Below are 576,716 nucleotides of genomic sequence, written 5' to 3'. Positions count from 1 at the left end.
GCCCCTCCACCATCTTTAAAGCCAGCAGCAAAGCATCTTCACAGTTAGTGTCTCTAACTCTGACCCTCCTGCCTCCCTCTTATAAGATAAGGACCCTTGTGACTACAATGGACACCCTGGATAATCCAGAATACTATTCCCATCTCATGATCCTTAAATTAATCACATCTGCAAAGTCTCTTTTCCCATATAAGGCAACATATTCATAGGATTTGGAGATTAGCATGTGAATGTATTTGAGGTGGGGGCATTATTCTCCCTATAAGTTATGCATATATACATCTTTCTAGAGATACATCAAAACTGGTAATATTGGATTCCTCTGGGGAGAGAGGCTATGGCACTGGTGGTCTAAGATAGGAAAGAGATTTACTACTTACTCTATGTCATTTTGCACTTTGACCTTGAGAGCTTGTTTGGAGGTTCTAGGAGGGGAGTGCAGCTACTTGTATACTCTTGACCAGAGAACGGTCCTCCTCTATCAGAAAAGGTCATCCTCTTCGACTGAGTGTGCAACTTCAGGAGGGATGCACATGGAGCGGTGAGGGAGGATGGGGACAAGCACCTAGCCAGTCAGATCAGCTGAATCAACCCTGGCAATCCAAGGGGTGACAGATGTCTCAGCCAGATCATCCTCACATCCTGTCATTTTGCACTTTGAATCTTTCCCTTGTGTATGCCTTATTTTAAAGTATTATGTTTAAAAGGTCATCATTTAGACCATGTTTTAGGAAGCTATAATTGTACCTTTCAAAGAAACTCAAGAGTAAAAAGTTACGATTAAAAAAAATGACTTCAATACAAAAAAGACCCTTGGGAGGTTGGATATTAATTTTAAATATTCCTTAAATTCTAAATTTTTTGTAGCATTTGTTTCCATTTATTTTTAAGATGACCAGAGTCTGCTTTAAGCCTGAATGTGCATATAGAAAATCTAGCCACAAGCTTAAAAATAATCACCCTGAGTTTAAGATGTACTTCTGAAGAAGTACATCCCACTAAATTATTTATTGTTTAATTAATTCAAATGAGTATCTTGTTCTTGGAAACATGAAAAAGGAAAAGTTGAGTAACAATAGAAAGGAATTTATTATGGGTTATCCCAGATATCAGCCCCACACTCAGGTACCTGAAGTGGTAGGTGCCATGATTAGGAGAGCAGAAATATGCTCTCATGTGCAGTTAAGAGAATGAAGTGGAGCTAACAGCTACTCTGGTCCATGAAGATGGATAGCATATGTGGAAGTAATCAGGGCAGTTGAGGACAGAACTTTAAAGGCTCAAAATTATAGAGAGAAGAGTCAGAACCATGAGCAGTAGTGTAATGTATGGACGGATGGCAATACAAACATATGGCATATGCACAAGCATTGTTTGCCAAGTCCTAATAGAAAAGTGACCAGAAGTCACAGACCTTATTTACCTTCCTTTAGTTCTTAGTACGTTTATTTTTAACAATGGCCAGTGAATTGCAACAACCAAATCCCTTTTCCATTGTTTTACTCCCATTTCCCTAGACGTTGAATGTTGCAATGAAAACATCAAGTTTTAAAGGCTGTTCTCTTTTTGTTTTTGATCATTAACATTCTACACAGCATGTCTTAGGAAGCGTAAAATGAGATGTTCAGATTCTAATTTGTATGAATGAGTTAATGCGGGAGCCAGAAAAGGGTGGTAGCTTAGATACCAGATTCAGGAATGAATGATATCACATCTCAGTGTGAGATTGATATCTCAGCTGCAATTCCTCCTGCTAACTTCATTCTTAAGTCTTATTCAAATCTTTCCCATGTTTGAGAAAAAGATAAAAATTCATTCATGGATTTAAGTCGTTTGTACGTATGCCAATTTTGTATTCTATCCCAAAGGTGGAGATAAGCAAATCTTGCTCACATTTAAAAAAAATATATCATCCAACATTTATGAGATTTTATAATATAGCATGTACATAAATCTAAGTAATCAACTGAAAATATTTTCATATTAAGTGTTTCATCCTATAAAATACATACGGGCAGATGGGCTATTTTTCAGTGGCACAAAAGTTATTTTTAATTGCTACACTCTTTTCCCACCCCATATTAGTAAATTCAGGCTATAAGGGATTTTGTCCTAGAGAAGGAAATAGGAAATAATATTTTGAGCCCTTGTTTGATGGCAGCACTATGCCCTTCTATGTATGTCATTTAATTCTCATGAACACCTTGGGAGGATGGTGTCATCCTCAATTTACAGATGAGCAATACAGAGCACAGGGATTAACTAGTTTGTTTGAGAGTGCTCAGCTGGTGATTTAAACCCAATCTAAAGAATTCCAAATCCTCACATGCCATGTCCATGCACAACATAATTATTCCCATAATATTTTTCATGTGGAACTAGGAGTATATCTACTAAGAATTATTTTGTTTATTTATTCAAAATTAAAGCACACACCAACATACCTATACAGGTAGTCAAGATCATTCTGTCCTATTGAAATTTTAGAATCTTAAATACCTTTAAAGTTTTTATTAATAAAAAGAATCAGAAGACAGTAACAACTATTCCATCCTGATATCACTTTGATACATTACAATTACAACCATAATTTATATCTAGAGTGAGCATGATAGTACAGACAACCTAAAGAGACTAAAATTTGATGGCACTTGGCTAAGGTTGAAAAGTTCAGTAAACTGATATATTTTCTAGAGCTTTTTGGTTGAAGGGGCAGAAATTGCTGACTTCCACTAAGATAAGCACACTGTCAGAGGAGGCCCTCTTATCTCCACAGAGACTATTTGGGCTTATTCCTGTGTGGGCGATTCTAAACCAAACAAGAACCCCCCAGGCAGCACTTTTCTTAAAGAGTGAGCAAGTACCATTGTAAGATGAGTCCCAACCTAACAAAAACTTGCTTCAATTTACAGTTCCTTGCTATTTCTATTGTGTTTGGATTATTAGCTTTTACTTCTCCCTTTCCTATTGGTTTCCTATAGCCTTTGAGACGACTTGCACTCAAAGCCTGCTGAGAGAGGAAGGCTGGGAAAACCACAGGCATTTCCCACAATCACTACTCCTAGAGAGCAGCGAATCTTCCAGCTGAGATCCGAGCGGAAGGGCCTAATGTGTCTGCTGGCAAACAGGCTTCAGTGTTTTACCCTTTCTCATCCCTTCTGTCCTGGCCCCAGCCACGCGGTGGCATTCCAAAAGTGTCTCATCATACTTTTCAATTCTAAATCAGTCTTCATAAATCTCTTTCACAGCTTCATCTACTTTCATCAGCAATTTGGACCTGCCCTTTCAAGACCTTTTGACACAGTTCTTTCTCATCGCTGGCCTTGTAGAGCAGTTGTCACTGACAACGAGATCAAGTCTAGTGAACCACTGAATGCCAGCCCTTCCACCAAGTTCTGGCGTCATTATAGTTAGAAACTCATCTATCCAGTACACATTCTCAGTGGGCAGGCAAAGGAAACTATGATTTCCAAGTGGTGTCTAGGAGTTGTATGTGAAAATGATATGCATGCCATTATTTGAGCTGTATTTTTGTCCAAGCAAGCTTTCCATGAAAACCATGGTCTGCATTACATTTGGAGGAGGTGGTCAACACTTAGGTAATCACACTAACCAGTGTGTGAATAACAGTAGTAAGAACTCGCAAGAATTCATCTTCCAAGCATTATCTAACAAGTACAGTAAGTCCCCTATATATGAACCTTCAAGTTACGAACTTTCAAAGATGTGAACATGCGTGCGCATATCCAATCACGTAAGTTAGTTCACGTGTTTGGTGTACATTGTCACGTGCATGCAGCCTCTACAAGTGGTTGTACTTTTGTGTACTTTACTGTGCAGTACTGTATATAGTACAGTAGTACAGTATCTTTGTTTCAAGCCCAGGATGTCCAGAAGCAAGCATAAAAGCAGCGGTCATGTAGCTGGTACAGTACTGCCCAGACATTACTGGATCGGTTTTTCAAGATGGTAGATAGAATTGAATCCAGCAAGGAACCAGAACCTGTGCCCTCAACGTCAGGTGTGAGTGAAATTGCAGCTTGTCCTCCATTTCCTACTGCTGACAATCCTTCAGCTGTACCACCCATCTCTATACTATCCCACCTCCTCTCCCTCCTCCAGTCAGTAACTCTTTTTGCCTGTTCACTCAGTGCCAGCCCCTGTATGCCAGCTGTTGTACTGTACTACTGTACTTTTCAAGGTACTGTACTGTAAGATTTAAAATGTTTTCTTTAGTTTTTGTATTTGATTTTTATGTATTATTTGTGTGAAAAGTATTATAAACCTGTTGCAGTACAGTACCATATAGCCGATTTTGTTAGCAGGTACCTAGGCTAACTTCATTGGACTTACAAGCAAAATTGATTTATGAACGTGCTCTCAGAACAGAACTCGTTCGTATGTAGGGGACTTACTGTAGGGGCTAGTTCGCACTGATTGTCATCACCTAAGCAGCCTGCAATGTTCTGAACCATCCCTCCAGATGCTCTTGTAAAAGCGACATGGGGAGGAGGAGATGAATTGAGAAGAGGTTCTTCTGCTCTCTCCCCATCAGCCCAGCCCCAAGGCTTGGTTCTTCTCACCATCAATGTGAATCAGTGCTAATCGGCTTTATTACTCAGTCAATTTCTCACACCAGGGATGAAGATATAGAACCCAAGATGACAGAGAGTTGACTTTTATTTTAAAATCCATCTTGGATTAACTCTCACATTTCCCCTCCATCCTACTGGTTGCCACCATTACATTGGTTCATCAAGATTCATGATATTTTGCTCTTTGGGATGATTATAATGATAATATTAAACTTTTCTACATAAATGCTTTTTTATTTATTTGAACCTCACAGTAACCTAGTTGGAATAGATGATAAACCAAGGCTTACAGAAGGGTAGGCATCTAAACTAAAGGCACTCAACTATTAATTATGGAGCCAACTCAAGCCCAGGTTTTTTATTTCAAAACTCTCTGCTGCTTCCTCTATGTTATACTACTTTTCCTTGATGGAAGAACGTGTGACCCACTCAGGGAGATCATTATTTAACACAGAATCCATTTTAATTCTGAATGTGAATCTCTATTTGAAATATACCTAGCTCAATAGCTCCTAAATATGGTAATAATGTTTTACCATATTCTAATATCCTTAATTAATGTTGATTTTTAAATTCTGTTCAAAATGTTTAAATGACCTGTCTGTGGATGAGCAAGCTAGGTTTTCCTGTGTCTGTAATATCTGCAACAAAATCTGCTAAATTTGTTCTGAAGGCTCATAACTCCTAAGGAGAATATGTATAGCAGATAAACAGCTTCATTTTCTCAAAGAACTTGGATATCACTCTTGGACTTTTTCACTGAGACATTTGGAAAATTTCCCATAAAAGCCAAGGGAATAAAATAAATTTGGAACTTAATTGTGGAGCCTTTATAAAACCTTGGTGACTCAAAGCTAACATTAAAAAAATATATACTCTAGGAAACAAAACAAGGACTTATGACACTACTGTGTTGTTAATGAAATGGAACAGACATTTACTGAAAGCATATTATATAAACACTCATAAAATTAGTACAAAGATTCACATCCCTAACAGATGGAGTTGTCCCAATTTCAAAGGAGATGAAGAGTTTTCCGATGGTCCTATAAATTGTTAATGGCAAATCTCTAATTAACACATAGGTTTAACAAGATTAAAAACTCTATGCTCTTTTACTGAGTGTATTCAGCCATTGTGCTGACACTGTTTTCCTCAAATATTAAGTGTTTTACACTCTGCAAGTGAAAATAAACAATTTCCACGAAGCGGTAGACAAAGTTTTTCTTTAGTGGGTCACCCTTTTCTCCTGGTATGCCTCTGGCTACCGTCACCACCTCCACACCTTAGCCTTTCCTTTCTGATGTTTACTGACATCATCAGCTCAGTGACTCTTAGATATGGTCTCTTCAGTTTATTATTAGAGTTCAAGATAAATTTTATCTTCCCAGTACCTTAGCCCATTAAAAACTTGCTCAAGATAAGTGACAGTTGAATGGTGAATATTTTATGTACTGCAGCAGTCTAAGTGGACAATTTGTTTACTCTAAATTGGCTTATAACCAGAAATTTTTCTGGAGAAGGAATGGAGCTATTTCAGCCTCTCCTTCACAAATACAGGCATCCTGAGTACAAAAGCCAGGGGAACAGGACCTGAGTTAGTGGGTTTCACAGACTACCATTTTCCAAAATCATTACTGGGTCATAGTCATGTTGGAAGGTAAGTGATGTTTTTACTTCTCTGGTTCTCTCAAGAGAGGCAAGATGGAGGTACACATATTTGGGGTTAAATCCCAGCTTTAGCTCTTATCAGCCAGGTGATTAAAATAAGCATTAGTTCTATCTCTGTCTCTATCTCCATCTCTCTTTATCTCTATCTCTCTGTCTCTCTTTCCCTCTTTTTGAAACTCTATTTTGTTTCACCTGTAGAAAGATGATAAGACCATCTACCTTGGGTTAAAGTTTAAACAAGGTCATGTATGTAAAGCTCCTAGTACAATGCCTGATCCATAGAAGATGTTTAAAAAATGGCCAGTCCTCATATCTGAGTTTGCATATAAATATTCTGGCCACTCACTGACAAAATGTGGCATATTGTCCTATTTTCATGATGCCTAACCTGCACATTGGAGGGCATTCATTTTATTTATTTTTTTAATGATTTCTCCAATACCAAGTTTATTATTATGATGATGATGATTAATAGCAACTACTTCGATTTATAAAGCACCTTTCTCCTAACAATCTCTCTCCTAGAGATTGTCTCACAGATCCCAATGGATGAGTAAGAGGCAATATTATCATTTCTACATTATGGATGGCTATAATCAAGAAGTTTTTTATTGCAGTACCTATTTTTATGTGGGACTGTGTTAGGTACTACATAAAGAGATTCCACTAATTCATCAAGTATTTTCTGAGTGTCTTTTAGGTGCCAAAATAACCACGTGATGTTGATATTATATTATCCCATGTTACAGATGCAGAAATGCAGTCTCAGAGAAGTTAAGTGACTTGCTTATCAGCATATATGGATAAATGAACAAAATGTGGTCCCTGCCCTCACCAAGAAGACTGTATTATAAATAATACATAGTCTTTGTTAAGAATTTACTGTGACAGGTGCTGTGCTGAGAAAACTACAGGATTTAACTTTGCTCATCCTTTTAACAACCCTACGAGTTTGTTATACATCAGTGATCTATGATTATCAACTCCATTTAGTAAGTGAGGCATAAAAAAAAGAAAATTACAAACTAATATCACTGATGTCCACTGTTGCCACTATTATTCAACATAGTTTTGGAAGTCCTAACCATGGCAATCAGAGAAGAAAAAGAAATAAAAGGTATACAATTTGGAAAAGAAGAAGTAAAACTGTCATTGTTTGCAGATGACATGATACTATACATAGATAATCCAAAAGACACCACCAGAAAACTACTAAAGCTAATCAGTGAATCTGGTAAATTTGCAGGATACAAAATTAATGCACAGAAATCTCTTGTGTTCCTCTACACTAACAACGAAATATCAGAAAGTGAAATTAAGGGAACAATCCCATTCACCATTGCAACAAAAAGAATAAAATACCTAGGAATAAACCTACCTAAGGAGACAAAAGACCTGTATGCAGGAAACTGTAAGGCACTGATGAAAGAAATTAAAGATGATACAAACAGATGGAGAGATTTACCATGTTCTTGGATTGGAAGAATCAATATTGTGAAAATGTCTATTCTACCCAAAGCAATCTACAGATTCAATGCAATCCCTATCAAATTATCAATGGCATTTTTTTAACAGAACTAGAACAAAAAGTATCTTAGAATTTGTATGGAGGCAGAAAAGACCCCGAATAGCCAAAGCAATCTTGAGGGAAAAACACGGAGCTGGATGAATTAGACTCCCTGACTTCAGACTACATTACAAAGCTAAATTAATCAAGACAATATGGTACTGGCACAAAAACAGAAATATAGATCAATGGAACAGGATAGAAAGGCCAGAGATAAACCCATGTACCTATGGGTGCACCTATGGCAACTAATATATGACAAAGGAGGCAAGGACGTACCATGGAGAAAAGACAGTCTCTTCAATAAGTAGTGCTGGGAAAACTGGACAGCTACATGTAAAAGAATGAAATTAGAACACTCCTTAATACCATAAATAAAAATAAACTCAGGGAAGCCGTGCCCTCGGTGCTGTGGGCGTCTGGGCAGCAGCCAGAGGCGGCGGCCGAGCTGATTCTGCTCCAGGGCATCTTCAAGATCAGGAGGGACAGCTGCGATGTGGTGCTGAGCGAGCAGGCCCTGACGTGGCAGCCCATCCAGGCCGAGCGACCCAAAGGTGATTCCAAGTATAATTTTCTACATAAAGAAGAATTTATTGAACTCAAAGACATATTCTCTGTCAAACTGAAATGGCGTTATTCAGTTAAACAGCAGAGAAGTGGTACTTTATTAGAAATCACACTCTTCATATGTTTGAAAAAGGAACAAAATAAATTAAAGGATTCTACACTTCATCTTATTAATTTAAGTGAAGACCACTGTGACGTATGGTTTAGACAGTTCAAGAAAATTTTGGCAGATGAAAGGCTCTTGGTGCTGCAGCCAGGAGTCAGTGCTGTGCCTCTGAAGTGGGAGAGCCAACGTCAGGACACGGGTCCACAAGAGACCTCCCAGCTCCACATAATATCAAGCAGCGAAAATCTCCCAGAGATCTCCATCTCAACACCAACACCCACCTTCAGTCAACGACCAGCAAGCTACAGTGCTGGTCACCCTATGCCAAGCAACTAGCAAGAAAGGAACACAACCACACCCATTAGCAGAGAGGCTGCCTAAAATCATAAAAAGTCCGCAGACACCCCAAAACACACCACCAGACGTGGACCTGCTCACCAGAAAGAAAAGATCCAGCCTCATCCACCAGAACACAGGCACTAGTCCCCCCGACCAGGAAGCCTACACAACCTACTGAAACAACCTTAGCCACTGGGGACAGACACCAAAAACAATGGGAACTACGAATCTGCAGCCTGCAAAAAGGAGACCCCAAACACAGTAACATAAGCAAAATGAGAAGACAGAAAAACACACAGCAGGTGAAGGAGCAAGATTAAAAACCTAACAAATGAAGAGGTAATAGGCAGTAATAGGCAGTCTACCTGAAAAAGAATTCAGAATAATGATAGTAAAGATGATCAAAAATCTTGGAAATAGAATAGACAAAATGCAAGAAACAGTTAACAAGGACCTAGAAGAACTAAAGATGAATCAAGAATCTATTAAAAACACAATAAATGAAATGAAAAATACTCTAGATGGGATCAATAGCAGAATAACTGAGGCAGAAGAACGGATAAGTGACCTGGAAGATAAAATAGTGGAAATAACTGATGCAGAGCAAAATAAAGAAAAAAGAATGAAAAGAACAGAGGACAGTCTCAGAGACCTCTGGGACAACATTAAACGCACCAACATTCGAATTATAGGGGTTCCAGAAGAAGAAGAGAAAAAGAAAGGGACTGAGAAAATATTTGAAGAGATTATAGTTGAAAACTTCCCTAATATGGGAAAGGAAATAGTTAATCAAGTCCAGGAGGCACAGAGAGTCCCATACAGAATAAATCCAAGGAGAAATACACCAAGACACATATTAATCAAACTGTCAAAAAATAAACACAAAGGAATCATATTAAAAGCAGCAAGGGAAAAACAACAAATAACACACAAGGGAATCCCCATCAGGTCAACAGCTGATCTCTCAGCAGAGACTCTGCAAGCCAGAAGGGAGTGGCAGGACATAATTAAAGTGATGAAGTAGAGAAACCTGCAACCAAGATTACTCTACCCAGAAAGGATCTCATTCAGATTTGATGGAGAAATTAAAACCTTTACAGACAAGCAAAAGCTGAGAGAGTTCAGCACCACCAAACCAGCTTTACAACAAATGCTAAAGGAACTTCTCTAGGCAAGAAACACAACAGAAGGAATATACCTACAATAACGAACCCAAAGCAATTAAGAAAATGGGAATAGGAACATACATATCGATAATTACCTTAAATGTAAATGGATTAAATGCTCCCACCAAAAGACACAGATTGGCTGAATGGATACAAAAACAAGACCCATATATATGCTGTCTACAAGAGACCCACTTCAGACCTAGAGACACATACAGATTGAAAGTAAGGGGATGGAAAAAGATATTCCATGCAAATGGAAATCAAAAGAAAGCTGGAGTAGCAATTCTTATATCAGACAAAATAGACTTTAAAATAAAGACTACTAGAAGAGACAAAGAAGGACACTACATAATGATAAAGGGATCGATCCAAGAAGAAGATATAACAATTGTAAATATTTATGCACCCAACATAGGAGCACCTCAATACATAAGGCAAATACTAACAGCCATAAAAGGAGAAATCGACAGTAACACAATCATAGTAGGGGACTTTAACACCCCACTTTCACCAATGGACAGATCATCAAAATGAAAATAAATAAGGAAACACAAGCTTTAAATGATACATTAAACAAGATGGACTTAATTGATATTTATAGGACATTCCATCCAAAAACAACAGAATACACGTTTTTCTCAAGTGCTCATGGAACATTCTCCAGGATAGATCATATCTTGGGTCACAAATCAAGCCTTGGTAAATTTAAGAAAATTGAAATTGTATCAAGTATCTTTTCTGACCACAATGCTATGAGACTAGATATCAAGTACAGGAAAAGAGCTGTAAAAAACACAAACACATGGAGGCTAAACAATACACTACTTAATAACGAAGTTATCAAAATCAAAAAGGAAATTAAAAAATACTTAGAAACAAATGACAGTGGAGACACAACAACCCAAAACCTATGGGATGCAGCAAAAGCAGTTCTAAGAGGGAAGTTTATAGCAATACAATCCTACCTTAAGAATCAGGAAACATCTCGAGTAAACAACCTGACCCTGCACCTAAAGCGATTAGAGAAAGAAGAACAAAAACATCACAAAGTTAGCAGAAGGAAAGAAGTCATAAAAATCAGATCAGAAATAAATGAAAAAGAAATGAAGGAAACGATAGCAAACATCAATAAAACTAAAAGGTGGTTCTTTGAGAAGATAAACAAAATTGATAAACCATTAGCCAGATTCATCAAGAAAAAAAGGGAGAAGACTCAAATCAATAGAATTAGAAATGAAAAAGGAGAAGTAACAACTGACACTGCAGAAATACAAAAGATCATGAGAGATTACTACAAGAAACTCTATGCCAATAAAATGGACAACCTGGAAGAAATGGACAAATTCTTAGAAATGCACAACCTGCCAAGACTGAATCAGGAAGAAATAGAAAATATGAATAAACCAATCACAAGCACTGAAATTGAAACTGTGATTAAAAATCTTCCAACAAACAAAAGCCCAGGACCAGATGGCTTCACAGGCAAATTCTATCAAACATTTAGAGAAGAGCTAACACCCATTCTTCTCAAACTCTTCCAAACAATTTCAGAGGAGGGAACACTCCCAAACTCATTCTACGAGGCCACCATCACCTTGATACCAAAACCAGACAAGGATGTCACAAAGAAAGAAAACTACAGGCCAATACCACTGATGAACATAGATGCAAAAATCCTCAACAAAATACTAGCAAACAGAATCCAACAGCACATTAAAAGGATCATGCACCATGATCAAGTGGGGTTTATTCCAGGAATGCAAGGATTCTTCAATATACGCAAATCAATCAATGTGATACACCATATTAACAAGTTGAAGGAGAAAAACCATATGATCATCTCAATAGATACAGAGAAAGCTTTCGACAAAATTCAACACCCATTTATGATAAAAACCCTGCAGAAAGTAGGCATAGAGGGAACTTTCCTCAACATAATAAAGGCCATATATGACAAACCCACAGCCAGCATCGTGCTCAATGGTGAAAAACTGAAACCATTTCCACTAAGATCAGGAACAAGACAAGGCTTCCCACTCTCACCACTCTTATTCAACTTAGTTTTGGAAGTTTTAGCCACAGCAATCAGAGAAGAAAAGGAAATAAAAGGAATCCAAATTGGAAAAGAAGAAGTAAAGCTGTCACTGTTTGCAGATGACATGATACTATACATAGAGAATCCTAAAGATGCTACCAGAAAACTACTAGGGCTAATCAATGAATTTGGTAAAGTTGCAGGATACAAAATTAATGCACAGAAATCTCTGGCATTCCTGTACACTAATGATGAAAAATCTGAAAATGAAATCAAGAAAACACTCCCATTTACCATTGCAACAAAAACAATAAAATATCTAGGAATAAACCTCCCTAAGGAGACAAAAGACCTGTATGCAGAAAATTATAAGACACTGATGAAAGAAATTAAAGATGATACAAATAGATGGAGAGATATACCATGCTCCTGGATTGGACGAATCAATATTGTGAAAATGACTCTACTACCCAAAGCAATCTACAGATTCAATGCAATCCCTATCAAACTACCACTGGCATTTTTCACAGAACTAGAACAAAAAATTTCAAAATTAGTTTGGAAAAACAAAAGACCCCGAATAGCCAAAGCAATCTTGAGAACGAAAAACAGAGCTGGAGGAATCAGGCTCCCTGACTTCAGACTATACTACAAAGCTACAGTAATCAAGACAGTGTGGTACTGGCACAAAAACAGAAAGATAGATCAATGGAACAGGATATAAAGCCCAGAGATAAACCCACGCATATATGGTCAACTTATCTTTGATAAAGGAGGCAGGAATGTACAGTGGAGAAAGGACAGCCTCTTCAATAAGTGGTGCTGGGAAAACTGGAGAGGGACACGTAAAAGTATGAGATTAGATCATTCCCTAACACCATACACAAAAATAAGCTCAAAATGGATTAAAGACCTAAATGTAAGGCCAGACACTATCAAACTCTTGGAGGAAAACATAGGCAGAACACTCTATGACATAAATCACAGCAAGATCCTTTTGGACCCACCTCCTAGAGAAATGGAAGTAAAAACAAAAATAAACAAATGGGACCTAATGAAACTTCAAAGCTTTTGCACAGCAAAGGAAACCATAAACAAGACCAAAAGACAACCCTCAGAATGGGAGAAAATATTTGCAAATGAAGCAACTGACAAAGGATTAATCTCCAAAATTTATAAGCAGCTCATGCAGCTCAATAGCAAAAAACCAAACAACCCAATCCAAAAATGGGCAGAAGACTTAAATAGGCATTTCTCCAAAGAAGATATACAGACTGTCAACAAACACATGAAAGAATGCTCAACATCATTAATCATTAGAGAAATGCAAATCAAAACTACAATGAGATATCATCTCACACCAGTCAGAATGGCCATCATCAAGAAATCTAGCAACAATAAATGCTGGAGAGGGTGTGGAGAAAAGGGAACACTCTTGCACTGCTGGTGGGAATGTGAATTGGTACAGCCACTATGGAGAACAGTATGGAGGTTCCTTAAGAAACTAAAAATAGAATTACCATATGACCCAGCAATCCCACTAGTAGGCATATATCCTGAGAAAACCATAATTCAAAAAGAGACATGTACCAAAATTTTCATTGCAGCTCTATTCACAATAGCCTGGAGCTGGAAACAACCTAAGTGTCCATCATCGGATGAATGGATAAAGAAGATGTGGCACATATATACAATGGAATATTACTCAGCCATAAAAAGAAATGAAACTGAGCTATTTGTAATGAGGTGGATAGAACTAGAGTCTGTCATACAGAGTGAAGTAAGTCAGAAAGAGAAAGACAAATACCGTATGCTAACACATATATATGGAATTTTTTAAAAATGTCATGAAGAACCTAGGGGTAAAACGGGAATAAAGACACAGACCTACTTGAGAATGGACTTGAGGATATGGGGAGGGGGAAGGGTAAGCTGTGACAGAGCAAAAGAGAGGCATGGACATATATACACTACCAAACATAAGGTAGATAGATTGTGGGAAGCAGCCGCAGAGCACAGGGAGATCAGCTCGGTGCTTTGTGAACGCCTGGAAGGGTGGGATGGGTAGGGTGGGAGGGTGGGAGGGAGGGAGATGCATGAATGAAGGGATGTGGGAACAGATGTATATGTCTGACTGATTCACTTTGTTATAAAGCAGAAACTAATAAAAATAAAATAAAATAAAATAAACTCAAAATGGATTAAAGACCAAAATGTAGAACTGGACACTATAAACTCTTAGAGGAAAACAGGAAAAACACTCTTTGACATAATTCACAGCAAGATCTCTTTTGACTCACTTCCTACAGTAATGGAAATAAAAACAAAAATAAACAAATGGGACCTAATGAAACTTCAAAGCTTTTGCACACCAATGGAAACCATAAACAAAACAAAAAGAGAACCCTCAGAATGAGAGAAAATATTTGTTAATGAAGCAACGGACAAAGGATTGATCTCCAAAATATATAAACAGCTCATGCAGCTCAATATTAAAAAAAACAATGCAATCAAAAAATGGGCAGAAGACCTAAATAGACATTTCTCCAAATAAAACATGCAGATGGCCAAGAAGCACATGAAAAGCTGCTCAACATCACTAATTATTAGAGAAATACAAATCAAAGCTACAATGAGGTATCACCTCACACCAGTTAGAATGTGCATCATCAGAAAATTTACAAACCACAAATGCTGGAGAGGGTGTGGTGAAAAGGAAACCCTCTTGCACTGTTAGTGGGAATGTAAATTGATACAGCCACTATGGAGAACAGTATTAAGGTTCCTTAAAAACCTAAAATGAGAATTACCATATGACCCAGCAATCCCACTACTGGCCATATACCCAGAGAAAACCATAATTCAAAAAGCCACATGCACCCGAATGTTCATTGCAGCCTTGTTTACAATAACCAGGTCATGGAAGCAACCTAAATGCCCATTGACAGACAAATGGATAAAGAACATGTGGTACATATATACAATGGAATATTACTCAGCCATAAAAAGGAATGAAATTGGGTCATTTGTAGAGACGTGGATGGACCTAGAGACTGTCATACAGAGTGAAGGAAGTTAGAAAGAGAAAAACAAATATTGTATATTAACTCATATATGTGGAATCTAGAAGAATGGTACAGATGAACCAGTTTGCAAGGCAGAAATAGAGACACAGATGGAGAGAACAAATGTACGGACCCCAAGAGGTGAAAGTGGTTGGGGGTCGGGGGGGTGGTATTGGGATGTATTGGGAAATTGGGATTGACATATATGCACTAATATTTATAAAATAGATAATAAGAGCATGCTGTATAAAAATAAATAAATAAATAAAATTCAAATTTAAAAATAATATATGAAAATCTGTTATACTAATTTTATGATGCAATATTAAAAATTAATATGTTATAGTAGTTACCAGTGAGGAGAGGGGCAACATAGGGTGGTGAAGTGGAAGGTACAAACTATTGGCATAAGATAGCTCTAAGATGTATTGTACAACATGGGGAATATGGCCAATATTTTGTTATAACTGTAAATGGAAAGTAACCTTTAAAATTGTATAAATAATTTTAAAATATTATTCTAAATTAGTATGTTATAAAAATATTATAAAATTATAAAAATTAGTACATTATACTAAGTTAATGGCTTCCATGCAAGAATGACATGGATATATTTGAGGTATGCTCTGAGACAATTCTCTATGGTTCTCTCATATAACTGCACATCTTATCAGAGAAGCACTGACTGCTAATTTGTTCCAAACTTTTATTTCAAAGAGGGGTATAGTGAACAGCCTTGGAAAATAGGAATAACCCTGTAGAAAAATTGTTCTCAACCAAGGGTGGTTTTCTCCATCAGGGAACATTTGACAATATCTAGATATATTTTTGATTGTCGTTACTAAGGGTAATACTGGCATCCAGTGGACCCAGGATGCTGCTAAATATCCTACAATGCATAGGATAAACTTCCACAACAAAGAAGAGTCTGGCCCAAAATGTCAGTGGTGACGAGGTTCAGAAACCATGCTTTAGAGCAAAGAGCAGACATGCCTGCTGCCCATTATAAAATACTAAGTTTCCCTAAGCTCAGGGTTCCCCCCCTATACTACATCCCACTGTCTATGCAAGTGTCATCTGTCCATTTCTATGTCACCTGTGAGAACTGGGGCTCAGGGAAATCACCCAAAAGTGCTGACACTTTGCTACTGCTTTTGTCCCTCATCTCTGACCGAGGAGACTCATTCTTCTACCAGCATTTATGAAACTATGGCAGTTAGATTAAAAGCAGGGTAAAATTAAAGACCCTTCACAGTTCTTGATAGACTGTTCTATATTTTAGACAATAGAAAATAAATGTAAAAGCACAGTGCTTTTAAAAAGTGTTTTTCAACCTAGATGGCATAACAAAGGATTCGTTTAATTTCTAAGCACTTTTATGAAACTATTTAAAAATAAGTAACCCAAAAGAAAAATGGTCACAGATATATGAGTTACATATTTTAAAAAAATAATAGATTTATGAACAATAAAAAAATCTGCCTTGTTTGTAATTAAAGAAATACAAATAAAAATGAAAAATCTTTTTCTCTGATTGGCAAAAATTTTTAAGATTGATTATATCCAGTTTTAAGGGGAAACACTGACTGAAACCGCCCACCCTGGTAAGGCACCACAGTAACCATTTGCATGGGTTATTGTACTACAGGGGGTCCTGGCAAGAAACATGGACTAACAAGCCACCACCAACCAGAAGAATTTGGGAAAGGTCAAAAGGAGACGCCAGTCCATATGTCCTACCAACCTCCCAGAATCCTCTTTGCTGCAATCCATCTTGGCCGAGTGATGCGTGCACCACCAAGAAGGACGCTGAGTCAGAATGATTGGCCAGAGACAACCCGGAAATTAACCCCATCACCATAAAACCCGAGACTGCGAGCCACTTGGTAGAGAGGTCCTCCTGGGTTCCCGTACCCTCCTGCTCTCCACCCAGGTGCCCCTTCCCAACAACGTCTCTTGCTTTGTTAGCACATGTCTCCTTGGACAATTCATTTCCGAGTGTTAGACAAGAGCCCACTCTCGGGCCCTGGAAGGGGTCCCCCTTCCCGCAACACAATCCTGATGAAGTTTGGGGAAAAGGCACTCTTATCTACTTCAAGTGGAAATATGATTTAGATTAAACATTTTGAAGAAAAATTTTGAATAATTAACCAAAACTTTTTATTCAGTAGTCAGATTTCTAAGACTTTATAGACATACTCTCAAAGTTCACCAAGACCCAGTACATGGATGTTCATTGTATGGTCTCTTAAAATAGAAAAAAATTGGGCTTCCCTGGTGGCGCAGTGGTTGAGAGTCCGCCTGCCAATGCAGGGGACACGGGTTCGTGCCCCGGTCTGGGAAGATCCCACATGCCGCGGAGTGGCTGGGCCCATGAGCCATGGCCGCTGAGCCTGCGCGTCCGGAGGCTGTGCTCCGCAATGGGAGAAGCCACAACAGTAAGAGGCCCACATACCGCAAAAAAAAAAAAAAATTTTAAATAGAAAAAAGTTAAAACAGTCTAAATTTATATTATTAAAGCAATGATTAAATAATGTTTGGTACATCTAATTATATAATCATATGCAGCCACTGAAAGAATGGTCCAGGTATGTATACGCTATTTTAGAAAGAACTCCAAGATGTGTTAGTAAATGAAGGAAAAAGAAAAAAAAAAAGCCAAATATAACATAGGTACCCTTTTCAGGAAATAGAAGAGAGACACAGACAGATATTGAATAGATAGATGGAGGAGACAGAGAAGATGGTGAAAAAGGGGGATGACACAGGTTAGCTCTGAATGTACTGGGTTTAGAATCAAAAGTAAAGTTTTCTATAGTCATGAACTCAAGGAATATAATAAGAATAATGGCACTGGCATAAAAGGGAAAAGGATATGAAATAAAATAGCATCTGGGAATCACCTACATTGGATCAACTTAAAGTATATCGGAAAATTATATTCTTGTGGCCCTCTCCTTGCCCTTCCACCACTGTCCCTGGCCTCCCTAATCTTCTAGTTCAGAATCTCTGGGTTCCAGGGCTCAGAAATTGGCACTTTCAGCAAGCTTCCAGATACCATTGACCTCACAGGGCCTGAAAACCAATAGAGCAGCTCTGAGTTTCATATTGTATGTTGAAACCATCTAGTCAGAATCTCTTGATTGTTTTTCCCCCTGGCTGCACCATCCAGTCTTGTTCAAAGTCCACTCAACCTCTTCTATCCCTCCTGTATAAAAGGAAAGGTATCCCCTCTTTGTCAAGGTGTTCTTAACCCCCACCTGTTCATGATCAATAGCTCCCTTTCTCCTTCCCTAGCCCATAACTTTAGTCAACATAAAGAACCACCGCATCATATTTTTGTGGTCCTGAAGTAATGGTTGAATCCATCTTGCAGGTTGTTTTAAAGTATGGGATTAAGTGGCAAGATAAAAGTTGAACGCAGGATAAAATAAGAGAAAAATAAACGGCTGTTTAACCATCAACATTTAAATGCACAGTTGGGTCCTTGATGAGTTTCAGTCTATAATGGTCCTCATACCAAAAAGAAAAAGAGAATGAACTGGCAGGGATAAGGATAAAGACTGCCTCACAAATAGGCAGCCCCTTTCAGTTTAAAATGAGAAGTTAGATAAGAAAGAAGAGTGTTTTGTGAAGAGAGCTGTGGTTCAGGCTTGTGTTGCTTTGATTCTTCAGAGTGCACACAGTTACAACTGCCAGGGAGGTTTTGTAATAATAAAAGGCCTGCTTCTAAAGCCTACCCATCTTTGCAGTACTGAGTTATTTTTACTATTACTCAATTTAGATTGATGTCACTTTACAAATCATAGAAGTAGAAGGTTCCTTTCCATTAATTTTGCTAAACATTTAAAATGTTTTTGATATCACTTATATGTGGAATCTAAAACATACAGCAAACTAGTGCATATAACAAAAAGAAAGGAGACTCGCAGATATAGAGAACAAACCAGTGGTTACCAGTGGCAGGGGGAGGGGCAATATAGGGGTAAAGGAATAAGACGTACATACTATTAGGCCCAAAATAAACTAAAAGATATAGTGTACAACATGGGAAATAGAGCCAATATTTTATGAAAACTATAAATGGAATATAACCTTTAAAACTGTGAATCACTATACTGTATACCTGTAACATATAATATTCTATAGTAACTATACTAAAATTAAAAAATTAAATAAAATAAAATGCTTTCCATTTAGATTTACTCCCATTTGGGGGTGAGTTTCTTTCACAGGCATTTTTAAGTATAACTTTTGGCACTTTTAGTACTAAAATGTTAGTCATCATATCTTTAATGTAAAGTCCTTCAAGAAATTAATTATAGGTGATGCCCATCAGACCCAAATACTTATTATGCAGAGTCCCTCCCAACTTGTAAATGTTTACTGACCTTTCCAGACAAATTTTTCTTACGACTCAGTGTAGAATAGCAGTGCTTTGCCTGAGCAACTGGTTTGTTTGCATCCTATAGACACTGAAGGAATAATTCATCATATTGTCCTCCTACCTTGATTTCCTAAAAGCTCAAAGCAGACTCCATGCCCCACCTTTAGTGCATGTAAGGGCCGCCTCAACCATGCAAACTGTGAACTAACTTCTTCCCGTACTTATTACTATTTCATCTTTGTTTTCTCTTTTGCTCAATTAGCTCACTTGCTTGTATCACATCTTCTTTCTTTTTTTTTTTTTTTTCTTCCTGTTCAGCGTCTTATAGTTTCTAAGTAAAGGTCTTTTACCTCCTTAGGTAGGTTTATTCCTAGGTATTTTATTCTTTTTGTTGCAGTGGTGAATGGGATTGTTTCCTTAATTTCTCTTTCTGATCTTTCTTTGTTAGTGTAGAGGAATGCAAGAGATTTCTGTGCATTAATTTTGTACCCTGCAACTTTACCACATTCATTGATTAGCTCTAGTAGTTTTCTGGTGGCATCTTTTGGTTTATCTATGTAGAGTATCATGTCATCTGTAAACAGTGCAAGTTTTACTTCTTCTTTTCCAATTTGCATTACTTTTATTTCTTTTTCTTCTCCAATTGCCATGGTTAGGACTTCCAAAACTATGTTCCTGATCTTAGAGGAAATGCTTTCACTTTTTCACCATTGAGAATGATATTTGCTGTGGGTTTGTTGTATACAGTCTTTATTATACTGAGGTAGGTTCCCTCTAGGCCCACTTTCTGGAGAGTTTTTATCATAAAAGGGTGTTGAATTTTGTTAAAAGCTTTTTCTGCATCTATTGAGATGATCATATGTTTTTTATTCTTCAATTTGTTAGTATGTTCTATCACATTGATTGATTTGTGTATACTGAAGAATCCTTGCACTCGTGGGATAAACCCCACTCAATCATGTCATATGATCCTTCTAATATGCTGTTGGATTCTGTTTGCTAGTAACATGTTGCAGATTTATTTTTATCTATAATCATCAGTGATATTGGTCTGTGATTTTCTTTTTTTGTAGTATCCTTGTCTGGTTTTGGTATCAGGGTGATGGTGGCCTCATAGAATGAGTTTGGGAGTGTTTCTCCCTCTGCTATATTTTGGAAGAGTTGAGAAGGATAGGTATTAGCTCTTCCCTAAATGTTTGATAGAATCCGCCTGTGAAGCCATCTGGTCCTGGGCTTTTGTTTGTTGGAAGATTTTTAATCACAGTTTCAGCTTCAGTGCTTGTGATTAGTCTATTTATATTTTCTATTTCTTCCTGGTTTAGTGTCGGAAGATTGTACTTTTCTAAGAATTTGCCCATTTCTTCCAGGTTGTCCATTTTATTGGTATATAGCTGTGTGTAGTAGTCTCTCATGATCCTTTGTGTTTCTGCAGTGTCAGTTGTTACTTCTCCTTTCTCATTTCTAATTCTGTTGATTTGAGTCTTTGCCCTCTTTTTCTTGATGAGTCTGGTTAATGGATTATCAATTTTGTTTATCTTCTCAAAGAACTAGCTCTTAGTTTTATTGATCTTTGCTATTGTTTCCTTCATTTCTTTTTCATTTTTTTCTGATCTGATCTTTGATTTCTTTCCCTCTGCTCACTTTGGGGTTTCTTTGTTCTTCTTTCTCTAATTGCTTTAGGTGTAAGGTTAGGTTGTTTATTTGAGATTTTTCCTGGTTCTTGAGGTAGGATTATATTGCTATAAACTTCCATCTAGAACTGCTTTTGCTGCATCCCATAGGTTTTAGATCCTCGTGTTTTCATTGTCATTTGTTTCTAGGTGTATTTTGATTTCCTCCTTGATTTCTTCAGTGATCTCTTGGTTACTTAGTAGTGTATCATTTAGCCTCCATGTGTTTGTACTTTTTACAGTTTTTTTCTTGTAATTGACATCTAGTCTCATAGTGTTGTGGTCAGAAAAATTACTTGATACAATTTCAATATTCTTAAATTTAACAAGGTTTGATTTGTGTCCCAAGATGATCTATCCTGGAGAATGCTCCATGAGCACTTGAGCAGAAATTGTATTCTGTTGTTTTTGGATGGAATGTCCTATAAATATGAATTAGTCCATCTTGTTTAATGTGACATTTAAAGCTTGTGTTTCCTTATTTATTTTCATTTTGGACGATCTGTCCATTGGTGAAAGTGGGGTGTTAAAGTCCCCTACTATGATAGTGTTATTGTTGATTTCCCCTTTTATGTCTGTTAGCATTTGCCTTATGTATTGAGGTGCTCCTATGTTGGGTGCATAAATATTTACAATTGTTATATCTTCTTCTTGGATTGATCCCTTGATCATTATGTAATGTCCTTCTTTGTCTCTTGTAATAGTCTTTATTTTAAAGTCTATTTTGTCTGATATGAGAATTGCTACTCCAGCTTTCTTTTGATTTCCATTTGCATGAAATATCTTTTTCCATCCCCTCACTTTCAGTCTGTATGTGTCCCTAGGTCTGAAGTGGGTCTCTTATAGACAGCATATATAGAGGTCTTGTTTTTGTATCCATTCAGCCAGTCTATATCTTTTTTTTTTTTTTGCGGTATGCGGGCCTCTCACTGTTGTGGCCTCTCCCGTTGCGGAGCACAGGCTCCGGATGCGCAGGATCGGCGGCCATGGCTCACGGGCCAAGCTGCTCCGCGGCATGTGGGATCTTCCCAGACTAGGGCACGAACCCGTGTCCCCTGCATCAGCAGGCAGACTCTCAACCCCTGCGCCACCAGGGAAGCCCCAGTCTATATCTTTTGGTTGGAGCATTTAATCCATTTACATTTAAGGTAATTATCAATATGTATGTTCCTATTACCATTTTTAAATTATTTTGCATTTGTTATTGTAGGTCTTTTCCTTCTCTTGTGTTTCCTGCCCAGAGAAGTTCCTTTAGCATTTGTTGTAAAGCTGGTTTGGTGGTGCTGACGTCTCTTAGCTTTTGCTTGTCTGTAAAGGTATTAATTTCTCCATCGAATCTGAATGAGATCCTTTTGGGGTAGAGTTATCTTGGTTGTAGGTTTTTCCCTTTCATCACTTTAAATATGTCCTACCACTCCCTTCTGGCCTATAGAGTTTCTGCTGAAAGATCAGCTGTTAACCTATGGGGATTCCCTTGTATGTTATTTGTTGTTTTTCCCTTGCTGCTTTTAATATTTTTTGTTTGTATTTAATTTTTGGTAGTTTGATTAATATGTGTCTTGGCATGTTACTCCTCGGATTTATCCTGTATGGGACTCTCTGCGCTTCCCAGAGTTGACTGACGCTTTCCTTTCCCATGTTAGAGAAGTTTTCAATTATAATCTCTTCAAATATTTTCTCAGACCCCTTCTTTTTCTCTTCTTCTTCTGGGACCCCTATTATTCGAATGTTGGTACATTTTATGTTGTCCCAGAGGTCTCTGAGACTGTCCTCAGTCTTTTCATTCTTTTTTCTTTATTCTGCTCTGCAGTAGTTATTTCCACTATTTTATCTTCCAGGTCACTTATCCATTCTTCTGCCTCAGTTATCCTGCTATTGATTCCTTCTAGAGAATTTTTAACTTCATTTATTGTGTTGTTCATCATTGTTTGTTTACTCTTTAGTTCTTCTAGATCCTTGTTAAACGTTTCTTGTATTTTCTCCATTCTAGTTCCAAGATTTTGGATCATCTTTACTATCATTACTCTGAATTCTTTTTCGGGTAGACTGCCTATTTCCTCTTCATTTGTTTGGTCTGGTGAGTTTTTACTTTGCTCCTTCAGCTGCTGCATATTCCTGTCTTCTCATTTTGTTTAACTTACTGTGTTTGGGGTCTCCTTTTAGTAGGCTACAGGTTCGTAGTTCCCATTGTTTTTGGTGTCTGTCCCCAGTGGGTAAGGTTGTTTCAGGGGCTTGTGTAGGCTTCCTGGTAGAGAAGACTGGTGCCTGTGTTCTGGTTGGTGGGGCTGGATCTTATCTTTCTGGTGGTCAGGGCCATGTCCAGTGTTGTGTTTGGGGGTGTCTGTGAACTTCGTATGATTTTAGGCAGCCTCTCTGCTAATGGGTGTGGTTGTGTTCCTGTCTTGCTAGTTGTTTGGCATGGGGTGTCCAGCACTGGAGCTTGCTGACCGTTGAGTGGAGCTGGATCTTAGCGCTAGACGGAGATCTCTGGGAGAACTCTCGCCGATTGATATTATGTGGGGCCAGTAGGTCTGTGGTGGACCAATATCCTAAACTCAGCACTCTCACCTTAGAGGCTCAGGCCTGACACCAGGCCAGAGCACCAAAACCCTGTCAGCGACACAGCTCAAAAGAAGAGGGAGAAAAATAGAAAGAAAAAAATAAATTAATTAAATAAAATAATTATTAAAATAAAAAAATTTTTAAAGTAAAAAAAAAAGAGAGAGCAACTAAACCGATAAACAAATCCATCAATGATATCAAGTGCTAAAAACTATACTAAGATAAACATAAAAATCAGAAACAAGTTAGTTGCATACAGCAAACCCCAAGTCTACAGGTGCTCCCAAAGTCCACCTCCTCAATTTTGGGATGATTTGTTGTCTATTCAGGTATTCCACAGATGCAGGGTACCTCAAGTTGACTGTTGAGATTTAATCTGCTGCTCCTGAGGCTGCTGGGAGAAATTTCTCTTTCTCTTCTTTGTTCGCACAGCTCCCGGGGTTCAGCTTTGGATTTGGCCTGGCCTCTGCGTGTAGGTCACCTGAGGGCGTCTGTTCTTTGCTCAGACAGGAGGGGGTTAAAGAAGCAGGTGATTCGGGATCTCTGGCTCGCTCAGGCTGGGGGGAGGGAGGGGTACGGAGGCGGGGCGAGCCTGCGGCAGCAGAGGGCAGCGTGACATTGCACCAGCCTGAGGCGTGCCGTGCGCTCTCCAGGTAAGTTGTCCCTGGATCCCGGGACCCCGGCAGTGGCGGGCTGCACAGGCTCCCGGGAGGGGCGGTGTGGATAGTGAGCTGTGCTCGCACACAGGCTTCTTGGTGGCGGCAGCAGCAGCCTTAGCGTCTCATGCCCGCCTCTGGGGTCCGCGCTGATAGCCGCGGCTCACGCCCATCTCTGGAGCTCCTTTAAGCAGCGCTCTGAATCCCCTCTCCTCGCGCACCAGGAAACAAAGAGGGAAGAAAAAGTCTCTTGCCTCTTCGGCAGTTCCAGAGTTTTCCCGGTCTCCCTCCCAGCCAGCCGTGACGCACTAACCCTCTGCAGGCCGTGTTCACGCCGCCAACCCCAGTCCTCTCCCTGCGCTCCGACCGAAGCCCGAGCCTCAGCTCCCAGCCCCGCCCGCCCCGGCGGGGGAGCAGACAAGCCTCTCGGGCTGATGAGTGCCGGTCGGCCCCGATCCTCTGTGCGGGAATCTCTCCCTTTGCCCTCCGCACCCCTGTTGCTGCGCTCTCCTCCGCGGCTCTGAAGCTTCCCCCCTCCGCCACCCGCAGTCTCCGCCCGCGAAGGGGCTCCTAGTGTGTGGAAACCTTTCCGCCTTCACGGCTCCCTCTCACTGGTGCAGGTCCCGTCCCTATCCTTTTGTCTCTGTTTTTTCTTTTTTCTTTTGCCCTACCCAGGTACATGGGGAGTTTCTTGCCTTTTGGGGGGTCTGAGGTCTTCTGCCAGCGTTCAGTAGGTGTTCTGTAGGGCTTGTTCCTCGTGTAGATGTATTTCTGATGTATCTGTGGGGAGGAAGGTGATCTCTGCGTCTTAGTCTTCCACCATCTTGAAGCTCCCTCCAGATCTTTCAAAGAGTGACTTAAATAATTTGGGGAGCTAAGAAGAATATAAACAAATAACTTAGACTTGAGCATTGCAAGACCTCCCACTGAATCAAAGTTTTTCCTTATGATGCCCACCTCCTCCTGGTTGATAAATATAATTCTTAAAAATAAAAATGTCCCTCAGTGAATGCTTAGCCACTCCTCAAGGCTTCAGCATCGCTTGTTCAGTAACAGAAACGTGAAATCACAATTTGTTTCCATTAGTATCCCATGGACATAAAATGCTTCACTGCCTTCCCAAAGGCTAATTAGAAATCTTTGTACCATCTGCTGTTTGTTGACTATTCAATGCTGTGAAGCTTTCCTAGGAAAGCCCTAGAGCCACAGACTTCTCCTTCCTTTCTTCCATTTGCAGCATCTGCAGTTAGGAATGCACAAAACAAATCCCACAGAGCAAGGCTTTTAAGGGGTAACATTTACTGTTTCTCTACTCTTAGCTGCCTACTGGTTCTTGGTCTTACCTGCCTCTTCATGGCATGTTTCTCTATATTTGTATAGAAAAAGCAGGCTCGGTCTCAATTCTGTATGTTTGGCTTTCTGTTCTTGATTAAACAATACCTTTTAAAATGGTCTGTTCTCTTAGCTTAATCTTATACATTGAAGAACATTTCAACCTGGATGCAAATCTCAGTATGGGGAGGTAGATGCACAAATGATTTCACGAGAACAAATCAGTGCATCCTTTTAAAGGGGCACCTTCAGATCAGCTGTCTCCCAGCAATGGACAAACACAGACCATGATTTTTGCCTGGCTGGGAAGGAACCAGTGTCAGTGGTGACGCAGGAGGCTGGGCAGGCTAAGTGTATGGGTGACTCACATCCATTTGCGCGTCAGCTTGCTTGTAGTTTGCTCATTAGCATCAGTGCTGGGGGCTAATGGATACTCAGGAGGAAGTCATTTTTCTCTGAAAATGTTTGGCGAAAAGTGGAAATGAAAACCCAATGAGGGTTCTGTTCCTGACAAAGCTTTCCAAGGCTGATAGGGATTGCGTTTGGGGAAGTCTGGTTACAAAGTTCACAGGTGAATTTTGTGTTCTTAGGACAGTCTTCCTCCTGAGATAGGCTTTGAATCACAAAAAAATTGTATGAAAAATAAGTAAAGCTAAGTCAAAGAGGGTGTGTTTATCTCAATTGTCTATCTGTTTGTTTTGTTTAAAATTATTAGAGGGAAAATTTTAACTACTGTGCATTCATTATGTATTCAAGCACCCAGTGGTGTGTTCATAAATGTTTGACAACTGTCTCTGGGGAAAAAGAAAAGGCCCTGATTTCCACTGTTCCCTGATTTCCATGGTATAAATACTCTCATCATGGCCAATTTCAAGCTACAGCACGAGTCACTGAATGCAGAATGGGAAAAATTACAAACATTCAGCACTCTTGTGAGCTGGTAAATGCCAGCTCCAACACGACTAGCCCTCTAAATGCAAATGGGGGCTCATCTTCATGTAGAATAAAAGATCACTATCCTTTTTCACAGAGGTACCCAGAAAATCACACTATGATTCTCTTTGGGTAAAAGATAAAGATACACACACACACACACACACACACACACACACAATTTTTCAAGTCTACATTTTTTATTCTCATTCCTGACTCATTCAGCTCTCTTGGGTCCCTCTAGTTGCCCTGTGAGTAATATTCGAAAGGTTATAGAAATGATCAATTCACTGAAGATAAAAACTGTGTCCTCTGATATTAGGAAGTTTTTTAAAACAATGTTTTTTTGCACAATAAAACTTATCATGGCACAAAACCATTGACACACTAACCATATAGAGTAGTTTATTGCCTGCCATTGCAAGCTTTTCTTAGATGTTTGTTTTTATATCCAAATGTTTAATGCTTTTGGGTGGTGATTATTTTCATGCAAGTTGTAAGAGGATGTGATATAATTCTGGGAATATGTAGAGACTCTATATCTTCATTTGCCTTTGGAAAATGAAGTGAAAATACTGCTACTTAAATAAATAAACTCTAACACCTGATCAATTTGACATCATGGTTGTGGATCTATTGTGCAGAAATCAAGATGAGCTGTAGGTAAAATACTATCAGAATGTTCTATGTTAAAATTCCAGAACACTGAGGATCTTAAGACAAAAGACAACTAAGAAGAAGGATTGTGAATCAGTCTGAAAGCATGTTCCTCAAGGCCTAGAATAATGGCTTAGAGCTTGGGCCCTGGAGCCAGACTGCATGGTCTGAATGCCGGCTCTCTTGCCTGCTAGCTGTGTGATCTGAACGAGTTGCTCATCCTCTCTGTGCCTCAGTTTCCTCCACTGTTAAGTGATGATCATAATAAAACCCAACTCACTGGACTCTAATAAGGATTAAATGTGTCAATATTTTAAATGGCTACATTTAAGGCATTTTATAAATGCCACAGAATGTTCACTAAACAAACATAAACACGAATTTTCAAGGACTACAAAAACAAATGGATTTGAGATCTAATTTAAATCTTTCAAGGGAGCTGATTTATAGAAGAAAGTGCACTTTAGTCTAATGAATTACATGATCACTCAGTATTGCCCCCACTCTCCTGACTGCAAATTAATGCTAATGCCGCACTCTGGGTTGCAAGTTTTTAGTAGTCTAGATGAAAGAAGTTACCTCTCTCTTTCAATCAACCTGGAGAAATGTCTTAAATGTGAACGTTCAGGCAGCCTACAGGATACCATTCTTTTTTTTTTTTTTTTTTTTTTTGGCTGTGTTGTGTCTTTGTTGCTGCATGCGGGCTTTCTCTAGTGTGGCGAGTGGGGACTACTCTTCGTTGCAGTGCACGGGCTTCTCATTGTGATGGCTTCTTTTGTTGCAGAGCACGGGCTCTAGGTGTGTGGGCTTCAGTAGTTGTGGTGCATGGGCTCAGTAGTTGTGGCTCATGGGCTCTAGAGTGCAGGCTCAGTAGTTGTGGTGCATGGGCTTAGTGGCTCCACAGCATGTGGGATCCTCCCAGACCAGGGCTCAAACCTGTGTCCCCTGCATTGACAGGTGGATTCTTAACCACTAGGCCTCCAGAGAAGTCCCCAGGGTACCATTCTGATGATCACAAAGACATTCATGGAACCATGAAATATTCCCTTCTCCACAGTGTGTAATGGCAGTGGCGGGGGTAGGGGAGGGCATGTATAAGGCTCTAAGGAGTTCTGAGGTATCGCTGATCATATCTGGAATGGCCCTCAAAGTATTTCATGGAGCAATGATTCATAGTTCCTGTCAAATATCAGAGTCCTTGAGTTGGATTTAAGTCAAGTATTCTTTCTATTCCATGAACCTAGGTGATAATAACAAAGTGCTTCAGTGTTAGTATTGCACGTGGATGTGTTGAAAGAAGAGACAAGCTTATGTCTTCTAGATGTTTGACTTTAATTCTCACCTGCCCTCTTTTGGTTCCTCCTAATCTCTTCATACTGCTGACCTCCCCCTAAGTTTCAGATCTTCCTTTACCCAACCAAAAAAATGGACTTTGTGTCCACCATGTTTCATAGCAGCCTATTCACTGTGAAACTGAGCAGGACCCTATGGGGCTCCTGGGTGTGACAGCCTTTCTGTTCAGACTCCATGACCTTCCCTGAGTTCCAAAGGGCAGTTTCAAACAGTTGAAGAGACAAGGGAGGAGCATCCAAGAAACAATAGTGCAGCCTTGGGGCAGGGTCCTGGTTCCACCTCAAGGCATACACATAACAATATCTTTAAGCTCTTTAGAGAACTAAAACCCAACAAATGGAAGATGTCTGCATTCTTCATACCAGAGAAAAGCACCTGAGGCCAGATTAAAGGAAACAGAGAAGCTCAGCAAAGGATTACCCAGACCAGATTAAAAGAGTGCAGGCCCTGCACACACCCTGATCCTTATCAGCAACACTATCATTGAATCATTGCTATAAAACTCCTCACCAAATCTTCCCGGGTTGGGACACACAGTTTTCGAGGGCAGGAGCCCGCTGTGCCCCGCTTTGTCTGGCAAAGCAATAAAGCTATTCTTTTCTACTTCACCCAAAACTCTGTCACCAAAATTTGATTCAGCACTGGTGCACAGAGGCTGAGTTAGTAATATATATATATAACTAATGTCTCAGAATTTCCTTCCAGCTAACACATTTTCAAAGGACACTGCGGAAATATATTCTAATAATCTAACCATGGGCATATCAGGAGTATGGCAGACTAACAAAAGATCTCAAGGAAATCATTTTGGTAAGGATGCATTTCCAAAGAAAATATGCTCTCCAGTTTCCTCTGAAACCACACTACACAAGGGATAACTTACTCTAACTCACAGGATTTTCTCCCATATTAAGACTCCCCAAAGTATTAAACATTTCCCCAAGTTAATATGGTTTTATTGTTCATTTAGATTTTTCACATTTACAATTATTGAATACATATTTCTGCAATTTATTTAGTTGTTTTTATTTTTAATATCTAACACATCAAATGAAAATGAGATATCTGATTCTTGAACCACATTCGATAATAAAGCAGAACTGATGGAAAAAAGCTGGGATATAGACACTTGTTACATTTTTTTAGACATATGGATTTTTAAACAGACATTTCTTACATTTTTTAGACATATGGATTTTTAAATGTAACAATAATTAAATCATTCAAGCACCATTTTCATGATCATTGCAAATAGTCACTACAGCATAAAATAGTAATAACCACAAAATAGGGAGAGGTCATTCTTTGAGGGCCCAATATGTATTCTGTATCTCACATGTGTCATTTCATATGACATCTCAACAACCAATGGAAGTTAACTTTTCCTGATTGCAGACATTGATATTGCCTACACATTATCTATTCCCACCTTCTTTCTGACTAGCCAAACTAGGATTTTATTCAGGATGTCAATATATTCAGCAAAACTATAATGTCCTAGATTCCCTCATTTCTGGGGATAACCTTGTGTCACAGCTTTGGCTAATGAAGCAGAAGTGGAAAATTCTTGGGTTATGAGGTTTGTTTTCCCCGTGAAAATTCACCTGGCATGTCCCTTTTGAACACCACCCTTCCCTTCTTCTTGCCTAGAATACAGATACTGTGCTTGGTGGTGCACTCATAAAGGTGAAAACCACAAACTAAGGATGGTGGAGCAGACCAGTAGAAGCAGCCCAAGATAATAATTACATAAAGGAGCAGGCTCACCAGCTCTGGACCACCTATGTCCAGACATCTTGATAAATAAGAAAAGTAAACCCCTTGTTTGTTCAAGCCATTGTAGTCAGTTCTGTTATATGTAGCCAAACACAAAAACATCTAGACCCCCTTTTTATGCATAAGAAAATACAAGCTTGGGGGTTCCAGTCCAAGATGGCAACCTCAGAGTCTCTTGAACTCACCTCCCCCTACAGACACACCGAATCTACAGCTACACATGGAAAAATTCTCTCTGAAAGAAGTCCAGAAACTAGCTGAGTGATTCCTACACATTGGGTGAACAAGAAAAAACCCACATGGAAATGGGTAGCAAAAAGCTGAGACACACTCTTGTCATAAACCTCACTCCTGGCACAGCAACATACAATTGAGAGGAAACCCACAATTCCCAGTTTCTCCCTGAGGACTGAAGGATGTGGACCTGACATCTAGCATCCCAACTTTTAAGACTTCCACCTCAGGGACAGGATCCCAAAACACCTAGCCCTGAAAGCCAGCAGGGTTTACATCCACAAGACCCAGAAGACTACCACAAACAAACAGATCTTAACGATTATAGAGGACTTATCATGGCTATGCCCCTGGGGCTCAGCACAGAAGGAACAGAAAAAAAAATGTGCACCTCCCAGTCTTTCCCTGAAAAGGGTCTGTTTGTTTACATTAAAAGTCGTTGCCTGAAGATGAGGCTTCTAGAGTACACATCTAGGAGCTGATTACCATCTTTCTTGGAGACCAGAGCCTGGGGAAGCCAGCAGGAACCATCTCTGTGATCTGTCTGCCCCATCTTAGGTCACCAGGATGTCCCTGAAGGGAGCTTGTGCACAGGTCTGGTGCCCCAGCTTTTGCTGCTGCCGCCCAGGAGGTGCACCCTTTGATGCACCTTCCCTGGTGGCCAATGGGCTTGTGTTTTTAAGTCCCACAGGACTGTAGCAAACAAAGAATCAGTTCTTAGCTGGCTATCTCCCCCAGGGCTCAGTGCAAAGGGAGTAAACAGTCTTCCTTTAAAAAAATCTATGTGCTATATACAATGGAATATTACTCAGCCATAAAAAGAAAAGAAATTGAGCTATTTGTAATGAGGTGGATGAACCTAGAGTCTGTCATACATAGTGAAGTAAGTCAGAAAGAGAAAGACAAATACTATATGCTAACACATATATATGAAATTTAAGAAAAAAATGTCATGAAGAACCTAAGAGTAAGACAGGAATAAAGACACAGACCTACTAGAGAATGGACTTGAGGATATGGGGAGGGGGAAGGGTAAGCTGTGACAAAGTGAGAGAGTGGCATGGAAATATATACACTACCAAAAGTAAAATAGATAGCTAGTGGGAAGAAGCCGCATAGCACAGGGAGATCAGCTCAGTGCTTTGTGACCACCTAGAGGGGTGGGATACGGAGGGTGGGAGGGAGGGATATGCAAGAGGGAAGAGATATGGGAACATATATATATGTATAACTGATTCACTTTGTTATAAAGCAGAAACGAACACACCATTGTAAAGCAATTATACTCCAATAAAGACGTAAAAAAAAAAAAAGTCTATGTGCATATTTTTGAAGCTGTTGCCTGAAGGTCCAGATTCCAACCAGCCTGCATCTACATGCTGACTGAGATCCTTCCCTTTGGAATAATGACAGTCTTAGGCACACCCTCAACTACTGGGAACCAACAAGTACAAAGAAGCCAGCTTAGACAATCACAAAGGTTTGAGAGACAACCAAAAACTAAGGTGAGGCTGAAAGATAAGGTTCTTCTTCTACACAAGACCTCTCCATCAAGACTGGGAGAGGTGGCTGTTTTATCTAAGACACAGAACTGAACAAAGAGAGTTTAAAAAAAAAAGGAAGAAGAAGAAGAAGAAGGAAGAAGAAAGAAGAAGAAAGAAGAAGAAGAAGAAGAAGAAGAAGAAGAAGAAGAAGAAGAAGAAGAAGAAGAAGAAAGAAAAAGAAGAAGAAGAAGAAGAAGAAGAAAGAAGAAGAAGAAGAAGAAGAAGAAGAAGAAGAAGAAGAAGAATACATTCCAAACAAAAGAAGAAGATGAAACCCCAAAACAGATCTTAATGAAATGGAGATAAAGGATTTACCTGATAAAGTGTTCGACATAATGGTCATAATGATGTTCAACAAGGTCAGGAGAAAAATGTATAAACAAATTGAGAATTTCAACAAAGACATAAAAAATATAAAGGAGCACCAAAGAGAAAACACATACCTGAAGAAAACAAGAACTGAACTGAAAAATTCCAAAGAGGCATTCAACAGCAGACTAGATAAAGCAAAGAAAGGATCTGCAAACTCAAAAACAAGGCAGTGGAATTCATTCAATCAGAGGAGCAAAAAGGAAAATAAATGAAAAAGAAAATGCATGTCTGAAAACAGTAAGCAGCAAAATCAAAGTCACAGAGCTCCAAGATTTGCACTCAGCTTTCTTTGATGCAAAGCCCATGCTCTTTCTATTCTTCCATACTGCTTTTTTGGACATACAGACATTCCATGTTAGGTCACGAAAAGACCAAAATCATCATTTTAATCATAAGGAACTTGAGGCCCAGAACTGTTAAACGATCTGTCCTTCTAAAGTGTGATCAAGAATGAAATACCAAACATAAAATAGATAGCTAGTGGGAAGCAGCCGCATAGCACAGGGAGATCAGCTCGGTGGTTTGTGACCACCTAGAGGATAGGGAGGGTGGGAGGGAGGGAGACGCAAAAGGGAAGAGATATGGGAACATATGTGTATGTATAACTGATTCACTTTGTTATAAAGCAGAAACTAACACACCATTGTAAAGCAATTATACTCCAATAAAGATGTTAAAAAAATAATAATAAATAAATAAATAAGAATGACATAGAACAATCCAGTGCATCGTCACTGAATATACTCAGAAATCATTAAGATAAAACAAGTGGAAAATTAACTTGAAGCCAAAATCAAACAACTTTGATTCAGGAAAAAGTGAGTGAGATTAAGAACCCTGAAAACACAAGAAAAGAAAAAAATGCAAGTTCATTACAACAGATTGTGTTGGCAATGGTGAGGTGTGGTGTTGCAAAAAGCAGATATTTTGGTATCAGAGAGGAGGATCTGAGGATTTCCAGGAAACAAAAAAGCTGTAACTGAGGAACACAGCCTCTGAATGACCCAGGATGGGTCTTGCCAGGAAGGCCCTGTGATGAATTTCACTTGTATACTCTTATGCAGGCAAGGCCAAACAAAAATTAGCATCTAAAACTTAAAAATTCAGCATTTAAGATGTATCTTTTGAATATGTCCATAGTCCCAGGCCCTTTTCTTGCTTCACAATCATATCACTATACAAATCCTGTGAATAAAAAAGCAGGTTGTTAAGTAGTGTACATAATAGTACACAAACATATGCATGTATACATGCACGTACATAGAGGTAAACACAGGGGAAAAAAAAAGCAATACATCAAAATGTCAATAGTGGTTATTTCTGGAAAGTAGAGTCATGACTTATTTCTTAATATGCCTCATTTGCTTTTCTATATTTTTAAATTTCTACACTGAATATATACTACATTTATAATAAGAAAGTGAATGAAAACATTTTAAAATCCCTTTGATGACTGTATGGTACTATAGTACAACACAAATGGACAAATAAAACTTGGGACTTTTAAATATATTTTCACATTAAATATCAATTTAATTCTTACAATGAACCAACGCATAAGATATCCCAATAAAACCATTCAACAATGAGTTTTTGTATACTTGTTCACCACCATTTTCTATAAGGAGTGAAAAAGATATCAGATGCAGTAAAAGATGCTTTATTTAAAAATCAGATCATTATTATTTTGCTTAATTTTCCAAGGCTGTGAGCTAAATTACAACCCTATGTTATATTTGAACATCTATATGCCACACCAAAATTTAATAAGCCACCTACTCTCACTTAAACTATCATCGGTGTAATTTATTAAGTATTAAAATCAGTTACTGGTAGTTGTTTGTTTTAGAAAAGAACATTTGAACTTTAAATCTCTAGCCTAATGTTGGGGAGGAAGTGATCACAGCATATCCTAAAAGGAATTTTGTCTCAAAATATTGAAAGAAATCTTTTCATATAAACAGTTCGAATGTTTATTTTGGAAAATATTCACTACTGAGAAAATAAATAACTAGGTGAATGTCAGTGCAAATACTATTCAAATACAAAAAATAACATTCAATTCATAGATTCACAGATTCAGAAGTATTTTATTTTCAAGAAAGTGGCATCAAATGTTAAAAAAAAGACAATAACAAACTTTTTTAAACTAGTTAAATATTGATGCAAGGAAAAATATGCTACAGTAGACATTTGTCATTTTGGATTGCCCAGGTGTCCTCCTATTTGAGGGGATCTCAAACCAACTAAAGAAGCTAAAGAAGGTAAAATAGTCCCTTTTTCAACTCCTAGGCTTGACAAATCAGACACTCAGTCCGTTACTCTGCTGTAAGTGACTCACAACCTTGACACAGTCTGCATTATTTGTAGTGCCTGATGCTGAATTCAAAATCCTGTGCCTTGATGGTGAGTTCCTCTGAGAAGCAGGGTCCAGATGATTCAGTAAGTGGTTATTGGTAACGGCACCAGTACTGGCATCAAACACAGCCACTCCTATGACCACATCCTTGGCTGGCTTTGTGTCTATTGGTTCCTGCCATTTTCCAAGTCTAGTTCACAATCAATTTTGTGAACTACTCAACAAATATTATTCTCCTTTTAAGAAAATGCTCATACATTTTAACTGGCCCAGTCAAGACTAAATACTTAACCATGAGCTATATAGGACCATATAATCCAAATTTTATTTAGTTAGGCAAAAACTTTGGATGGAGTGAAAGAGGTTATAAGCGAAAAATGTGTATGATGATTGGGGAAGCCAAGGCAGTGGACTGTGGTGAATATTTGTTATTTTGGAAGCCCACCAAGTAACACCCTTTCTATCTGGTGTCAATCCCAAAACAAATGGGAATCTAGGCCTCAGCCCACAATAGGGAAGTCAGAGAGACTTCTTTCAGATTCCAGATAATCAGTACATAGGCTCAGCCATTCAAGTACTTCCAGCTAGGATGTGGAATATGGAAGTCATGACCTAAAACCTCAGAAAAAGTCATAGCTTACTCATTACGAGTTTGGCAGAGTTGAATGTACATCCACAGAGCAGCAAGTATACAGGAATAACAGAGTCGACTCACGGCAGTTGCTCTTCAATGCAAGAGCACACATGGTGTTACCCTGACCATTGCTGTGGAATGATGTTGAATGCTGATAGCCTCCCTTGGTGCCTGTCCGTTTTCTAAGCTTGCTGTTCCCATGTCCCATTGCCTTCATGAGCTACCCAATTTCCTTACAACAAAATTCCTTTTTATTATTTAGACAGCAATTTCTGTTGCTTGCAATCTTTATCCTTTACTTTTCATCAGATCACTTACCGATTAGTGAGTTTTTTCTTCATTCTCTTCCTTCTACCCAGACTGCTCTTCCCTCACTTTATCCCCTGGTTAATGTTTACTTATTCTCTACTCTTAGCTCAATGTTTGCTTCTTAGGAAGACTTCCTGATTTTTCCCAGACCAGGTCAAATCTATCTATTTGTATATTAACTTATAGCAGTAAATCCTCTTAAGCATAGAGCTTGATTATTCTTCATTTAACAAGAACCTAATATATGCCAAACACTATTCTGGAGGTGTACAGGTCAACAAAAAGTAATTAGGATCTCAGCTTCCATATATCACACATTCTAGAGGGTGACTGGCCATAAGTAAGTAAATAAATTTCATCCAGGGATAAATGATATAAATACATTTAAAAGGAGATGAGATTAAGAGTGAACAGATCTTTAGCTGGTATAGTCACCACAGGCTTATCTTAGAAGTAACTTTTGAGCCCAGACATAAAGAATAGAGAGAGATAAGGGAAGTTCTAAGGGAATAGCTCTTCAGGAAAGGGAAATAAAAATATAAAGACCCTGAGGCAGGAATGAGCCTGGAAAGTTCAAGCATCTCAAGGAAACCCAGTGTGACTGGAACATAGTGAACATGGAGAACAGTTTGAGATAAAGTCAGATAGAGAGAATGTGAAACACTACTGTCTAACAGAAATATAATGGGAGCCAAAAATTCCAGCTATATTTGTAATTTTAAATGTCTTAGCAGTCATGTTTTTAAAAAGTAAAGAGAAAAAAGTGAAATTAATAGAAAGAAATACAGAGCTGGAGGAATCAGCCTCCCCAACTTCAAACTACACTACAAAGCTACAGTAATCAAGACAGAACGGTACTGGCACTAAAAAAATAAATATAGATCAGTGGTACAGGATAGAAAGCCCAGAGGTAAACCCACACACATAGAGTCACCTAATTTATGACAAAGGAGGCAAGAACATACAATGGAGAAAAGACAGTCTCTTCAATAAGTGGTGCTGGGAAAACTGGACAGCTACATGTAAATGAGTGAAATTAGAACACTACTTAACACCATACACAAAAATAAACTCCAAATGGATTAAAGACCTAAATGTAAGATGAGACACTATAAAACTCTTAGAGGAAAACATAGGAAGAACACTCTTTGACATAAATCACAGAAAGATCTTTTTTGACCCACCTCCTAGAGTAATGAAAATAAAAATAAACAAATGGGAGCTAATTAAACTTAAAATCTATTGCACAGAAAAGGAAACTGTAAACAAGACAAAAACCCTTCAGAATGGGAGAAAATATTTGCAAATGAAACAACGGACAAAGGATTAGTCTCCAAAATATACAAACAGCTCATGCAGCTCAATATCAAAAAAACAAACACCCCAATTAAAAAATGGGCAGAAGACCTAAACAGACACTTCACCAAATAAGACATACAGATGGCCAAGAGACACATGAAAAGATGGTCAGCATCACTAATTATTAGAGAAATGCAAATCAAAACTATAATGAGATATCACCTCACACTGGTCAGAATGGCCATTATCAAAAAATCTAGAAACAATAAATGCTGGAGAGGGTGTGGTGAAAAGGGAACCCTCTTGCATTGTTGGTGGAAATGTAAATTGATACAACCACTATGGAGAACAGTATGGAGGTTCCTTAAAAAACTAAAACTAGAACTACCATATGACCCAGCAATCCTACTACTGGGCATATACCCAGAGAAAAACATAATACAAAAAGAGACATGTACCACAATGTTCACTCAAGCACTATTTACAATAGTCAGGACATGGAAGCAACCTAAATATCCATCAACAGATGAATGGATAAAGAAGATGTGGCACATATACACCATGGACTATTAGCCATAAAAAGAAACAAAATTGAGTTATTTGCAGTGAGGTGGATGGACCTAGAGTCTGTCATACAGAGTGAAGTAAGTCAGAAAGAGAAAAACAAATACTGTATGCTAACATATGGAATCTAAAAAAAAAAAATGGTACTGATGAACCTAGTGGCAGGGCAGGAATAAAGACGTAGACATAGAGAATGGACTTGAGGACACGGGGTGGGAGGGAGAAGCTGAGGCGAAGTGAGAGTAGCATCGACATATATACACTACCAAATGGAAAATAGCTAGTTGGAAGCAGCAGCATAGCACAGGGAGATCAGCTCACTGCTTTGTGACGACCTAGAGCGGTGGGATAGGGAGGGTGGGAGGGAGGCTCTAGAGGGAGGGGATATGAGGGGATATGTATGCATATGGCTGATTCACTTTGTTGTACAACAGAAACTAACACAGTATTGTGAAGCAATTATACTCCAGTAAAGATGTATTAAAAATATATGTATATATTAATACTGTATTTCCACTATAATTCCAAGATATTATCCTTTCAGTCTGTAACCACTATTTGAAAAACTATTAACATATTTTATATTCTTATTTTCTTACCAAGATTTTAAATCTTTTGTAGATTTTCTATAAGCAATATGTCTCATTTTGGACTAGACTTATTCGATGTCCTCAAGAGCCACCTGTGGCTAGTAGCTACCATACTGGACAGCACAGGGGATCAGGTTGGCCTTCTAAGTCATTGTAAGGTTTGGAATTTAGTGTAAATTGAATGAGAACCCAATGGATGGTTTTTCAATGAAAAGATAATATAATGTGAACTATCCACTGGTAATTTATGGGTTCTTTTATCCTAACATTCAAACATAATAAAAAATATGTTAGAAAAGATTTTGGTATGGTATATGAACCTAATGGTTTCGGCTCAAAATATAGTCAATGATACTCTACCACTTATTGGGAATAATAGAATATATATAGAAACCAACCAGTTCTCACCTCCCCAACCACTGCCATTCTGGTCCAATCTACCCACCATCACTTCTGGTCTGGATCAGAGACTTTCCTCCCTGCTTCTGTCTTACCCTTTGTTGTCTATTCCCAACTCAGGAGCCAGAGTGATCTTATTAAAACCTAAGTGAGATCCTAAAGCCTTCAATGGCTCCCCATATCCATCCCTACCTGCCTTGGCCTCCTATTATGTTCATGACTTCATCTCATATTAGTTGCCACCTTGCTCTCTCTTCCTTGGACTTTCTGGCCTTCCTGATGTTCTGAGAATATACCAGGTATCCACCTGCCTCAAGACTTTGCCCTGTTCTTCTCTCTTTGCTGAGAGATATGACTGTTGCCCTCACTTCCTTCTGTTCTTTGCTCAAAAATCATATTTTCTGTGGAAACTTAGCAACCTCTTCATTTAAAACTGCACCCATATATCCCACCACTTTCCATATCACCCTCCTGCTTTGTTTTTCCCCATTTTCTCATTATCATCTATCTTATCTTTCTTTCTTTCTTTCTTTACTGTTCTTCATTTGTTTATAGACTCTTGCTTCTCATAAGAATATGAGCTCAATGAGGCAAGAAATTTTTTTCGTAGATCTTTTTTTTTTTTCCTTGCGGTATGCAGGCCTCTCACTGTTGTGGCCTCTCCCGTTGCGGAGCACAGGCTCCGGACGTGCAGGCTCAGTGGCCATGGCTCACGGGCCCAGCCACTCCGCGGCATGTGGGATCCTCCCAGACCGGGGCACGAACCCGTGTTTCCTGCATCAGCAGGCGGACTCTCAACCACTGCGCCACCAGGGAAGCCCTCGTAGGTCTTTTTTATCTCTACATCTTCAGTGCCTGCAAAATTACCTGGCACATAGATGTACTCAATAAATATTTGTTTAATAAATTAAGATTTCACCAATGTCTATCATCCCACTACATTCTAAGCATCCATGAGGAGAGGACCATACCCTCTTTTGCTCACAATTCTATCTCCAGGGACTAGTGCCCTATAAATATATATTTATTTTGTAGAAATTCAATAAATATGTATTAAACAAATAAATACACTCATTCTCCTATATTAGATAATATTACAAAGAAAACAATAATTCTTCCATGATAGGTGGACAGAATGACAAAAAAAAAAAAAGCAACAGGTGGTAAACAGGAATTAAACCGGCTTTCAGTTATGGCACCTCAAAGATGGTGGTGGTTCATTCATGTGGACTATTTATTACTTTGATTGGAAAGGAAGAAAACAGTCTGAAAAATATTAACCTGAGTTTCCTTTATTTTTCTCCAATTATGACAGCTCTACTTCAAGAATATGAAAATCTAGTATCACAGGTTACCATCATTCGCCTCTGATGAAAAGAATTTAAGCACCAGGAAGATGTGAACACCTCAAGTAAAAAGGCTCAAATAGCTGACTATTAACCATTCCTATCTAGATACGTGAATAAATTTTTCTTTGTAAAACTGAGCTTATCAGTATAGTTTCTACTCTATTTTCACCTAAATCTACCTCTTAAGGTTTCATTTGTTAAAATGCAGTTAAAGCAATTTTATAAAGGGGATTCAAATTTGTATATGATTCATGGCATTTTGTCAAATAATGAATTTTTCAGAAGAACTGAAAACAAAGATTTAATGACTTGCCCAGCTTCCTTGCCAGTGTCAATAGGACATGCTCGTTGAATAATTTTTTCCAAGTGTGAGGAGGGGTTTGCTCTTTTCCATTCACATTGCCCTTTGCTTTCAGCTAATAGTATGCATTAACAAGGAGGTGGGCTGAGGTCAAGGGTGCAGCGTGACTAAATAAACGGACCCACACAGGCACTGAATCCATAAACGTGACTTCATTCCTATGGTGCTTTAATCAATTGAATTAAGCAACCATACTTCATTAAAGATCTAATCCTCTCCACCACTCACATACCTCTGACCTACACGTCAATCCATGCACTGTCTCTCTGTACCATTGAAACACTTGGTTTGGGGATAGGTTTAATTAACAGTCAATACCAGAAAACAGCCATAAAAAAACATGTCACATAGTTTTCCTTTACGTTTCTACTTAGTGGAACAAGAGCATACTGAAAAAATTGCTGCCTTCCCAAATTGGCAATTTCATGAGGGACAGAAACATCAAAATGAACACAAATTGTAATACCGTCTGATTGGCTTGAAGAAACAGTGTGGTGTAGCAGTTAGAGAAGCAAATGGGGTTTCAGACGTTGAAGGTTCAGCTCTGGCTCTGCCTCTTCCTGTTGTGTGACCATTGGCAACTTGGTTTCCCTCAGCCATAATTTTCCTTATCTCACAAAATGGAGTAATGATATTACTATGAGAATCAAAAGGCCTGATGTATGTTAAGTGCCTGGAGTAGAGTAAGCAGCCCGTGCATTTTATTATTATAGACACATTTACTCTAGTAGCTGTTTCAAGAACAGATTCAATAAATCAAGAATGGAGGAAGGGGAACCAACAAGGTGTTGTTGCAACACTTCTGCAACAAGGTGTTGTTGCAACACTTCACTGTTGTTGCAACAGTGAAATTCAGGGAAGGGGTGCCAAAGAAAGAAAAGTCTAAAGGGGATTTCATGAAAAGGGTATTCTGCAGAGTTCTGGAAGCAGAAGAGGTGATAAAACCAGCAAAAGTTGCATGAAGTATTGTCTTCATGCCAAAATCCAGTCTTCCCAGGCTCTTGGCAACTAGATTCATCATAAGAGATATACTATAAATTTATAAGAACTCCAAGCTATCCTTGTAAATGAATTGAATACTATTCCCTTCATGTGTTTTACTATTATTTTTCTAATTCATGTCAATGCTGTAGTGATTAATAATTAAAATTTCTTACACATTCTTAAAAAGTAACTTTTATTCTTATTTATACTTTTTAATTCTCAAATATCATGTCATGTTTTGGTAAATGGGCCAGAATATAATTCTCTTATTTTCTTTAGTAAGAGTCCTTGCCTTGAAAATAATGATAACTATGTATAGCCAGTTCTTGGGAACCACTTTTCAATTTCAGAATTTTTTTCTGATTATTTGAAATTTGATAAATACAACCATAATGGAGAGGAATTAAGAGGGAAGTCATGGAATCTTCTGTTGTATCCAAACAGTGTCATATTTGTTTCATAATTGTTTTTCTTTGCATCAATTATTTCAGTCACTGTGACTGTTCCCATAAATACTTGTACACAGATGGACATAATTCTGCAGTGTTTATTTCCCTGTTAAAATCTCTACTCAGCCCAACGGACCTCCAACAAATACTTGAGTGGAGATCCTTCCAGGTAATTGCAAGAGAATCTGTATCTGTCTGTGAAAGGACTTAGACTGATGAGTTAAGAGGAAACTAATCTAGAAAGAGAGGGAAGTGTGAAGTAGAGAGATGAGTTGCAAACACCACCTTCCTGCCACTTTGACACACCTGGGACATTAGTCACTGGATCTGCATTTTTAGTTGGGTTGTATACAACCAAGAAAATTTAGCATTATCCAAGTCAGTGAGGACATGGGGAAATAATTGCTACCAGCTCAACTTTCACCACCAACCTATTTAATAGCTCCCTAAAAAAAGAAATTGACTAAGAAAAAATACTCAACAATTATTCAAATAAGATGACAGTTTTACTTATTTTATTTTGTTCCTGGAAGCTCAGAACAAATGTATTCTTAGTCTAGTTAAGTCAATTAGAGTGTATGTTCCCCTATCCTGCCCACCCCATCACCACCACCACCACCTACACATACACAGAGACAACACACACACAGGCAAAACACACACTTTTTTGGTTAGAAATATTTTGGTGGAATTTAATATTTGGAGAACATGTTTACTACATGGTATGCATTGTCAGCTCTATAGCTGTGCTTTTCAAAAAGAAGGACAACAGTTGTGGACTTTTGTTCTTGGTGAAAATAGCAGAGGTGAATTTGCAATAAGATCCAACTACTCCACCAGAGGTCTATGAGGCCTCAAATTTAGCAGAAAAGTTAAAGGACTAAGAGTCAGGAAACCAGGCTTAAATCCAGCTCAGCTACAACTGTAGCCTAAGCTGAGGCCAGTCACCTTGATAACCTGGGCCTCTGATTCCTGGCACAAATGGAAGATTCAGCCTAGATGGTATTTAGTTTCTTGCAGCTGTTGAGTTCATTGCTTCTCTGAGAGGCCTGTCTTGCATATTTTATATTTTACCAGAGAAGAGACAACCAGGCTCAGCACCATCCTGATCCTAAGAGAATGCCTAAGCCTCACCTAAAAAACACAAGTTTAAATTATTTCTACATTTGTCTTACCCTATGATGAAAACCCAATTCTACCTTGTCAAAGAAGGAGTGTGAAAAATACATATGAAAATGTGAGTAGAATGAGGTTAAAATTATAGGCCATGTGAAGAAGAACCAGTGAAATACCTAAAACATGTATGGAAGGGAAAATTGGAATAAATGACCCATTCAGTCCAAAGAGTTAGTCAGAGAGGTTAAAACAGAGCAATAGGGACTTCCTTGGCAGTCCAGTGGTTAAGACTTCACCTTGCAATACAGGGGGTGCAGGTTTGATCCCTGGTCGGGGAGCTAAGATCCCACATGCTTTGAGGCCAAAAGACCAAAACATAAAACAGAAGCAATATTGTAATAAATTCAGTAAAGACTTTAAAAATGGTCAACATCAAAAAAAAATCTTTATTTAAAAAAAAAAGAACAACAGAGCAATAGTTACCAAATTGTGTTCCACAAGGTGTTAAATATGTTCCTATTTAAAAAAAAAGGGGGGGGGAGAGTTTGGTTATTATGGTCAAATTAGTTTGGTACTAGATGGGTTAAATGAGTTAAGCAAATTTATTTTTGCTGCAGGACATCTGAGACTATGGTTTGAAGCCTTTCCCAAACTAACTGACCATGGAACCCTTCTTTCCAGGAATACCTCATGGGATCTCTATGAAAGAAAGACCCTTTAGGATATACTAAGATAAATTAGGGAAACTAAAATATATTGACAAAACATGTCAATCTGCTTTCTGACATATATTAATGAATTGACATATCATCTTTAAGAGATGCCTCTAAATTTGATGTCTACTGGAGATTTTATCCAGCCAGGAATAAAATCATTTGTTTCAAACTGACATTTGTTAAATGTCTGAATGGTTCTCAGAGCCCCTGCTATTATATTCCAATATAAATATGGTATGTGTACCTTTTGAAAGTGGGCTTTGATATTTATGGACTGAAGACTCAAAGAGAAATGGGAGAAAAATGATTTTTGAAGTGATCTGTGTTTGTCTTCCATGGAATTTTTTCCATCTTTTTAAAAAGGAGCTCCTTGGCAAATTCTGGCATCTCTCGGGAAACTACAAGCCAGGGTAAACCAGGAGCCTGCTATAACACTTCATTCTTATGCATCATTTAAAAGGCATGCATGCTTCATGTGAATCCAATAACACTAGGCATACGGAGAGCAGGGGTTATGTTAGGACCCCATAAATAATGCTTCATCTAGTCTTTTAGGCTCGACGAACAAAGAAACCTTGTAGAAGAGAGAGGTTACATTTTAGAATAAGGTGTCCTACTTTGTGAATACGTTGAAGAAGCCTTCAAGCCTACAACCACAAAGATAAATAAAAGTCTATAAAACAACACCCTTACTTAAAAACATTGAGATGGATATTTTTTTTGCAGCAATGATGGATGAGAGGGCTGTCCATGACCCATAAGTATATGAAGTACTAATATAAACATGAGAGTCCTCTCTAAGAATCAAACTAAGGGAAAAGGCTCAAAGCTGGCATGACCTAGAGATTTTATTGGGGTATTTGGGGCACAGTAAGTGTATCAGTTTAAGCCTAAACAATATTGACCTGTGTCTAGCAGGGTGCTACAGGGTGCCTAGGAGGGAGTATTACGTGGGAGATTAAAACCCTTCCTTGGGTAAAACTTACAGAGAAAAGGAACTGAGCACACATGTTTGGTTCACGAATGATGTGCCAGAATCAAAGGGAAGAGATGACTAGGAGGACAACTCAATGTCAATCAATCGTATTTCCCTCATCCCAGAGCTTGCAGGCTCACGGCCAAGTACCAGAATGTGGAAGCACCCACTGAGGAACAAGTGAAAACAAGAACAGCTGAGGGCTTCCCTGGTGGCGCAGTGGTTGAGAGTCTGCCTGCCGATGCAGGGGACACAGGTTCGTGCCCCGGTCCGGGAAGATGCCACATTCCTCGGAGCGGCTGGGCCCGTGAGCCATGGCCGCTGAGCCTGCACATCCGGAGCCTGTGCTCCGCAACGGGAGAGGCCACAGCAGTGAGAGGCCCACGTACCGAAAAAAAAAAAGAACAGCTGAGACAGACTTGCAGCATTCAAGCAGCAGCAGCACAGGGGCCAGTCTCACCCCCCGTAGTAGGAGACACTGGTGGCTGATGCTGTGACAGATTCATCAAGACACTCAGCGATAGGCACTGGCAGCCAGGGCACAGACACTATTGCTTCTAGAATCATCCCCTTAGGGCAGCATTGGCAACAAAGCTGCTGTTTTTAATACCAGAAGGCAATGAGCATAGTATAAGGAGTCAGGGTAAGAGAGAAAGAAAGTAGAACAGAGGATGCCACCGGGTGGTTAAAAGGATAAATTTGCTGATGGTAGATGACATACATCTGAAGAATGTCATACAACTACTTAGTAGACATATAAGTGTGGTCTACAGTTCTCACATGGGGAATAGGAGCAGTGCCAGAGAAATACCAACTGGCAACCATCATAATATTCTATTTTTATCCCCACGTGAGTATGGCCTGAGAATCAAGAATTACATAAGAAAGGACTACATAATATTGAAACTGCTTGTATTGGAATGGAGTCCTGGCTGGCTGTGGTCGTCTTGGTAAACAATGGAAAATCTCGTTTAATTGAGTTGGCTTAAACTTGGTCCATTGTGCGAGGTTATGACTTTGATAACCTATTAAGGTCATCTCCCTAACCACTATAAAAGTTCTAATGAATATTGCACTTTTTCCATCTTATTCCCAAAGACCAGAGCACTTTGGCATAGTTCTAGTCAAGTTTTATTATTTTCAAACTATAGATCCTAGAGTATAATAAAAATGCATTTTAAAAAGCCATAATGCTCATCTACTTGAGTATTTTTAATATCAACAAGTAATTTTTATAAAGATAGATTTTTTTTTTTTTTTTGTGGTACGCGGGCCTCTCACTGTCGTGGCCTCTCCCGTTGCGGAGCACAGGCTCCCGATGCGCAGGCTCAGCAGCCATGGCTCACAGACCCAGCCGCTACGCGGCACGTGGGATCTTCCTGGACCAGGGCATGAACCCGTGTCCCCTGCATCGGCAGGCGGACTCTCAACCACTGCACCACCAGGGAAGCCCCTATAGCTCATGTTTTTATAGGCATTTTCAAAGTTCCTCCATCTGATCACGTTATCCTGTAAGAAGAGGTAAGAGATTTAGCAGGTAAGGAAACAAATGTGCTGAACTGGCCAAGGACAGTCAATCACTAAGTGATAAAATTAGGTCTAGAACTGACATCTCTGGACTGCTAATCCAAGCCAACTCACTGAACCACACCAGCCCACCTTTTTTCTGGCCTTCTCCCAATCTTTAAGTCACTTCAACAAGTTCGAATATTATCCATGCCAACTTCACCAAAAAACTGAAAACAATGAGCTTCTTTAACCCACATTAACCAAGAAGTACCAGGCAGTTAAGTCTCCCTAGGGCTTTAAATTCTTTTCAAGTAAAAGATGGTTTTTGACTTTGAGTTTTCAAACTTTGCTTTATTAGTGTCTTTCATGAAAAGAATGCCATCCTTAGTTTATTTGTTTCTGTTCTGGATGTTCTTACAAAACTCTCTGTGGAGTGTTCTTCTCAAGCCTTAACGTTGTTCTTTCCATGAGTTGCACAACGCAGCTACTCAGCCAGAAGACAGACAAGGTATCCCCCATAGAGGTCCGGTTACCCTGTGATTTTATAACTCCAGCACAAGGAATGACCACATTCTAATAAAAACTAATTCACTACAGGATAGAAAAAGACAACAGGGGAAAAAAAGACTTTCACAGCAATAAGAAAGTTTATTTCTTCCTTGAGGAAGCAAATATTAAAGTTATTTCTGTTGTTGATCAGTCACACAAACACTTAAGTGCACGCACACACACATCCAATCTACTTCCTCATAAAAATAATCTCATTAGTCTCAGTCAGGGGAATCTCTGTATGACTTGTTTTTTGAAGTCCAACTCAAATAACTAAATCTAACATAATCCTATGTAAAGTAAAAAATTATTAAAATGATGAAGATGTCCAGCATGCCAGGATATCTGGAAAGTCCCAAGTTCGTGTTATATTTTGTTGCTATAAGAGTTTATACATCCCCAACACAAAAGAAACTACACAGACATTATTTATCATTATCTTCTCTTTAAAAATGAAATGCTTCCTTTTTCTGATATCCTTCAGCAGATGAATAAAATGATTTACATTAAACTCACATTAGCTTTGCATTATCACAGGTTTTTCTTCTTTTTTGCTTCTTCACTTCCCCTGTGGCTGTACTTTAATATAACTTTATTAAATTCAAGGAACAGTTTGCGGAACTAGATCTTATACATCCAAGGAGCCCTCATGTTGAGCTCATCCAAAGAATTCAAGAAATGTCATTCCTAAAGTTTTGCAAGGGATGTTGTAAGCCACACACAAGTCTTTGGCCTTCTTCATGATTATACTTGACAGAATTATGTAAACCAAAATGCTCAGGGTAATGAGAAGCTCTTTTGGCCTATAATGTTTTGATAGACATTTTAAATGGGAATGTAGACACATTATGTATAGTATAGGTACTATATGAGTATACATATATACTTAAACACATATATTTGAAAGATACTTTTCAGAAGGACCTTCTCTATTTATTTTCTTGATCAAATATAAAATACAATTTTATTGTGAATGTAGTAAAATCTCCAATGTAGAGTATGTGTGAAAATCTCTTCAAAAGTTTTAGACAACACAGATCATAGAAAAAATTTATTATCATTTATCCTAAGTAGTAGCTCAAAAGCTAATTTTTTTATTCATTCAAAATCCCTTTGATGCAGTTCCTAAGCTACCTAGGGTTTTGAACGCCTAAAATTTTAGTCCTGAGTTTTCACCTAGTAGCTTTAGAGGTTTTCATGGGACTCAAGATTGTAGAAAGAGATCCTGTAGGTAGAATCTCTTAGAACTGACTTCACAGGTGCATGGTAATTATAAAGCAGAATTTCTGCCTTGGGATTACAGGGAATATATATTAAAAACATAGCCTAGCTCTAGAGAGCAACCATCCTGGAAGGTCCGCAAGCAGAAACAAGGACACTTAAACATCTCTTTTGCTCCCTCTGCTGGTTGCTTTCGTCAATAAAACTAAAAGCTGGTTCTTTGAGAAGATAAACAAAATTGACAAACCATTAGCCAGACTCATCAAGAAAAAAAGGGAGAAGACTCAAATCAATAGAATTAGAAATGAAAAAGAAGTAACAACTGACACTGCAGAAATACAAAAGATCATGAGAGATTACTACAAGAAACTCTATGCCAATAAAATGGACAACCTGGAAGAAATGGACAAATTCTTAGAAATGCACAACCTGCCAAGACTGAATCAGGAAGAAATAGAAAATATGAATAGACCAATCACAAGCACTGAAATTGAAACTGTGATTAAAAATCTTCCAACAAACAAAAGCCCAGGACCAGATGGCTTCACAGGCAAATTCTATCAAACGTTTAGAGAAGAGCTAACACCTATCTTTCTCAAACTCTTCCAAAATATAGTAGAGGGAGGAGCACTCCCAAACTCATTCTACGAGGCCACCATCACCTTGATACGTAAAATAAAGAATGGGTACTTTGATCTCTTTCCAGAAAGGCAGATGCATTTTAATTTTTCCAGACTTTCAGAATTTGAGTGTCAAGACTTATCTATTTGGTTTGTTATAACTAAGCTTTTGTGACTGAGTTGCTATGATTGAGCTGAGTCTTTGCTTGTCTAAATTATAATGAGTGTAAAATATTACATAAAAAGAGAGCCTATGAAAATGGAAGTTCCATTAGATTAACAGTTCAGAGGTTATTGAGCATGGTACAAAAGAGAATATAAGATATCCTCATTTTAAAATAATATATCAAGCAGGGTATAAGCACTTATATATAAAATTAGTTAAGAAAAAGACAGTATATAATTAAGGACTAAATTGTGTAGTATTGACTATATGTTATAGAATTCAGAGAGTGGAAAAATTTCATAAACAAGAGACAGGAGTTGCAGTGAGACTCCAAAATGATTGATTTAGAACACAGGCTGGAGTGTGATAGGAGTGGTTGCTGACAGAGCATCAGTAGTAATTAACTACCATCAATAACCCAGTCTTTGGACTTTTCCACCCAAACACAACCTTCTTCCTATACATATAATTGCAACAATAGCATGTCCATACCTGACATAAAGAAAATATCTATATTCCAAGTTAAAGCATGTGTGTCTTCTCCCCAAAAGTGAATACCCACAATCATTCAGCCACCATCGCTATCTCTGAGGGATAGTCAGTCCTCCTCTATCAAGTCAGTCACAACTTTGATCAGCTACCTGTGGAGCAAATAAGAAAGTTAATCACCAGTAATACACACTTTATAAAATGCTAGAAGACAACTAGAAGGAAGATATACTTGAGACTACTGCAGGGTTCTTCCTCAATGAGACAGATCTTTCCCTTCATTTAAGGAGCTCTGAGTCTATGATCTGATTCAGGTCAGGCAAGTGTGGGAGAGACCGTGAATTTCCATTGTAGTGAGTCACTCAGGACACTGCCAAACCTAGAGAATTTTTTAAGTAAGACCTTAGTAAGATATCATCAATTTCAGTCCTAGAATCCCCCACAATCAGTTAGCCACTTCTAAAGTCTTCTGTGTGTCAAACTTTATTATTAACACTCTCACCCTGGTGATTATTACAGAACCACACCACCTTCGTTGGTTAATTAAGTGCTGCTAATTTGCCCTCAGTCGACCAAGGCTACCGATGTACATGGTGGTATCATCCCCTCCTAGAGATGCTAACCACTGCAGTCTTTTTCACTAATGCTACACTCCCCTCACCAATGAATTTCTTAATGTCTAGAAGTGTTTTCTATTATCCCCTTAAGGAACAAAGTTGCAAAATATCAAATCTCCCTAAATTCTTTGGATTTATCTTTCTACAAGGTATCAATTTATTGGGAGTTCCCTGGTGGTCCAGTGGTTAAGACTTGGTGCTTTCACTGCCGTGGCCCGGGTTCAATCCCTGGCCAGAGAACTCCCACAATCCACACCACGAGGCCGAAACAAAGGGTACCAATTAGTTTCTGGTATTTTAACTTCATCGGGCACATTCCATTGATGAGTCCAGGTTTGAGGCAAGTAGCCAAATAATCAATTAGAGCCATTTCCAGGTGCTCAAGCTAGTACATTGAATCTATCTCTTTATTTATTAAAGCACTTATGCATTTATTCAACAAACGTTTATTCAGTTTTCATTAGGTATCTGACAATATTCCATGTGCTGGAAAGACAGCATTGGATAAAACAAATAAAATTCCCTGGCTTCCTAGAGTCTACATTTGATGGGAGAGAGGAGAAAACAATAAACAAATAAGTATTTCTAAATACATAGTGCTTCAGAAGATAATTAGATTGGTGCTCTAGAAAGAAACAGAGCAGACTAAAGGAGATTGGGAGCACTGGGGTGTATAATTTTAAGTATAAGGATCAGAGGAGGCAACTCTGAGAAAATGACCTTGAACAAAGTCTTGAAGGATGTAAAGAAATGGGCCAATGCAAATATACGGGAGGAGAGCAGGCCAGGCAGAGGCCATAGCAAGTGCAAAGCCTCCGAGGCTTATTTAAGAACAGAGAGGAGGCCAGTGGTGCCAGAACAGAGTGAGCAGATGGAAAATAATTGTTAGCATGATACTTCAGATAAACTCATAGTTTTGGAAACTAAATTGAATACGAGTCGAAGTTTCCTCACTCTCCCAACTCAGTTTCAGGTTTGTTAAGAACATGTGCTAAAACTTATCATTTTATATTAGCAAATACTTCATAGCAACCAGTGTCTCTGGTTCTCTCAAGTATACGGGTTAAATTAAATAGAATAATTCAAAGCCATTCTTTCCATCATAGTCATCTCATAGCAAGTTTATCAATTGTCTGTTGTGATTCTCCCTAATCACCACAACTACGGGGGAATCATCAGTGTGAGCTGGGTGTGTATTACAAAGTAGGAATATAATGCTAATACTTCAGCATCCTGATCAAGGGTAATTGAAATTTCTTTTCAAATAAAGCAATAATCTTCAGAGAGCTTATAAAAAAGCCTGGCAACATCTTCCAACTTGTCAATAGATATATACTTTTTATAGTCTGGCTTTTCTATTTTTAATTGGCATGCTTTAAGGGAAACACCCAAGTCATATCTTTTGAGTGGGGAAATTAATTATTGATTTGCCTCTAGGCAAATAACTTCATTAAAGTTGTGTGCTAAATGCCTGGTTAGTTTAAGAACTTGAATGTAGAAACTCATTTCCTATTCAAAAATTTTGTGATTCACCTCAGTTATCAGAACAGATTACATGTTGGGAAAATAATAAATAGGTTTTAATATGGAAAAAGTGTGTACTAATAAGCAATAAAACCAATAGCAAAGCTTCATTGAAAAGCCAGAGCTGCAACCTCAAGTTAATGGATGATGTTACAGAGACATGACGTTTCCATTGAAGTTTTCCTCAAGTAAACTGCTGACTTAGGACTGCTCATCTGTATAGAGAGATTAAGTAAATCAAGATGGAAACAATAGAACTTCTTATAACCCCATTTCAGTGGAAAGGTTAGTTTTCACTTTATTGGTTGAATCTAGTGTGTGTACCTGTCCCTGTTATTAAATTACTTACAAATGCAATCTGATGCCATCATCATAACAGTTTTGGGGGGCAGGTATTATTATCCCCATTTTACACATAAGGAAATTGAGGCTCCAGGGTAGCTGGACCTTCCCAAGATCATACATATAGAAAGTGGCAGAACCTCTGATGCTACTTTACCACACCCTAAGCTGGCCCTGTCATTCTCTCTTGCCTCCTGTAATGCCTTTATCAAACTATCACTTATCATCTTCCTATAACATTTCCTACATTTTTTTCCATGTTACTATTTATTAAGAAATCCTAGTCATTGCAGAAAACTATCCTGGAATGTTGCAAACACTAAATTGGTCTATATTATAGTAAGGAATTTAGGAACCAAACAAGCAAACAGTCTTGAGATTTAAACAGTGAAATTTTCTTCATGGTTGTGTTTGCTTTTAACAGAACATGAAGCATACACAGATTCATACAGGTCTGTGGAAAGCAATCTTTTCCTTTAAATACTGAAGAAAATACTCATGTATATATGTTCATATACAAACTATCATGAAATATAAAATTAATGTTTTGGCTACAACAAATACCTACAAGATTCTATACAATTTTCTTGTTCTTATATATCACTTTATTGTTAATTATATTACAACTAGTGCTATTCCTAAAAAGACTATTGTTTCTTAATCTTCGAGTATTATTATTATTACTATCAATATTATTATTAAAAGTTAGACCTGTCATTTAGATATTTTATGTAATTTTTAAGTAAACAGCTTCCAAATAATATTTATATGGTTAATTATTTTTAAAATGTCCACTTTAATTAGCAAATTCTTAATTCATAATATATGTACAATATAAAAACTACTAATTCCAACAGCTCTGTGAGTGTGCTCACATTTTTTATTTTTATTATGAATCATATTTTTCTACTTCTTTTCATGTCTCAGTTTTGATTTTATATCAGCCACTGTGAATGAAACAATAGTTGAGACTGAAATTTGGTGATATTTTCCATAGAAACAGCTCCCCTTTCTCTGCCAGACATCTAGAGTAAAGTCCTGTGGTTCTAAAATTGATAAATATATTTCATCTAAAGTCCTGCTAAATGATATACAGGAATAAAGATGCAGACCTATTAGAGAATGGACTTGAGAACACGGGGAAGGGGAAGGGTAAGCTAGGACAAAGTGAGAGAGTGACATGGACATATATACTACCAAATGTAAAATAGATAGCTAGTGGGAAGCAGCTGCATAGCACAGGGAGATCAGCTTGGTGCTTTGTGACCACCTAGAGGGTTGGGATAGGGAAGGTGGGAGGGAGGGAGATGCAAGAGGAAAGAGATACGGGGATATATGTATATGTATAGCTGATTCACTTTGTTATAAAGCAGAAACTAACAAACCATTGTAAAGCAATTATAAAAACGTTGTATAATTCCAATAAAAATGTTTTATAACTCCAATAAAAATGTTAAAAAAAGATATATGAATGGGAAGAAAGAGGTGTCAAGAGAAGCAGATGAGAAAAGTGAAAGATGAGAATTACTAATTATTTTTAAATAACAGAAGAGGAAAGACAAAGGATGATAATAGTCATCATAATACAAACACTTATGAACAGTCACCATACAGAGGGAACTGTGTATGCTTTACAAACATCATATATATTTTTTTTTTCTTTTTACAAAGTAGGCAATGAAGGTTTAAGGAAACTAAGTAATGTGCCCAAAGTTACAGATAGAGAGTGACTGAATCAGAATTTGAACTGAAGGCTGTCTGATGCCAAAGTATATACTTTTACCAGTGTAATATACTGCCTTCCTAAAACTCTAATGAATCCTTGTAGATATCCTTAGCTCTAGCAGTTACAATCAGTGGTGTAGATTTAGAAGGCAATGTTACACACAATATCATTTCGGTAAAAGCAAAGATCCTGCCGATGTCTGGTACATGTATTTACACTGGCTTTACAATATTAGATTACATTTTTATACTTGGAAAAAGCTATCGAACTGTCTAAGAAACAGTAACAGTTTGTTTCATTATTTACTTTTTATTAATAACTAAACTCTTTAAAGGAAATGTTGTTCCCAAAGATTTCAAGCTTTTATAAAGAAAACATAACTAGATGATATGAATTTTCCATGCAAATGGAAGATAAATTAAAAAAAAAAAACTTCGGTCTAAATATCAGGGGGAAAAATTCCTTAAGAGGTCAGCCTTCACTATTAATAACATCAAGAACCAATTTAGGCCAATGATGGACAACTCAGGTAAGAGAAACTTGTTTTCTCTCCTTATCTTTCACCTACGTCTACTCACACACAATAATGCTTTTGCATCTCACCCTTCTTGCAATTCTCTCTTTCTCTCTGTGCATGGTAACAATATTTCTTCAATCCGATGCCTTTCCCTCTTACCCATTCTTCAAGTTCATTATTTTTGCATGACTTTATAATTTCCTAAGTCTCTTCCAAGTCATACTCACTCCTTGTTCAGACCTTCGATCTTTGAGATGTCCGTCAATCCTTGTGTTTGGCAATAGGCAGCTTCTAGATCAAACGAGGTTAGTCATCATACATACTTTGAAACCTGTGCATGTGATCAGGTGAACTTTAGAAAGAAACAGATATGTAGAAATCTGGGAGGAGGTGTAACCCTTTGGAAAATAAAATTTTCATGTGCCAATCTGTTATTCATAGCATCTTTTCCACACAACTTGTAAATTATTGCCGAAGGACTTTATTTCCCTTGGAGATAACATTTTCTAAAGTGTTTAGATGTGATTTAGGCTACTTACCATTTTTATCTGACTTCATTAACTGAAGAACTAATGAGTCAAAGCATCATTATCATTTCTTTCCACCATCATCACAGTAAGAGCTGGTAGTTTTCTGGATAAGGGGGTGGAGGGTAGGAACAAAATATCAGATAGTATTAGCCTGACCATGGTGTAGGATAAAACAAAGTAGCTTTACTATAAATAATGTTACTTAAATACAGTTTTCTTAAATCAGTCATTAGCATCATTTTTCTTCAGAGAAAAAAATGAACCTTCCCAAAACTGACTGTATAGACATCACAGACTATCCATAGCAAAGAGACAGTAGAACAAAACAACGAAGATACACAGTAGTACTTACATAAGTGACTTGTTGACACCTGAATAAGGAAAAATACAAGTATTTGTATTTTAATGTGGTAGTTACAAGTATGCATGGATAGGAAAATGTATTACCCTAAACCCCAAAGTAACATTTATCACAACTCAGATCCACCTTAGGGAGGCCTGGGGAGTGCAGGTGGTTAAAAGGTGAGAACAGCTCTTGTATGTGCTGTTAATTTAAGAGTGCAACCAGGATCTATAATTACTTCTGAAAAGAACAAGTAATGACTGAACATACTCACTGTCAACAAACATCTGCTAAAAGTGGTAATTAACACCATAAGGCTCATGGAACTCAAGACAGACATCAGATCAGCTATGTAGCACCACAGTAAATGTTTGCTGGGACATCAGACTATCTTAGCCTTGTCTGAAAATTTCCCTAGTTAAATACTCCTGGTTTATAGTCTAAAAAGTCTGCTTCATAAAAGCGTGACGTGTCAAAAGTCCACACTAGTAGGTGTTTTTAAACACTAAGTTCATTGGAACATTTGCAATGAAATACCAGGTGTCAGGTCTCCCCAAATAAACTAGTAAGAGAAAGGGAGAAATAACTGAACAGTCAGAACAGTCATTGCATAATCCATCTTCTAAAGCCCTAATGTAATCTTATCAAGGAAACCACTCAGCCTCTATTTGCTATTATTTTAAACAACTTTTCAACAGATTGTTAGAATAGAGCTTCAGGGCCCATATTTGGAAGTGGACAGCTACACTCAGAACAGAAAGAAAAGTCAGGTGACAGTCAACACCCAGTCAGGAAGAGAAGAAGGGGAAAAACTATAAAGAGAGCATAAAGAGTTATTGAATGCAGTCATCCAGTCCACTTTTTATGTCTAGGACATTTCCTGCGTTCAGTATTGAGATGTCTTCTAACAATTCTTGAAAGATCCATCTCTTTTCAGAAAGTCACTCAGGTCTGTGTCACAGTCAGCTGAGAATCCCAGACACTAAGGCCCGCTTTAATGAGACTATTTTCATATGTGTCTGTACATATATGTAATTGGAGGTCTACAGGGGATATACACATAAATGTTACAGACTAGAAATTGCAGCATGTTGAAATGATGTTTGCATCATAATGTTAATTTATATACACTGCTTGAGTTTTCTGTTCAATTACATTTGTTGCTTCATTTGCATAAAGGTGTAGATGAAAAATTAATATATACTCAACATCATTAGTTATTAGGGAAGTGCAAATCAAAACTACAATGAGATATTCTCCAGGATGGCTATAATTTAACTGAAATAAAATAAAACAGAAATAAATGTTGGGGAGATTATGGAAAAATTGGAACCTCATCCTCATACATTGCTGGTGAGGATGTAAAATGGTTTGGCCACTGTGGAATTGGACGTTTCCTCCAAAAGTTAAAGATAGAGTTTACCATATGACCCAGCAATTCTACTCCTAGGTTTATACCCAAGAGAACTGAAAACATATGTTCACACAAAAACTTGTACATGAATGTTCACAGCAATATTAACCATAATAGCAAAAAGTGGAAAAGACTCAAATGTTCATCAATTGATGAATGAATAAATGAAATGTACATACAACAGAATATTGTTCAGTCATTAAAAGTAATGAAGTAGTGATACATGCTACAACTTGGATAAATCTTGAAAATATTATATTAAGTTAAAGATGCCAGACACAAAAGGGTACATATTGTATGATTCAGTTGATATGAAATGTCCAGATTAGGCAAATCCACAGAGACAGAAAGTAAATTTGTGGTTGCCAGGGGATGGTGGTGGGAAGCATTGGGAATAGAGTTTATTTTGGGGGGTGATAGAAGTGTTTGAGAATTAGTGGCAATAGTCACACAATAGTGTGAATATATTAAAAACCACAGAAGTGTGTACTTTAAAATGGATAAAATGATGAATTTTATGTTATGTGAATTTTAGCTCAATAAAAAAAGAAGAAATCAAAATATGTACATTTTGTTTCCATGTTATCATTTTCTAAGTCCACTGTGTTTAAATGTTTCCACAGATAATTAAATGCATTCAAAAATTTAATGTTCAACTCTCTGATCTGACAAGCAGGAATGCTTCTAGGTACTTCATAATGTTTCAATTTCCAAAAGAATACACTTTACTGAACCTTATGAAATATTTAAAGGGATATAAGACTTTAATATAGAATGTGTTACCTACATAATACTCTACCATGCCATTCATATTCCTCTTGGCAGGGGGCAATCTTCTCCTCAGATATTCCATATAGTCTTAGAAACAGAGGAAAAAAAGGTTAAAATTATGGCCTATTTTCATATAGGTCTAATAGAGTTGGTCAGTATTATCTCTTCTATGGGATATACTTTAAAGGAGAACAATTCAGAATAGCCGAGAATTTTCTAAGCAGCCCACTCCAGTTCTTCTTTAGACAGGCACTTTGCTTCCTTTAAATTGTCTTCAAAAAAAAATTTTTTTTAGATATATATATTTTTAATTTTATTTATTTATTTTTTGCTGCGTTGTGTCTTCATTGCTGTGCGCGGGCTTTCTCTAGTTGCAGCGAGCGGGGGCTACTCTTCATTTCGGTGCGCAGTCTTCTCTTTGCAGTGGCTTCTCTTGTTGTGGAGCACGGGCTCTAGGCATGTGGGCTTCAGTAGTTGTGGCACACAGGCTCTAGAGCGCAGGCTCAGTAGTTGTGGTGTATGGGCTTAGTTGCTCCGCGGCATGTGGGATCTTCCCAGACCAGGGCTTGAATCTGTGTCCTCTGCATTGGCAGGCGGATTCTTAGCCACTGTGCCACCAGGGAAGTCCTCCCCACAAAAATTTTTTTATTAAAAATCGATTTATTGATATGCAAACCAACTGGACCAAACAGGACAAACAGGATAGAAGCAATATTCTAAACAAGCGTCAACTTAAGAGCTCTGATGCCAACCAGGAGGACACCTAAACACAAGTTTAGCATGGGGGTAAGAGTCTATGTCTTCTGGTGAAGGCAAAGCCATTTGGGTGGCACTTCGTAGGAATATGTTTCCACCAGGTCGTCATCGTAAGGTATGTACCACGAGTCTCCAGTTGTTTGCACCATTGTGTCAAAGATGAGAATACGTTGAAAAGTTATTTTTGATCCCGGATGCCTACAAACAATTGCCAGCTGATGTCCTTGCTGCCACTTAAAGTGCAGGTGTTTGGTCTTAGCATCAGGAACACAGGCCTTGTGGTCCCGCATCAGATCTTTTGTGATAAACTTGTAGTGGTTCCCTGAGTGCAGTGTGGCATACAGAAGGAACGGCATCCTCTGAGATGTTGTCAGCAAAAAAAAAAAAAAAAGCTGGCTTGCTTTTTCACATTTTCCATATCTTCCTTCCTCCACCAGGAATTCTGCATTAACATATGCTTCCAGCCCAGGACCAGCACTTGAAGATTCTGCTTGGCTAGTTGAGAGACCACATCCAAGAGAACTTGAGATTCACAAGCTTTAGGAAACATTTTGGCAACATTGAGCTCATCAATGACAGTATCAAAAGGAGGACAGTATTTTACAGAGTTCTGAAATCTCAAGTTCCTGAGGTGCTGTCTTTTGGTATTGGTCACCTCCATCTATCACATCCCTCATGATTTTTCCCTTGAGAAATTCATACTCTTCTGAGCTCAGGTGAATAGACTCTACAGTTTTTCCACAGCCCAAACACTGACGACTTTGCTGGACTGAGGTGAACTGTCCTTTCCATTGTACTCCAGGAACACTTTCAAACCATGCTTTTATACTGTGTGCAAATGACTCCACAGGATATAGCTGATTATTTCTTAGATACAAAAGAACGTCATGTCATTTGTTTGAATGCGATCATCTTTCATGTCTTTTCCAAAATCAAAGAAGGCTTTTAATGTTTCCAACATAGGAAAAATATCATGACCTAACAACTCTTGATACAAATTCCAAGCTACATTTACATCTTGATGAAAGAGGGCTCCCTGGATACAGTCACTTTGGTTCTTTTTTTAAGGAATCATGACTTGTTTGATGTCCTCTAACAGCAGCAAGGCCTCTCTCCATCTGTCTGTATGGATTAATCCCTGATGAGAAGAGTGTGCGCTCCAGATTCTAAATGCTTGTATCTGGCTTTCATGATTTCATGGACATCAATAATTTCTGATGTCTGCTTATGAAAAACATAGAGATACAAATACTTGACCAGCAAATCATAGCCTACAATACCAATGTTTTTTGCAGCTACCTAGGCCAGCACAGATTTGGCCACATCTACAGAAATATGGCATTTAACCATCTGTGAAATGATCCAATTTTCAAAGTTAGCCTTTTCTTTGAAATCTTCAAGTTTATCCCACTCTTCTGAATTCAAAGGTTTTGTTGGGAGTTGAATAATGTTCTTCACAGGTGGCAAGATGTGCTCTTTACTCAGAGGATTCATCTGTTATCTCTTCTTAGCTGCTCCAGCTGCAAACATGTGAGCAGAATCAGCAGAGACTTGCTTATTACTGCCCTCATCTTTTTTCCTGACATATCTGGCTTTGGCAGTCAGCAGATTCATTGCTTTGGTATTTTGTGGAGACACTGTTTTAAGAGAAAACCACTTCTCTTGGTTCCTGATGCCATAACAGTCTTTGCGAAAGAGAGAGAGAGCAGAGTGACCTGGGCCTAGCCCAAGTTATGGGTTGCTCTTCCAAAGTTTAGGAAAGCTTTGAATACCAGTGAAATAGAAAGTCATTATGCAGTTAAGTCAGCACCAGATTGTGAGAGAGATGTTCAAAAAGTCCCAACTTCTACAGCATAATTAAGGGATTTGCGGGTAGGGGGCAGAGAATCGAAACGCAACTTTCTAAAAGATGATTTTCAGCTTCTCACAGACAAATCAAATGCTTTTGGGGTTAGCAGCAACGAAGCTTGGTTCAGTTCTCTCCATTAAACAAGGATATGGGGACATCCAACCTTGGTCACAAGTTCCAGGACCAGGGGACAGAGCAGGAATCCTCTGGTGCCTGTTACATTCCAGTCCGTGAACAGCAACACCCACGTACCATGCAACGATAAACACGGCGGAAATTCCCAAAAAAAATTGTTAAAGAATTTTATTATTAGATTTTCTAAATCTTATTAAGACAAAGAATTAAGCATTAAAACATTATCTTAGAGTTACTGAATATACTATTTTTTTGAATTTTATTTCACGTTCTTACTAGTTATCTATTTTATACATATGAGTGTATATCTGTCAATCTCAATCTCCCAGTTCATCCCACCACCAACCCCCTACCGCTTTCCCCCCTTGGTGTCCATACATTTGTTCTCTACATCTGTGTCTCTATTTCTGCCTTGCAAACTGGTTCATCTGTACCATTTTTCTAGATTCCACATATATGCGTTAATATACGATATTCATTTTTCTCTTCCTGACTTACTTCACTCTGTATGACAGTCTCTAGGTCCATCCACATCTCTACAAATGACCTCATTTCATTCCTTTTTATGGCTAATATTCCATTGTATATATGTACCACATCTTCTTTATTCATGCGTCTATCAGTGGGCATCTAGGTTGCTTCCATGACCTGGCTATTGTAAATAGTGCATGAATACACTATTTTGCTAAGAGTTTAAATTTTAGTTAAACAATAATAGTGATTATTTAACAATTCATTAACAAAGGCCAAATCATTACCCTAGTTTGTGCTTTTGAAAGTCATAGATGAATAGAGTTACTCATGTCATCAAATGAATAGAAATCCAGGTTTACAGTTGTATTGCCCACCAAGCTGAAGATACAGTTGTGTTTTCAGCTTCTTCAGGGTCACTAAGCTCAGTCACCAAGGAACCCATCCCAATCATCAGAGAATAACCTGACCCACTGGTAAACTGGGGACACACTGTTCTCCCATTACCTAAGTAATGTCCCTGTTTGCCATATGTTTTCAAATCAAAATTGCTTCTCAACTCGAGTGGCAACAGAGTGACAAGACAGTACTTGGGTCTGACTCTCCATCTGCTATTCTGCAGAGCCTGGAGAGAGAAGCAGGGGAAGAGGGAGGTCATGCAAGCACTTGACAACACAGGAATCTACAGAGGCCATCCCATCACTGTGCTTTCGACTTTTAAAAGTATAATCTATACTTGCCCAGCACACACTCCCAACTCTCCTTTTCACCCACCTTCTACCAGATGCAGTAAACTGGTAATGCAGGAAGGTGAGGGGGCACCTTGCTCTTGTTGACAGAGCCTGAGAGGAGGCGTAAGGTGGAGCAGAGGGGAGAAGGAAGTGGAAGAAAGGCAAAGGAAGAAACAGAAGAGAGGGCCACTGCAGCTAGGAAGCGTCTGGGCCAGCATCCCCTCTAACCTCATCTGCGTAAGTATCAGTAGGACACAGTTCATGGTTTGGTTCCCTCCAGCGTTCCTTCCTCATCTTCGGGTACCAGCAGACACTACGTCCCTCCATCCCTCTTCTGGGCAAACTGATCCTCCCTCACGTCATGTGGTTCTGCTGGGGTTGTCAACCACAGTAAATCACCCTCCTCACCCTCACAAAATAAAAATACAAATTCTCTTTCTCTCAGATACAAACACACATGTAGAGGTGGGTACAGGAGCTGAGATCAGCTAATCAGATGCTCTCTGGACATTTCCACTCTCAAGAGGGCGCCCACAGGGTCCAAAGGCAGCACCCAGAGGTTTGGGCCTCAGATTTCTGAGGCTGAAGTCCCTGTAGCTTCTCAAGTTTTGTCTTTCCTAAGGCTTGATTTTTCAAATCTTCGTTTAATTCTCTAGCAATCCATTATATCTCCAAGATATGTCTTCTCCCTTGTTTGACTTAGTCAAAGTCATTTTCCTTTGCTTACTGCAAAGAACCCTAACTGATGTGGCAGGGCTCACATTCAGAGAGTTTTGAGGCAGTGCAGCTGGTAGAAATGGCCTTGGACTTGGTTGGAGTTGTGAGGGGAGGGGCAGGTAAAAGGCTCCCAGTCTTGGTTGAGCCCTGATTCCTTACATAACACTGAGCAATCAGGACACTTCTCTGAGGCCCATGTCTCACAGCTACTAAATAAGGAGTTGAGCTTAGAGACTTCTTTTTTTTTCCAGCTCAAAAACTGGACAGTTTTACAAATGAAAGGGAACTGAGCAGGAGGACAGGAGAGTAGGCTAGTATAGACTTGCTTTGCCAATATGACTTCAGAGGACTTGGAGGAACTTTTCTGAGGGAATTGTGGTGACTCTCAGCATTGTCGCCCTCTACCACTGAGAGGACTTGGCTATGAACTAGTCGGCTGAAAGCTGCTGCCAATGGGAGCTTTGCCAACAGGACCAGCTGACAGAGTCCGAGGCCACATCCAGGCTGCCTGAAGTTCCTGCCAATAAGGGGCTGCTTCATTGAAACCTTGCTGAGGTCTTGCCAACAGTTACCATTTCTAGAAAGGTGTCAGCCCATGGTGACCATATTCAGCCCTCACCACCTTAGTGTGAATTACTCTTAAAATGTGAGGGAGAGAAGAGACTGCCACCTTTTGCATATATTTCTTGAGGAGAATGAACAGAAGTCTCCCACCAGTAATACATTGTGGGTTTGACTCCCGGAAGATGCGTGCAAGGGAAAGCACATGGACCTGTGGAAATCTTCCCAGGCCCTAGGGTCCCAGTATGCTGTGCCCAGGTGTCGCTTCTCAGGTGGCACACAATGCACAACCACAGGACACCATGCCACGGAAGCACAAGAGGAAAAACCGGGGGTGGCAGAAGCTGTCACACTTCCTAAAGAAGAGCCTGGAGAAATGGAAAATGAAGTCTGCCCAGAAACAATGAACCAACCTTCTCTAACAAATAGTATTAGCCCCAAGGAGCTCTTAACTTGTAGAAAACATGTAACAGAATGGAAATAAATGAACAGTAATTCAGGACACCATCTTAGGTTCTGTTGACCTCGTGGTTGGAGAAACTCTGCAGAGTGAAAAAATATTTTTTGAAACTAAGGCTTTCCAAGCTAACTGAGATCCCCAAAGAGTAGGAACCGAAGAAAAGGTACATTTTGTAGTACATTTTGGAAATGTCTCCTGTACATTCCTCTCTTCTGTTGTTAAATTACACCAAAGCCCAAGCTAGGTACCACCGATGAACAGAAGGCTCATTTACAAGCCAAAGATATAAGTGTTTGTTCTCGAAGTAAACTGTGATGTTACCTATGAGACCAGGATAGTCCTACTTGAATGACTCTCGAATCAGGTAGCAAAGACCTAGCTGCACAAAGAGAGACAAGAAACAGTTAAACAGACAAAAACAAAGAAGAAGAAAATGGACATATCTTTGTCTCTTCTTTATTCCCAGCTACTGAAAATGAGTAAGAAGGAATAAAAGAGATAGATATATTTGTAAGTATAACCTACACATCAAAACTAAGGGATTTCTAAGTATTGGAGGTAAAGCTAAATGTCACTCACCCTGTATATTATATTTGACCACCTAAATTCAAGTTATAGGAGTTCCTTCAAATTGGGGCAGCACAGGAAAGAAAATATTTTGCTGTAAGCAATAACCAGAGTGCATTCTCACAGAAGCATCGTAAACCCATTGCATTGAATGCACGTGGGTAGTAGCTCATAGGAACTGAAATAGTTAAGCATCATTTCCGAAATTGTGCTCTATATAAATTAGTTCATTGAGATATTACTAGGTGTTTCACAACAGCCCCCCCCACGATAAAATAATTTGAAAACATTCACTTCCTGCAGATGTTCAATGCACGTTAGCGTTTTAAAGACTAAGAAGCTCTGCATTCAAATAGCTTATTTATCTTCACATAAACTAGTGTTTCTAAAAATTATTTGGCCATGGGACCATTTTTCATATAAAAATTATTAAAAATCTTCTTGAATAGTTTTCCAAAGAATATAATTTAGAAAAGATATACCTACAGAAATTAATGAAGTTTATGTAAAAGCTAAATTTTTAACAACTGTAGACAAAGAGATCTCTTTTTTCAGTTTGTACATGATACTAAATACAAGAAAATTACAAGTTCAATCTGAGCTTCAGTGAATTTGTTTGCAATGTGGCATCAGTTGAGAAACAAAGTTCTAATTCTATTTCAGCCACTCGCTGGCTTTGATATTGGACAACTTAACCTCGATGACTTTCAGCCTTCAAGACTGAGAAAATCAGACGCTCAATGTTGCTAATTACTAGAGAAATGCAAATCAAAACTACAATGAGGTATCACCTCACACCTGTCAGAATGACCATCATCAAAAAGTCTACAAACAGTAAATCCTGGAGAGAGTGTGGAGAAAAGGGAACCCTCCATCGCTGTTGGTGGGAATGTAAATTGGTACAACCACTATGGAGAACAGTATGAGGTTCCTTAAAAAACTAAAAATAGAAATACCATATGACCCAGCAATTCCACTCCTGGGCCTATATCCATAGCAAACCATAATTCAAAAAGATGCATGCACCCCAGTGTTCATTACAGCACTGTTTACAATAGCCAACACATGGAAGCAACCTAAATGTCCATCAACAGAGGAATGGATAAAGAAGATGTGGTACATATATACAATGGACTATTCCTCAGCCATAAAAACGAATGAAATAATGCCATTTGCAGCAACACGGATGGACCTAGAGACTATCACACTAAGTGGAGTAAGTCAGACAGAGAAAGACAAATATCATATGATATCACTTATATGTGTAATCTAAAAAATGATACAGGGGGCCTCCCTGGTGGCGCAGTGGTTGAGAGTCCGCCTGCCGATGCAGGGGATACGGGTTCGTGCCCCGGTCTGGGAGGATCCCATGTGCCGCGGAGCGGCTGGGCCCGTGAGCCATGGCTGCTAAGCCTGTGCGTCCGGAGCCTGTGCTCCGCAACGGGAGAGGCCACAACAGTGAGAGGCCCGCGTACAGCAAAAAAAAAAAAAAAAAAAAAAAAAAAAAAATGATACAAATGAACTTATTTACAAAACAGAAAGAGATTCACAGGCTTCAGGAATAAACTTATGGTTACCAAAGGGGAAAGGTGGGGGGAGGAATAGATTGGGAGCTGGGGATTAACATATACACACTACTATATATAAAATAGATAGTCAACAAGGACCTACTGTATTGCACAGGGAACTCTACTCAATATTCTGTAATAACCTATATGGGAGGAGAATCCGGAAAAAAGTGGATATATGTATATGTATAAATGAATCACTTTGATATGCACCTGAAACTAACACAGCACTGTAAATCAACTATACTCCAATATAAAATACAAATTAAAATTTTTTAAAAAATTTAAAAACAGAAATCTTGATTTCTTGGCAAAAAAAGACAGAAAATCATTAAGATATGTGTGTACATAATTTAGCACTATATTCAGCACATACTAAGTACTCAAAAACAGTTTGTATTATGGTAGGAAAATCAGTGTGTAGCAAAGAACTAGGTCCATGAATAAAGAAAAAGCCCTAAATAGAACTAGGACAGAATTTCTCTATGAAAGCCCATTTCTCAGGTGCCTTAATAAAGAAGAATGCACATTCAACAACAGACCTAGAGGCAGGCATGCGTAGGTTCTATTTATACATGTGCACTAATTTACGTAACACTCCAGCAAATTTTTTTAAACAACTATATGTTCCTAAAACAGGCCAGGTTTTTTCTTGACTTAAAGTCTTCATACTCCAGTGACACCGTGGATGGACCTTGAGAACATTATGCTAAGTAAGAAAAGTCAGACAGAGAAAGACAAATACTATGTGATATCACTTAGATATGGATTCTAAAAAAACCCAACTCTTAGAAACAGAGTAAAATGGTGGTCAGCAGGAGAGGGAAGGTGGGATATGGGACAGATGTTGTTTAAGGGCACAAACTTGCAACAAGTAGTAAATAAGTCCTAGATATCTAGTCCACAATATAGTGAATATGGACAAGAATATTGTATTATAATCACCAAGTTGCTAAGAGACTAGAACTTAATTATTACAACCACTGAAAAGAACTTATGTAATGTGATAGAGGTCCTCATTGTACACTAAAATGACAATCATCTTACAACATATAAATGTATCAACTTTTTTTAAAAGTCTTCATACTCACTTCCCTTTGTGTGGAATGGCTTCTCCCACATGTGCATATGGCTTGTGCCCTCAGCTCCTTCAGAGCCCTTATCTGTGAGGCACCTAACAGGTGTTCAGACCTCTGAGCTGAGGTTTTCCCTGATCACCTTATATAAAATGTAACAATCCCTGCCCACCCACCAACCTAAAACTGCAATGTCTGCTATTTTTCTCCACAAGTATTTTCTAACACCCTCTGACATACTACATATTGACTTGCCATTTGTTCACTGTCTGTTTCCCCTACAAAAATATAAGATGTATGGAGGCCTTGTCTGTTTTGTTCATTCCTATGTCTTCATCTCCTTGAATAGTTCCTGACCCATAGTGGGAATTCATAAAGATCTGAATAAACAGTATGAAGATAAGTATCTTCTTTTCACCTCCTCTCATTATTCTCCCAGGGACAAAAGTATACACTAGATGCCGTTTTTAAAGTCACCATTATTATTTTTATGTTGCCTTTTTTCTAAAAATGTTTTAAAGTGTCAAAATGAAATTTAAAGCCTTTAAAATTCAAACCTACAACATTAATATAATATTGATGCCTTATAAATCACAAATTTATCCTTGATGCTTTTTCTCCATACATTGCACAAAGCATACTCCATTCGTTAATTCAAAAACAATTTCCTGGATTACGTATACTTACCCTCACAAATTCCCCTACATTCCTTAAATTTTAAACAGAATAGTAACATGGAGCTTTGTCTTTAAAGTCATTAAGCTCTTCGTTATCTTATATAAACTCCTAACCCTGTGAGCTAGGCAAGTAAATATCTATAAACACACAGCCCCATGAACATGTTTTATTACCCCCTTATCTATAGAAGAGTTTGGACTTCAATCAGGCTAACATCTCATCTGAACTTCTTCCAACCCTTCTAGCCAGTCATTCTTGGCATGGATTGGATTCCACCTAACAGAGATTGCCCAAATTTTGCCGAATGTAGCAAATACCCTCCCTCTACCCAAATTAATGCATAAATATTAAATACATATCTATATTGTAAATAGATTTAAAATATATAAATAAGGTTATTTCTCTTACATACATCCACTGAGAATACTTCTACCAGGACCAAGAAGAAAATACTTCTCACAATAGCTAGTTGGACACTTCATGAAATGTCTATGAAGTGAAGTGTGAGTTCCTGCTCTCATCCCATCAAACTGTAGTTCTAGCCCTTTACCACTGGCTTCAGAAAAAAAATGGACAAGACATTTTGGAAACATTCCATGTGATAGAGAGAACTGCACACATGTGATGGTCTAGCCTGCAGTGTGTCTACCTCCTTGGTACACTGAAGCCTTAATAAAGATTAAAAAAATAAATAAGTTAATAAATATAGATTCTGGACTCTGTCAGATGAAACGAGCTGGCTTTTCTGTGGCATCAGCCTTGTGTGCCAGTGTCCGCAGGGTCCTCTTTCCTTCCGCTGCATCTCAGAGCTTGAACTTTCAAATGGCAAAGTCCAGTCCATGGAATCATTGGCTGCACATTGGAGAATATTAGAGAGACCAAGAAAGGGTCTGACTTCTAAAATGTATTACTGACATTTTTCTAACTCTTGAATAGAGACTATTCAATATCCTACCCTGGGTATAACGGGCTAATTTATAAGACATACTAGCCTGGTCCAGTAATAGAGAAGAAAGAGTAAAGACAAAATTTCATTCTTTCAGCCGTCTGAGGATTTTTCCATGCCAAGTGCAAAATATATCTTAAGTTCAGGGCATTTTACATGATGTTTCTATTTTTTATGTGCTCAATTTCAATATGTAATTTAGAAATATGAAAATCGGGCTAGGGTCTTTTGTTCTGACTCTTTTGTGTTCCGAACAATTCATGTTACTGAAATCTTATTTACCATTACTTGGTGGATGTTTCTGTTGCTAAAGGCAGGTTATTTTTCCCTTTTCTAGGATCTTCTGGTCTACAATTAATGTATTAAGGAAATAAAATATCAGGGTTTTTACTAGAAAATATTCTTGAATCCAAGTTCTAAATATGCATATTTGAAAGTGTTAGATTGAATGACAAACCGTGGTAAACAAATACTAACCACCCCAATCATAAACAGTACGCATTATAACCTGGATACGTGCCAGGCGCTTGCCAGGCCACTTCACATGAAATAAACTTACACTTTACACAGGGCCTTTATTTCCAGGCGTGGCCGCAAATATTCACTTCATTTGTATTTCCATGGGATAACTGGAAGGCAAATATTATTTTGCTTTCATTTACATGTAGAAAAATTGTGACAACGTTCATGCTTTGGTTATGCAAAAATTAAAGCAACGGCTTAATGTTTCAAGGAAGTCAGGAGGCAGAAAGAAGTCCAGTGTCTTTATATGCTTCTAATTTTTCCTCATGAAATATTTTCTATGAAATTATATTTGCCAAGCATTAGACTTCTCAAGTGCTTTTTCATACAATATCTCATTTGAACCTCACAATTGCACTTTCATGTGTGTGCTTGCATGTTTTCCACTTTAGACAGTAATATTTTGGCCCTTATTCCAAAAGTAAGCATAACCCCATTTTTTGTGTGTGTTAAACTTTTTAATCCAGTTGTGTGAAACAGTCTTTCTAAGGCCTGGGTAAGCTGTAGTTTTCATACTTACTTAGAACAAACACATTTCAAGGGCATCCTGAACTCCCATGGTCCATCACATAGAGGACAATAGCACAGACTGGGAAAACGAGCTTTGTCTTGATAAATGAACAGATTTACAGGCACATATGCAGATAAGCAGGTGTTCTTGAAAATTGTCACTCTTGAGAATCTGCTATTTATTGACACCTCCTTCTCTGTTTTTCTTGTATATGATGGTTTTGTTAGATATGACATAACATCATTAATTATGACTCCACTAATTTCAAATTTATGTTATATTGGATGAAGAAGGAGTTGGCCTTTTCTTCCACCTACCTTTCCTTCCTTCCTTTCTTCTTCCTTTTCTTCATTTTCTTTCTTCTTACTTTTTCCCTCTCTTTACTTTCCTCCCTCTCTCATTCTTCTTTCTTTTGTTGTTAATTTTTTAAATTACTTTTACTTTGACTTTAATTTTTATTTTATAATGGAGTATAGTTGATTTACAATGCTGTGTTAGTTTCAGGTGTACAGCAAAGTGATTCAGTTCTACATGTACATATATCCATTCTTTTCTCAGATTCTTTTCCCATATAGTTTATTACAGAATATTGAGTAGAGTTCCCTGTGCTGTACAGTAGGTCCTCGTTGATTATCTGTTTTATATGTAGTAGTGTGTACATATTAATCCCAAACTCCTAATTTATTCCTCTCTCCCCACCTTTCCCGTTTGTCAAAGTGACTGATCCAAGGTCACATCGCCTCATCTCTGGCCTTCTGGTAGGTATCATACTCTTTCCCATACAGCATAGCACAGCAAAAACATGACTCTTTATTTTTCTATAAAAATTTAACTATGAATTACTCCCATGTCTTAAAATCACCAAGAAATTTTCACTAGACATCACTACCCTCTACTTCTCTCTCTTTATAAGTTAAAACTATAAACACCATGATACTGGCTTTCTAGCCAGCATACTGGAACTCATTCTAAAATTAGCTTTCAAGGCAGTCATCTTGAGAATCTTTTGACCTGTTACAAACATACCTCACTGATCAAAATATGTTTAAAATGCTTTGGGAATTACTTTGAAAACCAGGTTACAAGCCACAAAAGAATATCACTTTCTTTACTTAATAGTTACACCTCAATTATTTTTTAAATTAGTAACATTTTAATCACTCACTTTCTTTACTGGATGAGACTGATTTCTTTGGATCTTTCCCAAACACAATATTTTCACTCAAAGTATGAAAATTTTTCACTGTTAAACATAATTTTTAAAGTTTGCCACGGTCTTGCGGGACGATTCCACAAGAGAAATTCCAAGAATGACTTGTCCAAAGGCAGCATCCCTGAAATGAGTATGGAGCCTGCCAAGGTGATGTCTTGGATGGGATTAATTTTCCCTTAGCTTTGAAATTGTATTCAAAAATAAGTTTTTGAAACTTCTAGTCACATATCATGTATATATGAGTCAGCCTATACCCACAGTGCTCATGGAGGAATTCTACATAAATGTCTAAAAAGGAGAGGCTATTCCCACGGCTGCCAAAATAAAGTCCTCTAGAGATAGACAGTGATTTTCTAAACTAGCAATGCTTCAACTGACAAATGGCTTCTGTTTCTTCCAATTTAGCAAGTTTCAGTTCAATCTACCAATTTTCCCATTATGCCACTTTTAAGAAAAAGGATCATTTTAACCCCAGTAAAGCATTTCAATAAATTGCTCACTATCAAAATGCAAAGAATGTGTTATAACACCTCTTTCCTGCCTCAGAAATAATACCTTTCTTTTATTTTGACAAGTAAGTGAAGCATCTCTTTCCCATCTGAAACAGTCAGTTGGCATTCCTTCATCAAGTAAGCTTCCAAGTGTTTCTTCATTTGACCCTCAAAACACTTTTTAACACTTTACTTGTGAGTGATGTCAACTGGTATGCAAGCCACTTGGTACATTCCCAGACCCTTTAAAATAATTCCATCATATTGGCTAATCCTAGGGGGTCTCTCCAGAACTAAGTGTGCTTGTAAAACTGTTCATAAAAGGGTCTCTTATTTCTGTCTCTACTTCCTTTAACACCCTGGTTTTATTTTACTTGGACCAAGAAACGCATCAAATCTCAAAGCTTAGAATATTGGTCCATTTTTCAACCACTTCAAGAAGCCTGTTCTCTACACCCTCATCCTTCTTACTAATAAATTTGATTAAAGCAAATTCCCCTTTGTGAAACCAGAAACCAAATTTTTCTGCTTTACTCCTAACGCTTGCATTTGGCTTCAGTCTTTATTAATTAACCACTTGGATCTTTAAAAGTCCTCACCTCTTTTTCCCAGCACGTATATATTCTTCAAAAGTCTTTCAGCAGTTGGTTGAAATGTTTAGTCTTGCTTGAAATTAATTTTCCACTTTTATTGTTCCAATTATTTGGCAGGTTTTATGTCTTTATAATAACTCCCCAGAAACCTTTGAACCTGTTATGCTTTTTATGTTTGTGCTTGATATGTTGCCTTAGCAACACCTCAATTCTGCCAGCTCTGTTCCATGAAATTTAAAGAGTGAACATGTCTGAGATATGAATATGAAGACGACTTTCATATGTTTTGATGTTTTGATGATCCTCAAAATAGTTTTTAAATTATGGTTGTGATCAGAACATATACCTTTTATTTCAACTCCACTTTTTTCAACCAATGTGATTCCTGTGTTTCTTTGATTCTTTTCTACTTCCTTTACTAGAACAAGTTTTTAAAACTTGGTTAGTTAATAAGGTCATGGAAATATTACAGTAGGAAGATTTTATCAATTCCAGATACCAACAGTTTCCACAAATCTCACCACTTTAGCTTTTTAAACACATAAATTAATCACACTAAATCCTCATAATATTATTGTTGGCTGCAGAAATATCATCTATTCATTCATTTAACAACTATTAATCTGGCAGTATTGAATACAGATTTTTTGAAATTACAGAGTATGCTTTACTGAAAATTTTTCAGTTTCTTGTAGGTCATTAGAGTCTGCTAGTCTTTGTGCCTCCCATTGAATGAGGTCCCCACCAAAAATAAATGGGGTCATTTTTAGTAGTTCTCTAAGGCAAGAGCAGTTAACCAACACATGGCATTCCTGTCCTATATAACTTCCTTGCTGATTCAGAGGATGACTATTACTTACATGGAGACCAAAATAATAGTTATGAAAAATATGTATATATTTCAAGCTCCCCATGTGGTGGAAACATCACGGGCTTAGTGGCAAACAGATCTGAGTTCAGATCTTGGCTATGCTCCTTACTGTGTGACCTTGGACAAGTATGTAATCCTATTGAGTCCAGGTTTTCTTACATGCAGCATGGATTACTATGCTAATTAAATAACATATATGAAGTGTTTGGTATGTAGTTGTATTTCTTGAGTAAATATTTTAATTAACACTCTTTAATGCATTAACGTTGGAAATTAGAGTTTTCACAAAAACAGTACGTGTGTTAATGTTTTAAATATTATACAGTAAATCCTTCTCATCCATGAAAAATTCCAGTAGTAAGAGAATCCCTGTTGAGGAACTTAGAAGCTTACAACAAAAAAAGCGTTCAGTTCTGTTTTTGCTGTGTTTTGAAGCTGAGTTGCCACTTACATAAACACTTAGGGTTGTTCTGTTCTTTTGGTAAATCAATCTCATTATCAATATGTAATCTCTATCTTTATTCCTGGTAATATTTCTTGTTCTAAAGTCTACTATGACATCAAAATAAAGTCTTCTGGTTTCTTTTGATGAGTGTTTTCATGATATATATTTTCCTATTCTTTTCCTTTAATTCGTCTGTGACTTTATATTTCAAGTGGAACTCATAAACAGGATATAGTTGGGTCTTGCTTTTTAGTCAATCTGCTTTTTATATGTGATAAAATGACATATAATTTATGTATTAACATACAAATATCACTATGATTTGGTTAAAAAATCACCCATCTTTCTAATAGTATTCTATGTCCCATCTGTCCTTTGTACTTGTTCCTCTTAAATATTTTTTATTCCCTTTTATCTTTTCTATTGGCTTATTAGCTATTCCTCTTTGTTTTATCCTCTGTAGTGGTTGATCAGGGGTTACAATATGCCTCTGAAACCTATCACACACTAACCTAATGTCATTTATCATTACACATACTGTAAAAAAGCTTACAGCCATACACTTGCATTTCTCCCTCTTACCTTTTATGTTGTTATTGTCATGCATTTTACTTCTACATGTGTCATAAACCCCACAGTTCATTGTTGTTATTTTGACTTTAAACAATAAATTATTTTAAAAGATTTTTAATAAGAAAAATCTTTTGTATTTACCAACATTTTACCACTTCCAGAACTCTTAATTATTTTGTCTTTCCTACAATAAGTATACAATCCTGTGAACAAAAATTAAAATTATAAAAGTTATATTCAGACTCAGTATAGGCTAAAAATCTCATCTAATAGTCAGATGTCCAAAATATAATAAGGTATACATTGATAGCTGTTAGAAATTTTCAGGCTATTTCCAACCTTTAAAATAAAATCAGACCAAAATAAGAAGTTTGCTCACTTGAAGTTTAAATTATTTTTTTTAAAACATATATTAGTGAATATTTTGTCAAATCTAGCATCATGGGACCATTAGTCTATTTTATCTCAAAAAGAGCAGTGGGAAGCAGGGTCCCTTTCATCTCCAAAGAAATCCAATTAGTTTATCAATTTCTACTATTTAGAACAGCAATATATCCCATAATTTCTGATCCTAAACTCCCAGCTTATTGATGATTTTTAAAATTATCTTCATAGAGGGACAAGGATGAGTCTGACTTTCTGCATCCATCCCCTTTTCTAAAGCTTAAGAAGTCAAAAACAAGAGAAAATCTTTTTTGTTCTTTGATTAGACAAACTATAAAATGGAAGCAGAACTTTCTAGGAAATAATATCCTATCAGCCAAATAAATTGACAAAATTAGCACCTGTTGATATGTTGATCAGAGATAATGTATATTATACACTTTCATTCAAGTCCAAATATTGTTTAAAGCATTCAGTTCCAACATTAATTTTGCTTTCCACCCAGAACTGACTGGGTATTAAAAATAGTTAGGTAGATTTTGCTAAATAATCAATGAAATAATAATGACAATTATATCCTGGTGCATTCTGATCATGTTATGGTAGAAAATAAGTTGGAGGTTGGAGCGAGGAGACTCAGTTTGATAAGTATAGAAACAGGGCACAATATTTCTAGCGCCCAATTCCACTGCAAAGATCAAGACATATGGCGAAGCTGTTTTTCAGTCAATAATTATTGACTCAGAGCCCACAGTGTTCTGGGTGCTGACATACACCAGTAAAAGACAGACAAAAATCCCTGCCCTTAAGGAGATTTTAATTCTGACTTTTATAGAACACAAACACAAATCCTTCTCTCTTTAACATCTCGCAACGCATCATGGAATGTAACCGTGTCCCAGTCTGACATTTCATCTGGTGCCACTTAGGAATCTTGACATAATGAAGAGGAATAAATCTTTTTAGATCGGTGCTTAGATACACAAACAAAACTAGATACACCCAACATAGTAACCACCTTTTAAAACCATTCACATATCACAGACCCGATTAACATATTTTTTTCCACTCCACTGTGCGTGAAAATAACAGGAAAGCTGTTTCCATTACCGAAAGCTCAGGCACATGGACTAGTTTTAGGGCCAATGGAAGTGTGGAAGTTTGTTGAGGTGTGTTGGAAGGCTGGTACGCAAACTGGTGGGCATCTAATATTTACATGTGGTGAAATGGAAACGTCATGGTACTGGAAACCAGAAGACCTGCCACATCTTAGAGAAGTCTCAAATTTTGGGGTTTGCATGAGCTCATCCCTTTCAAAAAAAAGTTCTGAACCACAGTCATATTCAGCTCTAAAACTTTGACTCCATGTTTCCCTAGGCAAAACCCAAAGCTCCAACTCCTGAATTTTACCTACAGGTCCAGAAGACAGTCTTGTACACTAAGAAAGGAGTAAACAATAAGGTAAAGGGAAATAGTCTCAGACATACTTCTCTTTCCACCACTCAGTTTCTTCCCAGTTGCTTTTCTTTCATGTATTTGGAAAGTCTGATCAAAACAGTTGTAGGATTAATATGTGCAGCGGTTAATGAAATGAGGAAGGAAGGGAATTAATTCAGGGGAGGGCATGATAGGGAATCCTTAGAATTTTTATGAGATAAGCACAAGACTGCAGGGTACAATGAGGAAGGGGGGTGGGCAATGAAACTCTGATAATGACAGATGAAGCAATGATATGAAATAAAAAATGACTGCTCTTATCGGTGCACCCTCTTCAGAATCCATAGCACCCTCTTGAGGCTCTACAGCAACCTCTTGTCACTCTTCCCAGCTCCACAGGACTTCCTCCCAGTGCCTATTCACTTGTCCTCTTCCAACTGCCGTTCATTCTAGTACCTGCCCTTTTCTAATATATCCAAATAGGGAAGAATCTAATTAGTGAATTCTCACTATGTATTACTGATTAATTTGATTATCAATCCTAAGAGGCTGTGCATTTTAACAGACATTACCTTCCCTCAAAGGGTCGTAGGAGGTGGGAAAGACCTTAACTTACAACGAACCGAAGCCAAATCCATCTTCTTCCCTCTCCACCTCACTGGCATCCTACCCCCAGCCATACTGGTGCTGATGCTGGCTGAATTAGTCCTTCTTAGACTACACTGCCTCCCATGGAGGAGTTCTCAGCACGAGGAGAGGTGTGTTAGGGATAGTTTTGAAGCAAGAAAGCCTTTCCAGTAGCCTTAAACATTCCCTCCAGGTCATCGGCTTCTTGACTCATACATTAGCCTTCTCTGAGAAAGCAGACAGCAATACCTTTAGGCCTGGGTATAAAAATGTATCTGGAAAACCAAGCCAGTCCACCATTACTTTAAATATATTTTTTAAACTTTGGATAAAAGGTTTTGGTTAAATAAGCCATCCTTACATTGCTTATTACAGTCCCAGTTTTCAAAGTGCTTCCCACTCACCAACTTCTTTGTCTCTGAAGACAGTCATGTGAGATAGTTGGAGAGTTAAGAATATCAGATTTGGGGCTTCCCTGGTGGTGCAGTGGTTGAGAATCTGTCTGCCAATGCAGGGGACACGGGTTCGAGCCCTGGTCCGGGAAGATCCCACATGCCGCAGAGCAGCTAGGCCCGTGAGCCACAACTACTGAGCCTTCACGTCTGGAGCCTGTGCTCCGCAACAAGAGAGGCCGTGACAGTGAGAGGCCCACGCACCGCGATGAAGAGTGGCCCCCGCTCGACGCAACTAGAGAAAGCCCACACACAGAAACGAAGACCCAACACAGCCATAAGTAAATAAATAAATAGAATAAAAAATAAAGAGGAAGGTAACATTTGAAGTAGGAGCATGTTGAAAAGGTGTATGAAGACTTTCTCTCTACCTGGAATTAAATATTAAAATATTTCAGGATTATAACTTAGTGTTATAGAACACCTAAAAATTTCTAAGTATCCTTATATTTGGGCTTTTATTCTTAGCTGTAATAGCCTTTATATATGCTCTTTCATACTAGAACGTGTAATATATTTGTTTTAAGGCTTCAAGTAATTGGACCCAAAAACAATAAAAAATTCACTAATGTTTATGACCCTTGGACAGTAAACTCCTATGAATAACTCACAATTAGCTCCACAACACTAATGGTACCAATAGAAATTGTCTTCATTTAACAAAGTTAGGATTCCAAAAATAAAACTGTATCAACCAGTGTTTCGCATCAGGCTTGAAAGACTTTATAGGAATTGTTTGCTTGATTTTTTGATGTTCAACACAGTTACAAAAGATACAGGTACCAAAACACATTTCTCTTATGACGGTCAGGTTAGAGAGTACATATTTGATAATATGACCTAGGGAAAATTCATTCAGTCAAACTACAGGTAAAGGCCCATAATCTAAACACCTATTATGTTCATCAAAGACACATTTCTGGTATTAGCACCTTTTCCATTCTTAACCAACTACCTTTATAAATTATTTAAGCTGTGATTATAATCTCAAGGCCAGATATATCAATATTTTGTCTGCATCTAGCAGTATTCTTTTGAAAATTGCCTCCTTAATTTAGGTGCGGAAATGCACATCCTCTCAGCTGAGGAGAAGTGATCCTGTCTTTGGACACCTGTCTTTCTTGGCTGTTTTTATTTTCATGTGACAATGTAAATTCAAAACCAGTGCCTCTTTCTGTTAATATGAATGCCTCTGATGCTTACTCTCCAGGTACTTTTCAGGAAGCCTAACCTTGGACATGGTGTCTTACAATAACTATCAAAAGCCAAGAAAAGCAATATTTATTAATGTTGTTTGAGGGATGCCAGGAGTCAGTGCCACCAGATACTCTAAAAGCTGTCCTTGGATTGAGATAAACCAGTAAGTAGTACATTGCCCACTTAGACTGAATTATTAATTTGCACATATTCTCTGTTCTCCTTCCTAACTCATTGGCTTGTATTGAGGGATAGTTTAAGAAACAACCTTGTAAGAAGGATTTTTTTTTACCATCAGAATGTTGAAGAGGTCATTGTTTAATACATGACAATAAGCCCTCATGGGGAGAAGAGCAGGGCAGAGAATTTGAGGCAAGCTGCTCAAAAAACCATAATCAGAGCAAATTCAAGATGGCAACAGTGCTTGATACAGAGGGATTCATGTAGCCAAAGTTAACACTTCTAGCTTTTCTGTGAGAGAAAAGCATGTCCATCCCAAATTTCTTCCCTGGTCTTAAGGTGCTACCAGACTGGAACCCACCCCCCATACTGGATTCATTCTCTACCTAGCCTCCAATTTGCTCCCTGGACTTTCGGCCATCCCAGAGAATTTTCTGAAGAACGTTTTCTGCTTTTGAGAATCCCACTCGCATTAATTAAAGCAGGTTCTATTTTTAGATGAAAGTGGATTTCTTACTATAATATTATAAACGTATTTCTGACTTAAATGCCAGTGTCTATGGCCCCAAGGCAAATACCACATTCCTAGAACTTTTATTGCCCTGTACATTATACTTGTAACTTTATCTAATGCTTTTTCCTAGTTTATCATCTCCTTACTTCTTCCTAGATGTCCCAAAGTAATCAAAGTGTTTTGATGAAAATAAAAGAATGTGTGTGTGTCTGTGCGTGTGTGTGTGTGTATGTATGTCTATCAGGAATGAGTTAACACAGTATATTTGAGTTTGCTATCTTTGGAAGTGTCTGCTTGCAGAGTTGGCCTTTGGCTGGTATCTGGGGACTTGGCTTTTGGCATGTCCCCTATGTTAACAAGGCTGTTTTGTTCACCTGGAGTACTGTACCCTGTTGTACCAGGCCACCTGGACTGTACAGAAAAATGTGGTTAATGGTGAATACCTACTTTCCTTTTGAAATTTTGGTACTATGGCTGGCTATGTCAGCAGAGAGTACTTATAAGACTGGCCCCAAATAGAAACTCTAGACTCTGAGTCACAAGCAAGCTTCCCGGGGCCAAAATACTGCACACATATTGCTTCACCTCACTCCTGGAGGAAGGAGTGTGTTAGGTGTGATCCCTCCTGAGGGAACATGTTGGAAGTCTGCACTGGACTCCTCCAGACCGCCTAATACATCCTTTTCTGTTGCTTATCATGGTAATAAAATATACTCACGAGTACTGCTGACTCTGAGTCCTGTGAGTATTTCTAGTGAATCACCAAACGTGTGGATGGTCTTGGGACCTCTGAGTTATATACATGAAAATTTTAAAATAGGCAAAAGAATGCAACAAACACTGCATGAAAGAAGATATATGTATGGCAAGAAGCACAGGAAAAGATGTTCAATGTTATCAGTTATTAAGGAAGTGAAATTAACACCACAATGAGACACTACCACATAGCTATCGGACTGGCTGAAATATTTAAAAACTGACCATACAAAGTGTGTCAAGTACCAGCAATGAACAAGTGGAATCTGAAATTAAAAACACAATGTCATTTACGTTAGCACCTAAAGAATGAAATCTAGGGATAAATCTAACAAAATATGTACAAGGTCCGTATGTGGAAAACTGCAAAACTCTGATGAAAGAAATCAAAGAACTAAATAAATGGAGAGAGATTCCATGTTCATGGAAAGGAAGACTCAATATTGTCAAGATATCAGTTCTTCCCAAATTGATCTATAGATTCAGTGCAATCCCTGGAGGTGAAGAGAGAAAATAGGGAAAGGCAGGAAGGAGGTATTACCGAAGGGCACAGGGCACTTTGGGCATGATGAATATGCTCTCTATCTTCATTGTAGTGATGGTTTCACAGGTGTACACATATTAAAAAACATATCAAATTTTACACTTTAACTATGTGCAGTTACTTATATGTCAACAGTACATAAATAAAGCTTTTATAAAAACGTAATCAATCCTTTCAGGCTCCAGTGACAGGCTATTAGAAACACCACCCATCCTAGGTTTCTTATGATAACATATGCAACTTTATAAATAATAATTTAAAACCAATAGGAAGGAATCTTTGGGAATTTTAGCAATAAGTGAGATATAACACCTATGAAGAAAGTGTATCTGAAAATTGACTCAGATTAAAAAGGGACTAAGGTTAGAAAGATAATGACTGGACACTTTCCAAATTTCTAGTCAAAATTCTGCAGCATAATCCTTAGTTACTATAGGTTATGTAAATTCAAAAAGTACCCTGAGTCACTGAGGTCTCAAAGCATAGAGCTTGTCTAGACATAAATCTCTAAGATTTATGATATACATTACAGTGATCATTGTAATTCTGTGACTGGGGAAAACCACACAAGTCTTAGACATATTATGAACTTCAGTGTCTCCAAAGCCTTCTGGGAAATGGTTAATTACCAGGTACGTGGAAAAATGCAACCTTAAATGAAATTCTTACTAAAATTTTTGAATTTACTTTAAAAAGTCAGAAGAGCAAAAAAAATTATTTAATTCAAAAGCATAGTTTTTATTTCTTTCATTGGTCTTACACCTATGAAGTTAGGCTATCAGAATCAACTCCACACACTGTCCACAAAACAGAATCTATTATCTTAAGTGGTCATTTCTAGAAATTGACAAGCAAAGTCCTGAAGATTCTGTGATGGATATTATTTTTTTAATTTTATTTATTCATTATTTTTGGCTGCATTGGGTCTTCGCTGCTGCACGCAGGTTTTCTCTAGCTGCGGCAAGCGGGGTTACTCTTAGTTGCAGTGCACGGGCTTCTCATTCCAGTGGCTTCTCTTGTTGCGGAACTCGGGCTCTAGGCATGTGGACTTCAATAGTTGTGGCTCACGGGCTCAGAGCACAGGCTCAGTAGTTGTGGCACACAGGCTTAGTTGTTCCGCGGCATGTGGGATCTTCCCGGACCAGGGCTCAACCCGTGTCCCCTGAATTGGCAGGTGGATTCTTAACCACTGTGCCGCCAGGGAAGTCCCTGTGATGGATATTATTGATCTTGGTAATTTCTTACTCAAAACATTAATCACTTTAAATATTTCCAATTAATTGATAGGTTATATATCTGAGCATATCAACATCTGGTAATTAATTTCTCTTCATTTAATCTAGTAAGGGGATTTTATAAAAACAGTTTACATTCCTAGCTATGAAGCTGATTCTAGTGTCAAGTAAGTGTTCCAAAATCATTTCATACATACACATAGGAAATAAAGCACACTCACTGAAATCATGGCAATCTTTGTTAAGTATAATATCTTTATCATTTTTTTTAATTTTTATTTTATATTGGAATATAGTTGATTAGCAATGTTGTGTTAGTTTCTGGTGTGCAGCAAAGTGATTCAGTTATACATATACAAGTATCTATTCTTTTTTAAATCCTTTCCTCATTTAGGTTGTTATATAATATTGAGCAGAGCCTCCTGTGCTATAGAGTATGTCCTTATTCGTTATCTATTTTAAATATAGTAGTGTGTACATGTCAATCCCAAACTCCCAATCTAACCCTCCCCATCTAACCCTCCCCCCTCCTCTCCCCACTGGTAACCATAAGTTCATTCTCTAAGTCTGTGAGTCTGTTTCTGTTTTGTAAATAAGTTCATCTGTATCATTTTTTTAGATTCCCCATATATGCGATATCATATGATATTTATCTTTCCCTGTCTGACTTATTTCATTTAGTATGATCATCTCTAGGTCCACATAGGAAATAATGCCCATTCACTGAAGTCATGGCAATCTTTGTAAGTAAAATGTTTTTATTTATTTTTTACATCTTTGTTGGAGTATAATTGCTTTACAATGGTGTATTAGTTTCTGCTTTATAACAAAGTGAATCAGTTATACATATACATATGTTCCCATGTCTCTTCCCTCTGTGTCTCCCTCCCTCCCACCCTCCCTATGCCACCCCTCCAGGTGGTCACAAAGCACCGAGCTGATCTCCCTGTGCTATGCGGCTGCATCCCACTAGCTATCCATTTCACGCTTGGTAGTGTATATATGTCCATGCCTCTCTCACGCTTTGTCACAGCTTACCCTTCCCCCTCCCCATATCCTCAAGTCCATTCTCTAGTAGGTCTGTGTCTTTATTCCTGTTTTACCCCTAGGTTCTTCATGACATTTTTTTTTCTCAAATTCCATATATATGTGTTAACATACGGTATTTGTCTTTCTCTTTCTGACTTATTTCACTCTGTATGACAGACTCTAAGTCTATCCACCTCATTACAAATAGCTCAATTTCATTTCTTTTTATGGCTGAGTAATATTCCATTGTATATATGTGCCACATCTTCTTTATCCATTCATAGTACAATATTTTTAATTAACAAAATTCAGATGTGTAAAATAACGTATCTCTCTGAGCTTAGTTGCTAGATGACTGAAACTTGGCTAACTCGATTCCAAGATTTTTTCTCAACCACTTCAGAGTTTTCTTAGTCAAGTGAGGCATAAACTCAGTCAATTTATGCCACATGGGGTGTCTAGTCATGGGAAGGGGATGAAGCTGTCTGGAGTTAAGTTGGTGGTTGGCCTCTTGCTTGATCATCCTTCCACTCCAGCATCCTCTGAGGTGTCTGCTGAGTCCACCTGCTCTGCATTCACCTCCCCCGCCCCACTTTCTCCCTGGCATCCCCTCATCACAACTGAGAGAACTCTCCAGGGACCACTGGCTTCTGAGTAAAACTTCTCTCCATTTAAGGGCTAAATATTCTGGTATCTTGATTATATGACGAGGTCGTCAGGCAGAGTTCTCGGTCATTTTCCCAGGCCCCAAGAAAGAGGCAAGGGAAGCCTTCCAGCTTTTCATGTTCCCAAACATCTTTTTATCTGGTGGGAGTATAAGGGGTTGGGGGATTTTATTGTCCCTCTGAGACTCCTAGCCTCTGAGAACTTCTAAGACTTACTTTTGCTTACTCTTGCTTTTGAAACTTCCTCCTCCCGTTCCCTTCTCCTGGCACTGAGAGTTCCAATCTAACCCATTAGATGTGATTTATAACAAAAGTTGTTTTGCTGACGTCATCCGTAAGAAAGGGATTCAACAAACAATTCTTGCAAACAAAATGGACCCAGTCTGAATGATTAAAATCTTAATCAAAATGCAGTCCAAGCAAGTATCTGATGCATTTTGCCATCAATCTTGAAAACCACTACCAAAAATAGCCAATTGCCTTTATATATTTATGAAAGTAAAAGTCATCACCTCTAGCAGAAATTAACACAACACTGTAAATCAACTATACTTCAATAAAATAAAATTTTTTAAAGTCATCAACTCTTCAGTAAATTCCACCAAATTTAACTTTCCTACATAAAAATGTAAACACTATTTTTCTCTCTTTTCATAGTGCCTCAGACATGGTAAGTCCTCCATAAAAGATTCCTAGATGAATAGCTTTCTCTTAAAGAAATCCTTTCCAAATAATTTCTCATGGTGCTCTATTCTGAACCTGAACAAATGATATATTAATTTCTGAGAGTGTTACCACCACGTCTAACTATTCTAGTTTGAGGTCATATTAGATCCAAAGCAGCTTGGTCCTCCAGGTTGACAATGCTTTTGGTGATTAGATGTGTACTCATTTTGTTTGGAGCTGGAATAAAAATGAAAGACTGGGCATTTCCAAAAGTTCCAGGTGTTTCCAAAAGAGAAGATTCTGCTGTTATCCTAAAAATATAAGTCCTTTAGGAGGCACTTTTTTTATTTTACCGTAATACAAACTATTTTGCAATGTGGCTCACATAGCCAGAAATTATACACATCATGAACTGGAATCAACTGGATACCAAATTAGGTACCTATGCCCACATTCCTATTCACAGTGGCCTTAGGAACTACAATCCTTTCATTAGCTGTTTAATTGTCCTGGGAACATCCCAAGTCAATATTTTTATTTCCTGTTTTCACCTGCCAGTGGTGAACATTTTTCTCCATTTTCTGAACATACAACTAAATTTAACATGGTAGTTATGACAAGACATGCAGGAAGCTGCCCAGGCCAAATGAACTGGAAAACCTGAGCAATTTTAAATGTGTTTTTCTATTTTGAAGGAAGTCTTGAAGTTCTGAAGATCTTTCCTCACTGTGCCCTAATTTCATTGTGATGCCACCATTTCTTTGAAAATCTTTCCAAACATCTGCAATGTTAAAAGCTAAATCATTTCAGTTCTGTACTATATGAATAAAGCAAACCATTTTAGGGATTTATTTGGATAACCTAATTATAAAACATCTGTGATACCAAACCCTTTTTACTTTAGCTTACTGAAAGCAACATATGCCAAATAAACCTTCTTTTCTCTTTTTTAAAAATTTTTACTGAAATATAGTTGATTTACAATGTTCTGTTAGTTTCAGATACACAGCAAAGTGATTCAGTTATACATATATATAAAAATATATATTCTTTTTTTATACTCTCTCCCATTATAGGTTATTACAAGATATTGAGTATAGTTCCCTGTGCTATACAGTAGGTCCTTGTTGGTTATCTATTTTATACATGGTAGTGTGTATATTTTAATCCCAAACCCCTATTTATCCCCTTCCCCTTTAGTAAGCATACCACATGCAAGCTAAACTTTAAATGAAATCATTTTGAGTTACACAATCCTGAAATTTATTTTCATACAAAGAGTCTTTGAAACATTTACAGTTTGTTTTAGCATCTTTTTATGACTTAAAACCTAATTATATTCAGGAAGGGATATTAAGCCATCATACGTATATTATCTCTTGGTAAATTATTTTTATCAATCCAACAAGTGGTTCTTTTTATCCGAAAATAAAACTTTGCTAACATAAGATGTGAAATATATTGTTTTTCATAATCCTTTTTGCATTTCTTTGTTCTTTTCAAACAGATTACATAAAATTCATGCACAGAAGTGAGCAATGCTCCTTTCATATAATCTATTAGAATATCCACCAGAGGAACCAAGATGGCACAGTAGAAGGATGTGTTCTCACTCCCTCTTATGAGAACACCAGAATCACAACTAGCTGCTGGACAATCATCGACGGGAAGACACTGGAACTCACCAAAAAAGATACCCCACATGCAAAGACAAAGGAGAAGCCATAATGAGATAGTAGGAGGGGTGCAAGCACAGTAAAATCAAATCCTATAACTGCTGGGTGGGTGACTCACATACTGGAGAACACTTATACCAGAGAAGTCCACCTACTGGACTGAAGGTTCTGAGCCCCATGTCAGGTTTCCCAACCTGGGGGTCCGGGAACGGGAGGAGGAATTCCTAGAGAATCACACTTTGAAGGCTAGTGGGATTTGATTGCAGGAGTTCAACAGGGCTGGCGGAAAGAGAGACTCCACTCTTGGAGGGCACACACAAAGTAGTGTGTGCATCAGGACAAAGGGAAAGGAGCAGTGACCCCAGAGGAGAACTGAACCAGACTTACCTGCTAGAGTTGGAGGGTCTCCTGCAGAGGCGGGGTGTGGCTGTGGCTCACCGTGGGACAAGGACACTGGCAGCAGAAGCTCTGGGAAGCACTTCATGGTGTGAGCCCTCCCAGAGTCCGCCACTGGCCCCACCAAAGAGCCCAGGTAGGCTCCAGTGTTGGGTTGCCTCAGGCCAAACAACCAACAGGGACAGAACCCAGCCCCACCCATCAGCAGTCAAGCAGATTAAAGTATTACTGAGCTCTGCCCACCAGAGCAACAGTCAGCTTTACCCACCACCAGTCCCTCCCATCAGGAAACTTGCACAAGCCTCTTAGATAGCCTCATCCTCCAGACGGCAGACAGTAGAGGAAAGAAGAACTACAATCCTGCAGCATGTGGAACAAAAACCACATTCACAGAAAGATAGACAAGATGAAAAGGCAGAGGGCTATGTACCAGATGAAGGAGCAAGATCAAACCCAACAAAAAACAAATAAATGAAGTGGAAATAAGCAACCTTCGAGAAAATGAATTCAGAATAATGATAGTGAAGATGATCCGGGACCTTGGAAAAAGAATGGAGGCAAAGATCAAGAAGATGCAAGAAATGTTTAACAAAGACCTAGGAAAATTAAAGAACAAACAAACAGAGATGAACAATACAATAACTGAAATGAAAACTACACTAGAAGGAATCAATAGCAGAATAACTGAGGCAGAAGAACGGAAAAGTGACCTGGAAGACAGAATGGTGGAATTCACTGTGGTGGAACAGAATAAAGAAAAAAGAATGAAAAGAAATGAAGACAGCCTAAGAGACTTCTGGGACAACATTAAATGTACCAACATTCGCATTACAGGTGTCCCAGAAGGAGAAGAGACAGAGAAAGGACCTGAGAAAATATTTGAAGAGATTATAGTTGAAAACATCCCTAACATGGGAAAGGAAATAGCCATCCAAGTCCTGGAAGTGCAGAGAGTCCCATACAGGATAAACTGAAGGAGAAACACACCAAGACACATAGTAATCAAATCGGCAAAAATTAAGGACAAAGAAAAATTATTGAAAGCAGCAAGGGAAAAATGACAAATAACATACAAGGGAGCTGCCATAAGGTTAACAGCTGATTTCTCAGCAGAAACTCTACAAGCCAGAAGGGAGTGGCGTGATATACTTAAAGTGATGAAAGGGAAGAACCTACAACCAAGGTTACTCTACCCAGCAAGGATCTCATTCAGATTCAATGGAGAAATCAAAAGCTTTGCAGACAAGCAAAAACTAAGAAAATTCAGCACCACCAAAGCAGCTCTACAACAAATCCTAAAGGAATTTCTCTAAGTGGGAAACACAAGAGAAGAATAGGATGTACAAAAACAAACCCAAAACAATTAAGAAAATGGTCATAAGAACATACATATCAATAATTACCTTAAACGTGAATGGATTAAATGCTCCAACCAAAAGACACAGGCTTGCTGAATGGATACAAAAACAAGACCCATGTATATGCTGTCTACAAGACACCCACTTCAGACCTAGGGACACATTCAGACTGAAAGTGAGGGAATGGAAAAAGATATTCCATGCAAATGGAAATCAAAAGAAAGCTGGAGTAGCAATACACACACCAGACAAAACATAATTTAAAATAAAGAATGTTACAAGAGACAAGGAAGGACACTACATAATGATCAAGGGATCAATCCAAGAAGAAGATATAACAATTATAAATATATATGCACCAAACTTGGGAGCACCTCAATACATAAGGCAACTGCTAACAGCTATAAAAGAGGAAATTGACAGTAACACAATAATAGTGGAGGAATTTATAACTCTTCACTTACACCAATGGTCAGATCATCCAAACAGAAAATAAATAAGGAAACAGAAGCTTTAAATGACACAATAGACCAGATAGATTTAATTGATATTTATAGGACATTCCATCCAAAAACAGCAGATTACACTTTCTTCTCAAGTGCACATGGAACATTCTCCAGGATAGACAACATCTTGGTCACAAATCAAGCTTCAGTAAATTTAAGAAAATTGAAATCATATCAAGCATCTTTTCTGACCACAACACTATGAGATTAGAAATAAATTACAGGGAAAAAAACATTAAAAACACAAACACATGGAGGCTAAATGATACATTATTAAATAACCAAGAGATCACTGAAGAAATCAAAGAAGAAATCAAAAACTACTTAGAGACAAATGACAATGAAAACACAATGAACCAAAACCTATGGGATGCAGCAAAAGCATTTCTAAGAAGGAATTTTATAGCTATACAAGCCTACCTCAAGAAAAAAGAAAAATCCCAAATAAACAATCTAATGTTATGCCTAAAGGAACTAGAGAAAGAAGAACAAACAAAACCCAAAGTTAGCAGAAGGAAAGAAATCATAAAGATCAGAGCAGAAATAAATGAAATAGAAACAAAGAAAATGATAGTAAAGATCAATAAAACTAAAAGTTGGTTCTTTGAGAAGATAAACAAAATTGATAAACCATTAACCAGACACATCAAGAAAAAGAGGGAGAGGACTCAAATCAATAAAATTAGAAATGAAAAAGGAGAAGTTACAACAGACACCGAAGAACTACAAAGCATACTAAGAGACTACTACAAGCAACTCTATGCCAATAAAATGGACAACCTGGAAGACATGGACAAATTTTTAGAAAGGTATAACCTTCCAAGACTGAACCAGGAAGAAATAGAAAATATGAACAGACCAATCACAAGTAATGAAATTGAAACTGTGATTAAAAATCTTCCAACAAACAAAAGTTCAGGACCAGATGGCTTCACAGGTGAATTCTACCAAACATTTAGAGAAGAGCTAACACCCATCCTTCTCAAACTCTACCAAAAAACTGCAGAGGAGGGAACACTCCCAAGCTCATTCTATGAGGTCACAATCACCCTGATACCAAAACCAGACAAAGACACTACAAAAAAAGAAATTTACAGACCAATAACAGTGATGAATATAGATGCAAAAATCCTCAACAAACCACTAGCAAACAGAACCCAACAACATATTAAAAGGATCATACATCATGATCAAGTGGGATTTATCCCAGGGATGCAAGGATTCTTCAATATAAGCAAATCAATCAATGTGATAAACCATATTAACAAATTGAAGATGAAAAACCATACGATCGTCTCAATAGATGCAGAAAAATCTTGTGACAGTATTCAACCACCATTTATGATAAAAACTCTCCAGAAATTGGGCATAGAGGGATCCTATCTCAACGTAATAAAGGCCATATACAACAAACCCACAGCAAGCATCATTCTCAATGGTGAAAAACTGAAAGCATTTCCTCTAAGATCAGGAACAAGATGAGGATGTCCACTCTCACCACTATTATTCAACATGGTTTTGGAAGTCCTAGCCACGGCAATCAGAGAAGAAAAAGAAATCAAAGGAATCCAAATTGGAACAGAAGAAGTAAAACTGTCACTGTTTGCAGATGACATGATACTATACATAGAGAATCCTAAAGATGCCACCAAAAACTACTAGAGCTAATCAATGAATTTGGTAAAGCTGCAGGATACAAAATTAATGCACAGAAATCTCTTGCATTCCTATACACTAATGATGTAAAATCTGAAAGAGGAGTTAAGGAAACACTTCCATTTACCATTGCAACAAAAGGAATAAAATACCTAGGAATAAACCTACCTAGGGAGACAAAAGACCTGTACTCAGAAAATTATAAGACACTGATGAAAGGAATTAAAGATGACACCAACAGATGGAGAGATATACCATGTTCTCGGATTGGAAGAATCAATATTGTGAAAATGACTCTACTACCCAAAGCAATCTACAGATTCAATGCAATCCCTATCAAATTACCAATGGCATTTTTTAAGGAACTAGAACAAAAAATCTTAAAATTTGTATGGAGACACATAAGACCCCGAATAGCCAAAGCAACCTTGAGGGAAAAAAACAGAGCTGGAGGAATCAAACTCCCTGACTTCTGACTATACTACAAAGCTATAGTAATCAAGACAATATGGTACTAGCACAAAAACAGAAACATAGATCAATGGAACAAGATAGAAACCCAGAGATAAACCCACGCACCTATGGTCAACTAATCTATGACAAAGGAGGCAAGGGTATACAGTGGAGAAAAGACACTCTCTTCAATAAGTGGTGCTGGGAAAACTGGACAGCCACATGTAAAAGAATGAAATTAGAACACTCCCTAACACCATAGACAAAAATAAACTCACAATGGATTAGAAACCTAAATGTAAGACCAGGTACTATAAAACTCTTAGAGGAAAACATAGGAGGAACACTCTTTGACATAAATCACAGCAAGATGTTTTTTGACCCACCTCCTAGAGTAATGGAAATAAAAACAAAGATAAACAAATGGGACCTAGTGAAACTTCAAAGCTTTTGCACAGCAAAGGAAACCATAAACAAGATGAAAAGACAACCCTCAGAACGGGAGAAAATATTTGCTAATGAGTCAACAGACAAAGGATTAATCTCCAAAATATATAAACAGCTCATGCAACTCAATATTAAAACAAGAAACAACCCAATCCAAAAATGGGCAGAAGACCTACATAGACATTTCTCCAAAGAAGACATACAGATGGTCAAGAAGCACATGAAAAGCTGCTCAACATCACTAATTATTAGAGAAATACAAATCAAAACTACAATGAGGTATCACCTCACACCAGTTAGAATGGGCATCAGCAGAAAATCTACAAACAACAAATGCTGGAGAGGGTATGGAGAAAAGGGAACCCTCTTGCACTATTGGTGGGAATGTAAATTGATACAGCCACTATGGAGAACAGTATGGAGGTTCCTTAAGAAAGTAAAAATAGAATTACCATATGATCCAGCAATCCCGCTACTGGGCATGTACCCAGAGAAAACCATAATTCAAAAAGACACATGCACCCCAATATTCATTGCAGCACTATTTACAATAGCCGGGTCATGGAAGCAATCTAAATGCCCATCGACAGATGAATGGATCAAGAAGATGTGGTACATATATACAATGGAATATTACTCAGCCATAAAAAGGAACGAAATGGGGTCAGTTGTTGAGACGTGGATGGATCTACAGACTGTCATACAGAGTGAAGTAAGTCAGAAAGAGAAAAACAAATATCATATATTAACACATATATGTGGAACCTAGAAAAATGGTACAGATGAACTGGTTTGCAGGGCAGAAATTGAGACACAGATGTAGAGAACAAATGTACGGACATCAAGCAGGGAAAGCGGCGGGGGGGGGCGGTGTTGGTGTGATGTATTGGGCGACTGGGATTGACATGTGTATATTGATGTGTATAAAATTGATGACTAATAAGAACCTGCTGTATAAAAAAATAAATTAAATTAAATTAAAATATTAAAGAAAATAATAATATCCACCAGAAAGTGTACCTGCAGTGTATTGAAGACCTAAACTTGTTGGAACTGAGTGCAGTATAAGAGCTAACTGGTCTTCCTTTGAAGTCTTTTTAAAACATGCATGATGTAAATGAGCTTGATGTCCTAGCCAGAGTAGTATAGAAGAAAAGAGTTGAAATGAACAGCTGGTTCCAGTGGAGCTGGAGGTTTGGGAGGGATGATGCATGGGGGGTCCTCTGGGAGTGGACAAGCACATGGCAGTGAAGGAGAAAATACAGGTGTAACCTGGTGCAGATCCAGGGGCAGGAGGGCAGAGTAGGAAGTCCCAGAGCTCACCTCTTCCCATGCGCATGCCAAAATCACAGCTCCTCACAGAGCAACTAGGTATGAGAACAACGTGAGGACTAGCGGAAAAGCTTTTCCACAGCTAAAGACATAAAGAAGGAACCACAACGAGATAGGTAGGAGGGCTGGAGACACGGTGTAGCTCAGGACCCACACCCCTGTACTGGTGACCCAAAAGTGGGAGGAATATCATAATCATAGAAGTTCTCCCCAGTGAGTGACAGGTAAAAGCCCCACACTGGGCTCCCCAGAGCAGGGGGTCCTATATCAAAAACCAGCAGGGCTTAGTTCAGGAGAGCCGGAGGGCTTTGGGAAACAGACTCCAACTCTTACAGGGTATGTGCATAAGCTCACGAGCTCCAAGTCCCAGTGCAGAGGCAGTAGTTTGAAAGGGGCCTGGGTCAGACCCACTTGCTAATCATAGAGAGGCGGGAGGAAAGTGGGAGTCCCCGTGAGGATGGAGACCCTGGCAGCAGCCATTTGGGGGAGCTCATTCTACCACAATAACAACTTACTGGCAAGTGTCACTTTGGAATCCTCTCTCCAGCCTATTAGTGCCAGCGTCTTACCTGTCCACCAGCAAGCCAGCACCAGTCCTGAGCCCCCCAGGTCATTCAGACAGCTATGTGGTGACCCGGCCCCATCCATCAGAGGGCCAGCACCAGCCCTACACCCTCAAGGCTGCTGAGACGGCCAGGCAAATACCCAGCCCCACCTACCATTGGGTCATCTCCAAACCTGAGGCCCTCCAGGCTTTGCAGACGGCTGCACTGGGACGTGGCCCTGCCCTCCAGTGGGCCCACAGACACCTAACAAAGCCAGACTTTGCAGCCAACCGATATAGGGACCAGTCCTGCCTACCAGATGGTTGCTGGAGGGAAGTGGTGTGGGGTTAAGGGCAAAGTAGGTGAAGGGGATTAAGAGGTTCAAATCTCTAATTATATAATAAATAAACTATAGGGATGTAATACACAGTTTAAGGAATATGGTCAATAATATTGTAATAATTGGAAACAGATGGCTGCTGTTGTGATTATTTCATAATGTATACAAATGTCAAATTACAATGTAGTGCTCCTGAAATCAACATAATATTGTATGTCAACTATATTGCAATTTAATTAATTCATTAATTCCAGTGTAACTTGCCAACTGTAGAGCAGATCCTTTGGAGTCATCGTGGCAAAGAGATCTTCAGTTCCCAGAGGTATCTGGAACCCAGGGTTTCTGACAGTCTTGAGAGTGACAGGTTTCCTTCAATTGCTTGATTTCATTAGACCCAATTTCCACCTACACCCATCATAAAGCATGTAGGCAAGTGTGTGTGCACACTTTTCTCAAACTTTACTCAATTCGAAGAACACTACCAAGCACAATGGTCTAGCTTTATAAGTAGCCATTTATGTATCTGAAATAACTTCTCAATATAGTGGAAAACTGAGAAATCACCCAGATCATGCAACATTTTAGGGCTTTCAAAAGAGTTTTTATGGAGTACATTTATAAATGCTATGCATGTATGGAATAAACACACACTCATAAAAAGATTTCTCTGCTTATAAAAGTATTTTCACCCTCAAAATAATCATTTAACTAATGGTCATTAAGTACTTCAAGATGCCCAACATATAGTCTCTCTCTCTTTTTATTTAATTTTATTGGAGTGCAGTTGATTTACAATGTTGTATTAGTTTCAGGTGTACAGCAAAGTGATTCAGCCTCTTAACCCTGACAACAACCCTCTAAGCAGATCCTATTATTATCTCCATAGAGCGCAGAAAGATAAAGCATTGTGTTCAAGACCAACCAGCTATCAAATGGCAGAGCCAGGGTAAATCCCAAGCAGTCTGGCTCTGGAAGACATACTCTTACCACACCACAATACAATATCTGATCTGATCTAGTTATGGAGGCACTATTCTATCCATTTTTAGATGAGGAAATTGAGACTCAGTGGGGTTAAGTAACTTGCAGGTTTATCGGCTAACATGTGATGGACACTTTCTGATTCCAAAATCTATGCTTATCACCACTTATGAGCTCATAAAACCACTACAGCCTCCAAAATAGAGGACCTCTGTGTAAAATGTGAAAGTTACCATGACCACGAACTACAACAGAAGCAAAAGTGAACAAATTATGGTAGCAGCCTGATCCACACCATCTCGCTGAGGAAATTTACCCCTCAATGGGACCAGTGTGTCTACTAATCACCTGACCATGGTCCCAGGCTAAACCTGCCACCAGGTCCAGAGCTATGAGTGTCAGCACTAGAGATGGCCTTGGCCTTCCCGATCTTTACAGGTCCACAGGGCAGTTTCTCTACCTCCAGGGGCATCCACAAGGCCAGGCAGAAGGAAATTCAACCCAAGTTGGATTCAAACTGGGAATTTCCCACCAGCCTGAGTCAGGAATTGGGAGCCCAGTGACACAAAGGAAAAGAAAAGCAGATCACAGATGAGAAGACCTTTGCAACTGAACGTGTTTTCCTTCTTGATGAACATTGTGGACTTCAGAGTGGATACTTCCTTCTAAACTCAGATGGGCCTGACCTCTGCCCCGCACAAATGAGTAGGAGAATTTTGAACTCAAACATGAATGCACAGCAACTGGCCTCAGAGTTCACAGCTCAGGCCTGCCGGGAGGCCCAGCCACCTCATATGCCATATGTGCCCTGCTTATCCATCTGGTTTAATGGAAGAGGCCAAACCAAACAGTGAAAACAAATGGCGGAGTAGAGTCTTCTGCCCTGGCCTTGAAGTGCACACTGACCTCACCTTGCAGAGTTTTTCTATAAGTCGTTTGGGTTATAAGTCGTTTGACAGAAAGTCTTAAAAGCCCAAGTGATGAAAAGCTTTAAAAGGGAAGAAAAGTTCCAACGTTACAGCTGATTAGCAGACTAATCACCTTACCTCCATCTTCCCATTTACCATATTCCTCCCTCAAGTAAAACCTGAAATTCAGAGAGACCATGGAAACATGTAGTTTAACCCCATGTGAACCCAGACCAAAATAATCACAATTTATATGACCACCACAAAAGCCTGGGGATTATTAAATTATGTCTTAGACAGAGGATCGGGCTCACTTACTTAAGCAAAACTCAAACCAGCACATTTCAGTGTAATAAGAATCCACAATCTCTGAAAGGTCATAATTCTACATCTTAATTATGCTTTATGTAATTTCTACTTTAACTTTAGTTTACTTTCTGAAACTAATATATTTCTATGGCTGATACTTTCATTGAAAAAATATATATTATATATTATATTGTATATATATGTTATATATATAAATTTATGTATATTATATCATATATATTGTATAGATTTGTATATTGTATTTTTAAATATTATATATATGTATATAAAGTCAATTTCAACAGACCAAACATTAGCCTTGGTCTATGTCCAGTTTCTCATCCTCAGCACCAATGACATTTTGGACCAGATAGGTCTTTGCTGTGGGGGAGTAGCCTGTACATTGCAGGACATTTAGCAGTACCTCTGGCCTCTACCCACTAGATGCCAGTAGCACTGCTCCCATTTGTGAAAACCCAAAACGTCTCCAGATATTGTCAGATACCCCTAAGAGGCAAGTCAAAATCTTTCCTTGTTGAGAGTCACTGATCTGTATGAAACTGAGAATAACTTCTGAATACTGAGCAACCCCTTCTCATTCATAGGCAATTACTCAGTAATTGTTATTACTCTAAATTAATGGCTCCAGGTAATGAGTAGACCTATTGTTGAACTTTTTAATAGAAGTTAATCATTTTTCTTCTAAGCTCACAAAATTGATTTTATCATGGTTTTGCCTTTCTGAATATTATGAAAATCCAATCATACACAAAAGTCTTTGTATTATATAACAGAATGAAGATACATTTGACTCATGAACATCGTGGAGGTTAGGGGCGCCAACTCTCTGTGCAGTTGAAAATCCACGTATAACATATAGTCAGCCTTCCATCTACATGGTTCCTCCATATCTGTAGTTCCACATGCACGGATTCAACCAACTAAAGATCATGTAGTGCTGTAGTATTTACTACTGAAAAATATCCACGTGTACTTGAACTGGCGTTGTTCAAACCTAGGCTGTTCAAGGGTCAACTTCACAATATACATACATATGCTATGCAACTACATTTTAAAATTCTTAAAATCTGAATTTTCCAAATTGTTTTTAAGTCTACTGATAAGACTTCAGAGTTTGCTCAAGAAGAGTATGGGGTTTTCTTCAAATCCAATAAAGTCTACAAGAACTCAAAACATGTAAATTAATGCGATTTTTTTTAGAATTTAAATATTTTATTATATAAAGTTATACCCAAAATTGTGCTTCATTTTTTCACTCTATACTTTAACTCAAGGACATTTGTAAAAGTAGTACACTTCAGAAATCCTGGAAGAAATTCCACTAGCTATAGGCTATTTAAATACTGCTTACAGAAAGTATTAAAGAAAACAACAACAGAGGAGTACAAATGAACTTATTTACAAAACAGAAGTAGAGTTACAGATGTAGAAAACAAACTTATGGTACCAGGGGATAAGGATGGGGTGGATAAACTGGGAGATTGGGACTGACATGTACACACTACCATACATAAAACAGATAACCAATAAGAACCTGCCGCATAGCACAGGGAACTCTACTCAATACTCTGTAATGGCCTATATGGGAAAAGAATCTTAAAAAAGAAAAGGAGTGCATGTGTGTAACTGATTCACTTTGCTGTATACCCAAAACTAACACAACATTGTAAATCAACCACACCCCAATAAAAAAATTTTTTAAAAAGTATTAAAGGAAAGCCAGCACCATATAAACAGCATACACTTAAATCATAGAGATGAATGCTTAACATGTAGAGTAATGTTTTTTATTCACTGATAAACTAAAGGTCCATTTCAAGAGGTTTCTCTTGTATACTTCATTTGTTTTATTAGCAAGCAAAGCCCTGAAAGGGATGGCTTCATCTAGTCCTCAGACTCGGATCCATCTTCATCTTGACTAATCTGGAAGTACTGAAGTTCATAAGTCTCCTTGTCAGATGCAACCACACGAAGCTAATCACGAAGATTGTTCTTTTTAAGGTATTTCTTGGTAATGTATTTCAAATATCTTTTAGAGAACTGTTTCTCAGAAAAAAACTGTGATTTTATTCTTGAAGCGTTCAATGTGAATGACATTCCCAAGATTTCCAGTTTTTCCATTCACTTTAACCTTCTCCCACAGAAACTGTTCAAAATTTCCAGAATCAAAAATTCCATCTTCTACTGGATGAGTAAGGTCCAAATTAAACTTCCAGGTTGACCTTTTAGGCTTCTTGTCTGTCTTCACCGCCATCTTGCACGCTGGCAGTGCGATCCAATGTGATTTTTAAAATATATGTAATGTCAAAAATATGGTCAATAAATTAGGTCTTTAGAAACCTCTGTTTTTGTCTTTCCCACTATACCGGGCTTCATGAGAAACATTAAGATGAATCACGCCAACATGAGACTTCACTTGAAAAGGCATGTCAGTGGTAGAGGTGGGGAAATAAAAAGAGAAAAAATAAATTACTGCCAACATTTGGTATTTAGGGATGGTTTCTACATAATGGGTAGATAAGAAGGAGAAAATTTTGAGAAAAGCATCAAGCCAGTAAAGTATATGGTGTGTTCAGACAAAGAAAAATATTTAACTAGTCTGGATTATAGAATTGTAGGCTCTATGCAAAGCAAGTAGGTATAGGAGCTGGGGGAAGAAGATATGATAAGGAAAAGTGAAAAAATAAATTAAATAGTTGAAACCAGATTATAGAAAGCTTACATGTCAGATTAATGAGACTGGTTTATTCTATAATCTATAGGAAACAATTGAAGAAAATGGATCAGAAAGACAAGAGTTAGGTGTTAAGAAGATGGACTTTGTCTGTACCTCAAACGTTGCATCCATCTTCTACCTACATCTAAACTACTTGACCATCATCACCTATAGGTAAAACCTGGTCCCTTAAGGAACTCTGGTTTGATTCTGAGACCTAGGATCAAGTCACTTTTCTGACTTACCTGCCTCTCAGTTTGTGCCTAAGGGTTAAAAACAGTGTGTCTTATTTTAAGACCACATCCACCCTATTCTCAACTCTAGTAATTAGGCCCTGGTTTATTCACTTTATTTATAGCCCTACTGACCTCAGGACATATGGGGTGGAGATTGATCCCTGAAACAACACTCATTTACCACAGGAAGTAAAATCCAACTTGCTATGGCTATAGCCTGGCAGACATGACTTCTCTTCTACTGTCTGGGTACATCTTCCAGTCTCGCTTGATCTGGCTTCCATGTGGTCATGTTTTTCCAGCTTCCGTTGATACCCAATGGCTGCCATCAAATGACTCCCTGTTGCCTTGCTCTGTAGACACTGAATTTTTTGACACTCTTCTCCCCACTCCCTGTACCACCCAAGTGGGCAGGTTTATTACAGGCCCAGGACCACATGTGTCTTGCCTCACTGAGGTTAACCCTCCATGCACCGCCTGGGTAGGTGATGACAGATAACTGGCAGGCATGAAGGATGTATGGGAGGAGAGAGAAAAGCACCAAAAAGGTTAGTAAGGAAGCTAGGTGCAGTACTGAGGGTGGCCCGAACCATACTAATCATGTTCCTTAAGAAAGCTAGAAAAATGTGTTTTAATGCAAAAGCAAACTATTTTTATAATATGTTTTATATGAAAAAAAAGTCTTTTCATAAATAAATATGGTACATAAAATCCCCCTTTTACTGCTCTACACTTACTGTTTTAACCTAGGACCATTTTCAGTCCAATCTCTTATAATATTGCTTTACTTTCATCATTACAGTCTCCTTTTTTCCAGATGTTGCACTTCCTTTAAATAGCTGCAAATATGTCCAGTCAAATTAGCCCTTCCATTTTGAAAGTGAAAAGCTCCAGTGAGCAAAGACAAACTTTTATGGGAAATTGGTTAATAAAGTGCTGTCTCATGAGAGCTGGACCTTCAACTAGAAAAGTGATTCTTAATGTTTAACATCTCTTTCTGCGATCTGAATTCTTCCTGCAGTCACTGAAAATTTTTTCTGGTCTAACCACAACTCATCACAGTTGTACACATTGGGATTGCTTTTTTACTCCCCTATTTAATTAAAAACTAAAACAAACAAACAAACAAATAAAAAATACAGGCTCTGCTAAAAGAATCCAGCTTAGTTGTATCATTATGTGTCATTATTTTACTTCAACCTCAGTAATTATATTTTCTTGCCATTTAGCCAGACTGGAGTGGTTCTCAATATGGGCTTTCAAAAAAAAAATGCTTATAAATTAATGTAAGTAAACAGTGCCTGAAATATTGCCTTATGTAGTAAGAGCTATGTAAGCACTTACTGTTATTATTAACAACCACTGTACTCCACTTAAAACAAACTAAATCCAAATCCATGAGATTAGGTGCAGTCAATGTCCCTGGGCTCACACACTGGAAATGTTTCCAAAGCTCTCCATGTGTTCCAATGAGCGACTAGTATTAAGAAGCACTGAGGCTTAACCAAGTGCCAATGAAACAAACCCTATGGCTGAAATCTCAAAAGAGCTGACCAGTCCCATGCTATGCCCCATCGATAAGAAAAAAACCTACCATTTGCCAGGCACTGTGCATATCAAAGAAGATATAAAAAATGAGTAGGACAATCTTTACCCTCAAGCAACACTAGCAATCAGTTAGGTGAAATAGACCATAGACAAATAAATACAGAGCAATTCTTTAAGGGTAAGAATAGTGAAATTAACTAAGAATGTGAGTCAAAGAAAGGATCAGCCAATTCTACTTAGAAGATGCAAAGAAGGCTCCCAGAGAAAGAGAAACTTGAACTGACCCTCAAGAGATGAATGGGAGGCACTTCCCTGGTGGCGCAGTGGTTAAGAATCTGCCCGCCAATGCGTGGGACACGCGTTCAAGCTCTGGTCCGGGAAGATCCCACATGCCGTGGAGCAACGAAGCTCGTGCACCACAACTACTGGGCCTGCACCCTAGACCCCGTGAGCCGCCAACTACTGAGCCCTCGTGCCACAACTACTGAAGCCCGCACACTAGAGCCCGTGCTCTGCAACAAGAGAAGCCACCACAATGGGAAGCCCGTGCACCGCAATGACGAGTAGCCCCCGCTCGACACAACTAGAGAAAGCCCGCACACAGCAACGGAGACCGAACACAGCCAAAAATAAAAAATAAATTGAAAAAAAAAGTATATGTCAAGGTTATTTAAAAAAAAAAGATGAATAGGATTGTGTTGGGTAGAAAGAAGAGAAAGACATAGGTCTAAAATGTACAGCAGGGGTGAATAGCATAAAAGGCCCAGGGACCTATGAAGAAGTAAAAGAGTTAAAGTAGAAGATGTGCTGAAGGTGATGCTGGACAGATTGGAAGGGCCTGAAAAACCTGGCCAAACAACTGTGACTTTTCCCTGTAAGTAAAAGGAATCCAAGGAGGCATTTTAAGAGAAAGAGTAACACAATTATATCTACAATGTATATCTCTCCCATCTTCATATATCAAGGGCAGCAATAAAGCTACACATTAGGCATAGGCTCTCACACATTAGACGTGGGCTCTCACGTGGTCACCCAGATATGTTCAGCTGAAAGCAGCTTCTCCATTGTGCCTTCATCCAGTTCTCTTGAGGAATAAAGACAAGATGTTTTAGAAGTTAAATTTTTAATCATAAGCCCAACTAAGCTAAGAAAGTTATTCTACAAATCTTTTTCACATTTCTTTCCATGGAAACAAATAAAGGAAATGTTTTTGTTTTCGAATGTAAGCTTCTACATTAGATCCATTCAAGATTTTATATAAAATTGTTCTGCAGAAAAAACTGAGAAGAGAAAGTGTGAATCTCACAGATGAAAGAAGTTGGCTCTAAAATTAACTATACTTGAGGAAGGATATCTTGAAGTTATATGTTTCTTAACAGAACCTTTGAACAGAAGTTTTTTCTTTCAAAATAAGACTACACATAAGAATTTAGTCATTTAAGGTAAAGGGTGAATGTATCACTTTAATAACAGTGAGAGCAAATATTTCTTGAGGGCTTAGTATATGACTAGTATAGGGCTTATCGTCCTCACTACAAATATGTCAGTACTCTTTTTAAAGTCTGTTTTACAGATGAGGAAACTGAGGATTAATACTGTTTTTAAAAGTGTCAAAAACTGTCAATGGGCTGTTATTTTGCCATACTTGAAAGCCAGCAAGTTAGCCTGCCTGTTTCATCAAAGCTTGCAGAAGACAGGAGATTTCTGGGTAAGAAACAAAGGACTTTATTACTCACAGCCTTAGCAGTAGACAGAGTATCAGCATTTTCGTTTGCCCATTTCCTGAATCCCAGTTCCTAGAGGGCAACCTGAAGAGGGTCCGGTGAGACCTGCCCACACATAGACTGAGTTACAGGAATTGTATAATGAGTTCCAGGAATTTTCATAATGGACACTAACATGCCTGCCTTTTGCTCCAGAAGGAGACACTGTCTCCTTCTTCAAAGGTGATTTACTAAACAAACATGCTTGAAACAAATTCTAAAACAAAGGTAGTCAGTGCCTCTGCCTGAAAGGTGTGAAGACACACAGAGAACCATGGAGAACTGTCTCCCAACAAGTTGCCCAGGTTTAAACAATTAGTAATGATAGAACCAGGAACCTGCACACATGTCACATGAGCGGCAGAGCTTTAGACTAAGGTATCAGAGGCAAAGCATCAAGGACACCTTGAGTTTTGTGGTACTTGAGAATCTAGATATTCTAATCATTTCAGAAGAGGATGAAGCAAAAAGACTTCCAAGGAGCCTCAACAGTCAACAATTGGTTAAGAATTTCTCCTTTTAAAGGTAGGAAAATGGAAGAAAACATATCCTCTGGAGGATCTTAGATCTCTTTAGGCAGTGAGGAGAGTCTTAGGCATAGAGGGCATAATAGTGCCAGAAAAAAAAAATAATAACCTAGGATGTTCTTGAATGCTGTCTCCAGATATTGAGTTTTAATTCTAGCCTGACTTAAAGCGTAGATGAAAGATATTTTAATACTATGACAGTAGTGGAATTGAATATGCTCTTTTCCCACCATAAGCTATTTTGGACCATTTGGTTCTCCATTCAGGAGATCTCGAAGTATGATTATGATTTCTGTCTTCCTTCAGTCTAACGACTCAGAGATTTTCTGATTTTACTCTTCAGAAGGGAAGAAAACTGTTGGCTTAAATACAACAAAAGCCCGTGTCTGCTCCTTCTGGCTGCTCCAGGCTTGTCAAGGGATGCTTGTGGCTGTGTGTGGAAAGTCACACCCTATCCTGGGTCAAACACATCTGGCATTCCTGTCAATCTCTTCCTGGTCCTCCATGGCCACTCGGTAGCTCACCGTGCAGGAGACTAGGAGACAGTGTTGCTGCGGTTTGGGATCGAAGTCAAGGAAAACACCTACCCCCTCACCAAGGTCTACGTGTATGGACACCCGGACCGCTAGATACTGATAAATGGGTCTCCATCTGTTCAATACCCATATCTTATTTTTGGGTGATTGCAACATCCATTGCTAAAGGTAAGCACTGTTGACTGACCCCTTAGAACAGCAGTGCTGACTTGGAAAAGGGAAAAAGTTTCATCTGGTCTTAACATGTAAACACTCAGCATAAGTCTCAGTAGGAACTCTGGCTTTGAGAGATTTGAATAAGGCTGTACACCAAAGCCAAAGACTCATTTCTGCACGTTGCAAAGGCCAGTTTCCTGTGCTCTGTACACAGCCATGCTCAACAAATGAAACCGGCTGGAGATCTCTTTCTGTTCCGGAGAAACAAAGTGTTAAGTCTGCCATGGGTCAGTGAAATCACTGTTTGCTCTAGAGCATGCCCAAGAAGAGGGGGAGATTGAGTCTCTCTTCCAGGATTTGAAATCTGTCCTAAATCCACGGCCCATGCAGATGCTGGTATGCTGCTTGGTATTTGGGGATTTCTCGCTGATGAATATAATATGGCCAAAGCCTTGCTTGGCTGCAAAGAGAAACCAGAGAAAAATAAAGATGTGCTTTTGTTGGTAACATATTGTGGGGTCGGGATGTTGTTCTAGTGACTCACTTGAAAAAAAAGATGTGGTAGGAAAACTAAACTCAACCCCATGACAAAGTGCTATGGCTTTTGTTTAGTAAGAATTCCAGCCAACTCACTGGCCAGGATTTTTTTATATAGGCTGGGTCTACGTGATTCCAAAATATCCAGTACATTTAATTCTAAAATTTGCTTCAGTAACCTGGCTATTTTACTCGTGAAATATTAAACCTGAACTTAACTACTTTGGACAAATAATATATACAGCATATACACTGAGTGGCTATTTGATTAATTAACAGTGTCCTGAAATTTTTGGAAGCTTTGGTGTTTTATTGACAGATTGATAGAGCTCAGAGCTCCTGGAACCCACTCCCCTATTATCATCTCTGCTTTTTGGCCTTTAGATTAGGCAATATATTTCTCAGCTAGAATAGCCCCATTGTCATTGGGATGGAGGAAATGGGGTTTCCTGCATTTCCTCCAATGGGGAGGAAATTGGGGTGGAGGGTGTAATTGACCATCTCAAATTCATGCCTTCCATCTCTGAGGCTTTCTGCCAAGCATTTAGTTTTTGTTTGTTTGTTTGTTTAACCCCTTTATTAGAGTCTTTGTTTTAGTCTGAGTCTTTTTTTAATATTAATGATTCTTCCATAACCATCATTCATGACATATGCATTCCTATCTAAGCCAGGTTACCTATCTCTCTTACCTTCATGTGGAACAGAGTTTCCTTCCATCTTCACCTTTCAAATATAGCCTATACTTTAAGGTCCAGTTCGAAGCTATCTCTTCTGTAAAAATAAGTATGAATTCCCTCCTGTACCATGCAATGATGCCAACAAAACTATGTCTGCAGTTTTATTATAGCACACTCTGCCCTGAGTTATAGCTCTGTGTGTCCATGCCTGTGTTACCACTAACTTGTTAGCTCCTCGAGTTTGGCATTTCTGTTTACCCTAAGGGACCCATTTTTCTTCCATTTCATAACTTCATACTCAGCTCAGTTATTCACCTATAGTAGGTAAGTCAACAAGTAAGTTTTGAGTTGAATCATGCCCACATCCTCCACATAAATATACCAGATGACAAAGTGATGTGAGGGGTGGGGTGATGGGGGGGGAGGGAGAAAGAAGGAAGAACAATGTCAAATTGGAAATCCAACCTGATTTAGCATCTAATACATAATTAGTCACGTTGGCAAATACCATAAGGAAAAAACTCAAACACGATTGCTCTGCATTTTAAAATGCCTTGTTTTTTCCTTTAGTATATTTATTCCTACACAAACAATATTTACTTTTCTCCTGATTGAAACATGAATGTTTCTACTTGGCTTCCTTTTGGACAAACTGCTTCAGAACAATCCAATTCTGGTAATAAAGTAAATCTTCTCACTGTCCCTGATCAACAACCCCATCCTTTGTTTTAAAACAATAATTTGATGCCTAAATAATGCCTTTCCCTCAAGGCAATGAAGAGAGAGGACAAGAGCCAGTGAAAGCTAATATAAAACAGCACCACCAACTAAAATTCAATTCGCATCAGGATGGCAATGACTCTGAGTGGCTGTTAACTGCTACAAAAGAAAAGGACATACTCAGAAATGAACTAGCTAGAACATAGGAGTGAATCTTTTCATACGTTGAAAGAGGTAAACCTATCCCAAACGCACTATTTATAAGATTCAGTATTCTTCTGGAATTCAGGAACCAGATTTTTTTCAGAGTCAGTCATTGACCCACTGGGAATTTTATTTTCAAATATGGGAATGTTCACGATTCATGCTTTTATTGATTGATGGTTGACATTCTTTCAAATGTATGACCCTGGAGATTTGATGGTCCTGGTTTTTTAATAGAGGTTTAAATGACCCCACCTTTTTGATCTGGTTTGAGTAGTAAAAACAGAGTCTAGGGATTTTACACTATGCATCACAAATTGTGAACCTCTGCACTCTGCCAACACTGTACTTGAGATTCCTGACGCTTAGCAATTTTCTAACATTGTGGTTGAGGTCATCTTAGAAAGACCTACATTTATATTTTCCCCTTGTGATGCAAAATCAATACTTCAGTGTCTGAGCAAAAGTGAGGCACCCCATTCATGTTAACCTGCTGCGTGAAAATGTACATGCATAAGCAACAAATCTCTGAGTGTTATGGGAACACAGAAGCTACAAGTCTTGCTGATTGCTGACTCTCTTGTTGGAAATATTAAATTTGTTCAGGTTTTTTTTTTTTAAATATCATCTTTCTGCACTCCTTTTTTTTTTGAGGAGTTTCAGGAAGAGCATGCAGAATGACCAGAAAAACCTATACTGTTCTTGCAACACTTCACATAAAAATTTCCATTTAACTTTCCACATGCTTTCTGCACAGTCAAATCTTTCTTTTCTTTCTCTCTTTCCTTCCTTCCTTTCTCTTTCTTTCTTTTCTTTCTTTCTTTCTTTCCCAATGTTAAGACAATCAAATAGCATTCAGTATACATCAATGAAAATACTCATGATGTGTTAGAAAATCCATTCACTGAGAAAATGTCACAAGGGAGACTAAAAATAAAGTGAAATCTCTAGACTTTAGGATTCTCTTGAAAAGTTGCCCACAAAGTCAAAACATTTAATAGTGGTTGAAGTATAGAGAAAATGAGCTACAATTTACCTAGGAGAGCTGGAAGATTTACCCCTGTGCTGGAGTATGTTTTTCATAAAGAACAGCTGCCCTCTGATCCCAAGGGACACATCCTCTTGCTGCCTGCCATGGGACACCTCATTCTTAGAGGTCTTCCTTTGCCAGCAGTGGTTCTCAAACTCAAGCAAGCACCCAAGTTCCCTAGAGGGCTTGTAAAAATGCAGACTGTGGGGTTCCACCCACAGCTTTCTGACTCACTAGGTCTAGGGTCTGGCCTGAGAATTTGCATTTCTAACAAGTCCCCAGGGGCTGCTGGCTGCTGGTCTGATGAGCACACTTTGGATGCCAGCCTCACAAGAGAGGGTCTTGAAGCAGCTAATTGGACAGCATTGTGGGAAGTGAGTGGAGGGGCCAGGAGGGAGCTGTAGAAAGGAGGTGAGCCTGTGAGGCCTGAGAATCAAGGGACAACCCTGACAGCCCATCTGTGAAGGAGAATTATGGTCTTAGAAACGTTCCATGTGGCCATGTTGAACCAAGGGATGTGAAAAAGAGGAAAACATTGCAAAAAGGGAAGAACTGCAAGAAAAACGTACAAAGGAAAAAGAGAGATCACAGACCAAGCCCTTCCTAAAATGGCAGCAACTGAGACAGATCACAAGGAAATCTACGATCAGTCTTCCAGTTCTCCCCTCCCCCACTCTCATGGAACATGGTGGAAGCTTCCTTCTACAAGAAAGCCAAACAGGTGTGAATCTCAGTCCACTGACTTAAAGGGACAGGAAACACCATCTTCCCGATTATCCGGTACTCAACTGAGCTGCCGAATCCATGTGCCATGCCAGCTGGCAAAACACACCCTCAGTTATATGTGATGTGTCCCCCTGAACTCAGGGCTGTGATGCTACAAGTTCAAGGGCCGTAGGCCAGGCCCAGGTGTGGTACAGAGTTTAGGGCTCCGTGGTCTTCAAATACTGGTCATCAATCCTTGTAAGTCATAGTCAGGATGTCATGGGCTCTGTTCCACAGCCCCATCTGCTATCCTGTGCAGAGCTATACGCAGAGGGTCTTCCGTGACTTTCCTGCACACCGGTCTGACTAACAACCCCACAGATCCATCCTCCACCACATTTCTGTTACCCTCTTCCAGGGAACAGAGCTGCCAAAGGCTGTTTCCGCCTCTCCCTCGCTCGGGCTGGAGGGGAAACTTTTCCAGTTTGTGGTTGAGAAACACATCCTTGATCTCCCCAACGTCCAGACCTACCCTTCTCTGGGGTCCAACAACCCTTTTCTCACTTTTTCTTCCTTCACAACTTTTTAACTGTTCAGGATTTAAGTCCAAATATCTGAGAGTCCAAAACCCGCAGGAGCCACAAATGTCGAATATAAAAGAGAAGCATGTCAGGCATATATGATAAAGCATGATGGACAGGGCCGTGCACTGGACAGGAAGCAAACCTTGAAAAGAATGAATATTAATCTTTTCAACTGTTGAGGCCAAACAACACTCATATTGGGGCCAGTGGTACAGCAGGCTTCTTGTTTGTGAGTATGGCTCCATTTTATGGAAAACAAAAATGTGATGTCTGTTTCTTCTTTCCTCTTGGCTATTCCTGAGGCACTGAATATCGTGCAGGCACTATTTTCTTGAAGGCAGGGATTTTGGCCTTAGTCAGTGCTGTGTCTGCAGCAGGTAGAACGGTGCCTGGCACACTGTAGATGCACTCACTAAATATCTACTGAATAACTGGTTCAACAAAGAAATAAATGCACGCATAGCAGAAACAAGTACAGTAGTATCCTAAAATATTACCCAGCTCTATTGTCCTGAGTCTATACAAGTCACACTGCTGATTAAATGCCACATTGTACAGAAAAGCAGGTGGCATGGTGATTAAGTATAAGGGACATTTACAAGTCTGTATATTTCCATGAGCACCGAGAACTTTTCTTTGCACTGCCCGCCACACCACTGCCTGGACATAGCAGGAAAATTAAAAATGTATGATGAAATGTTGAAGGTATTAGACTGAAGTTAAATTAGGTAAAAATGTTTATGTCTGATTGTGGCCTGGGTGGTGGCTAAAGTAAAACAGAAACTTGAATAATATGAAGTATTATCATAGATACCGGTGATTTCAAAGAAAGTCAAGAAATAATCTGAGGAACCCAAGTTCAGGATTTAAATGTTCAGGATTTTAGTCCAAATATCTGAGAGTCCAAAACCCCCAGCAGCCACAAATGTCGAATATATAAGAGAAGCATGTCAGGCATATACGATAAAGCCTGATGGAGAGGGACGTGCACTGGACACCTTGAAAAGAATGAATATTGAAACTTGATGAACGCTGAAAACTTGATCTGAGTGAATCTGTGCTGTGCTTCTCACATTCTCTCAAAAGCTGTCAAACTTGACTTTCCCTTGGGAAAAATCATCGCTTTATTGCTACCACCTATTTGCCTTTCCACTTCAGCCAGCCTCTGGAGCTCATGGTTTTCTGCCTGCAGCTTCGTCTTTTTTCTAAAGTCATTCTAGGAGACCCTGATCCACTGGAAAGAAGGTTAATGTCTCTGATCTGCATGGTTGCTTCCACCCATGGATTGCTTCCACTGGTGAAATATTTAGCACACGCGCTCTGATAAAACACTCCAGAGGAAGAAAAAACTTGCTATGGCAACTGTTCCTTGTTTGTGAACCTCTGCAGTGTTTGTCCTGTTAATATTGCCCAGTTTGAGGAATACTTTGGAAGAGAAAAGAATATTTTAGAGTCCACGTGTCTATCAGCGTGAATATCTGGGAACCCTTGTTCATTCCTCCTGTGTAGCAAGGGTCCTCTCCACCTATTTGGGTCCTGTGGTCTCTATTTCAATTAAGTGCACATTATACGCTACCTTCCCATGGACCCACTAATCCAGGAATTTTCATTACTTGACTGCTGCTGCTGAGAGGCAATGCATAAGAGCTGCCACTTACAGCACAGGGAGAAAGACCATGAGATGTGCTGTGAGGAGAACTGGGTGGGAGTGCCAGGTCCATCCCTTATCCATTTGGATTTGTTTAATCACTAATCTCTAAAACATATGCCTTAGTGAAGGTTTAAGAAAAAAGGTTGCAGGATAGTTGTGAGGTGCCAATGAAAGAAAAGTCTGAGGAAGCACTTTGTATGGAGTAAATAACAGTAAAAATGTTAGTCATTGCTGTTGATGACATTAAAACAATTATTAGGAATGGAGTGGGACGCAAGAAGGAAGATGTGATGGGGAATTAAATGTGGCAGTAACAGGAAAGAGGAAAGCAGGAGGTCCAGGATCCTGTGATAAGTGGTAGTGGGGGGAGGGGAGGATGTGAGATGAGGGAACCAGGGCTGACTCATCGCTGTGTGAATAATCTGCTAGTCACTGCCCCATAAAGAAGAGAATAAACAACCTGGCCTTCAAAAGGGAGGGGGGGGAAAGATGAAGCACTCACTGTGCAACCTTAACAGCTTGTGTCATCTTTCTAACATAGCTCCATGAAATCATCAGAGGTGGAGGAAGAAATAAGTTTGAACATAATGTAACGAAAATCAGTAAGTGTGACAAGAAACCCTGAATTCTGGCTTTTCTTGTAATTTATGGTGGATAGCAAGGAACACTTTTTAATCCCTTCTGTAGTCAGCTCAGACTCAGAGAGACCTAGGCTGTGACAAAGACTGCCGAGGGCCTACACAAACTTCTGTCCCCCCACATTGCCCCCCAAACCGTCCTTCTCAGGACCCTGATTTTTCTGCTGAGTATATTGTAACTCAAAGAAAAACTATATTGCCAGCTACCTTGACACCTGGGTGTGGGGATGAGACTAACTTTTGTCAATGATGTCACTTAAATGGAGCTGACCCAGCTGAGAAGTTTCCTTTCATGCCCTTGTGGCATTCTTCCTTTCTCTGGCCAGCTACACGGGCACGGCGCTGGATACCCAATCCTCTACCGTGTGTGTGCTGTTTCTTATGTCAGCCACAGTTGAGTTCCCAACATTCCATCTACATTTGCTCAAGCAGCAGCCCCCCAGAAGACAAGAGGGCAATGATGATAACTATCATACCCAAACCAAGCAATACATGGGCAGAGGGAGCCCTAATGGCAATGTGTACTCTGCAAAATAGAGCCCCTGCAAAGAATCAGGCTGGAAAGATAAGAGAAGATGGAATCTACAGAGGACAGATTACTCTAGGTGAGAGCTTCCTAGAATATAGAAATTAGAATGGACATCAGGCCCAAAAAATGTCCTCGTAGACCTAGAAAGCAATACCACAGAAAAAAGGAAATGGATCTTAAGTCTGAAAACATTGAAGAAGAGCTCACCTCTGATAGCTATCTACTATAGCACACAGAAAAATATCTGAGAAAATGAACCAAATTCATCTTTCTTTTTTTCTTTGCTATTGTATTTTACTGCTATTATCGTTGGTGCTGTTGTTTTGGAGATGGCATCCTCTATAATATACAAAGAAGGTGGGAAAGCTGTAAAGACTTCAGGATGAGACTAAAAAATAAATAAACCAAGGGAATTTCCAAAAAATTAAACCTAATCCTTAGGAAAATTTAAACCACATTGGTAGTGGTAAATAAGAGAATATATATACTAAAAACTGGAAATAATGTGGAGGACAAATATAAGAAGCAATTGCAATATGTAGAAGATGAGGAAAAGAAGAGGAAAATAATAGAGCAAAAAGAATAGATATGGAAGACAGAGACTGTGGAGTCAACATTGCAATACTAATTGCTACTCAGAAGAAAAACAAATAAATTGAACCAAAAGAATAATCAGGACTTCCCTGTTGGCACAGTGGTTAAGAATATGCCTGCCAATTCAGGGGACATGGGTGGAATGACTAAGCCCATGCACCACAACTACTGAGCCTGTGCTCTAGAGCCTATGAGCCACAACTACTGAGCCTATGTGCTGCAACTACCAAAGCCCACATGCCTAGAGCCCGTGTTCCACAACAAGAGAAGCCACCGCAATGAGAAGCACATGCACTGCAATGAAGAGTAACCCCCGCTCACCACAACTAGAGAAAGCCCACATGCAGCAAAAAAGACCAAATGCAGCCAAAAATAAATAAATAAATAAACAAAATAATAATCAAAGATATTACAGGAGAAAATTTTTCTGAACTGAAAAAAAGACCATTAAAAAAGAACCAGTATAACATAGTATTGGAAGTCCTAGCCACAGCAATCAGACAAGAAAAAGAAATTGGAAGGAAAGAAGTAAAACTGTCACTATTTGCAGATGACAAGATACCATACATAGAAAACCCTAAAGTCACCACCAAAAAACTATTAGAACTAATAAATGAATTCAATAAAGTTGTAGGATACAAGATTCATATAGAGAAGTCACTTGCTTTTCTATACACTAATAATGAACTATCAGAAAGAGAAAGCAAGAAAACAATCCCATTTAAAATTGCACCAAGAAGAATAAAATAATTGGGAATACACTTAACCAAGGAGGTAAAAGACCTATACTCTGAAAACTATAAAACACTGATGAAGTAGACTGAAGATGATAAAAGAAATGGAAAGATATCCTGTTTTCTTGGATTAGAAAAATGATTATTGTTAAATTGTCCATACTACCCAAAGCAATTTACAGATTTAATGCAATCCCTATCAAAATATCCATGATTTTTTTCACAGAACTAGAACAAATAATCCTAAAATTTATATGGAACCACAAAAGATCCTGAATTGCCAAAGCAATCTTGAGAAAAAAGAACAAAGTTGAAGGTACCATACTCCCTGACTTCAGACTATCCTACAAAGCTACAGTAATCAAAAACAACATGTATGGTACTGGCACAAAAACAGACACATAGACCAATGGAAAAGAATAGAGATCCCAGAAACAAACCCACGCACTTATGATCAATTAACCTACTACAAAGGAGGCAAGAATATACAATGAAGAAAAGACAATTTCTCTCTTCAATGAGTGATGCTGGGGGAAAAAATGGACAGCTACACTTGAAAGAATGAAATTAGAATGTTTCCTCATACCATATACAAAAATAAACACAAAATGGATTAAAGACCCAAATGTAAGACTGGAAACCATAAAACTCATAGAAGAGAACATAGGCAGAACTTTATTTGACATAAACCATAGAATATTTTTTTAGATCTGTCTCCTAAGGCGAAAGAAACAAATCAAAAGTAAACAAATGAGACCTAATTAAACTTAAAATCTTTTGCACAACAAAGGAAACCATCGACAAAACAAAAAGACAATCTACTGAATAGGAGAAAATATTTGCTAGTGATATGACTCAAAAGAGGTTAATATCCAAAATATATAAACAGCTCATATAACTCAATTTTCAAAAAAAAGTCTGATTAAAAGATGAGCAGAAGACTTGAATAGACATTTTTCCAAAGAAGATATCCAGATGGCCAACAGGCACATGAAAAGATGCTCAACATCACTGATCAGCAGAGAAATGCAAATCAAAACCACAATGAGATATCACCTCAGACCTATCAAAATGGCTATCATCAAAAAGTCTACAAATAACCAATGTTGGCAAGGATGGAGATGTTGGAGAAAAGGGAACCCTAGTACATTGTTGGTAGGATTGTAAATTGGTGCAGCCACTATGGAAAACAGTTTGGAGGTTCCTCAAAAAACTAAAAGTAAGAACTACCATATGATCCAACAATTCTACCACTGGATATACATCTGAAGAAAATAAAAAGATACATGCATCCCAGTGTTCACAGCAGCATTATTCACTATAGCCATGATGTGGAAGCAACCTAAGGGTCCATCAATAGATGAATGGATAAAGAAGATGTGGTACACACACACACACACACACACACACACACACACTTACAATAGAATATTATTCAGCCATAAAAAGAATGAAATTATGTCATTTGCAACAATGTGGATGGACCTAGAGGGTACTATGCATAGTGAAATAAGTCGGATAGAGAAAGACAAATACTCTATGTTATCACTTATATGTGGACTGTAAAAAGTAAAACAAATCAAATGTATATAACAAAACTGAAATAGGCTCACAGATATAGAGAATAAACTAGTGGTTACCAGTGGGAAGAGGGAAGGGGGAAGGGCATGATAGGGGTATGAGATTAAGAGATAGAAACTACTATGTACAGAATAAATAAGCAACAAATATATATTGCAGAGCATAGTGAAATAACTACTACAAAACATTGTTTTGTAATAAATTTAAATTGAGTAAAATCTATAAAAATATTGAATCACTATGCTGTACAGCTGAAAATAATATAATATTATAAATCAACTATACTTCAATAAAAAAGACCAGTGATGATACATCATATCCCCCCTTTTTTATTTTAGAAAAACAAGGGGATATAAAAAAATCTAGATAGAAAATATACATGTCATGTACAAAAGCACAAAAATGAGACTGGCCTTATATTTCCCTCCAAAATATCAAAAGCTAAAAGATGATGGTGAAAATCTATAGATTTGCCAGGGCGGGGGATAAAAAGAGATAATCCATAAAATATTTACCCAGCTAAAATGTGGGGAAAGATTCTGATATATACAAATTCAAATCAATAAATAAAGAAGAAAATTAATGTGTTAGAAAACAGGGAGACTAAACTTGATACAGAATCTATGCTTTTGTTTCTTGGAAAGGTCAGAAAAGAAACAAAACTCTAGAACATGTAATAATTTAAAAGACAAAATACATACATAATAATTTAAAAGACAAAAGACAAACATACACATGAGAAATGAAAAATGCCTTATAAACATAGAGAAACTACAAAAATTTGAGATGCCAAACATGGAAAACCTGCATGAAATGTGCAGTTTTCTAGGAAATGACCAAAATTCATTCAAGAATCAAAAATAGACTGATAACCATGAAAAACAATGAAATGGTTATCAAAATGTACCCCTGAAATGGCCACTAGGACCAGACAGATTCCTAAGTAAATTCAACAAAACCTTCAAGAAATAAATAATTTCCATGCTGATTATACTTCTTCAGAATGCATAAAAATATTTCAACTTCCATGTCTTTATATAAAACCAACATAATTCTGGTAGCAAAACTGACATCAGTAGCTCAAAAAGAAACTGTGGTCTAATGTGTTAGAAAGATAGGTATACAACCCTAAATAAATGATATAAAATCCATTTCAACATATTACTTTTAATTTTTAAAATAATTAACCAAAAAATATATGTCCATGGTAGAAAAAAAATTTTAATAAATAAACATATATTGGCCCACCTCATAAAAAAGGGGAGAATAAAAGAAAAAGAAGGAAAAAATGGCAAAATAGTTCAGACTTCCCAGTTAAGATGAGGACAACGAGGGAATTTGTCTACTCCAACACCTAATGAAAGGAACAAAAATACAGGACATAGATTTTGAAAAGAGATGGCCAAGCAAATAAATAAAAGATGCTTGGTTCAGGAAGTCCTTTCATCTTACCTGCATCTCTCAGAAGAGTTGGTAGGGAAAGCAGATGATTCAGCCAAGTCCTCAAAAATATTCCTAAAAATAGACAGGCTGGCGAGAAAGTCAAGGGAACACCTTTGCAAACATCCCCACAAAAGGAACTCATGGAGAAGAACATTGCCAGGGAATGCCATCTGCCCTCTCTCAGCTGGAGAGGAAAAAAGAGAGGGCATGAAAGATCTCCAGCAATAAGCTGCAGAGATGAATACAAAAGAGCAGATAAATAAGAAAAAATAAAAACTGTTTGCAAGAACCAAAAGTTGAGAGATGGGGGCTTCCCTGGTGGCGCAGTGGTTGGGAGTCCGCCTGCCAATGTAGGGGACGCGGGTTCATGCCCCAGTCCGGGAGGATCCCACATGCCGCGGAGAGGCTGGGCCCGTGAGCCATAGCTGCTGAGCCTGCGCGTCCGGAACCTGTGCTCCGCAACGGGAGAGGCCACAGCAGTGAGAGGCCCACGTACCGCAAAAAAAAAAAAAAAATGTTGAGAGATGAAGCAGAAGCTGAAACCACTCAGGGCTCCCAGTTAACATTGTAACAGGGCTAAAACCCACAAGAAACGTTATTTTTTTTCCTATTCTGACTGGGGAGGAGGGGCAAACAGAAGACTGTTGGGAGAAACGTGTAAGTGAAACAAGGAAAACGAAAAACCTAAAGGAGATCTCTTTACTGGAAGCATCAGGGCATCACACACAAACCAGAAGATTGAAGGGCTCAGCAAGAGAACACATCCCCAGTTAGATGGGATGGATTGAGAAACAGGAAACTGACTCAAATCCAAGACGAAAAAGCAGAGCCTGAGCTTTCCACCTTCCCCACTCTCATGACCTGAGGCTAGAGAAAATTGAGTGATAACATCCAGGCCTCAGACTATAGCTCAGAGAGGGAAAGACAAAGTGGAGATCTCTCGAGGAAAGAGTGTCCTGGAGGATTCACATAGACACACTTCCAGAGCAAACCGAAGGGCTATCACTGCCCTTGATAGGCATGAACAAGATTTTTTTAAATGGCATTACAGTTATGCATAAATACAACAAAGATATAGGAAGGAAAAGTGACATGGCCTATAAGGAGAGACAGAAAAATTTCGGTTGGAAAGAAAGCATATTTTAAGAACAGAACGGCTTCCCTGAACTTGATTCATAGTGTGCAAGAATATAATAGGGATATGAAGAAGCAAAGAAAGAAAGCACACAAAACCACAGGAGTCAATATAAAGGAAGCCTGCGGAGATCAATTGACAACAGCACCATTAGAACCATTACACATCTCCCAATAAATTAGAAAAAGAAAGAAAGAAGAGTTAAAAGTCATATTAATGGGATGGAGGAAAGGCTTGAGATAATATTAATATCAAAAACAAGTTAGAAAGAAGTTGACAGAGGCCGAAGCCAGTGTAATGGAAGGAAATTTTATGCCCTTGTAATTGTGATCCAAAAGAATGAAGCAGAAGAAATATTCAGAAATATTATAAAGAAAAGTCCCTGAAAGGAAAGAGAAGCACAGATGAAAGGACAGACCTTCTCTACCAGAAAAAAGATACAGAAAGATCAACAGTGTAACATATCCTGGTGTTATTAAGATTCAAGAAGAAAGAAATTCCCCCCCACCCTGCCCCAGCCATCCAGAGAGAAAAGGCAGGTCAACAAAAAGGAGGGAAATCTGGTTGGTTGCAGACTTCTCCATGGCAATATGCTAAGCCTATGACACCCTGAAGGAAAAGAAATTACAATATATCAAAATACATTACAGCCAGACACATTGGTTTTGGACTATGGGCAACAGGCAGACATTCTGAAACATGAAAGAATTTAGGAAATATAATACATGAGATCTTCTTGAGGAAAAAATTATCAAATAAATCAAGCCCACCAAGAAATGAATGGGGAAGTCATAGTAAACTAACTAGTTCAATACTCAGTGCTGTAAAGTAACAGAGCAATATACAAAAAAACAAAACAAAACAAAACAAATTCTAAGGCTGAAGTTGCAAACTCTAATGCCCTCAAGAATGGGGCAGGACATGTAAGTGTTTGGGTTTAGTGATTGGGGAGCCCACATACTATCAAAACAAGACAGCTACAGCCAATTTTGCCTTAAGAGAATAAGAAACAGTTAAAAGAATATTTTATTACCAGATCTTTGGTATGTTCAAGAAAAACCAGAAACCCAAAATTTGTCTTAATTCTCCCAACATTTGAGTTTCAGCAACAAAATCAATTTTATTAAATATTACTGAGGAGGGCCTCCCTGGTGGCGCAGTGGTTGAGAGTCCGCCTGCCGATGCAGGGGATACGGGTTCGTGCCCCGGTCTGGGAGGATCCCATATGCCGCGGAGCGGCTGGGCCCGTGAGCCATGGCCGCTGGGCCTGCGCGTCCGGAGCCTGTGCTCCGCAACGGGAGAGGCCACAGCAGTGAGAGGCCCGCATACCGCAAAAAGAAAAAAAAAAAATATTACTGAGGAAAACAGAACACGTCTGTTAGTGTCAGTTTGTAAACTGGCCCCATACCTGGAGGGCAAGGAGAGATTGAGGAAAGAGGTAGACCGCTCCACATTGGTAGGTGGCAGGTGTAATAAGCAAGGAAACTTACCTATGAGGTTTGTCTTAAGCAGTTGCAAGATGAGTAGATTTCCACACCACCCACCAGAATCTTGAAAGTTCATATGCAGGCCTTAACTGGGGTCAATCACATATTCAGTCCAGATGATCTGGCCATGCGGCATGTGGGATCTTAGTTCCCCGATAAGGGATCAAAACTGTTCCCCCTACAGTGGAAGGGCATAGTCTTAACCACTGGACCGCCAGGGAAGTCCTGAATGATCTCAACACCTTACTCACTCAAAGCTTCTTCCTTCAAAGGGCGGCTAGCACAAGGCTGGTAGGTGGAATGTACATTCCAAGGACTGGGAGGGGGTAAGGAGTCTCCAATTGCCTGGGTCCAACTCAAGGGTCCACCGGAGTCACATCCTCTCAATGATCTCCTCCAACAATTAGCCAGACCGGCCAGTAAGTAACCAGTCTATCAGCCATGGACAAGAAATAAAATAAGATCTAACAAGGTGTGCCCAGTCATTCTAATCTTGAGAAAGCCTGACAGCCTTCCCTGTGAAAGAAGTCATGAAATAGTAGTACTTATGGACCCTCCTTGAAAATTCTACTTGATGATTGAAAGTGGGCAATAGATTAAATAGAGAAACTGGGTAAGACTGGTAATGAGCACTGAACCAATTTAAATATAAAATTGATAACTGACTATAGGAATTATACTTATCGAGTAACACAATGCAAATAATATAAAACTTGACAATGTAAAAGCAATACATATATATTATATATATATAACAGGTGAAGGAAAGGAAGGTGGGAAGTAGTATAAGAAATATAATGTATAATTTTTAGAAAGATAACCCAACATTCTAATGTATCCGCATTTTTCTTACCTTTTAAGTGATTGTTTAGGAATTAAAGTATCTTTCAGTAAGTAATCTGTTATGGGCTGAATTGTGTTCCCTTGTCCCAATATTCCTATGTTGAAGTAAGTGCTAACCCCCAGTACCTCAGAATGTGACAGTATTTGGAGACAGGGACTTTGAAGAGGTAGTTAAGTTTAAACCGTGTTGTTAGGATGGGCACTAGTCCAATATAACTGGTGTCCTTATAAGAGATTAGTCCACAGAAATGCAGACAGAGGAACAACCATGCAAAGACACAGTGAGAATGTGGCCATTGGCAAGCCACGAAAAGAGGCCTTAGAAAAAACCAAACCTACTGACACCTTGATCTTGGACTTCTAGCCTCCCAAATTCTGAGAAAATAAATTTCTGTTGTATATAAGCCACCCAGTCTGTGGGATTCTGTTATGGCAGCCATAGCAGATTCATACTGACCACATTCTGATGTTGAGCAATCTATTTAGTTTCAATTTATTCTCTTTTCACAAAGCAAACAATAAAAAATATTTAAAATAGCATACAACATATGAATACAGTTTTAAAAGCATTTTTGTCCATATATTCTTCTATTTATATGCATTTATATGTATATAAGAGATATCTGGAATGATGTTCACTTATGCTAGCAATGGTTGCCTTTGTGTTGGGATATTGATTGTACTTCTTGTTCAATTGGTGTAAATCTATAGTGTCACTTTTTCTCAAAATAATAATAAGACAAAAAATATAATCTCCATTCACCTGGAGAAACATCATTGCTAAACTCCAGTCTAGATCATTCTAAGTATATACACACACACTCTTTTGGATACACACACACTCTTTTACACACAGATATACTCCCACAAAAACATACAAACTCAAACACACACACACACACACACACATAACTTTTTAATGGGCTCATTCCATACTTACTGCTTTTCACCAAATAACCTAAACATATTAGGAAATACAGTTTTATAACTTCTTTATAATGTCTGCTTAGTCTCAATTGGAGGTATATGCTTTAATTTATTTAACCAATATCCTAGTTTTGAACATCTAGGTTGTTTATAGTTCTTTGCATTCCTATATATTGCTGCAATAAATATTCTTGTAGCTACAGCTCTGTCTATATTATTTTTTGGAGAAATTTCAGGAGCATATTAAAAGAATAAAACACCAGGACCAAAGAGGTTTTATTCAGAAATATATTTATGATTTAATATAAAGAAATATTTTAATCAAATTTATCATGTAAGTGGATTTAAAGAATATGATTAAATATGATTATTTTTATATAAACCCCCAAAACATTGGTTAACCTTGATATCTAAACCCTTAGTAAACAAAAAATACACTTCCTTAAAAAATATCTATCTTAACTGAACAACTATTGTAATTAAGTCAAAATAAGTAATAATTATTAAATAAATACACAAAAATCAACAGTTTTTGTATATACCAGCAATGTGTAAACAATTCAAGAGAAAAAAGATGGTCTTTACAAGAGCAACAAAGTATGAAATACCCAGAAAAATTTTAATAAGAATGTGTCAAACATATAGAGAGAAAATGGTAAAATTTTGCTTAGACATATAAATATTACTTGAATAATAAAAAAAACAGATACCATGATCCCAAATGGCAAAACTCAATATAGTAAAAAAAAAAAATTATCCCAAAGGAATGGACACAATGGGACTGTTTTGGAACTTGAATCACAACAATCATTTTTGGACAGTGTGGTAAAACAATGTATCTCTGGTAGCAATGTTCACAGGAGTAAACTTTTTGGAAGATAATTGTGAAAATTGTATCAAAATGCCTTTTAAAATGTCCATGCCTTTGCCCATCAATGACAGAGAAGTTTATATATATGTAGAAAGATTTATCCAGAAAGCCTAATACTATATTAGAAGCAAAAATAAGCATTTCACAATTCAAAGAGCTCTGAGATCACTCCTGGAGAAGGAGGTAAATACATATAGTTACTGAATATACATGAATGTGCATATGTATATTCATACACTTAAGTGTTATAGACAAGACAGTGTAAGATAAGGTGACTGCAACTGTAAGACAGGTGCAAACAACATAACTATGAAGGTCTTTAAGACCACATCGTTGGGAGAAAAGGGTAGAAGCCAATGGGAGAAAAGCAAATTTACCATGAAGCCAATGAAACTTAAGCCTCGGGGTTCTTCACTTATACAAGACACTTCCAAGGCTCTGGGAGGGGGCTTAGCAGTGTGCTCACAGTCATATAATTTCTTGTAAATTGGAGTGGCCATGAGTATTTGTGGTTCAGCTAAGAAGAAATTAAGTTGGGGTCACATTTGTTGGGCTTAGTGGTGTGTATTTCTGTGATCTGCAGTCACCCTTGTATACTGCTGTTGCTACTCTCCTTCACAGCACAGGAACGGCTTCCAAAAATACTCCTCCCATCATCCTACCGACTCACTCTATCCCGATACAAAGGGCAGGCTTATAGAACATAAGCATGCCTACAATTCACAACCCAGGAAACATATGGATCATATAAGCAGAAACAAGACTTGAAATGTATAGATCCAGAAGCTCATCTGCAGAAAACTCTTCTGATCATCAGACCTGTAACATTGTACACAGAGGAAATGTGTATGCCTTAAATGGAAGGTCTTTCCTGACAGAAATACACTTGATGATGCAGAGCAAACAATTATATGCACACTGAACTTTTTTGTTTGGATGACAACCATGAGACATAGAATTTATTAGACCCTCTGTGTGTAGGACACAAACCTATAACACAGCTATAAGCAGGAAGTACATCTGCATATGAAATTACCTGTTTTATGCATCCCAACTCTCAATGACAAAAAACAAATTTCATTCAGCCATGTAAGAGAAAAGACTGAATTACCCTCTCCATAGAAAATGACATTAGAAAATTATTGTCATGTAAAGAAGCAATCGAATCTTTAAAAACTAAATGTACTCTTATCATACGATCCAGCAATCATGCTCCTTGGTATTTTCCAAAAAAAGTTGAAACCTTATATACATACAGAAACCTACACACAGATATTGATAGCAGCTTTATTCATAATTGCCAAATATTGGAAGCAACCAAGATGTCCTTCAGGAGGTGAATGGAAAAAAAAACTGTGGTCCATCCAGACGATGGAATACTACTAGGCACTAAAAAGAAATGAGCCATCAAGACATGGAAAGACATGGAGCAACCTAAAATGCATATTACTAAGTGAAAGAAGCCAATCTGAGGCTGGATACTGTATGATCCCAAGTACATGATTTTCTGGAAAAGGCAAAACTATGGAGATAGTGAAATGATCAGTGGTTGCCAGGGGATGGGAGGGGAGAGATGGATAGGCAGAGAACAGAGGATTTTCAGGGCAGTGAAAAGAATCTGTATGATATTAGAATTATGGATTTATGTCCTTATACTTTTGTCCAAACCAATAAAATGTACTACACCGAGATTGAACCCTAAACTAAATTATGGACTCTGGGTGATTATAATGTGTCAATGAGGTTCACCCTTGGTAAAAAATGTATAACATTACTGTGACGAGTGATGTTGATAATGGAGAAGGCTTCTATATAGGGGGGGCAGAGGTTATAGGACAAACCTCTGCACCCTTCTCTCAATTTTGTTATAAACCTAAAACTGCTCTAAAAACTTGTCTTTAAAAAAAAAAAAGGAATCAGAGATTATGGAGCCAAAAATAATAAAAGGGGAAAAAAGCATTGTAGAAATGTGTCAGGCAGTTTATCAATGCAAATATTGTGTTATTTTTCTAAATTTATTATGCTTGTGGTGATTATTAGCTTTTTAAATTTTCTGATGCACTATGCTTTCTTTCCTCGTTCTAAAGAATTAGTCACTTTTGTATTTTATTTTGTATTTGTAATTTTATATTATTTTTCTTAAAGAGGGCTCCAAAAATTATAAGCAGTGAGGTCCAGAAAACCTGCAGCTGTCTTTGTTCAGGAGAGGTCATTTTAAGCAAAAAAATGATTGTATTGGGGCTTGCCTGGTAGCGCAGTGGTTGAGAGTCCGCCTGCCGATGCAGGGGACACGGGTTCATTCCCCGGTCCGGGAAGATCCCACATGCCGCGGAGCGGCTGGGCCCGTGAGCCATGGCCGCTGAGCCTGCGCGTCCGGAGCCTGTGCTCTGCAACAGAAGAGGCCACAACAGTGAGAGGTCCCCGCCCCCCCAAAAAAGATTGTATTAAAACAATAAATAATACTATTGAGGACCATCATCAAATCACCAAGGTCTCTAAATAGCCTAGAAAGTGCTTTAAAAGTAAAAAACTTGGACTTCCGGGTAAGATGGCGGAAGAGTAAGATGCGGAGATCACCTTCCTCCCCACGGATACACCAGAAATACAGCTACACGTGGAACAACTCCTACAGAACACCTACTGAACGCTGGCAGAAGACCCCAGACCTCCCAAAAGGCAAGAAACTCCCCACATACCTGGGTAGGGCAAAGCGGAGAGATTCCCGCACAGAGGATCGGTGCCGAGCGGCACTCACCAGCCCGAGAGGCTTGTCTGCTCGCCCGCCGGGGCGCGCGGCGCTGCAAGCTGAGGCTCGGGCTTCGGTCAGAGCGCAGGGAGAGGACTGGGGCTGGCGGCGAGAACTCAGCCTGAAGGGGGCTAATGTGCCACAGCTAGCCGGGAGGGAGTCCGGGAAAACTCTGGAGCTGCCGAAGAGGCAAGAGACTTTTTCTTCCCTCTTGGTTTCCTGGTGCGCGAGGAGAGGGGATTAAGAGCGCTGCTTAAAGGGGCTCCACAGACGGGCGCGAGTCGCGCCTGAAAGCGCGGAGCCCAGTGACGGGCGTGGGACGCTGGGGCTGCTGCTGCTGCCGCCAAGAAGCCTGTGTGCGAGCGCAGGTCACTGTCCACACCACCCTTCCGGGAGCCTGTGCAGCCCGCCACTGCCGGGGTCCCGGTATCCAGGGGCGGCTTCCCTGGGAGAACGCACGGCGCACCTCGGGCTGGTGCAACGTCACGCCGGCCTCTGCAGCTGCAGGCTCGCCCCGCACTCCGTGCCCCTCCCGCCCGCCCGGCCTGAGTGAGCAAGAGTCACCGAAGTGGCTGCTCCTTTAACCCTGTCCTGCCTGAGCGAAGAACAGACGCCCTCCGGCGACCTACACGCAGAGGCGGGGCCAAATCCAAAGCTGAGACCCAGGAGCTGTGAGAACAAAGAAGAGAAAGGGAAACCTCTCCCAAAAGCCTCAGAAGCAGCGGATTAAAGCTCCACAATCAACTTGATGTACCCTGCATCTGTGGAATACATGAATAGACAACACATCATCCCAAATTGAGGAGCCCGGAGTCAGTGCTGTACCTCTGAGGTGGGAGAGCCAACGTCAGGACACTGGTCCACAAGAGACCTCCCAGCTCCACATAATATCAAACGGCGAAAATCTTCCAGAGATCTCCATCTCAACAGCAGCACCCAGCTTCACTCAACGACCAGCAAGCTACAGTGCTGGACACCCTATGCCAAACAACTAGCAAGACAGGAACACAACGCCACCCATTAGCAGAGAGGTGGCCTAAAATCATAAAAAGTCCGCAGACACCCCAAAACACACCACCAGACGTGGACCTGCCCACCAGAAAGACAAGATCCAGCCTCATCCACCAGAACACAGGCACTAGTCCCCTCCACCAGGAAGCCTACACAACCCACTAAACCAACCTTAGCCACTGGGGACAGACACCAAAAATAATGGGAACTACGAACCTGCAGCCTGCAAAAAGGAGACCACAAACACAGTAACATAAGCAAAATGAGAAGGCAGAAAAACACACAGCAGGAGAAGGAGCAAGATAAAAACCCACCCGACCTAACAAATGAAGAGGTAATAGGCAGTCTACCTGAAAAAGAATTCAGAATAATGATGGTAAAGATGATCCAAGATTCTCTTTCCCAGATCCAAAATCTTGGAAATAGAATAGACAAAATGCAAGAAACAGTTAACAAGGACCTAGAAGAACTAAAGATGAATCAAGCATCGATTAAAAACACAATAAATGAAATGAAAAATACTCTAGATGGGATCAATAGCAGAATAACTGAGGCAGAAGAACGGATAAGTGAGGTGGAAGATAAAATAGTGGAAATAACTGCTGCAGAGCAAAATAAAGAAAAAAGAATGAAAAGAACAGAGGACAGTCTCAGACACCTCTGGGACAACATTAAACGCACCAACATTCGAATTATAGGGGTTCCAGAAGAAGAAGAGAAAAAGAAAGGGACTGAGAAAATATTTGAAGAGATTATAGTTGAAAACTTCCCTAATATGGGAAAGGAAATAGTTAATCAAGTCCAGGAGGCACAGAGAGTCCCATACAGAATAAATCCAAGGAGAAATACACCAAGACACATATTAATCAAACTGTCAAAAATTAAACACAAAGAAATCATATGAAAAGCAGCAAGGCAAAAACAACAAATAACACACAAGGGAATCCCCATCAGGATAACAGCTGATCTCTCAGCAGAAACTCTACAAGCCAGAAGGGAGTGGCAGGACATAATTAAAGTGATGAAGGAGAAAAACCTGCAACCAAGATTACTCTACCCAGCAAGGATCTCATTCAGATTTGATGGAGAAATTAAAACGTTTACAGACAAGCAAAAGCTGAGAGAGTTCAGCACCACCACACCAGCTTTACAACAAATGCTAAAGGAACTTCTCTAGGCAAGAAACACAACAGAAGTAAAAGACCTACAATAACGAACCCAAAACAATTAAGAAAATGGGAATAGGAACATACATATCGATAATTACCTTAAATGTAAATGGACTAAATGCTCCCACCTAAAGATACAGATTGGCTGAATGGATACAAAAACAAGACCCATATATATGCTGTCTACAAGAGACCCACTTCAGACCTAGAGACACATACAGACTGAAAGTAAGGGGATGGAAAAAGATATTCCATGCAAATGGAAACCAAAAGAAAGCTGGAGTAGCAATTCTCACATCAGACAAAATAGACTTTAAAATAAAGACTACTAGAAGAGACAAAGAAGGACACTACCTAATGATCAAGGGATCGATCCAAGAAGAAGATATAACAATTGTAAATATTTATGCACCCAACATAGGAGCACCTCAATACATAAGGCAAATACTAACAGCCATAAAAGGAGAAATCAACAGTAACACAATCATAGTAGGGGACTTTAACACCCCACTTTCACCAATGGACAGATCATCCAAAATGAAAATAAATAAGGAAACACAAGCTTTAAATGATACATTAAACAAGATGGACTTAATTGATATTTATAGGACATTCCATCCAAAAACAACAGAATACACATTTTTCTCAAGTGCTCATGGAACATTCTCCAGGATAGATCATATCTTGGGTCACAAATCAAGCCTTGGTAAATTTAATAAAATTGAAATTGTATCAAGTATCTTTTCCGACCACAATGCTATAAGACTAGATATCAATTACAGGAAAAGAGCTGTAAAAAATACAAACACATGGAGGCTAAACAATACACTACTTAATAACGGAGTGATCACTGAAGAAATCAAAGAGGAAATTAAAAAATACCTAGAAACAAATGACAATGGAGACACGACGACACAAAACCTATGGGATGCAGCAAAAGCAGTTCTAAGAGGGAAGTTTATAGCAATACAATCCCACCTTAAGAAACAGGAAACATCTTAAATAAACAACCTAACCTTGCACCTAAAGCAATTAGAGAAAGAAGAACAAAAACATCCCAAAGTTAGCAGAAGGAAAGAAATCATAAAAATCAGATCAGAAATAAATGAAAAAGAAATGAAGGAAACGATAGCAAAGATCAATAAAACTAAAAGCTGGTTCTTTGAGAAGATAAACAAAATTGATAAACCATTAGCCAGACTCATCAAGAAAAAAAGGGAGAAGACTCAAATCAATAGAATTAGAAATGAAAAAGGAGAAGTAACAACTGACACTGCAGAAATACAAAAGATCATGAGAGATTACTATAAGCAACTCTATGCCAATAAAATGGACAACCTGGAAGAAATGGACACATTCTTAGAAATGCACAACCTGCCGAGACTGAACCAGGAAGAAATAGAAAATATGAACAGACCAATCACAAGCACTGAAATTGAAACTGTGATTAAAAATCCTCCAACAGGGCTTCCCTGGTGGCGCAGTGGTTGAGAGTCCACCTGCCGATGCGGGGGACACGGGTTCGTGCCCCGATCCCGGAGGATCCCACATGCCGCGGAGTGGCTGGGCCCGCGAGCCATGGCCGCGGAGCCTGTGTGTCCGGAGCCTGTGCTCCGCAACGGGAGAGGCCACAGCAGTGAGAGGCCCGCGTACAGCAAAAAAAAAAAAAAAAAAAAAAAAAAAAATCCTCCAACAAACAAAAGCCCAGGACCAGATGGCTTCACAGGCGAATTCTATCAAGCATTTAGAGAAGAGCTAACACCTATCCTTCTGAAACTCTTCCAAAATATAGCAGAGGGAGGAACACTCCCAAACTCATTCTACGAGGCCACCATCACCTTGATACCAAAACCAGACAAGGATGTCACAAAGAAAGAAAACTACAGGCCAATATCACTGATGAACATAGATGCAAAAATCCTCAACAAAATACTAGCAAACAGAATCCAACAGCACATTAAAAGGATCATACACCATGATCAAGTGGGGTTTATTCCAGGAATGCAAGGATTCTTCAATATACACAAATCAATCAACGTGATACACCATATTAACAAATTGAAGGAGAAAAACCATATGATCATCTCAATAGATGCAGAGAAAGCTTTCGACAAAATTCAACACCCATTTATGATAAAAACCCTGCAGAAAGTAGGCATAGAGGGAACTTTCCTCAACATAATAAAGGCCATATATGACAAACCCACAGCCAGCATCGTGCTCAATGGTGAAAAACAAACCATTTCCACTAAGATCAGGAACAAGACAAGGCTGCCCACTCTCACCACTCTTATTCAACCTAGTTTTGGAAGTTTTAGCCACAGCAATCAGAGAAGAAAAGGAAATAAAAGGAATCCAAATTGGAAAAGAAGAAGTAAAGCTGTCACTGTTTGCAGATGACATGATACTATACATAGAGAATCCTAAAGATGCTACCAGAAAACTACTAGAGCTAATCAATGAATTTGGTAAAGTAGCAGGATAGAAAATTAATGCACAGAAATCTCTGGCATTCCTATATACTAATGATGAAAAATCTGGAAGTGAAATCAAGGAAACACTCCCATTTACCATTGCAACAAAAAGAATAAAATATCTAGGAATAACCCTCCCTAAGGAGACAAAAGACCTGTATGCAGACAATTATAAGACACTGATGAAAGAAATTAAAGATGATACAAATAGATGGAGAGATATGCCATGTTCTTGGTTTGGAAGAATCAACATTGTGAAAATGACTCTACTACCCAAAGCAATCTACAGATTCAATGCAATCCCTATCAAACTACCACTGGCATTTTTCACAGAACTAGAACAAAAAATTTCACAATTTGTATGGAAACACAAAAGACCCTGAATAGCCAAAGCAATCTTGAGAACGAAAAATGGAGCTGGAGGAATCAGGCTCCCTGACTTCAGACTATCCTACAAAGCTACAGTAATCAAGACAGTATGGTACTGGCACAAAAACAGAAAGATAGATCAATGGAACAGGATAGAAAGCCCAGAGTTAAACCCACGGACATATGGTCACCTTATCTTTGATAAAGGAGGCAGGAATGTACAGTGGAGAAAGGACAGTCTCTTCAATAAGTGGTGCTGGGAAAACTGGATAGGGACATGTAAAAGTATGAGATTAGATCACTCCCTAACACCATACACAAAAATAAGCTCAAAATGGATTAAAGACCTAAATGTAAGGCCAGACACTATCAAACTCTTAGAGGAAAACATAGGCAGGACACTCTATGACATAAATCACAGCAAGATCCTTTTTGACCCACCTCCTAGAGAAATGGAAATAAAGACAAAAATAAACACATGGGACCTAATGAAACTTCAAAGCTTTTGCACAGCAAAGGAAACCATAAACAAGACCAAAAGACAACCCTCAGAATGGGAGAAAATATTTGCAAATGAAGCAACTGACAAAGGATTAATCTCCAAAATTTATAAGCAGCTCATGCAGCTCAATTACAAAAAAACAAACAACCCAATCCAAAAATGGGCAGAAGACCTAAATAGACATTTCTCCACAGAAGATATACAGACTGCCAACAAACACATGAAAGGATGCTCAACATCTTTACTCATTAGAGAAATGCAAATCAAAACTACAATGAGATATCATCTCACACCAGTCAGAATGGCCATCATCAAAAAATCTAGAAACAATAAATGCTGGAGAGGGTGTGGAAAAAAGGGAACACTCTTGCACTGCTGGTGGGAATGTGAATTGGTAGAGCCGCTATGGAGAACAGTATGGAGGTTCCTTAAAAAACTACAAATAGAACTACCATATGACCCAGCAATCCCACTACTGGGCATATACCCTGAGAAAACCATAATTCAAAAAGAGACATGTACCAAAATGTTCATAGCAGCCCTATTTACAATAGCCCGGAGATGGAAACAACCTAAGTGTCCATCACCGGATGAATGGATAAAGAAGATGTGGCACATATATACAATAGAATATTACTCAGCCATAAAAAGAAATGAAATTGAGCTATTTGTAATGAGGTGGATAGAGCTAGAGTCTGTCATACAGAGTGAAGTAAGTCAGAAAGAGAAAGACAAATACTGTATGCTAACACATATATATGGAATTTAAGAAAAAAAATGTCATGAAGAACATAGGGGTAAGACAGGAATAAAGACACAGACCTACTAGAGAATGGACTTGAGGATATGGGGAGGGGGAAGGGTAAGCTGTGACAAAGTGAAAGAGCGGCATGGACATATATACACTACCAAACCTAAGGTAGATAGCTAGTGGGATGCAGCCGCATAGCACAGGGAGATCAGCTCGGTGCTTTGTGACCGCCTGGAGGGGTGGGATAGGGAGGGTGGGAGGGAGACGCAAAAGGGAGGGGATATGGAAACATATGTATATGTATAACTGATTAAATTTGTTAAGAAAAAAAAAAAGTAAAAAACTTCAGCAACCTAGGGTTACTTGAGACCCAAGTGTCAGCAGAAGCTTGCATCTGCATAGCCTAGAGAGGGACTGAATCCCAGGTTTGGCCTTTTTCCCCAAATAGTTCATTGACTTCTCTTCTAGCTACATACTCAGCATAGACAGATCACCATCCTATGAACTACCTTCCCTTACAGTGTTTGTACAGGTTTTTCTTAAGCTCAGAACAACAGAGACATCAGGACACAACATAGCTGTTTACTGGGTCCCATGCATAATATATGAAGATGTTCTTAATCCTGTCCTCATATCCCCTTTTCCCCAAAACATAGCAGAGCAACATGGCACATGTCTTCCATATGCTACACCTGTGACTGCCTCTTTATCCCTGCTCCCCCAGTTTTACCAACCTTTAAGAAAAGCTTGGAATGTCTGGGTAGGCTCTCTGTCGTGGGAGATGTAGTCAGAGGAAATTAGAGGAGATTAGAGCGAACAGAGCAAGCCATAAACATTTGCCAGTACCCTGAAGTCTGAAGCGAATATGAATGGATCCCTGGCTTCCAAGCTTTTTCCAGATCCTTAGACAGATCTAATTTTTTCCATAACTTAGACAGATCTAACTCTAATTCCTGGTTTAGAAGCCAGTAAGCTCAACTTATGGTACCCACCCCCTAACTCTACCTCCTGAAATGACCATCCAAGGGGTAAATGATATGAGGACATCATTTTCAATCTTACATAAAATTATCCATAGACAGGAATTTTGTTTTCAATTATATTTCTTACCATTAGTCCTTTCAGCATTCAGGAAAGGATTTTGCCCAATTCATTAATTAAAGAGCAGGAATTTAAACAAAGAAACACAGTTCAACAGCAATAGAATTATGAAAAGTCTCTCACTTGTAGTTTTCACTTGTTTTTGATCTTTTAATCCAGACAGACAATCAAAAACCGGGGCAAGAAGAATGTGATAAAGGATTCAGTATGTTCAAGAACCCCAAGCCTGGTAACCTCCTCAGTGTATGCCATTATTTACATACACATTGAAAAATTAAAGAGATTTAAGATTTGAACTAATAATAGAAATAGCCAGTGATAAATAAACTTATCAAATTAAAAAAATAATTATAGCATTGTTGAAAGTTTTTTGGCTTCAACACATAACAGGAAATCATTCTAGAACTTTCTAACATAGATACTATTATAAAGCCGAACTAAATATGAGACATAAAAATGTTGCTTTGAATACTCACTGACACATGAAAGCTGGGGGCAATTACTTGAATGTTCTCCAGGATTAAAAAATCACCATTAGTGAGAAAAACGTATCTGTGTCTTTCTAAAATGTCAACACGTAATATTTCCTAAATTCTTCAAGACATTTCTAGCAAAATATTCTTAGGATTGTATTATACCAGGATATATAAATGGCTCAGCTACTCTTTGGTGTATTTTTAAAACTATCTTCTATTATCTGATTGAAAGACATGTTATTATCTAAAAGGCATATGCGGACTTCTTAAATCATTGTATCTACAACTTTAAAGACTGTTAGTGAGGAAGTCATTCAATTTTATAGGTTCCAGGACATGAAGTTTCTAGCTGGTGTTGCCTAGTCTACCACTCTACCTCCAAGATCACTGAAGCTCATTATCCAGTCCAAAGTGTAATAGGGAAGAACAAAACTGACCCCATATTATATCTGTTACTTTTGTATTCTATTGCTTTTACTACAAGAATGTTGCCGATAGCCTGAAATATACAGGATAGCCCATCCTCAAGGCTCTGACCTTTAAAGGTATACATTCATACAGAGATAAAATGTTGCAGAACAGAGAATAATATTTGTCTTGTTGCAGGCTTACGGGAACACCGTGGCCGGACCTAGGTGGACAGCTGCCAAGAACAAAGGATTCCAACACTAAGAAGTCTGCTACAAACAATGACACCCCCTCCCCTTTTACTATAAAAGGAGCCTTAATTCAAACTCCAGTAAGATGGATCTTTGGGACACTAGTCCACCATCTTCTAGGTCTGCTGGCTTTCAGAATAAACTTGCTATTCCATGCCCCAGCAACTGGTCTCTCAATTTACTGACCTGTTGTGCTGCAAAATCTGAGCTTGGACTCAGTAACAAGAGTAGAGGATGATGAATGGCAGGATGCTTGGTTAGACGCCACACCAGGAAGCTAGCTCAGTTTTGAAGGTAACTCTATCCTTCAAACAATGTTCACTAAATATTAATTGGGCATCTAGTATGCCCCTGCTTGGAGCTGAAGGTAAAGATACATAAAGGGAAGGCAGATGAGCAGTTAGTTGGACCTGGCCCTGCCCTTACAACCTGGGGCAGAGGGACAATTTGCTCAGCCCCTTAGGGTTCTGATTTACATCTCATAAAACACTGTTAATAATACCTAACAGAGAATGTTGTTGTAACAGTGAAATAAATTAGATAAGCATTAGCGAGAGAAACCCTTACAAATGGTTTCATTTATTTAAAAATTTTGCTCAATTCTGACCCTAATAAAACTCAGACTCAGCATTTATTTTAGGGTGTGCCCAAGAATCCTCCAGAACAACACATCGAGTAAGACCCAGACAAAAACGGTCTTCAAAAGTTAGGAAAAGAAAGTGACCACAGAGAAATGGAGGGAAAAATAAAAGGTGGTTGGGGAAGAGAGAGGAGAGAGAGACCGAACATTTTCTTTTGCTCTCTCCCATGTGATTTCAGGGCAGAATACACCTCCAAATATAGAACATTATTATGATGTGAAAAATCTGGAAGGGGAATTTGTAGCCACCCTCTGAAGTCTATTCACATGCTGTGGTAAAATGTATCTATCTCTGTGGAAATTACCACAAATCTTTTTAATGTGCTCAGATTTCTCCTTGGAGTAAATGTTATTAATACATAAAAACCTGTTGAAAGCTCGTGATTATCCCCATATACTGCATACACTTTGTAGACCATCCACAGCATATTTTAAATTCAAGCTGGCTTTGCCTCAGCAACTCACCACAAATATGGCTAACCAACAACTAGTGTGTTTTCAAGAAGCCCAACATAAACACAAAGCAAAAGGAGCTAAAAGAAGCCTTACAAGATCAAAGAGAAACGATTTGAGAATCATCCATCATTTTGTTTCATCTGGGCCACTGTTCTCGTCCCTTATTTGGATAACAAGAGTTGTCACTATCTGCCCTAGCTCCCTCTAATGCCACAGCACAGATGGCAAAGATTACTGCAAAGACCAAAATGGAGAGACCACCTATTGGGACGCAGAAAGCCCTGAAGTAGTTCTTTTGCCTTTGAATCTCTAGAGACTGCACGTAAGTGTGTGTGCATGCTAATGACTATTGCAGGAAGAGGGTTTCCAAGGCTCTTCTCAGAATTTCTAAGTCTATAATTCACAAAAGGATTAAAAACTGCAACTTTTTATGGATCCTGAAGTTTTATCTCCTTCTTTTTTTGTTCCTGATTACCATGACCAACTTAATGAAGCTTTTTAATTTTTACTATTTGTGTGCTGTAAGCCTATTGTATTTTCAAAACTAGATTTTTAGAAATGTAAAACAAGAACAAAAATATAATATAATTCAAAATCACGCAGGAAGTATTTCTTGCCTACAACAGAAACCAATGTAATCTTCCCTGGAAAACCTTGAGAAGTTATGAGTTTGTAGCCGTTCATGTGCCTTATTCATAGCACCAACAGCCCTCAGACTTTTATTAAAGGAGCAAAAGTTTACTTGAGTGATAGCACAGATTTGTAATAACAAGATAGCATCCAGAATTGTGGTGTTATTTCTAACCAAATTTGATTGGAAATCAGAGGACAGACCTGAAGCGATACCTCCACTTTGCTTGGGGTGAATCTTAGACATGGAAAGTTAGAAAGTATCTGAGTAGACATTATAATTTTCATCTTTGGTAAACTGAGGCCCCTACAATTTAATGAATTTTCCCCCAATTACATTATCTGTTAGTGACAAAATTATTACTATAATTCAATTTCCTTTCTTCTAGCTAAGTATTTATAATTTAAAAGATTAAAACAAAATACTGTCAAATATAGTACATCATTTATTAATGCAAAGACTAATAATGTTAAATTCACTTCTAATCAAGTTTGCCAAAAATCTATCTTTTGAAATTATACTTGTAAGTACATACTCTACTCCAAACCACCCAACTTAGAAAACATCATAGCTGAACACATAGCTGAACACCCATCTTAAGTTTTTCTAAACCAGGAAATTTAAGCCTACCAGCTACTGATTCTATTCTTGTGACCTACTGCATGGATTTTCTTTGGCAGCCCAATAAAAACCTCACATGTTGAAATAATTTATTTCTGAACCTAATATCCCCCCACAAATTCTTCCATTTTATTAATCTTTTTTCTCTTTATCATCTCATAGACATTCTAACAGAACAGGAAAATGGCTCATTTATCCAATTACGAGAATAAATCAAATGAGGGAATCTGAGAAGGAAGGGTGGTAGGAGGGAGAGAGAAATGGAGAATGAACTTTCATAAATTTCTTCGACACTATACACGAAGTAACTTAAAGATAGCTTCTTGGGGATTTTCCTTATAATCTAGTTACAATCTATTTAAGAATCTGTTAGGTTTCAAAAAGCTGTTTCTCAATCTATTTGCTTGAACTTTCAAAGTAACCTTCAACAAGCAGCCCCTGACGCCACTGGGTGTTGGGTCCTCACAGAGGTGAGTTTTTTTTTGCTGGGCTCTGTAGGGTTTTTCATACCTGTAAAGTTTGCAGGTTAAACATTTGTAAGAGAGAAGCTTTTTTACTGAGTGCAAACAAGAGACAGAGTATAGAGGCTGCTGGAGTTGAAATTAAGGGAAGTTTAACCAGGAGCAGATATGGTCATTGGCTCTCCCTCTGTCATTGACTTTTTTTTTTTTTTTTTTTTTTGTGGCCTCTCCTGTTGCGGAACACAGGCTCCAGATGCGCAGGCTCAGCAGCCATGGCTCACGGGCCCAGCCGCTCCACGGCATGTGGGATCTTCCCGGACCGGGGCACAAACCAGTGTCCCCTGCATCGGCAGGCAGACTCTCAACCACTGCGCCACCAGGGAAGCCCTGTCATTGACTTTTAGAAGCACTTTTCCACCACGGGAGAAGCTGGGAATGCCTTGAACAGGAGTTGCTGGTTTATCTTATCTTCATTGTAGCCACTCCAGGAAAAGAAGAGAAAGGAAATCTTCTGCAAACTCTGTCCCCTGTTTCTCTATCTCTCAACACCACCAATACCTGGGTAAGGACGGACTAGCCACAGAGGCATTGCTGAGACCCAAATCAGAACATCCTATCTCTCCCAGAGCACCAACAGAGGACCAGGGTACTTAGCACCAAATGACTCAGTATTGAATCGAATCAACTGACAGTTCTGAAAGGGGAGGAGGTAAGTTATAAATATTTGATGATGCTAATAGGAAACTCACAGAAAGAGAAGCAGATTCGCATGATACACTGGCAGACACATGTGCTTACTGGGGCATTTTCCACTTAGTTTTGCCTTTCAGTACCTTGGGTGCCAGGCATCCATTCTTTTTTTTTCTGATCACCACTGGTAGGAGGTCTGTTTCACTGTTTACATTCCTATCACCCACAAGCTTGCCAGTACGCTTTTGGGAGAAACCAAGACCATGAATTTTTGACCTCTCCGACCCAGGGTATATCTATGGAGATTTTTTAAATCCATGTTTACACATGAACGCACATAGTCTGCGTAGGACATCACCTAAGCAACTATCGTGTAATCTTATCCTGGAAGAGAACAGATGATGACTATTTATTCTGCCTCGTCCCACTTGCATTTTTGAAAATCCAAATAGAAAGCACTTTCAAAAACAGCACTGAACCTGAGTAGGTGGTCTAGTGGTGGTGATGACTTACTCAAGTGCTGTGCAAATTTGAGACCTTAAAGTATTTTAAAACATTTCCTCGACATAAGAGAACTTTAAACTTTATAAAGTCAGCAGCAATTATTTTATATCATTCATCTGTCCAACTACACGCATAAGAAATATTAACTCAAAACAGGGTTTAATGTCCCTGTCAAATCTAAAAACCCAGGGTCTATTCCATAGAGCACATTCAAAGGGCAAAACCAGGAGAACGTACTACATGGGAGGCCTGTTCAGACCTCCAAGTCCTGGGTAATATTGACAAGGCTTATAAATTTGGAGGGGAAACCCAGAATGTTCCCTGAAAGCTAGGAATATTCCCTGAAAGATCTGTTTGGAAATCACTGAAAATGATGTTTGTACAAACTATGATCTAATATCAAGGATTAATCAACCAAAGAAAGAAGAAATTCAGCCAAAGTAAGCAAACTAACATGGTTTGAAATTCAGACAAGCCCATTTGAGAAGCAAATAAAGAAAACAGACCTAAGTTCAGGTCCAATCTCCCTGTCCAACTTTCACTTTTTACTTATACATTGAGAGCTCTTCAATTGTAAAAGAATAAGGACCAGCAAAACAGATGAAATGGCCCCAAGAATGCTGGGAGGACTGGTCGGCAAGGGGTCTTTTGTACCAGTCATGGACAATTTGGAGTCCTACAAGTTCTGACCAAAGCTCAGCCTATGAATCGTTTCAGCGCCTTGCTGCCATTTCTTGAGGAACAAATCCAATTGTGCACACAGGGCTTTGCCAGGTGAGCCGCAGCCCTATGTTAAGATCACATCTGCAGCACTTAAGGTGTCAAGTTTCCCAGAGTTTTTATGAAGTATTTCGAATAGCCCAGAAATCACTTTCGGTTGCCACGGTCTCTGGTCGCACGGGGCTCTTTCTAAGCTACAACAAATGAAAAGGCCCAAGGGCATTTCCAACTTCTCGGAAGAAAGTTCTGAAGGGTCAAAAGAAAGTAACCCAGTCCATTGCTGATGCTTCAGCTAAGGAGTTTCAAGGTGAGAATGAAAGTGTCTACATGAAAAAATATTGGTAGTTCCAGTAGTAAGTTTATTTGGAATGATTTCAAAGCAAACAATTCATTGATAAAATAATTACAGGCATCATTATCCTCTTTTCCCATAAAGGGATGCTGAAGCCATGAAAACATGGGCAAAGGCCCTTTTCTGGAGGACCTGGTCATCCATGCTTCTTACCTGGAGGTGAACAGCCCCTAGCACATCACAAGCTTTGCTATGGGAGCCCCAAGAAGAAGATACTTGGGGAAGAACCTCAAGTGCCTGTGGACAGTTTTAAAAGAGATTTCCTCACCTTTCAGTTCCACTCCAAAAATTCATAGTTTTATATATGACTAAAAATTTTCAAATATGCGAACATCCACTGTCAGAAAAGCTATCATAGCTGCTGCCCCTTGTTGCATATCACTCTTAAGCCCCTTATTCTGCTTTATATTCCTACAGCGCTTTTATCACTTAATGTATAGATGACTTTTATACCTATTTGTTGTCACAGCAAAGACTTTCACAGTATTCAACGTGAATAAAACGTGTCTAGGACCTACATTATGTAAGATACATATCAGTTACTCAATATACTGCCTTGGAATAAACGAATACAATAAATTTATATTCTCGCTCTTATATCATAAGAAGACAAAGAAAAAAATTAAAACCTGAGGCTCAGAGAGGTGAAGTAACCTACTTAAGGACACACAGTGCTGTGGCAGAACCATATGCTTTTCCCTAATTGTGACAACTTTAGCTACTGGTAGAGAAACCTATTAATGCCCTATTCTGGGAGAACACATAGTTTAAATATCTAATATTCACTACATATTTTATATCCACTGAGCATTTCCTAATTCATATAATTTGTGCTGTAAAAGAGGGATGATTTGCAGGAAAATTCTAGAACTGATTTTTAAACTTTTATTTTGTGTGCTCCTTGAAACGAACAGTGATCTTGGGAAGCAATGCAGGTTTAATACCAAAAAGTTATGACAGGTCACCATTTGTTTGGTGATGATGATGACAATGGTGACAGCAAACACTTGGACAACACTGACTACAGACTCAGCCCTGTTCTAGGAATACACATGAATACATCTCGTTCATACACAGAGAAACCCTATGAGGAATACACTATCATCTTTACTAGTGAGGAAACTAAGGCACAGAGAAGTTAAGTAACTGGCCCAAGGACCTACAGCTAATAGTACATAGTTGAGCCCAGATTCAAACCCAGGCATGCTAGCTTGAAAGTCTGTGCTTTCACCCTGTACTCTGCTGAGTTGGAAAAATGGCAAAGTGTATTCAGCAAGTCACGCAGCAAGTCTTGGTCTCATAGGTAGCATAAGAAATGCAAGTTGAATTAAAGCAATTAGTAGGACTTATATTTTAACAACCATGTCAAAGAACACTGATTAATGGAACAGTGTCACCCCAGAGGAAGATTCCTTGACACATACCAATAGGTCCCTTTCTGTTCAATGTTTACATCACTTGAATGAATATGCGGAAGGCATGCTCATCCAGTTTGCTGATGACAAATTGAGGGACCCTGCAAAGGAGAAGGACTGGAAGGAGAGCAACAGAGCATTCAGAAAACTACACAGCCCTTTCTGAATTCTCCACCAGCATCGCTGCTTTTCTCTTCCTTTCTCTCCTCCTTGAGCCCTGCTTCTTTTCCATTATTTCAGGCTATAGCTTGCCTCATGGCCTATTAACAAACTGTCACTGTCAGTGGGCTTGCTGTAATTCAGGAATATTGATGACGGTGACCCTCATGTCCCCTGCTGCCTTCTGAATACGGAACAGGCCCCCTATTGCCCAGGTAGTTAAAAATGAAACAGCTATGGCAAAATATCTTTCTAAATCCCCACCTTCTCATGAGCCTTTTGAATCACTCTATTATAGTTCTATAATATATTTAATCATGTAATTAATGCTGGTAAGCTGCATTCTGTTCATCCTTTGAACACATTCATATGTAGTGCTCGGTCGATTTAAGTGCATGTGCACATATGAATTCTTGGCAGTACCCATTTAAAAACAGAAGATGACTCACCAGCTTTCCTGTTCCTGTAAACACTGCTTGGTGCAAAACACTTGAGCCCTGTGTGTTTTTATTGTCTCTGACTTCTAACTGTTCCTACCTGATAGGGGCAGTTTATCCGCTTAAGCCAAAGGGCATCAGGTTGAGACTAAGGCCAGCATCTGGAAGCCGAGTTGGTACATTTCTGGTGGACAGGTGGCTTTGGACTCAGGGATGTGCCCTCTGCTGGCACCAGGCCTGCTCCAGCTGCCTTCAGGGTATCCACAGTTGAAGTTGGAAGGCACATAAGTAACAAATTAAATGAATGACAGACAGCAGTTCCCTAATAGAGATCAGCCTATATCAGTGCCTTCTCCCCGCTACAGCTGCCCTGACCACCTGACCCCGAGTCCTGCATCATCAGGAAAATCACAACCTCAAATCTCCACGTGGACTGCAGAGAAATTTGCTAGAATTGGCTTTTCATTAGGTTTGACAGTGACTTGAGGGGGCGGAGCATGTAAGATACCTTAAACAAACAGCATCACTTATCCATGTTTCTCTGTGCCTCAAGCAGTTCGCCGGTGAGAGCGCCTGGGAACACTGCAGTTGAGCTCATTTCGAAAGAAAAAAGGAAGGAGGCCACTGGAAAATGATTCCTCCCCGACAGACACGCTGATGAAAAGCTGTTTGGTGACGTCCAGAGTTCTGTCTCTGGCTGAATTTTTCATCTTGTTTCTCTTGGATGAGCCCCACTTCTCTGGGTTTACCATTGATCCATGCGCACGGCTCACTCTATTCCAAAACTGTAGGTTTTGTTTGAGAGGAGCAGACGTTGCACCTGGAAAAACTGCCTAGGGAAACAGCGGCATTGCTATATTAACTCCCTGAGTGCAGTGTCTATTCTTTACAGCTTGCTTGAGAGACTGTGCTAATCATCAAACATGTTTGCAGTGAGCAGTTATAGTTCACAGACTTTTCCTTGCTTTGCTACAGAGGCGTTACTTTCTAATAGATGCCAAACAGCGATGCCATGCATTCAACTGGGGAAAGGGAGTTAGGAGTTTTACGGCTACCTCGGTCACTCCTGTACTTTGCAATGTCCAGGAGGGAGTAAATGCCCTCCTGCAAAATTCAAAAGAAGCATCTTCCACGGCAGCAGCTGTTTCAGACGTTCCTGCACGTCTGTTTCATCTTTTCCTTTGTTTAAAAGCAGACCACAGCCTGCTCAATCTGCAGGTCAAAAGGCAGAAGACTGTCGATAAAGAAAAATGTGATCGCTATAGATATGTTTTATTCTTCTGATGAGTGACTTGCCATATTATTCATCAGCTAACCATGATGAAATGAAGAAGATGATTGTTATAGAGAGTTAGAAAATTTGAGCAAAATCAAGATGCTCTATCTTCATGACTATTGACATCAACTCAGTGACCAGAATAAATGTCAATGTAGTAATAGCTGCTAGAACTTACTGTCAGTATGCAATTGCAATCAAGACATTGACTTCTGGGCAGATTTCACAGCTTGAGTTTCCCAGGCAGCACCCTCTGAGATGGAGGGTTCCTTTGGGCATGCTCTTGGCATCAACACCTATGGAAGTGAGGAGTAGGTAGCAGAGAAATTGACCTGTGCTGCAATCCCAACCCCCCAACAGCCTCGGCTGATCCCACAGGAGCTCCAGAGCCAGACGGCGCTGCAGAGACCACCTGGGCCTTCATACCCATGGCACTTAGCCATTGGCTATGGGCTGCTCAGGGCAGGGAGTTTGATACAGTTCCCAAAAAGGGCTGCTAGCTGATGGCCTTCTTCCAACATCACTCCTGTAATCCAGAAGAGGGAACTGGGTGGCACCTTACATAGTCTACCAAGCAGATATGCATAAAATGTAACACTCATGATCTTGTCAACAGAGACACAGAAATTAAAGAACGTAACACCCAAACCAAGCCCAGTCCACCAATATAATACCAAACATGATTAAATATGTCTCAGCTGGGAATAAATACAGCTCAGAGTTACAGTATCTACTAGCTCCTTAATATATCTGGAAAAAGAACAAATTTAAATATATTGAATTCTCATAAAAAATAAATGAAGTAACTACTTCTCAGAAGAAAAAGATATTAAAATACAATTACTCAAAGCATATGGAAATGAAAATATATCCCTGTGTCAATTTCTAAAGTCAACTCTTATGCAAAATTTATTTTAATTATCCAGCATCCACATGTGCTATAATTGTGCTTAACTTGATAAAAGTATCTTCTGTAAATGTCCTTTGTTGATGCAAATACCAGCTACATTAATTATCTTTTTTTTTTTTTTTCAATAACAAAGTGTTTATTCCTTGCAGCGCTAATGCTATCAAACCACAATCTCTGAAGCAAGGTCTTGGCTTTTCCTTTTGGTTGAATATAGTCTTCCAAAGTTCAGGACAATTCACTACCCTTCACACTAATTTCCCTTATCTTCCAAAGATAGTGACATAACTTTTTTTTCCACTTCCAAGCAAGAGTAAGTACCTACAAATATAAATGAGCCACAGCTTGCAGATGAAGGGCTTGACTGTCTTTTTGGACACTGACATGAATTAAAGCCAAAAGGGGAGGAAAGTATTGCCAGCCCAGCATGATTCTATCAACAAAACTTGAAGAAAATTTAATTATGTTTTTAAAATGCTATTAACTCTGAAAATAATTTAACTGTCATGCAAAAAACCAAAAAAACAAAAAACAAATTCTAAAAGTTTTACCCAATACCCATTCTAATAGTTTAGCCTTGCCACTTCAGTATACAGAGCAATACAGAGCTGAAGCTGGTTTTGTTTTGTTTTGTTTTTTACATCTTTATTGGACTATAATTGCTTTACAATGGTGTGTTAGTTTCTGCTTTATAATAAAGTGAATCAGTTATACATATACATATGTTCCCATATCTCTTCCCTCTTGCTAATTATCATTTTAGAGTCTGCTTCTGATTAAAGTGTATGTATTTAAAATACAGTTTGGATATACATTCTGTCTTGTCATGAATATTTATAGACAGCATTATTTAGCAATTATTTGTATCTTTATTTGACAGCAATAAAGTGTAAACATTCAAAAACACTGAGAATTAATATAGAGATTTCTTTTCTATAAAGAACATTTCATAAAATCTAAGCATAATATTTTGAATCACTACATGCTTGAATCAGTCATCATTTTATGTGATATAATTAAGAACATACATATACACATATTATATGGAAAAGTCAATTATATGTAATTAGCATGTAAATTGCTTTGCAAAAGGAAAAAAGACATGAAGAAAATGTGTGACTCTCTTTTGTAAGCTCCAGGAGTCCAGAGTAGGGTCTGCATCTCTTCTGCTCACCACTAAGTCTCTGGGTCTTAACAAAGCATCTGGCACATAGCAGGCTCTCAGTATAGATTTGATAAATGTTGAAAAGATTATAAATCTCGGTTTTTAAAAAAGGTAAGTTGGTTTTCCTTTGCAAACATGAAGGAAGCTGGTTATTGGCTGTTACAAATTTAGATTAAAAGGTGAAATAAACACTTTTCTTTTTTTTTGCGGTACGCGGGCCTGTCACCACTGTGGCCTCTCCCGTTGCGGAGCACAGGCTCCGGACGCGCAGGCTCAGCAGCCATGGCTCACGGGCCCAGCCGCTCCGCGGCACGTGGGATCTTCCCGGACCGGGGCATGAACCCGCGTCTCTTGCATCGGCAGGTGCACTCTCAACCACTGCGCCACCAGGGAAGCCCAAAATAAACTCTTTTAAGTGACAAGTTTAAACTTACATATTCAGGTTGATGTAGTCTTTTTTTTTTTTTTTTTTTTTTGTCTGTATTACTTCACAGACTGGGACAGATCCTTCTCTCCCTTAAATACAAAAGATTTATTTCCATTGCAAGAATATCAAAATGCAGTCTAGTTCCTACTTTAATACCATGTTACCCAGTGAACATCTAGACAGCAAGGGCTCAATGTTTTAGAGAAAGAGTTTTGAAAATGTTGTCAACAAGTTGAACAAAAACAATATCTAGAAGTTTTACATGTTTGCTCTAGACCTGTTCATTCTCAACTTTCCCAGAATGTTTTTAGAACACAAATGAATCTCTCCAAAAAAAGTAGGAAAAATTTAAAGGAAAAAATATAAAATGTATATGTAAACAGAGTTGCCAAAGTCCAGCCATGTTCTGACAAATCACCAAGATAAACACAGAACAAACATGACCCTAAAAAGTTTCAAATGAGTATGTTTTGCCAATCTGGAAGTACCAAAATCCAACCACCCCCAGGACCCCAGTACTATAGTTACTCTACTCTTCTCTAGAAATAGAAACATAGCCACTCTGTATTTATGTTCTATTAGTGGCTGAGTTTTGGAAGTCATGCCAAGAGGATTCCAGAAATGAAAGAAAAAAAAAAGATTTTGTATGAATCATCTGTTATAATCCTCCATAAATCTACATCATTACCAAAATATGACCAAAATTGCTATATAAATACCCAGGAATTGGAACAGAAGAGAAGAATGGAGTATTATGTCAGAATTCAATTAGCTTTAATATGGTAGGAAAGCCACATTCATCTGAAAGTCCATGAAAAATGAAAAGGGTTTTTGTTTTTCTTTTTGTTTGTTTGTTTGTTTAATGGTATGCAGACTTGAGCATAAGGCTGATTTAGGAAGAGATCCATGGCACAGGTTTGCACCCTGTACTGTGACCACATCAGTGTGTGGAAATGTGCTTCTTCTTTCCCTCAACCTACATCTTAAGGCTCAATATAAAATGGTCAGTACTTTAAGAATATACATAGGCAAGAATAAGATTCATTTCCATTATAATCCTCAAAAGAAGAATTGCATTAATTTTTAATATATGCTAGTCTAATTTTCCTCTAGAAAATGTTCAGCCAAATTGTATACTCATTACTATAGTTTTGGATACAAATAAATATCTCATTTCCTTGAGTTTGAAAGTACTTAAAAGTCACTCGGAAAAACACATAGTTTGAAATTTTTTTCTGATATTTTACTTCTAATTTTATTAGTTTCAAAGATTTTACTGAAAAAAAAAGCCTTTTAGAAAAAACGACTCTACATATTTGGATACTGATATTTTATATCATACCCATTAAGTTGTTACCCAGGACCTAGGTCATCTACTAAAAAACTAATACTACACGAACACACCTATCACAGCATTCAACTTCTAGGAGCCCAGGTAATGCTACATCAGAATGTAAGCAATTCCTGCTAGGAGCATGGATTAAAACCAACATATGGGGGCCTAAGTGGGAAAGAAAATTATTTCTTTCACTGATCATCTAAAAGGTGTCACTCTGAAACAATTTTCTGAGGGACAAGCATTTAAACACAATTCACTAGTTCAATCCTACAACCAGAACTTTTAGATAAAATGTGATAGGACAACATATAAAGGATGGTTTTCCAATAACTAAGACTGAATAAGATTGAAAATCCTAGTCCAGACAAAAAATGCTGAGCACTTTATATACATGTGTAAATGCTGCCATGGACTCCATTTTAAGGATGGTAAAATCAAGACTTAATAATTGCTCATGAGCCCACTGCTTGTAGAAGGTCGCCCCAACCTATTCTCAGGCTATCTGACCCCAGAGCCTATGTTCTGAAACAGTGGTTATGTTTCACTGAGAGAAAAACATACATACATGCATAGGGTCAGTCTTTTTTTTTTTTTTTTTTTGCGGTACACGGGCCTCTCACTGTTGTGGCCTCTCCCGTTGCAGAGCACAGGCTCCGGATGCACAGGCTCAGCGGCCATGGCTCACGGGCCCAGCCACTCCGTGGCGTGTGGGATCTTCCCGGACCGGTCTCCTGCATTGGCAGATGGACTCTCAACCACTGCGCCACCAGGGAAGCCCGGGTCACTCATTTTTATTCAGTGGTATTTACATTATTCTGGGATTTTAAAAAGTAACAGATCAATCTGTCTTTTCATTGGCACATGCAATTTTTTAGAAAGAAGATACTACGAATATGTGGAACAGTTAAATAATTTGAAGTACTGTATGATTAATGTCCTTGCTAAGTATTATAGCCCAAGAACTACATGGAGGTCGGAAAACAAGGCAATAATATGACTGGAATAGTTATGAAAAGGCTCCACAGAGACAGTGAACTTGAACTGGATCCTGATATTGAGTGAAAATTGGACAGTCCTATTTGAGAAGGGAGGATATTCTCACTTGGAAGAAAATTAACCAAGTAGTTTTCAGCAAGATAAATAAAATTATAGGAACCACCTTTGCATAAAACACAAAGACCACATAAAGTTGCATAACACCACACCACTATTTCGAATAACACTATTTTTTTAAATATTTATTTATTTATTTTGGCTGCTCCAAGTCTTAGTTGTGGCACATGGGATCTTCATCACAGTGTGTGGACTCTTAGTTGAGGCATGCAGACTCTTAGTTGCAGCATGCATGCGGGATCTAATTCCTCGACCAGGGGTTGAACCCGGGCCCCCTGCATTGGGAGCGTGGAGTCTTACCCACTGGACCACCAGGGAAGTCCCTGAAAGACACTATTAACTAAGTTAAATAATAATATATTGAATACTGTATGATTCCATGTTGATGAGATTCAATAACAGGCAAATCAAATCTACTAGAAGAGATGTCAGATTAGATGACTACCTTTAAGAAGAGGGCATTGACTGGGAATGGGCACAAGGAAACCTCTGGGGTGATGGAAATGTTCTATGTCTTGATTTGGTGGTGATTTCAGATGCACATGGGGCTTTACACGTAAGATTTGTGCATGTACAAACTCACTATTTGTGAGTTACACCTCATTAAATAAATAAGGGTAGTATCTAGGTAGTCTACAGGGTTACTTAGAATAACGTCAATTTAGCATTAGAAAAATCTTTCAAGGTTACCTATCTCATCTCTGTCCTTCACAGATGAGGGAACCAGTACCAAACAGATTCAGAGACTTGCCCTGAGTCACCAGGACATTCAGGGGCTGCGATGGTACCTATTGTACCATCAAGAATGGAAAGCTTTTCCATTCTTTGCTAATGCCTCCAAAATGTATTACATGTGCCACATATTCCTAAAGAGAAGATCCAGATGTACCATTGAATTCTTAATAATATTTATTTACTATTTTCCATATTATTTCTCAAATTGGTCACATTTATTTTTCCCCATTATCCTTGACTTCTCTAAACTGGATTATTCAAATCTTTTCTTTATTCTTCCTCTGCTATTTTACACATACAATTCTAATCTTATCCATTTCATAAAAATACAATAACTGTACCTGTTCTCACACTTCAAAGAAATTTCCGAGGAAGACCCTTTGTTTGGAGTCCTTCTATATTTCTTATATCACCACTTTTTTTAGATATTTAAAAAAATTTTTATAAGAGTATAGTAGCTTTAAAATGTTGTGTTAGTTTCTACTGTACAGCAAAGTGAATCAGCTATACATACACACATATTCCCCTCCTTCTTGGATTTCTTTCCCATCTAGGTCACCACAGAGCATTGAGTAGAGCTCCCCGTGCTGTACAGCATGTTCTCATAAGTTATCTATTTTATACATAGCATCAATAGTGTATATGTGTCAAGCTCCATCTGCCAATTCATCCCACCTCCCTTCTCCTTGGTACCCATATGTTTGTTCTGTACATCTGTGTCTCTATTTCTGCTTTGCAAATAAGATCATCTATACCATTGTTTTAGATTCCACATATATGCATTAATATACGATATTTGTTTTTCTCTTTCTGACTTACATCACTCTGTATGACAGTCTCTATGTCCATCCATATCTCTACAAATGACCCAACTTCATTCCTTTTTATGGCTGAGTAATATTCCACTATATACATGTACCACATCTTCTTTATCCATTCATCTGTCAATGGACATTTAGGTTGCTTCCATGTCCTGGCTATTGTAAATAGTGCTGCAATGAACAGTGGGGTGCATGTATCTTTTTGAATTATGCTTTTCTCAGGGTATATGCCCAGTAGTGGGATTGCTGGGCCATACAGTAGTTCTATTTTTAGTTTTTTGTGGAACCTCCATACTGTTCTCCACAGTGGCTGTATCAACTTACATTCCCACTAACAGTGCAAGAGGGTTCCCTTTTCTCCACAACCTCTCCAGCATTTATTGTTTGTAGATTTTTTGATGATGGCCATTCTGACTGCTGTGAGGTAACACCTCACTGTAGTTTTGATTTGCATTTCTCAAATAATTAGTGATGTTGAGCATCCTTTCATGTGTTTTTTGGCAATCTGTATATCTTCTTTGGAGAAGTGTCTATTTAGGTCTTCCGCCCATTTTTGGATTGGGTTGTTTTGTTTTTTGATATTGATCTGCATGAGCTACTTGTATATTTTGGAGATTAATCCTTTGCCAGTTGCTTCATTTGAAAATATTTTCTCCCATTCTGAGGGTTGTCTTTTCATCTTGTTTATGGTTTCCTTTGCTGTGCAAAAGCTTTGAAGTTTCATTCGGTCCCACTTGTTTACTTTGCTTTTATTTCCATCTCTCTAGGAGGTGGGTCAAAAAGAATCTTGCTGTGATTTATGTCATAGACTGTCTGCTTATGTTTTCCTCTAAGAGTTGTATAGTGTCCAGTCTTACATTTAGGTCTTTAATCCATTTTGAGTTTATTTTTGTGTATGGTGTTAGGGAGTAATCTAATCTCATACTTTCACATGTCCCTATCCAGTTTTCCCAGCTCCACTTATTGAAGAGGCTGTCTTTTCTCCATTGTATATTCTTGCCTCCTTTATCAAAGATAAGGTGACCATATGTGCCTGGGTTTATCTCTGGGCTTTCTATCCTGTTCCATTTATCTATATTTCTGTTTTGTGCCAGTACCATACTGTCTTGATTACTGTAGCTTTGTAGTATAGTCTGAAGTCAAGGAGCCTGATTCCTCCAACTCCACTTTCCTTTCTCAAGATTGCTTTGGCTATTCAGGGTCTTTTGTGTTTCCATACAAATTGTGAAATTATTTGTTCTAGGTCTGTGATAAATGCCATTGGTAGTTTGACAAGGATTACATTGAATTTGTAGATTGCTTTGGTTAGCATAGTCATTTTCACAATGTTGATCTTCCAATACAAGAACATGATATATCTCTCCATCTGTTTGTATCATCTTTAATTTCTTCCATCAGTGTCTTATAGTTTTCTGCATATAGGTCTTTTGTCTCCTTAGGTAAGTTTATTCCTAGATATTTTATTCTTTTTGTTGCAATGGTAAATGGGAGTGTTTCCTTAATTTCTCTTTCAGATTTTTCATCATTAGTGTATAGGAATACAAGAGATTTCTGTGCATCAATTTTGTATCCTGCAACTTTACCAAATTCACTGATTAGCTCTAGTAGTTTTCTGGTAGCATCTTTAGGATTCTCTGTGTATAGTATCATGTCATCTGCAAGCAGTGACAGTTTTACTTCTTCTTTTCCAATTTGGATTCCTTTTATTTCTTTTTCTTCTCTGATTGCTGTGGCTAAAACTTCCAAAACTATGTTGAATAATAATGGTGAGAGTGGACAACCTTGTCTTGTTCCTGATCTTCGTGGAAATGGTTTCAGTTTTTCACCATCGAGGACGATGTTGGCTGTGGGTTTGTCAAATATGGCCTTTATTATGTTGAGGTAAGTTCCCACTATGCCTGCTTTCTGGAGGGTTTTTATCATAAACGGGTGTTGAATTTTGTCGAAAGCTTTTTCTGCATCTCTTGAGATGATCATATGGTTTTTCTCCTTCAGTTTGTTAATATGGTTATCACTTTGATTGATTTGCATATATTGAAGAATCCTTGCATTCCTGGGATAAACCCCACTTGATCATGGTGTATGATCATTTTAATGTGCTGTTGGATTCTGTTTGCTAGTATTTTGTTGAGTATTTTTGCGTCTATGTTCATCAGTGATATTGGCCTATAGTTTTCTTTCTTTGTGACGTCTTTGGTTTTGGTATCAGGGTGATGGTGGTCTTGTAGAATGAGTTTAGGAGTGTTCCTCCCTCTGTTGTATTTTGGATGAGTTTGAGAAGGATAGGTGTTAGCTCTTCTCTAAATGTTTGATAGAATTTGCCTGTCATATCACTATTTTTTAATAGTTAAAATCTTTGCTCTTTTACTCGAAAGATAGAGAAGGAGGTGATGTAGGTAGTAATATCAATGACTTTTCTTTAGGTAGGAGTGTGCTCTCCAGTCCTTTCACCTAATTGACTTGCCACTGGTCTTTTCCTGAAAAGCTGTTCACATCGGTATTCGTCACTCTACCCCCAACAAACACCCTCCCCCTATTCTCGATGACTTCTGAGACCTTGACAATGAAGCCTGCCAATGAGAAAACTGCTAGGTATTTTTTCTTTGGTTGTTTTTCCATTCAAATAGCTCTCAATTCAAAACTTCATTCTCTAAGTTCTACACATTATGCACAAGTGTATTTTTTACAAGGGTCTTGATTCTATCTAGATATGTTAAGGTTTACTGAAAATCTTTAGATAAATCCACATGCCATGATACAAGTGAATTACTTCAAAACAACCCTTTGGAATATTCATAAACAAGTATAAAATGCCCCAAATACATATATTCCCGAGATAACTAGATGGGGGGATGCGTGGGTACACTTGTGGTCACATTCACAGATGACTACAATCTCAGTTTCTGTTTTTAACATAGTCTATTATTTTACCTGTAGTTGGAGACATCATAATCTGGTAAAAGCCATTTCAGTAATCTTCAGAAGGATAGTTTATGGTCAAAAGCAGCAGGTGCTAGAATATTGCTACCCACTGCAAACATTTCCCTGGGCCAATTTGGTTCATATTCTTCTGTGTTGACATAAGTATGACAATTCGGATAAAAGCAAATTCAGACCTCTTAATGGTCTTTGCCAGATTCCTGCCATCTGCCCCTTGCAATCTACTTTCTATCAGACCCACCCTGCTCTTTGTCTCACAAGGTTGACTTGAGTGGACCTTATCAAAGAGCTCCCTTGCCCTCTGCCTTCCAGATGGGTTTATCAATGGGAACACCAGTAAGATACTGGAGATGAAAGAAGAATGATGTCTGAGCAATTTTCCCCCAACCCTGTCAGAGGAAGATCACCCCAGCTTGCTGAATACCTTGGACGAACATCACTTTCTTAAATTGCCCTTTCCACACAGTCTTCTGTGTCTCTAGATTCTACCAACATGCTTTGCCTGGAGTCCTTCAGGCCCAGGAAGCATTACAAAATCTCCACCAGCCCTGGGTCCTCGACTATCCATATATTTCCTCGTATCCTACCCACATTTTATTTTATTTATTTATTTTGGGGGGCCTGCAGTCCAGCTTGCAGGATCTTAGTTCCCTGACCTGGGGTTGACCCGCGCCCTCAGCAGTATATGTATAAATGAATCACTTTGCTGTACACCTGGGAAACTAACTATACTCCAATATAAAGTAAAAATTAAAAAAAAAGAATATGAAGTGACAGACTCTTAAAAAATAACCTCTTTATTATCTTTTCTTGAAATTACCCAATTTGAGTGCAAGTGCATTATCTTCTTTGTGCAGGAACCCTGACTGATCATTGAGTTCCATTTAGTGAGTAAAAGTCACTTTGGACATTTGGCCATCCTGAGAAGAAACATTTGTTTGCTCCCTCTCCCTCCTTCCCATGCTCCAAGCATGCAGAGTAGTAGTGTGTTAAGTGAGTACCTAGCTGTTGCATCAACCAGGCTGTCAATCCCAACCCTATGTACCAAATCTCTTGATAGTAACCACCAAATACAAATTGGAGTGTTTTATCTGGACCCAATAAAGTGACTAACATATTACAAGCTTGTCTATAACTCTGTTTTAGGGGAAATTAAACCACAAACCCCTGAAATTAAGTACCAATATGCTAGTTATTCAATCTTCCCTATGTAGCAGGATTTATGGACTAACTCGTGATAGTGATGATTAGTGAGAAAGTAAAAATTGACCCTGCTGATAATTAAACTGTGATGTTTCTAACAGAATATCAACAGTGTTTCCATTTAGACAGGGACAAGGTCAAGAGAGATCCATTATCTTCCTTACATGGCTGGAGCGTCAAGTATGGAGAGTGAGTGTCCAGTCTGTGCCAGATCATGAAAGGCTTTGTGTGTTACCTTAAGGGTTTGGACTTTATCCCATGTCTGGAAGAAAACTGATCAGATTTACATTTCAGACCCACTACTCTGGTGACTACGTGGAAGATAGACCTAGTTAGATGTGTACTTCAAAAACTGCACATACAAAAAATAAATGACAATAATAATAACAGTAATAATAATACAATGCAGTGAAGTAGGATACAGATTGAAAGAGACAGATTCAAGAAATAGTAAAATTGTCAGATTTCGGTGGATGTGGGTGCTGAGGGAAGGAAGGACTGACTCACAGATGACTCCCGTTTCTCAGCCAGGTAATAGGTGGACAGTAATAAGACAGAGACTCTACCAGCAACAGGGAGAGAAGCTGGCTGAGTTGGTCCCACAAATGTTTTACTTTGACGTGAACTGAGAGTGAGTAGCCCACGAAATTCACAAGCAAATATCCAACAGAGAGTTGGAACTCAGAATATGAGCATCAGATGAAATGTCTGAAAGGGAGAGATATAAGTGGTGATAAGATCCCAAGCATAACTGTATGACCCAGAAGTTCTACTCCTGGGTGTATGTCTGGAAAAAACAGAGGCACTAATTCAAAAAAATACAGGCACCCCAATGTTCATAGCAACATTATTTGCAATAGTCAAGATATGGAAGCAACCTAAGTGCCCACCAACAGACGAATGAATAAAGAAGGTGTGGTGTATATATCCAATGGAATACTACTCAGCCATAAAAAAGAACGAAATTTTGCCATTTGCAGCAACATGGATGGACTTGGAGGACATTATACTAAGTGAAGTAAGTCAGACAGGGAAAGACAAATTGTGTATGATATCACTTATATGTGGAATCTAAAAAATACGACAAACTAGTGAATATAACAAAAAAGAAGCAGACTCACAGATATAGAGAACAAACTAGTGATTAACAGTACAGAGGTGGGGACAATATAGGGGAGAGAGAGGTACAAACTATTGGGTGTTAAGATAGGCTCAAGCATGTATTGTACAACACAGGGAATACAGCCTAAATTTTCTAATAACTGAAAAGTGACCTTTAAAATTGTATAAAAATAAAAATAAATAAAAATAAATTTTAAAATTAAATAAATAAATTGATTAAAAGATCCCAAGCATAGGTGAGATCACTCCAGTGTGTGCAGTGAGAACAGCACTGGTGTGAGGAAGGAACCCTGGAAACCCCAGTGTCTGAGGTACAAGGACCAGAACAGGCTTGTAAAGGAGATGGAACCCTAAGACCCAGAGAGGTTTGAAGAGAACCAGGAAAGAACTTCTCTCTACTTTTCCAGTCACCAGTCTGCCCTTTATTCCCCCTCACTCACTGTCCAGAAATTTATGGGACATTGGCTCAGGATAATGGCAAAGGTCGTTAATATCTTTGTGCCCTGAAATTTTCTCATGACCTGTAAATTAAGTTTCCCTCAATTGGACAAAGTGCAGCCCTCTGCTCAAAGAGTAGCTGGGTCAACCAATTGGGAGAACTGCCCAACGATTTCTATATACATGTATCCTAACCAGTGCGAGGATAAGTAATGTCATTTACATTCCAGTATTCAGGCACTACAGCTAATTCACCTTCTAAAATTCTCATGCTTAGTTGTCAAACCCAGCTTTCCCTTTAGTATCCCTTTAAAACTAAGGGGGGGGGCGTCCCTGGTGATGCAGTGGTTAAGAATCCACCTGCCAATGCAGGGGACACAGGTTCGACCACTGGTGTGGGAAGATCCCACATGCCACGGAGCAACTAAATCCGTGCACCACAACTATGGAGCCTGTGCTCTAGAGACCGTGAGCCACAACTACTGAGCCTGCGTGCCACAACTACTGAAGCCCACACACCTAGAGCCCGTGCTCCACAACAAGAGAAGAAGCCACCGCAAGGAGAAGCCCATGCACTGCAACAAAGAGTAGCCCCCACTCACCGCAACTAGAGAAAGCCCGCGCACAGCAACGAAGACCCAACGCAGCCAAAAATAAATAAAATAAATTTATTAAAAAACAAAAAAGTAAGTAGGGATCAATTCTGCAGAAGACCCATGTATTCTGGAAGAACTTAGAATCTGCCTTCCTCCACAGCCATCACCAAATTAGTTCCTTGTCATATTAAGTCATGGAAGAAGTACATCAGAAGCCTGGAGAAATGAATTTAGAAAGGGAGAAGGAGGGCAGCTCTAGAATGATTCTGACCACAACAGATGTCAATAATATAAATTAAAATAATACTGCCATTGAACCAGGTAACTTATACATGACCGAGGGCTACTCTATATGGAGTGCTTTCTCTAAGACAGGCATTATTCCTGATGTTTTACCCATATTTTCTTGCTTAATAATCCAAAGAATACTTTGAGTAGGAAATTGTATAATGCCACTTGTAAAAATAAGACAACCAGGGGTAAATAAGTAGTCAAGAGTCACATACCTAAGGAGCAAAAGAACATGGATTTGAACCAATGGTTTGCCCGGCACTACAACCTATGCCCTTAACCACCAAGCTACACTGTGCTCTCCCCTTTTCCACCCCACGGGCCTCAATGCCAGGAGAAGGTTGGAGATTGAGACAAAGAGCACAGGTCCCAACACTAGAGCACTCAAGAGGAACCTTTGCTTTAGTCTTGCACAAGCCCAGGTAATGATTACAAAGCACCAGAAGGGTATATGGGGAAGCCTGCTGTCTAGTTTTATTTTTTGTGTTGCTGGAACAGATATACTCACCTCTACATCTCTACCATAGCTCTGTGGTACAACTTATTAAAAGGCAGACATTTTTTTAAATGGATGTAAAAACTTTAAATAGATGATGAATTGTCAAGTTAAATCAACAAATGACTATTGCATCAAGAAGAAAATCTGGGACTTCCCTCGGGGTGCAGTGGTTAAGAATTGCCTGCCAATGAAGGGGACACGGGTTCTATCCCTGGTCCGAGAAAATCCCACATGCCACGGAGCAACTAAGCCCGTGCACCACAACTACTGAAGCCCGTGTGCCTAGAGCCCGTGCTCTGCAGCAAGAGAAGCCACCACAATGAGAAGCCCGTGCACCGCAATGAAGAGTAGCCCCTGCTTGCAGCAACTAGAGAAAGCCCACGTGCAGCAACGAAGACCCAATGCAGCCAATAAATAAATAAAATATATTTATTAAAAAAAAGAAAATCTGGATTTATATTAAAGTTAATGGAGACAAGGAAATTTCAACTTTAAGCTTCAGTATGATGATGATGAAAAAAATGTAATAATGTGAACTATACACAAAGGAGGTGTTTAATGAAAAGTTATCAGAAGAGTAAAGAGGAAAAATTGTCATGGGCATAGAAAAGGTGATTTTTTTTAAAGCAACTAATCATGAGATTTGGACAAACAAATGATGAAAGAAAAAGAAACCAACACACTTGTTGCCCCATCAGACCAAACGGAGAATAAATTAATCCATTTGGAGACTAAAGTTCCAGCTTTCATAGTGAGCCCTGTGCTTTCAGTGTCTTTGTCCAAACTACAAGCCTTTGCAAGACAAACAGAGACCTTGCATAGAAAGAACAATCATACTTTTATACTCCAGGAAGATCCTTCGAGTGAGAAAACATGCTATACCTTCATTACCCTGGAGAGACTTCTGTTCTCATAAAACTTGAGGATGCCATTTTACAGCCTAAAATCCAAGCACTCATGGGAAGAGAAGTGTTTTTAAAGGAACACATCAGCAGTCTGTTGTTTTCCTCTTACATGCTGACCCTTCTTGGGTTTAAGATGACCATTTTCCGAGAATAGAAAACTTGGTCTAAATGAGAAATACTCTTTAAAATTGCTTTATTGCTATGTGGGTTTTTCTTTGTAATTATGGTTAAGTTATTCCATAAAATTTACTGCTACGATAGTCCTGTAATGGCAATACAGTCCAACCAATTTTTTATTCACTGGAGAAGTTGGTAAATGGGACACAGAATCTAAAACTTCTTGTGCTGAAGACACTGGTTAGGTTTTCCAGAAGATTTTGGTTGGGTTTTCCGTAGAAATTGGCCTAAAGGCAAAGCTGAATTTGAGGTGTCCTAGAAATAGCATGAGAAAATGCCTTTCTAGCCTTATTTCCATCTTAAATAGTGAGAAGAACCGTGTGTTGAAAGGGAACCGTTTTCGTTGGACTCAAGCAGTGAAGGAGGGAAAACGGGAAAAAAATGAAATGACCAGAACAAAAGTAGGCACAGTGCCTGCAGATAAATATGAATATATATATAATATTTTTAAAACTTTAAAACTATAGACCTGGAAAGTACAGAGCTCCCAAACTCTGAAAACAGGTATAATTTTGCCTCTCTAGGTGATATTGCAGAAAGCATGGTTCATTGCTACTTAATTTGAATCTGAATTGTAATATATTAGCATATTAAGCATTCTAAAATTCTTCTTAGTTCATTAAGGAGTTCATTCTTCATGAAGAATAACTTTGCCTGCATAGCTGTACCTTACTATAGTCTCCTGATTTCCCTCCGCCCTCCTTATTGAAAGCAAGTGAAATAGTGGATTTAATAAAGTGTCCAGCTGAAGTTATTTAGTTAACATTAAATAAGTATTAATTCACTTCCATCTTTTCCATTCTTTCGCTTCAGCCTCTGAAATTCAAGTCCGTAGCTGGTAAGAAAGAGAGTGCCGTAACAACTGAGCAGGTGACACCAGGCCAAATACCACTGTGTCTAAAATAAGTATTAAAAATGTTATCCACACCCTCTCTGAAACTTGGATCCTGTCTTTTATTATATACTTAAGACTTTTTCAACTCATAGACAGTGTTTCATTCATGAGGGGAGAATGAAAACGCCTGGCTCAGACATAAATATAGCACCTGCAGTAAATAATGGAAGAAATGCTATGTAGACCAGAGCTCCTCCTTCAGAAGGAAAGCACGATCAAATGCAGTAGTAGGAGGGCTTCCCTGGTGGCGCAGTGGTTGAGAATCCACCTGCTGATGCAGGGGACACGGGTTCGAGCCCTGGTCTGGGAGGATCCCACATGCCCTGGAGCAACTAGGCCCGTGAGCCACAACTACTGAGCCTGCACATCTGGAGCCTGTGTTCCGCAACAAGAGAGGCCACGATAGTGAGAGGCCCACGTACCGCAATGAAGAGGGGTCCCCGCTTGCCACAACTAGAGAAATCCCTCGCACAGAAACGAAGACCCAGCACAGCAAAAATAAATGAATAAACTCCTACCCCCAACATCTTCTTAAAAAAAAAAAATGCAGTAGTAGGATAATACCAAACAGGAAAGAAAGGATTCCAGAAAACTGGTACCAAGACAGAACTCCGTTTTGTTCTTTCTTGTCATATCATATGGGTGAGCTTAGCTAACCTCTTTAATTCTCTGAGCTTCAGTGTCTAACAGTGTAAGATGAGAATAATCATACCTATGGGTCAGGGCTGTGGTGAAGTGTAAATAACATCGTGGATGGGGAATCACTACATTTACAGATCCAAGTGGGGTCCTGCACCAGCAGTTTCGGCAACATCTTGTTACAAATGCAGATTCTCAGGCCCCACCCCAGACGTATTGAATCAGAAACACTGGGGGTGGAACCGAGCAGTCTGTGTTTGAGAAAGTCCTCCAGGTGTAAAAACCACTGCTTTCTTTTTTTTTAAAATAAATATGATCCTGTGTTTTCCATCACAGTGAATTCATATGTGGAACATATCCCCATGGGTATCCATATAATTCAGTTATAAAACTATTCAAATACGTGAAGATTTACATTATTTTATAAATGGGAGAACTAAAATGTTCAAGTGAGTTACCCAAGCTTACACAACTTTTAAAAAATATCTCATACTATAAAATTACACACATAGGAACACACACGTATGTAATTTTAGCATTGCCTTGCTTTGTAAATTTAGAGCTTCAGGCTCAAAAGAAGTAAACAATTCTTCAGTGTACTAGGTTGAAAAACTTTGGGCCATTGTCATAGCCTGCTGGGCAGCAGGATCTCTACGCTCACGGGTGTCATCTGGAAGACGTAGGAATTTCTAGTTGACATTTTGTTTTGCTGGAGTTTCCAAATCCTAGATTCCTTCCTCTTTCAACTGTTCCCCTTCCCCTTTGATATGATTTTTTTTCTTGTTTTCAGTGATCTCTGTGTTTTACTTCCTAAACTCTATCTGCATGTCCTATAAAAAGAAACTAGAGAACCACACTAAAGGTGTCACCGTTTAATCCAGGCTGAATAGTATTGAAAAGAAAGCTTCAGGTAAACTAAGTAACACCTGCACCAGTCAGTACTGTAGGTTTATCAAACTAAGTTCTCACTCAGAAAAGATTTATTCACTGAATATTGAATAGGTAAGTTATTTCCATATACTGACCTTTGTCACCTACTTTTTCTCATTCTTTTTCAAAAAGTATATAACAGATGTTAATGTAATTGAGCAATTATAACACAGACTTGAAAATAGTCATCTGAGTTTTAAATACAAGTATTGAAATTACATAGAGTGAATTCTATTTCCAAAATTGGGGAAGGAGCAGGGAGAATGTGAATAGTAAGGGGAAAAATCAGAATCTGGATTCACTGTCAAGCTTATGCTTTATTGTCTAATGTCATAACAGAGAGAACCACCAAATCCCTATAGAAACAAGTGAAGAAGAAGGTGAGAAAATAGGTGAATTGAGAATCACTCCGGGTTTCTCGACCTCAGCACCATTGACATTTTGAGTCAGATAATTATTTGCTGCAGGGGTTATTCTGTGCATTGTAGGATGTTTAGTAGTACCCTTGATGCCGCTAGCATCCTCTTCAGTTGTGAGAACCAGAAATGTCCCCAGGCTTTGCCAAATGCCCCCTCAGGGAACAAAACTGCCCCCAATTGAAGACCACCCTGTTATAGTAAATGATTTTTTCTTCTCTTAGAAAATAAAGGTCAAGAAGTTAGAGAGAGTTTACAAAAAGGTAACGTGGAAAACATACCACACATTTTCGCCTTTCTTCTATTCAACATAAAACGCAGATTTTATGAACTGTGTAAAAAACAGACAGTTGAATATAAATCTGTTATTTGTTTCAAGGGACTACTTGTAACCCAAGTGGATGAAAAATGTGGTTTTGGTGCTTTTTCTATAATCAGGAGCTCAGAAGCACAGCTGAGGAATGTTTTAACCATATCTTTCTATTTTCTGTATTCTGATGCTTTGACATTTGGGACCTTACTGACCCTAGAGGGACTGTCCCATCCAGGGTTGGCCAATTCCTAGAGATAGTAAACAACTCGCCCATGAGTGTGCTTTTCGAATACAAACCAATCCAGAGCTCACACTTACACCATCTCTTTTATTGGGTTTTTGCACTGTGGGCCATTATCCATCTTCCCTAATCACCAGGGTCAGGTACCAGACACCTCGGACAGCCCCTATATAGCAGAGCCTGCTGGAATTGGTCAGACTAGCCAACCCTAAGCCTGCTTACTGTGCCTTGCCCATTCTTCCCAAAGAAACCACAGTAAAGATACTTGCCCACAGTTTCTCTCCCTGCTGCTGCCTTGTAGTCAGCCCAGTACTTCCCTGCGTGGGTCCCACTGGGATAGCACGCCTACTCCTCTTGGGAACTGTGAGTAAACAGCTATCATCCCATAGGAGTCATCTCCTGACCTATTGGTCTTACTATATCTCCGATTTTCTATGAATATACTCTATTTCTGAAACAAGGATCATAAGCCACAAGAAGATGGTGTCAATCACTGGTTTTGACAGGTGCAAAGCAGCAAGACTAATCTGACACCCAAATAGAAATGACACTTTTTTTTAAAGTATCTTGTTCCTTTCTGCTCTCTCCACGTTTTAACTGATTCTTAACTTTTTGGTTTGATCCTCCTTACTTGCTAGTATTGTATTTTATCAGCTTAGCTTCAAGGGTGTTTCTGGGAAGAAGCTGTTAGTGTGGATACAGGATAGTGAATGAGCTTTGGGTAAAAATAAATCTAGCTTTGAATCCAAAGTTTATAGGGTGTCTTTGGATCTTCTGTTTTCACCCACCTGTTTCAGTGTTCCTATTTGTACGAAGAAAATAATACTAAAGTAATAATTATGATATAGGATTATTTTAAGGATTTTATGAAGTAGTATTAAATGTTTATCCATTTAAGGGCTTCCCTGGTGGCACAGTGGTTGAGAGTCCGCCTGCTGATGCAGGGGACACGGGTTCGCGCCCCGGTCCGGGAAGATCCCACATGCCGCGGAGCGGCTAGGCCCGTGAGCCATGGCCGCTGAGCCTGCGCGTCCAGAGCCTGTGCTCCGCAATGGGAGAGGCCACAACGGTGAGAGGCCCGCGTACCGCAAAAAAAAAAAAAAAAAAAGTTTATTCATTTAATAAAATGTCATCTTTTGGGTACCAGGCACTGCCCTGCTCTTTTGTGATGTACAGGATCATATCAGGGAGACGAAAGTAAATAAGCAAATGAATAAATAAATGAGAATTTCAAATGGAGAATACAGAACAAGGCAAAGTGTCATAGAGGGACGGGCCTGATTGGGATGTACTTTAGATATGGTGTCAGGTAGACCTCTCTGAGGACTTGGACAGGCCATCTGACCCCAAACAAATTCCTTCTCCTTTCTAAGTTTCAATTTGATAGTTGTAAAATGAATAAACTTAGAGAATTGTTGTTAGCACACAACAATCACATTTATCACAAAATAAAGTATTAGCTATTGCGATGGCACTATTAAAGTTTATATCATTCCCAGTGCAGAATTTGGGGTTTATCTTTCTCAGCAACTTCTTTTGTAGACTTCATAAAGTCCTAATCTGAAGAACTCCTCTCTGGACTGAACCAAGAATTCTATCTTTAATTCTATCTTTAGCAAGACTTATGTCTGATAGAATGTGCTAGATGCCACAGCAACATTTTACCACAATGACACCTTGAGGACAGGACAGGACGTAGTGTTTGCAACTCATTTCCTAAGCAACATTTTAAAAAGCACTGGTTGGATGAACAAAGAAGGAAGTACTGATGGAGAGTTTGTCATCTCTGTTTTCTGTTAAGACCCACCTCCATCCCTTTCCAAATTTCTCTTTCTCTCTTACTTATTTCACTTTGCTAGTTCTTGCAGGTGAAAATAGTCTCTATCCTTAAGTAGATTAAATAACTCTTAAATTTAAAAAATACTTTAGTAACAAAAGACTTATTTGTTAAGAGTTTCCAGATACTTCCAGCTAAGGTACTATGTAATCAAAATAGGAAAATGGAATTTAGACAGTGTAGAAATTATTAAATAGATATATGTTTGGGGTAGGCGGTTTAATTTTTAATATCATCCTTATGAAAGAAAGAAGAGTAGTCCTCTAGGTAAACCATTCTATGCATCTGTATATAGGATGACAGGCACTCTAGAAAAACCCTAATTTTAAAAATAATAACTTGGAAATTAATAATACTGAGCACATATAACTTACCAAGTAACAAGAAGTCTTCAATACTTTACATTAATTAACCATGAAGTGTATACTATTATTATCTTCATTTTATTAACTTAGAAAACAAACAGAATAGTAAATAACTGGTTCAAATTCAGGCAGCTAGAAAGTGGCAGAGAAGAGATTGATTCAAAGCCAAGCAATTTGGCTCCCGAGCCCATGAATTTATCTCCTATACTGTTCTGCCTCCTAAAAGCAAATAGCTTCAATATTCATTTCAAGTCTCAGGGTTATACAGATCACAGGACTTCTACAACTGGTAATAATATTTAGGATTTGGGTCTGAAAAAACTCCAAAAACAACTGCTATCACTTTATTACTTTCATGGACAATAAAACAAGCACTTAAAAATAAATGCTTCTAGTCTCTCAAAAAGACCTTTATATGTGGCTTTAATTTTGCTTTTTGTTTTGTCTTAACATGTCATATGTATAAACAAATTACATCACACCATAAATAAATTGCCTCGGAATTGTTTGAAGGTGGGCTTTATTAAAAGCATCAGGTAACAGTGTTTCTGTTATGCTGTTTGTACTTGGAATTACTGGGCTGGGGAGGGAAGGAACAATGATGTGAGGTCAAGAGAAATACAACAGAGGAGAAAATTAACATTTACCCATGAAGTACAAAACTAGACTTCAAGACACATAAAAAGGAGAAAAAGCTATTCATGGCAAAGATAGGATGAGGGAAGAAATATAGAGAAAGAGTTCACAGAAATATAAGAAACTGAGCTATTATTGAAAAAAGGTTCAGAAACTACAGTTTGTTTTTTATTCCAGAATTTGCTATGCTTAATCGTATATAGCTTTGAGGCACTATAATCTGCATAAAGGACTAAGCAACGCTGCAGACCTCCACTCAGTCATTATGTTTTACAAATCTTTGGGATTGGAATGACAATTCATCGTTTTAACAAATCCTTTTCAGCATTTCTGGGGAAAGCAGATATGCTGGCATACTCTATTAAAATGATAAATTCTTTATATAAGTATTTTAGGAAAAGGAATAAAAACTGGTCCATTTGAAAAATACTTCTGCATAAAACAGCAAATTTTATGTTGTGTAAATATCACTGAAAGGAAAGATTTCTGCTGCAAGGAGAGCAGTTCTGATGACTTCGGAGAAATTACCTTTGAGAAAGTTACTCTGAAGTTAACTATTGGGGATCCTCCTGTTATTTGAGATGTTAGCATCCAAATGGTTTGAAGAAATTGCAAAGTTGAAAGAAACTACAGAGAAAGTTCCAATTCAGTTAGAAAAAGAAAAAAATGAAGCACGGAAGGGGAGAATAGCAAATATTCCAAAAGAAGAACATTTTCTTCCAAGCTTAGTGGCCAAAGCTAACTTGGCTCCCAAGACCACTCAGGTATGTGACCTGTGGCCTGTGGCACCCCTATAGTACTTATACTTTTACAGGATGATCCAAGCAGTTTCAATGCTATGACCATCCTGGACAATCTACAGATGTCTGGTTGCCTAAAATTAACCCCAAATTAAGTTTGAAGGTTTCAGTCCCTACTATTTTTCCATTGTTGCCAAATTCTTATATGTTTATTGCAAAATGTTTGTATGTAAAGAATGGAAAATATATGACAAACCAGACAAATATCTATCCTCCTCTCTCCTGAGACATAAATAAAATAAACTATTTTGCTCCGAAAAATGCACAATGCATTTGTCTTACATAACTGAGATCACACAAAACGAAAACAGTGAAATGATTTTTCTACATCATTTAATTCCTTTTTATTGATCATTTTAATGACTGAATGACATCTCATGGTCTTCTAATAGGAAACCTTTGATTATTTCCAGTTTTTGACTATAACATATAATATAGTGTAGAACATATTTTCACGTACATTATTTTCTGCATTGATTTATTTCCTTTGAATAGATTTCTAAAAGGGAGAAAAAAATGCCTATTCATTAACTTCATGACTTCACCCCTTTTAAAATCTTATATTGATGAGTTAATGTATGCCTTCGAATACCTTTTCAAGAGGGTGTAGCTAGTGTATTTCTGGAGCCTATGAGTATCTGACAATGTTTCTTTGTTGCCTTCACACATGAATGACTCTGTAGATTGTTACACAGTTCTCTGATATTTACTGTTGGAGTGGTGAATTTTGATGTCAGCCTGAGTTTTACATCAAGATGCCTGTAGAAGCTTTTTTTTTTTTTTCTTTTAATCTTTGTCAACTCAAAATGTTACAAGGCTGGGATAGGTCTACCTCCATTGTTTCTCCCCATGACCCCCGCCCCTGAAATTCAGCAAGCCCCTTTGATTTGCATCTCTAGGGCTTTTACACTTAAAAAAAAAAAAAACATCTGCTTCAAGCAAATCTTTCGTGATGCTCTCTCTCTCTCTCTCTCTCTCTCTCTCTCTCTCTCTCGCCCAAACATGACTACTTCCTCAGAAGTACATATAATTCTCAGGCTGGATTTCCATTCTCTGTCCTCTGCATCTACATCATGTCCCTTAATATTTTATCTTTTTGTTTTGTGGTAATAGTTTCAAGGAGTCTCCGCATCACTGATTCAGATTTTTAACATTATCAATTTTGCCTTTATTACCTCCATTGCAAGTGTTAATTCATATAAATTAATTCCACTCTTGCTTTTTTTTTTTTTTTTTTTTTTAGTTTTCTTGGACTCTTCCCTATATCATAAATTTCACTGTAACGTAGTAGATAGGCATGTAGGTTCTGTAATCACACTATATGTTTTGTAATCTAAGATCTACCACTTTCTTGTTATATGACCATGGGAAAAGCTTTTTATATTTCTAAAATTCATTGAAAAGAGAACAATAATGGTAACTTCCTAACAAATTTGTTGTGAAGATTAAATGAAATAACCTAGAGAGAGTGCTTAATCTAATGTCTGGCACATAACAAATAAGCAGTTAGCAAATACTAGGTCCTATCATGGTCATTATCATTATCATCATCTCATGGTGCCTTTCCATCTCAGAAGTTTCTCTTCTTAAGGACTTCTTCTGTTTCTCCTCAAGAGTACGGATCACAACACAGTGATTCTACAATGCTCTTATCCTCTTGTTTCAAGTCTATTCCGGTTGCAAAATCCAAACAAAGAGATGGGTTTATAGCCTTTAAACCTGAAGTGTCTCCACCTCTCCATCTCAATTTGCCTGGTTTTGAGTAAAATGAGTCCACCTGACTTTTTTCACTTCTCAGGAGTTTATTATGGAGAAAACACGTTCCTGGGGGTACCACCACAAATAAACACCAAGATTCGAATAAATTATAATCACACTCCTCTACAAAAATGTATTCAATAGAGTCACAAGCAATATATAGAATTTTTTAAAGTTCACCTTGACACTTTTTATCAGAGAGCAGATTTTTTAAATGTACATAGTCTGTTATTTCATTCAGCTAGTACTTACTGAGCATTCACTATGTGCCAACCTGTTAAATGAGCTTTTTGCTTTCACTAATCTTTTTTGTTCTCAACACTTCCTGGGCTATAAACTTCCTGAGAGGCTTTAAATCATGTGGCTAGCCACCACAATACGAAGTGAGTCACTTATGTTTTTCTAAACTTTGCTTCACCTGATTCAATCAGCAATATGTACTATTTTTTTGAGAGAGAAGAATCCCACCCTTCAATTGATTTATCAATGATAACACTTCAAAGAGAAGCAATAACCAGAGACTAATAAAACAAACTATACTTCTGAAGCTAAGCAAGTGTATATATCCTTACTTTTGAATGACAGAGAAACAGACTTGAAAAGTGATGAGGTAAAGGAGAAATAGAGCACAAAGAGTACAGTCTTCAAATGAAATTTAAGGAGTTGACAAAATGATGACTGCTCCAACAGTCATCATTAGATGATAAAAACTAAAATCAACTAGAAGATAATACTTATTTTCAAGACCTCAAAGTCTAAAATCCCTCTAAAATTAATGTCTAGGTTCCAAAAATAAGTTAAGTTTGCAATAATTCTGCTTTAAATGTTGTCAACAACAAGGCAGAAAAATCTCATGAGCACCTTATGAAATATTCTAAGGTCATTTCAGCATCCTTGTTTCCCTCGGTCCAGAGTCAAATTTATAAATCAGTTTTCTCAATGAGAGAAGTCCTCTGAGTAGAGTACATGAAGAAGAACCATTTCTAACAAGAGCAAAGAAAATTCTTATGGGAAATCTCCTGGCAGTATGTTCACAATTTAAACTGTTCCACCTAGGAATGAAGGCAAATGTCATATAATCATGGAATGTGAGAACCTAAAGTTTCCTTTTTAAAGCCTAATCTTTTAACTTTGTACATGGAGAGCCTGAAATATCCAGGTATAATAATGTTCCTTACTTAAGGTTCCTCACATTTTGAATGGACCAGAGCACTGCACAGTGTTTTCAAGACTGTAAAATCCAGACTACAACTCAAGCCACAACACAAGCATACACGATCAACACAAGCCCATACATCTACATGGCCTGTGGTAAAAGCCCTCAATTAAATTATTAGAACCAGTTCTAGAACAGATGCTGTTAGAGAGAGGGCTTCAGGATAAACTGAAAATTTTATATTGTTCCAGGATCTTCTGTAAATAAATATGATCCTTAAAAACAGAGAATACTCTAAATAAGTTTATCTAAACATATTTATGTCAGTTATCTCCAACACAGGCTTCTCCCCAGTAATTCACACTTGCAAATCCCAATTCCTCCTCAACTGTACTTCATATGTCCTCCCCTCCTTCAGGTGTTTGCTCTCTTGGTACCTCCTCAGGCCTTCCCTGACCATCCTTCCAAAAATCTCAGCACACTACTTAACTCTCCATCTTCCTCTTCAAATTTATTTTCCGCCAAATTACTCATCATGAGGTAACACACTGTATATTTTACTTACTTAATTTATATATTATCTCTTCTCCAAACTGTATTCCTGCACCTAGTATCAGTTCTGCTATCAATATGAAATAAATATTTCTGAATAAGCATATGAATATTTTTAATAAACTCATGAATGAATGAATGAATGAATGAATGAATTTCCAAGAATCTCATACATTTACAAGTAAAGAGTCTTTTCTGCCACTATCTTTTGAAAGATTCTTCATGAATATTAGTTGATCTGATTCTCTGAAGTATGATTGAAGCATTTTTTCTTGATTAACCTCATTACATAAAGTGATATCACTGTGTAAATTGAACTGTAGTACATAGCTACACTATATGATCACATCATGAATTGAGCCCTTAAAGGAAAGGAAAAGAATCTTCTCTTGATATAGAATACATCATTTAAGAGATGGTTCTAGTCCTTTCCCTATTTGATGTCAGTCTAGAGTTAAACAATCTGTCTTTAAATTAAGACAATATTACCCAACCCATGACTTTATTCTTTTTTTTTTTTTTTTTTTTTTTTGCGGTACGTGGGCCTCTCACTGTTGTGGCCTCTCCCATTGCAGAGCACAGGCTCCAGACACGTGGGCTCAGTGGCCATGGCTTAAGTGCCCAGCCGCTCCGCGGCATGTGGCATCTTCCCGGACCGGGGCACGAACCCGCGCCCCCTGCATCGGCAGGCAGACTCCCAACCACTGCGCCACCAGGGAAGCCCAGATGTATGCAGTTTTAAAAAATATGGGAAACCCTTAAGAGGTTCATAGCTGGGATCATATGGGAAGACTGGAATGAGGTCTGAGTGAAGAGAATTAGAATCAGCCCTATGTGAATACATATGATGTGTATATGCAGATATTGGATGTGTGTGCTTTGTATATGTATGCATGTGTGCGTGCTAAAGAAAAAGATCCAAGACCGGCACAGAGAAGTGCTGTTCGAAAATCCAATCCTAAAAGATATCATTTAGTGAGCGCTTATTCTGGACTAGACAAGGCAAATTACTTTATATACACGATCTCATTCAAGGCTCACTATATCTTTAAGTGGGTTGATACTATCCATTTTACACGTGAGATTTGTGTTCGGTTCCTAGGGCTTCTGTAACAAAGTATCACAAGCTTGGCAGCTTAAAATAACAGTAATTTTTTCTTTCACAGTTCTGGAGGCTACAAGTCTGAATCATGGAGTCTGTAGGGTCATGTCTCTCTCCAGGCTCTTGGGGAGGGTCTGTTCCATGACTCTCTTCTAGCTTCTGGTGATTGCTAGAAATCCTTAGCTTTCCTTGTCTTGTAGATGCATCATGTGTGTCTGTCTGTCTTCGCATATTCTTCTCTCTTTGCATGTGTCTCTGTGTCTCTTCTGTTCTAATAAGGACACCCGTCACATTGTATTTAGAGTCCACTCTACCCCAGGATGACTTCCTCTCAAGTAATTACATCTGCAAAGACCTTATTTCCAAATAAGATCACATTCTGAGTTTCCAGGAAGCACATGAATTTTGCGGGGAGGGGACACGATTCAGCCCATTACAAGATTACTGAGACCCATAAAGACCTCATGTACTAGCACAATCTGTTTTAAAATATAACATAAATATGCTTAATACTTAAAGCATAAAAATGTGGGGTTTATTTATGACTTGAACAAAAGAGATTACTAAAAATGGAAGGGCTTATCTTGAAAAATAAAACAAAAACTTCTTTAGAAATAGAAACTATAATAGCTTATATAAAATACCCAGGGCTTCCCTGGTGGCGCAGTGGTTGAGAGTCCACCTGCCGATACAGGGGACATGGGTTCGTGCCCCGGTCCGGGAAGATCCCACATGCCACGGAGCGGCTGGGCCTGTGAGCCATGGCCACTGGGCCTGCACGTCTGGAGCCTGTGCTCCGCAACGGGAGAGGCCACAGCAGTGAGAGGCCAGCGTACAGCAAAAAAATAAAATAAAACAAAATACTCAATGTATAACACAGACATAGACAAAAATGAAGTTAATTTACTAAAATGTTTATCTTGAAACTTTCTAGATGGTAGCACATATAAACAGACAAATGTAAAATATGATAATGTGGCTAAGAGACATGGGGCACATAGTAAGAAGATCCAACATCTATTTACGTATAAACGGAAAAGGAGAAAGAAAATTAAATGCAAGAAACATTTGAGGGGCTTCCCTAGTGGCGCAGTGGTTGAGATTCCGCCTGCCGATGCAGGGGACACGGGTTCATGCCCCAGTCTGGGAAGATCCCACATGCCATGGAGCGGCTGGGCCCGTGAGCCATGGCCGCTGGGCCTGCGCGTCCGGAGCGTGTGCTCCACAACGGGAGAGGCCACAACAGTGAGAGGCCCGTGTACCGCAAAAAAAAAAAAAAAAAAAAAAAAAAAAGAAACATTTGAAAGGATAACAGGTAAGAAATTCACACAACTAATAATTAGTTAATAGCTATAGGAAGGTTAATGAATCTCAAGTAAGATAAATAGAGAGAGGGTCTAAATCAATAAAATCAGAAATGAAAAAAGAGAAGTTACAACTGACACCACAGAAATATACAGGATCTTAAGAGGTTACTATGGACAAGTATATGCCAACAAATTAGACAAACTAGAAGAAATGGATAAATTCCTAGAAACATACAATCTCCCATAAACAGACAAATTACTAGTAGTGAAATTAAATCAGTAATCAAAAAACTACCAATAATCAAGTGAATTCTACCAAACATTTAAAGAAGAATTAATACTTATCCTCCCCAAACTATTTTGAAAAATTGAAGCAAAGGAACACTCCCAAGTTTGTTCTATAAGGCCAGCATTGCCCTAATACCAAAATCAGACAAAGACACTAAGAAGAAAGATAATTACAGGCCAATAACCATGATGAATACAGATGAAAAACTGTCAACAAAATACTAGCAAACTAAATAAAACAAAGCATTAAAAGGGTCATACACCATGATCAAGTGAGATTTATCCCAGAGATGCAAGGATGGTTCAATATCCACAAATCAATCAGTGTGATATACCATATTAACAAGACGAAAGATAAAGATTGTATGAACACCTCAATAGATACAGAAAAAAGCATTAGACAAAATCCAGCATCCATTTATAATAAAAATTCTCAACAAAGTGGGTATACAGGGAACATGACTTAATTTAATAAAGGTCATATATGACAAACCCACAGGTAACACCATACTCAATGGAGAAAAGCTGAAAGTTTTTCTCTAAGATAACAACAAGACATGGATGCCCACTCTCACCACTTTTATTCAACACAGTATTGGAAGTCCTAGCCATAACAATTAGAGAAGAAAAAGAGATAAAATTCATCCAAATTGGAAAGGAAGAAGTAAAACTGTCATATTTGCAGATGACATGATACTATATATAGAAAACACTAAAGATTCCACAAGAAAAAAACTCTTAGAAATAATTCAGTAAAGTTGCAATATACAAAATTAATGTACAGAAATCTGTTGTATTTCTATACATTAATAACAAACTAGAAGAAAGTGAAATTAAGAAAACAATCCCATTTTCAATTATATCAAAAAGAATTAAATGTCTAGGAATAAATTTAACTGAAGAAGTGAAAGACCTGTACTTTGAGAACTATGACATTGATGAAAGAAACTGAGGACAATACAAATAAATGGAAAGATATACTGTGCTCATGGATTGGAAGAATTAATATTGTTAAAATGTCCATACTCCCAAAGCAATCTACAAATTCAATGTAATCCCTGTCAAAATACCAATGGCGTTTTTCATATAGCTAGAACAAAGGCTTCTAAAATTTGTGTGGAAACACAAAAGACTCCAAATAGCTAAGCAAACTTGAGAAAGAAGAACAAAGCTGGAGGTATCACACTTCCTGACTTCAAACTATACTATAAATTTATAGTGATCAAAACTGTATGGTACTGGCACAAAAATAGACCCATTGATTAATGGAAGAGAATAGAGAGCTTAGAAATAAGCTCTCTGCTTGAAAACCATTTTCATTTTAACTTTTATAGTGAGAAAACTTTAAAATGTACTAGCAATTTTTATCTGCCTCTGCGTAAGTCATGAAATCTTTGACAGGAACCTTCAGTATGAGGGCATGGGCATCCAGTCAGTCAGAATTTGAGCTAAGTCTATATGACATAGTTTACTTCCTTTATCATAAAAATAAATTCATGAAAAATACTGAAAAAAAGAAAAAGAAATAAGTTCTCCATGCTTATACTATCAATTAGTCTATGACAAAGGAAGCAAGAATATAAAATGGGGAAAAGAGAGCCTCTTCAATAAATGGTGTTAGGGAAACCTGGACAGATACAGGCAAAAGAAACTAGACTACTTTCTCACACCATATACAAAGATAAATTCAAAATAGATTAAAGACTTACATGTGCGACCTGAAACCACATAACCCCTAGAAGAAAACATAGGCAGTAAAGTCTTTGTCATTAATCTTAGCAATATCTTTTTGGATCTGTCTCCTCAGGCAAGGGAAACAGAGCAAAAATAAACAAATGTGACTACATCAAACTAAAAAGCCTTTGCACAGCAAGGGAAACTATCAATAAAAAGAAAAGACAGCCTACTGAATGGGAGAAAATATTTTCAAATGATATACCCAGTAAGGGGTTAATATCCAAAATATACAAGAACTGATACAATTTAATATCAGTAAAACAAACAATCCAATTAAAAAAGGGCAGAAGACCTGAATAAACATTTTTCCAAAGACACATGAAAAGATAACACAGACACATGAAAAAATGCTCAATATCACTAGTTATCCACAAAATGCAAATTAAAACCATAAGGAGTTATCACCTCACACATGTCAGAATGGTTGTTATCAAAAAGACAACAAATAACAAGTGTGATGAGGCTATGGAGAAAAAGGAATCCTCATACACTGTTGGTGGGAATGTAAATTGGTACAGCCACTATGGAAAATGGTTTGGAAGTTCCTCAAAAAATTAAAAATAAAACTATCATATGATCCAACAATTCCACTTCTGAGTATTTTCCCAGAGAAAACAAAAACACTAATTCAGAAAGCTATGTACCCCTATGTTCATCACAACATTATTTACAATAGCCAAGATATGGAAGCAGCCTAAGTTCCCATCAATAGATGAATGGAAAAAGAAGGTGTGAGATACATACACACACACACACGCACGCACACACACACACATATGCACACATAATGGAATATTACTCAACTACAACAAAAAAAAGAATAAAATCTTGCCATTCGCAGCAACATGGATGGATCTAGAGGGAATTATGTTACGTTAAATAAGTCAGACAGAGAAAGACAAACATGGTATGATCTCACTTATGTGTGGAATCTAAAAAACAAAACAAATGAATAAACACAACAAAACAGAACTGATTCACAGATGCAGAGAACAAACTGGTGTTTGCCAGAGGGGAAAGGGGGTTAGGGTTGGACTAAATACATGAAGATGATTAAGGGGTGCAAACTCCTGTCGTATAATAAATAAGGCATGGAAGTAATGTACAGCATAGGAAATACAGTCAACAATATTAAAGTAACTTTGTGTGGTGACCAATGTTTACTAGACTTATCCTGGAAATCATTTCCTAATGTAAATAAATGTCAAGCCACCATGTGGTATGCCTGAAATGAGTATTGTATGTCAATTACACTTCAATTAAAAAAAGAAAAAGAAAAATGATCAAGATACATTTTAAAGCATATAAAGATTTCAATTGCATTATGTTATGCCATTTAGATTCTTTATAATATGAAACAATAAAGCAATCAACTTCCAAATTTAACAAGATGGTGGTAATTTTGTATGGAGGGCCAAGGATAAGAAGAAAGGTATCCATTCATTGCAGGATTAATGTATCCTTGATTTCTATACTGTCTCAAGTACACAAATTAATCATGATCCTCAAAAGAGACACTGGGCAAGACTAAGCAGGATTTGTCAATTCCTCCTGGCAGATTCCCATTGGCCTAACTGAAAATAAGAGGAAAAATAAATACATAAACTACCTCTTTTGTCTGAGCCTTGGGGGAGCATTTATTCTCTGAACCTATTCTCTGAAATTTGAGCCTTTAGAGAAAAATCTTCAGATCTGCGCTACCTCTGCTCAATGTCAGCCAACATCTGTGCTCTCCCTACCTACATAGAGGTAGGTATGGTTCTATTAAAAAAAAATTAGATAACATGTATTGGCCTCAAGGAAGGGACAGTCTAGCTGGGGAGGCAATGTTGATTCAAATTTAACTCTGCACAATGTGATGCATCTGAATTAGGGAACTGCAGGTTACTTTGTATCTTAGTTGATTAAAGTACCTAGATAGTAAATTAGGACAGCTGAAAACAGAATTGAAGGCAAATGGAGAACATCAACAAAAAATATCATTGTCAGCTGCTGAGTTAAGTGTCCCATTTCAGATTCTCTCTCAGAACTTTCTGATAATGGAGACTAACCTGCTTCCTATACAATATGTGCAGTTAGAAGTAGCTTTCATTTTATCCAGTTCTCTGTAAAAGGCTTCCAGCATTTTTCTCAAGCCTCTGAACACAGAATATAAGTCCATGAGTATTTAGCTGGTGAGTGGGTAGAAATTTTGTTGAGAAAACATCGCCAAACATGACATGGTACCTTATGACTTAGACTCTCGTGGGGGCTGATCTTCTCTGAGGTTCTTCTGAGGGCAGAACCTACACCACTGATCTCAGTTCTCCACAATTCTCAGGAGCCATATTGGTTCACTTGTACTTGGAATCATGTAAATAGAGAACATTAGAGTTTGAGGGGTCCTCAGCTAGGATGTTTCATGTTTCCTCCATTGGGGACAATCTCTCCTAGCATCCTTATATTTCCTGCCCATCATTCAAGGCCCATAGCAAATGCTGCCTTCTTCATGAAGGCTAATCCCCATGCACGTGCATGAAGGTACCGTATCTTGTGAACACCCACTACTCATTATCTGCTCCTCATTCACAGCCTATTACTTTATACCAGGGCTTATACTCAGCATTTGCAGGGATACGTGCCATGTACCATTGCAACTCCAGAGACTACCTCAGGAGACAAAACATGCTTAGGAAGTGTTTGTTGAATGGATAGATAAACCATGGGCATGTCTTAGCATCCCTGAGAGCAAAATCCATGGCACAGTTATCTTTGGAACTGTAGAGTTCATGAACTTGACTCAAGTGTTGAATAAATGGAATCCAACTGCTTTCATTTTGATTTTGAAGAAACTACTTGGCTTACCCTAAAATCTCAGCTTCAGATGTTGTTGGAATGGTTGTACTCAGGTCTAAGGTCTACAACTGCCATATGATTTTTTATTCCCCCCTAATTTTACTAACAAGCCCTGCATAAGTAACCAGTTAAGCATCTTGCTACAAAAGGAAAAAATGAAGGCCTCAAGTCCACTTGATGACAGGTTCACTGGGAACATACATTTGGGTGAGGTAATGCTCATGCAAAGTACAATTTCCATGAGAAATCAGAAGCCTAACGCCTTCTAGACAGAAAAAAATTAGATTTTAATGGGAAGTGAATACATTGCATAAAAAAATTAGAGAGCAAATCTGACCCTAAAATGCCCTGATCTTTAAAGTTTGAGCAAGAAATATTTAAACACGGCCAAAAAAAAAAAAATCATTTCTTGGTTCGTTAGTTGATAAGTCCATTTGAAGCACATAAGTAAGCACATTTCTGAAGCTGACCCAAGATAGGAAATTAGAATTTCCATAGCTACAGTGAGTCCATCAGGGAGATGAAAAGGTCACTAGAGATGTTGCTGGCAAAATATCACTTCTGGATTCTAATTTCCTTTTTACTAAAGGGAGTTTTCTATAGAGGGAAAATTGAGCAACAGCGTGAAGGAATGGCGACTCCCTCAAACTGGGTCCCTGATAAGTAGGTTCTGACAGTAGGAATGGAGAACCCTTTTTACTATTTTCAAGAAGACAGCTTTCACTCACCATTTTTCTCAACATGTCCAAAACTGCCAAACTCCCAAATCTGACAAGCTCTTTCTCATAAAACTCCAGATGTCTATACATCTTATTCCTCCAATCTTCCAAAATTTCTTCATTAATAATATATGTAAAGAGGAGAACAAGATGAGCCTTGTTAGAAACATACTTGACTTCTTCCTAGAACTTGTCTCCTGCTTTATTGGAGAAAGCAGAAATTACCCAGCAAGAACTTAAGAAATTTTGCAAGACCTCAGCACTGGACGGAAGGTCTGAGGTCATCAAGTCAAGTACCTTTGAGATTCATCCACCAAAAGCAGCTAATTATGACAAGTAATATATGGGCTTCCCTGGTGGCACAGTGGTTGAGACTCCGCCTGCCAATGCAGGGGACACGGGTTCGAGCCCTGGTCTGGGAGGATCCCACATGCCGTGGAGCAACTGGGCCTGTGAGCCACAAATACTGAGCCTGCGAGCCACAACTACTGAGCCTGCGCATCTGGAGCCTGTGTTCCGCAACAAGAGAGGCCACGATAGTGAAAGGCCCGCGCACCGCGATAAGGAGTGGCCCCCGCTCACCGCACCTAGAGAAAGCCCTCGCACAGAAACACAGCAAAAATAAATAAATAAATAAATAATTGTTTTTAAAAAAGAAGCTAATTATGACAAGTAATATATCTAGTAAATTTTTTTTTTTTTTTTTTTTTTTTTTTTTCCGTATGCGGGCCTCTCACTGCTGTGGCCTCTCCCGTTGTGGAGCACAGGTTCTGGACGCGCAGGCTCAGTGGCCATGGCTCACGGGCCCAGCCGCTCTGCGGCATGTGGGATCTTCCCGGACCGGGGCACGAACCTGTGTCCCCTGCATCGGCAGGCGGACTCTCAACCACTGCACCACCAGGGAAGCCCCTAGTAACATTTAAAAAAAAAAGAAAAAAAAACCACCCTTTTTATGTCCTCCTGGTTCATTTCCAAATATGCCTATAGTTCCAATCACAGTGACTGGTGATGGCATGATGATATCAGAAAGCAACGGAGACCTGAAGTACCCAGCCTCCCAACCTCCCAGCAAAAGCTTCTAACTGTGTTGGATGTGCTGGTTTGTTGCAAAACCATGTCTGGTTTACCGATTTCTCTATTACCTCTCCTCTTTCCCCATCAGTAAACAGCATTTCCTGCACAAATACCGCAGCAAACTGAAAAGCAAAGACATCCATTTATTTTCTTCAAGCACTTGCTGAATGTGTAATCTGTGCCTTAAAGTGTCCTTGTCACACTGCTGGGGAATTGCTGATATGTTTAATGGACGTTGCCTAGACCAGGAAGGTGGAATGGAATCAGAGGTAACTGAAGTTTCAACCTGAGTGACTATAAGTGTTAGTGTTTCCATGAAGAGAAATAGGGAAAATCAGGAAAGGGAAATGTCTTGATAGAAGAGTATTACATTAATTTGATTTTAGACATGTTGTGCTGTGCCTGACTTGCCAGCATATCGTCCAGGTAGAAGACATTTGGACCAGCTAAACCATAGTTTGGGAAGGTGGTAGAATTCATGACAGAAAACAGTGCAGAGAGAGAAATGAATTGGATGCACAAGGTGGCAATGCACTGTATACATGTCTCTTCTGAGTCTCTCGTCCTTACAGGTTCTGAGACCTCCAGCTGTTTACCCAACTTACATCACTAATGCAGCATCTGTATCCATGCGGCCCTTGAAGTCAGTCTTTTCAAAGCTACGACTCCATGCCTGCTCCTTCCATCTCTTCTACATTTGGGGAAAAGCCACCACAGGGATGCCCAAGAATCTGCCAGAGGAACTCAACGACCCAACTTGGCATGCAAGGGATTTACCTCCACATACTGCCATCTTGGCTAACACGTGGCAGCAGCAAACTGGACAGATCAATATCATCTCCCTTTCTCCCCCCAGTCAGCCTGCCTGAAGATGTCCTCTGTGACCCAGTGTAGGCACTGGCCAAACAGGAAGGGTCTCTTGCCAGCTCCCTGTGAAGAGGTAACTGGAGCGGTGATGCTTCACCTTTCCTGCCTGCCAGTTCTTCCCGGCATTGCTTCCCTTTCCTGTAACTCTCACTGTCCTACTAAACCCTTCTCTGAGGCTCTATTTTCTCTGTCCTAGAATATGGAACCCAGACATAATGCAGATGTGGAGGAACAGCATGATAAATAGCATCACCTTTCCTCTGAAGTGAAATTTCGTGATTATTTTGGAAGAACTGTATGAAAGCAGTGTGGGGAGCAAAGAACAAGTGGTCTCCTTTTACTCTTTTTTTTTTTTAAAGATTTTTTTTGACGTGGACCACTTTTAAAGTCTTTATTGAATTTGTTACAATATTGTTTGTGTTTTGGTGGGTTTTTTTGTTTGTTTGTTTTTTTTAGTGGAGAGGCATATGGGATCTTAGCTCCCCAATCAGGGATCAAACCTGCACCCCCTGCATTGGAAGGTGAAGTCTTAACCGCTGGACTGCCAGGGAAGTCCTTCCTTTTACTCTTTCAATGAATGGCCTTCATTGGGCAGGGCTGGGAGATAAATTTTTATTACATTTTGAGATTTTTTTAAAGGTAAGGCAATGGAGTGATTATTTTTAGAAATCATAAGGCAGTTCCCAACTTATTTATTTTTAGATTCCACAAATGCAAATTTTTTATTAGGGGCTAAGTGAATCACTGAAGATCTGCAGATGACATAGTTCCACTTGTGAACTGGAGTTGACATCCCAGATGCTGAGACTGGCCATAGAGATACTCAATATACTTGTCATAAATGCTTGACGGAGGCAAGCTCACAGAGCAGTAGAACCCAGGAGGGCAGCAATCTAAGGCTGAGGTGGTGGATAGCAAACCAGAGAAAGTTCCTGAAAGAGCTGAGCTTTGAAAGACATAGGAGTTGTCCAGGTAAAATAGGGAAGGTAGGACATATCTAAGAGGGAGTGAACATGAGGAAGTACTGAGCAGAGCCTTCCAGGTATAGACAATAACAGCCAGAAAGGACCTGAGACTTACTGGGGAGCAGGGGCACATCACTTTACCTGTCTAGCCTCATTGTTCTCATCTGTAAAGTGGGGGAAATAGTACTGTTTTGCAGGGAAGATGTGAACTTTAAATAAAACATTATTTGTTAAAGTCATGGCATATAATAAGTGCTTATAGGTAGTAGTTGTTTTTCTTTTAAGCCTTGAAAATAGCCAAGTCACTTTCTTTCTATTATTTATGGAGAGGAGCCTGACAACGAACAGCAAGGGCCAAGAAAATCCAGTAAATTTCAGAATTTAAAAAAATATTCAAAACCAAACTATAAGAAGCTCCAAATCTCAAAGCTTTTGATTGAAAATAATTTCTCTCCTTGAAACTCTTCATTTGTTTGCTTCATTTTGAGGCAAATTTTGCCCTCATCTATTGATTCCCTCCACATCTATCTACATCATAAGGACTACAGCTTGCATGGGAGCCTGTTTGAGGTCTACCAAGTCATAAGAATCAAACAGCCTTTTCCTTGCCAAAGAAAAAAATATGTTGCCAAACCCAAACACAGCTTGAATTCAGATGGAGTATTCTTTAAATTCTGAGCAATTTTTCAATTTGGCTAAAAAGACTCATATCCCCTCAAAATTTGATACTTACCAAAGACAAATATCCAGAAAAGTAAGTCTCTTTTTACCTCGCACATAAGGACAAAGCAAAATGGGCTAAACTATAATTCATACCAGATCATTCAAAATATGTTTGCACATATTTAAGTCTTACAGATAAATCTAATTTAGAAAAACATGTGATTCTCAGTTCCTCACTTACTCATCCTTCTTTTCTGTTTTAATTGTGGGTGTGTGTTATTCCAAACTGTCTGAACAGTCATGTAGAATTCAGAGAGTTCAGCTCTGCTACTTGTTTGATAAGTTCCATTTCCCATGAAGTGGTAGCATGATGGAGACCTGAGAATATGTTCGTGGTGGCTTGTCCCCAACGAATCACAGTCTGGAGAGGCCCCTGGCAGAACTATAGACAAATAAGCCCAAGGTTCATTTGGAAGAAGAAAAGTTGATGGAAATATCAAGCCCTCTTGGCAGTCTGTAGCCACTGACAACCTTTATTTGATTCCACAAAGTCATGGAGCATCAGATCCAACATTCTGGATTCCACATGAGTTCCCAAAAGCCATGAATGTGGAGTTAAATATTTCCCTGGTTTCATAAACCATGGGGCAGATAATGGTTTCAAGAACAGTGAAATATCTCTCTTTTGTTTCCTTAGAAGACTCCTGGAATTCTGGTTGTGGACCCTTACTACCCAGTTTGGAGCTACTACAGCCTCAGTTCAGTTGCCAATTATCTCTTTATTGCTCTCATGCCTAGAATGTGAGTGGAGGGGACACCAGTTATGGAAAGCTGCCCAGAGAGTCTTAACTCATGCTTGGTGATTCCAAAGTAAGGCAAGATCTTTGAATCACATTCTTCTCCTTGAATTGTAATTTGACAATTAAGTAGTTAATTCTAAAACATATGTATTGAGTGCCTACTATGTACCAAGTACTGAGGAGAGCATTAGAGATACAATGTAGAAAAGACGTATCTCCTGACCTCAGATAGTTCTCGGAGGAGACAGATAAGTAAATAGGTATTGACAATATTTTTTGGTAAGCACGATGAAATATGAATGCATCAGTTATCATAAGAGGTAACACATATAAGAGGTAACACGTATAAGAGGTAACACGGAGAAACATGCAACTCAGATCTGGAATTGGAAAGAGGATCAGAGAAGGTTTCCCAGATGAAATGCCCTCTCAGCTGAAAGGATGGTGTGTGTAAGCCAGACAAACAAGGAGAGATTGTTCCAGGCAGAGAGGAAAACATAGTAAAGGCCCAGAGGAAAGGCAGAAAATGGCCCATTCAGTAACTTCAAGTACTTCAGTATGGCTGGAGTGCAGAGTTCAAGAAGAGAAATATCAAAAGCTGAAGTTAAAGAGGTTTAAAAAAAAGGGGAGTCAGAGCATGCGTGATATTTTATGCTCATGCTTACAAGTTTGAACTTTATCATAAGGATGATGGTAAGGTTTAGAAAGGTTTTAATCAGGCAAGAGGAATGATCAAATGTCTACTTTGTAATGCTTTATAGAACTCTGTAGCATGGAGGAAGGAGTCAGGGAAAACCAGATAGGCATCCAAGGCAGTGATCAAAGAGCCAATGATGGGAACCTGGTATGAGACACTGGCAGTGAATATGGACAGATATGGACAAACATGAGAGAGGAAAAGAAATGGATACAGCAGGTTTTGGAGGTCAATTATTTGTGGGAAACAATGGAGGCAGAGAAGTCAAAGATGACACCTACGATTTTGAATTAGGCAGCTAGGTGAAAGTGTTTGTTGAGAAAGAAAGAATAGGAGAAGCAGGGCAGAAAATAATGAATTCTGTTGGGACATATTAAGTTTGGGGTCCCAGAAGAACAGTCAAGGAAAAAAGTTCTAATAAGAAGGTGGAAATATAGATTTTTGATCCTTCACCGCCATGTGTAGTAGGTAATGCCATAAATGAATGACATCACCAGGGTCTGTGTGTCGGGGGTGAGATGTAACAAGATCATAAAAAAAAATATCGCAGGAAGACTAATGATTAAGGGATCAGCCGAGAAAGAAGAGCCATTGCTGGGCAGAGTGGAGAATCTCCCTGAGAGTGGAGAATCACAGAAGCCAAGGAAGTGTGTTTCACAGAGGAGAGTCCAAACTAACAATGTCAAATGTTATAGAGCGGTCAAGTGAGATAAAGCCGAAAATTGTCCATTTGACTCAGTGTAATTTTAAGCCTAGAAGATAAGTCTTGGTCAAAAGTAGTATCTCAGCAGAGTTTTGATTCACGCTGGACTAGAGCTCGCCAGCTTTTAACAACAGCAACCAATTCTTCATATTTCTTATTATTCACAGCTGAAATATACCACCACCAAGCCACAGAGCTCCAAGTCCCTTCAGCTTCAATGTATTGAGGATAAACCTAAAAACGGAACTTTTCCTAAACAAAAGGGGCTTGGAGTATTTTTATCTTTCTTCCTCTATCAAGTAGTGAGCCAATACTTGTGTAGTCTTTATTTGGGATGTAATACATTCATCATCTGTTTAGGGTGGGGTATTCCAGACTGCTTTCCTGCTGTGTATCCTTGAAGTGAAGTTCAAATAGAGTTCATGGGAAATATAAATTAAGCAAGTGCTTCTACATTAGTATTTGTTTTGTTCCAGAAATATCCATTTCTAATGAAGAAACTTCTCTCCAAGAGTGCTTTTAAGGGATATTGTGAGCAATTTTATTATTCATTAAAGTATGCGATCTTTGATTTAGAGTTGATTAAGACATATTCAGTATTATTTCTAATAGCTCAGTTGGAAAAATAAACTGTGATTTTCCCAGAAAGTTCAAAGCTTCTTGCTATAAATGTCTTCCCATCATTTAGCTAATTTTGAAGACTTAAAATGTATAAGCAGTTCGCGTTATTTCTTGCATCTATTTTCATTTGGAAGCCATTGGAGTAAAATCAATACTCAGATAACTCAGTATGGACAGCCCTCAAAAACTGAGGGACCACATGAAAAATATATCTTCTGCCAATTTTTTAAAACCTAAATTCTAGTTGTATTGACAGTAGATGATCTTTATCTATTTGGGATGGTGAGGGAAATGGCTTATGGATCCAAGTTGTCACAATGAATTGGAATCTCTCAAATCACCAAATAATTCCGTGCAGTTACATAAGCTTGAAATTCAATCTTTGAAAGAGTCCATAAGAACACTAGTTACATACTTGGGAATAAAAGTGGTGGAACAATTCTGTCTTCCACCAAGTCTTCACGTAGCCAGCTTTCTAAAAGGTAAAGCAGTAACAATAGGCCAAGGAAGAGTGCAGTAGGCACTTCTGTTTAATTTAGTGCAGTTTTGCTTTTCATGAGGGTTTGGTGATTTTTCCCTTTTCTCTCAGAGTGAACTGTTCAGAAATTCAGGTTAACATTAGGAACAAACCCAAACCTGGATCTCAGCCTTCCTGTCCCATCCTTCAAATCCTGCATTTAGTCAAACACCATTAACAATAACAGCTATTATTGATTGGGTGTTTATTGATTATATCAGCTACCTGGCTAGGCACTTGGTGTTAATAATCTCACTGAATTCTAATCACAACTCTATGAGGGGATTTCTATTACACACATTTGATAAACGAAGCACCCAACATCTAAAGAATATAAGTGAGGTCACACATTCACTCAGCTAGCACGTGGCCTAGCCAAGATTCGATCTCTGACTCACTCTCAACCACTGTGCACACTGCCTGTATTCACAGAGGCCCTGCCTCCTCTCCCATCTACTGAACAATAACTGGAAAGTCCAGGCATTCACACCCGTGTGCGAATTCACAAAAAATACCCAGCTTCTGTCGTGTGCCCAGATGCCTACAAACGCTTTTTCTTCAAAACTTCATTCTGGCTATTGGCTTGACCCATGAGGTGAAATTAGGTTACTGCAGACTGATTTATTATGCATTTTGTGCTATCCATGAATAAGAAATATTTTCCTTTGATGGTGTAGAAAGTGTGTGGAAAAAATTAATATGACTGGCAAGCCAGCCCTTCCTTCAACACGCTTGGCTTTTCCATGGGAGTTTGCCCCATTCATTCCTTCAGCAAGCCTTGCTTCTAAGGCTGCATTGAACTCAACCCTAAACTAGGCTCTGGGGCAGTCACAAAAGACATTGGAGACTGGATCCTTGCTCTTGATGAAGATAGGAGCTTAGCTGGGATGATCAGTAATTTACAAGAGATCTAGGTCCACATACAAGTTTCGGTTAATGCACTCCAAACTACACATAAGTGCCGAGGACAGCAGAGAAGGGAGGAAGGTTGCCCATATTTCCAGACACACAAGCCCTTTACTTCTCATTTTCAGACACAGATGAAAGGGGGCACATTTGCCTTTGATTTCCTGACCACTGGCACTCTCGTGTCTTTGCCGTTGGTGAAGTTTCTGTGTGCTGGGAAATCCTAAGAGGGCCACAAAGAGGCTTAGTAAGTAGCAACATGTAGAAAGAAGGAAGGATCCATGTCTGATGTTCCCATAGATGTGACAGTTCCCAGCCTTCCTCCTTGTGGTAAAGAGAGTCTTATGCTTTTCTGCAGGACTCTGTACAATTGCACATCAGTTCGAGCCACTGCATTAACACAGGAGTGCTGAGTCGTTCCAAAGAGAGAGTGAGGGAGCCAATAGCTACAGCTGGCAGCCAGAGAAGGGAAAATGTGCTCTGAACCCGCAGTGAGTCACCCCAACAGACAGGAGGGAGTGTGTGCCAACTTAGCCTGGATGCCAAGGCAGAGCTCACACACTCAGCTGGGTCAGGATTTGCCTCGGAGGTGAGTCCTCCTGAGTCAGGACGTAGCTGCAGGTGACTGGGTGGGTGGGATAATTAGAGCTGGTGGTACTAGCACTAAATTCCCATGGTTCTGAGGGTCCACGGACTAGCTTCCAAAAAAGGCATAAAGCTGAAGTCCAGCAGAGGTGGCTGGCCATTGGGGGCCCCCCCGCCCCACATGTCCCAAGCTCACATCAGGTGGACCATAGTCTGTACTTCTGGTTGCAAGCCACATTCCAGCTGAGGTTCCTTCCCCGGGCTCATTTCCTCCTGTGGTTTCAAATACCACCAAATTTATCCATACGCTTCATGTTCGCTCTCAAGCTACTTATTTGAAAGAAGAGTATGTTGGATACATTTGTCATACAAGAGGTTGTGTCCCGTAATCTGTTTATTATGAATAAGTCTAATTGGATAATTCTCAAGGAAAAATAAAGCAGTTGATTGTGGCCAACTCGGAAACAACATAGGAAAGTGTATGGCTGTCAACACAGCATAAAGAACTTATCCTTTCCCCCATGAGAAGGCAGGTAGTACATGACAGAAAATGCACTTGTCCTAAGAAGGGAAGAATTCGTTTGTCTCCAACACAGAGCTGATAAAAGAATGCATGGGCCTCCCTGGTGGCGCAGTGGTTGAGAGTCCGCCTGCCGATGCAGGGGATACGGGTTCGTGCCCCGGTCTGGGAGGATCCCATATGCCGCAGAGCGGCTGGGCCCGTGAGCCACGGCCGCTGGGCCTGCGCATCCGGAGCCTGTGCTCCGCAACGGGAGAGGCCACAACAGTGAGAGGCCCGCATACCGCAAAAAGAAAAAAAAAAAAGAATGCATTTACACAATGCACACTTTTAAGCATAAAAATCCCCCAGGGAATTTATTGAGAAAGCAATAAGAACCTTCAAAGATTCTGATTCCATAAGAGTCTGTATTTTTAACAAGCACCTAAAGTGATTTTGATACAGGTCTAAGAACCCACTTGGAAAAACATGGTCTTACCATATATATATGGGGTCACTACGGAAGTGGCATTTAAGGGACCTTTGGCAGGGCCTTCTGCCCAACTATTATCTTCAGAGTTAAGTGTTTAGCTGCTTTGCTTTGGATCTTGAAGACTTTTCTGGTGGGTGACAGAGAAGTGGAAGGGAGTGGTGGACATGCCTTCAGCCCTTATAAGAAGGACTTTTATATCTTAAATATAAAAGATTATATTTCACAAATTCTTTTAAATTAAAAGATTAAAATGGCAACCAGTGAACAGGCTGCAGACAGGAATCTGGAGGCTGGGAAAGGAAGTGGGGATGATGAGGCAAGTGAGAGAAACCGGAACCTGTCAGAGCCACAGCCTTTACTGGAGCAGGGAAGTACCATAGCTTTATTGTTGTTTCAGTCTTTTTTTTTTTTTTTTTTTTTTTAATTAGAGTCGGTTTATGATGTTGTGTTAGTGTCTGGTATTTAGCAAAGTGATTTAATTTATATATATATATATATATATATATATATATATATATATATATATATACACACACACACACATATAGATGTCTGTATATATATATATTTTTTTCAGATTCTTTTTCATTGTAGGCTATTACAAGATATTGAATATAGTTCCCCATGCTATACAGTAAGACCTTATTGTTTATTAGCCCTTCTTTCATTCAATATATAGATGTTGATTATTTGCTTTGTGAAAAGCACTATGCTTAGTGCTCTAAAAAGATACCAAAACCAAAAAAAAAAAAAAGGATACCAACATATCAGAATGAATAGGAAACTTGCTATTTAAAATACCAACTTGACAATCCCAAACTCCCAATATATCCCACGGGATTGACATGTACATACTGCTATATTTAAAATAGACAACCAACAAGGACCTACTGTAAAAATAAATAAATTCTAAAAAATATAAATAAAGATAAATAAAATTTCCCAGTATTGAGATATATTATATGGAGCCAACATTGAATTAGAATTAATAATGGTTAGCCATTGTGCAGTCTGCAAATAAAAGCAATATTTTAAAACAACAAAACAATATAAAGTAGCAACTTGAGCTGTGTGAGGAGCAGACGGTCTTCTCCTTAGCATGACACCTTGACCCCTACTTTGCTTTGGGTGTGACAGATGAGGTAGCCAGTCTGTGGTTGGAGGTGTGTTGGTAAAAAAAAGAAACAGCTAAATTCGTTTGAAAAGAAATTAAGGAGAATGTGGGGAATGGGGATTTATGTGCCATTGGAGATGTGGACAGGAAACGGGTGTAGGTGTGTAGGGTCCATCCCATGGCACAGGGCAGATCTTATGGAGAAAGGTTAGCTCGTGAGAAATTCCTCAGTTGAAGGTGCTGAAATGACCCTGAAGAAAAGCTGTAACAAATATCCCATTTTTACCTTGTGCTAACAAAAGGAGTCTAAGTGCTACTTCAATATAGTCTATTACTGCAAATGCTCTCTGTGAGCAACATTATGAGGGAAATCCAAGAAAAGGAGCCGTTTCTATGTTTAGTTGGCACACAACTGCGATCAGGTAAACTCTCTAGGAGATGTGTGAGATTCTGACAAACAGGAAAAGGAAATGAAGGTAACTAATTATGGAAATGAGGCCATAAACCTCTCAGAATTTGTAAAAATCTTAGAGGAGACCCTGAACTTCCCAGAGGATGTAAGACAATTTCATTTACGTTCAGTATGCAAACTAACCTCAGCTGGCAGCCAAGGTACATTAGGTACACAAAAGAATGTGTCTTTGCATGTCTACATTTCCCCCTCACTTCCCACACATATAACCTTGGTCTTTAAGGATGTTACTCTTGAGAGTATGAGATACATTCGTAATGTTAAGTGTAAGACGGTTCCATGTGCAAGAGATGAATGGGGTGTGAGGGGATGAGACTTCTGGTCTATATGTAAAATAGGAAATAAGTGGCAAGATGTCTTCCAGCAGGAGTGATTAAAGAGGACTCATGGGGGAAGTGAGGTCTGAGCTCAATCCTAAAGAACATTTAGAATCAGGATGAAATTGAAATTGAAATTAAAAGGATAATGTATGAGCAAAGCAGGAAAGCTCAAACCACAATGGAAGGTCATTAGGAAGGGCAAACTGGGCCCAAATGAGGAAGCACAAGCCAGGGCCAGACTACAGAATAGACTGCAAATGCCTCTGAAAAGCATGCAAAGGTCTCTGTCAACCTTGGAGGAAGTGGCTGGGCAGGGCTGGAGATGTGCAGGCGGGACTGCTGACGCTGTGTGTGGTCTTGCAGACAGATCCATGTACACACTCCAAGGGTCTTCTGGGCCTTCATCTCCTGAGGACACATCTGGAAAGAGAGTTATGCATCCAGTGCCTTGCAAACAATACTCACCCCCGTCCAAGTCTCTATGGGAGAGCAGAGGCCGTGAGGTCAGCGGTCCTGACTTCTATTATTTAAGAGACTTACCAACACGTAGCCCATTCTCCCACAAGCATTTCACGCTGGAGATTCCCACAGCCTTGTTGCCTCTTTAAACAGAAAGCGTACGTCCTCAGGAGTGGAGCGAGCTGTGCGTGTGAGCAGCGGTGTCTCTCAGCTCTGCAAGTTCACATACCGCAGTTGCGTGCAGCCAACACTTCTGTCAGGCCACCAAGGAAAAAAGTGTGACTAATTGCAGTTGGAAAGAACAATCATCCAGAAACACGCTTTGCAGGAGGACCAGAGCTGATGGTGAGGTTCTGTTCTCAGGAGACGGAGCACATTTGCAGTCTCCTCACTGTGTGACGCTCCCGGAGAGCCACGGACTTCTTACCACGGGCTCTGCGTCTTGAATTCTCATCTGCACTTGCAGAACTGTTCCTTCCCTTTCTGTGTTCACAGTCTTGGCCTCCTGGACACCCCTTGAACCCAATTCTGATTTCAAAGTCACTCTTGCCAAAGTTAAAGAGAAATTGGTCAGGTGGAGTGGAGGAAGCTGATTCTTTAAGGAGTCTAGGCCACGTAAATTCATGCTCATCTAAAAGGAGCCTAAATCCTCACATCACCCAGCTCAACAGAAAGAAAAGATGAAAGGCTAAGCAGAGCGTCACTCAGACTTGTGCTCACGGGAAAACAAGACAGTGGCCTGCAGCAGAGGATAAGGAGCCAGCTGACCCAGATGGTATTGAAGGAGGAGAATGGAAATGGGGGGGAGGGGGCTCACTGAGTACCTAGCTTGCTAGGTAAAGCAGGAAGAGATTGAGAAAAGGTTGTAATACACTAAAATCTTTGAAGCTTTGGGGACCTGCTCCCTCCCTGAAGCTGAGGATGTCTTTGTGTCATAGAGAAGAACAAATCTGACTCCATATTGGGTATTTCTTTTACTTTAACCTTTGTATTCTAATGCTTTGACTACAAGTTAAGAATGTTGCCCATAGCCTGAAATATACAGGAGAGCCCATTCTCAAGGCTCTGACCTTTAAAGGTATAACACTTTTCCATTCATGTGGAGATAAGAAGCTGCAGAACAGAGAATAACATCTGTCTTGTTGGAGGTTTACAGGAACATTGTGACCTGACCTTTGTCTTGCAAGAACAAAGGATTCTGACACCAGAAGTTTGCAACAACCAAACACACCCCCCCCCTTTTAGTATAAAAGAAGCCTGAATTATAACTTGGGTAGGATGGTTCTTTGGGACACTAGTCCACCATCTTCTCGGTCTGATGGCTTTCCCAATAAAGTTGTTATTCCTTGACCTTCTCCTTTCGATTTATTGCCCTGTCGTGCAGCGAGCAGAATGAGCTTGGACTCAGTAACATTTGGGCTTCCTCTTTGCACCACTTCATGCCACTCCTTTTTTCCTGCCATGTCCCATCAAACCTCACCAACCCAGTGTCCCAGGTCGTCGGGGCCTTGCATCTTTCTGGCTGGCTGTTCGGCTAAGTTGTTCTGTGTTTCCAGGAGGCCCAGACACATAGGATCTCATTGTGTTGGTCATTAACACCATTCGCTACATATTTCTAATTCTTCCCCCTGGGTGTATGGTGGAATCGTAGCTCCCTGCCCTCTAAGAGTTCTGTGTTTTCACCTTGTTTTTTCCTCTGTCCCTTGAAGTGGCCCTGTGATTTACTTCCACCACAAAATGTGAAGTGACATGTGGTACTTCCAGACAGAAGCTTTCACGCCTGTACATGACTCACCATCTGCCACTTTGCTTCTTCAGTCACGGTAAAGCCTGTGTTCAGATGCAGCCTTCACCAGCCAGAGGCCCTGGGTAACTATGATGAGCAGAGTCTCCCCTCCTACCCTCACCCCACCACACACACACACACACACACACACACACACACACATTTAACCACGTTGGAGATGAAGCAGGAAAAAGAAATAAACCTCTGTTATTTTTATCCACCAATATTTTGGGAGTTGTTACTGCAGCACAACTTGGTCTATCCAAACTGATGTACACGTGTACTCTAACAGTGATTTTTCTGAAAATAGGAGTTAAATGCATGTGATTTTCGTGTATCGGGGTCTATGGGTGCATGTTTGTGTATATGTCTGTGTATGTGTCTTGTGGAGAAGGGAAGGTACTTTGAGCCAAAATAAGAAGGTGGAACATTGACAGTAAAAGAGAGAGTTTCTTGTATGCTAAGCGGTATTAAGTTGTACAAAACTGTTTGTCTCCAAGTCATCCCAAATAGCTCTGGTTCCTGACATTTCATTTATACTTGATTTAGTTATTCTTATGATATCCTTTGCTGTCAACTGTCCCTCCTTCCTTTTGTCACTGTTTGCCTTCTGAGTGCTCCCTGCCCACACAATCTACAACTTTCTACTTCTAATGTGCTTCTTAGAATTGTGGGTAAATTAAGAGCAATTAGATTTTGAATTAGGGACTAAAGGGTACCTCTGTGAGTAAAGAAGTTAAGGTGTCACACGTAGACATTCCAAAATAATAAAATTAACTTTTCATAATCCTTTATGGCATATAAAGGATTGCATTTATTTTACATTTGTGACCACTTTTAATTCTTATATCCCTTCATCTATTTTGACCATTTAGAAAATATGTTTTTATAAAGCCATACTATGTCTCTATTCCTATTTTGAATGATACCAGATAATGAGGGTCTATGATAGATTGCAATCTTTTTCTCAAGTATTTTCACCAAGCCCCTTCCCTGTAATAAAATTTTAATTCCCTGCCTTTACCATGTGATTTGCAGTGTCTCCTGTCAGAGAAATATACATCCCTACTCCGTGAAATGGCACTTGGACATATGACATGGTTTCGCCAAGGGAATGTGAGCAAATGTGGTATAAACACCCCCGAAAGATTTAAGAGACTTTCTCCAGCTCTCTCGGGTTTTCAGCTCTACCACCAGACTGTACCAAATAGTGACCACTCCTGCAGCCTGAATCCCAGCAAGGTAAGACCCTTGGAGTGCAGCTGAGCAGGTGTCCAGCAGCCGTAGCCAACTCATAGCCAAAGACCATATTATGAGAAGGAATAAATTGTTGTTTTGATCCAATGAGATTTGGAGATTGTTTGTTATCACAGCACAAGCTGATTAATATCCATGCTAAGCAGGATATTACTAAAGAGTAATGTGTTAACTTTTAAAGTACTTTTACATTTCACTTTAGAAAGAGCTGGGCTATAACCGAAGGAGCATGAGCTTTGGTATCAAGTCGACCCACCACTTTATCAACTGCTTCATCTTGGCAAATATGAAACATTTTATTTTTCTGCAACTCTTTCTATCAGAGGCAATTTTCCACTTCCACTCCACTCGCTCAACCAATTCAAACTCAGAAAGACTACTTGACCGCAATAGTTTGAAATACATTATTATATTAAAATCCATGAGTTTATTTGTAATACTCAAAAAAAGGAAAAGCCAAAAATAAACTTATTAGTCACCACTGAGATAGCCTGGGAACCAACTCTTTATTGGAAACTAATGGGAAAAATTACACACTTAAGTATTTCAAAATGGACTGTATGAATAGCTCTCCAGTAAAACAAATAGTAGTGGTTGATGAGGGAAAGTTGTTCTTGACAGAAAAATTCCAGGTAATGCATATGCAATAGATGATTATTTATTAATATTATACAATCATAATTTTACAACCCCTAATAAAATAATGTTTTCAGGAAATGATTATTAACAAATTCTAAAGCCATTTGGTAAAAGATTGATGGAGAGCTGCATATTTGCAGCGTGACAAGTTATTACTTTATGGGTTGATGCCTGGTTAATAAAGAGGAAATAGAACTTTACACTTGAAGGGGTCAGGCTGTCCCTATCATCATCTCTAAAAGTGGGACACCCGGATATGGTGTGCCCCCTGATGTGATGTAATACGAAGTTCACAGAACATCTATGAAAGATTTTTGTCAGAAAAGATAAACCTGAGTCTAATCAACCCTTTAGCTCTAACTTTAAGCTTATAGATAATATAAGTAGAGAACAAATCCATTTGATATAGCCTTTTCTTATTTTTCTGTATTAATAATATATATTAAGTTTGACTTGTTTATTTTTACTATCCACCGGCCCTCATGGAATATAAACTCCACTGGCACAGGGACCTGGTACAGCTGATCCACCACTCTATTCCCAGGGTCTATTACCATGTTGGGCACGTCTTATGTGTTCAATACAAAGTGTTAAACTCACAAATGAATGGACAAGTAATTTTAACCTTGTCAGACTTGTTTCCACATCTGTAAAATGGAGATGACAATACTTGCCTTAGAGGGTTCATGCAAGGGTTAAATGAAGTAATAAACAGTGTCTGGTCCAGTTAGTAGTGCATTATAGGTGTTCAATAAATGGCATCTATTTCTTTCCCATATATTATACATCCGATCCTCACAGTAACAGTACATTGTCGGGCACGAGTTATTGTCCGCATTTGGCAGATGAGAAAGTTGAGGCACAGAAAGACAGGTCAGAAAGAGGACTCTTACCTGGACTTGAATCTGGACCACACAGCCAACCATGCCGAGAAAAACCTGACTTTTATTCTCCGACACCTGCTACGAACCTCACCCACGTTTGCAAGCTTCTTTACTCCCATCCTTCCCTCCCACCCTGGACCTGCTCATTCCCGGGGTAGGAGGTGCTGGGCCTGCTGCTTCTCTGTACGGAGCTGGTGCTCCACGTTCCAGGGGCCCAGCTGAGCACTGCATACCGGGCCACACAGCTCTCTCCTCAGCAGAGCAGGCCTGTTGTCCTGTGCCAATATGCTGTTGTACAAACACAGGAAACCATGTACCACGTGTTCTGGACCTTCTCCAGAAGGACTGTGGTGGAGCAGCCCAATTATTCCCACCACATCAGACAATGCCCAGGGGCTGGCGCCCTCACACACACACAGTGTCAAAGCTAAGCCACCAAGTCAATGTCTCATGCCGTTGTGCAGCCAATAATCTATCTAAGATGCCTTAATCTATAGAGACAGTGGTCCTTTAACTTACACTGGATTTGGGGGGCATTGAGTCGATGTTTACTTGCTTTGACAGAGTCACACTTTACGCCACTAATTCCAGAGATCATTTTCACCCCAGCGCCTCCTTGACTCTCTGGTGCAACCACAGCCAATAAGCCTTGCAGCCACTGAAATTCTCCATACTCCATCTTTCCAAACAAATTGCATTCTTCAGCTCTCTGTGCACCTTACATTCCACTCAGTTTCCTGAACATTCTTTGGAGCATTCCCTTTTCAAAACCCTTTCTCTGTTGAATAGTACAGCACGGAGATGGCCCATGGTATGTATTTATTCACTTACCTGCTCCACCTAGGACCTGAAGTTTGGATGAGGCTGGTTTGCATAAACATATGCCAAATTTCAAAGAGTGTATATTGTCAAAGGCAGCTGAAATGGGATGTTTCTCTTTGTGGGCCATGTCTCCAAGTTGCAGAAAATGGGATCCATGGGCTGATGCTATGGTCTCTGCTATCAAGACATGTCTGCCACAAGCCCTTATGGTCTTTTTATACGTCAGATGTGGGCTCCTTAAAATCAGCCACACCAGGTCCTTGCATTCCATGGAGTGTTGAAATATCCTTTGTTGACCTGAAACAAATAGACTACCAAATATTTCTCCAGCAAAGATGAGTTTGTTTGGGATCAGCAGAGAATTGCAGTTTGGGGTCTGCAACCCTGGTGAGCTACGTGCAAGTCCCCACACGGCAAGGGAAGGAGAACGCTTTTATAGCAGGGGAAAAGGACGCTGGGAGGGCTGTAGGAAACATGAGTCCGTAGCTTTCTAGTGGCTGAGTCCTTCTTCCTGTTGGGCTCTGCTATTACCTCAGGGCATGAGAACTCCCCCTTCTGGTCTCCCAACTCTATTTAGTTGAGGTTTCTGTTTATTGGGGTTTTTTTTTTACACTTAAATTTTTTTTATTATTTTAATTAAAAAAATTTTTTTACAGTAGGTCCTTGTTATTTATCCATTTCAAATATAGCAGTGTGTGCATGTCAATACCAAAATCCCAATCTACCCTTCCCCCACCGGTAAACATAAGTTCATTCTCTAAGTCTGCGAGTCTGTTTCTGTTTTGTAAATAAGTTTATTTGCATCATTTTTTTTAGATTCCACATATAAGCGATATCATATGGTATTTGTCTTTCTCTGTCCAACTTACTTAGTGTGATAATCTCCAGGTCCATCCATTTTGCTGCAAATGGCATCACTTCATTCTTTTCAATGGCTAATATTCCATTGTGTATATCTACCACATCTTCTCTATCCATTCTTCTGCTGATGGTCATTGAGGTTACTTCCGTGTCTTGGCTACTGTAAACAGTGCCGCAATGAACACTGGGGTGCATGTATCCTTTCGAACCATGTTTTTCTCCAGATATATGCCCAGGAGTGGGATTGCTGGATCATATGGCAGCTCTATTTTACACTATAACATAACTATAGATGCAGATATGTTTACAGCCATGCTGCTTCCTCTCTCCCCTGCTTCCTTCACATGCAGCTCACTCCACCATGGGAAGGAGCACTCACCAACAGTCTTACCAGCTCTGTGAATGAATCCTCATGGGTCTTGTCCTTTAGAAAAAAATAAAAATAAAGCGCAACAACAAACACAGACCTATTTTAGGCAATGGTTTGATAAATTTTTTATAAACTACAGGTAGTTAAATGTTTAATCTTGGCAGTTAGAGGAGATCTAAACAAGAGGCAAGGGGGCACTTGTCTCACACTGAAGGTAGTTACTGCTTGAAAATAGAAGCTTAGAGTTTAAAAGGACTCAGAGGATTGTTTTAGGATATTCATTTCTATATACATAACTGAGACATTGAGAATTGGGGGTCATTTTGTTTCATTTGTTTCTATAGCAAAAAGGCAAAGAAAATGTAAGCAACGTGATCATTTGTGACATTTCTTAGGTTTATTAAAGTATAAGAATACAGACTAACATTTCTGAAACAAAAATTGAAACCTATGATTTGACAAGGAAAAGTATGTTTATGAGATTAGAACACAAAATTGGAAACTATATTTGCTTCAGAAAAGCTGGGTGTCATAGTGGCCATATCCACAGGCAAGATGTTCGAAAAACTGTTTGAAAATGCAATGAATACAGTAAAAAGTTGTTGAATTCAATTCAGCCTGTCAGTCATTAAGCAGTTCTTGTGCACCTGCTGAGATGAAGCTAATACATGCAAGTTCACATAAACTGCAATTTAAAAATCTAACAGTTGCTTGCTTTTATTTAGTCATGAAAAAGAAGTGTTATTAGCAAATATTTTGATTATATTAAAATAATTTAAAACAAGAATCTCAAGATTTTGTCATCTAGATCTGATATTTAATATGTTGACACTTTTAGGCAAATCCAGAACTAAAGGTTAAATTCTTTCAACAAGTATCAATAACCATATTCCAGGCATGAAGTTAACATGTAACTACATTAGCTTCTTTATAATTCTCACTGTCCCTGTTCTATGTCCCCTCCAATCTTCCTTCTACATAGTTACCAAAACAATCCTCCTAAAATACTAATTTGGTATTAATCTCCTATTTTAAACATTTCCATGATTCCCAATGACCTACAAGTCAGAGTCCATTTTTTTTAATTTTAATTTTTAATTATTTTTCAAAAATTTTTATTGAAATAGTTATTTACAATGTTGTGTCAGTTTCAGGTATACAGCAAAGTTATTCAGTTATATATATATTCTTTTCAAAATCCGTGTTTCAATTGCAGCATACAAGTTTCTTCACAATCTGGCTGCCACTTAAACCTTCCTATCTCATCCTCCTCCAGTTCAACTCCTGACACTAAAAAAAAATATTTTTCCAGCTCACTGAATCTCATATTTTCTAAACATTTTGTGATAGGGCTAGCAACTTACCCATAGTACAATTTGTAGAGTAGTGGAAAATATGATTTCTTTATTTTGGACAGAAAAATTGTTGAAATCTTCAGCTTGCTTCAGTCACTCTTAGATGACCGAGTCTTGGCTTAGATGAGAGAGCAGCAGAGACAGCTGTCTTCTAGACATCTATATATATGAGATTAAGGTAGGATCTGGCCCACCATTCATTAGATAGACTCTCAATAAACTTACATGACTATCAGACAGTAAAATTTTTGATAAACTTTTGATGAAAAGGCTGAAAATTGTAGATCAGATGATTAACTGTGGCCTAAATAAATAGGAGTTTGTTTTTACATGACAAAAAAATCCAAAGATAAGTAAGTGCTATTGTTAGTTTATCTGTTCTGTGATAACATGGATGAGAAGCTCTTTCTGGTTTTCACTCCACATGCTTAGCATAGTGGCTTTTTCCTCAGATTTCTAGCTTCGTGGACAAAGAAAGGAAGCTTCAGGAGCATGCTCCCAGCCATATCCCTGTCTTATTCAGATAAAAAATCATTATACAAAAGCCACCCCCCAGCAAATTCCACTTATAGCTCATTGATCAATACTTGGTCAAATATTCACCCCAGTCGGTAAGCGACGAATCGAAAGTGATTATCCGGCTTTTTCAACCTCACTAATGGCAAGGGAAAAAGGGGTTGGCCCTGGATGTTGGTGTCTTTCTCAGTGCTTTTCAGGAGTTGGGAAAGGTGGTCCTTAGACCCCTAGAGTGTCCTTGTCAATGATCTGTCGGCCTGGTCTCTGCTGACTTTATAAAATTTCCTGGACGACTCAGGCTCCTCTGACCACTCTTTGGACCCTGACCATACACTGAGGTCTGACTACATTAGTCACTTGGTCCCTTACCAGATGGCACAACCCAGTGCATTTGCCGTAGAGTTCCTTATTCCCACCACAACAGCTTCCTTATCCACATTACACAGGAATCAAGAATGTTCTATAAAGAATAATACAGTCCCCTTCTGCTTACTCACACTCTGCTACCATGTTTATTTGTAATACGGAAATGTCCCTCAACTGACTTGGAGGCAGCCTACAAGTTGTTTCCTTCTGGAACAAAACCAAAGCTCCCCAGTTCTTGGAGTTCCATACCTTCTCCAGTGTTTCAAAACCATTCTCTCCCCACCAGCTCAGCCTTGAGTGTGTACTGGGGAGCATGGTGGAGGGACTCTAGTATCTTCCAACCTTTGTCTTTGTTCTCAGTCCTCCGACTCTCACAGTGCCTCCCAGTAATCCAAACAATTAAGATACCTTTTACTTTCCTCCAGGCCATATCTTTCATCTTCCAAACTCCATTCTCATGGCTAAGCTGAAACAACGATTAATGTTACCTATTCTATACAATCAGAAAAGCAGCTACAGTAGCCATCAGGCTCAATCTTTAATGTTAAATAAGAACTAAAATAATTTTTCAAGTCCTTATTCTCTCAACCTATTGCCTGTTGGCAAAATCCTATTTTGAATGTAACAATCTAATTTTTCAAAATGCTACCCTGTTATAATTTCAAGTTCTTACATACAGTCTGTATTTAAGACGTGCTATATGCACATTCCTCTACTTCACCTGTCTCTTTCTATATTTGGTGATAATCCTAGGTATCCTGAAAGACTCTTTTAAATGTCACCTACTCTGTGAAACAATTAACAACTTAGAGGGGGTTTTCTACCCTTACTTAAGATCCCAAAGAATTTTAATAGCATTATTTATAGTGCTTTCACCTTATAAGTATTTGATTAATACTCTCTTTCCCTTTGGGGGAAACCTACAGCTTATTTAAACTTTCTTTCCCTAAACCCATATGGGGATTCATGAATATGTGTTGAATGAATGCCTGACAGCATGCTTGCTTTTCCCGAGAATATATTTTACTTTTATACTAGGACAATCCAAACTGGAGGTTGATTGTCACTACTCTACTGAATGCTCTGGCAGAACAGTCTAGAACCATTCATGCCAAGCTCTGGTATTTTCCAGAGTAGCCTTTGGAAATAACCTTTGGATGTGAGCTTCCTTTTAACTTATTTAAATGATTTTAACATACCCACTCATAATATTACTAGATGAGAAAAGGAAGTTTTGGGTATGGTTTTATTTTCCTTAGCAGTTAAGAACATTTAAAATAATATTTGATTTTATATGAGTTTGAATTTCTAAACTTCTGAAAATCCTACTGTCTCAGAAGTTGAGACCTATCCCATGTTCATATTATAGTTGGCCCTGAATAAAATGTTTAAAACCACCACAAAGTTCAGTTAAAAAATATATATATATATGATGTGATATATATACATTATATATATATATATATATAATGTATATATAGATATATCACTAAGCAGTTAAAATAATAGTTCAAGGTGTTGTTCCCTTTTTTTTTTTCTTTTTTTTTTGTGGTATGCGGGCCTCTCACTGTTGTGGCCTCTCCTGTTGCGGAGCACAGGCTCCAGACGCGCAGGCTCAGAGGCCATGGCTCACGGGCCCAGCCGCTCCACGGCATGCGGGATCTTCCCGGACCGGGGCACGAACCCGCATCCCCTGCATCGGCAGGCGGACTCTCAACCACTGCGCCACCAGGGAAGCCCTCCCTTTAATTTTTGTTTCTGAAAAGGAAGCTTCAAAGCATTATTATTAATCCTAAAGCATACTCATTTATTCACTTTGCTGTACAGCAGAAATTAACACAACATTGTAAAGCAACCATACTTCAATAAAATTTTACAAAAATAATACTACTCATTTATCTCTTCTTTGAAAACTTAACAAGGGATGGGATGTGTATCCACCTCCCTTTTTGCAAAGGGCCTGGCTTTTAACTGTTTAACATTTAACAGTCTTGTCTGCTTGTTAACCTGGTGTTGTCTTCAACTCTCTTTGGAACAGCTATCTCCCAGCTGCAGTTAAACATTCAGCCTAGAAGCTCCCAGCCCACAAGACTTTCTCCATTATTCCCAAGTTTACCAACAGGGAAGCTGCAGTGTTCTCACAGAAAAAGCCAAAAGTTGCTTGAAGAGTTCCAGTATAAGTCATATTTTCCATTTTTATTTTATTTCTGATCCGGAGGCTTAGATCAAGTCTAACTTCTTTGAAGCCCATGGTTTTGAGATATTAAATTCCATCACAGCATTAATATCTGACACTCTTAAAAAGTTCCTACAGTGCATACATTTTCACCAAACACTTTAAATATTTTGTGGTTCTAAATATTATGCTCTACTTGAGTTGGGGAGCCACGGGACATATCTTAAAAGTCAAAGGACAGAGGAGGATATAGAATGGAAAAGTGATAGTCCCCCTTTGTGTTCCAATCTATGCCACAAATCCCCTTCACCTTGATGGAAGTAACTCTGATGCACTATCTTCCTATGCTTTTCCAGGTCAGGTCACAAATGTATTGATTCAGGCGAATGCAGCTTTTCACACTTTGGATGATGGGATGGATGAAGCTCCTTATATCTGGGTCAACATCTGGCTTCCATTATATGTTATATACTGCAGAAAATGAAGGAGCACAAAAGCATATTATCGCAGCCTCGATTTCTTCCTCTGATCATATACACTCTCAGAAACACACATATACACACACACCCATAGGCATTTTTACTTAATAGTGTCATAATATGCACACTGATGCATTTATTTTACTACTTCCTAGTCATCTTTCTATGTCCGAATATGTGACCATGTCTCATCTTTCTTAATGAGGATCCCATAGCATGGATTTCCCTATAATCCATGTAATCATTTCTGTATCGTTAGATGCTTGGGTTGTCTACAGTTTTTCCTGTTACAAAAAAATATCTGCAATTTTTGTCTTTTCACATATGCAAACTTTCTGGAAGGCAGGTTTCAAGAAGTAAAACCCGAAGGTGATTCAGGTTTTGTTTCTGATGGATAACCACCAAAGAGCTTCAAAAAGACTAATAATTACACCCCACGCCGTATAAAAGTCCAAGATTCCTCACACTCTCATCAACACTGGATAATAAAGGAGAAAACTTTTTATTATATATGTATGAAAAAATAAATTATGAAAAATATACAGTGGTGTTTGTATCTCCAATTAGAGAAGAAACATTTTTTTGAGATTTTTACATTTTATTTTTTCAATTTAAGTATAGTTGCTTTACTTTACAGTGTTGTATTAGTTTCTAGTGTACAGCAAAGTGAGTCAGCTATATGTATACATAAATCCCCTCTTTTGTGGATTTTCTTCCCATTTAAGTCACAGCAGAACACTGAGTAGAGTTCCCTGTGCTGTACAGTAGGTTCTCATTAGTTGTCTATTTAGACATAGTATCCACAGCGTATATATGTCAGAAACATTTTCAAAGTCTATTTGTTTCTTAAGTTTTAAAACCACACATAAACCTGGACATAAGCAGCACACATCACTTCCCGATTAAATGGGGTTATAACTGTGTTTGTTATATTAAAGGATGAGCTCCTCCAACAAAGAGAACCCAACATACAGTGGCTTACAGAATATAGAAATTTCTTTCTCATGTAACAGAACTGTAATGAGCAGTTCTGATGGACAAGACAGATCCGCTAGGTGTAGTCATTCAAGACCCAGGTTCTTGCCACCTTATTGTTCCTTCATCTTCTAGAACACAAAAGAAGCTAGATACCTACCATACCCAGAAAGAGTCTAGAGGAGGCTTGTTCAATGTTTTAATTTCCAGACCCAGACACATCACTTCTGCTCACATTCTGTTGACAAGAACTTGGCCATCTAACTGCAGGGGGACTGGGAAATGCAGTCCAGCTAAGAGGCCTGGACTCAACCACAACTCCATTTTCATGACAGAAGGGGAGAACAGATTTGGTCAAATTATCAGTCTTGCCACACTTACTAAACTTCCAGATATCATAGTAGTGATTCAAGTAACTAAACTAAATTAAGGAGAAAGCATTTCCTAAAGTCAAATCCAGGAGAAGATAGAATTGCTATATTCAAAAGACAATGTTTTTACATACATGTGCTGTAAATTACACACAAACTTTGATATAAACAGAGCACATCATTCAAATTACATAGAAATTTTCTCCCAATGATTTTTTGTTTAAGTATTTACTACTATGTGGTCCATCCTATGCCATCTAAAGGAACTGATCATTTCTCCTTATCTGCAGAAATGACCTCTAAATATTGCAATGACTTAGAATGAAGTCCCAGGACACCCCACTTGTCACACTTTTTTCTTCAATTTGTGGCAGTTTCTTCTCATGTTTGTTCAATTCTGTGCCATTTTTCAAAAACAAATTTGTAATAACTTAACATTTTGAAAGTATACACAAATAAGCCTAAAAAGAATTTAGTGTCTAGAAGAAAAGTCACCAAATGTATGCTCTATATTCAGTGAGATGTCAATTCCAAAGCTGGGCCTGAGATAGAAGAGAATAGAGGAAGCCGTAAACCCTTCTAGTTGGACTCAAGCCTGTGCTGGAATACAGGCCTAACTCCAGTCTTGCTGGCACATTGAACACATTTCACTAAAGGCATACAAAAGGTCCTTTATTGTTTTCGGGAAAATGATAAGACCAGCTGAAGAGTTTAATGCCTTTTTTGGCAGTGAGAGATGGAGTCAGGGAACTTTGGAAACTCAAAGGGAGCAATAAAATGGCCATGTGAAAAGGGCACTTTGGAAATATAGCAATGACGGCACCATAAGATGCATAAATGCGATCAAGGTTTACTGCTGGAGATGTCACCAGAGCTTCTGATGTGCTGTCACTCTCTACTGAGCCTGGCAGCTCATTTTTAGAGGAGCAGGGAGTCACAAATAAGCACCAATGAAGGTAACTCCAGGACTGCAGCCTGATGCATTCTGACCTCATAAACAAGGTATTCTGTAGAATGTATGCACGAGCCAAGGACCGTGTAAAAGGTGATATAAAAGTCTCAGTTCTCAACAGAGAACAGAGGAGTAGGTAGTCTACCATTAACTTTACCAGATGGCTTCTTTAAGCACGGTCATAAATAATAAGTGAATGTAACGTAAAAAGAATCGAAGAGAATGAATGGACAATTACTTCAGCCTGTCCATTATACAAGACTTCTAATGTTTTAAAGAAACTTGGCACGTTTTTTTCTGGAGAAGCTTACACCTCCATCCTCTGTCCCATATAGATTACACTGACTAATCTCTTTCATGCTCATAGACATCTCACATGCCCATGTTTGTTACCTGAAGATATATTGTACTCCTGTGTTTAGCTTGGTACATTTTCCTTTCCAAAAATGTCTCTGGGACTTCCCTTCATCAGGAATCATTCTCTTTTCAGTTGAATGTCACTCACCTGTGACAAAGACTCATTAGCTGCTTAATGGGAAGCACGACATAGCAGGAAAAATATGCCCAGGCCAACTGCCTGCTCAAGAGCCTGGCTTTAATTTTCTCAGCATCCCAACCCAATCTTTCTCTAGGAGGCCGATGATAGGGTTGAGAGTGAATTATTTGTCTGATGGCTTTCTAATAGGGAGATGGTTCCGAGAGAGTCAGGATGGAGGTGGCCAATCTTCTGCACACGTGTGAGCCAAGTCAAATTACAGTCCAGAGGGCCGGTGGTGAAAGACAACACATTAACCTGCACTGACACCTGTTCATCTGACACACCCTTTCCTGAACTCAAAAGGTCTGTTTCTTTTGAAATATTTATGTCACTGAAAGTAAAGGTCATTCCATTCTGGTGTTTCACTTTACAGGATGATTAAAACTGACACTTAAAACAATGAAATCAGTTTCCAAGGCAGAGAGTAAACAAACGAAGATGCATCCTTTCTGCCACAAGAGAAGTAAAGGAAATGTACATATCAGGTCCTGAAAGGTAAATCTTCAATCGATTTTAAATGGGATTTTTTTTTTTCTTTTTTTTTGCGGTATGCGGGCCTCTCACTGCTGTGGCCTCTCCCGCTGCGGAGCACAGGCTCCGGACGCGCAGGCCCAGCGGCCATGGCTCACGGGCCCAGCCGCTCCGCGGCATATGGGATCCTCCCAGACCGGGGCACGAACCCGTATCCCCTGCATCGGCAGGCGGACTCCCAACCACTGCGCCACCAGGGAGGCCCCTTAAATGGGATTTTTATTCAAATATCCAAATGACTGTTTCTCTGGAGCCTCTTCAATGAGTCCATAGTAACCAAATTGAACATATTGCCTTATTCTATTATGCTGTGTCCTCTTGACTGTCAAATTCTGGAGAACTCAAAACAAGTGTGCAAGTGAAACTGAGAGAGGTTAATATCACAAGGGCATTTGTTGCTTATTAAGATTCTCTATGTGCTGATTCTCAGAGGCATGTTAATGATTAAATTAATAAAAATCATATTTTTACCTGACACTTTAGATTTAATTTTTGTAATTTAAAAGAAAAACATAATCAAGCATAAAAGGAATTTGCATTTTGAAATAAAGTTAGTAACTTGGACTTGGGCTTCTTTTCAGTTTGCTCAATGCTTTTTGCAATATTCATGCACCTGTGGTCTCATGTCTTTTCCCATCAATCCACTGAAATTGCTGTCAACGTGTGTGATAATGACTTCTTTGTTATTAAATCCAGGTGACATTTCTCAGTCCTTAACCTACTTTACCTCTTACTCATACACCTAAACAATATTTACCAAATATCTACTAAGTTTCAGGCACTGCATTAAATGTCAGGCATAAATGTTGAAGCAGAGTTTATTGTGGAATAGAGGAGTTGGACATTAATGAGTTACAGAAATAAGTATTCAATTGTTGACTCATAAAGAATAAACATAGCATGCACTAAGAGAATATAGTTGGGAAATATAATTTAGCCAGAGACGTCAGCAAAATTTCCCAGAGGAAATGACTTCTAAGCTGAAATTTAAAACTTATTTACTCTAAAATACCTATGTACAACTATGTAACTTATTTATCTTCCATTCAGTCAGTCAAAAACATCAACTAACCAGTATGTTCACAGATACCACATAATACTGCTCAATAGGTCTTAGCTGGGCTCACTTAAACTGATAAATTGAGGCTAGAATACAGTACAGTGCCTGATACATAATAGACTAGTGGGTAGGCTGGGGGTGACTGGTTTACAATAACTTAACTAGCATAGCTAGGATAACCAATGCATCTTTCCACTTCATCATTCTTTGGCATGCCAACTCAGACCTAATCACTTGGCAGGCACAAGGTTTTAAGACAGAGAGAAGAAACCTGCAAAGTCTCCTCAGGTCGAGGCTCAGAAATCACACACATCAATTCCACCACAGTATACAGACCCAAGCAAGTCACAGGCCATCCCAGATTTAATGAGTAAAGGAAATTGATAGGAGAAGCTTCAAGGTCATAATGCAAGATCAGAAAGAAAACTTGGAATAATTTGTGGCCATTTTTGCAATCTACCACAACAATGAGGTAGGTGTTATTTCTCCCTATTTTATAGATGATGAACTAAAGCTGGAATATAGCACAATGCCTAGCACAAAGTAATATTCACTAAGTATTATAAAAATAAAAGAATACAGTCATGAATAAATTGAATAATTAAATTAATTCATACTTAAATAGAGCTATGGTTGAGGCCTGGATTGTCTGTTTCCATGGCCTGATTCTTTCTTGTTACTCTATACTGGCTCCTGAATATAAAAAATTAAATGAAATATAACAGTTGAGGAATAACATGGCTGTCTCCAGCTGGAGACTCCCACTGCTAGCCATGAGACAGCTACATAGGAAGCAGGGGTTTTAAAACATTGGACAATAAACAGCACAGAACTATGATCCCTGAGAGGAGGGAAACACATGAGAAAAACTCTAAAAGTGCTCCAACTTACAGCCTAGAAGTTTCCAGGTTGAAGTACAGAGTGGGGAAATCCAAACAGAACCTGGCATTCTTCCTAAATTTGAGATTAGTGGTCAAGAAGCTCAAGATAGCTAGAATTTGTAGAACAGAGTACTGGAGAGGATAAAGCTGCACAGAGAGAAAGCTCCAAAGAGCTATGGAAAAATACCATTGAGTCTATGACTGAGCACAGTTCTGTGAATGCAAAAGAAGAAACTACTCAAAGCCAGGGAAAGAACCACTGAAAAGCAGAAGGTGAACAAGTTGTAGAGCTCAAATAGGGCTGGGAATAGTTCATGTTCCCCTCAGCCAGAGTAGAGAGTTGTTTTTTTTTTTTTTTTTTTTTTGTGGTACGCGGGCCTCTCACTGTTGTGGCCTCTCCCGTTGTGGAGCACAGGCTCTGGACGCGCAGGCTCAGCGTCCAGGGCTCACGGGCCCAGCTGCTCCACAGCATGTGGGATCTTCCCGGACTAGGGCACGAACCCGTGTCCCCTGCATCGGCAGGCGGACTCTCAACCACTGCGCCACCAGGGAAGCCCTGAGAGATTTTATAATATACAGGAAAATGAGTAGAATGGCCAGGAGGGTACTGCCTTAGTAGTGGGGCTAAGTTAGCTTGAGACAAAAGGCTTCTCTGGATTCAGGAAAGCCTCAGAAGGATCAAACTAGTTCCAAATAACTTAACTGTACATCAGAACAAAATCAACACTCTTTAAAGAAATTAAAAACCAAAACAAAACAAGATTTAACAATGATATTCAACAGCCAGTGAAAAATTACCAGCATGTAAGAATCAGGAAAATATTTGCCCCATAATCAAGAGAAAAATCAATCAACAGAAACAGATCCATATATGACAGAAGTAATGAAACTACAAAGACTTTAGAACAGCTATTATGAATATTATAAATGCTTCATAAATTCAAGGATTAGAAAAACACATTAAAATGATGAAGAGAAAAATGGAAGATATAAAAAAGACCCAAATAGAAGTTTATGAGATGAAAATAGCAATATTTGAAATTGAAAAAATTATATTGTATGTGATTAACAATAGATTATGCAAAAGATCAGTGAATCCAAAACATAGGAATATAAACGATTCAAAAGGAAGCAAAAGAGGTAAAAAGACTAAAAAAGACACTTCCCCCACCAAAAAAATAAATAAATAAATAGAGCATCAGTGACCTGTGAAACAATAACAAATGGTCTAGAGTATGTGCAATTGGAATCACAGATATGGGAATGTAGGGGGAAGGGAGAAAATATTTAAAGAAATAATGGTGTGACGGATTGGAGATTGGGATTGACATATATACACTAATATGTATAAAATGGGTAACTAGTAAAGAAATAATGGCTGACGTTTTTCCAAATTTGATAAAACCAATTAACCCAGATATCCAAGAAGTTTAACAAATCCAAAGAAAAGAAAGTAAAAGAAATTCACACAACCACACATCTTACAAAATTACTGAAAACCAGTGATAAAGGAAAAAAAATCCTAAAATCAGCCATGTTGGAGAAAATATATTTTTCCAAACAAAGATATGAATTACAGCAGAATTTTTGTCAAGAAGTACAGAAGCCAGAACACAGTGGTATAACATCTTTGAAGAACTTAATAATTCTATAAAGAGCAAAAACATCTGGGAAAAATGAATGTATAAAAAAAGACTGTTTTTCAGATGAAAAGGAAGAAAGAAAGAAAGAAAGCTGAGAAAATTCATTGCCATCAAACATGCACGAAAACAAATATTAAAGGAAGTGCTTGGGCAGAGGAAAATGGTAACAGGTGGAAACTAAAATCTACAGAAAAGAATAAAGAATGCTGAAAATAGCAAACATACGGGTAAATGTAAAACCCTTTAAAAATTGTTTTTCTCATTTATAAATATCTTTAAAAGATAATTATTCAAAGCAAAAATAATAATGTATTTGGGGATTTAGAGCATGTAGAAGCATAGATCACTGCAATAGCAGAAAGGTCAGGAGGAAGAAAATGAAAGTATACTACAGTAAGATTCTTACACTGTATGTAGTGGTGTAACGTTATTATTTGAAAGTAGACTATGATAAGTTAAAGGTGTGTACTCTAAACCTTAAAGCAACTGCTGAGAAAAATAAAAGCCAATAAAGAAGATAAAATGAATCATAAAAGTACTTAATTTAAATGAAGGCAGAAAATAGGAATAAAGTATCAAGGAATAGATAGGACAAATAGAAAATAAGAAAAAACCCTATGCAAATGGCTAAATGTTCCATTTAAAAGTCAGAGGTCATCAAACTGAACTTAAAAGAGCTACCCAATTTTATTCTGTCTACAAGAAAGCCACTTAAAATCTGAAGACACAAATTCCATTTAAAAGAATGGAATAAAATATACTATGCAAATACTAAGCATAATAAAGTTGGAATGGCTATATTAATTTCAGATGAAGTAGATTTTAGAATAAGAAATGTTAACAGGAGTAAAAGGGGACACTTCATAATTAATGTGGGATCAATTCATCTAAAGGATGTAATAATTCTAAATGTTTGTGCACCTAATATGTATACAAATACATTTTGAACTTTAAAATACATGAACCAAATACTGATAAAATTGAAAAGAGAAATAGACAATCCTAAATTACAGCTGAAAGATTTCAAAAACTTTCTTGCAATAACAGAGCAATTAGACAAAAAATCAATAGGATATAGAAAACATGAACAACACTATCAACTAACTTGACCTAATTGATATTTATAGAATATTCTCCCCAACAACAGTAGAATACACATTTTTTTTCTTCCAAATGCACACAAAACATTTACAAAATAGAGTATATTCTGGGACATAAAAAAGACTCAATAAATTTTTATAAAGTAGAATCCTTATAAAGTATGTTTTGTGACCACAAGATAATTAAACTAGAAATTAAAAATAGAAAGATGTTTGAAAAATCCCCCAAAGATTTGGAAAAATTTCAAAACATGCTTCTAAATAACCCAGGAGTCAAAGAAGATATCTCATGGAATATTTTCAAACACTTTTAATTTAATGAAAATTAAAATACAACATACTGAATGGTAGAGAGCAGCTAAAGCAATGCTTAGAGGAAAATGTATAGCATTACATGATTTATATAGAAAAGACATTCTCAAATCAGTGATCTAAATTTTCATTTTAATAAGCGAATTAAACCCAAATTAAACAGAAGGAAGCAAGTAATAAAGGTAAAATAGGAGGAAAACAGTAAAACAATGAAGAAAATAAATGAAGCTAAACTCTAGTTTCTAGAAATGATTGTGCCCAGCCAAGGAGGCAAAATGGATTCAACAGATTATAGGATGCAGTATCAAATCACCTCATACAAACATTATCATTAATTACAAAGAAATCTTCAGTCCCTGACAGACACATTCTTACTATTTTTCCTTGTTACTGTTCTAGAAAACATTTTTCTTCCTGTTTCCAGAAAATCTAGCACAGATATAAGTAGTCCATCTTTACCTTGCCTGGTTGCAAAGTAGCATGATGATGCATGTGGGAGCTGAATTCATAATACAACTCTGCTAAAGTATAACCCAGGAGGAAAATACCAGCCTGGTCCAGACCCATGTCAGCAGTAAGTCTTTGCCAGGAAGGTCCGAAATGAAACAGAAAAGTAGGTTCTTGTTTCTTACATACACAGTTGAAGGAAACATTCCCATCAGCCTCTGAACAGGAAAATAAATCCTATTGCTTTGAAAACAACAATATTATATTTGTCTCATTTGATTTTTCAAACCAAGAGAAAGAGGTTTCAACTCACAACACTGTCTTACCCTTTTCCACTTATAACAAACAGTACTGTTGAAACCAAGCAGGACCCTGCGGGGCCCTCTTGGGGTACAAAATCCTTTCTGTGTCTCCTCCTTCTTGTTTGTAGGGAAAAGGCTTTAGCCTTCTAGACCTTCCCTCCAAAGGGAAGATTCAAACAGTTACTAATTAGGGGAGTGAGGGAATGCAGAAACAAAGGAAAAGCAGTCAAGAAACAATAGTGCAGGCATAAAGCAGAGTCCTAGCTCCTCTTCATGGGATATACATAACAATCTGATGCATATCTCTGAGTTCTTCTGTAAGAACAGAGACCCCCACCCAGGTGGAGGTTGGTAACTTCGGGGCGAGCACAAGTACGTGGACCCCAGACTGGTTGGAACAAGAAGCCTGAAGATTGAGACACCTGGAAGCCACCTTGTTACCTCCCCACCAACCAATCAGAAGAAAGTCACACCCTGCAATGCTCACCCCAAATTTTGCCTTTAAAAACTCTTCCCTGAAAACCACAGGGGAATTCAAATCTTTTGAGCAACAGCTGCCCATTCTCTTTGCTTGGCCCTTGCAATAAACCTTCCTCTGCTCCAAACTCCATCATTTTGGTTTGTTGGGCACATGAAATTGGGTTCAATAATACTGCAGACATTAAGAAATGAAAAATTCACTAGAACGTGAATTAATGAGATGGTAGTTTTAAGACCCTTGTAGAAGATCATGTTAAAGTGATCAGGTTTCTTAGGTTTCAGTGTCATCACCTGCTGTGCTAACTAAGTGTCCAAAACTGTCATGCCTTCTTGGGAATAAAATAACCTATCCCTACACATGCTATTTTAAGTCCTTCCATTTCATTCTGCTTTTGAAATGACTTTATTTTCAGACACCCCAGATGTAATCCCTTAGCTGACCACAAAGTGGTTTGTTCTGAAAAATGCTGTAAAGAGCAAATTCTTTGAATCCATATTTCCTCAGTTGACATGACCAAGCTGTTACGATTTCTCAGTGACATGTGGCAATTGCATCTGTAGCAAGTCATAACCAGAGGAAACTCTGGCAGCATAGTGGTTGCACAATTTAGACTCAACCATTGAAGGAGTTAAGTATCTTGGTCTTGAATTCCAGTGTGGCTTAAGGAATGTTAGCAGTCTCTTTTTCCAAAGTTGTGGTGTACATACAACCCAGTTAATTCCCTTACACAAGGCTTAGTCATTATCCCCTGTATATTTTGAGAATGTTTTGTGTGTGGCAAATTAATGTAAACTCATCTTTGTTTGGCTTCTTCCAAACTGTAATTCATTAAATTCTCTATTGGTGAGTTGTTCCACTTCTTTAGTCTGGGAAAAGTCTTTTCCAGATAGTCATCTGTAATGTTGGCCATTCCTCTTCTTTGCATAAGTACAATTTAACTAGTCATAAAACACCACAGGGGGTCCATCCAAGTTCCCTTGGAAGCTTCAAAGCCAGGAAGACACAAGGACAAGTTTTTCTTGAATTCCTTTCCACTCCCCACTCCAGAGCCCATGGTTCTCCATGCTGGAGACCCAACCATGATATCAACTCCTGAGTTCCCAGATATACCTGTTCCTAAAAATCCTAATTGCTTCCAATAGCCCAAGATCTTTACTGACTTAACTAGAAATAAGGACAGGCATACTTCTTCCAACTCAAGATACTTCCCTGTCTCAAGAAGGAGACTGATGGAAGTAGCAATAAAGTTTCTAGAACAAACCTTTCATACCAGCAATCAGGAAAAAAGAAATGCTCAATACTTAAAATATGGTATTCTGGTAAATACAACCAAGAGTTATAGCTTGTAGTTCTCTCTCTGTTTCTCACTTACTTGTTGGTCTTATGTAAATCTCCCCATCTCTCGGGGCCTCTCATCTCTAATGTCTTTCTAGATTTCAAAGTCTATGATTCTAATGATATAAAAATTCAAGGTGTATAGTAAGGAGATCATTTAATTATTTTTATTTATTTTATTTTTTTAAATGTGGTAAAAACTACATAACACAAAATTTTCCAGTTGAATCGTTTCAAGTGCACATTTCAATGGTATGAACTACATCTACACTGTGCAATCATCACCATCAGCCATCTCCAGAACACTTTTCATCTTCCAAAACTAAAATTTTTCACTCATTAAATAATAACTCCATTTCTCCCTGCCTTCAGCCCCTTGCAAACACAATTCTACTTTCTGTCTCCATGATTTTGACTACTCTATGTATCTCATATATGCAAAATAACATGGTATTTGTCCTTTTTCTGACTGGTTTATTTTACTAGCATAATATCCTCAAGGTTCATCCATGTTGTAGCATGTATTATTAAAGCTGAATAACATTTTATTTTATATAAACACCACTTATCTGTCAATGGAAACTTAGGTTGTGAGAAAATTGATTTTTTAAATTATCTACTATAGTGTTAATGTCCTTCCAGATCATGTTCTTAGCTACATGTCAAAATCACCTAGGAGTTTTTAAAAATACAGATTACTGGGCTTAATCCTAGATTTACTAAATCAGAATTTCCATAGAAGGGGCCTAGAAATCTGTATTTTAAGAAAACTGAAGGCCTATGTTCTTATCAAAAAGTAATTGTGTATCTGTCCCCTCCTAAAAAAAATTGTTTGTTGGATGATCTGAGTACCAGTCTCTATACCACATACAATATAGAACTGGTAAGTTGTAGTTACAATTTAAACATGAAACAAGTCAAGAAAAAACGCATGTGTGTGGAGGGAGTGGATGAGTCCCTAGTTCTTCTGCCTGGAGGTAAAGCATTGGAGCTGGGCCAGAAACAAGAAAACCCTGGCAGCAATGCATGCTGGGAGACTGTGATTTTCACTGAACTTTTTTGGTTCACAGATTTAAGGACCAAATCATGGAAGTAGTATAGAATTGCACCTTGATGTATCAAGCAGCTCTATATGGATGCTAATCAAATACTGAAAACCTTCCAATAGGTAAAGATCCTAGAAAGAGATTCCTCCATAAAAATAAGTGTAAAGTTAGCAGAGCCGTGTAAAAATCACAGAGACTGTCTGCTGACAATCTCCATTTGGCAAAAATCATTACATTTAAAGAATGAGTAAAGAGACAAAAATTAACATGGAATTTATAGACATGACAACACGAGGGAAAGAGAACAGCACATTAGGACTCAGATGATAAAAAATTAGGGGAAGCTGGTCATTCTCAAAAGGGTGTCGGGCTTCCCTGGTGGTGCAGTGGTTGAGAGTCCACCTGCCGATGCAGGGGGCATGGGTTCGTGCCCTGGTCCGGGAAGATCCCACGTGCCACAGAGTGGCTGGGCCCATGAACCATGGCCACTGAGCCTGCATGTCCGGAGCCTGTGCTCCACAACGGGAGAGGCCACAGCAGTGAGAGGCCCACGTACCACACACACACACAAAAAGAATGTCAAAGATATGGCTTTTACAAGAGAGGCAAAAAATTAAAAAGTCATGCATAATGAAAAAACAGGCTATGAATATGAGTTAAGATGATACTTACTGCTATGACAAATGAAGCTCCACATTTCAGTGGAACAAGAAATAAAACTTTATTGCTCTGGTATGTGAAATCCAAAACAGATGTTCCTGATTAGCAGACAGCTCTCCTCCAATTGGCAATTCAGGGAACTAGGCTCTTTCTACCATGTGGCTGCACCATCTTCAACACATGGCTTTTAAGATTGCCATGGAATGGGAAATAGCATGGGAGACCACACGTGGGAGACTTTTATGGGCCAGGTGTGGAAGTGATTTGTATCTGTTCTTCATATACTCCATTGGTAAATTATGCTCACATAACTTCAAGAGGGGCTGAGAAATTGTTGTCTAGTGGGTGCCCAGGAAAAAGGAGAAGCAGGTTACATGAACAGTCTCTAGAACCCTGACTAAAAAATGTCTACAGAATGAAATGCACATACAACAACCTGGGGAGAATAGAGGGCTGGGGGAGATGAAGTGGAAATAAAAGAGCAATAACAAATGAAAGCCAATGCAGGAAGCAAAGAGGAAAACTGAAATGGCAGGATATGGAACAAACTTATGAAGCCTTTCCAGAACACAGAAGAAGGAGAAAAAGATCTGAAAATAGTAAAAGAAAATGATAGACATGGAAAGCAGAGAGGTGAGAACAGAGATTTTAATTTCAGCCTTGGAGATGCCCTAAAACAAGAAACCAGAACAAAGAACAGAAAGGAAGTAACAAAGATGCAGCTGAAGAAAAAGTTTTAAAACAGGAGACCCAAATATGCAGACATGAATAGCCAACCACAGTTCAGGTAAATGTATTGAAAGAGATCCATGCAAAATGCGCAGTGGAAGAATTTTGGAATTAGAAAGATAAGGAAAAAGAAATCCTACAAGCATACATGCAAGCAAACAAACCAACAAGAGATTATAAACAAAGCAACAAAATCAGATTGGCAAACATTTTCCTCTGCTACTTGAGATGCCAGGAGACAATGTTGCAACATCTTTTGATTCCAGCGGAAGGACTTTTGATGGAAAAAAAAAAAGAATTTTATATGAAGAGTCAATGTATCACTCACTACTGAGACAGCAGAATAAAGTCCTCAGAAAACCTAGAATTAAGAAATATTTGACTCAAGTAATCCTTTACAAAGAAAAGAAAGGAAACACAGAACAAAAACAATGTTTTTTTTTGCTGAATAGCATACTCTAAATGACAGCCAATCAAATTAAATGCCTCAAGAATGGGAGTCTTGTACATAAAAACTAGTATTGAAAGTAAACATTAAAACACATGAAACAGGAAAAATCAGAATGGTTCAAGATTGCAGAGTAGAAGGACATGTGCTCATTCCCTCTTGTGAGAGCACCAGAATCACAACTAATTGCTCAACAATCATCAACAGTAAGACACTGCAAATCACCAAAAAAGATACCCCACACCCAAAGACAAAGGAGTAGCCACAATGAGATGGTAGGAGGGGTGCAATCACAATAAAATCAATCCCATAACCACTCGTTGGGTGACTCCCAAACTGGAGAACAATTATACCACAGAAGCCCACCCACTGGAGTGAAGGTTCTGAGCCCCATGTCAGGCTTCCCAACCTGGGGGGTCCAGCAACAGGAGGAGGAACTCCCAGAGAATCAGACTTTGAAGTCTAGCGGATTTGACAAGACTGGGGGAAACAGAGACTCCACTCTTGGAGGGCAAACACAAAGTAATGTGTGCATCAGGACCCAGGGGAAGGAGAAGTGACCCCATAGGAGACTGAATAAGATGTACCTACTAGTGTTAGAAGGTCTCCTGCAGAAGCGGGGGGGGGGGAGGGGTGGCTGTGGCTCACTACGGGGACAAGGACCCTGGCAGCAGAAGTTCTGGGACACACTCCTTGGTATGAGCCCTCCTAGAGTCCACCATTAGCCCCACCAAAGAGCTCTTAGGCTCCAGTGCTGGGTTGTGCCTCAGGCCAAACAACCAGCAGGCAGGGAACTCAACCCCACCTATCAGCAGACGAGTGAATTAAACTTTTACTGAGCTCTGACCACCAGGGCAACACCCAGCTCTACCCACCACCAGTCTTTCCTATCAGGAAGCTTGCACAACCCTCTTAGATAGCCTCATCCACCAGAGGGCAGACAGCAGAAGCAAGAAAAACTACAATCCTGCAGCCTGGAACAAAAACCACACTCACAGAAAGGCAAGATGAAAAGGCAGAGGGCTAAGTACCAGATGAAGGAATAAGATAAAACCCCAGAAAACCAACTAAATGAAGTGGAGATAGGCAACTTTCTGGAAAAAGAATTCAGAATAATGATAGTGAAGATGATCCAGGATCTCGGAAAAAGAATGGAGGCAAAGATCAAGAAGATGCAAGAAACGTTTAACCAAGACCTAGAAGAATTAAAGAAAAAAATACCCAGAAGAGTTAAAGAACAAACAAACAGAGATGAACAATACAATAACTGAAATGAAAACTACACTAGAAGGAATCAATAGCAGAATAACTGAGGCAGAAGAATGGATAAGTGACCTGGAAGACAGAATGGTAGAAATCACTTACACAAGACAGAATAAAGAAAAAAGAATGAAAAGAAATGAAGACAGCCTAAGAGGCCTCTGGGACAACATTAAATGCACCAACATTCGCATTGTAGGGGTCCCATAAGAAGAAAGAGAGAAAGGACCCAAGAAAATGATTGAAGAGATAATAGTTGAAAACTTCCCTAACATGGGAAAGGAAATAGCCACCCAAGTCCAGGAAGCAAGAGAGTCCCATACAGGAGAAACCCAAGGAGAAACACACCGAGACACATAGTAATCAAATTGACAAAAATTAAAGACAGAGAAAAATTGTTAAAAGCAACAAGGGAAAAATGACAAATAACATATAAGAGAACTCCCATAAGATTAACAGCGGATTTCTCAGCAGAAACTCTACAAGCCAGAAGGGAGTGGCACAATATATTTAAAGTGATGGAAGGGAAGAAACTATGACCAAGATTACTCTACCTGGCAAGGATTTTATTCAGATTTGACGGAGAAACTAAAAGCTTTACAGACAAGCAAAAGCGAACAGAATTCAGCATCACCAAACCAGCTCTACAACAAATGCTAAAGGAACTTCTCTAAGGGGGAGACACAGGGAAGAAAAGGACCTACAAAAACAAGCCCAAAACAATTAAGAAAATGGTAATAGGAACACACATATAGATAATTACCTTAAATGTGAATGGATTAAATGCTCCAACCAAAAGAAACAGGCTCATTGAATGGATACAAAAACAAGATCCACATATGCTGTCTACAAGAGACCCACTTCAGACCTAGGGACACATACAGACTGAAAGTGAGGGGATAGAAAAAGATAATACAAGCAAATGGAAATCAAAACAAACCTGGAGTAGCGATACCCATATCAGATAAAATAGACTTTAAAATAAAGAATGTTACAAGAGACAAGGAAGGACACTACATAATTATCAAGGGATCAATCCAAGAAGAGATAACAATTATAAATATATATGCACCCAACATAGGAGCACCTCAGTATATAAGGCAAATGCTAACAGCTCTAAAAGAGGAAATCGACAGTAACACAATAATAGTGGGGACTTTAACACCTCACTTACACCAATGGACAGATCATCCAAACAGAAAATTAATAATGAAAGGCAAGCTTTAAATGACACAATAGACCAGATAGATTTAATTGGTATTTACAGGACATTCCATCCAAAAACAGCAGATTACACTTTCTTCTCAAGTGCACATGGAACATTCTCCTGGATAGATCACATCTTGTGTCACATATCAAGCCTCAGTAAATTTAAGAAAATTGAAATCATATCAAGCATCTTTTCCGACCATGACGCTATGAGATTAGAAATCAATTATAGGGGAAAAATGTAAAGAAACACAAACACATGTAGGCTAAACAATACGTTACTAAATAACCAAGAGATCACTGAAGAAATCAAAGAGGAAATAAAAAAATACCTAGAGACAAATGACAACAAAATCATGATGATCCAAAACCTGTGGGATGCAGCAAAAGCAGTTCTAAGAGGGAAGTTTATAGCAATACAAGCCTACCTCAAGAAACAAGAAAAATCTCAAATAAACAATCTAACCTTACACCTAAAGGAACTAAAGAAAGAAGAACAAACAAAACCCACAGTTAGTAGAAGGAAAGAAATCATAAAGATCACAGCAGAAATAAATGAAATAGAAACAAAGAAAACAATAGCAAAGCTCAATAAAACTAAAAGCTGGTTCTTTGAGAAGATAAACAAAATTGATAAACCTTTAGCCAGATTCACCAAGAGAAAGAGGGAGAGGACTCAAATCAATAAAATTAGAAATGAAAAAGGAGAAGTTGCAACAGACACTGCAGAAATACAAAGCATCCTAAGAGACTACTGCAAGCAACTCTATGCCAATAAAATGAACAACCTGGAAGAAATGGACAAATGCTTAGAAAAGTATAACCTTCCAAGACTGAACCAGGAAGAAATAGAAAATATGAACAGATCAATCACAAGTACTAAAATTGAAACTGTGATTAAAAATCTGCCAACAAACCAAAGTCCAGGACAAGATGGTTTCTCAGGTGAATTCTATCAAACACTTAGAGAAGAGCTAACATCCATCCTTCTCAAACTCTTCCAAAAAATTGCAGAGGAAGGAACACTCCCAAACTCATTGTACAAGGCTACCATCACCTTGATATCAAAACCCAACAAAGGTAATACAAAAAAAAGAAAATTACAGACCAATATCACTGATGAATATAGATGCAAACATCCTCAACAAAATACCAGTAAACACAATCCAACAATGCATTAAAAGGATCATACACCATGCTCAAGTGGGATTTATCCCAGGGATGCAAGTATTCTTCAATATATGCAAATCAATCAATGTGATACACCATATAAACAAACTGAAGAATAAAAACCATATGATCATCTCAATAGATGCAGAAAAAGCTTTTGACAAAGTTCAACACCGATTTATGATAAAAACTCTCCAGAAAGTGGGCATAGAGGGAACCTACCTCAACATAATAAAGGCCATAAATGACAAACCCACAGCAAACATCATTCTCAATGGTAAAAAACTAAAAGCATTTCCTCTAAGATCAGAAACAAGACAAGGATGTCCATTCTCACCACTATTATTCAACATGGTTTTGGAAGTCCTAGCCACGGCAATCAGAGAAGAAAAAGAAATAAAAGGAATATAAATTGGACAAAAAGAAGTAACTGTCACTGTTTGCAGATGACATGATACTATACGTAAATAATCCTAAAGATGTCACCAGAAAACTACTAGAGCTAATCAATGAATTTGGTAAAGTTCCAGGATACAAATTAATGCACAGAAATGTCTTTCATTCGTATACACTCACAACGAAAGATCAGAAAGAGAAATTAAGGAAGCAATCCCATTCACTACTACAACAAAAAGAATAAAATACCTAAGAATAAACCTACCCAAGGAGACAAAAGACCTCTATGCAGAAAACTATAAGACACTGATGAAAGGAATTAAAGATGACACAAACAGATGGAGAGATATACCATGTTCTTGGATTGGAAGAATCAATATTGTGAAAATGACTATACTACCCAAAGCAATCTACAGATTCAATGCAATCCCTATCAAATTACCAATGGCATTTTTTTTACAGAACTAGAATAAAAAATCTTAAAATTTGTATGGAGACACAAAAGACCCTGAATAGCCAAGGAAATCTTGAGGGGAAAAAAAAAGGAGCTGGAGCAATCAGGCTCCCTGACTTCAGACTATACTACAAAGCTACAGTAATCAAGACGCTATGGTACTGGCGCTATGGTACAAGACGATACAAAAACAGAAATATAGACCAATGGATCAGGATAGAAAGCCCAAAGATAAACCCACGCATCTATGGTCAACTAATCTATGACAAAGGAGGCAAGGATATACAATGGAGAAAAGACAGTCTCTTCAATAAGCGATGCTTGGAAAACTGGGCAGCTACATGTAAAAGAATGAGATTAGCACACTTCCTAACACCATACACAAAAATAAACTCAAAACGGATTAAAGACATAAATGTGAGGCCGGACACCATAAAAGTCTTGGAGGAAAACATAGGAAGAACCCTCTTTGACATAAATCACAGCAAGATCTTTTTTGACCCACCTCCTACAGTAATAAAAATAAAAACAAAAATAAACAAATGGGACCTAATGAAACTTAAAAGCTTTTTCACAGCAAAGGAAACTATAAATTTGATGAAAATTCTCAATAACAATGAAAACAAAGACTAAAAGACATTGAGAATCTGGGAGGAATTAGCACTAGCTAAAAGACGGTAGAGCTGTAGTTCCTGACACACACTCTACCTGGCTTCATGGAACAACATTCCAAAGAATGAGCTTCCTGCCTCTGCCTCTAGCCATCCATGTACTCAGAGTGGGATGAATTGGAAGATTGGGATTGACATATATACACTAATATGTATAAAATAGATAAGTAATAAGAACCTGCTCTACAAAAAATAATAAATAAAATTCAATAAAATAAGCATGAAAAATCAAAAAATAAAATAAAATTTTTAAAAAACACATGAAACATAGCTCAGAATTTTTAAAATGTTTGCTTATAAAGTTGAATGCAAATGTCCAAAATAATTAAAGGAAATATATAATATAAAACAATGTAGTTACACTAATCTAGCTTACATTACCAGAAACTAGGAAGTGATTATAGGGATGAGAGGTGGGTTGGGGAAAGAGTGAAAATATGCACTAGTCTTTAAAATGCACTTTTCAGTCTTGATGTTAGAAAGAATATTAGGGAACTTTGGGTTAAAAGGATGCTTTTAAAGTTTAAAGTTAATGACAAGTATAATTTCAAATAGGATAGGAATTCTGGCTTAGAGAGAATCTGGGTGACAATCCCCAATCATCCTCTTTCAATTTCTAACTAAATAGCTGTTGAAAACAAAATTTGATGAAAATTCTCAATAACAATGAAAACAAAGACTGAAAGACAATTAGAATCTGGGAGGAATTAGCACTAGGTAAAAGACAGTTGGTGGAGCTGTAGTTTCTGACACACACTCTACCTTGGCTTCATGGAACAAAATTCCAAAGAATGAGCTTCCTCCCTCTACCACCATCCATCCATTTACTCAGAGTCCCAGGACCTATAACCACCAGGACACTGCAAATACCCCTCTCTACCCATTGAGAGATGTTCTCTAAAGCAAAGTAACCTCTGTCTAATTCCAGATACTGCAAACTCCTGAAAAACAATCAGGCACAAAGTAAAAGACAATTTCTGGGTGCAGTGCATTTTCTGAGACAAGTAGTCCTGATAGACACAGTACTTGGGTAGGAAAGGATGGAGACACAGTGTATGCCTATAATATAATTTTTCAGACACTGTTATCAGTTTAAATGAACAATAAGCTAATTAGTGGGGGCAGAAGGAAGAAAGGAAAAAAAAAAGGAAAAAGAAAACCCACCTAGAACAGAGCAGAGATATACTCCATAGAAACGGACAAATTCACAAATTGTGGAGATGAACCTGCCATAAAGCTAGAGATCTGAACAAGGATGAGAAGAGTGAGATGACTGTGTAACCCACCTGGTTCCGCCAAGTTATAAAATATGGAAGGAGGGAAACTAAGAAGAAAGTGACAACAAAGAACCTATAAAAAAGTATTGCAGAAGGAAAAGGATAAAGACATCATGGTTGGGACTTCAAGGTAGATTGAAAACATAGTTACCTCTGCTTTCTCTTGATATCTCAGTCAAATTATTTAAAGGAATTTGAAACACACATGCACATACACACGCACACACACACACGGCATTAACTTAAATTCAAAAGGACAAAGGGAAAAAAGATAAGAGTAGACGAGAAATAGGAACAAAAATTTGAAAACTGAAAAGCAGAGAAAAGAGAAGTATCTAAGCCTGCAAGGGTGCTGACGGTGAGGAACAGGTAAATATACAAGCCAGTTGGCGCCACAGGAACCCAGAAAGCCTTCAGGCTTTTATAGGTTAGAATTTAGAGCAGAAGTGTTGCTTAAAAGTATATGAAGGAAGCAGATATACCCCGAACTCTGTGAAGCCTGGCAAACACTCACCCCTAACTGGCCAAGGTAAACGCTTTGGACAAGCTGAACCAGAAATTCTGGACTTAGGAATTCTAAGAGCAGAGCTAGAGTTCTGTAATATAAGAACTGAAAGATCAAACCAAGAGGTCCAACATATACAACTGTGACACTCAGGCCCCTTCCCTTCTACTTGGCTCTAAAACATGGCAGTGATTTATGTCAAAGAGTGTTCTCCCTATATTTTCCTCTAAGAGTTTTATAGTGTCTGGCCTTACATTTAGGCCTTTAATCCATTTTGAATTTATTTTTGTGTATGGTGTTAGGAAGTGGTCTAATTTCGTTCTTTTACATGTAGCTGTCCAGTTTTCCCAGCACCATTTATAGAAGAGGCTGCCTTTTCTCCATTGTATATTTTTGCCTCCTTTGTCAAAGATAAGGTGACCATACATGCGTGAGTTTGTACAATGGAATATTAGCTACAAAAAGGAACGAAACTGAGTCATTAGTAGTGATGTGGATGGACCTAGAATCTGTCATACAGAGTGAAGTAAGTCAGAAAGAGAAAAACAAATACTGTATATTACCGCATATACATGGAATTTAGAAAAATGGTACTGATGAACTTAGTGGCAGGGCAGGAATAGAGACACAGACAAAGAGAACCGACTTGTGGACAAAGGAGGGGAAGGGGAGGCTGGGGCGAACTGAGAGAGTAGCATGGACATATATACACTACCAAATGTAAAATAGATAGCTAGTGGGAAACTGCTGCATAGCACACGGAGATCAACTCGGTGCTTTGTGATGACCTAGAGGGGTGGGATGGGGAGGGTGGGAGGGAGGCTCAAGAGGGAGGGGATATGGGGATATATGTATACATATAGCCAATTCACTTTGTTGTACAGCAGAAACTAACACAACATTGTAAAGCAATTATAATTCAATACAGATGTTAAAAAAAATTTTTTTTTTTAAATGGCAGCCACACTTATGCCCTATAGGCAAGGATTGGAGCCCTCACTGGGGAAACACACCTGCCCAAGAGATAAGACGTACAGGTACTGACAGTTGGGGATCCTCCTAGAAAAATGTCTGAATCTCTGTCCACTCAAACTTTAGTTTGAAGCTGTTACTTGAAAACCCTCTCTCACACTGCACACAGCTACAATCAGCTTTAAGTGGCCAATCAATGGAGGTTGAGGAGAATCCCAAATATTGAGACTAAGATACACAAACAGAAACAAAGAAACTCAGGGGAGCTAGAGACAACAGAAGTAAATTTTTTGAAAAAATAAAAATTAATATCCTCAAAAAGTGAGAGAAATATTGACTCCAAAAGGAAAAAAACACAGGAATCTATTTTAAAAAGATATGTTCAGGGAAACACAAAGAAGCTTCTGGATATTAAGGATTTGATAAGATAAATGCAAAATTCAATTAAAATGTCAAAAAAAAAAAAGTTGAGAAAATCTGCCAGGAAGGAACAAAAGGACAAAAGATGGAAAATAGGGAAAACATAAGAATATTAGAGATAAAAAACAGGATGGTCAATATCCAAGTAAAGAAAGGACAAGAAAGATGAGAGAAAATGTAAAAGAGAAAAATATCATATTAAAATATAAATTTCTAGACCCAGATAGCATGATCTCCCTTATCTAAGGTCTACTTCACACAACAAAATGAATGAACAGACACTTCCCAAGTTACTTGGTTGTGACATTCAAGAACCTCAGAGATGAAGATCCTAAAAGCCTCCCAAAAGTAACACTAGACTCCACAAATAAATATAGTGAGGACGCCAAATTATAAAAGAAAAATATTTGGAAACTGCAATTCTATATCCTGCCAAAGGAGCAAAAAAGTGTGAGGGTAGAATAACAAAAAAATTTTTTTGACCTGTGAATTCTCAAAATGTTACTTCACTTACAACCTTTCTTAGAAGTTCCTGGAAAATAAGCTCTACTGAAGCAAGGAAAGAAACTAAGAAAGAGGTATACAAGAGTCCAGGAAAGAAAGGGTTCAAAACAGTAAAGTGAATTCTGATGAAGGGGGTGATGATGGTGATGACGGTGAAGGGGAACTTAACATAGGGGGAAGCAAAGTCTCAAGATGATAGCTGTGCTGCTGCTCCAGAGAGCACACAGTCCCAATCAAAGTAGGAGGGATTCCAGAAAGGACATCTCCAGGAGATAAATAAGACTGATAAATTGAGAGGAGATTAATCTTCAGTGAAAATATTTAGGTATGAATTAATGATAAAAATGAAAATTAATCAAATAATAAGCATTAGGGGGAGCAAAACAATTGTATTTATGCGATATTACATGGCTAATGAGGGAAATATACATAGTCATGATAATGTAAACATTAAATACTGATTGACAGAAAAATTATGAAAATACTCTTTTGGGATACGTGGAGAGAGGTATATTAGAGAGATAATATTAAGGAGATAATCCTCATATTCCATAGTATGACGATAAAGACAAAACAATAAATTAAAGAGATAGCAATATAAGCATGTTATTTAAACCAAGAAGGTAATTACCAGAAGAAACTAAATGAAAGAGTTCAGAAGTGTTGTCCTTGGATAGCAGAAATTAGATGGTCAGAGTTAAGCCAAAATGAGGCAAAGAATTACTTTCCTTTGCTGTAAACTTCTTTAGGCTATCTGTCATTTTAATGAGAATATTAAATATAATTTAATAAGAAAAAGGATGTAATTGTATGAGAAAATATCTGAATGATACAGAAGAAGAGTGTATCTCTGAAACTATCTAATACAGGATTCAAAAGAACTTTTCAGGAAAATGCTCAGCATCTTCAACTAAGAACAAGATAAAACCTCTATAAACAAGATTAGAAAAATCATAAGTAAAAAAAAAAACAAGATAGAAAAGACAACTTGAAATTAGAAAGGACTGAAACAGAGCTAACAACATGAGAGCTGAATAAAAATCAACATTGGAAACATTATGTAAGGAACATAAGAACTGTTGCAGAAAATGGAAACAATATTATGGAGAACAAAGAGCCATCCAAGAAGATGGAGAAAATGGACAATAGGATGAAAATGATAGAAGGATCATGTAGATTAAGGTCAGAGAAGGGGACCAATATAAGACACAGTGTTCATAAAGAAAAGCTCAAAATAAATAAAAATAATAACCAGAGCCTGCAATGGGATGAATGTTTATTTCCCCCCAAAATTCACATGCTGAACAAGCCCCCAATGTGATGGTATTTGGAGGTGAGGGCCTTTGGGAAGTGATTAGATTTGGGAAAGGGATTAGTGCCCTTATAAAAGAGGTCTGGGAGTACTCTGGACCCTTCTGCTGTGCGAGGTTATAGCAATGCCACAGCTGTCTATGAACAAGAAAGCATACAACCAGAAAGACGTCTTTCCTCACCAGATACTGAATCTGCCAGCACCTTGATCTTGGACTTCCCAGCCTCCAGAACTGTGAGAAATAAATTTATGTTGTTTATAAGCCACTCAGCCTGTGGTGTTGTGTTACAGCAGCCTGGACAGACTAATACAAAGCCTTTATAGAACAAAATATTCTCAGCTGAAGGAAATAACCTCTGTATGTATATAAAAAGGCTCACTCTATTGTAGAAAGTTATCAATAAAAAGCACACCCTTGAAAAAGTTTTAACAAAAAAAGGAGGAAGAAAAAAGATCCTATAAATAATCAGGAAGAAAATATATGTTCCCTTAAAAAGAATGATGGTCAAGGATAATAGTCAATAAAGCAATGTCCAGAGAATATTAAAAAAATAAGGGTGTAACCCTCCAATTTTATACCTTGCCAATTTGTAGCTCATACGTTAGGGCAGAAAAACACGTTCTCTCTCTCTCTCTCTCTCTTTTTTTTTTTGATTTAAGTATAGTTGGTTTACAATGTTGTGTTAGTTTCTAGTGTACAGCAAAGTGATTCAGTTATACATATATATACATATTCTTTTTCATATTCTTTTCCATTATGGTTTATTACAGGATATTGAATATAGTTCCCTGTGCTATACAGTAGGACCCTGTTGTTTACCTATTTTATGCATAATAGTTTGCATCTGCTAACCCCAAACTCCTAACTTATCCCTCCTCCACCCCCTTTCCCCTTTGGTAACCATAAGTTTGTTTTCTAAAGACATTCTCATTTATTATATCAGTGTTCATCTTATTAGTTTCCTGGGACTTCTGGAACAAATTACCACAATGTTCATGGCTTAAAACACCAGAAATTTATTTTCTCACAGTTCTGAAAGCCAAAAGTTCAAAATCAAGCTGTCAGCTAGGCCACGTGCCCTCGGGAGGCTCAGAGGAAGAACTACTCCTTGCCTCTCCCAGCTTCTGATGGCTGCCAGCCATCCTTGGGGTTCCTTGGCTTATAGCGCCATCAGTCTAATCTCTGCCTCTTTCTTCCTACTGTCTTATCCTCTTCATGTCTGTCCAAACTCCCTCAGCCTCCCTGTAATAAGGAGACATGTGATTGCACTGGGTTCACCTAGATAATCCAGGATCCCTCCTTCCTCAGCTTCATCACATCTTTTGCCATACAAGGCAATATTTGATCTTTTGCCATATAAGGTAATGATCACAGGTTCTGGGGGTTAGGATGTGGATATATCTTTGGGGCCACCGTTCAGCCCACTACACCACCTATGTTAACTTCTTGAAAAAAACATTACTTGTAAATATCTGCCGACTGATTAAGAGAGTAAAATCAAGAGCTCATGAATAAGAAAATTGTGGTATAAAAGTATTGGTAAATAAAATATGATTTTCTAAATAATTGTTCAAAATCTATCTTCCTATTCAACAAAATACAGAAAAATAATTCTCAAGATAGAATGTCTATAAAGAAAAAAATAACTGTCTATACATTAAGCCCACGTTATTTTACATGTTAGGAATTTTGAACCCTACGTGCTCCTATCCAAAAATTATTTTAGGGACTTTCCTGGTGGCACAGTGGCTAAAAATCCACCTGCCAATGCAGAGGACATGGGTTCGAGCCCTGGTCTGGGAAGATCCCATATGCCACAGAGCAATTAAGCCCGTGTGCCACGACTACTGAGCCTGCGCTCTAGAGCCTGCGAGCCACAACTACTGAGCCCACATGCCACAACTACTGAAGCCTGCACGCCTAGAGCCTGTGCTCTGCGACAAGAAAAGCCACCACGATGGGAAGCGCACGTACCACAATGAAGAGTAGCCCCACTCGCCACAAATAGAGAAAGCCCGTGCGTGGCAACAAGACCCAATGCAGCCAAAAATAACTAACTAAATAAATAAATTTATATTAAAAAATTATTTTAAAAGAGATGAGTATTTTGGAAAAAAAGCTTAAATTCTCACCTCATACTATAAACACAAATTTTAAGTTAATTGAATATTTAAATGCAAAATTTGAAACTATGGCACCCTTGAAAATTGTTAATGAACTTAATTTTATTATGCACAAGAGCATTTAAACTATATAGTCATTTGAAGAATGAAGTTTTGATATAATTGGTTACATAAAAAATTGTTTTCTATGCACTTAAAACCAAATTGTTTGCAAACTGAAAAACAAATAGGAAAATGTTTATAAAAATGATGAAACAGTGCAAATATTCTTATTACATGTCAGGAACTCTTTACCTATGAGAGAAATACCTAACATTCTTTTAGAAGACTTGGTAAAAGACAAGAAAAAACAATTCACTAAGTTTAAGAACAAAATAGTCTAATAATAATTCAATTTTATTAGTAAGAATCCTTTGATTTTTACATTTCACTCATTGGCACATTGGTTCTTTCAATTTTTTTAAAAAAAGTAAACAGCCATTTCAAATTGAAGTGGGTTTTGTTCTTGTTTTCTATCATTTTCAAGACAGAGAAGACTTCCAGGGCTGTGGTAGAGAGAAGAGAGAACTGAGGAAGATATAATCCCCTAGAGAGTGGGATGGACATTTGGATAGATGGGAGGTACAGGTCAGGGCAGTAGTTAGGGTGCTTGACTGAAGCACCTACAGAGATTCTATGTAAACGCAAGGCGTTACTACCTCACTGATGGCACTTGAAAGTATTTTATATAGGGATTTTCAGTGAAACGCATGCATAGAGTAGACGTTACTAACACCAAAAATATGTATTTCAAATCTAATGAAGATAAGCCTTGGCTCCATAGAATTAGAATCATAGGCTCTCTAGATGAGAAGGGACTTCAAATGCCATTTATTATCTATTTCAATAACTTTCTTACAACTTTCCTTCCTACACAACCTTATCAGAACCAAAACTGACAAGCCACAATTTATGTCTTGCTTTTCCAGAAGGATGAGTATTATAAATTAATATTATATCTTCAAAATCTTATTAAATAGATTTGAAGGTTTAAAGGAATAAAAAAGAGGTACTTTTTAGTCTGGAGCCCATGATTGTCAAAAATGCATCAAGGATGATGGTCAACATTTTCAACGTCTGCTTCTTCTTCCTGGAATGTGTCATCATTATCATAATAAATCTTTTGACCATTAAATAGGCTCTTTACTGCATGCGTTGCAAATTACCATAAGTTAGACTGAATTTAATAAAAACAGAGCAAATAACATGTAGAAAACATATGACATGTTTACCTTATTTAATCAGGTGTTAGGAATTTCCTCAAGCCTCAGAGGATTACATTGAATATGCAAAATATGAAACACCTTTTCCAAGAACATAGCCACTATCAATAAAATAGATGCTTTGGGAATTACAGGGCCCACCAGTTTGCAACTCTGGAAAATGAAGAATAAACCATATTGCTGGTGGTTAGAAATGTTCTTAACAGAGAAGTTAGTTATGCAAAATTTATTTTAAACTTTTAGTTATCAAAAGTAACCACAAAAGCAAAATTCAGTGGAATGTTTTCAGACATTAAAGCTGGTAACATGCTACTGAAAGAATGAGACACAAAACATATCTCAGTGAAGATTAAGGAAAACATTTTTGTTAGAAAACCTGTTGACCTCATCGAGTGGGTTTAATATTTAAATGTGATGGACTCAGAGGAAAATGAACTACAGACACTGTGTAACTGTTAAAAATAACAGATGGTGAGAAAAATCATGCATAAAATTTTCCTCTGCTAGTGGCTGTATAGATTGTGAATGAAAGGCAAACTATATTTAGGGAATTCCCTGGTGGTCCAGTGGTTAGGACTCTGCACTTCCACTGCAGGGGGCCCGGGTTCAACCCCTGGTCAGGGAACTAATCCTGCAAGCCACATGGCGTGGCCAAAAAACCCCATAAAACAACAACACAAAAAAACTATTATGTATTGAATTGCAACGTAAAGAGGAAGGGACCTAATATATTGAACACCTGGAATCATCTGTAATCTGGGCCCAGGGTTATAGATATATATTAACATTTGGTAGTTTTATTCTCGGAGGTGTCATTGACCTTGATGAGATGGGGCTTATCCAGTGTAGGAAGTTATACCTTATTCAAAAGGGATGTAAGAATAACAGTGAATGTCACAAACGCAGGCATCTTTATAACAGGCCATACAAATAAGGTGAAATGAGATTAGAAAGCACCTAAGAGAGACAGAAAAAAACACCTGATCATTTTCTATTCCTGGACTATATACCTACCCTCCAGAACTAAGATAACAATAATATTTTTCTGATACAGATTGAAAAAGGAAAAAGTAAAACTCTATTAGCAGATGACACAATTCTGTATGTAGAAAATCCTAAGGAATCCACTAAACAACTATTAGAACTAATAAATGAGCTTAGCAAAGTTGCAAGATATAAGATCAATTCCAAAAATCACTTGTACTTCTATACAATAAACAGTCCAGAATCACTTTGCTGTACACATCAAATTAACACAACATTGTAAATCAGCTATATGCCAGTATAAAATAAAAGTTTTTAAAAATAGTCCAAAAATGAAATTAAGGAAACAATTTTGTTCACACTAGCATCAAAAAGAATAAAAGAGGAACAAGTTATCAAAAGAAGTATGAAATGTATACTCTGAAAACTACAAAACATTGTCAAAAAAAATTAAAAATCTAACTAAATGGAAAAACATCTTAGGTTCATGGATCTAAAGGCCTAATGTTGTTAAGATGGCAAAAAAAAAAAAAAAAAAAAAAAAAGATGACAATACCCCCCAAACTAATCTACAATCCTTATGAGAATCCCACCTGACTTCTGTGTAGAAATGGACGGATTCTAAAATTCACATGTATTGCAAGTGACTTGAAATAACCAAAACAATCCTGAAAAAGAACAACAAAGTAGGAGGAATCACACTTCTCCATTTCAAAACTTACTACAAAGCATGAGTAATCAAAACAGTGTGGTGTTCGAATAAGGACAGACATAGAGATCAATGGAATAGAATTGAGTGTCCAGAAATAAACCCATGCATCTAAGGTCAACTGGTTTTTGACAAGGGTGTCAGGGCCATCCAATGATGAAACAATAATCTTCTCAACAAATGGCGCTGGGACACATGGATAACCACATGCAAAAATATACAACCTCACACCACATACAAAAATAATCTCAAAATTGATTAAAGTCTTAAATGTAAGAAACTGTAAAACTCTTAAGAAAAACACATAGGCGTAAAACTTCATGGCCTTAGGTTTGGTAAATGACTATTAGATATGATACCAAAAGCACGAGCAACACGAGAAACAAACAGATAAACTGGACTTCAAAATTTAAAACTTTCATGCTTCAAAGTACACTATGAAAAAAAAGTGAAAAGATAATCCACAGAATGGGAGAAATGTGATATGGAAATCATATATCTGATAAAGGACTTGTATCTAGAATATATAAAGGACTCCTCCAACTCAATATTAAAAAGAGAATCCAATTAAAGATAGAGTCTCAATAGACCCTTCTCATGTCCCTCTGTCACCCCACTCCCATTAAGAAGTAATTTTTTACTATATCAAGACAAGCTACTCTTCAAATTCTTAAATTCCTCTATAATCCATGTCACATCCCAATTCTTCACTATTCCACACTGCTCAGTCTTTGAAAATGTCTTGTCCTTTTACAGCTAAAGAAATGCCAAAATATCATGCAACATCTATCAATGTCTAAATCCCCTTAGGAATTTTTGTGTTTCACAAGTCCTCTGAGGATGCCCTCTCTGGTCTTTATACCAACTTTCCAAGAAGTAAGACTGTTTAAGACTCACTTTCTCCTCCCTACAGGGACCTGGCTTCTTCCTCTTCTGACCTCATTTTAAATACTATATTATTCTGTATTTTATACAATATAGAACTATATACTATACTGTATTCTCCTTTAATTATTCATATGCCTATGTTATTTTAACCTCAAAGAGGATTCATTTTTTATAGTAGGAGTTATTCTTTTTACTGCTGTTTTATAACAGTGCTAGATGCATCAAAAATTTCATCAAGTTTTTTGAACTGATTAGCATCTTACCTTATTGGCTTTGATGCTGCATAATGAAATGTCACAGAACTGTTAAGACTGCTTAAAGGAATAGTGTAAAATAGTTTGGGGTACCCTCAGATTAGAAGATTACCATGAATGAAATATATCTTAGAACAGCCTAGAAGTAAGACTTATTTGAAATCTGACTTTCAAATTTCACAAATAACTAGGACTTTTATTTCTGCCAGAATGCATATTTGGATGAAGAGGTTGATACTGGATTCAAAGTTGGCTTCCTATTTCTTGTGCCTAATAGCTCTCTGGGCAACCTTTGGAAGCCACATGTTATTTTGGCATTTCTTTGGATTTATTATACAAGTAGCACATTATTTCCAGTGCCTGGGCCATCTGAAATAAGTAAAAATTCTACCTCCGTGTTGCAGGCAGTTAATGACTGGATGAGCCCCAGTTAAGCAAGAAGGCAGTTTAGTCTTTCCACTTGCCAAACCTAGAGCAAAGATGGCTAGCAACTGGCTTGGAGGGTCCCATAAAAACAGAAACTGACTTGAATCTCACTTAAATAGAAACTAAATACCAGAATAAGGTTTGAAATAATCTAAACCCCTATATTTCTTTATTAGTTCTGTTTGTCTTTTTGTTGTTTTTAATACTCTTGAACCTTTCTTGGGTTCTAGTCTGAACTGGAAGTGCCAGAAAAACAACACAAAATACTGCCATTGCTTTTATGTTCTAACCAGAAGTGGGAAGCACTGAAAATATCGGTACCATAATTAAAGTCCATCCAATTACAATTCTTGCAACAAAGAATACAAATAGCAAGACAGTAGCCAGTGTGGCTTTGAAAGGGATTAAGTCTGAGGCCCACTGGCAGAGTTTTTTTTAAGTACATATATATAAAAATCTGGAAATAGAAAAGAAGAAATGAAACTGCTTCTTCAAGAATGATTGAAAGGCAAAGTTGTGAGCATATGTAAGTGAAAGCTACTCCAAGCCCCAGTATCCATTTTAACTATTAATATCAATGCTTTTTCTGTTAAAAGCTTTCAGTGAGTGTTAAGTAGAAATGGATGGTTAAATTTTATATTAATTCATTGCTTCTGTACAATGTCTTGAAGATATACTGTAAGAATAATTTTTAAAGTGGAAGAGAATAGAAATAGAGACATGGGTATCTTCCAGCAGAACAGCCAGCTTTTGAATGGTTGAGATTGAAGGCTGCAAATCTGTAACTGGGAGCAGATTTTCAGAATGAACAATAAAGTGGTGTGTATTGAGCAGCTACTACATTATCAGCACTGTGCACACTGAGGACCAACTGACTGAGAATTTTGGTTTTAGTAGCAGAAACAGGAAGGAACAGCTTTAGGAGGAAAATGATGGCTTTTGTTTTAGATATGTTGTGTGTTGAGATGGGTTCGGCAGGCACTTGGATATTCAGAGCCTGGGGAAAACCTGGGAGCTAGAGATAGAGGTATAAATTGAATCTCTAAGGGTGAATAGAATCTAGAAAGAGAAGAAGATAACAGAATTAGACATGACACCGATAGCTGGATGGATGAAAGAGAGAAACCAGAAAGAGTCTAGGGGCCAGCTTCATGGGTGTGACCCGTGCTGTCTCAAGGGCTCCAAGTCCAGTGAAATGCTCTACTACTACAGTCTCAAAATTCTTACAATTTGATCTCTGAATTTGTGTCTGTAACAAAAGTTGGATGGGACCATGGAGCACGTGAGTAAGGAAAGGAACTATGCACCCTATACAGGTTCACACTTCCTCGCCTTCCCATCGCATGTCATGCTGACTCTCGACACAGAGTTCCAGTGCCCACGATGTGTAGGAGTTGTGCAAGACTCAAAGTGAATACCAGGTGATCTTTGACTGAGGAAGAGAGACGGGAGGAACACTGAAAGCCCCAAGAGGCCATGATTTCTGTTCAAACAAGAATTTGCTGGTTTGAAAGAAATCGATGCCATTCTAAGAAACACGAATAACCATGAAACCTTCTCATATCCTGTCTTACTTGTGTTACTTCCTTGTATTAGCCAAAAATAACGACATAGAAGGAAAGGGAGCGCTAAGGCGACCCACATTTCCTCTTTCTTTCAGTCCTTCCTTACTCGCCAATGGTAGGGTGTTGGTAGCATGTGTGTATATCAAAAAGTGAATTTTAAAAACGGCAGTTTGTTTTGTGTGGTGATTCCACTGTTCTGGTGAGAATGAAATACATATGGCCTGTAACAGCTAAAAAATCCTAATTGCGTAAGTTCAATGATTCTACATGTAAACCAAATGCTCTTAAATTTGCATTTAAAAATTGGTGTAGGATATAAAGATAAATGGTAAAATTCATGCTAAAATTTTAAATTTTAATTTTTCTTTATTTAGAATGACATTAAATAGCAATAGCAAATTAAAAGATACCATCACAAGTGAAGAGAGAAACTGCATGAGAAAGGAAAAAGCTTTATATTTGAGTGTCTTTTGTGGTACTTTTTCCTGCTTTCTGAAGAAGGGAACCCATATTTCCATTTTGCATTGACCCCAACAAATTTTGCATCCAACTCTGAAAGGGCCTTTAGCTTGAAGAGGAGCCAGGATCATCAGTCATGGGAGGAAAAGGAAACGTATTTGGAAGAGAGAGCATTTGCTTATTTGCTCACATACAGCCCTGCAACAGCTCTCTTGCTGGGGGTGGGTAGGGACAAGATTTGTCATGCCTGCCTTCCTGCCAACAGAGGGCCAGGGCACCCAGGTGATGGCTCACCTCTGAAGTCTGCCTTCCTTCCTTTCTGTCTTCAGGCTGGGGATTGAGAATAGACATTGCACATGAAGGTTAACCTGGTAATCTTTGAGAGAGCAATATGGGGAGAATAGCTGGATTGGAAGCCAGATTTCAAAAAACTAAGGAGTCAGCAAAGAGAACAACAGGAACACAGCAAGGATAAATTACACCCTCAGGAAGTGTATTAGAAGTCTGGACGGATGGATGGATGGATGGATGGATGGATGGACGAATGTAGGGATGCATAAATTGACTTAAGTACTTTCTACTCTTTATAGATTAGACAGTAATATATTATGAAATGGGAAAATGGGAGATTTTTATGACACCATATTTGAAAACCAAGAACAACACTGAAAATACTGTGTAAAAAACATTCTATGCAGAACGAAATATCACTTTTAGGTCAATAGGACGCTGGTTTTTAAGTGAAAACTGGACTTTCATACATAGGTAACTTTACTTTTTGTTTTTTAGATTTTCCTCTTACCATGAAAGGGAAATGCGGCTGACTACACCTATGGACAGATGCCAGGGCTGTTCTAGACAGCAGGCCATATTTGGCATTTTTTTGTCCAGTTATAGGGATGGGCTACAGTAAACTCAGCATCAATACTCTTCCTCAGGATCAAATTGCGTCCCATGATAGGCATCTGTCTGATGTTTACCTAGAGATGGGCATTCGATCCGTGCCTTTGAAAGATGGTTCTCTCCACATAAAGCCAACCGGCCAGCACGGGACCTGGCTCTACAACTTCTGCCTCATTAACGGCTAATGAGTAGAGCTCAATGCCAAACAACAGGGAAATTTCTGCTTTGAGTATTCCAGGTTCAAGTTTATGGCATTGGCCTCCGGGCTGAAATTGCTTGCAGAAAACTGAAACACACTCTGTACTAATAAAAACACAAACTGCATATGCCATAAGGCGTCTTTGAGTGATTACACCTGAAGGACTAATACGAGTTGCAGTGAGGTCATTTGCTTTTCAAATACTTCCAAGGGTGTCATATTATAGCCTCCCATTCAGAACGAATTCCTGACCCCAACTTTGCTTTCAACAGGTTCACTGATTATACAGGGAAAGCCACAGTAGGAGCAAATCTATCTTTCTCTGAATTGCCAACTCTTGTTCCTGTTATCGTGTGTCTGTTTTTACAGCGTGAACAAGTTTGGGTTTTAATCTCAGCCAAGAGCCACAGAGTTTGAGGCTCCTGACAAATGACTGGGTTCGCTCACTGCAGTGTAAGTGGCTGTAACAAAGAGGATTGAAGGAAAAAAAGTGAAGGAAAAGAGGTTCTACTTACCTCTGAAATAGATACATTTTACTTGTAGAATAATACTTGTCTGAAAATTATTTTGAACAATCAGAGAGCAGGGCTGTCCTTTGTCCACCGTTTCATGACTCAGGACTTCCCCACCCCACATCAAGACAGAAAGGACCTGGATCTCCTTCCTCCCTCTAGCCATCAAATACCCGTTTCAGACTCAACAGCGATGCCTCATTCAATTATCTGTGCATCTTTATAAGCCAGTAGTCCATTTCAGAGCCCTGCTTAGTTGTGGTGTGTTTTGAGGATGCTGGCTAGCTGTTCTTTCTTTCCTCAGTTGGTCCTGTTAGTTTCAGGTCTGGGGTCACTGCATGTTTCATTTCACAGCAAAAATACAAATATGTAAGTGATAAACACTGTCTAGATCTGAGTGCACATGACTTATACACACTTGGATTTAAAAAGAAAAAAAGAAGCTGCAGAACATAACTGTAGGACGGTCATTAGTCATTTCAAACGTCATAAGGGAGGTTGGGCATATTGGTGAATTCCTTATAACTTTCACCTCACTTCCTCCGTGTGTGTCAATAACAGAAAATAACAGCCATTCTGGGGTCCTCAGAAGTAGCCCCAGTGCTCACTGTGAAGCTGTAGGACTCCATCAAGCACAGGGTCACCCATATGTTTGTCACCTCCAAGCCACCTACAAAATTTTTGCCATATTAACAACTCTTCATACTCTTAATCTCGATATATTTACGTAGACCTCCTCAGACTTTTAGAGAGTCAAGTTCATCTATTTTAGAAGAAAAGTTTTTTTGTTACTTACTTAAATTTTATTAGATTAGACTATATTAGATTTTTCTTTATTCTCAGATGGAACTTTAAAAAAAATTTTATTGAAGTATAGTTGATTTACAAATGTTGTGTTAGTTTCAGGTATAGAGCAAAGTGATTCAGATATATGTTCTTTTTAAAAGAAAACTTTAAGAGACTGCTGTACTCCTTCTGCTGAACTGGATTGTATGTTCTGAAAGGCATGGACTTGATCCTACATTTCTTTTGTAACCACCTTGGCCACAGCCCTGTGCTAGGCTTACAATAATACAGTTTGCGCAACAATGCTTATAGAATGAGGTCAGCTTTTCTAACTTCAGGGAAATTAGTCCATGAAGAATATTCTACACCCAAAGCATAGAAAATTCAAAATATTAATTATCATATGCGATGGAAAGGGAATGAGAAAAAAAATTGCATCCAAGACTCTGAGGACTTCAGACTTTCACATTCTGCACGATCTTTTATTTGAAGAGACAAGAAAATAAATATTTCCTAAAGATAGGCTCTTGAAAACATATTTTTTGGTAATCAAAACCATATTAGCCCTTGACATTGTATAGTAGTCTCAGCCTTTTTAGAAATGCTCGTGTCAATATGCTCAGTCAATTTCTCACCCAGGAAAAGCCTGGAGAGTGGGAAAGGTAGAACAGAGGCGGAAATAAAAGTGACCTTTTGAAACTCCTTTTGCCTTCACTGTTTATGTCCAGACTTGAAGAGCATTCATTATTTTCTTGGCTAAAAATTTTCCAAGTGTCATCAAACTGAAAACTTGGTGCATCTTGTCTGGTTTTAGGTAGAGAGTAATTACCATCTGCACCCTACAAATGTGGCCAAGCTTGCACTGAAATAAACCATCCAAATCCCTGACGAACATCAAAATTGTAGACAGAAGGGGCAAAGCAGAAAATTGTAGTATGACAAAATAGCTACAGTTAATTATGTAAAATTACATAGAATTTTAGTCTTCTTTAGAGGTCCTTTATTTAAACTTACATCTAAATGCACATCTTTGGTTAATGCAACTTTCATTTCAAGTCACGGAGTTGACAGAACAACATTTATTAAGTTTAAAATTAAAGCAGATTTTGCAATTTTGGAAAGTTTTAGGGTCTTTTTTTTTTGAGAAAAGTGTCTAACACTGTGAGGCCAACCTGATCTCCTTTTCTCACATCAATTGTTGCGTGTGCTCCTACCTGTAAAGGCTTTTCGGCTCTCTCCCATTGTATAAATACACGTTATAGGTTTCAGAGTCTACTCAAAACTTTGTCTCCTAGGGAGCATTCCAAGAGATGATGTCCCCCTGTACAAGGCTTGCCAGGTCCCGTGACAGCCCTCTGTTACCCTTATTCCCAGAGAAGCTATGATAGTGACCCAGTGCTATTCTGGTCCCAGGAGGGGCACTCTGGGTGGCTTACTGGCTGGCTGAAGGATGGAAAAATCAATGGTATCAACCTCTGATTACACAGGGAAGTCATTAAGCATCATCATGCCCATCATTTACCCTGACCTCTATGGCTCCTTTCAGAGGAAGGCATTGATGTACCTTCTATAAAACTACTTGTATCCTGAGTATGGGAAACTGAACAGCATGGGGGGCTCAAGAGTTCACTTTGAGTCAAAATGAGATCAGATTCTCCTGATCTGGGGGATTGAAGGTAAGAGAGGAAATAACCAAAGAGAGCATGAAAGCAAGAATTAAGCTGACCACCACGAAGAAGAAATGGAAAGTCAGTTTCCTAGTGCTGCTTCCCGTCTCAGTCCATGCCTATCCTTGCAATTAATCATCGTTTTTCAGACAGCCTAGCACAAAGTTAGTACATCTAAGTAGTTATATAAGAAATAACTGCTTTGTAATGCCACCATACAAAGATATTACATAGTTATTGACTATATTCTTCACACTGTACATCGTCTTAATTATGCAATTCTCAGGAGCACTGTTTCTATACAAACTGTGACCTTTACTCCTTGGGCCAGCTCTCTAGATCTCTGCTGTGCAAGTTCCCTGACTCTCAGAATCTACCTCCTCTTCCAGTCCCTTTTTCAACCTACATCATGTGCACCTCACACCGGTCAGAATGGCCATCATTAAAAAGTCTACAAACAATAAATGCTGGAGAGGATGTGGAGAAAAAGAAGCCCTCCTACACTGTTGGTGGGAATGTAAATTGGTGCAGTCACTATGGAGAACAGTATGGAGGTTCCTGCAGAAACTAAAAATAGAGCTACCATACGATCCTGCAGTCCCACTCCTGCCTGGGAATATATCCAGAGAAATAATTCAAAAAGATACATGCACCCCAATGTTCATAGCAGCACTATTCACAATAGCCAAGACATGGAAGCAACCTAAGTGTCCAATGACAGACGAATGGATAAAGAAGATGTGGTAAATATATATATATATACACACAATGGAATATTACTCAGCCATAAAACAGAATGAAATAATGCCATTTGCAGCAACATGGATGGACCTAGAGATTATCATATTAAGTGAAGTCAGTCAGACAAAGACAAATATCATACAGTATCACTTCTATGTGGAATCTAAAAAAATGATATTATTTACAAAACAGAAATAGACTCACAGACATAGAAAACAAACTTATGGTTACCAAAAGGGATGGGGGAGAGATAATTCAGGAGTTTGGGATTAACAAGTACACATACTATATATAAAATAAATAAACAACAACGACCTACTGAATAGCACAGGGAACTGTATTCAATATCCTGTAATAACCTGTAATGGAAAATAATCAGAAAAATATATATGTATACTATATGTATACATATGTATATATGTATAACTGAATCACTTTGCTGTACACCTGAAACTAACACAACATTGTAAATTAACTGTACTTCAATTTTAAAAAAATGATTTCAATTTCAAAACAAAAATCTACAACGTGTGACCTCTGTATGCAAAGACAGCATTTAGAGAATCATGGAGACAGAAACTTGGTAACCCCTCTGTCCATGTGGGACTCCCAAGGCTTGGCGCAACAGAGGCTCCATTTTCCCAAACTCTATTTGCCAATTCCTTATTAGCTGCCAGCATTTGAATGACCAGTTAAGAAATGTGGCTGAAGCAGAGAACAAGTACTATTTCTTGTGGGGGGGGGTGTGTGTGCTCCTATTTGATCACAGGAAGAGCAGCACCAGACAGGCTACCTGAAAAGACCCTCACCCTTACCCCCATCCCCGGTGCGCCTCTAAAGGAGAACATGTCCATTCACCCTTCACCTAATCTTCATCTACCGAGTTCTGGATAAAATACCTTACTTATGAAGAAATAGTAACAACGACATCAATAACAATCAACTGCTTCAGGGAGAGGGACCTGTCAAGTGCACTTTAGTAGAGACACCATCTTTCCCCACCTCTGTATGCAGCACACCTGCACATCTGTCCTCACTGTGGACCAGGAGAAGACACCTGGCTCAAGCTGGGCCAAGTCTTCCTACTCCTGGGGACCTGGAATTGGAATGAACAAATATCGAGTTCGTTAATTATGTGAAGCCAAGCTAGAGAGCAAGGTAGAGGCTGCCATTTTAAGGCAGCCAAGCATAAGGTGCTGAGTGAATTGAGGAGGTCAGCAGAGAGAGAAAAAAAATGAAACTGGCACAGGGCAGAGAGGAGATACCAAGAAGCCCCAGGGAGAGATGGAGAGAGAAGAGGGGAATTATTTTAAAAACTTGTATAACTTTCTAATTCTTCTATAACTTTCTAATTCTTCTAAGTCCTAGAGTTCTTCCTGCAATTAGATTCGTTAGTACAAATTCCACCTTGCATAAGCATACGAGTAGATCTCTGGTCCTTGCGATGAAATGTACACGTACCAGTGGGTTTCTTAAGTGTAAAAATAGGGCCACTACATAGTGACCTGTGAACTTAGGGCTCTTAAGTTTTCATCACAGCTTGATATTGAATTCTAAGACCACTCTACATTTACCAACTTATTTTCTTCCACTTAAATTGTTCCTGTAGGGTCTTCCCTGGCAGTCCAGTGGATAGGACTCTGCGCTGCCACTGCAGGGGCACGGGTTCGATCCCTGGTCAGGGAATTAAAATCCAGCATGCAGCATGCTGTGGCCAAAAAAAAAAGAAATACTAAATTGTTCCTATAGCAGGAGTGCCGTGTATATTGTATGATTATTCATTGAGCTGCGCACGATTCCTTCCTGCTGGAGGCTGGGGCTCAAAGGTGTAAACAAATAATGAGAGTGGCAGGTGAGAAGTCTGTCCTAGAGGCACAGGTTGAGGTCCCAGGGCTCCGGGGATGCTACCTTATTTCATTTTCACCTACGTCAAAGAGACTTACAAGAATTGATATTTCACAAAAACAATCACACAAGACAGGTAAACAGTGTAATCTCAGTACTTTTCACTCGAAGGCTGAGGAGGTACAAGGTTGTCCTCTTGACACGAAACCGGCATTTAATAAACGTGGGCCATTCCACGTCCTGCCACGTCGTGCCACCTCCTGGGACCATTTTAACGGTAAAAAATCGGGCACAAGAAAAGATCAGGCAATTCATTAACTTGCCTGAGAACACAGCTTACTTCAGGGCTGACCATTCTTTTCATTCTCAGGTAAATGTCCCCTGAGAAGTTTTGCCCCCCCCCCAAAAAATGTACAAGCTAAACCAGCCTATTGAACGACACACAGGTTTTCCTCCTCTCCTTCCTCAGAGGGCATTAAAACGATAATGAAGGAAACGTTTTTAAAAAGTATAAACCCCAAGGACAAAGAAAACAGGAGAGGGGACATGAGTACAAGGTCAGAAAAACGAAATAAGAGGTGCCGTGCCCCAAGAGGAAGCCCCAAGCCAGGACTAGAAAGACAGTGGAGTGCGGGAATGGCCACCAGGAAGAGGCTGACCTCAGAGAGTCTCGGTGTGGCCCACAGCAGGGCTGAAGCCAGGCGAGGACCCGGGGGCACTGCCTTCCCTCCCCCTCACAAGGACAGAACTGGGTGTCTGCCTGCCCCATGGAGACTCGGGGGATTATCCTCCAGAGAGATTGAGAGGGACAGCCTTTGGGATCAGGAAAACCTGGTCCAGAGCAAGAACGGAACAATGTCCAAGGTAGAAGACATGGAATTGAATGTGACATCCAGACCCCGGGTCCAAGTGGCACTTAATGAACTAGGCTGCCACCCTTTAGGCGAGAGATTAGGACATTTTTCTTGGGAAAAACCCTCAGACGACAGCCTTTCCTGTGCCAGCAATGTTGGGGTGCTCTCAAGGTGGGGGGGCCTTCATCTGGAAATGAAGGCCACTGCTTGTCACGCCACACACACATCCACAGCTCTCCCAGCTTTAAAAAAGTAATGTATTGGGATGATATTCACATGACAAAGTGAACCATGTTAAAGTGGACAATCTGGTGGCATTTAGTACATTTGCAATGTTGTGAAGCCTCTTCCTCTATTTCAGCGGTCCCCAACCTTTCTGGCACCAGGGACTGGTTTAGTGGAAGACAATTTTTCCACGGACGGGGGTGGGGGGTGGGGGGGGATGGCTCAGGTGATAATGTGAGCAATGGGGAGCGGCAGATGAAGCTTCACTCGCTTGCCCACCGTTCACCTCCTGCTGTGTGGACCATTCCTGGTCTGGGGCCTGGGGGTTGGGGACCCCTGCTCTATTTAATTCCACAACATGTCCATCACTCCAAAGTAAACCCCCTTACCGGTACCCATTAAGCACTTTCTTCCCATTCTCCCCTTCCCCCAGCCCCGGGAAACCACTGATCTACATTCTGTCTCCATGGGTTTATCTATTCTGGATCTTGCATATACACAGAATCACACGTGATTATTTGTGTCTGCCATCTCTCATTCACCATGTTTTGGAGGTTCATCCCTTTTGCCGTGTGTATCAGGATTTCACTCATTTTTATGGTTGAATAATATTCCATTGCAGGTATATGTCACAATCCAGGTCAGCTTTTGATGCTCAGTCTTGAATAAAACCAACTGGTAATCAGCATACATAAGACAAAAAAGAGAAGCCAAAAGGAATAGAAAAATGGAAACCAGAGGGAATGATATAATTCAGAGAACATGATAAAACTCCTAAAAAAGCAATAACTCAAATATATATCTTGAGATATATACACACACACACACACGTATATATATTTGTATATATATGTATGTACACATATATATACAGGTACACACACATATACAGGCTGATATGGCAGTCTTAAAATAAGAGGATGCTCTGAGAGAGATTAGAAAAAAAAAGTTGGCCAAAATAAAACTAACGAGTAGAAAATTAGACGACAAGATTAAGGAAGTATCCCAAGAAGTCTGATAAAGAGGTAAATTTTGAGAGAAAAAATAAGAGACTTAAGACAAGTTGAGAAGAATTAAGCAATGCCTTAACTATCCTGAGACAATAATGTGTCTTAGCCTAAAATTTTATACTCAGCCAAACTATGAGTCAAGAGTTAGAGGAAGGCCATTTTCTGACAAGAAAGGAATCAAGAAATTAGCTTCTCCTGAAGATGTTCTAAGGAATCTACTGCAGGATGCACTCCAACAAAATGAAAGAGAAAAGCGTCAGCCCAGGGAACAGTAGGTGTGAGCTGGCAAACAGCATGGAAGCTCTCCTCCAGAGTGGCAGTCATGCCAGACTGAGGGCTCAAACAGTCCAGGTTTTTGCAGGAAGACTGAGGGCTCCCATGGTATCGTTGCAAAGACAGGGCATAGATGCTCCACCAGAAATTTCCAGCGGCAGAACACATAGCCATCAAAAGCCCAGGCTCGCCCAGGAAAAGGTGGCATGACTAAAAAGGATCTACATTTTTCATCAGATTCAAAAACAGTCAGCTTGCAGTTCAACAGGCATCTCCCTGGGTGGGTGCGTCCTGTGATACAGAATAGCTGGGGGCTCCTCATGCGGGTTAGTCTCCATTCACCCCTCTGCATCCACTCCCCACGGCTCTGCCCTGCTCTGTTTCTGGAGAGGCTACGCCGGGGATGGCACCACCAAGCTCGTCAGCCTCTTCGCCTGCAATTGGATTTGGCCAAAGGGAAGCACTGACAGGCTATCGGGGGTAGAAGGAGAGAGAGAGACCAGGATATGTGCCCTCCTCTCTCCCACGCCCATGCTGTTTCAGCAGCTGTCCTGTTTCTCTGTGGCCACAGCTCCTGTCAGGCAGCCCCTCTTCCAGGGCAACCGCTCTCACGGGGCTCCAGGACCATTCCTACCCACCTCCTTCAGGCTCCACGGTGATGACTTCCCAGAGAGAGCTGTGAGCTCGTGGGTGCTTCACCTTTCCTTCCTGGTTCCCTACATCTGCCCAGAACTTTGTAAATAGTCCCTTTATTAAACTCTATTCAATTAAAACCTTTGAATGTGACATCTTTTTTTCTGCTATAACACTAATAAACTTATAAATCATAATAGAAAGGGTCAAAATGTTACAAAGGCATTAGTAGAGTACTGTAGAAGATGAATTATTTCTTTTTTTAGTCTTCGTTTCTGAGTTTATCTAATGAATCATTCTCATTCGAATAATTCATAGTGTGTGTGTGTGTGTGTGTGTGTGTGTGTGTGTGTCAGGGGGAGGGAGGGAGTTTGAGAGAGAAAGGAAAAAATTGTATTTTGTTTATTTCAGGTTCTTGCAGTAATCAGATGGACTAAAAGACTCTTTAGTACCGGTGCTTAGAAACCATGTTTTAAATAGGAAGGTAACGCAATGTTTAATACTTGCTAACAGTTTAGTAAAGTATATATTTGGTACTTTTATTAGTTTGCATAATTAACATGCTAAAAACTACCCTTTTATTATGACATAACTCATGGTCCTCACTCTAACAGTGCTGCTACATTCTCTATTCCTACGCAAGAAAAATCTTAAGTAATAATGGTTGTAATCATAAGTAATAATAGTCATAATCATAATATATGTATAATTGTGCACCATGACTTTTCCACTTAGAAGTATATAATGAGCATCTTTTCATGTTGCTACATAATTTTCGTAATCATTACTTGCAAATTCTATAGAGTACCTAATCATATGGATGTACCATAAATCACACACCACTGCCATTCCATTTTCTCCTAAGCAATTTTCTCATGATCTATATGAAAATTATTACTGTGCACATAATAACATCAAATAAATCTGATAGACATGAGGTCTTTCTTGGAAGAGTAAACCTAGTTAGGACTAAAGTACGCTGCTCTAACACTTAGACTGACCTGCAGGATGGGCAGGCAGTTTGGCCAATGGTCTCTATGTACAGAGAGACAGAGGAGCCCTGCGGAGGAGCCTGGTCTCAAAGAGGGAGCTGGGGACCCAGACTAGACCACTAACAATGCTTGAGCCCCAGAGAGGGACAGAGCTTCTAAGTACAAGAGTTGGTCTGTCACCAGTGAATAGCACATGGTCTGTGTCACCAAATATCCATGAGATTCTGGGGGCACACAGCCATGCTCTCTTGGGATCCATGTACCACAATGGGAGATGACTTTCCTGCTTCCGGGAAGAACACAGAGCACTGTCTCCGCTCCAGAGACCCAATGAGGAATAGCATCACCGGCATCCGCACCTACGCCTCATCCCTGCGGGGGAGCTTCGGGGCAGGGAGCACCAGCTGCAGGTGGCCCTTGTCGCAGCGGCAGCCCTGTGGTGTCTTCTGTAGCTGCTGGCAGCAGGCACTTCTGCAGGGATGTGAAGCCAGAGCCAGAGAACTGTGGACTCCTCATGGTTGTCCAAGCAGCCCTCCAGCAACTCTCCCAAATAATTAGGGAAAACTTGATGAGGCTGTCTAGCAGTTGGGACAGAACTAAAAACCAAAAAACCCCTAAAACTCTACTTGTTGCTAGTAGAGTTAATTTAATTTTTCCTCTGGGTTAGGGTAACCTAGGGAAGATGAATTGTAATTTGCAATTTTTACATTTGGTGAAAGGCGCACAGTCACGACACATACATTCTCTGACCTCGAAATATTTCACATAAAAGATGAAATAGGGTGAAAGTAAATGTATGCTTCAATGGAAAGAGGAAAATATGGGGAATTTACACAAAGTATCCTCAAAGAAACATTTGCTATTAGACTGACCACAGGCATATTAAACTTCTTTAAAAAAGAAAATTCCCAAGGGCTGTTTGGGGCTATATGGGTAAGTTTAAAAACAGTTCTAAGGTCTCATGACTTCAGTAAAGCACTTTATGTGAATAAGCCTCCAAAGAGTAAGACTTCCAAAAGACAGATGCTGTGGAACTGCTCATTTTCTTGGCCTAAGGGAAGGTCGCCAGCATTCAACTTTCAGGCTGAAAGTCTGAATTCATTTATTTTATGGCTAAGATACTTGATATTAACACAATATCTCCATCTAGTTTGCATGGCGTAGATAAGAAAACAATCAAGCACAATACATAGACTAGTCCCAAGGGTGGAGGGTTTTCACCAAGTATATTTTAGTTAAAACATGCGGACTTTCTTCTTTCAAGAAGAATATATTCCAAAGCATTGGAAGGACTGAATTAGGATGTTTCTGTTTGCAAGCAACAGAAATCCAATTTAGAACAAAGTGGAAGGAGGATCCTGGGGTGACTGCTCACAGAGTGAAAGGAAGTTGAGGTTGCACATGGCAGCAGTGGAGCTGGCCAGCTGGCCGTGGGGGGGCCGACCCAGCTTGTACAACATCTTTCCTTAGTACATCGGTTCCTTTCTTTCTCGGATGAAGATGCTTCCTCTACAGGGAAGGTAGCAGTAGGTCCTTCTAGAATAACATCACCCCAGATCTGTTTGTTTGAAAAATCCTGAAAATGGCTTTGATTGGCTGGTTTGGGTCACCTCCCATCCCTTGACTAGTCACTGGGGCCAAGGGCATGGTGTCCTACCTCTGGCCCAGTCCCAAGTCTGCAGACCAAACAGAAGATGGGACCATTGGTAGGACAGCTCTGAGCCAGGCTGGCTCTCCGTTTGTGACTTACAAGAACAGAGATGAAGAAAATAAAGGAAAATTACTGACAGTCTCATCACTCTCAAATAAACAGTTTTGAATGAGCATTCTATTCTGGTTTGTCCATTTGCAGACACATTTTAATGTACAATATTGTCTTAGAGCCCCTTAAAAAATACATGGTTTTGAAATCTATCTGAAGAAATAGGCCTAAAAATATAGAAACGATGCTCATCTCTTGGGGACTTTTTTTGAGGTCTTGTCCTACCAGAAGGACTGTTTCTGTTCCTGAAATTCCTGAAGAAATGAAATACAACCCCCTGTCTCTGATGGTCTAGAATATCAACTGTTATAAAATATCAAATACTATCAATATATTACTTTAAATGTCTACACTACTCAAAGAGGGCTCTGCCTAAGTGTTTTTCAAGTACAAAGTCTGATTCAAGTATAGGCCTGCATTTCCTTTCATGGGTTTGTTCAGCAGCATATTGAGAGCCTCTGTAGACCAGGACTTTTCTAGGCTCTGCAGAATTGTAATAAACAGACCAAAGCTCCCTGCCTTTGTGGAACCAGTAAAACATGTGGAATCTAAAATATGATACAAATGAACCTATCTACGAAACAGAAACAGACTCATGGACATAGAGCAGACTTGTGGTTGCCAAGGGGGAGGGTGTTGGGGGAGAAATAGAGTGGGAGGCTGGGATTAGCAGATGTAAGCTGTTATATACAGGATAGATAAACAACAGGGTTCTACTGTATAGCACAGGGAACTATATTCAATATCCTATGAAAGCCATAATGGAAAAGAACATAAAAAAGATTGTATATATATGTATAACTGAATCATTTTGCTGTACAGCAGAAATTAACACAACATTGTATATCAACTATACTTCAATTAAAAAAATATTAGGACTGAAGGGGGAAAAAATCCCAGTGTAATAAGTAGGCAGACATTCCAAATCATCAAGAAAATATTTTCTAAAAATTATTCTAATTCTTTATAGTGTGAAATAAAATTCATATTTTATGGCAAGACAAGAAAAATTTAAACATAAAAAATTTTCTCTGCCCTTTGGCCTCCTCTCTCCCCACACTGTGCATTGTGTGTCTGCATTATGAATCCACCAAACCCTCCCCATCAGCAGAAATACCAGCTCGACCATCAACAGCAACATTCTCGTAGCATCAACAAGATAACTCCGTAAAGATAACATTCCTTCTTGATTTTGTAACGGACCACGATGACACTTAGATCTGGATTCTGTAAACTGTCAATAATACGTCATTTAACGTACAGCCCTCTATCTCAAAAAACTTATACAACTGTGCCTTGACTTCTAACGAGTGGAACAGTTCTCAGAGCTTTCTGAGATGCTCTTCCTGGGTTATAATCCTCAAATTTGGCTTGAATAAAATTTTCCATTTCTTTCTTAGATCGACTGATTAATATTTCTTCGACAACAGTCATTGTATCTTATGAAAATTCATAGAAATAAGATATTTATGGTAGCCAAGTAGGCCTCGGCAAGAAACTGAAGGACTTAGCAAAACAAGACCTTAGTAATTATTTTCTTAAAATGATGGAACAAAATATTCTAAAAACAAAGAACTTTGTTTATCAATACATTGGATAAACAATTAGGTTTGGCTAAATTATTTCCTCTCCTCAAATGAAGGACCTTGAAAGTGTTACCCAATATAGGAACAACAATTATGTAGCCTTTATTTGCTGATATCATGATTACATAAAAACCTCCACCTTCATAGGGAACAGACAGTATAAAATGAAAGAAAAACTTTCATTTTTACCAAAAAAAATAACTTCGATTTTACAATTTTATTTTTCTCATTTGGAATGTTCTGCTATTAACTTGATTATTCTTCTCATTCTTCTTGTGCTTCTTCCTCCTTTATTCTTGCATCCTTGTATTTTCAGTTTTTCTTTTTAAAAGATTTAAAGTCTATGAATTTATCTGTGCGTAAGATTTTGGCTGAAGCGCATCAGTGATCTTATCTTCTAATTACGTTGTAGTTGTTTCCTCCTTGCTTCCACGGTTACTTATCTGGGTGCCTTTTTATTTCTAAGTGGGATGTGGTACCTTTGAATCCTCTTTTCTTTGGGGAATGTACTGCTATTTTTCTTTGTGCCTTAGTACACTATACGGTCAATTTTTTAAACTGCCTGTGTATAGGCTAAAAGGCGACATACTCTCTGTTTATGAAGACACAAAGTATAAAATATATTCCTATTGACCTAAACCTATTGCTTATTCCTGTCTACTTCATGTGTCAAATTGAAAGTGGGGTGACAAAGCCTTCTACAACTGTTCTGTTCATATCTTTTGCATTTATAAGTTTTTGCTTACATTTTAATACTACGCATTTAGAATGTAAAGAATTTAACTGTTATATTTTCACTGTGATATATTCCTTTTGTCAAATGTAGAACATTTGTTTCACATAAAAAGAGTATTTATGGGAATTCCCTGGTGGTGCAGTGGTTAGGATCTGTGTTCTCGCTGCTGAGGGCCTGGGTTCAATCCCTGGTCGGGGAACTAAAATCCCACAAGCCTCACGGCACGACAACAACAAAAAGTGTACTTATGACCATTATTGATGTACATCTTTTCACCTAACTTGTTTTCAGTTTTACTTCTAGTCCTTTCCACCTATGATTTCCTCATTCTTGTTCTAATTTTATTTCTCATTTTCCTGGCAAATATCTTTAAATATTTGGGAGGTATCCAGGGAGGTATCAGGTGTCAGGGTTTCCAAATCTTTGCCCATATATGAATGTTTCCTATTTCTTTCCAAGTTCAATGGCCTAGGAAAACACATCAGAGTCTCCAAACCTCATGTCTCTCTGAAAATTCCAACATGAGGCTTTGGGGTCATGTTCCTCGCCCCTCAGCTGAGCATCTCTGCTAAGGCAGGGCTGTGTGCCTACATGGTGTACACTCATCAGTGCTATCCCTGGTGTGCCTGGAACTGGTAAAAATTTGAGAACCAGTCTTTTAGAATTTAGTGTCCCTGACAAGTCTGAGGCTTATTACTAAGTTGTGCTTCTGCATGAGCAACCCGACTGTGGTACCCGGAGGGCCTGGGCCACGGCCATCCCTGTGGCTGGTGCCGGATGGCAATGGGATTGGCAGCCCCTCCAGAGAGAGCCACACGAGCTGGGAGAGGGAGTTCTCTAAACAAACAGCAGTGCTGTTTCTAGAAGTGGGGGCAGGGAGGCCAAGCAGCCAGAAGCCACATGAGTCCACCTCAGGCAAGCTGACAGGAAGGAGATTTCACGAAACCGAGTGTGGGCCCTCTGTGGGATGTCTTCTCAGGATCCCAGCAAGAGTTTCTAGCTTCTGTGACTTAAATTTCATGGGCTAAAATGAGGTAATTGTCTTGCTCTTGTGCCTCATTTCTCTTTCTAATGTATACGGTTTACTTAGCTTGGATAATATCTAGCAGTTGTATGGAACATGGATGTGATATTTTTTTGCGAAAGGACTTGGGTAATTGGAACCGTAGAAGATTATATTCACTTATACATTCATGTTGTCACATGGAGCAGACTTTATCCTGAGGCTGGGTGTAGTGAGGAATTTGGAATTCCTTTAACATCTCCTGAGTGTCTTCTCATTGCTATTTTTGTCGTGGTCTGAGCACAGGTTGGAAAAGAATTTCCAGACACAAGGCAGAATGTAAGGAAGATAGAGTTTATTAAAGAGTTGCTGCAAGAACAGCGGGCCGACTTCCTGGTAGCCAGGGAGAGTCGACACTGGGCATGGGTTGCTTGTCTGTTTTTATAGCCAGGGAACCTGCGAGTCATCTGCTAACTGGGCAGAGTATGTATACTTTCAGTGTGCTGAGCGGGAGAAAAATGGGGAAAATGTCTTTCTTTATATGGGATGGGAAAGGGGCATGGCATGCTGCTTGGGAGGGCTCTGGGACATGGCAATGGTCACATTGTGACAGAGTGATAGAAGTCCTGTAACTCTTTGTTCAGGCAGTATTGGCCCTTTGAGTTTATCTTGTTCTTTGTCCTTGGAGCACATCACAATTTTCTTATTTTCACAATATGGAACAATTCATTTCATGTAAAAAAAACTTTTATTTAAGACAATTATTTAGATGTATATGTACGTCTTGCACCATAGACCGAGTTTAGCATGAACTGTAACTTCTTTATTTTGGAAGGGAAGGGGGCATTTACTGGTGGGCGTTGCAGGGCTAACTGGAGAAGGGAAACAGAGTTAAAGAAAATAAAATTAAAATAACTAAGGGGAAATTCTTACAACAACAAATGAATTTTTAAAATAGTATTAAAAAGATACCAATGGCAATAAAACAAGTAACTTCAACTGAAATCATAAATAATATCAACTAAAAAAATAAGTCCAACTAAACCAAATATGTTCACATAGAACCCATTATCGGCCCAGACGTGGATGACCAGCACATATTCCCTGCTCTGCTGGACTGACCATGTGAGCACAGGGTTCCCTGCAAGGATGCCTAGAGCCTCAGCAGAGAGGGAAGGCCAAAGCCAAGGTCCATACTGAGTTTTGGCGTCTTCAACTCAGAATGTTCTGAATCATAAGCCAGAGGGATTCCCTATATCTTTTCCAAACTTATTGCTGACAAGTACATCTTTTCCCATCCTATACTGTTCAGGTGTTTCTCTTTATAAACCAAGGACAGGGCTTTATTTTTACCCCTAAGGAAAGCTTTGTTTATTTTAGCCACTGCTCTCCAGAATCTGTTACAAAGTGCCTTCTTTACTTTACTCCAAGTCTCTGGCAATCTACAAATGTCACTTTCCATATCCTCCTCCAAACATCTGATAAAAATAAACAGGACACAACTTTTTAAACTGTAGTTTTAAAGTAATATATACATTTGCAATCATAAAAAAATGTCCATTTTTTCCAGTGTTTATAGAGAAAGGAAAACACTACATGACCCTATTTCTCTGATTTTTATCGGGGTGTGTGTGGGGAGGAATCTTTCAGCTGGAACTGGTGAGAAGAGCTCTTCTTGGGTGTATGGGAGGGAAGGCAGGGATGAGAGCAGCCCCTCTGAGGGCAGGGCCGGAGGGTGAGGGCTTCTGCAAAGGGGTCCCTGAGGCCGTTGTCTACACTATGGTGAAGGGCGGGAAAGGCCTAGTCAGATACAAGAGGCCCTGACAAAGTCCCCAGCAAGGAGGCTTCCTCCTTATGTTGTTATTCATGCTGTTTTTCTTTTTAGCTACATATTAATATACAGGACATGGGAAAAAAATATTTGTTTTGCAACATCGTGGCCAAAAAAAACAAAACACTGCAGCAAAAGCTTGATGATTTTATAACAAAAGACAGGCTCAGGCTGTCCACTTCCCAGAAAAAGAAGGAGCGGAAGCAAAGATGATCCTTCCTGCCTCACCACGCTCTGGAGAAAAAGTGAGCATGCCCCTCAGTAGACCACCTTGTTGGGACCAGTGGGAAGAACAAGGAAAAGCCTTCCAGAAGTTTCATCAACATACAACTGTCTTAGCCATAAAGAATGAAACCAAATACAATAAAGTTGAAAAATCAGCATTCCTAAACATTTCCCTTTCATTCAGATGGAATTAACAAGTTACATCACTCTTTTACTCTGCGACAAGAATTCTTTTTACTAAGGGCAAAAACAAAAAAGAGACGCAAGCTGGAGACAGTCTCGTTTTTGCTTTATTGAATAGTATCCCACATCCAATATTTACTGACGTAATTAAATGGAATTTATAAGCCTACCATGCAGAATAGTTTTAAAAATTAATCTGAAATAACTCTTAATGGAAATTATCAATTCATATGTGTGAATACAATAATTAAATCATCATTTTTCGGTCAATATCCAAGTCGGTTCATTTCATAAAAACTCTATTTTCAAGAAGAGGAAATATAAAAAAATTCAGAAAAATATTCCCATATCTAGTCCTAATCTTCCGGTTTTTCTGTAAAAGAAGTCAATAACGATTATAGACACTCTGGCCACCGTGAATTAAATACAGATTTTCTCAACTGCATGACTACTTTCTTTAGTGCCGTATGTAACTTTTAGCAGAGGAGCTACTCTTCTTCTATCGTATTTTCATGAGGGGTCTAAATTTGTTTTTTTTAGGTTCAAAAAGAAATACATATCCAAATTTAAAACCAGCACCTAAAGATTACTTTAAAAATAACAACAAGGACATGGCCACAGAGTACTACCTTGACTTTCCATTATGGATGGTCCATGCAAGGAACAAGATGGACATAAAAGTGAGGAAGTCCTCTAACCAGGCTTAAGTGAGACTGTAGAAGCTAGCTGCTCTCACAGACATTAAGAGGACATCAGAAATACAGTGTCTACCTCTGCATGTCTGAGAGAATACTGGGGCATGTAGACTAACGGCCCTACTAATGCCTATGACAATATCCTCAGAATAGAGGATAGAATAGAACTACAAAAAGGTGGGGATCATAGTGGTGGATGGAGGGCAATATTTCCTCTACGTGCCCAAATGTAAAGGTATCTCTCTCTTTGGTTTGAGGTGAGCTGCCTTTACTACCCATACACAGAATTCAAGAATCATAGTATTTCCTAATCTTTAAAAAGTATGGGCTATGTTATTATATAAGGCCTATTCTTCCCTTTCCTTTCAAAGATCATGGTTCTTCAAAATGTATTATTATTATTTGGACAACCTAGATATTAAAATGTACAGTACTTAATCCCTATCTACGCATTTTGAACCATTTCACAAATGCCAAAGGTAAAATAAATCAGTGTATTGGCGATAGCATCTTCTATATTAAAGCCCTGAAAACTAACTTAACAGTCTTTAAATGGTATTCATTTTTGCTAGAATAACACTGCGAGAGGGACAGAAAAGCATGACCTAGAAAATCACAATGAATAAATGTCACTTATTAGCCATGATTTTAAAACATTCACCTGCCAAGAAAGGTTCTGGGAATGGTAATGGTGCTGGATTTTTTTTTTTTTTAAGTAACAATTTCCCTTATACATAATAAATAGGTTTCCTGTTCAACAAACATGTTTCAAGATAACGTGAAGGCAAATTTCAGAATGCTATGGATCATCATATAGTTTAACTCACTGGAGTCCAATTTAATGGTGCCTGAGGGCCATCTTTAAATAACAGAAATTAACCCTATTCATGAACAGTTTAAATTGCCGATAAAAATATATAGACATGAGGATAAAGTTGGAACAACAGGGTAAGGTATATTTGCAATCATGGCAGACGGCATCATCATCTAGTGATTATTCAATGTTAACATGTGCATGTATTTGTTTTATAGAAATCAGATAATGAATATGCTTGATATATTTCTATTAAATGTAAACATACTACTATAAATTCACATTTTTTTTTCTGAAATCCACACTTCGTTTAGGAAGTTGCCATTTATGAAAAGACAACACAATGATGACGGTTGTTCCTTGATCAACAGGACGTCAATGTGAGGAACACTCACCAGCTTTCTCGAAACGCAGGGCAGACTTACCTGTGGTCAATAGTTGATCATTCTTCGAAGGGCGTCATAGCACTTCCATTTGTCTGGGATGTAGAACGGCTCAAAAATGTGAGGGAACGGCGTGTCGTACCCACATACCCTCGATATAGGAGCCTCCAGGTTCAGGAAACATTCTTCCTGCAGAGAAGAATCCAGATGGTTAGCTTCAAAAATATTTTATTCACAGAAATGAAACATTTCACTTTCAAATACAATGGCATCCAGGGGCATTATAATTTTTTTACATTATAATAATATTATAATGTGAAAAAAGCAGGTAACAAATAGCATGTTTGGCCTGATCTGAGTTTTACTTAAGATATGTTTTCATATATGTATATGCATTTTATGCCTACATACGTACCTGTTGCTTAAGACAAAGTGGAATTATACCAAACAGGCTGTTGTACACGTATAAATGTAAGGTATGACAAAATCATGACAAATGTTCACAGTAAACTCTGTAGCTTGAAATTAGTGTTTTCTCTTGTTTCTTAAATTTTTCAAATTTTATATAGGACAAACATGTATTACTTTCACAATAAATATTTATAATTACTCTATGCAACCAGACTGAACTACCAGTTACTTGCCTATGTTCAGGTCTCTCTCACAGCCAGGTTTTGCAGACACTGACAGTCCCCAAGCCCACTACCTCTCTTTGCCCAACTGATGTGCGAACATCTCTCAGCTATCACCTTGGGAATCACCTCCACCAGGAAGCCTTCCTTGACAGCACCTCCCCAACTCTGCACCACTGATGAGGGAGAGGCTTCTGCCCTGAACTCCCACAGCACTGAACTCAGCACAATCCACTGTTTTTGCCCAATTATCTATCTTCCCTGAGAGACTATGAACTCCAGGAGGCTAGAGATCTGGTTCAAAAAAATGTAAGATCCCTAAGAATATATACATATGTATAACTGAATCACTTTGCTGTAACCTAAAACTAACACTACATAGTAAATCAACTGTACTTCAATAAAAAATTAATTAATTTTTTAAAAATGTAAGATCCTGACCACAGGAGACCCTGTAGAAAGTTATCTTCAGGGAAAAAAAAATGTTATTCAAGTGACAAATTCAAATTTGAAAATAAAATTTTTAGAGTTAAAAGAAATCTGAAAAGAGATATGTGATTCAACTATTCTTAGGAAAATGATATTACCATTCACAGCTATTACCTGAAATCACATCTTTGAGTTTACACATCCACTTTCTCCATTGCTTTGTGTCACAAATGCTTTGGAAAGGTCCACATTTTCTTACATATTTTACTAACTGTATTTTTTTACATTTCATTTGAGCAGAAATTTTTAAAGGAATGCTGATGCTCAGTCCCTATCTTCTGTATATATTTCTCCCAGTGACAAGTGTACCAGGGCAGAAAGGGCCTGGGAACAGAACAGTCAGCTCCAAAGGGAAGCAGCTGGCCATTTACACACCCTCCCTGCCCCCAAAATAACTACTGCGACTTACAGTATCCAACGGCAAATAGTGCTGGTTTTCCCAGCAACAGGAAATCTTCATCAATAACTTGAGAACCTTGCAGACATAAAGTTTAAAGAGTCACCTGAGAAATTCCACTACTAATAAGCTCAAAAGAGATGACAGATTGGGTAGACTGTTTCTTGATTGAAACAAGTTATTTTAAAGGGATTTAAATTGTCAATTTAGGATTAACTGTTTATTACTTTAGTTGACACAAGCTGTTTTTCCGCCTCCCCTGAATACTGCATTCTTCATACACAAACAGGCACTGCAAAATACAGAAAAGCCAGGGGAAAATATTTCCCTTAAATACCTTTGATTTTACACCTGTTATAAAATATTATTCTTTCTAACTAGTTCCCTGGAGAGCTGGCCTATGACAAAATGATGTTTCAGTGTTTGTGAAAATCACTCCTTTTAGCAGAATGACCAACATCACCAAACTAAAGTTTATTTTTAAACAGCAATGCTTCTAATTTCTCAAGAATGTGAGAATCACTCTACAGGAATACATCTACATGTTTGCAGGAGCATAGAAAAAGGTCTGTGAGGTCACACTTGAACTGTCAACAGAGGCCACCCTTGGAGGCTGGGAGTGACAAGGAAGTGACAAAGGACTCTACTTGTACCTTATATGTATTTTTTTTTTTTTTCTTTTTGCGGTATGCGGGCCTCTCACTGCTGTGGCCTCTCCCGCCGCGGAGCACAGGCTCCGGATGCGCAGGCCCAGCGGCCATGGCCCACGGGCCCAGCCGCTCCGCGGCATATGGGATCCTCCCAGACCGGGGCACGAACCCGTATCCCCTGCATCGGCAGGCGGACTCTCAACCACTGCGCCACCAGGGAGGCCCCCTTATATGTATTGTTGGAGCTTTTGTGACACAGTATTACTTTTGTAATTAATTGGCACTGATATAGAAGTAAAGAGTAAAAAGAAGAATCATCTTATGTGGATAAAAGTTCCTATTTTGTGTTAACACAAATTTGTGATTTTATATATAGCATTTTCTTAATTTGGAAACAATTACTGTAAGGTATATGGAATTAAATTATTATAAATTACTATATATAAATATATTAAAAGTAATTATAAAAATCATGGAAGATAATTCAAGAATATATGATTCAGTTTTATAAGGATATACCCTAACCTATGGAAACAGTATGAAATTTTAATGCTTTGCTATCTAAAGCATATCAAAGAGACAAGTTATTCTTTCCATGGACTTGGTTAAAACTTCTTTTAAAGCAACTGGAAATAAGATGTTTGGGTCAAGCAGCTGTACAGAGTTACTTCCCACTGAACTGGTTCACATATGAATGATTTATGTGTGACCACATGTTTCTTTGGGCAACCATTAAAACTGGCATCCTTGATCAAGCTCAGTTTTTTTCATATAGAAGCTGTACATACACACACACACACACACACACACACAGAAAAAGGCATATTTGAAACTCATTGGCAGATTTATAGATCAATGTACCAGATTAATCCTGCACAAAGTCTCTCTCTTCATTATATACCACATTTTGACACCATAACTGTAGCAACCATATGCCCTGAATTTTCAAAACAATCCAGATTCATCATATTCTTTTTTTCCATTGGTCACATAAGTACACTTATATTTTTTAAACTGTGACGATTTTTGATTCAGAAATATTAATCTGCATAAAATGCAGAATAAATAGTTACCTAACCCACAGGGTTGTCATGAGGATTGCAGGTAGGTCTCCAGCATAGGGGCTAAGATGAGAAGTACCAGTTTCTGGCCTCTCTCTGGGGAGCTTGTATGTGGACGGGCTCAATCCACACAGAACAATGACAGATGGGACGGTGAGGTTACAGAGCAAATCACAGTGGAGCATGTAACCAGGGGCAACAGAAGAGAACCCAGCCAGGTGCCAGGAGAAACTTCCTTCCAGCTATTCATGGTCCAAAGTTTCACCTTGGATCCAATGAGAAGAACTGAAAGTAAACCCTAAATCAATCAGGTAGTAACACCTACATATACTGTGCTTGTGGTATAAATAATCAGATGCTTTGAGAAAAACAGATATTCCTTCCAAAAGACCCTTGCATGAAACTCTAATATATAGGGTATTTGAATTTACTTCTGAATATGTCTTTTTGTAAGTATGAGAAGTTTCTTTCCAAAATATGTTAATAATAGTAACCCGTACTTATGATGTAGCAAGTGTGGTGCTAAATGAGTTGTATTTTATCTCATTTAAACATTTTAACAAATCTCTGAGGTAGGTATTATACTCCATTTCACAGATGAAGAAACCAAGGTGAAGGAACTTGCCCAAGGTTGACAAGCTACGTACAGAGCCAAGTTAAGGCTCAAACCTGACTACATTCGTTCTGCAAATTTTGAAGCACAACTACTGAGAACAGCAATAACAAGAAAAAATAAAAATAAAATAGAAGGCAAGCTGGGATTAAGGTTTTACAACAGAGTCTCAAAAGGGTTAAATTCGGTCTAAGAAGCCTTTCCCACGTATATAAGGAAGGTAGACTTTAAGACGTGAAAAAGCTGAAAGCACACACTTAAGCATGAAGGTAACACATAGAGCAATAAACAGATGGTCCTGGGTATCAGGAAACTCCTAGGCTATCCTAAATAATTTAAAGAAGCATAACTCAACTTGTTTATGTATTAGCCATCTGGGTTGCTATGTATGTTATAACCAGAAAAGGAAGCAAACAATGTGAAATAACAATTTCAAATAAAAAAATCATAGACCCAGGCAAAAGAAAAATTCTCTATTTGCCGATTTTCTGTAACAAACAAAATAAAATTTTAAGTATCTTGGAGAAATTGCGGACGACAGAGATCCTGTAAATTTTCTAGCAGATGAAAATAAAAATAAATAAAAATTAATAAAATAGGATCCATGATTAAGACAAAATATTACTGATAGGCTTTAAAAATTAAGTGTACTTAATATCAACTGAAGTTAATAACACTGAATTGAAAATTTGCAAGCTGCTAAGAGAGTAGATCTTAACAGTCCTCATCACACAAAAAATTAAGTATTGCATTTATCCGTATGTTTTGGTGAATGTAACACAGGTTATATGTTATTACATGTATATGTAAATGTATCTAAGTTAAGGCTTTCATGGGATCGCTCAAGACGTCTCAACACTTAGCCTCATTTCCCCATGAAAGTTTTAAGGACGTCAGCCATAAATTCTCCTGTCACCGTGTCACAGGAGTCACATCACTGAAATCAGCCTCCAGCATTCCGCAGTGTGGCTACGGTCACTCTCAACAAATCTTTTTCTTGTTTTTATGGCAAGGCTGTATAATATAATTGATACAGCATGGAATTTGGAATTCTATCTGAAAGGAATCTTTGTTCTACTAGGATTTAACCTCTCCAAGGCTCTGTTTAGTCAACAGCAAAAGAGAAGTATTACAAATTCTGTCCTTGTGCCTTTTCTTACCTTCTGAGATGGCCCACACTCTGTCTGTGGAGTGTTTTTCTCTCTAAATAAATCCACTTCTAACCCATCTGTCCTTGTGATATTCTATTGCTTCGTGACTCTGTTGTTACCTTGCCTTTTTGCATCTCTAGCTTGGGCAGCAGCAGCCCATGAGAAGTACCTGCTTTCATGCCTGACATACCGTAGTGCTCAATAATTGCAAGGGTTTTTTCCTTCCAGTTTTACTGAGATGTAATTGACATACAGCACTGTATAAGTTTAAGGTGTCCAGCATAATGATTTGACTCACATACATCATGAAATGATTATCACCATAAGTTTAGTGAACATCTATCATCTCATATAGATACAAAATTAACAAAATAGAAAAAAAATTTTCCTTGTGAAGAGAACTTTCATATATAACAAATAGCAGTGTTAATTATATTTATCATGTTGTACAGCGAATCCCTAGTACTATTTATTTTATAACTGGAAGTTTGTATATTTTGACCACCTTCATCCAATTCCCCCTCCCCCCAACCCCTGTCTCTGGTAACCACAAATCTGATCTCATTTTCTATGAGTTTGTTTGTTTGTTTGTTTGTTTTTGAAGTATAATTGACCTAATAATTGCTAGGTCTTTGTTTCCCTCTTAAGATTTTTCAAGTTCTAATAAACACAAGGTATCTGAAATGATAGCTCAAATCATCATTGAAGACACGATTCTGGTATATAGAACAGTCAACACTGAGAAGTAATATCCATTGTGACACAGTGCCTGACAGCTACCATTTACTGGACACTTACTGAGCCTTACAAAATGCAAGAAAATACCAAAACAAGTTTAAGTGCTATATGAGGAAGGAGGGTGGAGACCACTGAAGTTACTGAAGGAGCCAGGCTGCATCCAGTGAAAGGCAGGATCTGGTGCTGCCCCCTGGTGCGGAGCAGGGAGCCTACACACTTACTGCCAGTTCCTGGGCCTAGAATGACAGGTTAATAAGTGTGGCCAGATCAGGAAGTCAGAAGCTCCAGAAATGGTTAAAAAATCCACCCCACCCCCCCATTCCCATGGAAAGAACTTAATTTCCAAGCATTGCTACTATAGAAAAGTAGCCTGTCAGTCAGTTACAGGAAGCTTCCAAGTAAAAGAGCCCAAAAGATAACTGAATATAATCGAGGCACACACACTTCAAAAAGGTCAAGAATAAAGCCCATAAAATATCATTTGATTTATTTTTAAAGCAGTCGTTTGTTTTCTGTTTTTTAATTCAAGGCAATTTCAGACTCAGATTTCTTTCTAAGAACAATTTTGGAATAATTTTTTTCACTCCTTCTAATGACGGAAAGTTGGATACAGCCCATTGCATAAGACTACATAGCGTCTCGAGTTGGAAAATTGTGAAGTTGAAAGTGAGATAAGAAAATTTAGGTCTTTCATATATGTTTCTACTTTCTTACAGTTGATACAGGATGATGAATCCCTTTCACTTTCCTGAAAAACTATTCAACTAATTTTCCTAAACATTTAATGGAAAGTCAGAAATGCAGGTCACTGCAATGAGAAACACATCAAAGTCAAAATACATTGCCTATAAGATTATCTGACAAATCCAAATTTTATGTTCCTTCTTGGAATAATGAGAAACATCAATCCACAACTTAATTTCAAAGTAATAACTCAGAAAACTGATTTTTAAATTACTTGGCAAACAAAAAGGTCCAGGTTATATCACATAATAATTATTACACCACCATAATGCATTTAAACTAGGAGAATACATTTTGTTTCTAAGAGGGCATTGGGAGTGAGGGTAAATTAAACTATAAACGTAACAAGCACTGAACAAGACACATAGATCATAGAGTTATCATTTCTTCTCTAGGAAAAACATTAAGAAATAGCTTTAAGTGATTTGTGAAGTTTTAAACCAATACCATTTAGTCCTTGTTATTATTTAACAATAAACAACAGGTTTTGCTTCTAAATGCAATTCTTTGTCTAGGAATCATAATGAGCAGAGCAAGAGTTAAACCAAAATATTATGAGAAAAACTAAATTAATATACCAAAATGATGCATGTTTGATAGCTTTAAAGTCCATGAACTTAGAGACTTACATTTTGATTTTAAGTTGATTAGTCCTAGTTATTTACGCAAGGTTAGACATCACCCAGTTTCCAAATATTATCAGAGAAAATTTGTACTAAATCTACCATGAACACTTGCCCACGGCCAAAACATGTTTCAGCAGATGAGGAAAAAATGATGCTGGTGTCTTGAATGACAAATGAGTCACAGAAACCTGTGAAGGCACTGTGCCAGCACCTCCAAATTAATTTCATTGCTGAATTAAATAAATACAACTTTACTAATGTAAAATAAAATGTTTCGTTTAAGCTAATGGTTTAAACAGAAGGTATCGTGTTTTTAAAACAGAGCTTAAAATATACATTTTACGTATGTACCAATTTTGTATATAGCACAGACCTATGAAATTTATTCTTCAGACAGCAGAGTCCCTAATTTACCTCCAGACTAACAGGATACTTCCCCCATCATTACAGCTATGTTTATTTTATTTTTCTAACACCATGCACATGAGATGCAAACACTTGTTGATATGAGGCCTCTTACTTTTAAGACACAGTTGAAACAATAAAACTAAATAAGACAGTATATGAATAATATAATTTCATCCAGATTTGTATAGCACCTAAAACATTATAGTCAATCCCAATTATTTCAGCAAAGCTTTCATTTATAATCATAATCTTGACTAAATTAAAAGCTAAGATCTCTATTACTTAACTTCGCTAGAATATCTTCAATGGCTGACTTAAAAAAAAAAAGTCCAATTCTTCCTCTTTAATGCAAATTCCTGGCAATTTGGTACAATTTTTGTTTTCCAAGATTTCTTTCAGCTAGTTAAAGAATGGAACTGAATTCTCAGTTAGGATAGTCATTTAAATTCAAACTCCATTTTTAAAATGGAAGCCTCTTTTCTGAAGTTAGACAGAAATATTATTTCTGATCTAAATGGGTTTCCCTGGATACAGTCTAGCTACCTAACACAAAGTTGGAGAATGATATTAAAACATAAATAGAAATGATTCATGGTTCAAATTCAACAGCTGTGTCAGAATATACAAAATCTTAATATAAAATTATCTATGAATCTCTATACATTAATTGTATATTACTGTAGAAACTGAGGTGGAACAAATTTTAAAATCAAAATTTAACACTAAAGTTAATAATTTATTATGTAAATAAATTTCACTATTTTAAAATCAGAAATAAGTGAAAGCAAGTGACAACTTCTTTCTATAATTTATAATCTTATCAGAAATCACTTTTTAAAAAAGTACATAGTGCTCATTTTGGCCCAGGGACTGTACTAAATATTTTACGAATATTAACTCACTTTAATTTTTCATAAACAATAAATTAGCAATCATAAAGTTAAAACTAGCACCTCATCCAAACCATTTTGGTTTGGTTCTGTTTTCAAACTTTCCCCTAGATACAGTCTTGGGCTATGACCTGAAGCAGCCTCACCATTTTCAACTGAAAGCTAAAAAAAAAATCATTTCTTCATTAAATCTTCCTATAACACATTTTAAAAAGTTAAAAGTCTAAATTCTTTTGAGATACACTATGTGCAGATTTGGACATTTAATATGTACTGTGGCTACAATGCTTTTGTTAAAACACTTTGCATTCAATAGAGAGGAAAAAAAAAAAGGCAATGCTCTCAAATTTCCACAGATGCCGAAGCTGGTCAAATTTTATAGTTCAAAATTCTTTCTATAGAAGAAAGCATCCACACGGCAGCAAAGTTTGAAAGTGGAATTTCCCTAGAATGTGAATGCATAATGATAAACATAAGCGAGTAGCAGCACTGGGTCGTCTCATGAACAAATCGCTCTCTGTAAGGTAGGATTTTTGCTTTGCTTGGCACTAGGAAATTTTAAATGCTCCTGTAAAGCAACTTTTGATGATCCTACAAAGCATTCAATTTTTCTGCTTGTTCTGCAACAAAATTCTTTGTATAGTATTCTCGCAACACCAAATGGTGCTCAGAAGGCAGAAATCAATTCTAGCTAAAGCGACCTGATGATTCCTTTGTTTCATGGCATAGAAAATATATTCTTTTAGAGTCTGGGGGATTGAACCTGCACTCAGAAAACTTCTAGTGGGATTTGTCACTGTTCCAATTTTGCAACCTATTTTTTTAAGTCTCAAGACTAATTATAAAACGAAACTACTGGAATAGAGTGATTTCCCCCATCTGGCACCATCTTTCTAAAAAGTTTAAGAAGCGGGATAAAAAGAAAAACAAAAAAAGAGGGCTAAAATATTTGCTATTTTACAAATGATTCTCTTTTGCTACAGTATAATGGGTTTTTCTTTACTGTTTTCTCTTACTCTTTAAATATGTTAAATTTCTAGTTTATGTTTAAAAGAATGCTAAAACAACTTTCTAAATGTAAAAAAAATCAAGGAAAAATCAACTCTATTTTATCTACATAATGCCAAAAGAGATGTGTCAATGTTTTTACTGAAATTAAGCATACTTTTTTTTTTAAGTTAATCTTGGGTGCCATAGCAACACAGCCTTTAAGCTCGGTTTTGCTGAATGAATAAATCAGACCAAGTTATTTTTCAGCAGTTTAATTCTGTTCACCAGATCACTGCAATTTTAATAAGAAAAGCACAGAAATAAATGTTTTAGGCTACCATCAGTTATTAGGGAGGTTTATTCCCAAACTTGTTAAGTAGATATCAGTAGTAGTAACAGCATTCTCAAAGTGTAATAATTGAACAAATTAACAAAGCAAACAAGCTTCTGGCAGGAACCTCTGACCGAGTAAAGAAAAGACCTATAAGAGCTCTCATTATTTATTTGCAGATAACTTTTGCTAATATGATGAGTTTAACCTATTCCTTAAAACAAATCTAGCCATTGTAATTATGGTCTGCATCCAATAAAAAAATAATACAGAATCCAAAATATATTTTCTTCTTTACTGTATTTACATACGTATGTTTCTACCTTTACAGTTGGTTAATATTTCTTGCAAAGAAGCTTTTCAGGTTGAATGTCTATACATTTGCATACACACATTTTCATGTTGAAATTTCAAGAATCCAGATATTTGAGAATTAGGGGGATAATGCACATCCCCTTTTCTACTTCCAACTTTGTATAAATTGTAGGCTGATGAGATGAACCCAATTCTGCACATATTCTCACAAAGTCTGTACTGTATGCTCAGTGTGGACAAATTTCTAACAAGCCTGATTAAACCATAGATACATTAATGAAGGCGTAGTTAGTAACTGAGACCTGGTTCTGGTTACTTTTATAGTTAAGTGCAAAAATTTAATATTAGAAATGCCCAGAGATACTGCTCATTAGTACATTTTGATGAACTACATTTATATAGTTTCTATAAATAGGTGATGTTCACATATTTTATTTGAATGGACCAGAGCATTTACTTACTATTTTTTATCTCCTTACTTGGAGCTGAGCTATATAAAAATTTAATCAGGTCCCTCAATTAGGCACCAGGCTAAGACACATAGCACTGATCCCCCAAAGAGATCACATGAGATTCTCTATTTGTCATATATCACAGGTAATGATGTGCACAAGCACACATGGACACAGAAAAATAATTTTGTCTTTAAGCAACGCGTGACGAATATCCTAAGAAACAACGCAGAAGCTACAGGAAAAAAAAATGTGTGTGTCCTTATGCCTATAGGTTCAGGAAAAGGAGTATGTACATGTAGACAGAGAACAGAAAAGCCAGAGATTCACTAAATAGTAACCAAGAGATGTTCTTTTTTAATAATAAACAAGTATAATTATGTGTATCATCTCACTTAATCCTTTCAACTAGCCTAGGTGGTGGCAGCAAGTGAGGCGCCAAGGCTGATGAAGGTTAAATGAGGTGACCGAGGTCACACAGGTAGATGCAGCCCTGGCGGTATTTGAACCAGCTGGCCTGGTTACCCTTGAGTGCACTGCAAGACTTTAAAAGTGGGCAAAAGAGTCTTGTTTGGATACAAGGTAAAATTTGTATCCTGGGCTACCATTATACCCGGGAAAGAGAAACTGGTGAAATTGTCTGCTCATTTATGTCAATTCCAATCAAGATTTTGTTTTTTCAGTTTTAATAAAAAGCTTAGCAGTTTAGTGCCTTGGAGGGGGCGGGGAGGAATAGAAGGGTCTGTTTAATTAGAGTTACTGGAGGTTAAAGCTCGGATGGATATGTTTTGCGTCTTTTATGTACTCACTGGGGAGACACTGAGGGGAAGGTGTAGGGGACAAGACTGGAACTTGTTTCTAGTTAATTACCAGCAACTTGCTTGAGTGCAGAGCAGGAGCTGCCACTTTGGGGTTCTGAAGCTGATCCTGAATTTTCAGGAAAAACTGTATGTTCAATCTATGGTAGGCTGTACGTTTAAAGTTTCTTCTTCTAAAAGTTAAAAAAAAATCATTCAAGTGCTTCACCAGGAAATTAAATTTGCTTGCTTTCATTTACTTCCCTATCGCTGATAACATCTAGATGAACTTAGGTGGCTAAGTCATTTGGTAAAGAATGTGACGGCTTTTTGATAGATTAGAAAAATGGTTTCGATAAACATAGACTACAGGTTGTATCCTAGCCTTAACTGAAATTGGAATACAAAATGCAATCCTCTCCTCACAGTAAATATTTTATGGCTCTTCTCCACGAGTAAGTCACTTTGCAGGATCCAAAGTACAGAAGAAAATTTCTGGAGCATTTAAAGAAATGCCTTTTGGGAAGAAAATTAAGTTCTTTTCCTGCAATGAAAACAACAGACAATACATTGCAATGAAGTTCACCTTAAAGTTAAAATGTAGATTTAAGTGTGGTATGAGGTCTGCCAACTTCAATTAGTGGTTACCGGCACAGCCTGCCCAGCTGGCCCTGGGGTGTCTATTAAATAGCCGTGAGCTCTCACTCTAGGTGTAAAGCTCGTTGTCCACACACACATGCCATCAAGTGGACTTGGCCGTGTGCAGAGGAGTCCATCCCTGTGCCTGGAAGCAGAGAGGTCCCAGTGGTCTGAGACAAGCATTTCGGTCATTCCCTGGGAAAGTATCACTTTGACAGCTGGATTAAAAAATGATTTATGTAGAGAATATATCTGGGTTATGAGGCATTAGAATTTCATCTTTTTCAATTTCCAGCCCCCTCAATAAGCGTGCTTCTATTTGACCTAACCAATCACCAACGCACAAGAATTTTCCTTAGGTTTCCTCAAATGCTAATGATGTAGCAAATCTAATTAAGTTCATATGATTCACTTCAGCAGTAGGTACTTCAGTGACTCCAGAATTGCCAAAAGGAAATCTGAAGCGTCTATTCTCTCTCCAAAATAATCATGCCATGTGCCAAACTGATAACCATTAAACACAGCCGCAGAGCAAATGTAGTGGGGTTTTGGTCCTGTAAATATAGTGTTCACACATCAATCTGCCCTGCGAGCAATTCTGGAGGCAGACCCACCGATTGCCGGTTTCTGTTCCTGTTACATGAGGGTTAGATGAGAGTATTAAGTCACTTGTTTCACTCAGCACAGCTTGAGCAGATTTCTACATGCCATGAGTTTCCTCCACCTAAGAACACTCACTGAGTGCCCCAAATGTTGATAAAAACTTTCCATCAGCATCTTGTTGAAATGGCTTTCAAGCTCTGTAGCTCACGTGAAAAAAGAGTAAAGGTGGCTTTGGGTGTTTGAGAGCCTATTTAGGGAATAATGGACATGCAATAGATTGAACCTCATTCCTGAAGAAAATCCCATATACTGTGTTCATTATAAATGCTTTTTTCTTAAGGTTTGTAAAATAACATTTATTTCTTAAAAGTTAACATGTGCAAAACAAAAGAAGCAAAACACAAAGTCATCCATAGTCACAAGCAGTTTACTGTTTGATGTGTCCTCCTAGGTCTCATTTGTGTATGTACACAACTAATGAATGCTTTGCTTTTCATTACAGTAAGTGTGCAACATGAACCTACGGACACATCTGAGCTACAGAAATTCAACTCTTTTTATTTCAGTAATTCCATTTCCATGAAAGGAAATTCTTTTCAGAGGGGCTCTCCAAACTGGGTGGGTTGCCGGATGCTTAAGGCCATGACCACATTCCCTCCAGAGGCTGTTAGGCTGCTATGGCAACTGCCCTTCCCCTATCAATAAGCAACAGCTCTGAACCCGACTATTCTGAAAAACAAACAAACAAACAAAAAAAACCGGTTTCCTTTTCTGTGGTGATAACAACATGAACTAGTTTCAAGACTGAAATGACCACTTTTTGTGCAAAACAAATATCTTTGCTGACTGAATTATTTCCCTAGAATGCAGCTTTGTAAATAAATGCAAAAAATAGTGAAATCAGCCATTGTACTCCAGTTCAGTTTCAAAACACAGTAAAACTCTGTGGCATAAGTAATCTAAGGATGTTACAGCTGGAACACGTTATAGTGGGGGGGTCCAGGCAGAAGAAGAAAGTCAGGTTTCCAGAGACCAAATGACATGTCGAAAGCAAAACTGACAGCAAGAACACAACAGAGGCTTCCATGCAGCTCTTGGAAGGTTCTTAAAAGAAGCACATATTTCAATAGTTCTATTTTTTATCTGTGGCTGTCTCCAGATACGTAATTATTACTGTGCAAGGTAATGCACATATTGATTACATTTATTAAGTTACATACATCTCCCTCTTATTTAAGGAGGTATGAAGTTGTCTTCACTGGCTCAGCCATCAATAGCTAAATCTTTAAGATGTGTCTCATTTTACCTTGGGAAAACCACCATTGAAAAGTATCCTGTATGCTGTTTTTCACAGCCCATGGTATTAGAGGTACAATGCCTGACACAGAGTAGGCATCTGTAAATATCTGCTAACACAACCATTCCAGTTTTTACTTCTATTCTGTATCACTCTGGGGTATCAAGGAGCTTAGTCACTGATGAGGCAAAAAAAAATCAACAAGACAGGAAGTGGGGTGCAGAGATTTTTACTCCTTGGAGATTAAAACTGAGCCCTCTTACTCGTGTACCAGACCCCACACTGCTGCCATTGTGATGAGGTTCCTCCTCTGGTTAGAAGCTTTTCCTGGCTCCCCAGAGCTTATACTTTATCACCATTTCCCTCCCAGCCCAGGAGAGACACACACAGGCCCACCTCCATTCCAAAACTTACTATTTTTTTTCCCCCTTTTGGCTGCGCTGGGCAGCATGCAGGATGTGGGATCTTAGTTCCCGGCACAGGGATGGAACTCATGCCCCCTGCAGTGGAAGTGCAGAGTCCTAGCCACTGGACAGTAGGAGGTCCCCAAACTTACTATTTTATAACACCACCTTCACACAAACCTCTCTCTTCGAAAACGCTCTGATTTACCTATCCCTTGCTATCTTCACATAGATCACTTTTTTTAAAAATTAATTTTTATTGGAGTATAGATGCTTTACAATGTAGTGTTAGTTTCTACTGTACATATACCTAGAGAAAACCATAATTCAAAAAGACATGCACCCCAATGTTCATAGCAGCACTATTTACAATAGCCAGGACATGGAAGCAACCTAAATGCCCATTGACAGATGAATGGAAGAAGATACGGTACAGATATACAATGTAATATTACTCAGCCATAAAAAGGAATAAAACTGGGTCAGTTGTAGGGACGTGGATGGACCTAGAGATTGTCATACAGGGTGAAGTAAGTCAGAAAGAGAAAAACAAATATCATATATTAACATATATATGTGGAATCTAGAAAAATGGTATAGATGATCTTATTTGCAAAGATCACTTTTCAAATTCAGTTCAAGTACCCATTTCCGAGAAGCCTTTGGAACCTAGAGATTGTCATAATGAGTGAAGTAAGTCAAACAGAGAAAAACAAATATCATATTGTATCGCTTATATGTGGAATCTAAAAAAAGGCTACAAATGAACTTATCTACAAAACAGAAATAGAGTCACAGATGTAGAAAATAAACTTATGGTTACTAGGGGCAAGGGGGTGGATAAACTGGGAGATTGGGACTGACACATACACACTATTATATACAAAAAAGATAACTAATAAGGGCCTACCGTTATGGCACAGGGAACTCAATACTCTGTAATGGTCTATATGGGAAAAGAATCTAAAGAGTGGCTATATGTACATGTATAACTGATTCACTTTGCTGTATGCCTGAAACTAATACAACATTGTAAATCAACTATATTCCAACAAAAATTTTAAAAATTCATGTATTCCATCATTCATCAATCAAGTATTTCAGAGCCCAGTGTGTCCCCACCTCCAGAGAGTTTTATATTCTAGTGGGAGAAACAGGTATGAGGAAGTGTTAGAAAGGGAACAGGCAGAGGTCTGTGATAGACAGTAAGTTTCATGTGCTCAGGGAGGGGTTCCCTAAGGAGGCAGTATCTGAAAACCATGAGGGACCAGGAGCATCCCTGGCAGGTCATACAACAAGCATGGAGGCAGGAAAGAGCTCGTGTGACCCAGAGACGGAGAGAAGGCCCATGGGACCACAGCATGGGGGTGGGGGAGTACACACTCAAAGAGGGACAACAGAGAAATGAGGAGGGAAGGGGGCACCAGATGGCCAATAGACCAGCCCTGGCAGGAAGACAGTGACAGATGGTTCTGATATTTTACATATATGTAGCCTTCAGAGAACATACAAGAGTAGCCATGTAGAGTTATAAGGTTCTCCAGGTAAACTCAGGGCTCATTTACAGGAAACCAGAAATAGCATTAGAGATGAATGCTAGAGCTGCTGATAATCTGAGTGAGACACAAAACACTACAGGGATGAGGGCAGTGATTCAAAGTACACAAAAGGAACAGATCAATTTTTGTGTGTAATTTGGAGGAAACTGCCATTTCATTCGGTAGGAAAACTTTTTAAGGATCCACACAGAAATGCCCACTTCTGAGGAAGTTAGGAAAATAAAAATAGGAGATTTTAGAATTGAAAATATTTGACTGGAGTTTGTGGCTAAACGGAACCCTGTCTTGGCTAGGATTCAAATGTCTTTTCTAGTCACACATTTATTACCATATCCAGTGTCTTAATGACAATATCAATTTCCCATTTATTCACACTACTGATTTCCTCTCCCTATCTCTGTATCTCTCTCAGCGGCTTTTTATGATTATGTATTGTAAAGAAAAGGGCTCCAAATTGAGTAACCTAGCAACGTGTAGAGAGATCATATTTTAGACACAGTATCTACTGTTCCTTTGGCGAGAGAAGTAGGAATCCACTGCAGATAGAAACAGATTTTCATACACTTTATCTGGGAGCAGTAGAGAGAAACCTTTCCCCCTCATTCATGTCCCCTCTGGGTTTTCTGTCACCAAAGCTGATTACAATATAGCAAATTCTGAGCTAGCCCCATAATAATTTTGCTAACTAGCAGCTTGTGGTGATTGTGAGATAATCTAAAAATGAAGGCAAAATATAACTAGAAAGTTTTCTGGGTATCCAATTAGCCAATGTTTAGAAGGGTATATTTGTTTTTCCTTAGCATTTATTTTAATTGATTGTTTTAAAATTCTATTATTTGGAATCTCTTAGAAAGCTTAGTAAATTCTAATTAGCTATCTTTTTGTGTTGTGAAGAAAAGGTTTTCCAATGACAAAACATCATGACTTCTTTGGGCTTTAGACTAATACTGTTCTAAACAGTAGAAGACTTGGGTCCTTGGCCTGAATCTGGTACCAACTAGGTAAGTGGCAAGCCAGTGTGGCTCTCGCTTTTCTCCTCCATCATTCACACTGCGGGTAGACACTGATCAGCAAGCTGATAAAGGAAATCAAACTCCAGTTGCTGAAAGAACAAATGCCTTTCTGGAATCTTTTGAATAGAAATCATCCTAGCATGCAATGTCTGGCACACGGCAGGTACGCACTAATTAGAGGTTCACCTGAAAAATTCCGGTTTTCACTTATCTTCACATCTCTCCAGCTGGAGAAAGGCAAGGGTTTCAGAGCTGTTAGACCTGTAATACTGATAACAGAGGTAGCATATTCTGAGCAAAAATGACTTCACCCTGAATTCTTGACAAAGCTTAGACTCAGTTGATTGTCTCCGATGACAATTTTGACACTTAAATAGCAAAAAGTGACAGTAAAATATAGATGGCCACACAGCCAAAACAAAACAAAGAAGACAAAAGAAACCCCTAGGACCTTACGAAGTTACAACATGTTTTTGTTTAAGGTATTATTCTGAATAAATACTGAAAGGAGCTAGCTTCACAGTAACAAGATCAAAAAGCACATGAGTGCTGGCCATACTGGTGAAAATAATCTTATCACCATAAACAAAATGGGTGAGGGGTTTCCCTGGTGGCGCAGTGGCTGAGAGTCCGCCTGCCGATGCAGGGGACACGGGTTCGTGCCCCGGTCCGGGAAGATCCCACGTGCCGCGGAGCGGCTGGGCCCGTGAGCCATGGCCGCTGAGCCTGTGCGTCCGGAGCCTGTGCTCCGCAACGGGAGAGGCCACAACAGTGAGAGGCCCGCGTACCACACACAAAAAAAAAAAGGGTGAGGAAAGACTTCCCCTGAGGGAAGCGGAGGAATTCCTTGAATAAGGAGTGCAGAGAAGGGGGGTGAAACACTATTTCTTTTGTAATAAAACCCCAGAAAGTTTGACAAAATGTTAATGGTGAAATGCAAAAAATAGTTCCCTGGGTTAAAAGGTAGGAGCCATCTCCTCAAGTGAAGATCAGAACCTCTAGAAAATGGTAAAAATGGTACAGATTTAGTAAATGTAGGCACAGGACAGGCTAAAAGCAAATATCTGCAAAGCACAATATCTGACAGAGGTCCTACATCACAGGATATGTAAGCAACACTCAAAACTCAACAGTAAAAAAAGAAATGATCCAATTAGAAAGTGGGCAAGAGACAGGAACAGCAGACACTTCATTAAAGAGGTAGATAGGTAAATAAGTACATTAAAAGATGTTCAGCATATTAGCTATTGGGGAAATGAAAATTATAACCACAATGATATGTCACTACACACCTATGTGAACAGAAAAATAAAGACAGTGATAACGCAAAACACTAGTGAGGATGTGGAGATCTCGAATACATGGGTAGTGGGAATATAAAATGGTACAGCCACTCTGGAAGACAGTTTGGCAGTTTCTTATGAAACTAAACTTACCATCTAACTCAGCAATTGTACTCTTGAGCCTTTATCCCAAAGAAGTTAAAACTTATATCCACATGAAAAATGTGTACACAAATATTCACAACAGCTTTTCCACAGTAGCAAAAACTGAAAACAACTCAAGTGTCCTTCAATGGAGGAATGGTTACAAAACTGTGGTATAGTCAAACCTACCATGAAAAACTAATCAGTAATAAATAGGAATGAACTATTGACATATACAACAACAGGGATGGAGTTCAAGGGCATGATGCTAAACAAAAAAAGTCAGGTCTCAAAAAATTCCATTTTTTATAAACCTTCTTGCAATGACAAAACTATAGAGATGGAGAAAAGGTTGGTGGTTGCCAGTAAACTGGAGATGGGGGAGAGTGTAAATATAAAAGGGTATCATGATGGTGGTGTCTATCCAAGTCTATATATGGGGTAAAACTGCACAGAACTACATACACACACAGACACACAGACACAGACACAAATATCGATATTTGTGTGGACAAATGGTGAAAAGTTCTAGTTAACACTATAATAGTATTTTCTGTATGCCATTCAAAATGTCCCCATAAAAAAGTATCAATAATGTACATACATAAATTCATTCATCATACTGAATCCCTGTGACTTCTATGTATGCAGTGGGCAGTACTGGCTGTCTACCAGCACCCATTCCCATCTTTTCCTCTTCTCATAGTATCCATATTCCCCTTACGGTTCCATTCTTCTTCCTCTAGTCTCCCATGAATTTGGAGGGAAGCTGACACTTCCCCCAGCTCAGGGGTGGGCCTCCACCGACTTAGCAAATGGGCATATTCTATTCCTCTGACTTCAGTCACTGGTTCAGGAAGGATGACCTCTATGGTCTAATCGGGCTGAATCTAGAACTCTTGCTTGGAACTGTTATAAACCTATGGCCACCATGAGGGAAGTCAGCTCTGAGATCAAGCATCTGATACTCAGACCCCTCCCACTTGATTTCCAAGGAAAAGGACAAGGTAGCCACATGTGGGAGGCGGGGAGAGAAGGATGGGGAGGAAAAGGAGGGGAATGCACAAAGTACAGGTGTATTAAAATTACCTAGAAGGTTTTGCAGACTACAGGTTCATCCCCAACCCCTAAATGGTTGATTCCCCACCCTAAGGGAGTGGCTGAGCCCCACTGCTATATATGCAAACACACACAGGCTAGTGGGTTGTTCCTGATACGTGGATGCTGTATTTATTGCTGGAGTTCCTTGAGGTACAGGCTCATCTCTCTTTTTCCCTTTCCCACTGAAACATATCACCATGACAGTCCACATTTCCTGTCTGATTTCCTCCCCACCACTCGTTCCTGCAATGACTCCAATCTACTCGGGCCTTACAGAACCCTCTCCTAGAGTAGGACTCACTTGGCTGCACATTAAAATCACTTGAAGAGCTTTATTTTTTTATTTATTTTATTTTTTAAAAATACTTATTTTTTATTTTTGGCTGTGTCGGGTCTTAGTTGCCACGTGCGGGCTCTTTGTTGTGGTGCGCGGGCTTGTCTGTAGTTGTGGCGTGCAGGCTCCAGAGCGTGTGGGCTCTGTAGCTTGCGGCACGTGGGCTCTCTAGTTGAGGGAGGCGGACTCAGTAGTTGCCCTGCAGCGTTTGGGGTCTCAGTTCCCCAACCAGGGATCAAACTCGCATCCCCTGCACTAGAAGGCAGATTCTTTACCACTGGACCACCAGGGAAGTCCCTGAGAGCTTTAAAAATAGATGTCTCCATCCCAATCCTGCCCCCAAAGCTCTGATTTAATTATTCTGGGATCAGGATTTTTTAAAACCCTAGGAGATTCCAATGTACAGCCAGGATTTAGAAACAGTACACTGCTAAACGGCTGCTACAAACGACCTCTGAATCATTGAAGTCAAGGCTTTTTTCTCTGCTGTCTCTACCTTAAGCTGAACAAGTGGGGGAAACAGTCACCAAATAGGAGAAATCGTATTTTTCTTAATAACAATTCCAGAGTTGGAAAAAGAGGATTAGCAAAATCAATGTGCAGGAAAGAACTCTAGGAATGTAGAAGTGAGCATGATGGCTAAAGTGTGAGAATTTAAAGGGAAAACAGTACCATTTGAGAAAGTACACTTTAGGGGAATACTGACAGGGAGAGAGGAGAACTCACTGCAGACAAAATTGTCGACAAATTTCTCTCTACTGCAAAACAGTGTGAAATGGGTCTCTATACTCGAGTGTAAACCCACTCGTTAAACTCTGATTAAGAAAAGCTCCTTAAGGTGTTTTAGTGTCTTAAAATTTGTTTGTGTTGGGAGGTAGTGTGTGTGTTAAAAGAAAATGTGGGAATACAGAATTATCATTTTTTTGTGCAGAGATAAAAATGATCACTCTAAAAAAAAATAAAGGTCAATTTGTATCATGTGTTCACAAGTCATATGATAACTCAATAGGCATTACTAGCAGAAAACAAATTAAGAAGCTGTTTTGCTGTAGCTGAAATAACACTAGTAATATTATTACAAATATTATGAGCACATACCAGGAGCTGATTAAGCATGTGACCTGCATTACCTCATTAATCCTCCTGAACCCTATGAGTGGGAAGAAGCTTCATTATCCCCATTTTAGAGATGAGGAAACTGAGGTTTAGAAAGGCAGGTGAGTGGTCCAAGTTCGCATGTGGCAGAAACAATATTTGAAATCAGCTCTGTCCAATTCCAGAGCCTGCGTTCTGTTTTTTAATTTAATTTATTTTTTTATACAGCAGGTTCTTATTAGTCATCCATTTTATACACATCAGTGTATCTATGTCAATCCCAATCTCCCAGTTCATCCCACCACCACCACCCCCGACCCCGGCTGCTTTCCCCCCCTTGGTGTCCATACGTTTTTTTCCCTACTTCTGTGTCTCAATTTCTGCTCTGCAAACCGGTTCAGCTGTACCATTTTGTAGGTTCCACATATATGCGTTAATATACGATATTTGTTTTTCTCTTTCTGACTTACTTCACTCTGTATGACAGTCTCTAGATGCATCCATGTCAGAGCCAAAATTAGTTTAAAAAAATTTTTTTTAAACCCACAGACACACTAGGCTATATTTTTAAAAAGTCACTGACAAATTAACGAAGAATATTTTGGGCAATTACGGGACAGCAAGAACAGAAGGCAAAGGCGAGTTTAACCTAAGATATAAAATCCGGAACCAGTCACTCTGGGGAGTCTCCATAAATGTTTACTGGTAATGATGGAGAAATTATGATTTTATACTATTCATGGGCTTCCCTGGTGGCACAGTGGTTGAGAGTCCGCCTGCCGATGCAGGGGACACGGGTTCGTGCCCCGGTCCGGGAAGATCCCACATGCCGTGGGGCGGCTGGGCCCGTGAGCCATGGCTGCTGAGCCTGCGCGTCCGGAGCCTGTGCTCCGCAACGGGAGAGGCCACGACAGTGAGAGGCCCGTGTACCGCAAAAAAAAAAAAGTATTATACTATTCATGATTCATGCTATTTTTGCAATTTTAAAGTCCTCCGTTTGTGAATATACTTCCCAATAACTCTTCTTTTCATTTCCACACAACCACAAGTCACTAAGCCAAAGTCTTCTCTAGCTAAAGGTGGCTAGGCAGATCCCAATTCCTAATGGATCTGTTTCTTTTTAGAATACACACACCATGGACTGCCTTCCATGGACTTGAAAATGGTAGCTTTGTAGTAAATAAAGGAAAAATGATGGCAGTATTTTTCCTAAGTACTCACCTCACAGCTGCTAAATAATGTACATATACCTGCTTTCGATAGTGGTGATCCAAATTGGAGCACCTCTTCTCTTAAATGAATGCTCCTCCAAGGCAGCTACCCTGTTCTATCCACCACTGCTTCTCTACTGCCCACCACACGTGGTCCACTTCATGTAAATATCTGCTGAGCTTATTTAAAGTTTGATGTTCACCAAAGTGCTACAATACATATATGAGGTGAGAAGCCACATTTGATTTCACGATTGTACTTTTCCTACTGGAACTTCCAGGTGTAATTGTTTATATTTTACAAACTGTGATCGGTAGGAGAGAGGAACAGAAAATCAGGAGAGGAACGTTTGATGTTTTGATTACTAATGAATACTTTACAGCTCTCAGGGATATTAGACATTAGTTTCCTATTTCACATCAGTTGAGATACATTAAAGATGATAATCCATCAGGGTAAAGAACTATTCTTCATTTCAGTATAATTCCTTCTTTAAAATTTAGGCAAGCCGACTTCTCTGAAAGTTTCTCAGGATTCAGTAAATTATGGTCATGTTAATGAAAAATATAAACATTTTTAGGTTTGAAAAGAGCATATTAGGATTCTAACATCATTCTCATGACCACATGGATGGCCACTCATTTATTTCCAGGTGGATTAAATTACCATGACCATTCATTCCCCAGGCGTCCTGTTCAGAGCATCTTCCTTGAGGGATGATGTGACTACAGAAGCAGGGTTTTCCAGGAAAGGTTATCCAACAGAATTGGGGAAAGATCCCAAGATACAAATCAGAAGATTAGAGGGCAACGGTTCTCCACGGCCCTTCCCACCCAGTCATTCAAAGGTGGAAAACATGAGCCACTCCTCCTCCAGGGCCGACAGTCCACACCCGCAGTGCATGTCACTAATGGATGCTGGTGCCCATCTTCTCTGAGCCCAGGAGCCTTCTCAGCACACACTCTAGGAAGCTCCTACCAAGAGTGATGGGGATTGCACGAGCGGTGAAAGCTGCCTGACCTAGACTAACTATAGCTGACCCTTGAACAACAGGGGTGTGAACTGCGCGGGTCCACTTATAAGCACATCGTTTTAAATAACAAATACGAGGTACTACACATACCCAGATGTGGACCCACAGATACAGTTATGTGTGGAGGGTCAGCGCCCCTAAACCCCACATCATTCAAGGGTCAATTGTATACTGTCTAATTTTTTATCTGTTAAAAATGTCACCACTTTCATAATGTAAACTTGCTTTAGGTCAGGATATTTGTGTGTGTGCCTCGGTATTTTATTAGATTTTTATTCATTATATACTTTTTTCGGGGGCCATATCCCAGATACAGTGAGAAAATATTTCATTTTTGTGAGAGTATGGAAGGTTTAATTGAATCAGTAGCCAAAAAAAAACTGTCTCTGAGAAGGTATTATGTTTCTACTAACATTTCAAAAATATGGTCATTGTTGCATATGTATAAATGTTATAAGAAAACATTTATTTATGGATATTATAAAGCAAGAAGGTGGAAGAAAATGATAGAAGGACATATTTGTCACTATTCACAATATGATACTGTAGTAAAACAAATTTTAAAAGGTAAATGGACTCTATCAAATTTGGAAGAAAAAGGACTAACTCATTTATAATAGCTTTCAAAAAGTTGAATTCATGCTTTCTCTATTAAAAAAATAAACATGTTCACTTTGATATGACAGATTTCTTTTTGCTCATTTGAAATTAAGGAGAAAGGGTTCATATTTAGTACATCTTAAATTTGGCAACATATACACTCAGCAACATTTACACAATGTCTCCTATTTCATTAAAGATTTACAAACAAATACAACATACGTCTGATAACCCAACCCCAAAAAAACCTGATTCTACAACTTTATCTATTAATATTTTAAAAGAAGCTACTGCAAAGGTCACCTTTAAGATGATAATTATATAGCTTAGAATAAAAAGCAGTTTCTTTTAAATGATCTTTCGCCATATTATCACCAGACTTAAAAACAATAATTACAGGGCTTCCCCGGTGGTGCAGTGGTTGGGAGTCAGCCTGCCGATGCAGGGGACACGGGTTCGTGCTCCGGTCCAGGAAGATCCCACATGCTGCGGAGCGGCTGGGCCCGTGAGCCATGGCTGCTGAGCCTGCGCGTCTGGAGCCTGTGCTCCGCAACGGGAGGGACCACAGCGGTGAGAGGCCCGCGTACCGCAAAAACAAAAACAAAAAACAAAAAAACAATAATTACATAATTTAAAAAAATGTGAGGTCAACTTTCTAATATAAATTAAGCATTACAAATTATTTTGTAGAAACCTGACAATTCCTATAACTAAATAAACACATCCCCTCATCTGGAAGTGGTATCCACATGGCTTCAGTACACACCCACTTATGTAATATAACCAAAGGATTACAAGTTTTCATAGATATCTAGAGGAATCTCCTGAACCATAAATAAGAGAAAGGCTGGCCCAAATCAAGACATTTCTTTCATACGATTATGGCAGGAAAGTGATGAGTAATTCAAGAGAGATCATGATGATAAATGGTGACATCAGTACATTACAATGACATTATTGAATGTTTTCTGTGTGCTATATGCCATTCTGAAAGCTTAACATTATTAACTCATTCAAATATGGCAATGTGGTGAGCTGGGTACCACAAGGGGGAAAACAGAAAAAAAAATTGCGCAAGTCCACACTCTTGGCAAGGTGTCAGCCAGTATTCTGGTTCCTACTGGTTCCCTTTAAAAACAAGGGGTGAGAAAGAGAAGAAAAATGCAGGTTGCAGCTTATAATTTTTTTCCACATCGACAATTCCACAAGCATAGCTCTTTCCATAAAGACTGAGGAAAAGCAGAAGACTTCTCTGGTCAGGATGGTCCTGCTATCGGCTACCCAAACCCAGCCTCCCCTGAACAACGTTCCCTGAATCCCCCAGGGAGACCTGAGGTATTACGTTTCCTGAGCTCCTGTTATAATACACACACAAACACGTGTTACATATATATACACAAATGTACACACGTCCATCCCATACACAGCACATCTCACTATTAGACTATTAGCTTCTTGAGGTCAGGGACCACACCTCTTACCCGATTATCCTTACACCCTGCACATTTGAATGATTAACTGATTAAATTTCTCATCTGGTCTTAGGAACCCCGAACTGCTCTTTAAAGAGCAAAGCTGCAGTGAGAAGGAGTAGGGGTTGGTTGAAAACCTGATGTAAAATGAGAAAAAAATACCAGTTCATGTCTGAGTTTCATTGAACACTTTGTCTCTTAAGGATACAGAACTAGCATTACTTTTATAAACAAATTAAATTATTATGATTCAAGGAAAATCTAAGACAAGTATAGCTTAAGTTCTTAAGATGACTGGACTCAATTAAAAAAGAGCTCACTGAGGTTTGTAAATGTTTTAACACCTGTTTTATGATTTAACTGTCAAACTAAATTATCCTCAACTCAAGAGTGTACTACCTAGAGAAGCCTACCAGTTACTTTCACAGTTTCAGAACCTTGAAATTACAGAATATGTATGAAACCTTAGAAGTCACTCTAGCCCAGCAACTTGCCTGATGGGAGCAACATCCCTGACAGATAATTTCACTTTTTATAAGGCTCCAATTACACTGTAAAGCAATTATACTCCAATAAAGATGTAAAAACTTAAAAAACAAAAAACATTAGCAGACTGTTGAGTCCAGATTGTAAGAAGCTTGGAAGCTGCCACTCCATTATAACAATAACTAAAAAGCTGAACAATTTTAATTATTGAGATATAATTGACATATAGTATTACATTAGTTTCAGGTGTACAACATAATGATTCAATATTTCTATGTATTGTGAATTATCACCACATTAAATCTAGTTAACATCCATCCCCACACGTAGTTATAATTTTTTTCTCTTGTAATGGGTGGAGCTATGTCTTTATGTTACCACATTTTTTCTTTTACACCTTTAATCTTTCAATAACTATCTAATCAATCACCTTCGTTAAATAATCATCATTAAAATAAAAAAAAAACAAAAACAAAAATAAAAGGCTCCAATTGATAGAGGATTTTTCCATATAGAATCTTTTACAGACCAGTTGACAGTCAAACTTATGGTACAGATAGAAAGGAAAGAGAATGAAGTGGTCATTTCTTCTGGGCCTATGACATGTCAGATATTGTGGTGGGTACTTTACACATTTTTAAAGAATTTACTCTTCACATCATCCCAATGAAACACTATGAGCTACATCTTATAAATGAAAAAATGACAAGCTAAAATACAGGATAACTTCCTCTCTAACTTCCTCTCTAACTAAAAATAACTAAAAGTCAATGCTATACAACAAGTAAATATTTCAAAGCAAATAATTTCATAAAATTAATGAGGCTACAGAATGTACACGACAAAAATAATAGGTAAAATGCATTCTTGCTTTTCAAATTCAATGATCCATATTTTTAAGAGTAGACCAGAAAATAACCAATAGGTTAATTATAAGGGAATATTTTAACAAGTAATAAAATAATATTATAACAAATAACAGCAAGTACACAACAGATTATATTATTTACTTTGAGGAAAACTATAAAAGTCATGTGAGTGTATATGTGCATATATAATAAATATATGAATGGCAAGCTAAATTAGTAAATAACAAAATCTACCTATTTTTCTCATTTCATCTGAAGAGTACTGTTTAACAATTATATTATAAGGTGTTTAACCTTATTATTGAAATATAATGTAACGATCAAATTTAGTAAACTCTGGTGTATATAGTAGAAAATATATTTGAATACACTCTATGTTCAAAATCAACATTAGTGAAATTTTGCTCTTTCACATTTCTGCTGAGGCTTGAAGTGGTGAATAGACAAACTAAATGGTCAACAATAGAAGGTTTAAACTATCTTACATAATGGAACACTTGATAGCCATTAAATTATATTTTTGAACATAATTAAGGATATAGGACATCATGATATATTGCCAAATGAAAACAAAACAGGAAACAAAAGACACACACACATGAAAATGCCAACAGTGTAAAAACAAAACAATATACACGTATATTTAGGTACACAGAGACAAATATGATAAGGAATAGTCACTGCTTCGTGGACCTTAAGTGTGTAATCTTTTCTGTTTTTCCAAGTTTGCTCATTTTATTCTATTCTATATTACAATTAACTTGTATGTTTTATTTCTCATTAGACTGTAAGCTTTTGGGGGCCAAGGACCATCCCTTAATTGCAATTGTAGAGACCTTTGCAGTATTTTGTATTCACAACATTTTGCTGAATTAAATTGAATGAAGAGTAAGGTAGTCTATGATTTTACTTTAAGAAGAGTTTCTATATCTTTTAAAGTTTCTTTTATTTGAAGACACATTTACAGCAGTAAGTAGTCCAAAGTACATCTGGACACAATTCCATCTGAATGGATTATCTTCTGAATGGATTATCTACAATCTCAGTAAATTTTTTAATTTACTGAGTGGAGTCGTGCCACTGTGGATTGACACAGACCCCCTTTGCCTTCCTCCTGACGCCAGCTTCCTCCTGGGAGTTGGCTCCCTGCCTCCGGGAGATTCTTCTGGAGACCGGCTCCAGGTTGGCCTGCTAACCGAGATGGGTTTATATGGGTTTATATCTTAATTAAAAAAAAATTTCTACTTCATTGGGGTGTGTGAAATTCACATTCTGCTAAAAACAATGAGACAAGAACTAATCAATGTCAATTTCAGACATTTACGTCATGCTCCATATTAAAATTAAATATGACTAAAGTGAACACAAATAATTTATACATTTTCTAAAGTGTCTATATATCTTGTAGTTTGTTACCCTTTTAGTGTGATATTAATATTTTTCACTATATGGTATTCTTGTAGTCATTACTAGACACCTCTGGAGACTTTTAAAAGTTTCAAATTACTGAAATTTTTTTTTTTTTTTTTTTTTTTGTGGTACGCGGGCCTCTCACTGCTGTGGCCTCTCCCGTTGTGGGGCACAGGCTCCGGAGGCGCAGGCTCAGCGGCCATGGCTCGCAGGCCCAGCCGCTCCGCAGCATGTGGGATCTTCCCAGACCGGGGCACAAACCCATGTCTCCTGCATCGGCAGGCGGACTCCCAACCACTGTGCCACCAGGGAAGCCCAACTTATTGAATTTTTAAAAGCGAGGCATACTTTCACAGGGCATGTGTGTGCAAAAAATGTAATAGAAAATCACTAGTGCTGCAAAGCACAGAAAACTGACAGGGGCTGGGGGAGACATTTCAAAGTGGTTACAGTCCAATTTTAGAATATGGAAAAAAGAGAAAGCACAAACAACTTACTGTGTTCCCATGATGTACTTGGCAATGCACTTTGCATACATTATCTCATGTCATCCCTGTATGTTGGATTGATCATCCCCATTTCTCAGATAAGAAAACTGAGATTTAGAAAAGAAAGTAACTTTCTATTGTGAGGTAGATTCTAACCCGAGTCAGTCTAATTAAATAAAGCCTTTTTCTCTGATGTCATTATACCTCTCGGGAAGGATAAGTTGGTGATGAAGACCAGCTGAAGGGATGAGGAGCCAGTTGCAGATAAGCTGCTAGTTACATCACTTAAATGACAGGCGAGGCCTGAGGACCAAGGTTCTGCTTCAAGGGTAGAGAAGGAGTTTCATGAACAGATCTAGATGGACTGGCGCTTGGCCTGATGAGGAACGCTTCTTGGAAGTGACCTTCACCTCACTCAGCCTCACAGTAAACAGGCAGAAACGTGTTGTGGTTGACCTGTGCCAGCCACTAGCTCTCGGGTAGCAGGCCAACCTGGAGCCGGTCTCCAGAAGAATCTCCCGGAGGCAGGGAGCCAACTCCCAGGAGGAAGCTGGGGTCAGGAGGAAGGCAAAGGGGGTCTGTGTCAATCCACAGTGGCACGACTCCAGGGGGAAATGCAAAGCCATACCTCCAAGTGAGAGCATGTCATGTCATCACCTGGCTTATTCGTTTCCATAAGTACCTCTATCATTTTCCATTAATGAAACTAAATTCTTTACCTGCGTCTGATGGTGTCTTTCCATCAACACACATCCTGTTGCCGCAACCTTGTAAAGGTCATTAAACACCTACTTCCTATGAATGGAATTCTGGTCATATCCATCCCAGCTTATCTGCTTACATGCCCAGGACAATTTTCCTCATTGTTCAAATCTCAGAGAAAATCCTACATTCTTCAGGACTGATTTTCTTAGGTTCCTTCAGGCACCTTTTCTCTGTATTTAGGTTGTATTGTGTACACATTCCCATTGTCCTGGTGTCTCACTGACAAATGTCTCTCCCCACTAAACTGATCTTTGGCCTGACAGTTTTTTAAACCCCAGCTTTTAAAGAAGGTTCTGTATTCATTTGTTAAACCCGCTAGTCATTGTTTTTAATCGCTTAAGGAACATATTGTTTGAACACCAGCAATTTAACATTGAATTAAACCTAGCAAAATAGTGCCAAAAGATGACAAACTGATGAAAGCATTTTGAGAAAAAGAATAACAGTGTAAAGAAATAAACACAGTAAGAGCTAATACTTCCTGAGCACTGTGGGCCAGATAACGTTCTGCTAGCTTTACCGCATTCGTTCATCTACTCTTTACAATGACATTATGCAAAAAGTTCTGTTATTCCCCCATTTTCCAGATGAGGAAACTGAAGCAGAGGAAGATTAAATAACCATCAGATCATACAGCAAATAGGGGGTGGAGCTGGGATTTGAATCCAGGCAGTCTGGCTCTAGAGTCCTTGCTCTGAACCACTGACAGTCGAAGTCCTCCCTGTTGGTGATTTATATATTCCTTTCCATTTAATCCCTGGAAGCAGTCTGTAAGATAGGAGGAACATGCTAGAAGGAGAAGTCAACTAACCTACTTGATAGAGTCCCATGGCTCTGCAGGTGAGTGGCAGGGAAGGTGCTATCAGGCCTGTGTGTCTGAGTGCCTTGTGAGCAACAGAGACATGAATGGTGCCAACATTATCCACACATGGGCTGTTCCTCCACATGAATAGGTAGCAGATACTACCCCTCGCCTAGTTCTACCTGTTTGGAGTATTTGGGGCTCTAATTCTTCCATGATATTTTTTTTTTATTTTATTTTATATTTTTTTAATTTTTTGCCTTATAACAAATTTAATCAGTTATACATATACATATGTTTCCATATCCCCTCCCTTTTGCGTCTCCCTCCCACCCTCCCTATCCCACCCCTCCAGGTGGTCACAAAGCACCGAGCTGATCTCCCTGTGCTATGCGGCTGCTTCCCACTAGCTATCTACCTTACGTTTGGTAGTGTATATATGTCCATGCCGCTCTTTCACTTTGTCACAGCTTACCCTTCCCCCTCCCCATATCCTCAAGTCCATTCTCTAGTAGGTCTGTGTCTTTATTCCTGTCTTACCCCTATGTTCTTCATGACATTTTTTTTGCTTAAATTCCATATATATGTGTTAGCATACAGTATTTGTCTTTCTCTTTCTGACTTACTTCACTCTGTATGACAGATTCTAGGTCTATCCACCTCATTACAAATAGCTCAATTTCATTTCTTTTTATGGCTGAGTAATATTCCATTGTATATATGTGCCACATCTTCTTTATCCATTCATCTGTCGATGGACACTTAGGTTGTTTCCATCTCCGGGCTATTGTAAATAGGGCTGCTATGAACATTTTGGTACATGTCTCTTTTTGAATTATGGTTTTCTCAGGGTATATGCCCAGTAGTGGGATTGCTGGGTCATATGGTAGTTCTATTTGTAGTTTTTTAAGGAACCTCCATACCGTTCTCCATAGCGGCTGTACCAATTCACATTCCCACCAGCAGTGCAAGAGTGTTCCCTTTTTTCCACACCCTCTCCAGCATTTATTGTTTCTAGATTTTTTGATGATGGCCATTCTGACTGGTGTGAGATGATATCTCATTGTAGTTTTGATTTGCATTTCTCTAATGAGTAAAGATGTTGAGCATCCTTTCATGTGTGTGTTGGCAGTCTGTATATCTTCTGTGGAGAGATGTCTATTTAGGTCTTCTGCCCATTTTTGGATTGGGTTGTTTTTTTTTTTGTTATTGAGCTGCATGAGCTGCTTATAAATTTTGGAGATTAATCCTTTGTCAGTTGCTTCATTTGCAAATATTTTCTCCCATTCTGAGGGTTGTCTTTTGGTCTTGTTTATGGTTTCCTTTGCTGTGCAAAAGCTTTGAAGTTTCATTAGGTCCCATGTGTTTATTTTTGTCTTTATTTCCATTTCTCTAGGAGGTGGGTCAAAAAGGATCTTGCTGTGATTTATGTCATAGAGTGTTCTGCCTATGTTTTCCTCTAAGAGTTTGATAGTGTCTGGCCTTACATTTAGGTCTTTAATCCATTTTGAGCTTATTTTTGTGTATGGTGTTAGGGAGTGATCAAATCTCATACTTTTACATGTCCTTGTCCAGTTTTCCCAGCACCACTTATTGAAGAGACTGTCCTTTCTCCACTGTACATTCCTGCCTCCTTTATCAAAGATAAGGTGACCATATGTCCGTGGGTTTAACTCTGGGCTTTCTATCCTGTTCCATTGATCTATCTTTCTGTTTTTGTGCCAGTACCATACTGTCTTAATTACTGTAGCTTTGTAGTATAGTCTGAAGTCAGGGAGCCTGATTCCTCCAGCTCCATTTTTCGATCTCAAGATTGCTTTGGCTATTCGGGGTCTTTTGTGTTTCCATACAAATTGTGAAATTTTTTGTTCTAGTTCTGTGAAAAATGCCAGTGGTAGTTTGATAGGGATTGCATTGAATCTGTAGATTGCTTTGGGTAGTAGAGTCATTTTCACAATGTTGATTCTTCCAATCCAAGAACATGGTACATCTCTCCATCTATTTGTATCATCTTTAATTTCTTTCATCAGTGTCTTATAATTTTCTGCATACAGGTCTTTTGTCTCCTTAGGGAGGGTTATTCCTAGATATTTTATTCTTTTTGTTGCAATGGTAAATGGGAGTGTTTCCTTGATTTCACTTTCAGATTTTTCATCATTAGTATATAGGAATGCCAGAGATTTCTGTGCATTAATTTTGTATCCTGCAACTTTACCAAATTCATTGATTAGCTCTAGTAGTTTTCTGGTAGCATCTTTAGGATTCTCTATGTATAGTATCATGTCATCTGCAAACAGTGACAGCTTTACTTCTTCTTTTCCGATTTGGATTCCTTTTATTTCCTTTTCTTCTCTGATTGCTGTGGCTAAAACTTCCAAAACTAGGTTGAATAAGAGTGGTGAGAGTGGGCAACCTTGTCTTGTTCCTGATCTTAGTGGAAATGGTTTCAGTGTTTCACCATTGAGGACGATGCTGGCTGTGGGTTTGTCATATATGGCCTTTATTATGTTGAGGAAAGTTCCCTCTATGCCTACTTTCTGCAGGGTTTTTATCATAAATGGGTGTTGAATTTTGTCGAAAGCTTTCTCTGCATCTATTGAGATGATCATATGGTTTTTCTCCTTCAATTTGTTAATATGGTGTATCACGTTGATTGATTTGCGTATATTGAAGAATCCTTGCATTCCTGGAATAAACCCCACTTGATCATGGTGTATGATCCTTTTAATGTGCTGTTGGATTCTGTTTGCTAGTATTTTGTTGAGGATTTTTGCATCTATGCTCATCAGTGATATTGGCCTGTAGTTTTCTTTCTTTGTGACATCCTTGTCTGGTTTTGGTATCAAGGTGATGATGGCCTCGTAGAATGAGTTTGGGAGTGTTCCTCCCTCTGCTATATTTTGGAAGAGTTTCAGAAGGATAGGTGTTAGCTCTTCTCTAAATGCTTGATAGAATTCACCTGTGAAGCCATCTGGTCCTGGGCTTTTGTTTGTTGGAAGATTTTTTATCACAGTTTCAATTTCAGTGCTTGTGATTGGTCTATTCATATTTTCTATTTCTTCCTGATTCAGTCTTGGCAGGTTGTGCATTTCTAAGAATTTGTCCATTTCTTCCAGGTTGTCCATTTTATTGGCATAGAGTTGCTTATAGTAATCTCTCATGATCTTTTGTATTTCTGCAGTGTCAGTTGTTACTTCTCCTTTTTCATTTCTAATTCTATTGATTTGAGTCTTCTCCCTTTTTTTCTTGATGAGTCTGGCTAATGGTTTATCAATTTTGTTTATCTTCTCAAAGAACCAGCTTTTAGTTTTATTGATCTTTGCTATCGTTTCCTTCATTTCTTTTTCATTTATTTCTGATCTGATTTTTATGATTTCTTTCCTTCTGCTAACTTTGGGATGTTTTTGTTCTTCTTTCTCTAATTGCTTTAGGTGCAAGGTTAGGTTGTTTATTCGAGATGTTTCCTGTTTCTTAAGGTGGGATTGTATTGCTATAAATTTCCCTCTTAGAACTGCTTTTGCTGCATCCCATAGGTTTTGGGTCGTCGTGTCTCCATTGTCATTTGTTTCTAGGTATTTTTTAATTTCCTCTTTGATTTCTTCAGTGATCACTTCGTTATTGAGTAGTGTATTGTTTAGCCTCCATGTGTTTGTATTTTTTACAGATCTTTTCCTGTAATTGATACCTAGTCTCATAGCATTGTGGTCGGAAAAGATACTTGATACAATTTCAATTTTCTTAAATTTACCAAGGCTTGATTTGTGACCCAAGATATGATCTATCCTGGAGAATGTTCCATGAGCACTTGAGAAAAATGTGTATTCTGTTGTTTTTGGATGGAATGTCCTATAAATATCAATTAAGTCCATCTTGTTTAATGTATCATTTAAAGCTTGTGTTTCCTTATTGATTTTCATTTTGGATGATCTGTCCATTGGTGAAAGTGGGGTGTTAAAGTCCCCTACTATGAGTGTGTTACTGTCGATTTCTCCTTTTATGGCTGTTAGTATTTGCCTTATGTATTGCAGTGCTCCTATGTTGGGTGCATAAATATTTACAATTGTTATATCTTCTTCTTGGATCGATCCCTTGATCATTATGTAGTGTCCTTCTTTGTCTCTTCTAGTAGTCTTTATTTTAAAGTCTATTTTGTCTGATATGAGAATTGCTACTCCAGCTTTCTTTTGGTTTCCATTTGCATGGAATATCTTTTTCCAACCCCTTACTTTCAGTCTGTATGTGTCTCTAGGTCTGAAGTGGGTCTCTTGTAGACAGCATATATATGGGTCTTGTTTTTGTATCCATTCAGCCAATCTGTGTCTTTTGGTGGGGGCATTTAGTCCATTTACATTTAAGGTAATTATTGATATGTATGTTCCTGTTCCCATTTTCTTAATTGTTTTGGGTTCGTTATTGTAGGTCTTTTACTTCTGTTGTGTTTCTTGCCTAGAGAAGATCCTTTAGCATTTGTTGTAAAGCTGGTTTGGTGGTGCTGAACTCTCTCAGCTTTTGCTTGTCTGTAAACGTTTTAATTTCTCCATCAAATCTGAATGAGATCCTTGCTGGGTAGAGTAACCTTGGTTGAAGGTTTTTCTCCTTCATCACTTTAATTATGTCCTGCCACTCCCTTCTGGCTTGTAGAGTTTCTGCTGAGAGATCAGCTGTTATCCTGATGGGGATTCCCTTGTGTGTTATTTGTTGTTTTTCCCTTGCTGCTTTTAATATGATTTCTTTGTGTTTAATTTTTGACAGTTTGATTAATATGTGTCTTGGCGTATTTCTCCTTGGATTTATTCTGTATGGGACTCTCTGTGCCTCCTGGACTTGATTAACTATTTCCTTTCCCATATTAGGGAAGTTTTCAACTATAATCTCTTCAAATATTTTCTCAGTCCCTTTCTTTTTCTCTTCTTCTTCTGGAACCCCTATAATTCGAATGTTGGTGCGTTTAATGTTGTCCCAGAGGTCTCTGAGACTGTCCTCTGTTCTTTTCATTCTTTTTTCTTTATTTTGCTCTGCAGCAGTTATTTCCACTATTTTATCTTCCACCTCACTTATCCGTTCTTCTCCCTCAGTTATTCTGCTATTGATCCCATCTAGAGTATTTTTTATTTCATGTATTGTGTTTTTAATCGATGCTTGATTCATCTTTAGTTCTTCTAGGTCCTTGTTAACTGTTTCTTGCATTTTGTCTATTCTATTTCCAAGGTTTTGGATCTGGGAAATAGAATCTTGGATCATCTTTACCATCATTATTCTGAATTCTTTTTCAGGTAGACTGCCTATTACCTCTTCATTTGTTAGGTCGGGTGGGTTTTTATCTTGCTCCTTCTCCTGCTGTGTGTTTTTCTGTCTTCTCATTTTGCTTATGTTACTGTGTTTGGGGTCTCCTTTTGGCAGGCTGCAGGTTCGTAGTTCCCGTTGTTTTTGGTGTCTGTCCCCAGTGGCTAAGGTTGGTTTAGTGGGTTGTGTAGGCTTCCGGGTGGAGGGGACTAGTGCCTGTGTTCTGGTGGATGAGGCTGGATCTTGTCTTTCTGGTGGGCAGGTCCACGTCTGGTGGTGTGTTTTGGGGTGTCTGCAGACTTTTTATGAGTTTAGGCCACCTCTCTGCTAATGGGTGGCGTTGTGTTCCTGTCTTGCTAGTTGTTTGGCTTAGGGTGTCCAGCACTGTAGCTTGCTGGTCGTTGAGTGAAGCTGGGTGCTGCTGTTGAGATGGAGATCTCTGGAAGATTTTCGCCGTTTGATATTATGTGGAGCTGGGAGGTCTCTTGTGGACCAGTGTCCTGAAGTTGGCTCTCCCACCTCAGAGGCACAGCACTGACTCCGGGCTCCTCAATTTGGGATGATGTGTTGTCTATTCATGTATTCCACAGATGCAGGGTACATCAAGTTGATTGTGGAGCTTTAATCCGCTGCTTCTGAGGCTGCTGGGAGAGGTTTCCCTTTCTCTTCTTTGTTCTCACAGCTCCTGGGTCTCAGCTTTGGATTTGGCCCCGCCTCTGCGTGTAGGTCGCCGGAGGGCGTCTGTTCTTCGCTCAGGCAGGAAAGGGTTAAAGGAGCAGCCTCTTCGGGGACTCTGGCTCACTCAGGCCGGGCGGGAGGGAGGGGCACGGAGTGCGGGGCGAGCCTGCAGCGGCAAAGGTCGGCGTGACGTTGCACCAGCCCGAGGCGCGCCGTGTGTTCTCCCAGGGAAGCCGCCCCTGGATCCCGGGACCCCGGCAGTGGCGGGCTGCACAGGCTCCCGGAAGGGCGGTGTGGGCAGTGACCTGCGCTCGCACACAGGCTTCTTGGCGGCGGCAGCAGCAGCCCCAGCGTCCCACGCCCGTCACTGGGCTCCGCGCTTTCAGTCGCGACTCGCGCCCGTCCGTGGAGCCCCTTTAAGCAGCGCTCTTAATCCCCTCTCCTCGCGCACCAGGAAACCAAGAGGGAAGAAAAAGTCTCTTGCCTCTTCAGCAGCTCCAGAGTTTTCCCGGACTCCCTCCCGGCTAGCTGTGGCACATTAGCCCCCTTCAGGCTGAGTTCTCGCTGCCAGCCCCAGTCCTCTCCCTGCGCTCTGACCAAAGCCCGGGCCTCAGCTTCCAGCGCTGCGCGCCCCGGCGGGCGAGCAGACAAGCCTCTCGGGCTGGTGAGTGCCACTCGGCACCGATCCTCTGTGCGGGAATCTCTCCGCTTTGCCCTACCCAGGTATGTGGGGAGTTTCTTGCCTTTTGGGAGGTCTGGGGTCTTCTGCCAGCGTTCAGTAGGTGTTCTGTAGGAGTTGTTCCACGTGTAGCTGTATTTCTGGTTTATCCGTGGGGAGGAAGGTGATCTCCACGTCTTACTCTTCCGCCATCTTACCCGGAAGTCTTCCATGATATTTTAGAATCAACTTGTCAAGTTTCAAGGAAAAAACCTACTTGGATTTTGTTTGAAGTTGGACTGAATCTATAGATCAATTAGACAATAACTTACTATAATGAATCTCCCTATCTGTGAACACAATCTTTTTAAAAAAATCATTTAAAATTGTTCTTCTGAGTTTAAGTTTTATAATTATTCCATAAAGGTCTCAAATGATTTTTTAAAGATTATTCCTACACATCTATAATTACTACTGTAGATACTGATGTTTGTGTTTGATGTTTACCTATAACAACATGTTCAACTCTCCAATTCATTCTAATAAGCGATATACAGATTAAATTGGGTTTTCTATGTAGAAAATCATACCCTTTGTTAATAAATGACATTTTTCTTTCTCTTCTCCTCTTCTTATACATTTTTAATTCTTATTCTCATCTTACTGCACTGGCTCGGACATCCAGTACAACAATAAACGTAATTAGTCACAGTGGGTTTCCTGGTTTCTGATTTTAAAAGTAATGCTTCCAACACTTAGCATTAAGTACAATGTTTGTGATAGGTTTTTTTGGTAGATAACCCTTATCAGGTAAAGGAAGTTATTAATTTGCTAGGAATTTTATTTTCTTCTTTCCATTATTATCAGGTGTTAAAAATTTTTGAAGATGAGATTCACTGAGATGATTATGTAGTTTTTCTTCTTTTAGTCAGCTAGTGTAATGAATTATATTAATAAATTGTGTACTGTTAAACCAATCTGCCATTCCTGGAATAAATTCAACTTGGTCTTGAATATTTCTGGCTTCAGTTTGCTATAAAAACTTTTCATCTAAGTTTATGAGTAAGAATGGTCTACAGTTTTCTCCTGTTGAATTGTCCTTGTCTGGCTTTAAAGTTATACTAACTTCATAAGATGAGAGGGATCAGGTTCTTTCCTCTATTGAATATTTTCTCAGAGTTTGTCTATAAAACTGAACTCTGGTAGAACTTACCTATAAAATCAATTGGGCCTGATGCTATCTTTAAGGGAAGATGAACTATGGGCTCAATCTCTTTCATACTACAAGAATGTGAGTTTTCTTTTTCTTCTTACATCATTTTTGATAATTTCTACTTTTCTAGGAAAATCAGAAGTATACAATTAATTGACATTCACAAACATCAAATTCAGAAGTTTTGGGGGACATTAGAGAACAAATTAAAATGTATAGCAAATTCACTAAATCAGATCCCAAAATCCAAAATCCGAAATGCAGCGATGGTGAAAGATGATCAACTGACCTCTACCCCACCAAAAATAACAGTGACAACCAGATCTGCCAAAAGCCCCTCATAAGTAAAGAACCAATGAAAGTACCATAACATTGATAACATGTCTATTTTCTTATACTTTTTTGACATTTTCACAAATGTATTTAGAGTGCTTGATCTTTGGAGGGTAACGACTTTTGAATTAATCACTTATTGTTACCATAGCCTTCCTTATCTTCAGCAAATTATAGATTAATTTCTAAACTTTGTTTTTTTTCAACATTCCTTTCTGTTTAGAGGAAACAATCTTTAGTTTGGTTCCATTTTTTTACTTTTGTCCCATTAAATTAGTAGCCCAACTTCAGGAAGGTGTCGGTCAAATTGCATAAAACTATGACAGTAAGTAAAGTCATGCCTCACTCTCCACTAAAATTGAACATTAGGTTTTCATGTATGTCAATCAGAAAAAAAGATTATAAATCCATATATGTATGTGACAGATGTGCTTCGGCAACCTATCTTTTCTTCCTTTGAATTTCTGAAAAGAGAGGTGGGGCAGAGCAAATAGATTAAGGAACTTGTAAGTTAAAAATGTACACAGGGGACTTCCCTGTGGTCCAGTGGGTAGGATTCCACACTCCCAATGCAGGGGGCCTGGGTTCGATCCCTGGTCGGGGAACTAGATCCCGCATGCATGCTGCAACTAAGGGTCCACATGCCGCAACTAAGAGTCTGCATGGTGCAACTAAGACCCGGCACAGCCTAAATAAATAAATATTTTTTAAAAATGTACACAGCATCGCTTCATGACACCTCCAATTAACTCCCCCTCCAGTCAAAGCCTCACACTAGAGAACTGTTGTTACTTTAAGGAGTACTTTAGAATCTTGGAAGAAAAAAATTACTGCCTGCTACATTTTCTAAAACACCATAAGGGATTTGGAATATAAAAGTTATATTTTCTACAAGCCTTCTAAAAAGTACTCAAGTTAACATTTTCAGACAACAATAGCTGTCTTAAAAGAAGTGACACCTGTTTATCTTCAAGACCAAGATAAATTCAATCAGTGGTCACACTGAGCTCCCAAACTGCTACCAAGCAACTCAATAATCAACTTCACAACTGAAAGGAATTTTCAACATCAACTAAGAAGCCCCCAGAAGGACACTTAAATGGCCTATAAAATATTTTTTAAGGCATATGAAAGAAACAGGACATGTCAAGAAGGTGTAATGTGAGGAAAGTACTGTTTAGAAAGAGAGTGAGAAAGGAAGTGGGGGAGGAATTCATTAATTGAGAAGAACAAGGAAGAATACTAAAGAAAGAATATGTGGCAGTCTCAAAAGCATTCACAGATGGTTTTCAACTGCATCCAATTTTCCCTGAGCTGTTAAGAGGTCATGTCCAATTTTTTCACTCTGACATTTCACAAGTTCCTGCAACCTCCATCATCATGGCGTAGGTAGAAACAGAGTTAGCCAATTCCCCTAAAATATCAGCCCAGGCAAACAAACTAATCTAAGAACCACTATGTCTACCATTTCTTCTCCCCACTGAAATAGACACATTTAATAGAAAATATAAAGATGGTACAATAACGAGAAGGTTAGGACAACGGGAAGTTGAAAACAAAGCTGAGAGTAAAAACAGACCTGAAATAAGGAGCTCACTCCCTTCTCCCTCGCCTAGAGGGAAACTTATAGCTTAAGGATGTAACAGCATCTGCTCCTGAGGCCTGAGTTATAAGCTCTGCTTAACCAGCAAACAACGTACCATCTCAAAGTGCTCCGAATACAGTAAGATACAATTTTCCTAAAGGTTTTGTGAATACTTCAAATGTTCAAATACTTCAAATCACATAATGAATCCAGGGAAACCAGTTAGTGGGGATTTCCCTGGTGGTCCAGTGGTAAAGAATCCGCCTTCCAATGCAGGGGACGTGGGTTCGATCCCTGGTGGGGCACTAAGATCCCACATGCCACAGAGCAGCGTGCCACAACTACTGAGCTCGCGTGCCTCAACAAGAGAGCCCGAGTGCCACAAACTACAGAGCCCACGTGCTCTGGAGCCTGTGCACCACAACTACACAGCCCATGTGCCCTGGAGCCTGCACGCCACAACTAGAGAGAAGCCCAAACACCACAACGAAGAGCCTGAGCAGCAATGAAAGATCCTGCATGCTTCAACAAAGATCCCGCATGCCACAACTAAGACCCGATGCAGCCAAATAAATAAATAAATAAAATAAAGAAAGAAACCAGTTAGGGACTAGAAAGTACTTGGCACAGAAGAGTCAGTTGTGCTTTCTTGATGCTGTTATTTTTAACTGAGTACTTTTAATTGAGTCAACTACGTAACAAAAATAAAAAAACCTATACTCTCTTCCAAAGTATATCATCACAATGAATCTTAATTATCTAGTAGCTTCCTGTTCACATTTGTTGAGAATGTAAAAGCAATTAAAAAAAAGAGAGACAGTATACAATGAACTTGCTATATATTTCACTTCTTTTATAGTTAGTGTTAATTTAAAAATTATTGCTTTTCCATTCTTCCAGAACATAGCAAAATAAAGGATTTAAAGGATATTAAAAATAGAAAAGATTCCTTGAGTTTTGTTTCTGTTTTAGGTGAGGATCTTACAGAAGAAGATTATTAACCAATGCTAAGAAATAAAATTACAAGGTGAACATGAAATTAATGATCAAACTCTTCATATTCAGAACTCACAGCACACAGATATACCATCTAACAATTAGTTATCTATACTGCCTTTGAAGAACTGTAAACTAGGCCTGAAAGTCTGCTAGCCAAATTTCTCCTATCAGTAATATGGAAGTTTATTGGTATTTGAAAACTTAGATTACCTACAACCTTTTAAAAAGATAGAGAATGAAATCTTCTAGTTCTTAAAGGAAAAAATATATATATATCACAAACATGATGCTATAAATAATGCCTACTTGTGTAAAAAAAAACTGGCCAAAATTTATGATGATATCAACTGTTGTATAATTTGATAATTTTATAATGCTTACCCACAAAAAGGATTATTAAACTAGGAATTCTTTATAATATTTTTTCTATCAATAAAACTTGTATCAGTCACATATTAAAACAGACTAAAAAGCCATTGTAAAACTAATTCCAGGGGTCCAAATTCTTCATAAACATGCTCACAAATATTTAATATAAGTGCTTTTCAACTTTTACCAAAGATACAGCACCTGGTTTTCTGTCAGAGACAGATTTTAGGGAAGTTTAGCAATATGGAATCAGGTGGCCAAAGTTCAACGCTACCCACTCGCTGTTTGATCTTGATCAAGCAGCTAAACTTCTCTGTGTCTCAGTCCCTTTATCTGTAAAAATGGAAACGACAGTGGTTCCTATTTTATAGTGTTGGTTTTTGTTATAGTTTTGGGTTAATAGTATTGTAAATGAAATAACCCAGGTGAAGAGTTTAGAATGGTGCCTGGCAGAATAAATGTTGGCCAAACATCCTTTGCTACATTTTCACTTTTCATGGTTCCCATTTTCCCTAAACAGACTACCAGCAAATCAACAATAAATGGTTTAAAATGAACTACAGGAAAAAAAAAAAAAAAAAATCACCTTTAGAAAAAAAGTGTATCTCTTTCAAATTAATTACCTAGTTTGGACTTCAATGGCCCAATATTACCTACAATTGAATTCTTATGACTTAGCTCCAACATTTTAAAAAACTTGAAAGGTGTAAGATTTTTAAAAAATTACTAAAAATCTTGAACATTCCTAGAACACTCCTTTTAGGACAGGCTGTTCCCGTTAATTATTTTCTTGGAGAGTCACCTAAGTGGACCTTTTAGTTGTGTAATAAAAAGCAAAGACAAAATAGAGACATAGCTATAATGAGCTAAAATATCTGCATGATAATGAAAAAATTGGTCTATAGCACTATTTTATGAATTGACACAATTTCCTAAACAAAAACAAAGAAAGAAATGGGCAGTGGACATCTCATTGAATTGTTGACAAAGACATTAAAACAAAAGCCAAATTACAAGGGGATCACTGAATTGTTGACAGACATTAAAACAAAAGCCAATTACCATCATCAACTGATAAGAGAAAAATGTATGTAACACAAATAAAAGATGAATGAAACTACAGGATGAAGAATTGACCTTCCAAAGAAAGGATGTGGATATCTGAAGAGTTTTTATTTCCATAAGAGAGAGGAGGTGGCACGGGGCGGGGTGGGGGGCGGTGGCCCAGAAGGAGGGGGAAGGGGAGACAGAGACAACACTCTGATTGTTCTCGTTTATCATGGACTAGTTTTTTGAAAAAGAGATCTTGGCACAGGCAGAGTTGACTCTCTGTAGATTCTCTTCCTAACTTGCTCTAGACCTAAAGACCCTTCCTGATTTTTATGCAGATGCCTGTCTGTCCCACATGTAGTTTTCTGGGGGCAGACTTATGGGCATGCAAAGAAATTACAAGGGGATCAAGAGAGATCAGAGCAGAAGTGGGAAGTTGAGTTGGACATTCTCTAAGATTTTTTTTTAAATTTCATATGTTCTACCCTAATTATGAGTTTCTTTTGTCTCTCATCTATTACTGCCACACATACTCAGTTACAACTCATAAGTGGATTTAGCCAGTTTTGAAAAATACTTTCTTTTCTCCACGATTTATTATAGTAGCCCTGCCTCAACACTAGAGGATCTTGACATAGGATTATGTAAATCCACTAACTGAAGCCATAAGATACAAGAGAATTATCCTTTGACAAGAGAATTATCCTTTGAGTTCAGGTAATAGCATAGTGAAGACTTTTCCCTGTATGATTTTATTTTACTTCCTAGTTTTAGTAAAATAAAGTCCTATCCCCACTGGAAATTCTGCCCTCTTTTTTTTTTCTTCCAATTTTATTTAGATGTAATTGACATATATCACTGTATAAGTTTAAGGTGTACAGCATAATGATTTGACTTACATACATCATGAAATGATTATCATCATAAGTTTAGTGAACATCATCTTAAATAAATACAAAATTAATGAAATGGAAAAAAGTGTTTTCCTTGTGATAAGAACTCTTAGGATTTACTCTCTTAACTTTCATATATATAACATACAGCACTGTTAATTATATTTATCATGCTGTACATTACATCCCTAGTACTTATCTTTTTTTTTTTTTTCTTTTTTTGCGGTACGCTGGCCTCTCACTGCTGTGGCCTCTCCCGTTGCGGAGCACAGACTCCAGACGCGTAGGCTCAGTGGCCATGGCTCACGGGCCCAGCCGCTCCGCGGCATGTGGGATCTTCCCGGACCGGGGCGTGAACCCGTGTCCCCTGCATTGGCAGGCAGACTCTCAACCACAGCGCCACCAGGGAAACCCCCTAGTACTTATCTTTTAACTGGAAGTTTGTACCTTTTGACTGCCTTCATCCAATTCCCCTCCCCCCACCCTCTGTCTCTAGTAACCACCAACATGATCTCTTTTTCTATATTTGTTTGTTTTTGAAGTATACTTGACCTACAACACAATGTTAGTTCCTGTTACACAACACAGTGATTTTATACTTCTATACATTTCAAAATAATCACCATGATAAATCCAGTTAATGATAGGTCACCATACAGATATTATATAGTTATTGACTATATTCCCCACACTGTATATTTCGTACCTGTGACTCATTTATTTTGCACCTGGAAGTTTATACCTCTTAATCTCTTTCACCCATTTCTTTCTTCCACCCATACCCCTCCCCTCCGGCAACTGCCTGCTTGTTCTCTGTATCTCTAACTCTGTTTCTGTTTTATATTTGTTTTGTTTTTTTAGATTCCACATATAAGTGAAACCATACAGTATTTGCATTTCTCTGTCTGACTTATTTCACTTAGCCTAATACCCTCTAGGGCCATCCATGTTGTCGCAGATGGCAAGATTTCATTCTTTGTTATGGCTGGGTAATATTTCATTGTATATATGTACCACATCTTCTTAATCCATTCATCTATTGATAGGCACTTGGGTTACTTCCATATCTTAACTATTGTGAATAATGCTGCAATAAACATAGGGTGCATATATCTTTTCTAATTAGTATTTTTGTTTTCGTCGGATAAATACCTGGGAGTGGAATTGCAGAATCACAGTTCTATTTTTAATTTTTTGAGGAACCTCCATACTGTTTTTTTATAGTGGCTGCACCAATATATATTCCCACCAGCAGTGCTTGAAGGTTCCTTTTTCTCCACATTCTGCCCTCTTTTTCTTTTAAAGCATCATCATCTCATTTAAGCTAGCACTGCTATTTGTGAATCTCAAACATAAGTAGAGCTGTCACACCACAGATCTGGGTTTTCCAATAAATGCTGCTTCATTCCATATGTTCACACTGCAATGTTTGTTTCACAGCAGAGCTCATATTTCACTTTATTTCAGAATTTTGTTTCAGCACAACTGCATATAATATTTTTCCTTTTCCCTTTAAAATGTAACAAGAAAACACGAATCCAAAATATAGTTTAGAGCGAAACAAAAATAAAAGTGCAGTTAACGGTAGAACTGGTGGTTGTTTTCAAAGGCTGACCAGCTAGAAAATTCAAATTCCTTTGGATTACACTGACACATAACAAGCATACCTTGAGCTAGCTGTATCAGAAAATGCTTCTATCACCTACTTGACAACATATGGCTTTGCCAGAAGAGTTGGCATTTCACACACCCAGTCCTCCAATATGTTTCACACTGATTATATCAAGATTACAGAACTATACATTTTGCAAAATAAAAAGGTGTGTAATAAGCTTTTGGCATTCACAAGAGATCATTTACAAAACTCGTAAGAAAAATTCTATGGTTTGTTCTTAAAAATAATTTGGTATAATAGTTTTAATTATGTAATTAACATGAAATATATTTCAATACATGCAAAGATACTTTTCTCCTAGAGTTTTCAACATGAGCTTCACATGCATTTCTGAGATGGATCACTGAACCACTATTAATTCATCTCCTAATAAATGCTTCAATACTATAAGCTTAATCAGACCGTAAAAGAATACCTACAAAAATGTGTTCCATTTTACCTTTCATTACTTTAAAATATGCCCCAAAATATTTTGCTTTCTACTTGTCAGATTCAATGGGGGAAACAGCCATTAAAAAAGAGCCTCCTTTTTCTAATATATCAGAAAAAAAGAGTTGCAAACAGCTTAATTGCCATTTTCTGATGACAGTTTTTAGAAGAAAACAAAATAAAATCTATTTTTCAGAGTGCTATTACTCCTCCTTTATAAGGTGAACATTTAAATTACTAAAATGATGATCATGTCCATGCTGCGGGGTGAGGGCTGAGGGGGCACTTTCACTTTTATGGCAAAAGAAAGGTTTTCCTAACGTTCAATTTATTTTGTAACAACCTTCAGCTTAATTTAAATGGATTTCATTGCACAAATAGAGAAAATGGGTGTTGAGAATACTAAACTTGACCAATTATATTTTGGATTAAATAAATAAACAAGAAGAAACAACATGGTCATCAGAAATCTGAGTAACACCCCACACAGGAAATCCAGTTTCATGTGCCCCCTTAGCTTTGTACTTTGTTTCCTGAGATTAACTATTGCTATATTCACAACACATTAAAAGAGTCAAGGGAGCATATGGGCCCTGGAGATAGATGTGCTGTGGTTTCTTGTTCCTTTGCTTGCCTGCTATCTAGCCTTCGGCAAAATAATTCACCTTCTTGAGCCTAAATCTATCTAATCTGTAAAAAAGAGGATAACAGATACTTCATTAAGAGGGTGAGAGGATTAAATAAAAGAAGGTGTGTAAATTCCCCACAGAGCAATGAGCACATAGTAGGTGCTGGAAGAGTTATCTCTCCTTCCCCACCCCTCCCAAGGCCTGCTCCTTGGCCTTCCACCACTGTTAGAGGACCCAGGCAAAGGAATGTCCAGTACATAAAGTCATCTGGATTTTGGATTCCCTTACATCTCCTAGATGTTTATTAGGTCTGTAATGATACTCCTACTTTCATTCCTGATACTGGTGATTTTTGTTTTCTCTCTCCTTTTGTTGATCAGTCTTGCTACGGGGTTATCAACTTTATTAACCTTTCCTAAAAACCAACTTTCTCTTTCTTTTTTCTTTGGTTTTTTAATTCTTCTGTTGTCTTTTTTCTATTTTATTGATTTCTGTTCTTATCTTTATTATTTTCTTCCTTCTACTTACTATAGGTACATTTTGCTTTCCTTTCCTTACCTGAAGGTGGAAACTTTGCACATTGCTTTAAGGTTTTTTTTTCTTCTTTCTAATATTAGCATTTATAGTTATGCATCTTCCTCTAAGCACTGTTTTAGCTGCTCTGCACAAATTTTATTTTGTGTGTTGACTATTATTCATTTCACAAGATTCTATAATTTCTCTTGTTATTTCTTCTTTGACCTATCATTACTTAGAATTGTATTTTTAATTTCCAAATATTTGTTTATTTTCTAGGTCTTTCATGCTATTAATGTCTAATTTAATTTCGCTGTGGTCAGACAACATATTATGAACAATTTGAAATGCTTAAATCTTATTAAAAGCTGTTTAGGGCACAACATATGGTCTATCTTGGCAAACATTCTATGTGCACTAAAAGAATGTATGTTCGACAGTTTTTAGTTATAGATTTGAGTTACCATCTGGTAGTGTTCCTTTCAACCTGAAGAATTTCCTTTAGTATTTCTTGTAGAACAGATCTGATAGCAGTGAATTCTCTCATTTTTAGTTTATCTGAAAATTTTTTATTTTTCCTCTATTTTGAAGGATAGTTTGACTGAATACAGATTTACAGGCTATTAGCTTTTTTTTTTTAACATAATGTACTCCTTTTTATTTTATTTTATTTATTTTTGGCTGTGTTGGGTCTTCATTGCTGCATGTGGGCTTTCTTTGGTTGCAGGGAGCAGGGGCTACTCTTCGTTGCAGTGCATGCGCTTCTCACTGTGGTGGCTTCTCTTGTTGTGGAGCATGGGGTCTAGGCGTGCAGGCTTCAGTAGTTGTAGCATGCGGGCTCAGTAGTTGTGGCTCACAGGCTCTAGAGCACAGGCTCAGCAGTTGAGGGCACATGGGAGTAGTTGAGGGCACACGGGCTTAGTTGCTCCATGGCATGTGGGATCTTCCCAGACCAGGGATCAAACCCATGTCCCCTGCACTGGCAGGTGGATTCTCAACAACTGCACCACCAGGGAAGCCCTGTTAGGTTTTTTTTTAATTCCAGCCCTTTAAAAATGTCATTCATTGGCTTTCATTGTTTCTGATTAGAAATAAGCCACAATTTGTAGTGTAATTCCCTGTATGTGATGTTTTAGTTTTTTCTCTGGCTGCACTGTCTTTATCTATAGATTGTATCTATGTCTTTGGATTTCCTAGTTTTCTCCTCTCCTTCAATTACAACATAACCTTTGCAATAGTATTAATATAATGTAATTGAGGACTACTCTCATCATCATTTGAAAGAGATAAAAGCCAATATAGAACAACTAAAAAGAAAAAGAAAACCATATACTGAATTTCTGTTGAATGATTACTGAGTTAGTGATTAAAATTACAGGAAAATTTTAATCATATGCCACCAAATGTAATATTTATCTATGAAACTAAAAGAGAATTTTTTCCTAGCTACTTTCATAATTACATAAATCAGCATAGCTATATTTATATCACAAGTTCTAAATGTTATTCAAATATGATATTAAGAGAAAGATAAAAAAATAACACCACCACCATAAGAAACTGCAGTCACTTATCCAGGGCATTTTTGTCCTATCTGGACCAATTTTTCTATTTTTGTTTGCTCTGTAAGATATTCTGAAGCTATGGTCAGAAGTACATGATTTTAGCCTCATGTTTTTTTGACCACAATTACATTCATTCAAGGAACAAGAAGGTCCCTGAGGATAGAGAAGAATGAAGGGGGCAAAGAGGGTTAGAAAATAAGGAGTTAGGGTTTCACTGTAAGGATGACGGGACACCATGGGGACAAGGAATTGCCATGATCTCATCTGCACTTTGAAAAGGCCATTCCAGCTACTCTGTAGGAAGCACTTATGAAAAGAAAGTGATAGTTCAGAGAAGAAAGGTGGTGGTTTTGACTGAGGTAGCAGAGGTACTAAGTTAAATGGTCAGGTCAGAGACTTGTTTTTAGAGTCATGCTCCTCCTGGTGTAATGAATACAGGGTATAAGAGAAAGTCAGGCATTTATGAGGCTTCCCAGGCTTTTGTCCTGAGGTAGGGAACACTGAGAAAACAGTAGTGGGTTTGAACTTTTTTTTTTCCCTTTGAGACACTTACTCGACAGCCTGATTGAGATAGGAAGTAAGCAGTTGGAAATTTTGGAAAATGGAGAAAAGGATAAAGGAGAAAATGAAGATCATTCATAATATATTCCCTCTACCTAGAAATTAAAAAAATCTGCTAATATTTTAGAATATTTCTTTTGAAACTTACTAAATGGATTTGAAAAGTAACCTTCTTTAAATGATTTTACCAAAGAGTGACTATAAAAAGCAAATATATATACACTACTATGTATAAAATAGATAACTAATGAGAACCTACCGTTCTGCCTTGAGTAGCACAAGGAAGTCTACTCAATGCTCTGTGGTGACCTAAATGGGAAGGAAATCCAAAAAGGAGGGGATATATGTATACATATAGCTGATTCATTTTGCTGTACAGTATAAACTAACACAATATTGTAAAGCAACTATACTCCAATTAAAAAAAAAGGCAAATATAACTCCAGTGTACAGCAGAAGTCCCCTTTGATGATAGTTATTTAGCATCCAATGGTTTCCCTGAAAAATCCCAGAAGAATTATCCATCAATAAAAGTACTAATATGTGGAATAGTATGTCATCCCTAAAAATAGTCAAGTAATTTTTCTACTATAGCAAAACAAGATGCTGTATGAACTGACCAACTATACCAAGTGACAAATTATTTGTTAGCTATTTATCACTTAAGATTACAAACAATCACTATTTGATAAAACTTATTATCATCACTATATTTTGTTCACTCCTTGATCTTTCTTGCAATTAATCAGCGCAATTTGATGATTACTTCACCTGCTGATATAATGGCAGGCTTACCTTTATAATGAAGGGACAAATTCAACATTGTATTGTATACAACCCTTAAAGGGCTCATGGAATCAATGACAAGATGACTGTTTTTAGCTAATATTTTAGACTACACAATGAAATTTAAAATGCAACCATATTATTTTAAATGCCTTACTAGAATAATTAAAAAAAAAAACACTCCAAGAAACTCCCCTCCCTCACAAAAAAAGGGGGGGCGTTGAAAATTTTAGAAATATACATATCGGCCATTCAATAATTCCTTAGCAATGAGGATTTATGCCTAGTTTATGCCTTCTGTCCAAGTTAGGAAGATAAAGTGTATGACTATCTTTTTTCCACTACCACCTCAAGTCTTCTCTGTTTCTATGACAAGCTTCCTATCCAGACAATAGGAAATGAGAATTGGTGGAAATGAGAACAACTATTTTAACAGTTGGGCTATTAGACCAACAGGCGTGGGTCTAATTTCCCATCTCCCTACCAGCTCACCTCTCCTTAGCCTGACATGGAAGCTGGAACTCTATGGTCACTTACTGGACATACTGAACATTTCTTTAGAGAAATGTACCCTAATACAAACATCTGCTCTATTTGATATACAGGTGACCAAGGGCTTCATGAAAACCAATAGAAATATGAAATTGCTCTTAAAATGCTTGACTTGCGTACAGTATGAAAAGATCAATATTATTACGGGTGATCATACTCCACTCCTGTGACATCAAAAAACACAATAAACTTTCACTAATAAAAGCCTTCGCTAATAACAAAGGACTTTAGATTTTTATCTATGAAACAGGTATCAATTTCAATTGTTATAGACAACAGAAAGACTGTTGGCTTCACATTTGTTATGCAAAGGACTTTCAACAAACTAGTCCTCACCTGATAAGCCCACCGAGCCTTCCCAGTATCTCAAGGGAAGCATCTCTATTTGTATAACCTGGAACTCTATCCTCTCAGAAAACATTGTTTTAAGGCTGTTTGTCCCCGAGGAAAACAAATTCATTAGCCAGGTAGCAAGTGAGCCAAGCCTTCCTTCTAAAAGAACATTTTTAATAGCAGTAACACAATGATGATGTTAGTAATGACTCTGTTTTACATTCTTAGCTAAAAGGTGCTTTGCCAGTGAACAGCAATATTTTGTCCTAATTTTGAGCAACAAGGCAAGCAGCAAGAAAAGTCATACTAAATGAACTTTTCAAGTACTTAGCAAATTTCTTCAAATGGCATAATCAACATTTCAAAATGGGATTCTTTTTTTCCTCAGGACATTTGTTCTGAAGGAAAAAATGAAAACCCGGCTTACTCTTAGGAGAAATCATTTCAAAATGTTTTATGGACCCCATTGTTTTTTTTCTTTACTTGATATTTGGAAGAGAATGTCTTTTAATTATGTGTCAGAACGATCCCCCTCATTTCAACTTTAGCAAATTATCCTCTAACAGCATCATTAAAACTACTGTTAGTTATGCTATCCTTGGAGGAAATTAACATAGGCAGAAGTTCCATATATTACACCCTATTCCATGATACCATTTTAAAAAACCATTGGTAAAAAAGTTAATTCATATATCCTTTGGTAGGAAGCCCGCACACACTTTGTACTGATAGATGATCCACTTTAAAAATGCTTTTCAAATGGTATTAAGTAATTCCATAATTTTTTAAAATATCACTTTTGATCAACCATGTGAAAAGAAAATATATGCCTACATCCAACCTTATTCTTTCACCTTCTTCCAGTATTACAGGGTACTTCTGATTCTTGTTGACTAGGATGGAGAAGGCTTTCATAAGCACACACTACCTAGAATGATGCTTAGTTAGCCCATGGTGAGAGCAGAATCATAGCTTTGCTGCAAAGATCGAGGGGCTTGGCGAGACCAGCATGGAGAATACTATCAGGAAAAGCAAATAGAAAGAAAGAAAGGGAGGGAGGCAGGCAAGAAGGAAGGAAAGGAGAGAAAAAAGATTCTGTGGTTCTCTGAAGGGCTGAGAAGGCATCCAGGTGGCATCCTCACCAACAGGAGGATTTAGCTTCCCCTGTGGCTTCCATGACTCAATGTGAATCAACATCCTAGTTTTGTAAAGTACATGGGTTTTATTAAAATGAATACTGTATTTAACTTATTAGGTAAATTGACAGCTGCACACATTATAAAACATTCCATCATATTAAAAGACTATTTTATCAACATTTGTATAGTACTTCATTATTTCTAAGGTGCCTGAACTATGTTTTTGGAACTGCCACAGGAAAGCTGGTTTTAATAAAGTATAGGACTGTGTGATGTTGGAATATTATTCACAAAATGCATTCAGCTGGGTCTGCTGCGCACACTTCGGTAGAAATCTATGCCCAGAAAAGTTCATGGTTAAAAAAATAAAGCATAAATTTATTATCAGAGTGCAGAGGCTGGAGATTCTTCCATAATGAGCTGTAAAGGTAAGACTAAATTTCAATTTTCTTAACTGCTAATATAGAAATAACCATTGGTACTATTTTTAAAAGACAAGCAGAATAAAGGGGGAAAATGGTGCTAGAACATTTAAAAATACAAGCCATCTCAGGGAAAACTGAGATTGACTGGTCCAGAAAGCATTCAATAATACAGGCATAGCAAGTATTTTATACTATCTGTATTCTAAGCTCTGAATTTAAAATTGGACCAGGACAGAAACACAGAAATGTAGTTATTATGAGGTTAAACTAATCCTATCAAAAGAGAAAATAATCAGAACTTGTTTTAAACAATGGTACATTGTGGATGTTATAAACGTGAATTATGAAATGTTAGTCATGTCAACGCACTTCTTAAAACACAAATATTTAGATGCTCCTAAAAGTATACTCATGAATTATCATTTTCGCCTAATAATTTTGATAAAGACAAATTGATTCTTGGTGCCATCTGCAATATAAAACTATGATCCTTTCACGGATTAAAAACAGAAAGGTGCCTCTTCAAACGGATCAAGAATTAAAAATAAAGTCCCTTCTTCAACATGACTTTAAAGAAAATAATCAAATATTCAACACTTCCCCAATCAAATGCAGTTTTTTCAGACATTTCTGCAAATTCAAACAACCTCTGGAACACTTTCATTAACAATGATAGATTTTTAAAATCAAAACAGTTTTAAACTGGATGATTTCTGCTTATAGCTTTCATTTTCAACTGCTTGTTTGGGTGGTTAAGTGCTGATTGTAACTTGTCTTAATTTTCACAAGTGTTTAGATTCAAATTAGGCAGAAAATTCATTAGCAGTAGTTAATTTCTATTTTCATGTGTATTTTCAACTCAACTGTGTTTGGGCGAGCTATGAACTCATTCATGGAAAGAGATGATGGGCCTTGCAACAACACGTACACTAATTGGAGCTATAAATTTAATTACTTGAAATTACCAAAATAAAATGAGCTTTCAACAACAGCAACTTTACTGCACACCAAGAGGCATGACAAAGTAGCTGAGAAATTTAGTTCTATCTCCAGGAGGCCAACCAGCACAATGCTGATAAAACCTGCCTAAGATTTCTTGCCTGACTTAATATGCTTCTCCATATTTGCCTAGAACGTTGTACAAGGTGGCCAAAAGGATTGGCCCCATCATGGATACAGGCTCTGCTGTCTCTCATTTACAAAATTTTAAATAACCTTATTGTAGCTTGAAAAATATTGACAAGGTCGTACATTACAAAATGATTTTTTTAAATACGAGAAACTGTTTCACACCAAATAAGGAAATGAAATATTTTAAATCACTTATAATTTTCTTTGGGAATACAACCAGATATTCAAGAATTACTGCTTCAAAAGGCAACTACAACTCTTTAGGTGCTGAAATACAATTTAAAGGTACCATATCATAGAAATCACTAACTTTAAAAAAAAATTTTTTATTTTACATTGGAGTATAGTTGAGTAACAATGTTATGTTAGTTTCGGGTGTACAGCAAAGTGTTTCAGCTATACATATACATGTATCTATTCTTTTTCAAATTCTTTTCCCATTTAGGTTATTATGGAGTATTGAGCAGAGTTCCCTGTGCTATACAGTAGGTCCTTGTTGGTTATCTATTTTAAATATAGTAGTGTGTACATGTCAATCTCAAAACTAACTTTTAAAAGAAAGTAATACTTTCCTTCTGAGAACCTATTTTACTGGTTGAACAGTCTGTTCATGCTGTGAAACTTCATTGGTAACTATTTAAATGTAAATGTCTTCTTTAGCCTCACTAGACAATTACGAGGAGGAGAAAAGCAACACTAGATTATTCAAAAGAAATAACACTTTGCCGAAAGGACGGGAAATAGAAATTTGAAAGACAACGGCACATAATATCAGTGCTCCTTTCTCGGAGGTTAACTCAACAAATACAAAGCAAACCATTCTGGTAGGGTTAGGGGACAACAAATTGGAGTGGTGATATACAAAAGGCCAACAGTCCAGTCTAGCAGGTTTTTGTAACTAGGAATTTCTATATACAACGTAAGGCAGCAAGAAGGTCACTCTTCAAAGAAACTGCTAACAACAGTGATGCCTGGGGGCAAACAATTCATTTAAATTATTGCTCAAGTGCCTGCTTTCTATCGAGGGAAGAAGGACACTAAATAAATCAGCAAGAAACCTGCAGACATTTCAAGGGCTATGAGGACAGGAAGACAAAATAATGTGATGGAGGAAACCTCTGCGTTATGGAGCTACTGTAGACGCAGCATCGGGGACCCTCGGTGGAGGGGCTATTTCCAAACAGAGGTTACTGGAGAACCCACATACTCCTTTAAATAACTTCCACCTCGTGACTTAGGACTCCACTTTTATAACATAACCTTTCAGTTGAGCACATTTACTTTTAAACATTCCAGCAGAGTTAATTTTTTCCATCCAACTGGCAGATCAGTTGGTCTTAAGAGGGATGGACAGGAGTGATCTTGGGACACCACCAAAAGGACACAATAAAATACTAACCGGAGGTTACAAAAAAAAAGGGAGAAAAAAGTGCAGGAGGTCTGGTATGAATGCACCTTTGAATTCAAAGGGGAACTACTTCTGACTGGAAAAATAATAAGAACTGTATGAGAGAAACTGAGCACTTTATCATTACCCAGAGAGATGGAATGCGGTTGATCTTTTTTCTGACTGGCTTACGTCCAGACAGATTTCAAAAAGAATGATAGCGATCCATCGTAAAGCTAATACCAAAAGGAGGGAAGAAAAATAAGCAGGGGACCCAATGTTAGTATCATTACATACTAGTAACGTTAGTCTCATTGACTGTTTAACACAGGAAAATGAAATAATCTGAATATACCAACATTATGGTGCTTTCACTTTTATAATGAGAGCAATGAATCAAATATACCATGCATGTGGGGATAGAACTAACCTGCAGAATGGCCAGATCTAGGCAGTGGGGTTTCTCTGGTTTTAAAACTACCCCACATCACAAACCTGAGTTAAGTATTACCATTATGAATGACAATTCCCAAAACTCCAACGTCCATGATTAAGAAACACGCCAACGTGAAATATGAAATTTAAAAAACCAACTCAATGAGCAAAACGAGCTTTCTTATTTAAAACAATTTAGGAAGAACTCAAAGACTTACCATGCCATGTGGGAGAGACATCTAATTATAAGAAAGCTCTTAATTACTATAAAGTATGATACATGTACATAGAAAATAAATTATGAGGAAGAAAATAAAAATCAACAGAAGTCTTATTTTGAAGATTTTTTTCCTACGCCTATATCAATGTATAATTTTTTTTTTCTTTTCACACAATTGGGCAAGTAAAACACCTGCAGGCTTGCCTAGTGAGTTTTTCATTTAGTATTACATCCATACAAATGTTACAATGTTGTTAACTATTCTTTTAATTTTAACAAATCCACAATGTTCACTATAATTTATTCAACTATATTCCTGTTGTAACTGATATTGCTTCCAATATTTTATTAATCAATTTAAAGGCATGGAGAAGAATGCCCTTATCCATTCTCGTAACTCCAAAGTGAGGACGCCTAGAATTCCTAGGTCAAAAGCAGAGTTTTGATACACATTACCAAACTGATTTCCTGGGAAGATGAATCAATTTCCACATTTATCCTGCATCATCTCAACACTGAAATTTTTAAGCAGTGCCACTCTTATGGGTAACAAAGAAGACTGATATCCCGTTCTGAAATTTGCGTTTTTAGTCATAGTAAGTGGTATATCGTTTTATGTTTACTAGCCATTAATAGTTCTAAAAACAATCTGCCTCTGACCTTTAAATACAGGGGCTACTAATTTCCTTATTGATATTTAGGAATGTCTAATACAGGGCACATATCAATTTTTTGTCACATGTTCCAACACTTTCCCAGTTGTCATTCTCCTTTCAGTTGTGCCTGTTTCTTGTCACACAAATATTTTTCACTTTATGCAAATACATTAATCTGTGATAATATGATTGATCCTATTGCTTTATAATTTTTTGCTCAAAAATTGCTTGCCCATCTCAATATCAGTTATTGTGTACATTTTTTCCTTTAGATTTTGTGGTTTGGTTTTCTTTTTCTTTTCTTCTTTTTTTTTTTTCTGGTTCATTTAGAGTTTATTAGGGAAATAGAAAGAAAAGGGCAGATTTGAGAGAGACTAAAAACCTGATTGCTAGATAGGCTGGAGGTGGAAGGGGGAGGATGGGGATGGGGTTGGGGGGAGGTGGAGGGAGCGGGGGAGTTAAGGAGACTGCCAGAGAGGGCTTCAAACTGAGAAAGTGGCATTCCAAGCTGAGCAAATAACACTGAGAGATTGAGCCCATTTCTAACTACTTTATTCCCCTCTCCCTTTCGTTAAAAGTCACGTTTCTTGAAATAGTGGTCTACATTTCTTGCTTTAATTCTTCGCCATTCGTTCACCAGCCCAAATATAATGGGGGCCACATTTGCTTTCACCAAAGTCACCAATGTCTTCTGGTTGCTATACTCAAGGTACAACCATCAGTCTAGCTGACAAACGTGGATGCATTTAATATTGTTGGCCATCTATTCAATGGTAAAAGTCCCCCTGCTAGTCTTCTGTAATGGCTCTCTCTTCCTCCCTTCCTTCTCTCTGGACATTCCAACTCACCCTCCTTTATAGCTCTTCCTCTCTTGCTTGTAAATGTGGGTGAGGACTCCTTCTTCAGCAAGTTCCCTTCTTAAGACTATCCTTTTCCTGTGTGATCACACCCATATCCATGACCTCAGCCATCACTATAAGATGATGATTCCTTAATCTTTTTCTATACCTTAGAATCTCTCCAGAGCTGCAGAGACACATTTTCCATCCCCACCTCAAATTCTACAAGTCTAAAATTAATTCATCATCTTCCATAGACAATGTGCTTAAACCCATTTTCCAATGATAGTCCCCAACTCGGTGAAAGGGTATCTCCATTCAAAATTCACCCAACCTAGAAATCAAACTAAGCCTTCCCTGCCCGACTCCTACTTAATCAGTCAGCAAGTCTTTCTTTCATACTCTTCCTTCTCCTCCTCTCTCTAAAATTCACCTTTCTCTCCAACCCCACTCCTGTGTCCTTGGTTCAGAAGACCCTTAAATCGCTCATCTAAATTACTCAAATAGTTTCTTAATTAATCTCTGTGACTTCCTGCCTCACCCCTCCCAATGCATCCTTAACGTAAATGCCAGTGGTCTTTCTAAATTGTAAATCTTTCTATGTTAATCTCCTGCTTAAAATCCTTTAGTTACACCCCTTTGCCTTAAATAATGATAATTGTGACCATTGTTTTTTGAGTTCATATTACTTCCTTTTTACTAGAAAGTTTATAAGGTGTATTTTAAATACATAAATATTGTATTTAAACTGGAATTTATATCTATGTGAGCTGGCTTTACTCTGTCCTGTCAGTTTCCTCTACACAAAAACGAATTACTTGCTATTAACATGTAAGATTCTTTAGAATCGAATTCTCACCTACCTGTTGATACTTACCTCATGCTACAAACCTCACATACTACTCTTCAACCATACCAAAACCATTGTAACCCCTAGAATATCATATTTTTTTTTCTGCCTCCTTATTTATATTGTTCCTTCTGCCTGAATCCTCACCCACCTTCACTCCTCCAAGAGTTAACTCAACCATCACATCTGAGTTAGGTGATCGAGTATTTAATAATCCCGTAGTCTTCTGAATATTTCTCTATCCTAGTATGTACCACAGTATAGTTATCTGTTTAGCATCTATTTCTTCTACTGAACTCTTAAGTGTCTATGAAACAAGAACTATATTTCTTGAATGAAACGCCCAAATTAAGGCTATGCCCAGAGTATTCAATAAAGGCTGGTTGTACAAATTAATTATCATTCAGGAAATGTCTAGTAGGCCAGTGTGATCACTGTGATACTAGAATCATAAAAGGATATGAAAAATAACATTGGAAACATCGGTTTGGGCAGCTGAGGATCTTGACCTAAAGATCTTATTACTCCAGAGAAGATCTATTGGAGGTTTTCGAACAGATGATGGACAACATTTGATGTGTCCTGTAAGAAAATAATGGATAGTAAAGGGATAAGACGTTAGAGGTCGAGATAAGAAGACAATTTAAGAGGCCCAGAAAGATTTGAGGAGAAATAGAATTCATTTTGAGATAAGCTGATTTCCAGAAACTGGCAGATATCCAGGTGCTGATGTCTACCTCTTCTCCCTGTTTCATGTTAAAATCCTTCCACATAAACCATTTTATCATACAAATTTCTTTTTTTTAAGGATATACAGTTTTATTATTTTTATTTATATACTTATTTATTTATTTATTTATGGCTGCGTTGGGTCTTCATTGTTGCATGTGGGCTTTCTCTAGTTGTGGCGAGTGGGGGCTACTCTTTGTTGTGGTGCGCGGGCTTAGTTGCTCTGCGGCATGTGGGATCTTCCCGAACCAGGGCTTGAACCTGTGTCCCTTGCATTGGCAGGTAGATTCTTAACCACTGTGCCCCCAGCGAAGTCCACATATTTCTTATCCTTACCAAAATTAACATGAAACTGGAATTCTGAGTCGAAGGCCCAACAGGCAGAGCCAATCTTGAAGGTTTCAGATTTGAAGGTTTTAAGACTAGCCAGGCAAATGGTTGAGACTGCCCAGGAAAGAATGGGGAGAGGAAGAAGAGGGCTGATGGGAGAAGCCTGGCCACCTGTACACTAATGAGCAAAGGAGAAAGAGACATTGAGGGAGACAACGTGGGGTCAGGGCAAGGGGGAGGACCAACAGAGTGAAACATGGGCTTAACCATAAACAGTGATACAGCAGATCTATCCATGATGCATCCCCGGAAAGATTTAGTCTTCGGTTCATATTTATGGCCATGGAAGCTGTTTACTGAACACCTGACAGGCTTCAGGGCAAAATTCCATTTTAAAAAGGTCATCGTATATCTGAATACTCTATGTTAAACTGCTTTTCTGATGCTTTGGCTCCATCTAGATAGATGATAGTATACAAGTATGCATTTCCTGATTGCTATTTTCGTTGTTGGCAAATGCTTTGAATCACTAGTAAAATAAAAAAAATTTAGGGCTTCCCTGGTGGCGCAGTGGTTGAGAGTCCGCCTGCCGATGCAAGGGACATGGGTTCGTGCCCCGATCCAGGAAGATCCCACATGCCGCGGAGCGGCTGGGCCCGTGAGCCATGGCCGCTGAGCCTGCGCGTCCGGAGCCTGTGCTCCGCAACGGGAGAGGTCACAACAGTGAGAGGCCCGTGTACCGCAAAAAAAATAAAACTATAAAAATAAAAAAATAGTAATAATATTATTAAATTGCAGTAAACTATTCATCAAATTACTGCCCTGATAGCTTCCTCTGATGACTCTTACTTTATCAACATGGTAATTTTATTTAAACATATTTTCCACAATGTAAAAATCTCAAGACCATTTAGGACCTTATTCCTCTTCTTCAGATTGACGTTTGTAAACAGAGTGCTGGTAAATTTGGTGGTAATAATAAGTTTATAAGAAAAAATCCTTCTGCATAGTCCTTTCTACCATGAAAGAGTGAGAAAAGCAAAATCCCTTTACTTGAAAATTAGGAAAGTTTCCTTTTACGCGATGATTAACGTAAACCCTATAAAACCCTCTCAAACTTTTAGAATATGATTACCTTAAAAATATATGTCTGTATGCACAATTTCTGAGTTCTTATCCTAAGAATAGAGACTGCACAGAAAGGATGGAACAATGATATGGAAATTTACCATACTCTCCAATTGGACTCTTTATTGCAGACTTATTGCTTCCATGTGTTAAAAAAAAAAAATTCAAACCTTTAAGCCAACCCCAATCCCTAAAATTTTTGGCATTCTTATTAAGCACTGAATCCAGAAAGGAAAAAAAAAAACAACAAACATTTTTTGTATTATTATCCCAAGCTTATCAGAGTCAAGATTTAGTTCATAATTATGGGAATGTATTAGAAATTAACAATAAAGATTGGTTTCTACAAGGCTTAAAGAAAGTACACTGTTTAAAGCTACTAAAATGCCAGGAATTATTTGGTCTTAATATTCATAAATAACACTTATTTTGAATATTTCATTGGAGAATATATAATATAAATTAATTTAGGCAAAATATTTAAATGGATGAGGTTAACATATTCTTTTTTTGCACAGTAAAATTTTTGTTTTTTTTTAAGCTATGGTTACATAAAGCTGAGGAATATAAACATCACATCAAACTAAGTCATATAATTTTCCAAAACAACGAAATCTTTGCTCAAACTCCACAATGAGGTCAATGAATTAGCTAAACTCTGTTGTCTCTGCACTTTTCCACAAATCAAGTTCTTCTCCAAGTTTTGGTATGTGTCAAAGGAAAGAAGGAAAAAGTTCCCTCACCCCAAAGTGAGAACAGATGGGAATGTAAAATTAGATGGGAAGAGACAAGTGAAGCTTTGGATGACTGACCAAGAAATCTTCCCCAGAGGACAGCCAGATATAACAGACCTCACTCAGCTTGTTCCACCTCCCAGTTTGCTTCCAAATTAATCCAATAGGAATGCAAAGTAGTTCTCAGATTCAATGGATTGATTTTGATTTTTCTAAGCATTTATATAAATTTTATGAAGAAGCTATTGATCAATATAAGTTTACAATGTTATTTTTAATTAATATAAAATAGTCTCCTAATCACTTTTGTGATTTTCACTTACTTCAAACTGAGACTAACAAAAAATATTTTTTGAAATAATAAAATAAATGGCTTTATGAAAAAGAGGCAACGGGCATGAAAAAACTTGTGTACACTGAACTCCTTTTATGATAGAAGAGCCATCTGCTACAAATTGAAAAGTTATATAAATAAAATATGAACATATTTTATATTCATTCTTCTCATATTTTATCTAACTAAAAATAAATAGTAAAGCCAGCAATACTTCCCATAGCTAGAAAAAAAAAGTTCCTTTACTTGATATTCATTTTATAGAGCATGATATAATTTTTCTACCTAAAAATATCAATTATAAACTTAAAGAAATACTGTCTAAAATGCTGTATTCTCTTCAGGATTCTTAATTTTTAATATGGGAAATAATTTAAAATTTGAGCAAAACAGAAAATGGCACTCTCCGTTTTTAATGTATTAAAACAGTAGTTTATTGTTAATAATCATTCTCTTAAAATATTGTAATATTAAGAGCAATTTTGTAAGATTAACCATGAACTTTTAAAGAGCTATCAAATACCTTCCACAAAACGATGGTTTTGGAGCACGTTGTTTTTGCATGTGCTTACTTTCACATAAAATTTACATTTGTTGATACAATGAGAATAACTCAGCATTTCAATCCATAGTGCTCAAACGTATAGATCATTCTCACCCCTAATTTCAAACTTCTTTAGGACAACAATGAAAAGTTCTCTATGTACCATTTCCCTGCCATTCCAAAAAATTGCTTTCAAAATCTTAACCCTGCTTTATCTTTTTCAATGTTACAAAGTATACACAACCAAAAAGAAATACAGAAACATGAACCGTTCCAAGTGGTGAAAGCAGCTGCACCTCACACTTAAGTGATTTCAGTTTAAAGAAGCCCAGGCACTTGAATAATTTGATACAGGCTTCACTTATAATAGGGAATGAGGCCTTCCGTAAAGAAGGTGCTCAATACAGTATGCTGCATTTATTGGAATATGTGCATGAAACAATTACTGAAAAGTAGATTGAATTATTCAGATTACCCTATATTGTATGCAAACATTATTACCAAAAAAGCAAACAAACAAACCAAACCAAACAAAACAAAACAAAACACAAACAAGGTGTCTAGCTTTTTTTTCCTTCCTGGTCAATACATAAAAGCCACACAGGCAAACATTTGGAAATCCAATGTTGATTATATTTTGTTAAAATTCATTTTCTGCACTTTCCATTTGTACAAGTAAAATCTGAATTAAGCAAAATCAACTGTGAGCATTTTGTAATTCTTCCTCATATTAATAAATCCAAATTCTAATTCCTCAAAATATCAAACTAAGAACTCTCTACAAATTTTACATTATTTCCTTAATTTATTTTGTGGTTAGTTGGTTGAAAGATTTTAACATGGAAAACAGAGAACATCTTATAATGAATCCAAAACTTCTATCTTCCTCATGGGGTGGGGGTACTTTGAATAAAGAATGCATATGTACATACTCAACATTTACTCAAGACTCCTGTCCTAGTCCCAATCTTCCACTTAATTTTAAAATCGGGTCAATCACAAGCACTTTGAATGAGAAACACTCATCCGTTAAAGGAATCCAGTTGGTTTGGGTCAGGATTTCTCAGACCTCAGACACCCAGGATCAGTGGGCATATTTTGGGAGTCTGAGTATTATAAGGTGTGGTCTTTGTTTTGGTGTCTTCATATTATGATAAAAAATATGACCATATTCTATATAATCTCTTTCACAACCTTAACCACTGATTACTATCATATAATTTCAGGATCTGCTTTTGATACAGTGTTTATGATCTTGATGGTGTAAGCTTTTTATTGTGACTATATTTAACTCATAATATGATGTTCCTCAAACTGGAATTCACAAATGTATTCTTGGAGCCTGAGAGACAATTTTCCTTTGACACGAATCCACATATTATTCAAGACCAGTAGACACTAGGCTAGATAATCTTTCTAATTCTTTTCCAAGCCGAAAAATATGTTACATTCTATGCAGCTTATAGTAATCAATGGAATTCAAATTTAAAAAGCACATCTAGAGAAAGTGGACTTTAGTTATAATTTCTAATTCTATGTTCTATTTATTTTCCTTTTACATTTAAATGCAAGTGAAAGTTTTGAGATAACAATAAAATGACATTCAGTGGGCAAAATGAAACAAAGCTGTCAGATAAAGTTCCATTAGCAACAGCCAAATGGGTTTAGTGGACCACATATTAACTAGGAATCAGAAAATCCCAGTTTCTTTTTACAGTTTGCCTTTGACTTGAAATACCAGCTTGGTGTTAGTGATTCATACTTGCAAGCCCCCCCTTTTTTTTCTTTACAGGGATACTACATTACGCTACTCAATGAATAAAATGCACAGTAAAATACCAGGTATTTATGTTACACAATGATAAGCAATATGTTTCAAATTGTAGTCTCTATAATAAGGAAGACAACAAATCTACAAAACTCAAGTATTTTCTTAATTTTGTTAGTGAAAAATATATACCACATGTAAAAATAACAGCATAATTTTTTATCATAATTATGAATTCTTTTGATCTAGTTTTTAAAATATTTGTTTAAATTTGATTCATCTAATTTTAAAATGTTTATAACATTGTCAGTTCATACTTAAAGATATTTTATTGGTAGAAATCATTAGTGCTCATATATCATAATTTTATATCAAGTTTTTAACCATATACTCTTAAAGGAATTTTCAATTTATATGTATCTTAACAATAAAATCATCTTACCACCAGTAAACAGAAGTAAAATGTTTGCTAGCTGCAAAGATACTCTGAATTTAAAATGCATACAAACTTTCCATTTAAAGTACAGTTACTTAATTTTTAATTTAAAAAGTTAGGAAAAATGAAACATTTAAGTCATCTTATTCCCATCTATGATATAAATGTGAATGAAAGTTTTAAGTAAAAATTCTCCATAAAGAGGTTTGTAGAATTTTTTCCTGATATGCAGCATCTTAACTGAACCCTTTTTTAAAAGAAATGTTTTTAAACCATTCCTAAAGTGTCACCAATAGTATATGATTAATCAAATTAATGAATTAAATTATTGATTGTGAAATTAGTTACTGAATTTAAATTATTGACTTTTGACAGATTCATTTTTTCTAAGGTGAAGGCTGTTAAAATCAATTTTATAAATAAAACGTTTCATGATAAGATTCATCATGATAAGTTTTATTAAAAGAGAAATATCCCATTCAAATTTAAGAGTTTTCTTTTCCTCTTAACCTAGCAAATATAACTGACATTAGTTTACTAAGATTATTTCAAACTTCCTTCTTCCTATTAAGGAATTTTCAGCTTTTAAGATTTCTTTTCTAGAAGATGTAATTAGACCATTATCTAAAGGACAGTGATTGGAGTCAGACGGAAAAATGTACTTTTCTAAACAGTGCATGCTTTTATATATTGTGATAAGTAATTTTATTCTTGGATTAGACACATGCAAATGCACAAACGCTCACATCAGTGCCAAAAAGTTACTCTACCTGAACCGTCGAGCTGATCTCAGAGGCAAAGCCGCCCGTCAAGGGAGCCTCGTGACTAACTAGCAGTCGCCCTGTTTTGATCACAGACTGAAAGAGAAAAGGAAAGTCTGATGTTGAAGAGAATACATATTTTCAAGTATATGATGGTAGTTTTGATTAAGTAATAAAAATAAATTATTTAAATCCAATAAATAATTTAAAATTAGCAATTCAATTTTATGCCAAATAAGTTGTAACTCCCTTTCAGCTGGACTGTTCTTTGATTTTTGCACTGTTAAAAAAGTTTTCAGTAGATAATCCTAGTGCAAAAGAAAAATGAGATTTGTAATTCTATGTATGTCATTAAAAATGCCTTCTATTATATTTTTGTGTTATAAACTGAATGTATTTCACATTTTTGTATCTGAATATCATTTTTTTCCTCATATAGCTCTAAGAATGAAAGTGCCTTTTTGTTCCTTTGGGAGTATATTTGCATATAAATAAATAGTCTTAGGACATTTTTTGTGTGGAGAAGGAAAACATAAAAATATCGTGTAAAAACTGTAGCAAAGGAAAAGCTCAAGCCACTAGACATTCAAGGAAACCGAGCACGAAGAAATCACCGGGAAAGTAAAAGGGTTACAACTCTCTTCGTTCAAGTGTATTGAAATATGGTTAACGACCACAACTCCATTTTAAACTAGAAAATGTCACAGAAAATAAGGATGTATTCTCGACACTGGCTTGGTGTGGTTGTTCCCACTGTGCATGACACACTCTGTACAATAATAAATCAAAAAGTATAGCTATGATATCATAGCAGGATGCCAGTGTGAAGGAAGGTAAAAAATATTAAAACCAACAGCAAGTTACTGCTTAAAATATGTTACACAATTACCATATTACAAAGGAGAAGTCGTAATTTCTCCTCTACATTTCTAATAATTTTGTATCACCTTCTTTAAATTCTACATTACTCTTTTAGGAACATGAAATAAAAATCTTCCAAACAGAAAACTTACAGGCAGACCTGGTTTTATTGCCCTTCACTTTACTGTGCTTTGCACATAACTGCAGTTTTTACAAACTGAACCCTGCATTGTAAGATGATGGTTAGCATTTTTTTTAGCAATAAAGTATTTTTTAAATTAAGATATGTACTTTTTTTAGACATAATGCTATTACACAGACTACAGTAATAGTGTAAGCATAACTGTCATATGCACTCGGAAGCCAAAAAATTTGTGTGACTCACTTCATTGCAATATTCACTTTATTTTGGAGGTCTGGAGCCAAACCCTCAATATTTCCAAGGTATGCCTGTATATAAATTAAAATATTGCCTTCATTCTAGGCAATTAGGGTTTAGAATTTCAAAAGTGTGTAGCAGTTTCAGCCAGCAGATGTTAAACTCCAAGATATGGCCAGTAGCCATGACAAAAATAAGTTACCGTATCTACTAAGTAAATAGTGACTTAAGAATATGAAATTTTATGAACACCTTAATGAATGCCATCCCCGCCAATGAAATATTAACCTTGGAATATGTTGGTATTTGAATTTATGACTGTGGTTAATTATGCCAAAGTGAAAGTCACAAATTAAATTTCAGTGCCCCTGGTTAGAAATATAAAGAGACAAAAATATTCTACAATCATGAAAAAAACAAATGTATTCTTAAAGTATTCCCTAAAAAGATGTCCTGACTTTAAGGATTGCCGATTAAAGGAACAGATTTGACAATCAGAACTTTCTTATAGCTCTGAATACCAGAACTCTGCCAACATAAGAGCATCTAGGAATGATATAGCCCAAATCCATCCCAGCTAGACGGTACAACCCAGCTAGAGGGTAGAAAAGAGAAACAGCTATAAAAATGTTGCTGTTCCCCTCAAACCCCACACAACAGAGTTGGTGCTTTTTATCTGAACTGAGGCCAATCCAAGATCAATGACAACCCAATAAGCAACCAAGGCAAATGTTCTAGGCTTCCTCTAGCCTGCAGAATGTAGTGGGGAAACTAAGCACAGATGTACCCAGGACAAAAGCTACTAACCCTTGGAGTCCATGCAACATGATGTGTAAGCGGATAAAATCAGCAGGAGAAAAGCTAAATAAACCAAGATACATCAATACAGCAGAGTATTATACAGCCATGAAAAAGACCGAGGCCATGGAACAGTGCCCATGACAAGTTAATTGGTAAAATAAGCAAATTGCAGAATAATATGATCTCATTTTTGTGAAAAATGGACACCAGTAAACATGGCTATATATATTGAGCCAACATGTGTAAATAGTCTGGAAGGATTCATTCCAAACTATCAAAACTTGTTTCTCCTGAAGATTGACAGTGAAGGAATTGTAGGGAAAGAACTTTTGGTTTTGTTTTACTTTAAATGAAAATATTTTTATATTACTGAAAATATTCTCAATAAGTCTAAAATAAAGGGAAAGCCCTTTTAAATTAATGCTGAAGATAACAAATACATGGGACACTGCAGTCATAATCTCAAAAAACGTAATTTTTTTATGGTATCTTAGGACTAGCTTCAGGTACAAGGGAACCCTGAGGTCCCAAACCCCAGCAGCAAAGAGGCACAGTGAAAACACAGGGAATCAGCCACCCCCCCATGCCAGGCTCTGTATGATAGCTGTATGTCGAGATCATATCCAGCTCATCTCTTGACCTTCAAGCTTTTGGATCCCAGACAAAATGGGAAATCAGCTATTGGTATCAAAGAAGGGGAAGTTCTTCAACAGCTCTGCAAGTGTGTTAGGTAAACATGCGAGTTCTTGGATCAGGAACCGTATGCTGACAGTTCTGGAAGGAATTCCGGAAATTTCTAAAACACCAAGAGCTGAAGGGCAGACACAAGATGAGAAGTAATAATGCTATGAGGCTCTAGAAACTGTCAAAGCAAGCAAACCAGTGAGAGAGAGAGGGGACAGCAACACAAGAGGAGACAGAAATAATGATCAAAATCATAAACAACTGATTGTCACAGGAGCTGCTGTGTGTTAGGCTCTGAGCTGAGTATTTTACTTTACTTCATTGAATTGTGAAAGCACCTAAATTTCACTTCTGCTTCTTAAAATCATCTAGTACCTGAAAAGTATTAAAATATATATAATAAAATTACTGCAAAATTCTGAAAAATGCCTAAATATAGACATAACACTGACAATTTCAAAGAATTAGCATACATCATGAAAGGCTGAGACTATAATAGAATCCCATGATTTTGTAAGGTATAAGACAAATTCAACTTGGTATGTGCTTTTTATCATTCACAATTTCAGTTTACTAAAATTTCTGAAGATAGCTTCTTTTCTATTTTGGAAATTGTTCACACTTTGTTAATATTATGATAATGAGATCATTGCAAATATACACAGTTGAAGAGAGTGTTACTCTTTCCATGCTTTGTGATTCAACTAGACATTCTGATTAACCTAGGTCTTTTGTCAACTTTAACAAGCATTTCATTTTCATACGTTTAGGCACAATGACATCCAACTGCCGGGAAATTTTTCTAGCCAAATTTAGCATTTTGACCTACTTAGAGAGTAAAAATATGGTGCCTTTCAATGGAGATAGCCATTAACCTTTTAAAAATAAATCACTATAGATATAAACGCTAATAAGCGTTTAAAATTCCTTTTCTTTAGAGAAAAAGTGATATTTCAAGTTTCAAGTTTTCTTCTGAGATAAATGTAATTCACCACTTGAAAAAAATGTTTAAGAGTTTAAACAACTTTTCAATATGAAAGCTAAACCTATCATAGCCAGGAAAGATCACATAAGGCTGGATTTTCCAGTATCTGCCTTTTCAACTTCTTGCCACTAAGATCTGCTCCAGGATTCTGGACTTACCCAGAGGGAGTAGCAGTGAGTTAGAGCAGCTAATGGCACCAGGGAAAGCTGAACCAGTTCAAGATGAGGACCCATCTCTGTGTCCCCTACCATGAAACAAAACAGCTTTGTTCCCTACAAGGCCTTGAGAAATTTGTCAAGAAAACTTAAAAAACAATTCTGAAAGGCAAGGAGTGAAACAGCCTACAGCAGTTAAGTTGGTGAGCACTGGTCTGCCCTGGATTTCTCCCAGAGATTCTCACTCTTTCTGTCATCCCCTCCCCAAGGGCATCAGCAACACCTGATTCAAGAGGAGCCAACAAAATCTTAATGCTGAACACATAATGACATTGCCAACAACCAACAGACTGCGACACCCCTGTTCTGATGGAAACTTTAAGACACCTTACTCCTGGTCTGGCCACTTCATGACTTTTCCCCATTGTCCATCTTCTGCCCAGACATCATTACTAATGGCCATAACATCAAGTTATCTATGAGGGATACCTAGCCCAATGCTCAGACCATGCCACTCAAGAAAAGTTAACTAGTTAAAAATCTATTAAAATTATTTAACTATATTAAACACGCCCTTCTTTAATGTCCTGAAGCTACTGCTTTCTTAGCAAAGTCCTTTTTTTAATTGAAGTATAGTTGATTTACAATGTTGTGTTAGTTTCAGGTGTACAGCAGAGTGGTTCAGTTATATATATGTATGTATGTGTGTGTGTGTGTGTGTGTGTGTGTGTGTGTGTGTGTGTATATATATATATTCTTTTTCAGATTCTTTTCCCTTAGATGTTATTACAAAACACTGTGCAAAATCCATTTTTAAGATAGTGCAAAAGCGTACTTCAGCACATCCCAGAACAATGTAAATATGAAATAACAGACTCCAAATTAAGGACATTTTAATGGAGCTTTAGCAATAAGATAGCTGCGGTAATAGCGGAGTTGCTAAGTTAAACTCCATTAAAATGATTGCACAGATTTTGGCTGCCCAAACATGGGACACATGTTTTAGTGAATGTAGCCTCTAAAGATTTTAACACAATCCAACCAGGAAAACTGTTAAGCTGTCATTCCAGGAGAAAATGATACAGAAAGGCAGACCATTAAGCTGGCATATGCCTGAAAGTGCAACACACATTCAAAAAGCAGAAGTGTAGTTTTAACCTCTTACTCAAAACCTATGGCAAGATTTTCTTCCTACAAAGTAATTCAACCTGACCAACATCAAGTTCAGCGGCTTATTCTGATAGTTGATAAGATAAAGTAGGAAAGGCAACACTTTGGGTAGGCAATTTACAGCCCTTTTAATATTTTCTATCTGAATAAAAGCTAATGAAAAGCAAAAGAAACATCAAAGCTGGCCTTTACCAATTCCTTTTGAAATCAAATCTTCTTATAAATACATATGAGCGGAAGTAATAGTAAAGTCGTACACCTTTGTTTCATCAATCAAGAGCATGTTCATAACAATTATATAATGTAGAAGCATTAAGGACATGATTTTAATTAGCCTCAAATATTTTTGCAGATAAATTAAGTTTCTGAAATGTTCTCTTGTTTAGTAGCCAAATGCATTTGACACGTTAGCTAGAAAAACTTCACAATTAATCACAAGCTAACAATGTGTTAGAATATGCCTAGCAACTATGATTAGTCAGCATGAGCATCACACTCGATCAGACCACTGGCTGATATTCCTCTGGAGAAATACCAACGCTAAAAGAGAAAGAAGTCATGAACCCCAGAGATGGTTCGGGAAAGTCCATTTTGGCAAGGCTCTTAGTGATGGGGTTACAAAGAGTTTGGTATCGTAGGAAATTGGTGTAAATGGAGAAAAAGTAAATCCTCAGAGCTTTCTCACCCATGTGGAAAAAGTAGGTAAGGGAGCAAGCAGAACATAAAGAGAACTGAATAAAGTCAACAGAAGAAGAACGAGCATCACTCTAACAAAGGCATGAAGTGTCTGGGAAAATTTCAGACATCCTCCCTGGTTCTCTCTTGCCTGAATTATTGGTATAATCAGAGCTGACGAGCCTAGGAAAAACCGCTTTTGCAAAAACTAGAAGCAGACATCTTTCTGAAAGCTATTTCAAAACATGTCAGACAAACGAGCTTCTGTCAATCAACCTTACCTTCCCAGTTTGTCTCTTCACAGTCCCTGCAGGCTCCTGTCATGTCAGGCTACTCCCTACTCCACGACTGTGACCCAAGCTTACCTGCCTCTGACTTCCTTCCCCAAATTCTGGAGGTTAACCCTAACCCTAACCTTAACCCTCTCAAGACCCATCTTACACAACTCCTCCCTCCCTCGTCTCCCCAGCTAGGTGGGTTTTCTCCTATTTTAAACCCCATGTTACCCTCTTCCTTCATTTTCTTATCATATTATACACCTCCTAGCAATCAATTCCTAATAGAATCTGAGGTGGCTGACAAGGCAAGGATATTCTATGAGTCCTAAAACCAGGGTTCAAAGGCAAGAATCAGGCACCAGGTCAAGGCAGCACTCACTGCTATACCTCTTAGGAACACTAGCAATTTACCTTGTAGAAGAGCCCTGAGTACATCTGTCCCATTAGCCCTTTCAACCACACTCAAAACTACATATTCAAAGATGGGGACTCTGTTATTCATATCTGTGTCTACCACAGAACATAGCATACCACAAATATGCATTAAATTGAGCAAATTATGCTCATTTTATTACTTGGGGACAAATGCATACATTATTAAAATTAAAAGTTTGGAAAAGTACCTAAGCATCTTTTCGTTTCTTTGTTTGGGGGAGTATTCTTTTTTATGGAGGGTGTGGATCTCTATCTCTATACTGTTTCCTCCAGCAAACTCTGAATCATTCAAGAGCACAAAATTCAGCAAGTATCGAGTATTCTATTCCTAACCATAATACCTAATATAGGGTTATAAATGTGGATGCTTAATAAATGTTCTTAATATAGATTTCTGTAAAAAGCATATAGACACAGTGATTTAAATGAATCACTAACCAGCTTCCAATTTTCTGATGCCTTGAAGCTGTTAGGAGGGGCCAAACATGCTATAAAAAGGGAGTCCTAAAAACTAAGCTCTAATCATCATTTTGTTCTAATAGAGGACCACCCTGGGCCAGCTCTTTTCATCTATTTTTCCTACTCTAGATTGATTTTGGAATAAGAAGTTAGCAGTACTAAACATGTTTCTGTTTTTATGTAGATCTTTTGTAAATGCATGACTGTAATAAACACACAGAACATTTCCTTTCCTTGGTACTGAACATAAATTTCCTTTCCTTTTGACAAGAGTTCATGTTACCATGGTAATAAAGGTATTGTACTGGTAGATGTTTATTAGATATGTAGTGAAACATGGGAAAATATGTAAATAAATATGTCTTAAAAGTTTTTTTTCATTTTCCGCATTAGCTTAAACATCATGCAAAGCATAACCACCTACAGGAATCAACATGATTTTTTTGTGTGCCAAAGCAAATTCTCAAAGATTGAGGTAGCCATTTCCCAAGTTGTTTTCTGATCTTCTTTTTTATCACTGCCCTATCAGTTCTCAGCAGGACTTAAAGTATTTCCATAGACTTGTCTCCACTCAACTTTTATCCATTTCTTTTTATGAAAAGGAGAAATTATAACATGTCATTTGGAGATTAATATTATTGATTTCCATGCTGTAGAATTTTATAAAATTGTTGACAAGGACAATTAAAAAGCCAAGCTGTACTTTTGACAGACAATCAGGGTGTTGTATCTCCTACAGCTTCTATTCTTAGAACCATCCTGAGCTCTTCCAGGCTTCTTCTCTGAAGTTGGCAACAGCAGGAAACATTCAGAAGTACCACGTAATTTAACCTTACTATAAATATGCTTATATTTTTATAATAAATGAAAAAAGTGGTAGTACAATTGCTATACACACTACTTGGCAAATCTAGAACCTGACCTAGTAGTAAAGACCCTTGGCAGGGCCATTTCACTACATTTATTATTTATTAATTTAGGCAGCTTACCTTCATTCAAGTAATATTCTTTTGTTACCATGATACTATATATATATATATATTGCATGTTGTGGGAAGAGGCTGATAATTCACAGACAACTCATGTACCTAGTTTAGCACCTAGGTTATGATTATGGGCTGAATGAAAATGCCATATACAGAATTTTAGTTGTTTCACCATTTTAATCATTTTTAACTACAGTTCTGTGGCATTAAGCACATTGACATGGTAGTACGACCATCACCACCATACAACGCCAGCACTTTTTCATCTTCCCCAACTGAAACTCTGGACCCATCCAACAATAACTCCCCATTCTTCCCCTCCCCCAGGGCCTGGCAATCACTATTCTACTTCTGTCTCCATGAATTTGTCTCTATCCTAGGAACCTCATCTAAGTGCAATCACACAATACTCTCCTTTTGTGACTGGCTTATTTCACTTAGCATAATGCCTGCAACGGTCGTCCATGTTATAACATGTGTTAAAATTTCCCTCCTTAAAGCTGAATACTATCCCACTGTATTTATAAACCACACTTTGTTTATCTATTCAGGCTCTCGGGCACTTGGATTATTTCTGTCTTTTTGCTATCGTAAATAATGCTCCTATGAACATGGGTGCACAAATATCTGTTGGAGTCACTGCTTTCATTTATTTTAGGTGTATATATATATATATATATATATATATATATATACACCCAGAAGTGGAATTGCTGATCACACTGTAATACTATGTTTAATTTTTTAAGGAATGGCCATACTAGTTTTCATAGCAGTTGTACCATTTTACATTCCCACAACCAATGCACAGGGGTTCCAATTTCTCTACATCTTCATCAACACTTTTTTTTTTTTTTTGATAGTAGCCATCCTAATGGGTATGAGGTGTTATCTTACTGTGGTTTTGATTTACATTTCCCTAATGATTAGTGGTGTTTATCACTAGTTTTTAAAATCTTTTCCTTTTTAATTTTTTAATCAGGCTGTTTGATTTTTATTGTTGATACAGATAGTGTTTTCAAAGTGCTTAATGCATCAAATTCCTTAAATTGGTCCCTCTGGGGACCGGAAATAAAATCTTCTCAGAATATGATATATCCTATGAAAAAATATATCAAACTCAACTGTTCACTATGTCTTCTTTTCTGAAAAAGCATTACATCAGGTTTCCTCACCATCCTCCATTTTAAAACAGACATAATGACATTTTTTCCTAAGATGACTTATGTCACATAGATCCTTTGCCCAACTGATTATGCAAGACAGCACTCCTCTATCGAAAAATCTTCAATGGTAAATCAGCTAATTGGAATCACAAAGATAACTTGTAATCAGTAACAGCACCAGTAATCCACCGTCCAAAGGAACAACTGAATCTACTTACATACTATAGAACCTTGGAGTCATCTCTTTGCTCCATACTCTGCCAATAACTAGAAGATAGACTAATGCCAACTAAGACAATTTGAAACACTGGTACAAACCAGACAATCACCATCATCATCTTATTTGAATATTACATGCAATTTCCCAATTAGCTTTTAATCTTGTATAAGTTCCAAAGGTCACTGGTTCATGTCAAAAACGATTTACTGAGCCACTCACATGTGCCAATACTGCGGAAACACAGATGAGTTAACCAGGTCCCTAAAGGACTGTAATATGGGTTGCCACAATGTCCTAGGGCAAGGCATACTCAAGAAAGAAAGAAATTAATTTAAAGATTGTTAAGGCAGAATACAGGAATTAAAAATCAAGTTATATTTGGTAAAAACATTTTTTTTAATTTTAAATTTCAACGTCTAAGGTCTTTTTAAAAAGAACATTGAAAAAATGAATTTTTATATCTTAAAACAAACAATTACTAATACTCTTTCCCATTCTATTCATAAGTCTCCATTTGGCAAATTTTTCTCAAGTGTTGACGACAGAGGGAAATACTATGTTTGGCCATCATAAGAGTCTTAAGGGTAGAAACTGACATCATCCCCTGTGTTCCCAGCATACCGTGAATAAAAAAGTGACCCCAACCAAAACCAAGATTGTCAGCCAGTTACATTTTAAACTGCTGTTTTAAGCATGTATCTGGGGTACAATTTTCTCTGAAGCCAGCTGGTTGTCTACCAAGGCAACACTTCTCTAAGGAATGATCAAAAGCATAAACACTGCTACACTTCTGCATCACCATGGATAAATGCTTTTATTTTCTAAAACCTGGTCCAAATCTGTTGGAGTTAATGGATTTTTAGTCCATTACAAAACAAAAATCATGTGTAGTTCATAATACATGTAGTTCATAATAACCAAAGCTTAAAATCTTTTGGTTCTTTTTTATGACTCAAAAAAGTGGTAGAGTAAAACTCATAGGACATTTCAGCAAAAGTTATACATATATTTTTCAGTATATATAACTAAGATGGTGCAGACAGAAATAAAGTACATAAAGGTTATACTTCCATTAAAACCAAGATGATGGGGAGAAATTGTTTATATGACAGGTGGATTCAGGAAAAGAATTCCTTTAGCCGAAATAATATTTGTCTACAAAACATTCATTGATTACTTGATAGAATAGGTGAGGGGCAGAGAGGCGTAGAAATCTCTGGGTCAAGAATTATAGTATCAAACTTCATTACTAATGGAATTTTCATGAGAAGTTAAGATGCAATAATAATAATTACCCAGAAATATAATTCAATATTTAAAAATTAATTTACACTTAGACTTAAGCTTTATTTTTTTTCAGGGAAAAAACTTTGGAAGTTTCTTTACTTGTAAACTACAAAAATATTAATAATCCACTCCTGTTTGATTTACAATTTTCTATTCTGCAACTTTTTTATTGACAAGAACTCATAAAACAGAGTAAGATGATCATGGCCATTATACCACAGATAGTGAGACATACCTATAATAACTTAGGCTGTAAATGATAAGAGCATTTTTTTGAAGAGTAATCCAAGAAGGTTTTATGCTTGTTGACTTACTTTATCATAAGTTGGTCATTTTGCTATATCCTCCAACATCGCTAATCACCAGGGAAATGTAAATCAAAACCACAATGAGATATCACCCACACCTGTCAGAATGACTATCATCAAAAAGAACACAAATAACAAATGCTGACGAGGATGTGGGAATGTAAAGTGGTACAGTCACTGTGGAAAACAGTACTCAGGTTTCTCAAAAAGCTAAAAATAGAACTATCATATGACCCTGCAACTTCACTCTTGGATATATATCCAAAAAACACTAATTTGAAAAGATACATGCACCCCAATGTTCATAGCAGCATTATTTACAATTGCCAAGGTATGGAAGCAACCTAAGTGTCCATGAACAGATAAATGGATTTTAAAAAGCTGTTTTATACATACATACACACACACACACACACATACATACACATACATATACATACTATGGAATACTACTCAGCCATAAAAAAGAACAAAATTTTGTCGTTTGCAGCAACATGGATGAACTTGGAGAGCATTATGTTAAGTGAAATAAGTCAGACAAAGACAAACACTGTATGATATCACTTATATATGGAATCTAAAACTGGTGAATATAACAAAAAAGAAGAAGACTTGCATATATAGAGAGCAAATTAGTGGTTAGCAAGCAGGAGGGGGGCAATATAGGGATAGGGGAATGGGAGGTACAAACTATTGGTTGTAAGAAAGGCTACAAGGATGTATTGCACAACATGGGGAATATAGCTAATATTTTGTAATAACTGTATATGGACTGCAACCTTTAAAAATTATATATAAAAAATAGCAAATAAAGGATAAAAAGAAAAAAGAAAAATATTGAAACACTATGTTGTACACCTGAAACTAATACTGTAAATCAACTATACTTCAATTAAAAAAAACTGTAGTATACCCATATAATTAAATACTACTCTACAATAAAAAAGAACTATTGAGTTACACAATAACTTGACTGAATCTCAAAGGCAAACTAGTCTCAAAATATTACATAATGTATGATTCCTTTTATATGACATTCTCAGGAACTCAAAGTTACAGTGACCATGAACAGGCTGATGGTTTCCACAGATTAGTAGTAGATGTGGCTACAAATTGATAGCCCAAGAACATTTTTTGAAGTGATGGAACTGTTCTGTAACATAAAAATATTGGTGATTACAGGAATCAATACATGTGCTAAAATTCATAAAACTATGCACTAAGACTATATTCACAAAATGGTTACATAAGTAAAAATAAAAGTAAAAATGAACCAAAGACAACAAAGATTATTATAAAAGAGAAAATCATTACTAACCAATGAAAATGTTCCAGTGTTCTAATAATTTTTTAAAATAAGTTTAAAAATAAGAATAAAATGGCACATCATCCATTAAAGTCACAAAATAATTTAAATTTTAATTCTGGCAAGGCTATAGTAAAATCTTTCTTACATTGCCTGGCATAAATCTTTTGAGGGACATTTTGGGAATACATTTATCAAAAGCTAATGATTATTCAGATTCCTAGAATAAGCAATGTCAGTTCTAGATTTATCTTCAAAAAAGAATACAAAAGATGTAAAATATGGGGCATCTGGTTTAAAATGATCATGTGTACAGCCAGTAGACAAGAAAAAGAAATAAAAGAAATCCAATCTGCAAAGAAAGTAGTAAAACTGTTGCAATTTGCAGATGATGTGGCACTGTATATGGAAAATCCCAAAGATGCCACCAAAAGACTATTAGAACCAAAAAAAAAAAAAACCTATTAGAACTAATAAATGAATTCAGTAAAATTGTAGGATACAAAATTAAAATATAGAAATCTGTTGTGTTTTTATACACTAATAATAAACTACCAGAAAGAGAAACTAAGAAAACAATCTGATTTACAATTGCATCAAAAAGAGTAAAATATCTAGGAATAAATCTAACCAAGGAGGTGAAAGAACTGTACTCAGAAAACTATAAGAACTGATGAAGGAAACTGAAGACAGCACAAACAAAGGGAAAGATATACCATGCTCATAGACTGGAAGAAGTAATATTGTTAAAATGACCATACTACCCAGGGCAATCTACAGAGTCAATGCAATCCCTATCAAAATACCAATAGCATTTTTCACAGACCTGAAACAAATAATTTTAAATTTGTATAGAAACACAAATGACCCTGAATAGACAAAACAATCTTGAGAAAAAAGAACAAAGCCAGAAATATCACAATCCCTGATTTCAAATTATACCACAAAACTCCACTAATCAAAACGGCATGGTACTGGCACAAAAACAGACACACAGAAAAATGAAACAGAATAGAGAGCCCAGAAATAACCCGCACTTATATAGTCAATTAATCTATGAAAAAGGAGGCAAGAATATTCAATGGAGAAAAGACAGTCTCTTCAGTAAGTGGTGCTGGGAAAACTGGACAGCTACATGTAAAAGAAACTGGACTACTCTCTCATGCCATATACAAAAATAAACTCAAAATGGATTAAAGACTTAAATACATAAAACTCCTAGAAGAAAATATAGGTAGTATGCTCTTTGACATTGGTCCTAGCAATACTTTTTTGGATATGTCTTCTCAGGCAAGAGAAACAAAAGCAAAAATCAACAAAATGGTACTACCTCAAACTAAAAAGCTTTTGCACAGCAAAGGAAACTATCAACAGAACAAAAATGTAGCCTACTGAATAGAAGAAGAAATTGGCAAACAATATATCTGATAAGGAGTTGATATTTAAAATAGACAAAGAAAACATATACAATTCAAAATAAAAACAAACAAACAACCCAATTTAAGAATGGAACTTGAATAGACATTTTTCCAAACAAGACATACAGATGACCAACAGGCACATGAAAAGAGGCTTAACATCACTAATCATCAGAGAAATCCAAATCAAAATCACAATGATATCACTTCACACCTGTCAGAATGACTGTTATGTCAAAAAGACAAGAAATAAGTGTTGGCAAGGGTGTGGAGGAAAGGTAATTCTCTTGCAGTGTTGGTGGGAATATAAATCTGTACAGCCACTATGGAAAACAATATGGAGGTTCCTCAAAAAATTAAAAATGTCAATATCATATGACCCAGTAATTCCACTTCTGGGCATTTTTCCAAAGAAAACAAAAACATTAAGTCAAAAATGTATATGCCTTCCTACATCTGTTGCAGCATTATTTACAATAGCCAAGATATAGAAGCAACCCAAGTGTCCATCAATAGATGAATGGATAAAGAAGACATGATTAGATAGATAGATAGATAAAATGAAATATTATGCTGCCATAAGAAAAGAACAAAATCTTGCCATCTGTGACAACATGGGTGGACCTAGAGATATTATGCTAAGTGAAAAAGTCAGACAGAGAAAGAGCACGATTTCACTTATATGTGGAATCTATAAAGCAAAACAAATGAACAAACATAACAACACAGAATCAGACTCATAGATACAGAGAATAAACAAGTGGCTGCCAGAGAGGAGGGGGTGGGGGCAGGTGAGTGAAATAGGTGAGGGAGATTAAGATGTGCAAACTTCCAGTTACAAAATAAATGAGTCATGAGGATTTGAAATGTACACCATGGGGAATATAGTCAACAATATTGTAATAACTTTGTATGGTGACAGATGGTAACTAGAGTTATGGTGATTATTTTGAAAAGTACAGAAATATCAAATCACCATGTTGTATACCTGGAACTAACATAGTGTTGTAGGTCAATTGTACTTTGATAAAAAATAAACAAATAGATAGATACATACATAAATAAATAAAAATTTTAAATAAACCTAAAAAAAGCTGGAAACAGGGCTTCCCTGGTGGTGCAGTGGTTGAGAGTCCGCCTGCCGATGCAGGGGACACGGGTTCGTGCCCCAGTCCGGGAAGATCCCACATGCCGCGGAGCGGCTGAGCCCGTGAGCCATGGCTGCTGAGCCTGCGCGTCCGGAGCCTGTGCTTCGCAACGGGAGAGACCACAACAATGAGAGGCCCACATACCGCAAAAAAAATAAAAATAAAAAAAATTAAAAAATAAAACTGGAAACAACTCAAATGTCCATCAACAGGTGAATGAGTTAGCAACTTACAGTCTATCCATATAATGGACTGCTACTCAGCAATAAAGAGGAATGAAGTGTATGTTGATACATAAAATAAAATGAATATCTAAATAGTTATATTGAGTTTAAAAAGCCAGAAAAAAAAAAAGAGAGTACCTGGTGCATGATTTCATTTATATAAAATTCTAGAAAATGCAAACTCATCTATAGTGGCACAAACAGGTTGCCTGGAGATTGGGGGGTGAAAGGGAAGAGTGATGGATATGCTCACTGTCTTGATTGTGGTGATGGTTTCACAGATGTCTACCTGTCAAAACTTATCAGACTGCACACCTTAACACATGCCATTCCTTGTATGCCAATTATCCTTCAGTGAAGCTGTGAGTAAAAAAGAAAACCAAAATATGAAATAAAATTAAATTTTAAAATATTAAGTAAATACAAACTAAACTAAAATAAAATAAAAGATAATCTTGTGTATTGTTTGTATGTACTGGATCAAAAAAGTTAATTCTGTTTAAAAGGGCAAAGCACTTTAGAAATATTCCATTTAAATGCCTTCCACAACTATTATATGTTGCATACTGTCTAAAACCAGGGGCTTCAATAATTTTGTTTCATCGGCCTAACTTCTTCAGGCCCCTGAGTTGATGGCCCCTAGTTCGGAGCGGCAGGGAAGCAGATAGAGGGCTGACAGCGTAGGAGAAGCTCTTCCCCGTAAGCAGAGCTCCGGTCCTGAAAGACCAGGCTGGGAGCTGCCACGGCCTGCCCTTCGGCCTGGAAATTTGAGAAAGGGAATCTCCCAGGGACAGAGAACAGAATCATCGGAGTGAAGCCCCACATTCTGCTTATTGGCAAAGGAGTCTGGACAAAATGAATATCACCCTATTCAAAGATGAATAAAGGAAGCAAAACATAGAGTAAACCATAGAGCCTATTGGAAAAATTTAAAAAAAACGTTGGAAATTATCCTGATCACTCAAAGGAAAAGCATGCCTCTGAAAATGATCTACTTGAGATCCAGAAAAACATATTAACTATTGTGCGTTCAAGAGAACACAAGACCTAAAAAAAAGTGGATACATGTATATGTATAACCGATTCATTCTTCTGTATGCCTGAAACTAACACAACATTGTAAATCACCTATGTTCCAATTAAAAAGAGAGAGAATACCAGATCTAACCTCCAAGACACAGGAATAAAAATTCTGAGATCGTAAGGCTACAGATGGGACCTGAATGTCTCACATGGGAACTAAAACCACACTAGTAAAACTAAAGCCTGCAGGGGTGGTAGATCTGGGTACCTGGGTATCTGCCCTCTGCTAGCCCGATATAGTGCCCCCCCACTCAGTGGAATTCAAAACTACGTGTGGAATGAATGAGTATGGATAAACTGGCCTCCTGAAAGTGTCAAAAAAAAAAAAAATACAGTGGCAAGAGGTAAGCAGACAGGATGGCAAGGTAACAGGGGTTGTCTATGTCTCCTTTCCTGGCCTCAGCACAGCAGTGAGGAACCTTCCCTGGGCTCCCCGCATCCCCTCGAACACATGAGGAGCACAGCTGGAGAAACCAGGACAGGCCTTCCTCCCCTCCTCCCTCCATTCCCCAGTTCCCCGAAGAGTCTCCTTTTGCCTGAACTGGAGCCAAGAGGAGCAAGGAACAGGAGGTGGAAGGGAGGATCCTCTTCCCAGTCTGACAGCAACTTAAAGGGTAAGGCACAGAAGTCAGAGGCTGACTACAAAGAGCTTTCCTTTAGCAAGTGACACAGAACCAGCGTCTCAGGACCCCGGGAAGCGAGGTGAATATCGGAGTCAGTAACAAGTAGGGGGTAGTGTGGACAACCAGAGAACACCATCTCTGGCTTAGGTGGTCAAGCTCTTTTTTTTCTTTTTTTTTCCAACACGTGAAAGCCAAGCAAAATATATCTCCAGGCCAGATTCTGCCCCAAGTGTTTGCAACCTATACTTAAAGGAAACATCTTTCTGGCGAAACGACCCTTCTTTTCAAACGCCAGGATGTACTCTCTGCCATGTTATCTTTACCCACAAAATTATACACTGAATTAGGCAGCCTTCCATTCTGGCCTTCCCAAACATTTTGCGGATATTGACCCATGTAAACATCCATTTCGCTGAACGTGACGTTTAGCAGAGCAGAACCAGTGTTTCAAAAGAAGGTCATTTGAGCCCTTTCTTCATCACGTGTTTCTAAAACCCAGAAAAACAATAAGCTCTCCAAGATAATGTGTAAGTTTAAGCTTTCAGGAGTCCTCCTGTATGTTCCAAAATGACATCGTAAGTGGACAATTACAGCATCTGAAATTTTCAATCTGCAGGAAAAAAGTACCTACAGCTCTGAAGCTCTTCCCCACAATGCACTTGGTAACCTTGCACCTGAAGCATTTATACCATCCTTCAAGGCCTTATCAGGGGACCTCCAGTGTGTGCACATGCTAGTGAAAGAATAAAGTCAGTTTGCTCACTAATTTTAGTCCTTAAAGGACTAATTTTAGTCCTTTTAGGAGAAATACTGCACCAAGAATGTCTACAACAGATTAGATGCATTTTTATTAAGTTTTAATAATTCTATCAAAATATAATTTTCTAGAAAATTTTCTTACAGAAAAGGGAATCTATAGAATTCTTTTGTATTACCCCCACCCACACACATACCCACCACCACCACCTGAACAGGTCTTTTAAAACGTAAATTGCTAAACTTGGCCATCAGTATTGGGAGCTGGGCCAGGTTAACAGCAATGAGATGAAGACCGGAGCTGGTGTGGGTGTCTCAGCCACAAGGAACAGGTAGTAAGAGGAAGCACAGACGCCATGGCCAACATTTTAAAGCAATGGAAGAGAATGAAGGGGCCACCATGAAAATAATCAGATTTATTCAAGACCCACACAGAAAAAGGACTGGAAAATCCAAAGATCAAAATGATGAGGATAAGATTATGGGTTCTCCTCAGAGGGTCATGATGTGGGCTCAGGATCACAGGTTTTTATCACTTCAGCATCACTGCCGCCCACTATTCTCCCGGAGGTTACCAACCCCCTACCTGGCACATCTTAACTAGACTCAATGCTCAGATTGGATCTTGGCCTTTACTAATCATAAATTCATTTCTTAAGTAGCTAAACTGATGTTTCTGAATCTGTGATACACTGCTCCTTCCGTTCTGACAGTGATTCACGTTATGATTACTTCCAATAAATTAAGGGAAACATACGAGCGTTTTCTTATTCTTGTGACTATCCACAGTCCTAAAGAACTTAAATCACTTCTAAATCTGTCTTAAAGAAAAATAATCATTTCTCACATCTGCTGTAGAAAAAAAATGTATGACATATAAAATATGTGTGTTTGTATTTACATATGCACACCTTTTTTCACATTTTTTTATCTACACGATTTGAAGTTCACATATTTTAAACCTCAGCCCCAGTGGAACCAGGAAAACTCCATGAAGATGGCATATTAGTGTAACGTTCTGCTCCCTGATCCTACAGTTTCATGATGCTGGAGTGGATCACCTTACACCAGGACAGACAACCATAATTCTGAAATCAGAACATAGCTGGCTGTGAATGACTGACACTGAAACCGTAATATTGAAGCTGGCCTGCAGCAGTGAGTTATCCCTGCTCATTGAGCAAGGCAGTGGGGCTGGGAAAAGACATTCGAGACATAAATCTGCAAATTCTCAATAAGCTGCATTGATTAAGAGCCAGTATCCAATCTGAAAAAAATGTCAAAGGCCGTTTCTCTGAATCAAATTAAGTGGTGAGATTGGTAATATTAATAAACATGTCTGTACTACCTTCGATACTGAACTGTTTCAGCACTACTTTTTCAAACCACAAGATAACAAGGCAACCAGAAAACAAGAAAAGGGAGCTGGCATCTAGTCTGAATTCATCATTTTTATTTTTAATTAATTTATTTTATTTTTGGCTGCTTTGGGTCTTTGTTGCTGCATGCAGGCTTTCTCTAGTTGCAGCGAGCTGGGGCCACTCTTCCTTGCGGTGCACGGGTCTCTCATTGAAGTGGCTTCTCTTGTTGCTCTAGGTGTGCAGGTTTCAGTAGTTGTGGTGCACGGGTTTCAGTAGTTGTGGCATGCAGGCTCAGTAGTTGTGGCTCGCAGGCTCTAGAACGCAGGCTCAGTAGCTGTGGCGCACGGGCTTCGTTGCTCTGTGGCATATGGGATCTTCCCAGACCAGGGCTTGAACCCGCATCCCCTGCATTGGCAGGCGGATTCTTAACCACTGGGCCACCAGAGAAGTCCCTGAAATCATCATTTTTAAACAAAGAACTCTAAAGAGAGGTGCCATTCTCAAATAGCAGTCCCTAGCATACATCCCCAACTTTTAAAAAACGTACATTTAGTTTTGAAATATAGACAATAAAAACAGTGAAATGTACATCGGCAGGGAGGGATGGGGGCAGAAAGACTGGATTTACAAATAAAATCTAGCTTCTCTATTTACTAACTGTGTGGCTTAAGGTAAGTAGGTTCACTTCTATGAGCCTCAGTTTTCATCTGTAAAATGGGGATGGTACTGCCTACTTCCAAGAGTGCTGTGAAACCAATAATTCCATACATGACATGCCTGGCATGCAGAAGACACTCACTATATGGTAGCTGTTGACATTATTATCATCATTATGATCATCATCACCACCAAATTATCCTATTATAAACTTAAAGATTGGGAAATTGGTCTTAAAAGGAAGGATGGACTTAGCAATACAAACGTTGAGACTCAAATAAAAATTATTACGCCAAATCAAATTTGAACCTCATTTGAATTAAGTGATTTCTTTTTTTTTTTTGCGGTACGCGGGCCTCTCACTGTTGTGGCCTCTCCCGTTGCGGAGCACAGGCTCCAGACGCGCAGGCTCAGCGGCCATGGCTCACGGGCCCAGCCGCTCCACAGCATGTGGGATCCTCCTGGACCGGGGCACGAACCCGTGTCCCCTGCATCTGCAGGCGGACTCTCAACCACTGCGCCTGAATTAAGTGATTTCTAAGGTGACCTTTGGGCTCTAGTAGGTTCCAAGCCCTCACTGAATGCAGAGGGTATAACTGCAGAACCCAATTCACAATTGTCTCTATCCTAGGAATCTCATCTAAGTGCAATCACACAATACTGTCCTTTTGTGACTGGCTTATTTCACTTAGCATAATGCCTGCAACGGTCTACCAGAGAGAGGAGAGTTTGCTTCCCCAGGGCCCATCCTCCAAGCCAATACTGTGCAAGCTGCACTCACAGAGGCCCTGGTCCAACATTTCTCAACTTGAATAATGTTCTGATAAAACACCCCTCTAGAAGAAAACTTTTCAAAACTAATTTATAAATTTAAATTACTCTTACAAAACATAAATGTGCACAAAATAAAAATATAAGGGCTTCCCTGGTGGCGCAGTGGTTGAGAGTCCGCCTGCCGATGCAAGGGACACAGGTTCATGCCCCGGTCCGGGAAGATCCCACATGCCACGGAGCAGCTGGGCCCATGAGCCATGGCCGCTGAGCCTGTGCGTCCAGAGCCTGTGCTCCGCAACGGGAGAGGCCACAACAGTGAGAGGCCCACAACAGTGAGAGGCCCACGTACCACAAAATATATATATATATATATATATATATATATATATATGAACTCCTTATGCCAATAGCTCTTATAAACCCTAAAGGAAATTTCAAACAACATATTTTAAAAAGCAATAAAATGTATAACAATAATATTAACTTAATGTCACATCCTGAGTCTTAGTCCCTGAGGTACACTCAAAACAAGGGAGATAATGGCAGAACGACATTGCTTTGGGACCTCCCTGGTGGTACAGTGGTTAAGAATCTGCCTGCCAATGCAGGGTACACAGCTCGAGCCCTGGTCCAGGAAGATCCCACATGCCGCGGAACAACTAAGCCCATGTGCCACAACACTGAGGCTGCGCTCTAGAGCCTGCAAGCCACAGCTACTGAGCCCGAGTGCCACAACGACTGAAGCCTGCGTGCCAAGAGCCCATGCTCTGCAACAAGAGAAGACACTGCAATGAGAAGCCCATGCCCCGCAATGAACAGTAGCCCCCACTCGGAGCAACTCGAGAAAGCCTGTGTGCAGCAATGAAGACCCAATGCAGCCAAAAATAAATACATAAATAAATTATTTTTAAAAAAAGAACTACATTGTTTTAACTACTGTGTTTTCATATACACGGTATATTAATCATATTCTTTATGCTCAAGAGGCCACGAGAGAAAGGTTGTCAAGAACATGGACAGGATCTGACCTAAAAGAAGTTAAAGATCTTGGTCCACGTAATAACACAAGGCATTCTCCATTCCTAGAGCCCCAGTCATAGGATACCACCCACTAGGACTTCTTATAGTAATGGCCCTATGTTGAGAAAAAAACACATGAAAATAACGTAAACCATCATTAGAAGCATAAAGACATCCACTCTAGTTAGCTCCAGCTTGGAAGAAAGTTCTAGGGAGGAGTTTGGGAGAGAATTACAACCCAAAGACTTACAACATAAATGTGAAGAGCATGGCTTATGTTTTCGTGTGTTAACTTGAGCTTCAGTCATAGAAATATACTGTGGCTGCTAAACTGTTGCTTTTTCTGCTAATTTTTATCTTCATGGAATACATGCTCACACTACCCTGCATTGTCTATTCTTGTCAGGATCACTGTGGAGGAGATAGCCTCCAGACCAGGAACCTTGGGTTGGGAAAAGGCAGATCCTTACTCTCCTGGTGCTTGGGTGAGACTCAGAGCCATATAGGCAGCTATCCTTTTTTTTTTTAACTTTTTATTATTATTATATAAGTCTCAGGTGTGCAGTATTATCATTCAACATCTGTACACACTACAGAGTGATCACGACCAAGAGTTGATGCCCTTCACCCACCACCCCCCATCCCCTCCCCTCTAGTAACTACTAAACTGTTCTCTGCATCTCTGAGGGTTTTTTTGCTTTAGATTCCACACATGAGTGAAATCATAAGGTATTTGTCTTTCTCCATCTGATTTATTTCACTTACCATAATACATTCAAGGTCCATCCATATTGTTCCAAATGGCAGGATTTCATTCTTTTTTAAATTATTTTTATTTATTTATTTATTTATTTTTACTTTTTTATTTAAAATTTTTTTTTTGAATTTTATTTTATTTATTTTTCTACACAGCAGGTTCTTATTCGTCATCAATTTTATACACATCAGTGTATACATGTCAATCCCAATCTCCCAATTCATCACACACACACCCACCCTCCACCACTTTCCCCCCTTGGTGTCCATATGTTTGTTCTCTACATCTGTGTCTCAATTTCTGCCCTGCAAACCAGTTCATCTGTACCATTTTTCTAGGTTCCACATATATGCATTAATATACAATATTTGTTTTTCTCTCTCTGACTTAACTTCACTCTGTGTGACAGTCTCTAGATCCATCCACGCCTCTACAAATGACCCAATTTTGTTCCATTTTATGGCTGAGTAATATTCCATTGTATATATGTACCACATCATCTTGATCCATTCATCTGTCAATGGGCATTTAGGTTGCCTCCATGACCTAGCTATTGTAAATAGAGCTGCAATGAACATTGGGGTGCATGTGTCTTTTTGAATTATGGTTTTCTCTGGGTATATGCCCAGTAGTGGGATTGCTGGGTCATGTGGTAATTCTATTTTTAGTTTTTTAAGGAACCTCCATACTGTTCTCCATAGTGACTGTATCAATTTACATTCCCACCAACAGTGCATGAGGGTTCTCTTTTCTCCATACCCTCTCCAGCATTTGTTTATAGATTTTCTGATGATGCCCATTCTAACTGGTGTGAGGTGATACCTCATTATAGTTTTGATTTGCATTTCTCTAATAATTAGTGATGTTGAACAGATTTTCATGTGCTTCTTGGCCATCTGTATGTCTTCTTTGGAGAAATGTCTATTTAGGTCTTCTGCCCACTTTTGGATTGGGTTTTTTTTTTTAATATTGAGCTGCATCAGCTGTTTATATACTTTGGAGATTAATCCTTTGTCCACTGATGCGTTTGAAAATATTTTCTCCCATTCTGAGGGTTGTCTTTTAATCTTGTTTATGGTTTCTTTTGCTGTGCAAAAGCTTTGAAGTTTCATTAGGTCCCATTTGTTTATTTTTGTTTTTATTTCCATTACTCTAGGAGGTGGATCAAAAAAGATCTTGCGGTGATTTATGTCAAAGAGTGTTCTTCCTATGTTTTCCTCTAAGAGTTTTATAGTACCTGGTCTTACATTTAGGTCTCTAATCCATTTTGAGTTTATTTTTGTGTATGGTGTTAGGGAGTGTTCTAATTTCACTCTTTTACATGTAGCTGTCCAGTTTTCCCAGCACCACTTATTGAAGAGACTGTCTTTTCTCCATAGTATATCCTTAACTACTTTGTCACAGATTAGTTGACCATAGGTGTGTGGGTTTATCTCTGGGCTCTCTATCTTGTTCCATTAAACTATATTTCTGTTTTTGTGCCAGTACCATATTGTCTTGATTACTGTAGCTTTGTAGTATAGTCTGAAGTCAGGAAGTCTGATTCCTCCAGCTCCGTTTTCTTCCCTCAAGACTGCTTTGGTTATTCGGGGTCCTTTTGTGTGGTCTTTTGTGTGGCTATTTGTGTCTCCATACAGATTGTACCATTTTTTGTTCTACTTCTGTAAAAAATGCAGTTGGTAATTTGATACGGATTGCATTGAATCTGTAGATTGCTTTGGGTAGTATAGTCATTTTCACAATATTGATTCTTCCAGTCCAAGAACATGGTATATCTCTCCATCTGTTGGTATCATCTTTAATTTCTTTCATCAGTGTCTTATAGCTTTCTGAATACAGGTCTTTTGTCTCGCTAGATAGGTTTATTCCTAGGTATTTTATTCTTTTTGTTGCAATCGTAAATGGGAGTGTTTCCTTAATTTCTCTTTCAGATTTTTCATCATTAGTGTATAGGAATGCAAGAGATTTCTGTGCATTAATTTTGTATCCTCCAACTTTACCAAATTCATTGATTAGCTCTAGTAGCTTTCTGCTGGCATCTTTAGGATTCTCTATGTATAGTATTATGTCATCTGCAAACAGTGACAGTCTTACTTCTTTTCCAATTTGTGCTCCTTTTATTTCTTTTCCTTCTATGACTGCTGTGGCTAGGACTTCAAATACTATGTTGAATAATAGTGGCGAGAGTGGACATCCTTGTTTTTTCCCGACCTTAGAGGAAATGCTTTCAGTTTTTCACCACTGAGAATGATGTTTGTTGTGCATTTGTCATATATGGCCTTTATTATGTTGAGGTAGGTTCCCTCTATGCCCGCTTTCAGGAAAATTTTAATCATAAATGGGTGTTGAATTTTGTCAAAAGCTTTTTCTGCATCTATTGAGATGATCATATGGTTTCTATTCTTCATTTTGTCAATACAGTGTACCACACTGCTTGATTTGCATATATTGAAGAATCTTTGCATCTCTGGGATAAATCCCATTTGCTAATGGTGTATGATCCTTTTAATGTGTTGTTGGATTCTGTTTGCTAGTATTTTGTTGAGGATTTTTGCATCTATATTCATCACTGTTATTGGGCTGTAAATTTCTTTTTTTTGTAGTATCTTGGCCTGGTTTTGGTATCAGGGTGATGGTGGCCTCGTAGCATGATTTTGGGAGTGTTCCTTCCTCTGCAATTTTTTGGAAGAGTTTGAGAAGGATGGGGGTGAGCTCTTCCCTAAATCTTTGATATAATTCACCTGTGAAGCCATCTGGTCCTGAACTTTTGTTTATTGGAAGATTTTTAACCACAGTTTTAATTTCATTACTTCTGATTGGTCTGTTCATATTTTCTATTTCTTCCTGGTTCAGTCTTGGATAGGTTATACTTTTCTAAGCATTTGTCCATTTCTTCCAGGTTGTCCATTTTATTGGCATAGAGTTGCTTGTAGTAGTCTCTTAGGATGCTTTGTATTTCTGCAGTGTGTGTTGTAACTTCTCCTTTTTCATTTCTCATTTTATTGATTGGAGTCCTCTCCCTCTTTTTCTTGATGAGTCTGGCTAATGGTTTATCAATTTTGTTTATTTCTCAAAGAACCAGCTTTTAGTTTTATTGAGCTTTGCTATTGTTTTCTTTGTTTCTATTTCATTTATTTCTGCTCTGATCTTTATGATTTCTTTCCTTCTTCTAACTTTGGGTTTTGTTTGTTCTTCTTTCTCTAGTTCCTTTAGGTGTAAAGTTAGATTGTTTATTTGAGATTTTTCTTGTCTCTTGAGGTAGGCTTGTATAGCTATAAACTTCCCTCTTAGAACCACTTTTGCTGCATCCCATAGGTTTGGGATCGTGGTGTTTTCACTGTCATTTGTCTCTAGGTATTCTCTGATTTCCTCTTTGATTTCTTCAGTGATCTCTTGGTTATGTAGTAACATATTGTTTAGTCTCCATGTGTTTGTGCTTTTTTCCCTGCAATTGATTTCTAATCTTATAGCATTGTGGTCAGAAATGATGCTTGATGATTTCAATTTTCTTAAATTTACAGAGGCTTGATTTATGACCCAGGATGTGATCTATCGTGGAGAATGTTCCGTGTGTACTTGAGAAGAAAGTGTAATCTTCTGTTTTCAGATGCAATGTCCTATAAATATCAATTAAATCTATCTGGTCTGTTGCGTCATTTAAAGCTTGTTTTTCCTTATTAATTTTCTGTTTGGATGATCTATCCATTGGTGTAAGTGAGGTGTTAAAGTCCCCCACTATTATTGTGTTACTGTCCATTTCCTCTTTTAGAGATGTTAGCAGTTGCCTTATGTATTGAGGTGCTCCTATGTTGGGTGCATATATATTTATAATTGTTATATCTTCTTCTTGGATTGATCCCTTGAACATTATGTAGTGTCCTTCCTTGTCTCTTGTAACATTCTTTATTTTTAAGTCTATTTTATCTGATATGAGTATTGCTACTCCAGCTTTCTTTTGATTTCCATTTGCATGGAATATCTTTTTCCATCCCCTCACTTTCAGTCTGTATGTGTCCCTAGGTCTGAAGTGGGTGTCTTGTAGACAGCACGTATATGGGTCTTGTTTTTGTATCCATTCAGCAAGCCTATGTCTTTTGGTTGGAGCATTTAATCCATTCACTTTTAAGGTAATCATCAGTATGTATGTTCCTATGACCATTTTCTTAATTGTTTTGGCTTTGTTTTTGTAGGTCCTTTTCTTCTCTTGTGTTTCCCCCCTTAGAGAAGTTCCTTTAGCATTTTTTGTAAAGCTGGTTTGGTGGTGCTGAATTCTCTTAGCTTTTGCTTGTCTGTAAAGCTTTTGATCTCTCCATCGAATCTGAATGAGATCCTTGCTGGGTAGAGTAATCTTGGTTGTACGTTCTGGCTTGTAGAGTTTCTGATGAGAAATCAGCTGTTAACCTTATGGCAGTTCCCTTGTATGTTATTTGTCATTTTTCCCTTGCTGCTTTCAATAATTTTTCTCTGTCTTTAATTTTTGCCAGTTTGATTACTATGTGTCTCGGCATGCTTCTCCTTGGGTTTATCCTGTATGGGACTTTCTGCGCTTCTTGGACCTGGGTGGCTATTTCCCTTCCTATGTTAGGGAAGTTTTCGACTATAATCTCTTCTAATATTTTCTCCAGTCATTTCTCTTTCTGGGACCCTTATAATGTGAATGTTGTTGTGCTTAATGTTGTCCCAGAGGTCTCTTAGGCTGTTTTCTCTTCTTTTCATTCTTTTTTCTTTATTCGCTTCCACAGCAGTGAATTCCACCATTCTGTCTTCCAGGTCACTTATCCGTTCTTCTGCCTCAGCTATTCTATTGATTCCATGTAGTGTAGTTTTCATTTCAGTTATTGTATTGTTCATCTCTGTTTGTTTGTTCTTTAATTCTTCTAGGTCTTTGTTAAACATTTCTTGCATCTTCTCGATCTTTGCCTCCATTCTTTTTCCGAGGTCCTGGATCATCTTCACTATCATTATTCTGAATTCTTTTTCTAGAAGGTTGCCTATCTCCACTTCATTTAGTTGTTTTTCTGGGGTTTTATCTTATTCCTTTATCTGGTACATAGCACTCTGCCTTTTCATGTTGTCTGTCTTTCTGTGAATGTGTTTTTTGGCACATTCTGCTGTCTGCCCTCTGGTGGATGAGGCTATCAAGAGGCTTGTGTAAGTTCCCTGATGGGAGGGACTGGGGGTGGGTAGAGCTGGCTGTTGCTCTGGTGGGCAGAGCTCAGTAAAACGTTGATCCACTTGTCTGCTGATGGGTGGGGCTGGGTTCTCTCCCTGTTGGTTGTTTGGCCTGAGTTGACCCAACACTGGAGCCTGCCTGGGCTCTTTGGTGGGGCTAATGGTGGAGTCTGGGAGGGCTCATGCCAAGGAGTACTTCCCAGAACTTCTGCTGCCAGTGTCCTTGTCCTCATGGTGAGACAGAGCCACACCCTGCCTCTGCAGGAGACCCTCCAACACTAGCAGGTAGGTCTGGTTCAGTCTCCCCTGGGGTCACTGCTTCTTCCCCTGGGTCCCGATGTGCACACTACTTTGTGTGTGCCCTCCAAGAGTGGAGTCTCTGTTTCCGCCAGTCCTGTTGAAGTCCTGCAATCAAATCCCGCTAGCCTTCAAAGTCTGATTCTCTAGGAATTCCTCCTCCCGTTGCTGGTCCCCCAGGTTGGGAAGCCTGACGTGGGGCTCAGAACCTTCACTCCAGTGGGTGGCCTTCTGTGGTATAATTGTTCTCCAGTCTGTGAGTCACCCACCCAGCAGTTATGGGATTTGATTTTACTGTGCTTGCGCCCCTCCTACCATTTCATTATGGCTTCTCCTTTGTCTTTGGATGTGGGGTATCTTTTTTGGTGAGTTCCAGTGTCTTCCCGTCGATGACTGTTCAGCAGTTAGTTGCGATTCCGGTGTTCTCGTAAGAGGGAGTGAGAGCACGTCCTTCTACTCCACCATCTTGAACCAAGCCTCATTCTTTTTTAAGGCGGAGTAATAATCCATTGTGTGCGTGTGTCTGTGTGTGCATGTGTCTGTGTGTGTGTGTGTGTGTATACACCATGTCTTGTTTATCCATTCATCCATCAATGGACACAGGTTGCTTTCCTATCTTGGCTATTGTAGATAAAGCTGCAATGAACATATGGGTGCATATTTTTTTTTAATCTTTATTGGAGTATAGTTGATTTATGATATTGTGTTAGTTTCAGGTGTACAACAAAGCAATCTGCTATACATATACATGTAACCACTCATTTCTAGATTTTTTTCCCATATAGGCTATCACAGAGTATTGAGTGGATTTCCCTGTGACACATATCTTTTTGAATTAGCGTTTTCATGTTCCTCACATAAATACCCAGAAGTAGAATACATGGATCATATGGTAGTTCTATTTTTTAATTTTTCAAGGAACCTCCATACTGTTCTCCATAGTTGCTGCATCAATTTACGTTCCCACCAACAGTGTACGAGGGTTTCCTTTTCTCCACATCCTCAGCAACAACTTATTATTTCTTGGCTTTTCAGTAACAGCCATTCTAACAGGTGTGAAGTGATATCTGATTGTGGTTTTGCTTTGCATTTCCCTAGTAATTAGTGATGCTGAACATCTTTTCACATGCCTGTTGGCTACGTGTATGTCTTCTTTGGAAAACTGTCTATTCAGATCCTCTGCCCATTTTTTAATCAGTTGTCTGGTTTTTTGTTGTTGAGTTGTAGGAGTTCTTTATATCTTGGATATTAACCCCTTATCAGATATATCATTTGCAAATATGTTCTCCCATTTAATAGGCTGCCTTTTTGTTTTGATGATGGTTTCCTTCATTGTGCAGAAGCTTTTTAGTTTGATGTAGTCCTATTTGTTCATTTTTGCTTTTGTTTCCCCTTGCCTTTGGAGTCATATCCACAAAAACATCACTAAGACCGATGTCACTGAGGTTACCGCCTGTGCTTAGCCTGCCCCTTCTTTTTAAGCCCAATGCATCAATCCTACCACAAGAGCAAAGTAGAACAAGTTACAACATGCACAAAAGGCAGGAAAGGGAGGGTCAGCAGTCATTGTTTGCGGTTTCAGAATTCCATAGAACTATAGGCTAGTGATGAAAAGGTAAAAGACGTTTACAAGGTTGAATTTTTTAAGTAAAGATAAAATTTGTTGAAGATTTTCTCTGGTATCCTTCTAAACAAAGAAAGGGGTATCTTAATCCACTGCCATGTCCTCTATTTATAATCAGAGTTCTACCTGATTTTTCTGAGTGAGATTAAACAAGTGTCAAAGTCCCTTCAAGCTCCAAAAGCCCCTGAAAACATGAATCCTTAGCTCAGTTTGGTGACTTTTTCTCCTTATGCACATACACTATGATAAACTGACCAGAAGCTGGGGAAAACAGAACCTGTCCCTGATCTTTGAACATTCTGGACTTTTAGGCAGAAACAGTACAACCTCACCAGTCACTATGTTTTGCTTTGTTTCAGTCAAACAAGGAAAAGGACAAAGTCTGCAAACAAATTCATGTGGAAGACAGACATATTATAGAGCCAGAACATTAAGTGGAAAATTTGGGATACATAACAGGGAATATTTAAAGGCAGAATTCAAATTCTTAAAGTATGCATTATAGTTATACATAATTAATTCCCTGATTTATAGGTTTTAACACAAAACCAGAAAAATATATGTATGGGTTGCCCCACACAGGATATTTATACTGTTATATTATATTCTGTCACATGTAATGTAATAGTATATATATATATGTATATAGATAGTATCATATGTATAATGCATGCATATGTATGTATATATTGGGGGGATGGGTATGCAGGTGTGGGTGGACAGAGAGGGAGTGACATTAAGACAAGAGAAACTAGGATTTTACATCAAAAGGAGTCAACCAGCCCAATGTAAGCATATAAGCCCCATGACGGAAGGGACTTTGTTTTCTTACTGCAGGCCTTGATGCCTCAGTACATAGTAGCTGCTCAATAAACTCATTTGTTAAAGGACTAAACATTATGATTTTTTTCCTTTTTAAAAGTTGCCTCATAAATAACATTAAAGAAATTATAACTATAACCCTCCTACACTGTTGGTGGGAGTGTAAATTGGTGCAGCCACTATGAAAAACAGTACGGAAGTTCCTTAAATAACTAAAGTTTGAGCTACCGTATGATCCAGCAATCCCACTCCTGGGCATATATCTGAAAAAGATGAAAACTCTAATTCAGAAAGACACATGTACCACAATGTTCACAGCAGCACTATGTACAATAGCCAAGATATGGAAGCAACCCAAGTGTCCATCAACAGATGATTGGTTTAAGAAATGTGAGTGTGTGTGTGTGTGTGTGTAATGGAATATTACTCAGCCATAAAATAAATAAATAAATAAATAATTATTGCCATTTGCAGCAACATGGATGGACCTAGAGAATACCATACTAAGTAAGTCAGACAAAGACAAATATTATATGATATCACTTATATGTGGAATCTAAAAAATAATACAAATGAATCTACTACAAAACAGAACAGACTCACAGACATAGAAAACAAACTTATGGTTACTGAAGTGGAAAGGGAGAAGGAAGGGATAAATTAGGAGCTTAGAATTAACAGATACACACTACTATATATAAAATAGATAACCAACAAGTATGTATACACAGGAAACTATATTCAGTAACTTGTAATAACCTATAGTGGAAAATAATCTGAAAAAAAAAATATATATATGTAATACTGAATCACTATTCTATATACCAGAAACTCATACAATATTGTAAATCAACTATTCTTCAATTTAAAGAAAAAAAAAGAAACTATAACACTAATGGATAGACATTATTTTTCCCCCAGCTTTCTTGAGATATAGTTGATATATAACACTGTTTAAGATGTGCAAAATCATGATTTGAGATATATATGTCAAAATGTTGCAAAGCAATTACCACAATTAGTTTTAGTTAACACATCCATCACCTCACATAGTTACAATTGTGTGTGTGTGTGTGTGTGTGTGTGTGGTGAGAACCTTGAAGATCTACTCTCTTAGCAACTTTCAAGTATACAATACGTTTTATTAACTATAGTCACCATGCTGCACACTACATCCCTAGAATTTATTCATCTTTTAACTAGAGGTTTATACCCTTTGACCGCCTTCACCTATTTCCCCAAACCCCTACTTCCTTCCACCCCAACAATCATCCGTCTGTTCTCTTTCCATGAGTTTGGGCTTTTTTAGATTCCCATACAAGTAAGATCATATGGTATTTGTCTTTCTCTGTATGAAATTTATTCTTAATAATGTAGGTATTCACATTTGTAAGCAACTTTAGAAACTATAAAATTACATCAGGAAACTACTAGATTTTAGAGTAAAACCATCCACCACCAGGACACAAATTTGAAAACATCCTCTCCTGTTACCCAATAATTGTCTAATTACAAGTCTCTGTTTTGAATCATATTGTTGTCCCCAAAAAAATGTACTATGAGAAAACTACATTTATCATGACTAAATATTATTAACAATTTAATCTCTTGCCTGAAAAGTTAAGCCATCAGAAGGTGTCAATCACAGTGTATTTAATTTATAAAGTATGGCTGAAGCCTAAAATAAGGGGCTAGTTGATTTCACCAGCACAGAGGAAAGTGCTATTCAGCTGAACCTAGGAAGAACTACCATGAAACTGTTTTCTTTCCAAATAAAAACTAAACTGTAAAAAGCTTTATAAAAGTTGATGCCTTGCAGCACTATTTACAATAGCCAGGTCATGGAAGCAACCTAAATGCCCATCGACAGATGAATGGATAAAGCAGATGTGGTACATATATACAATGGAATGTTACTCAGCCATAAAAAGGAATGAAATTGGGTCATTTGTAGAGATGTGGATGGACCTAGAGACTGTCATACAGAGTGAAGTAAGTCAGAAAGAGAAAAACAAATATCATATATTAACGCATATGTGTGGAATCTAGAAAAATGGTACAGATGAACCGGTTTGCAAGGCAGAAACAGAGACACAGATGTAGAGAACAAACATATGGACACCACGGGGGGAAAGTGGTGGGGGGGGATGAACTGGGAGATTGGGACTGACATGTATACACTAATTTGTATAAAATAACTAATAAGAACCTGCTGTATAAAAAATAAATTAATTTAAATAAAATGGTGCCTTTGTGAATTTAAATCAAAGTTTCCTTAGATAATCAAACATCTTTACATATATACAACTCATACATATAAGTACATATACACACATATATACATACACACATGCATATACATAGATTATATTAAAACATAAAAATGTGACATTAAAGGAAGAGGAAGTTAAATAATGGGCCGTTTTTGCCAATTTTGAATTTTCTTAACTTAAACGTATTATTTGTTGCCAACCTAGAGACCCAGAGAGAAATGAAAGGCTTCTCAATTTAAAGACAAGAATATCATAGAACTTCCAACCTTTGGGGGTGTGAATTTTTAGCATTTCTACAGACAATAGAAAATATATATTGGTCTCTGCCCCCAATTCCTGGCACAGAGCTCCTGAAACCCTGTAATTTTCTGGGGGATAGGAGTGTCTTTTTTTCTAATGAGGCAACTCTGGGTGGCCTCTATTTGGTTACTGGATAGGGGCTGGTCACCTCAAAAACCAGGACATGATTAGAAGCTTGGAATTTTCAACCCCGGCTGCCCACTCTCTTGAGAAGGGAGAAGGGCTGAAAATGGAGTTAATGATCGATCATGCCAATGTGGTGAAGCCTACATAAGAATCCCCAGAGTATGGGGTTCTGAGAGCCTCCAGGTGGGAGAACACATCCGTGTACTAGGAGGGTGACACTCCAACTCCACAGAGACAGAAGCTCCTGAGCTCAGGACACCCCCAGACCTCTCCCTATGTATGTCTTCATCTGGCTCTTTGTTCATCTGCATCCTTCATCACATCCTTTAATAAACTGGTATACCTAAGTGAGTGTTTCTCTGAGTTCTGTGAGCTGCTCTAGCAAATTAATCAAACCCAAGGAAGGGGTTGTGGGAACCTCCTATTTATAGCCAAGCCAGACAAAAGCTGTAGGTAACCTGGAGATCTGCTACTTGCAGTTGGCATCTGAAGTGGGGTGAAAGCAGTCATGTGGGACTGGGCCCTGAATCTACGGGATCTTACACTATTTCCAGGTAGATAGTATCAGAATTGAGTTAAATTTTAGGACACCCATCTGGTGTCAAGGAATTGCTTGGTGTCAGGAAATAACCCCACACATTCGGCGACCAGAGGTGTCAGAAGGGTTGTGAATGTGGTAGTAGTGAGAAAGTAAAGGAGGCACCCAGGGAAAGGAAAGACTGAGGCTTTTCTAATATGGGGGAAATGAACAAAGGCACATAGCATCAGGGCACAGATACACTTCCCTGATGGCAGAGTCATGCTACCAAAACCCGAAAGTCAAATGTCTGCATCTGGCTTATTGTCTTATTAGTTGCCCATAAATAAATTTAGTGACTAGGATAATATATTTAAGACTTTTATATCCTTTACATTTTCTCTAATAAGAATAAGAAACGTCACACACAGTACATGAGGCATATCCTTTATGCTCTGGAGGCTAAGACATGTTCCATGGAAAATTACACAACACAATTCGATTTGGAAAACTAAATTTCCATTGTTCTCTAATCACATGGAGCCAAACCCATTCCTTGCATCACTATACACTGAAAGACGGTGGTAAAATCCCTCTAGCTTTATGATCCTATAACATGGAAAACTGTTTTCTCCATATTTGGTTTCTCCCTGCTACATGCTATACAGTAATGTCAGGTTCCTTAGTGATAAACTGTGGTGATCTGAATTTTTATCCTTCTATTTTTTGTAAATCAAAGTATTTGAGAAATTAATACCATAGCAGTTTTTAAATACAGAAAAACAGAGGCCACTATTAGTGGAGAGAAAGGAACGGTATATGAAAACTCTCATGTGGAAGATTCACGTTGGGAAAACTGTAGAAGGATGGCTATTTTTAATTGAACTTGAAAAAAATTATAATGATTACTGTGTTATAATTCTCACAAAGGATTAAATATGGCACTTATCTATTTTCCATACTGCAGTTTATAGAGTGTAATGTACAATCAACAAAAATCAATAAAGTACAAAATCAAAGCAAATAACCCTTGGGCTTGGCCTTCAAGGAGCTAGAAGTTTGTTGAATACATTTTTTAAAGTATATAGAAAAAGCAAATATAACCTGTAATGATAATATAATCAGACACATTTTTAAATAAATAATGAATATTGTTCTTCAAAATACTTACCCAAAGATACTGTTATTCTAACCATAAAGCTTTTGCAGAATATTTTGGAACTTTTCTTTCAGAATTATCTTTAAAATTTGTTTATGAACAATTAAAAAGATCACTAACATTACTTTACAATCATACTTCATAATGCAGAAGTTGGAGAGGAAAACCACATCTCAAAAAGAATCCGATTAAAAAAATATGACATGTGAGGAAAAAACAACAGGTACACTAAAAGAGAGGGGGACAGAGTTAGGATAAAACAGTAGTTTTATAGTAGTATAGTACTAGGATACTAAGAAATCATAGGAGAAACTATTGCTTTTTTAGATTTGATTATGAAAAGGGAAAAGGCGGTTCTATGGCTCATCCTGCTGACCCTACATGCACAGTGCATAAGCCTGAATCAAACGTAGATACTATCATTGATACAACATCCCAGGCAGTTATTTTGTAATAATAAAGTAATGACCATGATTATTTCAGCAAAGAAATAATTACTTATGAAATGTTGCCTAAAGACAATTTAAGTCAAATTCTGAACATTTTTTTAAAACATAGTTCCATTTTCATAATAATTAAATTTTAGAACCTTGACAGGAATTAGTGATCTATAAAAGCTAAAATGACCTCTACCTTCTCTTTTAGAATTAAAAACAAGTTATGGGGCTTCCCTGGTGGCGCAGTGGTTGAGAATCTGCCTGCTAATGCAGGGGACACGGGTTCGAGCCCTGGGCTGGGAGGATCCCACATGCCGCGGAGCAACTAGGCCCGTGAGCCACAACGACTGAGCCTGCGCGTCTGGAGCCTGTGCTCCGCAACAAGAGAAGCCGCGATAGTGAGAGGCCCGCGCACTGCGATGAAGAGTGGCCCCCGCTTGCCACAACTAGAGAAAGCCCTAGCACAGAAACGAAGACCCAACACAGCAAAAAAATAAATAAATTAATTAACTAATAAAATAAATAAATAAATAAATAAAATTAAAAAAAAAAAAAGTTATGGTTGAAAATCTTCCTTCTCCAAGATTTACTGTGAAAACCACATAATATTCAGAAAACACTATATATGTTGCCATGAATTTTGGGCCAAATATCATCTGTGATTAACATATTAAGAGAAATATTATTTTTACACAAAATAAAGTGATATGGCACAACATGACATGTTACTATTTTCCCTGACTACCACTCATGTCCTCTCTCCTTTAGGTGATGTTCCTTTTGGAAGTTTATCCCCCTCCATAAGATGACATATTGGAAGGGCTATCAACCAAAGCACTCAACATTCTCTGGACCAAGGAGTGGACACATGGCCCCAAAGTAAGGTTCTTTCCTGGAAGCCGATTGTATGAGTAAACAGTATGTTTGCACAAGGATCAAAATCTCATTGACCCCAAAGGTCAAAACCTGAAAAGACCATCCACTACTTCCTGAAATCTTCCTTCATTTCTAGATCTGCTCTGTCTTCTGTTCTAAGATACTTTCCAGCAATTTTTAAGTCTTACCATACGTAAAAATTTAACATCTACATGGCACACTGGGGTGAGAGGGCTAGACTGCTCACAGGCTAGAAGTAACGGCCCCAGGACCCAGCCAGCTGACCTTAGACTGAGGAATCAATATCTACTCTCACCTGTAGCCCATTCCAAGCACATCCGTGTGCCCTGGCACAGCTCCAAGGGACTGGATTCTTCAGATTGTACTCAAACTACAAATTACAAGATATCCTTCCAAATAGACTGCTCCTTTGATTAATTAAGTCTGAGTGGGATTCTGCTGCTTGCAATTTAAGTACTGATTATAGATATTAGGAGGCAGTTGATGGAGAGGATGGTGATGGAGATGATGGCAATGATCAAGATCATGATACTGATAAGAGGAAAGGGTGGAGAAAGAGAAGGAAGAGGAAGAGGAAGAAAGCTGACAACGTAAGGGACTTTACAAACAAGTGTATTTAAATGGCTTTGGTTTAAATTGTGCGACAATAGGCTTTAGTTGTCTAATTACATTTTTAATGCCTAACATATATCTGTTACTTTTAGTATCTGTTATTCTTTCAGTATCTCTTAGATTTATATATAATCATTCTTTGCAGAAATTTCAATGTTAAGAAATTAGATTTAGATTGCTTTAAATATTAGACATTATATTTTCATGGATAAGTAACCATCTAAGAGGGTGGCCACAGAGCGCCCTAGTTTTATACAAAGTACATCACTTTATTGGCTTCAGTTCATTTGATGCTTTTGAAAAACAATTTTAGGAAATTCCCTGGCAGTCCAGTGGTTAAGACTCAGCGCTTTCACTACCGTGGGCCCAGTTCAATCTCTGGTCGGGGAATGAAGATCCCACAAGCTGCACACTGTGGCCAGAAAAAAAAACTATTTTAAAAGTTTCTCAGTTTCTATTAACTTCAGAAAATCTAAGTTTGGAAAGTCTGTTAAAATAACTTGCGACCAATAATCTTGTCAAATTGTGGTTTTACAACTGAGATGCCAGTGAGTGGAGGACTAAGGTACTTTCCTAATTCGTCTATAACCACGACACAATCTTATTTATCAAATGCTAGTGACAAAAATAATCTGAATGACCTCAGCAATGACATTGTTTGGACTTGAATTTCTCCAGAAATCACTCAATTTGCCACCTCATTTGATATAAACAAAAATGAGTCTCAGGGTTGGATGAAGGAAATTTGGGAAGTTGGATCTTAAAAACAACTTCATCACGGGCTTTGGACTTGGACAGCTTGGATCAACCCTCAGCCCTATTGCTCACTAGCTGTGTGGACATGGGCAAGTTTCTTAACCCAAGCCTCCATAAAATGGTCTATAAAACGGATGGGATATTAACACCTACCTAGAAGCACTGTTGGGATGTTTAAAGCTCTTAACGCAATGCCTTCAACCACAGTAATCATTCTATAATGTGAGCTATTGTGAGGGCGTAAAATTGAGTTTTTGTTCCGTGTCAATTCATATTCTCTTTGTCTATGTTAGGTTTTAAATATGTACATGATAGAGTCCCCACTTTTATTTAGTAGCAGTAAAGTCCAATAAGTTAATACCTCAATCAAAAATCTGCATACAGCTAACGCTGAAAGTATTTCTGTGGGTTGGATTTGAGGCTTAATAACTCCCTATCATTAGCTTTAAAAATATTATATATGAGGGACTCCACCATCTGTGGATGTTGCTTGCTGCACACACTATAACAAACAGAAATACATAAAAGAAAAAGTTGGTCTTTAAGACCCTAAGAGTAGTTTTCCGTGAGAAGAGAGAGTATGAGAGAGACTTGAAAATTGAGGCCTGGAGCGAGAGTTGTTGTCTCCTAATGATCCGTACTCTCCTTGGTTTACACAATAAATATATGTCAGACAGAGAAAAAAATCTAAACGCAGAAAAAGGACACATAACCCCCTACCCCACCCCTGCTGCAGCAACAGATTGCTTGGAAATTAAAAGCATTTGGTTGCAAATATCACTTAATAGAATTTTGCCTTTGTCACATATTCCTGTGATAGGCTGAGTGTCTGGAGACATTTTAAATAAGTTTATATCATCCTCTAACCTTAAAAAGGATCCTTTAATACATATTTAAGTGGTAAAATACCAGTTAAGCAATTTGTTCTGTTCGTGCATACTTATCTAGAAAAATGATAAGTTTATTTGTAAAAGGCTTAACCATTGCCATGGCTACTTAACCTAGCAGATGAGTCAAACTCCAATTAGCTAATAGATGTATTTTTTAACAAAAAGAGGTCTAGGTTTTTAAATAGCAAAACAAAATAAAATTTCAGAGCTTAGAAAATGAAAGGTCATCAATTTATTTATTTTATTTTTTTTTGGCCTTGCCGCACAGCTTGCGGGATCTTAGTTCCCCCCGAAGATGGATGGATCCCAGGTCCCCTCCCGCAGTGACAGCGCCGAGTCCTAACCACTGGACTGGAAAGGTCATCAATTTTAACAGTTTTGAATACTACAAGAAATGCAGGGTCCACAAAGTTAAACGATTTAGCCAAGGATACTATCTAGTTAGTGGTGAAGCCAAAATAGGAATCCAAATCTTAACCATCAGAGAACAATTCTTAAACAGTTATCACATAACTCCTGAGCAAATAAACTAAATATTCACCATTTAAACTATAAAAACTGCTGCTACAACTACTAAGTGCTTTACACAATGACTACATTAAATCCTCCCAACCCTGAGTGGGCTTTACAGATGAGGAGTCAGGACCAGAGACATTAAGTCACTTGACCAAGTACACACAGGGAGTTAGGATAAGCATGCTCTCTCCACTGCACCACGTAGCCTCTCCTGCGATAAGACTCTTGGTCACCATACTATCCTCACTCCATCTTCCTTGTACTGTATAAGACTAGATGAGCCCAAATCCAATTCCACCTTAAACGATAAAATATAGCTGCTGGTTCCAAAGTGGCCTTAGTCATTCCAAACAAATGACAGCAGAAGTAGCACAGAGAAAAAGCCCTCACCTTCCCCAGCTGTCCAGATCCTACTCTTCCCATCTTTAAGATGAAAAGCAGTAGGAAGACCTCCAAATTCTGGTATTCCCTCCCTTTGCCCCCTTCCCACCTATTTCTACCAATCAAGGGATGTGATCAAATGTTGAGAGGGTAGGCATGGGTCTCTGAGTGTGGGCTCAGTACGTGATGCAAAGGCTAGAATCCATTTTATTCTTTCTTCCTCCATTTGGTAGAAGAAGATTAAGATGGGAGTTAGAAGTCTATAGCCACAATCCTATGAGGCATATAAGATGCTCAGCAGCTACCATTTTATGTGAGCTTAGGAAGAAATGCTGGAAGATCTGTGAGAAGAGGTGATGTACCATGATCTAAACCCCTTCCCTCAGCTCCTTCCCCAAACAGAGTGTCAGGAACACCAGGCTGTGAGGCAGGGGTCAGGGGTCAGGGAAGAAACAGAGCCACACAAGATGCTAACCGTTCTCAGAGGCTGCCAAGCAGTACCATTTCCGAGCAACACGTATACAGGCACGTGCTCGCAATCAATGTACCCTATCAATGTTTCTGTAAACTTGAGTAGCTTTAAGAGGAGGGCTTCAAGCTATAAGTTAATTCAGCTACCAAGACAGGTAATTTATTCAGTGACTTTCTTATATTCTTCTTCTTGATGAACTACAAAAGAACGTAAGTTTCAAAATATTAAGTTCTAGTCCTTGTGTTTAAATTTTTTTACATTCAAATGATTAGAACAAGGTTTGCTTCACTTGAAGCCCAAACCCTCTTACCTCCATCCCCAAGGGAACTCTCAGGTAACCCTTTTAGACAGTCTGCCTTAAAATGTTTGACAATAAGGCACTGACAGCAAGTCCTGTGAAATGGCTGCGTCATCACCACAAGCTACTTCACTGTTTAGAATACAGCGTCTCCTTCATTTATATATTGATTCACACACAGAAAAACAGGATTTGACTGGAAACTAACACTATCAGTACGTTTCTGTGCAGTAGATGCTTTAAAAACAAACACAAACCTATAAAATGACTTCATTGATCCTCCAGGGTGAGTGAGCTGTCTCCCAATGAGGTCAGAAGAAGTACGGAAGTGAACTCCTTTTTCAGCTTTTTTGGAACGGAAGAGCTAATGGAGCTTCTCCCAGAAGTCTTGAGTAAACTCAGAGAAGAGCCCGCTTAGGTGGCATCATCTAGCCCGTGGGACGGTTAGCAATGTCTGCAGACAGTTCTGGCTGTCCCAACGGGGGGTGGGAGGGGCAGGAAATGGAATGCCACCACCTCCCAGGGGGTCGAGACCAGGCATGCCGCTAGGCGCCCTACAGTGTACACCACAGCCCCGCACAACAAGGAATTATCTGAAACACCACGCAAACAGTGCCCAGGCTGAGAAGCTCTGTCCTAAGGTTGTCATGGATTTTCAAAACTGGAGTTTCCAGGAAGTCTGTCAATGACACTCAGAACATAAATACCTCAACATCGCTCTAGCTATTTGAGGGCTTCTCCCTTACCAGGATATCTGCTTATGGAAGAATAACCACGGCAAGTCTGGTAGTCCTTCAACAGGGAAGTCATCTTCATTTTCTTTCATTCGTTCCCTTGGCTTCAATCACAGTCTTGACGCTAATAACTCCCAGCTCTGCCACTTGGAGTCAAAGCCTTTCCCACGTTTCCCACACTGGACACCTCCAGCTTCCCCCATATCCAAAGCTAACAGCGCTGTCTCTCTACTCCCACCACCCTCCCCCCGACTGTGCCCCAAGCCTCCCCTCCTTCTCCGCTTCACCTCTGTATTCCCAGGCTTAGCGAGCAGCACCACCCCTGGGCCCCCAGGCTCATCCCCTCCCCAGAGCAATCACAACGCTTTGCACATAATTGGCATTTGACCCACATGTTGAATATGAATTCATCTTTCAAACCAGTTGGTAAGTGATAAGCCCAAAGAAGACTGGAGAAAAAATAAGTAAAACAAAACCAGGCAGCAGAGAACGGAGTTCAGCATAAAAATGCAGCACATTTGGCAATGTATCCCATGCTCAAAAAAAACAGCATCACAGACCCGAAAAGAACCAAAGAAGTCCCAGGGCGTGGCTCAAAAGGTGGAAAAGATACAGATGACACTGACCAGCTAGGGTGCTGACTCTGAAGAAAGGCGACTTTCTTTAAAATTCAAGCTTAATAGGCATGACTATCCCAAAGCATTGAAAAGAAAGAGAAATAGATGAAGGGAAAAGAGAATACAGTAGTAGAGTTAGTAAAAATAATAACAATCACCTAACACTTGCACAAAGTTGAAGTCTGCAATGTTCACATATATTATGTTATTCTTTGAAAAACTCTGAGGCAAGCAGGTCTTATAATGACTGGGCAATGATACTTAAACTCCCACTGATAAGACCCTGAGGTTTTGAATAGCAATTTAGAAAGAACCATGGATCATTCTGAATGTTAAGTAGCAGAAAGCATCAAACCACCCTGACACAGTCAGTGTTCAAGTGGTCCTCGTCACCCCAGAGACTTCCGGTAAAAGCCATCAGCAGCAATTCACAGTGGTGATTATCCAAGGAGCTGCTATTTCAGGAACTCCACAGGGGTCATTTCAAGAACCACTTCTATTCATTTTACATCTCTGATAATAGAATTTGGTTGGCTGTTGACACCCTTCCATCATCTCCAGAAGTACCAACAGTATGCTTTATCATTGTGAGTCATTATGTCTCTTTTAGAGATAAGATTCCAGAAGGTTTCAATAAATTGTAAAGACATCCAAGTGAATCAGAGAGGAGAATTTAAACTTTGACCAACAGTTTCCCCTCTGTATCTAACATTAGCTCACCTGTAACACATCATGGCAAACTAACACTTGGGTTTATAAATATGCATGCATTGCAGCCTGACTCATCATCACAAAGTCAGGGCTATAAATGATTGAGTATTCCCCTCGTGTGGTATGACAATTCAGATGGAGGCAATAAGATTTAACAGGTGAGGTGGGTTTGGTTTTTTGGCTTTTTTTTAATATCATCTGATTTGTTTTTCATTCTTACTGATTTTGTTGTTCTACCCAGTAAAGCTGAGACAGCTTCAGCTTAGAGGGACAGGCACATACAGCCAAGAACAAAGACATAGTTGTTCAATTCTAACTTTCAAGATAGCATTATTTAAATGAGATCAGCAAAAGCAAGTGTCTTGAGCCCACACTTTCTACTGTGAGAGCCTGAAAGAAAAGTGGTACGTCTGATGTTCCAAAAGCATTTGGCTTGGAACATGTAGAACTGCCAGTTTATATGAAAGATACCGGAAGAGCATGGAGGTAGCACAACACGATATTAGGGCGGTTTTCCTGGCTCTAGGAAAAGGGACCAAAGTATGATGGGCTGGCAGAAAGAGGTAAGGACCGAAGTCTCTAACTGAAGTTTAAACACCATCAAGGTCCTCAAAGGTGTGTGTATGCAAGTGTGTGTCTTGCAGGGGGCTGAACAGGAGATGGGGTGGTAAGATGGTGAAAAAAAATTCAGATTGACTGAGGGTATCCACAAACATCAGAGGCTTTGCCCAGCTTCCTATCTGAATCCCTTTGGGGGGACAATTTTGATGCGTCCTCCCAGTCAGTGTTGGCAGATACCTCACAGCAGCAATGGTGGCCAAGTATGGCCGGGCAGGATGGGATTGAGAGCTCTGAGTTTGCCTGTCTTCCTGGCTGCAGTGGACTGTCAGAGATACAGAATCATTCCCAAGGCCCCTTCAAGGGAGGCCTGGCAGAGCTTTTGCTGCAGCACTCGGGGTAGGGAGTGAGGATTCTGAGCATGGAGAACCATGGAGTCAACCAATGAATCAGCAAGCAGTCATCATGGTTTTATCTTAACCTAAAAATCAACCGGAAGATGCCCCAGCTTCTGACATAGCAACAGGGAATAACATGAAGACAAAGGCCAAAGTCTCCCAGTGCTTCCCTGCCACTGAGACTCCATCTGGAGTTTGCTGCAGTTGGGGTGAAGGCGGGGCTGGGAGAAGAACTACAGAATGGGAACAGCAGCCCTAAGAATGACTGAGAATTTTGCAGACTGCATCACATCGTAAATTTGCCTGAATAGTTACCCCCAAGTGCATTATAAAGAGATACTAACTTGAAGCAGCAATATTACATGTTTTCCCACTAATGGCAGAAATAAAAGTTTCCAGAACTAAATTGGGTTCAGTTACAGAGAAATAAAGTCACATTTCTGCACATCCACAAATGTATAAAAACTTTATATTGACGAACAGTTTACAGTTTTCACAGGTTAGAGAATCACAAATTATTACAACATCCAGATTATCCTAAAGCATCACTCCCACACATCGGCCTTAAAAACGTCTTCCTCTCTCTCTTTTCTTTTTAACAATACTCACCTCTCTTCCTCTTCATTCATTAGAGCTGACAGAGAGTAGAAGAGAAGATCTATGACATTAAAATGCTGATCATTCTTCACGGCGTTATTCTAACCCAACCCAGAAGTCGGTAATTACCCAGCAGTCCAGAGAACTAGGCTGAGGATGGTCACGTGTTATTCCGGTTCTCATAGTGCCATTACACTCAAGGAGACTCTAAGAGCACAAATGAACTTAGAACTTAAAACCATCTCCGTCATGGTTTTACCAAGTGTCTAAACAGTGGCCAGAGGCAGCGATGGGCCCAACAAGGAAGGAAGCTCAAAAAGCTGCAAATGAACAATGCCCAGCCTACGGCTTTGTCTACTTTTTGTTTCTGGGACTTTTCAGAGGAATTTTTTTTTTCCTTTCCTACAGAAAATCTGTCTTGAGTTTCACTTCAGAAAACTATTGCCCTAAGATTGCTGTTTGTTCCACCACAGGGCCCACAGCAACTTTTTTTTTTTTTTTTTTTTTTTTTTTTTGCGTTACATGGGCCTCTCACTGTTGTGGCCTCTCCCGTTGCGGAGCACAGGCTCCGGACGCGCAGGCTCAGCGGCCATGGCTCACGGGCCCAGCCGCTCCGCGGCATGTGGGATCTTCCCAGACCGGGGCACGAACCCGTGTCCCCTGCATCGGCAGGCGGACTCTCAACCACTGCGCCACCAGGGAAGCCCCCACAGCAACTTTTGACAAAGTTTTTTTTTGTCTCCATCAGAAAATACTGAAATTGTGGGGTCGCTTACCTGGCTTACCTGTCTCTCTCACAAAGACAGTGCGAGTATCTTTAAATTCCCAGTCTCTAATTCAGTTGACTTCGTGTGTCAAAGCGGCAAGCACAGGTCTGAATACTTTATACATAACCAAAATTCAGTTCCTCGTCAAAATAATTATAGAGGGTAAGTACTACTGTTATCCTCTCGATTTTACAGATGAGGAAATGGCTGCACAGAGAGGTAGAATAATAAAGTCGAGAATCAAACTCAGGCTGTCTGGTTCCAGAGTGGATGCTCAATAAAAGTTTGTTGAAGTCTATTAAACCCAAACTGGAAAAACTGATTTAGAAATCCAAAGTTCCTTTCTTCCAGATAGTGCCTTTGGTCAGCATATTTTAAACCAATAGGCCATGAGAATCCAATTAAAGAAACACTGTATCTTTTGTTTAAATAATTTGTCTGTTGCATTACAGATGTCTTTCTTTCATTGCCACACTCCTTCACTTTTTCCAAGATATCATTATTTTCTTGAGCCAGAAATCATAATAATGACTTTTGTCAGCCTCCACAAGGCTAGCGTTTTGGTAGAGAAGAAAGTAAGTCTTCCCATGAGTTGTAAAAAGACATTATCTGCTAATCTGTGGTAGACGCACACATACGAAAGTACAAACCACACAAACAAAACACCTGTTACCCATTTTTCCCTCGAAACAAAGACATTTCTCTTCTCTATCTAGATAATAACAACAAAACAAAAAGATGTATGCATAATTCTTTCAATGGTAATTTTAACAGAGCTGATTTTTTTTTATAATTATCTTGGAACCCTTCAAGATTTGACTTAGGAGTGATGCCTTTCAGCATTTCGATGGGATATTACCTCAAAAGGACACTTAATTTTCCAACAGTTTCTTTAAACCACCCTTTGCCTAGCTATTAGTTCTACCACAACACATACCTCTAGTTATGCTATTTTATGGTTCCAGAAACACACACAGAATAATCTCAAAACTTCCCTCTCCACACCTCGCCAGCCCTCACCTCCGTCTGTCATCAGACACTTCAGCCCTCTCCAAATATCACTACTTAACATGTGTTTCCCAATTACAGTTTCCCAGCATAAAAGCCCAGTAGCTTCTGTCATTTTATAAACTCATGTTTACAGGACGAGGCATCAGGAAATAGTGTTGTTGTTTCTTCTCATAGACACTTTGCTTATATTTAGAGCTTGTGACGCTCTCAGAGTTGACTGAAAGAAAAAGTGAGGTTCATTCATCTTTATATAAATTTATTAAAATAGGCAAATATAAACATAGCCTCCATAATTCTAAGGCCCTATACTTACACTGAAACCGATCTAAAGTGGGATTCTTTTAAATACAGATAACTTGAGGACTTTTCTCAGTAATTCTTAGCTGCTGTCAAACAATGTTTAATTGAATTTGGTTTTATCCAGATATGAGTTTAGAATTCCATCCACCCAGAATCTTCCTACACCAGATATATATTTATTTCTGCTCACCAAGGAGCAAAGTTTATCAAAAAGCATGGGGCTCCCTACTCCCTACTCTTTTCCCCAGATTGGGATACTCCTACCTTTGGATTTATACTCACTGACATTCCAGCCTTCACGTTGGTGCTGAAGAATAAATCATAATAAGTAAGCTCTTATGTATGGAATGGATAAACAACAAGGTCCTACTGTATAGCAGAGAACTGTATTTAGTATCCAATGATAAACCATAATGGAAAAGAATATTAAAAAAATTGTGCCTGTGTGTGTATGAAACTGAATCACTTTGCTGTACAGGAGAAATTAACACAACATTTTAAATCAACTATACTTCAAATAAATAAATTAATTAATTAATTATTCCAGCATAATAAGCTTTTGCCTGGGAATACGCCAGCTCAGTATAATTTTCCTAATATACCTGTACTTGAGTCTCACTGCTAGGTCATGCTCCCTTTTGCTTTGTCACTTCATAGCTAAATTTGATCCTGTTGTCCAGTCTTTTAGTGACTAGATCCTGCCCAGTCAGTCTGTGACTGGAATATGGTACCAGAGCCGTGATGTTCCATGACTGAGTCCTGTCCCCTTAACCCTTGATCCAGAGAAAAAACCCTCTGCCTGATAAAGACGTGCCAATTTCAACCACCTGTCAAACCATTCTCTCCTCTGACCCTTATCTGAATACTCAGACGATGGATCTACCTTTACCCCTGCTAGATTTAGGTCTCTGGACACCTATCTACATGCCATACTCTATCTGTTCCCTTCCATTAGCATGAGACCCTATCCCCAGTGGAGTATCTCTGGACACCTCACAGATTCTTCAAGGCTACATTACTATACCCTACACGGAGCAGAGATGTTACTCAGTACCACCCTCCCCAGCCTAGTTACCAATCAGCAACACACTCTTGTCCCACAATTCCTGCTTTCGGAATAAGTAGTCATGTTGTACAGCTCCAGAGACTAATGGGTAGTATAACTAAATAATGTACTGTCCAAACCAAGATAGTTTTGAAGGTATTATGAATAACTGTTCTGTATATAAAATAGATAACCAACAAGGACCTACTCTACAGCACAAGGAACTATATATTTTGTAATAACCTATAAGGGAAAAGAATCTGAAAAAAATAGATATATATGTATGTAGAACTGCATCACAGAAGCTAACACAACATTGTAAATCAACTATACTTCAATTTTAAAACACTGAGAAAAAAATAATAATTGCTCTGGAACAATAATTATGCTGGGCAAACTGGGATGTGCAGTCATCCTACAAAGGACTAAACCAATGGTGAGCACTAGACCAACAACAAACAAACAAACAAAAAGGAAAAACAGCCAATCTGTGGGCTAGCCAGCAACCTGGGAGGCTGGTTAAAAAGATGATTGGGCCAACATCACAGTTTGCAATTTAAAATACGGTGAGTAGGAAAATTGCCAGTTGGTAGTGGGTGCTGGCATTGAAAGGTTGAATCGGAGCTGAAGAAGCCAGGATGATGAAGAAGCTGGTACATGGTAAGTGCAGAATCAAATGAACATCAGTAAGAATCAAAACCCACCTGACAAAGAGACCTAAGATCCAGATGGATTGCCAGTTCCTGCAGCTGGACTCAACCCAGGCACCCCTTTGATCCACACAGTGCTGTCCGTACTGTTCCTAAACTAACACTCATGAATTCTAGTTTTTACAATCAAAGGGGCTTGACTGAAATGCAGTCCTCAAATGAACTTTCAACTATCCCTCTTCAACACTTCCTCTTATGCACCCAATCTCATTCAGCATTCGCTTATTATCATGTCCCCCAGTCTCTATTCCTTCACTTTCCCCAGTCACCCAGCTTGCCTGCCTCAGACAGCTATGCAACCCTCTTCTCCATTCTCACTGATGCTATGTGGTTCATACCTCAGTATGGTCTCTCCATTCTAGGAGCCACTGCCTCCTCCAAATCGCCCTTTCCAAAACTAATCCACTCAAGTCCCATATAACTCAGGATTCAATGATAAATAATGTTCCTCTGGACCAGTAGTAGGAAAAGAGAATGTAATAGGAAAAATAGATCATATTCATCACAACAATTAAATCTCTAAGGTATCTAGAAATAAATCTAACCAAACATGAGCAAGAAGTGTGTGGGGAAATATACAAAAGGTTAAAAGGCTTGAATGAATGGAGAAATAAAACATATTCATAGAAAGGAAGAATCAATATGATCAAAATGTCATATTCCCCAAATTATCTATAAATTAAATGTAATTCCCATCAAAATTCCAACAGGTTGTGGGGGTGGGGGGGGGGAGCTTGACAAATTAATCTTCAAATTTCTATTAAAAACACAAGGACCAAAACTAGCCAAGAAAAAGTAGGAAGAGCAGGTTGGAGAAACTTGCTCTACCAGACATCTAGATTTATTACAAAGCTATATTATTAAGACAGTGATGTGTTGGTGGAAGGCTCTAAAAAGAAGCAAAGAAACACGCCAGAGATCCCACAAACAAACCCATGCATACATGACAATTAGTTACTGGCAGAAGATGCATCACATATCATGGAAAAGGACAGACTAGTCAATAAATAGGGGGAGTCCAAAACAAAACAGGATTCCTACCTTAAACCACACTAAAAACATCAAGTGTGATTAAAAGTGATCAAAGACCTAAGTTTGAAAGGTAAAACTTTACAACTATTCAAAGAAATATAAAAGAATATTTTTATAATCTTGGGATGAAGAAGGATTTAAGTGAGACAGAAGCTCAAACTATAAATGGAAAGATAATAAATGTGACTACAACAAAACATAAAACTTCTGTACATCAAAAGATACCATTAAAAGAGCAAAAATGCAAGCCACAGACTGAAAAAAAGTACATAGGGATAGACAGATAGATAGGTAGATAGACAGATACATAGATAGAGATATGGATACAGATATAGATATATATCATCCCATGTAGAAAATATAAAGAACTCCACAAATCATTAAGAAAAAATTTTCCCCAGTAGAAAAATAGGACAGAATTTATATTGAGGAACCAGAATGGCCAATATACTTAAAAAAAGACAATCAACCTCATAGTAGTTACGGAAATGCAGAACTGAGCCCAGAAGGTTACCATTCTCACACAACTGGATTTATCACAGCAAAACATCTAATATACTGCTGGTGAGCACGTAAATGGTGCAACCACACTGTAGAACACTTTGACAACATCTACTAAAGTTGAAAATACAGATAAAGTAGGACCTAGAAGTTTCATTTTCAGGTATTTACAAGAGAGAAATATTGCATACAGACACAAGAAAACATAAAAATATTCCCTAAAGCATTATATATAATAGAGAAAACCAGAAAACAACTTAAATCTCCATTAAGGAGAGAAGAGATAAATCAATGTTAAGATATTCATACAATAGAACACTAGCAGTTAGAATAAATTAGAAAAAATGTAGGCATATATATAAGCAAATAACTCAAAATTGTGCTCTGACTGGATCATTCCCATCATGTTCTTATTTATCCCACCTCTTTAACATAAAGAAAATAACAACATTCTCTTGAGCCTACTTCCACCATCCTAGACCATCCTCCTTTGCTTCCCCTTCTGCCAAAAAACTCCTTGACAATTTTCTGCATTAGCAGTTTTCAATTCCTCTCCTTTTATTTCTCTTAAACACACAGCAGTTAGATTTTTTTCCCTAACAGTTCACCAAAATTTTTCTCAACCACTGGATTGAATGAGCATGAGTTCCACTAGCAATCACTTACATAGAACTTTTCTAGGTGGTGAGGTGTGTAATAAGAGTAAAGTAATAAAGTAGAATCCCTTCTGTCTAGGTTGTTAGAATCACTGAATTTCAGATTTAGAAGGAACTTCATATCTGGTCACCTAGTTCAATTACTCAATCAGCCAAATGCTTGATTATTCTCAGTGGAGTCCCTGTTTCCATCCTATTTTTGATCATTCTGGTAAGACAAAGCTCATTATTTTCTAAGTCAGCCCATCCATGCAGAAGGTTCCACCTTATACTGAGCAAAAAGCTGTTTCTCTAAAGCATCTACCAAGTGGTCCTAAATTTATCTGCCCAAACTATAAAGAACTGAGCTAAACTCTCCCCCAACTGCTACCTTTACATATTTGAAAGACACTTTCAATTCCTTTATAAAACAGTCTTAAAATGAAATCTCGACGTTTCCTATAATAACGTGACTTGAATTTCCTTACTCTTCTGTTGGTTCCCTTCCAAACTCATTCCAAGTCATCTAAATTCCTCTTAAAGAAAATCTATATGAAAAACAATTATTTTACTTCCTGTTAAAAGTTGACCTTAGGAAAACAGAGTTTTTTCTGCAAAATATTATATATTTTCTAAAAAGTGATAATACAGTCCATTACAAAATATCAAAGAACATCTCTTTCAATCTCTTTCTCTTTCTGGATATAGACTCACACACACACATGCACCATATACAAATCAATGAGGCAGCATAGAGCATTGGTTAAGAGCACAGACTCTGGAGCTGTAATGCCCAGGTTCAAATCCTAGCTCAAGCCTTGTTGGTATGTGGCTTGGGGTAAAGTCACTTGACTTCTCCATACCTCAGTATTTTCACTGCAGCTACCTCATGCTGAGGTGGTAAGAAATAAATGAGTTACTATATGTAAATGCTTGAAACAACCATAGAGTGAGGGCTTTAACCTTTTTTCCATATAAATAATAGAGAGCCTGGGGCTATATATGGAAATATATGACCATAAGACCTAAAATTACATTTATACTCATAGATAAAATTTTCATTTTTCCAGCTAAACTGACACCTGTAGTTTGGGTTAAATTTAAGCAAATGCGTACGTACATTCTGAACAACAAAGAAAAAACACTGGCATTGACTTTACCATTCAAATCAGTTCAACACTAACTGATCACCTAAAAGTCTGTCACCTGTTAGAGCACAAAACTGTATAAGACAGCCCTTTTTCAAACAGTCCGTGGCAAAGCTGGGAATATGCATGTAAACAAATTACCATAATATGGATAATGCATTAGTTGTATGGATAAAGTACTTGGGGAACACAACAAGACAACAATAAAAGTATGAGACAACAATTAATTCATGGCCTTATATTCTATTTAAAAATAATAGAACATCTAAATGGCTGGAGAAGAACAAGTGTTTTTGAATCATATTTTGAATAAACTAGTATTAATAAATTAGTTTTATATTTCACATCTAAACCTGAAGGGGTACAAAACCAACCCGTCCACATGATTACTTGCCTGGCTGACAACAGCAGCCTCATCTTACTGGCAATTGGCCACTGACGCTCATGTTCCATAGCTAAACAGTCATTCCCATCAACATGGCATGACTAAGCAGTGGTTCCCAATGCCAGGGCTCAGAGAAGCATCAATTTCCAACACTGTTTCTCTGTGCCTTAGAGGAATCAGACTGACTATTGTTCTGTTGCCATCTGATGCTATATTAAGCTCAAAGGTAACATGATAAGACTTTCCAAGAAGCAGGATGTGACCTTAAGTTATCCTATCCCCTACTCTACAAGGAACTAAAAGGAGAACTGACAGGACCCAACTTTTTTATTCCATATAATTATTTCAAGAGAATCTACTAACTGCCGTTGGCCTTTGGGCAGAATTAATGTGGCAATCAAATGAGAAGAAATAGACCTTGAAGATCAACAACATACACAGGCTTTGGTATCAAATCTCAGCTCAGACACTAATTCAAAAATATGTCTTCTACTTGGCAGAAGAAATAGCTTTTGTATTTTCAACAATTAACCAAAGGTCAGTTACTCAACTTGTCTAAGCATCTGTTCCACAAAAGTAAAAAGGAAATGAGGAAACGATATATATATACATATATAAACCATATACATATATATATAAAGGAATCACTGTGCTGTACACCTGAAACTAATACAATATTGTAAATCAACTCTACTTCAATAAATAAATTAATAAATACATTGTCTTCAAAAAGGACATGATAACAGCATCCACCATCCCTTTAAGGTTGGAAGGATTAAAAGAGTGAGTGTAACGTGCTGAGCTCAGGCCCAACACTGGAAGTATTAGCTACTGTTATTGCTGCTGCCAAAATCTGTTCTGAAAGCTGAAGAACAATAAAAGTTTAATATATCATTTATTATCAAGCTACTAATCTACTGAAAACCTTCCCCGGAGCACTGACTTTACGTACAGATGTAAACTCCTGCCCCTCCAGCTGAAGCACACGATTCCATCTCTGATCACAGCCAACAAAAAGTTAGGTTCCCAACTAACAATATCCAACTAAATAGCCACAGTGCTTTTTTTTTTTTTTGCGGTACGCGGGCCTCTCACTGTTGTGGCCTCTCCCGTTGCGGAGCACAGGCTCCGGACGCACAGGCTCAGCGGCCACGGCTCAGGGGCCCAGCCGCTCCGTGGCATGTGGGATCTTCCCGGACCGGGGCACGAACCCACGTCCCCTGAATCGGCAGGCGGACTCTCAACCACTGCGCCACCAGGGAAGCCCCAAAATAGTGATTCTTAAATGTAGAATGTTTCAGCATCACATAAAAACACATCAAAGGATTTTTGCCCTACAATTTTACAAAACTGAAGTCATACTTTCTATATTTCTCTAAAACCCGCATTTCTCCTAAACAATACATCATAAAACACTTTCTAAACCTATATGGATATCATTTAAAATAGTTATTTTAAATAACTTCATAAAATTCCATAGTAAGGATACATAATTTATTGTAAAAATCTATAATGGAACAGAATCTGAAATCTGAATCACTTTGCGGTACACCTGAAGCTAACACAATATTGTAAATTAACTATACTTCAGTTAATTTCCATTAGTTTGTTTCCAGCTATTCCCAACTACAAACAACACAGCATAACTATCCTTTACCAGCAATCCTTGCCTACTTGTGCTTTTATTTCTACAGGGTAACACACTAACATTTGTGGAGCACATCCTATGTGCCAAGCACTTTAATACCTTATTTGTATTATTTGATTGAATCCTTCAAACAATACTGTAAGGCAGGTACTATAATTATCCCATTTTACAGTTTCTAGTAATGCTGAGCATCTTTTCCTGTAGCCACTGGCCACTAGTTTTCTTTTCAAGAACTGCCCCCTTTGCACTTTTTTTTTTTTTTTTACTGAGTTAATTGTAGAGGCACTTTGCACGTTATGGACATTAGCCCTTTTCTTCACATATGTTACAAATATTTTTCATAGGCTGCCATATTATTTCTTTGTTTATAGATTATATGTTATCATATTTTGTTTATAAGTCATCAAATTTTGTAACTTTGCCACAAACAAAATTTCATTTAGACGTAGTCAAATGTTTCTCTCCTTTCTTTACAGCTTCTCTATTTGCTGACTTGTTTAAAAATACAACATCCAGTCCCAGATTATACAATATTCTCTTACATTTTCTTATATTCTTTTATTGTTTAGTTTTTATATTTAAATCTTTATATACCAAGAAATTATTTTTACATTTTAGGAATTTAATTTTAGTTTTTTCAGATTTATATAAACTTTGTCAGCACCACTTACTAAACAAACTCTCTTTTCCAAATGACTTGTAAATATCACCTTTGTCACATATTTTGCTATCTGCTTGTGAGCACTATTTTGTTGTAAGATCTATATCACGAGTTGGCAAACCGCAGTTTGAAAACTAAATCCAGTCACACCCGTATAACTGCTTTCATGCTATAAAGGCAGAGTTGAGTCAGACAAGAGACTACATGGCCCACAAAGTTAAAAATATTTGCTATCTGGCCCTTTACAGAAAAAGTTTGCTAACCCCTGACCTATCTGTTAATTACTAGCCATAGATTGTTCACATGGCTCTGGAGTTAGTTTTAATTTCAGCTAATAGAAAATCCCCTTCACTCTTCTTTCTTAGCTATTTTGGGGCATTTATTCTTCTATATAAAGTGTCATATATTTTTAGGCAGTTTTTTAAAAAAACTAAAAAATTCCATTAGGATTGGAATTGGGGTTGTATTAAATGGTGCTTGTTAATTTGCCATCCAAGAACACAGTATGTTCAAGTCTTGTTTTAAGACCTTTCCTAAGATTTTATTATTATCTTGTACATACATTCACCAGCTCTTCTGTAAAATGTATTCGCACTATAGTTTGTTTTTGTTATGAATAGGGTCTTTTGGCCATTTTTCCGTTTCTGGCTATTTATCCCAAATTTTCCTGTAGAAGGTCACTTTAAATTTATTCCTCTCCTATTGAAGATTACATCTGGCTGGGGAAAACGTCTTACATACTTCCTTTATTATAAGTTATTTGGAAGGCTTTTGCTGTTTGTTCAGAGAGTACCCCAACGTCATTCCGAACAGCCTAATCACCACATATGGTGGTTGGAAAAAGCAACCGCTCTGTCATGCCACAACCCCAAGAAAGAACATTTCCAACCCCCTACAGTGGGTTCTTTCTATGCTTCACGGAAAAGAAAAAGCCAGGGAACTACAGTGAGTCACAGACTGACTCTTATTAGTTGACAGTTCTACCGTTTGTAGAGTGCTTATAACTTTCAAAACCTTCTCACCTCAGACTTTAGCCTCAGTGTTACCTCAAGTACAACAGTTTTAGATCCACAAACAGAGGAGTCTCATTAAGGAGCTTTATGATCATAAACCTCAGAGCAGACTGCATCGTTAAACTGCAGATTGCAGCTTAGGTTACTGAAGTCTATAGGTCCACAGGGCACCCAATTATAAGAAATGGAGTGTTAATGAGCTAATAGGACCATAAAGGCAAAATAGACTTCTGGGATACAAAAACTGGAATTAAGTTTATCCTTTTCCAGGCTAAGCATAAGTCATTTTTTTTTAAACAGATCAAAATTAAATTAAAAAGTGAGAGCCCTAAAGAGATACAATAATCCTGATGCAATTTTAAAATTTGGTTAACTAGGTGATTTTGGAGGGTCCACATGAATCAACTAGACTCCCTGAGGGGACTTTAAGGCTTTAAGTGACTAAACAATTCTTCAGTGTCCCCTGAACTTCTTCAATGTTCTAATATAATTTACATGGACAACATAAATAACTACATTGCTTTTCCTTGAAAGAGACTGAAATGGTTTCTACAAATTAGACCAGACTCACACTTTTTATTTAACATAGACAATCTGGAATACATATTGAACCCATTTGGGGCATTTTGTTTAATTTATTCTAGTAATCTGAAAAGTCACACTCTCTATATATAGTTAAAGTATCCAGATAGATGTTAACTCACTCAAGAAACTTATCTTTTATTTAGTTATTGTAAACATTTTTTTTAAGAGTAGGAGAAAAAGAAAGTCTTAATTTTATAAATTAGGAGAGAAAATAGAGCAGAGGTTGACTCACTTGCCCAAGGTCATCAGCAACCAGGGCCTGAATTCCTTCTTCCCTGAGGAGAGCCCAAAGCTCTGTGAACTACCCAGACAGTGAAGCCAGCCTTACAGCTTGGGGGACCTACAGAAACCAAGATAGGATACTTTACGGTAGCCAAAAAAGAAAAAAGAAAAGAAAAGGAGGAGGGTATCAGATTATCCTCACAAAAGGCTAAAGCAGGTGCCTGCTGTAGAAAAATACTGATAGATCAAGCTGGAAGCCCCTTCTCACCCATTCTCCAAAACAAGTTAAGTGATCCAAGCAAATTCAACTTCTTACTGTACATTTCTGGGGACCGACTTTGAGGATACTGTTGGTAAAACCAAGAAATGGGAAATCTTCATGACACACACCCTGCACTTACTTGTCAAAGGACCCAATATGCCATCCATGTACTCCTACCATCTTCACTTTGATTAATGGGCCCAAAAGGGATGCAAATTAACCTACTTTCATAGCCCTGGCTTGGTAAGATGGCTAGAGGATTCAGTCCAACCAGACCATGTGTGCTCTCTCTCCAGATTAGTAGTCATGGAAGTTTCAAGGAGCCTCCCTTTCCTGAGGGTGGAACTGTTATAGACCACAGTTTGCTTGAGACATTTGGGGTTTTCAACATCCTTTCCTTGTAACACAAGAGCCCTCTCACTGAGTGCCCTTATATGCAACATTATTGGACTAAATATCTCACAACAGCCACATATTTAAAAAATTACATGGAAAAAAGATAAGACCCTATACACTACAGGGTAACGTTGTTAACAGAGTCACTAAAGAATTACTTACCTCAAAAGAGACACCACAAAAACTCTCATTGCAATAAGTTGGCAAAATCTATCAGCTACACAGTCACGAATTTATAGTAAGGTCAATACGTGTTTCAATAATTTGACTTCAGAATTAAGAGTAAACAATATTCCATTCACAAAAATGTCACTGATAAATGGTTCAGATCATCTAACAAAGCACAGTTAACATTAACCTCGTAAAAGAAATGGGTGAATAGTTAGTAATAAACAAAACAATGCTAATAACAATGCTGATTAAGGTTTTTTTTAAAGATTGTAACAACCTATTTGTTTTGCCCTAAATGCTGACTCTATAAAGAACTAAGTAAAACAATGTGGGCAAATGTGGACAAAACTAAAGCGCTATATGTTGACGTGAAGGGAAAATATCAATGAAATTTTTGTGAACTAAAGGTTTTTGACAAAAGATGCTGTCTTTCACAGGTGCAAAATATCCCTCCAAGTTGATTCGGTGATTGGTCAAAGAACAAAAGCATCTAAGTGATATAATATTATCACTTCTAAGAGAAGAATATTTCCAAGTATTATTCCCAATATTATGCACTCTAATATGCCCCTTTTTTTTTTTTTTGGTGGAAAAAGAAAAGTGCTTTATTCAGGAAGGCTGCAACCTGGGAAGATGGTAGACTAGCAACCCCCAAACCATCTCCTAACATGCCCTATATTTTAGAGTTGGTATTTCATAAAGGTGTTTTTTAAAATAGACATTTAAAATTATTTTTGCAAGGACACTACACTCCCAACATGCTTTCTCTTTGTTCTTATCTATAACTTCCCTGACATCACATATATCTGCTTAACATATCCAATGACATGGAACTCACTTCTTTTCAGGTATTCCAAAACAGAAACATAAAAATCATAAGTCTCCCTCTAGGTTATGATAGAGATCAGGTCTCAGGAGAAAATAAGTCCTTCTAGGCATTCAGCTAGACAGACAACATCTCAAGTATCATCTGTAAGCCACCTGAAGTTAAAAGGGTCATAGGACATTGAGAGTATGTCCAGAGAAGAGCAGTCAGTTCTGTGAGGAATCTGGAAACCAAAAGGTGGAAATAACAGTGGACTGGGATGGACAGAACATTTAGTCTAGAGATGAGAAGACTATGAGGAGGCTTGGAAGTTGCCCAAATATTCGAAGACAAGTCGTGTAGAAGTAGGTGCACACATGGTCTCATGAGAGAGATGAATAAGAGTCAATAGGTGAGGGCCTCCCTGGTGGCGCAGTGGTTGAGAGTCCGCCTGCCGATGCAGGGGATACGGGTTCGTGCCCCGGTCTGGGAGGATCCCATATGCCGCGGAGCGGCTGGGCCCGTGAGCCATGGCCGCTGGGCCTGCGCATCCGGAGCCTGTGCTCCGCAACGGGAGAGGCCACAACAGTGAGAGGCCCGCATACCGCAAAAAGAAAAAAAAAAAAAAAAAAAAAGTATCAATAGGTGATACAATGGAATATGACTCAGCCATAAAAAGAAATGAAATGGAGTTATTTGTAGTGAGGTGGATGGACCTAGAGACTGTCATACAGAGTGAAGTAAGTCAGAAAGAGAAAAACAATTACCGTATGCTAACACCTATGTATGGAATCTAAAAAAAAAAAAAAAAAATTGGTTCTGAAGAACCTAGGGGCAGGACAGGAATAAAGACGCAGATGTAGAGAGTGGACTTGAGGACACGGGGAGGGGGAAGGGTAAGCTGGGACGAAGTGAAAGAGTGGCATGGACATATATACACTACCAAATGTAAGGTAGATAGCTAGTGGGAAGCAGCCGCATAGCACAGGGAGATCAGCTCGGTGTTTTGTGACCACCTAGAGGGGTGGGATAGGGAGAGTGGGAGGGAGGGAGACGCAAGAGGGAAGAGATATGGGAACATATGTATATGTATAACTGATTCACTTCGTTATAAAGCAGAAACTAACACACCATTGTAAAGCAATTATACTCCAATAAAGATGCTTAAAAAAAGTCAATAGGTGGAAGTTAGAGAAAAGCAAATTTCAGCTGAAGTCTTTCTAACAAATAGAGCTGCAGGACAGGAAAACTGGTCGCCTCATTTTTATGGGAAGAGTCTAGAAGGAGCTTGAGGACCGTCATCAGGGTGTTAAGTTTGCACAGGGAGCCAGGCTGTTCACTTTTGGCTACTTCTCTATTTTCCTCCAGCATCTTAGGCAAAACAACCAATGTCTCTACCTCTCAGGTTGTAAAACTGTGGTAATGTAAAAGATCATTTTATGGTGGTATATATAAGAGAGGAGGAAAATACCTTTCTCGTAGAGATGATGAAGCACTAGACAGCTCTGTGCCTGTGGGATATATCAGCTGACCTGCTTAAGACGCATAAATACGGGATGGAGTAGTGAAGACCTTTATAATGCACGTGATGAGAGCACTGTGAGAGTCTTCGGAGTCATTAGGGGGGCAGGAGCATGAAAGTCCCAAGGGATTGACATACACACACCACTATATATAGAATAGATCACCAACAAGGACCTACTGTACAGCACAGGGAACTCTACTCAATACTCTGTAATAACCTATATGGGTAAAGAATCTGAAAAAGAATGAATCTATGTATATGTATAATGAATCACTGTGCTGAACACCTGAAACTAACACAACACTGTAAGTCAACTGTACTCCAATAAAAATTTTGGTTTAAATGTCCCAAGGGAACCGCTGTAAACCCAGAGCAGAGGGACAGGTTCTGCGTGAGTCTCACTCCCAGTGGAAAGTCGGGCTCTTACTCCTACTTGTGAAAGCTTTTTCAGCTGCCAAAATGTTTCAGTCACATGGAAATTGGGGTTGTCAGGCTTCCTTAAAATTCCAGTCTTCAAAAATAAGCCTCTCATCCCTAGAGAGACTAATTAAAAACAAAATAAAATCCATATTTCCAACCATCAACCCTTTTGGTCAGAAATACTAATGAGAAACTAGACTCTCAGATAAAAGGCTACTTAACTGATTAGCCAACCTGCCTCCGCCCTTTGGCACCACCAGCCCAGCCTCCCCTGGAGGAGTTTAACCACACCAGGAGACAGAAGAGTCATGCCTCAAGTGAGTCACGCCAAGGAGGTCAATAGCCCCAACACAGGGACCTGTAGTACTGTTACTACACATGGTACCTGTCACACGTCAGTATCTCAACCTACAAACATGGAGACGTAATCTCCCCCTTCTTTCTTCCCCACCAATCCAATCAAAGCAAAGTTTGGAAAATGCTGGAGGAAATTAATACAAATAGTATCAAAATTAATAACATACTGAGGTTTCTGCCATCAAAAATTCATAAGCAGTTCCATGACTGAAAGAACTAAAAAAAAAAAAAGAAAAGAAAAGAAAAGAAGAGCCAAGAGAAAGGGGTCATTTTATTATTTTCCAAGTGTGACATGAGAAATCAGAAATTGATAGAAAAATGCCCTAACAGAAGATCGCTACATAACATTACCAGTAATGTGATTATAACCAAAGGGAAATGAATGATTAGAAGCAAAGCACCAGTCACCCTGCAGCGTTTAGAAGGAAACTCAGCAAGAACTCATTTATCCTGCGCTGTAGGGAGCTGAGTTATTCAACATATTTGAGAGTTCACCCCACTCATACCTTTAAGCCATAAGATTGTATTTCAAACAAAGTGTGGAGAACAGCAATTAATCTCTTCATCATGGCAGGTAGAATTTGGGACATCAAATATAATACACTGCAATCAAGGTAGACGTCTACCTTGTTTCTACATTAAGTAACTACAAACTACTATGGCTCTTTTTTTCAATATTCTATGCACTTTTTATTGTTTTTTTTCTTTTCCCATAGAGTGCCTTGTTCCAGGCTATGAGTATGTGGGCTTTAGTCTTGTCAACATCCTTACCTTTGTCAACATATCTCTTCCCCACCTCCGAGTGTGTTGCTGCTACATCTTCTAATATGTCGCTTCTAATCTAATGTGAGCTATGACACTAAGTAAACAAGTTTGTCTGAATTCTATGTAAAGTAAAAGTTGAAGGGATATGATGAAGGATCTCATAGAATCAGTGTGTGTGTGCTTTTACGCATAGGTTTTATGGCAACCGACCATAAGCTACTTAGAATTCTTTTTCTACCTACTTAGCCACATCATGGAAAAAAGATTCTAAGAAACCTAACCTCTGGATAAGTGGAGAGTTCATATATCATGGGACAAGAGATGAACTTTGATTTCACACCTGCTATATGATGCCACTGATACTAATAGCTGTGAAAGATAGATAAGAGGCAGAGTCTAATGGGAATGAGATGAGGACATTAAAAACAACACAAAGGGAAACCTGCTCTCAGAGATGGAAGGAAAGACTTAAAGGACAATGAGAAAACAGGTCCAGAAAAGCTTCCTGGGGGAGAAAGCATGTAAAGTGAGTAAAGTGTAAAGTGAAAACATGTAAAGTGAGTGCTGAAAGGCTCATCAGCCCTCAGACCATCTAGGGAAGGAGATGCAGAGGACACAACAGGTACTAACGGGCTGCAGCAACCAAGAGCAGGACATTTTCAGGGAACTAGAGTCAACTTGGTAGAGCTAGGCTATCGCACGTGTATGGAGAAAACAGCAGAAGCTGATGTAAGACAGCACACCAGGGGCAGAGAATGGAGGACCCATATGTCTTGAAGGCGACCCAAAACCACTGACAGAACTGAACTACAGGAGTAGGGATTCATGCGGTTTTTCAGTTTAGAAAAATTACCCTGGCCAAAAGTGTGGGCTTTAAATGAGCAAGAGGACACTATGTCCTAGAGAAAAATCATGATGGCTTGAGTAAGGCACTGAGAACGGAAGGAACAAACAGTTCAAGAGATACTGCAGGTGGGCTTCCCTGGTGGCGCAGTGGTTGAGAGTCCGCCTGCCAATGCAGGGGACACGGGTTTGAGCACTGGTACGGGAAGACCCCACACGTCGCGGAGCAACTAAGCCCGTGCGCCACAACTACTGAGCCTGTGCTCTAGAGCCCGCGAGCCACAACTACTGAGGCCCGTGTGCCACAACTACTGAGGCCCGTGTGCCTAGCGCCCGTGCTCCGCAACAAGAGAAGCCACCGCAATGAGAAGCCCGTGCGCCGCAACAAAGAGTAGCCCCTGCTCTCAGCAACTAGAGAAAACCCGCGTGCAGCAGTGAAGACCCAACGCAGCCAAAAATTAAATACATTAATAAAGAAATAAATTTATTTTTAAAAAAAGAGATACTGCAGGTGATCCAGTCTAAGTCAAAGTGGGTTACCCTGGGGGGTGAGGGGGAGTGAGGTGGTGGAGGGAAAGCAGTTGTGGAAAGTTAAAAGGGCAACTGCCAGAGATTTATAATAAAATCACTATAAAACTTGGTTAGTGGATCTCAGTTCTACTCAGAACTGGAGAAATAAATGACCACTCGATTATGGTAAAAAGACGATAAAGTTAGCAAAAGAAAAGTCTAAGAGGGACTTCCCTGGCGGTCCAGTGGTTATGACTCCACGCTTCCACTGCAGGCGGCACTGGTTTGATCCCTGGTTGGGGAACTAAGATCCCGCAAGCCACACAGTGCGGCCAAAACAAATTAATTAATTAATTAATTAATTAAAATAAAATAACATGAAATCATTTTTTTTAAAAAGGAAAGTCTAAGGACACAAGGCATTTTACTAGAAATGAGAGAAATCCTGTGTAAAACATAAAAGGTAAATGGAGAACTTCTTATAATATCTGTATTATTTTATTGCATTACTTAATACTGAGATATTGGGCTGGCCAAAAAGTTCGTTCATTTTTTCTGTCTGCTGTTACAGACAAACCTGAATGAACTTTTTGGCCAACCCAATATTTTTTATATTCAAAAATGCTAAAGGATGGTTCTCCTTCATTTCACACAACATTCCCCAATTCTTCTCTTAACATCTCTACCAGATGATCATCAAGTTTCTCCCATCAATGAGGGTCTCACAACCACAAGGGGCACTCATTTTGACAGTTCCAAATGATTTATAGTCCCTTTATGGATAAAACTGATACACAGTCTCTTCTACATAAAACTGCTTCCCCACAACTTCCTCCTGGCATTTCCAAATACTATACTCTGGATTTTCACATCATGAATCGGTTTTAATATCTACAAGGCAATTCCTAAAGCACCTCTAAAAAATAAAAATAAATCAAGCAGTTAATTTCTTCTACATGATAACCAAAAACCAGATCTTTCTGTCCTTGCGATGACCCGCTGTTTAGCTGTCAATCAGGGAGGCCATACTTATTACATGTCGGCATCTCTCCAGTTATGGTTGTTTCACTAGGTCTTTATTGGCTTTAGGGGAGAAGATCCATTATGGCTGCTAGTTAATCTTATTTTGCTTGATTTACTGTCAAGAAATAATATTCATTTTGCTGCCCCATGATGATTTACCACCTTTGTCATCTAAAATTTGCTAAACTCTATCGGAAGGATTCATTATTTTAGAAAGCTAACTTTCCCTTCTTTCCCATCGCCAATTTTGCAATTGGGGTTATTGGCAAAAGAAGTATAAGAGGTACTCAGGCTGTAAATGCCAAATCCATTAAATGCCAAATCCATTCACTCAAAAACACTACCTGTGCGGGAGATTTCTGATACCTTCTCAGTAAGCCAGAAATCTATATAATGAAGATACTCTTCATGGTCTACTTAACAACTCAATCCATTCATGTCAGGCTTTAGAAACATCACATTCAATGTGCGCCATCATGGCTGACATTCCACATTGTTCAGCAGTTCTGGCCAAATGAGAAAAAAATAAGTATATAGATTAAAAAAGAGGAGACAAAATTGGTCTCACTTGCAGGATAAGATTACCAACCAAGAAAATCAGACAAAATCAACTAAGAAACTATTGAAATGAGTAAGATTTTGGTGAAATCATATATAGACTAAGACACAAATCATCAGGGTTTCTGTTAAAAAATGGAAAAAAAAAACGTAATAGAGAAGCTTTCCAACTCAAGATGACTGACTGAATGTACGCTTTTGTCTTCCTTCTCTCCTAAGGCAGGAAATGAATACAAAGGGGGAAAAAACCTGTAACAGCCAAAACAACAAAGTTGGGGAGGGGTAGTGATAATTAGGCAAAAGAGACTGAAACAAGTCTCTGGTGGATGTGGGATGGAATGTAGACTAAGGGCAGAGGAAGCTAAAGCCCAGACCCATGGGGGTGCAGAGGGGGTGGACAGGGGCAGAGGAAGTTAAGGTCCCCAGAGACCCCAGATGGGCTCATGAGCAGGTCGGGAAGGTGGGTTTAAGAACTGGGAATGCAAACAGGGGAATTATATAAAGCAGCTGTACCAGCTGCCCCACATCCCCAGTAAAAACACATCTCTCCAACCCTGGCCCCAGACACAATCCCGGCAAAGAAGCCAGTCTCTGACAAAACCATTCAAATTGCCTGCAAAGACAGGCCTCTAATGGAGGGGTTGATGTCCAAGAGTTAATCCTAGCTCTACTGGACATCTAGAGGCACCCCGTCCTGCCCATTCACTCACCCTAAATAGCAAAGTCTCACCCTTGTGCACTCTCTGGGAAAACTGTACCAGTCTGCTCTCCAGAACAATCGACAGGGAGAAAAAAATACATATTACCAGAAAAACCAAAACTACTGAAGAAACAGAGATAATGTATAGGACAGAACTGTAAAAAACTATTGTTATTTTAAAATATATATAAATGGAATTTATATTATATTAGTATACCCAGAACAAGAGAAGAAGATATGGCATAAAACAACACAAAGAGCATGCTTCAAACAGAACCGAGCATAAGAAACAAATTTCTGATTGCTGAAATTAAAATAGGCAAAGTAAGAATTAAAAGGTAAATAGAGGAAATGTCCCAAATACTGCAAGAACATAATGGGACAAAAACTAGGATAGAAAAGACGAGAGACACAGAGAATCAACTGAGAAGGTCTACTCACCAACTGGTAAGAAATTTTTGAAAAGCAAATATACGAAAGAGAAAAGATATAATTATTTTTAAATAAGTAATAAATCCCCAGAGGAAAGTCATGAGAGGCAAAACAAGATGAGCAAAACAGACATGCATTTAGAAACAGACCTATGGCATTTCAGTATAAAAGTACAAAAAAAAAAAATCATAAACGTTTCCAGAAAAACAAACACACAGAGAGATCACTTACAAAAGAATGAGAATCAGGCAGGCATGAAACTTTTTTACCCCAATATGATACAAGTATATAATGAAGCATCCTCTTCAAAGTCCTAAGTGAAAGTTACTGTGAACACAGAATTCTACACACACAATTTGCACAGTCAAGTATCAATCAAGTGTGAGTCCAAAATAAATACAAGTCTCCCTTGTCCATACACTTTTTGCTTGAAGAAGTTAATTATGTACTTCCCTCAGCAAAATGAGGGAGAAAACCATGGAAGAGGAAAGACCCATAAAACAAAGTCTGTAAGAGTGAAATGGATAAACATCTCCAAAGACTGTCGTGCAGCAGATTTAGAGAATGGTAGTCAAGCCTAGAACTGGAGACCAGAGGACTCCCTGGAGAAGCAGAAAGTAAAGTAGACTCCAAGACACAGTATTGCTCTGCAAGATACAGGCTGGTTACGCCTTCTCAAGGAGAAAAGGAAAGGTAATTCAGAACTCTAAAAAATCCAAAATGATCTTAAAGAATGCCAATGGCCCAAATACGAAGCATCTAAAATGTAGCAAGATTTTGTATAATTTATGCACTCTAAGAAAAGGCAAACCATTTGATCTGGATGCCAAGAACATCTCCTTTGAGGGGCCCGAGGGCAGAGAACACTTGGCCTGATGTAAAAACACAGAATATTATTCCCTTGGTCAACTCAGTGGTGAAAAATATTTATGTTACCATAATAATATCAAGAGTATTATTTACTGGTTTTTAACTTTTAGAATCAATGTATAGACAAAAATTGGAAGATTTAATTGCAGTTACAGAACAGAATTTAATGTTATCAGTCTTGGCAACATAAAAATAAATAGCTGATAGGAAGTGGAAACTGGAAGGGAAGACAGAGGTGGAGAGGTGAGACAGAGGACATTAATGTCACCTTCTTACACAGTAAAAGGTCAACAGATAATGAGAAGAGTTAATAGAACACAGAAATAGAGATTTAAAGAAATAATTGAAAATCAAAAGGCAAATAGTAGAAGAAATAAAATGCTATAACTCAAAACTGCAGAAATGATGAGGTGAAGCTAGAGGTAATGCAAGCACACTGAATCTTCATGTGTCAGAGTGGGGAAGAAATAACGTTTAAAACTGATGAATGAAGATCTAAGTTCATGGATATACGTGTGCGAATATACATATGCACATATGTGTGTGTTGGACCTTATACCTGATAACCCAAAACGTTTGAACATACTCTCCACTTTTGACAGTTTCCCTAACTATTACTCCCACTTTCTCAAGGTAGAATGTAAGAAACTCATTTCCAGTCTCCATCACAGCTAAGATAAAGATGTGACCTAGGCTCTGTTAATCAAGCCTAATTCATCAGTGAGCCATATGAGGGACTGGGCCAGGGGAGTCCAATTTTCGGGCACAAGGTGTGGAACATGTTTTGGGGCCAGAGGCAACAGCAACTAACCTAGGCATGCTGGCACACATGCAATTTGCCCCAGCACATTACTGTTTCATGCCACTAAGAGACACAGTAAAAGGCAAAGCATAACCACAGAGCTGAGAGCCTCAGAGAAAGACAGTTCCATACACAATGGCTCTTAGCTCAGGCTGGCCCATCTGCTCTGTTTTAGAAGTGTTTACCACATGGTTCTCCCCGACTTTAATGCATTTTGCCCTTAACTCCATAACTCAGCAGGTTTCCTGCCTCTAGTTACAAACCTTTCCTTGCTCCAGTTACAAAGTGACAAGTTTTAAATGGTCTGCCCAACCTATTTTTTCCATTAATCCTGTTATTTTTAGTGAGTATTTCTGTAGAAATGTACAATGTATTACTTAGAGATATGGAAGGAGCCATCAGAAGAACAAAAGAGAGAAATGGTTAAAAGTGGCTGTGTTTACAATCCCACTCCAGGGCATATACCCAGACAAAACTCTAATTCAAAAAGATACATGCACCTCTATGTTCATAGCAGCACTATTCACAACAGCCAAAGCATGGAAACGACCTGAATCTCCGTCAACAGATGAATGGATAAAGAAGATGTGGTGCATATATATAAATGGAATATTACTACACAAAGAAGAATGAAATAATGCCATTTACAGCAACATGGATGTAACTTGAGATTATCATACTAAGTGAAATAAGCCAGACAGAAAAAGACAAATACCATATGATATCACTTATATGTGGAATCTAAAATATGACACAAACGAATGTATCTACAAAACAGAAACAGACCCATAGACATAGAGAACAGACTTGTGCTTGCCAAGGGGCAGGGGCTTGGGGGAGAGTTGGAGTGGGAGGCTGGGATTAGCAGATGTAATGTATATGGAATGGATAAACTATAAGGTCCTACTGTACAGCACAGAGAACTATATTCAGTAGCCTATGATAAACCATAATGGAAAAGAATATAGAAAAAGAATGTATATATATATATATATATATATATATATATATATATATATATGTGTGTGTATGTATAACTGAATCACTTTGCTGTACAGTAGAAATTAAACCATTGTAAATCCACTATACTTCAATAATAAACAAAATAAAGTGGCTGTGTTTAGGGGGTGGGCCTAGGGACAGGGATGGAAACACTGTTCTGCATTACAAGCTCCGCTGTACTGTATGCTTGGTTACCATGTTCATGTATTACTTTACCTTAATCTCTTCCACTGTCACACTCAAAACAAAAAGGAAGGGTGACAAAGGGAAAACCGTAATAACAATGATACTATTCACAACATCAACAAAAATAAAATACTAAAAAATAAGCTTAAGGGACTTCCCTGGCAGTCCAGTGGTTAAGACTCCACGTTTCCTCTGCAGGGGGCGTGGGTTCGATACCTGGTCAGGGAACTAAGATCCTACATGCTGCGTAGCATGGTCAAAAAATAAATAAATAAACAAATTTTTAAAATAAAATAATAAACAAAATGTAACAGCTATGTATGAAACTATATAGCTTAATTAAAGATATAAAAGAAAATATAAACAAGTAGAGAGAAAAACCAAACTCCTGGAAGAAAAATCAAGAGAAGTGTAGGACAGGAAGTGTAGGTGTTTGGAAGGGTTGACTGCCCATGATTGATAGTAGCAGCTTCCATTCTGGAGTAGATAAATTAAACAGGGAAGTGGCATACATCCTAATTTTATTTTTTAAAACCTTTATAGACCATAGTTTCAATAATTTTTAAGTTAAATTTTAACTGCAAAACTGGGGTGTTTAGAAAGGCAAGAAAATCTTACAGATTATAGCATAAATACTACAATTTCATCAAGTGTAAGTACCAGTTTAATGGGAAAGTAAGTTAAACGGCCATCAAAGAGAAACACAGAAAGTCAACAAATGTAGATTTTTTTTTTTTTTTTTTACGTTACACCTCAAATGTTAAAACTCAGAACACAGGGGCTTCCCTGGTGGCACAGTGGTTGAGAGTCCGCCTGCCGATGCAGGGGACACGGGTTCATGACCCGGTCTGGGAAGATCCCACATGCCAGGGAGCGGCTGAGCCCATGAGCCATGGCCACTGAGCCTGCGCATCCGGAGCCTGTGCTCTGCAACGGGAGAGGCCACAACGGTGAGAGGCCCGCGTACCACAAAAAAAAAAAGAAAAAAAACTCAGAGCACAATGTACCTATGATCTTTGTTCACCAGGAAATGAGGTGATGAATTTCTTTCTTTTCATGCTGTTCCTAAAAGCAAAAGCAGATAGTTTAAATGAAATGAAAATCTTGAGTGGAACTCAAATAATTTAACTGTACAGGCATACCTCGGAGATATTGTGGGTTGGGTTCCAGACCACTGCAATAAAGTGAGTCACAAGAAAGTGATTCACAAGAAAGTGTTTGGTTTCCCAGTGCATATAAAAGTTATGCTTATAATATACTGTAGTCTACTAAGTGTACAATAGCATTATGTCTAAAGAAACAATGTAAAGAAACAATGTACATGGGCTTCCCTGGTGGTGCAGTGGTTAAGAACCCGCTTGCCAATGCAGGGGACACGGGTTCAAGCCCCGGTCTGGGAAGATCCCACATGCCGTGGAGCAACTAACCCCGTGTGCCACAACTACTGAGCCTGCACTCTAGAGCCTGCGAGCCACAACTACTGAAGCCCACGTGCCTAGAGCCCGTGCTCCGCAACAAGAGAAGCCACCGCAATGAGAAGCCCGCGCACCGCAACAAAGAGTAGCCCCTGCTCGCCGCAACTAGAGAAAGCCCACACGCAGCTACAAAGACTCAATGCAGCCAAAAATAATAAATTAAAATAATAAATTTTAAAAAATGTACAGACCTTAATTTAAAAAGACTTTATTGTTCAAAAAATGTTAACAATCATCTGAGCCTTCATCAAGTCATAATCTTTTTGCTGGTGGAGGGTCTTGCCTCAGTGCTGATGGCTGCTGACTTGATCAGGGGGGTGTTTGCTGAAGGCTGGGCTGGTTGCGGCAGTTTCTTAAAATAAAACAAGGAAGTTTGCCAATTCAATTGACTCTTCCTTTTACAAATGATCTCTCTGTAGCATACAGTGCTGTTTGATAGCATCTTACCCAGAGAACTTCTTTCAAAATTGGAGTCAACCTTCTCAAACCCTGCTGCTGCTTTATCAAGTAAGTTTATCCCATATTCTAAATCTTTTGTTGTCATGTCAACAATCTTCACAGCATCCTCACCAGGAGTAGATTCCCTCTCAAGAAACCACTTTCTTTGCTCAGCCATAACAGCAATTCCTCATCCATTTAAGTTTCATCATCAAGTTGCAGCAATTCAGTCACATCTTCAGGCTCCATTTTGAATTCTAGTTCTCTTGCTAAGTCCACCACATATGCAATGACTTCCTCCACTGAAGTCTTGAACCCCTCAAAGTCATCCATGAGGGTTGAAATCAACTTCTTCCAAACTCGTGTTAGTGTTAATATTCTGACCTCTTCCCATGAATCACAAATGCTCCTAATGGCATCTAGAATGGTGAAACCTTTCTAGAAGGCTTTCAATTGACTTTGCCCAGATCCATAAGAGGAATCACCATCTATGGCAGCTGTAGCCTTATGAACTGCATTTCTTAAAGATTTAAAAGTCAAAATTACTCCTTGGTCCGTGGGCTGCAGAATGGATGTCATATTAGCAGGCATGAATACATCATTAACCTCGTTGTCCATCTCCAGCAGAGCTCTTGGGTGACCAGGTGCATTGTCAATGAGCAGTAATATTTTGAAGAAAATCTCTTTTTTTCTTTTGAGCAGTATATCTGAACAGTGGGCTAAAATTAGTAAACCATGTTGTCAACAGATGTGCTGTCATCCAGGCTTTATTGTTCCATTTACAGAGCACAGGCAGAGTAGATTTAGCATAATTCTTAAGGGCCCTGGGATTTTCAGAATGATAGATGAGCACTGTCTTCCACTTCAAGTCACCAGCTGCACTGGCCCCTAACAAGAGAGTCAATCTCTCCTTTTAAGCTTTGAAGCCAGGTGTTGACGTCTCCTCTCTAGCTATAGAAGCCCTAAAAGCATCTTCTTACAACAGAAGGCTGTTTTGTCTACATTGAAAATCTGTCATTTGGTGTGGCCACCTTCGTTAATTTTCTCAGCTAGATCTTCTGGATGACCTGCTGTAGCTCCTACAGCAGGACTTGCTGCTTTATCTTCCACTTTGATGTTATGGAAACAGCTTTTTTTAAAACCTCACACACCAACCTCTGCTAGATTTGAACTTTTCTCTGCAGCTTCCCCGCCTCTCTCAGCCTTCACAGAATTGAAGAGAGTTAGGGTCTTGCTCTGGATTAGGCTTCGGCTTCAGGGAATGTTGTGGCTGGTTTGATCTTCTATCCAGAACACAAAAACTTTCTCCATATCAGCAGTAAGGCTGCTTTGCTTTCTTATCACTCCTGTGTTTACTGGACTAGCTCTTTTAATCTCCTTCGAGAACTTCTCTTCCTCGGGAATTCCCTGGCGGTCCAGTGGTTAGGTCTCTGTGCTTTCACTGACGAGGGCCCGGGTTTGGGGAACTAAGATCCCGCAAGCCGTGCAGCCAAGGAAAAAATTTAAAAAGGACTCCTCTGCATTCGCAGCTTGGCTAACTGTTTGGCCCAGGAGGGCTAGCTTTCCTGTCTCAGCTTTGGACGTGCCCTCCTCACTAAGCCACATCATTCCTAGCATTTCTGAAGTGAGAGACGTGTGACCCTTCCTCTCACTTGAACACTCAGAGGTCACTGTAAGGTTATTAATTGGCCTAATTTCAATATTGCTGTGTCTCAGGGAAGAGAGAGGCCTGAGGAGAGGGTGAGAGACAGGAAGAGCTGGTCAGTGGAGCAGTCAGGACACGCACGTTTGTGGATTAGGTTCACCAGCTATATGGGCTCAGGTCCTTGTATCCCAAAACAATCATAATAATAGCATCAGAGGTCACTGGTCACAGACCATCATATCAAACATAACAATAATGAAAAGGTTTGAAATACTGCAAGAATTACCAAACTGTGACAAAGAGACACAAAGTGAGCAAATGTTGGAAAAATGGCACCAAGAGACTTGGCTGATGAAGGGTTGCCACAAACCTTCAATTTTTAAAAACACCATATAGTGGGAGGCACAATAACATGAGGTATGCCTGTATAAGGGGACACATCAAAGGGGATTAGAAATAGAAAAACATAATTATGTAGTTTAATCTTGCTCTCTCTCCAGTTCCATATAGAAGGAAAAAAACAATGCCAAATGAAATAAAATATGATAGTATGATTCACAAGGTTTATACGGTATATAAGAATGTTTTATATATATATATATATATATATATATATATATTTTTTTTTTTTTTTTTTTTTTTTTTTTTTCTGTATGTGGGCCTCGCGCTGTTGTGGCCTCTCCCGTTGCGGAGCACAGGCTCCGGACGCGCAGGCTCAACGGCCATGGCTCACGGGTCCAGCCGCTCCGCGGCATGTGGGATCTTCCCGGACCGGGGCACGAACCCGTGTCCCCTGCATCGGCAGGCAGGCTCTCAACCACTGCGCCACCAGGGAAGCCCCGAATGTTATATTTTTAAAAGCATTATACAGGTGGGCAAATGTAAAAGAAAATTACAGAGATGTTGCAAGCTCAGATTTAGAAGCATTTCATCAGCAAAACTCAAACGATAAATTTGAAAGCATGAAGTTAGTTAACTGTAAAATAACTACTCTAACAGAAGGCACTGTTTTACTACAAAACAGGGTTCAAGAATTTAAGACCTCTGGGAATTCCCTGGCAGTCCAGTGGTTAGGACTCCACGCTTTCACTGCCGAGGGTGTGGATTCAATCCCACATCGGGGAACTAAGATCCCACAAGCCACGCAGCACGGCCAAAAAAAAAAAAAAAAAAAAAAAAATCCCTGTTTTGTGGAGTAAAGGGAACCCTCCTACACTGTTAGTGGGAATGTAAGTTAGTGCAGCCACTATGGAGAACAGTATGGAGGTTCCTCAGAAAACTAAAAATAGAATTCCCATAGGATCCAGCAATCCTACTCCTGGGAATATACCCAGACAAAACTGTAATTCAAAAAGATACATGCATTCCTATGTTCAGAGCAGCACTATTCACAATAGCCAAAACATGGAAACAATTAAATGTCCATCGACAGATGAATGGATAAAGAAGATGTGGTGTATATATATATATACACACACACACACACATATATATATATATAATGGAATACTACTCAGCCATAAAAAAGAACAAAATAATGCCATTTGCAGCAACAGGGATGCAGCTAGAGATTATCATATAAGTGAAGCAAGTCAGAAAGTGACAAATACCATATGATATCACTATATGTGGAATCTGAAAGGCAAAAATGAACCTATCTACAAAACAGAAACAGACTCATAGACATAGAGAACAGACCTGGGGTTGCCAAAGGGAAGAAGGGAGGGAGAGGGATGGACTGGAACTTTGGGGTTGGTAGATGCAAACTGTTATCTATAGAATGGATAAACAACACGATCCTACTGTATAGCACAGGGAACTATGTTCAATATCCTGGGATAAACCATAATAGAAAAGAATATAAAAAAGAATGTCTGTATGACATAACTGAGTCACTTTGCTGTACAGCAGAGATTGCCACAACATTGTAAATCAACTATATTTCAATTAAAAAAAAAAAGAATTTAAGACCTGAGATTGAACTGTAGTTCTGCCACTTATTAGCAGAAAAGCTTAGGGTCGTTTCTAATCTTTCTGAGATTCAGTTTTCTCATCTCTAAAATGGGAGTGATAATTCTTAGCATATAGGACAACTGAAAGGATTAAATCAGATTATAGAGAGTCCTGACAGAAAGCCCACATGAAATAAACATGGACGAAAAAGTACTACCCCTCTCCGGAAATACTTTTCTATTGCCAGTATCTTTTATACTTTCAAGTTATGTCACAAATCACAGTTATTTCATCACATCTTGAAAAATATTTATAAAATTCTGTTCAAACTCTGTTTGAGAAGCTGCATGCTGTTAAAAAAAAAACAAGAAAAGAAAAAAAGGGAAAGGCCCTTGAGTCCAGCAATGTGGGTGGAGCCCAGCTCTGCCCCTCATCAGCTGTGTTGGCTGGAGCAGGTTCCTCTACCTTTCTGAACCTCAGTTTCCTCACCTGTAAAATAATGACCCTAATGCCTAATTAGAAGAACTGTCATGAATACCAAAGGAGACATGGTAAAACACATCATTTTAACTTCCTTTATTTACCAATTACCAGACACTATGTTAAGCCTCATTATATAAACTATATAACACAAAATTAGATCAGAGCTCATTTTTTATTTTAATCTTCTTCAAAACATAAGTCATACCAAAAATTTGCCAGGTGGCAGGAGTGATACTCTCCACGTATCTTTTCCTACAGGAACTACAAGTTTCTCCTTTAACTGCTTTCACTGAATAACCGAATTATTATTACATATTACATGTCATTTTTGCAATTCAATATGATCATTCAAGAAAAACTGACTGCAGATCTTTTATATACTAGACACTCTTCAAGACCCTTAGGGATACAGCAATAAGCAAAATACACAAAACTCCCTGCCCTCACGGAACTCAGAGTAATTGGCCAAAGGCCACCACACAGGGAGATAAATGTATTAGTCACATCCCAAATATAGCATCCAACCACCTAGAACTTGTTCTGTTCAATATAACAACTAACTAGTTGTGGTCACAACAAAGAAAATCCAACAGGAACAAGAACTCAGAAGGTGGAACTAAGTTCCAAATTGTCAGCCTTTCTATTTTGGAACAGAACAACCATTCTCATCAGACAGGATGACCTTGCCCTGCCTGCCTGCTTTCTCGGTGAGGTCAACCTACATCCAAAATAATTCCAAACTAAAAGCTGAGAATATTTTTATTACTCTTAAAGGAAAGCATTTAATTTTACCACAGATAATATTAAGTCTAAAAAAGATTTCTGAATCATTTCTTTAGTAGGTTTTTGATATTAGAAGCTGCTTATACTCACAAAAGAAATACATGTAATATTTAGCATATAACTTAAAATAACCTTATAGTCTACCAACAGAAAAATATAAATGCTCTCATTGATTAAACGCATGTTAATTAAATCAGTAATAATCTTAAACCTAAATATCCTTGCACTGCCGGGGAGACATATAATTTTCATCTGGCCATATTCTTTGATTACATGTTTTCACTAAAAGCTTATTTAGAGACTGAAAGTGAAGAGCAGAGAAAGATTCCTAATTTGTTTCCAATCTAATAGATCATAGTTGTTCTAATATATACTTTATAGAAACCACTTGGGTTGCATTATAATATATGCTCTAGAATAAAAGTACTGTCATACTACTTATGTGGAACTATAACATAAAATATGCTTAATTTACAATGACGGAGACAGGCCCCACTATGAAAACCTGGTGATATTAACCATGAAATTTGGTTTAAGAGGGGCCTCTAGTGGTGATGGAAGGTACTAGCTCCCCTTCCCCCCCAACCCCACCCTTGGTAACGTCTTGTTCTCATTCATTCTCATATTCTCCCCTCTCCCTCACAAATGTAAAGCCTCAAGCAAAATAGCTAGTATTCAATCACTGAACCACTCAATTAAGTCCAAGAAATCAACTAAAAAGAGGTACATAACTGGTAGTACCGCACCATTGTGGATTCCCTAAGGGCAAATTCTCCAACTTTCCCATAAAACCAATTTAGAGCCATTCAGTGCAGAGTATAGACCTTAACATTACCTTGCTCATGTTAGCCGTCTTAATAAAAATGAAATCTATGGTAGTCTAAACCAACCTCATGACGACGAAAACAAACTTAAACACAGAATTAAGTAAGAATTAAAGTCATAAAATATAAGACATACATTTTATGTTTATCTTCAGTGGTACTATGGATCTTCTAAACGTTTTGCACTGTTCAGTTACACTAATTAACGCCAGGCGCAAATACAAAGACTAAGCAAACTTGGTTCTTTATAAATAAATTACTCATGTCCAGATGACCAACATTTAACTCCTTCCCAGTTGCACTCCTACAACATCCCTTTCCTTTTTTATGGAAGGACCCTTTGCTCCCAAAACCTCTCCACACCCACTCCTCCCTGCCAGCCTTCCTACTGCCTTACCTTAATGAAGGGTCCCAGTGAAGTCTTTTGAAGTAAGAATGGAAACAATTAGGGTGAAAGGATAGGAGGAAAGGATGGTAAATCTAGGGACCCTGGGCCCTCCCTCCTAGCTATGGTCCCTCCCTCGTGCCCCAGCTGAATTACTTCTAGCTTCTGTCTCACACTGAGACCCTGCCCTGCTCCTATGATAGCCTAACCCCCAAATACTCTGAGACTACAACTGCCTCAATATGTAGCCTAAGAACAACCATTTGTATCTATGGGCACATCATCATCTTTTGCTACGTAATTTAGGTTTAAAAGAGAAAGGAGGGGGCTTCCCTGGTGGCGCAGTGGCTGAGAGTCCGCCTGCCGATGCAGGGGACACGGGTTCATGCCCCGGTCCGGGAGGATCCCACATGCCGCGGAGCGGCTGGGCCCGTGAGCCATGGCCGCTGAGCCTGAGCGTCCGGAGCCTGTGCTCCGCAACGGGAGAGGCCACAACAGTGAGAGGCCCGCGTACCACAAAAAAAAAAAAAAAAAAAAAAAAAAGAGAGAAAGGAGGGGGGAAAGCAAAAGAGAGCGAGGTGGAGAGAAGAGTGGAAGGGGTAGAGAAGAAGATTCTTTTTATATCAGGTCCTAACTTTGTTTAAAAAAATTTTTTTTAATTAAAAAAGAACACCTCCCAAATAGATTATACTCAAAAAATTAGATTATACTTGGGGGTGAGGGGAAGGCTTTGAGACACTTTCTTGTACCACAATACATTTGAACAGAGAAAACTCCTGATCAGAAGCAGTGCCTAAGAGCTGTGCTGGATGCAGAAGTCACAGGTCACTCCTGGGACCAGCAGGAAGGCCAAAGGGAACAGGCCCAGAATGACCTCTTCTGGCTCTAAATTCCATGACCATAACCCACCTGCAATGCAGACAAGGAAATGAGAAGAGAAGGTTTCTGGAAGAGCCCAAATTGATATCATAAGGTTTGAAGAGTGAAGCATGTGTTCTCAATTCATGAGAAAACTTTACAGGCCTTCCCTGGCCAATGTACATGTCTCGGTTACAAAGTTTGGTCATCTGGATCCCATGCACAGCTGCTGATAATGTGACAGCAAAAAATAGGATAAAAGAAAACTTAAGTTTAAAAATGCCTAAAACCATAAAAATTAAGCACAAAAACATCAATGAAATAAATAGCTAAATACCTCAATAAATGTAAGTGTCAATACAGTATGACATCCAAGTTAAACTGGACTAAGTTTTTGTTTTGCTTTGTTTTCGTTTTCAGTTTTAATATTTTTTTAATTGAAATATAGTTGATTTACAATGTTGTGTTAATTTCTGCTGTACAGCGAAGTGATTCAGTTATACATATATATACATTCTTTTTTTATATTCTTTTCCATTATGGTTTATTACAGGGTATTGAATGTAGTTCCCTGTGCTATACAGTAGGACCTTGTTGTTTATCCATTCTATATATAATAGCTTGCATCTGCTGACCCCAAACTCCCACTCCATCCCTCCCCCACTCCCTCCCCCTTGGCCACCACCGTCTGTTCTCTATTGGCCTAAGTTATTTTTAAAAGATGAAATTATATACATTGTATTTTCCTTGAGAAAATATAAGTGAAAGGCTTTAGAAATTTTGACATCCAAAAGGTTAAGTAGTTTTAAAAATGGCTACACAGAATAGTTTTCATCTATGTAGAAAAATTAATTACCGTAGGACTCATTTCTCAGAAACTACAGACGGCTGACGTTTACTGTAGTCAATTTCACTTTGATTTTTAGAATAGGTATATTGGTCCTATTTTAATAGAATTCAAATGAGTAATTTCTGTACACCATCAGGAAAAAAATTTATTAAAAAAATAAAACACAAGGTCAAACGAAAACTTAAGACTTAAAAAAATGTTTCAACTTAGAATAAATTTGTGGATTTATTCATAGAGCAATACTCTAGGGTCACTTTTGAACTTTCATATAAAACATCAAGAGTAAGAAAAGGCGGGCTTCCCTGGTGGCGCAGTGGTTGGGAGTCCGCCTGCCGACGTGGGGGAGGCGGATTCGTGCCCCAGTCCGAGAGGATCCCACATGCAGTGGAGCGGCTGGGCCCGTGAGCCATGGCTGCTGGGCCTGCGCGTCCGGAGCCTGTGCTCCACGGCGGGGGAGGCCACGGCAGTGAGAGGCCCGTGTACCGCAAAAAAAAAAAAAAAAACAAGAGTAAGAAAAGGCACCAAATTCAAAATATTTCAATATTACAACCGTTTTCACAGCATACTGTCAAACTTTCTCTTGCTGATATTCCTAATAATTTTTCAACAAATTTTTATCGAACACCAAGCCTCCAGCTAGGCATTGTTTCAGGGACTAAGAATTCAACAGATAAAATCCCTGCCCTCACAAAATTTACCTTCTAATGGGGGAAGATCAACAATACAAAAATTACATAATATGTTAGATCGTGTTCATCCTTGTAGAGAAAAAGAAAGAAGAGGTGAAAAGGAGTCTTGGCAGGAAGGATGGGACTCAGTATTTATTATATAAGCTGGTCAGGGGAAGCCTTCAGGAGAAAATGATATTGAGTGGTGACCTAGCAGAATCACTTGGTTGAGAGTCAGCCAGGAGCATTTCCTGAAGGCTGGATGGGCAGAGGGGTGTGGAATGTGGTGAGATCAGGTGAATGCCTGTAGACCTTGGTTAGAAATTTGACTTTTCCGCTGAGTTGAATGGGAAGCCATTGAGGCCTTTTGAGACTAGAAGGGATATTATATGACTCATGTTTCAAAGGATCACCTCTGCCTATGGCAAGGATAGGACAGAATCAGAGACAGTGGTTGGGAGGCTACAGCCAAAACCCAGGTGAGAAAGGCTAGTGGTTTGGACCAGGATCAAGGGTAATAGCAGTAGAAGTGGTGGTCAAATTTTGGACATATTGTGTAGACAAAGCCAGGAGGATCTGCTTTGGAATTGAATGTGGGAAAGCAGAGCAGGAGAGAGAGAGAAATCAAAGCCGCCAGGATGTAAAGGCAAACCCTTACTTATTTCAATAATTAGCATAATTTAATCTTCAATTAAAGTGTAAGAATGTCAAAATTAGGTGTCAATTTTCTCTTCCCTATCACCCACACCTTGTAAATGGTCGTTTCTTTCTTTTTTGCAGTGCTGAACGTAGCGTTCTAAGTTGAATGACAATATGATTCTTGAAATCTCGAGTTTCCTTCAAAGCCTGTCATTCTCTTGCCAAAATCAAGTTTTGTTTTGTTTTTTGTGGGCAGCTTCTCTGAATTTCCACTCATTAAAAAAGAATCTTCATCTCAAGCTGGACAGCAGCTCAAGGACTGTGCCTGGCCACTGCTTGTTAGCTTACAGTTCACTTCTAAATACATTTTGAATGTGGTCTTTATCTCAGCAGGAAAGACCGTTCAAACCCACAACACTTAACCACAGTTCTTATCCCTGGGAAGGCTTGGGAAGAGCAGCTCTACCGCTCTTGGGATGAGAGGTCCTGCTTCTCATCAGTGTGACAGCTGAGCTTTGTTAGGACAGCCCTGAATAACAAAAGAAACTCCCCCCTGGCCAGAGCTCACCAAGGTTCTCCCTGAGTCTACAGATAGGTCCACTACAATACAAATTCAAGAAACTAATCAATGGGAACACAATGCATTTTTTTGTTATTTCATTCTTTTCTTTTTTTACTTTCTGTTGAAGGATAACATACACAATAAAAGCACACAAAATGAGTGTTCTGTTCAGTTTTCAAAAACTGAACCTGTATAACCAGCACTCAGAATAAGAAACTGTTACCAGCATCCCATACCCTTCAGGCCCCCTTCCAATTTATTAACCACCATATGACAATCACTCACCTGACTCCTAACACCATAGATGGGTTTTGTCTATCTTTGCACGTGATATAAATAGAATCATACAGTATGTACTCGTTCGGGCCTAGCATTTTTTTTTTTTTTTTTTTTTTTTGCGGTAAGCGGGCCTCTCACTGTTGTGGCCTCTCCCATTGCGGAGCACAGGCTCTGGATGCGCAGGCTCAGCGGCCATGCCTCACGGGCCCAGCCGCTCCCGGACCGGGGCACAAACCCGTGTCCCCTGCATCGGCAGGCGGACTCTCAACCACTGCGCCACCAGGGAAGCCCCGGGCCTAGCTTTTTTAAGTCACATTGTTTGTGAGGTGAATACACAGTGCTCCATTCAATTTGTAAGTCATTTATTTTCATTGCTGAAAATATCCTATTATAATGTTTCATCCTCTGGCTGGTGTACATTTAGGTAGTTTACAGTGTGAGGCTATTAGAAATAGTGCTTCTATGAACATTCTTGAACTTATCTTTTGTACATTTCTGTTGGGTATATACACAGGAGTGATTGCTGGGTCATAGGATTCAGCCAGATAATGCCAAACAATTTTTTTAAATGGTTGTACCAATTTATATTCCCAATAGTAGTATATGAGAGATGGATTGTTCCATATCCTTGGCAACACTTGGTTCTGAGGGATATTTTTCATTTTAGCCAGAATGCTGTGTCTTTAGTGGTATCTCATTGTGGGTTTTTTGGGGGTTTTTTTGCATGTCCTGATGTCTAAAGAAATTGAATAATTTGCCATATGTTTATCAGCCATTTGGATATATTCTTTCATGAAGTGCCTTTTCAGGACTTCTGCCCATATTTCTATTGGATGTCTGTTTTTTCCTTTTGATTGTAACAGTACTTTATATTTCTGAATACAAATTTCCATGAGTTTCTCCAAATGTGTCGATTTATTCTCTTACTGAGGCATTTTGTTGAGTAAATTCTTAATTTTAATGAAGTCCAGTTTTATCAGCCTTTTTTTAATGTTAACATTTCTGAGTTTTTGTTTTGTTTTTTCTAATTAAGAAATCTTTGACTGCACAGGATCATAAAGATAGTCACCTATTCTCCTAAGAGCTTTTTCATTTTCTCTCTCACAAGTAGATCCACAATCCTCCTGGAACTGACATGTGTTTTACGGGTTAACATTATTTTCTGTGGTACCCAACTAAAACAGCATCATTTACGGAAAAGTCCATCTTGTCGTCTCTGAATTGCAAAGTCACCTTTGTCCTGAATCAAATGACCAACAGATATATTTCTGTACTTTTTATTCTGCTCCATTGGTCTATATGTCCATCTTTATACCAATACAATGTTCTAATTCCTACAGCCCTGTGACACATCTTGCCTACAACACATTTGATAATTAAGTCCTCTAGCTTTATTCATCTTCAAGATTGTAAGGCCAAGAAGAGCCAAGGCAATCACTTAACATGGTATGTGCTTCTATTTGTTTGGATCTTCTTTAATTTCTCTACATATTTTGTTATTTTTCTGAATAAAGTTTTTCCACACACATCACTCCATTTCTTCCTAGGTGTTTGGGTTTTTTTGATGCTTTTAAAAATATTATCAATTTCTGAATTAATAATATTTCAAATTAATTTCAAATATTATTTCCATTATTATCAATTTCAATTATTATCAATTTCTGTGGCTGGTATATAAAAATACAGTTGATTATTGTATATTGACCTTATTTCCAGGGGCCTTGGTAAACTCATTTAATTCTAATAATCTGCCTGTAGATTCTACTGATCTTTCTTATATACAAGTCATGCTATCTACGGATAAGTTCTATTTCTTCCTTTTGAATCCATATGATTGTCATGTCTCTTGCCTTTAAGTATGAGCATCCTGGGGACTTCCCTGGTGGTCCAGTGGTTAAGACTCTGCACTTCAAAGGCAGGGGGCAGGGGTTCCATCCCTGGTTGGGGAACTAAGATCCCACATGCCGCGCAGCACGGCCCCAAAAATTTAAAAAAAAAAAAAAAAGTATAAGCATCCTGTTGCAGTCCTGATCTCAAGGGGAAAACTGTCAAAATTTCACTGGGAGGGCTTCCCTGGTGGCGCAGTGGTTGAGAGTCTGCCTGCCTATGCAGGGGACACGGGTTCGTGCCCCGGTCTGGGAGGATCCCACATGCCGCAGAGCGGCTGGGCCCGTGAGCCATGGCCGCTGAGCCTGCGCGTGTCTGGAGCCTGTGCTCTGCGAAGGGAGAGGCCACAACAGTGAGAGGCCCGCATACCGCAAAAAAAAAAAAAAAAAAAATTTCACTGGGAAATATTTTAGCCACAGGCTTTCTGTAGCTACTCAGAACTACAAGATAACCAATTCCTTATCAGATTAAATCTTGTTTATAAAACAAGATAAAGGTACTCTTTATCAAGTTAATAGAATTCCCTTTCATTTCTAGCTTGCTAAGAAATTTTAACCATGAATGGATATTGACTTTTAACAAACGTTTTTATTAAAATAATAAGATAATAAGATTGTTTTTGCCGTTTTCTGTCCAAGTAGGGAATTGTAGCAACCCCTTTGTGAATGTTTGTGATCATCGAACACCCCTTGCATATTTGGAATAAACCCTCATGTTGGCCTTTTCATATTGCTGGGTTTGACTTTCCAATATTTTGTTTCTGATTCTCCCATCCTTGCTCATGTGAAAAATGTGTCTGTAATTTTGCTTTATGTACAATCCTAAACAAGTATGATATGAAGATTATGCTAAAGAGAATTTAGAAGTTTTCCCTCTGGTTCTACTGTCTGTGAAAGTTTGCTTAAGAATTGTGTTTTACAACATTGTAAATCAACTATACTTCAATTAAAAAACAAAAACAAAGAAAACTGTGTTTAAAGAATTCATTAGTAAAGCCATATGGGCCTAGGGCTTGCCCCATATATGCTTGATAAAAATGGATTAAATTTCTTTGATCCCTGACTATTCTGGTTTCCTAATTCCTCTTTTATTATTTTGAAAAATTTGTGTTTTCCCAGGAATTTGTCCATTTCACCCAAAACTTATCTGTAAAATTATTCATAATACCCTCTTATTATCTTTCTAATGTCTGTAGACTCAGCTGTGATTTCCCCTTCTTTAGGGGGATATTTTTCATTTGTGTTTGACCTATTTTTTTCATTAGTCTTGTTAAAGATTTACCAAATGTATTACTCAAATAGTCTTGTTAAAAGTTTATCAAGTATGTTAATCTTTTCAAAGATCTAAAATTTACTTTATTAAGTATCTCTATTGTATATTTCCTGTTTCACTGATTTCCACTCTTTATTACTGCATTTCTTTTATTTTTCTCTAGGTTTGATCTTCTTTCTGGAGATGGAAACTCAGATTGTTAATTTTTTTGTTATTATTTTTGTTTCCTAAATAAACGTATTTATAGTTATAAAGTTCCCTCTAAGCATGACTTTAGCTAAATCCTTACACTTTATTTTTTTTTAATCCTTACACTTTTGATAGGTAGTATCTTCATAACTATTCAGTTCAGTATCTTCTCTAATTTCTGTTGCAATTTCTTTTATAACCCATGGTTATTTAAACACAAATTATTTGATTTGTAGGAAGTTGGGGCTTTTCTGGGTTTTTTTTTTCTCTCAATTTCTAAGTGAATTTTACTGTTGTCAGAGAACACTCTCTAAATGATTTCAAACTCTGAAATTTGTTAAGGTTATATTTATGTCCCAGCATCTGGTCAATTTTGACAAATGTTCTATATTCAAATGAAAAGAATGATTTCTTGAATAGTTGGGTGTACAATCAGCACAAGGTTACTAACTCTTCAGATGTTGTCTCCTTGCTTGATCAGTCTTTAAGAGGGGTGTCAAAGTCTCCCACTCTGATTGTGGATATGTCTATCTCCTTTAAGTTTTGTGTTTTGCTTGTTTTGCTTTATGCATTTTGAAGATATGCTATTAAGGACATATAGATTTAAGACTGTGACATCTTCATGATAGACTAATCCCTTTAGCATTATGAAATGTTTCCTTTATTTCTAGTAATGCTCCTTGCCTTAAAGCTGTATTTGAAATTATTGATAGTATAACTATACCAACTTTATTTTTCCACCCCTTTCTAACTTTTCTGTGTCCTTATATTTAAAGTGTGTCTCTTTTACTCTGCATGTTTGTCGGTATCATTTTTTTAATGAAGTCTGACAATCTTAGGCTTTTACTAGGATTATTTAATTAATCTGTATTCAATCTAATTATTTATATACCTGGGTTTTTATCTGTCATCTCACTATCTGTTTTCTATTGACACACCTATTTTTTGTACATATTTTTCTTTCTTTCTTTTGGTCTAACCAAATATTTCTATTAATCTATAGTTCCCTTTTTAACTTGCTAGATATATACTTTCACTGTTATTTCAGTTGTCACTCTAGAGATTACAACATGCATCCTTGACTTATTATAATCTCATACAAATTTTACACTAACAATCCTAGAACAACAGAATGTTTTAACTCCATGTAAGCCTATCCTGACTTTCTTCTAGGATCATTTTCCCCTCTGCCTAAAGAATTCCCTTGTAGTATTTCTTTTAGTGAAAATACACTGGTGGTAAATTCTCTCAATTTCTATTTGCCTAGAGTATTTACTTCACTTTAATTTTAAAAGGATGTTTTCTCTGGGTATAGAATTCTAGGCTGGCATCTCTGGCAATTTAAGATGCCATTCCATTGTGTACGTAGGTGTGGTTTTCTTTGAATATATCCTTCTTAGAGGTCCACAAGCATTCTGAATATATGAGTTGGTTCTGAAAATTTCATGAGAAATATTTTTAGATATTGTTTCTGACCAATTCTTTCTTTCTCCTCCTTCTATATTCAAATTGTATATAGGACAGATCCTTTGACCAGATCCCAAATGTTTTTCATGCTCTTTTCTGTTTTAGTCTATTTTTTTCTTCCCTGTGCTTCAGTTTGGACATAGTAACTTGCCTTCTAGTTCATTAATCATATCATCTACTAAGGCTAATATGTTTTTAAAAACATCCATTGAGTTCTTATTGTCAAAAAAATTTTTGCTTCCACAATGTTTGATACACACACACACACACACACACACACACACACACTCCAATTCTCTAGAATAATTCTCCACCTTCTTACCACTTTTGTCCCTTTTTTCTCTATGTTCCTAAACATAATAATCTTAAAGTCCTTGTCTGCTAACTCCGATATCTGGATCACCTGAGTTTCTGCTTTCATTGGTTTGTTTTCTCTTGGTTTTTGGTCAAATGGTCCTGTCTCTTTATATACCTAGTAATTTTTTTACTGAATGCTAATTGATAAGAGGTTCCACATGATGAGAGGATGCCTCCTTGCTCTGCTGGGTGGATAGAGCAGAAGGTAAATTACATTAATTCAATAAGGAACTGAGAGGGGTAGAGGCTGCATGTGGGTTTGGGAAGATGTAATCTATTTCTGATTTGCCTCTAATCAAAGACCTGACTCCACAGCTCTCAACTGAGAGTATGATTGGGCTTTGTCACTTCAGCCTCAAGTGATGGCTTGGCTTTTCAGATATGTTCTGCTTAGCTCCCATCATACACAGCTTTAGAATTTGACAAATATTGATATTTTGAGAGAGAGAGACCAACTGTGTGTTTAAGACCCTTCAAGTTTCCAATTCTGTGCTTCCAGCCCCATGAAACAAGGGTTCTATACACCTGGATTCTCAGCTTCTAGTGGAGACTCACTGGTGTCCCCAAGTAAAGAGCAGCTGCAGGTAAGTGTCAATTTACCACTCATTTCAGGCCTTTCCACTCTCATCACTGGTGTTCTTAAGCCACTCCGCCCCTGCCCACGCCCCCAGGCCCCAGGGTAGGTCTCTGTCTCCTAAGCACCTCAAAACTCGAGAATTTCTGTTCTACCTTCCAGTGGCTTCCAGCTAGATTAGGTCTTTAATATTGGGTTCAGAACTGAGTACATAAACTGACTACGGGTTTTAGGCCTACTCAGGTCTCCAATTTTGTAGCTCCCCTGAACAACGATCAAAAACCCTGCTGTTTATATGGACATGGATGGTATTATGCTTAGTGAAATAAATCAGATAGAGAAAGACAAATACCGTATGGTATCACTTACATTTGGAATCTAAAAAATACAACAAACTAGTGAATATAACAAAAAAGAAACAGATTCACAGATATAGAGAACAAACTGGTGGTTACCAATGGGGAGAGGGAAGGAGGGAAGGGCAAGACAGGGGTGAAGGATTAAGAGGTACAAACTACTATGTATAAAATAAATAAGCTACAAGGATATATTGTACAGCACAGGGAATACAGCCAATATTTTATAACTTTAAATGGTATATGAACAACAAAAATTTTGAATCACTGTGTTGTATACCTGCAACTAATATAATATTGTAAATCAACTATACCTCAATAAAAAAATAATTGGAATAAAAACCACTGCTATTCTCTCTGTCCCCAAGCAACTGTTCAGGCTTGTATCTTTCAAAAAATGCTTCAAAGCTTAAGCAAAAGTATGACTATATTCCACAGTCCTTTTACTACGCACAGTATGCTAATGCATATGTTCAATAAATTATTTTTACCTTTTTTTTTTAAGAAGATGTTGGGAGTAGGTGTTTATTTATTTATGTAAATTTATTTATTTATGCTGTGTTGGGTCTTCGTTTCTGTGCGAGGGCTTTCTCTAGTTGTGGCAAGCGGGGGCCACTCTTCATTGTGGTGCGCGGGCCTCTCACTATTGCGGCCTCTCTTGTTGCGGAGTACAGGCTCCAGACGTGCAGGCTCAGTAGTTGTGGCTCACGGGCCTAGTTGCTCCGCGGCATGTGGGATCCTCCCAGACCAGGGCTCAAACCCGTGTCCCCTGAATTAGCAGGCAGATTCTCAACCGCTGCACCACCAGGGAAGCCCTATTTTTACCTTTAATAGGCTTTTCATGATTAGGTATTCCAAAAGATGCATTTTGGTGTTGAGTTTAACATGTAATGAATAAAGCTGAGGGATCTAATTTTGTCATAAGACAAAAATAACCGATAAAACACAGCACTAACTGAAAGAGATAATAACATAAATCTTGAATACTATAGAATTCAAGAAGATAAAGAAAAGCTGAATCATAGTTAAACAAACAAACAAAAAAATCCCATTTTTAATATCTGTTTGGCTATAGGGCCCTCTTGCTTAAAATCATCTTAAATTCCTAGAAGATGCCAAGTATCAAAAATGTTCTCTTTTGATACATGAAAAGAAAACCAAAGATGTACCATGATCAACAATGAAGAGAGGCACAAATATACCCAAAGTAATCAAGAAATGACAAACTGGCTTTCACTGACATAATTGGAGGGTCATCAGCTAGAAAAATAGCATGATGAAAGCACCCCAACAGGAAACTAAACTAGTGATGCGAACAAGTCAGAGGTTTGCTGCATCACTTTCTCATTCAGTAGAGGCTTTTGGTCTCCTCTTTCATCTTCTCCAGTCGTACAGAGCCCTAAGGAACAGGGTCTACATTCCAGGATCATACAAAGATGTTACCAGTAGATTTAATAAAGGGTGGGGGGAGGGGGTGCCCATAGAAACAAACTGATATAAATACAAGTAATTTCCCACTTCCTTCTTCCTCTACTTCTCCTCACTTTACTTTCATGGTTACCAACTGCAGTATTATTATATTTGTGTTTTACCATAAGCTGCTACAAAGTTTTTTGAATGTATAATGTATATAAATACGAGTACTTGTCCTGACCATACATCAGTACCCTCCACTGCACCATGACAAAGCATCATATCCTCATGCAAAAGCACAATTCACATTATGAATACGAACCCCAAGTAGGGGAGACATGGCGCAAACAAGAATCCTGCTCTGGGGCAAAGGCTATCAGTCCCAGTTTAACCATAATTTGGAACATCAGGCTATTTGAAAGGAAACGCAATGTCTGACTTGATTGGAAAATGCCTGCAAAAAGCGTTATTTCATGCAGGTATAAATAGTTCAACCTAAAACACTGCTCTTAATTATGGAAACTACGAACATAAGGACTTAGAATATTGTTGAAACCATTTGTAACCATCTCAAGTGTTTAGACAGTATCCAGTAAGTCTACAGAACATTTACTATAACAAATCTTAAATCTTCCTCTAAATTATGAAATGATCTTTACCTAAAACACCCTATGCTATACTTTTACAGCAGCAGTAACTGCAGATTATTTTTATGTAATAACCTAAGAAACAGCCTGTAAAAGCTACAAAAATGCCAAAGCTCTTGAAAATAATAAATGTGTAATACTCTAGGTCTTACGGCTCATTTGCTATAAAAATAGATCAAGAAAAAGTACATACAATGTTACCTAAACTTTAGTAGATAAGGCCATCGCATACACAAAAAAGAACTTAAATTTCCTTATGTACCAATTTGGTAATAGATGCACTTCAATTTACCTAGATATTAATATGAAAGGTATCAGCTATAGCCAAGTAAATGAGAACTAAACTATATTCTTGAGAGGGGACTATGTGAATCCTATTAATAGTAAGAAAAGGACCGATCTAAACAGGCCAAAGTTCAAGAGACAATTTAGATAGAAAACTGTAAATCAGAGCAGCCAGAATCCCACAATGTAACATGAAACTGGGATTCACAGTACTTTTTTAAAATAATCCATCTCCATCTCTTTTGGAGAAGGGACAAGTGAGAATTCAGCCAAATTATTTAGCTGGCTATATTCAACCTAGCTTATTGAACCATAACCAATAAGAAGTTTAAAAACACAGGTGATTTCAACATCCCTGATATACTCTCATTTCCACTGGTGCATTATTCACACAAGTCAACACGAGCTGGCTGCATGAAGGACAGAGAGTTGTAATATTTTAAACAGAAAACTATGGGAGGAAAAAAAACCTGAAATGATTTGTTTCCTTGAGCATTAAGCTCATACATTTCTTTCAGGGTGTAAATTTTAAAGTTTTAATATCAGTAGAAAAGCCTCATGAAGCTCACAATCTTATAACAATACTTTGCAAAGAGCCAACAAATTTGGCCCCAGATTTTGAGGAAATGACACTATCAACACTATATTCATACCTTGCAAACTGTATCCACATCCCAAGGTATTATAGTCCTCAGATCAATGACCTCACAAGACACTCCAAGCTTCTCATGAGCCATGGAAGCCACCTCTCGGATCACATGAACCTGAAATAACAAGGGAAATATGTAGAGGATGACTAAAGAAAAAAAGTTAGTTGAATTCTGACATCCTTAATAGAGATAGTGTTTAAAGTTAGAGGAACTGATTTGCAAGAAGAATTTCTTTTAGACATGTTGAACCCCATATTCCAACCAAATAATCAAATATAGATGTCTAGAAAACAGCTGGAAAGAGGTTCTTTGAGAAAAGGAGAGCAGTCATTGCCAGAGATACTGATTCCAAAGATATCAACAAATAGAAGGTTAATAAAGTCACAGGAGTAGGTTGAGTTTCTAGAAAAAGTATACAGAAGGAGAAGTAAAGGGCAAAAATCATGGGACCCTGTACATGACCAACATTTAAGAGGAAAGTAGAGGAAGAGGAGCTGAAGAAGAAGAGGAAGAGGGAGAGAAGGAAGAGGAAGAGAGAGAAGGAGAAAGAGTGGGAGGGAGGGGGAGGCGGGAGGGGGAGAAGGAGGAGGACAAGAAGAAGGGGAAGGGGAAGGAGAAGAAGGAGAAGAAGAAAGGAGAAGGAGAAGGAGAAGAAGAAGAAGAAGAAGAAGAAGAAGAAGAAGAAGAAGAAGAAGGAGAAGGAGAAGGAGAAAATGAAGAAGAAGAGGAAGAAGAAGAGGAAGAGGAAGAAGAAGGAGAAGGAGAAGAAGAAGGGGGAAGAGGAAGAGGAAGAAGAAGGAGAAGAAGAGGAAGAGGAAGAAGAAGAGGAAGACAAAGAGGAAGAAGGAGAAGGAGAAGAGGAAGAGGAAGAAGAAGAAGAAGAAAAAGAAGAAGAAGAAGGGGAAGAGGAAGAATGAGAAGGAGAAGAAGAGGAAGAAGAAGAAGAAGGGGAAGGGGAAGAGGAAGAAGGAGAAGGAGAAGAAGGAGAAGAAGAAGAAGAAGAAGGGGAAGGGGAAGAGGAAGAAGAAGAAGAAGAGAGAAGAAGAAGGAGGAGAAGGAGAACAGTTAAAAGAAACAGAAAGAAAATCGGAAGACAATATATCCAGAAGCTAAAGAAAGGTTTCATACAGATAGTAGCCAGCCAGTGTCACATACCATAACAATATGAGGTAAGGGTTGGATTTAGCAATTAGAAGATTAGCAATGTTAGCAGAAATAGTTTTAACTACTGGGAACAGAACTCATAAGGTAAATGAGTCTGAAAAAAAAAGAACATAAGGAAGTGAAGGAATTAAATACAGGTAGTAGAAAATAGTTGTTTAAGTTTAGTGATAAAAGAAAGGAGGGGGATACACTGTTATTTAAGGGGAAAGTAGGATAGAGAAAAGGTATTTTTAAAATAGAGAAGAGAGACACATTTTTAATTTTATTTTTTATTTTTTAACATCTTTATTGGAGTATAATTGCTTTACAATGTTGTGTTAGTTTCTGCTGTATAACAAAGTGAATCAGCTATATGTATACATACATTGCCATATCCCCTCCCTCTTGTGTCTCCCTCCCACCCTCCCTATCCCACCCCTCTAGGTGGTCACAAAGCACCGAGCTGATCTCCCTGTGCAAAGCAGCTGCTTCCCACTAGCTATCTATTTTACATTTGGTAGGACACACTTTTTTTAATAAGAGAGACATGGAAAGGAGCAACTGAAGATGCAGGAGAGAGGGACCAGTTAATGAATCACAGTCCTGGAGAAGAAGAAATGGAATACATTCTGAAACAGATTTGGAGAAGTAGCTGTGAAAACCAGACACTTCTTGGAAGACAAAGGGCTAGAGGCAAGGATTGGCAGCAGAAGTGGTAAGTGTGAAGGAAAAGTGAGCTGGGGGAATTAGTGTCTAATACGCTCTAACTTCCCTATTAAAAAGAAAGACAAGGACACGTGCTGAGAGTGGGACACATGCTGAGCCTTTTTTTCCTTTTTTTAAAAATTTTTATTGGAATATAGTTGATTTGAGAGTGGGCTTTTTAAAAGGAACTCAAGGAGAGCAGAAAAGTTTTGCAAAAACCACTGTGGGCACCATCATCGGATGTGACTCTCCAGGCAGTATGATTATCCCACTGGAGGTGAGAAACCGCAAAGACTACAACTCTCCAAGCCAAAAATCAAATGGAGAAGAGTGTAGGAGGTTGTAGGATTGCAAATGATTTTCATTATCTTCTTTATATTATGTGGTATTAAATTTTCTAAAATAAGCAAGTATTTCTTTTACACAGAAAAAAGAAAAACTGATCATTTCTTTAAAAGAAGGAGAGATAGAAGTCTATGGCTAGAGAAGGAATCCTGAGCTTAAAAGTTTGGAAGCAGAGTGATATGATAATAAGCTCTGGGGAAAACTGAAATAGATCATCAGTTCAATTGAAAAGAGAAAGGTATGGAATAATGAGGCTGGACCACTGGCGGGTCCATGCAGCCAGCAAAGTAATCACGAGAGATGGCAGCAGAGGGGATGAAAACCACCATTAATCATTGGGGAAATGCAAATCAAAACCACAGTGAGATACTACCTCACACCTGTCAGCACGGCTATCACCAAAAAGAACACAAATAACAAATGTTGGCAAGGATGTGGAGAAAAGGAATCCTCCTACACTGTTGGTGGGAGTGTAAGTAGGTGCAGCCACTGTGGAAAACAGTATGGAGGTTTTGTAAAAGACTAAAAATAGAGCTACCATATGACCCAGCAATTCCACTCCTGGGTATACGTCCAAAAACAGAAACAAAAACACTAACTGGAAAAGATACATGCGCCCCAACGTTCACAGCAGCATTATTTACAAGTGCCAAGGTATGGAAGCAAACTAAGTGTCCATCAACAGATGAATGGATAAAGAAGATGTGGTATATATATACAATGGACTACCACTCAGCCATAAAAAAGAATGAAACTTTGCCATTTGCAGCAAAATGGATAGACTTGGAGGGCATTATGCAAAGTGAAATAAGTCAGAAAGAAAAAGACAAATACTGTAGGATATCACTTATATGTGGAATCTAAAAAATACAACAAACCAGTGAATAAAACAAAAAGGAAGGAGACTCACAGATACATAGAACAAACCAGTGGTTACCAGTGGGGAAAGGGAAGGGGAGAGGGGTAATAAAAGGATGGGGGATAAAAAAAGGAGGGGTTATAATGGGATTATATGAAATCATGTGTGTGAAACTTCTGAAAACTGTAAAAGCACTACAGAATGTAAAGAATCTTTCATTCAGTAAAATAATAATAATGGCAAGAAAAAAAGAAGATGGTATGTCAAAAGCAGCAACAAGTAGTGAGGATATGTAATGTGTGCTTCAAAAGAATGTGTCCGGGCTTCCCTGGTGGCGCAGTGGTTGAGAGTCTGCCTGCTGGTGCAGGGGACACGGGTTCGAGCCCTGGTCTGGGGAGGTCCCACATGCCGCGGAGCAACTGGGCCCGTGGGCCACAACTGCTGAGCTTGCACGTCTGGAGCCTGTGTGCCGCAGCGAGAGAGGCCGCGGCAGTGAGAGGCCTGCACACCGCGATGAAGAGTGGCCCCCGCTTGCCACAACTAGAGAAAGTCCTTGCACAGAAACGAAGACCCAACAAAGCCAAAAAATAAATTAAAAAAAAAAAAAAAAAAAAGAATGTGTCCTTAATACGTTTTTGTAAACTCTCAACATATTTTTAATGGTTCACCATATGCATGTAAATTTTAATACGACTGAAAAGGCATCTCACCTTCAGTCAGAAATCAGTACCAGACATAGATGTAGCATCAAACAAGACTTAAATTCGAGATATAAGGAAGACATTTTCTATGCTTCATAGAATTAGAATTAAAAATGAGGGTTTCCAAACACAAGATGGACATTACCAGTTGCTATAACGGTTACTGACCTGAGTGCCCCAGGCAACTAGAGTGACATCACTCCCTTCTTGGATGACTTCGGCCTGGGACAGGGGGATGTTGTATGGTTCTATGGGAACCTGTTCCACTGAATACAAAACAAGGAAAAAAATGCAAGGTTAATTATTTTTTCACGTGACATTTGTGCATAACAATATAAGAACCTCATTGTGGCAAAGTTTTATTGTGTTTATTCTTCCCCCAAATTCCATAAGTTATTTTTAAAAGAAATAGCATTTATTACATGACATTACTACACAGATGAAAAACTACCATCAAATCAGCTATCTTGGAACAGAAGAAGGACTTCAGGGAAAAACTAAGAAACTCTTAATACTCTTGGGCATTAGACAATAATAATGTGACAACACTGGTTCATTAACTGTAACAAGTGTACCATGCTAACAGAAGACGTTAATAAAAGGGGTTCGTATAGTACCGTAGTAGTTACTATCGAAAAACATTGGGGTATAATGGACCTGTGCAGTTCAAACACAGACATATGTAAATCTTGTTTTCTTTCCACAAATATAATCACGCTGCACACATTATTTAGACCCCTTCTATAACCTCCTTTTTCCACTTAGCAGTATATCTTGGTCATGTTTTTACATCAAAAGTATAGTTTTTTTAATCATATCTGTAAGTAAACACTATCACATTTAATGGTGCTGTTATCAGTGATATGGTAGAAAATTTTATTCCTTGTATTTTTGTGTATTTCCAATCCAATGACCTTTCTATAACCAGTGCCAGAGAGAGATGAATAAGCTTTAAGTCATGTATATATTTAAATAAAATAAAATTAATTAAGTAACAAAATGGTAAAACCTATAAAACTACTTTTGTGGGTAAACCTAAACACAGATGACAATTAAGCCAAGAAACCTGACACATAGCTGTTAGAAAACATATAAGGGACTTCCCTAGTGGTCCAGTGGAAAAAGAACAACAAAAACAAAAATGCAGAGTCTAACCTCAAGAAAACTATAAGCATTAAAAGCATTATTTTTTTAAGTTTTTTTGTGTAGCACAAAAACTATGTTGAGTCAGATACTTCCAACTATCTAAACCAGGAGTGGGCAAGTCAAGTTTTGTAAACAACGTTTTATTGGCATACAACCTCATCCATTCATTTACATATTATCTGTGGCTGTTCTGGCCCTTCAACAGCAGAGCTGAGTAGTTGTAAGAGAGAGCATAGCCTATAAGCCTAAAGTATTTACTATCTGTCCCTTTACAGAAAATGCTTCCCAACCTCAATTCTAAACAGTGCATTCAGAGGTTAATTCCAGCCCATTCACTGATGGCTGAAATCCAGTATTGGATGGATGGATGGACCAATGGATATATGGATGGATGCACAAAGGAACTGACAAATAGGAAGACAGACATATTCAACTGGAATAACACATTTTACTTAGCAGTTCTCAGCTGCTAAACCAAAGTGATGGTCAAGAACAAAGCTGATAACCTCTGGTAAGCATGCCAAAGGTAGCACGCATGCTCTTTGCCATCATCAAGTCTTCTTTCTCCAAGCAGCAAGATCTGCACACTAAAAGACAAGGCTTGAAGCCAGTATACACTCCGCCTTGCTTGTGAGTCAGTGGCCACCATTCAGGAGGCTTGTCGTTCCGGCCTTGTGTTATAAATCAGTTGCCAGCTGGTAATTAGCAAATCCCTGGAACACATCACTCTAAGGGCTGGCGCACCAAAAGAAATGGGTTGGCATTTGGCCCACCTCCTTTGAAAAACTGTCAGTGAGTGACTGTTTCATTGTATTCAATAAATTACCCAGAATAATAAGACCTCATTACTTTAATAATTAATTAAGGGACAACATGGCAAACAAAGCTTAGTCCTCCACCAAAAAAAAAAAAAAAGCATGCCAAGAACGAGATTCAAGAAGAGTCTTATATTTAAACAAACCCAAAAAATCACTCCTTAGCTTTGCATAAATTTAATCCTGAGAGGAGGAAAATAAAAGTACAATTTTATGGATTAAAGACCTAAACGTAAGACTGGAAACCATAAAACTTCCAGAAGAGAACATAAGCCAAACACTCTTTGACATAAATCAGAATATTTTCCTGGATCTGTCTCCTCAAGCAAAAGAAACAAAAGCAAAAATAAACAGATGAGACCTAATTAAATTAAAAGCTTTTGCACAGCAGAGGAAACCACTGACATAATGGAAAGAAAATTTACTAAATGGAAGAAAATATTTGCAAATAATATGACCAATAAGGGGTTAATATCCAAAATATATAAACAGCTCATACAACTCAATAACAACAACAACAAAAAACTGATTAAAAAATGGGCAGAAGACCTGAATAGACATTTTTCCAAAGAAGATATACAGATGGGCAACAGGCACATGAAAAGATGCCCAACACTGCTAACATTAGGGATATGCAAGTCAAAACCACAATGAGATATCACCACACACCTGACAGAATGGCTATCGTCAAAAAGAACACAAATAACAAATACTGGCAAGGGTGTGGAGAGAAGAGAACCCTTCTACACTGTTGGTGGGAATGTAAACTGGTGCAGCCACTATGGAAAACAGTATGGAGGTTTTGCAAAAGACTAAAAGTAGAACTACCATATGACCCAACAATTCCACTCCTGGGTCTATATCCAAAAAAACCCAAACAAACAAAAACACTAATTTGAAAAGACAGAAGAGATACATGCACCCCGATGTTCATAGCAGAATTATTTATAATTGCCAAGAGATGGAAGCAACCTAAGACTTCATCAACAGATGAATTGATAAAAAATACTATGGTGTATATATATATACAATGGAATACTACTCAGCCATAAAAAATAATGAAATTTTGCCGTTTGTAGCAATATGGATAGACTTGGAGGGCATTGTGCTAAGTGAAATAAGTCAGACAGAGAAAAGCAAATACTGTAGGATATCACTTATATATGGAATCTAAAAAATACAATAAACTAGTGGATAAAAAAAAAGAAGCAGACTCACCGATAGAGGACAAACTAGTGGTTATCAGTGGGGAGAGGGGCAATACGGGGGAAGGGGAAAACGGGTTATTATGGGATTATATGAAATCGTGTGTGTGAAACTTTTGAAATGTGTAAAGCACTATAGAATTTAAAATAACTTTCATTCAGTTAAAAAATTTTAAATAAAAGTCTACAAATAACAAATGCTGGTGAGGACGTGGAGAAAAGGGAACCCTCGTACACTGTTGGTGGGAATGTAAATTAGTGCAGCCACTATGGAAAACAGTACAGAGGTTCCTCTAAAAACTAAAAACAGAACTACCATATAATCCAGCAGTTCCATTCCTGGGTATATATTCGAAGAAAATGAAAAGACTAATTTGAAAAAATACATGCACCCCTATGTTCAGAGCAGCATTTTAATATATGTATTTATTTAAACTTGGCAAACAGGTCACCTAGGAAGCAAGCTATAATTCCCAGGTACATTTTTGTTTTGTTAACTTAAAAGATATTTATTCCAAGAGCAGCTTATTATCAAATAGTCATTCCTACATCATGTATAATGTTTTATGAAAGAGAGCAGGTAAAAGGAGTTACAGCATGAAACTTCAGGAGCTGAAGGGCCTCTGTGCAGTCATAGTACGGATTCCTGTTTTCACAGCAGTGGGGCTCACTGAGCCACTCCATTTTACCACATGCTGATTACATTCTAATCTTAGCACTAATGAGCATCCCACAGAGAAACCCTTCAGCATCAGAGACGCTGAAAAAAATGTGTGGCTTTAAAGAGAGAGCTTTCCAAGGACAAAATAAAAAAGATGTAATTTTTTGCTCAAAAATCAGAGAAGATAGATTTTTAAATATATATTGTAAGTTCCACAGATATGCTTCCTTTGTAATTGCAAATGCACATATATTCATATTACAGAGACACTGACAGAGTCATGGCATGAATTAGCTCATGCTTGGCCCCTTTTATTTCCCATTCTCTTCCTTTTTTTCCTTCCAATTCCCTTCTAATTTGTTGTATTGCTTACAAGTCTTCTGAAACATATTTTGACAATACAGCAGAGTGTATAAATTATATATATTTATAATATCAATATATATGTATAATATGTACTATGTATAATATATACTTATTCATTTAATAGTCACTGTGTACCCAGTATATGCAGACATCATGCAAGAGGCTAGACTATGAAGTGAAAAAGGCAGTTCCTGGCCTTAAGAAGGACACACTCAACTGGGAGTTAAAAAGATGGAAAGAGATGATCAGCAAACAAATAAAAACATGATGTAGCAGTGAGGAAAAACCGTTCTAGGAAAGACAGAGGGAAGCAACAACCTGACTGTAAGATCGAGGTGTCTTCACCACCAACAAGGGAACAAATGGTAGGGGTCTTAGAGATGAAGAAGTACTTAACACAAGAGAAAATAAAGGAGGTCTTTCATGTAGAAAGAAGAGGTGTGTACAAAGAAATGGGGGTGTGAAATTTGTGTGTGTGTATGTATCTCTGTGTACACATCTATAAACATGTGTAAACACAGATTTACATGATGTTTCAGGTCAAGGTGAATACTGAAACCTTTGAATTATATTCCCAAACCCCTTGAAAGAACTTTCCAATGCCTTCTGATTTAATACACTAGAAACTGGTGTAGAAAGATTCAGCTAGAGAATAACAACTCACTCTTGACGATGTAAGTTTCCCTGTGAGGCACAGTATTACCGTTACAGAGATAATAGGGTCATTTCTCTGCCCTGGCACTAATCCAAAGCAATGCTCGTTTCCTCACAGATGTCAAGCTCAGTAGGGCTTTATCATGTTTCATTCTACATGATGCTGTGATAAAGCATAAATGTTCTTTTTAAGAAGAAAGTGTATTTCTAAATTACTTCATGCTGCTTGATTACTAACAGCAGATTCAGTCTCCACACCTGAGGAAGCCTCGCTCATTGGCCAGAATTTACAGTCTAATGGGGCAGGGTGGGCAAATTCGCCCACCGAAGAGCCCAGTCCCAGCCCCGTCTCTGCATCTAATTTGCTGATCTCTGACATCATATTACTTCTGTGCCCAAGGCTCCCACTTGTAAACTGTGGAAAGCAGCCTGTGTCTACCTGCCAAATCCCAGGAGCAGACAGAGGACACATTAAGTTCATTGCTATAGATATTCTTTCAGTCCTTAGGAAGAAAACAGGCTTACAGTTTAAAATAATTCAATGGTATAGTCATTAAGACTATAAATGTTCACTTCAGGAACATTCTTATTCGTATTACCATTTGCTGTATTTAACCATAAATTAATCTCTATGTTACAATGGTTATTTTACTGAATACTCCTTTCAACTTTGAAGGTACTAACTATGGTCATACTTTTGGGTACTTTTCACTTCTATGCTAACAATTACTTTTAACACTGATGTTAGAGATAAGAATATATGAACAAGAAAACTTAATGCAGTTTCTTCTATCAATCACTAAAATTACTCGCCAAGGAGAGCTTCAAGATGGCGGAAGAGTAAGACGCGGAGATCACCTTCCTCCCCACAGATACATCAGAAATACATCTACACGTGCAACAACTCCTACAGAACACCTACTGAACGCTGACAGAAGACCTCAGACACCCCAAAAGGCAAGAAAGTCCCCACGTCCCTGGGTAGGGCAAAAGAAAAAAGAAAAAACAGAGACAAAAGGATAGGGACGGGACCTGCACCAGTGGGAGGGAGCCGTGAAGGAGGAAAGGTTTCCACACACTAGGAGCCCCTTCGCGGGCGGAGACTGCGGGTGGCGGAGGGGGAGCTTCGGAGCCGCAGAGGAGAGCACAGCAACAGGGGTGCAGAGGGCAAAGCGGAGAGATTCCCGCACAGAGGATCGGTGCCCTCAGGCACACACCAGCCCGAGGGGCTTGTCTGCTCCCCCGCCGGGGCGGGCGGGGCTGGGAGCTGAGCCTCGGGCTTCGGTCGGAGCGCAGGGAGAGGACTGGGGCTGGCAGCGTGAACACAGCCTGAAGGGGTTAGTGCACCACGGCTGGCCGGGAGGGAGTCCGGGAAAGAGTCTGGAGCTGCCGAAGAGGCAAGAGACTTTTTCTTCCCTCTTTGTTTCCTGGTGCTCGAGGAGAGGGGATTCAGAGCACTGCTTAAAGGAGCTCCAAAGACGGGCGCGAGCCACGGCTAACAGCGCGGACCCCAGAGGCGGGCATGAGACGCTAAGGCTGCTGCTGCCGCCACCAAGAAGCCTGTGTGAGAGCACAGGTCACTCTCCACACCTCCCCTTCCGGGAGCCTGTGCAGCCCGCCACTGCCAGGGTCCCGTGATCCAGGGACAACTTACCCCGGGAGAATGCACGGCGCGCCTCAGGCTGGTGCAACGTCATGCCAGCCTCTGCCACCACAGGCTCGTCCCGCCTCCGTGCCCCTCCCTCCCCCAGGACTGACTGAGCCAGAGCCCCCCAATCAGCTGCTCCTTTAACCCCGTCCTGTCTGAGCGAAGAACAGACGCCCTCAGGCGACCTACAGGGAGAGGCGGGGCCAAAAGCAAAGCTGAACTCCAGGAGCTGTGCGGACAAAGAAGAGAAAGGGAAATCTCTCCCAGCAGCCTCAGAAGCAGCGGATAAAAGCTCCACAATCAACTTCATGTACCCTGCATCTGTCGAACACCTGAAGAGACAACGAATCATCCCAAATTGAGGAGTGGACTTTGGGAGCAATGATATATTTTTTCCCCTTTTTCTCTTTTTCTGAGTGTGTATGTGTATGCTTCTGTGTGTGATTTTGTCTGTATAGCTTTGCTTTTACCATTTGTCCTAGGGTTCTCTCTGTCCGTTTTTTTTTTAATTTTTTCTTAATAATTATTTTTTATTTTAATAACTTTATTTTCTTTTCTTTTACTTTGTTTTATTTTATTTTATCTTTTTCTTTCTTTCTTTCTCTTTTTCTCCCTTTTATTCTGAGCCGTGTGGAGGACAGGCTCTTGGTGCTCCAGCCAGGCATCACGGCTGTGCCTCTGAGGCGGGAGCGCCAAGTTCAGGACACTGGTCCATAAGACACCTGCCAGCTCCAGGTAATATCAAATGGCGAAAATCTCCCAGAGATCTCCATCTCAACACCAAGACCCAGCTTCACTCAACAACCAGCAAGCTACAGTGCTGGACACCCTGTGCCAAACAACTAGTAAGACAGGAACAAAACCCCATCCATTAGCACAGAGGATACCTAAAATCATAAGGCCACAGACAACCCAAAACAGACCGCCAGACATGGACCTGCCAAACAGAAAGACAAGATCCAGCCTCATCCACCAGAACACAGGCACTAGCCCCCTCCACCAGGAAGCCTACACAACCCACTGAACCAACCATAGCCACTGGGGGCAGCCACCAAAAACAACGGAAACTACGAACCTGCAGCCTGCGAAAAGGAGACCCAAACGCAGTAAGTTAAGCAAAATGAGAAGACAAACACACAGCAGATGAAGGAGCAAGGCAAAAGCCCACCAGACCTAACAAGCAAAGAGGAAATAGGCAGTCTACCTGAAAAAGAATTCAAAATAATGATAGTAAAGGTGGTCCAAAATCTTGGAAATAGAATGGAGAAAATACAAGAAACGTTTAACAAGGACCTAGAAGAACTAAAGAGCAAACAAACAATGATGAACAACACAATAAATGAAATTTAAAATTCTCTAGAAGGGATCAATAGGAGAATAACTGAGGCATAAGAACGGATAAGTGACCTGGAAGATAAAATAGTGGAAATAACTACTGCAGAGCAGAATAAAGAAAAAAAATGCAAAGAATTGAGGACAGTCTCAGAGACATCTGGGACAATATTAATCACACCAACATTCGAATTATAGGGATACCAGAAAAAGAAGAGAAAAAGATAGGGACTGAGAAAATATTTGAAGAGATTATAATAGTTAATCAAGTCCAGGAAGCACAGAGAGTCCCATACAGGATAAATCCAAGGAGAAACATGCCAAGACACATATTAATCAAACTATCAAAAATTAAATACAAAGAAAACATATTAAAAGCAGCAAGGGAAAAACAACAAATAACACATAAGGGAATCCCCAAAAGGTTAACAGCTGATCTTTCAGCAGAAACTCTGCAAGCCAGAAGGGAGTGGGAGGACATATTTAAAGTGATGAAGGAGAAAAACCTACAACCAAGCTTACTCTACCCAGCAAGGATCTCATTCAGATTTGACAGAGAAATTAAAATCTTTACAGACAAGCAAAAGCTAAGAGAATTCAGCACCACCAAACCAGCTTTGCAACAAATGCTAAAGGAACTTCTCTAGGCAGGAAACACAAGAGAAGGAAAAGACCTACAATAATAAACCCAACAAAATTAAGAAAATGGTAATAGGAACATACATATCGATAATTACCTTAAATGTAAATGGATTAAATGCTCCAACCAAAAGACATAGATTGGCTGAATGGATACAAAAACAAGACCTGTATATATGCTATCTACAAGCGACCCACTTCAGACCTAGGGACACATACAGATTGAAAGTGAGGGTATGGAAAAAGATATTCCATGCAAATGGAAATCAAAAGAAAGGTGGAGGGGCTTCCCTGGTGGCGCAGTGGTTGAGAGTCCGCCTGCCGATGCAGGGGATGTGGGCTCGAGCCCCGGTCCGGGAAGATCCCACATGCTGCGGAGCAGCTGGGCCCCTGAGCCATGGCCGCTGAGCCTGAGCGTCCAGAGTCTGCGCGTCCGGAGCCTGTGCTCCGAAACGGGAGAAGCCACAACAGTGAGAGGCCCGCATACCACAAAAAAAAAAAAAAAAAGAAAGGTGGAGTAGCAATTCTCATATCAGACAAAATAGACTTTAAAACAAAGACTATTACAAGAGACAAAGAAGGACACTACATAATGATCAAAGTATCAATCCAAGAAGAAGATACAACAATTGTAAATGTTTATGCACCCAACATAGGAGAACCTCAATACATAAGGCAAATACTAACAGCCATAAAAGGGGAAATTGACAGTAACACAACCATGGTAGGGGGCTTTAACAGCCCACTTTCACCAATGGACAGATCATCCAAAATGAAAATGAATAAAGAAACACAAGCTTTAAATGATACATTAAACAAGATGGACTTAATTGATATTTATAGGACATTCCATCCAAAAACAACAGAATACACATTCTTCTCAAGTGCTCATGAAACATTCTCCAGGATAAATCGTATCTTGGGTCACAAATCAAGCCTTGGTAAATTTAAGAAAATTGAAATCATATCAAGTATCTTTTCTGATCACAGCGCTATGAGACTAGATATCAATTACAGGAAAAAATCTGTAAGAAATACAAACACATGGAGGCTAAACAACACACTAATTAATAACCAAGAGATCACGGAAGACATCAAAGAGGAAATCAAAAAATACCTAGAAACAGGGCTTCCCTGGTGGTGCAGTGGTTGGGAGTCTGCCTGCTGGTGCAGGAGACATGGGTTCGAGCCCTGGTCTGGGAGGATCCCACATGCCACGGAGCAACAAGCCCCATGAGCCACAATTACTGAGCCTGCGCGTCTGGAGCATGTGCTCCACAACAAGAGAGGCCGCGATGGTGAGAGGCCCGCACACCGCGATGAGGAGTGGCCCCCAGTTGCCGCGACTGGAGAAAGCCCTCGCATGGAAACGAAGACCCAACACAGCCATAAATAAATAAATTAAAATTTTTAAAAAAAATACCTAGAAACAAATGACAATGAAAACACGACAATCCAAAACCTATGGGATGCAGCAAAAGCAGTTCTAAGAGAGAAGTTTATAGCAATACAATCCTACCTTAAGAAAGAAGAAACATCTCAAATAAACAACCAAACCTTACACCTAAAGCAATTGGAGAAAGAAGAACCAAAAACAACCCAAAGTTAGCAGAAGGAAAGAAATCATAAATATCAGATCAGAAATAAATGAAAAAGAGATAAAGGAAACTATAGCAAAGATCAATAAAACTAAAACCTGGTTCTTTGAGAGGATACACAAAATTGATAAACCATTAGCCAGAGTTATCAAGAAAAAAAGGCAGAAGACTCAAATCAATAGAATTAGAAATGAAAAAGGAAAAGTAACAACTAACACTGCAAAGGATCATGAGAAATTACTACAAGCAACTGTATGCCAATAAAATGGACAACCTGGAAGAAATGGACAAATTCTTAGAAATGCACAACCTTCTGCGACTGAACCAGGAAGAAATAGAAAATATGAACAGATCAATCACAAGCACTGAAATTGAAACTGTGATTAAAAATCTTCCAACAGGGCTTCCCTGGTGGCGCAGTGGTTGAGAGTCCGCCTGCCGATGCAGGGGACGTGGGTTCGTGCCCCGATCCCGGAAGATCCCACATGCCGCGGAGCGGCTGGGCCCGCGAGCCATGGCCGCGGAGCCTGTGTGTCCGGAGCCTGTGCTCCGCAACGGGAGAGGCCACAGCAGTGAGAGGCCCGCGTACAGCAAAAAAAAAAAAAAAAAAGTATATATAAAAATCTTCCAACAAACAAAAGCCCAGGACCAGACAGCTTCACAGGCAAACTCTACCAAACATTTAGAGAAGAGCCAACACCTATCCTTCTCAAACTCTTCCAAAACATAGCAGAGGGAGGAACACTCCCAAACTCATTCTACGAGACCACCATCACTGTGATACCAAAACCAGACAAAGATGTCACAAAGAAAGAAAACCACAGGCCAATATTACTGGTGAACATAGATGCAAAAATCCTCAACAAACTACTAGCAAACAGAATCCAACGGCACATTAAAAGGATCATACACTATGATCAAGTGGGGTTTATCCTAGGAATGCAAGGATTCTTCAATATATGCAAATCAATCAACGTGATACACCATATTAACAAATTGAAGGAGAAAAACCATATGATCATCTCAATAGATGCAGAGAAAGCTTTCGACAAAATTCAACACCCATTTATAGTAAAAACCCTACAGAAAGTAGGCATAGAAGGAACTTTCCTCAACATAATAAAGGCCATATATGACAAACCCACAGCCAACATTGTCCTTAATGGTGAAAAACTGAAACTACTTCCACTAAGATCAGGAACAAGACAAGGTTGCCCACTCTCACCACTATTATTCAACATAGTTTTGGAAGTTTTAGCCACAGCAATCAGAGAAGAAAAAGAAATAAAAGGAATCCAAATTGGAAAAGAAGAAGTAAAGCTGTCACTGTTTGCAGATGACATGATACTATACATAGAGAATCCTAAAGATGCTACCAGAAAACTACTAGGGGTACTCAATGAATTTGGTAATGTAGCAGGATACAAAATTAATGCATAGAAATCTCTTGCATTCCTATACACTAATGATGAAAAATCTGGAAGTGAAATTAAGAAAACACTCCCATTTACCACTGCAACAAAAAGAATAAAATACCTAGGAATAAACCTACCTAAGGAGACAAAAGACCTGTATGCAGAAAACTGTAAGGCACTGATGAAAGAAATTAAAGATGATACAAACAGATGGAGAGATATACCAAGTTCTTGGATTGGAAGAATCAACACTGTGAAAATGACTCTACTACCCAAAGCAATCTACAGATTCAGTGCAATCCCTATCAAACTACCAATGGAATTTTTCACAGAACTAGAAAAAATAATTTCACAGTTTGTATGGAAACACAAAAGACCCTGAATAGCCAAAGCAATCTTGAGAAAGAAAAACAAAGCTGGAGGAATCAGACTCCCTGACTTCAGACTATACTATAAAGCTACAGTAATCAAGACAGTATGGTACTGACACAGAAACAGAAATACAGATCAATGGAACAGGATATAAAGCCCGGAGATAAACCCATGCACATATGGTCACCTTATCTTTGATAAAGGAGGCAAGAATATACACTGGAGAAAAAACAGCCTCTTCAATAAGTGGAGCTGGGAAAACTGGACAGCTACATATAAAAGAATGAAATTAGAACACTCCCTAACACCATACACAAAAATAAACTCAAAATGGATTAAAGACCTAAATGTAAGGCCAGACAGCATCAAACTCATAGAGGAAAACATAGGCAGAACAGTCTGTGACATAAATCACAGCAAGATCCTTTTTGACCCGCCTCCTAGAGAAATAGAAATAAAAACAAAAAATGAATAAATGGGACCTAATGAACTTAAAAGCTTTTTCACAGCAAAGGAAACCATAAACAAGGAAAAAAGACAACCTTCAGAATTGGAGAAAATATTTGCAAATGAAGCAACTGACAAAGGATTAATCTCCAAAATTTACAAGCAGCTCATGCAGCTCAACATTAAAAAAACAAACAACCCAATCCAAAAATGGGCAGAAGACCTAAATAGACATTTCTCCAAAGAAGATATACAGATTGCTAACAGATACATGAAAGAATGCTCAACATCATTAATCATTAGAGAAATGCAAATCAAAACTACAATAAGGTATCATCTCACACCAGTCAGAATGGCCATCATCAAAAAATCTAGAAACAATAAATGCTGGAGAGGGTGTGGAGAAAAGGGAACCCTCTTGCACTGTTGGTGGGAATATAAATTGATACAGACACTATGGAGAACAGTATGGATGTTCCTTGAAAAACTAAAAATAGAACTACCATACAACCCAGCAATCCCACTACTGGGCATATACCCTGAGAAAAGCATAATTCAAAAAGAGTCATGTACCAAAATGTTCATTGCAGCTCTATTTACAATAGCCAGGACATGGAAGCAACCAAAGTGTCCATCAACAGATGAATGGATAAAGAAGATGTGGCACATATATACAATGGAATATTACTCAGCCATAAAAGGGAATGAAACTGAGTTATTTGTAGTGAGGTAGATGGACCTAGAGACTGTCATACAGAGTGAAGTAAGTCAGAAAGAGAAAAACAAATACCATATGCTAACACATATATATGGAATCTAAAAAAAAAAAAGTGGTCATGAAGAACCTAGGGGCAAGATGGGAATAAAGATGCAGACCTACTAGAGAATAGACTTGAGGATATGGGGAGGGGGAAGGGTACACTGTGACAAAGTAAGAGAGTGGCATGGACATATATACACTACCAAATGTAAAATAGATAGCTAGTGGGAAGCAGCCGCATAGCACAGGGAGATCAGCTCGACTCTTTGTGACCACCTAGAGGGGTGGGATATGGAGGGTGGGAGGGAGGGATATGCAAGAGGAAGAGAAATGGGGACATATGTATATGTATAACTGATTCACTTTGTTATAAAGCAGAAACTAACACACCATTGTAAAACAATTATATTCCAATAAGATGTTAAAAATTAAATAAATAAAATTACTCAGCAAATATTGTTGTACCCAACCTTCCCCTGACCTCTGCCCCTCAAATTACTGAAGATCTAAAGATTAACAGTGTACATTAGAAAATCAATATACTATTATAATACTGGTTTATAATATTTGTCAATATATTTGTTATAATATTAATATAATATTACTATCTAAGTAGAAGATAAAATTAACTTTCCATAAATAAAATTAGGTGCTAAACTTTGATATTATTGAAGCCATGGTTATTATTGGGAGCATGTGTGGACAGCATAAATGGGTATAATAAGTCCCAATACCACAAGGGAGTAATCAGAGAGGTGTCCTGGGAGCCACAGTGGTTGAAGGTCACAGCCAGATGATAACCTCGGCCTTAAGGCAAAAAGGATTGCAGAAAAGTGAGAAAGCAGATGAACTGGAGCAAATAGAGAAAACCACAAGAAAAGGTAGGTCCTGAAAAATGAATATAATTAGACGCACAGAGGCAAAAAGTTGGCATTCTAAGCAGTGGTGTACCATGTATGACTGATGGAAAAGTCAAAACAAGTAAGCAGAGAACAACACCAAGTGTCATCCTACAGGATGCACTGAGAGGACACAGCATCACTTGTATGGATTCCTGACAAAATACAGGAATAACCTGAATTTAATCATGAAGAAAGACACTCTACAAGAGAGTGAACTAAATATAGAGATCATGACAGACAAAAAGAGAAAGTATCTGTCCCAAAATAAAGGAGACTAGGGAAAGGTAACAATAAGTGTAGATTCTGTATGGGTCCCTGATCCATAAAAGAACATAAGTGGGGACTTCCCTGGCGGTCCAGTGGTTAAGACTCTACGCTTCCACTGCAGGGGGCACGGATTTGATCCCTGGTCGGGGAACTAAGGTCCCGCATGCCAGGTGGTGAGACCAGACCAAAAAAAAAAAACAATGTAAGTGGGACTATTAATGAAATTTGAATTATGTGTGTAGCAGAGCTAACAGTATTGTATCTGCTAATTTCCTAGTTTTGATCATTACTGCTGTGGTTACGCATGAGGTTAACAACCAGGGAAGCTGAGAGAGGGGTACATAGGAATTCTTTGTACAATTTCTGCAACCTTTCCACCTGGACATATTTCAAAATGAAACATTTAATGAAATTTTTAATATTAAATTTTTTATGTAAGTGTGTTCTATACATTCACATATATATAAAGATAAACGCATAGAAAAAGGTCTGAGGAAAGGAGTTGGGTAGGAGTTGGGTAGTTGGGTAGGGAAAAAGGAACTTTCACTTTTTATTCTATACACATTCTATAGCTTTGTGATAATTGAACTTTTTACAAAGAGTGCATGATTCATGATATTAAATTTTATTAAACACAACCAAAAAAAGACATCACTCTTTATCATGTAGTATAAACTCAGGCATTAAGAATATATCCAGTTGGATTAAGCCAATGATGAAAAACAGACATCTGTTTAATGTCCAAAATTATCCTGAAAAGTGAATGAACAGGTCTTCCCTAGTGGTGCAGTGGTTAAGAATCTGCCTGTCAATTCAGGGGACACGGGTTCAAGCCCTGGTCTGGGAAGATCCCACATGCCACGGAGCAACTAAGCCTGTGCGCCGCAACTACTGAGCCTGTGCTCTAGAGCCCGCGAGCCACAACTACTGAAGCCCACGTGCCTAGAGCTCATGCTCCGCAACAAGAGAAGCCACCGCAATGATAAGCCTGTGTACCTCAATGAAGAGTAGCCCCCGCTCGCTGCAATTAGAGAAAGCCCACGCGCAACAACGAAGCCCCAACACAGCCAAAAATAAATAAATAAAATAAATAAATTTTAAAAAAAGAAGTGAATTAACAATATAAAGAATGTGCCAGAGTATAAGGAAATTCCATAGGGTTCTATTCCATGAATATTTCAACTTATCAGGACAATCACAGAAGATATATAAACAAATTCAAAGGTAATTTTGCACTTCAAGTTGCAAACCTTCTGATTCTTCTTGCTACTCAATACTAGATCAAGGCCTTCTCACCACAAAATAGAATAATAATCTATTCACTACATTCCATGCTCATTTTAAATTTACAATAAGTGCTACTCCACAAGGTTAAGAATGAAGTCTATGTGAACAATTCATACAGTATAAACAAATATGAAATTAAAAAACATGAAAGGTAAAAGGTCACTTGTAATCAAATAAATGAAAACTGAAATAAATTGACAGTAATAAAATGTTTAAACTTGTACATAAAAGTCTAGCAATATGTACAACAAAAAGTCAACAGTAGTCAGGGGATGCATTTATGAGCTCCTTTTATCGTCGCTTTTGTACTTTTCAGGAGTTTCAACAAACACATATGAAAGCTTGAAAAATAGCCATAATCCTTTAACCTGTATCCACACCCTTTGCACTTGTGACTTTGTAGTTGTTCCCATGAAGAGATGGAATCTCTTTGCCCTCCTTCTGAACTTGGGCTGAGCGTTGTGACTTGCTTCAGTCAACACACTCTAGCAGAAGAGACTGTGTGCCAGCTCCTAGCCTATGACTCAAGAGCCTTGCATGCTTGTGCTTGGTCCCTTGTGACATCTGCTTCTACCGTGTGAACAAGTCCAAGCTAACCTGCTGGAGGATGAGAGACAGGAAGACCAAAGATCACCAACCACAGCTCCAGATACATGAGATAGCCCAACTAAGATCAGCAAATCCAACCCACACTTGACTTGCAACTCATGGCAGACCTATGATGGAGCCCAGGTGAAACCTGAACTATCCAGGTGAGTTCAGCCTGTATCACTGGCCTGTACATGAGCTGTACAGAAAGTTGATTTAAGCCAATAAGTGGCTTGTTAAGCATCAAAGCTTGCTAGTAGAGCATGCAATACCTTTATAATGAGAAAAATTAATCTTTTTAAGAAAGTAATGTGAGGAATTGCTAACCACTTAACTATAATATTGTTTACACTGAAATATTAAAATATCTTATTTTCAATAGGTGTATATCTTTTTAACTGAAAAAAAAAAAAGAAGAAAACTAAAGTACCTCAACAGGGTAATTAAATTCCTTTGGAGTTCCAAGTTGCATTTAGCAAACCTTAACGCTGCCCTCATATATACAGTTAAATAGCTGAAATAAAAATAGATATTTTCATCACATATTAAAGAAGTGATAGAACTAAGTTATCCTTGGAAGTCACATCAACCACCAGCAGCACTCACTGAGAACTTTCACCATGCCAGTATCGTTACATCTACTCATTTCATTTTTAAATCAATTTGATAAGATAGGTATTATCATTGTCCTCATTGTACAGCTGCGAAAACTAAAACAGAGAGGTTAAGCAGCTTGCCAAAAGTCACCTAACTAGTAAGTAGTGGAGTCAGTACTTCAAACTCAGTCAGACTGGTTCCAAAATCTACAACCTTAACCACTTTAATTGACGGCCCCAAGAACTGACAGTCTGGGAAAAAGAGAAACCAGACTGACCACCTAATGTGTCTGAACATAAAGAAAAAACGAGATTATGTGGCGGATATTAAGAACTATATTAGTAATAGAAACATGAGAAATCAAGCAAATGAAAAGAGAAGGAAGAGAAAAAAGCATTTCAAAGAAAACAGAGTTGTATACCAAAGTGGAAATAAACGAATGCATTTTTTTTTTGGCTCAGTTGTGAATCGCACCAATATAGTCATAGCAATGGAACCGCTAAGTAATGATCTGACCCAAAATTACACTATAACTCTATAGAGATAGTTTTTAAAGTTTGGATATTGTGAGAAGGAGGAATGGCACATGCTGGGGGAAAGAAGTTTAATTAAAAATAGCTAAATTCTAGTGAGAAGTTAAAATAATAATGCCTAAAATTGTAAAAAGCAGTGTAAGCAAATTAGTTATAAATATGATGATATATTACAAGAAACGACTAGAAATGATTGCCTGTGGGGAGAGAAGCATGGATCTGGTAAAGGCTGAGGTATGGAACTACTATTTTTGGTTACATTATTTGCTTTTTTAAGTTCTGTGTATCATTTTAATTTAAAAGCTAGCAAATCTAACAAATGAATTTTCCCCCCTTACTGGATGGAACTTAATTCTTGTCAGTGAGCATGCCATTCTAGCTCACACAAAAATAATGTGTTAATGATGCCAACCAAAAAAAATTTTAAAAAGAAAATACAAATTCGTTTTCTGTGTACACTGATATTTGGTAAAAATATTTTTAAAGTCTTCTACCATTCAAAAACTACTTAAAGCAATTTTCTTCTCTTCAGAATGTATGAATTCATATATAATTCATGTATTTGCTAAAAAAAATAAAACAAAATGAAAAAACCCTCAATATCCTTATGACCTATTTTTGCCTGAAAGAGAAGAGTAAATTCAGGAAATAAGGCAGCACAGGCTTTTAGTCTTACTTCTCACTAGAAGAACCACAGATGAAAGCCATATTTACTTCAGTATCACTGATGTCCTGAATCATTCAATTATAAAATCAAAAAGTTCAAAAGACATACAAGAACAGCTTCTCCACAAGACGCCTACATCTGATAATGTCACTGACTCATTCTTTTTGAATCATAACTATTTTGTACATTTCTGACACTGTCTAGATTGCTCTTCCTTATCTACCTTTTCTGAATATCCCTCTGCCATTTTTAAAAAGTTTAATTGCATTTATTTATTTACTTAATTTTTTATTTTATTTATTTTTGGCTGCATTGGGTCTTCACCGCTGTGCGGGCTTTCTCTAGTTGCAGCTAGCAGGGGCTACTCTTCGCTGCTGTGCGCAGGCCTCTCACTGCAGTGGCATCTCCCGTTGCAGAGCACGGGCTCTAGGCACGCGGGCCTCAATAGTTGTGGCATGCAGGCTTGGTAGTTGTGGCTCGCGGGTTCCAGAGCGCAGGCTCAGCAGCTGTGGCACACAGGCCCAGTCGCTCCGCAGCATGTGGGATCCTCCTGGACCAGGGCTCGAACCCGTGTCCTCTGCATTGGCAGGCGGGTTCCCAACCACTGAGCCACCAGGGAAGTCCCTAATTGCATTTAAATGTCATCATTAGAATAAGCGATCCAGAAGTACTATTTAGTTACTTTTTCCTTCTAAATTTAGAAGGTACAAGTTTTATATCTATTGTATATTTGAGGTAAGCAGAAACAAAATTTGAGAAAATTGCTATGTTACTTTCATCTTTGTAGTTTGTAAAGTGAATGGCTGAACTGAAGAAATCCTTTCTAAATGTTGTAGACTAGACATAGAGGAGAGTGACCACAGCACAGATATTTGAACATAGAACAGTATATGGGGACCAGGTCCAAAAATGAGGGGTCAGATAGGTCGAGAAGAGCTGTGACAGGGACAAATGGTTTCACCCCCTCTCTCTGAAATGCAGATAGACTACATTTCTCAGCTGCCGTTGCCTCTAGCTGGGGACATAAGACTAAGTCCCTTAATGATAGCACAGAGCAAAGGCTCCCAAACCCCACCTGTGACCACAATGTACTGTGTCATGTACTTTTTATACCTTTCAAAGAAGCAAATTAACCCTATGCCAATGGAGAAGTTAACGCAGTCAGTACATAGTCAGACTTTGGACTATATACTACACGAGGGATTCACTGCCTTAATGAATGGCTATTGATAGCATATATTTCCATTCAATTACAAAATGGATCATTTTAATTCTGCAGGAATTTTTTTTTAAGTAGCATATTTCTTGGCATGAAACTAAGACACTGGATCAAATTGTTTCATTGATGCCCTCCACTCAACAGTGTTTAAATAGGATGCAAAACAGGGTAACCTTAGAAAGAAGGCTGCCTCTGGGGTCAGAACATCTTGGTTTAAAACCTAACTCTATCACTCATTCCTCTGTGAGCAAGTTTCTTAAACTCTCTCAACTTCAGTTTCAGGATAATACCACCTGGCAGAGGTTTTGTGACAATTAAATGGAACCATCTGTGCCATATGTACCCAATACCTTACTCTAGACTGTCTGGGTTTGAATCCTGTTTGTGTGGATTTGGGCAAGTCGTTTAACTTCTCTAATCCTCAGGTTCCTCATGGATAAAATAGTGATAGTAACAGTATTTCTGGCAAGGCTGTTGTATTAAATGAAATAGTCCATTGGCCTATACAACATAGCGCTGTGTCTAGTACAGAAGTGTTAAAAAAAAAAGTGCATAAACACTAGGCAACTACACACATGGATTATCTCACTTAATCCTCTCAACTTTATGAAGTAATAAGTACTATTATAAACAGATGGGCATCCTGCTTTAGCATTAGGACAAAAGTAGCATTTATATCAAGCTACAAAGGCCGCCATTTATTTTGCTAATCCAACAGGGGATATTTTCATCTTGAAAGAGAACATCTTTTCTCTAACCAAGATGACAGATTAGATTAGTCAAGGTTACCTGTTTTATCAGTGAAATCTACAGAAGACTGAAACACAAAGGAGGTTCAATTTATAATGAGATTAAATAGAAGGACCTGGGGGAAACTCCTTAGTCAAATTAAGATTCAAGAAATAAGGAACCGGGCTTCCCTGGTGGCCCAGTGGTTAAGAATCCACCTGCTAATGCAGGGGACACGGGTTTGAGACCTGGTCTGGGAAGATCCCACATGCCACGGAGCAACTAAGCCCGCGCGCCACAACTACTGAGCCTGCATGACACAACTACTGAAGCCCATGTGCCTAGAGCCTGTGCTCCCCAACAAGAGAAGCCACCGCAATGAGAAGCCTGACCACCACAAGGAAGAGTAGCCCCTGCTTGCCGCAACTAGAGAAAGCCCACGCGCAGCAACAAAGACCCAACACAGCCAAAAATAAATAAATTAATTAATTAAATTTTTTAAAAAAAGAAAGAAGGAACCCAGAGAACCTTAGGAACTAACCTAAAGAATGGGAATGGAGAGGATTCTCACTTTGGGTGTCTATTTCTCTCCCTTCCTCTCACCCACAGTGAACATGTATGCTTGACCTCATAGTCTTCTACTAGAGACCATCGTTTACCAAGTGGCAGGGGACGTGGCTGCAGTCCCATGTCACCCCAGACAAACTGCCCACAGAAAGTGCAGCTTTGTCTCCACACAGAAACTCCCAGAAAAGAAGTCAGAATAGCTGGGCTGGAGCCACATAGCCATTCCCCGAGATGATGGAGGTGAGATAAGACAGCTGGCAGCCCCTTCAGAACCAAATGGAGTGGACTAAGAACAGTGCCCATGGGAGGACTGTGCCCCACAAAGAAAATAAAGGACTTATAATAGATGCTGAAAAATTAACTACTGGGAGAGAGCTGTGCACACAACCTCAAGCTAAAAAGCCTTGGGTAACTGTGACTCTCTATAACGGAACCAGTCTTGAACAGGATTTAGTGATATAAACGATATAGGTAAAAATTATACGTTAGGAGAAAATTCACCTTTGAGTTAGCAAGTTACCTTTTTTTGGATGCCTAATACTTTAGCTTCCTAAGGAACTCTTTACCTAGTATCCTTTAAATACTTTACTGCAGGAATTAAGGAGAGAATACAATTTCAGACTTGGGAAAATAACATCTTAATGAGGTTGCTGGAGGGGAAAATGGGTAATAGCTGAGACTTCCCTGAAATATTTCCAACTGCATCAACCTAGTTCTGATTGTAAAGAGTGGCAAATGCTAGGGAATTACTTTTCTGTCAGTAAAATTCTATTAATGAGCACTATGAGAAATCGCGCTCAACTCTGTTCCTTAGATATATTTACACCTTCTCATCGTCCCTTCATACGCAACATCTTTCCTATTTTCCTACTCTTCGTTTCTCTAGACTACATTCTGGTAAATTTTTTTGACCTTGTCTTCTAGTTTACCAATTCTTCCTTTCTCTGTTTATAATTTCTGGTTAAACCAGAGATTTTTTTTCTTTCATTTATTATTTCTCTTTACTAGACACTCCATTCTGTTCTTCAAATTTGCTTGTCTACTGCTTATATTCTCAAGGGCCTCCTTTTTTTAATGTGATGCCTACTTTTTTGCAGTGTCTATATGCTAGTTCTAATATCCGAAGTCTTGAGGGGCCTGTATCTTCCTTTTCTTGCTCCTGCTCAAAGGGACTCTATCTTCTTTTTGGAACTCTACCTGTAGGACTATTCTGAGGCCTGACTTGAAGTGACTCCAGAGAGGATTTTGTTACCTCCTGACAGCTCTCTTGGGCACCAACAACCTGGAACCACTTAAATTAAATTAGCTGCTTAAGAGTTTTCACACCACACTTATGGGCACATATTGAAATTATAATCCTGTGTAAGGGCCATATTGTGATCAAAATTCTTGGAGATTTCTTCTTTTCTCTCCACCAGCATAAAGTCAAGACAGGCAATATTTCTTCCTGCCATTTCTGTACTTCACACCGTGGATGTGGCACGTGGAGTCCCACCTTTAAGCAAGGGCTCCTAGTACATTCTCTACCTAAAGTAGGTCCTGGACTTTGTCTCCTGTCCCCACTGTTCCATGGAGTCATCAGAGCAAAAGCTCAATGTTTCCAGGACTAGGCAAATACCTTCTGGAAGATTTTGGCATTCGCTTCTATACCAGGGTTCTGAGGTTCACTTATTTCAAGACTCCAGAGTCCTAACTTCCAAGCCAGCTCCGTACACATTTAAAATAAACAAACAAACAGGGGTGGGATGAATTGGGAGATGGGGATTGACATATATACACTAGTATGTATAAAATAGATAACTAATGAGAACCTGCTGTATAGCACAGAGAACTCTACTCAGTGCTCTGTGGTGACCTAAATGGGAAGGAAACACGAAAAAGAGGGGATATATGTATATGTAGAGCTGATTCACTTTGCTGTATAACTGAAACTAACACAACATTGGAGTAAAGCAACTATACTCCAATAAAAATTAATAAAAACAAACACACACACACACACACCTTTTTTTTTTTTTTTTTTTTTTTGTGGTACGCGGGCCTCTCACTGCCGTGGCCTCTCCCGTTGCGGAGCACAGGCTCCGGACGCACAGGCTCAGCGGCCATGGCTCACGGGCCCAGCCGCTCTGCGGCATGTGGGATCCCCCCAGACAGGGGCACGAACTCGTGTCCCCTGCATCGGCAGGCAGACTCTCAACCACTGCGCCACCAGGGAAGCCCTAACAGTAAAATTTTTAGTCTTTAGCCTAGTACCCAACTACTTTTTCAGCCTCCCTTGTGCCGAGGTGTGGCACTGTGATTAAGTTCTGGCTGATGGGATGTAAGTAGATTTAATATGCGCAACTTCCGAGTCATTCTTTAAAGAGAAGATGACTGCCTTTCCCCTTCCACCTCCCTTTCCCCTTCCACCTCCCTTTCCCCTTCCACCTCCCTTTCCCATTCCACCTCCCTTTCCCCTTCCACCTCCCTTTCCCCTTCCACCTCCCTTTCCTCTTCCACCTCCCTTTCCCCTCCCTGGTGGCTGGAATGTATATGCGATGCTGGGAGTGGAGCACCCATCTGGGACCACGTTGAAGATAATGAAGAAACCAGACAGAAGGTCCCTGGTACCTTGACGACTAAGGCACCACTGCACTGCCAACCAGGATGTTTATGTGAGAGAAAGATAAATTTCCATTGTACTTGAGCTCTTATAATGGGTTTTATTGTTAGCCTAGGTTTTTGAAATTGGATAACTCATGACTATATCTATGTATTTAAGACACTATTCCATAAATAAAATGAGGACTTAAATGCATAGATTTTATAAACATTGCCTTAGGCTACTTAAAAGTTAGCTTTTGTGGCCTTCCTTACACTTGACCATGTCGCATTTAGTTAAGATTACTGGATAATTAACCTAAATGAGCTATTATGTAATAAACACAACTCCCATTTTTACAAGGAATTATCAGCATCGTGTTTATAATATAAGAATATACATCTATATTTATTACTCTGTGAATTTTCCCAACATGAACTTTAAAAAAAAAATTTTAATGTAAAGGTTCACATCTTTAGTCCCCTCTGTTTTGACTATTTCCAAATGTATGCTAGAAATTCAAGACGAATGAATGTCAGAAAAAAAGTCAGTCTATTTGAACGGATAGAGAAAATGTGGTACATACACACAATGGAATATTACTCAGCCGTAAAAAGGAACGAAATTGGGTCATTTGTAGAGACGTGGATGGACCTAGAGACTGTTACACAGAGTGAAGTAAGTCACAAAGAGAAAAAGCAAATAACGTTCATTAACGCATATATGTGGAATCTAGAAAAATGATAGAGATGAACCGGTCTGCAAGGCAGAAATAGAGACACAGATGTAGAGAACAAACGTATGGACACCAAGGGGGGGGGCCATGGGATGAATTGGGAGATTGGGATTGACATATATACACTAATATGTATAAAATAGATAACTAATGAGAACCTGCTGTATGGCACAGGGAACTCCACTTCACTGTGCAACAGAAACTAACACAACATTGTAAAACAACCTTACCCCAATTAAAAAAATAATAAAGTCAGTCTGTTAAGTTAGTGTTTATGGATACTACAAGTCTTCCTATTATTACCACTTAGAAATTATCAGGTTACTCTGATCTTTTAAATGAATCTAAAGCACCTTCTTTTACTTATTGGACTCTGTCAATACAGAAATGTCTTCCACAAAGCAAAATAATCCAGATTATTGAATCAAAATACGCCATTCCTTTTTACGTCATTCCAAACAACTTTAATTTCGGAGTTTGCTCCACCAGTGCAAAGCAGATCTGAGAGATGAACAGACAGAGCTAGAGAAAAGGGGGCTGCATGTAGGCAGCAACTGAAGAATCAGTGTGAGAACAGTCAGAGCCCCTGTTCACATCCCCGTCCCCACAAAAGAGCAGAAACCAAAATATGGTCAGCTGCAAGATACGGATTTGAACCGGAGGCCAAGGCTAAGAAAACTATGGGTGAAAAGCATCCTGGGGCTTCCCTGGTGGCGCAGTGGTTGAGAGTCCGCCTGCCGATGCAGGGGACACAGGTTCGTGGCCCGGTCCGGGAGGATCCCACATGCCGCGGAGCGGCTGGGCCCGTGAGCCATGGCCGCTGAGCCTGCGCGTCCGGAGCCTGTGCTCCGCAACGGGAGAGGCCACAACAGTGAGAGGCCCGCGTACTGCCAAAAAAAAAAAAAAAAAAAAAAAAAAAAGCATCCTGAATTCTACATAAGAATCAAGAATTATAAAAAATAAATGGAGATAGTTATTGCTTTAGAACTGACGTTATGCACTGGTTCTCAAAAGTTAGTATGAGTCAGAAGCACCTGGAAGGCTGTGAAGACAGAATGAGCTGGGCCGTCCCCAGGGGTTCTGATTCAGTAGGTCTTGAACTGACTGAGGCCTGACAGCCTGCATTTCTCATAAGCTCCCACAGTGCTTCTGCTGCTGGCCCAGGGATCAAGCTTGATAACCACCTGGAAAACACTCCTATAAAGATTTCAGTGGCTAACTCTTTTCCAAGCCTACTTTCCTCAGCAGAGAAATTCTCTAGCTATGAAATAACTCTTTTTTAGTCTTTACTGGGACAAGAAAAGATTCAGTTAAGAATCCCTGAAATGACACATAAACGATCACAGGGAAACTGCTGAAAAACTTTTGAGCCTCGATCCTCATCAGCGTCTTTCATAATCTCTCCCAGGGCCAAACCTACAACAAATTTCTCAAGCTCATTCTCTTAGCTGGAATCCTATAACATTAAACATTTCCCACACCAATCCTGATATCAAAATCCGTAGCAAAGTGAATATTACTTTTCCAAATGTTACTTAGTCTCCATTTATTAAAAACTGGGAAAAAAACAACAACCTGTATTAATTGATTAGCTTGAATTGGTTGGCCTTACAAATATAATACTCATAGGGTATTCATAGTAATTAGAAATCAAATAGCTACTCAGTATATAACATTGGTGTTTTCCTTTTCACCTCAAGATTATAAATTCTTTTGTTATTTTTTATTCCATAATGGGATATAGATAACTATAGAGTTCCCCCAAAATGTAGAGATTCAATTTAAAGTATGCTTAAATTAAGAGCAACTGGAACTCTGATAAATTTCCAGCAGAAATGCAAAATGGCATAACCACTTAGAAAAAGTCTTCAGTAGATTCTTATAACATTCAATCTACTCTGACACATCATTTCTATTCCTGGATGTTTATTGCCAAAAAAAAAAAAAAAAAGAAAGAAAGAAAGAAACAGTATGTTCACAAAAACACTTGTGTAATAATGTCTCTAGCAGCCTTGTACAAAGTAGGCAAAAACTGAAAACAATGATGATCATTTGTCCATCAACAGGGGAAGGTTGATAAACTGTGATATATTCATACAATGGAAATGCTACTCAGCAATGAAAAAGGAATAAACCACTGATACAAGCAACAACATGAATGAATCTCAAAACCAGTAGGCTGAGCAAAAGAAGGCAAACACAAAAGAATATATACAGCACTGTATGACTTACTTATATGAGGGCCCAAAGCATATGCAACTAATCTATGCTGAAAGCAATCAGAAAGTGGCTAAGTTTGGGGTAGGAAGAATGGATTGGCAGAGAAGAGGCAGGAAAGAGCTTCCTGGAGCAATGAAAGTTTTCCAGCCTTGTTTTACACAGTAGTTACATGGATGTAGAGGACTGTCAAATCTATCCAACTGAACACTTACAATCTCTGCATATGTATTTAAATGTATGTAATTCACATCACAATAAAACAAAATGTTTTAAGCCTAACTATTCGAGGAAAAGAATGGTTTGCCAAAGGAATGTTCCCTGAATTTGAAATAAAATACACGTTAGGCAGAATAAACAGTTTGATGTTTAAAAGTCCATTATGGCTAATAAAGAAGCAATGATAGATGAGTGTTTACAGAATTATGATTCTGAGCTAGAAAGAGGGTGATCAAACATTTCAATTTGCCTTAGACACTCATCCCAGTGTAGACCTGATGTTACAAAACTAATAGTGCCCCCTGCACTCTCAAAGGAATCCTCGTTTAGATGAAGACCTACAAGGACACTTTAGCTAAAAGGACATTTGATATTATTTAGTGCACTGAGCTCATTCACCTCTTCCACTCAGCCCACATCTACTTAGCATCTACTATGTAGCCAAACAGAATCCCTACTTTCTTGCTACCACTTCACATTGCTTCCCTGTTTCCAAAATTAAAATTTAAATACCTAGATGGATTTTCTCTAAAGTTAACTTAAAATATACAGCTGAGGACAAACTAAATATAGAAGACATCAGAATTTTTTGTTTCTACAGGGAAATATAGATCAAGCTTATGAAAGAAAAATTATAATTTTGAGCTATTCAAAACAAAATGCATAAAGATGTTCATAAATATAAAATAAAGGAAAAATTTACCTGCTGCCCTGTAAAGTATTTTAGGTTCAAAAAATATACAAGGATTTTTATCCTCTATGCATGACAAAAGAAGTCCCTTGGCCTGGAAAGGGCTTCTGGGTATAACCACCTGCAAAAACAGATTTTTTTTTAAGACAAGTTCAGTCAAAATGAATCCCAGTAAACTCACATATAAGGGTTGATATTTAAATAACCAATTGTTACTAATTAAATATAGAAATCTTGTATTTTTAGACTAATTACCATTTGTCATAAAATTCACATATTGTCCAAAATGATCCCATTTGTTCCACAAATATTTATCAGATGCCCACCATATTCTGGTAATTAAGATACTGCTATTCTCTCAAGGAGTTAAACATGCATATACATAAAAAATAAAAGGAAACCACAAAGAGCACTCATCAAAACAAAAAAGTAAATTTGTCAATATCTTCCTGTATTTACTTATAAAGAAATCTTTTCTACTAATGTCCAACTGGTACTTTTCAAAGGCATGTAACTCTCTTCTCCAATTTTAAGATGTCAAAATCTCCTCCTTTCCCATGAAAAATCTGGCCTTCATTTCCTAAGTGGAAAAATAATCCACTGAACTTTATGATCCAGGTAATATAATGTGCAGTTACTGCAAAGCTAAAAGAAAAGTGTGGATGCTGCACATTTCCAGTTGGGGAAAGGGCTCAGGACCTTCTTGAGAATGAGACTGATAATGAGGAAGATGATGGTAATAACAGCAGGTAGCATACGTGTTAACTGCTGATTAATCCACTATGTGGATTAATTCATGTTCATAGCAACCCCATGAAGTAGCAATTATTATTTTCCCCAATTTAGAAATAGAGACTGAGGCTTAAAGAGAGACAAGTAGCCCGCCCAAGGTTACCTCGATTGCTAAAGCAAGGATTCTTGCCTGTTCTGACTGACCAAGCTCTTAATTTCTACACCATTTTGCCTCAAATCACAAACTCTTGTCCAGTTTAATGATTGTTAAATAACTACATGAAGATGTTATTACATAGGAAGAGTTATCATTAAAATAAACCTGAATTTATCACAAAGATTCAAATAAGATTCCTTGAAGCAAACTATATTTGGCTTTCAAAATCATTTTTATCCCATTTTATTGAAGAATTTTTATTTAAAAAATAAAATAACACAAACCTCACTATTTTCTGAAAAGAGACTGTTAAATACATTGCTCATCATAGCACACAATGTCTTCATCTTATGTTCCTATTTTAGTTTTTATTCAACTGCTTTCTTCATGTGTTTATTTTCAGCCTTTTGTACTATATGTATATTCTCATTTGGGATAAAATAAAAGAGAAAGCATGGGGGGAGAGAGGTAGGGGTGAGAGAAAAGAACTGCTCTTAAAAATACTGGGTAACATCATAAACATTAAACGTGAATCAACCTTTAGCTCAAGCACAAAAATAACTGTTGCCTCAAATGTGGTTTTTGTCCCAACCTACCATTTCTAGCTTACATTGAAAAATTATGCAACCCCTACTTAACTACAAAACTTTACAACTTTGATCTGGTAGAAAAAACAATAAAACATAGACATATTCACAAATGACTCATGTTATCAAAAACCAGACATAAAGCTCTGGGTATACATATCTATGAGTTTTTATATTGATTCCCTGGAAAGCTCTTCAGAAAATAGAAAAGAAGATAATGTAAAAAATTAAGACATAAAATAAGCAAAATATATATATTTTTTTAATCAAAAGACCCAAGCTGTTGTGGAAGACCTAAGATTATTGTGAAAGGCTGTAAAAGGCAGATGCTTCAAAATTAATTGCTTGAGCAAGTATTACGTTACCCTGGGCTGGAAAACATACCTAGGTAACCAAGTCTTCTGTCAGTCTATTTAAAAGTAAGAAATAGACTAAAAGCAAAATTTTACTCCTGTGACTTTAAGGTAAATATGCACTAAGCAGTAGATTTATTAAAATTACTCCAGAATCAACTGTTAAGTGAGAAAGCCCCATTAGAAAGAAACCGAGGGCTTCCCTGGTGGCGCAGTGGTTGAGAGTCCACCTGCCGATGCAGGGGACACGGGTTCGTGCCCCGGTCCGGGAAGATCCCACGTGCCGCGGAGCGGCTGGGCCCGTGAGCCATGGCCGCTGAGCCTGCGCGTCTGGAGCCTGTGCTCCGCAACGGGAGAGGCCACGGCAGTGAGAGGCCCGCGTGCCGCAAAAAAAAAAAAAAAAAAAAAAAGAAACCGAGCTTTCTGCTCAAATGGAATTTGCAAGTAAGGCCTTTTTGCTGAACAAATCTGTGAAACGTGCCAAAGATTGATAGGAATGTATAACTTACTTTGTCAGTTTCATTTTTCATGTCTTGGTAATATATGTTATTTTGATCAATAAAGATGATTTCTATCGCAAAAAAAAAAAACAAAAAGAAAGAAAGAAGGAGAGCTTTGAAAGAGATGGAAGATAAACTATGTTCTCGGTTTTATTATTTGAAGTCTATGAAATTCACATCGGGGTCAAGCCAGTGCTGCTTCAGGGAAAATATTCTATAAACCTGGATGTTGGCTGCTTAATCTAAATAAAATAAAAGCTCTCTTTCTTAAAAACAATTAAGTGCACATAAATTCCAAAAATCCTGATTGCTTATCTCTAGATAATAACCATATTAGTTAATATTAATCGAATGAACCAAAACAGAAACATCAAATGGAGAGCAAACAAAGTACATAAGTGAGAATACCTTGATTCCTGGGCAGTGGGCAAAAAAAGCTTCAGGACTCTGGGAATGGTAGAGAGCCCCATGGCCGACACAGCCCCAAGGGGACCGGATGGTGAGGCTTCCACAATTAAAAAGATCCCCAGAGCGATAGCGATACTTGGCAGCTTCATTAACAATCTGAGGGGGAAAGAGAGAAGGGACATGTCACAATGAGTCCCTTTTCCCATCCATTTTCATAAGCCATTTTATTTGATCTTTAAATATATGTCCATAACAAACTAGCTCAAAGGTAACAAAAAGTTCCTAACATAGGGGTTGGGAGAGTGGAGATAATTCTTTAATACTTCATGGACTTCCCTTAGGAAGTCTCGATTATGGTAACATGACATCTTCTTACCTGATCAAAAGCAGGGAAAATATAATCTGCAAACTGAATTTCTGCAATGGCGGTAGCACCAGTGACGGCTATTCCAATTCCAAACCCAACGATTCCTTGTTCACACAATGGGGTGTTAAACACCCTGTCTTTACCTACAACAGAAATGAGAGTCATCCGAACGTGACAGAAGAGAGTAATGTAATGCACAAGACGACGGGAAAGTCACTGAGTCAACAATGGTGAGATAGAGGAAAAAAGCATAGAGTATGTGGAGGAAACAGAAAAGAAATCGTACAATGGGTGGTTTCAGTGCAAACAGTAATTATATTAACTCGAAGCAATCTAAATATCCTAATGAAAAGAAAGATTGTAACACGGGGATACAAGAAACCAAAACCTAACCACTGGAAAAAAAAAAAAAAAAACACTCAAACGATAAAGATAAATGTAAAGAAAAGGAAGGAAAAAACACACAATGGAAAACCTAACCAAAAGAAGCTGATGTCACTACGTTAATAGCAGACAAAGTAGACTTTAAGGGAAAAGGCATTACCAGAGATAAAGAGGGAAAATCCATACTGTTAAAGGTTTCAATTCATAAGGAGGACATAATTCCAAATTTATAGTCATCTAATAACACAAGCTCCAAATAAACAGAAAAAATTAACAGAATTAAAAGGATAAATAGATAAAATTCCCAATATAGTAGGAGATTTTCATGTACCAGTCTCACTGACAGAAAAAGCACACCAAAATAAAAAGTTAAGGGCTTCCCTGGTGGCGCAGTGGTTGAGAGTCCACCTGCCGATGCAGGGGACACAGGTTCATGCCCCAGTCCAGGAAGATCCCACATGCTGCGGAGCGGCTGGGCCCGTGAGCCATGGCCGCTGAGCCTGCGTGTCCGGAGCCTGCGTGTCCAGAGCCTGTGCTCCGCAACAGGAGAGGCCACAACAGTGAGAGGCCCGCGTACCGCCAAAAAATATAATAATAGTAATAATAATAATCTGTTTCTTAAAAAAAAAATGAAAAGAAGAAAAGCAAGTATAAAATTTTAAAAAATCTGTTTCGATTTTCTCCCAAACAGGTCATGATTGAGGGTAAGAGTACAAATAAAATGCACAATACTGATAACTTCCTTTACTTTAGAATGCAATTACCTAACATAAAGTTCATACACATAGTATCCCAATGGGTGGATTAATACATACAGGGATTACGCTGTGAGTTAAGACAGATCTGGGTTTAAGTGCTATCACCACAAGTTACTAAACTCCCTATGGCTCAGTTTCATATCTGTAACAGAGCAATCATGATACTGAAAAGACAAAAATAATTCATACATGTATTCAAATGTTTACAAAGTACCTAATATTCTCTAGATGCTATTCTAGATGCAGAGGATACAGCAGCAAAGAAAACCAAAAAAAAATCCTATCCTCATGGGACTTAGATTCTGGTCAGGGAAAACAGACAATAAAAACAAAATAAAAGAGTAAAATACATAGCGTATTAGATGATGACAAGAGCTGCAGAGAACAGTAACGCAGGGAGTAAGTGATCAGGGGAGAGGAAGTGGAACTCCTGTGGTTTTAAACAGGTAGATAGGGGAGGCACTACTGAGAGGTGACATTTAAAGGAAGAGTTGAAGGAAGTGAGAAAATGTACCGTGAGTACATCCCAGGGCATCAGTGTTCTGGACAGAGGGACCAGCAAGTGCAAAAGTCCTGGGGTATAAATATGTTCAGCACTTCAGAGGAAAGGTACGAAGACCAGAGCGCCTGGTATGGAGTAAGAGAAACAGTGGTAAGAGATGAAGCTGAAGAGTTAAAAGGATGGCCTGGGGCAGTGGCACAGGTCAGACGGGGCCTTGGCGGCGGGGGGGTGGGGTGGGGGTGGGGGGGGGTGTCACTGTAAACAGTCTGACTTTGTGAGAACGAGTGAGTCAGTAAGTAGGTGAGTGAGACAGGAAGCCATGGAGCAAAGTCACGCCATCCTCCAAGTTGCATTTCAGCAGGATCCCTCTGGCTGGTATTTGGTGAACAGCCTGTAAATAGGCAAACGTGGACACAGCAAGACTGATGACAGGATGCTGCAATCATCCCAGTAAGAGATGATGATATGGAACAGCAGAAAGGGTGTGAGCCTCCAGATATAGTCTAAAGATAGCGTCAGAAGGATTTACTGAGGAAAGGGACGTGGAGTATGAGTCAGAGGAACGCTAAGGATGATTCAGTGGCTTGTGGCTTGAGTAGCCTGAGGAGAGAGTTACCACTGCCCAAGGAAGGGAAAACTAGGAAGCATCATGTTGGGATGAGAAACCAGGAGCCCGGTTGTGGAGATGTTACATTTGAGACACCTTCAGACATTAAAGTAAAGCCACTCATTAGACTGTTGGATATATGAGTTGAAAGTCTTCAGCATGAAGATTGCACTAAAAAAACATGTGATTGGATGAGATTCCCAAGTACATTTAAATGGGTACCTAGAGAAAGGAGAGACCCAGTGTTAAAAAGACATGAAAAATAATCAGCAAAGTTGAGAACGAAAAAAAGCCAGAGTTTGGAGGAAAAATAGTAGAACGTGCTGGCCTAGAAGTCAAATGAAGCAAGTGATTCTAAGACCAACCTGTTCCAGCTGAAAGTGAGATGAGGGCTGAGGATTTTCTAACCGGTGACCCAGACATAACAGTGTCTGCCAAGCGGGAGGGAGGGAGAAAACAAATGCGTAATTCAAGAGGGATGGGAGAAGAGAAATTGGAGACAAGAAATAATGACAATTACTTGGAGAAATTTAGCTGTAAAGGAAAGAAGAGAAAAGGAACAACAACTGTCTGGAGAGGAATATGGAATCAATAGAGGGATTATTTTAAGATGGAAGAAATAACAGGATATTTGCAGGCTGATAGAAATGATCAATAGAGAGGGGGACATTGATGATTGAGAAGATTCGTGAAATGGAGAGAAGGAAGAACGATTGGAACCATGTGACAGAGGCAGGGGTCTGGTATGGAGAGGTGACAAGAACCCTGACGTTCATTCAGAGTGCAGGAGGAAAGCATTTGTGGGCACTGATGCTGGTACACAGAAAGATGCAGTGGAAAGAGCCTGCCAAAGTTCTATGTTCACTGCATCTGTCTTCTTCGTAAAATGTGAACTAGGTTATTAGCTAAGAGTAAGGACAGGGGAGGCAGCGTTGAGAAAAGAGTGTATGAAATAGTCATCCGGGAAAATGGAAGAGTGAATGGAACAGGAATATGCAGCATGAGTGGGCTGTGGAGATCACTAGTCTTGAACGGAAAGTGAGGTCACTTGGCAAGATGACATGTTTTGTTCCAGCAATATTCAGCCCAGGATTTAGGATTTAGACGGAGATGGATTTAACTAGCATTGGATTTTGCCAAGCAAATCATGGCATGGAATTTAAACTGGGTATAAAGAGAAGAAAAGTCGCCGGGGGATTAAGAGTCAGTGACAGGGTGGTGGGATTCGTGGATTTTAAGAATCAATAAGGTCAAAGGACTGTTGGAGTCAAAGCGCTAGAGGCAGTGAGCTGGGCAGGTTCAAGGTAGACATCAGAGCTGGGGAGGCTTCCAGCTGAGATGATGGTGGGACTGCAGTTACTAAAAGTTCTTCAATGACCAACAGCGTTGACTGGGTCAGAAAAGAATAAATAATACCTGAATTACTTCTTTCTGAATTTAAGACAACTGAGTACGATTAACATTTCAGATAAACTTATGGTTATTGATAATACAGATAATAAGTATAGGAGACATTCATTTGCAGCAACATGGATGGACCTAGAAATTATCATACTAAGTGAGGTAAGTCAGAAAGAGAAAGACAAACACCATATAATATCACTTATATGTGCAATCTAGACTAAGACACAAATGAACTTAACTACAACACAGAAACAGACTCACAGATATAGAGAACAGACTTGTGGTTGCCAAGTGGGGGGAGGGGGGGTTGGATTCAGAATTTGGGGTTAGCAGATACAAACTATTATATAGAGAATGGATAAACAACAAGGTCCTACTGTATAGCACAGGGAACTATATTCAATATCCTGTAATAAACCATAATGGAAAAGAATGTGAAAAAGAATATATATATACATGTAACTGAATCACTTTGATGTACACTAGAAGCCAACACAACTTTGTAAATCAACTACAATTCAATTTAAAAAATAAAAAAAATTTTTAAATAAAAATTAAAGATATTCATACAAGATGCCACTTTCTTATATTTTGGTACCTTTCCTTAAGTTTTGGGCTAATATCTTTGTGTAACTCCATGATCCCGAGTCAATAAAAGTATGTGTAGAATGCACAAGTGTAGATGGTTGATCATTTAAATAACTGACTCCAACTTCTCATTTGCTGAAGATTAAGTATAAAGTCATACCACCACTTTCTAGCAGCTTTTCTTTTGTAAAGGGAACGTGATAAGAAGTTTGACACCATGGGCAGTGTACTATCTGTTAAAGACATCACCCACTAAATGACGCCAAACATCACCAGCAGTTGACTTCTCTGGCCAAAGAATCACAGGTGGTGGGCTTCCCTGGTGGCGCAGTGGTTGAGAGTCCGCCTGCTGATGCAGGGGACACGGGTTCGTGCCCTGGTCCAGGAAGATCCCACATGCCGTGGAGCGGCTGGGCCCGTGAGCCATGGCCGCTGAGCCTGCATGTCCGGAGCCTGTGCTCCGCAACGGGAGAGGCCACAACAGTGAGAGGTCCACGTACCAAAAAAAAAAAAAAAAAAAATCACAGATGGGCAAACTGAATCCACCAGTGAACCCCGTTCCCTATGACAACGTGTAGGCCACAACTGTGGACCAGAAACAGTAAAAAGAGTGCAAAGAAACAACACTTAGGAAAAAGCGGCAGCGTGGTTTAAGGTGACAACAAATTACCTCCTGGTAGGTTAAGAAAATTGAAGATCTCAGTATCTTCAATGCCTAGACATTTTTTGGAACGCATAGCTAGTTTTAAATTAGAGTTTTTCTTGTGAATAAAGTGGTCCTGTAAGTTATTAAATCCACCTAGGGTAAAATTAAATTTTTCCCATTAAAAATTTCTGAAAAGGCAGCTCTAAAACTGCCCATCTCTATCTAAGGAACTAGGACTTCCTTAGGACACAAATCTGAATAGGTCAGAACATCCTTCCAGAAAAAAGATCAACTCCATCAGAGAAAGCGCTCAAGTCCCAGATTCCTGGAGCAGAAAGATAAACAAGGACGTAAACATTTGTGACTAAGATACAAAACACGGGAAATAAATGTCATTATAGACACAATTTTAACAGGACAGGTAATATATCCCAGTAATTTTAGTCACACACTTTCTGGAATATGTTGTGATATAAAGTTTGCTGGTGAAGAATTTAATAAAGATGAAAAGCATTTGTCTGAGGGTCAAATAAAGCAAAAATACAAAGTTAATCCAGTTCACTTCTATTCTTAAAATAAGAGGTAGAAAAGAACAGAACATTGCATTCATTAGATAAACAGGCCAGATAGACATTTAGAAGATAAATACGCAAATAAAGGTTTCTAAACATACTAGGTAAGACAAGCATACAAGTTATCTTCCAAACTGAAATATGTCTGGGAGTATTGAGATACCAAAAACAATTAACAGATGTTAGTTGATCAACAGGTCTAAACTGAGCAGTCCCAGGAAAACAGGATTGTCCTCAGTAAACCAAGACTTATTATTGGAGGTAAGGAATATTAACACTTAGGTGGAAAGTATATAAAGTGTATAAAGTAATAGGGGAAATATAAACCACCTTGGCCATAACTAATCTGCCATATGTTAGCATACTAAATTTGGAGACTCACGATCCATAACTAGAAAAACAAAAGAGTGAGTTGAATAGGCACTCCTACCATCAAGGTAGCGGTCATGGTCTACTGCCTGGGGTGGGCACTGATGCATGCAGCCCAGCTCCCCAGTCCATGAAGAACTTGCAGCCCCGGTTGCTGAGAGTGCTCTCAGCCTCAACTACACTGACCTCCAAGCTCGAGGTCATGCTTGGCGGCCAACATCCAATGATTAGTCAGTGTGAGAGTATAAAGGCCTGGTCATTTCAGCCCACCTACGGACAACTCAAAAGGGTCATTACGACTCCAGACATCCCACAGGTTGGCCAAGGCCATCCTTGGACCTGCATCACTCTGGACAGTCTGATTAATTAATCCTGTAAATTAACAGTAAAATGGGAATATAGATGATTAATAATCAGCCCCTATCTTCTGATTAACCCTGCTTTCCCTGGAAAGCAGCACTATATTTATGGTTCCAGAAGATGCCAATTCCAAGGCCTCCAGATTTAGTAAGTTTACCTCTACTTACAATGATCTTACAGTAACATTCTCCAAACTGTAGCCTCCAGGCAACAATAGCTAGAAAGTGCTATTTGTGAGTTTTGTTCTATAGATTCTACATTTATTATTCCGAATACTCCTAGGAAAGAGATCTGGGTTATTAAAATAGATAAGACAGAAAAATTAAAGAGGATAAAAATCAACCAGGAGCAAAAGTGTTTAGTAAATGTTTATTGAATGAATGGATCGATGACATGCAGAAGGTCCCACTGTAACCAGTGAGTCTACAGCTCTAGGTGCAGAACCAACAATGTCCAGATCCAGCAAAGCCCAAATCAGTTCCGAGGATTCAATGACCGGATTAGAATTTGTGAGCTCCTCTACTGAGAATACAGATTACATCTCACTCACTCAATAGTACCTAGCACAATGTCTTGAATTTAGTAGTCATTCAGTAGTTTTACTTGAATGAACAGGCTTAAAAGGCCCATCAAGCGTGGGCTGAAAAGGCACTTAGTCTATGACAATCAGGATGTAGTAACGTCCCACCAAGTCCTCAAAACATATAGATATGACAGCAAGGCAGACAGTAGTTTACTTGAAAATGTAGTAATACATACATGACATTTTTCGTTTAAATAATGGGAAAATGTGACAGTGAAGAGAGACCATAGACTCACCCAGACATAAAGAGGAGAGCTATCTTCAATCATCTTTAGTGCCTTAAACAGTCCTTGACATACAACATTTTTAAAATATCTGTTCAACAGATGAATGAATGAAAAAACCAAATGACCAAAATAACATTAAAATAAGAAATGATAGCCAAAATCAGGGGAAATTATAAAATCATCTAATAGGAACTGAAATAGGAAACATCTGGTTGGGGTTAGCCACTATAATTATGATACAATAATGTTCAATATCATAGACCAGGACTTCTCAAACCAAGTATTAGATGGACAACTTTTTTTCCCCCCCCGGTATGCGGGCCTCTCACGGTTGTGGCCTCTCCCATTGCGGAGCACAGGTTCCGGACGCGCAGGCTCAGCGGCCATGGCTCACGGGCCCAGCCGCTCCGCGGCATGTGGGATCCTCCCAGACCGGGGCACGAACCCGTGTCCCCTGCAGTGGCAGGTGGACTCTCAACCACTGTGCCACCAGGGAAGCCCCTAGATGGACAACTTTTAAAGGAAAAATATACTCTGCATTCCTAATGTCAACTTAAATCAATTTTAATATATTTTAATTTATACAAAATTAAACTTGGCATTTATTACCCTGATAAAAAGATAAAGGCAAAGCAAACTTTTAAATATGAAAAAAAATACTGCATAACCAATTAAATTCAAGTTAACAGCAAAAATGGAGTATAACAAATAATGGTTTTCTGCTGTAGCAATGTAGCTTCAGATAGGACTCTATCTATAATCTTTCCGATTTTTTTTACTTAATCATTCTAATGAAAAAAAATGCCTTTTCACTTAAATTCACTGTACAAAATAGCATACGTAACCTCATGGCTTTCTTTGACAATTGAGGATAATCAGACCTCATACTAAAACAATATCCACAGCATTCCTTGAATGCTAATTTTAAGGAAGTTACTTCCAAATAAAGTTGGTATCACAACCATGTTGAAATCCTCATTAAATGCGTATCTATTCAATTATTGCTGGAATCAGGTATAGAGAATTCTTCAGTGTATACTTACGGATATACTGACTATTAATGAATGGTTGAAAGTTAAATGGAATCTATTAAATTCATCTGTCTGTAACTTGAACATGTTATTGCTATAATGCTGGTTCCTCTGGGTATGGCATGCAGGGGTGCTATTAGAACAGTTTGTTATTTGAAGTTCAGTGAATGCTTCATATACTTCAGACACTGTGAAGTAGCTGGCCTTCACACAGCACAAACACCAATTTATCACACGGCAATATTTGATTACATGGCAAGTGATCCAGATGATATGCTTATACTATTTTTTAAAGATTATCACTGATATTAAAACCCTCAAATTTTAAACCTCATTGAAAATGTGAAAACTCCCAGAATAGTTAGCTCACACAAGTTAGAGAAAAAATATCCTAGGAAGGGTCTTCCCTGGTGGTCCAGTGGTAAAGAATCTACCTTACAGTGCAGGGGATGCGGATTTGATCCCTGGTCAGGGAACTAAGATCCCACATGCCGTGGGGCAGCTGGGACCATGTGCCACGACTACTGAGTTTGCATGCCTCAATTAGAGCCCGCCTGCCGCAAACTACACGCTCTGGAACCCACGCACCACAACTGCAGAAGCCATGTGCCCTGGAGCCTGTACACCACAACTAGAGAGAGAAAACCCACATGCTGCAACTAGAGAGAAGCCCGCACACCACGACGAAGAGGCAGCGTGCCTCAGCGAAGATCCCCCATGTGCCGCAACTAAGACCCGATGCAGCCAAAAATAAAAATAAAATAGATAAATAAATAATTTTAAAATCTTAAAAAAAAAATCTTAGGAAAATATCAAATAAAATAATTCCACTGTTCAATTTTAGAAGAAAAATTCTACTTAGGAATACATTGAAAACAAAAAGGTTTTTAAAATAAATTACCCAAGGAGAGTACGGCAATTGTTTAAAAGCACTATCATTAGAAAAAAAACTTATCATGGGGTAACTTAATCTTTAACTTAGAAATCTTCATTTAAATGGAAGGGCATATAGAAACACTCCTATTATCTACTGGAGGGAAAAAGTTCAAAGTTATACCTATAAGGGATTCCACAGGGGGAAAATACGTTCTTTAAATCAAAAGGGAAAACTAGATAGAGAATCTATGAAATAACTTAAGGATCATGTAAAAATTATGGTTGGGTATGAAAGGACAGCAAGCAGAAAAACAAATTACAGAAGCACAAAATCCTAGTACTATTGAAGATCTTCCCACCAGCCCCACATCTTCAAATAAGGAAACTGAGCTTTGATTTGAGTGTGGCCTTGTTTCCTTTATCAAGACTTGCTCCATTCTATTGGAGAAGTTTCTTTTCTAAATTGGCTACTGCAAACTACTCAACTCAACAATGCTAAAATATATCAAATTAGACCTTAATTATCTGGCACCACAGTCACGGATGCAAAATAATTCTGAACATTTAATCTGAATGTAAAAATTCTTTATGAACAGTGTCCTGAAATTCCCTCAAATGTTTCTCCAAAAACTAAAGCAAATAAGATGGTTGGTTTAAGCCTTCACAGTACGTAATCTACTTACCAACAACAAAGTAACATTAAAAGCATCTTTAAAACAGTGATTTTAAAAATGGTCAAGAAAACATTTGAGAATTTCCTTAAAAAAACTTTTAAAAGAGGTGCTTCAGGGACTTCCCTGGCAGTCCAGTGGTTAAGACTTAGCCTTCCAATGCAGGAGGCGAGGGTTCGATCCCTGGTCGGGGAGGTAAGATCCCACATGCCTCTCCACCAAAAAACCAAAACATAAAACAGAAGCAATATTGTAACTAATTCAATAAAGACTTTAAAAAATGGTTCACATCAAAAAAAATCTTTAAAAAAAAAAGAAGTGCTTCAAACTTTGATTCAATAATTAATTGCACTGCAATATAGTACTATTACTCTGCATAAATGTATACGTTTCTATCCAGAAAAGGCAGTATAAAATCTCCAAACTTGTGCATAAAACTAAGATGTTACTAACAGTAAAGTGTCAAGTAGTCTTTACATCATCCATCTTATAGGAAAAGGGGTGGAGAGAAAGGGAAGCTATTAGATATAAGGGAAATTTCAGGTAAAGTCCTCACATCAGTTCAGATTCAACCAAGTATCTCCAAATCACTATGTCAACTTCACAGTTCACATGATCATAATTATGATAGTTATTCAAAAAAATTAAGTTCAATATTTCCTGCTTGCTACACTCTTAGAAGTTGGGCATAAATTTTAAAGAGATTTTTTTTTACTTTTAATGAATTATAAAGAAATCTTAAAGGGTAAAATAAAATTATTTGGGGACTTAGAAGCTGGATCTTCTTTTGTTTGCCAAGAAATGCAATTACTCTTAGCAATTATCAGATTGGAGGTTACTAAAAATATGGAACATTGGAATGAAATGTTAAGATAAACCATAATGGAAAAGAATATTTTAAAAAAGAATATATATATATATGTGTGTAACAATCACTTTGCTGTACAACAGTAATTAACACAACATTGTAAACCAACTATACTTCAATTAAAAAAAAATTTTTAAAGATGAACGAAGTGCTCAATTTGTTGCAAGTTAGATAAGATCTTTAACAAATGAGTTGTATCCTAAGACGTAGGATAAACTGAGGATATATTAAGAGAGTGAGATATCTCAAGTATACCTTTCTTTTTTTTTTAACATCTTCGTTGGAGTATAATTGCTTTACAATGGTGTGTTTCTCCTGTATAACAAAGTGAATCAACTATACATATACTTATATCCCCATATACCCTCCCTCTTGCGTCTCCCTCCCACCCTCCCTTTCTCACCCCTCTAAGCTTATTAGATGGATGTAGCAAGAAATAATATCAAGCCCTGCATCCTTCTGACACCATCAGAGCTTTAACTCTGACCCAGTGAAAAATATTGTTTGATATAATGTTTTTTACCCAGTGGAATAAATATTTACCCAATATGTACCTGACCATATACAAGGCACTGTAATTGGATGCTACAAATGACAGAGATAATATACCATTTAAACAATGTTACACTTTTAAATATTCCAACAACTTACAATGTAATAAGGAGATAAGTCAAATATAAATAACTATGATACAAGAAAGTGATGTAAAAATAAAATGCTATTAGACGAGGGGGAAGGAGAGATTCTTTCAGGCTTGGAGGAATTACACAAAGTTTCATGAAGGAGAACACACTGGAACTGGACCCTGAAAAAATGGGCAGAATTTCAATAGGCACAGATAGAAGAAGGAACAGTGTGAGCAAAGGCACAGAGGCAAGAAATAAAGTGCAAATTCAGAGTTGGGAAGTGAATCAAGGCAGCTGAAGTACAAATGGATTAGAAAGAGTAGTGGGAGATAAAGATGGAAAGTCTGGGGTATATAGACTAGTTAGCATGATGGTTAAAACTGTGGACTCCAAGTCAGAACTCATGGGTTTAGATGTGGTTCCACCACTTTCCATCTGTGTGATCTTGGATTGGGCTTCAGTTTCTTCATTCATAAAATTAGGATAAAAATAACTAACCTGGACTTCCCTGGTGGTGCAGTGGTTAAGAATCTGCCTGTCAATGCAGTGGACCAGGGTTCGATCCCTGGTCCGGGAAGATCCCACATGCCACAAAGCAACTAAGCCGATGCGCCACAACTACTGAGCCTGTGCTCTAGAGCCTGCGAGCCACAACTACTGAGCCTGCAAGCCACAACTACTAAGCCCGCGTGCCACAACTACTGAAGCCCACGCATCCTAGGGACCGCACGCCGCAACTACTGAGCCCATGTGCCGCAACTCCTGAAGCCCGTGCGCTCTAGGGCCCACATGCCACAACTACTGAGCCCGTGTGCTGCAACTATTGAAGCCCACACGCCTAGAGCCCGTGCTCTGCAACAGGAGAAGCCACCAAAATGAGAAGCCCGCGCACCGCAATGAAGAGTAGCGCCCGCTCACCGCAAATAGAGAAAGCCCGCAGACAACAACGAAGACCCAACGCAGCCAAAAGAGTAAATAAAATTATTAAAAAAAAAAAAACAAAACTAACCTGCCTACCAACCAGGATCAAATAAGGCATATATAAGTGCTTTGCAAATCATAAGGTATTATAAGAATGTAAAGTGTTATCAGGATAGTGGTAATGAAAATAAAATGAAGAAAGGGTTTGAGCGACACTACAGAATCAAAGGGATTTAAGTGCTGTTAGTTGAGAAGCCCTGAGGGTTGGCACTGAGTGGTACTGGGGACCATAAGCAGTCTTCAAGGCCCCCGACCATCTGGAGGAGCCCACGCAGCGCAGCAGCCCAGCTAGCAGATGTCAAGGGCAGGCTGAGTCACTCCACAATGAGTACTCTCTCCACCTGGGGTGAAGGCTGGTGGGAGGAGAGGGAAGCAAGGTCAGTCATGGTGGCAGGGTCGTGACAAGCAATTCTCAACAATGAACCAAAATCTTGTTGCATTAGTAGGACCACGGACAGGCACAGCAGGAGGCCAGCACACACCTTCATCCAAAGATCGAGGTTTACCACTGGGTGGAGGAGGGCTACACATGCCCGGCCACTGCTAACCTTCCATAAGAGACAGCCCAGGAGTACAGATGGTCACTAGACCTGTCGTGGTGATCGTCGCATAACGCATGCAAATGTCAAATCGCTATGTAGTACAACTGAAACTAACATAATATCGTATTATATCAACAATATTTCAATTAAAAAATAATAGCAACAACACAAAAGATATCCCAGGAGTGAGAATGAAGGGCTGACAATCAAGGGCCACTCCTGCATTGGGAACAAATGCTCTACGGCTGCAGCTGTGTATGTGCAGAGGCCTGGAGATGGTGCAGGGCAGGGACTGAGCCCGAGGGGCCCAGAGCCTTCCAACGCGCTGCTTGGGAACGAGGGCCAGTTGATTCTAACAGATGGGGCAGTGCTATTAAAGCAGACCTCCACTTGGAAGCCGTGGCTCCACGCCACCCCACGGACGGGATGTGAGCAAACCGATGTCTGGTCCTGAACTATGGGCTGTTCACCAGGCATCTGAGTAAGACCCTTACACACAATGATCCACAAAGGTAACTGTATGACCCTGGCAGAACGGGACCAGCTCAGCACCACAGAGCCCCGGGCATCTGCAGGAATCGCCCAGCACTGACTCTGATGGGGGCTACAGGCCCACAGGAGACCAAGTATAACTAGTAATATATCAACCACTGGTATTTTAACACCTGTGCATAAGCTGAAAGTTTGTCTCTGGGCATGATCAATGCAAGTTAAGGAGACAGAATTCCCACTTACAAAATCACCTTGTCTTATACAAAACTGAATTTAAACAAATGTAATCTGAATGCTTGGGTTTTAGGGGATATGTACTATACAACTATCTAAGTTTAAGTAAGACTGTCCTTTCAGTGACACTTGGAAAGAAAAACACAAAAACTCATTTCAGTCAAACTGATATTTTACTATGTCTCAAAAGAAGAACCACAGTTTCATCATGTAAGAAAGAAGATGACCTATTTGGTTCTACCTTTTATTATAATCAAATCGACACATTTACTGATGAAACTATACAAATTTATTAAGTGAAGCTACTTAAAAGTTATTGAGAGTCTAGAGTGTTATTTAGAGAAATACACACTAAAAACGTTTTTTCAAATAAACATACACATAGCCGATGCTGGAATAAACAGATTCTAATAAATGAATATAATAAGTATTTCGGAATAAACCTGTGATGACTTCACTGCGCTTGAATACAACCAAAGCTGTTTTTCCAGATCGTCAAAAGAAATATTTTCATCATCCTTGTGATACCAGCTGGAATTTCAGGGCAAGCCATCTAAAAAAAATTTTTTTTAATCTTCTTTCATTTATATGGAAATGAGATGTTTCCTAAAACATATCCATACCCAGCACCTACGTCAACACCAGAGCTCAAAGCACACAAATTCCTCCAGCTGATTCCTGCCTAGAAGGGCACACAGCACGCGACATCATCCATGTGCGTCATTCACCGGGGAGGACATTACCGAGCTTTCAATTTCAATTAACCTGCCTTGCTTTATAAATAGCCTAAAGGTCCCTATCTAAATAGGTTGGTGCCCTTTTCTCAGAAGCAAAGGGAACAGCATGACAAAGAAGCACAAAATAATAAATGAACTTTCCCCTTTGTAAATAGGAGAAAGTCGACATTAAACCAATTCTAAGTCCGAACTGAAGAGCTATTAATAAAATAAAGCTCAAGAGAATGAAGGACCAGTTTTAACCAGAAAATAAACAACATTCACTAACTCTATCAGCTCTTTTTAAAGTATCTGTGAGTCACAGGGCTAGAGAAATAATTCAAGGTCCACATACACGCAGAGCTAAACACAGATCCCATAATTACAATCCTTAATACGGTCTCCAAAATAATATAGTTTAAAAGTCCCAGATGATTGATGTTCAGCCAGAAAGAAGTTAGTTTTGAAGATTCAATGATATCATTCTCTTCTAAATCTGAAATGTTTAATAATTTTTATAACCCATAGCGTTATCATTTCTTTTGCTAGCTCTATTTTTTCCTCTAAAATAAATGATTATGAAGAAAACCTGCACATCACTTCTACAATCTAAGTACTTGTGTACAGCACTTTTCTAGTTCATACTTCAACGATAATAAAGCAGAATCAGTAAACATCAGTGGAATTTATCAAAAAGTAGAAAATAACTGGTATAGATCATTAAGCAGAGTAGTGAACCCATGAATCCATCTAATAACCACTGTGTGGGAAAACACAGATGTTGACCATCTTGATCTCAGGTAAAATAGACATTCATGTATATGTGCCACACATATACGTACACACGTGTCATCCGGGCAATACTTTATAAGCTTGCCATAGTGACATCCCACATGCAATCAGAGTAGTGGCCGGCTCACTGAAATATCTAGGACACAATCAAAAACTAAGAATTAAGTTAAATAAAAAAGATTTCTGATTGAAAAGAGATCTGACAGACATCCTTAAAGAGGTCCCTAAGCCCTCACTCAGAGCAGCTTTAAAAAAGAATCCCATCAGAAGTCTTTCCTGATATGTAATACTTTTTTTTAAATTTTAATTAATTAATTTTTATTTTTTGTCTGTGTCGGGTCTTCGTTTCTGTGCGAGGGCTTTCTCTAGTTGCGGCAAGCGGGGGCCACTCTTCATCGCGGTGCGCGGGCCTCTCACTGTCGCGGCCTCTCTTGTTGCGGAGCACAGGCTCCAGACGCACAGGCTCAGTAGCTGTGGCTCACGGGCCTAGTTGCTCCGTGGCATGTGGAATCCTCCCAGACCAGGGCTCGAACCCGTGTCCCCTGCATCGGCAGGCAGATTCTCAACCACTGCGCCACCAGGGTAGCCCTGTAATACTCTTGCTGAGGCAGTTCAGTGAATCATCACTTTATCTGCACTAAGTCATGACAACCGGCTGCCCACTCCTCCAGTCATTCGACCAATTTCCATGCTTAGATTATCATACTAAGTGAAGTAAGTCAGACAGAGAAAGACAAATACCATGTATCACTTATATGTGGAATCTAAAATATGACACAAATGAACTTATCTACAAAACAGAAGATGAACTGTAAATATAAGTAAAACATGGGACAAAGTAACTCAAAGTATATGAGTTACCGATGCAGTGCTAGATGGAAACAGACAGAGAAATTACTTCTAGGTGGTAAAGGCTGAGGAACAGGAGCTGGGCGGGGGGGGTACAGGTCAGATTTGAAGCAAAGGAGGAGTTTCTGAGGGGCAGAAACAGCATCACACAGGCAGAGAGGCAACTGGGAGCAGTGTGGATGCAGCCAGTAGTATGGGGGGAAAAACTAAAGTTGGGAAGAAAATTCAAAGCCAGACCATTTATGATCTTAAACACAAGCTAAGGAAACTGGATTTTACCATTCAACATGGGGAAGATTTTAAGCAAAACAGTATTGTGATCAGAGCTGTATTCTGGAAAAGCTCATCTCACAGATGTATATAACACGAACTAGAGGAGGGGGAAGAGAGTTAGAACAGACTCATGACAAAGATTATAATCACTCAGATAAGAAGTGAGGAGAGCATATAAAAAAGAAGGAAATCAGGCCATTTGCAGCAGCATGGATGGATCTAGAGAATATCATACTAAGTGAAGTAAGTCAGACAGACAAAGACAAATACCATATATCACTTATATGTGGAATCTAAAATATGACACAAATGAACTTATCTACAAAACAGAAACAGACTCACAGACATAGAGAACAGACTTATGGTTGCCAAGGGAGAGGGTGGGGATGGGAGGGATGGGCTGGGAGTTTGGGATGAGCAGATGCAAACTATTATATAGAGAACGGATAAACAACGAGGCCCTACTGTATAGCACAGGGAACTACATTCAGTATCCTGTGATAAACTATAATGGAAAAGAATATAAAAAAGAATGTGTATTTTTATATAACTGAATCACCTTGTTGTATGCCAGAAACTAACACATGATAAGTCAACTATACTTCAATTTAAAATTTTTTTTTAAAAAAAGAAGTAAGGAGGGAGTGAACTCTGCCAATCACAGTAGAAACAGTAGTGAGAGAAACCCCAAGATAGAACCGTCAGAACTTGATAGCTCTGAAGTTTTCAATCTGGCTTGTTTCGAGAATCCATAAGCAGGATCCAAGAGGCAGCTTGAAAGTCACCATACATAATGAAATGAAAGGGAAATAGTCGCTCCCTGATTTAAAACCAATATGCATACATTCAGAAGGATGAGTTTCACTTGAAATAAACTGGATTAATACTTTTTAAATGGCAGATCCATTTTTAAACAAAAGGTCAGGGGAAAGCCAGAAAGTATCACAATGTGTAACACGATGAAGCCTTTAGTTTGGTCCAAACCAGCTGGCCAGCTAAAACAAGCAGTGGTACAGAGTACAATCCAATGTTTCAGAATTAAAGAAATCTATATTCTACACGCTCTTACAGGATAATCATACCTCCTCAAAGCTTTAGTCATCTAATCTATTTCTTACCTCACTTTTCCATGAAAATTGCTTTTATTTTTTTAGGTCACAAGTCACCGATGGCCTTCTGGTTGCATACCCAATGGAAACTTTGCAGTCAATATTTCAATACTTAACCCCTGACCCTCTAAATCCTTTACTCTCCATCTGCCTCTACCTGCAAAGAATCACAAGTCCTATCAAGTGTCCCTGATTAATTCTTCACTGACCCCTTCCTGACTCCATCTTTCCTCCACTGCCACGGTTTAGGCTCTCATTACCCCTCAGATAGATGCAGTGGTTCTCAAACTGTGGTCCTCAGGCCAGAAGCAGCAGCATCTGGAAGCTCACTAGAAGTAAAATTGCTTGGGCCCCACCTGAGAACTACTGAATCAGAAACTCTGGGGACAGCAGCTGGTAACCTGTGATGGGGCAAGCCTTCTAGGTGACTCTGATGTGTACTAAAATTTAAGAACCTCTGTAATCAACAATCATCCCACTCCTGGTCTCCCTGCCTTTAGTCTCCCAGCTCCCCAAGGCTGTGGCCACAGTTAGGTCCTAAATGACCAATTTGATTATGTCATTTACCTGCTTCTACAACAGGATTCAAAATATGTGAACCCTTTTTAAACAAAAAATAGACTTCGAATGTTAACTTAAATTTGCATTCTATTGAATTTGTATACACATGGAAGTTTCATAAAACTAGCAATCTCCCTTCTACTTCTCAAGTATAGATATTAGAATAATTTCTTTCACAGAGAACACAAAACCAGTACATTCAACAACATTAATCTGAAATCAAATTTTCCTGAAGCTTTATCACAATGTCAACTTTCTTCATGGGAAGATGAGGTCTCAGGCCTGGTTCTTCAAGGTTCTGGAACCTTGAAGAAGTGACTTAACCTCTCCAAGCCTCAGTGTCTACATCTGCAAAATGGGATAATAGCAGAACGAATTGCACGGAATTGTGAGGACTAAGTGAACTAATATATATAAAGTTCCTAGAACAGGGTTAGGCACATAGAAAACATGGTTAATTAAGAGTTTGTAGCTACTGTTATCACCATCATCATTATCATTACTAATAATATTAAACTTACAGAGCAAATACCTGTATGTATAGGCATAGTACTGACCACAGGTTATTCCCCAATATTCATTCTCTCTTTCTTCTACAGTAACAGAACCCCGGAGTTTTAGCCAAGCACATATCCACACACCTTAAAGACTACATTTCCCAGCCTCCCTACATCTAGCTGGTCAACATCTACCCTCTCCACGGAGCATTAACCTCCAGGATTCTGCCAGGTGGTGAAGGGATGCTGGAGATCTGAGAGCTTCTTTAAAAGAGTTTCAACCAATTCTCCTTATTCTGGAGCACCACCTCCCTTCACTCTTCTTCCCAGACGTGTTGGTGTTGCCAATTCCCGAGCCTTTGCGTAACTCTGTGACGTAAGCGAGGCTGGTTCTTAGCTGCCCCGCTGCCCATTCTGGATTCTGTTTTTCCAAGCTTATTACACCCTTGACCTTCCAGCTTCCAACACTTTGTTCATGTTGTCGTCTCCAATCCCATTCTCCCCATCCTTACGGATTTAGGCCTTTACAAAAGAAGATCCTTAGACATTTTAGTGGGAGTTTGAAAGGAAACAAATATCGCTATCTGCGTCCAATTGTCTCTTTTTCCAGAGGTCTCAGCCACCATTTTCCACCAAAATTTTCAGCACACAGTTTCATTCACCCTGTCATTTACATTCTGGACTAAATAGAAGAAAGTTGCTGGGCACGTCTTCCATCATTTCACATTTTTATTTCACTTTTAAACTGTTATTTTACTCCCCATGGGATGATGCTTTGGTCTACCACGTGTACTGGATGTTCTTAAAGGCAGGAACTATATGTTAAAAATGTTACTACCTTCTAGAACAGTAGTTCTCAAACTTGACTGCACATTTGAATCACCTGGGGACCTTTGAAAACTCCAACACCCCGGCCACACCCCAGACCAGTAACTCAGAATCTCTGGGGTGAAACGGAAGCATCAGTATTGTAACCTACAGGCACGGCTGAGCAGCAGTGCTGGGCAGTGAATAGTGTTGTCTGGAGACCTATGTCAGACACTTATCCCACATACGTACACAAACAACTGAAAGGCACCAGCCCTCCTAAGATGGCGTCTTCAACAAACTCTGGGGCCTAATACATTGGTCTCTGAACCCAGGAAAATAACCTGAGTAATCTGAGGAAATACTAAAGAAGTGCCTCAGCCTAAGACAAAGTTGGGGGATGCTTTTTCTACTTGTCGGATGACACATTAATATTAACCATCTGCTTTCCGTGTCCATTGGTCAATGTGGCAATGGTAACAGTCAATGCCAGCCTTTCTCCATTGAGTGTAATTCAGCCCATCGCTGCCTTCATTATTCATTACTTGCGAACGGCTGGCCTAGCAATCATATCACATGCCTGAGCTGCCCCGGGGCTATTTTGAGTGGCAACCTTCCATTTCTGCAGAAACCATGAAACTGATGAAGTTGACAGGCAACAGAGGCTCCAGAATATCTATATAGGAGGAGCATAAGAGAAGCATTCTAGTTAGAGACTAAAGGCAGATGACTTGTCTTGATCGTTCACTTTCATAGCTAGCCCATCATTTTTACTTAGATTGTATGTACGCATGAGGTGGTTGGGAGAACTGGTAAAGATTAAAGTTGCCTCAAGCACCACTGATACCACCATGTTAGCAAAGTCAGGGACCACAGATCCATGTCACTGCACCATCAACAGAACCTCTTCATTTCCTTCCTTTGGCTGTTCTCCAGAGCCTGGGCACCAGTCCACTTATGGCTGCACACAGAGAAGAGGACAGGCAAGGCAATACAGTTACTAACTGCTAAATAAAGCCTCCACCAGAGGGACCCACAAGAGGAAAAAAGAAAATACACCAAAGCCTAACAACTGGGCCTGATCCCTTAGCGGTCCTGCAGAAATTAGGGACGAAAGGGTCCTGCTGTTGAACAAAGACCTCCCAACGTGAGTCCACAAATAGACACAAATCATACCAGAAGGGGACCTGCAGCAATAAAACTGGGCAAGGAAGTCCTGGTATGTTAGACTCGTCTCCCACTGAAAGCCAAGTACCTATCTACAGCTCTTCCAAAGAACCATGTCTATTCTCTGATCCTATAATTCCCTGGACCACAGAGATTTTTCTGAGAGAAAGGGAAGTGGGGTGGAAATAAGTAACAGCAGTAACGCTCCATGGCCACCAGGAAATTTAAACCAGGAAAGATTTTTCAGTAACTTGGCCGTTGCCCCCTTAGTAAAATGAATCACCTAAGGATCGCCCGGCCTGGAAACGTTGGGAAGAAATTTTACTGACATTTTCCTTTACCGAAATCCTTAAGTATAATGGGAGCTACAGCTGAGTGGTGAGCTGCCTTCTGCCTGCAGAAAGAAATAGCAGGAAGTAGGTAAGAAAGCGAATAAAGGTAATTTGGCAAGAACTGAGTGAGGGCAACGCTTCATTGAGACTATTTGGCTCACATTCTGCGTCTAAGTATCTGAGAGAAATCAGGAGAGACTGTGTAGGTTAGAGGCTCCTGGTCCCCCACCTGAGTCACTATCAACAGGCTGTGGGATGAAGGAAGCCATTTAAAGGAACACAACTCGTGCGATAATTGGATGCCACGATATCTGTTTCCTCTTTCTGTATAAAGGCTAAATACTGCGAGCAGAGCCGTAACCTTGATATATATGTACAGAATAATTAAAAGCTAGAAGGTCCTTGGGCAGAAACTCTGTAGAATATTTAACAAAGGAAAAGTTGCCTTCTTCAGGCAAATGACTCAGCTGGACTTAGGAATTTGTTCAGAACGCTGTGGAACTTTTTAATGCCTATCGGTGCTTAATTTAGATTTGAACTGATATAATGGGTTTATGCCAGTTCGTATGTTCCTTTCTCCATCTGATTAATGAACTAACACGTTCCTAAAGTGATATAAAGGGTTCCTTTTGAGTTTTGAGGAACCTTCCCTTTTTAAAGAACAAAATGCTCAAGTTCAGAGTCTACAGATTCTTGATTAATTAAGAATGTAATACTGTGTTTGTGTGTGTTCCCTTCTGGCTTAGAAACAAGTTTCTTTGTTTCTGCTGGACTCCAAGCTGGCAGCAACCAGAGGAGAAAAAGATGAGGATTAAAATGAACAGCCTGCCCAGAAACAGAGATAAGGAGAAATCTCTTATTACCAACTTTGCTTAAGTGTCCAGAAGCCAAAACTACAGAAAAAGAATCTTTTGGCTAATTTTGAGGCTGGCCCCATGCCACCACTTCTGGCTGGTGTCCAGAGGCCCTCAGGGGGAGAGGGCTGACAGGATGCCCCTAGAGAAGGTCAGGCATTTCATTGCTGAAGCTGCCTTTGGGTGTAGCTGCTCAGTCGGAAACCAAAAATTTTTTGTCCAACAGGTTTCCCAAGTGATTCTTTAGCGCATGACACTCACCAACATTTACCTAACTGACCCCCCATCCCCTCTGCCAATCTAAGCAACTGAGAGCCCTCCACTCAACGGGAACAGAAAACAAAGCACTGGGCTCCCACCTCTATGGCTTGACATAGAAAGCCTCGCTCCACAAGGAACTCGCAAAGGACAACAAATGCTGTCCTCCACGCGGGGCTGTTTTTACTGGCTACTCCCAACTTGACTAGAAAATCATTGTTCCTCGTGAACTTAATTATTCTGTGACTGTATAACTGCATGCAAGGTGCTAACCAGTGGAATTCCAAGTTAGAATTGAAGCACAGACTGCCTAGCTATGTAATAACCTACACATTTAGCCTCAAACCTCCTGAGACAGGTAAGCGACCACAATAGCTCGATATCCAAGCCTGTAAAAGTTAAGCTGCCATATAGCTGCCGTGCCACCAGCCATGCTACTTTTAGAAGAAAGAGCAGTTCTTTCTCAGTTGTAATTTAATGGGTGTGTGATCTGTTTCCTTAAGATAAACAAAAGAGAGTGGGAGAATCCAGGGATTCCCAGATATTGAGCAATCTGAACTGCCCATGTAAAAATGGTGATACTGGGGCCTCCCTGGTGGCGCAGTGGTTGAGAGTCCGCCTGCCGATGCAGGGGACACGGGTTCGTGCCCCGGTCTGGGAGGATCCCAACTGCCGCGGAGCAGCTGGGCCCGTGAGCCATGGCCGCTGGGCCTGCGCGTCCGGAGCCTGTGCTCCGCAACGGGAGAGGCCACAACAGTGAGAGACCCGCGTACCGCAAAAAAAAAAAAAAAAAAATGGTGATACTGGTCCCTTTCTGCCCCTGATCATTTCTGGGATCTAAAAAGAAAAGCCTTACAATTCAAAAATTAGACTTGAATCAAATGAGCAACAATTCCGAAACCATGAAAAGCAAAGTTAAAAAAAAAATTGCTTGCTTCAATGTGTAAATATTAGAAAGGGAGCTGTCCCAACTAAAACAATTAAAAATGTCCAGTGCATCCAAATACAGGAAATACTAAATGCTGAAGAAAAAAGTTAGTGTTTTTCCCTCTGTTAAAAGTACCGGTCTAGAAGAGGATTTTTTAATGACCCAGAACCAGATTTTGGATGCTAACATAGAGATAACACCCCTAATATCAAGTGGACAGATGAGATATGTCATACTTGACAGGGAAAATATAAAATAAGAGACCTTTTACTCTCTCTTAATCTATGTTGCTCTTGATATAGTTTCATTTTTCAAATTCTTAATTATGATGTTTAAAAAGATACATGAATCAATTTTATACTTTCTGACAAGAATGGTCTATATTCCCATTTCTCCTGGTCTAATTTAGCCCAGGCCCATCTCCTAAGCCCCAGTTGGTGCTCACATCTGATCATTTTAAATGCCTGCCATTGCTAAATAAGGTGGAGAAAAACTGGCTTAAGGTCATTACATTATGCTTAAAATGTCAAAGAGAACACCTGTTGGCAGCTCTAACATTTATTATTTAATCAACTAAGGAAAAAAAAAAGTCAAAGCACCAGCTGCCACCTCAGAACAACTTAATGCACTAATCAAAAAACTTGTTCACAAGAGTCACAAAAAGAATCGTTAAAAACTTTTTAATATGGATTATCGATGACTAGCTGCTTCTTACCTCATGAATAATCAAAACCCCTGAGCTTTGTTTATTAAAATTCCTTATACATTCCTTATATTTCTCATGTTTTTATATCAATGAGTTGCTCATTTATAAATAAGAAGGAAAAACAATGTAGTACCAAAAGCTTGGAATTGGCTTCTGGGTCTGGCTCACCTACTTGCCGCCGGGCAACTTGATAACATCTAACGTCTCAGAACTTCAGTTTCTGCATTATGTGGAGAAGAACTAGATCAAGGTTTCTCAACCTCAGAGCTATTGACCTTTGGGGTCAGATCATTCTTTGTTTGGAGGGCTGCCCTCTGTACCAAAGGGTAGTTAGCAGCATCTCTGACCTCTACCCACTGCGTACCAGTGGCAACCCCCCGTAGTGACAACCAAAAATGGCTCTGGACATGGCCAAATGCCCCCAGAAGAGCAAAACCACCCCCAGTTGAGAACTGCTGGACTAGATACATACTCAATTTCTCTCCAGCCCTGATACCCTACAAAATAAATACCTTACTCTCTTAAATGTTATTTGTTAAGCCACTGGTCAACATGCCTACTGTGAGGCTACTCAGTTTGATTTTAAAGAAATTGAAATACAATTTCTTGACTGTCTGTACCAATTCTAATTTTAGCAGATTCTAAAACCATTTTTTTTTGCAATGAAAATTCACAAAAGGACACTAAAGCAACATATAAGGGAAACTAATATAAAGTATTATATTAGTACTAGATATTATTGTACTAGTTTGTACTAGTACTAACTAGTACTAGCATTAATACTAGTATTAGTACTAGATATTACTGTACTAGTTTGTACTAGTACTAACTAGTGCTAGCATTAATACTAGTATTAGTACTAGATATTACTGTACTAGTTTGTACTAGTACTAACTGGTACTAGCATTAATACTAGTATTAGTACTAGATATTATTGTACTAGTATTAGTACTAGATATTATTGTACTAGTTTGTACTAGTACTAACTGGTACTAGCATTAATACTAGTATTAGTACTAGATATTATTGTACTAGTATTAGTACTAGATATTATTGTACTAGCATTAGTACTAGATATTACTGTACTAGTTTGTACTAGTACTAACTGGTACTAGCATTAATACTAGTATTAGTACTAGATATTATTGTACTAGCATTAGTACTAGATATTACTGTACTAGCATTAGTACTAGATATGACTGTACTAGTTTGTACTAGTACTAACTGGTACTAGCATTAATACTAGTATTAGTACTAGATATTATTGTACTAGCATTAGTACTAGATATTACTGTACTAGTTTGTACTAGTACTAACTGGTACTAGCATTAATACTAGTATTAGTACTAGATATTATTGTACTAGTATTAGTACTAGATATGACTGTACTAGTTTGTACTAGTACTAACTGGTACTAGCATTAATACTAGTATTAGTACTAGATATTATTGTACTAGCATTAGTACTAGATATGACTGTACTAGTTTGTACTAGTACTAACTGGTACTAGCATTAATACTAGTATTAGTACTAGATATTATTGTACTAGTATTAGTACTAGATATTATTGTACTAGTTTGTACTAGTACTAACTGGTACTAGCATTAATACTAGTATTAGTACTAGATATTATTGTACTAGTATTAGTACTAGATATTATTGTACTAGTATTAGTACTAGATATTACTGTACTAGTTTGTACTAGTACTAACTGGTACTAGCATTAATACTAGTATTAGTACTAGATATTATTGTACTAGCATTAGTACTAGTACTAACTAGTACTAGCATTAATACTAGTATTAGTACTAGATATTATTGTACTGGTATTAGTACAGTAATACCGTCATCCCATTTTTGAGGGTAACTCCTTCAACTGGATGAAAAGAAAGGCATTTTAACAGGTTCTTTAACTAGTTTTCCCACATGTGTACTTTCAGTAAACAAAGGGGCCTTATAAAAACAGGAGCAATTTAAAGTGACTGACATTTAAGAAGAAAGAAAAACACAGCTACTCTCAAGCCTTTTAAAATATTTTTTAAGCATATTAGAAAAAAAGTTTACACCATCTTATGAATTCCTGTTTTTATTCCAAATTCATGGAAGATTAGGTATCTTACAATCTATATCTGGTATTCAATTTGCCCTGAAGTCATAAATGTATATACTTCCATAGGGGAAATATAAACCTATTCCTGAAGAACTATCATTAGTTTACCAAGTTTTTTGGGGGTTTTTTTTTCACTAAAATTAGTTTCAACTGCTCAGAGGCCAAACCCTATCTCACAGGTTACCATTATTCAGTGGAACCTGACACAAAATACAAGAGTATGATTATTACTCAAGTAACCCTTTTTTTGTTGGAGGAACATATAATGCAAGGTCACTTTTTCTGTTGAAGATGTTCATTTCCTAATTCTGGTGAAAGTATAAGACTTGTCAAAAGATTTTGCCTTCAGCCTCCACATTTAAAACTTATCATACTGGAAAACGGGTTTCTTAAGAGAAAATTAAGAAACACACTACTATATATTAAAATAGATAGCCAATAAGGACCTACTGTATAGCACAGGGAACTCTACTCAGTATTAGTAGAGTAATAACCTATATGGGAAAAGAATCTGAAAAACAATGAATATATGTATATGTATAACTGAATCACTGTATACCTGAAATCAACACAACATTGTAAATCAACTATACTCCAATAAAATTGAAAAAAAAAGAGAGAGAGAGAGAGAAAATTAAGTGCCTAATGTAGCCCATGGTTCTAAGATGACATAACAATTGTTATATTCATAAAACCTCTAAATATAAAGGAAATCAAAGCATAAAGCAAATGTGTTCCTCTTTTTAAAAAAGGTAAAAGTATAAAGAATACCTAAACGTGTACTTTCACTTTACTGATGAGGATACTGGGGCCCAAAGTCAACTCCCAAATACTGGCAGATTACAGACAAAACCTCGCCTTCTCCACACGCCTGTCCTAGTTTCCTTCCGGAATTCAGTGTCTTAAAGTATCTGGTTTTACAATTTCTATGATGTTTACATAAGAAAACAAGTAAGTGGTTATATTCGTTTTCCCAAGCTGCTACGACAGGCCCCAGTCGTGGTGGACAGGAATGAAGAGAGTAATGGGAAAACATCAAATCCCATGAAAAGGCAGACATTTAGGCCTGTAGATTAATTCAGCAAAGCCTCTGCTGTTCCTTTTCTCACCTGAGTTTCCTCCAATACGTGGAACAAAATACAGCCTTGGGGACCACAGCCCAGCCACATTCACTGCAGTACAGGATAGTGTTAAATAAAAACGTGCCCTGAACCTGACACACCAAAGTCTTATTTGAATAAAACATACACAAACACTGTCTCATACAGAGAATGACAATAATGAGGGCAGATTTTGTACATGACGTGCAGACTCCGTCTCAGTGACTTACGTAAATGAAAGGATGCGTGGAATTCAACATAAAATCACACCCTACCCTAAAAATCAACTGCCGTTAATGGCCCTCCCCCATCCCCTGCTTCCCTAGAACTACCCCCAGTCCCCACCACTGCTCCTGATCAAGGGATCCCCTCTCATAAAAAGGTTAAAAATGCCATGTGTTTATGAGGTTACGCTCTTCGACTTTCAATTTCTGAGCACTCTCTTTATTTTGTTCTGTCAAAGGACAAGGAAGGAGAAACGCAGTTCGGTGATGCTAAACTCACACTCATCTGTGTTACCTGGGGTACAAAACAGCTCTATCTCCCTTCCTTTTTTTTTAATAGCATTGTCCCTAGTGAGTCAGTTCCTTCTTTTTAATATTAAGTAGTATTCAGCGTCACAATATTATGTCAGTAACCTGCAATCCTTCAAATTCTCCCTTCTGGTGGAATTTAAAACCCTTCTCTGCAGTTCCAGAGTATTGATACAAGGCCAACCGAGACAGTCTCATTTCAAAGTGTAGGCTGCCACCTACTGGCTGAGCCCTTCTCAACATCCAGCTCTCCCCAGAAAGTGAATCAATCCCCCACAAGAGGTTTGCTTGCTGTGTCATTCAATGCGATGTATTCAACTATATCAGCATAATCTTTTTCATTCTTTTCAATACAAAGTCTTTAAAAAACAAGGATTTACTGTATAGCACAGGGAACTATACTGAATATCTTGTAATAAACTATAATGAAAAAGAATCAAAAAATATAGATTTGTACATATAAATATGTACAACGGAACCACTCTGCTGTACACCTAAAACTAACACAGTATTGTAAATCAGCTATACTTCAAAAATTTTTTAAGTTAAGTAAATACAAATTTTTTTAATTTCAAAAAGAGACTACCAAGCCAAGCATGCTTGTGTATAGCTTAAAATTCCCAGCCTATACTCAAAAGAGCAGAGTGTTATTTTTAAAAGATGTGCTATTTCTTAACTATACAAAAAGTTCTGCTTGGATAGATTTCTCTTCACCATTTCCTTTGTTCCTCACTCCTGAAAACGGAAGCTCGTTCCCTCTTAGAGAAAGTGGTGGTGATTTCATTGTTCGTATTGATCAACCTGGAATTATTCAAAATTTGAATTCATAGTCCTAAAGCTAGTGTAAAAATTCACAACAGCTGCTGACAATAAAGCTAAGAATTAATTAGCTGTTAATTAGCCCAACCCCTTGTCATGCAGACATAAATCTTCCAGCGCCTTCTATGAGCAGTGGACTTTTTCTAGTGAGAGCTAGTTTCTCCCTGTTTTAAGCTATTTTTAAAGAAAATCAGACCAACTAAAAATCACTAAAGGGAGACAGGGAAACTCCCTTTCAGAGGCAGAAGCCACTGTCTTGGTGACAGAGTAAGGGGTAAATACATTCAACAACATTCACTCAATAAGTACTGCATGATGCTATATTAGGAGCCAGGGATGAACCCACGATTTAAATGTCTATTTCCTTTGAGAAGCTGTCTGGTACAGCGATCTCGTGGGAAGACAATTACAACATAATCTGCAATATGTAAAAGATGTAAAATCTGGACAGTGATAAAGTAGTGACTGAAGGTGAAATAGGAGTTTCCCAGGGAATCAGATGGGGAAGAGAGATCCAAATAGCATGTGCAAAGGAAGAGAGATGAAAAACACAAGGGCTTAGGGAAAACGTCCCATAATTCAATATTAATGAATAAAGTGAACAAGGCCAGGTAGATAGGGAGGGAGCAGACCTCAAAGTCTTTTGCATATTCTGCCAAGAAATGTGCATTTCAGCATGATCACACTGGCAACAGACAGTGACTGAAGGGAGGGCGATTACTAAGAAAGGCAGGGAAACTGTCCGAGCAGGGATGATTAGGGACCCGAAGAGAAACTCCAGGGCAGTGAGAACGGAAAGGAGAGGCCATATTAAAGACAAACTCTACACAGGGAACTATACTCAATGTTTTGTAATAACTTGTAAGGGAAAAGAATCTGAAAAAGAATATATGTATATGTATGTGTAACTGAATCAGTTTGCTGTACACCTGAAACTAACACAACATTGTAAGTCAACTATACTTCAATACAAAAATAATAAAATAAAAATAAATTTTTAAAAGTAACATTCTAGGGACTTCCCTGGTGGTGCAGTGTTTAAGAATCCACCTGCCAATGCAGGGGACACGGGTTCGAGCCCTGGTCCGGGAAGATCCCACATGCTGTGCAGCAACTAAGCCCGTGTGCCACAACTACTGAGCTTGCGCTCTAGAGCCAGCGAGCCACAACTACTGAGCCCGCATGCCACAACTACGGAAGCCCGCGCACCTAGAGCCCACGTTCCACAACAAGAGAAGCCACTGCAATGAGAAGCCCACGCAACGAAGAGTAGCCCCCGCTCGCCGCAACTGGAGAAAGCCTGTGGGCAGCAATGAAGACCCAAGGCAGCCAAAATTAATTAATTAATTAATTAATTTTTTAAAAAGTGTAAAAATCCAACTTTTGGTTTCCAGTCCTACATGTAAGGAGCTTGGCAGTCGCCACTCCATCCTAACAAGTAAAAAGCTCAATAGACTAAAATCGACAACTCTTCTTGGATCCTCAGAGAGGTGAGGACATAGGGCAAACCGCTGCCCCCAAGACTGGAGAGGCGGGTGGGTGAGTACAGGGAATCCCAACTTTCCAGAGCTGCGGCAGGAAACCTGGGCTGTACTTGATGAATTGCTGGAGGTTCTGTGTGGACAAGTCTGAGAGTTAAAACCTCCAGGGACCAAGTCGCAGGGGGCTCCCCACAATTTTGTGAGGTTTACCCCCAGGAGCTCAATCAGGTTTCCACGGTAAATGTCGGAGAAAATCCCCTCGTGCTTCCAGCAAGGGAAGTGAACAAGCAACCATTCTGAAATATGCCAGAGCACTCCCTCCTTAACTAAAAGTCATATAAAACTAGTTACCCAGGGCTTCCCTGGTGGCGCAGTGGTTGAGAGTCCGCCTGCCGATGCAGGGGACACGGGTTCGAGCCCTGGTCCGGGAAGATCCCACATGCCGCGGAGCGGCTGGGCCCGTGAGCCATGGCCGCTGAGCCTGCGCGTCCGGAGCCTGTGCTCCGCAACGGGAGAGGCCACAACAGTGAGAGGCCCGCGTACAGCAAAAAAAAAAAAAAAAAACTAGTTAACCAGAGCCCAACCTACTGGGTATCATCAGAACCTAACTGACCTGGGGGAAGGGAAATAGTCAACTCCAGCTCACTCTAGCCACCCTGTCCCACCTGAGGCAGGGAGAAAAAACTGAGAAATGTTCGTGAAGTTCACAGTCCAGGGGCACAGGCTCACTAGAGACAAACCTCATCATAGGATTATAGAACACTTCCCCTCTCCCCACACCTCCCCACCACATCCCTGAAGGCCTATTTACAGCAGTTCATTTTACCCAGTGCATCACGTCTGGCTATCAAGAAAAAAATTACAAGGCACACCAAAAGGCAAAAGACACATTTGAAGAGACAGCGCAAGCATCATTACCAGACGTGGCAGGGATGCTGGAATTATCAGACTGGGAATTTAAATGATTAATATGCTAAGGTCTCTAATGGATAAAGTAGACAGCATGCAAGAACAGATGGGCAATGTAAACAGAGATGAAAATTCTAAGGAAAAACAAAAGCATAGTTCTATGTTTTAAATATTAGTTAATATATAAAATATATTCAAATATATTCAAATATGGTCTAGAAGTGTATACAGTACCAAGATACATACAGTGGTTTTCTCTAGGTTATCTCTGGTAGTTTGGGCAATTTTTATTTTCTTCTTTATGCTTTTCTACATCTTCCAAATTTTCTACGATGCATATGCATTTTGAAATCGAATGTATAAAGGTTTTTAATTTCTTTTTTACGATCTAAAATCTCCAGGAGTCAGAATTAGCTGGAGAGAACTGAGATAGTTTGAGATAGCTGAGATTGGTCCAAGTATCTCAAACTCTAAAGAGCTGTTAAAATAGCAGCTAGGAGAAAGCAGAGGGACAGGACCCAGAAAAATGAAACTGCTGTAAAGGAAGGGAAAAGAACAACCTGAGAGTTCCTGCTAAGTGCGATGGGACACTTGATTTCCTGGATTCAACTATGGTTTCCTAGATGCAAGCATAACCTCAGAGAAGGGTGGAACAAGAAGGAACAGCAATTAGAAAAAAAAAAATCTTAAGGCCCCTCACTCCTTACTGCACACAGGAGATTTACAGGGGCAAAGGTAAGACAGCAGGCAGATGTCAACTCCACCCCTAACTTAACTGCTTTGATTTCCACATTAGATAAAGCTGAGGAAAAAAAAGAAAGGTCAAAGCACCTCAAAGTCAGCCGTAAGAGTAAGAGGTTGAAACACATTCCTTACAGAGGAATATGCATTCTATGATGGTTTTAAGTCTGAGGCAAATGAAATGAGTGAAAGCAATAGGCAGGAGTCGATCACACGCCAGGCAAAAGGCACAGATTGGTGGGATGAAACATGTGGAAGGGTAATGTGATGGCTAATGACAGGTGTCCACTTGGCCAGGTGATGGTGCCCGGCTGTCAGATCCTAGTCTAAGATATCGCTGTGATGGTATTTTTAGATGTGATTAACATCTACATCAGTAGACTTGAAGTAAAGCAGATCATCCTTCTTAATGTGCATGGGCTTCATCCAATCACTTGAAGGCCTTAGAAGAAAAGATGAAGGTTTCCCAAACAAGAAAACATTTGTCCTGAAGCCTGCCTGGTTTTCCAGTCTGCTGGCTTGCCCTACAGATTTCAGACTTGCAAGCCCCACAATGGTGTGAGCCAGCTCCTTAAAATATAAATCTCTCTTTTTCATTTTCTCTCTCACTTTCTCTCAATATAGATATAAGTATAGGTATAAATATAGATATAAGTATAAATATAGATACAGATACAGATATATAATACATATACACACACATATCTATACACACATAGATATATCCTAATGGTTCGATTTCTCTGGAGAATCCTATTGCAGATAATAAAAGATGAAATCTATTAACAGAGACCGATAGGGCAGAACCTTGAACTAGAGGCAATGGGACTGAAATGGGCTAAGGTAGGGGACTTCCCTGGCGGTCCAGTGGTTAAGACTCTGTGCTCCCACTGCAGAGGGCGTGGGTTCAATCCCTGGTCGAGGAACTAAGGTCCTCCATGTCCCACAGCGTGGCCAAAACAAAAAACAGCTAAAAAGAGTAATCCATGTTCTTGGGGTTGGGGCTTCCCTGGTGGTCCAGTGGTTAAGAATCTGCCTTCCAATGCAGGGGACGTGGGTTTGATCCCCAATCGGGTAACTAAGATTCCACATGCTGTGGGGCAACTAAGCCCATGGGCCACAACTACTGAGCCCACGCCACAACTAGAGAGAACCCCGCGTGCTGCAATGAAAGATCCCACGTGCCGCAACTAAGACCTGATGCAGCCAACTAAATTTAATTCATTAATTAATTTTAAAAAAACAGAAGAAATCCGCTAAGGTAGACAGCAATAAGAGGTCAAAGGTTCCCAGAGCATGAAGGACATGACAAACAGCGTATTTAATGAAGACTATTCTGGAATCTATAATATGTATAATATGAACTAGATCAGAGGGAAGCTACAGTTAGAACACGCTTGGAGAAAGGAGTCTGTGGGTGGCCGTGGAAACGAAAGGAACCCATCTGTACAATAAGGATACGGCAAACATTTTAAGAGGCAAACTTTGTATTTTCAAGATCTTTAAGTAAACGTTCTACAGGAATACTGCTCATATATAAAGATACTAACTTACCATACTTGTCTCGCAAGCCAACAGTACATCGAAAGACTCCACCAAAGGCAACATCTTCACCAAATATTACTGAAAAACAATGTTCAAAAAACACATTGTATTTAATAATCCCTAAATGATACTAACAATGAGAAATAAGTAATTTAAATGTTTACATTTTCAATTAGAAAACAGGAATGGACCACAGATCTAAATCGAGGTTTCCCAATTTCGACGTTAGGGACACTTTGGACTGGATAATTCTTTTGTCGTAGTGGCCTGTCCTGTGCATTGCAGACACAGAGCAGCACCCCGGGTCTCTATCCAGTGGATGACAGTGACCCCACACAGAGCTGTAACAGCCTGAAGTCTGTCTCCAGACATTGTTAACTGTGAGGGGAGGAGGGGGGATTAAAATCCCCAGTTGAGGAAGAAGTACAGATCTGGAATCTCATCTTGTGTTACCCACGAAGGAAACAAGGCCAGAAGAGTGGTAACATAACTTAACAAGTCAGAAGGCAAGAGGCAGAACTGTGACTCACACGCCAGGCTCCTGAGTCCCTGGGCAGTGTTTTCGGTTTTGTCGTTGTTGCTGTTTTTGTGTTAAATACACAACATACAATGAGAGTCAGCAATCGGAGAGCTGAAGAAACAGCATTTCAAGCTGAGAGAACAGTCACAAATAGGAAAGTGACAGACTGCGTGAAAGAGAAAGGAGGCAAGTATGGCGGATGTAAGGAACGAGGCCAAGAGCAGTACAGGTGAGAGCTGAGGGGCGCCTTGTAGTGAGGCAGAGAGACCCAAACAACGGGCGCTCACAAAGCTGAGTTCTAGTCCCACGAAGGCACCTCATCGGCTTCGTGGACCTCAAGAAAATAACTCACCCTTCTCTACGGGGCTACCTCAGTCATTCTCATTCAAAACAAAGGAAGGTCTAACCGTCTACTAGTCCAGCTCTCACTTCCTCCTAAAAATTAACCTGTTTTTCACTTGACCTTAAAACCAGAGATTCCCAAGTGGAAACCCAAGGTACACTAAATATACATATGAAGTCAAGTCAATCTAATGTAGAAAATACACAGCGGGACAACTGGCTTTATATCAATAATTTAATTTAATAAGATAAAGTTACTTATAAAGTTAATTATAAATATTACAGTTATTGCCCCAAAAATCTTACAAGTTGAATGACAACGTATCCCAAAGGAAAGCACAGAATCAAACCTTCATTTTATAAATAGATAGCTGAACGAAGTGGTATTTTCCATTTTTTTCTACATGCTAGAGAAACAGCAGTACATATTCAAAAAATCCAGAAGGTATTAATGTAATATAAGGACCACACATACTATGGGAGAAAGTTAACTTAATGATGCCAGATATACGTGCGAACTAATTCATAATAAGAGGATTAAAAAATGTGTTTAATATCATAATTTGATTATTTAGCCTTAAGCATTTTTTCAGGTCTTTTAAAAATTTCAAGTAGATATAATGTTACCCATTGAGCTCCAGACAAATATTTCTAGCAAATCTTCAATTCTGAATTAACACAACTACCACAGTCAAGCACAAAAGAAGTTTACCTGCAGTAGGATCTTTGGCCAATGAGTTATCTAAGGCACTTGTTACTGCCTGGAAGAGATTCATTTTCTGAGTTTGCCCTGTGGGGGAAAAAAAAAAATTATGAATTGTAACATATATAAAAAATAACCAGTTTCTTAACTGTTGATCAAAATTTAATTAAAGTCAAGGTAGATGGGAATTCCCTAGTGGCACAGTGGTTAAGAATCTGCCTGCCAATGCAGGGGACACAGGTTCAAGCCCTGGTCCAGGAAGATCCCACATGCCGCGGAGCAACTAAGCCCGTGCGCCACAACTACTGAGCCTGCACTCTAAGAGCCCTCGAGCCACAACTACTGAGACCATGTGCCACAACTACTGAAGCCCACACGCTCTAGGACCCACATGCCACAACTACTGAGCCCGCATGCTGCAATTACTGAAGCCCATGCACCTAGAGCCCATGCTGCACAACAAGAGAAGCCACCGCAATGAGAAGCCCACACACTGCAACGAACAGCAGACCCCGCTCGCTGTAACTAGAGAAAGCCCACACACAGCGAGACCCAGTGCAGCCAAAAAAATTTAATTTAATTTAATTTAATTTAACAAAATAAATAAAATTTAAAAAAATAAAGTCAAGGTAGAAAGAAAGGTATAGAATATATTACGCAAATTTACTGAATTATTTACAATGATGCAGGCTCTGTAGAGGATACAAAAGCAATACAAAGTTTAAGACACTTGTTGAGGAGGCAAAATTTAAACATATTAAACAATTTAAAAACGAGTATAAAAAAAAGGAGGAAGGAGGGCTTCCCTGGTGGCGCAGTGGTTGAGAGTCCGCCTGCCGATGAAGGGTTCGTGCCCTGGTCCGGGAAGATCCCACATGCCGTGGAGCGGCTGGGCCCGTGGGCCATGGCCGCTGAGCCTGCGCGTCCGGAGCCTGTGCTCCGCAACGGGAGAGGCCACAACAGTGAGAGGCCCGCATACCACCAAAAAAAAAAAAAAAAAAAAAAAAAGGAGGAAGGAACATAACAAAGTTGAACGAATGTGTGTAGACAATAAATAAAAGCTATGGAAAGTCAGAAAAGGGAAGCAGCCAGAGTGGTAGTGGTCTGGGAAGACGCCCTGGATGAATCTTAGGAACATAAGCCATAACAAACACACGTGACCAATGTCATGTGTTAAATGTGCCAATAAGAACAAATGGTCATGGGCCACAGAACAGTGAGGAAGGCTAAAAACACTTCAGTGCCCAGAACTGCTGGTGTGTGGAGAATCCTATAACCCCATGCCTAAACACACCAGCTTGGCCCTTCCTATTATCTTATTGCTCAAGCAGAATCTCTATGAGCCCATCTCTATCTCCCTAAATGGGTTGCTGAGAGGACTAAATGGAACCATACATGTAAAGCACTTAGAACAGTGCGTGAGACAGTGAGTGCTGAATAGATATTAGCTATTAATTGTCAGATTCTGGTCTGTGAATGTGTCCTTCAGCTGTACCTTGGCATTATTCTGAATGGTATAAAGCTTCATTTGATAAAGTTCCAAATGCTGGAATTCAGAAATACCGTGATTTTAGAACTTTGGTTTAAGCCTCGGCACTGCCCAGTGCCCACGATTGTCCCAGAACTGTAGAGTCAGATCATCCACAAAAGCACTCCTCAGAGAAGAAAAGGCTTCTGTCTGAATCTTCTCTGATACACAGGACCCGTCTTCATGTTACTGCCTGAGCCATGCACCTTAACTCATAGCCATGCTGATATGAAATCACTCCAACACCTGCTGCCCACCCTGACTGCTGGCCCATCTAACCTCGGTGAACCCCAGTAGCCTGTGCGTCCCAAAAGCCAAGGTCTAATTCCCAGGGTGGGTCACAACCATGACTGCTGTTGCCTTCAACCCTGCAGCCAAGAGACACTGGTCACCCATCCTTTTCCCGGAGGCCCATCCCTGGAGTGCCCTGGCTCCACAGCAGGCCCTGACCTAGGACACCTGCAACCTTCCATCTTCCCGGCCTTCTGATTCTCTCTCCAGCTCTGGGCTCCCCCACTTGTCTCTGATCCCTTCCACGCTGTTTAATACCCAGGCTACAGGTCTCGGCGATACCCAATCAGATCTGCCCTGCTGCCCTCTGAGCCCAGGATAAAGCCTGGTTCTACTCTTATTTCTGGGGTAGAGAATAGGAATTTATTCAAGAAATCATTGTCATATCACCATCACACCCCATGTCCATAATTACTTCATAATTTATTTTTCTTAAAGGCTAAGCCATGTAACAGATACTTTCCTTAAATCCTTCTCCATTCTATAAAAACTCTTAGAAGTGTTGACGGGTGCCCAGCATCAGACGATAATCGTTTAGGGTAAACTATTTTCCCAACCACCATGACATTCCCACTCCTTCTCCTCTTTCATACATTTCCTAAAGTAAGATTATTATCTATGAAAATCTAATGAGGATTTTCATAGCTAAGACTCTAGGGAGGATGAAACTGCCTAAACATCTAAGCTGGTATTTATTTCAAGTCTGCTGACCATTTGAATTAATACTGAATGCCTCTAAGACATCTCATCACACTGCTGCTTGGCAAGTTTCCAGTAAGGAGAAAGCAAAGACTTTAATAATAAAAATCACACAGAGTGAATCTGAAAAGTATTGCTTGATAACCACAATTTGTTCATCTTGTATGAAAATAATTTACAAGTAAGGGTACCTAAAGGTTATATTTCCATGTGAACACATAATCTTTCCCTCCTGAATACTTTTTTTTCAAATAAAGTCAGAATTTTGGGGTTTTGGATTAACTGCTGTTCTACTAGATGCTTTTAAAAGCTTTAAGTGACAATTTTTAGTAGAACAACATCTACTTTTGATTCTTTTTTAATTTGCAGTGTGATTTATGGGTGGGTCAGGAAGAAATCACAAGTTATTCAGAGGTAACATCATTTAAATATTTATTTTCCTTAGAGTTACTTATTTTCCTGGGGGTTACACAAAAAACTATTGATAAAGTATGCCTAAAGTTCCCTCATGATAAGATAAGCACACCTGGAGCATGTCTAACCAAAGCTGTGCCACTGGTAAGACCTTAAAAAGGAAAAAAGAAAAAGGTCTATGAACACCACTACAAAATTATTAAACCCAGTTGCCAAATCACACAATTACCAGTATCAATAACTGGCTACAAAATTTCAAAACCAGACTGACGACTCTTCTTTTCCAAGATAAAAAGTTATAACAAAATAAACATAAATATACACAGCGTGCAATTTCCCAAGCCAAGGATGCAAGCTAAAGGGTACCCATTGGTAAAATGGGGTTTTATGGTTGGAACTGAGCTGCTTACTCAAAACTGTCCTAAGTAGAACACTGTGAAAAACCGGGTCACCATCTGGCCAGTAGGCACATGAAAAGATCTCAACTTCGCTAATTATTAGAGAAATGCAAATCAAAACTACAATGCGGTATCACCTCACACCGGTCAGAATGGCCATCATTAAAAAGTCTACAAATAATAAATGCTGGAGAGGGCGTGGAGAAGAGGGAACCTCCTATACTGTTGGTGGAAATGTAAATTGGTGCAGCTACTATGGAGAACAGTACAGCGGTTCCTTAAAAAACTAAAAATAGAACTACCATGTGATCCTACTCCTGGGCATATATCCAGAGAAAACCCTAATTCAAAAAGACACATGCTCCCCAATGTTCATAGCAGCACTATTTACAATAACCAATACATGGAAGCAACCTAAATGCCCATCAACAGAGGAAAGGATAAAGAAGATGTGGTGCATATATACAATGGAATAGTACTCCGCCTTAAGAAAGAATGAAGTAATGTCATTTTCAGCAACATGGATCAACCTAGAGATTACCATACTAAGTGAAGTCAGTCAGAAAGAGAAAGACAAATATCACATGTTATCAGTTATATGTGGAATCTAAAATATGCTACAAATGAACTTATTTACAAAACAGAAATAGACTCACAAAGAAAACAAACTTATGGTTACCAAAGTGGAGGGGGGGATAAATTAGGAGTAGACAGCAGATACAAACTACTATATATAAAATAGATAAACAACAAGGTCCTACTGTATAGCACAGGGAACAATATTCAATATCCTGTAATCAACCATAATGGAAAAGAATAAATTTTTGTCTTAATTTTAAAGTAAAAATTTTAAAAACCAGGTCATCATCATTGCTGCAAAGACAAAGTGACATGTTGCTGGGATGTAAGGGACACAGTAGAACATAAGGGGGCAGGCGTTCTTAACTGCCATGTGCTCAGCCCTTACAACAGTATCTGACATGCAATAGGTGCTCAATAAATGTTTGTTGAGTGAATAGCTCAACAAATAAACCTATGAGGCTGTTTCTTAAAAATTAAAAAACAGACAAAGCAAATTGTTCAGCAACCGCTTAAAAACAAAGGAATGGGATAGAAAAAATCTACCCATGTCACAATTCAAGGACAAATTCCAGGCCAAGGGGAGTGGGGGAGAGGTAGTACTGCAGTACCAGTCTGATGAGCCGTACTCAGTTATTTTGAGTAACTATTCCATATGCAGCATGGGGTAGCACTGAAGGGAGAGAGAGGCCATCAGCAGAGCTAGAGCCCCTGAGATTTAATGGGTCACACGGGTGCCCCAGGAGCAGTGTCCAGAAATAACCCAGGTCAACAGCAGCCCACGTTGACAGTAAGTGTATCTACAGTTAGACCCCGAACAAATACAAATAAATACACAGCTAAGACGTGGACTAGGGTCTACTTCAGAAAACGAAGCTCCCACGAACACATCCAGCACTGGTCCTGCTCTGAGCTGCCTGGTCCCCGGTGTAGACCTGTGTATCACAGCCCCTCCTCGTGTGTTCATGGTAGAAACCTCCGCGTTGAGCACAGTGCCTGACACATACATGACAAGCAGTACACGCCTGCTGAAGCATGAATGTGCGGTTTCCATGGCATGAACCACACTGCACAATGGGAGGATGCCTAAGAAGCTACCTGTTTTCCCCCAACAAAACCTCTTCCGCCCCTCCAGATACCCTATTCTCCAGGAATCTTTTGCTAGGAGCCACGTATATACCTCTACCCCATTCTACCCTATTAAAGGGTGTCCCGACCTCTACCCCATAAAGTAAGTTTCAGGGAGAATCCAAGTAACAGGGACAGAACATTTTATACTGAAATGTAAATGAAGGGTCTCTGAACGCAAATGCCTTTTTAAGGTGCCCGTGTTACTGCATATCCACGAAAAGGAAGAAATTAACAGTTCGGGGTGAGGTGGGCTCATGCGAACATCTGCCAAGGCATGACGCCCATGGTATGACAACCTGCAGCGCTTCCCTTACCTTTGCTGGCCCTAATCTACTCAGTCTCTATATGATTTTTAAATCCATCTATATGCCGGTTACTCACAAACGGGTCTCTCCAATCCAGACCTCTCCTCTGTGCTCTTGGCTTTTATATCCAACAGCCATGCGTTCTCCACTTGGGTGTCTTGGGCTTTTCTAACTCAACCAGCACAGAAATGAACTCTTGATGTCCACTCCCAAAACCAGTCTTTCCCACTTTAACAACTGCACTAGATGGCACCCAGGTGCTCAAGCCAGAAACCAAGGAGGCATCCTTGAATGTCTTCCTTTTATCCATTCTTCGTATCTCATTCCCTAAATCCTACTTCCAAATATATGACTTCCAAAGGAAAGCTTAAAATCCAGCACGACTGTGTCCTATTTCCAGAACTTACCAACATTTTCCTGTTCAGGAAACCACCTCCTGGTGGCCTGTCTTAGCTCTGGCTGCTGTACCAAAATGCCATAAAACTACAGTTTGGATGGTTTAAACAACAGAAATTGATTTCCCACCATTCTGGAGGTTGGGAAGTTGAAGGTCAAGGTGAGTTCCCACTGAGGACCCTCTTCCTGGTTTGCATCTTCTGGCTATATCCTCACATGGTGGACAGAGAGAGAGAATCTCTCTGCATCTCTTTTTATAAAGGCTCTAATCCTATTCGTGAAGGCTCCGCCCTCATGACCTAATCACCTCCCAGTGGCCCCACCTACAAATACCATCACATTGGGGATTTGGGCTTCGACACATGAATTTAGGGTGTGTGTAAACATTCAGGCCACAGTACCGCTTCATTTCTACTCTTCACGCCTCCACATCATTCATCAGAGAGCTCTATAACGAGTCCCAAAAAACAAAGCAAGTCACATTATTCCTCTGCTCAGAATCCTTCAGAGGCCTCCGATCGCTCCTGGAATAAAGCCCCCCTCCTCCCCACGTCCACCAGGTCCTGCTCGATCTCATCCCTGCCCACCGTGAGTCCCATTCTGCACCACTGTCCCCAAAGCTCAGTGCCACCAAAGCGGGCTCCCTGCCCCCTCAGGACCTTCACTGTTGATCCCTCTGCCCAGCACCCTCTTCACACCTCCTTGGATGCTCCCTTCTGACCCCTTAGTGCTTCATTAAATGTTACCTCTTCTTAGGACCCTTGCCACATCTCTGTTTTTCTCTTCCCAGCACCTGAACATTTCCTTCGGGCCGTTTATTACAATGGGGGTTGATTTAAGTGTGCATTTTATTTGCTTGTTATTTTTTGTCCATCTCCTCCATGAGACTTCAGATTCCACGAGGACAAGCTCAGACTCATATCTTTAAGCACCTACCACAGAGTTTGGCATCTGGGAGAAAATGTAAATGCATAGAATAAACGAATAAACAAACCCACACATATACACAATGCCCGAAATCAGGGTCAGGGAGAGGCCCGGATGTGAAGTTCGGGGAGCAACAGTGTAATGAAGGGAGCGAACACGCTGCCATAAGGCAGGCCTGGCCTGGAATCTGATAAGCCACTTACTCCCTCTGTGACTTTGAGAAAGTTACTTAACCACCGACATTCAGCTTCCTCCGCTACAAAACAGGGATAATAATATTTAATGGGTAGGGCTATTGTGAGAATTCAGTGAGATAACTACTATCAAGTGTCCCAATATTTAGGGAGCGTCTACTCTGCACCGGTTACCTTCCCTCTCCCCTAATTAGGGAGACCTTTCTAGCACAGTGGGTGCCAGGCACCAGTAATTGTATGGATTATCTTATTGAGTGCCCCCAGCGACCCACTGAAGCAGTACAAATGAGGAAAGAAAAGCTTATGAAGACTAATAAACATGGCCCATGTCACAGTGCTACGTTGTAAAGTGCGGCTCAAATTCTCTATCACAGCACTATTACTTGAGGATTAAATGAATCGGTACATGCAAGGCACCCAGCATAGCATCCGGCACACGGTGAGCACCGATCAAAGTGTCTGCTGTCATCATTATCTTCATTCTGTGGGGTACCATGAGAGGTTTGGATGAGCAGTGATACAGTCAGTCAGAACAGGAAACACAGAGGAAGAGGAGAAAAGAGGAAGGACATTCACTGGGGGCAATTCTAAAAAAGATGAGGAAAAGAGACATGGAGAGAATTCTCTGGCCCCAGGGGTTTCTACCTGTGACATAGTTGTTTGGGTGCCAGATCAGAACTCAGACCGCCCTACCTCACTCATAGTGTTCTATTCCGTCAACACTGCCAATGCCAGAGACTGAACGTTTGTGTCCCCCCAAATGCAGATGTTGAAACTTAATTCCCAATGTGATGGTATTTGGAGGTGGGGCCTTTGGGAGGTATGTCATGAGGGTGGAGTCCTCATGAACAGGATTAGTGCCCTTACAAAAGAGACCCCAGAAAGCTCTCTCACCCCTTCCACTATGTGAGGACACAGTAAGAAGATGGCTAAGAACCAAGAAGCAGACCCTCACCAGACACTGAATCATCTGCCAGTGCTTTGACCTTGGACTTCCAGAACTATAATAAATAAATATCTGTTGTTTATAAGCCACCCAGTCTACTGGTTTTTTTTTTTTTAATAAATTTGTTTATTTATTTATTTATTCTTGGCCGTGTTGGATCTTCGTTTCTGTGCACAGGCTTTCTCTAGTTGCGGCGAGTGGGGGCCACTCTTCATCACGGTGCACGGGCTTCTCATTATCGTGGCTTCTCTTGTTGTGGAGCACAGGCTCTAGACGCACAGGCTCAGTAGTTGTGGTTCACGGGCTTAGTTGCTCCACAGCATGTGGAATCTTCCCAGACCAGGGCTCGAACCCGTGTCCTCTGCATTGGCAGGCAGATTCTTAACCACTGCACCACCAGGGAAGCCCTATTGGCATTTTTGTTACAGCAGCCCAAACGGACTAAGACATCTCAACACATCTAAACTTTAAGTCACCCTCTCCGTCTCTGAAAACGTGCTTCTCCTCTGCCATCCCTCATTTCTATCAGTGCGACCACCACTCGACCATCCTTTCAGCCTCCCAGGTGGAAAATGTCAAGTCACCTTCGATACACCTTCCCCTGACTGAGCCCCCACAGGCAAAGCAGTGCCAGATCCTCCCAAACATGCAACCATTTCCACGGACACTCTCGAAGTTCAAGCTTCTCGTGTGGACCATGACAGTACCTCTCTGCCTCTTCACCTTCCCTTCACCAATCCATTCTATAAACGTGCCCAGTAATATAACACGAGGACATCTCAGGTCACTTTCCTGCCTAAAAACAGTCAACGGCCCTCCACCGCCCACAGAACCACATTTGAATCTATACATAACGCACGGGCGCAGTGAAAGGCACGTTAGAGATATTCAATCTTTTCTCCTCCCCGACCTTTATTCTAGCTTTAGAGGCCTCCATTTACTTTTCCTAACTTGTTTCCCACTCATTTTCGTTCTCCTCCAAATAAACTCACTACTTCCTGTTCCTCATATAAACTCCATGCTTTCTACCCTCTCTTTGCTTACACTGTTCCCAACCCTAAAAATTCTAATACAGGCAAGAAGGCTGCCATCACATAACACAAAGATTCTCCATTATGCTGTTGACCTCTGAAAGCCGCCTACTGTCCCCTACACAGGACATCCCCAACCACAGTGGCCTTCTCGACTCCTACAGCACGTCTCACCCCGCCCCTGGGCCTTCACCCTTGCTTGTCCTTGTTTCTTCCTGGAAAACAAACTTCCACTCTGGTCCTTGCAGAGGTGATTCTTTTATCCATCCTCACCGTGCAGCTTCAATGTCACCTTCTCAGAGGTGACCATGACCACCACTCTATTTAACGAGTCACTTTCATATGTGAGAATAACCGAAATAAAAGAATAAAAGTCATCTGTAGCACATATGAAAGGCAGACAGACAGTAATATAGAAAGACAGAGAGAGAATACGTATCTTCATTAGTATCTTTAATACACAAAACGTTAGTACAGGGCTTCCCTGGTGGCACAGTGGTTAAGAATCCGCCTGCCAAGGCAGGGGACACGGGTTCAAGCCCTGGTCGGGGAAGATCCCACATGCCGCAGAGCAACTAAGCCCGGGAGCCACAACTACTGAAGCCCGCGCGCCTGGAGCCCGTGCTCCGCAACAAGAGAAGCCACCGCGATGAGAAGCCCGTGCACTGCAACGAAGAGTAGCCCCCACTCGCCGCAACTAGAGAAAGCCCACGTGCAACAAGGAAGACCCAACGCAGCCAAAAGTAAAAATAATAAATAAATTTATTTTTTTAAAAAAAGCACAACAGTAGTGTGGGAGACTTTGGCGTTAGACACATCTGGGTTCAAATTCTTGTGCCGCTTATCGGACTCGGGCAGGCCACCAACATCTCTACGCCTCAATTTTCTCATCTGTAAAATGGGCATAATATTCTCCAGCTCACAAGGTTACTGTGAGAATTACAGACTGATGTCTAACACAACACCTGGAACAGAGCAGCTGCTCAAGAATGGCAGACAGTATTAGCACTGAGAGAAGAAATAACCCCGTGTACAATTTTTAAAATACACAAAGCCAAGGACCATTCAATTCACAAAACAGCAAATAAATCTAGCAAACAAATATATGGGAAAACATGCCTCAATAGAAATGAAACAAATGCATATGAAAACAAAGTGCAGTTAGCACAAAACACCTGAGTGTGTGTGTGTGTGTGTGTGCGCACGCACATGCACTGCAGTCACACTCACACACATGAGCACATACGATTCTGACACCAATTCCAAGGTGCGTGTGTCTTTTTAACACATCACCAAGCAAGTTTGCAACACCAGCTGGGTGTCCTATAATTCATCTCAACTCCTACAGATCAAGGGCTCAGCCCTACAAGACCGCCCCTCCCCCAATTCGGATGCCAACACCAAGTGAGGTTGTCACCTGTGCTTCTGACTGACCAGCTTAAGATGGGAGGTTCCCCCAGCTCCTCCTTGGGTTTGATTAATTTGCTAGAGCAGTGCACAGAACCCAGAAACATTTTACTTACTAGATCGCTGGTTTATTGTAACTATAATAAACTATATATAACTCAGGAGCAGCCAGATGGAAGAGCTGCATGGAGCAAGCTGTGTGGGAAAAGGTGAGGCACTTCCCTGCTCTCTGAGAATGCCACTCTCTCAGAAGCTCTCTGTTTGGGGGGAGGGGCAGGGTTAATTTTTAATTTTTATTGTTTTTGGCCACACCGCGCGGCTTGCGGGATCTTAGTTCCCCAACCAGGGATCAAACCAGGGCCCTTGGCAGTGAAAGCAAGAGTCCTAACCATTGGACCACCAGGGATTTCCCTCTCCGAAGCTATCTGAACCCTGTCCTTTGAAGTTTTAGGGAGACTTCCCTAGGCGTGATTGATTAAATCATTGGCCATTGGCAATCCACTGACCTGGAGGTCCCCCTACCCTCCCCAGAGGTCAGAAGGGTGGGACTGAAAGTTCCAAACCTCTGAGCACATGGGTCACCAGCCCCCATCCTTAGGTGACTTAGGGGCTTACCAAAAGTCAACAGTAACATAACTAAAGACACCTTTATTGCTCTCATCATGGGAATTTTCAAGAGTTCTGTGCCAGGAACAGAACAAAGACCAAATATGTATTTCTTACTAGAAATCACAGTACCACAGTACACCTGTGATTTTAGCACGACACCCAGTACTCACACTCTCACACTGCAAATAGAAGTATGAACTGGTAATTTGAACTATGCATTAAAAATCCATTAAAGTGTTCATATCTTCGAATCAGAAATCTCATCCCTGGGACTTTATCCTAAAGAAATAATCTCAGATACAGTAAAAGATACCTGAAATGTTTCTATCTGCATTATTTACAACACAGCAAAACTGTAACAACAAAAGCATAAAGGTAATTATTAAAAGTTTCCATTTACTTACCGAGTGCTTCTTAGCAGTCAGGGACTGTGTTAAGTACATTATGCACGTTACCCTTATGTAGTCCTCAAAGCAACCTTCCAAATTAGATATTATTAACTCCTTATAAAGAAATTGAGGCTCATAGAGGCTAAGTGATGAGTTTAAAGTTATAGGTAACAGTGTGAAGATGGAACGTAGCCCAATCTGATTTTAGAGCCAAGATTTTAACCACTGAATTATACAGTGTTTCTGCTCGACGGAACACGTCTTTTTTTTTTTTTTTCCTTTGGCCATGCCACATGGCTTGTGGGATCTTAGTCTCCCAACCAGGGATAGAACCTGGGCACTCGGCAGTGAAAACACGGAGTCCTAACCACTGGACCGCCCAGGGAATTCCCAGCGCATGTCTTCTTCCAAAGAAGGTTATAAAAACTATATAACGATATGGGAAAATGCTTCTGATAAAATACTGCAAATTGTACCTGTATTAAAACGACAGTTAGGGGAAACTTTTATTCCACTCATTTTATTAGTGGAATACGTTAATTCCACTAAACTGAAAGGGGATACTTAAAGGATACACCCCAAAATATTAGCAATATTTACAGTGGTGGGTGGTGAGATTACTTTCTTTTTTTGCTTTTTTCTATTATCCAAAATATCTGTGATATGCTTTTATTATTGTTATAATAAGAACAAACATTTTATTATCATTTTACTCAAGTTTTAGTAATTTCATAATTATGGAAGGAGGTTAAGAAGACCTATGCTCTATTTCTCAAGTATCGGGCTAAAGTTTCTTTGAAGACAGAATTCGAGGTCCATCTTGTTGATTAGAAAAAGTTGCTATTCGCCTTTATGGTGTCTACTAACTATTTCACAAAACCGGAACACCTCTTAGTAAATAGTTTCCACATGCAGTTTAGCACATTGTTTAGAATGGAAGCTCGGGAATCTGAACAATTAGATTGCAAAGCTGATGGTACCACTAACTTATCTGTGTAATCCAGGACAAACCTTCTCAAGACCTCATTTAACTTAACTGAAAAATGGGAATAACAACATTACCTACCTCTTAAGGTGGTCCTAAGCATCAAATGAGAGGATGAATGTAAACTTCTCAGCCCATGCCTGCCTGTGGTAAGTGCTCAATAAATGTTCATTTTTATTACTCACAAGCAAATACTGGCACACTTCCCAAACTGTCAGCTCCAGCATGTGAGAAGTTATTAGCCAAGGAAAAGGTAGCTGTTTTCTCATTGTTTCCAATGTTCTGATGACAGACACTGGATCTTTTGGAGATTACAGAAAACTCGCAGAAGAAACCGTAAATGTCATGCAACTCTCATACCGTGAAGCGTGAGAGGTGCCACGTGTCTGCTGCCGTTGGAAGCACTTGAAGGCTTCCTCTGCCCGTCACCTACATCGTCGCCTACATAGCTTACCCCTCCTTGGCTAAGTGGCAGCCTAGCCCAGCACAAGCTTAGTACTAGGCTCAGATAGGAAGCTGGATGTTTCTCATCTCTAGGAAGAAGCTGTTCTGTGACCTTGGGGAAATCAATTCAGTTACTTTAGTCCCTCCGTTTTCTCTTACCTACTAAAGCAAAAAGGGGGGGGCGCTTTTTTTTTTTTTTTTTTAACATACCGATGCCTGTAGTTTGTGGCCCAGCAATGGGCAAGCTGGGACAACTGTGGGGGGCGGGGGGCACTTGGGAAAGCAAGGATAGAGAGCGGAGAAAGGGAGGCTGTCCCTGGCACCACCCCTCCACCCCCAGGCCCCTGCACACCTGGTGTGCCTTGTCACCCATCTCGAGGGTGCCGAGGGGCTGCCTCTCGAGGGTTGAGCAGTCACAAAAATGGAGCAAGGAGGAAATCACAGTCAGACCCTAAGGTAGAACAAGGCTCCGGAGGGCAGGGCAGGGATTATGCCGGGATGCAAGGAGGTCAGCCCGCCGGACCCCGCCCAGAACAGGCAGGGCGGCACCCGTTATGACCTCCCGCGGGCCTGGGAGTCTGGGTTGCGCGGGAGCGGACAGGGCAGCCCCTAGCTCACCGTACTCCAGTGGCTCCGGGTCAGGCTGGAAAGTGAAGTGAGCCACCTGCCGCCTCTGGGCCGCATCCCCGTCGGCCGAGGCGGGCTGCAGGAAGCCCCGCGGCAGCCCCGCGCCACGCAGCCGACGCCAGTGTCCCTCGGCCCCGGCCGCGCGGAGCCGCAGTAACCTGCCCGCCGTCGCCGCCGTCGCCGCCATCCCTATTCGCCGCCGGGGTTTGCAGGCTGCGCCGCGGCCCGCTGCCGGCAGGGAGGGCGGAGCGCCGAGGCGGCTTCCACACTGGGTGGACCGAAGGGGCGGCCCCGTGAAGCGAACCAATCGGAGCTCGGAATTCGGGGGTGGGAAAGGCGAGGAGAAGAGCCAGCAGTGTTTGCCCGTTGTGCGCATGCGGAAAAGGGGCAGGTGCGCTCCAATGAGATTGTTCCTGGAGGCGGAGTCCTCCCAGGGTCTGCTGTCAGGGCCCGGGAGCAGAACGCGGTTCTGCAAAGTTCCACGCTCTACCTGGGTTTGTTCTTTTCCAATGTCGTCTGCGTTGTGAGGTTCCGATGGCTTTTCCATTTTAAGATTTATATTTTATTTTGAAATGTAACCCTTTTTTATCCTCTCCTGTTCTTCACCTTTATTATCCTGTAAGTAAGGGATGGAAAGGGTTACCGATTGGCATTGGTTACTGGTTTTGAGTTTCAGAACACTGCGGGAATCGCTGCTCTAAACCTCCGCTCTTTAGTCAAACCCTCCCTGAGTGTTTAATAATTTGTATAGATTTTTACTGATTTTGTTTTTCTGGATTTAAATGAGAGTGAAAGAGGTAAATTTAGATTTCATCCTGCAAATCCACTTAATACGAATTCGGATGCATTTTTGCCCAGGTACAGTGAAAATACCTGATTAGCTTAGAAACCTGGAGAATTTGAGAATTCATTAATTTACGTTTAAAATAATCAACTTTGTAAATTTTCCTTTTAAAAGTTCAGATGTTTAAAAGGATACCTACTCTGCCCATGAATTTACAAATTATAGCAAAATATGATAGAAACAAGAGTGAAAGTGTTTCCATCAGATGAAAGTGGGAAAGGACAGGCCCAAAACAATATGAAGAAGGAAGAGGGGGAAAGAGTGTCCCGCTTCTGCTATTCCTGGCCTCCCAATCCACCCTTGGTTTTGCAAGGAGGCAAAGGACAAGAGAGAAGAAATGGGGTGAAAGGAGAGACAAAGAGATGAACCAGCTGCCTGTTTTCTGATTGGGATTAAGCGACAGGAATTTAAAACTGCCCAAAGGAGAATCAGAATTCTGTCTCCATTATTCCTACTCCCATGTAAGCCCCCAAATTTAACATTTCGGGGATTTTTAATCTTGTCTTTTGTTATGTTCACCTCTTCTGTTTCATGGTGTGTGTGTGCACGTGTACACATGCGTGTGCATGCGTGCTGTATTATGTCTTTCATTTTTATGTGAGTGAGGGTTTTTTAATTTTATTTTAATGAAGGAGGGGGTAAAAAAAATTAAATTACATTTACGTAGTCAAATTTTAATTTTTAAAAAAGAGGATAAAGGGCTTCCCTGGTGGCGCAGTGGTTAAGAATCCTCCTGCCAATACAGGGGACACGGGTTCAAGCCCTGGTTCAGGAAGATCCCACATGCTGCGGAGCAACCAAGCCCGTGCACCACAACTACTAAGCCTGTGCTCTAGAGCCCACAAGCCACAACTACTGAACCCACGTGCCACAGCTACTGAAGCCTGTGCGCCTAGAGCCTGTGCTCTGCAACAAGAGAAGCCACTGCAATGAGAAGCCTGTGCACCTCAACAAAGAGTATACCCCGCTCGCTGCAACTAGAGAAAGCCCGTGCACAGCAACGAAGACCCAACAGAGCCAAAAATAAATTAAATAAATAAATAAATAAATTTTTTAAAGAGGGTAAAAAGCAAGGATAAAAACCAATCAATCTACATTTTCTCAGTTTGCTGATAGTCTGGGGAGCTGGGGTGCTGAGATGATTTAGGCCTGGGGAAAAAAAAGAAAAATAATAAAAGGACTGGTGAGAATTTATTGAACCCCTGCTATGTATACCAGCTGGAAACAAGCTGCCATTGAGACAAATATGTTCAAGATATAGTCTTGCCTTTAAGAATGTCCCAGGTGGCAAAGAAAGGAGACAGATTACATGACAAGTATAATCCAATGTGATAGGGGCCCTAGGACAATGTAAATAAAATGAAACATACAAAGAGCAATAAACTCTGCTTTTGTTAAGTCAAGAATGCTTCCAGAAGTAACACTGAGCTGCACCCAAAAGATGGGTAGAAGTTACCAGGCAAACTAGGGAGGAAAAGGCATTCCAAACCAAGAAAAAAATGTGAACAGGCAAAAGAAACATAGTGCCTTCCAGGAAGAGAAAACAACTTGGTACTATCAGACTCAGGGTATAGGGAAAGATACAGGAATTGACAGAAGCAGGGAAAAAGGATTAGAGGGAGATTTTGGAGGTCTTCATATGCTGGTCTAAGAAGTTTGCATTTCCAGCTGTATTCAGTCAGGAACAACAAAGAGAGCACCTAACAGATGTGTCCGCCAGCAAATCACTTTTTGCGGGGTGGGGGGTGGAATTTCTCCTACCCTCCACCACACTACCTACCCAGTAACCATGGAAATGTCTATGTTATTAAAGTGGGACCCACCCTGGCCACATTTCATTGATACTAATTTGGGAAACAGACTTATTTTCTGGGAATTTTGGAAAAGTACTTGAGAAAGAAAGATAGGCTATCTTTCAATGCCACTGGGAGATGCAAAAATAGTTTTCAGCAATCTCGTGGACCAGAAAAGGTGAAGAATGTGACTGCGGGCTTCCCTGGTGGCGCAGTGGTTGAGAGTCCGCCTGCCGATGCAGGGGACACGGGTTCGTGCCCTGGTCTGGGAAGATCCCACATGCCGCGGAGTGGCTGGGCCCGTGAGCCATGGCCGCTGAGCCTGCGCGTCCGGAGCCTGTGCTCTGCAACGGGAGAGGCCACAACAGTGAGAGGCCCGCGTACCACAAAAACAAACAAACAAACAAAAAAGAATGTGACTGCATTTGAGTTCCTAACTCTTTGTTCTTGAAGCCTAAACACGTTCTGGTCCTGAAGTTCTGTGAGATGCCATGATATTCTCAAAATAGATTCTTCTCTTTGCTTAAGCTACTTCCAGTTGCATTTCTGACACCTTAACCTCCCTGGACACATACAGAGCCCTGTGGAGCCAGAGTTCAAAGTTGCTGGCCGTTCTTCAGAATGACTCTTGACTTAATTTCTGTCCCTGAGCTGAACTACTTTGCAGCCTGTACCTGTTTGAACTCAGCGTGCTTTTGGACACCCATCATTTATAGCAACATAATATTTCGTAGTGATACATCCTTATATCCTGGCCCCTGCTCCCATTCAAACTCAACCAGAGGCATCAGGGAGGCAAGTAGCCAAGGACTCAAACTCTTGCTTTAGAATTTTAAAATAGATTGTAATGCTGATGGCCAAAATAATCATTTGAGAAAAGAGTGTGAGTTTTAAAGACTGGTTTCTGAGTATTAAACCTCAAGAACCTGAATGACTTAGGGAACAAAATTTATGACCTAAACAAAAGATTATAAGTAGCCTGCTAATTTAAGAGCCAGTCTTTCCCACCTTCCATGGAGGTAGAGCCATAGAACATGAAGAACTGTAGATGGGCCTGGAGGAGTATCACACGGTCCTCAAACGCTCCTCCATGGCATGGCATTTGGAATAGCAGAATGTTTCTTCTATATGGCCAACCCAGATGCAGATATGGTCTAGGGAACTTGAGGAGGCCCAGCAATCAGAATGATAAGGAACTTATATCCGGAATATACTTTTTAAAAACTCTTAACAGTAAACTGATAAATTACCCAGCTCAAAAAATAGGCAAAGAATTCTCATTCATTGATAGTGGGAATGCAAAATGGTTTGGAAGACAATTGGACAGTTTTGGGTTTTTTTTTAACTAGACATATTCTTACTATATAATCCAGTAATCACACTCTTTGGTATTTTCCCAAAGGAATTGGAAAATTATGCCCAACAAAAACCTGTCCACAAATTTTCATTGCAGCTTTATTCATAATTGCCAAAATTTGGATGCAACCAAGGTGTCCTTCAGTAGCTTATTGGATAAATAAACTCTGGTACATCCACACAGTGGAATACTATGTAGCACTGAAAATAAATGAGCTATCAAGTCATGAAAAGATATGGAGGAAACTTAACTGCATATTACTAAGTGAAAGAAGCCAATCTGAAAAGGCTACGTACTGTATAATTCCAACCATATGACATTCTGGAAAAGGCAAAACTATGGAGGCAGTAAAAAGATCTGTGATTGCCAGGGGTTGGGAGGGGCCGAGGGATGAACAGGCAGAGCTCGGAGGATTTTCAGGGCAGTGAAACTATTCTGTATGATACTATAATGGGGGTAAGTGTCATTATACATTTGTCAAAACCCATTGTACCTACCAAGAGTGAACCTTAATGCGAACTATGGACTTTGGGTGAGGATGACGTGTGTAGGTTCATCAGTCATAACAAAAGCACGACTCTGGTGTGAAGTGTTGATAGTGGGGGCATCTGTGTGAGGGCCAGGGGTCTATAGAAATTCTCTGTACTTTCCACTCAATATTGCTGTGAACTTAAACTGCTCTAAAAATAAAGTCTATTTTTTTTAAACAGGCGACGGTTTTGAATAGACATTTCTCCAAAGAAGATATACAAATGGCCAATAAACACATCAAAAGATGGTCAACATCATTACTCATTACGGAAATGCAGACAAAACCATGAGGTTTCACTTCACATCCACTAGAATGGCTAAAATAAGACATCTATAGCAAGTATTGGTTAGGATATGGAGCAATTGGAACCCTTTTACATTGATGGAGAGAATGTAAAATGTGTAAAATGGTTCAGCTGTTATGGAAAATCGCTTAACCATCCCTCCAAATGTTAAACATAGTTTTATTATATGACCTGGCAATTCCGCTCCTAACAGAAATGAAAACATATGTACACACAAAAACCTGTACACAAATGTTCATAGCCTCATTGTTCATAATGGCCAAACAGGGGCTTCCCTGGTGGCGCAGTGGTTGAGAGTCCTCCTGCCGATGCAGGGGACACGGGCTCACGCCCCGGTCCAGGAAGGTCCCACATGCCGCAGAGCAGCTGGGCCCGTGAGCCATGGCCGCTGAGCCTGCGTGTCCAGAGCCTGTGCTCCGCAACGGGAGAGGCCACAGCAGTGAGAGGCCCGCGTACCGCAAAAAAAAAATAAAAAAATAAAAAAATAAATGAAGTACTGTTACATGGATGAAACTTGAAAACATTATGCTCAGTGAAAGAAGCCAGGCACGGAAGACCACATACTATACAATTTCATTTGTATGAAATGTCGAGAATAGACAAATCAATGGAAAGAGAAAGTTGTGGTTCCAGGGACTGGGGTAAAGGAGTAGTGGGGAAGGGCTGCTACTGAGTATGGAGTTTTTTTGGGGGGAGATGAAAATGTTCTAAAAGTAAATAACAGTGATAGTTTTAAATTATATCTCAGCAAAGCTGTTGCTTAAAAATCGAGTCATAGAAAAATACATTTGTACACCAAAATATGTGGGTTAGGAGATCCATTCCCCTACAGCACGTGTTTGATAACATGTATGTTAGTTCACAGACTGTTTGAAATTTGTTTCAACTCAGGACTGGGCATGCTTAGACGGAAGAGCTCCATGATTTTTCTTGCTTTGCTGATTACCACAAGGAATGATCCTATTGGGATCAATCTGAAAAGAAAGTCCAAAATATAAAGTCAATGTATTATTTTCCTAAGGCTTCTGTAACAAAGTACCACTAACGGTACAGAATTTTTTTGTGCCACAGTTCTGAGGCTAGAAGTCCAAGATAAAAGTGTTGGCAGAATCATGCTCCCTCTGAACCCTGAAGGGGAATCCTTCCTTCCCTCTTCTTAGCTTCTGGCAGTTTGCTGGCAATCTTTGGTATTCCTTGATTTGCAGCGGCATAAATCCTGTCTCTGCCTTCATGGTCACGTGGTGTTCTCACTGCGCTTCCTTTTTTTTTTTTCCTAAGAATTGTTTCCTTGATGCGGACCATTTTTAAAATCTTTATTGAATTTGTTACAATATTGCTTCTGTTTTATGTTTTGGGTTTTTTGGCCCCGAGGCATGTGTGATCTTAGCTCCCCAACCAGGGATCGAACCCACGCCCCGTCCTGCACTGGAAGGCAAAGTCTTAACCACTGGACCACCAGGGTAGTCCCATGATGTTCCTTTCTTGTCTCTAGTATGTTCACATGGCCATCTTCTTATAAGGACAGCGGTTTTATTGGATTAGAAGCCCACCCTGCTCTCGTATTATCTCATCTTAATTTAACTATTTCTGCAACAACTCTATTTCCAAGTAAGGTCACATTCTGAGATACTAGGAGCTAGGTATTGGGGGTTAGGTTCAACATATCATTTGGGGGATGGACACAATTCAACCCATAATAGCCAGAGATTTGGTGGCAAAACAAAATTCGAACAGATGGATGCTTTTGATGAAATTTCTGGAGATGATTGCATTGTTAAAGAGTTATAGATTTCATCCAGCAAAATATTCTATGATTTGGGGGAGCGTTAAAGAAACTGGAGATATTTGGTCTACATAAGATTTTTAAAGTGATATGTTAATTCTCCTTAAATGTTTGATGGGCTCCCTTGTAGAAAAAAGGATTAAATTTGCTGTTTGGTTTCAGAGGAAAGAACAAGAAACAGAAGAAGCGGGCTTCCCTGGTGGCGCAGTGGTTGAGAGTCCGCCTGCCGATGCAGGGGACGCGGGTTCGTGCCCTGATCCGGGAAGATCCCACATGTCGTGGGGCGGCTGGGCCCGTGAGCCATGGCCGCTGAGCCTGCACGTCCAGAGCCTGTGCTCCGCAACGGGAGAGGCCACAACAGTGAGAGGCCCGCGAACCTCAAAAAAAAGAAAAAAAAAAAAGAAAGAAAGAAACAGAAGAAGCAAATTCCAGCTCAATAAAAAGAACTTCTTATTAAGTACTCTGTCTTGGGAAGTACAGTTGTCTCTCGGTGCCCACGGGGGATTGGTTCCAGAACCCTCGAAGGATACCCAAACCTGAGGATGCTCAAGTCCCTTGTATAAAATGGTGCACTATTTGCATATAACCTGTGCACATCCTCTCATACACTTTGTCATCTCTGGATTACTTATACTACCCAATACATTGTAAATGTTTTGCTTTTTGGAACTTTCTGGAATTTTTTTCCAAATATTTTTGATCTGCATTTGGTTGCATCCATGGATGTGGAGCTCACAGACGTGGAGGACCGACTGTAATGAATTCCATATCACTGGAGATAATCAAGTACAGGATGGACGAACACCATTGGAGGAGCCTCTTGAGAGGATTTATGCTCCATTCAGAAGCTGTTTAGGGTCTTTCTAATTTTTAAGAATCTGATTCTACTGTTCACGAGTGTGTATTGAGAGCCTTCCATGTGCCAGGTTCTGTGTTTTTTTTTGCTGTTGTTGTTTGGTTTTTTTGCAGTCGCGGGCCTCTCAGTGTTGTGGCCTCTCCCGTTGCGGAGCACAGGCTCTGGATGCACAGGCTCAGCGTCCATGGCTCACGGGCCCAGCCGCTCCACGGCATGTGGGATCTTCCCGGACCGGGGCACGAACCCGTGTCCCCTGCATCGGCAGGCGGACTCTCAACCACTGCGCCACCAGGGAAGCCCAACAAGAAGGTTTTCAGCAGGTGAGTCTGGTTGAGGTTCATCAGCGGCTCAATGGTTCTCACCTGGAGGGTTTGTTAAAGCCCAAAGTTAAGCCCCACCCCCAAAGATCCAGGAGGTCTGGGATGAAGCCCAAGAATTTGCATTTCTAACAAGTTCCCAAGCGATACTGTAATAAGATAGGGTGGGGGGGGGGCGGTCCCTGGAGAAAGAGAACCACACATGGCTTTCCTGACATAAGAGAAGCCATTTTGGCCTAAGCCATTTTGTGATCTAAGCCTGGCCACAGTGCTTGCCCTTGAACAGGTCTTAGTAAGTAATGATCTTAAGGGAAGTGAGGGAATGCAGGAACAAAGGAAAAGCAGTCAAGAAGCAATAGTTCAGCAATAAAACAAGACCTACTTCCTCCGCAAGGGATACGCACGTCTTTGAGTTCTGCAGGAAGGCTCCCACCCTTACTGCGTGGAGGATGGAATGATGGTGTTGACCCTCCTGACTTCGGTCAACTAAAGCTTGGACTCTGTCGACCTTTGCCCCAATTCTATGCTGAATTCTCCTCTGCTCAAGCACTTTCATGAATATGCATGTACCATTAGTTTAAAACTTCCCCAGTTTTGCTGTTCAGGGATACACAGCTTTGGGAAAGATCTAAAGGTGTTCTCCTTACTTGCTGCAAGTAATAAATCCTTCCTTCTCCCTACCTTTGGCTTGGTTGTATCTTTTGGCGAACCCGGGTTTCAGGTGAACCATACTGATGCTGCTAGTCCAGGAACCACGCTTTGGGAACCACCGTTGTATGCGATGGATTGGAGGACACAGGAGTACCAGGGCAAGGAGGTGGTTTTAAAGATGGGAGTGAAAAAATAGGAGGGAATCAGGAAAGAAATCGGCACGTGGTTGGGATAGGTATGGGAAAAGCAGGGGAAAAGGGAGACAAAATTGTTTAGACTTTCAATCTGTGGACTGAAATGGCAAGGAAAAAAAAAGGGAGAATGTTGGACTAGAGCTGTCCTGATTATCAGAAGATAAAAAAATCAGTCTTTGTTATAAGGCGTGGCTGCTTGAATTGATCCCTTCCTGCCTTGTTCCCTGTTGCCCCCAGTCATAGAAGATTAAGCAGCACGGACCAGCTGGTGAGGACAAAATAAACGCAAAGATTTGCAAGAATGCAAGGAAAGTGGTCTGGGCAGTGACCCGGACAGATTGGGTAACCTGTGATTGCCAGTGTCTTTCAACCTGACCTGACCCACTTAGCACGCCAGTTCCTGGCTGAGCCCTACAGCATTGTTTCAAGTGAGTCATTTGTGCACTCACACCCAAACTAGAAATTCCTGCCCAGGACCAGAACCACAACTGCTGTCCCGGCTACGCCACACAGGCCTGGGGGCTGTGAACTTTGACTCACTAAGCCTGGCCTCCAAACTTCTGGGGTGAGCGGCATCCCCGCTCCTACCACAAGGGGGCCCTCTCCAGCCAGCCAAGCGCGTGGAGCAGAGAGAGCCTCAGCCTGGGGTGGGGAGAGCACCTGGGGGTGCCAAGCAGTCAGCTCTGGGGAGTGTGCATGCGAGAGGGAGCCAGGGAGCCCCTGGGGGAAGGAGGGCCCCCGCCCTCACCTGCTTCCCAGAGCTGTGGGCACACACAGGCTCACTGCTTGCCCCTTGTTCCTGTCAAACTTCCAAGCGTTTGCTCTCCTGTGGCGTCAGCGCGGACTAGAAAGTCAATGCCAGGGCATCTGGGCTACAGCAAAAAAACAAAACAAAACAAAATTCCCTTCATATCTTAGGAAGAGGAGAAACACAGAAATAAGCACCCAGGGGCAGAGACTTCAGTTTACTTCATTTATTTGAACACAGAAATACTGCATCTGGGACCACGTCCTGAAACGCCTCTGTGGAAGGGCAGATCCTGATTCTGTGTGCAGTCCTATCAGTCAAGGGCACGCCTGGAAGAAGGGTCTGCCCCTGGGAACATCCTTTGCTCCTCGAATACCAGTGTCGCAAACCAGGTCACGTTGAATAGGTGATCGCCATCAAGGACATCTCATCTTGTCTAGCACTCTAGGGGTTATTACAGCAGTCTGCTGGGCTGGCCACGGTTTGCTAAAATGGCTCCTATTGTATATCCTCCATAAGAAATGTCTTATAATTCTCTCTTTCCAGGAAGAAAAGCTTTTATTCATGTTTCCAACCAGGATGTATCAAGTGGCAACTACAGGTCAGACACTGTGTTCAGCGCTGGGGATACAGGAGTGAACAAAACCAATAAAAAGGTTTGCATTCTGGGACTGGTATTACAATGGAGGGAGATGAACAGTAAAAAATCAATTATAGAGAATGTTAGAAGGATAAATACTATTATAAGTAATAAAGAAAGTAAGGGGATTATGGAGTACAGGGAACAGGGGGATTATAATTTTAAATATGCTGTTTAAGGAGGGTCTCATTAGCAAAATGACATTTGAACAAAGACGGTGTCACGATGTTTATTTATTTGTGGATTTATATTATTAGTTATGTTTTCGGACAAACATTAACTTCCATTCTTTAAAAAGAAAACAGATTTGTTGAGGTTTATTCTGAATTATTTCACACAAAATAAAAAATAAGGAAATATGTTTGTATATTCACGTGATGGGATATTTCATAGGAATCAAAATTATATTTATGAAAGGTTTAAATGACTTAGGAAAATGCTTATGAGAAGGTAGGTGAAAAAACAGGAGTATAAAGTTATTAACATATTATCTCAATTGTGCAAACAGGCCAAATGTTATCAGTAACTAACTCAGGGTGATGGGATTAGGCGTAATTTATGCTTCTTTCTACTTTACTTTTCAACTAGATTAAGATGAGACTATTTTCTTTTTTTTTTTTTTGGTACGCAGGCCTCTCACTGTTGTGGCCTCTCCCATTGCGAAGCACAGGCTCCAGAAGCGCAGGCTCAGCGGACACGGCTCACGGGCCCAGCCGCTCCGCGGCATGTGGGATCCTCCCGGACCGGGGCACGAACCCGTGTCCCCTGCATCGGCAGGTGGACTGTCAACCACTGCGCCACCAGGGAAGCCCAGATGAGACTATTTTCAAGGGAAAAAAAAAAAAAGAAAAGGAATTCCCTGGCGGTCCAGTGGTTAGGACTCCACGCCCTCAGTGCTGAGGGCCTGGGTTCAATCCCTGGTCGGGGACCTAAAATCCCACAAACTGTGTGGTACAGCCAAAAAAAGAAAAAAAAAGACCTTTTTCCTTTTATAATAACATTAAAAAACACACTAAATGAATAAACTAGATAATCCACAAGGACCTACTGTAGAGCACAGGGAACTCTACTCAATACTCTATAATAACCTATATGGGAAAGGAATCTGAAAAAGAATAGATGCATGTATATGTATAACTGAGTCACTGTGCTGTACACCTGAAACGAACACAGCATTGTAAATCAACTAGACTCCACTATAAAATAAAAATTAAAAAGAAAAACCAACCCACTAAATGACAGATGCACAAGGAAGAGCCTCCATCTATGACTGCTTTCCATTTATCAAAAGAAATGAACAGGAGGAGGCAACGTACCTTATTTGGGACCATCGGTCCCACGGAAGAGACGAGAGGCAGCATGCTCGAGCCTCCCCAGATATGGCTCCTAACCCTTCTCCAAAGAATCTCACTCCTTTCCCTGCTTTCAATACCCCCCACCCAGCCCCACCATCACCACAGACTCCACTAGACTTTTCTCCTGGCTAGAGTTAGCTAGCCCACCATTGCTCCGTGACTAGTTATCATTTTTCCTCATTGGCATATGCTTTGAAAAAAGCATATTATACCTCCTACATATTAGATATCCTATAAGGACATAATATATGGTATCCTTAAACTAAGTGGAGACTTTGTAACAGAGTGTGGGCTGGGCCCTGCGCTTCACTTGCTTGAGTGCCAAGGAGACTTTGTAACAGAGTGTGGGCTGCACCCTGCGCTTCACTTGCTTGAGTGCCGACTGTGTTCTTGCCTTACTTCACTAGTGAAGTTGCAGCCAGAATGTGAACAGCCATCCACAATCACCTCCTCCTTACCCTATCTGTGCCTATAGGGGCCTTTCTGACCTTATTTTCTCAAATGCACTGATTCAGTATATTTCTAATAACATAGCATACAAATTATGTATATATTATACATATTCTATACATAATTTTTACATTATTATAGCTCTACAAACATTGTAACCCAATAAAGGTTATTTCTTACCTTAACTATTAAGCAACTAAGTAGTGTAATTACTAATACATTTTCCTCTTCGGTACAATACACTTTCTCCAAAGGTAAAAGGAGAAGTAGAGGAGAGAGGAAGGAAGGAAGAAAGAAAAGAAGGAAGAGAAAGGAGAAGAATCATGGAGAGCATCCCAAAGTTGTTTGTAACTACTTCGGGAAAGTAGCATAAAATAAAATAAAACCCCTCCAAAGTGACATTAAAAAATAGGATACTTCTATCCTGTTCTATCCTCAATACCCAGTAGTCCTGGGAGGCCCTGAACTACTGGGTAGGAACCCTTGACTGAAGCAAAATAAAAAAAGAGTATTGCTATATCTTCTGATAAATTTTAATTGGTGCTGTTCATCATATATTTCTAGCTCTTTTTATTTTTTTTTCTTTTGAACACATGGTTATTACATTTAACCATGTAAATTCTTTAGCCAATGAATTGTGAGTGGAAGTAAAGGGTGTCACTTTCAAGGGGTAATTTTAAGAGAGAATGTATAAAAAAATGATAAACCACAACCAAGTGGGATTTATCCCAGATATGCAAGACTGGTTCAACATTCAAGAATCAATTAATGTAATTGCTAGAGGACGGAAGAAATGAAAAGTGCCTACTGAACTGGAAAGGCATCTTGAGACGGACAAACTGATCCATATAATCAGTGGATCAGTTTATTTTATGGTAATTTAATCATAGGGTGGGATTGGGATCGGGCAGATAATGACCTGGAAGCATTCACAGCTGCACTCGGCAAGCCAGGGGCCACCGGGACAATTTTATAGTTAACTTAGGGTATGGGGGGTAGGTGCTTGGAAACAAGACACAGTACAATCCTGCGCAGGGTCAGCAGAAGGACAGGAGAAACTAGAAGGGCCCAAGATGGTGTCAGTTATAATAACACACAATAATCCATCACATCAACAGGCTAAAGAAAGAAAAATCACATGACCATTATTGATCGATGCAGAAAAAGCATTTGACAAAATCCAACACCCATTCACAATAAAAACTTTCAGCAAGCTAGAAACAGAGAACTTTCTTAATTTGATAAAGAATATCTATTAAAAAAACATACAGCAAACATCATATTTAACAGAAACTTGAAGTTTTCCCACTAAGACCAAACACAAGGCAAAGAAGTCCCCTCATCACTCCTTCCAACATCATACCGGAAGTACTACCTACTGCAATAAGAAGAAATAAAAGGTATACAGATTGGGGAGGAAGAAATAAAACTGTCCTGTTTGCAGATGACATTATCATGTATGTAGAAAATCCAAAAGAATCCATAAAACCACTCCTGGAACAAACAGGCCACTATAGCAACGCTGCAGGATACAAGGTTAATATATAAATGGCAATCATTTTCCTATATGACAGCAAAGAAGAAGTGGAATTTGAAATGAAAAACACAATGCCATTTACATTAGCAGCCCCCAAAATGAAGTACTCATGTACACATCTAACAATGTATGTACAAGGTCTATGTGAGGAAAACTACAAAACTCTGAAGAATGAAATCAAGGAAGAGCTAAATAAATGGAGAAATAGTCCATGTTCTTGGACAGGAAGACTCAATACTGTCAAGACGTCAGTTCTTCCCAATTTGATCTACATTTGGGATTCAATATAATCCCAATCAAAATTCCAGCAAGTTACTTACGGATATTGACAAACAGATTTTAACTCTATGTGAAATGGCAAAAACCCCCAGAACAGCCAACACACTACTGAAGGAGAAGAACAAAGTTGGAGGATTGATACCACCTGACTTCAAGACTTATTGTAGAGTGACAGTAATCAAGACAGTGTGGTATTGGTGAAGGAAAAACTAAACTGATCAATGGAACAGAATGGACGGCCCAGAAATAGACCCCCCATAAATAGAGTTAACAGATCTTTGACAAAGAAGCAAAGATCTCACTAAAGAAGGTATCAGATGGATGGCACATAGTATATGAAAAGATGCTCCACACATCAGCTGTCATCAGGGAAATGCAAATTAAAACAACAATGAGGGGGCTTCCCTGGTGGCACAGTGGTTGAGGGTCCGCCTGCCAATGCAGGGGACACGGGTTTGTGTCCTAGTCCAGGAGGATCCCACATGCCGCGGAGCGGCTGGGCCCGTGAGCCATGGCCGCTGAGCCTGCGCGTCCGGAGCCTGTGCTCTGCAACGGGAGAGGCCACAACAGTGAGAGGCCTGTGTACCGCCAAAACAAACAAAAAAAAACAATGAGGCACCACAACAAATCTACTAGAGTGACCAAAATCTGGAACACTGACAACACCAAATGCTGGCGAGGATATGGAGCAACAAGAACTCTCATTCACTGCTGGAGAGAATGCAAAACGGTACAGCCACTATGAAAGACCGTTTGGCAGCTTCTTACAGAACTAGACAGACTCTTCCCATATAATCCATCAGTCATGCTCCTTGGTAGTCAACTTCTCTGAAGCTGAACACCACACAAAGCCCTGCACACAGATGTTTACAGCAGCTTTATTCATAATTGCCAAAAATTGGAAGCAACCAAGATGTCCTTCAGGAGGTGAATGGATAAACTGTGGTACATCCAGATGATGGAATACTACTAGGCACTAAAGAGAAATGAGCTCTCAAGCCATGAAAAGACATGGAGGTGCATGTTACTAAGTGCACATTGCTAAATGAAAGAAGCTAATCTGAAAGGCTACGTACTGTATAATTCCAGCTATATGACACTCTAGAAAGGGCAAAACTATGGAAACAGTAAAAACATCAGTGGTTCCCAGGGGTTGGGGGTAGGGGAGGGATGAATAGGTGGAGCACAGTGAATTTTTCAGGCACTGAAAATATTTTTCTATTAGTATAATGATGGATACATGTTATTATACATTTGTCCAAATCCCTGGAACATGCACCACCAAGAGTGAACTAGGTATATGTATACTATAGACTTCGGGTGATTATTACAGTGCGTCTATGTAGGTTCATTAAATGTAACAAAAGTACCACTCTGGTGGGGATGTTGGTAACGGGGGAGGCTGTGCATGTGTGGGGCAGGGGTGAAATGGGAAATCTCTGCACCCTCCCCTCAATTTTGCTGTGACTCTAAAACTGTTTTAAAAGCTAAAGAAAAATTTGGGGAAAAGAATACTATATGGTAATATCCTTAAGTAATCTGTTCGATTCAGACTCAGAAATTCTGGGACCACGTTTGTAATTACTCATTACCAAGCAAGTCGTACAATTGAGGTCATGCCCTATACAGCCTACATCTTATAATCCAGCATGATACTCTGAACACCCAAAACAACAGATATTATGAAGAATTAAACGGAGAATTAAAAGAGCCAAGTGAAGCCCTAAAATGCTGGAGTATTATCAGTGCCATAAAATAACTGGAAATCTATTTTAGAATTTGAACACTTTGGAATTTTTTTCCCCCAAAGTTAATTTACTAAAGTCTACTCTCATGTTTTCCCTTAATCCATTTTTATTAAGAATTCTGTTGCCTCACCAACAATATATTTGCTTGAAGAAAACAGTTCTACAACTTTGACCTTTTAGTGTCATTTTATACTATACAAAGCCTATTTACATAGTTCTTCAGAAAATATTTCCACTTTTCACCCACTATTCCAAGTGTGAAAATGATATCAAATAGATTAGATTTACAGGGAAGCACAAAAGAGAAAACAATTCTACAATTTAATACATACAGTGTCATTAGTGGTTTTTTACAGTTTTCTTTTGAGGATAATCCACTGAATTTTTCTGCCAATGACATTTAGGAGTGAAGTTGTCTTCAGGAGTAGATTTCCACAGAGAATCAAGAGTATAACAGTCCAATATATTTTACAGGTGACACCTGACAGTTTATGAGTAGCTGCAAATCATTTTTTTCCCCATTTTTTTTCCGAAGTCTTGGATGATGAACAGGAATCATGACTTTCACCACCACTATAGTGCTCATATAAAGTCTGAAATTAAAAACACACATTCGATTTATAACTTTTAAAATTCAATGTATTACCATAACAGATTAACAAAGGTTTAACTCCACATCTTCTAATATGTAACAAATGTCTCCCTTGTTCTTATAATTAGGAAATTATTTTATACACTATTGGAGATAATGAAAAATTTTTAAACAGCTAGCTTGGCCTAAGAATCAGCTATCATGCGATGCAGATCAATCTTTCTGTAAGAAAAATGTAACATAGCTATTTATAAGCATATATATGTATCCTCAAGGCCTTCTTAATCTCCCTTACTTTTTCTTTTTCTTTTCTGTTTCAACAAACCTCTTTTTAAATTGTTTATTTTTATTGAAGTACAGTTGATGTACAATATTACATATCAAAACTTTTTTTTTTGAATTGAAGTATAGCTGATTTATAATATTGTGTTAGTGTCTGGTGTACAGCAAAGTGATTCAGATTATATCTATATCTATATCTGTATCTGTATCTATCTCTCTATATATATATTGTTTCTCATATGCTTTTTCATTATAGGTTATTATAAGATACCTTACTTTTTCTTAAATAAAGCCAGTCTTAGATAAATTTCTATACTGTAAAATACACTCATCAGGAAATATACTTTCAGCTGATATTTAAACTAAAGAATGGAAGACATTAAAAAAAATACAACTGCTATACAAATAAGTATAATTAGCTTTATTAAAGTCTACATATTTAGTAAAGGATTTAAGGCTAAGCCAACATCTAATTTATGAAGATGAAAGATATCTTTGCCATCAAGGAACACATAACCTTAGTGATAAAGGTAACCCACCTCAATTTTATTTATAAAAGGCTTTAAACAATACACCCGTAGAAATTTAAAACATAGAGATATGAAACATAGAGAAAAATTACAAAACAAATTTTGTCCAATTTCAATTCCTAAAGCCATTGATTTAGCTATCAGAACTTGAGAAAATTTAAGAAAAAATTTACCTTATATCATATGGATGCAAATATAATGGTGAATATACAGTAAATTCCTCCAAAAATGTATCCAAGTTCTTAACATCTTAGATTGGTGTTATCCCTATCCATAGAGCTAACAGTGTTTTTAGTTTAAGCTCCCATAATTTTACAATAATGTTATAACTGAAATATATAACTAGTAACTAAAGTCAATAAGCATACCTAGTGTTCTAGGTGTTTGATGTCAGTGAGATCCAAAAAATTATGGTATAAATATAAACAGGCATTGGGAGACTAACAGATTTGAGACATTTGCTTTGAGAAATGTACTGACTGCTATATACAGCCTCACAGAAGTCATTACATGTGACAAGTACTGTGATTTCTCTATGATGGCTTAAAAATAAAGTTGGCTAGAAAAAAATGAATTCAAAAGCTGTGTTAAAAATGGTGTTGATTTAAGATTCCTTATTGAATTTATTCCAGTTGAGACCCGACAGCAGTCTTTTCAATGCACCTTATATGACAATCCATTTTCAATTGTGCTGTCTGCACAATAAGAATGTAAACCAAATAAATCTATATTTGTCAAAAAGCACATGTTAAGTATCTAAATACAGAAACACACTTCATAGCTGATCTGATGATTGGGACAACTTTCCTTTGCATTACCTGTTTAAGTGTGTAACTCACTAAATTATACAAAACAATTAAAATTAGTGTAGACAGAGAATAGACATACTTTAGCAGCTTTCAAAATGGAGTTAGGAGAATTCAGGCCAACAAGTTGGCCCAGAACATGTTTCATTTCTTCAGTGGTTCCCTTAGCCATCTGGTTACCTGTAAAATAATATATATAATCAATAGCACACTGGTATCAAATAAGAAAAATATAAGTTCATATATAAATATGTATTCTGTTTAAAAGCACAATAACTGGCATTCTTGTAACTTATCACTGATCATAGCCCCTTACCTAGGATAAGTAAAAATGAATGCCAGCAGGTAAAGAAAGGTGATCTCATTTATTTTAGTATTTAGCATTAAGGAATATCCTTAAGGAAGGAGGCAGGCAGGAAAAGAGTAGCCAGAAGGCTGTTTATATTAGCAATCTGGTAATAAACTTAATTTTAAAGAAGTACCTGGATGAGTTTGAATCTGAACATATGGATGTGCCAGAAGCTCAGGAATGGATATCCTCTGTTTAGGGTCCCTTATTAAACAACACTATAAAAATAAAGATAATTTTTTTTAAAAACGAAGCAAGTTTTCTTATGCAATACTGATACAGTATTTTCCCAGACTGCATCATATTACAGAAGTTGCTTTCTGGAGAGCCTACTTAGAAATGACAAAATTATTTTACACGTCATTTTTGCAAAATCTCCAAGTATTCATAAGTTTTAAAAACCTTGAAAGTGAACTTAACACATCTTTAAAAGCTAACTCAGTAAGCAATTCCTCTCAACAGACCTCTCAGTTATATCTAAGCCAGTTACATAATTCCAATCATTTCAACTATTTCTTTTTCTTTCTTTTTTCTTTTCTGGATGTGCCATGCAGCTTGTGGGATCTTAGTTCCCTGACCAGGGATTGAACCCGGGCCATGGCAATGAAAGTGCTGAGTCCTAACCACTGGACCGCCAGAGAACTCCCTCAGCTATTTCTTTAAGTAAACAATTAGGTACTACATGAAATATAGTTCTTCTATATGTATATACTATTAATGTTACCTTTAACACATCTTGAAGATCTTTCTCTGGAATATCAGGAAATTCAATTTCATGATTAGGGTCAATTATGGCATGTAATTTAGAAATCTGATTAATGATATGCTGAAACGGTGTTTTCCCGTAAGTCATATAGTACAAAATGCAACCTAAGGACCAAACATCACTTTTGGGGCTTATCTAAGTTAAAAAAAAAAAAAAAAAAAAGAAGTTACTGTTATTTTAACATAAAATTAAAATATTATACACACACACATACACCCTAATATTTAAAATCATAACTAAACCTCAATAAATGTCCAAGTATTAGACTATGTTCATGACAAAACATCCTCTTCTAGTTTTGATTACACTTGGTTATTTTATCAAAAGAAATGAACTTCAGTTTAAATCTTTCAACAAACTCATAATCAAAATATTTAACTGAAACAAAATATTACATTCTTGTCAGCCTGTGAAAACACAAAACTAAAAACCCTAAGTGCAAATTTTAAATTTACTTGTTTTCCCCAAAATTACTGAGTTAAAATAAGTTTTTATATAAATTCATAATATATAAGTATGTATAGATTTTAAAAAGGGTTTTTAAGTTGAGCTATCCTAAACTTAAGAACACAAACTATAGAGCCAGACTGGGCTGGGCTGGGCTTGAATCCTGGTCTTATCACTAGCTAGTAATTCTACATATCTCTGTTTCTTCATCTCTAAAACAGAAATAACAAAAGTACGTTGTCATGTGCCTTAAATGATGTAACCATGAGATATGGGTAAGCATAGAGAATAGTTTCTGGTATAGTAAGTACTCAATGAATATTACTTATTATTAAATGTTCTTTGTATTAAATAATCTCATTAGAAATAATGTGATATTATAACATAATTATGTTTTTGACTTTTAAAAGAACATTAAAACCAAACACAGAAGTGAGCATAATAAATGAGAATGGCTAAATTCCTCTTTTAAAAGATACTCAATATGCATTAAAACAAAATGTAACCACATGCTCTACACAAAGGATTAATCTAAACCAAATGACACAGAAAGGTACAAGGAAAAAAGAAATGGACATCTATAACCAAATGCAAGAAAGAAAAAAAAAAAGGAAACGAAAGCAGAGACAGCAATATTAATATTAGAAAAAGAGAACATGGCAAAATGCTTCTAACAGAAGAGAGAAAGCCATTTTGCAGTGATAAAAGGTACAATCAACCAAGAAGAGATGACAGTTATGAACTTCTGTGCACTGAAACCACATTTAATAGAACTATATAAAGCAAAAATTGTATTAAATTCTTTGAAGGAGGGCAGATTTAAACATGCCTTTCAGAACATGACAGATAGAATAGATCCCGTTATCTGAACACAAAGGAAACTGAAAATTAATAAAAAATAACCTCCTCCTCCTCCAATTTAACCACTTGGAAATTTAAGTCCATTTCTAAATACTAAATCATGAATTAAGAAGAATTTCAGATTCTGGAAAAATGGCTGTAGCCGTGTAGTTTTCAAACTCTCCAAAGCCCCAGATAAGACAGACAGAGCAGCCTGGTAGCAAAACCGTAAACATATGGAAAATATTTACAATAAAAGCAGAACGTGAATGGAGACAAACTACCCACGGCCACAGGTCGTGCGTGGTAGAGGCATATGAAGCAGAGAGGAGAGAGGAGTAATGAATGGGTCCAACAGACCTCAGAACAGGAGCCCCAGATGGCCAAGCCTGTTTACCGGAAAGCAATTTGAGAACAGAGCGAGACTGGGAGGGGCTTTGAGCTCTTCCATAACAAGGATTACCTCCCATGTTGGGATAAAAATTTATCTTCTATTCAGAATCACTAGTTGAGATTGACCAATACTACCTATTTAAGTACTGAGTTGATAACTGAAAAGAATCGGAACACTACATACAGTTCAAAGTAAATTTTATTTTAAAGTAACAAAGAATGAAACAATTTTAAAACCGAAATTAGAAATTTTGGAAATTAATGAAAATAAGAAACACTACCATAAAACCTAGAAGGAGCAGCTAAAGTAAAACTCAAAGTAAAATTCAGTTTTAATGTTTTAATTATAAGGAAGAATACTAAAATTAAATTAGCAATTATTTAAATGCAGAAGCTGGGGGGAGAAACCTAAAGGGAATATAAATAACAAAGATAAAAGCAGAAATTAATTAGAGGACAAATGAAAATAGAATTAATAAATGAAATGAAGACCTGGTTCTTTAAAATTAACAAAACCACGGCAAGTCTAATCAAGAAAAAGAGAAAGAAAAATCTAAGTATTAAAAGAAAAGGAGAAGCTAAAGAGGTGTAAAAAGAATTTTTATAAGAGAGACTATTTGGCATAATTTTATGCCAGTTATTTGAAAAGATATTTAGAAGCCACAGTTTCCTAGGAAGGAAAATATAATTTAGTAAATGAAAGCACATTTATTAAGCAATTGTTTCAAGCTGGACAATGTACTAAGTGCTTTATATTCTTTCTCATTTAATCCTCAATTACTTTTAAAATAGGTACTGTGTGCAAGCCTAACTTACAGAGGAAGAAACTAGGCAAATTAAGTCACAAAGACAGTTGATAAAGAGGCAGATCTATGACTTGAACGCAGGTACTGCACAGCAGTGTGTGCTTGCATCCATTTGAAGACACTGGTATAGAGAGAGAAGGATTAGCTCGGGAGCCAGAGGCACCATGGCAGGCAGAATGGACCCAGCAAGGGGCACCAACAGGCTAACACAAAGGCTCACAGAGGTAGTGAAATAAGAAAAGTGGGAAGGTACCTGGGAATATTACCTACTAGAGTTGTTCCTGGAAACAGAAAATTAACAAATGAAGAAATGGTAAATAAAATTTAAGAATCAGAAAGGAAACAGAGGTCATCAGTTCACTGTTATTTAAGGTACCCATATCAGAGCTAATTTAGTCTTATTTTTTTCTTTATTTTTAAAACTCAGAAAACATCCTGTGTGCATTTCTTATAGGAGCACATTGTGAGGTATCACCATATTAAAAGCACAGTATTAAAAGAACAATCTCAAATCAATAAAGAAAAGTGAAACTGAATCCCATGACAGTTTGCTTAATAAGTCTCTGTAATGTCTCTGTAATGGCCTAAAGAGTTTTAGAACTTAAAGAAATAACTTTTCAGTTATCTGTTAAGTTCATTCAGAGACTAGCCCATTCCCTATTTGTGCCAGATAAATGGGATGTAAATAACCTTACAGTACCTTCGATTTGGCTTTCCCATTTTCTCTTGAGGAAGACATATCTTTGATTGCTTCTGGTGGCATATAATTAACTGTACCAACCTACTTGCCAAATCACAGAAAACACAGAAATCAATGAAAACACTTCATTCTGCTTTAGATTTTTTAAAACACGAATGCCAGATTCTTGGCAACTTGGATAGTTACAGGTTTCAGTAATATATTTGAGAAACTCTAATAACTGACAAAAATATTAAGACATAAATTTCTTCACAATTCCAGCAAAATAAATTAGATTCATAATAAAAAAAAAATTGACTCCTTACAGAATGCTGAGCTATTTCTATGATTATGGTGGGCAGCAACCATAAATCTTTCCAGGATACAATTATATTAATGGCCATAAACTTTGAAGGAATTGATCAATCGCTCATTTCTGTGCTGGAATAGACCCAGAACACTTTTTTAAATAAACCAAACAACCAACCAAAAATCCAGCTTTGTCTCCCTGGGCCCATGTCCAAATAGAGATGAGATGGGTGTCTGCATTAGGCAAGATTTTCCACAGTAGGAGTATGCCAACCTTACACTGCATTCATTTTATTCTAAAACGATTCTGCTTTCAAACACCGAATACCTGTACTTTAGAGCCTTACCATAGACGCTATCATCAAGCTGATTTACAACTAAATGTTCAGCCATATTTTTGATATAGAAAGAAGCGACTGTCAAATAGAATTGTTTGAAGGGCACGCTGCCCAACTACTCCTAAAAGAATCCAGCTTTACTGCTCGGATTAAGGAAGATCCACATCAGAAATCTGTATACATGGAACACACTGTCTTGGCTCCAAGCAGGATTATTTTTAGTCATTCTTTGGTTGTCATCACCTCAGTTTTTATGGGGACAAATTTATTAAGATTGCTATTGCATATCCTATTATAAAAATGCATTTGAGTATATTTATTATGGTGTTTCCAACATGAAGGCCCAATTAAGAATTTTTTTCAAATGTAAGTGATAGGGAAAGCTTTACTTCTCTGGAAGAGTGAAATAATTTTACCTCATGGACAATGAAAAACATGAAACTGCAGTTCTCTCTTTGGTTGCTACCAGGAAACTGACACAAAGTTTCAGGTGAATTTTAGATAATGACCAAGATGATTTCCAAGGCAGGTATTACTGCTTCTCTACCTCAGCTATAGGAAAATCATTCAAAATTGCTGGATATATTTCTACTGGATCTTGACTTTCTATACTAAAATTGTCTTAATCATGTGATTAATTTGTTTTTTATAGTTATAGTATCTGTTCTTGTAAAAAGGCTTCAAATCCTTTGAAAAATGAAGTAAGGAAAAATAAAATCCTCATTAGCAAAATAATACTTCAAAGGTGAAAAGGAATAGAACTCTACTGTGTGGTAACCAGCCATTCATTACCTGAGAGTCTTTAACAATACTTGTTGTATCTGGTTGCATTTGGTTTGCAATTCCAAAATCAATTAGTTTTAGCATTCCATCAACTATCAGAAAGTTAGCAGGTTTCAGATCACTGTGAACAATACCTTCAAAATAAAAATCCATTATAATATTAGACCATGTTAAACATCCTAAGTACAAAAAAATTTCACAATCTGCTGAGTTGATTCCTTTACTTAGTCAATCAAATTAAATATTCATTTTTAATATATACTACAAACATACAGCACTTGCTATGTGCCAGGCACTATTTGAAGTTTGTCGCTTGTATTGAATCATTTAACCCTCATACCAATGCTGAGGTAAGTACTATTATTATCCCCACTTTTAGCTGAGGAAACTAAGGCAGAGTTTAAGCAATCTGTTCAAGATCACACAGCCTAAGTAACAGTGTCATGAGTTGAACCCAGGCAGTCTGGCTTCAGAGTTTATGCTCTTAACAACCACTGTGATTCACTGCCCACGAGAGAGCACCGTAAATTACACTGCCAGGTGGTAGGACCCTAATGCTCCTGACGTATCCATCCCTACAGCCTGATCTTGATCACTGGTGAATTATCTTTTAACTTATAGGACGGGAGACACAAGGAGACAATTTACAATTACCTACATTATCAGTTATTTAAAATAAGGAAAAGGTAAAGGCAAAGAAGCCATAAAAAGAACCAAGGCCAAGTAAGGTAAAAGCCAACCCAGAATGTAGGGCTAACAGTTAAAAAAAAAAAAAAAAAGTAAAACCAACTCCCATACAAGGTACACAATACAAAACAACTAGGAGAATAAGTGAAAAAAAATCTCAGATTTTTAGGATACCTGAACCCCAGTCTCATATGTGCTATAATCCAAGTATTTGGAGACCCAGGATTATGGACTATGTTAATACTGACAAAGATACATTTCGTATTATGCATGCTTTATGGATGTGGGGATTTGAGTTCATGCACTACATCCTTTCATTAACAGCCTTTTTTAAAATTAATTTATTTATTTTGGGCTATGTTGGGTCTTCGTTGCTGCACGCGGGCTTTCTCTAGTTGCCGCGAGCGGGGGCTACTCTTTGTTGCAGCGCGCGGGCTTCTCATTGCGGTGGCTTCCCTTGTTGCAGAGCACGGGCCCTAGAGCACACGGGTTTTATTAGTTGCGGCATGTGGACTCAGTAGTTGTGGCGCACGGGCTTAGTTGCTCCGCGGCATGTGGGATCTTCCCGGACCAGGGCTGGAACCCGTGTCCCGTGCATTGGCAGGCGATTCTCAACCACTGCGCCCCAAGGGAAGTCCCTGTTAACAGCATTTTAAAGAAATGGTTTTGTCCCTTCATCTTCATTAAACTTGCAAATATTTAGTTTATCTAGCCTAAAGGTGCCAATAACCAATACCTTAAAATTATAGGTGTATTTCTCTAACGTAGCACTAATAATGAATATTTTAATTTTAATTTTACATATGAAGCGATTTTAAAATACCATGTTGATGAATCGTGTGAACTGCCTCCAACATATTTTTCCAGTAACTCTTGCGTTCCCATGGGTTGATGGATTTTTTCTTTTTAAGCCAAGTATTAAGATCAATATTTCCACATTCCATTACCATGTAGATGTACTGATCTGTGATTTCACTGCCATTAAAAACAAACAAAAACAAAAAGACAATAAATGGTTAGGTTATACTACTAAGATTTACAAAGTATTTATCTTAAGAATTAAAGCCAAAAAAAGTCTTCTTTTTAAGTTAAAAAAAAAATTCTTACTAATCATAAAGTCGGATGATTTTATCACTGTGTTGTTGTAGTTTATTCAGATAAGCAATTTCATTCCGGTAACTATCAATTGTTTGGCTATCTGCTTCTTCTAAGTTCACATACTTTATAGCATGTATCTGTTTCTTTCCATTCAACACCTGAAATACCTATAGAGTAGAACAAACGAAAAAGGTTAGAATACACTATTTATATACTGCCACAATATTTCTACATTAATAGACAAAAATCTTCGATTAAGGATTATTGATGTGAAGAATTTAAAACGTCTGGGCTTATTTTGAGTATAGAAGGAAAAAAAAAACATGTTAGGAGAGTAACAGTGCATTCTCAACTACCTATGACAATGGGCATAGGTAGTTGCCCTATCTACATATAAGAAAGGTAATTTAAATTTCATATACATTCATAACACTCTGTTAGATGTTGCAACCAGGGAAATAACCTGAAGAAAAAGACATTAAAAGATGCTAAGGAGGACTAAGGGCTGTAATAAAGAGTTAATTCATTGCACAAATGGTGTTTATTCCATTGTGCCTGGAGCTGACAATTTCATTCATGTGGTAGAGAATATTTTAAAATAGGTGCTAATTGTAAGCTATCAGTATACTCGGCTGTAAAAAGTAGATCAGGTTCAATTTTCAAAATCAAGTTGACAGGAACAGGATGTTCCTGTAAGCATATTGAGGTCCAGGTCGAATTGCTCTGGCTATAATGACAGTCAACTTCTAAGCAATACTGATAAGGCAGATAGTACATTTTGAAAACACTGCTAATGTGTCTAACTTTCAGCAAATGTGCAACAGGGATGGGCTTCTAAAATGCAAGAATTCAGATACAAAATGCTAGTGTAAGCAAGAAAAATTACATTCATTTATCTCCTTGCACCCACTGAAGTAAAACATCATTTATTTAAAAGCCATTAACCATGACTATCCAGCAGATACTGGCAAGAAATGAGAAAAGAGCCGAAGTGTAGATGAGGTTCATGCATTTCAAGTGCACTGATAAGCAGAGTCTGTCAGGTACAGCTTAGCTACCTGCATTTTAAATACAAAACTCTAACAAAGTATTACTAGTTTTACTTGCACAGAAAGCAAATTAGAGGAGGAGGGGCATAAAACAGTGAAAGGACAAGAAGCGGCAGAAAGTAGCAAGGAAGAAAAGTAATTTTAAAACAGCAGAAAGCCATTTTGTGTGAGGCAAACAGCCTTATAGTGTCAGAGTTAGAATCTGTCAGTTTCGTGGAAAGTTAATGGAAGAACTAGAAAGGTTAGTGTTTTGAACATTCCCACTAGCCCCATGAATTTTCTAAATGCTCTTAATAGGGTATAAGTTGGTCACTGTCTAAACTCTAGCATAGACAGAGCATAAACGATGTTAGTTTCATAAAGCGTGTTACCCTCTTTTCCCTGAGGCGTGATGATTTTGTCAACGCCATCATAATAATTAAATAATAATTCAATCGCACTAAGAAAATATGGGTCGGTCATAGCTTTATCACTTGGCCCTTGACTTAAGTAAGCTTACGTTTTCATTATCCTCCAAGGAAAAAGTGTTTAAAACACTGTTAAGGTTATTGTACATCTTCTGAAAACATGCTACTAAATAAATAAATATGTTGGTAGAAATCAACTCCATTTTCCTTTTATTCCCATGCCTAAAATGTAAGGCAAGGAAGAGAACAAAGGAAATGTACACAGAAAAGAAATTAATATTATTGAACAATTGCTAAACATGGTAATGTATACACCTTATTTATAATAAGTTAACAAGACATGTTAAGCAAGTCTAGTTATTGTCAGCTGGCTTAAAAAATTATAATAAAACTTAAAATGAACCAAACAGGCTTTGTTTCATGTATCATCCTTAACAACTTAAAAGTAGCAAAACAGCTGAGGAGGGCTTTTCATTCAACAAACGCTTCAGTGTTTGCTATTTTTCCAGCCACTGTTCTAGATAACGGAGCAAACATTGGTGAACAAATCAGACAAACATCCCTACGCTGATGGAACTCACATTCAAGTGCAAGGGGACACAAACAACAAAACCAAATAAGTAACTTACACAGCACATTAGCAGGTGAGCTACAGAGAAAAAATAAAGCAGGAGAGGGGAATGGAGCTCGCTGGCAACTGGAAGGTAGGAGTTGGGGTTTTAGAGCATGGTCAAGGAAGCCCTGATTGAGAAGACACTAGAGCCAAGATGTGAGGGTATCGAGGAAAATCAACTCTTATGCTAAAATAGACCAGGAGAGCAAGGACTGAGTCAGTGAGACTAGTTAGAAGGCAACTGTAACAGTTCAGGTGAAAAGATGAGGCTACTTTGGCCAAAGGGATAATAGTGGAGGTGGTGAGGAATAGTCAGATTCTGGATAGACTTTGAGGTAGAACCAGTAAGACTGATGACTGGCTGGGTGAATGTCGAGAGAAAGTGGAATCAGTGATGACCCCAGGCTGCTTGGCCCAGTAACTGGAAGAATGAAGCTGCCATTTACTGAAATGGGAAAGACTATGAAGCAACAGTTATGCTTGGGACATATTAAGTTTTGAGTATCTATAGACACCCAAGAAGAGATGCTGAGCGGTCAAATTGGATACGTAAGCCTGGAATTCAAAGGAGAAGTTTGAGCTGGAAATATAAATTTGGGAATTGTCAGCATGTCCGTGGTACATGAAACCACGAGACTGGATGAGAACACCAAGGGAGTGAGCGAGTTTAGAGAGAGAAGTAAAGAGGCCAAGAACTGAGCTCAAGGGCTTTGCACCATTCAGATCAGGGATATGAGGAAGACAGAGAAGCAACGGTCGCTGGTGAGGAGGAATGCTGAAAGAGGCCAAGTGGGAACAAAGGCTTCAGTGAGGGAAGAAAAATCAACTGTTCCAATTGCTATGTAACCCACAATCAAGGCTAACAATTAGTTTTGGCAAAAACATGGAGGTCGGGCTTCCCTGGTGGCGCAGTGGTTGAGAGTCCGCCTGCCAATGCAGGGGATACGGGTTCGTGCCCTGGTCCGGGAAGATCCCACATGCCGCGGAGCGGCTGGGCCCGTGAGCCATGGCCGCTGAGCCTGTGCATCCGGAGCCTGTGCTCCGCAACGGGAGAGGCCACAACAGTGAGAGGCCCGTGTACCACAAAAAAAAAAAGAAAAAAAAAAACATGGAGGTCATTAGTGATTTTGATAACAATTGTTTGGTGAATAATGAAGGTAAAAGTAAAAATCTGATTTAGGTGGACTTAAGTGAACAAAATGAGAAGAATTGAAGATGGGAAGTTTAGACAACTCTTTTGAGATCCCTTCCAGCCAGAGAATTAGAACCATATACATTTAGAACTCAGATAAATTTAGGAAATGATCTATTCCAAATCTAGAAATTCATGTGTTGCTAAATTCTGTTTCTGAAAAGAAAAACTCGAAACAAAACAAAACCCATTAATCAAATACCTTGCTGAATCATCCTAGGCATAGCAGTTATTCACATCACAGTCTGACTCACTTTTAGCAAGACTCTGGTGATAATACAAAGCTGTCATTTGCCACCCCCAAGTCAATGTTAATGTTATTTAGAGAAGAAATATGGAATCATAGGACACTGGAGGGAAGAGCAGGGAACTGAAATTAAGAGGTGGGTCTAAAGAAATATGCCATTTGTCGAGGGGAGGGGATGGGGGAGGGGATGGGAGAAGGGGATGAGAAGGAGTTTCTGGCTCAAGGGAAATATGGGCCCCTAGAAGTTAAGAAAAAAGGCCCCAAAAGGTAAAAAGACAAAGAGAGGAAAGTTTAAAATATTTTTATCCATTCCTTAAATATTCAGGATACCTACCTTACTTGAACCTCCACTTCCTAGCTGCTTCAGTATGGAATATATTTTTCCGTTAACTGAAATGCATTCATTTGCTGAAGAGGATGCTGAAATCTAAATAATTAAAATAGATAAGGATTCAGATGTTCAGAGAACATGCCTGAGAAACCAGCTTGCATTTAGTACAGTGAAGTGCTTCCAATTCTGAAATTATCTGAACTCTTAATTAGATGTCACAATATTTCAATATTTTAAAGAAGCAATTTACATACTTTAGTCAAAAAATAAACTTATTAAATTAATATATAGGCAAAGTTCCAAAGTCTCCCCTTCCAACTTGCCTTTACTTCTTAACATAATACATAAATAGAAAATTTAAGGGGGAAAAAAACCAAACCCTCTTACTGTCCAACACAAAAACTCACAAGCTATCGCTTTCATTCTTTCTTACCTGTTCTTTTTTCTTACACAAACCTTTTTACTTACATACTTAACATATATAAACACACAACTTTATCTATATATTTTTTTCTCCTGGAGCATTACATTATAAAGGACGCAGCATGCCAAGGTGCTAAGAGTTCGAGTCAATCAGACAAATGCAGGTTTTAGTGATGCCCCCTTTATGCTGGGTGATATTCAACAAGCTGCTTATTTGGAACTCGAGCCTCTTCCTCAGCAAACTCTTAACCAATGCACTATATACAATACGCCTCCCCTCTCTTCACTGATGCTAGACCATCTGTGGACCTATAAACGCTCTGAACAGATGGAGTGTGTGAGGACTTACTCTGAGCTGACAAGGAAGCTGGAGACACAGAGTGCCTGATTAGCTGATTAACCAAGTTGAAACAAGGTCTGAATAAACCTCAATTCAACTAAGTCCTGCTTTACAGCCCAAATGGTAGAATCTTTCTCACGTGCTCTCCTTCTACATAACATAAAAGATAAGCCTTCTCATAATTCAAAAACAGTCATGTATGTGCCCCAATGTTCATTGCAGCACTATTTACAATTGCCAGGACATGGAAGCAACCTAAGTGTCCATCGACAGATGAATGGATAAAGAAAATGTGGCACATGTATAAAATGGAATATTACTCAGCCATAGAAAGAAACGAAATTGAGTTATTTGTAGTGAGGTGGATGGACCTAGAGTGTCATACAGAGTGAAGAAAGTCAGAAAGAGAAAAACAAATACTGTATGATAACACATATATATGGAACCTAAAAAAAAAAAAATGGTTCTGATGAACTTAGGACAGGAATAATGACGCAGACATAGAGAATGGACCTGAGGACACGGGGAGGGGGAAGGGTAAGCTGGGACAAAGTGAGAGAGTGGCATGGACATATGTACACTACCAAATGTAAAATAGATTAGCTAGTGGGAAGCAGCCGCATAGCACAGGGAGATCAGCTTGGTGCTCTGTGACCACCTAGAGGGGTGGGATATGGAGCGTGGGACGGAGATGCAATAGGGAGGGGATATGGGGATGTATGTATACATATAGCTGATTCACTTTGTTATACAGCGGAAACTAACACAACATTGTAAAGCAATAATACTCCAATAAAGGTGTTAAAAAAATAAAAATAAAAGATAAGGTTTCTAATTTCTTTAATCTAGGGCTGAACAACACTGTTGAGTCATGAAGTATGTTTTCTGTAAGAAAGTGTTAGGCTTTTGAAACATGTACCCATTATTTGTCATTGAGTTGTAACTTCATGAAATTCTTCACTGCTCCCTCCCCTCTCTTGCTTTTGGAGCTTCCTCTCCTACTTAAACTGAAAATTTCTGAGAGGAAAGGAAGCCGTTCAATAGCCTTTCCCCCTAGCTGCTGAAAGTTATTAGGTAAAGTAATTCTGACCTATTTCTGATTCAATGCCGACGTGACATTCAGTTTCCTACACGGGACATCCCGCAACGTGCTTAGTCTAAGATCACTTCACTTCCCTTCTCCAACCTGTTCCACGGCTTCCTATCCCTCTTGGGGCAAAAGTTAAAGGGCCCAGCAGAACCCTCAGGGTCACCCCTGCCCCTTGGGGAGCTCTAGCCACACTCTGGCCTCTTTCAGTTTCCTCCCGACACCGGCCTCTTCTAGAAGGCTCCTCACCCCTTCACTCGGTCATGTCTGCCTTGGCTTCTAGAGTTCAGCTCAAACAGGGCATGACATGACTAAGAGCTCAATGACTGTCTTTTGAATTAACGTATGGGCGAACCTGATCAGCCTGCTCTGTCGCCTTTATAATTTGTTATACTGCTGAGTCAGTCCTCACAACACTATTACCTCTTTCCACCGTTAGTATAATCTATTGTTGGCTAAATTGTTTATTCCATTATTTTTAAAATTATGGTAAAATTTACATAACATAAAGTGTAACATTTTAACTATTTTTAAGTATACTCTTCAGTGGGGTTGAGTACATTTCACACTGTTGTGCAACCATTACCACCATCTACCTCCAGGACTTCTCATCATCTCATACTGAAAAAACCCTGCACCCCTCAAACAGTAACTCCCCATTCCTCTCTCCCTCTAGCCCCTGGTACCCACTGTTCTACTTTCTGTCGGCTAGTTTTTTAATCTCTTGATTTGTTCAGTTAATCACCTGTGGTTTATTTGCGGGTTTTTTTGCTGTTTTATTTCAACAATTGCGGCTACATTTTATTATTTACTAAGCACCAGGCTCTGTTGTAAGAACTACATATATATTAACTAATTTAATCTTCACAATCATCCTATGGGGTAGATAGGTTTATTACCCCCATTTTAAAGATGATGAAATGAGCACAAGAGTTTATTTAACTTGTAAAAGGTCACATAGCTGGTAAGTAGTGAGGCCAGAGAGTCAAGGACAGGCAGTCTCCCTTCAAAGCCTAGTCTTTCTACCAATATTCAGCTGCTTTTCAGATAGTTACCAGAAACAAATTTTAGTATTGATGTCGAGAGAGCCTCTAAATAATTTTTTTCCCAGATGGCAATACCTTACAAGCAAAAAAATTTTTACCTTAGCAATACTTTATAATAACTACTTTATAATATATTCTAGTAGTATCTCACATTGCTATTCTGATATTCTTAACAATTTACTTGTATATTAATCAGCCAGTGAAATGAAGCTGCTCACTAACAGCTGGTTTACATTGTTAAACAGAATAAAAAATACACTAGATTACAAAAGAAATTTTATCTAGCTACTCAAACTAGATACTTCGGGCTAGTTAGTGAAAAAAGCTTCATTAGCTTCTTCAATAACTAACCTCTCAAAGTCATAAGGCACCTTTATGAGGATATCAGAAAAGAGTTTTGCTTAATGGGACTAAGAATGGACAAGTCTTTAACACCATTCTTAAAAAATATCCTGGGGCTTCCCTGGTGGCGCAGCGGTTGAGAGTCCGCCTGCCGATGCAGGGGACACGGGTTCGTGTCCCGGTCTGGGAAGATCCCACATGCCGCGAAGTGGCTGGGCCCGTGAGCCATGGTCGCTGGGCCTGCGCGTCCGGAGCCTGTGCTCCGCAACGGGAGAGGCCACAACAGTGAGAGGCCCACGTACCACCAAAAAAAAAAACAAAAAAAAACAAAAAACTAGATCCTGCAAACATAAAACCTTTGAAATTGATCATACCTGAACATGTGTCATTATAAATAAAGCTTATCAAACCTGCAAATTCTGAAGTGGAGTAACGGGTATTTGCTGCCGTTGCTGCTGGAAATAGGGAAGTTGGCCATATGGTGTTGACAAGTGACAAGCAGGTAGAAAGTCGTTCTTTACAACTGGAGTCCTGAAACTGGGAAAGATATTTTTCAAAATTTAAAACATTAAAGCTGTGAAAACAAGATTCTGACTCATAGTTTGTATGGTGGATATACATTTAAATGTGTTACATCAAACAGAATCCAAATCAGTTTTCCTAATAGATCTGAATTATTTATTCTAGATACACCATCACCAGAAATTTCATTTTGGGGGAGTTCTTTCTGAAAGTAATTTTTTGTCCCCAGACAAGAAATCCTTCTTAAAATAAGTAAGATGTCATTTAAAATATAGAGTTGGGGTTATTTGATAAAATTTAGCCAAGGCAAATCTCAGTCTATGGCTGATCACAGATTTTATGAGTGCTTTTTGTTGTTGTTGTGGTTGTACGCAGGCCTCTCACTGTCGCGGTCTCTCCCGTTGCGGAGCACAGGCTCCGGACGCGCAGGCTCAGCGGCCATGGCTCACGGGCCCAGCCGCTCTGCGGCACGTGGGATCCTCCCGGACCGGGGCACGAACCTGTATCCCCTGCATCGGCAGGCGGACTCTCAACCACTGTGCCATCAGGGAAGCCCTATGAGTGCTTCTTAACAATAATGTTCTACACAGCCTCCTAGAAATACGTGAAAGCCAATTACATCCGAGGAGTTTGGCCTTTGAGCATAAAGCAGCTCAGCTCACATTCGTGCTTTGCTTGTCTTTTTCACTCTTGTATTCTCAACACCAAGAGTGGTGCTTGGCACAAAGGAATTCTACAAGTATTTGTTGACAATAAATAGTTTCACAAGAAATAACTATATATCCAGTTTAGTTAGCTGTCATTCTTTAAAATATTCTGAGTATAATAAAATTAGGTAATATATAGCAAGATTGTATTAAGTAGGAAAGAGACTAGGTTATAAAACCCCAAGGCCAGTTCTCATTAAGATCAAAGATTACATTATGAAAATGGAAAGCAAAAGGCATCATGGACTTCAGTTGTCCTCTAAGACATTAAAAATATAGCCCCTCGTTATAGGATATGCCACATCCCTTTCTTTCTTTTCTTAGAAATGCCATTGATTTGCTTTTCAATATCTTCGTGTTTCCTGTCAGTCAACACTGACCACCTTCTTCACTCATCCCTCACTGCCCGCCGCTCCGGTCTTGAACACCACCAGAACTATATGAGCTGCACCACCGGCAGAGACCATCACACTCCAGTTAACACCTCCTTTGCTATGTAATGTATCCACACTTTACCCGCTCTAAGAATGCTAACCTTTAAAATCTCTCTCTCAATTACAGAGAGTTATCCATGTGGCAATGCATGATTATCAAGAAGTTTTGCATACTTAAGAGTATTTAAAGGTACTGCCTATAGGTAAGTATAAAAAGTATAGAGTATATATAGTAGGTACAGATTACAATATGACAGAGACTTTCATTACAATCCTTAAAAATATATCGTAGCCACCTTCCCCTCCCCTTTTACAGATGAAAAAACTGATGCTGAGAAAAATCATATGAATTTGGAAAGTCTTTAAAGTAAAAGAGCGGGATCCACCTCCAGATCTGTTTGGCCCCGAAGCCCATGTTATTTCTATTGTACCAAGCAAAGAACCAAAAGTAATTACCAGCTCATATAATCATCCAAGACACTGTTGCTGGGTGTCTTACAAACAGATTTTGGGTCAATCCATTTAGGTGTTGATATCGGTGGTGACTGCTTTGAAACCGAAAGGGCAGGTTGCTCAAAACTGGTTTGTTTCTGCTAGACCAAAATTAAAAAACATCACGATTTCGGGTTTTTAAATTAGTCACCTGTTCAACAGTTTCACAAACATAACTTCTAAAAGAAAATTAACATATGAAATACAAAAGCATACTAAAATAGGTAGACATATGTATTCCAGACTTTCAATAACTTTTTAGTACAGCTCTTTTACTCTAAATTTTGAAGCCTGTTATATTTTCCTCAAAGGGACTACAAGTAGAGGAAAGGTACACAGCATTGTTTAACAAAACAGGATCTAATATCCTCTCCCATTAGGGCTACTATCACTAGCATTGAACTTTTATAATCTAAATAAGTACTCTGTGCTTCAGAAAACTAGTCTTTCTTTAATCAGTAAAATCACTCCCTACTTTTATGTTTGGAGGGAAAATGAGCAAATACTAATTACTTAGCAAAATTTGAAATGGCAAATACCTATCTAGTGTTCTTCTTTCTCCCTTGTAAAAGACATAGAGCTTGTAGAATTTATCTCATACAAATCCCAAAGCAATAATGAACATCGTCTACAGTAGAGATTGACAAATTACAGCATGTAGGCTGAATCTGGCCTGCTGCTTGTTTTTGTAAATAAACTTTTATTGGAACACAGCAATGTCTATTTGTCTACATCTTGTCTATGACTGTTTTCATGAGATAATGAAGGAGTTCAATAGTTGCATCAGTGACCATCTGGCCTGCAAAGCTTACTAAGCTTTTGCAGAAAAAGATTGCCAACTCCTGCAAACCACATTTTGCTTGAACGCTATTAGTGAGCGCTCACTACCTCTACTTCAATTTGGGGACAGCTTTAGCTGTTAGCAAGTATTCACAGATATTTAGGTTAAATCAGCTTCTATATTATAATTTCAACCCACTGGGTCCACATTAGGCTCTAGAGATCCACAGTGGATAAATCTATACTATTTTCTGCATTTCAATCCTTTGAGTTTTTGAAGATAGCTAGCATGGCCACTGCATCTCTTTTCCTGGGTAAGTTTTCCACTTCCTTTAAGATTTCCTCATATATATATCTGGATTAGTGGTCAGGATGGTATTAAGAATCTGTGATAGTTAAGATTATTAAGTAAGGAAAGTGGAAAGGTTGTCCTCATAGACCGGGAGGTTTGCATTTGAGATTTTGGAGATCAGAATTGAGAATATAGGAATGGGTCGCTAAGGTGAAATTAAGAAAATGGGCATGAGGGAGGAAGAAGTTATGAATCTGGAGGCCAGGTGTAGGACTAGTGATACATAGGGGTAAGAAGCTAACAAAGATGATGATAGATGTTGGGTTGAAGTTGAAAGTAGTGATCCAGAGCCTGATATTTTCAAAGAACGATGGGGAGTCACTAGGATGTTCAGAGGTGATGGCAACGAGCAAGACAGGAGAGCATATCCAGGAGGCAGGCGCCTCAGAAGGACGGGGTTTTTGCAAGAGAAGAAATGGTCTGGACACAGCTTCGGGGAGCCTGTAGGAAAGTGAGATGGGAGACAAAAACAGCCTCCACTTGAGTGGGCTGCTGAAGCTGCCCAGCTTTTTCTTCTTTACCTAAGTGTGCTATTCAGTGGTCTTTAATATATTCACAAGAGTACACAATCATCCCCACTATTTAATTACGGAACATTTTCCTCACCCTAAGAAGAAACTCTATACTAGCAGTCACTCTCATTCCCCACTCCTCCTGGGCTCTGGCAACCACTAATTTACTTTCTGTTTCTATGGATTTGCCTATTCTAGACATTTCTTATAAAAGGGATCACAAAATACATGGGCTTTTGTGACAGGCTTCCATCATTTAGCATGTTTTCAAGGTTCATCCATGCTATAGCATTGATCAGTACTTCATTACTTTTATTATTGAATAAAAAAATGAAATAATAAAATCAGAGTAACACATTTGCTTATTGACTCACCAGGTGATGGATATTTGGGTTATTTCTACTTTTTTACAATTATGAATAATGCTGCCATGAACATTCATGTACAAGTTTTTGTGTGGATATACATTTTCAATTCCCTTGAGTGTATACCTAGGAGTAGAATTGCTGGATCTTATGTTAACTGTATGTAACCTTTTGAGGAACTACCATACCATTTTTTTTTAAATTCAGGACATTCTAATTTCAAATTAAGCACAATTAGTAATTATGATAGGTGCTTTACTTTTTAATATTTTCCCCCCAAAATTCTTAGTAATTAAATATGTTATAATGAGCACTATAATTGATACGATCATAAAAAATGCATGAATAAACATAAAATAACTAAGCATACAAAGCAATTTTTATGAATAGCGAAACAATGCAAGTTGGTGGTTGATGAAGCAGTATATAGATACAAACCTGGAGGGCAACTAGCAGGCAGAGGAAAACTAGACCTCATGTGCAACCAGGAGTAAAAGGCAGAAAATTACTAGTAGGAAATCTCTTTTAAGAAGGCACATTTAGATTGTTTTCTTAAGTGTAAATCTTCTCAACTAGCACCTCATAATAACTCTGGTAAGGTGATCACCATTTATTTAGGTCTCAGAATGGTCCTCTTCTGCCTTGACCCAAGAAGAAGCAGTGGAGGTAAGTTATACTGCTATGCCATACCATTTCAAGTGACTGCACCATTCTACATTCTCACCAGCAGTGTATGAGGGCTCATTTATCCACATCTTCATCAACACTTATTACTGTCTCTTTTTAATTATAGCCATCTTGGTGCGTGTGAAATGGTGTCTCATTACAGTTTTGATTTGCATTTCCCTAATGACAGATAAATAGTTTTAAGTCCCTTTACCATTCTACTGGTTTGTAAGTTTTAAAAAGAAAAAAAGAGGAGATGCTGTTTGTCCATGGTTCAACCTGTCAGGATTCTTCTCATTTTAACATTTGTTACCTACTCCATTACTTAGATCAACAGTTCTCAAAAAGTGATCTAGAAATAGCAGAAAGAGAGGGGTTCCCAAGATCTTTTCCTGGAGGCTGAGAGGTTAAAACTATTTTCATAATCATACTAAGACATTATTTGCCTTTTTCACTTTCATTCTTTCATGAATATAAACTAGAGTTTTCCCAAGGCTAGAAGGTGTGTGATAGTGAAATAGATTGAATGCAAAAGTGGATACAAGAAATCCAGTCTTCTGTTAAACCAACCATTATAGAAATTGTAAAAATTGTAAAACAATATCACTCTCTTCACTGTAATTATTTTGTTTTGAAAAATACTTATTTTTCAGAAGGAACATAGCTCAACATAATAAATCCATGTATGACAAGCCCACAGCGGACATCATACTCAATGGTGAAAAGATGAAATCTTTCCTCTAAAATTAGGAACAAGACAAGGATGCCCACTCTTCACACTGTTACTTAACATGGTATTGGAAGTCCTAGCCACAGCAATTAGACAAGAAACAGAAATAAAAGGTATCCTAATTGAAAAGGAAGAGGTAAAACTGTTACTATTTGCAGACATGATATCATATACAGAAAGTCCTAAAGATTCCACCATAAACACCTGTTAGAAACAATACCATTAAAAACAATAAAATACCTAGGAACAAATTTAACCAAGTAAGTGAAACACTTGTATACTGAAAACTATAAGATACCAATGAAAGAAACTGAAGACACAAATAAATGGAAAGCTATTCTGTGTTCATGGATTGGAAGAATATTGTTAAAATGACCATAACTACCCAAAGCAATCTACAAATTCAATGCAATCCCTATCAAAATTCCAATGGCATTTTTCACAGAAATAGAACAACCCTAAAATTCATATGGAACCACAAAAGATCATGAATAGACAAAGCAACCTTGAGAAAGAAGAACAAAGCTGGAGACATCACGCTCTCTGATTTCAAACCATATCACAAAGCTATAGCATTCAAGACAGTATGACACTGTTATAAAAACAGACACACAGATCAGTGGTGTTGGGAAAACTGGACAGCCACATGCAAAAGAATGAAACTGGACTACTTTCTCATACCATACACAAAAATTAACTCAAAATGAATTAAAGACCTGAATATAAGACCTTAAAATATAAAAATTCTAGAAGAAAACATAGGTGGTAAGCTCCTTAACACAGGTCTTGGCAATGAATTTTTAGATCTGGCACCTAAAGTAAAGACCAAAGCAAAAATAAACAAGAAGGACTACATCAAACTAAAAAGCTTCTGCACAGCAAAGGAAACCATCAACAGAATGAAAAGACAATCCATGGAATGGGAAAAAATATTTGCAAACCACATATCCAATAAGAGGTTAATATCCAAAATACACAAGGAGGGGCTTCCCTGGTAGCACAGTGGTTAAGAATCCGCCTGCCAATGCAGGGCACATGGGTTCAACCCCTGGCCCAGGAAGATCCCACATGCCATGGAACAACTAAGCCCATGCGTCACAACTACTGAGCCGCACTCTAGAGCCTGTGTGCTACAACTACTGAGGCCCATGCGCCTAGAGCCCGTGCTCCGCGACAAGAGAAGCCACTGTAATGATAAGCCCATGCACGGCAACAAAGAGGAGCCCCCGCTCGCCACAACTAGAGAAAGCCTGTGCACAGCAACAAAGACCCAACACAGCCAAAAAAAAAAAAAAAAAAAACCCACAGGAAACTCATTACAACTCAATACCAAAAACCAAATAACCAACTTGTAAATGGACAGTGGAGCTGATTAGATATTTTTCCATAGAAGACATACAGATAAATAGCCAACAGATATATGAAAAGATGCTCAACATCACTAATCATCAGGGAAATGCAAATCAAAACTGCAATGAGATATCACCTCACACCTGTCAGAGTGCCTATTACCAAAAAGAGAAGAAATAAGAACTGTTGACAAGGATGTGGAGAAAATGGAAGTCTTGTGCAGTGTTGGTGAAAATGTAAATAGAACTACCATATGACCTAGCAATTCTACTCTGGGTATTTATCCAAAGAAAAGGAAAACACTAACTTGAAAAGATATCTCTACCCTCATGTTCATAGCAGCATTATTTACAATAGCCAAGAAATGGAAACAACCTAAATATCCATTGATGGCTGAATGGATAAAGAAAATGCGGTACATAAATACAACAGAATATTATTCAGTCATAAAAAGATATGAAATCTTGCCATTTGTGACAACACCAATGGACCCTGAGGGCATTATACTAAGTGAAACAGCTAGAGAAAGTGATAGCATAGTATCACTTACATGTAAAATCTGGAGGGGAAAAAATACCCAACAACAAAACACCAAGCTCACAGATATTTTGGTGCTTGCTAGGGGTGGGGATGGGTGGGTGGGAGCGGGGCTGGGTGAAGAGGATCAAAAGGTACAAACTTCCAGTTACAAGATAAATAAATCATGGGGATGTAATGAAAAACGTGGTGACAATAGTTAATAATACTGAATTGCATATTTGAAAGTTGCTAAGTGAGTAGATCTTAAAAATTCTCCTCACAAGAAAAAAATTTGTAGCTATGTATGGTAACGAATATTAACTAGACTGACTGTGGTGATCATTTTGCCATAGAGTTAATCCTTGAACAGCTGGGAGATCAGGGGCACCAACCTCCCATGAAGTCAAAAATCCACATATAAATTTACAGTTGGCACTATGTACCCACAGTTCCACATTTTCGGAATCAACCAACCAAATATCATGTAGTACTACAGTATATATTTACTGAAAAAAATCGATGCATAAGTGGACCCACACAGTTCAAACCCATGTTGTACAAAGGTCAACTGTATATACAAATATACAAATATCGAATCATTATGTTGTACACCTAAAACTAATATAATGCTGTATAACAATTATACCTCAATAAAACAAAATACTTGTTTTTAAGTGTATCTACATTCACATGTAAAAAGTTTATTCTTGTTATTTTTAACAAATTAGTAAATATTTTAAAAATGTATCGGTTTTACTTTCTAATATAGCAAATACAGATAAACATAGCCTATGTAAACCAAAGCTCTTTTTCTCCCCCTTTTTGGTCACGTCGGGCAACTTGTGGGATCTTAGTTCCCCGACCAGGGATTGAACCTGGGCCCTCGGCAGTGAAAGTACGGACTCCTAACAACTGGACTGCCAGGGAATTCCCACAAAGCTATTTAGGAACCTCGATAATTAAGAGTATAAAAGAAGGCACCAAGACCAAAATATTTGAGAACTGCTGAGTTAGAATACAACTGAAAAGTAATAATAACAAGAGTATGGCCATGGACTACATACAGGTATGGCTCTCTACCAGATCCTTGCTTCTGAAATGGAGCCCAGCCACTGGGAATGATCATTCAACCTGTTATGAATTCACATGATCTAGTCTATATTTTTCTATTTTATCCATGAGGACGACAATAGGAAATTGTCAAATGCTTGGTAGAGCATTGCACTGGTTCAGCCATCTGCATATTGTTTTCTGTAAAAGGTAAGATAGTAAACATTTTCAGCTCTGCAGGCCAGGTGGTCTCTGTTGCAGTTACTCAGCTCTGCTGTTACAGTTCAGAAGCAAGCATAGACAGTAAGTAAATAAACGGGTATGGCTGTGTTTCAATAAAATGTTGTTTACAGACAGGCTGGGACCTAGATTTGGCTCCTAGGCTGTAGTTGGCTGACCCCTGCCCCAGTCTACCAGCATCCAAAAATACTATTGAAAACAGAAAAGAATTCAGCTTGACATATATTCTTACTAAACTAAACCTTTATTACTGATCATTGTTTTGTGAATTAAAAGCAAAAAAACAAAAAACCACACACTTGAGCAAACTGCTCCACTAAATCTGGTACACAAGAATTCAATAAAAGAAGAAAACATTTAACACGATCACATTATGAACAATAGCAATGCTACGCTTGAAAAGGAAAGTTACCTCTGTATCAACTTTTGAGATTACCTCTGAAATCTGCCACTGATTTGAAGATGCAGCAGGATTCTGGTTTACACATTCTGACTTTCTCTTAGATGGCCATTGTTTCTGGTTACTTTCTGGAACCTTTGGTTCTTGATGTTCTTTAGTTTCTGAAATTGTATTTGTTGTTGCTGTCATTAAAAGGCAAGGATATTTGATAATAACAAAATAAACCTAAACGATAGAACATGTTACAAAACTGTATTAGCATTTTGCTCTTAAAAAACAAAGAAACTAAAAACTTTAAGCCAGCTGCTGACAACTTGCTTTTAGCAAGTTAATTTTTCAAAGCTGCAACAGCCATCTTCCTAGGTTGCTACCTAGAGCTTTACCAAAGACCATTCTGAATTGAAACGCTTCCGGTCTTTACCAGAAAACAAGGAAATAAATAAGTAAAAATTTAAAAACATGTATGTCTTACTAATAAAGAGAACCTAGTTCACCACTTTTCATAGACCTCTAGCTTCTTAAATTTTATTTATTTATTTATTCATTCATTTATTTATGGCTGTGTTGGCTCTTCGTTTCTGTGCGAGGGCTTTCTCTAGTTGCGGCAAGTGGGGGCCACTCCTCATCGCGGTGCGCGGGCCTCTCACTATCGCGGCCTCTCATTGCGGAGCACAGGCTCCAGACGCGCAGGCTCAGTATTTGTGGCTCACGGGCCTAGTTGCTCCGCGGCATGTGGGATCTTCCCAGACCAGGGCTCGAACCCGTGTCCCCTGCATTGGCAGGCAGATTCTCAACCACTGCGCCACCAGGGAAGCCCGATCTCTAGCTTTTTAACAAAATTTTTACCTTAAACTAGCCTGTAATTTACTTTCTTAAGCGTCTGAACAAAAGAGCCTCAACAATAATATTGACTATTTTATGAATGTCAATATTCTGTCCCTATCATAACAGATACAAAAAGTCTAAACAAAATATTTGCAACTGATATACAAAATAAATAATAAATTATGACCAAGTTGTGTTTATTCCTAAATGCAAAGTTGCTTAACACTTGAAAGTTAATTCAATTTGCCATAATAATAGAGGAGAAAAGTCTGTGGTCAACTCCAAAAATGCAGAAAAGGCATTTCATAAAATTCAATACCCAGTCACAAAAAAACTTTTACTCTAGGTATAAAGCAAAACTCACTCTGTTTTGATATTTGATAAAGAATACCTGTAAGGCTCTAAGGCAATTATCATGCGAGGGTAAAATAGGAAAGTGGCTCTCTAAAATAAGGAGTGAACAAAAACGCCACCTATCATTCCTTCTATTCACCATTATGCTAGAGGTTATAAGTGCAATACAGCAAAGAAAAGAAATGAAAGTTAAAGGACTGGAAGGCAAAAAATGTTATATTATTTTCAAACAACATGAAAGAATTTATAGGAAAATATTAGAATTATTCAGTGACTTTAACAATGTCACTGTAAATATGATAAATAGCTAAAAATCAGTTGTATTTTTACATACCAGCAACAAAGAAGTAGAGGATAAGTATTTTTTTTAAAAAAGATCCCATTCATTATCATATCAAAAAAAAATCTGATCTCTAAGTACATCTCTAGCAAAAGATAAGCAAAATCTCTACACAGAAAAGTATTTCTTCAATAATCTTTTAAAGATTACTTAAATGAATGAAGGGATATGCCAGGTTAGTGGACTAGAAAATTTTTCTGTTAAGATGTCAACTTGTCCCACTAGATCTCAATCAAAATCCCATTAAAAAAAAAAAAATGGGGCTTCCCTGGTGGCACAGTGGTTGAGAGTCTGCCTGCCGATGCAGGGGACACGGGCTCGTGTCCCAGTCTGGGAAGATCCCACATGCTGCAGAGCGGCTAGGCCCGTGAGCCATGGCCACTGAGCCTGCGCGTCCGGAGCCTGAGCTCCACAACGGGAGAGGCCTGCGTACCGCAAAAAAAAAAAAAAAAAAAAAAAAGGAAATCTGACAGATTCTAATATTTATATGGAAATCCAAAAGGCTTAGAATAACTAAAATAGCTTTGACAAAGAACAAAGGTGGAAGATTTACACTGACAGATACGAAGACTTACTGCAGTAATTATGTCAGTATTAGCACAAAGACACAAAGGACTATGGAAGAAAGAAGAATCCAAGACCAGACATCAAACACAGACTCATCTAATTTATAACAAATCACTGAGGGGGAAAAGGGTCTTTTCAACAAATGCTGCTGGATCTACTGGATATCCACATGGGGAGAAAAAAATGAATCCTGACACTTGATCTTAACTATACACAAATATTAAATTCAAGTAGATCATAACTCTAAATGTGAAACGTAAAATGATGTCTTCTGCAATATATGGAAAGGGCTTCTTGGCTTCTTCCCTGGTGGCTCAGTGGTTAGGAATCCGCCTGCCAACGCAGGGGACATGGGTTTGAGCCCTGGTCCAGGAAGATCCCACGTGCCACGGAGCAACTAAGCCAAGGCGCCTCAACTACTGAGCCTGTGCTCTAGAGCCCACGAGCCACAACTATGGAGCTCGTGCGCCACAATACTAAAGCCCGCACGCCTAGAGCCCAAACTCTGCAACAAGAGAAGCCACCGCAATGAGAAGCCCGCGCACCGCAACGAAGAGTAGGCCCCGCTCGCCGCAACTAGAGAAAGCCCGCCCGCAGCAATGAAGACCCAACGCAGCCAAAAATAAATAAGTAAATTTATAAAAAAGTAAATTAAATAAAATATGTGGAAATATCTTTATGATCTTGGAGGAGGAAAAGATTTGTTTAAAGGCACAGAAAACACTCACCACAAAGGAAAAGACTGATAAATTTAAATGCCTGATAATTAACAATTTCATCAAGTCTTCACCACATAATGGGAGAAGTTACTTGTAAAATATATACCCAACAAAGGAGCTGTATCTAGACCATATTAATGTCTCCTAACATCAATGCGAGAAAGAAAGGAAACCTAATGGAAAAACTGGTGAGGCTTGAACAAGTACTTCACGAGAGGATACCCATATGGCCAATAAACACAAAAAGGCCTTCAGCATCGTTAGACATCAGGGAAATGCGAATTAAAACCACAGTGAGATATCACTTAGCAGAATCAGAATGTTTAACATTAAAAACCAACAATAAAAACTATTGGGAAGAATATGGATCAAGAGCAACGTAAGTGCTGGTCAAACACAACACTTTGGAAAACCATTCAGCACTATCGTCGAGCTGAATATATACAACATCCTGTGACTCGACAACCCCACTCTGTATACGCTCCATGGAAAAGTGTGTGAAAGAAATGAAAGCATTAAATTAGGTGCCAGATCAGTACTATAAACAAGAATTTTTGGTAAAGATGATTTTTCAAACATATCAGTTTGTAATAGGTGCCATGAAAATATAAAATATGAGTTTCCCCCAATTACTAGGAAGAGGAATCTATAGTTGGCCCTCCATATCCGCAGGTTCCACAGGGCTGACTATACAACATCATTTTATATAAGGGACTTGAGCAACCGAGGATTTGGGCAGCCGAGGGGGATCCTGGAAACGATGCCCTGCTGATACGAAGGGACGCTGATGTTCCCAGTCAAAATAATGGCAGCCCACTTTGCAGGGACTGAGGGCTTTCCTGTGACATGGGATTTTCCGGGCTAAAACCAGAAAAGTCCCAGTGTTCCTCTTCAGTCCAATTAAAAGAAAAAATTACACCCAATCTGGCAAACTTTGTTTGGACAATGATCATCCAATTCATGATCCCATTCAAAAATCTTTGATCGTGGGCCTCCCTGGTGGCGCAGTGGTTGAGAGTCCGCCTGCCGATGCAGGGGATACGGGCTCGTGCCCCGGTCTGGGAGGATCCCATATGCCGCGGAGCGGCTGGGCCCGTGAGCCATGGCCGCTGAGCCTGTGCGTCCGGAGCCTGTGCTCCGCAACGGGAGAGGCCACAACAGTGAGAGGCCCGCATACCGCAAAAAGAAAAGAAAAAAGAAAAAAAAAAATCTTTGATCGTGCTCTGACATCTAAAAAAAAAAATAAATTGAAGCCTGACATTCTAAGTCTAACTAGTCTTATCTCCCACTTCTGTACTCCCTGTGTTACAGTTTTCAGCATAATTGACCATCTTTGTTCCTAGAATATTTTATTCTTTTGCTTACATTATTCCCTCCATCTGAAATACTCTATCACTGCTATTTCTTCCTATTTAAATGCTAACAATTCTTCACGTTTCTTCTCCTCCACAAACTATTTCCTTATTTCCCCTAAACCAAATTAGTTCCTCAGATTTCTCCTTCCACTGAATCCTCATAGCATTTTATTGATGTGGTTCTCATGATAGTCTATATTCTACCCAGCATTATATTTATCAGCAGATCTCCCACACTGGTTGGCAATCTCCTTGGGACCCTGTCTCATTCATGTATATAGCCTTAGAACATTCACCCTAGTACTCATATATTGGAAAAGCAAATGTTTGACAAAAGAGGAAAGGGAGAATTATCATATAAATACAGCTTCTGTGTCCTTTCCAGAAAGTATTTATCAAGCCAACTGAGAACAATAACTCCGTGCCATTGTATTTTCCCTCCAACCTTCCTTTAATGCACCTTTTAGGCAAATAAACTTTCTTTCCTATAGAATTTAATACTTTTCATATAATCTATAAAATTTAACTGAAATACAAGATAAAGGGACATAGTCATAGTCTTACATGGCAATTGTTAGGTGGCTGGTCAACTTTCACAAGTACACAGTGATTCTCTTAATTAAAGAAGTAGTCTGTTTTGTCACTCTTACCTTCTGATTTTGTTAGAAGGCTTGATTCACTTTTATTCTTCAGGGTTACTGAATCAGTAATAAGTTCAGAACTCTTCTCATCTGACACCAGAGGTTCCTTGGAACGAATATTTTTAACAGACTACATAAAAAGAATAAGATTTGATTTGATTTTATATAAAATAAAGTCTCATCAATGGAAGTAGTACTAATCTGTCTTAGTGTTCAATATACTAAAGTCTCACTTATATGAAAAGACTGCTGGGAAAATTATCTATTATACTTACATGTGGACTCACAAACTGCCAGCAAAGATAACTTCTTGAATTACTGACTAGAGCAATGGGAATGGCCATAACCATAAAATTGGCCAATTTATTTTCAATAGACATATTAATCAAATGATAAAGTATAGTCACTTAAAAAGAGAGGTTGCAAAATTTGAATCTAACATAAAACATACTTCATTATTTTGTTACTGTGATCCTATTTTATCACCAAAAATAACAGCACTGGCCAAAATTAAGATTTGTATAAGTCTAAGACAGTATTATTCTAAATCCAGAAAATAAACTTTTCACACAACTATGCACTATTCTCTAAGATAGCTGTAAACTAGTTAAACTCATTATTTAAAAGCAAAGACCATGAAAGAGAGAGACAAATTACAAGGAATCGAAAATCAAAAAGACCTACATTGTGATGCCAGGGGTTTAACTCAACGACAGTAAGCACAGTATAACCCCTAAAACTCAGTGCACCAGGGATTAACGCTGTTTCCTGTCTTTGAAGTTCACACATCTGCCATAGCAGGACGCCAGGATTATCTCAGCCCTCATCTCTGCCCCATCACAAGGCCACTCCCTCACTTTTGTCTAAGATGCCCTGCCAGATCATATGATTAAACACACCAAGAAACAAAAGCTGGGGGGCATGGCTCGCCCCGCTATTCCCAAATCCAGGCCAACTAACCTGCTAAAACACTGTATAATCATTGCTACTTCAGAGTTACCCCAGGAGATCGCTGATCATTGCCTTACCACCTCAACTGAGGGGAAACAGTTTAGGACTTATGTGCCACTTCCCATCAGTGGTCCGACATCTCCTGGGGCTTCAGGAACACTGCTGGAGATACATAAATCATGGACTCCTTTCCCGGAAAAAGCTCCATGGACCCTGGGTCAGGAACCCTTGCTTCATGGAAAGATTTTAAAATGGACATACCGTTAAATGTCTCAAGTCACTGGAATCATTTCCACTTGATTTAGATCCAGAAACGACTGTATCTCGGCATTCTGATCCAGAGATCTGTCTGTTACCCATGAAACAAAACAATTGTAATGTTTAACCTGAAATCGATCATTTCTATGTATTATTTTTTCAATTTTAAAGTTGACTTTTTAACAATATGTACACCTTTTAATTGGAAAAGTCACTTGGAAAGATTTTTTTAAATAAATGTACGTATGTATGTATTTATTTATTTTTGGCTGTGTTGGGTCTTCGTTGCTGCGTGCAGACTTTCTCTAGTTGTGGCAAGCGGGGGCTACTCTTCGTGGTGGTGCATGGGCTTCTCATTGCGGTGGCTTCTCTTTGTTGCAGAGCATGGGCTCTAGGCATGCGGGCTTCAGTAGTTGTGGCACACGGGCTCAGTAGTTGTGGCACACGGGCTTAGTTGCTCCGCGGCATGTGGGATCTTCCTGGACCAGGGCTCGAACCCGTGTCCCCTGCATTGGCAGGAGGATTCTTAACCACTGCGCCATCAGGGAAGTCCCCTGGAAAGATATTTTTTAAAATAACAAGATTCCAGTATAAACGTGACTAAAGTGCTGGGCAGTGATAAAAGTGAGAGAGATGAGAAGTAAGTAGGTGATTGCCTACCCTGTTATGTAATAAGTAACAGCTGGAGTCAGGTATGCATGTGGGAAAGGACAAGGGAACAGCAGTATGTAGATCAAACTATACTTCAGGTTGCAAATAGCTTAAGGATAAGAACTAAGGTGTAGGCTCTCCTATGGGAGACTGCCTAGCTCACAATCTATCAAAACAAGCACCGAGAAAATGGCTGGTTTGTTTATTTTTTTGAGTGGGAGAAAATCTCCTAAGCTAGCACTTGAAATGGAGATGACAAGAAAACAGTCATAAGATTCTGGAGCTTAACCTCGACATCCAAAATGCTCTTTAATATCAATGTTCAGTCAAGCCCTAAGTATAAAAAGAATTTAAGTATAGAAGACACCAGCTAAAAACAAGCGGTTATATTTCTAAAGTTTACTTGCAAAATGATTTTCTAGAATCCAAGGAGCCTTTCCCATTAGAAATAATGTAATGAATAGTGGTTACAGTTAAAAATAGAGTAGAAAAATGAGGTCCCTTAGCTAACCTGGAATACGGGATTCTAAGTTTTCAAGTTGAAGGAAGGAGAACACATTAGATGTGGTGAACAATACTTCATCTCTACCTACCCTGCCCCACTTCTTGAAGCCCTAGGCTCAGAAGCAAATGAGTGGGGACTTCCCTGGTGGGCCAGCGGTGAAGACTCCCTCCCAATGCAGGGGTTTAATCCCTGGTCAGGGAACTAAGATCCCACATACTGTAACTAAGTCTGCACGCCACAACTACTGAGCCCATGTGCTGCAACTAGAGAAGCCTGCATGCCGCAATGAAGACCCAGCGCAGCCAAAATAAATAAATTTAAAAAACAAAACAAAACAAAAAAGAATAAGGGCTATGCTGACTGTAAAGTGAGGTGCACATGTAAAAAAATAAAAAAAGGAGCAAGTGAGTGAATTAATCATCTCTCCCACTGATAGCTGCCTCTTTCCTTGAACTAGCTGCAAAAGAAATTGTTCCCAGACCTCCCTTCACCCCTAGGGAGACTTCCATACCCACTAAAAAGAGTCTTACCAGAGAGGCTACCATAAGGGAGAAATGTTCAAACATCAGGAGTTTTTACCCCAGGGCTGTTTGCATAGTCTTTTAAGGTTCGTGTTGACTTAATCTTTTTTCCTCTGTGTTTCCTAATTTTTTAATAGTTCCTTTAATGAATATTTTTAATGAGTGCAAAAGCAAAATAAAGTCACATATCCCACTCATTCCTCGTACTAAATAAAAATGTAATCATAATTACTTTCACACAGTAAAAGACTTTAAGATCATTCTGCCATCAATCTTCAAGTTTCAAAACCAAATTAAAAAATTAAAACTCAAACATACCTTTTAGTAAAAGGTGGTGCAACTGAAGCATCTGTCTTCTCATGGTAATCCGGGCTACTTAGAAGGTTAACTGGGACTCTTCCGAATGGGCATGACTAAAAATGTTTTGAAAGATTAAGTAACTAACTAGGAAATAAGTATAGACCTCACCACTACCATTTTAATCAGAGTTAAAAATAACTTACTCGTTTAGCTTTGTTTGTTTGTTTCAAAGGATTTCGATGGCCTATCTCTGCATCTTGAGGGGGTATGTTCTCTCTGAACAGAAAGGAAATACTCCTGATTTTTAAAAGAATAATATTGACACATGCATTTTCATCAACTGTTAAATACTGTTATTGTAACATGAAAATATATATGCAGACGTATAAATAATATAAATGTAGGACGAGCATTTAAAACATGGATTCAGTTTCCTTACCCATACAAAGACCTGGCTTTGGTCTGTGCTCTGGAATCACAACTGATGTTCCTAGTCTGTAAATGTCCAAGTGTACTGGGGAACGGTTCTTGCACATGTGATACTGTAGATGTTGTAAACATGTGAAATTGTAATGAAATTTATAAGGACATAAGAAATACACGAAAAAGTAATCTCATAAATAAGAATGTTTTAAAAGTCAATTCATAGTAAATATTTGTCCCCAAATAAGATATGCAGACATGAAGATGTTACGAAGATAATTCTCTAACTATACTTCAAAACTATTCCATAATTATATAACTGTTTACGCAGCGTGGAGACACATTCCTAATTTCTAATAGCAAAAAGTCATTCTCTTGCCTAGATCAAGTTCTTCTGTTTGCTTGTTTTTAACTGAAGTATAGTTGATTTACAATGCTGTAAGAGTTTCTGGTGTACACAGCAGAGTAATTTATATATATATATTCTTTTTCATATTATTTTCCATTATTGTTTATTACAGGATATTGAATACAGTTCCCTGTACTATACAGTGGGACCTTATTGTCTTAGATCAAGCTGTTTTTAATGTGTGACCAATTAGAGTTTGATTAGGGAAAAAAAAATTCCAACAAGAAAGTAATGACTTTGTTACTTCTAAAACTCTTACCTCCTTTACATCTAAAACTTAATCTTAGATTTTGATCATTCTAAATCAATGATATTTTTCTATAAACTATTATCCTGAATCCTTTTTTGCAGGACAAAACACCACAGAAAAGTATTAGCACACACTAACGTATTTACCTGATAAACTCTTCTTTTCTTCCTCTGAAAGCAGCTGCTTTTTTTGAAGGTTTAAATTCCGAATGGCAAGTTCCAGCATGTCTAGTGGTACTGCTCCACAGTCCACAGCTTTATGAAGAAGTTGCTTACTTTTTTTGAAATTACCTAACAAAGTAAAAAATAATCGGCATTTTAATGCAGCAACCTTTACTCCCCAGAGGTGTATTCATCAGGACCTAGGAAAAAAATTTAAAAGTCTTAGGCAAAAATGTTTACTCCAAGGCTCACGCATGTTATTCATAAGGAAATAAGCAATTTCTCACTTCTGATAACAAGTCATGTCAAACAGTTTACTTGTGTAAGATGTAACTGATGTAATTATGTATTGGTTTATCGCCACAGTCCATTTTCACAAGTAAAAGAAATGTTAGCAAAGCAGTTACAAAATGGGGGCAGCAAAGGTCAACTCAAACAGAAACTTGAGAGAATTTAGTAAAAGGGAAAACTAAGCCTTAGATGTTGCAACAGTCTCAAGAGCATCAATCTGTTACAATGCAGCCTAATAATTATCATTTATAAGAACATTTAGTCATTAAGGTTGACACCTTTTGCTAAAGGGAATTCCCATCAAAAGGATTCATGTGAAAAAATGTAACAATAAAGATTAATCTTTAGCTACCAGACTTAGCTACACCACCCCCAAAATGCAGAATAACTGAGAAACTACCAAAATTACCTTTTGACTACAGATAAATTACCAAACAAATTTTCTTTCAACTGCAAACTGACCCAATACATTTAGTTTAGAATTTCATTTATAAATATTAAATGTATATACATCATGTATGTTATGAAATGTGTCAGCATTTTTGGGAGCCACTAGGCTATACTATGCACTTGGCACTTGGGTATAAAAATGGTTAAGAGTCAGCCTCTAGCTTCTCACAGTTTACAAATTTTAAGAACATAAACATATTTGATAGAGACTAAGACTACATTTATTCAGAGTACTGATATTTCATGTATTGAGCATTTCAGGATCGCAAAAGAAGAAAGAAAGGCTTAGACAGGAACTAGTAATTAGGGAGCTTACTAAGGTCATAGACTCCTTTGAGAATCTGATAAAAACTATGGAATGTCCTCCACCCCTACAAAAATACACATACACACCAAAAGCACATAGGACTTCAGGGATTTTGCATTTTTCCTGAAACTTATTCATCAACCTTGCTCAAAATAATCACAATTTGGACCTTGAGGTTACTACTACATCCCAGTGGTACCAATGAGGTTTATTCCTTATTTACAGATAATATAATTTGAGATTTTCAAAATTTGTATTCTAAAGATATAAGTTTATAGCTGCTGTTGATAGGCCATAACACCTCAAAAATTTTTAAAAGTAGAATGAGAGATAGATGATCTTAAAGGCCTGGCCAAACTCTAACAAGCAATGAGTCAATTCTCCTAGGCAGGAAAGGGAAGATTTTTTTTTTTTTAAGTCACCTGATAGTGCACAGGATAGATCAGAGAAGATGATTCAGATAACTAGGACTCAGAAATCATCTGCATAAGTAGAAGTTCAGGATTTGAGTTTATACAGTGCTTTTCTCCAACCTCCGTCCTGGCGAATACTCTCCAAGGAGTTAGCCCTGCTTTGGACATGACTACAAGGATTCTGGCTGAGCCAAAAAAAAAAAAAAAAAACATGGTGATAATATGTGTATTACTGGTGGAAAATGGGATCAGGGTTGGAGCAGCAACAAGGCAAATGGAAAAACAGGAAAACGTGGCCAGAGGGCCAGCAGGATAGATCCAAAGGCCCCAGAAAATGAGAAGAGTAAAGGCTAATGGCCAGGCTAAAAATGTCTGAGGAAGAGACGGCCCCTGTTCTATCTAAAATGTCCAGATTAGGTGGAACCAAGTGAGCAAGAAACAAAAGCTTCTACAGCAGTTTACTTTTTTTTAATTGAACTACCAACTAATGGTACAATTATATTCTGATATATATTCTGGTGCTATGACACCATCGTACATGATAAACTTATCTAAGCTCTGGTTTAAATATCTTAGATCCTCATCCCAGAAATACTCAGTAAAGAAGCCACTTTCCTTTAGATGTTTCCTGAATCTAATAGCACACACGTGATGTTCATGCTTATTTTCCTGGGTTACTCCTCACAAGTGGAAGGGCCAGTATGACAAATATTCTCCACATTTACACTTAGGTAGCATTCTTCCACCATATTCTCATCTGACGTTTCGCCTCATACTTCTATTTCATACACATGATTTAATATTCGAATGTAAGTTACAGTAGGAAGTTATCTTCTACTTAAAATTCGGACTTGACATTTTCAGATTACCTTGTGATAGTTCAAACTGTGCAAAAGATATATGCACGAAAGCAAATTTCTTGCAGTTTGCTCTGGCCATCTGAAAGTAGTCGCGTGCGTCATCTGGCTCTTGAATACTGAAATAAAGATTTCAGAGTCAAGTTTTAAGAAAAAGGACACATTTGCCTAAGTTTGATAACTCCTCATTCTATTTTCCAAAAGACACAAGATATTATTCTTTTTTCTGTATGTAAAATTAAATAAGTTAATTTTTTAAATCTTTTTAGGCAGAGTCTAGAGTATGTAACTTTGTGGAAATATGTACATAGTGAAGAAGGTTTACATTACTCACTTGTTAATTATAAACAAAAGGATTTTGTCAATAAATTTCTTACAAGTAATTCTGACAACATGTTTTCATTTTACCTTTTGGTGATGTAGTTATGTGTTATGTAATGTAGTTAGCTAAATGCAGTTAAAATGGTAATACTTACGCTTTTAATTCAGCAAATCTCACTTGAATTCTAGCAAAACTCTCATTTTGGCCATATTTATCTGGAGGAAGTGCTTCAATTGCTTGATTGTAACGACCAATCAATTTATTTAAAAAGGCATCATTTAAAGGGACACTGTTTTTCTCTAGTTTGAGCAACAAATTCAACCAGTCCTCTGGGTTGTTTGCCATCATCATAATTTGGTTAACAGTTCCCGAGTTATCTGAACAGGGGACAAAATATACCACAACAGAGGAAAGAAATAAAACAAATGCCAAATTGCACTTTTCTTTCAAATTACAGTTAATCACTGATACTCTCAGTATGAACATACACAAACTCCCTAAAATACTTCTTTAAAACTTTAACAACTCATGTAAATATAAGCAAACTTATTTACTGTATATATATTTTTATGACGGTATACTGTACTACAAAAAGCTATATATTTTGAAGGAAGAGACAACTTAGAAATAAATGTTTATGAGGAGCTTTAGAAAACCATATGCAGTCTAAGAATATTGATGCTGCAGCAGAATTCTATCTTAGCATCTTAACGACGCAAAGAAAACCTAAGCCTCTCTCACCACCACCAGTACCAACTTTCTTGGAAAATGCTTCATGCTTATTCATTAAAAATTTAGAAACGTACTGCCCTAGTCCTAACATAACCTTTACAACCTTATTGATCCAACATTATATCCATATTCCTCAAACTTAGTTTTAAACCGATCAAACAAAACCAGTTTACAAAAGATAAGCAACTGGTATGGTCATTTTCTTCTCCCTCCAATTTACCCACATTTCTCCAAGATTTTCATGTTGTTAATTTATTTTTAACCTTCTTTAGTGTTACTAGTTGTCCTGTTCAGGATATTTTAGTCATTATTAAACATTATTAGATTTAGATTTCTCAGAGAAACTATCATTCCTTCTATTAGTTTCAGTTACCTTCAACAAAGGTTAAATATTTGCTTTTACAAACAAAATTACTGTTTCTGCTTTTTACTAAAAAAAAAAAAAACCCAAAAAACAAAAAACAGATTCATAACTTTGTTTTTACCCTTAAATTTAATCTGGTCTGATCTTAACTTCATTTTCAGTTTTACCTCCCATCGCCTTCCTAACAAGTTAGCCTTCAAGGTGTCTAAAAAAACGGTCTTTGCAGATGTATTTCTCATACCCCATTCTCCCTCTCTTAAAACCTTAAAGCATCCTGTCTTATTGTGTTAGTATTCATTCGATGTCAAACATATATTATAATGTAGCATAGTAGATACTAAATTCTTCTCATCTAGAAACCACGGTTTTAATATTCCTCAGTATCATGTCTTACATCCCAATTATCAATATACGTTAAGTATTCACAGTTTTGAGCAAGCTAAAGATTTTAAATAAGGACTTATCTACCTTGGCGTACAAGCTTTGTTACCACTGTTTAAATACACAAAGTGTGGTGATAGAATATCACCATATTAAGAATTTGCTTAACACCAAAATGATCAGTTTCTAAGTGGTTTCAAGTGAATATGACCTGCCATCATGACTAGTTATAGGTTCTTCCATTTGCTTTCAATCCCTCATCCACTTAATGGTAAGTACAGATACAACAAACTTATCCAAAGGTCACTTTTCAAAAAAACTCAACAATCTAAAATATAGTAAAGAATTTGGCTTCTGAGCTAATACTTTTCATAAAACTAGGGCATTAAACTTTGGGCACTTTCACTTATTCATCATTCAATAAACATTTAAGTACCTACTGCTTGCTAGGCACCATTCTTAGCTCTGCAGACACAACACAACAGATAAAAGCCACACCCTCAGAGAGCTCACTTTCTAGTGGAGGAGAGAGACAATAAACACATGAGTAAAGGAGATATAAGGTGATTAGTGCTATAGAGAAAAATAATACAGGGAAAGGAAATAGGGGACACACACCCAACCCCACAGGTTGCTATTTTAAAAAGGTGGGTTAGGGAAGGCCTCGATGAGATGACATTTGAACAAAGACTTGAAGGAGGTAAGAGTGGGCAGATAGCTGGGGAGTGGTGTTCCGGGCAGAGAGCAAGAACAAAGACACTGGAATAGGAGCTGGTCCAGCACACAGGAGGCATAGCAAGGAAGCTGCTGTGAGCAAGGGAGAATAGGAAAGGCCAGGAGAGTAACAGGAAGATTCTTCAAATCAAATACTGAGTGTTTAACCTTAAATCTGTACATCATTTTATTGAGATTGGTGAGGTTTTCTCAGTTTGCAGCAAAAAAAGGAATGGAAAAAAAAATGGCATACCTATTGATGGCAGGCATATCAGCAGAAATGAGAGCTGCCAATAAGGGAAGAGTTATGAAAATTACCTCTGAGCACACTGTAACATGTGATGTTACGTGTCCTTTCTTAAGAAAGTGGAAAATTATGGGAACATTTCCACCCAAAAGGGTTAAAACGTAAAATGTTTGTGCTCTAACTGGTGAGCATCAATTACTGAGAAAAGTACACCATGTGAACACCCAGTGGTTCACATTTCCTTCCTTTACCTCAGAGGTATTCAAAACAAGGGAACTCACCTGTAGTATCAGCAGAGACTTTATTCAAGCTTAGCTCATCAGTAAGGTCTTCGTTTTTAAATTTGTTTTTAATATCTCTCACTTTGTTCATTATGGAATCAATTGTCAATTCTCTACCACTTAAATCCTCAGCCTCCATTTCTAAGGAAAAAAAAACCGAACTATTCAGAATTCCTATTTTTACTAGCATTAAAGAAAAAAATGTTGCAATTAGCCTTTTAGAACCCAGGAGACAAAAGCATTAATTATATGAATATCTCAACACAGATATTATCAGGCTGGTATTTGTGAAGCTACGTGCACAAAAACAACAGCATGTCTTCGTAATCTGCCCAGCAAGGATTCCAACAGGTAAGTCCACCTCTTCTTTCCACCAGAACGTCAATGAAGCCATTGCACAACACAGAAGTTGCTGCCCCCTTTCCATTTTTCTTCTCTGCCTTCCTTTCACTCTTTTTCCAGAATTATTTTCTCTGGGCCATCTGCAAATTCAGTCGTTCAAAAAAAAATGTGATGGTATGTTTGCTTGGATTCTGGTAGTGACATATAGGCATAAAAAAATCCTTTTGGTAGTGAGAATAACCATTCCTTTATTCATCTGCTTTATGTCAGTAAACCTGCACATTGCAAGTGCTTTCAAAGCATGATACATACAACATCACTGCCCTTTATTGATAAATGGGGTATCAGCAGCTTGTTCTTGTGCACATCTGGCAGAAACATGATGTGCTACCTTAATCATTCTAATACCAAGAATCTACTGTATTAGTACAGTACTGAGCACTTGCTCATCTGCATGGTGTTGATGTTTAGTCCACAAAGCGTCCGCAGTCTTTCTTCCTGTCAACCTCATCTTTGTGATTCTCAAACCCATCAATCCAGTAACCCAGGGTCACTGATATCAATGGCGCCCAGATCTCGAGCGTAACAATGAAAAAGGGGGATAAAGCGGGCAGCTAGGTATCACCCCTTGAAGCCAGGTTCCAAAGGTAACTGTCAGAATCATGGCCACCATCTCCTCTCCCTGTTCTAAAATACCAGACAAGAGAGGGAGTCTCCCCAGATGCCCTGCCAGGCCCTCTCTCCAGCCAAGTCCACATCTACCTCTCGTTTCCCGGGTTCTCAACAAAAAAAATCTCCGGCACTACGGGAGGATTGGAGGGGCAGAGAGCCCGCCCCTCCCCCTCCAGCCCGTTGAGCCGCACCCTACGTCTTCTGCCGGGCTGTGAGCCCTCCCCGCCTCGCCCCCACCGCTCACCGGCCCGCGCGGCGCGGCTAAAGAGCCCACACACCGGCCGCCGCCGTCCCTCCGTGCGCCGGCAAGGTAGGACTCTCCGCCGCAAAGCTGAGTTGAGGACAAAAGATGGAACCCCAGCCCCTCTCCGCAAACACGTTTGAATTTCCCCGCCGCGGCCGCCGCGGCCGCCTATTGGCCAGTGCTAGCCACGTGGATACGTCTGCCGTGATTGGTTCGTGTGCCCTGACACCGCCCCTTCTACTGCGGCCCACGAGCCCAGCCCCGCGGGGTCTTCCGGTCTGACTCTGCCCGCTCGGAGCCGGGAGTGAAAGGGATGCTGGCTGTTGGCCGGTGTCCCCGGGGCGCCGGTAGACTGGCTTTCCTGCACCTTCCCGTTTAACCAGGCCATAGTTTTGCCCGAGAGGTAGCCACTCCCGGGCAGAGTAACCCGGTGAAAGGAAAATAGGAGTGCGGACGCTGCTCCCAGCATCAGGACCTAAAAGGGGCCGTGTCAGTCGGCCCTTCCCCGCCACCGCCCCCTCACTCCTCGGTTCTTCAGGCTCCTCACTGCCCGACTTAGGGAGGATGCGGCAAGGAAGGATCTTTCACAGCGCCAACTCAAGAATCTCAGTGCTTTTTGTCCTTGAGCTTCCACTAGCCTTAGTTCTTCCACTATACTTAAATGACTGTATGCCTCGTCTTCAGGCCAAGGACCTCCCCTTTGTCAGAATTCTGCGCAGAACTCACACGCCCATCACGATTGCTATTTCTGAACTCGCCTTGTCAGCCCCCCTCCCTCCGAGCCTGTCCCACTTTAGAGCTCGTGTCCTCGGGGGAAGGGCACCTCCCTGGTAACCTACGCGAGGGCGAGGCTCTGCGGCTAAGTGGCTTTGTGGTCCAAGGCAATGCTTCTCTTCATCTGCGAAACGAGATGCCTGTTGTACCAGCATTAAGACATACGCTCTATGGCAGGACAGGTTGGTTAGTTTTGTGTACGTGTAGGAAACTAACTGCAGCTGTCACTTGTTAACTCCAAAGCTGTCAGAACCCTCGCATTCCCAGCTCTGACTAGCCACCCGGCCAGCCTGAAAGCCCTTCCTCACCGAATACATCTTTCCATACCTTCTGGCTCTGTATTTTTGCTTCAGCACAGCAAAATGATTTGCTATACCTGGTTGGCTAATCACTACCTTTGCATCATTGAGCCTAACACTGCTTTTAATTGAAGGAATATACTATTCCACCAATTCTTGTTGATCTCTTTGGGGCCTGATCTCAAAACTTGCATTTTGAAACGCATTTTGAAAATTGGATTTTCTTGAAAATTCTGCTACTAACTCTTATTTCTGTACACTCACTCCTTTGGTGAGCTCCTCCAATCTTACTTTTTTCTTTTTTTTGGGGGGGGGGCGCACTCTGTGGCATGCGGAACTTCCCTCATCAGAGATCGAACCTGTGCCCTCTGCGTTGAAAGCAGGGGAGTCTTAACCACTGGACCACCAGGGAAGTCCTCAAATCTTACCTTTTAAAATACCATCGTTGGGGACTTCCCTGGTGGTCTAGAGGTTAAGAATCTGCCTTCCAATGCAGGGGATGTGGGTTCGATCCCTGGTCAGGAACTAAGACCCCACAGGCTGCAGGGCAACCAAGCCTGTGTGCCACAAATGCGCTACAGCTAGAGAGCTGGGGGGCCCCAACGAAAGGTCCCACGTGCCGCAACCAAGACCAAGACCCGACGCAGCCAAAAATAAACAAATAAATATTTTATAAAATAAAATACTATCTATGTGTTAATGATTCCCAAATGTATAACCCCGGCAGAACTCTCTCTCCTGAACCCCAGACTCAAATATCCACTGTCTACTTAACGTCTCCACTTAAATGTCTCATAGGTATTTTAAACTCAAAATGTTCAAAACAGCTCCTGATCTCCCCACTCCCAACCTACTTCCTACAAAATCTTCTCTGTAAAGGACATTCCTTGTTCCATTTTTAAGCCCAAAATCTTGGTGTCCTTCCTGACCCCACATCTAATCTGTAAGCAGATTGTGTCAGGTCCAACAAGGTAGTCCTGGAATTCTACCACCTTTCTCCAGCTCCACCGCTACTGCCCTAGTACCGGGCACCCTCCTCACTCACCTGGGTTATTGCAGTAGCCTCCTGGCCGGTCTCTTTGCTTCTGCCCTCACCTCAATTTGTTCTCCAGCACAGCAGAGTAATCTTCAACGAGATCATGTCAATCCTTTGCTCAAAACCCTTCAGAGCTCAGAATAAAAAACAGAAGTTCTTACAGTGGTCTAGAGCTGCACTATTTAATATGGTAGCTATTAGCCACATAGGGCAATCGCACACTTGATCTGTGGCTACTGCAACTGAAGAACTGAATTTCTTAATTAGTTAACTTAAATTTAAAGACTGATACTCAGTGAAATTATTGGAAGAATTTTAAGTATATTGGAACAACTGGAGAGTGTGAATCTACTTTTTCAACTGTAAATTTTGTGAGCTCTAAAAGCAGATGAGTACTTCCAATGAAAGTGTCTGAGTTTAGTTTGTGTTGCAAGTATACACACTAGATTTTGAAGATTTAGTATGAAAAAATAATGTAAAATACATTATTGATAATTTTAAAAATATTGATCAGTTTTAAATGATGTTTTGATATATTGTGTTAAAATATATTCTTAAAATTAATATCCCCAGTCACAGATCAGAGGAGACTAAGACTTGACAAATAAAAGCAAGGTGGTATCATGGATTGGATCCTGGAACAAAAAGTGAACATTAATGGAAAAACTGAAGAAATCCAAGCAATAAGTAATTGAAGTTTAGTTATTAGTGATGTACCAGCGTTAGTTTCTTAATTTTGACAAAGGTACCACGGTACATATGATCTTAATAATAGGGAAGTTGAGAGAAGAGTGCACATCAACTCCCTGCACTTTTGCAGCACTTGTGTAATCAAAAATTACTCCAAAATAAAAAATTTCTTAAAATTTGGAATTTTCAAAGGAAAGGTAGGAGAACTAAAGAATGTATTTGAAGGAAATATGGCCAAAAATTGTCCAAAGATGGTAAAAGCTATAAACCAACAGATTGAAGAAGCTCAACGAACCCCAAGCACAAGAAACTTTACAAAAATTACATGTAGGCACATAATTAAATTGCTCAAAACTGGTGATACATATATACAATGGAATATTACTCAGCTATAAAAAGAAACAAAATTGAGTTATTTGTAGTGAGGTGGATGGACCTAGAGTCTGTCATACAGAGTGAAGTAAGTCAGAAAGAGAAAAACAAATACAGTATGCTAACACATATATATGAAATCTAAGAAGAAAAAAAAGGTCACAAAGAACCTAGGGGTAAGACAGGAATAAAGACACAGACCTACTAGAGAATGGACTTGAGGATATGGGGAGGGGGAAGGGTAAGCTGGGATGAAGCGAGAAAGTGGCATGGACATATATACACTACCAAACATAAAATAGATAGCTAGTGGGAAGCAGCCGTATAGCACAGGGAGATCAGCTCGGTGCTTTGTGACCACCTAGAGGGGTGGGATAGGGAGGGTGGGAGGGAGGGAGACGTAAGAGGGAAGAGATATGGGAACATATGTATATGTATAACTGATTCACTTTGTTATACAGCAGAAACTAACACACCATTGTGAAGCAATTATACTCCAATGTTAAGAAAAAAAAAAGATACGTGTACCACAATGTTCATTGCAGCACTGTTTACAATTGCCAGGACATGGAAGCAACCTAAGTGTCCATCGACAGATGAATGGATAAAGAAGATGTGGCACATATATACAATGGAATATGACTCAGCCATAAAAAGGAACGAAATTGAGTTATTTGTAGTGAAGTGGATGGACCTAGAGTCTGTCATACAGAGTGAAGTAAGTCAGAAAGAGAAAAACAAATACCGTATGATAATACATATATATGGAATCTAAAAAAACGGTACTGATGAACCTAGTGGCAGGGCAGGAATAAAGATGCAGATGTAGAAAATGGACTTGAGGACACAGGAGGGGAAGGGGAAGCTGGGACGAAGTGAGAGAGTAGCACTGACATATATACTCTACCAAATGTAAAATGGATGGCTAGTGGGAAGCTGCTGTATAGTACAAAGAGATCAGCTCGGTGCTTTGTGATGACTTAGGAGGGTGGGATAGGGAGGGTGGGAGGGAGACGCAAGAGGGAAGAGATATGGGGACATATGTATACTTATAGCTGATTCACTTTGTTGTACAACAGAAACTAACACAACATTGTAAAGCAATTATACTCCAATAAAGATATAATAAATAAATAACTCAAAAAAATAACAAAAAATAAAAATTGCTTTTATCATGAGTCATCATTCTTTAGCTCCTTTTAAAAAAAATCTTGGATGTGATAGACTACACTTTGGCTTTAACTTTACTCATTATTTATCCTCACTCTCCACACTCCCTGGGCATTCAAACAATTTTAATACATATAATTATGTTCATATTTTAGAATATGGAATACAGCAATATTTTGTTTATTACAAATATTTTAATTTACAGGTTTGTATAAGTTTATTAAGAATATTTTAATTTACAGGTTTGTTCCATATAAGTAACTTAATTAACCTACAAATTAGAGAGAAGGAGGTAGAAGAAATCTTTTGGTCTCTGCATTTATACATGCAGCTATAGTCTGCAAGTCCACAGGCTTGTGGCAGGGCTCACTTGGAGGCCAAGATGACTAGCTTCTCTTTACATGTGGTCTTCCACCTTAAAAGAAGCTAAATGGGCCCCTTCATGTGACCATAGCATCATTCTAAGAATGCTGAGTGGCAAGACCAGGTCTAAGAGCATGAATGCCTCGGTATGGTTGGCCTGCCACGGTGACTAGGAATGCACATAATCCATTAGGTTTTGCTAACCTTCTAAGTTTCCTTAAGTAGCCAAATATCTAGATACAAAGATGCAGAGTCTCTTAGTGATTATTATTATGATTCTGACTTGGCAGTTAGAGATATTTGTGACATTTCAAGTAAATTGTACTATTTGGTGATCTAAAGCCTCAACATACAAACACTTACCAAGCATCTCTTTGTATCATGTCTGCTGATGTCCCCATGAGCCAATGCTGACACATGGACAAATCCAGAGTCGATTTGGAAGGGGATCCACAAGGGCACAGATACTGGGAAGAATGATTCATGGGGCATTAATGTGGCAATCACCACAAGATCATTGAAAATTGTACTGTATAATTTTCTTAATTATTAAAGTGGGAGCATATTTTGTCTATTAAAGATATCAACCTCAATGCATGGATTTCATTTTCCATATTTAGTATTTGAATTTAATTATTTCCTTTAACTATTTCATTTTATTATCAATATCATTTTGTGTTTCATTGAATTCATAGATTTTTTTTTTTTAAACAGCATTGCTATTTCTTTTCTCACATTATTCTGCTCTGGATTTCATTGAATGTAATCAATTAACAATATAGTCATAACAATTATATGGAGAGTCAAATGTTTTAGTGTTTTTAAATTTTTTCTTTAGTAAAGAAAGTTTAGCATGTCAACAGATCAAAAGAAGGTTAATATTTCTAAAGTATTTTTATGGATGAGGTTCTAACTGTAAAATACTATGTCAAACAAACAAACAAACAACAACAAACAAGAACTACATATGCCACACAAAATACATCTATAGATCGAATTGGGCCCAAGAGCTATCAGTTTGCAAACTCTGCTCAAACTAAAAGTAAATGATAAAATTAATATTTTAGCATAACAAGCCCAATTTTTGCTCCATGCTATGTCATCCAGATAGGTCTTAAGAGAATTTAGAATGTTAATGTTTTCCACCATCTGCCATTTTCAGAGTGAAATCCTCAATCTAATTTAGAGAAAAGATCTGCCATACAGCAGACTGTTACAGAGTTTTATATATATTCATTAGTGATAAGCATAAAATCAGTTTAATTTATAGTTAAAATGCTATTCAAGAAAACTTGAAGGCAAGTCTTTCAGCCAGAACAATTTTAATTTCATGCCAGTTGATAAAAGTTGACTAAATTAGGCCTGTTTTACCAGTAATCACTGGTCATCACTTTGTTTGTGGGGACAGAAATGGGATGTGTAGGACCCTCAAAAGTGTGATCTGCAGACCAACATCAGCATTACCTAGGAACTCCTTAGAAATGCAAAATCTTGGGTGCCATGCCAGACATACTGAATTGGAATCTGCAATTTAACAAGATCCCCAGGGGACTGTGTACGCGTTAAAGTTTGAGAGGCACTGGCCTGGGATACATTTCTTGATTAAGTGGTGTCTTGTTCAAAACCACCCGGACGGACCTCATCAGTGAGCTTTTGTTGGGAGAGGAGAAGCATGAGCACTCGGGGCAGGGCCCTGGCTCTGGCCATCCTGAGACAGAAATATCTGAATTGGCTCCAGAGCCCCATGGACATTTTGCTATGGGCCCCGTGCAAAAATGTAGAGGTAGCATACTACCGCTTCTCCAGCAGCTGAGAACTGTTTCTATATGAATGCTGGTTTTCTGAGGGGACACACAGTCTTCCAGAAATACTTGCTGTCAGTACATTTTGCTCATACCCACTCCTAAAACTTTCACCCACACTTCATTTTACGACTCAACCTAATAGTTCCCCTGAGAGCCTAGTGAAAAGGAGCCATGAAGCCACTTGCCCTTCTAGAGACACACTGCCATGTAGTGTTATATATGCAGTGGCCTTTTCAGTGCCTCACTTCAGAAGGCATATGGCATCAGTCTGTCCCATTACTGGTCATATTAACATGATCACTTTGTTAAGGTGCTATCTGCCAGTTGTCCACCGTAAAACTTCCTTTTCTCATAGAGGTTCGGGAGAAAAGTATTTGTTGTGAGGGGACAGATAAAAATTCTAAAGAAAACTTATATTGTCTTTTCCCAGTATATCCCTCTGTGAGAGAGAAAATGTTAACAAATATCTAATCAAAGATTAGAGAATATAGTTCATGTTATTCTTTTTAAGAACAATAAAAACAATTAACAATGCTAAGTTATCTAAATTACACTTGTGGTGGCCAAATCTGTATAATCCTTTTAAATTACCTTGGTATTGGGGGTAGTTTTTTCAACACGAGAGTACACTATAGAATATCCATATTTTTCCCCATGGGAAGAAATAGCGATGGTTATTTCCTTTTTGTACTTACAAAGTAAAATTCAGAACATTATATATGGTTACTTAATTCAATTATTAATGAAGAGAGATATATCACAATAGCTTTTTTTAAAAATAAATTTTATGTATTTATTTATTTTTGGCAGTGTTGGGTCTTCGTTGCTGCATGTGGGCTTTCTCTAGTTGCGGCGAGCAGGGGCTACTCTTCATTGTGGTGCACGGGCTTCTCATTGCGGTGGCTTCTTTTGTTGCAGCGCATGGGCTCTAGGCGTGCAGGCTTCAGTAGTTGTGGCACGCGGGCTCAGTAGTTGTGGCATGCGGGCTCTAGAGCGCAGGCTCAGTAGTTGTGGCTCATGGCCTTAGTTGTTCTGCGGCATGTGGGATCTTCCCGGATCAGGGCTCGAACCCATGTCCCTTGCATTGTCAGGCGGATTCTTAACCACTGCGTCACCAGGGAAGCCCCACAAAGCTTTTAAAAAATCTTTTCAATATCCACTAAAGAACTTACTCTCTTTAAAGTAAATTTATGGGTAACAATTTCAGTGGTTAAAATGCCATGTTTTTGTTTTTGTTTTTGTTTTTTGGCCAAGACAAGACACTCAGTTTTACTCTTCTTTCAGTGGCATAAACATATAATCAACATGAATTATTACATAACATTTGGGCATGTAAAAATATTTTTCTAAATAAAGTTAAATCTAATACTGACTCCATTCTCCTGGACTTTGGAATTAAGTACAAATTTTCCTCCCTCCCTCTCTTCCTTCCTTCCTTCCTTCTCTCCCTCCCTCCTTCCTTTTTTTTTTTTTTTTCCTTTTTTAAGACTTCATTTTTTTTTAGAGCAGTTTTGGGTTAAAGAGATTTCCCATATACCCCCTGGGCCCACATATGTATAGATTTCTCTATTATCAACTTCTGCCACTAGAGTGGCATGCTTGTTACAACTGATGAACCCATGTTAACATATCATAATCACCCAAAGTCCACAGACACCTTAGGGTTCATTCTTGGTATTATACATTCTATGGGTTTAGACATGCATAATGGCATATATCCATCATTATGGTATTGTACTATTTTCACTGGCCAAAAAATAAAAGTGCCATGCTTTAACTATACTTTAATAGTCATTTTCTCATTTGACCCACACAACAATGATATGAAGAAGATAGGGAATGCATTATCTTCATTTATCAGATGAGGAGAACCTTAAAGAGGCCAGTGATTTGCCCATGCCCACACACGTTAGGGCCAGAAATAAAAACAGAACTGAGGTCTCCTGATTCCTGGACCAGGATGTTTTCCATTATAGCATAGTATTTATCTCCCTAGTTGCTCTTAAAATCTATGATCTGGGGCTTCCCTGGTGGCGCAGTGGTTGAGAGTCTGCCTGTGGATGCAGGGGAGGATGTGATGGGGAAATCACTCTTGATTTGATTCTCAAAAAATGATGGGGTAGTGCCTGATAAACATAGTAGAAACTCATTGAATGTTTGTTGAATGAACACATGAATTAGTTAACATGTATTCATGACATATATCTTAGCTATTAACTTTTCTAGTAAGCCACTGACAACCCCAGTCTAGGTTAGGAGATACTACTGTTTCCATTGTGTCCCATCATACTTCTGTTGTAATTTGTCATCAATGGTATTGTTGAGATTAGTATCATTATTATTGCTACATTTATTGGGTGCCAGAGGCTGAGGCACTGAGATTAACTCAGATTACAAGGTCACATAGTTAGTAAGGGAGATTAACTCAGATTACAAGGTCACATAGTTAGTAAGGGAAGAGTCATTTGTCATCACTTCTTACCCTTTATTATACTCATCTTCTTACTTGTCTCTCTACTGCACTGCTGATTCTTTGAGGATTGAACCTGAGTCAGAGTCAGCTTCCATAATAACAAGAACAGTAGCAAACAACATTCACTGAGTAGTCATACTACTTTACATGGTTGACCTCATTTAAATTTCACAACATGCTTATGCTTAGGTACTATTCAACCTATTTTACCATAAGATACATTTGGCAGTTATTTCTTTAAGATATACCATATGGGGCTTCCCTGGTGGCACAGTGGTTGAGAGTCCGCCTGCCGATGCAGGGGACACAGGTTCGTGCCCCGGTCCGGGAAGATGCCATATGCTGCAGAGCGGCTGGGCCTGTGAGCCATGGCCGCTGAGCCTGCGCGTCCAGAGCCTGTGCTCCGCAACGAGAGAGGCCACAACAGTGAGAGGCCTGTGTACCAAAAAAAAAAAAAAAAGATATACCATATGATTGAAATTATTGCAAAAGGCTATAATTATTTTTCACATTTTATTTATTTATGATTTTAAATATAATCTTTATTCTTTAGAACAGTTTGAATTTAAATGAAAATTGCAAAGTACAGGGTTCCCATATATTCCACACACTTTCCCTTATTATGAATATCTTACATTCATATGGCACATTTGTTACAATTATTAAACCAATATTGAGTCAGTAGTTTATTCAGACTTCCTTAGTTTTTACCTAGTGTTCTTTTTCCATTCCAGGATCCCATCCAGGATACTACATTACTTTTAGTTTTCATGTGCCCTTAGGCTCCTCTTGGTTATGACAGTTTATCAGACTTTCCTTGCTTTTGATGAACTTAGTTTTGCAGAGAACTACCTGGATATTTTGTAGAATATTCCTCAATTGGAAACCATCTAATGTTTTTCACATGATTAGGCTGGGGTTATGGGTTTGGGGGAGAAAGACCACGGAGGTAAAATGCCATCTTTATCACTTCAGAGCAAGGGTACATAATATCAATATTTCTTATCACCATTGCTGTTGACCTTGATCACCTGGCTGAGGTAGTGTTTGTCAGATTTATCGACCCTAAAGTTACTGTTTTTCTTCCCATTCCACATTGTACTCTTTGGAAAGAAGTCACTACATGCAGCCCTTACTTAAGGAGCAGGCTGTTATGCCCCACTCCCTTGAGCGTGGAGTAGCTACCTAATTATTTAGAATTCTTCTGCAAGAGATACTATCTCTTCTTCCCCATGTATTCACACAAAAGACCCCGAATAGTCAAAGCAGTCTTGAGGGAAAAAAAACAGAGCTGGAGGAATCAGACTCCCTGATTTCAGACTGTACTACAAAGCTACAGTCATCAAGACAATATGGTACGTGAACAAAACCAGAAATATAGATTAATGGAACAGGATAGAAAGCCCAGAGATAAACCAATGCACCTATGGTCAACTAACCTATGACAAAGGAAGCAAGGATATACAATGGAGAAAAGGCAGTCTCTTCAATAAGTGGTGCTGGGAAAACTGGACAGGTACATGTAAAAGAGTGAAATTAGAACACTCCCTAACACCATAAACAAAACTAACTCAAAATGGATTAAAGACCTAAATGTAAGACCGGACATCATAGAATTCTTAGAGGGAAACATAGGAAGAACACCCTTTGACATAAATCACAGCAAGGTCTTCTCTGACCCACTTCCTAGAGGAATGGAAATAAAAACAAACAAATGGGACCTAATGAAAAAAAGCTTTTGCACAACAAAGGAAACTATAAACAAGATGAAAAGACAACCCTCAGAATGGGAGAAAATATTTCCAAACAAATCAAAGGACAAAGGATTAATCTCCAAAATATATAAACAGCTCATGCAGCTCAATATTAAAAAAACAAACAACCCAATCCAAAAATGGGCAGAAGACCTAAATAGACATTTCTCCAAAGAAGACGTACAGATGGCCAAGAGGCACATGAAAAGCTGCTCAACATCACTAATTATTAGAGAAATGCAAGTCAAAACTACAATGAGGTATCACATCACACCAGTTAGAATGGGCATCACCAGAAAATCTATAAACAACCAATGCTGGAGAGGGTGTGGAGAAAAGGGAACCCTCCTGCACTATTGGTGGGAATGTAAATTGATACAGCCACTATAGGAAACAGTATGGAGGTTCCTTAAAAAACTAAAAATAGAACTACCATATGACCCAGCAATCCCACTACTGGGCATATACCCTGAGAAAACCATAATTCAAAAAGAGTCATGTACCAAAATGTTCACTGCAGCTCTACTTACAATAGCTCGGAGATGGAAACAACCTAAGTGTCCATCATTGGATGAATGGATCAAGAAGATGTGGCACATATATACAATGGAATATTACTCAGCCATAAAAAGAAACGAAACTGAGCTATTTGTAATGAGGTGGATGGACCTAGAGTCTGTCATACAGAGTGAAGTCAGAAAGAGAAAGACAAATACCGTATGCTAACACATATATATGGAATTTAAGGAAAAAAATGTCATGAAGAACCTAGGGGTAAGATAGGAATAAAGACACAGACCCACTAGTGAATGGACTTGAGGATATGGGGAGGGGGAAGGGTAAGCTGGGACAAAGTGAGAGAGTGGCATGGACATATATACACTACCAAACGTAAAATAGATAGCTAGTGGGAAGCAGCCGCAGAGCACAGGGAGATCAGCTCCGTGCTTTGTGACCACCTAGAGGGGTGGGATAGGGAGGGTGGGAGGGAGAGAGATGCAAGAGGGAAGAGATATGGGAACATATGTATATGTATAACTGATTCACTTTGTTATAAAGGAGAAACTAACACACCATTGTAAAGCAATTATACTCCAATAAAGATGTTAAAAAAAAGAATTTCACACTGTATTAAACGAGATGCTGCGATTTCGTGCATGTGAATGGGAGAGAGGATGGGGATCTGTTCTCCATAGGAAGCATCCAGGATCTCACAATACAGAAGTAGTCATCAATTTTCTAGAAGAAGTTCAAACTAATCTGAACCTTGCTAGACCACCAAAGTACGTAAGTAGATTGTTGAACATTATTACTCCAAATATAGAGACTTGACTGGGTTTTTTTTTTAATATGGCTAATAGCTTCTAGGATCAGACTGACACATAAATTGCAGTTGAGACTTGAGAAACCATAATTTCAATCCAAAAAACTTTAATCTGATAAATATATTGGATAAATTACATTTTATTTTGTTAATTTCAAAAATAGAGCATTTAATGAAGACTATGGTTGCTTGAGCGATACAATAAATCAGTTACTTTTAGTTATCTCTTCTTTCCCTAAAGTGTCTGCCACTTATAGTCCTTGCTATGTTCTGAAAAAATATGTTATCATTTTGACATCATAAATACTTATTAATTATTATTTATAGCACTGGGTTGGGTCCTCATAAAGGAACCCCAAATAATTCTTATACTCTAGGATGCTTCCAATATAAAATAAAATCAAAGAATATATAACGGGTCAGTTGGAAAAGAAATAAATCTAATAACTATGATAAAAGATAGTATTCAGATTATTTTAACAGTGTCAAAGAGCAGAAGCAATTAACACTGCATTCAATGGCCTTTAAATATAGCATCCTAAATCAATTGGAGAAAAGGTTACACAAAAAGCAGGTGACATGCTTAAATACCAAGTAGGTGAAAAGGTTATTGGACTATTCTCAAAGGTCTTGTTCAGTGTCAGAAACTATCAAATTACGAACTTACGTAGTTTTGCTCCTTTTCAGAGGTAAGATTATCTTGTTACCTCCCATCATCTTATTATTATCTAAACAATAAAAAAAATACTTTTCCCTCTTTCACCTAGATTGTCTTTTGTCTCCTGAGCAACTACTCTTTTAGATTCACCACAACTCCGTCAGGTCTAAGCGGATTTTTCTAATTGTAAGGCCTCTCTCGGCCCTCTCTCTTTTCCTCATGACCTCATTCAATTATTAGAACCTTATTTAACAATTAAATTGCTTTGACGATTCTCTGTATATTAAAAGGGCCTACGGAACACATGCAAGCATTCATTCAAATTATTTGTTACCTTGCTAACGATTAGACCCTAAAGTCCATTCTCCATCACTGTAGCTGGGAAGACAAACATCCCTTTACTAATTTAGAGGGATAACTTCTGTATCTCCCTTGTCATGGTAACAAGTCTGTGCAGGTGGAGGTGAAGGAAACAGAACCCAAGGGAAATCGAAGTGAATGACAGGTAAGGACCAAAGCACGTCGCCTACCTCAGCCTTCCCCACAAAACGCCCATTCTTCCCTGTCCAGTTTCCTAAGGCGCATCCAGGGTGGATGCGAGGTCACGCGTGGGAAGGCGCCATACTCCTCCGCAGGGGCCCGATGGGAGAGGGAGGCGGGGAAGGGGAGCGTGGAGACCCGCGGGGGAAGGTGGCAAGGGGAGGCCGCGGTGCCCCGCTCCCCAGACCACGCGTAGAGGGCGAGGACGAGGGATGCGGGGCGGGCAGCGCCCGCTCGGCCCCGGCCCCGCAGGCCCCTCCCCGCCGCAGTATCCCTGCGCAAAGTCCCCGCGCGCGGGCGGGAGGAGGGGCGCGCGGGTCCCTCCTCCCGCGCGCGGCCACGTGATGCCGGCCGAGGAGATTGGAGCGGCGGCGGCGCGCGGCGGCAGACGGGTGTAGCGCTGGGCTCTCACGGCAGGATCTCCACCTCCTCCTCCTCCTCCTCCTCCCCCCGGCAGCTTTGACGGTACCTTCTCCTCCGTCCGGCTCGTCGCCGCCGCCGCCGCCGCCGCCGTATCCCCGCCGCCGCCGCCGCGGCGCCCCGACGTAGGGGAGAAGACGCAGCTGGGCCGCCGCCGTTAGAGGGGTCGCCGGCTGCCGCTCGCTCGGTCCGCCGTCGCCTCGGAGGTCGATCCTCCCGCGGGGTCTCCGCTTCCTCCTCCCAACGCCGACTCCCGCTCACCGCCGCGATGGGGCTCCTGGACTCGGAGCCGGGCAGCGTCCTGAACGTGGTGTCCACGGCGCTCAACGACACCGTGGAGTTCTACCGCTGGACCTTGTCCATCACAGGTAAAGCTCTCCATCCTCGCCTGGCTCCGCGGGAGACACCAGCCCCCGGCCTCGGAGCGCCCGGCCCGGCAGCGCCCCCGCCCCCTGCGGCTGTTGGGGTGCTGCGGATCCGAGGAGGTGCCGGGCGCGGAGACCGCGCTAGGGCACTGGTTAATCTGATCCGAACGTTAAGTCTTCCCCCTCCCCTCGACGCTTGCCCGGTTTTCCTCTGAGCTTCCACCATCTCTCGTCAGGTTCTCGGATGCAGGAGCTGGCATTTCAGATGGAGTCTGTGCTGCTGAGAGCTCGGCGCAGGCCCGCCCCACCCTGTGGTCCCACATCTTCCGAGCTCTGACAGTTCTCTGTTGCACAGGGATCATTTTTAACATTTAGCAACATTCCGTCGGTGAGATGACTCGGGAGGGCGGAGGGCCCAGTGGTCGCTGTCCTTTTGCTTCTTTTGGCCTCCTGGTTGCTTTGACACACCTGCTAATATGTTCTTGTCTAGCTCGTCCATCTAGAATATAATTTGGAATAAAAAGTCAAAAGCCATTGTTCGGCTCCTTGAACCTTGGAGGAGGTTAGTTTCCAAGGCTTTTTCAACAACAGACAGGCTTGAAGTGATTGTCTGTGGTGGCTTTGCGCAGTGCAGTGCGGTCAGGGGGAGGGGGAAGGTTAAAACACCGGGAAAGAAGGAGAGGATCTTTAGGAAAGGGGGTCTCTACAGCAGCACCTAGAGGTGGTCCCAGAAGCCCACACGTATACAGTTGTCTTAAATTGGCAAACTTTTCCCTTTCGGTGTTGCAGTTTGACAGGGATCGTTAGTTGGCTGAGCTAGGCAGCTTTTCTAAGGGGAAGAGTTGTGCTAATATGTTATTTTTATATTTTACCATTTACTTTCTTCACTTACTTCAGTTACTTTTGGGTTTAAAGCATTTACAGGTTTTTGAAATAAACACTTAAGCTAACGGGATTTTAGAAATGATCTTATGTTTTGCCGTTTCCAGTCTTTTTGCAGTATTGCCCTGCAGCCCAGCAGCGGCGGAGGTTAACATTACTTGTTAAGACTGTGCCTCCCTTCCCAAGGAATGGAAATATATTCCTATAGTTTGGTGTTCGTTGTTAGAATCAATGGGACAGTGGTTACAGCATGAACACAGTACAATACATGGGATATATGTCGTGGAAAAAAACGTGTGCTGGAATTATTTATGTGTGAGACAAAATGATTCTTGGGCATTGATATGGCTTTAACTTCTTTAGCAAAGTGTATTCTTTTTCAGAAGATCTCAAGTTTGACACTGAGAAATAAGCTACTTATTTAGCTGTTGCACTTGCAAATGGTTAAAAAGCACTTTTTAATGGAGCCGTTCCTTTTTAAGTCTCTCTTCTATGTAGTGTACGCTGAGGTTATGCTGCTGTACCTACAAAAACTGGGAAAGATGTATCCTTCCCTTCGTCTCTGTGATTTTGGTTATTTAAACGTTGCATCAGGGTTTCCCACGACACAATTGTACAGAGCTGAACCTCAGGCAAGCTCTTTGTCAGATAATTGCACTTTGCCTACTTCAGAGTTCAGGCCTCGTCAAGGTCCTCAAATCTCCATATAACCAGCCACACCCAGGAGTTCTCATTCCTGTCTGTCTTCCCCTCCTACCTCAGAGCGTTCCCACCTCTGGCGTCGCAGAGCAATTGACAGCAAAGGTAGACTGTGCCTTTCTGTGATGGTGAATTCCTTCCTAATGATGCTTGTATAAAAAAAGTCACAAATGAAACGGGAAGCTTTGTGCACTTGCCTCATGTGAAAGCTGTCCAGGAGCCTGTGAAGGGCAAATACTATAATATTGAGGGCCAAGCCGGAGTAGTGAGAGTAGCCACTAGAACGAAGTGACCTCTCACCAGCAGATCAGAGGGAAGGTATTCACCCATGCTCTGGCTATCCACTTACGAAACCTGAGACTGCTTCCTTGCTTTCTGTAATGAGCTACCTAGTGTAGGTAGATGGTATTTCTTAGCCAACTTAGAGGCTTAGTGGGTTCTACCTTGCTGCTGTGTAAGAGGGCTATTTCAGACTCAGGCAGAATAGGTCTGCCCCGTTTCCTTTCACCCTCTCACCACACACCCCCCCTTCTTCTGTGCTCTCCGGTCTTTGATTCATTCGCACTACTCTGATTCCAAGAGGATCTCCTTGCTATAGTTTCATGAAAATCTGGGTGAAGGAGTTTCAAAGTAGAAAAGTAGCTTATGAGATGAGGCTGAAGAAGAAGTTGATGAGTCAGAGGGGAAGATAAAAGTGGGCAGAGAGAAAGATGGTGTTGAGAAATAGCGATGAGTATGGTGAAAGAATGCAGATCATTCAGGGAGAGAAAGAAATGAGCAAGGCTCTGTGCCCTTGAGTGCTTTCATCCTCACACTGTAGTTGTGTGCTTCTTTGTTTCTGTTTTATCAGTTCATTAAATACTTCTCTCCACTGAGGTTTCTGCCTAAGTGTAAAGTTAAGTGTAAAGTTTTCTGCCTAACTCTTATCTACTTTGGACTTTCAGAACAGGAATAGTTACACATTTGTAGAGTACATTTGATGAGCCCAGAGATTTTTGCCCTAGGGCAGTTTCTGCAAAAATACCATTTTGCACTGTTATATCAAATGGTGGTATTTTAAAATTATATATATATATATATATATATATATATATATATATATATATATATATTCATTGGCTGCATTGGGTCTTCATTGCTGCACACAGGCTTTCTCTAGTTGCGGTGAATGGGGGCTGGTGGCTTCTCTTGTTGCGGGTCATGGGCTCTAGGCTCACGGGCTTCAGTAGTTGCGGCATATGGGCTCAGTAGTTGTGGCTCACGGGCTCTAGAGCGCAGGCTTAGTAGTTGTGGCACACAGGCTTAGTTGCTCCGCGGCTTGTGGGATCTTCCCGGACCAGGGCTCGAACCCATGTCCCCTGCATTGGCAGGCAGATTCTTAACCACTGCAGCACCAGGGAAGTCCCCAAAATGGTGATATTTAATAAAACACATCCAAAGCAATGTATAAAAATTGGGCTTGGGCTTCCCTGGTGGTGCAGTGGTTGAGAGTCCGCCTGCCGATGCAGGGGACACGGGTTCGTGCCCCAGTCCGGGAAGATCCCACATGCCACGGAGCGGCTAGGCCCGTGAGCCATGGCCGCTGAGCCTGCGCGTCCGGAGCCTGTGCTCCGCAACAGGAGAGGCCACAACAGTGAGAGGCCCGCGTACCGCAAAAAAAAAAAAAAAAAAAAAAAAATTGGGCTTTTCATAGACACATATCTAGCAAATACAGAATATGTCCCATAGTGTATAAACACAGAAAGTATTACTTTTACTACATCATTAACACTTTATACATTGGAGTCAAAACTTTGAAAGAGCTGTACTTTTAGAAAAACAGCAAAAATAAATTTTCCCTTCTCTATATTATATTTTTAGGTATTTTGAACAAGCAAGTGAGTCTTGGTTTATAATATATAGGAAAGTATGGACTGGTATAGGACATTTTTATACCCGTTGGTGGCATGAGAGTAGGTACTCTGATGCCATTGTGTTTTTTTCACTTTATGCGCACATTAAAATGATTAGGACTGGGGTCCTCATCTAATCAAGAAGAATTGTATGTAAAATTTGAAAACCAATGAGTCTTAATATCCCCAACTTATAAATACCCATTTGTACCTGAATTGTACCTTATATTTTCTGTTGCATTTATTATTTTAATAAATACTTATTAGTACCATTTTGTGTAACTGACATTAACATAGAAACATCCTAGAAAGTTAGTAGCCAGCATGCCCACAATAAGGCCAGATGTCTCTTGAGCTACCATATTTCTTTTTGATCATGTTTTTTTTTATTATTTTAAACTTTTTATTTTATGTTGGAGTATAGTTGATTAACAACGTTGTGATAGTTTCAGGTGTACAGCAAAGTGATTCAGTTATACATATACATGTATTTATTCTTTTTCCAATTATTTTCCCATTTAGGTTGTTACGTAACACTGAGCAGAGTTCCCTGTGCTATACAGTAGGTCTTTGTTGGTTATCTATTTTAAATATAGCACTATGTACATTGACCACATGTTTTTCTTTTTTTTTTTTTTTTTTTTTTTTTTTTTTGAGGTACGCGGGCCTCTCACTGTTGTGGCCTCTCCCGTTTTGGAGCACTGGCTCCGGACGCGCAGGCTCAGCGGCCATGGCTCACGGGCCCAGCCGCTCTGCGGCATGTGGGATCTTCCCGGACCGGGGCACGAACCCGTGTCCCCTGCATCGGCAGGTGGACTCTCAACCACTGCGCCACCAGGGAAGCCCCAACCACATGTTTTTAAACAGCCACTGTTCTTGGAGTATGTTTGTACATGCATGTGTGTTTGGTGGGGGACTTTGACGCTGCTCTCTGTTCACAAATATGGCACCCTATACTTGGGTGAAAAATGAGTGTCTACTTGGGAGTTGAAGTTAGAGCGTGAAAGGCCCGTCTAGCTGGCCTTGCCCTCACTTTGGAGGGGCAGAAGGGAGAAGGGGATGAGTAGTTCAGGAGGAGGGAGGCCTCCTGTGGGATGATGATGAAATTCAGAAGCTAGGCTTGTATAATCTTTCCTTCTTACCTCATCACCTGCCACGTGCAGGCACAGTTCTGGGCTCCGGGGAGAGAATGAGGGCACTCGGTCACTGCCCCGTGCAGCGTACGGCCATTCCACCTTCCTTGGCATCATGGCCTGAAGGCAGTGTGATCGGAGTCAGAGTCAGGCCTAGCTGGGGCCGAGGGAAGGTCAGAAGATCGCTTCTCTACCCTCCTCATCTCCACTTCTACTTGCACCGCAGTCTTGAGTCATGAGAGGAATGTACAGGCTCTGCCTTTAGAGTATTTTAGCTGTTTCACCACGTGAAGTTGATGTGGATACTGTTGGGAAGAGTATTTGAAAGGTCGACTAAGGAAAGGGGTGTCAAAACTAAAAACCCATGGAAACTGGGAATGAGTTTGAGGGCCAGTGAGTCAGCCTGGCGTGCTGAAACTGGGGGCCCGTGGGAGGGGATGTTTAACTCAGCTCAGATAGGTAGGGTCTGTCCCACAGATTGCTGGGCCCCAGAGGAGCTTGGGTCTTTAATATCGTCTATTATAGTTACGTTGGGTTTGTTATTTGTCACAGTTAATGTAAAGTGTTTTATCTACGTTATTATCTAAAACAGGTTTTTTGTTTGGCCTAGCCTGGAAACTCACTTACCATTTTCAATGTTTCTTTGAGAAAAGACATTCTGAGTTCTAGGCAGTTAATTAAAGCCAAATATGTGGAACGTCTCCATCTTCTAATGTGGGATCTCCCCTCGGCGGCATTTTCAATGAGGTCCTGGTCTTATCTTTCTTTCATAACCTCCCTGAAGCCTCTAGGAGGTCCATTTTAGGGTTGTTTGTTTGTTTGTTTGATTCTTGTTACTTTTTCCCTCACCAGCGGTTTTTGGTGGCAGACTCCTGGATTCTAATGTCTGATGCTCTTGTCCATTCCCCAGCAGCATGTAGCATAGCATCCAATCACAGATGGAATTCCAGGAGGGGAAAACAGAGCAAATTCTAAAACTGGTGTCAGGACACAGTTTTATACAGTTAGATTCTTTGGCTTAGGGAAACAAGGTTTTAAGAATTATGTAGATAGTTATATCAGACAGTGCTTTTGTGATCTTAAGCGCCACAAAGAAGTTGGTCATCCTTTTAAAATTCGATGTTTTATTTTTTTTTTGGTCCTATGATAATGTCATTAGTGAATGATTTAGTATTATTAACATAAGTATTATTTTACATTTATTGAGTCACATTATTTTCAATTAGACATATATTAGCACATACAGAAGAGTTGGGTAACAGAATCATCTGTCTTTTCTCATGCTACATGGCTGTTTTTTCTTTTTCATTATCAGGACGTTTTTCAATTAAGGTGCTGTTGTTTTATTTTCCCTTAGAATGAGAATGTGTTAGAATATATATTTAAAAAATCGGGCTTCCCTGGTGGCGCAGTGGTTGAGAGTCCGCCTGCCGATGCAGGGGACACGGGTTCGTGCCCCGGTCCGGGAAGATCCCACATGCCGCGGAGCGGCTGGGCCCGTGAGCCATGGCCGCTGAGCCTGCGTGTCCGGAGCCTGTGCTCCGCAACGGGAGAGGCCAAAACAGGGAGAGGCCCGCGTACCGCAAAAAAAAAAGAAAAAAAAAAATCATATGGGTTTTGACTTTTAGAAAAGAGAAGGGAGGAAGAAATACATGGCCTTTCAAAACCAGTTTCCAGCTCTCCTTTCTAACTTGGTCAGTCAGCAGTTCCCTGCCCACAGATGTGCAGCTCTAGCCAACTTGGATAACTCACCCGTGAGTAAAACGTGTGCACGTCTGCCTTGACGTCCCTTATCACACCGCCCTTGCCTTTACTGCCCTTTCCCCTGGCTCCTGCCACACGTGCCCTTCACCAAGACCCTCCCGGCTCAGTCTCCCTCCCACACAGAGCCTTTCTCCGTCGTGGTATCCAGAGCAGCTCATTGCTGCATCTGGTCCCATCATCCTAAACAATTGCTCATGTACATCCTTGTGCTGTTCCTTCTGGGACTCTGTTGTCTTGTACTGTTTTAACCTTCATTATTATTAATCTTTTCACTTTGTATTTTTCTCCCCAACACTAGGAAGTGCCCATACATTTGTTGATTTGATACAACCCTCTTAATCCAGTATAATTTCAAATAGTGATATATTCTGGTTGCTAAATACTAGTAAGGTTTTGGACTACACTAAATTACAGAGAGTCTTAAAAATGATCTTTACCCTTTTTAAAGGTAGTCATCACTTCAATTGATGTTGACTAAATTTAATGAAGGAATCAAACCATTAAATCACTTGGCACGAAATACTTTCAGGAGATATAAAATCAGATGTAATTCTTCCTCTCTCTTCGTGGTCTGTGCAGAAGCCTTGTGATGTGTGTGGGAGTGAGGAGGGCAGCGTGGTGTAGGGAATGGAAGGGGTCCTGGACTGGTGTTCAGATGACCGAGGCTTCAGTCCCAGATCTGCCGCTAATTAGCCGAGAGAGTTTGGAGCTGCCCCTTTGCTTTTCCAACTCAACTTTTTTCATCTCTTAATTGAGTTGAATTAGGTAATCTCTGAGGTCTCATCCGGCTCTTAAATTCTGGATACAGATGGAACTTTAAAAAATGCTTTAAATAGGTAAAGCAATTTCAAACAAACATATATTGATAAGTAATTGGAAAACCTCATTCTGTGCAACAATGCCAATCTTTTCCAACAAGACCGTTACTAGTGCTGCCCAAGTAGTGAAAATAAGAGATTCATATTTAGTCCCTTTCACTTTCTCTTATCTGCTCCATAGGAACTAGTTAAAGGAATAGAAAAACAAAGGGATACAGATATTTAAGCACCTGTTTTGACATAGCATTGTGCTTGTTGCTATGATTCTGTACCCGTTTAATGATCTACATGCTCCTTGAACAACCCAGAGTTAACTGTGTTGTCAAAAATAATAACAGGAACATTAGAGAATAAGTGTATTACTCTGCAGGTGGTTTCATGGTCTTGGGCATGGTCAAGGGCAAATTATTACATTTTTACATGGTCTTGGGCAAATAATTCCTGATTCTTTGGGGCTCATATTTCTACCTGTACAATTAGAAGGTTTGAGACTACATGTTCTCTTAAGGCCATTTTATTGAATCCTTGTAATAGCTCCTAAAACAATGGCTTAGATAGTCTAAACTTAATCTTACTTTATATTTTTTTCTATAAAACATAAAAATTACTGATGGTAGTTTTTCTTTAATTTGGTTTAACTCTTCTCTTGGGGCAGAGGAGGATTTAGTGGTTTGATTATTGTCAGTAATCATGGCAATGCTGACACGTACTGAGCTCTTATTCTGTGTCAGACACTATACACGCAGCGTCTGATTCCTCCCGACAACCTTGTCATCACCCGTAAGGCCAGAGAGACTAGGTAACTTGCTGAGGCTTATTCAGCTGCTGAATGAGGAAGCTGGGGTTGTCAGGCTGCTAGTCTGACTTGAATGCGCATATCCAGAACCTAGGGAACTCCTCTAGGTCAGGAAGAAAAGGCCTGGAAGACATCGAAGGGCTTGACTCTTAGCAGGAGGGGCTCAGATGATCCCTGACGTAGGACACACCTGCGTGGAGGCGTGGGTGCAGAGGGAGCGGGATGCAGCGGAAGGAAGGACTCTGCGGTGTCCACGTGTGCTGGGAACTCTCCCGTTTAACCATCGCCCATCAGCCCTGTGAGATGGTTATTATTTCCTCATTAAAAGGAAGAGGGGAGGGCTTCCCTGGTGGCGCAGTGGTTGAGAGTCCGCCTGCCGATGCAGGGGACATGGGTTCGTGCCCCGGTCCTGGAAGATCCCACATGTCGCGGAGCGGCTGGGCCCGTGAGCCATGGCCGCTGAGCCTGCGCGTCCGGAGCCTGTGCTCCACAACGGGTGAGGCCACAACAGTGAGAGGCCCACGTACCACCAAAAAAAAAAAAAAAAAAAGAAGAGGGGAGAACAGTTGACTCTCCATCCATAGCATCTGTCACCCACCCCATGGCTTTCAAAACACCTTACTCTCTTGGCCCTCACAACATCATTTTCTCTTTTTCTTCCTCTCTGGTTGCTTCGCAGCCACGGATCCCACTCTTCCCTTAAGTGTCCCCCAGGGTTCAATCTTTGTTCCTTTTATTCTCTCATTCTATGCGCTCCTTCCCTTGTGACCTGAACTTCTGCTGGGGTTCTCACTGCCCGTGACTCCCCTGTGCGTCTGCAGCCCCGGCAGTCATCTGCAGCTCCAGAACCTACTGGATGCCTCCACTTAGGTGTCCCATGAGTGCTTCAAACGCAAACTGTTTAAAAATGTACCTGATCGGACTTCCCTGGTGGCGCAGTGGTTAAGAATCCACCTGCCGATGCAGGGGACACGGGTTCGAGCCCTGGTCTGGGAAGATCCCACATGCCGCGGAGCAACTAAACCCATGTGCCGCAACTACTGAGCCTGCGCTCTAGAGCCCGCGAGCCACAACTACTGAGCCCACATGCCACAACTAATGAAGCCCGCATGCCTAGAGCCCATGCTCCGCAACAAGAGAAGCCACTGCAATGAGAAATGAGAAGTCCGTGCACCGCAATGAAGAGTAGCCCCCGCTCGCCGCAACTAGAGAAAAGCCCGCGCGCAGCAACGAAGACCCAGTGCAGCCCAAAATAAATAAATTAATTAATTTTTAAAAAATGCACCTTATCATCTCCTTCCAGATCTGCTCCTCTTCCTTTATGCTCTGTCCTGGATCCATGACTTTACCATGTGTGCCACCAGGCAAGTCAGAAATCTGGGGGTAATCCTGAACTTTTCTTTCACTCTCACCTCTCATGTCCATGTCAGCCACCACGTCTGTAGATTGTGCCCCTGTGACTTTCATATCTGCCTATCTTTTCCATCACCAGTGCAGCCCCCGAATCCAGGTTTCCCTCATTTCTTGCATTATAGTGGTCTCCAAGGCTGGCTGCCCATCAGCATCACCAGGGGAACTCTGAGGTCGTGGTGCTGTCCCCCGCCCAACACACACACACAGATGTTGATTCAGTAGATACTGGGGTGGAGCCTAGGAATCTATATTTTTAACAAGCAGATGATCTTTCTGTGGGCAGCCTAGCAACAGACAGATACCTGAGAACCACGGATCCAGCTGGTTTCCCTGCCTTTCCCCTTCAGTCCATCTCCCACCGCCTCCGTCATGATCTGCTAAAAGCCGAACGTGGTCTCCTGTTTCTAACCAATGAAGCATCTCCCCAGGATCTACAGGATAAGTTCCAGCGTCTTCAGCATAGTTTGTGAGACTCTCCCAGGTCCGATCTGACCTGTAAGTCTCTGGTCGTTTCCTGCCGTCGTTCCTTGTATACATGCTCCACCTCAGGCCTGCTTAGTTTACAAAATAAGTGCTTCATCTCTTGATTTGGGGCTCTTTATACGTATGGTTCTCTCTGCAAGAAAGCCTTCCGCCCTCCCTGTCTGCTTGGCAAGTCCCTTGTCTTTTCTTCAAGGAACAGTTCAGATGTCAGCTCTGGAAGTGGCCCTCGTCGCCTCTCTCCTGTCCTGCCACTGTCCTCAGACTGGCCTCTGACATTGCTGTCATCGTCCTGCAAAGCAATTGATTTTTCATGTCTGTCTCCTCTAATAGCTGGCAAATTCTGAGCGGTCAGGGGCCAAATAACCTGTTGCAAATCACTTAGCTCAAAAGGGATGGAGCGTCTGACTTGAAAAGCTGTTCTATATACCATACTGGATGATTTTCAGATATAAATCAGGTAAAGAATAAAAGACTATTGGTGGAGGGTGTTCAAAGGAAGCCCCACTTCAGATGGACCATTTTTCCTCCCATTTTAAAAATAAAGGTATAATTTATACATGATAAAATGAACTCTTTCCGAGGATCAGTTTGTGAGTTCTGACAAACGCATACAGTTGTGTAACCATTCCGTGGCCTTTTAACATGGATAAAATTGTGTGATTGCTGACCAGGCTAATGTTTGTAAATAAATCAGTCCCACTCGGCATGAGCTTTATGAGACAGTCACAATGTTCTAAAAGGAAACTATTTACTGAGAAAGAAGTTAACTCTTAAGGGTCTGGAAGGTTAAGGTAATGTGTCTTATTAGTAATTCTTATTATTGAAATAAAGTGTCTTGCTCCTAAATTTGATTTGCTATAATATTTAGCTTTAGGTTTGCTTAACTTTAAAACTCAGAGAGGCACCTCATTACCAAGGGAGACAACTTTTCTACTTACAGAAAAAGAGACCTCATGGTTAGAAATTTTCTGAATTTAGCTGTAATTTATTTCCCTAAAGCTCTTCTCACTGGTTCTCTGGCAATAGAGCATAAATCTGATATCTCTTTAGTATGTGATGAGGCCTCCTATTTTTCAGGCTAGACATCCTTGGTCCTTCCCCAGCATTTAGTGTCATGTCTTCCAAAGCATCACGATCCTCGACCAGGTCTGCCAGATGCACCACCCTTGAAAGCGTGAGCCTTGGTTTGTTTATCTCTTGTCCTTCTTTCTGCTAAGGGGACTTTTGTAGGTCCCTCATGTTTTCTTTCTCCTGAAGGAACATGATTGATAGGCACAATTCTATTTGAAAATTTTCTTTAAACCTATAACTTAGGAAGAAATTGATGGGAGCATTTCTCCCTTAGAATGAGTGGGCATGGTGACTGAGTGGTCCTGGAGGAGCTGTTGGGCTGCAGGAGGCTTTTGCTCCACCTCCTCCAGCAGGTCTCTTGGCCTCTCTGCATCTCATTTTTGAGATAAAGGGATCATTTCTAAATCTAAAATTCTACACATCTAATTTAGATCAAGGCTTCCATGCAACATGAAAGGCTTAAAATTGTTAATAAATAGGCTCAAAAATAAGAGCAAAATCATCAAGATACAAAGGCATAGACCTGTTGATAAACATATTAATAATATAAAATATAGAAAGAAGACAGTTTGGCAAACAGATCGACTGGAGTCCAATTTATATTTCTACCATAGTGATTCCCCCACACACCCACCAAAAAGAAGAGCTTTTCAAAGAGAGAATTCCCAAGAGTGTTATGTGAAACCCATTTGAATCTCGGTATTCCTTGATGACAGAATTTTGACTTCAGTGGTGGGGGGAGGGATAGGGTTTCAACAGAAGTTTTCTTTTTTTTTTTTTTCCTAATAAATTCATGGTATGGAATCCCACCCATAACTGTGTAGGATTAGGGTATTGACAGTGTACCAGAAATATATCTTCTTTTACTCTACTATGCGTAATCTACATTTGGATTCAGTGTAACTCAAATGAATAGAGGATTTAATTTACTTTCAAAAGGTTATTAAAAAAATTAAACACTAAACTCAGGAGGAGAGGTCAGACTTATGGTTACCAGAGGTGGAAGGTGATGGGACGGGGCGTTGGAGGAAGGTGGTCAAAAGGTATAGACTTCTGGTTATGAGATAAGCACTAGGGGCTCGGTGTACGACGTGAGGACTGTAGCTAACACCACCGCGTGGTATATAGGAAAGCTGTTAGAGTAAATCCAAGAGTTCTCATCACAAGGAGGAAAAATGTTTTCCTTTTTTTCTTCTTTCTTTTCTTTTTATTTTCTCTATATGAGAAGATGGATGTTAGCTGAACCTTGTGGTCATGATGTCACAGTCTATGTAAATCAAACCATCATGCTATACGCCTTAAGCTTAAACAGTGATCTGTGTCAATTGTTTCTCAATAAAACTGGAAAAAAGCCAAAAGAAAAAAGCAAGCAAGTGCACACATCTTTCTTAGAAGAAAGGCAACATATAAAAAATGTCATTTACACATTTGTGTTAATGAAAAGCTGGATAATTCATTATTTTATATAAAAGTTCATTATTAATATAAAATAGGTAAAGCTTCGGTACTCGTGGTTTTTCTTTACTGTCCTAATCTGCCATCACTTGTTTTTGGTCCAAGACCTGGGGGACTGTTTAGTAAAATGGTGAATTTTCATACCATCGTTTGATACTACTGTGACCTACTCAGTCCTTCTTTTTCGTGGAAAAGGGAACATGTAAAAGAAGTGTAGGCTATCTTGTCAGATAGAAATAGTAATGCACACAAATTCAGAAAGACACAGATAACTGCAAAGACATGGAGAAATTTCATGCAAATGTTAGCACAGAGTGGAAGTTGCTGTTGTACTGTGATTCACGTTGCTGACAATGACTACAACTTCTGTGATAATCATTGGGGGTGGAATTTTTGAGAGCCCTCTGACCCTTGTGAACTGGAGGGCTGATGTGAGATGGATATGGTGTGAAATGTCGCCTTTTATAGGCTGGACATAGGGCTCTGTTAAGTGGTTGTCAAGGGACGGCATGACTTGCATTGTTGGGTGTTGTGTTTTTTCCCTGGAGAAAGCAACGTGGTAAAGACGTTGAGCCCCATGGAGCACACATGCTCTCAGTACTGGGAGGAGGTGGTGTTGACTGACTTCAGGTTAAAGCTGTGAGCTGACGTGGAGGAGGTTTGGGAAGAGCTGTGGGAAAGGGCTGCTGGGCTCTGAAGAAACCTCGACTATCAGTAACTATACTGTTGGGTTCACTGAAAGGATAGACACTAAAGGACTAATATGAAAAAAAATGATCTCCTCATTTATTCATCAAATGAATGTTCAGGCGCCTCAGCAGGCCTGGTAATACAAGAGCGAGATACCCAGCCCCTGCCTTGAGGGAGATGGAAGTTTAAGGAAGTTTACAGGACCGTGTGATGCCCTGTAAGGGAACACACGTGCGGGGACTCTGGCCGTGAGAAGTGGGTGCCCTGGCCAGCGGAAACTGCCTATTTTCTCCATCCAGTTTTCCTTACCTTCAATTCCATTCTCCCTCCTAATTGTTATTTTAAAAAGTAACCATTTTCAAAAGTTTTTTAAAAAAATCCCAAGGGATCCCCTAGTTTTCTGATACTCAAGGACGGTCCATGACGCTCTTGGCGTAGAGTCAGTTGGCACTTCCTAGAAAATGCAGAATCTTCCTAAAAATGGGCTGTACCCTGAGCTGCTGAGTCAGAACCTGCATTGTAACTGTGCCGCCAGGTAATTCTTCTCCTCATTAAAGTTGGAGAAGCACTAATCTAGTTCCCCTTCATCTCTCCATCAGGAGATGAGGGCCGATTATGCCCTTAAGGTCCTACGCACAGCTGCAGAGCTGGCACTGAAACTCAGCCCGACTGTTTACTGATGGAGCCTCCTGTGCCTTCTCGGATACGTCTGCTGCTCCTTATCTGCTCCCCTCCACCTCTTTACCCTTCTCTTGGCCTCTGTCAGTGCTTCATCTTATCAGACCTTCAGCTTCTTACTCGTGTCTCTTTAAATACCTCTGGTGAGTGAGTTACTCATACTGTGCATCTGAAAGAAGGAGCTTATTTATTTATTCTTGATTTAGGGGAAAGTTTGGCCCCATTTCTCTAGTTTTTTCCTGCTTGCTGCTCAGAACTGCCTTTGAAGTCAAGAGGAATTCTGTGTGTATAAGAGTAAGACAGGGCTTCCCTGGTGGCGCAGTGGTGGAGAGTCCGCCTGCCGATGCAGCGGACACGGGTTCGTGCCCCAGTCCGGGAAGATCCCAAATGCCGCGGAGCGGCTGGGCCCATGAGCCATGGCCGCTGAGCCTGTGCATCCGGAGCCTGTGCTCCGCAACGGGAGAGGCCACGGCAGTGAGAGGCCCGCATACTGCAAAAAAAAAAAGAGTAAGACATAATCCGTGATGTCAGAAATTAGAGTCTCCTTACAGGGGAATTTATCTTCCTGTCTTTGTTACATAGATTCTCTCATAACAGAGTCCTTTTGCTCTTTGTATCCATGGGAAAAGCAGCATCTGCCCTCTCTCTAGTTTGTGGATGGGGGTGGAGACCCTGGCAGCTCCTTCTCTAGTGACCTGAAGTACAGCCAAGCTGTAGGATTTAGGGGGTTTGTATTAGGTTTTTTTTTTTTTCTATAATATAGAAAAATAAAGATCTAAGTCGATGAATACCCCATGTTTTAGGTTGGCTTTTGGCATAGAAAGATATGGTCACAGAAGAATAATATGACGACAGTAAAGAAAAGGGAACAATCACTGGTAAGACCATAGTGGCACAGTGCCTTCAACAAAACTCAGCCCCCCATCTTTTAAGTCACTCCCTCCTTGTAAGAGGATTACTGTCTCTCCTGTCTTTTAAGTACTTTAGTTTATTTTTAATTTAGAATATGTTTTGATTTGAATGACAGAACCATAATTTCCATGGATAGACAGAGAGTAGGCCTCCTCTGTAAACGATAAAGTAAAATCAGTTTTTCTGGGTTTTTTGTCATTGTTGTTGTTTTCATATGTGTTTTTTTTCAAGTCACTATCCCACCCTTCTAACAACTCTTATTTTATAGAAACCATGGTTATTGTGTCACTCCCCAACTTCGGAAGCTATGTGATTAAATATTTTTGTATTTGTGTTTCATGTCTTGTATCTTATTTTCTGTTGACAGCATATAGAAACAGACTAATTGATTTTTAGGTAAAGTATTTTGAAAGACAGTTAACTTACCCAGAGCTATTTTGCATATATAGTTTTAGTAAAAGTGACAGTTTAAATAGGGGGACATTGTAATGAGCAATTAAGTTAAATTCATTTAGGCTAGGTTTTACGAACTGGCTGAAAGATAAATTTTTTTTTTTACTTTTAAAAAATATATTATTTTCCTCAAAATAGAACATAGAAGTGTTTTGCATTACCAAGAATAAGCTAGACATTAGATTCACAACCTTTAAAATGCTGTTTAGCTTTTAGAAATATAAAAATTAACTTCAGTGTCCTTTTGTAATGTAAATTTTTGTCAACCTCATATTTCATCATGCTTCTCTTAGAAATGTTTTATTTGTGGCAAAATTCTATTATAAATTTGATGCAGGTTTGCATATTTGAATTTTAAAACAGTTGATTCATTTTAAATGAAATAATGTTACATTTTATATATACACACACACACACACACACACACACACACACACATGTAAGGTAAATGATTTATAGCTTTAGAGAAAAGTACTTAAGTTGGTTATATTCATGGGAAAAAAGGTAGACTCATGTTCTCAAGGAAAAAGAAAAATGTCTTGAATATGTGGTTGCTTTTTAAATGTTATAGAAATGTAATGATCTCTAACTTAATCCTCAACTTAATACACATATAACTCTTGTCTTCAGTATCCAGAAATATTCCGGGGAACGGCTTCCATGCTCCAGACCTCTTCATTTTACTAAGTTTTTCCTGCTTTTGGCATAGGATGGAGCAGCTTCCAAACTGTGCTAATAAATTTCAGATGTAAAACATATAACGTGTGCCTTATGTAATGAAACTTCATTTTCAAAAGGTACTCCCAGGAATTGGTCTTGTTTCTTTGGTTTTTACATCATGTATTTTTGTTGGGCCTCTAAGAATCTATGTTTGGTCAAATTAAGAAAACTAAGTTGAAACATTACGCTTCCTAATAAGTCCATTTTATAGAACATTATTGTATAAGGAATTTTATGTTCTCTCTGTAGATAAACGTGTGGAAAATTGGCCTCTGATGCAGTCCCCATTGCCTACGCTTTGTATAAGTACCCTTTACCTCCTGTTCGTGTGGCTGGGTCCAAAATGGATGAAGGACCGAGAACCTTTCCAGATGCGTTTAGCGCTCATTATCTATAATTTCGGGATGGTTTTGCTTAACCTTTTTATCTTCAGAGAGGTAGGTTTACTAAAGTTCACTTTATAATTCCCCAGGTCTATTGCAAATTAAAAAAGGAGAATGTGTAAAACTATCATTGTAATGTTGTGCCCTAAGATAAGTGTTAGCTACTCTAAGATTAAATTTTATGTTATTGACAGTTTTCATTTTTGCGGTACGCGGGCCTCTCACTGTTGTCGCCTCTCCCATTGCGGAGCGCAGGCTCCGGACGTGCAGGCCAAGCAGCCATGGCTCACGGGCCCAGCCGCAGATGTGGGATCCTCCCGGACCAGGGCACGAACCCGTGTCCCCTGCATCGGCAGGCGGACTCTCAATCACTGTGCCACCCGGGAAGCCCAGACAGTTTTCATTTTTGGATAACAAAAATATGAAACATATATAAAGTGTAAGATAGTTGTTTAAAGTGGGATTTTGAAGCAGACAGACTGGATTCTAAAATAACCCTTACTAGCTTTTCTGACACTGGAAGTTATTTAACTTTTTTGAGATTCATTTTCCCCATCTGTAAGATGGGCATAATACCTAACTTTTAGGGTATCAGAGATAAGTGAGATAAGTTTTACCTAGTGTTTGGAACATATTAAGCACTCAGTAAATAGTTGTAGCTATATGTTTATAATTCTTATTCAGCAATTTCAGGTTTGGTAACTGATGAAAATATGCAGATGTAAAATACCGATCTCAGGTTTAAATCCTATTACATAGTGTAATTGTATTTCATGTTGGAACTGAAGTGAGTTAACTGTTACACAGCTGTTGCTGCTAACCACTGTCCACCTTTCTGGGCAGCAGCAAATTCTCCATGGCATTTTGAAAGAAAATCCTAAAGGCTGGGTTGGCACAGCCATTTCTTAAGTTGTAAGAGTGAAAGGAATTTGTTTTCCAAGAGACTCCTCATTAGCGTTCTGTATGAACCCAGGGTACTGGACTGGTGATGCTAGGAAGAAGAACAGCATGCTCCTTTTAAAAAACCTTTCTTTAATTGACAACTTAGCCTACAGAAGCTCAACTTCATAATTGGATACTTTACCCAATTTGTTAGATGCAACCCACTCTGGTTCAAGACTAGAAATCCGTTCAACTTTTGCTGCATGGTGAATCACAATTTCTCTTAATATTATGAGGTAGATAGTCTCTGTCTCAGTCCAAATGTCACATGTCATTTTAAATTTAGATTTCAATTTTAAAATAAATTGACAGATAGTAAATTTTAGAAATTCCAACATATTAAATGTTTAATGCATTGAAAAATTTTAAGACAGTATTGCTTTTAAAAATATTTTGGAAGTTTGCATATTGTAGGTAGTGCTTATAAATGCTGTATCTACTAAAACTTTACTCCAAATATTATTCCCTTTTTCCAGTTATTCATGGGATCATATAATGCAGGATACAGCTATATTTGCCAGAGTGTGGATTATTCAGATAACGTTCACGAAGTCAGGGTAAGTACCTTAAAAACACTGTTAATCAGTAGAAGTCGGTTTAATATCATAGTCCCTAGACTGTGAAAAACATTCTTCAGTAGAGTGTAAAAGTGTACTGGATTGTTTCGAGTCCATAAAGCTATGCTTTTTTTTAAAAGTACATAATCGAAAATCTGTTTTCATCCCTCCAGTATCTTCTCTCATTTGGTGATGTGAGAGTGAAGGTGTGTTGGATTAGTAAAACGCAGTACTCAAAAAAATTAAAAAAGAAGTTCCGTGTTTAGTATAAAGATGATATTTTAGATTTTTGGTTTTTTTGGTCAAGAATAGAAACTCTAAGAAAGTTGAATTCATTTGTTAAGTCTGAGGAAAACGAACGTCTTATAAACTATGTAATGTTTAGTAAATTAAGCATAGCACTACCTGTATAGGTATAAACTCAGTTTTTATCGTATTTGCAGAAAAGTAGACTAGTAATATAATGTTATCATATTTTACTTTGCAGTCACCTACATCAGTAAAATTACCATTTTACTCAAGTCGAAGAAACAGTAAATTATCTTATTTTGTTAACTATTTATTGAACTCCTCTTGTGTACTATGGTTCATATTAAACATTACATATACATAAAACATATTTATATAGCATATATAACATATGTTATATGTATATGTGTGTTTTATGTTACATGTAATATATGTATTAATATAATTTGTAATAGCTGCCCTTGGAAAAAAGTAGCTCTTTAGCATCGGAGTTGGACAATATAAATAGCAGTATTCATCAAGACCCAGCACCAGATTGCTTTAATGCAGTTATTATTTTATGTCTCTGTCTTCATTTCCCTGTTAGGAGATATAACGTGCCGATGAATGAAAAATCACCCCTTTTGGTTGTCATGTTGGTTTTATTCATTGAACAAATGTGTATGGAACATCTGCTGTACGCAGATAGTGTGAGGGGCCCTGGGGACCCAGGTGGAAAGGCAGATAGGATCCCTGCCTTTGTGGAGCTGACATTCTAGCAAAGGTGGGAGAGGCAGACACTAGTCATGTAAACAAATGGTTAACAAGAACCTAAGACCCGTGATGCGACTGAGAGAGAATGAGAGGAGCCCCTTTATATAGATTTGTTGGCTATGGTAACCCTGCTAGAGAACCGTCTCCCTGGGTGGAGCGCTGACTCTGGTCTTGCTCAGGTCAGGGGAAGGAAAGGGAAAAGCGCTGGACTTGCTTTCTCTGAGGAGTGAACTTAGGTAAACCCCTTGGACGAAACAACATGCTAACATTTTGGGGATAAAGTTTTAAAAATACCACTCTGGGGCCTCCCTGGTGGCGCAGTGGTTGAGAGTCCGCCTGCCGATGCAGGGGATACGGGTTCGTGCCCCGGTCTGGGAGGATCCCATATGCCGCGGAGCAGCTGGGCCCGTGAGCCATGGCCGCTGGGCCTGCGCATCCGGAGCCTGTGCTCCGCAACGGGAGAGGCCACAACAGTGAGAGGCCTGCATACCGCAAAAAGAAAAAAAAAAAAAAAAAAAAAAAAAAATACCACTCTGGTCATTGTGAGCCTACCATCCTGGCATGCATAAACAGTCAGTTCTTTAAAAATGGAGCTATTGTGAGAACTGAAATCAAGTAGGAGAAAGAACCAGAGTGGCAGCCGATTGCATTTGAAAATTTCCTGGCTCTCTCCTCCTCTCTAATATGAGATGTGGCAGAATAAGTGTTTTACCCAAAGACTCATTTTTGTATCCATTGTTAGGTAGCCAAGAAGGATCTCTTCACTTTGATGTAGCTATTCAGTTTACAAACTAAAGAGAAGGATTATTTATTACTATTCATGAGTTGTGGCTAATTCAGAGGCCCAGATGGGGGGAGAAATAAGACATTATCTCTTCCCTTCTAGATAACGTTTGCTGCACCAAAATGTTATACTTTAAAGTACTAACATAATAGTGAATATTAAATATAGTGTTGCTGTGAGAAATCCCCTATTTCAAGCCTATTTTGAAACAACTTTCTCATTTTCAACAATATTATTACTCAAGCAAATTCAGTAAATAATTCTCAGTTTGTAAATACAATACTATTTTTTCTTTGGCTTTTCTCTTTCTTCCTTGCCTACACTTTAAAATTGTAATTTTGTTTTTCAAAAGCAAAAAGCCAAACCCAGACAAATAAAAACCCATGGCATCCAACAGGTGCAGGTATAAAATGAGGAAGGTCTCTATCAGCTCTGAAACGCCTAAGCCTGGCTGTGAGTGAATCTGCCAAACCCCTGACACACAGAGGTGTATGAACAGATTTCAGTTACGTACCGCTGCCTTTGGTATTTGTACATAGGATACATGTCATAGAAAATACTTGACATAAAAAAGATGAATTTAGGTTACTATTTTAGTAGGATTCTTGGAAAATATTTTAAAACATATATACAGAGGTCACCTCTCACTGGATCCTTGGATCTTTAATCTCAGCATGTCATGTAATCTTTCTGCACCATCTGGTGTCTTAATTAGAGCCCAGGAAAAGAAAAGACTTATTTATGTAAGCAGGATTATATTTATGACCTAAGAAATTTTGTTGTGTGTGTTTGTTTGTTGCAATTTATCATTTTAAAGATTTTACTGCCTAATAAAAACTACTGTGATTAAGTATTTTGTTGCATATGTTAAAGTGAAAGAGAGAGAAACAAGACACTCACAGAGCCCAGTTGATACCCAAGCACACTTGCAAGAATCTCTGAGGTATGATATAGGCTAGGCATGAACAAGTGAAATGCCTTTACAAAGTAAATATCTCCGTTTCTCTACCATGTTGAAAATCATAGCAATGTGAAAGTGTTTACAGCTCTGCATTCAGCAGTTGGGTACCGGTGACATCCAGCTATGGAACAGACTGAAAATTTTCTCTGAATTGTTGGCACTGTGTAGATACAGATTTGGGCTCTTTCTTTCCCATTATTTTCCCTGTGAATAGATGCCTAGGTTTCACACCCACTTAGACAAAAATGATTCTATGCCTCCTACGTTTTGTGCAATGAAGATTGTTCAGGACTTAGAATGTGTAGAAAACCATGTGATAGTGTCATTCTGGTGTTTGTAAAATGCTTTTTTTTTCCCTTTCTTTCTACAGATAGCTGCTGCTCTGTGGTGGTACTTTATTTCTAAGGGAGTTGAGTATTTGGACACAGTGTTTTTTATCCTGAGGAAGAAAAACAACCAAGTCTCCTTCCTTCACGTATATCATCACTGTACAATGTTTACATTGTGGTGGATTGGAATTAAGTGGGTCGCAGGGGGACAGGGTGAGCATTTTCAGAAACATATCCCCAGGTAGTAAATTATGTAAATATGGAAGATGGAAAGTACTGAAAATTTGACTTGGTCTATAATTTAATTTTCTTTTTCATGGTTAATTATTTCTGTGTTAATTTCACTTTAAAGAAATTTGAAGAAAGTAAAGCTTTAGCTTTTTATCTGTGACTACTTTCACCACTAAAGATTTACCCCAGAGATAAGCATAAATGAATCCCAAACATAGCAAGTTATATTTTGATAGGGAGCAGTTCTAGTGGTTCTAATCCAGAGGATACCAAGATACAGCTACTCAATCTGAAGGCTTTGTCTCTTGTCCAAGCCCAAAGCCCACTCCTGCTCTCAGATAGGCCCACATGCACCTGTTGGTTCTTACTCAAAGGAAATTGTGTGTAGCCTTCTTAGTGTTGAAGAGAATCTGAATTCACAGTTTGGCCAAGATCTGCCTCCAGCTTTCAGATGCCTGTACATTGGAGATGAGTCACATCATTGAGCTGTAAACAGACCATTCCTCTGATGGGGACCCAGGGTACAAGTCAGTATATAATAGTACAGTTCACCTTGCTACCTTCCATTTAAAACTATTTAAAAAACTAAGAAATAAGTACTGTCTTGGTACTATTTTGTTGTAGCTATGTATATCAGCACATGTAAAGGCAATAATGAAACATTTACAAATCTGCTTAAACAATTATATGTACCATGACTTTTTTTCCCCAAGAGTAATAGAATGCAAAGTAATACTGGCAATAGTTCTGTATTGGGGCCTACTTAAGCCACTGGAGTACCCTCATTTGAAAACTTGCCACTTCGAAAGTCCTTTGCATTTGAAGGACACCCTTTTTTATTTATATGGTAGAAGCCTGAGTCTAAACTTTAAAAATACTTGGCATGATCTGAAGAGAAGGCTTTTCCATTAGAACTATTGTACAACTTTTATTCCTCATCTGTACTTAAGATTAAATGTTGGAAAATAATGTAGATTCATTTATTTTATGTCCAAATGGTTTATCACCTAATACAGGTTTCTGTATCTTGTAATTACCTCTGTTTTTCTAAAGCATTTTTCGGAGCCCAGATGAATTCCTTCATCCATGTGATTATGTACTCATACTACGGGTTAACTGCCTTTGGCCCATGGATTCAGAAGTATCTTTGGTGGAAACGATACCTGACCATGCTGCAGCTGGTGAGTTAAGTGCTTCTAAAGTTTTTTCTGGTGAAACCCTGAGAATGTTTGAATCTAATTAATTGTAAAGTGCTGAGTCATTTTCGGCAATTTTCTGTTACCAAGTCGACTTTCTCTGTGCTCCAGCTATAGGAGTGGAGGCTGTTTGGTTCTGAACTACCTGTTCATAGCCCTAGTGGTCGTGGCCACTCATTTTTTAAATGTCCTTAAAAGACCAGACTCAGCTCTTGTCTAAGAGAAATATCCTTTAAACATATCTGTGAAATGGATGAGTAAAGACCTAAGCCCACCACAAAGTACACAGACTCCTTTATGATTAGAAACATAATCGAACTTCTTTCTTAGACTTTTTTCTTTCACTTAAAATGTACCTACCGCCTCTCTTCATCCTGCCCTGACATAAATTTTCTGTTGTCTATTCCATTGTTCCATCCTTGTGAACAGATCCCATACGTTTAGAATATGAAAGTTGTGGGAAAGGCACAGAGCCAAGGAAGGGGTGGGGAAAAGGCAGGGACAAAGGGGGACTTCCCTGGCGGTGCAGCAGTTAAGACTCCACGCTTCCACCCCAGGGGACGTGAGTTCCATCCCTGGTTGGGGAACTAAGATCCTGCATGCCTCGTGGCACGGCCAAAAAATTAAAAATTAATTAAATTAAATTTTAAAAAAGGAAGGGACCAAGGACCAGAGAACTCTTAATTCCCCGACACACAGTCCTTAGAGAGCAGAGCTCGGTATTCTCAAATGCTAGTCTTCAGAGCAGGCAGTTCTCAGCATCGACCCCCAGTAGGACTTCTTGTAGCATCTGGGTGCATCAGTGCAACCTTCCAAGCTAAGCACTAGCCCAGTAACCAAACTGGAAATCCAAAACCAACCTGGTAGCTATTCTTAAGCCTTGGAATTCATTATAATTTGCTTTAATCACAGCGTGTACACAGTTTTATCAGTGGAATCACATTTGGAAACATTATTCATCTCTGCTTTAAGTTTCTAAACAATAGGCTAACCAAACAGGAAGCACAACCTTTGGGAAATGCTGGGTGTGCAGGACTCATCTGTAAGTAAAATGCTATAGGAAGCTTCCTCCAGTTTTTGTGTAAGCCGTTTATATACTTTGTGTAATTCATTTCTCTTAGTAATTATTAGATGGTCCCAAGAAAATGAGGAGGTGACAAAACTCATGTGAACTCTCCATCTCTGCTTTGCTGGAGCTCACACCTGACTGTCCTCTAGCGATGCCACCCCTCACACTCACTCTTCTTCCGTGAGGCACGTCCTAAAAACCATTGTGAAATCAAAAGTTCTTAAAATCTGGATTTTGCCATGGAAAACTTTTTAGTTTTTTAGTCTGATAGAAATTTGGGGCTTACATGGGATAAATTTCAAAACTAATATTTAATATAGTAATTAATATTGATAATGCCGTCCTTTAAAGAGAAACCACAATTGCCCTTTCTAAACAGGATGTTAATTTCGTGAAGGGTAGTGTATTTCCAAGCGAGAAGTTCCCACAACAGTTAATCGTGTGTGTTAATCTTGTAAAAAGCTAACCCTTGTTAGTACCATGGAATTCATAACTCTTATGTTGAGAACCATTCACTCTTTTTACACTTATTCTCAAATATCTACAAAATTTTACCAAAAACTCTTAGTCTTTAAAGGCTTGTGTTCCTTCAGATGCATATTTACCTGTCTGCTGTTCTGTAAGAAACAAGTAATGAACTATTTTGATAAGCTCATTTTTAGAAGTATATGTACCGGCTTGCTGACAACTTTGTGGAAAGAAATCAGTCTAAAATATGGGAGGAAAACAAAAATTGAAGAGCCTATATTACCGTTACTTTACTCTCTTAGGCCATTGATATGCCCTCTCATTAGGTAAAATTATTCAACATTATCCAAAAAATAATTCCTTGAACCCAGACACCAGGCCAGGGGCTCGGGAATCATGGAGACCAACGCAGAGCCCCGCCCTCGGTTGTACACGAGTGGAGAGGTGGACAGTCCAGAAGTCAGCAGATGCAAAAGACATAATTCCTATGAAACGAAAAAACCCACACAAAGCAAAACCCTTCGGTTAAAGGGATGGAGGTACCCTCTGGGTGGAGGTACTTGAGTCTTACCAGGAAGCACTAGCTGAGGACATGTCATTTGAGCAGCAGCCTGAGTGAGGAGGAATCAGAGAACTCTTAAGCCTTGGACCGTGGGGCGACAGCGTGGGCCTGGCTTAGCCACACAGAAGATGCTGAGGCCGTGACGAGCTGTCTGCTGCCCACGGTAAACGTACCTGCGCTGTTTTGTTTTTCAGGTTCAGTTCCACGTGACCATTGGGCACACAGCGCTGTCCCTTTACACCAATTGCCCATTCCCCAGGTGGATGCACTGGGCTCTCATCGCCTATGCAGTCAGCTTCATCTGTCTCTTCCTTAACTTCTATGTTCGGACATACAAAGAGCCTAAGGAAGCAAAAACTGGAAAAACAGCTGCGAATGGTATTTCCGCCAACGGTGTGAACAAATCAGAAAACCACCTAGTGGTAGAAAATGGAAACAGGCGGAAAAACGGAAAGGCAAAAGGAGAGTAAAGTGAACTGGGCCTTACCTGGTGTCGACAGCGAGGAAGCTCCCACTTCACATAAGATTTCAGGGAAACCAGAAGTAAATGAGGGTTTGGGGATGGGGAGAAAAAGACAAACGTGCTCTATGTATTAGTAACCTTTAGATTGAGTAAAGTGTTAAATACAACACCCAGATGTTTTATTTATGAAGTTTTTATTTTAAACATTTTTTTATTAGCCTTGATGTTGTCAGACCAAAGCAATCATCACGTGACTTTGGAGGCCCCTCCCCCTGGTCATATTCGTGTGTACAATGTATGAGAGTTTTCATGTCTCTTCATTCTTCAGACTGATAATCACAGAAACATGGTCTTTATGCCTTTTTTTTTGGCTAAATTGCTACTTACCTACTGATGAAAATCAGTTACCTTCCATCTTCTGGTCCCAAACTGGAAATGCAGGTACTTTAAAACGTGCACATTGGAATTCATTTGCTGACTGGAGTGGTCAAATCTCTCCACCTCTAGTCTGAAGATACCCTTTTGGTTGGAATTAAATTTTAAAAATCTGATGGTCTCCGTAGACTCTTAGAGTCTTGATGATGATGGTGTTGGTGAAAATAAGAATTACAGTAAAATCCTGCCCAGCGACTCAAAGGTCACCGTGACCTGCAGCACAAATCACTGTGGGAAACAGTTTTTGTGATGAAAAGGCAGCCTTTCAATACTCCTGTTACGACCAGATATATATTATAAACATTAAGATTATTGTCTGGTGGGAACATGAAACAACTCATGTCTCTATTAGTAACATCATAAAGTAGTTACATTTATGTGCTGTTAGAAGGGAGTATGTTGATTTTTATCAGGCTTTCCTTGTTTTGATTTGTGGCTGTTACCGATTTTTCATATGTGGAAATATACCTACCTCTTCTGTTGGAAAAAACATTTAAAATTAAATAAATTTTAATTAAAAAATCAAGGAGTCCTCTAATGTAGATTTTAATATTAACTTTCAAATTCACTAACACTGTTTTGTGTTTTTTTACAAGTAGTGTCCAGCAGGCTTTTCTGTGAAACTACCCTTCTCTTTTAACGTGTTTAATTTTGGAGTGATATTTTTCTTGTGACCAAGTTGCAAGATCTTATTTGTAACTAGATATGAACTGTAAACCCATTTTGGTGCAATATTCTTGACTCCTTGGTGCTAAAGATCATTAAATTCAGTGCTTGATTGTTACAAAGTGTTCATTGCTAAGACATAAAATGAACACAAAAGTGAGAGTAGCCAGAATCAGAAAATTAAATTTGCTATTTACAGATGAAGTGTTTCATGTAATATAAAAAAGACAACTGGAAATTCACTAGGAAAGAACTTGCACCCTGTCTTATTACATAGGTTAAATTGCTAGTGGGTATTGCACAGGGATCATTCGAGAAAATGTGACCAAAAAAAAAAAAAAAAGGCATGAATATTTCTAAGTATAAGTATCTTTAACATGTCAAAACTGCATGTGCAGGAATGTAATGCTGTTTGTGCAGAGTATTTCAGAATATTTTGTAAACCAGAAAATATTTATTGTGCATTAAAATTACACTCTTTCCCCCCAAGGCATGCAGACATGAGAATTACAGAAAATTTGCAACGCATATAATAGTTTGGTCTAAGAGGATTCAACACTTTTGTTTTTGCTGCTCAGTGTGTAATGACTAGAGATTTGTAAATCTTTGTGAACATTCTGTACTGGTTCCCCAGAGCTATTCATTCCCTGCTACTGATTTCAGCACAATAAATATACTACTGCTGTAGGAAAAATGATTTTTTTTGGTTAATCAGTTTATTATAATGTAAATTACCTGCTAGATAATTATTTATTTGATTCAGTTGTTAATATTCTAAATTCTTCCCTGCTGCCAATTTCCAATGAAGAGAAGAAATGAAACTAGAACTTGGGTATCAACAATTTCTGGTAAAAACCTTGTTTTTTTATGGTAGCATATTTTTACTTTAAAACTGAGTTGTCTTTGGAAGAACTTTTGGATCCAGACATAAAACATATCATTTTCTTCTGAATTCTTACATTTGTCACTTCAAATGTAAGCTTTTTTTTTTTTAACTTTTTATTTTACATCGGAGTAGAGTTGATTAACGATGTGTTACTTTCAGGCGCACAGCACAGTGAGTCAGTGATACATATACGTGTATCTCTTCTTTT

General features: G+C 38.8%; 3 protein-coding genes and 2 pseudogenes across 9 annotated transcripts; 1 reads left to right on the top strand and 4 right to left on the bottom strand.

The window, feature by feature from the left end:
- Nucleotides 1-57,827: 57,827 nt before the first annotated feature.
- Nucleotides 57,828-59,580, bottom strand: LOC309811295 (mitochondrial ribonuclease P catalytic subunit-like; annotated as a pseudogene). Its single transcript has one exon. The product of its transcript is annotated as a mitochondrial ribonuclease P catalytic subunit-like (transcript).
- A 35,591-nt stretch (nt 59,581-95,171) lies between these two features.
- Nucleotides 95,172-95,648, bottom strand: LOC309811340 (ribosomal protein eL22-like; annotated as a pseudogene). Its single transcript has one exon. The product of its transcript is annotated as a ribosomal protein eL22-like (transcript).
- Nucleotides 95,649-189,346: 93,698 nt separating this feature from the next.
- On the bottom strand, nt 189,347-478,739 carry BCKDHB (branched chain keto acid dehydrogenase E1 subunit beta). Of its 5 annotated transcripts, none has more exons than XM_082633565.1 (11): nt 478,528-478,739; nt 465,246-465,323; nt 463,681-463,749; nt 431,273-431,406; nt 430,897-431,052; nt 428,172-428,280; nt 401,470-401,567; nt 397,552-397,662; nt 310,189-310,275; nt 246,376-246,522; nt 189,347-193,835 (listed from the first exon to the last, which is right to left on the bottom strand). In XM_082633565.1, the coding sequence occupies exons 1-10, from the start codon at nt 478,721-478,723 to the stop codon at nt 246,382-246,384; spliced, it is 1,179 nt and encodes a 392-aa protein (XP_082489691.1). In that variant the 5' UTR covers nt 478,724-478,739; the 3' UTR covers nt 189,347-193,835; nt 246,376-246,381. The 5 variants fall into 5 exon arrangements, with proteins under 5 accessions (XP_082489691.1, XP_082489694.1, XP_082489693.1 ...); XM_082633567.1 differs by lacking the exon at nt 189,347-193,835 and adding an exon at nt 242,984-243,074; XM_082633566.1 differs by lacking the exon at nt 189,347-193,835 and adding an exon at nt 243,997-244,814.
- Nucleotides 478,740-493,040: 14,301 nt separating this feature from the next.
- Nucleotides 493,041-535,794, bottom strand: TTK (TTK protein kinase). Its single transcript, XM_082634304.1, has 22 exons — nt 535,673-535,794; nt 534,415-534,555; nt 531,850-532,072; nt 531,386-531,492; nt 529,041-529,184; nt 528,252-528,354; nt 528,016-528,088; nt 527,831-527,925; nt 525,839-525,926; nt 524,636-524,756; nt 519,838-519,986; nt 512,826-512,959; nt 511,117-511,243; nt 507,472-507,564; nt 503,639-503,796; nt 503,355-503,506; nt 501,854-501,978; nt 500,436-500,516; nt 497,208-497,384; nt 496,617-496,701; nt 496,217-496,314; nt 493,041-494,517 (listed from the first exon to the last, which is right to left on the bottom strand). Exons 2-22 carry the CDS (start codon nt 534,551-534,553, stop codon nt 494,431-494,433), a joined length of 2,559 nt encoding a protein of 852 aa, XP_082490430.1. The 5' UTR covers nt 534,554-534,555; nt 535,673-535,794; the 3' UTR covers nt 493,041-494,430.
- Nucleotides 535,795-549,274: 13,480 nt separating this feature from the next.
- ELOVL4 (ELOVL fatty acid elongase 4) lies at nt 549,275-576,319 on the top strand. The gene is made up of 6 exons (XM_082634152.1): nt 549,275-549,718; nt 565,824-566,011; nt 567,376-567,456; nt 570,574-570,745; nt 571,817-571,944; nt 574,253-576,319. The coding sequence occupies exons 1-6, from the start codon at nt 549,619-549,621 to the stop codon at nt 574,526-574,528; spliced, it is 945 nt and encodes a 314-aa protein (XP_082490278.1). The 5' UTR covers nt 549,275-549,618; the 3' UTR covers nt 574,529-576,319.
- Nucleotides 576,320-576,716: the final 397 nt, after the last annotated feature.

Source organism: Mesoplodon mirus (genome assembly GCF_964341445.2).
Source record: "Mesoplodon mirus genome assembly, chromosome: 10".
NCBI lineage: Eukaryota > Metazoa > Chordata > Mammalia > Artiodactyla > Ziphiidae > Mesoplodon > Mesoplodon mirus.
Note: the sequence above shows the minus strand (reverse complement) of the source record. Positions and strands in the feature narration are given on the sequence as shown.

Coding starts and splice junctions, on each gene's coding strand:
- BCKDHB (XM_082633565.1), bottom strand. CDS start 478,723: ATGGCGGCGACGGCGGCGACGGCGGGCAGGTTACTGCGGCTCCGCGCG. Junction 465,324..478,527: donor CCCGGAGCCACTGGAGTACG/GTGAGCTAGGGG, acceptor TTTCCCCCACAG/GGCAAACTCAGAAAATGAAT. Junction 401,568..428,171: donor AATACTTTACAGGGCAGCAG/GTAAATTTTTCC, acceptor TTTTGTATTCAG/TGGAACAGGTTCCCATAGAA.
- TTK (XM_082634304.1), bottom strand. CDS start 534,553: ATGGAGGCTGAGGATTTAAGTGGTAGAGAATTGACAATTGATTCCATA. Junction 525,927..527,830: donor GCACCACCTTTTACTAAAAG/GTATGTTTGAGT, acceptor CATGGGTAACAG/ACAGATCTCTGGATCAGAAT. Junction 507,565..511,116: donor CTCCACTTCAGAATTTGCAG/GTTTGATAAGCT, acceptor TTAATTATTTAG/ATTTCAGCATCCTCTTCAGC.
- ELOVL4 (XM_082634152.1), top strand. CDS start 549,619: ATGGGGCTCCTGGACTCGGAGCCGGGCAGCGTCCTGAACGTGGTGTCC. Junction 549,719..565,823: donor CTGGACCTTGTCCATCACAG/GTAAAGCTCTCC, acceptor TTCTCTCTGTAG/ATAAACGTGTGGAAAATTGG. Junction 567,457..570,573: donor ATAACGTTCACGAAGTCAGG/GTAAGTACCTTA, acceptor TTCTTTCTACAG/ATAGCTGCTGCTCTGTGGTG.